Genomic DNA, 539,580 nt, shown 5'->3' with positions numbered 1-539,580 from the left:
ATAATAGAAACAATTAAGAAATGACATTTATAACTCAGAAACAAATATTGTGTTACATAGTGTAATCTGTTCAAGACATTTTCCTGCTATTGAGGATAAGCTGACTGGTGGTAACTGCTGGGGAAACACTTATCGTCTTGCAATTTTCTAGAAGCTCTCATGTTACCCAACAATTTTGAAGGTTTATTGACAGTAGCTTTGCGGTCACACCTGTAAGATCCTGTAGTAATCTTTGGTGCAACTCATCTAGCTCTGGATACCTGAATTTATTTAGATCAGATAGGTATTCTTTTATGATCGCTTTATTTATTCTGGATTACAGAGCCCATACTGCATGATTTATTCTATTCTCACCACAGAGCTCTGTTTTCCTTTTGGAAGAAGACTGATGGCACATCCAGACAGCATCTAAAGTGCGTGCCCTCTTGCATTTTTCCCTGGGGCATCCAAACAATGCCTCAGGTAAAAACGAATTCCTTCAGCACAAAGCAGGAAAACCCTGCTTTGTGACAAAGTAATTTGACAGCTGGAAAGACCTGAGTCTTTCAGAACACCCAGGTCTTTCCAGCTGCGGGCCCTGTGTAAATAGGGACCAGGGATAACATTGCACAACTTTCAATGCCCATCCACACAGCTGTCTTGGGTTTCTTAGGCTGCTGAAGCCCAACAAGCCCAACACAGCCCCACCCCCTCCCAAACCTCCCAGAAAAGCCTTAAAAAAGAACATGACTTACCCGGCCGCCATTCCCTTTTCTCTGGAGATATCCTGGCATGTCATTTCTATGCACCAGGAGAGCTCCAGAGAAGGTGAATGGTGGCTAGGTAAATTATTTTCTTTTTTTAAGGCTTTTCTGGGAGGTTTGGGAGGGGGTGGAGAGGTGTTGTTCAGCAGGACATCTGGACTCCCCCCCTCCACATAAAAGTGTGGATGTTGGGGTGGAGATGGTGTCTGGACGTCAATGTTTAAGAAATCCAATTGCACTAGGGTTAAAGCCCTGTGTGGAACTGCCCTGAGGCAAGGAAGTAACTGGTAGCATAATGTTTCATACAGCTGTATAAAATCCACATTGAACTGGATTATATGGCATGGTGGACTCAGATAATCCAGTTCAAAGCAGATATTGCGGATTATCTGCCTTGATATTCTGGATTCTATGGCTGTGTGCAAGGGCCCATGGACTTAAGTCTGCTTCATCAGGTGCATGGAGTGAAGTGCCCAAGAACAGAACTTTATAGTTATGCATATTCAAGCTGTATGTGTGATTATTTACACATACAGCCTGCTCATTCATAACTATAAAGGTTTGTTCCTAGGCACTCAAAGCAGCCAAAACATTTAGAGGTAGTCAGAGCACAAGTGGGTGTCGCAAGGTAGCCTGTATGATTGGGTGAAGCAACCGTTTCAGAACAAGAGTTTGATGATTGAAGAACTCGGCTATCCAACAGGTCTTCACATGCTTTCGTCAAATCGTCATTCAGAGCATTCTGTGTACAATTTTTCCTCTTCTTCTGACATCACATTGCAGGTCAGAGCAACTGGAGGAATGTTGTGAGTAACATGCCTGTAGGGTAAGTATGTGAAGCCTATAGAGCTTGTTCACACCTGAGATCCGGCATTTGTGCCTGCAATTCTGCAACACTTTTGCCATCGGCAACATGTAAAGTCTCAGTAAAAGCATACAATTATATGGCAGAAACACTAGGCAACACCAGAAAAAGATTCTTGAACTACCGTACTTTTTATTTTCTCCATCCACCAATTTGTTTTTTTCTTGTGGTTCCCTTAGGTTCCAGAAGCAGAAAAAAATTACTACAAAATTTATGGCATCTGGTAATATTTTGGTTTATTTACAAATGTGCATATTGAGCTAAGAAGAAAACAAATAATTATTATTTATGTTGTTAAGAATCTTCCAGATTTCTCTGATATTGTGATGGAAAGGTGGATAGAGAAGAATGTGTTTTATATTACAGGTCTGCTAGTATGATTCAGATACAAGCAGACTTATTATATGTATTATATGATAGGCCTGCTTGTATAATTCAGATGGTCAGATAATTTTATTTATATTATTGATTTTACTTTTGGGGAGAATATGGGAAAGCAAAGTGTAATTTATTTTTAAAAATACGTGGGTGTAGGGATGGTGGTTTGCAAAACTAAAAGTGTATGTTAACTTCTTGCCGGTGGATGAAAGAATGGTCTCCATCTTAGTAAAAGGTGAGAAAACCCATCCCTATTCCAATTGGAAGAGAAGGAAGTTAGGGTTATATCTGTTTGTTTGAAGACACAATAGAAACAGATAGATGGAACAGAAAGCAAAAAGCTGCAGCATTTGAGAAAGTATGATTCACTTCAATAAATGTCATAGAGCACACAAAGCCTGAACTGGCACTAGAAGCCAAAATGACTAAACTAAAGCTATTGTACTTTGTATGCATCATGAGACAACATGACTACCATATATACTCATGTGTAAGTTGACGTTATGTTTAAGTCAAGGGCAGGTTTTGGGGCCAAAATTATGGATTTCGAATAACTTGTGGACATTATCATAATCATTTTTTTTTACAATATGGTTAAATTGGACAGATAAAACACAATACTATTAAAATACATATAACAAAATAAACACAAGACCAACACCAATACAATGTAGATTAAAATTCACAGTTTAAAATTAACTGGGCAGTCCTGCTGGTCTTCACTTGTGGCTTGAATATCTTCCAGAAGCCCATTCCACAGTCTTAAGGGCAGCCGATGAAAAGGTCTTCTGGGTGATGGTCACCAGTCGGGTTCTGGCTGGTTGAAGTAGATGCCTCCCAGAGGACATAATTGTTCGGGGCAGATTGTGCAGGAGAAGACAATCATTTAGGCAACCTGCACCCAAACCATGTAGAGCTTCAAAGGTTGAAACCAACACTTTGTACTTTGCCTAGAATCCATTTGGCAGCCAATGGAGTGACTTTAGGATAGGTGTAATATATTCACATCTAAGTATTGCTGTAACTAACTAGTCTGGCTGCTGTGTTTTGAATTAATTGAACTTCTCGTACTTGATACAAATGTAGCTCAATGTATAGTACATTGCAGAAGTCCAACCTTAAGGTTACTAGCACGTGCACGGCCATCTTTAGTTCCTCCAATTCTAGGAAGGAGCACAGCTAGCATATCAGCTGAAGTTGATAATAAGCACTCCTGACTGTCGCATCTACCTGAGATGATGTTTAGAGCACCTTCAAACTATGAACATAATCTTTAGGGCTGGGCGGTTTCGTTTCGTTAATTCATAATTCGTTAAAAATTTGTTATTTTTTTTGTTAACGAAGCGATAAAGAACCATTCTGGAGCAACTTAAAAACGAAATGAATTTTTCAATTCGTTTCATAAATGCTTCGTATTTCGTTATGTATTCGTTTCGTTATTGGTTTGAGGTCGTTTCGTTATTATTTCCGCATGTCTGGGGCAAGTTTTATAGTTGTTTTTTGTTTAATTACTGAAAAAAAATTATAATATCACACCAACAGTCAACAACAGAGGGAGAGGGAAGCTTCAGAAGTTTTTTTAGCGTATTGCGCGATTGCGGCCGCCATTAACGAATCGATTTGTTATTGTTTCGTTATTGTTTTGTAATTTTTTTACCATTTACGAAATTTCGTAAATATCAAACTTTTTTAAAGGAAAATTTCGGAATTCTTTTAAATATCGAAATGCAAAAAACCCCAAAAAACGAATCGATTTTAGAAACAAATTTTTCCGTTGTTACCCAGGCCTAATAATCTTTCAGGGGAAGTGTAACCTCATCCAGAACTGGCTGATACACCTCCTACCCTAGGTTAGGACACTTAATGGCAAGCACCTTTGTTTTATTTGGATTCAGTTTCAATTTGTTTCTCTTCATCCAGGCCATTGCTACCTCCAGGCATTCATTCAGAGGAGACATTATAAAGCTGTTTTTGAATGTTGGGATCATTCTGTGGAGAGGGGAAACGATCAATGCTGCTGCAGGGGCCACTTGCCCCTGGCCACTGCCGCCATCATTTCTTTGTCCATGACAGAAAATAGAGTGGTTTTGGTGTTTCTACCTGGATGAATTAGGCTTTCACCTTTCCCCACTCAGAAAAGGGGATATCCTTTTTAAAAAATAAAAGTTAAGATACAGTACTCATATTGATCCATGGATAAGTCAACTCAGTGTTTGTTTGTTTTTATGAAAATGGTCATCTGTTTTTTATGAAAATGGTAATGTTGAGAGAGGAAGAGAGATGCTTTTGAACTGTGGTGTTGGAGGAAAGTTCTGAGAGTGCCTTGGACCACGAGAAGATCCAACCAGTCCATACTTCAGGAAATAAAACCCGACTGCTCATTGGAGGGAAGGATATTAGAGGCAAAGATTTGGCCACATCATGAGAAGAGAGGAAAGCTTAGAGAAGACAATTATGCTGGGGAAAATGGAAGAAAAAAGAAAGAGGGGCCGACCAAGGGCAAGATGGATCCTTGAAGTGACTGACTTGACCTTGAAGGAGCTGGGGCTGGCCATGGCTGACAGGGAGCTCTGGCATGGGCTGGTCCATGAAGTCAAGAAGAGTTGTAAATAACTGAACAAATAAACAACAACAAGTCAGAAACTACTTGAAGGCACACAACCACAACAGCAACATGTTATATAAGTAATTTTTGCCTATCTAAATGAATAAGATACTCAAGGAGGATTCATTAACCAAAACATAAAACTTCTCTTTAAGCAGCAAGGGGCATGTGAGGGCATCTTTATCTGTATTCTTGACAATTGTTTTCCACCCAGCTGTTAAACCATTCACCATTAAAATAAACAAATGATGTAAACATACCCACCGATGGAGCAAGCTGATTTAGGTTTAATGTTTCAAATAACATTTGAACTATTCATAACTTCACAGAATTGCAGATGGAACAATTAAAGCAGGAAAAAACAAAGCAAAAAAGAAAGGCGCCATGTGATGTGCATGAGAAATGTGAGGGGGATGAATAATAACCAAGGCTTTATTTATTAACTTAAGAGAGGAATGATTCTCAGATCCAGTCTCGCTGTTCTTTGTTGTCTCATTGGGCACGGTATGCGCAATTGTCTCCCATCAAGCTGTTTCTGTTAGCAGTGGGATCCATCCTCTTCCACGAGGCACTCCATCTGATTTCTGCAGCATCTTAATGGCCTGCCAGCTGAGCCACAATGTTGGAATGTTTCTCTTGGAATGTCTCCGCTTTCTGTAGAATTTATTATTTCTCCATGAGTTCAGTTCCTGCAGGACATCCAGATGCAAAGAGCACTTTTGGCATCAAAGAGAATTAGGAAGACAACAAGTGCAGTTTCTCAATGTGTACACTGCAAAAATGGTGTGTGTGTGTGTGTATGTGTGGCTTAGAATCTGCTCCATGTGATAGGAAGGAAAAATGTGCTTGGTGCAGTGTGGGTGTTTTACTGTTGCATATTCTCATTCACATAACCATGTTGACCTCCATGTGGATACATGGAACAAATTATGCAGACTTATAACTCGGTAAACATAGAGGATTTGTGTACCAAAACTGAGAATATCTAGTTCTGAATTAGGACATAAAAGGCTTGAATATACTTATAAAAAGTCTCCAAACACTAAATTTTATTTATTAGCACTTTCTATTCTCAAACTCTCCATAAATTACAGAAATGGGGTATCCTAGTTAGTGCAGATATGGTTTAGGATGAAGGAGAGAGAAGTGTAGCCTGCTCTCTAGCCTAGTTAGTGTAGTCATGGTTTAGGACAAGAAAGGGGAAAGATAGCTCCTGAAGTCTATTGTCAACCCAAATAAACCTCTGGAATTCCATCCCCATTAGTTTTTCTGGGAGAATTCCAGTTTTTTGTTTAGCCACAAAATTAGCGAAACAGCACACAGATGTGGTAGTGTGGCTTCTTCCCAACTCCAAGACCACAATATTGTAGCTGTAAACTTGCCAGAAGAGGTGACTGGGAGTGATGCTATTTCTGTTGTGCTTCTTCAATCTAATGGGGTTGTTACTGCAAAGGCAAAAACTAGCCACTACACCCAGTACAGTGGCCCACCTCTGCAGGCAAAGAGTCAATGTACTTCTGATTCAGTAACAATAATTACTAACCACCTCTCTCTGTGGATTTAGGTGGATGCATAACAGATTAAAATATTGCAACAGATGGACACATAATGATAGTTAAATACCCATAATACCAGTTAAAAATTCATAATGAATTGATAGACGCTTCCCTCCCTCTACAGCAAAAATCATCATTTGGCAAATGGTAAAAATATTACTAAACAGAGGGGGGATTACAATGTTATCTGACCAGAGAATCTCACAAGTTGATGAATTCAAAGGCTGTGGAGGCAGAAAGGGATATATATTTAGAAGGAAACAAAATATATATAAAATAAATAAAATAATAGCTGCATGGATGTGAATGTGGGAAATTTGCAGACTAGTGTGAGTTAGTGGTTTGGGTGTCGGACTAGGACAGAGTTTAAGTCTCTGCTCAGCCACAGAAACCCACTGGGTCACCATGGGGAAGTCACATTATTTCATCCTCAGGGGAAGGCAATGGCAATCCCTTCCAGAACAATTATTCCCAAGTAAACTCCATGCTTTGAAGTCACCTGAATTTCATAGGGTTTTGTAAGGCAAGGAAATGTCATGTATCATGTTCTGCAGTTGATGGTGGTTGGTGGTGGCAAGCTTAGCAGTTGGTGATGGAAGGGGTTAATGTAAGTCTTAGTTCTAAAGGGCTGAGTAATCTGTAAGTAAGAATTTACGGGTGAAAGCAATTAAGGGTGGAGGCATGCAAGGGATAGGTTGCAGTTAGTTTTACTGGTTATAAGGAGCTAGCCTGGAGACTGATCTCGGAAGAAAAGTATTTGTCCTATTTTGGTGGTAGATGCTGCTGGTTTCCCCCCAGGTTTGTGGACTTTCGGTATGCTGACCTGTCTCCTAAACTCTTGGAATCCTGGAACCTTGAATCTCTGAGCAGCTGATGGTATAAACACTTACTTTGAAATCATTACGGTTTGCTTTACATTTTTTATTCTTGCAGCCATGATGGTAGTATAATTTCAGTAATCATAAACTATTAAATTGAATATACTCTGAGTTTTTTTAAAACAAGGGTGGAAAAAAGGTTTTGTGTATTAAAGGTGGGGTTTGCTCTGTCAGGAATGTAGATGTTGTGAAACATGAAAAGGCAGGGAGACCAGATAAATGTGAGTTGGTATGTGCTTCACAACTGAAATAATGCAGTCAGCCAAAGAGAACATTTTAATGAAATTGAGAAATAATCAAATCCGCCAAAAACATACTTGCAGATTGGAAGGGCCAACTGTACATGTAGTCATTTAAAACCCACCAGCTTGGGAGACAGTCCAGAGTCTAAAACTACTCACCTATGCTATTGTCTCTTTTACTGACAACAAGCTACTGTCAGTTTAGTGGAGGTTGTATAGCTGGAAGGACAGATTACAGTCCTATTGATGTTGATGAAAGGCAACTCCCATTAGCTGAAGACTGCATAGCCAATGGTGAATAATCATGGAAGTTGTAGTCTAGCAACATCAGGGTAGAAGATGGTGAGAGGCAGCAGTTAGTTTTTGGAAAAGATAATTGTGCGTCACATCACCTGGCTTGTGCCCCTTTGTTTAACCTATTCCTTTCAAAAGGCTCATTGACCCAACAACTAAAGTTGAAGGAAGATTTAATCTGCTCGTCCGACTTACCAGGCGTGACCATTTTAGAACAGACAAAGCATAGGTTGTAGGGGTTACCATGTGTCACTGCCCCCAGGCTCTTCCCCTTCCTGGCATGCTCCACATGTGGAGAGGAAGGGGAATGTGTGTGAAAATGGCAGCCAATAAGATTGAACCTTGTAGTTCAATCCATTGGTTGAATGAGGACTGAGCAGAGTGAAGACTGGGTTTCACACTGGTTGGGCAAAGGAATTCCTGCTGGGAAATCCTCCTGTGTATTGTCATTTGCAATAAGTGTGGTTCCAAACATATTGTGATTGTGTATTTTCTTGGACAGAGTGTTCTTGATCTATGCATGCAATTCCAATCCAGTCTCTTTTTTTCATGGAATGGGAGTGGGTCTCATCTTGTTTTTCATACAGAAAAATGTACTGGCATGGCCCTAGATGCAAAGGACCCCACTCAGCTTTGAAGTTTGCTGTTCCTTCTGAGCAAAAGATTTTGCTATAAGAATAATTGGCCAGACCGATTTGCTTCCTTTGCCTATGTAGCTACTTATGGAACTTGGATTATGCCACTCGATGCTGCTGATCCTTCCATTCTTTGCTTGTTGCTTGTGGAACGTGATCTCCACAAACCACATTACTTGTCTCTGACCTCACTGGCATGACAACCAGCTGCTTACACGATAGGGAAAACATGCATGTTGTAAGCACACAAGGAACATTTTTCTCTTTCTTGCCAGGTCCATTCAATGAAGCTGAACCTTAAACACAATAAATATAATGGGCCATAGTACCTACCCAAGGCTACCAACGTGTGCTTGATATCTTATAAATTGACAGTAAACGAACTTAGAAAACTTACACCAACAGAATACCGAGCTAAAATTGGTCATGCTGTTTAAGATCCTGGGAGGCACAATTCCAAAAAGTAACTTTTCCGAGCTCTACTACGCAATGGACAGATTGTATACCTAAGCGCTGGCTCCTTTGCCAAATGCTCTTTGGCATTCCATTCTTAAATCCTTTTTCAGTGGGTTGAACACTCCAAATATTCTGCACGATGGCAGCCTGCCTGCACATTCATGCTTGTTACAGACTGGGTCAAGGTCACTACTGACGCATGCAGGAGGATAGTTGAGATGTTCAAAGGCATAACATGTTATCAATTGTAAATTGTAAACTCACTGTCACAGGGAACAGTTGTGGTAGTTCGAAATGGGCACTATGTGCAACAAGAGACAATGTTGGCCAAAGCAAAGTTAAACATTACTTGATAAGATGTTTGTTTCCTTTGTACTAGGAAACTACAAGTGAGGACATTTGAATACAAGCGCCGACAGAGAAAGGACTTGTACATATCTAAAATCAACAATAAAAATGGAATTAAATCTAATGCCTGCATATAGCCTAAAGTGTTTCCTTTTATTTTTAATGAAATATATGATCCAATCAGCAAGTTGTGCAATTGCTACTTTATTCAACAAAAGGGTGTGTATGTGCATGGGGTGGTGGGGAGAATCAAATATGAAACCAAGGGTTGACAGCTCTCAATCTTTTATCTTCCTTTAAATGCTTCACATCTAAAAGATAATTATTGTAATGGAAAGACAGTTCTATTTTTGAGAACTTTTCATGTGGGAGCGTAGGTGCTGCTTTTTTCACATTCCTGCTACACACAATCACTGTATGCCTGTTTCATTTCAAGCTCTGAAGGAACCATTTCTTTTATCTTTTAAAAATAATTTCAAAAAATATTATTTTTTTTACAATATATAGTATCTGATACAATAAATATTAATTTAAATCTTGTTTGTATCATGTCCACCCTCCCTCCCCTCCTGCAATCATAGAGTTATACAAAATACTAGACTGTCAATCCTCTTATTAATATTTTTCCTCTATTTAACTGTCTATTTTTATTAATAATACTCATATCTTCCCCTAGTCATTTAGCCAAAATCTCACCAAATCTAATGGTGGTTTGAATCTGCTGTTGCTGTGACACATATTGCTAATAAATTGTATTGATATAGCCTTGAAAAAATTCTCTTTTGTTTCTCTTCTCTAAAATCTTATTTTGAATGCTATTTTTTCCAGAGAAAGCTATGGTCCGTATTCTGTTAAACCAATTATGTATCATGAGATACTCTATTTTCCTCCATACTTTAACTAACCCCATTTTTGCTTAAACTATTTCCATTGCTACATGATAGATTCTCATTCTCATTTTTCAATAAGGAGATAAGAAATAATGCAACTGAAAGTGGAGTTTTTCTCTTATTGTCCAGCTGTTTTTTCGTATCAGGAGCAACTTGAGAAACTGCAAGTCGGTTCTGGTGTGAGAGAATTAGCCATTTGAAGGACGTTTCTCAGGGGACACCCAAATGTTTGATTTTTTTTACCATCCTTGTGGGAGGTTTCTCTTATGTTCCCACATGGAGCTGGAACTGAAAGAGGGAGCTCAATCCACTCTCCCCAAATTCAAACTGCTGACCTGTCAGGCAGTAGTCCTGCCGGCACAAGGGTTTAACCCACGGCACCACTGGGGCTCCATATTGTCCAGCTTATCCAAATTAAGACTCCTTTCCAAGACTTTGTATCTTTGAACATAACATTTTCTAACACTCTACATCTCCTCCAGCATAATTTTAACACTCCATTATTGATCCTGTGCAACTTGAGTTCATAATAACACCATTTATGGATAAATTTCAATGTGTGTCTCTAATTTGAGCTGATATTGATTTATAAAGGAGGTGTTCCCAAATTGAATTCCATTTATTTCCAGCTCCTTTTATCTCCAAACCTCCCAAGCAAGTTTTGTTCCTTTAGTTTCTAAATTTAGCCTCTTCTATTATTCAATATATTTTTGAAGCTTGTCCTTTTATAGTCTTTAGTTAGACTATTGTTTAGTCTTCTACCTCATTTAGCTTTGACTTTTTCATTCTGGTCCCTCATTGAAAATTTAGTTGAAAGGGATTGATTCTTAAGCTGCACAAGGTTTGCTATCTTACTTTGATGAACATAATTTGCCATAGACTCTATGAAAGGAAGGGCAAGATGTGATAGAAAAGTAGTCTGTTATATAATTATTATATATTCTGTAGTCTTTTTTTCAAGCCTCTTTGTGGTGTTCCGTTTATGTGAATAGTATACATTTTAAACGTGCCTTCACATTCTGGGTGTATCTATACTGCAGAAATAATGCAGCTTGACACCACTTTGGCTTCAACGGCTCAATACTATGAATCCAAGGAATTATAGTTTAGTGAGACACCAGCACCACAGAAAATTACAACTCCGTGGATTTCATATCATTGAACCATGGCAGTTCAAATGATGTAAATTACATTAATTCTACAGTAAAAATGCACCCTCTGTCTCAAGGTAACGCCATCCTAGGCAAGCTTTTCCTGGAAAGCTTTGTTCAGAGTAGGTTTGTCATTGCTTTTCTCTATGGTTGAGAGAGTATACTAGCCTAAGGTCACCCTATGGGTTTCCATGGCCAAGTGGGGCTTTGAACCTTGGGCTTGGAGAATTCTAGTCCAAAACTCAAATTACTTCACCAAACCTAATACTTTGCAATGTAAGGGTTATAATTCCTCAGCAAAAGAACTATTGCATAGTCTTTTGTGATATCATACCAATAATAATTTGTTCATTGTTAATACTGCTTTGTGGCACTCAGATTTTTTTTTTGCTTAGTCTACACTTTTAGCAGCTAAATTATGCAGAATGTTGATTTTCCTTCTTTTAGCTTTAGCAACCTTGCCCTTTATTTTGTGCAATGATTTTGACACAAAATAAACAAAAGCAACCTTGCCAACTGAACTTGATGCCAGCCTTCAGATAGGGGTGACTGCAAGATTACACTATAATATCATAATGCCTGCCTGGATCTGCAAAGAGCTATGAGTGATTTAACCAGATGTTTACCTCAAGGGGGAACTTACTCAAATAAAATGCTGCGGTTGTGATCTAGAACAGATTATAATGTGGCCAAACTATGTCTCAACAGCATTATTTAAGCAAATCAAATACCAAACATGCTTGCTACAGGAGAGTACTTCTCAATAGAAAGTACTTTCAAATCACATGTATAAGATGAAGGCTGGGCTGTGTATTTAACCCCTCTGTCCAAACAGACAATGTTATTTATTTGTTTGTACTTAAAGGGGACTGAATAATCTCAGGCCCTAAATGAAAGGAACCATGATAAGTGAAAACGCTGCTCACATCTGATATTTGTTTAATAGCAAGAGAGCTGCCCTTCATGGTGCTGTGAACCGAGAAATGGTTGGGAAAGGTAGAGGTGACAACATGGATAGCTAGGAGATGACGTTTTGAAAGAATACTCTATTCCACTTCCCTTCCAGGTGTCTTAAACTCATCCCTGATTAACACACAAATTACATGAATGAATGGCTATCATCTTATAGACCGCTAGGGTAGGAACTATGTGGTCCTTCATAGTATTAAATTGCAACCCACAGCAATCCTCACTATTGGTTGTGTTGGGTAAGATTGCTGAGAACTGCAATCCAAAAACAGTGGGAACTGCTACACAATTTCCATTTTAGGCTAGAGGGAAACTGTGTTGCCCAACCTTAAAAACAAAACAAAACAAAAACAAAACACAAGCACAAACAAAACAGACATGTTTAAAAAAGCCACTAGGTGATCCAGAAAATGTTTACTATTGCCAAATTTTGAGGACCCCAATATGAAGCCAAGGACACTCCATTTGGGGTCAGGACCCACAGCTCAAGAAGCAGTGTTCTAGATGGGTTGGGTAGTAATAGTATGAGGGTTTTCTTTTCTTTTTGCAAGGCTTACAGGAATTGAAATACCGATGTAAGAAATGTGTTGATATCAGTGGAGAGTATGTGGAATAAATGTAAAGTTTCATCTTCCTATTCTCGTTTCTTTCTGGGTAAAGCCAAAGACTTATCAGCAGCCCCTAGTATATACAACTCCACATTACTGTTGCTTCATTGTGGAGTGATGAGTGGAAGCCAGTTGCCACTGACAGAACCAGGGAAGGAGAAAAGTACACCTGGCTATAGCTATTTTTGCATTCTGGGCAAAATATTGTACTTTAGGGGAAGTCCTGGATCATCAGTTTCAGAGTGATCAAAACATGAAGACATTCCCACAAAGTGTTAGGATAAGAGCACAGACAAGAAGCAATCTCTGAAAACACTTTTAGTTTCCATTGAAAGAGATAGATTTCAAGGCTAAGGCCATCTAAGGAGGGAGGCTAGAATGTGCACACTCACCTGACCTAATCCAGGAAGGACCAAGTGGAGATAATAGCATCGGCATGAGCAGAAAAAGCTGGTCACTAGAGAGCAACCATAGACACTGCTCAAAAATGCCCAAGATCAAGAATGATGGGAAACCAAGAAACTGTGCCAGAAACCTTTGAATTGATCCTTGCAGAAAGCATTCTTTATACCGTGACTATACATGATGTCTCTCATAGAGGCATCATGTATAGTCATGGTATAAAACGGGAGAACTGTATTAAAATTTCTGTGTAGAAGTCAATTGAATACACTGGTCAATTATCATTGAATCATAGAAGTTGGAAGAGACCTCGTGGGCCATCCAGTCCAACCTCCTGACAAGAAGCAGGAAAATCTGTTCAAAGCATCCCCAACAGATGGCCATCCAGCCTCTGTTTAAAAGGCTCCAAAGAAGGAATCTTCACCAAATGTAGAGGTAGAGAGTTCCACTGCTGAACAGGTCTCACAGAAAATCAGAAAATTCTTCCTCATGTTCAGGTGGAATCTCCTTTCCTATAGTTTGAAGCGATTGCTCTGCATTCTAGTCTCCAGGACAGCAGAAAACAAGCTTGCTCCCTCCTCTCTATGACTTCCCCTCACATATTTATACATGGCTATCATGTCTCCACTCCGTCTTCTCTTCTGCAGGCTAAACACGGCCAGCTCTTTAGCTGCTCCTCATAAGGCTTGTTCTCCAGACCATTGATCATTTTAGTCGCCCTCCTCTGGACACATTCCAGCTTGTCAATATCTCTCTTCAATTGTGGTGCCCAGAATTGGACACACTATTCCAGGTGTGGTCTAACCAAGGAAGAATAGAGGGGTAGCATGACTTTCCTGGATCTAGACACTAGACCCCTATTTATGTAGGCCAAAATCCCATCGGATTTTTTAGCTGCTGCATGACATTGTTGGCTCATGTTTAACTTGTTGTCCACGAGGACTCAAAGATCATACGTACTGCTGTCAAGCCAGGCATCTCCCATTCTATATCTTTGCATTTTATTTTATTTTTCTGCCTAAGTGGAGTATCTAGCATTTGGTTCTTGTGGGTTTTTTCGGGCTATAGAGCCATGTTCTAGAGGCATTTCTCCTGACGTTTCGCTTGCATCTATGGCAAGCATCCTCTGAGGATGCTTGCCATAGATGCAGGCGAAACGTCAGGAGAAATGCCTCTAGAACATGGCTCTATAGCCCGAAAAAACCCACAAGAACCTAGTGATTCCAGCCATGAAAGCCTTCGACAATATCTTGCATTTGTCCCCCCTGAAGTTCATTTTGTTAGTTTTGGTCCATTTCTCTAATCTGTTAAGATTGTTTTGAATTCTGCTCCTGTCTTGTGGAGTATTGGCTATCCCTCCCATTATGCTTGATAAGGTATAGAACAGATAATATGAAGACTTGCAAAAACTATGGCACTCTCAGAGCAATAATGAGCCTGAATAAGTTCTGTGAACTCAACAAAGTACTTGAGGTTTTACAAGGAAATGAGAGAAGGGTGTAGTAAGAAAACCACCAGCTACTTTTCAGGAAATGGAGACTATGTGTAGCAAGCCTCTTTGAAAATGGTAAACACTAGGGACAGGTAATCAAATGTTTTAAATAAGAATGATTTATTATTTTACAGACAATTGAATCAACATTCAAAAGGGAAAAAGGAAAATAAAAACAAGGACAAAATAAAAATAAGCACATATACTATAGATATATAGATAGAACTAGGACTACAATTAAACTAAGCTAAAACCCAAACACAGTAACAAAGCACAATATTTAGACATTAAACTAAGACTAAAAACTAAAACAATAACTACAAACTAACAAAGCACAAAGAAACTCCACCCCCCCAAATCCAAACTGTAATAATAAAAGAAAATTGAAAAAGTAATATTTTAGTATATAACAGAACTAGCTAAATTAAAATTACTAAGGTTACTATAGTTACTAGAAATCATAACTACAGACTATTACATCATTAGAATTCTTATTGCTCAAAACATACATAAACAATTTCAGTCCTTTAAAAAATCTTCCAATTATCTTTTAAAATCTTTAATTAGGCAATTTGGGTAAAGATAGCAACCTCAACAATCTGTTCTTCTGTTGTTGGTGGTTCAGTCTGTTTCCAAGTTTTAGCGAATAGCAATATTGCTGCTGTTATCATGTTTTGAAAAAGTAGGTAGTCCATATTTATTCTAACGAGTTCTTTATCCATAATGCCCCACAAGAACATTCCTGATGACACTGCAAAATCTACCTTTAATTTTTTTTGGAATTAACATAAAAACTTTAGACAAATAGCAATTGACTATGGTAGGTACCTGGTTGCACGCTGAGATAAATATCTATTCTAGCAGTATATGACAACTAAACTTAGAAAATATGGCATAAAGGTGCCATGGTGCTGAAATGCTAAGGCATCTTATCCTCAGGTGAGAAAAGCTTACCTTGGCAGGCAGCCTGGTACACAATGGAAAGTCCATCTAAGGGCACATCTACATTGTATAATTAATGTTGTTTGATACCACTTTAACTGCCATGACTTCATGCTATGGAATCTTATGAGTTGTTGTCTGGTCGCCATCAGAGAAGACTAAAGATCTTGTGAAATTACAGCTCCAGTGATTCCATAGCACTGAGCCATGGCCATGTCAAACTGCATTTATTCTGCAATGTAGATTCACCCCAAGACTATTTTATTAATGGGATAGAAAATTGCCCCATCATACCATTAATGTTAAATGAGGCCCGTAACATAGAAGAACAAAGGTGCTTCCAGGTGGATGGTTATCAATCAAAAGGTAATGAAAAGCAAGTCAACATTTCTCTTCCTGTTTCTTTCTCCACAATGATGTTTTTTTTCTGGTAAAGAAAAAAACAAACCCCCAACCAGAAGCCGCAGTGGGGAAACACCAGAAGACGAGAGCCATTGACTTCCTGTAAAATTTCTTGAGACAGAATGATGATACAAGAAAAACCTTAAAAAATCCAGAAGTTTTAACTTCTTTTGAATACACAAAGCCCATTTTCTTAATCTGTAATCTTATGAGCATCGTTTAAAGGGAGAGAGGAAAAAACGGGGAAATTTGTTCCCATGTTATTTAAAAAGTTGTTGTTCTCTCCTCCCAGACTTTTTTTTCATGCTTTTTGTAGTTCTTAGTTCGAACTCCTCCTTGCATTGTCATCAAGATTTCCCCACATTTTTCCACTATGGGTGGATTCATATTGCGGAAACAATGCGGTTTGACACCACTTTAATATCCATAGCTCAGTTCCATTGCTGGGGCCTCTCCTTTGACAAATCCCAGAATTCAGTAGCTTTGAGCCATGACAGTTAAAGTGGTGCCAAACTGCATTAATTCTACAGTGTAGATGCACCCAAATGAGGTCTCATTCCACCTGTTGCACTAGCCCCCGGTGGCGCAGTGGGTTAAAGCCCTGTGCCGGCAGGACTGAAGACCGACAGGTCGCAGGTTCGAATCCGAGGAGAGGCGGATGTGCTCCCTCAATCAGCTCCAGCTCCTCATGCGGGGACATGACAGAAGCCTCCCACAAGGATGATAAAACATAATCATCCGGGCATCCCCTGGGCAACGTCCTTGCAGACGGCCAATTCTCTCACAACAGGACACTCCTGACACGACAAAACCCCCCCCCCCAAAAAACCCCTGTTGCACTACAAGTTGAGCATTCCTTACCTGTTGCGAACACAGAAATGCTGGACCACTCTCACAACCACCATGTCAGACTACACAGAGAAGCCACTGAAATCCACAAGCATGTGGACAATTTCAACAGAAAGGAGGAAACCATGAAAATGGACAAAATCTGGCTACCAGTATTAAAAAACTCTAAAGTTACAACAGCACAACAACAGAGAGTAAACAATCAGGCACATATAATCACCTCTCAACAAAAGATTCCTCCAGGCACTGCCAGGCCATCAAATGCTAGTCAAGGTGGTCAGTTGAAACATTCACACCTAGCTCCAACGGACAAGAGTCCTTTGTCCCACCCGGGTCATTCCACAGATATATAAACCCATTTTCCTACTTCCAACAGATCTCACTACCTCTGAGGATGCTTGCCATAGATGCAGGCGAAACTTCAGGAGAAAATGCCTCTAGAACATAGCCACACAGCCCGAAAAAACCTACAACAACCCAATCATGGATCTGCACCAAACTTGGCACGAATGGGTTGTTGTAGGTTTTTTCGGGCTATATGGCCATGGTCTAGAGGCATTATCTCCTGACGTTTCGCCTGCATCTATGGCAAGCATTCTCAGAGGTAATGAGGTATTGGCACGAATATTCCATATGCCCAAATATGGACACATATGGAGTTTGGGGGAAATAGACCTTGACATTTGGGAGTTGTAGTTATTGAGATTTATAGTTCACCTACAATCAGAGTATGCTGAACCCCACAAACAACAGAACTGGGGCTTAAGCTGAGGGGGAAAAGGAAGGGGGCCGAGAACAGGCATTGTGGGAGTTGAAGTCCCAAACACCTGGAGGGCCAAAGTTTGCCCATCCCTGGTATATGTACAGACATTCCAATAGGCCAGGCCGGGGGGGGGGGGGGAGACCCCACTTCTGGTCCCCATTGCTGTTATCCCAAAATAAAATTTAAAAAATCCAAATTAACCCTGGTATTTGGGATCCTCCACCTGTCCTGTGGCACTAAACTTCCCTTAGCACCCCTTCATTTCCTTGTCTAGGTTTCACACCTCTCCCCTTCCCCTCTTGTAAGCCCATCTCTTTGATCCAAAAGCCCTCCAAAGGAAATGACGCTCAAGGCGAAACAAAGCGGGGGAGGCTTGGAAATAAGGTCTCTTGCCCAACGCAAAGGGCGCATGCGCACTCTCTTGTCTGCTTATACTGGGGAAATGAACCGCGCGCGTCTTGTGTGGCGGTTGGGCGCGAGGGAGGGGCGGGAGGAGGACAGGAAGGAAGGAAGGAAACAGAGCTTGCGTTGCGGCCGGCGCGTGCTCCTCTTTCCTCTGAAAAAGCACCTTGGAGGTCGCGCGAGCGAGCAAGCGGCGCGCGCGGCCTGTCGCGCGCTTGGGGGAACGGGGAGGCGTTGTGCGCATGCGCGAACGCGGATTGGGTTTTGTTTTGAGGTTTGGCTTTCTTAAACTCCTTTGAGGAAGGAGCGGACGGAGGGAGGAACTTATCTCTCTCTCCTCGGCCGAATGAACTTCTGTTATTCTCATCATTAGTATGTTTAATGAGGGGAAACTTGGGTTTTTGTGGCTCTCTGACTTGTGAAGCTCATTGTATACAGCACATCATTGTATACAGCACCTGATGAAACAACCTGGACACAGCATATTATTTGAGAACACAGAAATGCTGGACCACTCTCACAACCACCATGTCAGACTACACAGAGAAGCCATTGAAATCCACAAGCATGTGGACAATTTCAACAGAAAGGAGGAGACCATGAAAATGAACAAAATCTGGCTACCAGTATTAAAAAACTCAAAAATTACAACAGCTAAACAACAGAGGGAAAACCATCAGAGACATCTAATCACCTCTCAACAAAAGATTGCCCCAGGCACTGCCAGGCCATCAAATGCTAATCAAGGTGGTCAGTTGGAACATTCACACCTAGCTCCAGCAGACAAGAGTTCTTTGTCCCACCCTGGTCATTCCACAGATATATAAACTCATTTTCCTACTTCCAACAGACCTCACTACCTCTGAGGATCCTTGCCATAGATGCAGGTGAAACATCAGGAGGGAATCCCTCTAGAACATAGCCATATAGCTTGAAAAAATCTACTACAACCCAATTATTGTTCTTTCTTTCCACAACACCTTTGTAATGCCTCCACCTTCGTAAATCCTCAACAGATGGCAGTACTGGTATGCGCAGGTACTGGCTTGTTCAGTAGACTCTCCTCTACAGTTCCATTTTGGCGGGAAGCCTTAGCACTGAACGGTTGTGTTGTTAAAATGCAAAGTCTGGAATCCTGCACAGACGGTCGGTCAATGCGACTTAAGCAATGTGTAGTCATTAAATTCTTGACAGCAGGAGGTGTCACCCCAAAGGAGATTCATCAGAGAATGCAAGCTGTTTATGGTGATTGTGTTGATGTGAGTACTGTGTGTCATTGGGCAAGTAAGTTTAAAGATGTTGAGGTGGGAACATCGGACTTGTGTGACAAAGAGAGTTGGACGTCCTGTGACAGCAACCACCGAGTTTCACAAGCAAAAGGTTGACAAATTTATTCAGGACAATTGTATCACTCAGAGAGAAATTTCAAGCATAATTGGCATTTCACAAGAATGTGTGGATCACATTATTGTTTTGCTTGGCTATCAGAAGATCTGTGCACGATGGGTTGTGGAAACAGAGTGCCGACTTCTGTGACAGCTTCAGAAAACTTGTTCATCGTTGGCAGAATTGTATCCAATTGTCTGGTGATTATGTGGAAAAGTGAATAGTGGTAGTTAAAGAGTATATTCTAAGGATTATTTCTGTGTTTATTAAAATATTCCCATCCAAACCCAAGTAATGAAGGTGGAGGCATAACTTTTCATTCAACCCTCATACCTCAGCTAAAAAAACCAACAGTACATAACAAGGAGTGCATCTGCACTGTACAATTACTGCACCTTGATACCGCTTTTACTGCCACGGCTCAAATGCTGTGGAAACACGGGATGTGTAGTCAGTTGATGCTCAACCTGATGATCTTGCAAAACTACAAATTCCATGATCACATAGATGCACATAAATTCTACAATATAGATCAGGCATGGGCAAACTTGGGCCCTCCAGGTGTTTTGGACTTCAACTCCCACAATTCCTAACAGCCAATAGGCTGTTAGGAATTGTGGGAGTTGAAGTCCAAAACATCTGGAGGGCCCAAGTTTGCCCATGTTTGATATTGATGCACTTTCATTTTATCTTGTTTCCTATTTCTAGAGAAAAGCAGCATAGAAATAAAAGCGAACCAATAAAAATAGGTTCATTAAACTGGTGTTTTGACAGGGCTGTGGGATTTTAACGGATGCTTCACGCTATATTTTCATGCAAGAGGTAGGAGATAATAATAATTTTACTTCTAACCCACCTATCCTCATGGCTAGAAGCTGACTACAAAGCAATTGAAATACATAATATAATAATAATAATATTAATAAAACTTTATTTATATTCCGCTCTATCTTCCCGAAGGGAGTTAGGGCAGATTCCAAAACATAAAATTCAGTGCCCGAATACATCAATACATCCATACTAACAAAATTTAAACAACCCAACATATAAACACAAATTATAACTTAACAACTAGAATTAAATTTAAAAAAAAAACTGCCTGTTATAACAGACATAACACAAAACATCAAACATCAAATGGCAACAATAATTTCCCTTTTCCTTGGGGCAAATCGATTAAACAGAGCAAAAACACTACAAATATGCACACTAAAACATATCTCCATAAAAGTTACATATCAAAAGGTATTTCTATGAAATACATATTAAAACAGATGAAATAAAGGACATGCATTAAAATTCATGTTTATGTTTAAAGGCTGGGTAGGCCTGCCCGAATTGACATGTTTTCACTTGTATAATAAATTCCGACAGCTGGTCTGTGGTTTGCTCTTCTTCACACTCGCATGTCATGGACTCCACTTTGTAGCCCTATTTCTTAAGTTTAGCTCTGCATCTCATAGTGCCAGAGCGGCTGATGAAAAGGTCACCTGGATAGTGGTTGCCAGTCGGCTTCTAGCTAATTGGAACAGACACTCCCCAAAAAGACCGAAGTGCGCAGGGCAGATTGTCTGGGTGAAGGCAATCCCTTAGGTAACCTGGATCCAAAACATGTTGGGCTCTGAAAGTCAAAAACATCACCATGTACTTTGCCTGGAAACGAATTGGCAGCCAGTGGAGTTATTTTGGATAGGTGTGATATGCTCACTCCTAGATATTCCTGTAACTAATCCAGATGCCGTATTTTGAACCAGTTGGAGTTTCCGAACTTGGTACAAAGGTAGCTCAATGTAAAGTGTCTCACAGAAGTCCAACCTTGAGGTCACAAGTGTATGCACTAACATCTTTAGTTCCTCCAAATTTAGGAAGGAGCGCAGCTGGCATATCAGCTGAAGTGGATAGTAAATACTCTTGACAGTCACATCAACCTGGGCTGACATTTGGAGAGAGAGATCCAGGAGTACTCCCAAAGTGCAAACACAGTCTTTCAGGGGGAATGTAACTCCATCCAGGGTTATGACCTCACCTGAGCTCTCAGAGTGCAGCTTTTTTCCGAATGAAGCAGAGAGTGTTTGAGGACCAGGATATCCGTAGGGAGACCAAGGTGCTTGTTTATAAAGCTATTGTCCTCCCAACCCTGCTATACGCCTATGAGATGTGGACTGTCTACAGACATCACATGCAACACCTGGAACGATTCCATCAGCGCTGCCTCCGGAAAATCCTGCAAATCTTTTGGGAAGACAAGTGGACAAATGTCAGTGTGCTGGAAGAAGCAAAGACCACTCGCACTGAAGCGATGGTCCTCCGCCATCAACTTCGCTGGACTGGTCACATTGTCTGGATGCCCAAAGTCTCCCAAAGCAGTTGCTCTACTCCCAACTCAAGAACAGAAAACAAATGTTGGTGGCAGGAAAAGAGATACAAAGACGGACTCAAAGCCAACCTTAAAAACTCTGGCATAGACACTGAGAACTGGGAAGCCCTGGCCCTTGAGCGCTCCAGCTGGAGATCAGCTGTGACCAGCAATGCTGTAGAATTTGAAGAGGCACGAATAGAGGGCAAAAGAGAGAAATGTGCCAAGAGGAAGGCATGCCAAACCAACCCCAACTGGGACCGCCTTCCACCTGGAAGCTAATGCCGTCATTGCAGGAGAAGATGCAGATCAAGAATAGGGCTCCACAGTTACCTACATACCCTCCGCCAGTACACTGATCTTGGAAGACTATCCTACTCTGACCACAAGGGATCACCTAAGTAAATAATCCCACCCAGGACTGGTTGACACATGTCCACTCTCAGATTAGGACTCTTGATGGCAACCACTGTTTCAATTTGTTTTTGTTCATCCAACCCATTACCTCCTCCAGGCATTCCTTCAGAGGAGACATGCTATCCTTAGCTGAAGCTGTTTTTGAGGGCATGGAGAAATATATTTGGGTGTCATCAGCATACTGATAATATCTGCCCCTAATTCACATCCTTTATAGAGCGGAGGTAATAATAATATAAAGGATGGTAATGTTGATATAAATGTTCTAAGATCCAGAAGAGCTGGAGCTTTAATGATATGACAAGGTTCAGGGCCTCATTGAGGCTGAAGCCCCAGAGCCTTGTGGAAGTTGATGGTCCTGTGAAGGAAAGCACTGAGAAGGCCTTCCAATGTGACTTGACCTTTGAGGATATCATGCCTGCAGTTCAGACCCCCATAACGACCCCCCATAAGTCAGAATACTCAAATTCCTGGTGGCCAAAAAGAAATTCAAAGAGACTTTGCACCCATGTTTTTTCTTTGTCAATTTGGCTCTCAATTTTTCCCAGGAACTGTCCATGGAGAGCCTTCTTTTGCCAGTTTTCTCTTCTGCTCTGGATTGTGTTTTTATGGTATTTGCTCTTTGTCTTTTGCACTTTAAGCAGTTTACTACTGTTGACTTCCCTCAATGTTGGTTCCTGACCCTCTTTCACATAATCTGCCAGTGTATATTTCTCTTATTTTACCATTTCTTTCACTTGCAGAAGCCCTCTCCCTCCTGATTTTCTGGACAGGTAAGTCTGTTGACATCACTATGCGGGTGTGATGAGTAGTGGATTGTCATCAGTTTTCTTGTTTTTCTGTGCAGATCGTTCAGCTCTGCTTGTGTCCAGTTCACAATTCTAGGATATGGCCCAGGTGTTGATAGCCTTGATTGTATTTCCGCCGTTTAATTTGTTCTTCAAAACCTTTCTGACTCTTTGGACATATTCTTTGCTGACCATATTTCCCCCCTGCTCATGCTTGATATTGTCTAACTGTAGTATGCCCTCCTTTTGCCCCTTCCTCTATCACAGGCACGACTTGTGGGAACGAGAGAGAGAGCCTTCTTTGCTGTGGCCCCCCTGGCTATGGAACTTGCTACCTGGTGAGATTAGGCAAGCCCCTACCCTAGCAGCCTTTAAGAAAGATCTAAAAACTTGGCTTTTTTGATGTGCCTTTGGAGAGTGACCATATATTCTGTTTTCCTCATATTGCACTTCCTCCCACCTTATTGAAAATCTAACTCCACTGCTCTGTCCCCTACAAGCTCCTCCCCCACAAATATACCTTTTTCATTGCTATGTCTTCCAGAGTTTTATCATTTTATGTTGTGTGTTTGGCCCGCCCACAGTGTTTGATTATCCATTATGTTGTTTTGCACTGTTTATTTTACTTGAATGGCTTTATTGTGATGTTATTTTGTTGTTTATATTGTATTTTGCTGTAATGTATCGCTGGGCTTGGCCTAATGTAAGCCGTTCCGAGTCCCCTTTGGGGAGATGGTGGCGGGGTATAAATAAAGATTATTATTATTATTATTATTATTACTAGACTTCAGGCTGATTGCATTTTATGGTTTGTCCGTTTGGCATCTCTATGCCCTCACTGTAATTTTCCCTTTCTTTAATGCTACTGTGACACATTTGTCTAGGCCGAACTCCATACTGATGTCAGTGCTGAAGATTCTGACTGTATTGGTTAGTGGCTCGATTTCAGTTTCTGATTTTCCATAAAGCTTTAGATCATCCATGTACAGCAAGTGGGAACTTTTTGGTGAATTTCTTGCTGTTTGGTATCCTGGGTTTGTTTTCAGTATAATTACTGACAGTGGGATCATTGCGATGAACAGCAGTGGTGACAGTGAGTCACCCTGGAAAATTCCTCTCTCTCTGTTAACAGTTCCATATCTTTCGTTGCCCATGAACAACTCAGTTTTCCATTGTTTCATTGCATTTTCGGGGAGATTTCTAATATTTTCACAAACTCCAATGACATCTAGACATTTGATAATCCAACAATGTGGCAGAGAGTCAAATCAATCAAAGTTGTATAGAGGTTTGTTTTGCGGCTTTTGCAATTCTCCAGTATCATTTTGTCAATTAGAAGTTGATCTTTTGTGCCCCTACTTCTTTTATTGCCTTTTTGTTCTACTGGCAAGATGTTATTATGTGTTGGTCAGTGACTGGATTATTATTATGTTCCAGAAGCATTCCCTCCTGACGTTTCTCCTGCATCTAGCTGCACATGGCATTGAGCTGCACATGGCACTGCTCAAGTAAAATAACAAAAACACTTCCTCTCACCATACGTTTTCTCTCCCCGCCCCTTTCAGCCTCCTCCTTCGACCACCTCCTCGCCCCTAATGAGGCAACCAAGAGCTTGTGAAGGGGGGGGGGGGGAGAAAAAGAGGGCGGGGATGGTCCTTGAGTGACTGCTCCAGACAGCCAATCGCTGGCTAAGCCCCGCCTCCCGCAGGCTAGCCGGCCAATCCTGGCCTCCTCCCTCTCATTCATTGCTGAGCGTGCCACGCCAAGGGTTCGGGGAGGAGCGAGCGGAAGCGCAGTTGTAAGAAAACGAGGTCGGTCTCCGGGTCCGCTTGCAGCCACGCCGCTTCCAGTCAGCCTGAGGGAAGCTCTTCCGCCTCGCTTCCAAGCCTTGCCGTTCTTTCCCTCACCCCGCCTCGCTTTGCCCTCCTGTCACCGCTTTCACCTTCGAGAGGAGCCTCTCACTTCACCTCACACTACAACAAAAAAAGAAGAAGGGTGAGTATTGAGGATTTAAAGTCATCGCCTCAGGCTGGCCGGCCTTCTCTTTCGCCTCCTGACAGATTGGGCTTCCCTGGAAAGGAACCCCCTCTGCCTCTGCACGTGAGAAGGGAGCACACGCGTCTCTGGTTGTGTTTGTTTATATTTTTCCCGCTCCCAGGTTTTTGGCCTAATACAGAACCGTCAAGCCGGTGTTTTTTGAACAGCCTCGGCCACATGCTCGGCGGTAGGTAGGCATCCATTTTGCAAGGCGGCAAGCAGCGTGGTGTATGATGCAATGTTTATGGTGGGAGGAGGAGGAGACCTAGGTAGGCCAAGCCTGGGCCAACTTGGGCCCTCCAATGGGCCAATTTGGGCCCCCCAGGTGTTTTGGATTCCAACTCCCATCATTTCTAACAGCCTCAGGACCTTTCCTTTCCCCTCTCAGTCAATTTGGACCCTCCAGATGTTTTGGACTCCAACTCCCACCATTCGTAACAGCTTCAGGACCTTTCCTTCTCCCACTCAGCCAATTTGGGCCCTTCAGGTGTTTTGGATTCCAACTCCCATCATTCCTAACAGCCTCAGGACCTTTCCTTTTCCCCCTCAGCCAATTTGGACCCTCCAAGTGTTTTGGATTCCAACTCCCACCAATCCTAACAGCTGCAGGCCCCTTCCTTTTCCCCCTCAGCTGCTTAAGAAAAGGAAAGGACCTGAGGCTGTTAGGAATGGTGGGTGTTGGAGTCCAAAACACCTGGAAAGTCCAAATTGGCCCATTCCTGAGATACACTCCCTGGGGGGAGAGAAAGTCTTATCCCACATTGTCTGTCAGTGGAGAATCGTATAATCCACTTCAAATCGGATAATCTGGAATCTGATCTTGGTATTCTAGACACAGCTTCTGTTGTGGAGTCTCCTTTTATGGAGGATGGATGGCCATCTGTTGGGAGTGCCTTACATGGTGCTGGGTTTTTAAAATAATGACTCATCCTTAAGCCCGGCAAGCCTCTCTCTCATTCCTTGGCAGAAACTGTCCCAGGATCAACTAGTGTGATCCCTTCTCGTAGTTTTGCTTTTTTTTTCTTACAGGCTTAGGTTTCTGATGCAATTAACCTGCGGATTAAATCAGAAGCCATAAGAGAGAGCTATTTATGGTAAAGGAACTACATGTGGAGGAGAAAGTGTGTGCTGCATGGTAGGGCGTCTGGCTAGAAACTAGTGAACGAAGTTTCATGCTTTCCTCATTTTTAGGAGTAATCAGATACATATTTTGTGATTGTGTTGTCGAAGGCTTTTGTCGCCGGGATCACTGGGTTGCTGTGAGTTTTCCAGGCTGTATGGCCATGTTTCAGAAGCATTCTCTCTTGATGTTTTGCCCACATCTATGGCAGACATCCTCAGAGGTTGTGAGGTTTTTGTTATTATTTTGAGGTTTTTTTCCCCCAATTCTCCCTTAATCTCTCTCTTCTAATATAGAAAAGTGGAGCTGGAACACAAATAGTTGCTATGAAGCTTTGCAATGAAGCTAAAGCAAAATGCATGTTGCTTGTGTTTGCCCAGCATTCAAAGCCATCAAGTTGGTCTCATTGACTTTTCCCCCACCTCTTTCCCTTACAACTCCAGTGGAAATTTTGAGTGATTGAAATGCATGAAGCCTATTCACTTTAAGTTCGTAAAGGAAACTTTCTGTGTTGTCAAAGGCTTTCGTGGCTGGGATCACTTGGTTGCTGTGAGTTTTCCGGACTGTATGGCCATGTTCCAGAATCATTCTCTCGTAATGTAATAATAATAGCAATAATAAAACAGTCCTAGACTCTTGGAAAGTGTTCGACTTGTGATTTTGTGATACGAAATCCAGCATATATATCTCATTTGCTGTGACATACTGTGTTTTTATCTCAGTAAAATAATAATAATAATAATAATAATAATAATAATAATAATAATAATAATGGTGCTGCTACTCCTTGAGAACTGTATTTAGGATATTAGGGATTGCATTTAGGCTATTGTGAAGTTGTCCTGGAGGATATCCAACTAGAAAAAGGCAAAAGGAATGAGGGACATTTTTATTGGGTTGCTGTGAGTTTTTTGGGCTGTATGGCAGTGTTCCAGAAACATTATCTCCTCAGTTGACCACAGAAACTGAGTGGTTTCACATCGCTTGATGCCATCCTACTATAACTTCCTCCCTAAACAGAAACAGTTTTTGGGTTGCTATGAGTTTTCCGGGCTCTATGGCCATGTTCCAGAAGCATTCTCTCCTGACATTTAGCCCACATCTATGGCAGGCATCCTCAGAGGTTGTAAGGTCTGTTGTAAACTAGGCAAGGGGGTTTATATATCTGTGGAATGTCCAGGGTGGAAGAAAGAACTCTGGTCTGCTTGATGCAAGTGTGGGCCAGCTAACACCTCCCAACAAAGGATTCCCCCAGGCAGGAAGCAGTTAAGCTTTGAAGCTGCAAGGCTATTTAATACTAATCAAGATAGCCAATTTCAACATTCATACTTGCCCCAAGCTGACAAGAGTTATTTATCCCAACCTGGACATTCCATAGATGTATAAACTTCACTTGCCTTGTTTCCAACAGACCTCACAACCTTTGAGGATGCCTGCCATAGATGTGAGCAAAACATCAGGAGAGAATGCTTCTGGAACATGGCCATACAGTCCGGAAGACTCACAGCAACCCAGAAACTGTTTCTGTTTAGGGAGAAAGTTATAGTAGGATGGCATTAAGAGATACGAAATCACTCAGTTGCGGTGGTCAACAGTGCTACCTGCATCTAATCGTAATTAAAAGATAGCAGACTGCATTATTATTTAAGGAATTTGTTTCCTACTTGTTCAACAACCCAGTTCCAAGAGTTATGATTATTATCAGGTATCTCAACAACTTCAGCTACCTTGGAACACAAGCAGCAAGTTTTCTTGATTTCCTCTAGGATTACACAACTGGTCTATGTGAGTAGTGTATTATTTGAAAACTTGTGTTTATGAAGTACATGCAATTCCTATGAAATTGGATTCTAATAAAGCATAATTACTGTTTTGGGGATTAAGATTTTAGAATCTTGCCAGTGCCCTCAGCACCCTGCTGCCAGGCAAAAGGCTTAGTTCACATTTGATATCAGAACAGCAGCTGAACAAATGATGATGAGAGGAGCCTTGACCCTGTGTACTTTTCAGTGGCATTAAACTCATTGCCTAGTTACTGCTGGATGACGTTCTTGGATTGTGGGAACTGGGTCTTGAGGGTAAAGGCATTTTGTTTCTACCAGACAGAACTAGTGACCCATCTGTCTGAAGATTATGTATACTGGATGCAGAGCCTGGGAAAAGTTAAATCAGAAGTATATCTCCAAAAGTTTCTTTAGCCAACATGACTCTTTTAAGTCTTGGGCCTTAAAGATGGGTTTCACTTAAATAGAATGCTTTTTCAAAAGGACACAATTTTCTAAAATTGTAGTTTAAATCATTAGTGATAAAGATTCTACTTAATCAGTTTTAATACATTTGTATTTAATATTGTTGTACACTTTCAATACATGATAAGCTATCTCATTAGAGAAGAGATAACCAAGTAATTATTCTGAATTCCTTTCAGTTTGATTTCCAATTCATCCCAAACATGGGAACCCTTGTATTTACATCTAGATTCTTATTTTTTATTATTACTTTATTATTATTATTATTATTATTGTTTTGCTTTTTCTCTCTATACGGAGACTCAAAGCGTCTCACAAAAGAAAGCATTGCAATGCAGCTTTAAATATATAAATATACAAATGTTAAAACAGTATTAAACCTCTTATTTTTTGGATATGTTTTTATTAACTATCTTTGCACAGAGAGGGGCATAGCTGAGAGAGAGAGGCTCTTTTATGTGCACTACCTGCAGAAAATAATTTTTAGGTTATCTCCCATATTTATAAAATGTTAATATATTAGTAGATTGTACTTCAAAGTCCTATATTTAATATGCATAATGGACATATTTCTCCTAGACTCTATTTTACCAAACAGTATTATGAAAATGTTGACATCTGCATTGTATTTTAAAAGTTCAACTCAAAACAATCCAATTTCAATAAAGAAAAAACTGTTTTTTTAAAAAAATAAAAACCTCTTGGTCAATCCTGATTTTGTCTGTCTTGCTCTCCTTTAAGTGGAGGTTCTAGATTCTAGATACAATTTTTACAGTGAGAGCTCATGCCAAAGCCATACTCTTGTAATATTTGACCTCATTTTCTTTTAAATCAGACTTTTCCATTGTATTTGATTTAGTTCCTTTCTGAAACAAGATTGATTTGTCTTTGCCCTTGTTCTTGTTAACTTATATCCTACTTTTCTCCCAATAATGGGAATCAAAGCTGCTACATATATATTTAAAACAATACATATTAAAACTCTGCAAAACATGCAATATAAAATTTAGAAAGCAAACAATGTATAAAGTTAAAAGTAACCAAAAGACTAGGTACAAACTGTAAAAGTAGCATGAAAGCCCCATCCTATTCAGATTGTAAAAGCCTGGTGCCGAAAATGTTTTGATGTGCTGGTGGAAGAGGAACATCCTTAAGGATGTAACTCAAGAATTTGGGAGCCTCCAGTGAATCCATTGCTACAATGGCATGGCAATCTCCAGCTGCTATTGAGAACAGAAATAATCTATTCTGAATTGTTAATTTGGTGGATTACAGATACACCAAACTCTAAAAAGGGTTGATTTGTCAACAGCCAAACTGTATTTTTTTTTTTTGCTATTACGCTGTTTTAGCAAGTAGCCCACTCCTTCAAGCTTGTAGGCATACCAGAAAGTCTCACAAAATAACACTTGGCATTATAGAGAAAGGAAGAGCATTTCTCTTTCAAGAATCTGCGAGAAGGAGGTGGTCCTCTTGGAAGAGACAAGAACACCACAAGTCTTGTGGGAGGTCTTTGGATGCCACCAAGCCCACATACACCATATTGAGACAAGTATTTTAGTGTGCCGTCTGAGTGTGATTAATATTAACTATGGTTTGTTAAATCAAGGCAGCTTCTTGCTTTATAAATGTTTGCTTGAAACTAACCAATATTAACCATGGCTTGTTTGGTTTAGATGACACAAGTGTGTTAACTAAAGCTGAAACAGCACCAGTTAGCGCTGTAGGAGAAGAGCGAGCAAGCACATGAGTTGCTGGGTTTTTTCATCATAGTGAATAGTAGTTTAGGTTACTGTCCAAAGATAACCAATGCCTATTCATGGCAATGATAGCCTATTTTTTTGTTTCCCCTTCATTAGTCTGACTTGTGCTTATGATTTTTGTCCTTCATGCAGTGTGTCAGGAAAAAGATTTAATACTTTTTAGTAATAAGTTAAAAGCCCTGTGTGTATATACGTGTCTTTTGCTGTGACCAATTTCTGCAAAAAAAATACCTTATTTAAAGCATTTATTGGAAGATACTAAGCCAGGATTTGCCTTGATAACAAATTATCATTTGCTAAATGGACACACAGGAAGAGTACAATATTGCTATCAAGTATTGGACATTTTGCATCTTCTCATCAGTCATGCAAGGGATGTTAGTAGATATACAAGCCAAATTTCTGAATCATGCCAATGATTCATTTGAACCATGTTGTAAAGACAGTTCATTTTAGAACATTTTAAATTTTATTTTGTGCCTGTGCACATTTAGTTTTCTTTGTATTCAGTGGGACTAACTTCTGGATAAAGAACTGTATTCTTTGTCTGTGCTTATTTTGAGTCTTGTATGAAACTAATATTTTAGTTTATTATCTTACAAAATTCTGGTCATTATGCAATCTAAATATGAAACTAGAAAATATGAGTGAGCTGGCATCAATCTTTCGCAATTCCTGGTGTTATCTTCATTTGATGCTAAGATGGGAAGAAGAAAGAAGGTGGGTGAGGCAGAGGAAATAAACAAGAACAGTAAAACTGATAAATGCATAAACCAGTTGAAACTAATAAAAACTACCTTTGGTTTGCTGTTTTATAATTAAATTTGAAATAATTATTTTATAATTATGGTGTAATTACAAGAGAACAGTCGTTTAGCTTTGTTTATACTTGCATTTTGAGGCATTTGCCCCGTAGTCGTGTTCATAAGAATAGCTCATGAGAACAGTGCTCAGGTGAATAATGTAACAGATGAATAAATAGATTATAGTGTTCGCAAATGACTCTGTATTCTTCTGTGTTGACTTTAAAAATGAAAATTGCCTCTGTGAGCTACCGTCTTGTACACAATGGAGTTGCTGTATTGTACTTTTGTATGAGTTCAGTGGAAGTTTGAAATATTTCTTTGTTGATGTTATTGATTTGCTCTGAGGTTGAAGGTGTAAAGGAAAAAACCCAAGATGTGATAACACAGGGAAAAAACTGGATAAAACAATGCAGTCGTGAGTGAGCCTACATGGTAGAACTTGACTTACAATCACAGTTTCAGTTTATCCATATTTTCCAACATGAGATTAATTTTCTTGTTTGCATGGAATTAGCCATGTCCAGATAGATGGAGAGCATATTTTGGCTTACTTCCTAATTAATTGTTTAGCCTTTTTTGGAAGTGATTCTGTTGGTAGTCAGTATGGCTATCCTAGCTCCTGCTGTGTTGGTTTAGAGCCTGTTGGCAGTTTTTACCCTATTCTACCTTTGGAACTATTGTCTATTTAGCCTTTGATTTTGTTTCCTTTCATGCTTTTGTTTCCTTATACTTCCTCCCAAGGTAGAGGCGGCCCTGATAGAAACTACTCTAATGCTAGTTTGGTGATAGGTGAAGCTTTAAAACAAAAAACAAAAAAAAAACTACGTCTTACTCCCTGTTATAATAGTCTTTTGTACCTGCTGAACTTGTTTTACATTTTTGCACATGGTAGCCGCTGTTGTGTCTTCAGTCTTTGTATTGAACTGTACAAAATTTCATTGAACCCAAACTGAGTGGCAGGCTGCAACTCACATGCAGCTGAAAGTGGTGGTCTGACATGTAATCCCTTATTAATTTGTACCCCACTTTCTATAAAAACAATGTGAGATGGTTTCAATAAAGCCAATGCAAAACCAATAAGATAAACTACAAAGGGCTTCTAAAATAGTTTAAATATCAGTGAAACATTTGAAATTGAGAACTGTGCTTTGTGTTTTGTTCCTTTGACCATAATGTCTCTTCTTGGCCTTCAATCAGGATTTCTTCTTAATCAAGATTTTAGATCAAATTTTGAGGTTTCTTCCATAGTTGAAGAAGAATATCATAACACACAAACTCCTTGGTAGTTAAAGTTGATGGGGCATGTAAATCCTACATGATAATAAAATATGGAATAATGTAGTTTTTTTAAAATCCATGTTGACTGGACCTGATGAGAATGCTACTCCAAAATATGTGGAATAGATGGCAAGTGAAGTCTACCTAGTTTTTGAAGAAAATGCAAGCAAACTTATACAGACTTTATTCGCTTAAATATTACAGCTAGAATAGCTGTTTCAGTGCAGATACTGCACTTTGGATCTCTTAGCCATTCTGGGGAGGTTGTGGTCTGCTGCATTTCACTCTGTGGCCTTCAGAATTGTTCACAGAAGACATCTAGCATCTGTCAACATCAATAGATCTGTACAGTAGAAATGTACAATATAAGGCCCTCCCCCTTTACCCATGGGATTGGTACCCATGTTTTCACCTATACGCATCTGACAAAGTATGTTCTCCAGGCATTTTCTAAATCTTCCATTCACTTGTATGGTACCTCTCTAGGAATGTGCTAGATCCTCCATGGCAACACTGTGGTAACTTCCAGTATTACAATATGGTCTGCTTATCTGCAGTTTCCTGTTTCTTTGGTAAATTCAGGAGCATACTGAATGTAGATGAGGGAGTCATAGGGGAATTAAAATTAGCCATGCCATTTGAAATATTGCTCAGTGGTGAATTCCATGCTTTGCATGCCAAAGGTTCCACGTTCAATTTCAGATATTGCCAATGCCAGGCTTATTGATATTTTATATCAAGAAGATTCACAGATATACATACACATGCACTTTTTTCATTAAGTATGCCCTAAAAATCATGCCCGTTTTCTCCAGAGTTTAACTTTTAGGGGCAGAGCTGGTTGGAATGACATTGTATATATATTTGCCTTAAAATAAACTCCATATGTGTAGTGTCCTTCATTACTTGTGGCATGTGTATTCTTCTGTACACGAAGCTATGGTGTATCTCATACATGGAAACTGCTTGGCCAACTATTTCTATCTTTGCTCCATCTACTGAGAATGCTTGTGTCATACTTTCTTTCCGAGATCTTCTAAGAGATGTCTGCAATTTCAGTGTAAGACCAGTAGGTCATATAATTTGAGAAAAGCAGAAGCACTCCCAACAATTGTAGGGCTCAAGTGCTAATTCCACTAGGAGTTGCTTAATGTGTAAGCTTAATTATCTCGGGGCTCACAACCAAGGAGTTGTTATGCATTTGGGGAAGGATAAGGGGCGGGCTATGGGAGGTTGGGTGGGATGGGGGGGGGGGAATATGAGTTTTAAGGCCACTGTAGTGTAGTTGCTGTATTTTAATTGTATTAACCACACAGTTACGAATTAATTGCCTTTTTAATTTTGGTATTGCACCTTTTAAATTGGTCTAGTGTGTTAGCTGGAGTGTTAGCTGCCTTGAGTCCCCATGGGAAGAAAGGCAGGGTATAAATAAAGATAATAACAATTGGGTTGTTAATTTTTTTGGGCTATATGGTCATGTTCTAGAGGCATTCTCTCCTGACGTTTCGTCTGCATCTATGACAAGCATCCTCAGAGGTTGTGAGGTCTGTTGGGTATATATATCCGTGGAATGTCCAGCGTGGGACAAAGAACTCTTCTCTGTTGGAGCTAGGTGTGAATGTTTCAACTGGCCACCTTGATTAGCATTTGATGGCCTGGCAGAGAGGAAACAATCAGGGACAGCTAATCACCTCTCAACAAAAGATTCCCCCAGGCACTAACAAGCCACACCAAAAAACTGCCAGGCCAATTAAATGCTAATCAAGGTAGCTAGTTGAAACATTCACACCTAGCTCCCACAGACAAGAGTTCTTTCTCCCACCCCAGACATTCCACAGATATAGAAACCCAATTTTCCTAGTTCCAACAGACCTCACAACCTCTGAGGATGCTTGCCATAGATGCAGGCAAAACGTCAGGAGAGAATGCCTCTAGAACATGACCATATAGCCTGAAAAAAACCTACAACAGCCCAGTGATTCCGGGCATGAAAGTCTTCGACAATATATAATAACAATTGTTAGTCCTAATATTTTACTGGATAGCAACAGGTTGTAACTCAGAGTACATGTGCTTAACATGTATCTGTTTCCATGTTTAATCACTGACATCTCCAGGTACATCCAAGCAAACCCCATATCCTTTGGGAGCTGCTAACTGCCATGGAAAAAGAGAGGAAAATGTCTCAATGTAAGATTGCTTCCTTAGATCATTCATTGCTTCATGGAATTTTCCAGTATGGTGGTATCCACTGGAATTTGGTTCAAGGACACCCCCCCCCCTCAGATACCAAAACCTTTGGACGCTCTAGTCCCATTATATGCAGTGATGTAGTGTAATGGAGTCCCTTATATGAAATGGCAAAATTAAAGTCTGGTTTTAGGAGTTTAAAAATATTTTCAAGCTGTGGATGGATGAATCCATGGATATGGAGGGCTGTCTGTAGCTGTATGGTCAATGTGCTATCCCTGGTAGGCACAGAAAACGAAGTGTGGGCCTTGGAGAAATCTGATTTCTTGTCTGCCATGTACACTGTCTATCGCATAGTACTCCTACTGCTTTTTGCAAAAATTACTGGTATGCGTAGAGAGAAAATGTAGTGTGAACATTGTAGGAGGTTTTGTAAGCTTTTATGAAACAGTTCTGTAAAGAGGCTGTATTGTCAGGATGAGTGAATAAAAGGGTCTTTTGGTGTGAAGACTAGTAAATATATTCTAGCATAGCTTTCTTGAAGTAAAGGCTGCTTCATCAGATGTTCTGGTTATAGCTCATGAACAGTTATACTCTAAATGTGCATGTATTTAAGGTGCCATAGTTCTCTTTATTTTTTGTATTACAAACTAAGACAGATATAAAATGGTCTCTTATGGCAATCAGTTTCAGTTGAGTAATGCAACACATACTTGGAGTGTCTGAGAATGTCTGAGAAACATCGATACTAGTCTTAAATACCTGTGTTCGCACAACCCGTCTCCTAATATTGGCAGTTCAGTGTGAATGTGTGTCCAGTTTCCTACCCTTGATAATTTTCAAAAGGTTTTCCTGTTCAGGTGGTTCTTGGAATCCTGCACCAGGAAGCTTACATATGCTCTTCTTAAGTTTATTGCTCTCAGAGCTATGCAAATGCTGTGTTATAGGCCTTTTTGCTTGTTTGTATAGTCAGAACGTGATTTTAGGTATTTATTTTTTTGAAATTAGCATTGTTATGTCCGTCTTTGCTATGAAGAAAATTGGCCTGTTATAGTTAACTAAAGAGCTCTTGTCTGTGAGAGATGACATTCATCCCATTTCTTGAGGAGACCTCAGACTCATCTCCCTTGCATGGGTCCATTCTCACTATAAGGACAATGAAAGTTGAAATTATTTAGACCCATTTCAATATTTATATTTAAAATATGCTTTCTCAGAGTGTTAGTGTTGATCTGTGTCATGGGAATAAATATTTCCTTGTAGAATTGATAATGTATGTTTCTGTGACCCACCATGAGCTTCAAATGGCAGAGAGGTGATAAATGCCTTAATTAGATAAAATAAATGCCCGTTACCTTTTAAAGAGTTTCAGAAGTTCCTTGTAACAACATCTCATTGGTATACTGCTTCTTTTTCATAGGGATATTAGCCTAAACACTTCCAATGAGATTCTAGGGGATTATTCGCCAGGCAAAATTCTCCTTCCAGCTATTAAGTGTAGCATACTCCCTCTCTTTGTAATCACATTGTCTGGAAGAACCTTGAGAGTTAAGTCACCTTGCAAGAGATGCTGGTGAAGCTCCTGTTCTTGGTTTCCATGGTGATATTACAGCATGACTTGCTATTTTATTCTGTCTGTCTCTCTACTGAAACTCTAAATTCAGAATCGAAGTGGCAAACTTCTGCCCTGGCTGTATCTTATCAAGTGGTGGGCAGGAATCCTGGTGGAATGCCAAATCATACAAATTAATCAATGAAATTTTCTGCATATAGAAACATTGAGGAGAAGAGCTTTAGCTTAGCTTAGCGTCCTTCCAATTATGCAACCTCAGCGTAGGTAGAGTCTGCAAAGGGCACCCAGTCCAACCCCCTGCATACATTCCTTATCTATATGGAAGAAACATTTTAATAATGTTGAACTTTCAATTGTCTGGCCTCTTTCTGAAGTGGTAAGCATCAGAGTCAGGTTTACCAGTGTAATTGGAAACTAGGTTTTAGAGTGTCTTTGAAGAATTAGCAGTGGTTCTCAGCCTTTTTTGGCCTTCAACTCCCAGAAATCCTAACAGCTGGTAAACTGGCTGGGATTTCTGGGAGTTTTAGGCCAAAACACCTGGGGACCCAAAGGTTGAGAACCACTGGTAGATAGCCATTAAATTTTTGATGTCAAGACATTGTTGTGTAGTAAAAACAATTCACCGGTGAGAACCTGCTTGAAATCCTACCTTGGTTGTGAAGCTTATTAGGCTTATTCAGCCACTATCTTCAGCCTAGCTCACAGGGCTGTTGTGAATTTAAAACTTAGGAAGAGTATTATTATTATTATTATTATTATTATTATTATTATTATTAACTTTATTTGTACCCCGCTAGCATCTCCCACAGGACTCGATGCGGCTTACACAGGCCAGAGCCTCAAAACACAATACAATAAAACATAACACAATAATAAACAAAGCAAATCAAAACAATCAAGCAAAATAACAACAATAACTACCTCAGGACACAATTAAAGCTGGTTTGGCCGGCGCAATGGGGTACAGAGGTTAAAATGCTGAGATGGCAGGAGGAGTATTTTACATACCACATCTAGCTCTTAAGAGAAATAACGAAGATGCGACAACAAAATAAGGATTCAATTTATTCAGTTGTACTTGTCACCATTCTGATAGTTGTGACTAGGGTGTGGTTGTCATCTGGTAAATGAGATAAACTTCACTGTTATGACTTCACCCCGACTTGAGAGGTGGGTGGAGGTGATGGAATATGTCACCCTCATAATGTGATTCTGTAATTCAGAGGTCACTGAAAACCCCATACTAACTTTGGAGACAGTTACCACCCCTCCCTTTCTCAAAAGTTGGGAGGAAGGAAGGGGTGGATTGGTTACTGTTTATCTAACCTTCTACAATGTGTCTTAGAAGGGCAGGGTCAAATTCAACAAACTCCAAATCTAGGAAGGTAGGATTTCCAGAAAAATTGAAGCCCTGGAGAGATATTTTTTTCTTGGAAGTCTGAGAATACAAAAAATTTGATAAACAATTACTTTCTCATCAGATGTAAACTTTACTCTTTTAACTAATTTATAATTCATTACTGTTTGACCTATTTATGACATTTATATATCAATTCTATGTATATCTACTGCTACATTAAGGCTCAGTTTACTTTCAGGTGAAGATAGATTGGATTGCAGCTTGAAAAGTGTCATTGTAGAATTAATGGTATTTGACAGCCCTTTAACAGTCATGTCAATGATTTAGAATCATGGGAATTGCAGTTTTACAAGGCCAAAACAGTTTTCCTCTCTAAAACTGGAAAGGGATTGCCAAATCCTCTTTTGCTGATGTGTCTCGGCCTTCTTTAGCTTGCAGCTGCAGGGTTGACATGAATTATTGCACTAATCTTCTAAATGCCCTCTAGCACACTTTGGGAGTGAGCCCTTGTTGGCCACAATAGATCACCCTCTTTTCTGTCCCTGACCTCCCATTACATTTTGGAACCACAGTACAAGGTTAGGAGCAAGATTATTGCAGAAGAGTGGAGGAAAATAGCCCTTGGTTTAACAAACATTTATTGATTGGTCATCAAGGCCAGCCAAAATTTGTTGCCCCCACTTCAGTGACAATGTGATTGAAATTTAACTTTACTCCTGTATTTTAACCAAAGTTATAAATTTGATTTTTTTTTAAAAAAGGAATGACTTTATACTTATCATAGATACACGTAAATACTTAATATTTTCCCCTAACTATTGAATGTATAATATAAGCTAAGTATGGGTGTCTGTACTTTGTAGGATAGAAGTGTTCTGAAAGCACCAGGTGCCATGTTTGTTGAATGTCCTGTTTAAATATAAATTCCACTGGTGGCAAAAGATAATGGACAGATTTCACTAGAGCCTGTTCACAATCTACGATAATCTGGGAAGGGCTCTTTCTTTGTCATAGTACCGGCCCAAACGTATTTGGTGGGGAAAAGGGACAGGGTCGTTTTGGTGGCTCCTCCCAGACTTTGAAACTCTCTTGCAAGAGAGACCAGGATGGCCCAATCCATGCTTGCCTTTTTCAGGCATGTGAAGACATATCAGGCATTTGGGGGAGGATGAGGGGCATGCTGCTGGGAATGTTGTGGGTGGGGTTTTGGGGGGATGTTTAGCTTCTAAATGAAATTTTAATTGCATTTCTATTGTGTCTTAATGGCATTTTAACTTAATGAGTCAAACATTTAATTGTTTTTAAGGTTTGTATTTACCTTGCTTTTCAAATTTATTGGGCTGTGTCTTGTTATTGTTAGCTGCCTTGAGCCCCTATGGGAAGAAAGGAAGAATAGAAAGGAAGTAAATAAATTAATATAAATTTAAATATGTGACAGAGCAATCTTGTATCTCTCATATTATTCAGAAGGAATGTGAACATTGTTCGGTACAGATTCTTTGTGTTATGTTTCTCTTGGAATCTTGTCTCTTGTAATCTCATCAGACAGGGTGAATTTAGCATCTTAGGATGCTTTCACTCTGTGTAATGGATGGAGCCCCACGCTGGACTTCACATGACGTTGTGTGACATCTGGCTGAGGCCCCGCCATGAACCGGGGAGAAAGCGTCACTGGGCCCTTTCCCTCAACATGGGAGGTTCCCAATGTTGTGATGGCTGTAATGGAGCCAGCATGGCGTCTTGCCGGGAGGGCGATGCTTTCCCCATGTGATGGGGAAAGCGTCGCTAAAAGAGAGCTGTGTGCGGGTCGACAGATTGGCCATACAGAATAGGGCTATTTTTTTTTTTTTGTAATGACAGTATAAATGTTTGACCACTTTTTATAAAAGGGTCCCATCATAGTTATGTAGTCAGTTTTAGCTCTGTGCTAGTGTTGGGATTTCTCTTATAATCCTCAGAAATACAGTACAACTTCCATATTTGCTGAAGATATGTGTCAAGATCCCCCTGTTGATATCTAAAATTCCGGAAAACAGGAATGTAGCATCATATTGAAGACTAACTGGTTTTTATTTTAACCTGAGCATTCATGAATATAAACCAATTTTTTGCACTGAAGAATCAGCCTCCCTAGAGAAGGCAGGCAGCAAATCCTCTATGGGTGCTGGAAGCAATATCGATCACCCACTCTTATGAGCCACATCCACACCAACTCAGAGATTCTGTTGTGTTCTTGCATCCGGATTATTTTTTTTTCCTGTACCCCTGCTGATTTTGGTTTTTCAGTTTTTGGCTGATTCTCTGACTCTTGACCTCTAGGCTGCTGATCAACCACACTGATTCTCATTTCCCCAAGCACATTACGGTACAAATGTGCTTCAGGTAGAGCAACATGTAGGTTGAACCGAATGATCCTTCAGCTGACCTTTAACAGACTTTGAGATTATAGCCTTAGCTGCTTTGAAATATGTGAAATAGTCATGAGAGATGGATTGTAAAGTGGGATATCAAACTTGTTGAATTGATGATTGTATTACTTTAAGCAGGATAATTGGCAAAGCAACCAAAAGATTACATTTTTATTCCCCAGATTTTTTGCAATAATGCTGAGTTCTATCAGTATACTTCCAATTATAGAAGCTCAGAAAAGCAGTGTGGACTTTATTTAAGAAGAGTACACATGATCGTCTAAATTGCTGCTTACATTGTAATTCTGGAAAGACTTAGACCCATTTCTTTTTTTTTAAAGTTTGCAGATATTTGAAGAAAAGATTGTGCTTTGCCACTAGGGAAATGTGTGAAGTGTTACTATATAGCACTTCATTAATAGGCAATTTCAAGCCTTCTGTCGACTTGATTATTTTTCTAGAAAAAAGTGACTGTGGGGGCGTAGCATAAGGTGCACTCCATATTTGTTACCAGTTGGAAGTGTATTTCAGAGATCAGAGTTCTTGTTAAAATGAATGATAGATGAAGGCACTAAATACCGAATTTGAAAAAGAACTGGCATTTATTAGTCGGTAGCAGGTAGATGTGGGTGTGGGTGCTGCTGCCATGGTAATGTGATGAGCTGTTGAATCCTGATAGGTCTTGCTTAAAGAAATAATATTAAAATTCAAGATACTGCTGTCTTGAATATGGTGCAGGAAAGAAGCCTCCTGTTCTAACTGTAATGCCACTTCAGTAGTTTGTTGCAAGTTCCATAAAAATTGGAGATTCTGCAGAAATGAACAAGGTTCCCTGTGTCATTTATGCAGTGTGTACATACATATAGGTGTCTTCAAGTTGCCTCTTGATTTATGGCAACCCCATGAATTTCATCAGGCTTTCTTAGACAAGGAACACTCAGCTGATTTTGCCATTTCCTTCCTCTGAAATACAGCCTACAGGAGCTAATCTTTGTTATCTATTTCCCATCCAAGTACTAACCAGAGCTGACCCTACTTAACTTCAAAGATCAGATGGTAGCTAGTAACTTTAGTGTATTTACTAGGGCTGTGCAAAATTATCGTTAGTCCTCGTAAGTCAGATCAAATTCATTTAATTCAAACTGGTCATGTTCTAGAAGCCTTCTCTCCTGACGTTTTGCATGCTATAGATGCAGGTGAAATGTCAGGAGAGAATGCTTCTAGAAGTTGGCCATACAGCCCAAACAACCTACAACAACCCAGTAGCAAGTTTCACCCCAATAACTGTAAAAGTGAAGGAGAAAGGAGCTCCTGAAGTTTCCTCACTTGCACAATTATAATGAAAAAGTAACGAAATTTTGTTACTCTCGTTATAGTAACAAAATTTTCCACTAACAATACTTTAGAAACTATTGAATTTCCTGCGTCTTGGCAGGGGGTTGGACTGAATGGCCCATGAGGTCTCTTCCAACTCTATGATTCTATGAAACGCTGGCGCACCCTAATTTTTTTTATGAGTTTTGAAACTTTTTTTCATTGATCGCACAGGTCTAGTATATACCCTTTGCCTTTTCATGTTTTACACTTGAGACTGTAGGAGGCTAATTAGGAAGAAGGCTAGTGATTGTCTTTTCTAATTACCTCAAACAGAAAAGCATTTATCTTGCTGAAGGTCGGGTCAACCTCTTCTCTTCTAACTGGAAGAAAAGCTGAAGACATTGTTTCAGCTGTACTAATATTGTGTAGTATTATTCCACACTCACAATGTGTTTCCTATGAAAATTGAGACATAACTGGAAGTCTAACCTCACCCTTCCTGATATAACTATTTGATGTCTACTTAAGAAGCACAAGGGGCAAGGCACTAATGTAATCTGAATTCCGTAAGAATAAAAACTGAATTATTAATTAAATTCATGTATACTTCAATATTTAGCCTCTTCTGCTATGCAGTGGATTTGAAGTATCCATATACATCTTGCTTGCTTCTTTTATGCTTCTAGCCTGGACTTCTGGTAAGCATGTATTGAAAAGTTATGCTGGAAGGTTAATTTAGGAGCCCCCGGTGGCGCAGTGGGTTAAACCCCTGTGCCGGCAGGACTGAAGACCGACAGGTTGCAAGTTCGAATCCGGGGAGAGGTGGATGAGCTCCCTCTATCAGCTCCAGCTCCTCAAGCGGGGACATGAGAGAAACCCCCCACAAGGATGATAAAAACTTCAAATCATCCAGGCGTCCCCTGGGCAACATCATTGCAGACGACCAATTCTCTCACACCAGGAGTCACTCCTGACACGACAAAAAAATAAATAAATAGACATTTGGACTATCATTGTCATTATCATAATTGTTGTAAATAATAACAGTTGCTTGAGAAAAGTGAAAGCTAGTGCTTTCAAGATTCTGAGTTATGCATCCAAAACCTGATGTTGCTGTAGCTGCTGCTGTACATACAGCCCTCCATGGCTACGTTTGTGGCTCTCAACACCTCCAGTCTTGCCAGACCATAGTTTTGGGGTCCCCCCTGAAAAAGAGAATCTACTACCGTATCTCTTGTGGAACCGTCTCTTTCAAAGATTGTCAACCGCTACCCATATTTAAAGTCCAGAAGTAGATTTGGTCACTTCAGGTTTGGTTGGTTAAAATATACTGCTTTCTGTTGACCTCAGGGCAGAAAAATGGTTCACAAACATGCTGCATTTGTCAACCCTGTGTATGTTGCGTGCACCCTGGTTGATTTTTATTGAGATGGGGATAGATGTGTCCACTTGTCCTCTGTACATAATCTTTTGTCAAAGATTGTAGCATTCTGCAATTGATTTAGATGTGTTTTTACTTATTGATTATCATATGTTTAATCCTAATCAAAACTATTTAGTATTTACCTGGTGATGAAGAGTATACATGAGCACAGAGTTAAGTGCATTGTATTTTGGATTAAATGCTTAAGACTTTCGCAGAGTAAGATGGGTAATTACTTGTTAAAAAAAGCGTCTTTATATAATGGAAAGTAAAACAACAGTGCTGCCCTTTTGATCAATATTCATACATTGATGTAATAATAAATACATGACCCAGTGTTTGGTATGCATAGTTCTTGGAAGGATTTTAAAGTGTAACATTTTCCGAGCTGTTTCACCCTTCTCTTCTGTATTGTGGTTGCAATTACTGATGTGTGCAATCTTAACTTGGGAGTATGTCCATTTGAACTAAGTAGAGTTCGTTCTTTAAAGACAGATTGAAGATTGTTTAGTGCTTCATTGTTTATAATAGAAAACTATGCATTTTGTAATGCATGTGTGTATGTATATATCTAAGCATACATACACCTATGCATATAATATTTGTATTGTATTCTGTATTGTACACACTAGTACTGTAATCTGCTTTAATTTTCTATTATTCTAGTACTGTATTACATTTTAAAAAATAACTATTGTATGTCACAAAATATCCAGCATGCACCACATTCCTGCCCCTTTGAGCAAGAGCTCCACAGTGCTGACACCACCAAATCCAAACTTTGCTGGGTTTGTGCCAACCAATACAGAAGTTATATGTGTATGTGGGTGCATTATCCTTTTTTTCTGGCTATTTTTCTGCTTTGGTTGTCCTTAAAAATGCTTCCTGGAGAGCCAGCTTCAAAGCTATAAACTTTTTGCCCTGGAGAACAGAGGCAACAGGAGGGCTTTGGCATTGTTTGACTTTGTAAAATGAGGGGACTGCTGTTAGATATCTTTCTCGTGCTACAGACCTCATACAGGGAATAGCTACAGTCATCTAATGACTGCTGGGTCAGCTTTCCCAGGTACCGTAAGATTTGCATTTATATTTTTAAAAATCTGACTTTTAGGTCAATTTATTTCTACCTGCCATATGGTAATGTTGGGGTTGCTTGATACTTATTCTGCAAAACTTGGAGATGTTAGTTTTGTATTACAACTCAGAATTGGTAGCTTTAACCCAAAATTTGTAGCATTTTGAAGATTAGCATTTTTATTAGAGTTTCTATCAGTGGGTCTCCTTGAAGTTTGGACAGGTTGAAAAGATCTCAGCTCAACCAATCTGAAAGTCACTGATTGTACTGCCTTTTCAGGTCTAATTTTATGTAGAAAGGTGTGTAATGGATCTTTTGTCTCAGGAAGTATCATCAGTATTCAGAAACTTCAACTTTAAGGGAACCGTGACTTGGTTTAAAACAACAACACAAAAACTTCAAAATTGCTTCGATTTTCACTTTGAATTTTATGGTTGATGATATGGTTGAAGAGTCCATCATACAAATAATGCTTACTCTTTTACAGGTTTCATTGAGAAGATGTCTTGCAAGGGACTTCTTGGATTTGGACAACAGCTGTTTCGCCGGAAAGTGGTAGACTGCACAAGAGAAGAGAGCCGGCTCTCACGGTGCCTCAACACCTTTGACTTGGTGGCTCTTGGTGTTGGCAGTACACTTGGGGCAGGAGTTTACGTTCTTGCTGGGGCAGTTGCTCGAGAAAACTCAGGACCTGCCATTGTCATCTCCTTTCTGATTGCTGCACTGGCCTCTGTGCTGGCTGGACTTTGCTATGGGGAATTTGGTGCTAGAGTTCCAAAGACAGGATCGGCGTATCTCTATAGTTATGTAACTGTTGGTGAGCTTTGGGCATTCATCACTGGCTGGAACCTGATTCTTTCCTATGTCATTGGTGGGTATTTTCATTCCACTTATTAAGACTTTATATTGGTATCTGTAAAATGTCTTTATTTTATGGTCTCATTTTAACAGCAATTTCACTTGTATTGCAATAAGAAATGCACAATATACAGTATCTGAATAGGAAAAAGTGGGTAGCATACTCAGACTTGCATAGTGGATGTTAAAATGAACAATTTAAAAGATTTTGTGAGCCCGCTGAGATGAATAGACATAAGGGTATTCTAGATTTAAAGTTCAGATTTCATTGCTATATGACATTTGAGTATATTAACATTCTATATTTGTAGCATAATTGCTACATCCCGGTTGTGATGAGGAGAAGCTTCAAAAGGGGGAAACGGTTAGTCAGATCTATGTTTAGAACTATGTATGGAACTGTCCACAGGTTCCTTTTTCATTAGGAATGGTTTAGTGATGATTGGACAACTGATACTAGATTTTTTTTCCAGGTTAAGTAGTTAATAAGAGCAAGCAAAGCAAAGTTTATTGATTAGTCCACGGAGCTTATCAACATTAAAAACAAAAACAGAAACGTACACAAATAAACAATAATCACTATCCTAAGACTCTCATAATAGTGAACTAACATACATTCAAACTTGATAAGTTGTTAATAAGAGTTGTGAGAAATAGCCCAGTCATCATCTGTTTTGATGGATAGAGTACAAACAGATGTGTGTATACAACTGCATACACTACTTTAATTTAAAAGATTCTGTGCTGTTTTCTAGAAGTCAGATCTACTTACAAAAATCCTATGTATAATACTGATTACAGTAGTGAAAGGATAATGTCAGGGATGAGACTTGTGCAGCCCTTCAGCTGTTGTCACACAATATCTTCCAACAGCCCTAGCATTTTTAGATAATGAAAAAGCTGGAATCAGTATCCCCATCTGGAGGACTGTACTATTCACATTGCTACAAACACCAAACAGCAAGTTAGGCCATACCAATGAATTAACAACAAGTAGTTGTCTGTAACATGTTTCAAGGACTAAGTGAAAATGGTGTATCTTGCAACCTTACTGGAAGCAAGTGAAGAAGCGAAGTTTTGAATTTCAAGCAGAAAATGACCCCATGGCTTTTGAGTAATCACCCTAAAAGCCTTGCTGTGGTTCATTTTAAAAGACAATTTTTTCACTTAATTCATGATTGGAGTAGAAAATAGAATCTGGCAAGGACATTATGCATTGTATGTGGAGACATGGTGGCTAATGGGTTAAACCCTTGTGCCAACTGAACTGCTGCTTGAAGACCTAAAGGTCGGCAGTTCAAATCCACAAGACAGGGTGAGCTCTGTCTGTCATCTCCTGCTTCCCCTTTGAGGACTTGAGAGAAGCCTCCCATAGGATGGTAACATCCGGCCGTCCCCTCAGCAACATCCTTGCAGAAGGCCAATGAAGAGGCCTGCTGTGTATTCTCAGGTCGCTTCTGATATGATAAAAAAAACAAACATTGTGTGCACTTCTTATTATTAACAGATAACATATAGATAGATTTTAGGAGGGTATAGATAAAGGACTATCTTCCTCACCTGACAGCTTCCAGATGTTTTCACCTGCAAACCTTATCTGTCTTATCCAACTGTATGAATTATTGGAATTGTAGTCCAAAATATCTGGGATTGAAAAGATTAAAATAGTTAAGTCAACGATTGCATTTAAACAATCGCAAACACTTTTATTTGAGTGAGATATGTGAGAATTTTATCCGTGCATGCAATTCATTCACTCTTTTCTTTGCAGTAAGCTGTGGTGAAATCAGTCTCCATTAAAAAAAAAAAAAGAATGCACAGGGAGGGTTTGTTTTAAACAAGCAGGCAAACATTTTAAATGAATACTTATAAAACCTCCAGTCTTAAATTTTGCAGTCCCCACTAGATAGTAACACATAACTCTTTTGAACATATGGGTTAGTACTAAATGCATTGCTGAAACTGGTAGCATTTATTCAACTAAACTAGGGGTCCTCAAACTTTTTAAACAGAGGGCCAGGTCACAATCCCTCAAACTGTTTGAGGGCCAGATTAAAATTTGAAGAAAAAAAAACATGAATGAATTCCTATGCACATTGCACATATCTTATTTGTAGTGCAAGAAAAAAAAAAACACTTAAAAACAATACAATAATTAAAATGAAGAATATAAATATATACACTTATTAGTATTTCTATGGGAAGTGTGGGCCTGCTTTTGGCCGATGATATAGGATTGTTGTGTGCTTTCAAGTAATTTCAGACTTAGATTGACCCTGAGCAAGGGCCAGGTAAATGACCTTGGAGGGCTGTATCCGGCCCACGGGCCTTAGTTTGCGGACTCCTGAACTAAACCATAGAATCATAGTTGGAAGAGAGTCCAACCGTGTTCTGCCATGCAAATCAAAGCACTTCCAACAGATGATCCATCCTCTGCTTAAAAACCATGAGAGAAGGAGACTGCACTATACTCAAGGATAGCATATTGCACTACTGAACCGTCAGGAAGTTTTTCCTAATGTTTAGGTGAAATCCATTTTCCTGCAGTCTGAATCCAATGCTCTGTGTCATAGTCTCTACATTTCTTTCATTGGTTATATTTACTTTATTATTGTTTGTTGAAAAAAATTATATCTTTGTAGTAAATTATTGTCCTTCTAGGGAAATGTATCTATATTATATGAATTTAGAACCCAGATAGGAAGCTGAATTTAATATGTTGATATTATGTCACCTGCACAGGAACACCTTTAGGGAATTTTGGATCATTATACTAATGGTGGGTTAAAATCTGCTTAAAGCAAGTTTTCCCTTGGCACATAGTGAATGGTACTAGTCTGTGATAATATCTGAACTACTTAGTACAATCGTTCAGCTAACAGCTCTTATTGAAGGGAGCAAAAAATTAGTTCATGCTTTTTTTAAAGGTGTGTGTTGAGAAACAAAGGTAAATGCTTTTGGTGTTTTTTAAATAGTTGGTGAAGCACAGCATGCATTTGTTTTAAGGAGCAAATTTGTTCACAAAAAGAAACAGGAGTGGTAGCGTAGGAAGGGTGTGGAGGGAATGTACACTCAACTTCAAAAGCTTCTTATTTATTTACATCTCCTTGGTGTTGATGCACATCATTTTTAGGAATTTCCTTGCTTTGTAGGCATTTATAGATGCTGGAAAAATACAACTCTTGTTGATCTGAAAATGCCCCCCTGCAAGTCATACTACATTGTTTCCTACATCATTTGCTCTGTTAGATCATGTTCTTAAAGTAGGTTTAAAAGATAGATTTTAAACCTACTTTACATTTTGTAAGTGCCCAGAGAGTAGTCACATATGTGGAAAGGTGAAATATCAGTTGTGTTAATTTGATTTTGAACATTAGAATACAGTAGTCTCATGGTTAATAGTCCCAAGTTTGCAAAATGGATTAGCTCCCCTTCCACCATCCTTGCATTTGGTTTATAACAGGGCTGGATAAACAAAGATAAATTGGGATATGACTTATTTTATTCTGAGCCCAGTTTTTCGTAAGATGAGAAACCATCATATGTCTGTGCTAGAGTTAGGGCTGTGGATTGGCATTGTATGCCATCTACCAAAGATGTACCTTTGCAAGAGACCAAATTGTAAACTCCTTTTCCCCTAGCCTCCTAATTCTGTTGCTTCTCTTTGCTCCTGCTGCCTGTTCACCTGCTTATCTGTATAAACACTGAGATTAATGAGTTGTAGCAGGATTTTCCACCTGCCCTGTAGTCACTTTTTTTAGTTTTGTGGATTAGGTTTATAGCTCTGAAAAATGCTGCACTGTAGCTTTCATGGTGTAGAAGAGACCTCTGTTTTGCTGACCTTAAAGAAGCAGCAAACTATGTGACTGGAAGGGAACATTCAATTTTTCCTGCATTTGATTAAAATCTATTATTTAAATGATTTTAGATTCATAATCATTGTGTACCAAGAATGTATAAATTTAGCAATTACTTTACTTAATTGTCTATTTGCAACATTTCCATCATGCAAGAATTTGTCATCTTCAAACACGAGGTAATAACCATGCCACAGTTAGCTCCTAGATACAAAACAAACAAACAAACAAAAAAAACCCTGTGGTTGCCAGCCCATCTTTTTACCACAGTCCATTGAATTTATGGGAGTAACTTGAACCCACATGAGTAGAGCAGCGTTCCTGAAGCCATAAAGCCAATAATCTGGACAGGTGTAACGGAGGGGAAAATAGAAACCCGAGAAAAAGAGACCTGGTCAGTCCTGTCCACTTGCAATTTTGTGCAACCTGTTTTTCTTGGTTGTCCTCTCTCCAGCAATAAAAAAAGTTTCTTATAGACCTGAGACAACTTCCTGTAGCATTAGCAAATCTATCCATATGGTTATATAGCAACTAGGCAGACTTCTCATATTGACTTGGCAGGGGGTTAGAAACTGGACTGGCCCACAAGGTCTCTTCCAACTCTGTGATTCTATGACTTTGCCGCCTTGTTGCTAATCTAACCGCGCTCCTATAACGTTTGAAATTGAGTTAACCATATTTGAGTGGAGGAATATTACTTGCTCATTGAGGACCTAAAGCATTTGTTTCGCATCGTGTTTGGGATTTCTGATCTAACTATTCCTCTGGGTCATACCCCTGAATTTATTATTTGCTACCACCTCTAAATTTTTGTTAGCTTCTTCCTGGCTTATCTGTAAAGGTTGTTTCTTAAGTAATGAATCTATCCCTATGCCATCTCAGCCTCTGTATATCAATGCAGAATCCTTAAAGGGATCAATACTATATGGAGATTCAAGACATAAAGAAGACATATTTTTAAAATCAAGGGACATGAGGGCCAACATAATATTTAGTTTGTATTGATATTAAGGTAAAGCGGATACTATGCATGATTTCAAGCTAGTTGAAATCCACTTAGATCTTTAGGTGACAGAAAGATAAAATTTACTGTAGGTGAGGCAAGTTCATTTAGTCCTTCAAAGGGGATGATAGAAAAAGCGGTAAATTTCTGAACTGGCAATCAATCATCATCCTAAAATTGTCTTTGTAAGACATTAATTTAGAATCAGCTGATATTGAAAAGATTCCCTTGATATGGAAGGCAGTCAAGATATAATTTGCTTAGGATTTATGGCTATAAAAGAGTCTCAAAATCATGTTCCTTTAGTTCTCCAGCTGGCATGTGCATTTAGCATTTATGATCACTGAATAAAGTGGAAGGCAAATGGATGGAAACGAAAGTTCTTTACGTTTGGTTGAACCACTGAAATAGATCTTACTGGGCAAGGAGACAATTTCTTTGAATTGCATATTCTCTGAAATTGGCACTAAACAGAACAACGCGACTACATAAATGGTGTACCATCTTGTTCTTATGGCAACTATAGTTGGGCTGGATTTTTATGTAATGTTTTTGTTGAAAATGTTTTTTCTTAGAACTGTAACTTTAGCAACTACCTGAAGATCAACACTGATATGGAAAAGAACTGTTTAATGCATCCTATTACACTTGCATCTTTCTCTTTAAAATGTAGCCGATGTTCAAGCATACTAAAAAGGCTTTAACGGTTGTCAGTTTGGAGTGAGAAGCATGTTGAAATTTTGAGAAGACTGAATGAATTGGTGAAAGATTTGCGTGTATGCATGTGTGAGTTGCAATCAGTGTGATGGACTGTGAGGTAATGCTTTTTAATGTGGGGCAGTTTTAGAAAGTGAGCATTTTGCTCACAGAAATTCATATGTACAGTGCCACTAAGGATACCTAAGGGGAATAACATCTTACACTGTATATTGTGTAATTTTGTTTCAGTTGGAAGCACACGAAGGAGTATCTTAACAGTGTGAATGGATGCAGTATATGATTCCACTAACTTCTTGGTCTATTGCCACTCCCCTCTCTTAGTATCCCCAGATAGGTTCGGCTATTCTGATTGATTATTTTGTCTGGGGATAATGAGAGTTACAGTTTAATACATCTGGAGTACTAGGTGAGGACATATTGGTCTGCCATTTGAATAGTTCCTATGTAGCGCTCTGGAACTTTGGGCAGCCGTGGACACTCTCCAAATCCTCCCAACCTCTGTTAAGATAATGAACAAGGAACTTGCCAGTATGTTACTTGTGTAACTGTGTCTTTACATAATTTATATATCTCACACTGAAGTGATGAATAAAGATGGTGTATAAATAAAAATAATGAATAGTCTCAATTCTTCCAATTCTCTTTGTCAGGAACATCAAGTGTCGCGAGAGCATGGAGTGCAACGTTTGATGAACTAATCGGCAGGCATATCGAGAAGTTCTTTCAACAGTACATGTCTATGAATGCTCCTGGTGTGCTGGCAAAATACCCAGATGTCTTTTCTGTTGTCATTATCCTAATATTGACAGGTGAGGGATAAATAACAACAACAACTTTATATCCTGCCACCATCTCCCCAAAGGGACTCAGGGCAGCTTACAAGCGAGACCAAGCCCATTAATGACAAGTTAACCAATAAAACATACCTAAGAACAAAGTGAACATATAACAACTAATTAAACAATTCAAGCAATAAAGTATAAAACATTATTTCAGTAGGTCAAAAACCAATTTTTATAACCAGATCCAGACTATAATTTGCAGGGCTGGGGAAAAGTGCTGAGTTCCACCTGGCAGTTAACTAGGTCTGGGCAATCAGAGAGAGGTCTAATCAGAATGAAAAAAAGGCTGGTTTAGGAAAGGTTTTTTGAAATTGATAATTAATTGCCCTTATGTAGTTTTATTGTTGTCTTTTTTACTAGGGTAAAATACCCTCATTTATTGTAGCCTTGTTTTTAAAACTCTTGTTTATTGAAGATGTCAGGTTTGACCTAACAGCTGCAGAATGAGATCTGTTGTCAGCCACTTCATGCTTGTAGTTGCCAAAAATGGGCAGGGAGCAACAATTCTGCTTTCTCCCAACACAGAGTACTAAAGGAAATTGGATGGAGGGGGTTGTCAGGCTGAAAATCTTTGAATGTTGAAGAATGTGGATTTGTTGCTCTAACCTTTGCCTGTATAATTGGCCAATTCATATAGTGTCCTAGGCGGGAGGAGGCTGGGGTTGAAAGGACAGAACTGCCACCATGCTGGTAGATGGCTGTTGTTTTTAGAAGAATCAGAATGTTAACCAAAATTAACATCTTCAGGGAGTGTATAATTCATTTTCAAGGAGGAAAAAGAAACAAGATCAGTCACCGAAGCCGCTTGTAAAATGTACTGAATTTTGAAACCAAGGGTTATTTGATATTTTTTCTGGTGTATTTTGGCATTTGCCAAACTGGTCTTGTGGATAATTTCAAGACAAATCAGAGTCATAGGTTTGCTTTAGCCTCAGAGTACAGGCAACAATAATTAATCTGCTTTACAGCAACCCTTGATTATTATTATTTATTATTATTATTATTTACCACATTTGTATACTGCCTTTCTCAGCCTGAAGGCAACTCAGGGTGGTTCACAGTTGGCAACAATTCGATGTCTCCACAATTATAAAATACAATTAAAACAGATAATAAATACAATTAAAACATTTAGTATATAATATAAAACCATATAAAGATATAAAAGCAAAGCTTCTGCAAGGAAAAAAATTGCCTCAAATTTTCTTATAAGTTCTCTTTAATTGAAAATCATGTTTTGAAAATGCCCCCAAGTTTCAGGAGTGTCCTGTTGTATTGTTTGTGATAATAGAAAGGGAATGTTTTTCAAGTTTTGTTCCTTTGGTGATTTCACGCACATTGTTACTGCAGAATGCAGCTACTTACAAAATGCAGAAGCAGAATCATAATAGTCAAACCATGATAATTTATAACTTCTGAATCTGTCCTTTGGGTAACTTGATGTGCTGACCATGGGTAGATATAGATAAAGGCAAACAGATCAGCTACACAGCAACTTGTGTCAGTGGAAAGGTGGTGGTGATGATACTACTCTTTGCCAAAACAAAATACCTTGTACTTACTTCATGCTGCAGATAATAAACAATTTTAATTATCCACTATACTTTTTGCAGGACTTCTAACATTTGGTGTGAAAGAATCTGCAGTAGTTAACAAAGTGTTCACCTGTATCAACGTTCTTGTCTTGGGCTTTGTGATGGTGTCAGGTTTTGTGAAGGGATCCATAAAAAATTGGCAGCAACCAGAAAATATCTCACTTCAATACAAGTATGTGCCAGTTTATTTTGCTTAAAAGAATATATGTGCATGTATAGGATTGTGTACACACGTGTATTTAATAGAATATAAGGTGACCCATGTGTAATATAGCCTCTAGCAATTTACAGGGTAGCCATGGCTTGTATGTACTGATACCTCTGCATGGATTGGGAATATGTAAGTAGCACTATTTTCATGATGTTTGCAACATTATTTGAATCTCCATTACTCTAGGATCTCCAATCACCTTTGGATTCTGGTCGTATAGGTCGGACTAATAAATACATGTAGATTTTGTATAAGCAGCCACTCCACTGCTATTCAGACTAGTGAATAATCCACTCCTAAAACCATCATGTTGAAGCAGTCTCTTATGTTAAATGGCCATTAATTTGACTTCAGTTTTATCAACATCATTCAGTACACATTTATTTGTTCATTTTTCTAAACTTTATTTTTATCCCACCTTTCTCCCACTGTAAGGAGTTAAAGAGAGTAATAATGAATATAATACTAAAATGAAACATGGTGTAGTGAGTTCTTTAGATGTGAGGTTAGAAAAGTTATTTTTTTAAAAAATTACAGCTGGCCAAGATGACTGTTGGATTATGTAGGCTGTATTCTAACAAACAACTTCCTAGTTTTGATTAAAATTTGATTGTATGATATAACATAATTTTTCTCAGTGCCAATAAAAGCCACCACTCTTATTTTGGGAAGTTGCTTGTATTCTATGAAGGTGAAAATGTGGTATGCTATGAAGGGGGAAATGTCAGTGCTGAATCTGTGCAATATTTCCAGTAAGAGAGAACGCCTCCCTTACCCACCTCCTAAGCAACATTGTGAGGGTTTTTCCAGCCTTGCAATCCACACAGAGGGCCTTTTGTCTATCCTTGCTCAGGATGTCGGCCACTGGCCTGCTTTCTATGATCACACCTTCTCTGAGCTTTGAGTGGAATTGGACCTGATCTCAAGAGATCAGGTTCTTTTTTAAATAAACTATTTTCTCCAGTCTTTTCCTTTAACAGAAGACCTGGGAGGGTGGCATTACTTTTTTTCGCCTACAACAGCTATTATAGAAAATCTGTAGACTAATGGTCTGACTCAGTAAAAGAAGCTTCCTATACTACTACTATTCTTTTAATGGGACTTATATAATTTCTCAGCACTTTCTTTCCTGTTGGGTTTATGCACATAGCTTCAGAAACAGCACAAGGAAAGAATTAGGCCCATAATTAGTACAGGCTTCTGTGTTATGGTAGATATGAAGTGCACTTTAGGTTACCAGTCTTGTGTCTGTTGTGGTGTCATGGATGTTTTTCTGGTTATTTTTGGAGAACTGCCTTGAATGTTAGTGCTGTACTGTTATCTTAATAACTGATATAAAGAAGCATCTATGTCGCTACCATGGCATATATGATTAGCACTGTTTTTCTAGGGTTTCAGATAGTGTTTTTAAGCAGGATGGATACTAGGATTTGGATGCAGTGCATGTCCTCTATCACTGAGCTCTGACCATGTCTCTAAAAATAGTACCAAGGGGAAGAAAAACCACTGAGTTTGGTCATGTGTAGGTGTTGCTACTGACACTTTAGTTCAGGCATGGGTGAACTTTTTTTTGCCTTGGGGCTGCATTGTGGGTTTGGCCAGGAGGACCAGGAGGGAGGGTGGCCAGGCACACACTAAGTGGGATGGCCCCAGGAGAGAATAAAAATGGGAGAGAGCGGGGCCAGGAGAGGGTGGAGGAGGGCCCGGGTCATCTTCAGGTTGTCCTCCTGGCATAAGGATGGGGCAGCTAACCCCATCTTTATGCCAGGAGGAAAACAAGACATGCGGTGATTGCCCCAATCCTCCTCCCCAATACTCTTTCCTCGCTCTTCGGGCTGTCCTGTCAGCATTATGCTGGCAGGAGGGCAAAACAGACAACGTCTAAGAGCACTCTAGAGGGCTCTCAACCACTGCATGCCTTCCTCGAGCCATCCTCCTGGCATAAGGACAGGACTGCTTACGCTGTTCTTATGCCAGGAGGAGGGAGAGACACGATGGCTGAGAGCTCTCCAGAGGGCTCTCAGCTGCAGCGTGCCTTCCTCCCCCGTTTTTTCTGCATAAGGATGCGGTGAGCCACTGCGTCCTTATGCTGAGAGAACAGGGAAAATATGCAGGGCCTGAGGTAAGCACCCAGGGGGCTGCTTCCGGCCCCTGGGCCTTAGTTTGCCCATGCCTGCTCCACTTCCTATATTTTACTACATCTTTTACTGATAGCTTGGACATGTCTAAATGCACTCTCTTGCTCCTGCTACAACTCCATACTTAAACTTACCTATACAGTATTTGGGGGAAAAAAAAGAATAGAAGAGGAAAGTGGACATTGAAAAAGACAGAATTTCCAGAGATACAGTCTCTTGGAGCAAAAAAAAAAAAAAAAAGAAAAAGAAAAAAAAAGGGGGGTGTCTTGTGACACTTTGAATCTGACTGTTCATTTTAGGTGCAACAAGAACTGATATTGTTTTTGCAGGTTAGTCTTGTTTAACATGAACAATTTGTATCTCACATGGTCTGTGTAGCATGAAATTAAGGAACTGCACCATTAAGTAAGAAATGAAGAAGCTCACAAAAACTTTCAGCCCAATTGGCTCAAATTGCACTGGCTGATTTATGTGATTACTTTGGATCTGCTTGTGAAGATGTTGGCAGGCTGAAATTCTTAGGACATTTTCAGTACAAAGTCATGATCCAAGCTAAGGCCTTCTGAAACTTGTATCTTTTTGGTGTAGGTATACTGCTGTTTGTAGACTTCGGCTTTAGGTGTTGCAACTCCTTATCCCTCGGCCAATAATGCCTCTAGAAAACCAGACTGTGGTTATAGGCTTATAATTTTCTTTTTAAAGTTCAAAGCTGTGTTTCATTTAATAACAAAGGACTAAAAAGCATTTAAAGACATCTAACATTTTGTTACTTCCTAAATGAAGCTAAGGTATTTCAACAATAAAAATAGATTAAAGGATTGTGTTTCTAAACTGTATCTGTTTTATTTGAGCAATCTCATTTATATGTATGCTTAAAATGTTATAGCCTTTGTGCTGTGGTGTTCTCAAATCTACAGATTTTTTTGGTGGAGTTCAAAATGTTTGGGTACACATTTGAGCAGTGCCTTACATTGCAATCCTATACCTGTTTATGGGGGAGCAGATTTGGAAATATCACTCAGAATAACAGCTAATTGTTTCTCAGATTAATGCAATATGTTTGCTTACAAATTTAGTTTTACTTTTTGAGAAAGAAAACAAAAAGTGATCTTAACTAGTGAATACTCTCCAAAGTAATATTTCTGAAATAAGTAAACCGAACTCAGTATTTTTTTAAAATCGAATTTGAATGTGGTTCTTATAACTAAAGATAACAACATTGTCTTTTGTTACTTAACAGAATGAAAACTGAGTATTTTAAAGGAACAAGGTGTATATCAGTAATTGCCGCATAGAAATGTATAAGATTGCACTGGCAAGTAGTCATGTGCATTCAGGACTTACCTTGATCCATTTCGTGTCCCAGCTTTCGGTGGGGCCCCTGATCCATTTTTGTCTGAGCCTCCTGAAATCAGGAGGCCAGATATTTGTTTTTTTTGTTTTTGGGGCCGAAAGATCCATTTTCTTTTGGTCCATTATTGGGAAGGGGGCTTCTACTGCGAGTGGCAAGTAAGGAGCACGTAGGCAGGAAAGCCTGCACCTAAACTGCCCAGGCCTAAGGGTGCAGTTTTTGGGCCTATGCACCTGGGCTTCTCAGGGCCAGCATCGGGCAAGGACTGTTCCTTACTCGGCTGCAGGCCCTGAGAGACCCGGGTGTGTAGGTCCAAAGCCGTCGGCCTGGGTGGTTTGGGCCTATGGGTGCAGGCTTTCCGGCCTATGTGCTCCTTACTTGGTGCTCGCCTGCATGCCCAGCCAGGCCCCACACAATCCATCCAAAAAGCTGGACGGCCTGCCTGCCTTTCATATCGATTGCATTTTCGTTTCAGAAGGGACCTTTCCGTTTTGTGCCATCCGAATGGACAGAACGAAAAGGAAACATGAATGAAACGAATGGAACAAATTTCAGGCCCATGACTACTGGCAAGTTTTTTCTAACAGCCAATCCCTCCAGGAAATTCTGGGAGACAGAGTGATCTTGGCATCCCCACTAAACTGATTCTCAGAATTCTGTGAAAGACGTTAAGGTAGTGAAACAGATATCACGACCATGAGTCCCATGGATGAAATAATCCCACTTGAATGTATCATTGTGTTACAAAATACTGTATGTTCATTGATTTGGCTAGTTTTGTTAAACAGAATAACATCTGATATCTTGCTACTGTTTTTCCAGTGGCACACAGGAACAGTATGGTGTTGGTGGGTTTATGCCCTTTGGCTTCTCTGGAGTCCTCTCAGGAGCAGCAACATGCTTTTATGCATTTGTAGGATTTGACTGCATTGCCACCACAGGTAAGTTCATAGGTACCAAATGCTGTTCTGTTCTAAAATCTGCCCACCAGTGGGCAGCCTTTGTATGCTACTGATCATGGAGAAAATTGGTTAATGGAGTCAGGGAATAGGTACTAAAACAAAATCCCAGCACTCTTCCTGCCCCTTTTCCATTAGCACTACACTTTGTTGGCATCAGTGATTGGTAACATCTCTGTAGAAGTGCAGATGACAATGAAACGTTTTTTCGTTGAATGTCTAGTTTCTGAATAATTGCTCTTCTTGACTAAATGATGATACATTTACACACTAGAGCAAATTAATAGTGCTTCAGAGCCCTTTTAACAATCCTGAGTGAAGGTGACAAGTTCTCTTAATGAGATAATTTATGTAAAGAACAACCACTCCTGCTTCAAATCACTTAGTGCTTGGGAAGAGAACAATCTCTGCATTTCTATTGTTTCAGTTTGTGAAATAGACAAACACTTGATAGGTAGAAGCAGTATGTTTTAAAATATGTTGGCTAGTAAAAAGTATAAAAAATGTTGGTGAAAAAAATGTTAGTAGAAATTTTGTAGTAATGTTGATGTTTTGATAAGATGTTTTTCTGATAATGATGAATTGTAGATTATTTTGCACTATGTTTTGTAATTTGCACTTGTTTTTTCATGTGCTACACCGCAATGAGTCGCCCTTGGGCTGAGAATTGCGGTATATAAGCGCAGTAAATAAATAAATAAATAAATAAATTGGTGCCCTATTTGTAATAACTGCAGTACTGAAATCCTTTCTCAATTTATCTTGTTGATCAAGATAAATAAAGATATATTTCACTGGGATAGAAGTTCATTTACTTAAAAAAATACAGACAGCCCCTAGGTTACAAACAAGATAGCTTCTTTAGGCTTGTTCTTAAGTTGAATGTGTATGTAAGTTGGAACAGGTACATTTTTAAACTGTAACTCCAACCAAATATAGGGGAGGTGTGAACACTCCTGTGGCATTTGTTTTGCTTTCTGTGTCACTGTTCAGAAGATTCATCTTACTTGTGTCCCTGTGATCATTCAAAAAATTGGCTTGTTGTGGAAACAAGGGTTGATGAGAAAGCTTTAGTGAAGACACCTTTTCCCCATGATAACTCTTTAAGGAGTGAATTTCCCTTTTTAGGGGTAGATTTCCCCTCATTTTCTGTTTTCTCACCCCCGTTCTTAACTGTGAGTCATTTGTGAGTCAGATGTTTGTAACTCAGGGACTGCCTGTATGCTGTTTGATGAACTGATATTGAACCAAAGCGTTAGTGAGCAATTTCTGGCTTTTGCATCAGTCAACATAGTTACTGTAAGAGGGTGTTGAGAGGTGCAATCTAATATCTACACAACTGCAATTTTCCTGTACTGAATTTGAGAAACCATTTTCAGATATGGTAACTGTCATGGCACATATCATAGCTATTAACATGATATGTAAATGTAATTAGGAACCATGTGTATTATTATTATTATTGCTGCCCCACTTTATCTCCCCAAAAGGGACTCAAAGCGGCTTGACATAAAAGCATTAGTATACAATTTATATAAATAAAAACATAATGTTCGTTTGTGGGATTAACAGAACTCAAAAATCATTGGACGAAATGACATCACATTTGGACACAATACACGTATCAGGCCAACAAGTGACCATCACTCATAAAACCATTGAAAAACACAGCAGAAGAGACTTAAAAAGCCAAAAAACAAAAAATACATTACAACACATGCACAAAACCACACACACATATGTACGCAAGCACACCAATACACAAATATGTGCAGAAATATATCCACAGTAATGCGTTGCAGGGGATGGCTAGTTTAAAATATGCAAATATACAAATAGTGAAATAGAATTAAACACAAACAGCACTAAAAATCACAGTTAAAATCCATTAAAATATATGGTTCTAGAGCAACCGCTGAGAAGGCAACCACCTTATATACAGTAGCTGTACACTATTCACTTTGTTGTTAATGTTAACCATATTTAGATCACATTCTGTTGATTAGATTCTCTTTTCTTCCTATATTTTGAGGTATTAGGATCTTGATAACACCAGAAATATATGGAATATCCTTTACTAGCAAGACTTTATTTTCAAGATTTATGTTGCAGAAAGTTATTTTGCCTTGGTTTTTTTAAAAGTCGTATCTCAACAGAAATTAATGGCAACAAAAAAGTGGGAGAAAATGTCTTCCAAGCGACTCAAACTATTTCATTGCAATAATACATTTGAGAGTGAAACGATCGATGACCAACTTTTAAACAGATTACAATTGAATACTGTTGCAGCCTTCCTTGAGTGTAATGAAGGAAATAGGATTAAGTTCCCTTGCTCGCATTACAGCACTGGAGGAAAATATCTCTTGGCATTTTGCTGTTGGAAAGGAAACAATTACCCTATTCATTATTTGTGTTTTGTAATCATATGTTTTTGTGTTGCATTCTTTTTTGTAGGTGAGGAAGTAAAAAATCCGCAGAAAGCCATTCCAATAGGGATTGTGGCATCACTTCTGATCTGCTTTGTTGCATACTTTGGCGTATCGGCTGCTCTTACTCTTATGATGCCTTACTACCTGCTGGACAAAAATAGCCCATTGCCAGTTGCTTTTAAGCATGTGGGGTGGGAAGGTGCAAACTATGCAGTGGCTGTTGGCTCTCTTTGCGCCCTTTCTACAAGGTAAGGTACTCTGGCTTCCTTTGTACTTTCTCAGTAAAGGTTTGCATTGCACTTTTCATGTTTTAAAATATGGATACCAGAAGGCCTAATGATATTTGATTGTGTTTGCTCTCAGAATTAATATATGGGAATGGGAAGAGAGAAGAGTGGGTGATTTTTTAAAAAATCCCTTCCATTTTAGGGGGAAATATGTAGTTCACTGATAGAGCATGTTCCTTGCATGTGAAAGATACCAGGTTCAACACCTGCTATCTCCAGTAGAGCTGGAGAAAGAACACCTATCTAAAATCCTGGGTTAATTGTTACCTATGAGTACACAGCACAGCCAAGTCCTCCAGTCATCATGGGCTCTGTGATTGGTGTTCGATTTATCTAGAGAGCACTGGGATGGGAAGAACTGCTGAATAGAAGACCTGTGGTCTTCTGAACTATAGATGGGAACACCTACTGAATAGAAGGCCTGTGGTTTGATTGGTAGAAGGTGTTTTCTCAAGTTGTACAGCAGACAGATGGCAGGTGTCTCAAGCCTGGTTAATTTCCATGTATCAATTTGCACCTTGTGAATACTATTTAAATTCAGAAGCTTTACGTTCCTGTTTTGCCAGCTCTTCTGAGAAGAGGATGTGAAATTTGCACAGGTTTTTTGGAATTCCAGCTTTAATTGTTAGGAAGGAGAAACATCTATTTCTCACAATACCAGAATGGCAAATTTTTGTATTATCTTTCTCCCTTAATTTCTGATTAATGACTTTTGTCTGCTTTCTATAATGATATTGGTTGTGTTTATTTTATAATGAAAATATGTTTTTGGAAATTATATTACCAGTGAAGACATTATTGTTTTTTGTGGGGAAAGGTTTTTAGTTTTGATCTCATTCATGAGTTTTTCTATACAAGATGTGTACTATGCATAGCTTATCCTTTCCTTTCTTTCTAGTCTACTTGGATCCATGTTTCCAATGCCACGAGTTATTTATGCAATGGCGGAAGATGGGCTGCTCTTCAGGTTTTTAGCTCGTGTTAATGAGAGGACAAAGACTCCAATGATAGCAACAATAACTTCAGGTGCTGTTGCAGGTGAGATGTAGTGACTAGCTCCATCTCTTGTACAAAGTGTATGTTAGTAAAACGTTTGGGGAATCTTACATCCTGGTTTGAAAATAATCTGGACACTGTGCCTTTGTATTGTTGAAGAAATTGAAAGAGAGAAATCTCTTTAAGTATTTAACCTGTGCAAGTTACACGATTGGCTTTGTCTAATACAAAACAGATTGGCTTTGTCTAGTACAAAATCTGGCAGAACAGGAAGAGTTCTGGGGGTATCTGGTTTTTATTTTTGCTTTTAAAAAGCAGTCTTTTCTTTTGGTGGAGAAAACATAGATTAAAAATAGGGTTTACTAGAATTGCACAATACTAGAAGTTCTTTTGCCCAGTGCACGGTGGGCCAAGTTTCTATTGGAAGTGACATATTGGTCTTTTGCCCATTCACCAAGTGATGTTGTCATCAAGTATTGGTTGTAACTGCTATGGGTTCCACTGGTACCAGATTGGCTAGCAAAATTGGTATCAATTGCAGTGACTCTCTGGTGAGAGAGAGTGCCAGACTCTGCTCCTCTGTACTGTCCAGACTCTTTCCCTTCTAGAAAAGTGGAAGAAGGTGCAGGGATGTTTCTAAATTTCAGTACTTTTACTGTGCTTACATGCCACACACAGCCCTTGAGCTGCAGGTTCAATGGGATTTTGGCCTGCATAAATAGGAGTATAGTGTCTAGATCCAGGGATGTCATTCTATCCCTCTATTCTGCCTTGGTCAAACTACATGTGGAATACTGTGTCCAAGCAATTTAAGGGAGATGTTGAACAAACTAGAATGTGTCCAGAGGAGGGTGACTAAAATGACCAAGGATCTGGAGAACAAGCCTATGAGAAGCGTCTTAAAGAGCTGGGCATGTTTAGTTGGCAGAAGTGAAGGCTAAGAGAAAACATGATGGTCATGTATAAATATGTGAGGGGAAGCCATAGGAAGGAGAGAGCAAGCTTTTTTTCTGCTGCCCTGGAGACTAGGATGCAGAACAATGGCTTCAAATTACAGAAGAGGAGATTCCATCTGAACATTAAGAAGAACTTCCTAACTGTGAGAGCCGGAGTGTAGTGGAGGCTTTTTCTTTGGAGGCTTTTAAATAGGCTGGATGGCCATCTGTTGGGGGTACTTTGGATGCTATTTTCCTGATTCTTGGCAGGGGGTTGGACTGGATGGCCCATTAAGTCTCTTCAGCTCTATGATTGTATGGTTGATCTCCCTTGGCTTAGGGAGACTGAAATATTCTGTAGTATTTCCTTTTCCTCCCTATCATACTTGGCTCTTTCTTGTTGCCTATTCATATGTTAGCTCTGCTCCTGACTTGAAAGCACAACTGGCCTGGTCCTCCTATAATGTTGACTCATACTCTTCCCATCAAGGTGTGCCCAGCTCATCAATAATAAAATAACTATTTGCTAAATCAGCAATTCCAATAAGCCTAGTGCTGTGATACTCAGAATGTTTGTAGCTATTCTTCAAACAAAAGTTTTACAAATTGAAATATGATTGTATGTGATTGCATTTTATTTTAGAATTAATACAGATTTTCTGTCTTCTAAAAATGGGCAGGTCTAAAACAAAGACACACAGAATTCCTCTCAACTATTTTGTCAGTCTTTATTCTGCCAAAAAGAGAAATTAAAGCAGTTTTTGTCACTGGGGCTGACAGAAGCAGAAATGTGAATGAGGATTCAACTATAACAGTTAAGCAGTGTTCAGTATGATAAAAAAATCTCTTGCCACTTAGCCATGTTTTTCTCTCCCTCCAGCTGTTATGGCTTTTCTCTTGGATCTCAAGGATCTTGTGGATCTGATGTCCATTGGAACACTCCTAGCTTACTCCTTGGTGGCTGCCTGTGTGTTAGTATTGAGGTATGAACAACTATTTTGTGTTACATTGGAGAAGAAAATAGTGTTTGAATATTCTGGTTGTTCTCAACTGCTTCTTCCAGAAATGTGTCCTTTTTGTTAGTATCAAAAACTACTCAGCATTTGGGAATGCTGAGTAGTTTTTGGTCCAGAAAGGCAGGATGATGTTTGATCAGCTTTCCTTTTGGGGCTGACGATGCTCAGAAGGAGCCTTCATTGTGGCTACAAGTTTTGCAATGGCACTCAGTGTTTTCTGTTTCATTTTCTCTTAGGTATCAGCCTGAACAGCCTAACTTGGCATACCAGATGGCTAGTACAAATGATGAAGTAGATAATAACGAATCTGTCAGCACAAGTGAATCTCAGACTGGGTTTCTACCTGAAGAAGAGGAGAAGTATTCCTTAAAAGCTGTTGTCTTCCCTCAAAATACTGATCCTTCCAAACTCTCTGGGTTTATAGTGAATGTTTCTTCCTGCATTATAGGTAAGAGCTGCACCCTGGCCTATTAATTCCATGGGAGTAGTGGCTGTTAAATTGTGGAGTTTTTTTCTGGTACATTGGATTTGTACGGAATGATTCCTTCTTATACCTTTTTGTGTATCAGGACAAGTAAAATTTGTCTTATATTGTAAGTGACATATGGCTGCCTCTGCCTTTTTAAAAATCCCAAGTCTCCTCCCATGAAATTAAGTATTGTAGTTTGTTTAATATTGGGGCCAGTAACTTTTGGTATTTCGTAGTTTTCCATAGGATTTTCTGTTGGACCTATCTTGGTCTAATGGTAATTAACTCATATTTTGACTCTCAGCTAGCTCTATAGCTTTCAATTGCTATATGAAAGCATAGCATTACACTGGTCAATGGACTTGCAATCACTGTGGACGAGACATGAAAGAATAGGCGTACTCCAGAACATTTGTGTTTAGTATTTTGGAGGATGAAAACTGTATGGCATCATAAATTCTGAGTTAAATCTGATATTCGTCATTAAGGGTGTAATTAATTGGTCATGATAATCTCTCCATTTTTCTTCCTTTTGGATCTCCCCTCCCCAATTTCTCCCAGACATATCTTGAGAGAGCCTTCTATGCACACCTGTTTGCCATTTAATTTTTTGGGGATGGGGTATTTCATGTTTATGAGGCGTCATGCATGGAGAAGGCATGCAGTTGTGTCTAGAGAAATCCTTCATCTCTGTGGATTAACTTTAGAATAATATTGGATGTATTAATAACCTATAAGTTAACACAGCAGGTCAACACTGAGGAACAGAGATAGGAATCTGTTTCAATGAAAACAGTTAAACATTTAAAATAATTAATTTATTGTATTGAAATAACACTAATTTTAAATGCTATAAAAACATTTTAAAACATAACAATAAGGATAAATATATATAGCACACACACACCCAAAAGCCCTATCTGCATAACCAGTTAATCTAAAGGTTAGTTGAAATACAGATCTTACCTTCCTTGAGAAGGAAAACAGTGCAGAGTGGGGGCAATCTGGTCTATCGTGGAGCAGCTACCAGGAAGTACTATGACAGTGGTGGACTGAGACAAAGCTCTCACGTTAGGATCTTAAAACTTTGGCAAGTTTATGTGGGGAGTTGTGGTCTTTCAGATCGTCTGGACTTAAGTGATGCAGGACAAAACTATGATTGTACCAACTGCACCAGCATATTTTGTAGTCTGTGTTAATATTGAGTCAATCTTTCTCTCTCTGATTTCTTTCAAATGTATTAAATATAGTTCCATAATCCCCTTTTACCTTCCTGGCTAAGGATGGTTATAGAACAATGTTTCTCAAACTGTGCTCCTCCAAATGTTATGGATTTCAGCTCCCACAATTCCTAACAACTGATAAGCTATCTGAGAATTCTGGGAGCTCAAAACACCTAGAGGAGCAGAGTTTGAGAAACATTGGTGTAGACTTTCATCTCATTTGCAGAGTTTCAGCTTGGGGAAGGCTGTGCCAAGTGAATTAAAATAAAATGAGCAAATGAGGGGGAAAATTAACCAAAAGTATAATTATTTTCAGTACTATAAAAGCAGGGATCCCTTCCTTTCTGTGCTCTCAATACATTGCAATTATCATCCCTAGGGGTTGCATCCTTACATTGGTTTGCGGCTGTTTTATTTTTCCTTATGCTTTACTGCTTGGCTTTTAAAATGATTTTGCTTCCCCTGTATGTCTGCATTTGGGTTATTTATTTGTTGGGAGTGACATGCAATAATCCTTTACATAAAGCAGTAGATTCACCCTCTAGATGAGGTTTTGGGCATCTTAGAAGAAGCATATAGTGCTCAGTGAAATATCTGGAGATAAGACAGTTCTAATTTATAGCACTTGGTCATTGTACATCGCCAAACACTCTTAGCACTCTCAGTCTTTGAGATCATTAGTCCTTTAAACTTTGTAACACATTTGTTTTTGTGCTTCTCCTTCTCTGTTTTAGTAAAACCAGTGTTTTTTGTGTATCTCTTTTTCAGGTTTTCTTATCGTCACCTTCTGCAGCTTGACTGTCCTTGGCAAAGACGCTTTGATAAGTGGCAGAACGTGGGCTATTACCCTCCTTGTTATAGTTTTCCTCCTTTGCTTAATTTGCACAGTGGTTATTTGGAGACAACCTGAAAGCAAAACCAAGCTCTCATTTAAGGCAGGTGGTTTCAAAGAAAGATTTATGATGGAGGAATGGGGAAAATAATCTTAAGCCTTTTTTTTTGGCTCCATGTAGGAAAGCAAGAGATTAATCAGAGTTTAGCCTGCTCTTGCCAGAAGGTCAGGAATTAGTTGGTGGAAAGAGGGTGAAGATGCAGAACAAACTTTCCCACGCAGATTGGCTGAATGCACCTCAATCCTGACCTTCAGCAGTCCTGGATACTCCTTTTTCTTTCCTTTCTTCTGACATACAGTCTGTCTGTACTTTGTAGCAGACAATCAGGGGATATGTGCAGTTGCCATTGTCTTTTGGCACTCATTACAGTCTTTCAGTATGACCAAATCATCCCATTATTCTGCATCTTAAAAAATAAACTATTTGGTTCTTCTTACTATGAAACACCAAAGAACCAACTGCCCCCCTCCCCAAAACCCCCTACAATACCCTTTTCATCCCGAAGAGGGTCCTGATTAATATTATAAAATAAATAATAAAGAAAATAAAAAAGAAAAGAGTAACCTGAGAAGCAAATAGTACTACTACCACTTCATTTTTAAAAGGTACAACACCTTTTCTCTTTCCTTCTTAAATCTTCAAAATTGCCTGCAATATTTATTTATTTATTTATTTATTTACTGTCCTTGTATACCGCCGTTTTCAGCCTAACTGGCGACTCAACGCGGTTTACAACAGAATATACAGTACACAGTATACAATTAAAACCGTAAAAAACATAATACACAATATTTCACATAAATCACAATCCAATACATCTCCTAACTAAAATCGTGGTCCAATTGCATCATCCATATTACCAATCCGTAGTCGACACATTCATTGCACCGAATTAACCAAATGCCTGCTTGAACATCCAAGTTTTTAGTCTTTTTCGGAATACCATCAGCGAGGAGGCTGATCTTACCTCCATGGGAAGGGCGTTCCAGAGCCGAGGGGCCACCACAGAAAAGGCCCTGTCTCTCGTCCCCGCCAGCCGCACCTGTGAAGCAGGCGGGATAGAGAGCAAGGCCTCCCCAGAAGATCTTAGGGTCCTGGTGGGCTGATAGGCCGAGATACGTTCGGATAGGTAGGTTGGGCCAGAACCGTTTAGGGCTTTAAAGGCCAACGGCAGCACTTTGAATTGAGCCCGGTAGCAAATCGGCAGCCAGTGGAGCTGGTGCAGCAAAGGAGTTGTGCGCTCCCTGCGCTCCGCTCCAGTTAGTATCATGGCTGCCGACCGTTGGACTAATTGGAGCTTCCGAGCCGTCTTCAAAGGCAACCCCACGTAGAGAGCGTTGCAGTAGTCTAAACATCATGAAATTGCAAAATGAAATGATCTAGGCTGCAATCCTATGCCCATTTGAACTCCATTGAATCCAGTGGGATTGACCTCTGAGTTGACATGTTGTACGATTATATAAGTATCCTGTAAACAAACACATGTTGCACAGCAGTTCAAAATACAACTAGAACTACAATAGGAATGCCAGATGAAAAATCATAGAATCAGAGTTGGAAGAGACCTCACGGGCCATCCAGTCCAATCCCCTGCCAAGAAGTAGGAAAATCATATTCAAAGCATCCCCGACAGATGGCCATCCAGCCTCTGTTTAAAGTACTCCAAAGAAGGAGCCTCTACCACACTCCAGGGCAGAGAGTTCCACTGCTGAACAGCTCTCTCAGTTAGGAAGTTCTTCCTCATGTTCAGGTGGAATCTTCTTTCCTGTAGTTTGAAGCCATTGTTCCACGTCCTAGTTTCCAGGGTAGCAGAAAACAAGCCTGCTCCCTTCTCCTATGACTTCCCCTCACATATTTTTACATGGCTATCATGTCTCCTCTCAGCAAGTCTAAACGTGTCCAGCTCTTTACGCCATTCCTCATAGGACTTATTCTCCAGACCCTTCATCATTTCAGTCACAAAAGTTAGAAGACACCACAAAAGCCATCCAATCCAACTTTCTGCTATGCAGGAATACACAAATCAAAGCACTCCTGATAGATGGCCACCCATCCACGAATGAGTCTATGCTACATAGCCTCTGGTTTTGTAATGTGCGGCAAAGAGATGGGGAACCTGTGTGGCCCCAAGGTGTTGTTGCTCTCATTAGATTAAATGGCCATTGTTACAGATACTGGGCAAAAACTCTCGACCTGGCTTTTCGAGCAGGCCTTCCCACATACGGCATAGTTATATGACATTATGTGCCACTGATGACGCAACTGGACAATGATTTGATATGGAGACGCTTTGATAATGTTTTTAATGATTTGTATGGTTTTTATATTTTTATATTGTTAGTGTTTTAATAGGATTTTATTATTGTTTTAATTGTTGTAACTGTTTTGGCATCGGATTGTTGCCTATTGTTAACTGCTCCGAGTTGCCCCTAGGCTGAGAGGGATGGTATGCAAATGTAGTAAATAAATAAATAAATAAATACTTCAGCCATGGGATTTTTTGTATAAAGGTCTTGCTGATCTTTCATGATATTTTAAACGAAAGTAGGCATGGTATTGCAGCAACATAGTCTTGAGTATGTCATGCTACAGATTTTGTGATAGAGACTCCCATCTTTGCTAAACATGGAATGTAGAAGGCTTCAAAAGGTTAAGAATATTTGGCCCTTAGTTGCAGACTAAGGCTGTTGGGAGTTATGGCTCAGCAACTTCTGGAGTACCATCCTTGTCTTCAGGGGTCTATAGGAGTAAGATGTACCAACGATAGAACAATATTAATCCTAGTATGTGCTAAATTGATGGCAGTGTTTCTAGAAACAAAGGTAGAATCATATGATGCGCGAAGATTGCTAATAATATGTTTTTACTGTCGCAGAACATGACTATGTACACAGACTATGTATTCACATCTCTCTTCCTTTGCTTTTTCAGGTCCCATTTCTTCCTGTCCTTCCGATACTGAGCATCTTTGTGAATGTGTATCTTATGATGCAACTGGACGGTGGCACCTGGATACGTTTTGCCATCTGGATGTTATTAGGTGAGTTTGCAACTTGTATTTTCACCTTGTCAGACAATGTTTGGGAGAAACAAGCCAGCTGCGTAGAGCCCCTGCCTGTTTTCCTATCTGGCTCTCTTCCCAAATTAGAGATCAAAAATGAAAAATTGCCCCATTTCCAGGTACAAAAAATCTGATTTATTAAACTAAAACTTTGCTTATGCATATGTTTAATTATATGTGATTTTACTTATTTTTTAAAATCTTGTAAGCTTCCTTGAGTACTAATTTCGGAGAAAATATATGGGGTACAGATAAAGTGATAAGATGTATTCTTAGTGAGGTATGGATTAACTCCAGAATCCTTATAGAAAGGTTAAGACATATTTACACATGGATTTACTGTAGTTCCCAAATTTTGAAATCTTCAAATCATCTTGAAAACGAACCACAGCTGTAACAGCAACCATTATTTGCAATTGTAGCTAATCTCAATTTCTTCCATGTAGAACAATTGCTGTAAAAACATGATTTCTGGTTACCACAAAAATTGGCATGGACAGTTATTCCTAAACCTACCAAAGAGATTTGTCTTTCATATACAACAAGGTAGTGCAATGTTTTAGAGCACCCTCCTTTTAAGATCAGCATCTTTCAAACCAAAAACAAAGTGGCAGCTCATCAAGCTGGTAGGAAACACTGTATGCCCTTGTCTTAATAATCATAATAAAACTTTATGTATATTCAGCCCTGTCTCCCTGAGGTGATTCAGGGCAGATTCACAACAAAAGATTGTGAAGATTCACAGCAAACATTCCATGCCAGATCCAATTCATTAATAAAAAACATAAAACAAACAATTATGTCCCCCCCCCCCAAAAAAATCTATCATAGCAGACATTAGACATAAATTATATAAACAACAATAACATTCTTTTAAGATAATTATTAAAATATTATTCAGCCAGCGAGGTCAAAGGTACCAACTGAGTCTGAGTATGGTCACATTGGGAAAAATGCAGTAGCATTCTGTGCCAGTTTAAGCTTTTTATCATCTTGAAGGACAACTTTGTATAGCTAACTTCCCAGCAATTAAATGTGGAAGTTATAGAAATGTGAGTCAGCAAATGAAGGCTTGATCAGATCAGAAAAGCAAAAATGTTCCATATGTCGAAAAGCACCTGAAATGACAAACCTGACATTCTTGAGCAGCGTTAGTGGAAACAGGAGCCATTCCTAGAAGCTCTTTCTTTCACAGGTAAACAAATCCTCTCTGCACAATGGATGTTGTTTGGAACATTTCAGTTACGGCATTAGTCTACCATTGTTTTGTATTCTTTCCATGGTTCATAGGGCTGTGGACCGTCAGTTGACCTTGTTCTGACTAATATTACACTTCTTTCTCCATTCCTCCAGGTATGGTAATTTATTTTTGTTATGGCATATGGCATAGTGTGGAAGCATCTTACTCAGCACCAACAGATGCAGAACGAAGTACAGAGAACAACATGGACAATTGTAAATGATTGATTGCCTTATTACGCTGAAAGACAGTTGAGTTTCACTACAGAGAAGGGGCGCTTTTTTGTCTGAGACCCTGAACTAATTTTATTTTTGTGGAACATCTGGTGGCGCTCCCATGTCCCCCCACTGCCCTTAGCAGCTTGCGTTTACCTCGGTGGGACAGCTCCAAAAGATCACAAGGAAACAGCCAATCCTCTGACATACGCCTAACAAATACTGTTACCTGATGCCGGCAGCTCTCTTCTTTCCACCGCACCATCCTTTATCATATATGTGTGTGTTGGGAAAAACTGTTTCTCTGTATGCCAGATCACCTCCAGTGCTGCTATGAGACCAAGTCTTTTGGAGAACCTGCAAAATAACTTCCTGGGTACTGTACTTGGAATTTAAAGGGAGCAAACTCTGCATCGTCTGTCTGCAAAGTCACCCACCTGGCACCACCAAAAGTCAAGATGTCCTTGCTCAAAAAGGAAGTAGAAATATCCCAGGGTTGATCTAATTTTAATGGAAGGTTGGGTGGTGTTATTTAATCATTGTACTTGATGTATTTTTTGTGCAGGTAACCCCTGTGCTTTGAAATGCAATGTTGCAGTTAGCTTCATTAGTGGCTCTCAGGCTGAGTTTTTGCTCTTGAAACACAAATGGTTGTTTAGATCAGTAACGTATCCTACAGCTTATGAAAAAAGCTTCCAGCGAGTAGTATAATGCTTTGTGGAAAATATGGTTATTTGCTCATCTATTGGGCAAATAGATGAGTTATTTGCTCATCTATATGCCAAACTTGTAAACTGAAAAGCAGTTATGGGTTTAGGTTGCTGCTGCCATGCCATATGAATTAATACCACCTTTTGAGGACTGAAGCTCCTTGGAAGTGAGTCAGAGCAACTGTATACAATCATTCAGTCAATCCATTTGTAGAGATGGATTTAGATCTAGGTCTGTTAGGTCCAATGACAATGCCAACTAATATAAGGTTCTGCTGATTTGGCTTTCCTGCAACAAGAGTAGTACCAGCTTGAGTTAGAATCCTGCTAGAGGATTTGGAATGAGTGTATATATTTTGTGAAGTAAATCTATTGTGAAATATTAGAAGTCAAAGAAGTGAACATCTGCAGCCAAGCATGAGAGTGTGTGCTAACGTATCATGCACCTCGAAGAGCTTCTTGGTTATAACATTTTTATAGCAGTTCTGTGCTGTCAGTAAAGTGCTGTTCCCATTTAGTAAATGCTTGAGAGTCAAGCTTAGCTGTGCTGAACTCCAAATAGGATTTTGTGCTGTTTTCAGACACTTCTGGTACATGTGTGTACTCTCATTGAAGTGCCGTGATATAATAAGCAGCAGAAGCTGCTAAGATAGCTGCTTGTAATTTTAAAGCCATTGTTAACTGTCTATGCATAGATAGAACCACCTCTATAAAAATGTGGGTTTCTGCGGGAAGAATACCCCATGAGTTTAAACAGATACGTACTGTAAAAAAATGTAAATATTATAGTTTATTATTAATATTTGCTTGCATTTTCAGTCTCCCTGGAGACCCGAATATATTATTTTATTATTAATATTATTAATATTATTTTGTATTTATATGTAGCTGCTTCATAATTGCATTTGAGGCAGATTTTTTTTGAGGGGGAGACATTTAGGGGAATGAGATTATTATTTTATTTTTGGTAAAGATTTTATAATTGGTGTGAGAAAATTCAGTAGAGATAATTGTTCTCTAAAAGCACCCCCAGTTTCTGTTGGGGTAAGGGCCAAGAATTTCATTCCATGAGCATGTGTTTTGGATGGAGAAGGTCTCATCATCCCTCAGGTAGGGCTAAAAAAATATATAACCCTCTGAAACATTGGAGAGCTGCAGCCTGTCTATGTTAACATTTTTGAGCTTGGTGATCCATCAGTCTGACCTCAGTAAAAGAGAGTTCGCCATATGTATCTGGTATTATTAAAGCACAGCTGTTATTGTAACAATCATGTGAGGCCACAACTGCAGGGAGTGTGAGTGTGATCCATAAAAGAGCATAGATAAGAATGGGATGAACCAAGAAGCAAAGGAAGAACTTCTTTTGAGCCTAGCTGCCCTTTTCTGTGAGGAAACCATTGTGGACAAATTGGGGTGTCTTATGATCAAAGGTTAGAGTGTGTAAAATAGTTTTATTTGACCTGAATAATCTGTTTTAGCAGTGCGCTAAGACAGGATTAGAAATCGTTGCCCCTGCTTCCACATATTTTTACTCTTCAACTCCCAGAAGCCTTAGTCAGCACGGCCAGTGGTTAAAGGGTCATCAGATTTGTTCAAAAAACAGTTGGAACAAGGTTCCTCAACAGTATCTTAAGCTTCGATGATAGATTCATCCATTTTTCTTTTTGTCATTCTGTGGGAACCTTTTTCACAGATTTTATTCTTTTCTCAACAGATTAGGATGGTCATAATCCTATCCTGTGAGAGCTAGCATTATGTAGTCTTTTGAGCTCTGGAATACAGTGTTCCCTCACTTATCGCGGGTGTTACGTTCCAGGACCACCCGCGAAAAGTGAAAATCTGCGAAGTAGGGACGCTATATTTATTTTAATATTTATACATTATTTTAGTAGTTATATATCATTTTAAGTCTTTATAAACCCTCCCCACACACTTATACACTACATAATCCATTTCCTTTACCTAATTAACAAAATCCTTCAGTAACTTTAGTTGAGCAGCAACTTTTAGAAAGCGCTTCACTTCCATTGGACATATATAAGAAGCATTCACATGCACAGTCTAGCCCTCATGCTTCCTTACCCGCCTCTGCTAAGCTAAGAGTCCACCCAGTAAACACCTCTGGAGCTCCTTCCGTGGCCACGGTAGTACCATAGGCCGCACTTCGTGACCAGCAGGCCTTCCTCACCATGCCTCAGGCCTGGCCCGCACACCAGCCTCCTTTTCTGAGGCCCATTCGCCTTAGAAAGGAAAAACTGCAAAACAGCGAGTCCACGAAAAGTGAACCGTGAAATAGCGAGGGATTGGAGACAGGATTTAAATCCCTGCCCAGCCATAGAAACCCGGTGGTGACCTTAAGCAAGCCAGACTATCTCAGCTTTAGAGGAAGGTAAAGGCAACATCTCTGCCAAGAAAACCTGTTAAATGGTTTGCCATAAATTGGAAGGAACCTGAAGGCACACAAGAACAAATCCCTGTTGCTTGGGCCCCACTTGCTGTGAGGGCAGTTTCCTGTAGGAAAAAATATCCTTACACAGAAGTCACATTGGTTCTTTTAAAAACCCTTCTTTGTGCCAAGCTCCGTGTTACCAGTGACTTTAAAACCACTTAGACTGATTTATGAAATTATTCTCTAGTGTGAGCTGCCATTCAGACTGCTTTGAAACTGCTGCTTGTACAAAATCTTTCCTTAACTAGGAGCAGATTTATGAAGGTGTTGCCACTGCCCTTTCCCCTTTAACTTTTAAATCAAACTTTTGTTTTAGGTGTAAGGGAATACAACATCTTGGCCTACTTTATTGTTACAAATATATTCTCCTTTTTAAGTAAATTAGGGCCTGTTCCATACTCCACATGAGCAAATATGGAAATTGGGTTGTGACAGCATATGAAACCTCAACTCTGTAGTTCTGTTAGGAAAAAAAGAACTGCTGGAATCCAGACATCAGTAACATGTTAACTTCTAGCAAGCATTTTAGCACAAACTGTAATTGCAGTGCAAACCTAAATGTATCTACAGTAGAGGCCCCCATTATCCAACCTTCGCTCATCTGACATTTGTATTTGACACAGTCTGCCTCCTGCCCTGACCCACAGCTGTTTCTCTAGGCAGCAACATGCACTGGGCCTCTCCTCGCACCAGGCGCCCGCTGGTAGGGGCAAGATACACCTGGCACAGCATCTGACCTACACCGTCTGCGCATTGCCCCTCCCTGCAAGCGCCCGGTGAGCGGAGAAGCCCACTGCATGTTGCTGCCTAGAGAAACAGCTGTTTCACTAAGCCAGAGGTCCGCAAAATTTTTAAGCAGAGGGCCAGGTCACAGTCCCTCAAATTTCAAAAACAAAAACATGAATGAAATCCTATGCACACTGCACATACCTTTTTGTAGTGCAAAAAACACTTAAAAACAATGCAATAATTAAAAAGAACAATTTTAACAAATATAAACTTATTAGTATTTCAATGGGAAGTGTGGGCCTGCTTTTGGCTGATGAGATAGAATTGTTGTTGTTGTTGTTGTGTGCTTTCAAGTCGTTTCAGACTTAGGTTGACCCTGAGCAAGGGCCAGGTAAATGACCTTGGAGGGGCATATCTGGCCCCTGGGCCTCAGTTTGGGGACCCCTGCTCTAAGCAGTAGCACACAGCAGGGTTCACTGTGCGCCAGACACAGATTTTCCCGTCGGGCACAGCATCCAGCCTGCACCAGCTACATCTCGCCCCTCCCAGAAAGCATCCAGCATGCAGAGAAGCCCACTGTGCATTGCTGCCTAGAGAAACAGCTTTCCTTAATCCCTCCTTATCATACAATATTTTCACTTATCCAACGTTCTGCTGGCCCCGTTTATGTTGGATAAGCAAGACTCTACCGTACTTGGCAGTAAATCCCATGAAATGCACTAAAAAGCTTGTGTGTGCATGTACTTTCAAATTGTCTTATCAACTTACAGCAACCCCATAAACCCCACAGGGTTTTTTTTTTCCTGGTAACCTTAGGGAAGGCTGAGCGAAGGAAGATCGATGCTTTTGAGCTGTGGTGTTGGAGGAAAGTGCTGAGAGTGCCTTGGACTGCGAGAAGATCCAACCAGTCCATCCTCCAGGAAATAAAGCCAGACTGCTCACTGGAGGGAAAGATACTAGAGACAAAGTTGAAGTACTTTGGCCACATCATGAGGAGACAGCAAAGCCTAGAGAAGACAATTATGTTGGGGAAAGTGGAAGGCAAAAGGAAGAGGGGGCGACCAAGGGCAAGATGGATGGATGGCATCCTTGAAGTGACTGGACTGACCTTGAGGGAGCTGGGGGTGGTAACGGCCGACAGGGAGCTCTGGCGTGGGCTGGTCCATGAGGTCACGAAGAGTCGGAGACGACTGAATGAATGAACAACAACAAAAAGGAATACTCTGAGGCAGTTTTGCGCATACCTTCCTCTGAAATATAGCCTATAATACCAGATATGTATTGCCTATCTCCTGACCAAATGCTCATCAAGGCTTACTCTGCTTAGCTCAGGATCTGATGCTTTCGGGGTATTTTTGCTAGCAATTAGGCTTACTACCCTGTGTATTTGGGAATTCACCTTAATGTGGCAATAGGTGTGTCATTGAAGATGTTTTATTTTAAAATTAATTTTTAGAAGACAATTTTGGAAGACAAAATAGTTATTCCTTACTCTTCACTCCAGTTACTAAATTCTTTATAGCTCTGTACTCACTTACTTGGTAATGCTTTATTAACTTTTGGGCAATACAGCGGAAGTGAATGCTAATAATCTTAGTAACTCTGGAGTATAAACATTAAACTAATATCAGAATTTATCTTCATTCCAACCAGGAAGGCTTTTTATCTCTTTGCAGTTCCATAATCCAAAGCATACACAGGTTTTACAATATATATACACACACAGTCTCTCCTTGTTTTGCTTACAGTATTCTCTTTCACTGTATCTTCATTTATAAAGCAGTATTTGATCCACTGGTTCCCAGAATCAAATCAAATTCTTTCACACACCAGAACTTCTATCATCAGGAAGCCCACATGCTGTGATTATTTGCTTAATTTATATTCCTCTTAACCAATCACCTGCTGTGTTACACCTTCCCTACTGCAGCATATTCCTTATTGCTTACAGATCCCATTAGTTATTCTGATTTACTCAGAACTTAGGTTCTGCTTAGTTACTCCTGTCTTTACAATTAACCATGAAACTGCCAGATACTTTACCAAACTCTTAACAGTACTGTGAAATGCAGAAAGTGGAGTGCGAACTTCTTCCAGCAATTAAATCTTGCAACTGTAAACAGGTATAGACCAGGTGGCCTATGTACCCTCAATGCTGAAACATAAATGTAAAAATTATAAAAAGTTTATGTTTATGGGTGAAAATCTGCACAAATGCTGCTGTATGTTTGCTATTGTAAAGAATAGGAGGTCAATTATTGAAGCTTTTCTCTGTAAATAGATGGATAAGTATTATAAGTTTTTAAAAAAGGATGGTTTTGTATTGCTGCTAGGACACTTTGCTGTATGTAATGCTGTATTCTGATGTGTTGCCTGCTTTGGAATGTGTACTACAGAGGAAAAAAAAGCCTGAATAAGGTGCATCTACACCAGGCCTGGGCAAACTTCAGCCCTCCGGGTGTTTTGGACTACAACTCCCACAATTCCTAACAGTACTGGCTGTTAGGAATTGTGGGAGTTGTAGTCCAAAACACCAGGAGGGCCAAAATTTGCCCAGGCCTGATCTACACTGTAGAATTGATTTAGTTGACACCATTTTAAATGCCCTAGCTCAATGGTATGTGATCATGGAAGTTGTAGTTTTACAAGGCTTTCTCTGTTAAAGAGTGCTGGTTCCTCATCAAAATACAACTCCCAGGACTTCATAGCCACAGTGTAGATGCACCCTAAGTCTCCATAGTAGAAGGATCTATGGCAGTGGTTCTCAACCTGTGGGTCCCCAGGTGTTTTGGCCTACAACTCCCAGAAATCCCAGCCCGTTTACCGGCTATTAGGATTGCTGGGTTTTGAAGGCCAAAACATCTGGGGACCCACAGGTTGAGAACCACTAATCTATGGGTTCCTTTGTAAGCCATCTGTTCAGGAGCTATTTTTTTCATTTCTACTAGGTTGTGAGGTTGGTTCATTTGGTTTTGTAAACTTACTGAAATGCATCATGAATGAATATGTATATATGAATGTGTATATATGTGAACCATAAGTGCAAGTTATCCACACATGTGACTAGTGGTTCCTTAAGCAACAAGATGAGATGCGCTGTTCATAGTACAGGGTCACAGTACAATTTTACTTTGATTACCACCCCACACCCCAAGACCGAGAATTTTACCAGTTAACCTTAATGCAACAGCGGCCAGACTCCAAAATGAATTCTGCTCATAGCAAAGTGCATGTTTGTTTGCTTTTTTGAGTGCTACAAGCCACAGAATTGTACGTATGTTTGCTTCTGTTGAAACTAGATGGCATGAACGTGCGTATTGTTTTTACACACTTGAAGTTGTAAGATACAATCTATTCAATGAAATATGTAAAGACTTTATTTTTTTCTTCAGTCGAGGTAGGGTTGCAACATAGATTTTTGTGCAAAAGTTATATGTTTAATATGCAGATATGGATAAAAGTTACTTTTTCCGCCATTTATGCTCAGTTGACCAAAAATTCCACTTTTTACATGGATGAAAGTAATATATTTAGGAGCAATTAATTAACTATTACCTTCTTAGCTAGTCAATGGGAAGCACATGCAATATTGTTTTTCATTATCTCTTCCTTTTCCTATTACTTTCTTTATCATTCAGGCATTGCTTGAAATGTTATCCAAAAATGTTGGAACCAAAATAATTCCAACCAAAAAACCCCATGCTGAGGTTGTAGTCCTTTTTCATGCTTAGCTGTAAACTGAGAGATGAATTTGTAATGCCAAGGAAATTCTTATGGCATGCATTCTCCAAAGTACCTTAGTTGGAATGGACTCATATTCTCTAACATAAGGGTAAGGCAGCCTGGTAACCTCTAGCTATTTAGGATTGCAATTGCCATAGATCCCAGCCATTCAACATGTTGGGAAATGTGATAGTGTCAGTCCTATGTTGTGATTTGTAGCTGCTCAGAAAATCACCAGGTAGCTTCCCTTTATTTTTTAACTTAACAGATGCTTTATTTTCTGAAAAGTGGATGTACTTTCAGTACCATTGGATGACTGAGTATATGTTTACAGGGAAATTCTGTGCAATTTTAATTCCCTCTCTTTATCCAAATGTATATTTAATGCTAAGTGCTAAAAAAGAAAATACTTATTCAGTATATTCCTGGATGTACAGTACTGATCACATCTACATTGGAGAACCCTTGGCTGCCAAGATAATTTGTGAAATTAAGGTTGTGATTAGGATGTGGTTGGGGAAGCCAAAGCTTATCAGAGAGTAATCATTGATGTATACTAGATTCCCTCCATTAAAAAAGGTTTTTGAGTAGGCCCACCTCCTATTGATTGAGCAATTAATATTAATTCAAAGTCATTCTAGTCATTCATTTTCATAGAATTGTATTTCAATTCTGAAAATTTCAGGATGTGTTGCTGTACTGGAGAAAGACTGGATGCACCATGAAAGCCCCAGTCTGAAAATGTATTCATGTAGCTTTGTTAAACAATAAGGCCCACTAGCTCAATGGGAGGTGGGTGCAGAGCTACCTTCCCCCCCTAGCTTCCTTGTACAGCCACATGGTATTGCTTTTGATATAACATAGTGATATGCACCTAGCTCTAAAAGGTGGTTACAGAGAACCTACCTGTTCAATAGGGTTTTGTATGCACTGGGTTTCTCCTCCCGTGCAAGATAGGGAACGTAAGTATGCATCCATATTGTTACACTATCTGGATACATCAGGAATTCATGTTCCATAATTAGATACTGATATTCCTTAAGTCTAATTTCATTTAAATTGACTCAAGTCTACCATGTCTCACACAGCTCTTGGATTTCATTACACAGGGTATTGACAGGGTAACAAATTGAACAATTCCTCCTGTGGCTATAATGAAAGAAATTCCCAAACTCTGCTATGGATCTCTGTAATATTAAACCTATTGTAATATTAAATCGGAAATACAGGTCCTACCTTTAGTTATGAATTTCTTTGAAATTTCTTTGGGTTGGATGCTTATAGAGTTAAGTGGCTATTTTACAGGGGTTTCTTGAGAGGAAGGAAATTTTGTCATGTTCTCTTGCATTATCTGCACTGTAACTATAGTAATAAGGCAAGTAATTGACTTCTTGTTGATTAATTGTGCTTTAAGCATTTGAGACGCAAGTCTTAAATTTCCTTTCTAAAGCCTAAGCCCTGTTGAAGACACTGGACTTTGTGTGAATATGCATATGTTTTGCCCTTCAAATTGAAATAAATTAACACACTTCAAAAATGTTGGAAATGTGCAAAATCTTGCTCTCATGTTACAAGATAATACTATTTGTATTATTTCCCCCCTAATCTCTGATTGGATAACTGACCAGTTAAAATGGTCTGGAAAATTAATATGTAACTGCTTTGCCTTTAGATGCGCAAGTTCCTATCAGTTAAAAGAAGACAGTCCCTATCCCACATGCAATGATTAATCATTTAGAGCTTTAATGTGGCTGTAACTGTAATGGCATTTTCTTGGCAAGGCTGGAAAATTGTAGTTTTGTTCTTTAAGCAATTTGTGAATTTCCTGGAATAACTTCAGGACTTGATTCCATCTCCCTTTTACTCACTTTCGATGCTGGTTTGACTTGGTTTTGCATCCTTTGAGGCACCATTGTTGGTGGACTGCCTTTGGTTTAGTGTTCTTTGTGCATGTCATGTAAGCATGGATTGTTCCTTTTCCCCTTTCCAGTTCGAATTTTGCATTTCCTTGGTAGTTTGCCTAAATATCTTTTTGTTGCTGAATTTAACTAGTGCATCTCAAAGCAGCTTGCATTGCAGAAATGATCATATGTCCACTTGTCACAGTCCCCTTGTTATGGCAGTATTTGGAATGTACTCATAAGGCAAGGGACAAATGTTATGGGGTTGATGCTTGTTGCAAATTGAAACTTCCTCAGGGTATACTGTTTCCTTGCCCTTAGCACACGTCCCAAGGCAGGGGAGGAACCCCTCTCTATCAAGGCAACAAAATGTCAAACCATGAAGAATTTTCTTATCCAAATCACAAGTGGCCATACCTGTGCCCTGCCCTCCAAAACAGTTGTAGTGTGTGTGGATCTAATGAGGTGGAGGGTTCACGTCGTTCTGTTGTGCCTTTCAGTATACGTTGGGTCTCAGGAGCACAAACAAGTGTGGCACCATTAGGGTTGTACTGTTCAAGCCTTTTGGAATTCATGAGCTTCCTTCAGGAACACATCTGTTACAAATCAAGAAGCCATGAAAGAATGTGTGCATATTTGTATTGAGTAAAATGTATATACTTTTTTGTTGACTGTTCTATTTTTCTAATTGTTTCCTCAGAATTTCTAACTTGTGATATAGTTACTCAGCTTCTGATGCTGATGTAGTTCCTGTTGCTTTTTTCCTTCTCCCATTTCAGTGGAGTTAATCTCTTTGTTTTCCTTGGAATTTGCCCCGCCCCTTTTAAATAAAAACCTTTGTTCTTGTTTTTTTAAATGTGAAATCTGTCTAGAGCCTCTGCTTAATCGAAAGGTTTCTGCAAATGACACTGTAAATATGTGGTTTTTCCCCCTCAGATGATGTAGTTTTTTTGACTTGAGAAATCAATTTGTAAATATGTGATATTGCATTAAAACTGTTTCTTTTAATGGTTCAAATAAATTATGCTAGTTTCAGTCAGCTTTACTTGATTGGTTTTTTAAAAATGTCTTTCAGTTTGTTCTTGCATATTGGTACTCACAATTGCTCTTCTGTGAAACAATTCACCATCTAGGAAAGTGCTTTTGTTTTTCTGTGTGGGTGTGTTCTTTCATACTGCTAATTTGTCTCCCCGCCCCTTTTCCTTGCACAACTCATCATTGTGGTTCTGCTGCATTCTAATGCAAGAGCTTGTAATTGCAACAGATCTTCAGATGAATTTTCTGCACTTGGAAGTGTCCAGAGAGTAACGTAGGCTGCCAGAATACCTCCCCACACACACAAAAAAGAGGAAGACGCAAATTCGCTTCAGTAGTTTTTTTTTAATGTCAAGAGGTTAAGGGCTACACAAAGAGCCTTGTGATCCAAGGGCTACATTTTATCTATCCTGTTCTAATTAAATTCCGTATCTTACTGCGTTGGAACACATTTGACAGGAATTTTCAAATTGGTACGAAAAAAGCCACTAAGAGGACAACCGTTGAGATGGGGATGGATTCTAACCAAAGACAAAAAGTTAATTGCACAGAAATATTCATATAGTATGAAAAGCTGTGATCTTTCTCTCACACCAATTTAATTAGGAACCAGATGCCACAGGTGGCTTTCATCATCTAGTAAGATGGGGAAATGGGTTGACATACCATCAGTAACAAACACTGATGATTTCAGAAGAGCCAGTATCATCTTGTCCAGTGAAAGCATTTATGCAACCCCCACTTTGAACTAGAGTGTCAGCCGCATCACACTAGAGCATGGATCCACTTTAAATCCAGTTTCTGCTTCCTGCAGATTTCTGGGGCTTGTAGTTTCGGGAGGAATCCTGGGACTCAGTAAAGTACAAAAAATCCCAGAATTCTGCAAGAGGCAGAAACTGGATTTAAAGTGGATCCATGCTCTAGTCATGAAGCTAGGAGTCATGTATTAGGTACCCCGAACAGTCAATCAAGGAGCAAATAATTTATGTAACCAAACCAAATCTAAAGTTGTCCAAAAACTGATTCATAACCCTTTTGGTACTAATGTTGGAGTGTGGTCCCTGGTCAAAGTGGTTCCAGGTCAAAAAAAGGCAAACCACTGATCTAGCTGCACCATCTATTCAAGCTACACCTATGTAGCTCAGAAAAATTTCTTGTGCTATAGACCTCTGGTATTGCTGGAAGTCTGTGAAGACAGGCCCTATTTCCAGGCTTTAACACTGCAACCAGATGATTAGGAGCCCATTCACTTCTGGTTGGTGTTGGTGCGCAGCCCAGTGTCTTTAAGCGACAAAATCCCAGTAGAGTGCAGCACAGGTTCTGCCAGTGACCTTACTCTGTAAATGCTGTATTCAGCCCCGTATAGCTTCACTGCTAAGGAGGAGTTAGATTTCAATATAACTTGCAAAGCAGGAGTTACCATGGACATAGTATGATTTAGGACATTGCCTTGGAAACTACTGAATTCCACATGATAGCTCTAGATAGAGGTAGTTCCAGGTTACGAACAAGATAGGTTACGTAGGTTTGTTCTTAAGTTGAATTAGTATGTAAATTGGAACTGGTACATTTTTAAAGTGTAAGTCTGGCTAAATTTTGAGTTTTGAATAGCATAGGGGAGGCTTAACACCTCTGTAACATTTGTTTTGCGGTCTGAGGAGAAGATTTTACCTCACTTTCAGTCCCTATGACAATTGGATTTTGGAATGCGGAAACACCTTTTCACCATGATTACTCTTGCAGGGTGAATTTCTTCTCTTAGGAGTAGACTTCTTCACTTCCTTTTGCCTTACCCCCATTTGTAACTAGGAGTCATATGTAAGTTGGATGCTTGTAACTTTGGGACTGCCTGTACCAAGCAATCCATACCCCTCCCTTGCCCATCTCGTTAGCATCCAGGCCCTTGTCTAAACATAAACAGAATGGACACATGCTAGAGATACTAATGCTGGAGCATGTATTTATTATCATGAATATATATTACAGACACCTGTACACAGTAAATGAAATAATACAAACCTTTTTTTCCTGTAATTCAAATAGCCATATATCAAGTCAGATCACAAACTCTTATTGTGTATGGGTTGGGGGAAACTTTACATAAGGATCCACCAGGTGTCCATGGGACACAATTGTAATCAGTGCAGAAAGAAATAATAATAATAATAATAATACCCGATTTGGATTATTTGTATTTAATGTAAAAGAGATCCTCGCCATCTAGTCCCCACTGATTTGTTAGTGGAAAAAGTTAAGCATTTTACATATTTCAAATGCAGGAAACAGGAGGTATGCTATTTTCTATCTTTACTCCTTCGCTGCTCTAAGGGCTGGTGTAGCATCTCTTTAGATTCCTAAGGCAGCAGGGCCCTGCTAATGGAAGTCATTGGGAATGAATTTCGTGGACTTCGGGGGCAATTTTGGAGAGATGGATATATTACATCACAGAGTTTGAAAACACATTTCACCCATTTGTATCTGTCCAAAGCTGAATGTTATATGGAAAACCCTCACATATCTTGGAGAGGTTTCGGGACAGGTGAGAATATAATGGTCTATGAACAAAATGTGAAAGTGTGGTGAGAAGAAATGCAACTTCAAGCACTTGCACCCTAAACTACACTCAGCAATTTGATTTCAAGGGCTTTCCTATGTTAACAACTCGTTAAATCCAAAATAGTTCTTACTTCTTACCATACAACTTTAACTGGTTGAAGGGATTGGGGGTGTATTTGCAATTTCTCCTTGCAAACCTAAGTGCTTGGTAAGATCACCCAAAGCAGCAGAGGAAACAGTAAACATTGCTATCCTTGCCCCTGCCTTCTAGTAGGAAACCTTGTGTGATCTAGGTGTCCTATCCAACCCAGAGAGCAAATTCTGACACTTTTAATTTCACATCTGTGTGTTGAGAATAAAGCAGAATTGCACAAGAACATATGTGGTTTGTTTCCAAAAAAAGTACCAAATCCACCTAAACGATTTTAGTGGAATAATAAATAAGTGCTGAAGATATGCATTCATTTGATGTAAAATGCAGTTTTCCAGGCCCCTGTCCTCAAGTGATTTAATGCAGTTTGATAGGTTTGATCTGTACATAATATTCTACTCCTAGCCAACAATGTGCTGCCATCTATAACTCTTTTTCAAAAAATTTTTCCGACTTGGTACCTTTCGGAAACAAACTCCACATATATCTTGCACCTGATTCTTTGGGATCTTCAAAGAACATTTGTGCTACCATCAATTTATTTAACAAAAGAAATGCAGCTTTGGAGATGCCTCAGAAGTAGAGGTGAAGCAAATATTGCCTTCCTAGGATGAGTGGGTTGTATGCACATCTAGGTAAGATAATAATCAGAGGCACGGACAGAAGCTATACAAGCTGCTCTCAGTTCCTCTCTCTTGTATGTGCCTAAGGAAATCCCACTGTGTAAGGCTGTTTTAGACAAGGAATACTCAAGGAACACTCAGAGATAGTTTGTCATTTTCTTTCTTTGCAGTATCGTATATAACACCATTGATAGTCCTCCTTCCGATACTAAGCTTAGTCTCCTGGATTAGAGGGGATGAAGCATCTTCATAGTATTTAGGCTTGGACACTTTTTCTTGGACTTATTCCTAAAATCTGAAGACATACTTTGTTTAATGTATTTAAGAAATTAGAAGACAAGGAAATACTTGGTAGCCCTTCCACTCTTCTCTTATAGAGAAAGAACTGTTAGCATGGAATCTCGGCACATTTCTGGAGCTGGAGATACCAAACTATTGTTTTTCTTTCAGAAGACCTATCTTTCCAGCATCTTCCTCTGAACCAGCATGGGAGAATCCTTGACCAAAAGTTATATAAAAGGGACCAAATAGCAACATCCCATCACCTCTAGAGATACTTTGTTCCTCTCTTGCTATAAATTTGTTTCCATGGAAGAAGATTCCAAAGTAGCTACCACAACTAGTCCAAGAGTAGATCTGAGATTGAATAGTCCAATTTCCTTGATCTTCCCATTTCTTGTCTTCCTTCCCTTTGTGATCCATCTGACCTTGCCACATACTGGGATTCTAATTGGGGTTAGGAGCCCCCGGTGGCACAATGGATTAAATCCTTGTGCCAGCAGGACTGAAGACCGACAGGTCAGAGGTTCGTATCTGGGGAGAGTGTGGATGAGCTCCCTCTGTCAGCTCCAGCTCCCTGTGTGGGGACATGAGAGAAGCCTCCCACAAGGATGGTAAAACATCAAAATAGAGTGTCCCCTGGGCAATGTCCTTGCAGACGGCCAATTCTCTCACACCAGAAGTGACTTGCAGTTTCTCAAGTTGCTCCTGACATGAAAAAAATTGGATTGATCTTATCTTTACCAACCTTGGTATGACAGAAAAACATTTTAAGGATAGAGATTCAAAGGGCTTGGGGATGCCTATTGAGTTTGTTCCCCACTTCCTTTGAACAGAAGATCTCAGTGACATATTATAAACAGCAGCTGCACCTTTATAAAGTTGCCTGAGTTGCAATAATGGCTTGTGGTACCTGAAAGTGATGCCACTCCTTTAAACATAAGACCAAACCATAAAGCTAGTTATTCTTTGTGTGCCAATTATCATTTGCTGTACCTTTATGTGTACAGCCAAATGGTATGCAAAGGACGTTTTGTACAGTATAGCTTATAAACTTTAGGGGCTGTTCAGCTGCTATAGTGTGCTATTTTGTTTTTTGAAGTGGACCACAAACTCATCATTTTGGAAACAGAGATATTGAAGCAGTACAAAATAAATGAGATAAGAGTTAAGAGATAGGAAACATGGAACCCTCCAAACACCCCTCCCCAGCTTCCATCAATCCCAGCCAGCATGCCCAATTGTCAGGGGGATATAAGACTTGCAGTCCCAGATCTAGAAAGTCACACATTTCCCTTATCTATTATTATCAGTCCCCTACAACTAACGCCCCCAATGATGATTGGAAGCAATTTGGTGCATATGGAAGTGGTAGATGACAGGTGGAAGCAGCAGCATAAACAGAGAAGCCCATGGACAACCCGCACCTACCCACCGTCCCGCCCACCCACCTTCCTTTACTAGCCTCTAAGTGATGAGTGATACAGAACTTGCAAAGCAACGTAAGGTAATCCAAATTCATCAACATTGTGGTAACATTGCTTGCATGACCCAACATTGCACAAAATTGTAACAGAACAACAAAACAAGTGTATTGTGATGTCACATAGGTCTTCTAACAATTGCAGTATGGAAAGTGGCTAAAATTATACCAGTAGATCATTGCCACACTTATCCCATTCTTGATTTTTATTTGCTCATACGCAAAATTCAGTTCTGGCGTGTGTGATTGTTACAAACATAGCATGACCTAATCTAAAAAAGATGTACTCAATATCACAATATCATGCAAGGCAACTATAAAAATAAATTTCCCTAAAAAAAATCAACCTTGTTAATTTTGTACATCATGGAATTGGGCCACAAACCTGTGGCAATCAACCAACACTATTTCTTGAATTACAGCACCTCTCTTAAACCTACACATCATAGGCAAGTCAAATATCCAGATACCACAGCCCCATAAAATTATCTGTACAATCAATCTCACTGAGAACGATGACTAATCCCACTTTTTCTTCTTCTCATGGTGGCTTTGGTACTTTGAGTTTCCCTGGTTGAAGGGACTCAAGAGGTGGCTGTGCAATATTGCACTTTATAAATGGGTGGAGTCCTTGCCACCAACTGAGAATCAACGTATCACATGGATATCTAAAAACCACTTTTCATTTGTTTATGATTTGTATTTCACAACTGTCCAACACTACATTTAACTGGGTTGTTGTAGGTTTTTCGGGCTGTATGGCAATGTTCCAGAAGCATTCTCTCCTGACATTTCGCCTGCATCTGTGGCAGGCATCCTCAGAGCTTGTGAGGTTTGTTGGAAACTAGGAAAACTGGGTTTATATATCTGTGGAAAGTCCAGGGTGGCAGAAAGAACTCTTTTGCAGCTAGGTGTGAATGTTTCTGCTGGCCACCTTGATGAGCATTTGATGGCCAGACAGTTTTTAGGTATGGCTTGTTACTGCCTGGGAAAATCCTTTGTTGAGAGGTGATTAGGTGTTTCTGATTGTTTCTTGTCTGGAGTTCTCCTGTGTTTGAGTTTTGTTGTTTATTTACTGTTATAATTTTAGAATGGTTTAAATACTGGTAGCTAGTTTTTGTTCATGTTCATGATTTCTTCTTTTCTGTTGAAATTGTCCACATGCTTGTGGATTTCAATGGCTTCTCTGTGTAGCCTGACATGGTAGTTGTTAGAGTGGTCCAGCATTTTTGTGTTCTCAATTAATATGCTGTGTCCAGTTGGTTCATCAGGTGCTCTGCTATGGCTGACTTCTCTGGTTGAAGTAGTTTGTAGTGCCTTTCATGTCAGGAGAGAATGCTTCTAGAACATGGCCATACAGCCCAAAAAACCTACAACAACCCAGTGATTCCGGCCATGAAAGCCTTCGACAATACTACATTTAACGCTCTCACAAGCTAAGTCTAACATATCTGACACATGCTGGAACCCACCTTCTATTACATCAAAGACAATAAGGGACATTGGCTCTATCCTCTTCATCTGTCTAGCTTATGTTTAAGAACCTTCTTAAGATCTAACACTAAATTGACTGCTACACTATTCGCTAGGAAACCAGCCTACGTTCTAGCAGTCCTAATGTCCTATGTGGTGCTGGTACTAAATATACACTGGGTAATAGTCTTGAGATGGCTGTAAAAAAGACAGAGTTGTTAAATCCAGTGGTTTGATTGGTAGCAAAACTCCTCAAAATTTTGTTGTGAGGCTGGTTATGCTCACATCATTAGTACTTATGAGCATGTCCAGCCCAGGATAATCTTACTTCCCAATCTGACGGCAGCTGCCCATAAACCTAGGCAACATTGAGGAGGATGCTGATAGTGCGTGCAATCCCAGATCCTTGGGAACATCACAACAAAGGGAATCGAGACAGCACTTTTCAGACTGCATCACTAGCAGTCCCTTACTGCTTGGGCTGATGGTACAGTTGGGCCTTTCAGGTGGATGAAAAAAAAAACCCTTCTAGAATTGGGTATTGTGTTATGTGAAAGAGGGCAAAATATGGATGGAAAACACCCAAGACACCTTAAATTTAGAAGCAAATGTAACATGTATGTTAATTGTAGAGTGACCCTTTCATTTTAGATTTCATGACCATTGCATCAAAAAAAAAAAAAACATTTTGTGATGGGGGACGTCATCCTATAAATGTATACTTACACGCGTATTGCCTTGTTATTAATCCAGAAGCTTCAAAAATGTCATTTGAAAACAGCCACAGATGTGTTACAGATGGAGATATTTTGACAAACTGAATTGAGGTGGCCTCCTAGTCTCTTTTCTACTTTTCTAATGCAAATAGTTCGAAATCTGTCCTATAGGATGAGTGACCATGTTTGTTTAGCATTAATTAGAAAATCAATTATTTTGGAAGGCAGTAACAAGTTAAGAATTTAAAAGTCGCTGGTGTTTGCTTTAGAAAATATACCACGTGGTGGTCATTTGGAAGGTGCTTCTACTTTTGCGTAACTTTCTTCTAGTTTGGGTAGAAATATTCCTGGGAAGCTTTAACAAAAACATTATTTCATTTCAGTATAACTCTTAGGCACATGTTAGAAAATTGCTGATGGTCATGAAAATATATCAGCACTTTTTGTGTAGAATTCATATAAAAATGCAGTTCAAAAGAGATTCTGCTACATATACAGAAGTGTGTATGCCTGCCTTACGTGTACCCCAGTTTATGTGCATGGACGCCAGCACCATCCATGCGTACTAGAGCCCCAAACACATACACACACCGCTATTCAAAATATGAACTTGGCAACTAACCTGAAATACTGCAGCAAAAAGAAGTTCATTCAGAGTGAACAGCAAATAGTCATAGACATTTTCCTTTACTTCTGGCTCTAGTTCAACAGATTACACTGAGTTGTGATATTCTATGGCATCAGTATGTCATTCCTAGGAGCTTCTGTTACTGGAAACCGCAAGAGCAGGCCATCTAGCCATATGCAGCTAGAGAGTAGATTGAAACAGTAGACATTTCCAGATATCTATTTCTACTGTGGTTAATACTTTCTTGGTTGATAACATTCAGCAGATGGGGATATTATCAGGGTTAAGTCATCTGAACCAGCTGTCTTGGCCTGGTCATCTTGGCACCATGCTCACTTTTGCAGGGGTAGGTGGTCCTGACGAAGAGCGATACATGTGGGTTGGAGAGGTTGGAGACAGTTTCACAGGGCTGATCGGATCGGAGGTCTGAAGTTTCCACAGCAGCTCTTCATTTGTTCGACTCAGCCTCTTCTTTTCCTTGCTTTCCTTTTCAACATACTCCTGAAGATTTGCATTTTCTTCAGATAACTGTCTGGAGAGGGAAACAAGGCACCATCAGGACTGGACTTGCTTGTAACATTATGCTCCCACTGTCCTACAATGCTCCCACCATGTCATTGTGTTTGCTTTGTAAACAGAATCTTCCCCAAAATTGTTGACCTGGATGTTATGGATTTTCTATTCCCACCACCCCCCACTACTGTCTTCCTGCCACTGATTTCACCCAAGGAAAGCACAGATATTCTCTCTTCAAGAGATCAGTATGATGGCTATTTATTTTTAAAGACATAGCTTTGTCAGTCTGCAATATCAAAATGTAAAAGGGATGACCTAGTATCTTAGAGTCTATCTGAGAGAACCAAGTTGGTACAATGTATAGATTGTCTACTTCCTCAGATGTACGCAGTGAGTGAGCTAGGAACAGATCTGTTCCTTCACACTTCATTCCATGCACTTGAGAAAGTAGACTTACCACCTCATTGGACAGGCAGATTTTCCCATTGTATTCCTCTTCCCCTCCCCTTTTAGCATAGATCCTTTTCACGATATACAGGCACTTCCAGGTGGACTCTGTGCTGAAAAGGGAGAGCAAGCAGAGCACGCCACTGCCCTATCAACACGAGAACCTTCCTGTGTTGCCTTCCCTTCAATGGGGGGGGGGGGGGGGGGAGCCAGATGGCAATGTTTCCTCCCATGGGATGAGGGGCACGGTATAGTGGGCAATGCGAGGTGTGGAGCAGTGGCTTCTCCACCTCCTTCCCTGGAAGCCCATTGATTTACCTCCACTGGCCTTTATGCTAAGGTCCTTAGTCTCTGAAAGCTTATGCCACCAACTTCATTTTTTTCAGTTACTCTCTTACTACCTTATCACATGGACCAATTTGCTCATCATCTGTTGCTTTACCTCAATTTTCAGCATGGAGCCCTTCACATGATGCACAGGCACTTCCAGTTGGGCTCTACGCTGAAAAGGGAGATGAAGTGGTGCAAACTGCCATGGCAGCAACACAGGAGCCTTCCTGTGTTGCCTCCCCAGTAGTGATGGGAATGGCAAGGTAAGGCAGGCAATGGAAGGCATAGAGTGATGGCTACTCCACACACCCTGCTGGGAGCCCATGGATTTGCCCCGATGTGGGGCATATCCATGGGCCTTTGTGATAATCTCCTAAGGTACTACAATGTTCTTTTGTATATCAAAACAAAGTACTTCCTAATATGACCTTTCATATATTGTTGGATCACAACTTCCACATCAGTCTTGCTTTGAAAGGGGAATTTCTACAGATTATAGGAATACAAATCCAACAAAATCTGGACGGTAAGCAGTCCTATCTTACATCACTCATCTTTGGGCTGGTCCACCCATGTATGCAGTTTATGTGACCACTACTGCAACTCTGAGTGCTCTTATGCGTAGGTGAATAAGCCACATTAACAACTCATTCCAAATAATATTTTCATCAACCCGAATTACCCCACCTGCACCCGCAATGCCCAGAATTGGCTAATGCAGTTACAGATGTCTAATCTAGAGTTACACATTTGGTTTAGGGACTACATAGATACTATGGAAGTCCTCCACTTACTGGGCAACAGGTGATGTGACAGATAGAGGGGTGGTCAATTAGGAAGTACTGACTGATGTTTCTACTCCCCTTCTGTGAGTAATCTCTCAAGGGGATTTGCAACATATACTGTCACACCTGAGATATTTCACAGAAGGGGTGACAATGTCAATCATCTGTTTGTTAGTTGGTAGGAGAACAGATATTTGTTGCTCACAGTGGCTGCTGTGTAGATATGGGGGGGGGGGGGGAGATTGAGGCAGGAATCAATATGTAACTAAGTAGATGATGCAGAATTATGGTCAAAGGTTCCCCATCAGTAAAACCCCCCACATATTTGGATATTTAGCTTTCAATATCATCCCTAAAATATCCAGATGCAATATAATTGAGCAATGGGCATGCATGACTGAACCAAACTTAAGCCATTGTAGAAAGTAAGCTCAGATGCATAAGCACAGACTATCTTGCTACTTCACAAGAGAGGCACCGCAGTTCAGTGGCAGACCACATGCTTTGCATGCAAGCAATATTAATATTCTCTCTCTTCCCCTCCCCCCATGCCTTCAAGTTGCCTAATGATCTATGGCTCGTGCCTGAATTTCATCAGATTTTCTTAGGCAAGGATTATCCAGAGTGGTTTTGCCAATTCCTCTGAAATATAGCCTACAATTGTCTATCATCTAAGCATTAACCAGGACTGATCCTGCTTAGCCTCAAAGATCAGACCAGATTTAGTGCCATTAGGACATATGGGTCTGCCGCAATAGTAAAGGTAAAGGTTTTCCCCTGACATTAAGTCCAGTCATGTCTGACTCTGGGGTTGGTGCTCATCTTCATTTTTAAGCCAAAGAGCCGGCATTGTCCATAGACACCACCAAGGTCATGTGGCCGGTATGACTGCATGGACTGCTGTTACCTTTCTACCGGAGCGGTACCTATGATCTACTCACATTTGCATGTTTTAGAACTGCTAGGTTGGCATAAGCTGAGGCTAATGGCGGGAGCTCACATTGCTCCCCGGATTCGAACCTGCAACCTTTCAGTCAGCAAGTTCAGCAGCTCAGATACCCATAGCTAAAAATATGGAAGTATAGGCTGTCAATAGACACCAGAGAGCCACTTGCCATCAGAGCCGACATTGCTAGGCTAGTAGAGCCAGTGGCACACACTCATAACGTTTAAAAGCCAGAAAAGCTAATATTGCTAATGATCTAAGGAAGGATGCTCAGAGTCCAGTCCTTTTTGCACACACTGCAAAATCCAAGATGATGCTAAATGCCTCTTGGACAGCATCCATTTTGCAGAAACAATCACAAAATGATCAATTTTCTAGATCATAAGATAATTCCAAAAGGGGTTTTCAAGCAAGGGGCTTGTCTTTGCTGCCAGGTGGGTTTCGATTATTTGATAATCCCAGCATATGCCCAAAGACAATTTGCTTTGATGAGAAGAAACAAAATATTAGCCCTTTATATTGATACATTGCATTTCTTTTCTGCCTACTGGGTCAGGATTGTCTTTTGCTGTGTCATCAGATGCTGATGCACTGGTAAAAGCTGAAGGACAGTTCAGGTTACAGTGGAAGTGGCTTTTAACGTCAGAGCAAGGCATGGCATATCGACCGGATATTAAAAAGGTAGCCAAGAAATTCTCGAGTCATAGGGGTGGCTGTCTGAGAACCGGTTCCTGCTGAGACAGACAGAAGATTGAGTAGAGGCAGGTAATCAAGGATCCTCAGAAAACACTGAGTTCAGCAACGGAGGCAGGCCAATAGCAAGCATACGAGGAAACGAGGAGACTTTGGCAGGTCTGCATCATCGGCCATATATTTACTCACTATAGATGTATACATTTACAAAACTGCATGTTTGGGTTTACTTGAGGGATTTGTGATCTGATAGTTTTTACTTACTACTAAATAACTATATTTTTTCAATTGGAGCTTCAAGCAAGGTGAGTATTAAGTGTACGTAAAGGTAAAGGTTTCCCCCTGGCATCAAGTCTAGTCGAGTCTGACTCTGGGGAGGTGGTGCTCATCTCCATTTCTAAGCCGAAGAGCCGGCGTTGTCCGTAGACATCTCCAAGATCATGTGGCCGGCATGACTGCATGGAGCACTGTTACCTTTCCGCCAGAGCAGTACCTATTCATCTACTTAGATTTGCATGTTTTCAAACTGCTAGGTTGACAGAAGCTGGAACTAACAGTGGAAGCTCACCCCCACTCCTCAGATTCGAACCAGAGACCTTTCAGTCAGCAAGTTCAGCACTTCAGTAGTTTAACCCGCTGTGCCACCGGAGGCTCCAAATTAAGTGCATCCCCTGCAATACTTGTGTTCTTTAGAAAAAAACGCACACAAGAACAATCAAAGTTCCTGAATAATTTGTCTTTCTACAGCTACTTGGATTGTTCATTGTTATTTTTGCATTCCTTTGCAAACTGTCTGTTCAACTTTACGCATTGTGTGTTGCAATAAAACAAAATAAACATGCTGCAGCTTTGCATAATATTTTCAGAGCAACAAAATGGACAGAAGCACTCACAAAATGAATGCAGCAGAGTTACAAACAAAGCGAGGATACCAAGATAAGTCAAGTTCAGACTTCATTCTGGCATGGTACCCATAGTGGTCTTAAACGTGGTGTTATCGTGCCTATTATTCAGTGTATTGTGCTCATGTTAGACAAACAATTTTGTCCCTATGCAAAGTGGTGTAGTTTAAAACATACAAATATAAGTTTTCTGTTATGTGTACTCCAATACCCAGAGGTTTCCAGCATTGATGTTGACGATCAACTGCTTGCAAAATAAACTTCAAGTCAGCACTAATCCACAGTTAAGAGTATTGTTGACAGTTCCTAAGGAGGAAAGCTCTGTTTATGGAGGGCTCTGTAGGCAGCAGAATTAATATTAAAACACACTAACACTTTAAAGTATCATTCTATGGCTGAAATGTTGTATTGTAAGGTGTCATGTAAAAGTTTCAAAGGAAGAACAATGCTATAACTCTTTTAGAAAAAAAAAACTTCATAACTGAAAATTTGAATTTATGTTGAGTATTTTTTTTTTAAAAAATATAGAAAATGGAAGAACGCAGGGTTATATTTTAAACATGAAACCGATATGAACTGATCTTTCCATCTATGCTTGGAAGTCAGTCCCACTAAAGTCAATGGTTCCCGAATCAGAATGAGCCTTAGATATTATTGTATACAAAGTCTCAATGAGCTACGTGAATGTCATATTTTTTCCACTGAATTGCTTCTATATATTGCCCTTCTATATATTGCCCTAAGCACACCTGAGGAAAGTTGCCATTTTATAACTGTAACTATAACTTTCCATTTATATTTCCAATTTCAACTCGGGAGTAATTATTTGGACCGACCTTGTCACCACGGTGTTCTGATCAATGCGGACTCTGAGGTCCTCGTTTTGCTGTCGAAGTACTTGAATCTTTTCTTCCAATATTAGGTTCTTTTCAGCCTGGAGCAACAGAAGGGATAGTTATATGTTTACAGAAGCTGAAGCATTAACGTCAGTATAGGGCAGTTTTCCAACAGGAACGAGTAACAGGACTGGGCTCAAGGAGAAGCTGGGCAGCCAGAGTTTTGCCAGCTCTTACAATTTGATGACCTCAAAGCTTAAATCGTTTGCACTACTGGCCCCATAAGTGCCAATCAGCTTAGCAAATAGGGTTCATTGCCAAGATCTGTCTGGCGTCCAAGAGTTGCTACTTGAAACAGGCATCTCACACTGAGACCCCATTTGCAATTACCATTTGATGCAGTTCAAAGCTAGCTTCAAACTGCAGTGGCCAGACACCAAAGCTACACAAAAATGCATGGAAGAAACCCCTTAATGTGCACTAGTGTTTTGTAGTTTGTGTCATTACCATCTGGGTCTCAAACTGGTTCTAGGATTTCCTTTGTAATCATCTGCACAGCAAAACCACTTTCTTCAATACCAGTTTGAAACTGCACTAAATGATCAGTGTAGTTGGGGCCTGAGGTTAAGCTAAAGTGCCAGCTTTCACCTTTAGCTTGAATGTTGCTCTCCCAAAAGGCATTTAATTAAGGAAGGTATCTCTGCTGTGCATTTAATGTAAGGATTTAAGCATTTGACTACTTCATTCTCACGTGTGAGAATACTTAATTTCTAGAGTTTTCTCTCTGCTGCAGAGCAATCAAGTTTCTATCCAGTCCTCATGAGATAGTCACACATCCTGAAGAGTTTGGAGAAATAATTCTGTGCAGAAATATCGATTTTGCAAAACAAAAGAAAGTCATACCTATTTTCAGATAAACACATGTTTTCTTATGCATGGCTGGAAGGTTTCTTTTTGGCACAAAATGCAGCCATCTTGGAAACAAATGCCATGTATTTGTGGATATTTCTGCACATAATAATTTTCAAGATATTTTTAGGCTGTGCAAAATACCAGGTGACAACTGTAAAAAATTCTCGCCACAGTGTTGTTTTTCCTGATCAGGTTTCCTCATGTTTTGGGAAATTCTTTTCTTTCATCCAGGAAACCAATGACAACAAATATTCTCTACATCTCTATTTTAATGTATATATGAATTATTTCATCCATATCGGCACCTGTCATGTTGTTTTAGAAACAATTGGAAGCTAAATAAAGAACCAAAGAGAGAGTTCACCAGTTTTTCTAGCTCCATGATTCTCTTTTCCTGTTGATGAATGAGTTGATTCTTCATTTCCAAAACTTCTTTTATACTAATCATGTCTTCCTCTAAATGCTGGTACGGAGCCAGTGCAATCTAAGAAGAATAAGAGTGATGAGACACAGAAGCAATGGATTTACTTAGCACAGATGTTAATTTGTGTGCATTTTTGTTCATGTAGGTGAGAATAAATAATTTTAAACATATTTCTTCCCAGTGTGAAAAAATCCAGCACAGAGGGATATGGCTTGCTTGCTTGTTTGAGGTAGCAATTTGGCCAGCAAGTTCTGAGGAGTCAATAGTCCTTCAGAACTTGCTGCACAAATGTTATCTCAAGCAAGCAAACCATAACACTTTGCCCATGCAGCTCTGTATTTTCCCTCTGTCTTGGCAACCATCATGCTTTTTTGGGGGGGGGGGGGGCTCCTTGTGAGGAGGCAGGGAAATGGGAAGTGTTGCAGATGACAAAAAAGGACTGATATCAGCTTGAAGACAGAAGAAAATGAGGTTGCAATCATGGGCAGAGTTCCTTCCCTTCAGACCTCAGAGTCCTATATCTCCATCTAAATTGCCTCTCCCTCTCTATGTAAACATAACAGGTATCTGGGAGATGTTGACTACAGACAACCTGTAGAATCTAGAGATTCCTAGAGAGCCCATATTAATCAATTCCACAAATAATCAATTCCACAAAAGTTAAACCCACAAATATGGATGGATAACTATAGATAGCTGCCATGTAAGAAGTTCTGCGTGAAGACCAAAGGGTAACATAACAAATCCATCTAAAAGACATCCAGGTATTTAAACCACACTTACATGTGTGTGTGTCTAGAAAAGTGAGGTCCATGGGGGGGGGGGGGGGGGAGGGAGGGGAACAAAGCGCATTGCTTTTCTGGAGTGGAAAGGAAGTTTTCTGTGGAGAAAAGTTGTTTTTTACACAAAATATTTTTTTGTATTCAGAAATGCTAAATGAAATTCTACTGGAAAATCCTAACTAAAGTAAATTCATTTAACTAATAGTTAGTGAATTAAAATAAAAATATGTTAATTGAAAAGGATTTATATATTTAGAAGTAGTTGGTCCTCCATGTCCATGGTTTCTGTATCCACTAAATGAAACAATCATGTCTTGAAAATATTAGAAAAAAAATTCTCCAGCACTTGTTTGAGTTGTTTGCCAATACAATTGTATACAATAATATAATTGCATCTATGGATTTTGTCATCCATGGGGACCCTGAAACCAAACTCCAGTGAACACCAAGGGCCAATTGTACCAAGAGAATTCAGGCTATTTTCAGCATGGCTTTACCTAATTATTCTTAGACTAAAGTAAGTCCCAAAGGGTAAATATTCTTATTTGTCCAGAAAATCATGCTTTTCTCTCTGATTAGAATATTTTTAAAATATTATTTCCATCTCTACTCTTTATATCCATTCAGGAAACAAGACTTAATCTTGTGGGGTTGTATTAGAAGAAAGCGTGCTCCTCATGTGAATTTCTAGTGGAGGAAGGAAGCGGGAAGGAAAGCCAAAGGGCATTTATGCTTTACTTTGACAGCTGATCCCAAGAAGGGAGCTTCAAACGGCTTTGGTTATTTGACTACAGATTACTAAAGTAGGCTGAAATTAAGATCTAAGTAGTCTGTAAATAGTCATAAATAATACACTAGGGACAAAATCCCCATGGCACACATGGGTAGGTGCACCAGCAGTACTTTTTAATGATTGTACACTAGTTCTATTCAGTTCATGCTTTTGTAAGCAAAGTTCTACAAGTCCAACCATTTTACATGGTCCTAAATCCTATTGTTAGTTCTAATTAAAGTAGAACAATTTAGTCAGTTGGATTTACTGATGTATTGACTCATCATTCACCCAAAGAGAGAACAAATAGCAGGCACACTGACAAGTAGGCAATTGAGTGCAAGATGCCAGCATTTCACAGAAGGGATGGTACACTTGCAATTGCTACATAACTACATGAGTGTTGATTAACACGAAGCAAGGAGGATGTAGGATGTTGATCTAAGCTGTCACACTCACAATGAAACTACAGCAGGCCCTTAGTATCTGCTGTGGCTTTGTTCTAGGACTCTAATGGGTACCAAAATATGTGCTCATATCCCACAATATACAATGGCATAATAAAATGGCATCCCTGATATAAAATGGCAAAATTAAGCTTTGCTTTTGATTTTTTTAACCTTTTCAGAAAATGAATTAGTGGATGTAGAATCTTTGTATAGGGAGGGCCAACTCTACCTAATATTATGGATGCTTATGATCTTGCCTACCAAGATAAAAATCCACTAGAAACCAAAGAGGCGACTTTTTGTTATATTAAATTGCATACTCGGGATACATCACTTGGTTACCTCTAGCTGTTCTTCAGTGTTTTTCTTTAATGCCTCTTCAAATCGCTTTGCCTTATCCTTTAGAGACTGGCTCTGAAAAGTGAGGGTGTCTACCTGGTCCTGCAATTAATATGAAGCACAAACAAAAGTTGTTGTGTGATGCTTTTAACTTGACACAAAGTACCTGTTGGGAAAAGTGCCCCATTTGGCAACTCAAAAAACATATCAATGGGAATGTATAAATGGAAATCAGAGTAAAGTTGTTTATTTATTTACTTTATTTATATTCCACTTTTCTCAGCCCATAGGTGACTTTACTTCCTACTGCCATTGTCATGATGTATCTCTCACTTCCAGTGATATTCACAGACATGATGCAAAAAAGAGAAGTTTGTGATTGGGCTTTGATCATATGGAGTTCCAGACTGCATCAAATCCTAGGCACATATATCCTGTAATGTTCATAAGTACATAGGAAACTATCTTCTACTGAATCAGGGCATTTCTTCCCCAGCCGATTATTGATTGTTGGCAGCAACTCTCCAGGTTCCAGGCAGGATTCTTTCCTATCTCTTACTGGGGACTCTTGGCTTACTTCTACGCCAATGTTAAGCAAGCCAGACCCTTAAGAATGATTGATACTAGAACTGATTACTTACTAGAGAGGCAATGGAGTCATTTTTCTGGATAGCTACCAAAAGAGGCTGGGCAGCTATGAGCTGGGAATTGCTCTAACTGGATTTCCTACACTGAACATAGAGCTAGATTTCATGACTTACGAGGCCTCTTCCAACTCTATGATCATGAGAGTCTTTGCTTATGAAATCAGACTGCAAAAGGAGTGTTCCATCTGGTATTTGTGTTAAAAGTTGCTGTTTACCTTCAATTCAATTTGTGACTAGTTGGTTTTCATGGAACGATTGCCATCCTCTGAGGCCAAGAGAGTGTTACTTGCCCAAAGTCACCCAATGGGTTTCCTTGGCCAAGCAGGGCTATGAACCCAAATATTCAAAGCACTATGCCATGCTTTCTCTTTGCATGTTGTTCATGCTGATATTAAAACATTGAAATACGCATACAGCCAGCTACATACTTGATGTCTGGACCTTCAATAAACTCCCCCCCCCTTTACTATTGTATTTTATATCACTGCCCAATATTGATACATTTAATATAGTTTATAGGAGAAATTGGTTTACAAATACAGATCCAAACCCAAATCAAAACACATTTGCCTATCTAGTATTTTAGTTAACCAAATGTAAAAGCCAAGGAATTGGCTTAAAGATTGTAGGATAGTGGTTCCCAATCTGTGGTCCGTGGACCACCTGTGGTCTGCAAGAACAAAAATATGGTCTGTACTTTTACTACATCATTGCAACAAGAGTGACTGGTCTCATGAAACCCTCTTATAGTGCCAAGGTTTATTAAATATGGTTTTCTGTGGGCGAGCAGATGGCAACTACTGGATGGCATATGTTCTGTATCAGAAACTAGAGCTGATGAATCAGCACCCAAATAACCAAACTGAATCTAAAGTTGACCAAAAAATGGATTCATAACCCTTTTGGTACCAATGTTGGAGAGTGTCCCTGGTCAAAAAAAGGTTGAGAACCAAAAGGTTGAGAACCACTGTTGTAAGAGAATGGTAGGAGCCAAATGGTTGGTGTCTGCGTGAGCAACCCAGAGAAGGTATCTCTCACACAGGCCTTCGTTATGAATTATATTTTTTAAAGCTCAATAAAGTTTTTACCTGCAGTGACAGACGCAACTTCTCGAAATTCTCTTCAAGTTCTTTTTTTTCCAGCTCATGGGAAGAATTCAGTTCTAAAGGAAGTTAAGAAAAACAAATAGAACTCAGTGTTAGCTTTAAAGGAGGCATATGATGTGCTCCTTACCCATAATCCCCCTAAGTGGTGTCCTAGCCAATGCCCAACTTTAAGAGCTGGCCTACCATTAAAATTAATCAATTAATGAATTAATATGCCGCCTTTCCCTTGAAGGTAGTTCCAAGTATAGTAAATTAAAAATATTTACAGTAAAATTTAAGAGAAAATAAACCCACTGTATAAAACATTTAAAAATCAAATAAAGCATAACTGGATGGCCCATGAGGTCTCTTCCAACTCTTTGATTCTATGATTCTATGTTTTAAAAGATTAATAAAATATCCATGTCATGATCAAACACAATAAACATTGTAGACTGAACAATAATGCTTATGCAATCTCTTTGTTTCTATTACTCAACTTGACCCCAGTGGCGCAATGGGTTAAACCCTTGTGCGGGCAGGACTGGAGACTGAGAGATCGGAGGTTTGAATATGGGAGAGCATGAATGAGCTCCCTCTGTCAGCTCCAGCTTCCCATGCGAGGAAATGAGGGAAGCCTCCCACAAGGATGGTAAAAACATCAAAACATCCGGGCATCCCCTGTGCCACGTCCTTGCAGATGGCCAATTCTCTCACATCAGAAGCAACTTGCAGTTTCTCAAGTCACTCCTGACATAGGAAAAAAGAAAAGAAAACTAACTTGGCTTTGCCAGAGCTCAGCCACAGTTGTTACTTGTAGCTTGTAAGTAATAGATGTCTTCATCATTCATTGCTCTGCTTACCAATACTGCAGAATCCTTTCACTTGCAACAACAGCCTGGCTTTTAAAGTGGGTTATACGAGGTCAGATTGGCTAATGGAGCAGAGTTATGACACTGTAGCATGCACTCCATTCCTTACTTGGCCTGTATTACTGTGGAGGAGCAAACCAGCAATATCATAATCTTATCAGTCAATAAGGGGGCATTATTTGTCTCTAGTATTTTCAGGATTCTTTAGAATAAAATTGGAATTGGATATAGTGACCACAAGCCTAAACTGGCATTAACAGAAAAAGGGAAAAGACTATAAGTACAGAAGATAAATAACAGAATCATAAAAATAGACAAGACTATAGAGGCAATTTAGTACAACCTCCTCCATTAGGGAATATCTCTGATCAAAGTACTCCCAATAGATGGTCATCCAGGCTCTGTTTAAAGGCAAGTAATAGGTTACTCAGAGCTATCAGTCTGCTTTCCCACACTGCCATTTTAAAAAGTAAAGCGCACAAACTGGATTTCAGCCAAAGTCTTCGATGATGTACATTAAATTTTAGGATAAATTCTTATTGTTTATTCAAGTCAAGGGCTGGATGTTGTGCTGTGTATAAACTTTTTCTCCATTTTTATTATTGATATGAATGAAATATTAGTTGATCCCAAAGAAAACTGCAGCTTAACAACCCACTACATTTTAAAGTTGTGTATTTTAAAAATTTAATACCCAGACTAATTGGTTCAAAGTGGCTTCATAAATGAAGCCTTTCCCCATATCTGTTGTTGTAGTGCTCAGTTCACCCACTAGAGGGGGCTGAAGACTTGCAGAGAGCATTACACACTGATAATTAAACTTGGCCACCAGACTGGAAAGAATCAACTTATATCCCCATACCAAAAAAAGGGAAATGCTAAAGAATGCTCAAACTTTCATACAGTGGTCCTTATTTCTCATGCCAGTAAGGTAATGCTCAAGATCCTGCAAGGAAGACTCCAGCAATACATGGAGCGAGAGCTGCCACATGTTCAAGCTGGGTTTAGAAAAGGCAGAGGAACGAGAGACCAAATTGTCAATATCCGCTGGATAATGGAGAAAGGCAGGGAATTTCAGAAAAACATCTACTTCTGTTTTATTGACTATTCCAAAACCTTTGACTGTGTGGATCATAATAAATTGTGGCAAGTTCTTGGTGATATGGGGATACCCAGCCACTTGTCTCTCTCCTGAGGAATCTCTATAAGGACCAAGTAGCAACACTAAGAACTGACCATGGAACAACAGACTGGTTCAAGATTGGGAAAGGTGTACGGCATGGTTGTATACTCTCACCCAACCTATACAACGTATATGCAGAACACATCATGTGATGTGCGGGCTTAACGAAAGCAAGGCTGGGGTTAAAATTGCTGGAAGAAACATTAACAACCTTAGATATGCAGATGATACCACTCTAATGGCCAAAAGTGAGGAGGAGGTGAGGAGCCTTCTAACCAAGGTGAAAGAAAAAAGTGCAAAAGCTGGGTTGCAGCTAAACATAAAAAAACCAAGATTATGGCAAAAAGAATGATTAATAACTGGGAAATAGAGGGAGAAAATGTGGAGGCAGTGACAGACTTTGTAAGATTACTGCAGATGCAGACTGCAGCCAGGAAATCAGGAGACATTTACTTCTTGGGAGGAGAGCAATGACCAATCGTGATAAAATAGTGAAGAGTAGAGACATGACACTGGCAACAAAGATCCGCATAGTTAAAGCAATGGTATTCCCTGTAGTAACCTATGGATGCCAGAGCCAGACCATAAGGAAGGCTGAGAGAAGGAAGATAGATACTTTTGAACTGTGGTATTGGAGGAAAATTCGGAGAGTGCCTTGGACTGCGAGAAGATCAAACCAGTCCATACGCCAGGAAATAAAGCCCAACTGCTCATTGGAGGGAAGGATATTAGAGGCAAAGATGAAATACTTCAGCCACATCATGAGAAGACAGGAAAGCTTGGAGAAGATGATGATGCTGGGGAAAATGAAAGGAAAAAGGAAGAAGGGCTGACCAAGGCCAAGATGGATGGATGGCATCCTTGAAGTGACTGGTTTGACTCTGAAGGAGCTGAGGGTGGTGACGGCCGACAGGGGGCTATGGCGTGGGCTGGTCCATGAGGTCACGAAGAGTCGTAAGCAACTGAACAAATACACAACAACAATTAAACCTAGCAAGCACAACTCCAATATTCAATGGTAGGGGATTTTTCCAAGAACTGAGCTTATCTACCTTTTAGATATCAAAAGCATGGCTGTAAAACATAGATAGGATAAACTGAACAACTCTAGAATAATTTGAAAGAATATTAATATAAACTATGGCTATGATATCAGTGTGCAATCTATTTTATCATGTGTACATTGATCACAAATGTTAGCAGAACATCTAATGTTTCTCCTGACCTCCTATAGCAATGGAGCCATTTCTACAAGGATGGGTCAAAAAGTAATGCCTCAATTCCTCTCTGTTTTATTTCTTTCACAGTTACTACACTATCTATGCATGATATGATAGAGGTATCCTTATTCTACTGTTGTAGTCTTTTTGTTTTCTGATTGACTGATTAGAACCATGAATATGAAGCTAAAAGAAAGAGTCGCCATTGAATTTCTGGCAAAAGGAGGTTGTGCACCTATGGAAACCCATAATCGCTTGAAGAAGAATGTTTATGATTTGGCACCTTCTGACTTTTGCCTGTTTGGATATCTGAAAGACAACTGAAAGACAACCTGAATGACGTTAAAACAGCTTTAAATCATGAATCATGAATCAAAACTCTGCATTTTTCCAAAATGGTTTTGTTGCCTGGGTAAAATGATGGTGCAAATGTGTACAAATTGATGGTGACTATGCTCAACAGTAGTTTTGTGTAGGGGATAGTTCAGGCTATGATCTGTAGCAACTTCTGCTGTTATATGTTCATTCATAACATTTTTATGACACAGGAGGCAAAACGTTTTGACCCAGCCTCGTATATCAGTGCATTGTTTGCAAGAGGTTGTGTCTTTTCTCATCTGTTCCTTGGTTTTCATTTAGTTGATCAACTTTGTTGATTTAACTTGATCCTGTTCACTACAAGCACTTTAAGATAGAATATAATTGTTGTCTATGTCATTTCATTCATGCCACAATCAAGTATAGACAGCAGGTAATACAAAAATTTGTATGTGTTTCCTAGCCAGCTAGGAGGTCTGCCCAAAGATTAATGGCAGAGCCCAAATGCTGCATGCTAGTAATACAAACATCTCTGAGTTTTGATTTTGTTGTCTTTTTCTGAATCTATCCTCATTTTATTCCCACCCCTTTTCTGTACTGAGTAGTCAGGCTTTAGATCGTTTGTGTATGTGAATGGAAATATGTGCTGATTTATATGTATATTCCTCTCGTGCCTGCATTTATCGATTCATTTCATCTAATTTATGCATTTCCTCCTTCGACTAAAGTATGTTGCTATGTATTTTTCAATCATGCACAGTTAAGCTATTCATATTTTAAATATGTGATTTTGTCACAGCTGTAGTTCTATCAGCCACTTCAAATACTTCATAAACATGTAAATTTTTGAGCTGAGGTACAAGTCACAAGAGAAGGAGAAATAGTTTCTTCAGACTTCACTTGCAGTTTCTTACCATTCCTCTTGTGTATCAAGCTATGGCATGGATATACACATCCCCTGCCACCGCCCTGAACTGCAGAAACTGTCAAATCCAACAAAGTATTTTCCCACCTCTACCACATACGCAAGGCCACAGCTCCAGCCCCTTTTGTAGAATCATAGAATTATAGAGTTGAAAGAGACCTTGTGGGCCATCCAGTCCAACCCCCTGCCAAGAAGCAGGAAAATTGCATTCAAAGCACCCTGACAGATGGCCATCCAGCCTCTGTTTAAAAGTCTCCAAAGAAGGAGCTCCCACCACATTCTGTGCAGAGAGTTCCACTACTGAACAACTTTCACAGTCAGGAAATTCTTCCTAATGTTCAGGTGGAATTTCCTTTCCTGAGGTTTGAAGCGATTGTTCTGCGTCCCAGTCTCCAGGGCAGCAGAAAACAAGCTTTCACCACCTGTTTAAAATAATCTGAGGTAGCAATGTTGAGAAACAGCCCTACCTAAGACCCTAATGAATGATTTCCACTCAACAGGGTCAACCCTAACATTGACCACACTCAGGTGGCAGATTTCAAGGTAGTTATGGCAGTCTCTGAATTTCCTTATGTTACTCATATGCATATGCCTAGGTTTCTTAAACTATTCTAACCAGGCCCGACCCTGTTTAGCTTCCAAGATCAGATGAGATTGGGTCTGTCCAGAGTAATATGGCCTTAGGCTCTTAAACTATTCCATTGCACCAGATCGAATAGATGACACTATCCTTTTGATAATGAGAAGTAAAACTCGATGGCCAATCCATCCACCTTCTATGCACGGACTGGAAAGTGGACACCACCTTGCTCTGGATCTCAGGAGAAAAACATCTTCAACCAACTGAGTTTGACTAAGAGCTTGGGAAAATGCCTTTCAAAGTTTAGGCGATCCCTCATTGGACGAGTAGGATAGTCTTCCATGATCAGTATTCTTGTGACCTGCATCTTCTCCCACAGTGATGGCATTGGTTTCCAGGTGGAAGGCGGTCTCGGTCAGGGTTGGCTTGACATGCCTTCTTCCTGGCCCATTTCTCTCTTTCACCCTCCATTCGTGCCTCTTCAAATTCTGCAGCACTGCTGGTCACAGCTGACCTCCAGCTGGAGAGGTCAAGGGCCAGGGCTTCCTAGTTCTCAGTGTCTATGCCAGAGATTTTAAGGTTGGCTTTGAGCCCATCTTTAAATCTCTTTTTCTGCCCACCAACATTCCATTTTCCATTCTTGAGTTCGGAGTAGAGCAACTGCTTTGGGAGACGGTGGTCGGGCATCCGGACAACGTGGCCAGTCCAGCGGAGTTGATGGCAGAAGATCATCACTTCAATGCTGGTGGTCTTTGCTCCTTCCAGCACGCTGACATTTGTCCACTTGTCTTCCCAAGAGATTTGCGGAATTTTCCGGAGGCAGTGCTGATGGAATCGTTCCAGGAGTTGCATGTGACGTCTGTAGACAGTCCACATTTCACAGGCATATAACAGGGTTGGGAGGACAATAGCCTTTCTGAACCTGGCAGCTCAGCAGACCTCCTCCACCCAATACAGCTGCTCGCTGTTAAGATGTGGGGTGAGAATTAGCCACTTTCAGTCTCCTTGTGGAGAGAAAAAGTGGGGCATAAATAAGCATAATAATAAGAATGGACATAGTCTGATAGGAAAGCTACATTGTTTTACCCATTACAAACTTCCGTTACACATCCATAACTCTTAATTAACGAACCTGAAAATACAACACCAAATGCCAACCCACTGCTTTAACTTCCCTTGCTTTTGGTGAACCCAGTGTAAGTATGACTAAGTTTCAACCAATAACAATTGTTTATTATAATATTAAAATGATGATTTAGCATTACAATATAATCTGGATATAGGCTGTTTCACTTTTTCAAAAAATCCAGGTGTTAAATTGGTACCTCAAGATGCAAAATGGTGGGAACTCATAGACATCCTTGGGAAAGACATTCCATTGTACCAAGGTAGCAACAAGAATATCTTATCTTGTAAACGTTATTTGGTATTGACATTTGGTTGGAGATGAAGGAGGGAAATCATATTGGGCACATACAGAAGAAGAAAATGGTATCCTGTATAACCCACTGCGTGCTCCAAAACATTTCCACAGGTTGTAATCTCCCATTTTAGGATGGTCAGTGTTGCAGAATTACCTTGAACTTTGAGCTCATATTCATCTCGAAGTACTGCAATGGCAGCTATATGGCTATTTTCCATCTCTAGTACTGCTGTTTCCTGAAGTGCCACAATGCCATCCACCTGTTCACACAATAAAGCAACATAGTTAGATAATTAGTTTTTACGGTTTCAAAAGAAGATTAGACAAAATTGAGAATGCTAATGATGGCTCAAAGCCATGATCAATGGCAACTAGCCCCCTCCATTTTAAGAATAGGATGAATTTACTCTGTCTCATTGCTACTGCATAGAGGGCATGTGTGGAAGTTTCTGCTTCTTATATGTATTCCCAAATCATTTGGATCATACAGTGAACCAATTGTATCTGCTGGGATTTGGTTTCAGGATCCCTTGTGGACAGCAAAGTCCATGGATGCTTAAGTCTCATTATATACAATGGCACAGTAAAATTGTGTAGTTTGCATAATATGGCAAAATCAAATTATTATTATTTGATACACAGCAAGATTAGTACACAGCAAACAAAAACACTGTGCTGGCTTTAGTATTTTATCACACGTCAGACACTTTCCATGTGTCCAGGGTTGTGTGATGTATCGGCGAATAACGTGCGCAGATCCAAGTAAGGTGACCATTTGCAGCTGACAGATGGTAATTTTGTCAACACAAATTGTTTTTAAGTGCAGGCCAAGCTCTTTAGGAATTGCACCCACTGTGCCAATCAGCACTGGGACCACCTTTACTGGCTTTGCCAGAGTTGTTGTTGTTGCTGTTGTTGTTTTATTTATACTCTACTTTTTCTCTCCATAAAGGAGACTCAAAGTTGCTAAGGTTTACAATTTGGATTTGGGGGGGGGGGGATATTTAGTAGCCATAGATGCAGAATCTGTGGATAGAGAAGGTCAATTTATATCAGATTGTTTTATATTGAGTTAGATTGCTGGCATGTCTATTTCAGTACTGTCAGCTACACTGACTTCTAGCAACTCTTCCTGTGAATCTCAAACAAGATTTATTCCCATCCTACCCAAATATATCCAGGATTGAATCTGGGACTTTCTAAAAGTACTACGGGAACATAGGTCTTCTCAGGGATAGATCTTTCCTAGCTCTATTTGGAGATGCCAGGGGTTGACGTCTAGCACCTTTTATATGCAGAACATGCTCTCTTCCCTGATGGTCCTTCATTTGCCCCCCCCCCCCCAAACACATAGAGGTTTATGTAGCCTACTTTTCATTAGCTGATCATGTTCAAAAGGGCTACCAACAAATTTTGCTGAAATTGATGGTCAAGAAACCATCCATCTTATCATTGCCTCCACAACTGATACTGCAAGGAGCATGCCAACCATGCAATATTTCCCTCTCTTACTCTTCAGTGAGGCCACGCTCTTGTAAGTATGAAATTATTGCTATACCACAAAAGGTGTGATTAACTGTTGTTAAGTTAAGAGTTAAAGTGTACTGTAATTGGACTTCTGATAGTGGGAAAATCCCAGGAAAGGTTAGGTATTGGACTTGGGGATTTTAATATGTGTTCTATTCAGTTTGCTTTACAATTGACCTTCCATATTTGTGGATTTGATTCCAGAAAGGTTTAGACCTCTAGAGCAAGACTCTACTGTCAAAGTCTGCTGAAAGTTGACTACTAGAAAGAACACATCTATTAGGAAAGAAGGAAGAAAGGGCTTTATACATGTAGTACATGTGCTGGAAAGAAGAGAATTATTATTATGGTTATTATTGTATTATTATTGTATTAGGGAGTAACTCAAAGGGAAACAAATAATTAAGCCAGACATAATGTATTTGCCATTGTAATAAGTGTTACTGTAAACTGCTGTCCAGATTTCTGCCTGGTATGTTAGCATCCCATGGCTGACCTTTTCTTGGTGCTGAGTCTTTATTTTAGCAAGCTGTGCCTGGTGATCCTCTTGCAAGTGCTCTAGTTCAGCACTATATTGCAACTGCAGTCGCTCTTCAAGTGCTTGCAGTTCTTCTTGCTGTTCCCAGCCAAGCTTCCTCAGCTTATTCTCAAACTTCTTTTCCAACTCCTCCTTCTCTTTTTGTAATTTTTCATATTTCTCTGCGTTGAGGGCTGAAAAAGAGAAGAACCATTCACTAAAGCTCCACAGGGAAACCAGGAAGACTAAGCAGATTTCCTTTCCCTCTGGTCCTGTGCTGCCAGTACAGAGGAGATAAGCAGAATTGTCCTGCAGAAAATCATACCATAAGCTAGAAAAAGTTACTTTGCGGGGAACAAAGCTCTCACAACCCCCAACACAGATAAATGTATGGGGACTTTCTTTATTCGCAATACATCTCCTGTTTTGTCAGGTGTCTGAGAGTGTAAACACAGTATGACTGGGATCTTGTTTGTGTAGGTTCCTTCTCACATGTGGTTGTACTTTTTTGGGCATTGTGAAATAGATGTATTCAGTTCATGATTATGGGCCTGAATTCTATTGTTAGTCTTTATCAGAATTGAGATATTGAGTAAATTAGAAATAATTACACTAGAGCCACTGAATCAATTTACTCACCATTCAACAACTGATGGAATGGATGTACTCTAGCTAGTAACAGCAAATGGGATTCCAATCAGACAACTGCACATTCTTAGATAGTGCTTAAGTATTCATAATTGCCTGCAATGCTTTCATTTCATTGAATGGGATTGCAGGAGCAGCCACTTTGTGTTCATCGTGATAACAAGAAGGCATTCAGCTTTACTCTGCTTTCCAACACTTCCCTCTAAATGAGAACCATGTACCACATCTTCAACCTTCAGTTCAACAATGCTCTGCCTCTTTTCTCTCTCACTTGACTCAATATACAAATTGGTGCCATTTAGTGTTAAGTCTTGCATTCACAAGCTTAAAAAAAGTCTGGGTTTTGCTTTTCAACCACATTCATAGAATCATAGAATCATAGAATCATAGAATCAAAGAGTTGGAAGAGACCTCATGGGCCATCCAGTCCAACCCCCTGCCAAGAAGCAGGAATATTGCATTCAAATCACCCCTGACAAATGGCTATCCAGCCTCTGCTTAAAAGCTTCCAAAGAAGGAGCCTCCACCACACTCCGGGGCAGAGAGTTCCACTGCTGAACGGCTCTCACAGTCAGGAAGTTCTTCCTCATGTTCAGATGGAATCTCCTCTCTTGTAGTTTGAAGCCATTGTTCCGCGTCCTAGTCTCCAAGGTAGCAGAAAACAAGCTTGCTCCCTCCTCCCTGTGGCTTCCTCTCACATATTTATACAGTTTTTGACAGTGCACAGGTCCCTAAGTTTTCAAGTAAGGGGGGGGGGGAGTTATTGGGAAATACTAAATTGGTAGCACAATATTGGCATTTACCAGAAGAGTGGTGTAGCATAACCACTGGACAATTGCACCAGTCCAGAGTTATACTGGGCAAGCACAATATATGACCATGATCTGTATTTTTGGAGACACCTAGCAGGGCACCACACATTACTGATGAGCTGTATCTGACTTGTTTGTTTACAAGGCGAACAAGCCTTGTAAGCAACATCACCTGTCTTTCTACACAATATAGGCAAAGTACTGGTAGTTTCTTTGCCATTGCTTCATACAGAAGAATCTTGTGAACTCATTAGAAATCAACATTAAAGTTGGATATTGAACTAGTGCTCTCTAGCAGAGTATTCGAAATCTGTCTGTCTGTTTGAGTTATCAATCACTTTTTATGCCCCTCCCAAAAAAGGATGTAAAAGATACATAAAATATTCTGTAAAAACATATTTTAAAGGAAATTTAAAAAATTGGTTTTAAAGAGAAAAGGCTATGCTGCACATAGCAATTAATGCCTACATCAATTAACTCAATGCATTTCTCTACTAGATCTCAAGTGGTGCACTTAGAAAACTTTCTTCCTTGCAGCAAAGGTCTGGAAACAAATTGAATTTCGGCTCCCAGAATTCCCCCTCAGCCAAAATAGTTAGTGGCCTTACTGTCTAGGGGATTCTGAGAGATAGATTTAAACTGAAAGAGTAACATTTCTAAGCTGTTCATATGGGAATGCTGGACCAACAAGACTACATGACAAATTTTGAAAAGCCCAAGGCACTGATGGTTCCCAAACCTTCCATCTCAGCTTGATCAGATACTGGATTCTGCCACCAGAGCTATTCAGTTTCAGTTTGTATATAAATCATATTGTGAATATAAATGGAATGAAGCTGGTCAAAACCAGACAGATAATGAGAGCACCTGTATCCTTCTGCTTAATGATTCCTCAGGATGAAAATGACTGAAAACAACAGGAAATTTAAAGCTAGGAAAAATACAGGAGGGAGGAAATGTATGTTTCCATTTCCCTGTATCTTTCAAAGTAATGGTGAAAGGAAAGGAGTTGCAGATACATCGGAAAGTGGAATAATGTTGGATATTGTTGGGATGCAGGAGCAATGCTACAGAAAGTTATTGTTCATTACTCAGCTTTACCAACTACAAGAGAGTGCTATGGTGGCCCTAAATAAAGGGCCAGGCATCTACATTTCTCTGGGCAAGCTTAACATTCTGCATAATGGAGAATATTCTGAAGCTGAAGAGCTGTGAAGATAGGCCTGGAACTTGGGCCGGACCTATCATGAGGCAGGATAAGTCAACAGCCTCAGGCAGCAGATACTGGAGGCATCAATGTACTGCTTTATTTCTGAACACTCCCCATAGTTATTTCCCTTTCTTAGATGACAAAGGTGTGTGCGGGGGGAAAAAGAGCCTATTCTGCACCTCCTTCATTTATAGACCATTACACTGCAGAATTAGTTCAACACTCCCTTAAGTGCTATGGCTCAATCCTATGAAATCCTGGGATTAGGTAAATATCTCACAAAATACAAATTCCAGAATTCCATAGCATTGGTCCATGGTAGTTAGTATGGGGCCAAACTGCTATAATTATGCAGCATGGATATGGCCTTATGTATTGCTTGAATATGGTTGAATATGATTTCCCATTGCCACCTTAAATTCCGGTACTTAAGAGTGCTTTAGTGGAATGTCAATGATAAATCTGTCTGTTTGGACTATACCAGTGATCATAGACTTAGGTAAACAGAAGATGACAAGAGGTATCTCCAGAAAAATATAGGTTATCTGGCAAATGACAAAAACCTTCATTCCTTCACATAACTGCTTTAGGGAATAAAGCTAGCATTATAGTAGAATAAAGAACGTGCCAGGGGAGGAGTTCAACTTTAAGCTAACTGTGGTTTTGTGCACATAATCTTAACATAGGGGTGGGGAACCTGTGGGCTTCCAGATGTTGCTGGATGGCAAATTCACTATTATTTGCCTCTGGCTATGGGTGATGGGAATTGCAATCTATCAACTTCTAGGGTCACTTGATCCCTACTCCTTCATTGTAGTGTTAGAATGAAATCATCTAAGTAACTGGCTCAAGGTTTCTAGTGAGCCTGATAATTAAATGCGATTTTGAATCTAAGATTAAAATGATTCAATCTTAAAGTTACATCTCCCCTTCCCCTTTCTGAACTCAATGTCCTCCTATGGGTCCCTCTCTCCCATGGGCATTTAGTGGCTGATGGAGAGCAGGAAACATTGGGAAAGTGTCTGATTATGTTCCTGTAGCCAGATGTGCAGTGATAATGTAATCTTATAGGACTACTGGAGGACCCAGGAAGTCTAGGGAAATACTCTGTCATTATGCACCTGACTACAGGTACATAGTTATAGAAACATAGCCATGCTTTGTTTCTTCATACTCCCAAATTGAGAAAAGCTGTTTTGAGACCACACAAAGCCTTCACTTATAGGAGAGCTAACACTAAGTTTTCCAACAGGATCTGCACAGAAGTTAAATTTTCACAACAATTTAATTTTGCAACATTCACTCTTAGAGTTCTATTCTGTAAGGTTCATAATAATTTAAACCCACCCAACCTTTAAATTAATTATGTAAAGAAGTCTGTCTTCTGACCACTTTTCTAATGAATGACGCTAACACAATATAGGCTTCAACAGTATGAAATCAGTCTTTGAAGTGCTCAAGGCTGCAGACGAATATACAATTCAAATTCAGGTTGTTGACAGCAGGTTGTTGACATATATTTAAGAGAAACTAAAGCATAAGGCATTACTAATAATTCTGGCAAATAAAAGCTTATATGTACTCCAACGATTGCTTGTGAAGCATCTGGTAGCTGTGATTCAATGAGCATGCATTCTCTTTTCTCCTCCCACTTTCCAGCTTCCAAGATTGGGGGTGGAGAATAATTTATTTATTTATTTATTTACAGTATTTATATTCCACACTTCATACCTTGAAGGGGACTCAGAGCAGATCACAGAACACATATATGGAAAACATTCAATGCTGTTATACACTGAGAAGACAGACAACTGTACATAAATAGAGGTATATATAGGCTTTCTCATCTTCGGCATCTTGGAGACTGTACACGGTTCTGGCCACGAGGGGTGCTGTTGCTCCACTTTCCCTGCCAAAGAGCTTTATTCATAAACTTCCTCTTTGACTGGATCAATGGCATTTTTTCTGGCATTTCCCTCTGGGTGCCTGAATACCTCCCCGCTTAAGAGGAGATATTAATATATACTGTATACACATATAATATTGATAATAATATTATAACGTAATACGATATAATACTAATAATAATACAATATAATAATTATATATTTCATATCACATGTAATATTACTAATAATATTAGAGTATAGTGGTATAGTACAATATAGTAATATATAATACTAATATTTGCTATGATAACAATATAATATATTGCATTTACATATAACTTGTAAGCCATTCTGAATCCCCTTCAGGATGAGAAGGGCGGCATATAAATGTCGTAAATAAATAAATAAGTGGTACCTATTTATCTATTCACATTGCTGTTTTTGGTAGGAGGAAGCTAGGTAAAGGCTAGGAGCTCACCCTGACCTGGGCTTCGAACTGTCAAGCTTTTGGTTGGCAAGATTTACTGCAGCTGGTAGTTAACCAGCTGTGTGAAAGCTGGTTAAGAATAAGACTTTTAAAGAATTCTCAAGCACTTTTGAGTAGCATAGATCTTTTATAAAAACCCTTCAGAATCCCACATTTTATGTGAAGGCAAAGCATGCTCCTAGACCTCAGGAACAAGTAAGTTGCCACTGAATCAATGAAGGGCATGAAAACAAAGGCTCTAATTTAAAACACACATACATACAAAGCAAAACAAAAGAGCACATTTTCCAGCTCCTGTCATTTATCATTTGTGCATCGTAATTACCCAAGAGCTGGCTCATATTTTTTCCACTTTTAAGGTCACAGGTTTAAATGGAAATGCAGTCAACCTGCCATCTGCAGTTTGGCATCTGCTACATTAAAGGCAATAATATGCAAACTGTTATACACGTGGAATTAAACATGCAAACAACTCTCTGGATCATCATACAATCACTGTGCAGCCTATATTACTGAAGGAGTTGCCTATCTCTGCTGCAGACCATCCAAAGAACAATCACAATAAACAGAGCAGTTTACTCTGGACTTGCCACATTGCTTCGCTGCCAGAGCCAGTGCCTGGTTGTAACAAGACAGTCCTACTCAAGAGCTTAATGAAACAGAGGCAATTAAAACTCCCAGCCAAGAAATAATTCATGATTCCGAAAGCTCATATGGAAACTTCAGCAGTTGCAGGAAACTCCACCAAATGACTATCACTGTACAAAAACACAGTCAGTTTCCTCTAAAGGGAGTGCCAAGAGATTTATTTCATTTGCTTGGCTATTTCGCTTCTGGCTTGCAGTCTGCTGGGTGTGACTTTCACAGAATATGGCATTTTACTAGATTGACAAGAGACTCCAGGTTAAATCGCAGCACTTGCCGTCACAATGTTTTTCCAGCACTGAGCTGATGTGATTTCCCCTTCTGTCTGACCTACTGGCAAAGGCCAATCAAAATGCATTTCTCCTGATAACAGGAGGAAAAGTGAAATGTCACAAGTGATATGTCTCTCCGGTTCCTATTGGATGGAACAGGGCAATGGCCAACCCCAAGCAGCCCAAGCGTTTCTGCGTTTCCTGACCTTTATCCTCAAGAGGAGAATCAACTCCTCTAAGATGCCAGGGTCATATTGTACTCAGTCATGAGCTGAAAGAAAGCCTTTGGTTTAAACTAGTCATCTAGCATTCCTTGGCTGGCATCCTGTTAAAAAACTGTGAGCTATCATCAAATTTATATGGAACAACAAGAAACACAGAATAAGGGCGATACATCTGGTGGATGACAAAAGGAGAGGGGGACTGGCTCTCCCCGAGATACAACTATACTATGACGCCGCCGCCTTAAGCTGGACTCGCGACTGGGCGACACTTAGTAAAGAGAAGATCCTAGCAGTGGAAGGGTTCGATATAAACCAGGGGTGGCATGCTTACCTCTGGAGAAATAAGGATAAAAAAGAAAAACTCTTTAAAAATCACCCAAGAAGAGCAGCCCTAATTAATACCTGGAATAAATATAAAAACAAACTCCACCAAAAAACGCCAATGTGGTTTTCACCCACTGAAGCACACCACAGAAGAGAAATACCCAGGAAGATATGGCTTACGTATAAACAACTCATTAACATCAAGGGGCAGGAAATAACACTAAAATCCAGAGAAGAACTAAATCAAGCTGACGCCTCCATCTCCTGGTTCCATTACCACCAAATCAGAGAAAATTTCAGAATCGACGAAAAAGTAGGCTTCGAAACAAAAACTTCCTTCTGGGACAACATTTTAACAACCGACACAAAACTCATAAGAAAGATATACAATCAGCTACTTATCTGGGCCACAGAGACAGAACAAGTAAAGGCCAACATGACAACGTGGGCAAGAGACATAGGCCATTCAATACCACTAGCTGACTGGGAGAAAATATGGAAAAACAAAATTAAATATACCTACGCCACCGATATTAAGGAGAGTTGGTATAAGATTTTTTATAGGTGGTATTTAACCCCGGAAATCTTGGCCAAAATCAATAAAAACAAAAAAGAAGATCGATGTTGGAAATGTGAGAGGGAAAAAGGCACATTTCTACACATGTGGTGGAATTGTAAACGGATCCAAAAATTCTGGATACAAATCCACAGATCGATTGAAAAAATACTAGAAGTTAAATTTGATCCAAGACCGGAGATATTAGTATTAGGGCTCCACAACCTCAAACTAGACAAAAATGAAGATAAAATACTTTTTTATTTAACAACAGCTGCTAGAATGGTCATAGCAAGAATGTGGAAAAATAAAGAAGTTCCCTCATTGGAACTTTGGATTGACAAGATATTAGATATAATAAACATGGATATCTTGACACAGAGAATTTCCCAAAGTCATAGGAAACCTCAGAAAACCAATTGGAATTCAGTATTAAAATTTATAAAAGAGGAAAACAATGGGTTGTACATAATAGAAATATAACAACATTCCAAGAAAATGATTAAATGTTAAAGAGAAATCAAGGGTTTAAACGCCCGGAGCAACTAACAACAATGATAATTTTTATATTCTCAGAAAGTTAGACATAAGGCGCAAGACAAAACTTAATAATTTATTCAGAATGCAATATGGAGAAATAATAATAATAAAAAAATGTAAAAGTCAGATTTAATATGTAAAACCAAATATGTTCGTACCACGCCGGATAAACCTGGAAGTACCAACCCCCCCCCAGTTATCCCCCCTCCCCTACCACCAGCCCCTTTCCCCTACCCGTGAATCCCTTCCTTTCCTAACCCTCCTTTCCTCTCCGCACCCCCCCTCTCTTTGTAACCTACCCCTCTAAACCCACTACCTGTTTTTAACAATGTATATGTTTATGAAAATCAATAAAGAAATATATATATATATATATATAAAAACTGTGAGCTAGAATTGCGATCTCACAACTGACTGGATTCACATTTTTAGATGTTAATGAACAAGTGTGACATCCCCAAAAGCTTTCAGCCTGGCAGTGCCCCAGCCAAAAGGTTTCTTAGGCACTGCAGATTGGGGTCTTGGGAAATACCTTGATAGCAAGTATGCTAGAACTTGCTGACCAAAAGGTTGGCGGTTCGAATCCGGGGAGCGGGGTAAGATCCTGCTGTTAGGCCTAGCTTCTGCCAATCTAGCAGTTTGAAAACATGCAAATGCGAGTAGATCAATAGGTACCACTTCTGTGGGAAGGTACTGGTGTTCCATGCAGTCATACAGGCCACATGACCTTGGAGGTGTCTATGAACAACGCTGGCTCTTTGGCTTAGAAATGGAAATGAGCACCACCTCTCAGAGTCAGACACAACTAGACTTAATGTCAGGGGAAACCTTTACTCCAAGTGTGCTAGAACTCCAAGGTGTCTCTCCAGCTACTGATACGTGATGCTTCTCATGAGTAAGATAATATGGCAGACATCATTTCCCAGTACCCTGAACAGCCAGCCTTGTAAACTGTTTGGCTGAGCCAATCCTGATCTGAAAACGTAGGATTTTGGATGTGCATGTTACACTGTCAGATGTGTGTATGATGATGGGAGAAACTAATTCTGCACGCAACCCTACTGTTCAGCATAACTACCTCTCTTCCCCATTAGAAAGAGGCCTTTCTCAAGGAATCTTTTCCTACTTCTGCTTATGCACCAGACTACTAACCTACAACAATAAAGGAAAGTATGGTTGGATAAAAAGAATGAAAAGGATTTCCCCTTTAAATCTCCTGTTTCGACATCTGATGTAATTATGTTGTCTAGGGAAGGTGCCAAGTTGGAAGGCACTCTGGACCAAATCCTGGAATTAATGAACCACAGCAAAAGGGATATACATCTTTGCTCACTTCATTTCAGCATACAATAACAAATAATTTCAAATGGTTTCTCCTCAATTGATAAGCTGAAGAGAGTTTTGCACATTTTCATTTTTTTGCACCTTGTGATTTCTTTTTTTGAAAAAAGACCTTTGTGTGATAAAACATTTTCAGGGTCATAAAAACATTGCTTTTCAGTGCTAGATTTTGTTGTTCCAAAAGGCTCCAAGCCACAACGTACAGCATATATGCAGTTGCTATAGCTGCTTTACATCCGAATTGTAGAGTAATTATTTCTAATGCAAAACATGGAGTGGATAATGGAATCAGCCAAGATGGGTCCCACATTCCCAACATCTATCCCTGTAATGATGAATGTTGTCACAAGGCACCAACTTGACTTTGAACATGTGATAAATTCTGAGCCAATTATGCCTAGATGTAATAACATCTATGAATATTGTGTCATATCAACCTAAGGGTGAGTTGAGTTTCATACTCAGGTACAAAATGCTATTCAAAATGCAGCAGTATAGATTTACAGATCACCATCTGTGAATGGTAAAGATAATGCATGATCAGTACCACTGTGCATGGTTATGAACCTGTCTCTGCAACAACAAAGAGGTAAAATTATTGTTCCCCGACAGGCCATAAAAACCTGCCGCAGGGTTAAGATGATGCTTTCTTAGATCTATGCAGATTGCCTGGCGTCAAAGAATAAGACATAATAACCTTTTTAACCAACATCTGTAAGCAGAAAAGGACATTTTGAACACTGCTTATTTAGTGCCCTACTTACCAACTTCATCTTTGATGTTTGTAAGCTCCGCCGAGAGCTCCTTTTCCTTCACAAGGGCGCTTTCGTTCTGTTCAGACAAAGAACACAGGCGGTCACTTGGTTTTATACCTGTTAAGCACTTGCATGTATTTGTTTTGCTAAATCCAATTAAGTAAATAAGCTGTTTAATTCTATCATTATTTGTCACGAAAGTCAACCCCCCAAAAGCATGATACACCAAATGTGATTTCTGAATAGTAAAGTACTGTGTTCACAAAGTTACTTGTACAGTGAACTCACAGAGACACATATGTCATACATACAACAAGACTTGTGCAACACTGTTATATGCAGATTTATTCCAAAGTAATTCAAGGGTGGTCAGTGAAGGTTATTCCCTAGTTTCTTTAGTATTGTGGCCTCAGTCTAGATTGCACTATGGGAAATGCACAGAAATATTGTAGGGAAAACAAGGGTAAAAGGCACAGACACAACAGTGAGATCGATGTTTAGGCTTAGATTAAGTGATCAGTTTTAAAACATCCCAGTCAAAGAAATACATGGGCCAAGATTCTAGATCAGCTACTAAGGTCCTGTCTATACTGGGCAGATTAGTCTGGTGCAAATCTGACATGGAGCGGCCCTGGATTCAGCACACCTATGCTGAATCCAGGGCCACTGTCCAGCTGGACTGGGACTGTATCAGTCCTCCGTATCATATTACAGTAGAGTCTTGCTTATTCGACATAAACAGGCTAGCAGAACATCTCCTACTGTTACTCATCTGCTGCACCGCTAGACACCTAGAATACTAACAACAGGGATTCAAAGGCTTAAGGCAAGGCAACACATTAGGGCTAGTGTGGCCCAGCAGGAAGTGCCCAGATGTGGAAGAGGAGTGTGGAAATCACAGAGGGAAGGAGGGAGGACACTTCCACTTCCAGTCCTGCTTCTTTTCCCCCTTTCCTCCATCCTCTTCCTCTTCCTGCCTTTTTCACTTATTGGGAATGGAAAGAGAGTTGGGGAGCGCTCTTTTAATTGAAGGGGAAATGCTAGAGGAAAAGGGGGATGTCCGATAAGAGTGTCAGATAAGACAGAATGTCGAACAAGGGAAGGTTGGATAAGTGAGAATCTACTTTATATCAGTAATATACTTTATATTACAAGGAGGAAAAGCTGCAACTAAACAACATTTTGTGGTATTATTATTTCAGTTCCTTTATGGAAGGGTCTAGTCCAGTGGTTCCCAACCTTTGGTCCTCCAGGTGTTTTGGACTTCAGCTCCCACAATTCTTAACATCAGGGATATCTGGGAGCTGAAGTCCAAAACAACTGGAGGACCAAAGGTTAGAAACCACTGGTCTAGATGGAAGGTAGGTCGAGGAGTCAAATACTTCTCGAAACAGAGAACTTCAAATAAGCACATACGTACATAAGAGGAAGTAAAACATATTAATCCTGACAACACTGGGGAACATCCCTATTAGATCATAAAAAGATTTTCGAGGAAGATATTCCACAAGGGATGTATGAATCATCAGAAGATGCTGAACTGAAACCCACCAGAGTGTGATTTAGCATAATAGATACCAGAGGCAGTATCACTCCCTAAACCTTACCATGTGAAGGATGAGATTATGAACTACAACATACTGGCTAGGGACACCAATGATTAGAAAATGATGCTCAAGTAGCTATAAATGCCTTCCCAGACAAGAAAACAATAATGGATTTTCAAGACACCAACAGAATAGCTTTCCCCAAGCTGGCATTCGATATACTAGATAACAGCTACTATGTTTGTTTGGAGACTCTAGGAGATGTAATCCAACATATCTGGAAGATAACAACTATAACAAAGTTGAAGTTCGGAAGAAGCTTGATGAAAATCACCAAAAAGTAATCACATTTCGTGAATTGGTAATCAACAGAGTTTCAGGCATCTCTGGGGATGGAAAGAACACTTCTTTTTCACTCACTTGGTTGCTAACTGCTATAAAGCAGAATCCAATTTATAACAACCTTATATATGAAAATCCAAGTCCCTAATTAACAACAGCCCTACTCAGGTCTTGCTCTTTCAATCTTCCTTTGTAATTGCAATCTTCTATTCCTATTGTTTTCCAGTCACGCACTATTGGAAATGCAGTATCAATCTTTATAATCCAGTATAATAATAAGGTTCCAGTAACTATTGGAATTGTGGGGTACTTTGTGGTCCTGGAAAAGAGCTAGAAATACAGCATATGCACAATGACTTTTGCAAGATCATGGTAACCAGAGATGATTCTGCATTCCTTAACTGAAGAGATTGCTAACTGTGATTGAATATCAGCATGATATGTCTCTGATGGAAGCCTCCAGCCCTCCAAGACTTGGGGTCCTGATCTTCACTGTTCTGAGGTAGTTGTCTCAAGTCAGGCATGTAGCTGGGGGGGGGGGGGGTGGTGGTGGTGGTGGTGGTGGTGGTGGTTGAGGGGCTTCAGCCCCCCCCCCCCCCGAAATTCTCATGGTATATTGGTACATTATTTAAACTGTTAGGTTTATTCATATAATGATCTGATCACCATGCTCAATATATCCCATATGCATGGGGGTATTGGGGTAATGATACAAAAGGTTTGCTAGGGTAGACCCTCTCTCACTCAAACTCAGTGCCCCCCCCCCCCCCCAATCAAAATCCTGGCTACAGGCCTGGATCATTCCTTGATATCTCCTGAATTTTGCTTTTAAGCCTCACAAACAATCTTATCTATCCCCTACAGAGTGCCAAGCGTGGGCCAGCCACTAAACTACAGTTGACTAAAAGGAGGGAGGATGCTGAAAATACAGTCCTGGAAGGAGATAGGCAATGATAACTCAGCTACTCAGGAAAGCATTCAATTCCCCACCCACAGCAACTCTTCCACTTCTCAATTTCCTAAACTATAGCACAGGCCAACAAATTGTGTGTGTCAGGATGGTTTGTCCAGGGACAAGTCTTTAGAAGAGGTGTTCAACAATTTGTTTGGGCAAACTGATGCAAATGGGCTGAATGACATCACTGATCAGACCACCCAAAGGATTTGTGCGAAACTGCTTTCAGTTTCTTTTTCATAGAATGATATGAAATCAAATTTCCTAGCAGCTGGTAGGCTGGCTAGGTTTTATGTGAGTTGAAGTCCAAAACACCTGGAGGGCCAAAGTTTGCCCACATCTGTTCTATACTGTAAAATTAATGCAGTTTTGACACCACTTCTTTACCTTAGCTCAATACTGTGGAATCTCAAGATTAGTAGTTTGTTGAGGCACCAGCACAGAAGGCAAAAGACATTGTAAAACCACAGTTTCCCTGAATTCATAGCATTGAGTTGTAGTTTTATAAGACCTTTAATCTTTTCTGACACAGAGTGACAGTGCCTCAACAAATTACAACTACTTTAGTCAAAAGAGAAGGATTAGGGAGGAACTACAGCTAAATAACACCACACATACTTTTACCATTTTATCACATGGACTTTGGGAAATGTCCTAGGACTCTTCCAGGATGCTTTCTCGACAGAGCCTGCTGAATGCCATAACAATACTTAATACTTCCGGCAGGGCTCTGTATAGGAAGTGTCCTGGCCCTGTGCTAGGACGCTTCCCAGAGAACATGGGAGGCTTCTCATGTTCTGATTGGGAAGAACAGAGGGAAGCTGGGTGGTGACTTTTCCGCATGTGATGGGGAAAGTGGCACAGTGGATGATGTGGAGCACAGGGCAACAGTTTTCCCCTGCTGTCCGCCGGATTCGCCATGTTGCGTGACCCCCTGGTTTGAAGATATCCATCTCATGAGGTCCTAAGGCTCATTACATTGGCCACATCCATTTTGGATGGTCGAAAGTTCGCAATGTCCATAAGAATGATGAAAATGTTCAAACAGGTTAGTTTAGAGAACTGAAATTATTTTAGTTCATCCTTGCGAGTCATAAAAGCTAGCATTAGTTTACTTGAAATTGCTGATTCAGCAATGCTATTTTGGACTTGCAATGCTACTTGAGAAAGCTAATGATTCTCAGGGTGTTTTAACCTTTCTCATTGTATTGGTTTCCTTCACAGGTCACTGAACATAGTGAAATATTATTTCTATTTACTTCTACATCACAGGAAAAAACACCTCACTACTATGTTTATACAGATGTCAAAACACTCCTAATACAGATAGTTTGACTCTCAGCTTTTTAAAATCCAACGATTGCAATCTGCTTGTCTGAAACACCTGTAGAACGGGAACACGTCAAAGAGGTAATACATTCTGACTATTTTGTATAAATAAAATATTTTAGTTCTTTTAAAATATCAATTCTGTTTTAAGCTTGAGTACTTTGGTCACCATACTTTTGCGACATCTTTGAAGGCAATTTTCCTACTTCTTGGCAGGGAGTTGGACTAGATGGCCCATGAGGTCTCTTCCAACTCCATGATTCTATGGCCTTGAAAGTGCATAATAACAAACTTTGATAAATGTGTGAATTGTTGTATATTCATAAAAATCATGGTTGGATCATAGCTTCTAGGGTACAGACAATATTTGCAACCCCAGATTTTAAAAATGCTTTTTGTAAAAAAAGCTCTTAGCAGTTTGGTGACCCTGGCAACCAAACTATTTATTGATATAAACTGCTCTGAATATTATAAAGATAGCATTTTAAAAACTGAATGAGTGCAATAATCCTTTTTGTGTTCTGTTCTGCTGGTTGTTTCCTATGCAACTCTTTTTTGGAAGGATAGAGAAAATGTTTAGGATAAAGGTTATGATGTGCATTTTGCGGAATCCTATTACATTTTATCCCAATCCCACAACTGTATAAATATGCTTTATGTCTGAGGTCTTGATACCACTAAAGAAGTGGGTTTATTTTCATAAAAATAAAAGCCAGCTAATCTTAAAGTGCTGGTACATTTTCCCTCTCCTGCTTTTTAATTATGCTTTTATTTATTTATTTCATATCAAAAGCATTGCATAAATTAGTATAAAACTGATAAAAATTGAAGGAGCACAAATGGCTAAATATCTTTTAACCAAAAACGGACAACCGTGACCGTATTGCCTGTAGCCTCCAACAATTCTTCCTCAGTACATGAGGCAGGACATTGCAGACAAGCATACAGATGCGGAGTTGTCTCTTTTGCTCCACAGTCACACAAGGTGGAGTATTATTTTAGGTAGTGTCATTTTGTCAGGTTGTCTTTTGATCAACCCACTCCACTTCTGAATATGTTCAAGGACTTCCAAATTGCCCATTCTTGATTTGCCCCTGGAAGAAGACCCTCATGGGGGGGGGGGGGGATCCAATTGGGATTTCCTGGTTTAGCTGCCCAGAGGGATGCTGTTGCTGTTGCTGGGGGAACACTTAAGAAGAGTGGTGGTTCTCATGAAGGTTTACCTTGATTTGAGTCTACTGGGAGGAGGCTGATAGCCATGCAGTGGATGGCTTTCACAGTGTTCAACCTTATTTCTCTTGCAGTTAGAAATTTTGTTATGCTAAAAGGTGGCAAAGATCTCATACAGAGAAACATATGAATGAATAACAGTGGTGGTATTTGACATTTGGGTTTTATCTGCCACCAAAACAAAAAGCACACAATACCTGGGCATCTGAAATGTCCTTCATAATTATTGGTCAGTCTTATTTTTTCCACAAAAAATGACTGGCCAACATACATTTTTGGTGCCTCAAATGTCAGACATGTTTCTCAGTACATTTGACCTGCTGATTCCAAAAATGGCACCAGTCTCCCCTTCCCCGCTATCCACTCTAGGTTTTGAGATACAGAACATATGCCATATACCAGTCTTCATCTGCTCGCCCATAAAGAATGATATCCAAGTCTATGAAACCAGAGTTGATGCGGTCTATCCAATGTAATTTTCTGAATCACACCCCAAATAATCCCAGGAAGAGGCCTAAAACCAAGACACAAAGATTCTTTTCATTGGACTGTGTTGTTTACCAATTCTTCATAATACTTTTTGACAAAGAAGTGATTATTAACAGGATTTGATGTTTGACCTTGGTTTTTTTCTTTGAACAACTGGATAGGCAAGGTGTCAGTTAATCTATACATCAACCTGAGGTCACCTTGGAGGTGAAGTATATTTACTAATCCCTGACATGTTTCATTATCTTATAAGCATGGACTGTAGATGTGTGTTATGCCAAAATAAATGTTATGCTGATATGAAATGAAAAGCGCTATTATAATGATTCAATTAAATCATCTTTATCATATTCATCGTCAAACTAATTTCCTTTCATGGGAGATTTTATCTCTATGGAAAAATATTTACTTCAATTTATCTAATATGATGTATGTTTGGTTCCATAGGTGACTCTAAAGCAGTGGTTCTCAAACTTCCTAATGCCGCAACCTCTTAATACAGTTCCTCATGTTGGGCTGACCCCCAACCATAACATTATTTTCGTTGCTACTTTATAACTGTAATTTTGCTAACGTTATGAATTGTCATGTAAATATCCGATATGCAGGATGTATTTTCATTCAATGGAGCAAATTTGGCACAAATACTTGATATGCCCAAATTTGAATACTGGTGGGGTTGGGGGTATTGATTTTGTCATTTCAGAGTTGTAGTTGCTGGGGTTTACTGTTTGCCTACAATCAAAGAGCATTCAGAATTCCATGAACAATAGAATCAAACTCAACCAATGATCAATTCGATCATTGGTTGGGTTCAGAATGCTCTTTGATTGTAGGTGAACTATAAATCTCAGCAACTACAACTCTCAAATGTCAAGATCTATTTCCCCCAAACTCCACCAGTGTTAACATTTGGGTAAGTTGAGTATCCGTGTTAAGTTTGGTCCTGATTCATCATTGTTTGAGTCCACAGTGCTCTCTGGGTGTAGGTGAACTACAACTCCAAAACTCAAGGTCAATGCCCACCAAACCCTTCCAGTATTTTCTGTTTGTCATGGAAGTTCCGTGTGCCAAGTTTAGTTCAATTCCATCACTGGAGTTAAGAATGCTCTTTGACTGTAGATGAAATATAAATCCCAGCAACGACAACTCTCAAATAACAAAATCAATTCCCCAACCCCACCAGTATTCCAATGTGGGTATATCAGGTATCACACTTCTAGCAGGCTTGGGAAACAAGGCATTGCACTGCCCATCCACATACATATACACACCATATGTTTCCTGGCAAAACTACCGGGCTTTGAACTGTGGCAGTGGATGTTTCAGTAATGCAGAAATGTTATTCAGACTTATTGTAGTGGGAGAGTGTAACTCTTGTGGCGGGGGCAATGCACCCCTTCACGCAGAATTTGCTCATTTCTGCATTACATCTTAGAAATCTTCCCTCCAAAACTTCAATATTGCTGTTTGTTTTTTGCTTTTGTGTGTTATCCTCAGTGTATTCCAACTTTCTCCCAACATTGGACCAAAGGCAGCTCACAACCTAGATTAAGACAAAATGCAAATTAAAGAATTCAAAGAGGCATTAATGGAGGGTGAAAGGGAGAAACGTGCCAAGAGGAAGGTGTACCAAGCCAATCCTGACCAGGACCGCCTTCCACTTGGAAACCAACGTCCTGCGGAAAAACATGTGGGTCAAGATTAGGGCTCTATAGTCACCTACGTATCCACCAAGACACTACACTTGGAAGGCCATCATACTTGGACAACGAGGGATCATCTACGTAAGTATGTAAGTATCCACGAATGTATCCCCTGCAGATATAGGGATCATGCTATACTTGAAGCATATCTGTAGCAGCAAATTTTGGGAGGATGGAGAAGTAATTAAGAGCTTTGGAAGTCATATGTGAGTACAGCCTGAAAACTGGGTTGAAATTTGAATGAATGAATGCGATGAACTAATTGCCAAAGGAAGCAGTTCACATGGCCTCCACATCCAGGGATGCAGGGATGTCCCTTTTATTATAAAGAATAACCCTTATTTGAAGTTCAGAAAAATGGTCTTTTATTGGATAGGCACGTGTCCCTTATTATAAAGAACATCCACTACACTATTTGGAAGAATTTGAACAAGATGTCAAAAATCCTTGTTTGGGGCATGGGCCCTTCTTAATGATAGAAGTTTGTGCATCATGTATGAATGGGGACAGTGTATTAATTTTACAAAAAACAAAATCAATACTTTGATTTGGTATTATGGTAAAACAAGAAGTTATTAATAGTTGCTTCATAATTGTCAATCCTGCATATGGTGACTATATCGTTATTTTAAAAAATTGGCAACAATTATCTGAATCTATCTCAATTACAGTTGGACTTTGAAAATGTTTCATTAATTTTTTTTACTATAATTCTCAGATTCCTCTAGCCAGGATTGCTACTGGTCAGGCCGGCTGGGTATTTTGGGAATATCAGTCCAAAAGGTAAATTTTCTAAGCTTTCTCTGTGGTAGACTCTGCTCTAAATCCAGGAAGCATCCATCTAAACTGTAATCTGGAACAAGGTAGACCTCCAAATTTGCTGAAATGCAGCTTTTATTAGCCCTAGCCAACATAACAAATGGTGAGGAATGCTAGAAGATGCAATCTAGCAACATTTGGTTGTTGTTTATTTGTTCAATCCAACTCTTTGTGACCTCATGGACCAGACCACGCCAGAGTTCCCTGTCGGCCATCGCCACCCTCAGCTCCTTCAAGATCAAGCCAGTCACTTAAAGGATACCACCCATCTATCTTGCCCTTGGTCGGCCCCTCTCCCTTTTTCCATCCATTTTCCCCAGCATCATTGTCTTCTCTAAGCTTTCTTGTCTTCTCATGGTGTGGCCAGAGTACTTCATCTTTGCTTCTAATATCCTTTCCTCCAGTGACCAGTCAGGCATTATTTCCTGAAGTAAGGACTGGTTGGATCTCGGAATTTTCCTCTAACACCACAGTTCAAAAGCATCTATCTTTCTTCACTCAGCTTCCTAATGGTCCAGCTCCATATGTTACTACATGGAATACCATTGCTTAAACTATGCGGATCTTTGTTGCCACTGTGATGTCACTACTCTTAATTATTTTATTGAGATTGGTCATTGCTCTCTTCCTAAGAAGTAAATGTCTTCTGATTTCCTGACTGCAGTCTGTGCCTGCAGTAATCTTCACTCCTAGAAATACAAAGTCTGTCACTGCCACCATGTTTTTCCCCTCTATTTGCCAGTTATCTATCAGTCTGATTGCCATAATCTTGTTTTTTTTTTAATGTTTAGCTGTAACCAGCTTCTGCACTTTCTCCTTTCACCCTGGTTATAAGGCTTCTCAGCTCCTCCTCACTTTCAGCCATCAAAGTGGTATCATTTGCATATCTAAGGTTGTTTATTTATTTGTTTACTTCATTTATATCCCTGGGGGGACTCAAAGTGTTTCCAAAATATAATAATATTGTTAATGTTTCTTCCAGTAATTTTAACTCCAGTCTTGGATTTGTCAAGTCACGCACTTTGCATGATGTGTTCAGCATACAAGCTGAATAGGTAGGGTGAGTATACAGACCTGCTGTACTCCTTTCCCAAGCTTGAACCAGTTTGTTGTTTCGTGGTCTGTTCTTACTGTTGCTACTTGGTCGTTATACAGATTCTTCAGGAGACAGACAAGGTGGCTTGGTATTCCATACCACCAAGAACTTGTCACAACTTGGAGAGCAGTATAATTTCTACTGATGAAATATGCTCTTAAGTTGGGAGTAAACCTCATTACAAAATCTCATCAGATGCGTTTAGGGTTCTGTTTCCATGCGCTTCAGAAATACAGCCCCATGGGAGTCACAAGGTGGCCATCACATTATGTAAGGGCACATCCAGTGGGACCCAATGGGGCTCAGTTTCCACATACACTTGTCTTCAGGAGTCAGGTGTCATGTGACTCCAACGGCAGAAAAGCAGGAGGCCGTGGGGAAAGATGGGCATCATATGGTAAGGACATGGGATGGCTGGCCATCCCACAAGACAAGACAGGAGGGAACCAGGTAATACAGTCCCCTACTCTTTTCCCCACTTTCCCACCACTCATAAGATCAGGTCCTAGGTCTAACTTTTGAGTAAAGCCCTTTAGTGTAGCACTGTAACTGCTCCTCTACACTTACTCTAAGCTCTTTGGATTTATTACTCTAACTATTGTATAAGCATTTGAAGTGGTTTATGGTAAATATCCCAGTCAAACCCATAATATGCTGAATATTAGACCAGTGGTTCTCAACCTGTGGGTCCCCAGAAATCCCAGCCAGTTTACCAGCTGTTAGGATTTCTGGGAGTTGAAGGCCAAAACATCTGGGGACCTACAGGTTGAGAACCACTGTATTAGACTATAGAAATGATGTGCTGCCCCCTCAGAGAGTCCACAGCTAAAAATTGGGCTCCTTGGTCCAAAGTCATGATTTGGTACCCTGATTCCTTTCTGTCTCTTTTGCTTGGACAAAATCTGGGAGGGTGCCAAGGTGATGCTTAGTCATTGCAGCATGTTGCCAATTTACTTGGCAACATGCTGCAATGGTGTGCTAGTGGAAGACATAACCTTCCTTAATTTCCCCCTTTTCAATAAGTATTTTATCTGAATTTTCTGGAAGGCAATAATTCAGTTTATTGTAAATGAGAGTCAAAAGTATTTGTTACCTGTCTTTCCCATAAAACATCTTAAGAATACCAGTTCACTCAATGGCAGGCAGGCAGGCAGGCAGGCGCCATCCCCTCCTTTCTCAAGTCCTTTTTAGATTAAAGTTTACAAGCCCAACTTATCACCCAAGAGCACAGAGTTTGATGAGTGCTATATTGAGTCATACATTTTCCTTAACATGGACAGCAACATGCCTCAGAGCTATACTTAAACTAATAACATCAATAAGAAGAAGCTGTAATTTGTTTTCCAGTAGATTATAAGGATCATTCTGCTCTAATAAAATCTACCATAAAGACAGGAGTTCCCACCAAAGGTTATCTGCTATTAAACCAGTTCAAAGCTGGTGCACATTTTCCTCTTGGGTCCATCAATGAAGTCGCTGTTCATCAATGAACTTGCTGAAATTCAGTGCAAAGAATGACAAACAATGGGTCAGAAATAACATGAAATCTTACTTCTAGATGCAAACCTACAGTTACCAAGTACTAATGTAAGCATTGTATTGGCACCTGTAAGACATTTCAATTCAACATATAAAGATTTGGTTCCACCCCCAATTCCTAAGATTTAAAAAACCCAATGTAATTTGAGAGACATTTATGAAAGACTAGAAATATAACACAAACAAAAGGAAACTGAGCAGAAAAGGCAGGATTCCCCACAAAAGCAAAAGAAAACCTTACATTTATTGCTGCTTGCTAAAGCACTGGAAAATCTGCATTCCACAGGTAACATCTATCCAACAAACCAAGTGAGCTCACTGTCTGATACAATAGCAGATCCAACCAAAGCAGAACAGCTACATTTTAGACTGCAGAATGCTACTGATACAACGGATTGCAGTCCAGAGGTGAATCTGATGTTTAGATCGGTTGTGGCAAATGAGGAAGTCAGCACATTATAAAGAGGATGAACATCACAGCTCCCACTACCCCCTCCCCAAATCAATTGCAGCTTGCAAGGCAACATTAGCAAGAGAAAGATTCAGAAATAGCACACTAGCTGTATACTCTTTGAATTAAGAGGGAAAGAGGGAGGAAGAGGCAAAAGTACCGTCTGGTCCAGGCACTCGAGGCAGAGATAGAGCTTGCAGCAGCATTGGCCCATTCTGGCAGGCAGGCTGGAAAAGCAGACGGATTCATTCAGACCGCCTGAGTGTTTCAATTCCTAAGCAGGAGGGATGCCTTTTAAAAACAAATAAAAGGAGAGGAAGGGATGGCCTTGCTGACAACTGGCCCAACTTGTATGTGTGTGTGATTGTCCTCTCCAGCTACCTGCTTTCCCCTGTTCTTATCAACTTCAGGAATGCAGGAGGAGGAAAAAGAGGTGGAGCGAAGCAGGGAACACAGCAGATCTAAATCCTGCCAGAGGAAAGGGGGTGGGAGAGAGAGAGAGAGAGAGAGAGAGAGAAAGAGAGAGAGAGAGAGAGAGAGAGAGAGAGAGAGAGAGAGAGAGAGAGATCTTGCTGCTGGGTGTCTCCACAGGATGAAACCTATGGATGGATAGAACCAGCAAGACATTTGATGGGTTTCATCACCCTCTGTTAGGACAATGAAATGCTCCACCCTCCAAAACGTAATGAATGTGAGAGAGCCTCCTTCGGCTGGTATCCTTGCTATCTTCATCTGTCATTCCCTGCAGAAGGAGAATGGAGCTGGCCAGCTGCACAAGTGGAAGGATATGAATAGAACAGCAGGCATGAAAGAGGGGTCTTGAAAACAATAAGCTGAACCAGGAAACAAATGCAGCGTGCAAATCAGTTAGATCCAGGGGAAAGACTGGAGTGCAGAGAGAGAGCACAAAGCATGAAAAAGTTGCCTCTTTGGACTACAACCTCCAACTGATGAGACCTGGGAGTTACCATCCATAAAAATAAACTTTCCTAAATTTCGCAGAACTGGGGCTCTTTTGTGGGATACTTACTCAGAATCATCAAATCCTAATGTTTAGGTGGAATCTTTTTTCTTGCAATTTGGATCTATTGTTCCATATCCTAGGATCTCATCCCATGAGTATGGAGGTTCAATGAGTTAAATCCTTGTGCTGGTAGGACTGGGTGACTGACAGGTTGGTGGTTCGAATCCAGGGAGCGGGGTAAGCTCCTGTCTGTCAAGCTCTAGCTTCTCATGCAGGGACACGAGAGAAGCCTCCCACAAGATGGTAAAACATCAATAATCCGGGCGTCTCCTGGGCTATGTCCTTGCAGGTGACAAATTATCTCACACCAGAAGTGACTTGCAGTTTCTCAAGTCACTTTTGACACACACACACAAAATCCCATGAGTGGTGCGAAAGCGAGGAAAAGCAGAGGGAATTCTCTTACTTCATTCCCTCCTGTCGAGGTCCGTCTTCTGGGCTGGCCCACCCATCCCATATCATTTTCTAGTTCTTTCCCCATCTTTCCCTGGGTTTTTTTTTTTTTTGGCAGCCTAGAGTCAGGTAGTACCAAATTCCTGAAAACGTATTCTGGACTCCATTTCCATGCCCCACTGGAAGTGCCCTTATGTCATGTGATGGTGTCTTTGGGACTCCATTTCCGATGTGCATGGAAATGGAGTCCAGACTTTGCGGGATGAAGTTCCTAGTTTCCCTTTGGCCCCATAAATCTAAAGGCAAAAAAAGATATTACAAAATAAACTCTACTGGTAGCAATGTCTTTTCAACATGACAGCCAGAGGGGTACTGCCTCAGGCAGCACTAAAAATGGTGACTCAGTCCGGTCATGTTCAGACTTTTCTTTTGTTGTTACATTTATATTCCTTCTCCTCCCTTTACTCCCCTAAAGACAGCTGACATGATAGCCTTTCTCTTTCACTCCATGTTATCCTTAAAACAATAATGTGAGGAAGGTTAGGCTGAGAGCCAGTCACTAGCCATAGGCATTGAGTGAGCTTCTTGGGCAAGCAGGGAACGGAACCTAGACTTTCTGAGTCTCAGTCCAATGATCTAATTTCTGTATTTTGTTGTTATCTCAAATGAACATTCAATCCCACAAGCCTCTCAGAATCTCAAAAGGATCTGTCTAAAGCACATAATTTGCACATGAATTTGCTATGGTCATATAATTCCTACCATCCATGGTAGTTCAGTTCCTGCCATCACCGCCAAGTTCTCAGAGAGATTTACTAGTAAAAATTACTGCCAGAGATTCTGTGGAGCTGATGCCTGAATAGATAGCAGTCAGCTAAAGAGACAAATGACTGGACAAAGTAGCATCATATTTTTATGGCTACATTTCCTGAACTACATAAGCACTTTAGAAAAAAATGCTTCTTCATTTTTATACTCATAAAACTTGAATTGTAAATTATTCTCAGTGCTCAATTGCATAATGACACAAAACATTCAATGTATTGTCGAAGGCTTTCATGGCCAGAGTCACTGGGTTGTTGTAGGTTTTTTGGGCTGTATGGCCATGTTCTAGAAGTATTCTCTCCTGACATTTTGCCTGCATCTGGGACAGACATCCTCAGAGGTTGTGAGGTCTGTTGGAAACTAGGAAAATTGGGTTTATATATCTGTGGAAAGTCCAAGGTGGGAGAAAGAACTCTTGTCTGTTGGAGCTAGGTGTGAGTGTTTCAATTGGCCACCTTGATTAGCATTTGATAGCCTGACAGTTTTTAGCCCTGTTACTACCTGGGGGAATTTTTTTGTTGAGAGGTGATTAGTTGTTCCTGATTGTTTCCTGTCTGGAATTCCCCAGTGTTTGAGTTTTGTTTTTTATTTATTGTTATAATTTTAGAGTTTTTAAATACTGATAGCCAGATTTTGTTCATTTTCAGGGTTTCTGCCTTTCTGTTGAAATTGTCCACATGGCTTCTCTGTGTAGCCTGACATGGTAGTTGTTAGAGTGGTCCAGCATTTCTGTGTTCTCAAATAATATGCTGTGTCCAGGTTGGTTCATCAGGTGCTCTGCTATGGCTGACTTCTCTGGTTGAAGTAGTCTGCAGTGCCTTTCATGTTCCTTAATTCATGTTTGAGCAATACGGTGTTTAGTAGTCCCTACATAAACTTGTCCACATGAGATATGGTAGACCCCTACAGAGGTGATAGGATCCCTCTTGTCCTTTGCTGAATGTAGCATTTGTTTGATTTTCTTAGTGGGTCTGTATATTGTTTGTATGTTGTGTTTCTTCATTAGCTTCCCAATTTGGTCAGTAGTTCCCTTGATATATAATGAGAACACTTTTCCTCTGCGTGGATCTTTCTCTTGACTCTCGTAGCTTGTTGTCAGTCTTGCAGCTCTTCTGATGTCTGAGGTGGAGTATCCATTGGCCTGTGAAGCCCAGTTGAGGTGGTTCAGTTCATCTTGGGGGAGGTGGGGTTCGCAGATTTCTTTTGCACGGTCTGCAAGGGCTTTGATGGTGCTTCTTTTTTGACTTGGGTGATGGTTGGAGTTTTTATGTAGGTATCAATCTGTGTTTGTAGGTTTTCTGTAAACTGAATGAACCAATTGTTCACTTCTTCAGAGGTCATCTTTGGGAGAAAATTGCAATACTTCGTATCCATGCAACAATGTTTATCCATGCTATAGCATTTCTAATTTTTATGTATGACTGTAAAAGCTGGGCAATGAAGAAAGTTGAAAGAAATAGAACCCAATTATTTGAAATGTTGGTGCTGGGAGAGAGTTTTATGGTTACCATAGAATGCCAAAAAGACAAATAAATGGGCCCAAGTGGAAACCAGGCCTGAATTCTCACTCAAAGCTGAGGCGACTAAACTGAGGCTTTTGAGATATGACGAGATGATGCTGACTCAATGGGAGAGACAATGCTTGGTGAAGTAGATGGCAATAGGAAAATCTGATTGGCTCAATCAAGAGAAATGATGGAAGGCGGGAGAAACAGCTGAGCAAATGATGCCATTCCCTCAGCTCCTACTGCATGAAGTGATCGCCACACGCTGTCTAAGAGTAGGGATGGATTTTCAATTTAGATTTCATCTAGACTCTGGCATCCAATCTTTCCCTAATACTCCATTACACATCATCTTTAGTGGCTGAAATAACTTATATTTGAATTTATTACCATATGGTAGAGATATTCCACCTGGTCATGGGACTTCTCTAACTTTAATCATTTTGATTGTTTTCATGCTTCAGTCGTAGTCACAGGGCCATTTAGGCTTGCTTTGGTTCCAAACACAGTCCATTGAGTTGGAGTCCATTCAAATATGGCTCAGTGTCTAAAAGTCTTTCATTTCCCTTTGCAATTAAACCTCTTTAATAATCATCAAAGTTTTAAATATTTTTCTATTGTCTCCCTTCTTAATATTTCACAATTTTTTTTTCTTAAAAGAAAGTCACTTATTTGCATGCTTGAAATTTTTTTGTTTAAGATACAGAAGCTTTGACTTCACGTGTTTACCATAGAGAACAGCTCTTGAAGCAAGCAGGGCTTTGACTTGTGAATTGTTTGCAGTCACCATAGAGTCTGGTAGACGTGTTTGTGTGTGTTGTTGAGAAGGAGACCAAAGCTGATTATGAATATTTCTACTGCTTAAGAAAAGATTGACCTGACCACAACTTTTCCAGAGCAAAAACGGAGAATTAACCAACAGAAACAATCAATGTTAGCAGTGGCAATTATGCAACCTTTCCGATATAGTTAAACTGAACATCTTAGCCAGAATTGCCAGTTTGTGAAGAATGAATAGAGCTGCAGTACAGCAACATTTGGAGAGCTACACAATTACCACCCCAATCTAATTTGACAAGAGTCAAGGTTTTCTTTCATTCACAAACTTATAAATCTTGCAATGTAAATACATGCCAGGTATGAATCCTTTCTCTGAGATAAGCTTCATCAAATTCAGTCAAATAAACCTGGCCTCATTAACTTAATGAGGCTTATTTATTTATTTATTTATTTATTTGCAGTATTTATATTCTGCCCTTCTCACCCTGCAGGGAACTCAGGGAGGATTATAGTGCACATATACATGGCAAACATTCAATGCCATAGACATACAACATATACAGACAAACACGGAGGCAATTCAAGCTTTATGAGGGTATGTTTGAATTCCAACCACTGGGGGACCTGTTGCTTCATGGTCCACTTGGAGTGACAGCATCTCTCAGTAGCTGGGAGTCGAGCACCCTATACCTCTGTTTATGTATTGTCTGTCCTTGTCAACCATATAACGGCACTGAATGTTTACCGTATGTGTGTTCTGTAATCTGCTCTGAGCTCTCTCAAGAAGATAGAGTGGAATATAAATAAAGTTCATTTATTTATATCAAAATTGCTCAATTCCTGAAGAATAAATTATTTTTTAAAAATTACCACAAGCATTTCATGCAAGAGGATTAATGGCGAGAAAAGGAGCATCGAGGCACCTTTCAGGACCACCCAAAGGAACGCCAACACTTTGACATCAAGACAATGATCTAACATGGAGGAATCTGACAGTTCCCATCCCATGTGTAAAGAAGCACCTTTAGCTGTTTCTTTGTCAGAAGTTCTGAAGGTGATTGCTCCACAGCTCAAAAACTCTGTTTCTACACACTTTAAATACTTTTTAAAAAGATGGAGTCCCATGGGGAACCACCAGAAGTAGTCTTGCGTCATATAATGTGCTCCATCTTTAAAATGTTTTTAAAGTGCATAGAAATTGGGGGGATGAGATGACTTTGCATCAAATGAGTTCCTATGTAATGCTCATGTGAAAAAGGACTGGGCTGGGGCTTTACAATATTAGATTGTATTACGAGGACCAGGCCCGTAGCCAGGATTTCGTTTCGGGGGGGGGGGGCTAAAAAATTTTCAGGGGGGGTTTCGGGGGGGGCTGAGTTTCGGGGGGGGCTGAGTCTGAGTGAAAGAGGGTCTAGCCTAGCAAACCTTTTGTATCATTACCCCAATACCCCCATACATATGGGATATATTGAGAATGGTGATCAAATCATGATATTAATAAACATAACAGTTTAAATAATGCACCAGTAAGGCCTTTTCGCGAACCACCATGAGAATTTCAGGGGGGGCTGAAGCCCCCCGAGCCCCCCCCCCCGGCTACATGCCTGACGAGGACTGTTGTTTGGTTTGGTTGATGTAATGGATATTGTTAAAAGAAGACAGATTGTTTGAATTTGAAGTTCATGATTTAAGATTTGTGTGGTATCTTTTGGTATGATAAAATTATGGCACATCTTTCACTTAAACACAATTGTATTAGAAATATTGTTTTTGAGTTTGGCTTATGAGCAAATGGAGACATTTTCCTAAAATAATATTAGCTAACTCATCATGATGAACTCTTTTTCAGGAACAAATGGATCAAAAGTTGAAGTTTGTTATCATGCGATGATCTCCTGTATTTGGAGCAAGATAGCTGGAAGCTGTAAGTCAAGAGAGATGCTAATCAAGCAAGATAAAGATCTTAATTGGTTTGTCCATAGGCAGCACATAAAAAGATTTAATCAATAAAAGAGAGACACAACTAGATCTTGGAAAATTGAGGGGTTTTCTTCAGAACTGTGTAATGATGATGATCATGAGATTTTTTAAAAAATATATAAATGTGAAAATATATTTTAAAATTAGAGATGAAAGATAAAACAGTAAAAGATTAGATGACAAAATGGAAATAAATTTTGGGTACCATGTCCACATGGAGATGTGGGAAAAATGTGGATGAAAGAGATAGAATGTACTTTATGTAGTAATTAAAAAGAAAATATTTATAAGATGGTGGATAGATGGCTGCCAGTGAGTTTCCAGAACCAATTCAAAGTGCCATGTTATTACCTATTAAGCCCTATATGCTTTGGGTCCAACCTATCTTTGAGACTGCATTACCTTCTATGAACCAGTATGGGCTTTAAGATCTACTGGGGAGGCCCTCCTCTCGCTTCCACCTCTGTTTCAAGTGTGGTTGGTGGGAATGAGAGAGAGGGCCTTCTTGGTGGTGCCCCCCCCCAGCTTTGGAATGCCCTCCAGAGGAGATCAGGCAAGCCCCCACCCTTCAAACCTTCTGCACACAATTAAAGACCTTGCTTTTCCAACAAGCCTTCAACCATGTTTAGACTCTCTAATAATATATATGAGGACCTTTAGATTCTTTATTAGAACTTTATACTTCTGAGATCATTTGCTGTATTTTATTGTTTCTACTGGGGGTACTGGAATTTATGATGTTGTGTCGATTGTTTATTGTTTACCCATATGTTTTATTTTGCACTTGTTGTATATTGTGTGCCACACTTTGAATGTGTTGTGAGCCGCCTCGAGTCCCGCTGGGAGATGGTGGTGGGATATAAATATATTATTATAATTATTATGTTTATATTATTATTAGATGGTCAGTGTGGAATAGAGGACTATGTTGGACTATGACTTTGGAAATGAGGGTTCAATTCCCTGCTCACCTATCAAAAGCAATTGGGTGATTTTGGGTGAGTCAGGGCCCTTCCACACAGTCATATAACCCAGAATATCAAGGCAGAAAATCCCAAAACAACTGCTTTGAACTGGGTTATCTGAGTCCACACTGCCATATATTCCAGTTCAAAGCAGAAAATGTGGGATTTTATTCAGCTCTGTGGAAGGGGCCTCACATACTCTTAGCTTCTGAAAACCCCTCAATAGGTTTGTATAAGTCAGAAATGAACTGAAGGCACACAAAAACAGCAAAAGAGATGATATTTAACTGCAAATAAATTGTTCTAGGAATACTTCAAACCAATGTTGGGAGCAATGGAACATCCTCAAAGTGTGTTGGAGTATCTTTTTCTTGAGATTTTTAAGCAGAAGCTGGATGGCCATCTGTTAGGAGTACTTTGGTTGGGTGTTCCTGCATGGCAGAATGGGGTTGAACTGATGGCTCTTGTGTTGTCTTCAAAATTTGTGATTTTATGATTTTATGAAATCTCAGTTGGGCTCAAAATGCTTTCCCGAATCTGCATCAGCATACTCTTGCTACTGATTTTGCTTTAATTTTCTGGAAATGGATGACTAACAACCCTGTTGGAATATTGGAATATTCCTGGATGCAATGGTGTTTCTGCTCTTATAACCTCTAAGAGTAGTCTAATCCATTGTTTTTACAGCCCAGAAATTAGTAGAGCGTTACAAGATGCTACTAAAATGGCCATTTTCCTAGCCTTGAAAAATGATGTCAGATTCTCATTTATAAGAGTCATGCAGCATTTATGATAAAAGTCTTGGTAATGCCAAAAGAAATATTGAAAACAACAATGATAGGATGATTAGCTGTCCATGACTATGCATGGACAACCTTTAAGAGTCCAGTGATTAATAAAAAGAATCTTAGTGTATTTTAGATTTTGGAATTCTGGATTAGGGATGCTCAATCTATATTACGAGGGACGTTCATAAAGATTTCCCCTGACCCACTTCTATTTATCACAGTATGCTGAAACTGCACATGTGTAATGATAAGTCATAGAATCATAGAATCATAGAGTTGGAAGAGACCACGTGGGCCATCCAGTCAAACCCCCTGCCAAGAAGCAGGACAATCACATTCAAAGCACCCCAACAGATGGCCATGCAGCCTCTGTTTAAGTCTCTATAGGTTACATGCCAATTTCCAACTCAGAACAGGTAACAGTCTTGATTTTACAGGTGCTGAAGTGGTGTGAGGTTTAATAATGGATCTAGTGGAATACAGAGCAGTCATCAAGTTCCTTTCCTTGAAAGGCCACACACCAAAGGAGACATACAATGAGATGAAAGAGGTTTATGGTTATGATTTTCTATCATATGATGTAGTCAAAAACTGGCATCATTAATTCAAATGTGGTCAGACTTCGGTGCAAACAGCTCCAATTCCAGGGTGACCCCACTCTGCTATTGATGAACACACCATCCAGAAAGTGGAGGTCACCATTTTGGAAAATCACTGCATAACCATTCACCACCTAGCCCAAAATGTCAATATTAGTGTAGGATTCATGGAAAAAAATAATCCAAGACCATCTTCACATGCATAAGGTATATGCTCGCTGGGTGCCCTGGCTGCTTACACCTTTCCAGAAGCAGGAACAAGTCAAATGCTCTCAGGCTCTATTGACGATGTGCCATGGAAAACAGGAATATTTTTTCAACAGACTGATCACACAGGATGAAGGCTGGGTCCAACACTATGATCCTGAAAGCATCATGACTCATCACCTCCAAAGAAGGCATGTGTCCAACTCTCAGCAGGCAAGGTCATGCTCACAGTATTTTGGGACCAGCATGGAGTAGTATTGATGGATTTTCTAGCAAAAGGTACCATGATCATTGGGGCATACTATGCTTCATTGCTGCAGAAATTGCAGGAGGCCATCAAAACCAAGAGACGTGGCATGCTTATGAAAGGTGTCCGCTTTCTGCAAGACCATGCACCAGTTCACAACTCACTTGTTGCCCAAATGCAAGCATGCTCTTGTGGCTTTGAAATTCTACCACATCTCTCTTATTCACCCAATATTGCACCATTGGACTTCCGCCTCTTTCCAACAATGAAATTATTTTTAAAGGGTAAGCATTTTTCAGATGATGAAACTCTGATTTCTGAAGTCACAACATGGCTTTTGGAGCAACCTGTCAACTTCTACAAGTGAGGTGTTTACTGTTGCTTAACAAGAAGGGAGAAGTTTAGGTGCCACCTATGTAGAGAAGGACTAATAACTGCGCCAAGTTTCATTGCTCTCAGTCCACAGGAAATGGGTCAAGGGAAATCTTTAATGAATGCCCCACATATATTAACACCAAACATGTTGTTAGTTACGCTTGTAGCTCTCTTTTTCTTTGTCCAAATGAAACAAAGCTTTTCAAGCTTGACCATGGATTATGCACCATTGTGGCAATTGGGGAATAGCATGTAACCATTTTTTTTCTCATGATCCAGTAACATCAGATACTTCTTTTTGTCAGAAAGGCAATTCCGTCAGTCTGCATTGCTTGATCAATTATGTTTGGAGGATGGGGGTGAATGCTTATAACTGAAAATATATTTCTGGGGGAGCTTTGTTATTACTATTTTTATTATACCAATCAATTCCATTTTCATGCCATTTACTGACAGTTCTTAAAATAAAAAGCAATGAAAAGCGATGTTATTAGTATATTTCACTTTGTGTGTAGCGAAATATTGGATATAAATGTCTGATGAATTAGATTTGTTGGACTAGGCATGTGTACCTCTTGGTTATACACATTGCTTGACATGCCCCAAACTGTAATGAAGTAAAATAATATAGACCACTGTTCTGAAGTCCTTTCCTGCCCTCTGTCCATTATTCTCCTTCCCCTGGGCTGGGTTGGAATACCAAAGCACTGATATCCTTTAAATGAATGTCATTTTCTTATAATTAACGGACAAAATAACATCAGTCTTTTCACCCTGCAGCTATGGGATTTGGTCCATAGCAGAAATCATTTTTTAAAGGTCATTTATAGCTTTCTAGGGTGAGCTACACTCAAGGCAAGTCGACATACCTGTCTTCAAGGGTGCCACAAAAATAGAGGCACTGGGATGCATGTTGAAATATCTAACTAATTAAATAGGAGCCCCCAGTGACACAATGGATTAAATCCTTGTGCTGGCAGGACTGGTTGACCGACAGGTTGGCAGTTTGAATTCGGGGAGCGGGGTAAGTTCCTGTCTGTCGAGCTCTAGCTTCTCATGCGGGGACATGAGAGAAACCTCCCACAGGATGGTAAAACATCAAATATCTGGGCGTCCCCTGAGCAATGTCTTTGGATATGGTCAATTCTCTCACATCAGAAGTGACTTGTAATTTCTCAAGTCACTTCTGACACAGAAAAAACCCCTAATTGAATGGTATCAGGCTTGGTTCAGGAAAAATAGCAGCTTTACAAGGAATCACAAGGACGACAAAAGCTGCTTGATGATCTTCCATGCCATTTGTAGATGTTTAATTTCAAAACTGAAGACCATGCAACAACATCACTATAAATAGTTTTTTATTATTATTTATTATTTATTATTATTTATTAAATATCAGTAAAAGGAGTGACAGTAAGTCATCTGTTTGTGACTTGGGGGGGGGGGAGGGAGGATGAAGGGGATAACACACACACACATTTAGATTGTGCTTTGTTGCTGTATTATAATGTTGTATATGATGTGGAAATTCTGCAAAAAAAATCATCATTTTTAAAATAAAAATATACCTGAAGTCTGATATAACCAAAATATTTTTTAAATCACATTTTTACCTTACATGCAGTATATCACTATCTCTACAAGGCTAAAACTCTCTACTCATTTACTTTTGGATTTTCTAATGTGCATGAAGGAGCCCCCACCACACTCCAAGGCAGAGAGTTCCACTGCTGAACAGCTCTCCTAGTCTCCAGGGCAACAGAAAACAAGCTTGCGCCCTCCTCCCTATGACTTCCCCTCACATATTTATACATGGCCATCATGTCTCCTCTCAGCCTTCTCTTCTGCAGGCTAAACATGCTCAGCTCTTCAAGATGCTCCTCATAGGGCTTGTTCTCCAGACTCTTGGTCATTTTAGTCACCCTCCTCTGGATACGTTCCAACTTGTCAACATCTCCCTTCAATTGCAGTGCCCAGAATTGGACACAGTAATCCAGATATAGTCTGACCAACACAGAACAGAAGTGTAGCATGACTTCCCTGGATCTACACACTATGCTCCTATTTATACAGGCCAAAATCCCATTAGCTTTTTTAGCTGCCACATCACATTGTTGGCTCATGTTTAACTTGTTGTCCACGAGGACTCCAAGATCCTTTTCACACATACTTCTGGTGCTTCTTATCTCTGCAGGGCTCCATGGACTTTGTAGAAGAGAGGTAGCTCCTGGACCTTCTGAAGTTGCCCCATTCAATGAAGCAATGACTCAATAAACAGCATTTTCTCTTTAAAGATGTGTGTGGGAATGAGAAAGAAATGCTATTTTTATGCATTGACAAAGTCTTCTGGGAACCTATAAAATAAAGTGAATGCTACTTCACATGCATAAAGATAATGAAGCCATCATAGGAGAGATTGCTATCTAAAACCACAGTGCTTCTATATAGACACGCACTCTCACACACATACACATACTAGAATTTAGATATGTCAAATCACAATGACTGCCCAACTGCAAAAGGCATTTATAAAGAAAGCAATTCTGAAAGTGTCAACTATTTGAACACTGCAGGTGACCTCAATTTCCTTTCCAATAGTACATGGGGGCGCAGTGGATCAAATTATAAAGTTCGCTTAATTGCATGCCCATCATAACCACAGCCATGCAATGGAAGAAATGGGTACAAGTCAGGATGTATTCCTTATCTTCAAGTAGGGTTGTTAATCTTGGGAATGTTTTTAAGACTAATGACTAAAATTCCAAAGAGGCAAAGAAGAAAGAAGAAAGAAGAAAGCTGAGTGAGTTGTGGGAATCAGAACAGCCTGGGGGTGGCTTATCCAGATTTTCATGTACTTTCTGTAATGTTTGTAATTTGATTTGTTTGTATGCCTTTGCTTTTGAGAGTTCAAAGCCTCCAAACACAGTATTTCCCAGTAACAATGTCATCAATATAATGGAGTAGATGGAATGCTAACATTGGTCCAGGGAGATGGTTTCAAACGCTTGCTACAAAGTAAGAAACAATGTGACGAATTGGATAGATTGTTGGGATTGTTCTCTTTTTCCTTCCTCCTTTCCTCCTGGGGGATGTTTAGCTGGGAGAAGAGAAGCTAGAGAGGGAACGTGAGAACCATGTTTCAAAAGGGTGTCCCATTGAGGGTCAGGGGGAAACTGATTTTCTGCTGCTCTAGAGACCAGGGCACAAGAGAGCAATGGGTTCAAATGGCAGGGAAAGAGATTCAACTGAAAAGATTAGGAAGAACTTCCTGGAGAGTGTCATAGGTGGCCTTGGTGTGTGATGGAGTCTCCTTCTGTGGAGGCTTTTCAACAGAGGCTGTCTATCAAGAGTGTTCTGATTGCGCCTTCCTGCATAGCAGGGGGTTGGACAGAATGGCCCTTGGGGGTCTCTTCCAGCTCTAGGTTTCTAGGATTCTATATCAGGAGTAGGCAATATGAGGTCTAATGGATACACTTTTTCTCTCCCGTCCACCATCTCATCCTGACCAAAACCAACTCTTTTGGGATCCAAACATATCCCATCTTTCGTTCACTTTCTACCTCCAAAAGAGAAGAGGAAGAGGAGGAAAGGGCAGGGAGGGGACTTGGGGAAAAACCCCTCCCTCCTGGCCCACCCATCCCGCTCAGGCCCTCCATGCAGCCCCCAAGTTAGAAAGTTTGTCCATGATCTAATTGGGATACAGCTCCCACAATGGCCAAGATTCTGCGCTGGACACACCATTTCCCAATCCAACCCTGCAAACATATCTTAAATTCCAATCAATCATGTTGAGCAAGGGAATTATGTGATATTGGGGAGCAAGTTACAGAAGCATGTTCAGCCTCTTCCCATCAATGAACAGAAGTGTGGCAAAAAGAAGCAAGGACCCTATGGGATCCTGCCACAACTCTCTGTTTCACCACTGCATGTTGGCAAGAGCTGGAGACATCATTTTTCTGTGTCCTGCTTTGTTGCCTGCAATTCAAGGTAGGTTTGGGGGGGGGGGGGGATCTGCTATCACAGCAATGGTGCCACAATAAGAAAACTGGATAGTTACAAAATCATAACCTTTGTTTACAATTTGCATCTATAATTCAAAGACATAGTACTCATGGCCACTTTACTATATCTTCTTTCTGACATTGCACAACACTCCAATAACTCTTTCCACCATTCTTATAGTTTACTCATTGTGGCTTTAGGCATCATCTTTCCTCTTGTTCACAAAAACTATTATTAAAACCGAAGGTGTCACCTTATGACTGTACCCACAGGTTTTGTATTACTATGGCTATTCACACACAGAGTCAGCCTTTAAAGATGTGTTCCTATGCATTTCACTCAATACATCTGAGGAAATAGACTAGGAAAGTATATGCTTCCAACTTTGTTCTCTCAGGTAGGCTCTTTGGTACTACACGATAAGCCATTGAAATTCACAAGCATGTGGACAATTTCAACAGAAAGGAAGAAACCATGAAAATGAACAAAATCTGGCTACCAGTATTAAAAAACTCAAAAATTACAACAGCAAAACAACAGAGGGGAAACAAACAGGCACATAAAATCACTCTCAACAAAAGATTCCCCCAGGCACTTCCAAGCCATTGAATGCTAATGAAGGTGATCAGCTGAAACATTCACAGCTAGCCCCAGCAGACAAAAGTCCTTTGTCTCACCCTGGTCATTCCACAGGGTGAGACAAAGACCCATTTTTCCTACTTCCAATAGACCTCACTACCTCTGAGGATGCTTGCCATAGATGCAGGCGAAACGTCAGGAGAAAAATTGCCTCCAGAACATGGCCATATAGCCCGGAAAAACCTACAAAAACCCAGTGATTCCGGCCATGAAAGCCTTCGACAATACACTACACAATTTCTTTGGATACTGTAATTGCTCAATAGGATGCCAACCTGTGTTTTAAAATACCTTTCTATCACTGAGATGCTATGTGTATGCTAGAGAGCTACAGTCATCAGAGTTTCTATCAATGTATGTATAAACCATAATTCCCATATAAAGTCTTCAATAGTCTTCATTAGGCAGCTTGCGGTATCTAACTGATATAAATTATAGTAGCTTCTTTATCGATGCAGCAACTGATTTGCTCTAGGATTCAACCAAAATTTCAATTGAGCCATCCAAGATGCTGAATGTCCTCCCCATACATTCAGCACTTTAAGGAGCTCCTTTCAAGTTTCCCTGTTCCTTAGGCCCCTTCCACACAGTTGCATAAAATCCATATTGAATTGAATTATATGGCAATGTGGACTCAGACAATCCAGTTCAAAGCCGATATTGTGGTTTATCTGACTTGATATTCTGGGATATATGATTGTATAGAAGGGCCCTTAGTTTCATAAAAGCCATTGTGTATAGTGGCACTTTTGCAAGAATAGCATATTATTGTATTTTAATGCATCATTTCTGAAGGTGGCTTCCTTGCTGCTTGTGTTGATGAAAACTTGGTTTATGTTATTTTGCATTGCTATACAGCATCGAATGTTTGCCTTTCTCTTTGTTGGAGGCTGTTCTGAGTCCCCTCTGGTGAAATAGAGCAGGATAGAAATAAATATTCATTCATTCATTCAGTCATTCATTCATTCATTCATCTTGACTGAGCACTTAAGACACACTAGTTTTTACAAAAGACCAAGTCCTAGTGGAAATAAACATTAAAAAGATATAGATCAACAGAACTGATTGCATGTCTGGACTCCTTTAGTGCATTCAACTCTATCCGCCCCCCAAAATTGAAATTTCTCATGAAAACATTCCCAAACTCTCATTTGTTTTCCAGAGATGCGGTGGCACAATGGATTAAACCCTTGTGCCAGCTAAACTGCTGACCTGAGGGTCAGAGGTTAAATTCACGAGACAGGGTGAGCTCTTGTCTGTCAGCTCCAGCTTTTCATGTGGGGTCATAAGAGAAGCCTCCCACAGGATGGTAAGACATCCGGGTGTCCTCTGGGCAATGTCCTTGCCAGTTCTCTCACACCAGAAGCGACTTGCAGTTTCTCAAGTTGCTTCGGACACAAAAAAAACCTTGATCCCCAAACTATTTCAGACAAGTTGTAATGACTGAATGCTTCACCCCACATTTAGACTAGCCAAGTGCTTTTTGCATCATGGTCCAAAAGAAGATTCCCTTTTGACTGTTGATCCACAAGAACTTTTATAGGAGTTGAGGGAGACTGAACTTGAGAAATGTTATATGCAAAGCCTGTGCCCTGCCATTCAGCTCTGATCCCTCTTGTTCAAGTTTAGATCCATCCCACCCAACATATTCAATCAGCAGTTTATCTATTAACAAGCAAAGTTCTTCAGCACTGGTGCTTTGTCATGCCTAACATGACTAAATATCTAATTCGAAATCATAATCAAATTGCAAACCAGGCGACCTCCAATTCCCACATCTCCTTATAATTACATTAAACACGCTAGCATTATTTTATCAAACTGCAGTGGGAAATAGAATGGTAAGTAATGATGTTTCCAATAACATTAAATGGGTTTAGAAAGAAACTAATCTAACTGTTTCTATAGAAATTGATGTTCACTAGCTACGCAGTGTAAGATTACACCATTGTAGCTGTACTGAGGTTACAGTCAATCACACAGTTCCAAGTTTGGGCTGGATATTGCTGCAGAATGCTTTTCTGTGCTAGCATTAACCTCCTCACCCTGCCCATGTTCTAAATGTTATCATGACTTCTGCAAAAATTAAATCAGTGTAACACTGCTTTGACCACTCTTATTAAGAAGCTGCTCTTGAACAACACTCTAAAAAGCAAACTGCTTGCACAATGATACTTACAACGTAAGTACAAGGTACCAACATCTTTCTGGCCATTGTCTTTCTTTTCTCCGGAGATTACCAGAAGACCTTTTGGGAATTATGGCTGATATTGGGTCCCAAGTCATGATTTCCAAACATGTGATAATATATGGGTATGCCCAGGTATACATAGGGGACAGGTACCGTACATACTCGGGTATAAGCCGACCCAAATATAAGCTGAGGCACCTAATTCTATCACAAAAAACTGGGAAAATGTATTGAATTGAGTATAAGCTGAGGGTGGGAAATGCAGCAGCCAGGCCCGTAGCCAGGATTTTGTTTCCGGGGGGGGGGGGGGGAGGGGAGGGGGAGGGGGCTGAGCCTTAGTGAAAGAGGGCCTACTCTAGCAAACCTTTTGTATCATTACCCCAATACCCCCATGCATATGGGATATATTAAGCATGGTGATCAGATCATGATATGAATAAACCTAACAGTTTAAATAATGTACCAGTAAGGCCTTTTCGCGGACCACCATGAGAATTTTGGAGGGGGGGGGGAAGCCCCCCAAGCCCCCCCCCCCCCCCCCCCCCGGCTACATGCCTGGCAGCAGCTACTGGTAAATTTCAAAATAAAAATAGATACAAATAAAATTACATGAATTGAGGCATCAGTAGCTTAAATGTTTCTGTATATTTACATAAAACTGTAATTTAAGATAATACTGTCCAACTCTGATTAAACCATTATTCTAACCTTCTTCAATGTAAATGTGCTTACATATCCTTTAAATGATAATAGAGTAAAATAAATGTAATAATAATAATAATAGAGTATAATAACAAAAATGTAATAATAACAGTAATAATAGAATAAAATAATAGATGTAAAGATAATAATAGTAAAATAATGTAAATGTAATAATATAATAATAATAATAATAATAATAATAATAATAAATAGAGTAAAATAATAAATGCAATATGTGCTGGCAGAGCAGTGCCAGGAGATTTGAATTTCTTTTTCTTGCACTGCTAGTTTGTATGAATTTATTTAAGCCACGCATTTTGCAATCCGGTAGCTTCCCCAGGTTGCAGCCATAGGGCCAGCAACCTGGCAATCATCGTTAGAGTTTTTAGACCTACCCCTTTTCCCAGGGTTTTGGAGGCAAAGGAGGACCTTTGTTCAGTCTCACTGTTGGAAGCCTAACAGAAGGACGTGTGAGATTCTCTTTCCCACCTGCACAAAAGCTTCTCTTCTCACAGCTCTGCTGGGGGAGTAAAGGAATAGTTCCACAGCTTTTGCTGGGGGAATACAGCTAGCCTTTGCTGGGGCAACAGGACAGTTCCTACAGCCTTTGTAGAGTAGATCTAAAGGACACCTTTTGGCTTGGCAGATCTACAGCAACCTTGTCTGGTAAGGGACCACTTGGTCTATCCATAAAGCAGCTTGGAGCCGGGAGTAGGGGCCTCACGCCAGCAAGGTAAAGAGAGATTGCCCAGGGAGGAGTCAAAGGATTTCCCTAAGGAAGAAAGGAACAGTTTACCACTAGATGCCTGCCTCTTGATAGCAAACTGAGGAGGCTACTGGTTTTCCAAGGTTATAAAGTTTTTAATTCATTTGTTTGAAGATTTAAGCCCAAATAAAGAACTTTGTTGAACGTATCTCGAGCCTCAATAGAACTTTGTGTTGGGAAAGCTAAAGGGCCCTTCAGCTGAGGCACCCCGGCATCCTGTTGGGCATACAGAGAGCACGTCCTGTAAACAGATATTATTTCAGGCCCAGCGTGCAGCAGCACACAATATAATAATACTAATAACAGAGTAAAATAATAAATAACCTTGAGTCAAGTATAAGCCGAGGGGAGCTTTTTCAGCCTAAAATGGGGCTGAAAAACTAGGGTTATACTCGAGTATATACAGTATATACAATAAGACCTCCGCAATGACAGAACCCATATGTGTGGTTTTACTTACCCTTGCTTTGGTTCCCTTTTACTATGTTGTTTTATGGTATGTTTCCCCTGGAAGTTACCATAGAACAGTGGTTCTCAACCTGTGGGTCCCCAGATATTTTGGCCTACAACTCCCAGAAATCCCAGGCAGTTTAGGATTTCTGGGAGTTGAAGGCCAATACATCTGGGGACCAGAGGATAAGAACCATTGCCATAGAGTCCAGCAAATGCCAAGAGAGGATACTTCTCGAAGAATCTCTTGGTCTTCCAGCACAACTCTATAGTATGCTGGGACTGGAACTCATTAATTTTAATGGTGGTCTGAATTACCCACTGTTTCTGTAATTGTGGCCCATCTAGGAAAGTATTCCTCATGGATGTGGGAGCCTTATTGTATACCTGCTGGAGTCTTCCCTTCGGTTTCTCTTTCACCCTGTCTCTTCACACATACACACAACTGTGTATGTTGTGTGTATATACTCTAACAACTACCATGTCAGACGACACAGAGAAGCCATTGAAATCCACAGGCATGTGGATAATTTCAACAGAAAGGAGGAAACAATGAAAATGAAAAAAAATCTGGCTACCAGTTTTTAAAAAACTCTAAAATCAGGATAGTAAATGAAGAGCAACACACAAAAAGCAGGGGAATCCCAGACAAGAATCAATCAGGACCAGCTAACATCTTCCAAAAAAAAAAAAAAGAATTCCCCCAGGTAGCAATCAGCCAGGCTTTGAAGCTGCAAGGCCATTAAATGCTAATCAAGGTGGTCAACTGCAACATTCATACTTACCTCAAGCAGACAAGAGTTCTTTCTCTCATCCAGAACATTCTACAGATATATAAACCTCATTTGCCTGGTTTGCAACAGACCCCCTCAACCTCTGAGGATGCCTGCCTTAGATGTAGATAAAACATCAGGAGAGAATGCTTCTGGAACATGGCCATACAGCCCAGGAAACTCACAGCAACCCAGTGATTCTGGCTATGAAAGTCTTCGACAACACACAGCTTTTGGTTTCTATATTAGTGGAAAGGTAAATCCACTCCTAATTTTAGTCCCAACCTGAAAGTAGGGTTGCATATGGGCCTCAGAAAGCTGTTTTGTAATTGATGAACTTCCAATATCCCTAATTTAGCATTTCAATGGTCTACCTCCCTCCAAAATCTGCAAAATCAGTTCTGTTTGGGATGATTCTTGGAACTGGAAAGATTGTGAATTAGGGTTGCATAGGGGATAATTGTGCTGTTGAGGGGTGAACAGCATTGCAGGAGAAATGGGTCCCATGCTCTCTACAGATGCCCATCCCTGCTTTAAAGAAATTCCCCAAGTGGCTTTAGCCCTTTAGATAGTCTCTGTATACTATTTTTAATGGCAACTCTCAAGCAACCAGAAACTACGATTCTCATGGGTAACTATATCCTTCCTACCCTGGGCACCAGACTGGCCACTGCATAAAGTGAATGTTACTTAGCTATGCCCTCGGTATCATCTGCTGGAGCTCTTCTGAAGTTCTTTGTTGCTGCCAAACCAATTTTACATCAAGACACAGCAACCATGCCTGTGCTTGTTTCCTACCGATATGCTCATTTAGGCTAAAAAAGGTATGTGTTCTTTCAAAATGTAAATAGGGTATTCACATACATTTCAATGAGATTATAGTATTTAATATTCTAACTGCATTTCCTGAAAAACTGAAAAGCGACCTATTACAACTTAGAAAGCAAGGCAGGCAGGCAATCTGTATTGCAACAATAGCATATAACAAATACACTCCTTCGTTTTTATTCATCACTAGCTTTTGGGTACCCGGTGATGCCCAGGTTAATTGAAAAAGGCATTGTTTGTTTTGGGGTATTACGTAATATCATTTAGTTAATTAGTAACACTATGTATTAGAAAAAAAGCCAGTTTTTGATTTGTGGGTTGTTTTTTTTAGAAATGCTCCCATTAGAAAACGAATAATAATAATAATAATAATAATAATAATAAAGTAGATTCTAGGGAATTTTCTTCTAATGTGCTAGTGATTGGAATCATATTTGTGTTCACTAATATAAGTGTTTCTTTCTGTTCAAGATGTTCTCTTGGGGCCACTAGCTGATGATTCAGTTCTTGGAGCTTTCCCACTAATCCCATTACTACCAGATCAAGTGAAGATTCTTGATATAAAATGATCCAAGGGTCTGGAGAACAAGCCCTATGAGGAGCGGCTTAAAGAGCTGGGCATGTTTAGCCTGAAGATGAGAAGGCTGAGAGGAGACATGATGGCTATGTATAAATATGTGAGAGGAAGCCATAGGGAGGAGGGAGCAAGCTTGTTTTCTGCTGCCCTGGAGACTAGTACACAGAACAGTGACTTAAACTAGAGTAAAGGAGATTACACCTGAACATTAGGAAGAACTTCCTGACTGTGAGAGCTGTTCGGCTGTGGAACTCTCTGGCCCAAAGTGTGGTGGAGGCTCCTTCTTTGGAGCCTTTTAAGCAGACGCTAGATGGCCATCTGTCAGGGGTGCTTTGAATGTGGTTTTCCTGCTTCTTGGCAGAGTTGGACTGGATGTCCCACAAGGTCTCTTCCAACTCTATGATTTTAAGATTTCAACCACTACTCCGCCACTAAATGCATGGACTTCCTCCTGTCCCACCACTGTGGCCTCCAATTGAAGGGAGCTGCTAGATGCCCTCGTGGCTACGATGTGAGACTTTATTCACTTAACCTCTACAATGGATAGCAGCATCATTGAATAACTGCTGCTACCACAGACACCATGTGCCTGAACACAAGCATTACAGTGTTCTTTACGTAGCATTTTCAGACATACTAGAGTATAATACAAAATGATTTATTCAACATATATTGAACAATGATTTAATAAATCTAAATCCCGACTGACCCAAACTCCTGCTCACACTCCTAACATCACAACTCATCTCTTTCACTATTTCTATAACTCTTCCAACATTTCTAATTCTCCCTCTATGTGTGCCTGCAAGTCACCAGTTCACCCAATGATTTTCTTAGGCAAGGAATACTCAGGGGTGGTTTTTCTTGTTTCTTCCTCTGAAATGTAGCATATATCACCTGCTACTTATTAGAAGTCTCCCTTCTGAGTCCAAACCAGAGCTGGCCCTGCTTAGCTTCCAAGATAAGCTAGAATCTGGTGCCTTTGGGCTTAATTACCCTATTTACACAAGTATAAGCCAATTTTTCAGCCCCTTTTTTAGGACTGAAAAGGCCCCCTCGGCTTATACTCAAGTGAGGATCCTGGTTGGCTTATATTTGTCGGCTTATGTTCGGGTCGGCTTATACTCAAGTATATAGGTAATCAGAGTTGGACAGTCTTATCTTAAATTACAGTTTTAACATACAAACTATTAAATATTTGAAAACATTTAACCTACGGATGTTTCAATTAATGTAATTTTATTGGTATCTAGCCTGTGGTGCTGGAGGAAAGTTCTGAGAGTGCCTTGTACTGCGAGAAGATCCAACCAGTCCATACTTCAGGAAATAAAGCCTGACTACTCATTGGAGGGAAGGATAGTAGAGACAAAGATGAAGTATTTTAGCCACATTATGAGAAGAAAAGAAAGCTTAGAGAAGACAATGATGTTTGGGAAAATGGAAGGAAAAGGAAGAGGGGCCGACCAAGGGCAAGATGGATGGATGGCATCCTTGAAGTGACTGGATTGACTTTGAAGGAGCTGGGGAAGGTGACGGCTGACAGGGAGCTCTGGCGTGGGCTGGTCCATGAGGTCACAAAAAGTCGGAAACGACTGAATGAATGAACAACAACAAAAGCCTATTTTTATTTTTGAAATTTACCAGTAGCTGCTGCATTTCCCACCCTTGTCTTATACTCAAGTCAATAAGTTTTCCCAGGTTTTTGTGGTAATATTTGGGTAGGCTTATACTCAAATATATACGGTACTTTCTAATATTGACAAAATCATTTCTCCCACCGGCTGACATCCACCAAGACTTTAAGCATCCATTCAGACATTCCACCAATCAACAATCACTCCCAACAGTGCACACTTTTACTCCCTTTCTACAGATCCTTACCTTATAACATATACTATACATTGCATTCACAACCATACTGTATTTCAATTTATCTAACACATGATACAACATGCCCCCCTTTAGCAAGCAGTACCTCACACACTACTTCATTATTATCCTCAATGGGTTGTTTTGAATGCTTTTAAATGACACAACAATCCTTTTACTGGGAAAATTTATTTATTTCACTTTTAAAAAACTACAATTTGTGTTTAGCTACACTAGTTTACATCTGTGTTGTCAGGTGCCTTGGGCTCCATATTGGGAGAGATATGTGACATCAACCAAGATGCTATATGACAATAATTGCCCCATCTGTGCACCTTGCACTACCACTAAGCATTTATGTGCAACAGCAATGGGTTGTAGAGACTTGGAGGCACCCTGCATTGCAGGATAAATAAAACCAGATTGTGGGCAAATGCTTTAACCGAATGCCCCAAAGAGGGCTGAAAGGATAGAAAGAGGATAAAACTAAGAAGGGCTCTAGGTATCTCATAGTAGATGAGCTTATCAATGGTGTCCCAGTGAGATGGCAATACATTACTGCCAGCATCACAGGCAGCATTCCTTTGTATACCAGATGCTGAGGAGCCTGAGCCAAAGAGGGGTTTTTAGTCATCTCTTGCTTATGAGCTTCCTCTAAGCATTGAGTTGGCCATGGTGGGAAGAGAATGCTAGACTTTGGTGAGATCCAGCAGGGCTTTTTGTATGCTCTTAAGCATTCTGGCAGTGCAACGTTTTGTTGGCAGGGTTTCATTATGCAGGGTGGGCCAAAAGTCATGAAGGGATTTCAATATTTAATAACTACTTAATTTTTCTTAATTTACAATACTGTAGCATCATATACAGTATATATAGGAACATTACATATATCACTGCTCTGTGCCAACAGGGGAAACAAAATATTTGAAAAGCTATTAAAACAAGACATCTTTGCAACTTTTGGCCCACCTTGTACTTCCCAGCAACTGAAACTCATTGTTGATATTGTTGTCATTACATGCCTTCAAGTTATTTTTGTCATTATAGTCCATGCCTTCAAGTCAATTACAGCTTAGCACAGAGTTGGAACAAATCCTCATCTAATGGTTTTTTTTTTGGACAAGGTTTATTCAGAAAAGTTTTGTCATTGCCTTCTTGTAAGGATGAGATAATATGATTCACCCAAGGCTACCCAGTGGGTTTCCCTGACTCAGTAGAGATTCTTTAAATCCTAGGCCAAAGCTCCAGTCACTATACCACACTGGCTCTAGTGATTGGTGTAACTTATCTTAACTGTGGTGACCATACTTTCTAGGGATCCAGTGCGGCTGAGCATAAACATGCCTAGGGACCTCATCACACTAGAGAATGAATCCACTTTAAATTCAGTTGCTGCTTCTGGGGTTTTGTAGTTTAGGGAGGAGCCTTTAACAGCCTCATTAAACTACAAACCCCAGAATTTTGCAGGAGGCAGAAACCGGATTTAAAGTGAATTCATTCTCTCAAAGGTTAAGATCTGGCTCTTCGAGCATGCTTTTACTATTGGAGCATAATTAGACAAAAATGAATATAAGGAATGACCGACAATGCAATTGGACAATGATTTTAGTAAGGAGATGCTGAGGATTTTCTTTTTACAGGCTGCATTGTTTTAAATATCATATTTTAAATGTTTTAATTGTTTTTATAACTGTTTTACCTGGGTTTTTTAAAATAATTGTTATGGCATTGAATCGCTGCCGACTGTGAACCGCCTTGAGTTGCCTCCGGATGAGAAAAGCGGTATACAAGTGGCAAATAAATAAACAAATAGTGTGATGAAGTTGTAGGTCAGATTCTTTAGTGGACAGGGGTCAAAAGACCCCAACAGTCCAAAGTATAGCAGACAGTAGATGGTTTAGCACATAGAAAATCATTTTCACAGAATACAAATCAGCTGCTTAAGTTTTCCTTAGTGATTAGATTGTGCAAATCTCAATGATAAACAGACCTAATGGCCAGATGCTAGTGTCTGCCCCTTTGTTTAAATTTCGAATGTCAAAGCATTAATTGCTTTCCTCCCTCTTCTTCTCTCCATCTCCCTTTTTCTCCATCTCCCCCACTGCTTTCTGCCCTGTGCCAATGGGGGAAAGCCTCTGTGCGCCCTAATTGGACACGTTAGCAGCTCCCAGAGCTTGCAAGCAAAAAAAGGTTAAAACATAATCAGTGCTAATTGAAGGATAATTATCTTTAATTTGAAATTGACCACCAGGTGTTCAAAGGTGGAGAGGAATGGAAAGCCGAAACAGAGGAGTAATTTGGCCGAGTGTGAATTGGTTCTCTTTCATTTTCCCTCCCAGCCTTTCCAGTTTTTTAAAGCCCACTCTCATTTCTGAGTTTATACACCAATGAAAACTAGGATTTTGGGATTCCTCTGAAGTGAAGCCATGCTACTTCTGGAATGCCTGCTGTGTTGGCAGCATAAACTGTTTGTTCACAGCAGTGGGAGGCCTCAGGCCCATAGGCCAAATTGATACATGCCAGCTTTTAAAGATCCAAGGGAGAGAGGTTCGTAGCTTGACTGTGTGCGCTTGCTTCATACAAACATTCAACTGAGTTAGCAAGACTGAAATACAAACCTAGGGTGATGGTGGGAGAAATTCTATAGGTAACCCTTTTCACTCTTGTTCCAAAGTTCTCAGTGAATTATAAATGTTGTGAATACCAAGGCTGATATTGCCGTATTTCCACTGGTTCAAATCAGGGCCAGCTGAAGACATTCCCTAGTCTGAATGCTACTTGCTACTAAGAGGATATTGTATTGTTGAAGACTTTCATGGTCGGAATCCCTGGGTTGCTGTAAGATTTTTGGGCTTTATGGCCATGATCCAGAAGCATTGTCTCCTGCATTTCACTTGCATCTAAGGCAGGCATCCTTAGAGATTGTGAGATCTGTGAGGATACCTGCCATAGATGCAGGTGAAATGCCAGGAGAGAATGCTTCTGGAACATGGCCATACAGCCTGATAAACTTATAACAGGATATTGTCCTCCACCACACAGCTTCTTAAACTATGGGTCCTTTTACTAGCATAAGTAAAAGGTTTCTGAATGCCACTCATTCACCCAAATCTGTTAGCAACAATGTGCACAAAAAGGAAAACTGGCCTGTTTTGCAAGCATCACAATGACTGGTTTATTATTATTAATGTTTGATTTTTATACATATTTTATACACCTACATACCTGGGGTCATGTTAAAAAAAATCAGGTGGAAAGGGGTCACAATTGGAAAATGTCCAAGAAGCCCTGCTCTACCATACACCGCAGACTAGTTGGGGCTTATAGGAGAGGAGCATTCAAGGAACTGAGGAACAGCTGTGATGCTCCTTTCATTGGTTCTTGGTATCTGCTGTTTCATTCTGCCTAATGGTAGGGCCAGTCCTGATTCAGAATGCATATCCACTGGCTAGGAAACAAGGACTGGTGAGAAAGATTCAGTGGGGACACCTTTCCCCCACAATAGCTCTTCCAGGAGTGATTTCCCTTCCTAGGGGTAATTTTCTCTCACTTCCTGTTGTCTCACTCTTGTTCTTAACTATGAGTCGTTTGTAAGTCAAATGTTTGTAACTTTGGGAGTGCCTGTATTGATAGTCTCAGTGAAATTTTGTGAATACGTAAAATGACTATGCAAATGCTCATTTCAATAAAATAGCTTTTATTGAGTGCTCATTTTCTTAAATATATTCTGGTAAATGCTAAGAACCCTGCTGTCACTTTTCTTTTTCCCCCTTCTAATTTCTTCCTTCTTTTTCTGCTGCAAGAGAGTAATACAGCAACTTAAAAATGGATTATTTAGGAGATGACAAATTAAATCTGGATATACAGTCCAAATTTTAGGTGATAGCATTAACCAGCATGGTTGCATAATCATAAAGAGTTTTCTGGGACTATCAATGCTGCAATTCATTGTAATATAACTACAAGCCAAAATCACGCGAAAATAGTGCGTGGGGTATGCGCACACTCCTCACAGATGAGGATAGCAATGACACTGCATGATGTAAAACACTCTACAGCACTCCACATATTAGAAGTGTACTTATTATCATAATAGGACTAAGGCAGTGACACCTCCGGCCCATTCCCTGTTCGGATATCAGCCAGCACGCCAAAGACTTAAATCAAGAAATAGTTTTCTAAGATCTACAGAGACATGCACTGGAACACTTCAGCAAGTGAGAGTCCAAAACTAGCAGGCTAAAACCCAGAACCTCAATCAATGGCTGATACCAAATGAGAGACTCCCTCCTGGACACACAGAAAACTGGGTGACTTGGAAGGCGCTGAACAGACTATGCTCTGGCACCATAAGATGCAGAGCCAACCTTAAGAAATGGGACTACAAAGTGGAGCCCATGACATGCGAATATGGAGAAGAGCAAACCACAGACCACCTGTTACAATGCAGCCTGAGCCCTGCTACACACACAATGGAGGTTCTTCTTATAGTAACACCAGAGGCACTCCAACTGGCCAGCTACTAGTCAAAGGACATTTCATAGAATGCCAAGTTTGCAAACTTTGTTTTGTTCTTTGTTTTTTTAAATACAATAAAACTGTTTGGTTCGCTCGTGATACAATAAATAAATAAATAAATAAATTAGCACAATTAAAACTAATGATCTACTGGCTCTTTCACTTTTCATTTTGAAATAGAGAAGCCTTATAAGATTTGAACATCTGTTCTTCATTCTAGTTGGCTAAAATAAATGTAAAACAATTGTGTTATTCTTTTAGAGCTGATATAAGATTTAGCTTCTGTAGTGTCTATATGTGTCATGGCATGTGATGTTATTCTCCACTAGATGTCACCATTACCACTTTGAACATGCAGAAGGTTTAATTCTGTTACTTGACATCAGGCCAGAATATATTTTCCCCATTGATTAGTGAACTAATCTAACTTGCCCTGGTTGGCAGAAACCAATATTACAGATTTCCTGGTGTCCTGCTCCATGAAATGACTAATATATATTAATACCTAGACAGACAATAATTCACATCACCTACTCTGCCTTCACATTCAACATCTTCAGCACCAAGGCCAGCGCACAAACGTTTTCCTTTCTCCCTCCCAGCAAGTTTGACAATATGTGCTGCATATATATATATAGCCAAGGTTAAAACCTGACCCCAGCCAATCAGTCAGCTAATTAACGAATAATAGACAACTGTCCATGAGCATAGAAATCATTCACTTGATAAGTGATTAACTGCTTGTGCTGAAACACTGCAAGAAATGTGCAAACACAGAGTACCAAAAATTGAAGTGCATGACACATTTGTACAACAGCTATAGATAAAATGCAAAAATACTGCTGGTTATAAATGCTAATCGACTCAGTACAGCATCAAAAGTGGGTTTATATCTGTGAAAGCTCAAGCAAAAATAAAAAGCATATACTCTTAAAGGTGCTGCCACATTTCTTTTTGTTTCCTCTCCTTTTTTCCTTCTTTTTATGCTGCAAGATGGCTACTTCTTTGAAAGTCAGCTATTAATGGATGCTATAGGAAGTGACATATGAAATCTGAATATACAATCTTAATTTTGCATCTTTGTGCGATGGGAGCGCAGCAATATATTTACTGATTTTATTCTGTTTCAGTACAATACATCATTGAGTGTATTTTCATGTATATGTGATGTGGTGACTATGCCTAATCAGAACTAGAATGAATCATTTCTGGTGTTTTTAGCCGAAATATTTAAATCCCAGCTCCGGGCTAGAAAGTGGATTGTGGTGGCTTCTGCCTCCCTTCGTGACAGCCTCCCTCCAATCCCAACTGGCCATGCATTGCCTGCTAATGTGCCCCCTGTCTGCTGCCCTCATTAAGCTGAATGGGGATCCAGACTCTGCCTTTCATCTCAGCACTTTGATGTTACTTGGGTGGGACAGACGAGACACGACTTACCTGAGCTCATTGGACCTGGATAATATCCTTTGGCAGATGTCTGGCACTTTCTTACCCGCCTATAGTAAGTTAGTAAGAAGCCACTAATAACCTTTTTTTTCATACTATAAGTTCTTCAGCATCAAAGAAACATGAATCAAAGAATTACTGGAAAGGGAAATGGGGGTGTCAGCTCTACTGCTCTAGTTTCATTTAATGGGAGGGCCATTAGAGTTACAAGACATGTAGCACAATTAGACTAACCAGTCAGTCTTCCATGTTCACTGAGGTTAGGGGCAAAGAACACCCATGAAAGTAAAAAAAAAAAAAACTGGATAATTTTTAAAAATTCTTTTGGAAACTTGAGGTCCTCTCTACAACTTTATGGTCAACTCCCATTGGAAACTGGGTTAGAATCCCATTGAAGGACTAGGGCAGTGTTTCTCAACCTATGGGTCCCCAGGTATTTTGGCCTACAACTCCTAGAAATCCCAGCCAGTTTACCAGATGTTAGGATTTCTGGGAGTTGAAGGCCAAAACATCTGGGAGCCACAAGTTGAAAACCACTGGACTAGGGATTCCTAGAGAAAACATTATTAGGTTGTTCTGAGTTTTCTGGGCTGTATGGCCATGCTCCAGAAGCATTCTCTCCTGACATTTCATCCACATCTATTGCAAGCATCCTCCGGGTTTTCCAACAGACCTCACAACCTTGGAAGATGCCTGCCATATTTATTTATTTACTAGCTTGGGGACCCGGCGTTGCCCGGGTTATTAGAGAAAGTGGGTAATGGCAGTTCTGTATGCCAAGTTTGGTCTTTATTGGTCTTTGGATAACGGCTGCATTATTTTCAGGAAGTGAGTGAAGGTACTTGAAGTCCCATCATCCATGGGCCATCCTCCTACAAACAGCAGCAGGATATAGAGTGGGTCATGGGGGCTCTGTGTGCCAAGTTTGGTCTTTATCAGTCATTAGATGAGGGTGGCAGTGGTGTCCGTAAGTGAGTGAAGGTACTGCAAGTCCCATCACCCAAAGTCCATCCCCTTTCAAACTGCAGCAGGACGTAAAGTGGGTCATGGGGGCTCTGTGTGCTAAGTTTGGTCTTGATCAGTCATTGGATGAGGATCACAGCACTCTCAGAACATGAGTTAAGGTACTGCAAGTCCCATCATCCATTGTCCGTCCTCCTCCAAACAGCACCAGGATGTAGAGTCGCTCATGGGGTCTCTGTGTGCCAAGTTTGGTCTTGATTGGTCATTAGATGAGGGTTGCACCAGTCTTGGGAAGTGAGTGGAGGTACTTGAAGTCCCATCATCCATAGTCTGTTCTCTCCCAAACCTCACCAGAATGTTGAGTTGGCCATGGGGGCTCTGTGTGCCAAGTTTGGTCTTCATCAGTCATTGGATGAGGGTCTCAGTGGTTTCACTGAGTGAAGGTACTCTAAGTCCCATCGTCCATGGTGCATCATCCTCCAAACCGTACCAGGATGTAGAGTGCATCATGGAGACCCGGTGTGCCAAGTTTGGTCCTTATCGGAAATTGGATGATGTTTTGCAGTGGTCTCAGGAATTGAGCGAAGGTACTGCAAGTCCCAAAATCCATGCACGATCCACAGTCAAACCTCACCAGGGCATAAAGTGGGTCATGAGAGGTCTATGTGCCAAGTTTGGTGTTGTTCAGTCATTGTTGAGGGTCGCAACAGTCTTGGAAAGCGAGTAGAGGTACTTCAAGTCCCATCATCCATGGCATGCCCTACTCCAAACCGTATTAGGATGTAGAGTGGGTCATGGGGGCTCTGTGTGCCAAGTTTGGTTTTGTTTGGACATTAGATGAGGGTTGCAGCAGTCTTGGGAAGGGAGTGGAGGTACTTCAAGTCCCATCATCCATGGTCTGTCCTCCTCGAAAGTGCACCAGGATGTAGAGTGGGTCATGGGGACTGTGTGTGCCAAGTTTGGTCTTGATGAGTCATTGGCGAGGGTCGCAGTGATCTCAGGAAGTGAGTGAAATGATTGCAAGTCCCATCATCCATTGCCAAATTCTTCCAAACCGCACCAGGATGTAGAGTGGGTCATGCAGGCTCTCAGTGTAAATTGTGGTCCTGATCCATCATTGTTGGCAGTTGTAATGGTGTTAGGAAGGGAGTGCAGGTGTTGCAAGTCCCATCGTCCATGGTGCATCCTCCTTCAAACTGCACCTGGATATAGAGTGCGTCATGGAGACTCAGTGAGCCAAGTTTGGTCTTTATCGGTAATTGGATGAGGGTTGCAGTGGTCTGAAGAATTGAGCAATGGTACTGCAAGTCCCATAATCCACGGTCCATCCCCGGCCAAACCACACCAGGACGTACAGTGGGTCATGAGAGGTCTATGTGCGAAGTTTGGTCCTGATCAGTCATTGGCTAAGGTTAACAGCAGTCTCAGAATGTGAGTGGTGGTACTGCAAGTCCCATCATCCATGGTTCATACTCCTCCAAACTGCAGTAGGATGTAGAGTGGGTGATGGGGGCTCTGTGTGCCTATTTCGGTCTGTATTGGTAGTGTTCTGACCCAGCCCCCAGCCTTTCCTTTCCTCTCTTTGTCATCTCGGAATGTTGGATTTGAGGCTGGCCAATCAGAGACCATATGCAAATTTCCTTCTGTCATGCCCCGTTTCTGCCATGAACCCTCTTCTCCACCAGGGGCTCCTATTGAAGCTGCCCAATCAGAGACCATATGCAAATAGCACCACAGCGGCAGCCAATCAGAATGCTGGCACAAACACCTTCCGCCCTCCGCACCTCTGTCCTTCCCATACAAACAAACACTCTTCTTTATTATATACTAGCTTGGGGACCCGGCGTTGCCCGGGTTATTAGAGAAAGTGGGTAATGGCGGTTCTGTATGCCAAGTTTGGTCTTTATTGGTCTTTGGATAACGGCTGCATTGTTTTCAGGAAGTGAGTGAAGGTACTTGAAGTCCCATCATCCATGGCACATCCTACTACAAACAGCAGCAGGATATAGAGTGGGTCATGGGGGCTCTGTGTGCCACGTTTGGTCTTTATCAGTCATTAGATGAGGGTGGCAGTGGTGTCAGTAAGTGAGTGAAGGTACTGCAAGTCCCATCATCCAAAGTCCATCCCCTTTCAAACTGCAGCAGGATGTAGAGTGGATCATGGGGGCTCTGTGTGCCAAGTGTGGTCTTGATTGGTCGTTAGAAGAGGGTTGCAGCAATCTTCGGAAGGGAGTGGAGGTACTTGAAGTCCCATCATCCATGGTCTGTCCTCCTCCAAACTGCACCAGGATGTAGAGTGGGTCATTGAAGCTCCATGTGCCAAGTGTAGTCTTGATTAGTCATTGGCGAGGGTCTCAGTGGTTTCAGGAAGTGAGCAAAGGTACTGCAAGTCCCATCATCCATCTCCAAAGTTTTCCAAACAACACCAGGACGTAACGTGGGTCATGAGAGGTCTATGTGCCAAGTTTGATCTTGATCCGTCATTGGATGAGGTTTGCAGAGGTCTCAGAATGTGAGTGAAGGTACTGGAAGTTCCATCATCCATGGTCCACCCTTCTCCAAAACTGCAGCAGGATGTAGAGTGGGTCATGGGGGCTCTGTGTGCCAAGTTTGGTCTTTATCAGTCATTAGATGAGGGTGGCAGTGGTGACAGTAAGTGAGTGAAGGTACTGCAAGTCCCATCATCCAAATTCCATCCCCTTTCAAACTGCAGCAGGATGTAGAGTGGATCATGGGGGCTCTGTGTGCCAAGTTTGGTCTTGATCGGTCATTAGAAGAGGGTTGCAGCAATGTTTTGAAGGGAGTGGAGGTACTTGAAGTCCCATCATCCATGGTCTGTCCTCCTCCAAACTGTAGCAGGATGTAGAGTGGGTCATTGGAGCTCCATATGCCAAGTGTAGTCTTGATTAGTCATTGGCGAGGGTCTCAGTGGTCTCAGGAAGTGAGCAAAGGTACTGCAAGTCCCATCATCCATCTCCAAATTTTTCCAAACAACACCAGGACGTAAAGTGGGTCATGAGAGGTCAATGTTCCAAGTTTGGTCTTGATCCGTCATTGGATGAGGTTTGCAGAGGTCTCAGAATGTGAGTGAAGGTACTGGAAGTTCCATCATCCATGGTCCACCCTTCTCCAAAACTGCAGCAGGATGTAGAGTGGGTCATGGGGGCTCTGTGTGCCAACTTTGGTCTTGATTGGTCATTAGATGAGTTTTGCAGCAGTCTTGGGTAGTGGAGGTACTTGAAGTCCCATCATCCATGGTCTGTCGTCCTCCAAACTGCTCCAGGATGTAGAGTGGGTCACTGAAGCTCCATGTGCCAAGTTTGGTCTTGATGAGTCATTGGCGAGGGTCTCAGTGGTCTCAGGAAGTGAGTGAAGTGACTGGAAGTCCCATCATCCGTTGTCAAATTCTTCCAAACCGCACCAGGATGTAGAGTGAGTCATGCTGGGTGTCTGTGTAAATTGTGATCCTGATCCATCATCGTTGGCAGTTGTAATGGTCTTAGGAAGGGAGTGCAGGTATTGCAAGTCCCATCGTCCATGGTGCATCCTCCTTCAAACTGCACCTGGATGTAGAGTGCGTCATGGAGACTCAGTGTAGGAAGTTTGGTATTTATTGGTAATTGGATGAGGGTTGCAGTGGTCTGAAGAATTGAGCAATGGTTCTGCAAGTCCCGTAATCCACGGTCCATCCCTGGCCAAACCCCACCAGGACGTAAAGTGGGTCATGAGAGGTCTATGTACGAAGTTTGGTCCTGATCAGTCATTGGATAAGGTTAACAGCGGTCTCAGAATGTGAGTGGTGGTACCGCAAGTCCCATCATCCACGGTTCATACTCCTCCAAACTGCAGTAGGATGTAGAGTGGGTGATGGGGGCTCTGTGTGCCTATTTCGGTCTGTATTGGGAGTGTTCTGACCCAGCCCCCTTTGGCCTTTCCTTTCCTCTCTTTGTCATCTCGGAATGTTGGATTTGAGGCTGGCCAATCAGAGACCATATGCAAATTTCCTTGTGTCATGCACCGTTTCTGCCATGAACCCTCTTCTCCACCAGGGGCTCCTATTGAAGCTGGCCAATCAGAGACCATATGCAAATAGCACCACTGCGGCAGCCAATCAGAACGCTGGCACATACACTTCCGCCCTCCACAATTCCTCTGTCCTTCCCATACAAACAAACACTCTTCTTTATTATATACTAGCTTGGGGACCCGGCGTTGCCCGGGTTATTAGAGAAAGTGGGTAATGGTGGTTCTGTATGCCAAGTTTGGTCTTTATTGGTCTTTGGATAACGGCTGCATTATTTTCAGGAAGTGAGTGAAGGTACTTGAAGTCCCATCATCCATGGCCCATCCTCCTACAAACAGCAGCAGGATATAGAGTGGGTCATGGGGGCTCTGTGTGCCAAGTTTGGTCTTTATCAGTCATTAGATGAGGGTGGCAGTGCTGTCAGTAAGTGAGTGAAGGTACTGCAAGTCCCATCATCCAAAGTCCATCCCCTTTCAAACTGCAGCAGGATGTAGAGTGGATCATGGGGGCTCTGTGTGCCACGTTTGGTCTTGATCGGTCATTAGAAGAGGGTTGCAGCAATGTTTTGAAGGGAGTGGAGGTACTTGAAGTCCCATCATCCATGGTCTGTCCTCCTCCAAACTGTAGCAGAATGTAGAGTGGGTCATTGGAGCTCCATGTGCCAAGTTTAGTCTTGATTAGTCATTGGCAAGGGTCTCAGTGGTCTCAGGAAGTGAGCAAAGGTACTGCAAGTCCCATCATCCATCTCCAAATGTTTCCAAACAACACCAGGACGTAAAGTGGGTCATGAGAGGTCTATGTGCCAAGTTTGGTCTTGATCCGTCATTGGATGAGGTTTGCAGAGGTCTCAGAATGTGAGTGAAGGTACGGTAAGTTCCATCATCCATGGTCAACCCTCCTCCAAAACTGCAGCAGGATGTAGAGTGGGTCATGGGGGCTCTGTGTGCCAACTTTGGTCTTGATTGGTCATTAGATGAGTTTTGCAGCAGTCTTGGGGAGTGGAGGTACTTGAAGTCCCATCATCCATGGTCTGTCGTCCTCCCAACTGCTCCAGGATGTAGAGTGGGTCATTGAAGCTCCATGTGCCAAGTTTAGTCTTGATGAGTCATTGGCGAGGGTCTCAGTGGTCTCAAGAAGTGAGTGAAGTGACTGCAAGTCCCATCATCCATTGTCAAATTCTTCCAAACTGCACCAGGATGTAGAGTGGGTCATGCTGGGTGTCTGTGTAAATTGTGGTCCTGATGCATCATTGTTGGCAGTTGTAGTGGTCTTAGGAAGGGAGTGCAGGTATTGCAAGTCCCATCGTCCATGGTGCATCCTCCTTCAAACTGCACCAGGATGTAGAGTGCGTCATGGAGACTCAGTGTAGGAAGTTTGGTCTTTAGTGGTAATTGAATGAGGATTGCCGCGGTCTGAAGAATTGAGCAATGTTACTGCAAGTCCCATAATCCACGGTCCATCCCCGGCCAAACCACAGCAGGACATAAAGTGGGTCATGAGAGGTCTATGTGCGAAGTTTGGTCCTGATCAGTCATTGGATAACGTTAACAGCGGTCTCAGAATGTGAGTGGTGGTACTGCAAGTCCCATCAATCATCGTCCGTCTTCCTTGAAACAGAACCGGGATGTAGAGTGGGTTATTGGAGCTCCATGTGCCAAGTTTAGTCTTGATTAGTCATTGGCGAGGGTCTCAGTGGTCTCAGGAAGTGAGTGAAGTGACTGCAAGTCCCATAATCCATTGTCAAATTCTTCCAAACCGCACCAGGATGTAGAGTAGGTCATGCTGGGTCTCTGTGTAAATTGTGATCCTGATCCATCATTGTTGACAGTTGTAGTGGTCTTAGGAAGGGAGTGCAGGTATTGCAAGTCCCATCGTCCATGGTGCATCCTCCTTCAAACTGCACCTGGATGTAGAGTGCGTCATGGAGTCTCAGTGTGCCAAGTTTGGTATGTATTGGTAATTGGATGAGGGTTGCAGTGGTCTGAAGAATTGAGCAATGGTTCTGCAAGTCCCATAATCCACGGTCCATCCCCGGCCAAACCACACCAGGACGTAAAGTGGGTCATGAGATGTCTATGTGCGAAGTTTGATCCTGATCAGTCATTGGATAAGGTTAACAGCGGTCTCAGAATGTGAGTGGTGGTACTGCAAGTCCCATCATCCATGGTTCATCCTCCTCCAAACTGCAGTAGGATGTTGTGTGGGTGATGGGGGCTCTGTGTGCCTATTTCGGTCTATATTGGGAGTGTTCTGACCCAGCCCCCTTTGGCCTTTCCTTTCCTCTCTGTCATCTCGGAATGTTGGATTTGAGGCTGGCCAATCAGAGACCATATGCAAATTTCCTTCTGTCATGCCCCGTTTCTGCCATGAACCCTCTTCTCCACCAGGGGCTCCTCTTGAAGCTGGCCAATCAGAGACCATATGCAAATAGCACCACAGCGGCAGCCAATCAGAACGCTGCCACATACATTTCCGCCCTCCACACTTCCTCTGTCCTTCCCATACAAACAAACACTCTTCTTTATTATATATATAGATATAGATATAGATATAGATAAGATATAGATATAGATAGATAGTATCAAAACCAGTTGAAAATGTATTTTAAAAACACAACATTTTAAAACTTGCCATTATATTAAATGTCCTTTGACCAGAAGCTGGCCACTTGGAGTGCCTCTGGTGTTGTTATAATGAGGTCCTCCATTGTGCATGTGGCACAGCTTAGACTGCACTGTAATAGGTGGTATGTGGTTTGCATGTCGTGGACTCCACTTCGTGGCCCCATTTCTTAAGGTTGACTCTGCATCTCATGGTGAGTTCTGGCACCATGAGATGCCTCTCATAAATATGTGAGAAACGTCAGGAGAGAATTATTTGCGAACATGGTCCTACAGCCCAGAAAACTCACAGCAACCCAGTGATTCCAGCCATGAAAGTCTTCAATGACACATAGAACATTATTAATCCAATCTGTGAATAAACAAATCCATGAAAGTCAAAACCGCAAATGTGAAGAGACAACTGTATTCTGCTTCCATATTCTGGGATTTTGGTTTAACTTTCAAAACTAAACAAAGGTTTTCAATATCATTTTGAAGTTTGCCTTTCTTTTGAATGAGTTCATCAAACTTATCAAAATATTATCCAACCATGTCAAATATATATATATATATATATATATATATATATATATATATATATACATACACACATACATACATACACACAAACAAAGACAGAAAGGCAGGGTGAATACTGGCATTAATGGCATTAGACTTACTGCTAGCTGCATGGATCATATACATCTAAAATGTCATTGTGCATGTAGAAGAGCACACACAAATAATCAGAACAAACAGACAGTGGTATATTCTTAATGTGAAACTATGTTAGAAAATATGCAGCATTCTGAGTAACACCAAGGATATTTTGCATTTGAACACTATTCCTACTTTACCTCATTCATCTTTCTAGTATATTCATGTAGTGAGAGATTCTAATTGGTGTCTGCTTTTGGAGTCATAAATTTTATCATTCATATTGCAAAGGATACGGCTATGAAAACAATGCTATAATCTGTTGTTGAAGGCTTTAATGGGCTGGCCTAGTTTCCAACAGACCTCACAACCTCAGAGGATGCCTGCCATAGATGTGGGCAAAATGTCAGGAGAGAATGCTTATGAAACATGACCATACAGCCTGGAAAACCCACAGCAACCCAATGCTACAATCTTCTCCCATTTTCTTTGGTTTTAGAGAGAAGGTGGTGCTAAAGCCCATTTCTTTTTATACTATATCCATCCAATTTGTACAAATCTGGGTCATTTTCAGTATGGTTTGGGGATGAATTATCTATGCCATTTTATACACCCACTTAGGATTGCATCACAATATCGTTGTTAGGTGATTAGTTGCTGAATCTGATTGATCCCTACTGTTACTTCAAAAAGTGAAAATTGGTTAATGTGGCCTGTGTTTCTCATGAATGTGACATTGTTCTCTTCACTAAACCCCAACAACTACTGGGAAACGCAGGAAAATAATACTGAACAGCTTTAGAACCACTGGAAACATTTGGATGATGGACAACAACAGTGGTCTTACCTTCTGAAAGAAATGCTGTGTTGCTATAACAAAGACATCAAAGCCGCAGCTGGTTCTCTTAAGTTCCTCTTGGATGCAGCTGAGCTTCCTGGCCTGCTCATTACACTTTTCTTTCATTTGCTGGATGAACTGCCGCTCAGCCTCTCGAGTCTGCAAGTCTGGCTTTGTAGAAAATCCATTTCTTGGAACAGCTGACCTTTGTTTTGGGTGTCCTGCAAGAAGCAATAAAGAATACCCAAGGCTGTAATCAGTTGTTTTATATGTAGGGAGGACACTGCTTTTCTCAGTCATAAGGCTCTTGGGACTTGCCTCTTTTTGAAAAAGAAAACCGTGCTCATACTGAATTGCTTTGTAGAAAGAAAACACTAGTTCACAAAAAGAAAATGTACTTTTTTCCTGAAGGAGAGGGAAAGGGAGGGAATCCAGTGTGGCACAGCAGTTTGAGTTAAAGACGGCTACATCCACAGTTTTTGTATCTACAGATCCAATCATACATGGCTTGAAGATTATTCAACTTTCCCCCCATCAAATAAAAATCCAAAAAGCAACCCTTGATTGAAAGGGTTGTATTGTAGAAGGCTTTCATGGCCAGAATCACTGGGTTGTTGTGCATTTTCCAGGCTGTAATGAATTATCACCTTTCCCTTAAAACAGTGGTTCTCAATCCCATCCAATTTACCAGCCATTAGGATTTCTAGGAGCTGAAGGCCAAAACATCTGGGGGCCCACAGGTTGAGAACCACTGCCTTAAAATTAATAAAGAAATGCATCTTAAAAAGCAAGTGGCCATAGATGAAGATTGTTTCATATGTGTGGGATGCCACCTCTAGTCCACACCTAAGTCTGAGGAGGTGACACAAAATCTGCACATAGTAGTTGCTATATAAAGACGCATACTTGGGAATGGCAGCTTAACTAATTACTATGGTGAAGCCATCAGCATTGGAATACACTGCTGAACAAGATAAGACTGGCAGATACCAACACTATTTCTTTTTGAAATCAAATTAAAATGTTCCTGTTTCTCTAGGCATTTGAGAAGAAGTTTGGGGGGAAAAACGAATTAACTTCCCAATCTAAATTGGTTTTTATTACTTTCATAAATAAATTTTACACCTCTTCAATTTTTATAGTTATATTATATTGATTTAATACATTTACATATATTCACAAAGATTGCCTTTGGCAAGGAAAAAGTGATACAGATTTTTTTCTAAAATAACTACATCTATAAATATAATAGAAACACCATATATCTTACAGTCACACCTGTGAGGAGGTGACCTGTGAACTATCTGTTCAGTCCACTGTCGTGGTGTTAGTTTTTGATGAGCAGTTTCAATGCCTTTTTCCTGCTGTCCCTTTTTACATTTCTTTATTTTTAAGCTGGAGAGCCCTTCAACTAGGGTGACTTCAAGCAGAAGACTGTCCTCTCACAGCTCGTGAGATAGATTTCTCTCCTCTATATGTAGGGCACATGCCTACTGTGCTCTTAAGAAAGCTATACAGCAGCATACTCTCCATTGTCCTGATTTTGCACAGACAATTCCAAATAATCCTCTGGAGCCCCACTGTTTCTGTTACTTCTAAGATCTCCCAGTTCCTCTTTCCTCCTCCTACTTTTTTCTCTTCAGCCTCAGCTTACTTCTATTACTGCAAACTAAATTAAAAGTACAAAGTTAGTTTTTACTCACTTCAGCAGAGGGAAAAGAAAAGGAGGAAACAGAATATTCCTCTTCCCAGTGGACTCAGGCAAAAGTGACCAGTTATAACTATTATTAGCTAATCTTTTTTTTCAGTAGTATCATTTGTAAGCTTGACCTTTAATATCATTTGCAATTTTTCTGCATGACAGGGGGTTGAACTTGATCCTCCATGTGGCCTCTTTTAACTCTATGATTCTATGACCAAACTTTGATGAGCCTTGGCCAAATGTGTTCCAGTTTTCATCTGTGAAATGTTGCGGGGTGAACAGCAGAGATAATGTTTCTGCTTTTCCATTCTTTATTACCTACACCACAAGAGTCCTAAATTCCCTCATGCTGCTGTCTGAAGTTGAATATATTATTTTTTGTGAACTTGTTTGTGAGACCAAGCTGCATATTTGGGCGACACAATATAGTTTTTTCCCCTACTCAGAACATGATTAAGAGCAGCGTTTATCAACCTGGGGATTGGGACCCCGAGAGGGGGGGTGTTGTGAGGGGGTGTCAGAGGAGTCACTAAATACCACCAGAAACAGTATTTTCTGTGTGGGAAGTTTGACCCAATTCTATTTTTGCTGGGGTTCAGTATGCTCTTTGATTGTAGGTGAACTATAAATCCCAGCAACTACAACTTCCAAATGTCAAGGTCTATTTTCCACAAACTCCACCAGTGTTCACATTTGAGCATATTCAGTATTCGTGCCAAGTTTGGTCCAGATTCATCATTGTTTGTGCCCACAGTGCTCTCTGGACGTAGGTGAACTACAATTCCAAAACTGAAGATCAATGCCCACCAAACCCTTCCAGTATTTTCTGTTGGTCATGGGAGTTCTGTATGCCAAGTTAGGGTTAAATTTCATTGTTGGTGGACTTCAGAATGCTCTTTGATTGTAGGTGAACTATAAATCCCAGCAACTACAACTTCCAAATTGCAAAATCAATTCTGTCCCCAACCACACCAGTATTCTATTTTTGGTGTTTTGGGTATGTGCAAAATTTGGTCCAGTGTATAAAAATACACCCTGAACACCAGATATTCACATTCTGAATAATAACAAAAGTACAGTTATGAAGTAGCAATGAAAATAATTTTGTGGTTGGGGGTCACCCCAACATGAGGAACTGTACTAAGGGGTTGCGGCATTAGGAAGGTTGAGAACCACTGATTAAGAGAGAGGTGGAAGTGATGTCAACTCTTGAGGCTTATTACTATAAAGATGAGGAAACAATATGGGACATATGCCAGCAAACCCTGTCTTTTTTTCTGTTGTCCCATAGTAACATATAGTCACTTGTACATGATCCCAATTCACATGTAGAGTGGGTCCTTGGTATCCACTGTGGTTTGGTTCAAGGAAGCCCCTGGGTACCAAAATTCATGGATGCTCAAACCCCAATATATATAATGGCATAATGAAAATGTTATATCCCTTATATAAAATGGTAAACAACTCAAATGAGTGCCAGAGAGACGTGAGGATCTGTGAAATGGAGGATGGCAACAGCAAAGTATGCCTACACAGCAGTGGATATTTTCCTCCCCACTCCCCCAAATATTTTAGAGCCAAAGACATTGCAGGCCAATTACATCTTCATTACGAATTCCTCTTACTCAGCCATGTTAAGGAACATACACTGATATTGTACATTGGATACTTATAATGTCACCTGGCCTGGTCTCCTGCAGCCTAACTTAAGAATCGGCAGCTAGCTCAATTGCTTTTGATTGAGATGTGGACAGGATGATATCTCCAGTGCCTTCCTGCGAGTGAGTGATGCAGAAACAAGGATTGTAACTAGGGTCCTGCTTCTGATTGTTGTAATACTTGCTCAATGGTGGGAGGGTGTGTGTGGATACATCTTCCTCCTTGGGCCCCAAACAGAAGTTGAATGGATCTCGCAGTTGAACTGTTGCCTTTTAAGTTGGAGTGGGGTGGTTCTTCCTACATAGACTTAGGACATCATCACATGAATATTTTACCCATGTTCTCTCCATTTTGTATGCTGGCAAAATGGAGTCCCACTTGAGGTCATCCCATGATGTACCATAGAGGCCATCCTGGCTGTGGTACTTTTGCTACAAAGGAGAGAAGCTGGAGAAATGTCATTGGATGGCAGGGCATCCCTGAAGATGGACCCCGCCATGAGACAACGGCATAAGATGTTTTTCTCACTCTTCCGAATGCTTTTCCACGCTTCCCTCCTGCCCATCTGATGACATCTTTACTGAATACAGAGAAGTTATAGATCTGTAACTCTAGGTTATGAATATGTAACAGCAATGCCAGCAATAATGCATAAAGCTAACTAAATAATGTTGACACATAAAGCAAAAATTCCCAAAGTGTCTCTTCTTCTTCTTGAAAATACATTTCAAGAACAAATTAAATAATTAAGAGCTTATTGCCCTTCTAAGACTCCCCAAATCTCCTGCCCGTGGCTGTCTCATTCTGTCTAATGTGAGGACCAGCCTTTTCAGCCTACATATTAATAATGTTGCCCAATGAGAATGTTTTTGCTAAGTTCCTCTTGGAGCTTAGTTGGCACATCTCAAGATGCCAGAAGAACAAAGGCTCATCCAGGCTGTCTTGCAGTGCCAAGGATATTTTTCCAAAGGTAGCATTTGGAAAGAATCGCTTCAGAAATCCAACTTTGGGATTCCTAAAGGACGTTTATTAAGAAATATTCTTTCTTCAAGTTTTATTCCCTAGGAGAACTGTAGATATTGGTGCCTTTATATTTTAAAATCAGCTAAGCTATAGACAAATTCAACTCCCTGGCAATTCTTCGGTAGAAAAATGACACCTTGCTCATCCCAAGACTTCTCACTTCCTTGATGCTGCTATAAAAATGTAACGCCAAAATTGTATGGTGACAGACCCTCTTTTCTGAAGGGAAGTACTTATTATCTACATAGTACTGGCAGCTCCTAATGCTGTCGCTAAAAAACGGTGAGGTGGGGATGTGGGGGAAAAAGATATTGAATGGTCGCAGCACTTCAGAGCAAAATTAACACCCAGCAGCATGCTGATGGATAGTCATTATTACACACTTACCTGCTTCTGCATGAATCTGAAGGAATTTTCACTATTTTCTGTAAGGCAGGCAGGTGTATAGCTCTGTTGCCAATTAAACAGTGGATCTGGATTTTCACCCATATTGTAATAAGAAATTCAATGTGCAAATTTGATAAATGTTAATTTAATATGATGTGTGGGAATGAGTGGAAGAATAGAAGGATGTATGGATGCAATTAATAATTTTGGTGACGCTAATATAATATTAAGGCTTGCAGTGACTAAACCTGCTTGCTGGACTGTAATTAAAAGTTGCTAATAAGAGCTGAAAAGTAAACTCTGATAAGAATTGGGACAGTGATAACATAAATGTTTACAATGTTAAGAAGGAACTAACATAAGTTCAACACCAAGTTTTGGCATTTGAAGTTATGGAAGTTTTGGAACTATGCATTGACAAGCTGCAGGAAAGCGGGGTCTGGCCTAACAGGTCTTCTCCAAGGAGGGAGAAAATGATATGGTAATAGTTAAAAGCCTGAGGATGAATGCATGTACATGTGGTATGAATGTTGAGTGAAAATGGAATTCCTCTTTGTTTGTTAGCCATGTAATTGTAAATCCAATGTAGTTACATAAAATCTGTATGCCTGTATGTCTAAATGTTTTTCTGTAATCTGATATACCCTGTCACACTGGAAATTGCAATAAAAAGAACCTATGCTTTAAGGTTATTGAAAAGTCATTCATGACAATATCTTTAAAAAGGTAACCACCAAGTGTTGACCTCTACTATCCAAGCCCTTCATCTTAAGTTCAGGCCAAAAGACAGAATGGGTTCAATGCCTACTGAAATTGGAGCCACCCTTCTTTCCTGCAGTAAGAGAAGTGACTTTAGAAGGGCTCTTGTCTGAGTTCGGGAAAGGTTTTGAAGCCCCATTTCCAGAATCTCTAGGATTCCAACATTAAAGCTTCAGGATCCTGCAGTTTGGCAGCACTATATACCACAAGCAGGATTCTGCCAGTATCCCAGGCCCAATTGCAAGCTTCACTGTACAAGCAATAGCCAACAAGGCTAAAGTTGCCACTGAGATTCCACCTAAGGAAATCTCAAGGCAAATGCAGCTTTCCATGTGTTTGGGGGCCCCTTTCCTCTCCTGAAATATTCAAGATATATGAGGTGTGAAGAGAGAATGTTCGCAAACTACTATTTCCCCCTTTCATAAAGGAAGATACATGGGTGTAGTATCTCATAAAATTATAGAAAACAGAGTTGAAGAGACCACATGAACCATCTAGTCCAGCCCCCTGTCATACAGGAAAAGCACCATCAAAGTATCCCTGACAGATGACCTATCCACACAGCAACCTGAATTTAATTCCCAGATTCTTTCAAATGGAAAGATTTTGGAAATTGGTTGGCACCCAAAAAGGACTCTTCCCAAGCTCAAACCCCGTGAAATTTGAAAGCCAAGAAAAATTGCTCCTAGGTTATTCTATTTGTGTATGAATTTTCTGCTATTAGCCGGCCTGAGTTCCTCTTTGGAGGTCGAGAAGACCGGGTTATAAAAGCTCGAAATAAATAAACAAACAATAAATAAATATTAATAAACACATTGGCAGGGATTTGTACTTGGGTTTCTTTGTCCAGTATCCTAAGGCAGCACACCTTCAGACTGTTGCCATGTTTATTTTATGTGAACTCCAAAGCAAATTTCTTCCCAGGTCAAAAAACGAAGGGATTTTAGAACAGGGATTTTAAATATTGAGATAAGACTAGTGGTCCCCCTGCCCTGTGTTCAATATTCAAGTGCACAACATGGACGTGTTAAAAACACATCCATGTTGTACACTTGAATATTGTGATAACTTCTAGCCTGCATAAGCTCTACAGAGCAGAAATGAGTTCTCAGTAAATTTGTGTTCCCTGATATAATGCACAGCAGAGGCTGAAAGTACTAGATGTAAATAACAGAAGCTACTAGGTTGTGTTTGCATTGAAATATAAAATTCTGTGCTGTTGCCAGAGTAAGCCAATATACTGAAGAAACAGGTAATAAAACCACATGCCTTGGTCCAGCACTGCTGCTGGAGGATGATATAAGCCAACACAACAGATGCCACCAATATCATTATCTTTGTGTTGGCTTTGTGCAGCACAGATGTGTTACACAAGATGCTTTTTCAAGGCAGAAAGGAGAGACAGGACAACAGCCGAAAAGGCATTCCTTTGCATACTGGCTGACATGCCATTGCTGCTAACTGGCATATCTTTCCAACCAGCCATTGGTTGGAATGGGTTTTTTTTCTGATCCTCTGAAGAAGCCAGCCACAGATGCAGGTTTTTTATTTATCGTATCAGAAGCAGACTAAGGGTAATGTTGTAATGTATTTTTAAAAACACAAAGTTTAAAAATGTTGCATTATATTAAATGTCCTTGTAGCTGGCCACTTGGAGTGCCTCTGGTGTTGCTATAAAAAGGGCCTCCATTGTGCATGTGGCAGGGTTCAGACTGAATTGTAATAGATGGTCTGTGGTTTGCTCTTCTACACACTTGCATGTCATGGGCTCCACTTTGTGGCCCAATTTCTTAAAGTTAGCTTTGCATCTCATGGATTGAGGTTCGGTGTTTTAGCCTGCCACTTTTGGACTCTCGTTTGCCGAGGTGTTCCTGCAAATTTCTCTGTAGATGTTAGAAAACTATTTCTTGATTTAGGGCATTGGTGTGCTGGCTGATATTCAAACAGGGGATGGGCTGGAGATGCAGGTGAAACATCAGGAGAAAATGCTCCTAGAACATGGTCATACAGCTCAAAAACCACATATTAGGAGCAGCTCTGATAATTTGGCTGCCATTTGATCTGTTTCAGCCTTCTGAGGGAGTGGAAAAGGGATAATCATAGGACTAAGTCGACCATTTCTACTGCAATCATGGCTTTCAAACAATAAGAACAACAGCAAGAATGTGCCATTTAGAGAATGATAATGTTATATTTATTCTGAAAACAAACACAGAAAAGTTATACAATAGTATGGCCACTGAGACAGCCTAGGAGTGACTTCCTTGAGGATTCCACAGCTAAACTGGCTGAGATTTAATTAAGGGAAATCCCCCCAAAACATTGTACAACACATCTGCCATTTCCCTGCAGCCTCACAGCATTTGAAGTGTGACTGTTTAAACTGTACTTCCGAGTATTCTAAAATCTTATTGTAATTTAAACTGTGTTTTATGCCTTTAGGAATAAATCTGGACTGCTCCACTCATCTGGGGATAAAAGAATGGTGCAGTATGCATATTGTGATCCCATTGTGTGGCTTTCATTCATGGGAGGATTGAAAAGCAAGGCATTAAAGATATTGTAATGACTCCGAATGCCTTTGCTTTTCTGAAATTCTGGGGAAATATGTGAAAAAGTGTAGTGGTTTGAGCATTGGACTTTGATTCTGGAGACCAGGGTTTGAATCCCCAGTTAGCTGCGAAAACCCACTAGATTATGCTGGGCAAGTCTCTCAGCTTCAGAAGAAGGCAACACAATAAGCCTCCTCTGAACAAAATTTACCAAGGAAATCTTGTGATAGGTTCATCTTAGGTTTACCATAATTGGAAACAACTGGAAAGCATACAATATAGACTGATGAGTCTATTTCTGATTTCAGTTAGAATCACATGCAGTTCAGCACTTGAAAAACATTGTGTGTGTGTATATGAGCGTAGTGTTTGAGAATGAATAAGATGAGGGCGGGGGATGCTCTTACAATCCTTAGCCTGGACGACACTGGCTTGGAGATTCTGGTCTTGTAGTACCGTCCCTCCCAACAAGTTTTTGGTTATGTTTAGATGTATGTATATATGTGTGTGTACACACACACACACCAGGGGCATTCATTAAAGACTTCCCCTGACCCACTTCAATTTATCACAGGATGCTGAAATTGCAAATGTGAGATGATATAAGTCTCTATAAGCCACATGCCAATTTACAACTCAGATCTGATAACTGTCTTGATTTTACAGGTGCTGAAGTGGTTTGAGGTTTGATAATAGATCTAGTGGACTACAGAGCAGTCATCAAGTTCCTTTCCTTGAAAAGCCACACATAAAAGGAGACGTTCCATGAGATGAAAGAGGCTTATCATAATGATTCCCCATCATATGATGTAGTCAAGAACTGCCATCATCAATTCGGACTTCGGTGCAAACAGCTCCAATTCCAGGGTGACCCCACTCTGCTATTGATGAACACACCATCCAGCAAGTCGAGGTCACCATTTTGGAAAATTGCTGCATAATTATTCACCACCTAGCCCAAAATGTCAAGATTAGTATGGGATCCATGGAAAAAAAATTCCAAAACCATCTTCACATGCATAAGGTATTCGCTCGCTGGGTCCCCCGCCTGCTCACACCTTTCCAGAAGCAGGAACGAGTCAAATGCTCTCAGGCTCTATTGATGATGTGCCATGAAAACCAGGAGGACTTTTTCAACAGACCGATCACACAAGATGAAAGCTGGGTCCATCACTATGATCCTGAGACAAAAGTCCAGTCGATGTAATGGAAGCATCATGACTCACTGCCTTCAAAGAAGGCACGTGCCCAACTCTCAGCAGGCAAAGTCATGCTCATAGTATTTTGGGACCAGTATGGAGTAATATTGATGTATTTCCTAGCAAAGGGTACCATGATCACTGGGACATACTATGCTTCACTGCTGTGGAAATTGCATGAAGCCATCAAAACCAAGAGATGCGGCATGCTCACCAAAGGTGTCCACTTTCTGCGAGACAATGCATCAGTTCATAACTCACCTGTTGCCCAAATGGAAGCATGCTCGTATGGCTTTGAAATTCTACTGCATCTCACTTATTCAACAGACTTTGCACCATTGAACTTCCACCTATTTCCAACAATGAAGTTATTTTTGAAGGGCAACATTTTTCAGATGATGAGACTCTGATTTCCGAAGTAGCAATGTGGCTTTTGGAGCTACCTGTCAATTTCTACAAGCAAGGTGTTTACAGTTGCTTAACAAGATGGGAGAAGTGTGTGTCCCTAGGTGGTACCTATGTAGAGAAGGACTAATAACTGTGCCAAATTTCATTGCTCTCAGTCCACAGGAAGTGGGTCAGGGGAAATCTTTAATGAATGCCCCTCGCGCATGTGCATGGATACACACACACACACGAAATGTACAAATATATGCATTTCCTACACATTAGTTGAGATGACAACTGCTTCACAAAACATCATATGCCGTCAGGATAAGGGTGATCCATTCCATGTATTAGCCTAAGAAATGCAAATCAAGTTGGTTCATTTAATAGTGAAGACTAAATGAAATTGCTCACACCCCTAGAAATAATATAGTGTTTTTTTCTTTCAGGACTCAGTGTTGTAGTTTATTCTCTCCTTGTCAAGTAGCTTTTTTAATTATGGAGGGATTTAGAAAACAATTCTGCAATTCAATGTTGAATCTGTTGACGTGGAACTAAAGCAAAACCTCTGGGCATAACTATGTGCCAATAGGTCAGGATTATTTTTTCTCCTTCCCTAATATCTGTAGAAATATATTTTGTAAAGTATAAGATGTGTCTCTGTGTGCGCGTGTGTATGTGAGGTTGTTGCTGTTAAAATTTATGGCAATCTAGCCATTATCATTTTCAGGATGAATAAAATATTTTTCAAACAGCTTGCCTTACTTTCAACTTTTAATAAGAGTGGCTTCATTCAGAATTGTTTTACTCTGTCTAAAGATTATATTTTACAATTTGCTTTCTCTCTATTGGTATAATGAAGCCACCCTGCTGAGTGTGAAGGCAGTTTGAAATGTATTATTTATCATTTATAGAATTTGTGTATCTACAGCAGACAAACTACTAGACAACCATCATCCCCTCCTTGCTAATTTGCCTTATTCCTTAAAGCATGTCAGAGAAACAGGTTTGTATATTGAGAAGCCATCACTTAGGAAAATCACAGCCAAAGTGTAGCAGCTGTTGCTATGAGGTGGAGTAAAAAAGAAGGATGTGGTAAACTCAAATGGAGTTTACTGATCCCAAGCACTGCATCATTTGGAAACTTTTAGAGCGGTATGTGTTTTAGTGATAGCCCTTCTCCCCTGGTCCAGATGACCACTCAGATTTCCGCTCAAACCCTGCATTTCCTGGACATCAAAGGAACAGCCAAGGAACTATGGAGAGCAGAACACAGTGTGAAGAGGAAGGGTGGGTGTTGGGTCAGTTCAGAGATGACCACAAAAATAACTATAGATACAGGTAAGAAACCTTCCATGTTTTTCATGCTGTTTCTGTGATTCACACAAATGTGAGACTAACAAGCTATTCACCATAGCTAGTGGAATGTCTAGTGACACAGGAAAACGGCACAGCTCTCCCAAAAGCAGCATCAATCATAGACCCTACATTTAGTTTATAATGAGTGATGAAGGACAAAGGCTGTGGCTACATCGTCGCTATACAAATGTTCTCTAGTGACACATCTTTCAGAAAGATAATATGAATGAATGGTTTATTGTACCAGTCATAGGGCATGGAATCAATTAATATACAGCCTTTAAAAGTACAATACACACCTTCCAACACAGACATTAAAACTTCTTCCATATACTGGTTCTTTAAAAGTATAGTAGCAATGACATGATTAACAATAACAAAAGTCTGATTTGTATCATCCCAAACTATCTCCATCAGAGCGACACACAATAAGGTGAGAGCTCTGGTGGAGTGTCTGTGAATACATGTTGGAGAATTTTGCTTTTCAAGCTTATAGGCTAGGTGTATGGTGGAAGGAACCCATTGAGATGGAATTGGTAGACACTTCTTGTGAAAAAATTAACATTCAAAGAATCTTTGAAACTTGTGAAGAATAGCAGTCATGTCAATGTAGAAGGCAAACATAAAGGCAGTGTAGGGCACACTTAAGGTCCAAAGCAAGATTTTGCCTGAATGCAAGTAAGGTGATGTCATGTTTTAGATGGAAAGCCAATATCACTTTGGGCAAGTCTCAGTACTACTTTGTCCTTGTTAAGCTTTGCATATGGAGGGTCCACAAAAAGGGCACACTGCTGTCCTGCTCTTCTGGCAGATGTTATTGCAACCAAGAAGGCAGTCTTCCAGTTAAGCAGATGGATATCAGAAGAAGCCACTGGCTCCAAGGTTTCCTGGAGAGCTTTGAAAGGATTAGGCCCAGATTTTATGGTTGAGTAAAATGAAGGTTTTTGTAGCCCTTCAGAATGTTTTAACCAGCAGATTCTGGAAGAAAGAAAAACTTCCGGATCTGGAAGTTGTAAGAATAGGGGAAAAAAGTAAGGAGGGGAGGGTGGAGAGACTTCTATTAGGGAGAGGCAAAACTCCAGTACCTGGCTAATCTGTGCCTGATCAGGTGAGGTTCCTCAGGGCCACAAAAATGAAAGGAATTTCTTTCACTTATATATGCTGGGTAGTAAGCCTATGCATGACAGCAATAATCCTCTGAATAGGCTTGCCAAGAGAGAAATATTCTCCAGGCTTTCAGCTTGCAAGTTTCCAAATCTGGAGTCCTACCCTGCTTGTTGTACATTGTCAGCAGATCTGGGTGAATAGGAAGCTTGAGATGGATGCCCTAAGAAAAATGCAGGCACAGAGTCAACCAGCTATCTGGATCACATTGTGTGATCAGGATGCCTTGCCCTGTCTCTTCAAACTTCAACTATCAGCCTGGTGATGAGAGGAAATGGAGGAAACATGTACACAATGGGGCCTCCCCAATGAAAGAGGAAGTCATTCCTACAAGAGCCCTTCCCCAGTGAGCCTTGGAGTAGTAGATTTAGCACTGACAGTTTTGGGCTGATGTGAAGAGATTTACTTCTGGAGTCTCTTTTCTTATGAAGAACTTTTGAAGAGGTTTGGATGGAGCATCCATTTGTCACAAGAGATTGGCATCCTGCTGAGAGCTTTTGATAATATGTTATCTTGACCTGGCACTTAGTCACTCTGTTCTTCAATCCATTCTTTGGTAGGCCTTTGTCTTCTCAGTAAGCACAACATTTTAACTGCTTGAAAGTATATCAGTAATCCAAGAATTGGGGCAAATAAACAAAATCCACACAAAGGAGGTTAAGCAAGGACCAAAAGGTCTGGAATACACCTCACAAGTGGTATGTGTCCATGTGTGTTAGAGAGAAAGAGGCACAGAAAGAGAGAGGAGAAAGGAAAAATGAAGACAAAATTTATGTATGTGGCTATGGATTAATAACTTGCCACCTACTTCTGAGCAAGAAGCAGCCACCAAGATGAATGTAGTTTAATGAGGCTTGAACACATTTCCTTAACTGGCACAAGTCTCAGATTTGATATGCACTAAGAAAAGCCACAAATCTGACAAATTTAAAGTGTCTTTAACTCTAGTGTTCTCATTTTTATAAATACCTGGTGAGTGGAGCTTGCTAGTTGATACAACCAGTCTTTTTGGAGATGAAACAGGAGTTCTGTTAGCCTCTTGATCTTTTTGCACTTCTTTTTTCGAGCCTGGCAAAAAAAAAAGGGGGTGGGGTGGGGAAGGAAGGAAACAATTGATGCTTAAAATTGTACACAACTGAGTGTAAATCATACTTTTAGGAAGGTACTGTTATTTTCTACATGAAATACCTTGTATACAATTTATATTCCATTATAACTTTATTTATTTATTTACTGTACTTATACCCTGCCTTTCTCACCCCCAGAGGGGGACTCAGGGCAGCTTACAAACTATGGCAATAATTCAGTGCCAGATTCAGACACTAACATAACAATAAAACACAATATTATAAAATTGTAATATATATATATATATATATATATATATATATATATATATATATCAATTAAATAGACTTTCAAATGATTAAAACATATCAAACATATCCAAAGTCTAGCACCAATTGAGCTTTGTAAACATTAAAACATATGTTAAAAACATGTATTTTAACTTATATGTATTTTAACCTATTGTATTGTGTGTTGTTTTAAAATGTTATTTATTGTCTAGCATTGAATTTTTGCTGTTAATTGTCCTGATATAAAAGTTCTAAATAAATAAATAAATAAATAAACAATCAATTGCTTTTGCTGTTCTTATACAGATTTTGTCATACCTATGGGTCATATTAATCTCTAAAGGCTTGCTTAAATAGCCAGGTCTTAGGATTTTTCCTGAAGCTAAAGAGTGAGGGGGCTGTTCTGATGTCACTGGGAGGGAGTTCCACAGCCGTGGGGCCACCACCGAGTAGGCTCTGGCTCTCATCCATGCCTGCAATGGGGCAGGACAGAGAGCAGAGCCTCCCTATACTGTATGTACAGTTTTTTGAACATGGGATGGGGAGCAGAGTGTGCATGCTAGTAGTGGGCACGGTGAGAACTCTAAATATAAGTATCCATCTTTATTTCTCTCAAACACAGTATTATGAGTCCTGTGGCAAGTTCAGCTCCACTTTAAAAAACACACTGTACAGAACATACAAGTGGAAAGATATAGGCACATGGAAATATATGGAGATACAGTTGGCACATGCATTGGTCCAGATCCAGGCATCCACCAACTCATCACTTAGTTACCAAGCCTGAAAAAGTGTCTCAATGCCAAAAATCTTGGGGGTGATAGGAAAGGAGTGCCTGGGCAGATGCTACCATGTGATCCCCATGCCACTGGAGGATGGATGGAAGGAATCCATCCCCAAGCACGGGTTGTTGTTGTTCATTCGTTCAGTCGTCTCCGGCTCTTCGTGACCTCATGGACCAGCCCCATGCCAGAGCTCCCTGTTGGCCGTCACCACCCCCAGCTCCTTCAAGGTCAGTCCAGTTGCTTCAAGGATGCCATCCATCCATCTTGCCCTTGGTCGGCCCCTCTTCCTTTTGCCTTCCACTTTCCCCAGCATAATTGTCTTCTCTAAGCTTTGCTCCTTCCTCATGATGTGGCCAAAGTACTTCAACTTTGTCTCTAGTATCCTTCCCTCCAGTGAGCAGCCGGGCTTTATTTCCTGGAGGATGGACTGGTTGGATCTTCTCGCAGTCCAAGGCACTCTCAGAACTTTCCTCCAACACCACAGCTCAAAAGCATTGATCTTCCTTCGCTCAGCCTTCCCTAAGGTCCAGCTCTCACATCCGTAGGTTACTACAGGGAATACCCTGGCTTTGACTAGGCGGATCTTTGTTGCCAGTCTGATGTCTCTACTCTTTACTATTTTATCAAGACTGGACATTGCTACCAAGCACGGGTAGACCTCCTCTATTTCACACTCCCAAAATTCAAAGGGAACCTGATATATTACCAATGCTAGGAAGGCACTGGTAATAGCAATCCTGGATCTAGGACTCATATAATTGTTCTTAAAGTTGAGATGAGTCAAGTTGGCTGAGATATTGTTTATTCGTTCAGTCATTTCCGACTCTTCATGGGTTGATGCGCAAAGGTAGCAGAGGAGCACCTGAAAGAGCCAGACTTAAATACCATCATCCGCAACCATAGTAAAACATGCATCTGGGTTTAAAACCATGTACTTGCATGGTTTTAAATGTGCATCTGGGTATTCTGTCCAGGTACTCTGCCACCAATACACAAACCCAGTGTAGACTCATTGACTGGTTCCTCCTGCCTTTCCTCAAGGTCAACACTGCACAGGTTCTTAGAAATGGCCCAGTGCCTTGCCAGAAACACTGCTACTCCTCCCGCCCTGAACCACAAACTTCTTGTCTATCAAGACATGTAGTGTATTGCCTTTTTCTCTCTCTCCTACTTTCTCAACACAGATAGAGGGTAGCTAAGGAGGGGGGCATTTTCACTGCCACCATGTTGTGATGCAAAAACAGAATGAAGCCAGCTCCTCACTGAGTTTGCCATAGGAGTCCTTTCCCTTCTCTGACAGGGAAAATGGGGAATCTCAGGGGAAGTTGTGCCCATGCTTCCACTTGCTTTCCATTTAGGAATTAGACTAGAAGCTCCCCCTTGCAGCAAGGACCCAGCTTGTGCATAGAGAACTCTGCAAAGCAATGCCAGGACTGCAATTTAATTGCATTTTGGATTAAATGCTACATCTTCTGATAATGCTGAATAAGAGTTCTCATCACAGTCCTTTAAAAATAAAAATAAATCAAAGTATTTTAATTAAAAGGATAAGATAGCTGAAGCTATAAATACACTTTGCCCAAGACCTTGGAATGCTACAATCACGCAAAATAGAGCTTGAAAAGTATTTTTTTGATACTACAGCTAATTGGTTTTACACAAACCTCACACGCACATGGTTTTAAATCATTTCAAACAGCTTTAATCTGTCTTTTTAACCTGTTAAATTGTTTAAGGTGTTTTTAGCTTTCAAAAAAATCATTGTATCAGTAACATTATAAATTAGGTTGATTTTACAGTATGCAGCCTTGAAACTTTTAGGTAGATGTGGAATATAAATAGGTGAAAGACTCAATAAAGCTCCCCGAACCCCCTCTGTCCCACCTTTCCCCCACAAGCTTACAAACTAAAAAGAATTACAATTAAAAACAAATAACAGGCAGTCCCTGGGTTATGAACAAGATAGGTTTGTTCTTAAGTTGAATTTGTTTGTAAGTCAGAACAGGTACATTTTTATATACCAAGGTTTTTTTAATAAAAAGTTTTGGATAGCATAGGGAAGGGTTAGCACCTCTGTAACATTAATTTTTAAAAATCTGTTTCCTTGTTCAGAAGACTTCACCACACTTTCTCTTCTTGTGATAATTGAATTTTGAAAATTTTGTGTTGTTTGTAGAAACAAGAATTGGTGATAAAACTTCAGTAGAGTTATCTTTTCCCCATGATATCTCTTTCAGAAGTGAATTTCCCTTCCTAGGGGTAGATTTCCTGTCACTTCTTATTATCTCAGCCCTGTTTGTAACTTACAACTTCATCAGACGGACAATTTTCCTAATTGTAGGACACTTTTGCTTCAGTTCAATGACGGGAAGCACAGTTGCCATCACACAATGTACCCATACATCTGGTATCATTTTTGTCCCCCGTTGTTGCACTAGAGAGCAATCGTGAAAAAATTGGTGAGCTGTGAACACTGAGAAGCAATGGTGTTCAGAGCTCCAACTGTGTGCCAGATCCGTAGTACCAGCTGGAAAGTATGTGTGAAGGAAACCACCATACTCTCCTCTTGTTTTGGTGCATGGCAGAGGGGCGTTTCCATGGGTGGCCCTTCTGAGAGCAGCAGTATCTTGCAAAGGAAAGCCAAGCCTTGGATGGGGCCTCTTAGAAAATGTTTGCATTGGCTTGTAGTCTTTAGGTAATGATTATCATTATTAATATTAAAGCCAAACCCAATACTTGTCACATTATGCTGTGGTTTGAGGAACCAAACGAGAAAAAAGAGGAAGGGGGGGGGGGAGGGGGGAGAAAAAAAAAGATCAGAGAGGGAACTGGAGGCACCGTTTATTTCCTGGCTGGAGATGTCACAGCCTCTTATCCTTTTTCTCTTGAGGCGTAAGCCTCCTCTGCCAAAAAGACACGTGCGATGGGGAGGAATGTGGAGAGTTCTTCAGTAATGGTCTAGGGAAAATTGTATTGTACAAACTGAAGTGTTTTTGAGAGCTTTTTATCTTTTAAAATTGCATTTTATTATTTTACTGACGTACAAGATGGTTTTAAGAGTGTAAACAGTTTAGCTCTATTTTAATGTAGATTTTTGTATGTTTTTAACTGTATTGTTCTTTTAAACTATGAGTTTTTGAGTCTCAATTTTGGAGGAAGCTGAGAAAATGATGATAATGATTTTTTTTATTGGTGTCTTGGTTTTTAGGCCTGTTACTAGAGTTACTCAGGGCACTGATTCTGAAATTTGCATTGCATAGACTGCAGCAGCTCTAGTTACTTATATTTCTTAGATAAGGACATCATAGTTTTCTATGGGCATGCAGATGAAGACTAGTAGAAGGCATATGTTCTGTATTTCAGAAACTAGATCTGTGAGGGGAAAGCTGGTGCAATTTTTGGAATTGGCAGGTCAAATATACCCCAAAACAGGTCCAACATTTGAAGTACCAAAATGTGTGTTGGTCAGTATAATATAACAACAACAATAACAACAACCACGTTTTATCACAAAACAGTGAAACAAAACATGGAACGTCATATTTCTACAGCACTGCCTTGAATATGTCTATTCTGATACAAGTTATCATAAAGGCATTGGGGTCATTGTTGTTATTTGCCTTCAAATCAATGCTGATTTGTGGCAACCTTCTTGTAAGTTTTATTCAGAAGAGCTTTCTCATTGCCTTCCTCTGAATATAGCCTACAGCAGCAAGTATTCACCAGTGGTCTGGCTTCTAAGTATGAATCAGGGCTGACCCTGCTTATCTTCCGAGATCAGACAGGATCTGGTGCCTTCAGGATATTTAGAAGTTCAGAAGGTCTTACTCTGAGGTAAATGCATATAGGACTGTGGCCTTAGAAATGGGTTGACAATTCATTATAAAATTGCAAGGTCAGATTCAAAAGCATATGTCATTTTTGTTATTTACATTTGGCATTTAAAGTACATGTATTTTTGAAGCTATATAACATTTGGCAGTAATGAGAATTTTTTAAAAACAAACCAAGGGCAAATTGGGCAATTGTTTCAAGTGAAGGATGAACGATGCTCAAACGATACACTTTTACATCCTTCTTGTGGACATCCTCAGATGCCTCACAGGGGAAATGACAAATAGATCCATCACATTACACTGCAGGGTAAACCTTGAACCTGGAACACAAAGCTACTGTCACCATAAATAAAAAATCTGCTGTCTTTGTGTAACACACGGCTTCTGGGACTCCAATTGAGCACAACAATAATAACATCTGCCTTTTTAGTACTTTGCACTTGAAGCTTTAGGGAAATCAAATGCATGAGGCAAGAAAGAAGACAAGTATGTTTTTATAATTTGGTTTTAGGAGGATTAGAATCTATTTAAAATATTGTAGCTTTTCCAAATGTTCATAATGTTTGGAAGAGTAGTTCAAAGCTACCTTGGCAACTGCTCTTTTCTAGGTCAGAATGAGAACTCAGGATAATGGCTTGCATCCAGTTAGGAATGTATGCATGTAGCATTGGCCCTCCACATTTGCATATTTGACTGTTCTGGATTTGATTATTTATGGGTTTGATAAAAATGTTCTCTCAGAGTATGTCTATGCCCTCTACAGTAACTCTATGACCAACTTCTGCCAGAAGTTGACTACAGACATGCTGGAGGACTTAGGGATTCCTAGATAGAACACCTCTCTAAGAATATCTAGGTCATCTAGTGCAATTCTATGTCAGTGTCTAGACATAGCTGATTAAAATTGACATAAGTATTGTGCTGGAGGACCTACATATTCCTAAAGATGTTCTCTCATGTAAAAAAGTGGGTTTTTATTTGCATTTTTCCCACTTTCATGGGGGTCCTGAGATCCTAACTCCAGTAAATGTGAGGGCTGACTATATAAATCATGCTACCCATGTAAGGCCCAAAAGAGCAGAAGCCATATTGTGCAAAAAACATATTATGCTGATAGTGGCCAAAGTTGTACAGACAGCATGTTGTTCTTTACTATGTTTTTATAAGTTGAGATTGCACTTGTGCATAACATGTTATAGTTGTGGAATTTTAAATGCAAGCTGCATTTGCACATCTTACGAATTGTACATTGGGATTTCACATCATATATTGTGCATAACAGTTGTGCATCATGTATTGTAGTGCCTTGTGCAATGGCCCTTATTAATTTATCTGTGTTGCATAATACTGGTATTCTCCATGGCTTCCCACATTGACCTAGTAAATAGCAGATATGAGGCTAGCAGGAGACAAGTCAAAGGCTGTGATCCCAAGCATGTTTTGAATGTTAAATGCTGCCAGATAGTTCACATGTTTTAGTTATATATTGCATTTTAATCTATGTTGTACCCTGCCTTGACTCTTGGGGAGAGACAGGGTAGACAGGGTAGATTAAAATAATAATAATAATAATAATAATAATAATAATAATAATAGCAGAAAGAACAATATTTTCAGTAGGGCAAGACTAAGATGGGGCATGCTCATGACAATGGATAGCAGAAATAAGGTGAAGTGAGGTGTGTTATGAAGAAGGTTAGAATAATGATTTACTCAAGAGTTAGAAATCTTATCTTAAATTACAGTTTAATGTCAATATTCAAAAACATTTAACCTACTGATGCCTCAATTGACATAACTTTATTGGTATCTATTTTTATTTTGAAATTTATCAGTAGCTTTTGCATTTTCTACCCTTGGCTTATACTCGAGTCAAAAAGTGTCCCGTTTTTTTCTGGTAAAATTAGGTGCCTTGGCTTATATTCAGGTCAGCTATACTTGAGTATATATGGAAGTTATTTTTAAAGGATTTATCAAAATTTGCCATTTTTTTCAATATTTGAGATGTTATATTAAGTTTATTTTATTTATTTTTTTGTATAAATTTTTATTGAAGATTTTAAAGGGGGAACATTAAGGGGATGTCAATCATTGACTAGGTATAAGATAAAAAGAAATAAGTAGGTAGAGGTATGGGTAGGGTAGGAGGGGAAGTGGGAGGTAGGGGGGGTAAAAGGGAGTGGGAAATGTGCAGGGGTGGAGGTGGGGAGGTGAGCGGGGGGTGAGGGTTAGAGAGGAGCAATATTGGTGGTATAAGTCTACTGATTGGGGTCCATTGTTCTGGTTAGTATATATGCCAAATAGGATTTCCTGCGCGGGCTTCTTCTTTTACTTTCTTAGTTAATATTTAGATAGGTTTTGACTGGGGACCAGTCTGATTTGTTTTTCGTCCTTGTTTGCATACTTTTCAAGTATTCTGTTAAACTGTCCATATTCATTATATCTAATAGTTTGTGTGTCCATTCATCCATCGTTGGGGTTTCTTTCTTTTTCCAAGTTTTGGCCACGACAATCCTCGCTGCCGTCATCATATTAAGTTTATTTTAAAGGAACATGGCATAGAGCAAAACTGGAAGATTTCCCCATAGAAGACTCACCACAACTGAGAATCTTGCTAAAGCACTTTAGCCCCCAAACTGAACGTGTTTTCAGAAATCCTCTTAAGATGCAAGGAGCAAAAATAAATGTGTGGAAAAGTTTTCCCTTCCCATTTTAAGCAGCCATGTTTGAATACCCGAATAGCACTTATTTAATGTACAAGTGGAATATAACCAAGCTTAGGAATACATGTTATAAGCTATTATCAGCAAACAAATGCATTTTCCAAAACCAGACATCCAAATGGATAGAATGGTTTGCCCTCCTAGAGGGAAAGGCAGTCACGTTTAATTTATTCTTTTCCTCCCACCTTCTATCCTGATAATCGTGAGTAGTCATGCCCTTCATGAATAATGAACCGTTGCTGCACACACTATTTGAGACAAAATGAGAAAAACAAGATCCTGTGGGGAAAAGAATAAATCCAGCTCCCACTAGAGAATTGCTTTGTATCCTGTGATGCACAAGACAGAAAAAACATGAATAAGTAAACAAATATGGACTAAAGGCAATGTGTTTGCTAGATCAGGAACATTTCTATTTTGGCTCTTTTCTGTTTCTTGACTACTTTGACCTTTTTGCAGGTAATTATTTTTGTCCTTTTCCAACCAAATGTGACTTATTTTTCCCAAAAACTTTGTAATTATTTTTTCAAAAAAAAAGTTTTTAAGAGTAAAACATTTTCCATGTTTTTAAGACTATCCATGTGTATTAGGCCTTGTTCGAAATGGCCAAGAGAGATGCCTATTGATCCGAATCAGGGCCACTGTGCAGAATGGTTAAGCCTTTCACCAAAACGATATCGCACTGCACATACTCCCCACATTGATGTGTTCCCTAATTAGGGGGGAAATGGGCACTCTTCTTGGTTTCAAAGGAGAATTTCCAATGAAAAACAACAGGAGACAGGGTTGATTAATTTCTGCTTCATCATAGTTCTGATGAGATGACACCAAAGTCCTCCAGGAAAGAGACCCCTATAGTCGCTAATGCTTTTAAGAACTGGGTTGAACAGCATCAAAGGAAGCAATTTTCAGAAGAGAAATGACATTGGGAGGACAAACACACATATGAACCTATGCACAGGCATGCATACACCTACCCAAAATCCACCCAGATTGGAATCCCATTTTCTATTTTTGTAGTATAACAGTGAAGAGTAGAGACATCAACACTGGCAATGAATATCCGCATAGCTAAAGCAATGGTATTCCCCATAGTAACCTATTGATGTGAAAACTGGACCATAAGGAAGGCTGAGCGAAGGAAAATTGATGCTTTTTGAACTGTAGTGTTGGAAGAAAATTCTGAAAGTACCTTGGACCGCGAGAAGATCCAACCAATCCATACTTCAGGAAATAAAGCCTGACTACTCATTGGAGGGAAGGATATTAGAAGCAAAGATGAAGTGCTTTGGCCACATCATGAGAAGACAGGAAAGCCTGGAGAAGACAATAATGTTGGGGAAAATGGAAGGAAAAGGGAAGAGGGGCTGACCAAGGACAAGATGGATGGATGGTATCTTTGAAGTGACTGGCTTGACTCTGAAGGAGCTGGGGATGGCCATGGCTGAAAGGGATTTCTGGCATGGGCTCGTCCATGAGGTCATGAAGAGTTGGAAGCGACTGAACAAATAAACAACAAATATAGGTTTGCCTTTGGAAAATACATATATAGTCTTTATATGTATATATATAGAGAGAGAGATTAGATACCTGCTTAGGTAGCATGTTTTGATGTAAACAGGGACAATTCTTAAAATGTTGAAAACTACCTCATTCAATTGCTGCACTGCTCAGTATCTTTCAATTGCCCCCCCCCCCCCAATAATCCATGAATTCAGGCTTGAAAATAAAAACAAAAAAACCCAATGAACCAATGTTTTGCCATGTTATATCAGGAACACCACAGTTCACAGTTCAACTGTGACGTTGGAGGAAAATTCTGAGAGTGCCTTAGACTGCAGGAAGAACAAACCAGTCCATACTCCAGGACACAATGCCTGACTGCCTACTGGAGGGAAGGATATTAGAGGCAAAGATTAAGTACTTTGGTCACATCATGAGAAGACAGGAAAGCTTAGAAAAGCTAATGATGCTGGAGAAAATGGAAGGAAAAAGGAAGAGGGGCCAATCAAGGGGAAGATGGATAGATGGTATTCTTCAAGTGATTGGCTTGACCTTGAAGCAGCTGGGGGTGGCGATGGCCGACAGGTATTCTGGCGTGGGCTGGTTCATAAGGTCATGAAGAATCAGAAACAACTGAACAAATAAACAACAACAACACCAGGGACACCATTTTACAATTTTATTGAATCTAATGGGAGGCATCCATGGATTTTGGCATCTACAGGGGGTCTTGGAACCAAACCCAAGTGGATACCAGGGCCCACTGTATTTCAATTGCTTTGGGGAAGAAGAAGCTTAGACTGATAAGAGAATGGCACAAAACTTGAAAAAAGCCCACCAGAATATTTCTAAAATGATCTTTAAAGTATATAGAAATTGTCACTAATTGCATTAGTAAAGTAACTTTGCTTTAGGTAGACTGTTATGACTGTTATGCTAGTTTAGATCATCGACTATTTAACTATTGAACAGTCATGACTATTGAATCAATGGTGACTTGGTACATCAACAAGTATGTAAGTTCTGTTGAGTCAATGAATTTAGTTTAGTTGTTGCTAACAGAATTCTGAGTCCCAAAGCTCTGATCTACCCTGAACGGATCACTGGCTGTCTTTATGACACACAGCAGCTTCTGGTGAATATTGTGAAGTGTTTTGATTTAAACTGGCTTTGTTCCACATTTAGCAAAGTTAAAAAACACTCCCAAGTTTACTGGAAACTCTGGAGTATCTTGAGACTTCAAGACAGTCAGGGCAGTGGGTTCAGGCCTGATTCAGACTGATCTACTGTCAAGACTGGACACTGATGCCATCACCCGTTTCATGCATCCATCAGTGCAAGGAATTGTGCCCATGTCACCACTGCCACTACTCCTAGCTGGCCACAGGGCTCCGTCCAAGCCTCTTTCCTTCTTGTTGGTTTCATAGGCACCTTGTTCCAACATCCGTCGAGCTGTCCATGACAGCCAAGAACTTGGATGAAGCTTCATGTCTGGCTAGGAGCAGCACTGATGACACAGAAAAGATGAGATGTGGGCCATCCTATTGGGACGGATCTGCTCTGGGGCAGATTTACACTGGGAAACCAATATTGATTCAATGTTTTATCCTTCCTATAAAATTATCAGCTGTACAAATAAAATATTTATCCCTACATTCTCTCGCTGGACATTCTTATTGAAATTTATTTCAAAAGTACTTAGGTCGCCATATGTAGATAAAAGTTTGAAATCACTAACAATGACAACAAAGGACAAGTTCTATTCTCTCCTCTCCTCCCTCTCCCTGTTTTCCTCCCCTCCTCTTGGTTTCTGATCTGTTTCTGTTTAATCTTTGACATGCTGGCAAAGTATGCTGAATTGAGAAAGTTCTAAATATGCATAAGAGAATGGTGTAATACAATGAAATCTAATTAAATTTACTCATTTCATAGAATGGAAGAAAAGCAATCAGCTCATGTCATCAAAACAATTTGCATGGCAATTATTTTCTAATGCTGTTGTCCCATGCTAGGCGCTTCCCCTTCTTTTGTCTTCTGATGGTCAGAATTGCAGTAGCGCAGCAAAATGATAAGATAACCAGTTGTGTTAATTAAAGATGATTTGTATTCCTCTGCCTAATTTAGATGACAAGCACATTTCATGAAAACACAGTATAGCATCTACCTTACATTTTTGTTTTGCTTTAATTGAGGAGGCAGGGGAAAAACCCTCCTCCTTCAGGAAAACCCAACATAGGAAATGTACTTCATGGACTATATTATTCTCATTAGGATAATGGAAGCTGTGCTTTTACCAATTCATTTTCTATTTAAAGTTATAGTGATGTGCTTTCCCCAAATAGGCATATATTTCAAATGCCGTTGTGAAACCCTTTTAAAAATATGGTTCCCACTTGAATACTACACCCCTAAGATTAAGGTAAGGATTTCCCCAGACATTAAGTCTAGTTGTGTCGACTCTGGGGGTTGGTGCCCATCTCAATTTCTAAGCTAAAGAGCCGGTGTTGTGCGGAGACACCTCCAAGGTCATGTGACCACCATGACTGCATGGATTGCCATTACCTTCCCTCCAAAGCAGTACCTATTGATCTACTCACATTTGCATATTTTCGAACTGCTAGGTTGGCAGAAGCTGGGGTTAACAGCGAGAGCTCATCTGCTTTCTGGATTCGCACCTGTGACCTTTCAGTTAGCAAGTTTAGCAGCTCAGCGGTTTAACTGACTGTGCCACTACTACTCCCCTACTTCTACTCCCCTACTGTGCCACTTCTAGTCCCCTACTGCTAATAACTTCATGCATCAGAGTTGGAAACTATGCAACCCTTCAGATGTTATTGGATTGCATTTCCCAGCATTCCTCGCCATTGGTTGTGCTGGCTAAGACTGCTGGGACTTTTAGTCCAGCAGCACTTGGGGGATGAAACAGCCCTGGAGCCAAAAAGGTGGTGGTGGTTAAAGGTTCACCCCATTCCCAAATGTTTCAGGTTAAAAAAAATGGGCCACTTCAGCACCAATGATGAGGAACATCCTGGAAGACTGAGAGTGGTTGTTGTTCGTTGATGCTGTGCACAACCTCATACTGGAGAATCGGCAAATTTCAGCTAAAGGAATAGCAGACATCGTGGGGATTTTTTGTGAACATGTTTGTGTCATTATCCATGAACATTTGAACATGAAGAAGATATCTGCAATGTGGGTCCCCAAATGTTTGACAACAGATCAGAAAAGCATGCGAGTTAAAACTTCCCGGTCCATTTGTCAGTGTTTCAGGACTGATAAGATCTTCCTGGATTGACTGGTCACTATGGATGAGACCTGGATTTATTTGCATGACCCTGAAACCAAGGAGCAGTCAAAAGAGTGGAGGCACAGTGGTTCTCCTCATCCAAAGAAGTTCAGTGTGCAAAAATCAGCCACAAAGGTGATGGCGTCTGTGTTCTGGGATAAGGAGGGCGTGCTGCTAGCGGACTACCTTCAAAATGGTCCCACCATCAATGCAAGGTATTACATTGAACTTTTGGACCAATTGAAGGCAGCTCTGAAGGCCAAAAGGTGCGGCAAGCAGTCCAAAGGAATCTTGTTTCTGCAAGACAACGCCTCTGCTTACACTGCAGAAGCGACAATGGCAAAACTGGTGGAACTAGACTTCCAGCTGGTTGACCATCCATCTTATTCACTGGATCTAGCAACCTCCAACTATCATCTGTTTCCAAACCTGAAGAAACATTTCAAGGGTACCAAATTTCATACCATTTCTAATGCCATGGCTGTTATGGATGACTGGTTTGAGGCACAACCAAAATCCTTCTTTTTGCAAGGCTTACAGAACTTGGAATACCGATGTAAGAAGTGTGTTGATATCAGTGGAGAGTATGTGGAATAAATGTAAAGTTTCCTCTTCCTATCTCATTTCTTTCTAGGTAAAGCCAAAGATGTATTAACAGCCCTGTACATATTGAAAACCCCTAATAAAAATTACAAAAAAAGGAAAATGTTATTTTGGGGGACTACAACTTCCAGAATTGTCTAGCCAGAGTTGCTTAAACCCATCTGATTTCAATTGATCAGTCACTTTACTTATATCCAGTCTTTTCCCCAAGAGTGGCTTTCCATCTGAAAACCTTCTTGGTATGTTTTGTATATTTTTAAAAAAAAGACTTTAGCAGTTTCGCTTAATAACTCTCTCACAACTGATATTTATCTTTTATTCTTGACAGGACTGCTGTCATAGCTGATAGCTGGAAGGGTGAGGGTGAACTTATTATTCCTTAATGGTTTCTTGAAAGATTTTAAGATGGGAATTTTACAGTTCCTTTCTGTTTCCTGCTCCTTTCCTTCTTTTATTATTGCCCTCTGAATGCTATGGTTGAAAAAGACAAAGCTAAAGTGGCCACAAAGTTTTGCCCAAAGGCAAATTTCGAGCAATATCACTAATCCCCCTCCCCTGAATAGATTACATTATCTCTTCATAGGAATTTAAAATATTCATATCATTCCCTGCAGAATCACTTTGTTATGGTTGATGGTGTGGCAGGTTCACCTCTTTAACCTGCACTTAGATAACTGTCACAATTAAATATTAGATATGACATGAAAATAAATTGCAGTGGCCACTCAGCATTTGTTAGCTAGGACCAGAGTGATTTGCTCTGAAAGAATAAACCTTATATGGGCTGTTATTTTTCTCAAGCTCATATTTTCCTCCCAGTTTGATAAAGAATTAATTCCAGAACCACAAATTTGTGTTTTGTTACCCCAAGGATTGTGAAGAACTGATAGGCAAAAATGTGAAGGAAGGATGAGAAAGGCAGCAGGGAAAAATCACAAAGCCATTAAAGGATGTGATTTGCCTCATATGTGGCCCATTGGCAGAGGATCTGAGGAAGGCAGTCTCAGATTACCTGTGGGCTGTAAGTTAGTTATTCACGAAAATATTATTATTTTCTTGTTGTTTATTTGTTCAGTCCCAACTCTTCATGACCTTATGGACCAGCCCACGCCAGGGCTCCCCATTGGCCATCGCCACCCCCAGCTTTTTCAAGGTCAAGCCAGTCACTTCAAGGATACCATCCATCCATCTTGCCCTTGGTTGGCCCCTCTTCCTTTTTCCTTCCTTTCCCCCCAGCATCATCTTCTCTAAGCTTTCCTGTCTTCTCATGATGTGGCCAAAGTACTTCATCTTTGTCTCTAATATCCCTCTATCTAGTGAGCAGTCAGGCTTCATTTCCTGGTGTATGGATTGGTTTGATCTTCTTGCACTCTCAGAATTTTCCTCCAGCACCACAGTTCAAAAGCATCTTTTTTCGCTCAGTCTTCCTTATGGTCCAGCTCTCACATCCATAGGTTGCTATGGGGAATACTATTGCTTTAACTATGTGGATATTCATTGCCAGTGTGATGTCCCTACTCTTCACTACTTTATCGAGATTGGTCATTGCTCTCCTCCCAAGAAGTAAACGTCTTCGGATTTCCTGGGTGCAGTTTGTGTCTGCAGTCATCTTCGAACCTAGCCATACAAAGTCTGTCACTGCCTCCATGTTCTTTCTCTCTATTTGCCAGTTATCAATCAGTCTGGTTGCCATAATCTTAGGTTTTTTTATGTTTAACTGCAACCCAGCTTTTGCACTTTCTTTTTTCACCTTGGTTAGAAGGCTGCTCTTGCATTTTCTACAAGTGCCTTTGCTTCCCATAAACTAAGAAGCAGAATGACAGTATTAAAAATGACTATCGCTTTTCTTTTTGGTTGTTCATAAGAGAGCTATGAATATATTATGTAGCATATCCTGGCACCAATACAAATTGCAGCCATGTTTGCCAGCTATAGTCTCTTCTGGTTTAATGGATTATTGCATTTTGTACCAGCAACTTATTGTTCCAGTGACTTTCCTTGTCTGAAATAGCTTATCAATGCTAAACAGCACAATAGCTAACCAGATGTGCTCCAGATTGACTTGACAAATCTTATAAGACACAGAAGTTTAGCTGGTGTATGAACGGTGTTCCTCCATAGCCTTTACAAGTGAGACAAACAGATCTGAGCTCTGTGTAATTAAGGGGCGCATCGACACTGTAGAATGAATGCAACTTGACATTACTTAAACTGCCTTTATTTAATGTTATAGAATCCTGGCTATTCAACAACAGTTCCATTAAAAACTCATTCGGGGCCACGGTGGCACAACGGGTGAAACTATTGAGCTGCTGAACTTGCTGACTGGAAGGTTGGCAGTTCGAATCCATGGGACAGAGTGAGCTCCCATTGTTAGCCCCAGCTCCTGCCAACCTAGCAGTTCAAAAACATGCAAATGTGAGCAGATCAATAGGTATCACCTTGGCAGGAAGGTAAACGGCACTCCATGCAGTCATGCTAGCCGCATGACCAGGAGGTGTCTATGGACAATGGCGGCTCTTCGGCTTAGAGATGGAGATCACCACCATCCCCAGAGTCGGAGATGAAGAAGAAGCCTTTACCTTTATCTGTGTGTCTGTGCTTCATTGTTCCGAGGCACTGAATGTTTGCCTCGTGTCTCCGTATATACTGGAATTCACCATGAGTCCCCTCAGGGAAATAGGGCAGAATACAAAGTGTTGTTGTTATTATTTCTGCCACACCAAAATAACATCAAAACATCAGTAACGAATACCTATCCTAAATCCATCACTTATACATGAGCCTCATTTTTCATATAATATACTTAAGATGTCCAGTGGAAAATATAAACATGAAGTTCTAAGTCACAGAAAAGAGTTGGGAAGGGCTGCATGGGCAATTGAGTCCTATTACAATATATTATTATTTTAAAGTTATGGCTTCATATGTAATACAATCTAGGAAAACTTTCAGATCTCCTTTCATAAGAAGGAAGGCAGAAGGAAAGTAACCTGAAAGTGCTATAGGGCAATTTTTCATTACTAATGGCTTTCTAAATCAAGTGGAAACGGACAACTCTCATAGGTAGTCTAGAGAACAAATCTCCAGATGTCTCCATATTTGACCATTTTCACTACAAAATGCAACTCATTCTTGACCTCTCACAGAGCCTATTAAAGCCATGTAGTCTTGCCATGGAATTTCTCGTGTGGGTTTTTTTGCAACATGTCAATGATATTACCCAAAAGTCTGAAAAAAATTGGGTCCCCCTTGTCTTAGTAAATAGGGGAGGACTCTACTGAAGATTTATATGGTCTTATTTTTTAAAAAATCTATTAAAGATTTCTATAATCTTTACATACTATATAAAATGGAGTCTGTTTTGGAGATTTTTAAGCAAGAGGTTGGGTGTCTACTTTAGCAATAGACTCTTGTTCAGCCAAAGGATTTGACTAGATGGCTCTTGAGGTATAGTACAACCCCTTTATTTTCGGAGTCAGTGTTTGAAGTTTGGTCCAGATCTGTCATTAGTGAGGTTCAGAGTGCTCTGGATGCAAGGTGAACTACAAGTCCCACACGGGTAGGTCAGTCCCCCCACAATCACCTCCAGTATGTTCTGTTGGTCACCAGGGTTCTGTGTTCAAAGTGTGGCCCAGATTCATCATTGATGGGGTTCAGAGTGCTCTGGATGCAAGGTAAACTATAACTTCCATGCAGGTGGATCAGTTCCGCAAACCCCTCCAGTATGTTATGTTGTGTTCCAACTTTCATCCAGGCCTGTCATTTGTGAGGGTCGCAGTAGTCTCTGGATGTGGACGAAGGTACTGAAAATCCCATCATTTATCCTTCCCCAAACCACAGCAGGATGTAAAGTGGGTCATGGGGTCTGTGTGGCAAATTTGGTCCAAGTCTGTCATTGGTGGTGGTCGCAGTGGTCTGTGGGAATCAAAGCAATTGAAAGTAATGCAAATCCCATCATCCGTGGCAAATGTGGTTCAGATCCATCACTGGTTGGGTTCACAGTGCTCTCTGGATGTAGGTGAACTACAACTCCTATAAATCATGGTGAATTCTTCTGAAACCTCTTGTTCAGTTGCTGATCTTGTTCAGTTACTGGTAGGCAGATTTTGTTCATTTTCATGGTTTCTTCCTTTCTGTTGAAATTTCCACTTTCTTGTGGATTTCAATGGCTTCTCTGTGTAGTCTGACAGATACACAAACCCAATTTTCCTAGTTTCCAACAGGCTTCACAACCTCTGAGGATGCCTGAACATAGATGCAGCCAAAACTATACTGTGATATTTTTTTCAGCTCAAATAAATGGTACATATGATTAGAAAAGAAGACTTGGTACAGTGGGTAATATGGAAATTTGTGATGAGTGAGATTGTAATCATGTTGTGACCTTTGTGACCTTCACTTATTACACAAGAAAACAATTAATAAACTCAATAATCCATTTTTGATAGCTCCATTAAAGGTACAGAAATCCCAGGTTAATAAGCTGTCATCGCATCTTTCTCCCATATGCTCCTTTATTAATCATCCAGAATTCTCTTCTGTGGAAAAGCAACAAATACGTAGTTTGAGAACGAGATTATTATAATATTAGAGATCCGTTTCAGAGGGTTCCCTGATTAACATATATTTGCACAACAATGAATTAGGCATGATGGCTCTTATCTGGCTAGACAAACATGATGTGTGTATTTAAGAATTCAGTTTTTAAAAGGTGGGTCTCTGAAGATTTTTGTAACTGCTTGCTGGAAGGATGAAGCGTCTCTTGACAATCAGAATTAGATATGATGCTCACTGATGTTGAATGGGGAAAGTCAAGGATTCTCATGCTTTTAAAACAATTACTAAACGTTGAGATAATGTATATAAACATATATTATATAGCTGTTCCTAAGTGTTACGTGATCCAATGAAGGATTTCTAAATTCCTTCAAAATACTATCTCCACTCTGTTGGAGGGTATAAACTGAGTCCAGTGGTCTATATGTAAGGGAAAATGTCCCAAGGTACTCATATTTTAGGATAGGAGACTATCAGGGAACTCCTGGTACATCTAAGGAAGCATCCAGCATGAATGTCTGATCATGCATGGCTGTAAGCTAGAATTGCCTATATTGAAGTGGATGAATCAATTGATCAACTCAGTATAACGCAGCCTCCTATGTAAGGGACAGACAACATGCAGGGATGTACACACTGTTGTGTATTGATAGGGTAATGTGGTCTCTTTTATTACGGGGAAGCTTTAGTAAGAGTTAAGGCATTCAATGCTAATAACTAAGTGATACATTTGAAAAGGGGAGCCAGCATGGTGTAGTCATTTGTGTGTTGGACTAAGACACTTGGAAAACAGACTTTGGATCCCTATTTAAACTAGGTTACCTCAGGTGAGTCATATACTGTCAACCTCAGAAGAAGGCAAAGATAAATTCCCTCTTTATAAATTCCACCAAGAAACATCCACAATATGGGTTTAATATTGCCATAAATCAGAAATGACTTGAAGGCACACAACATCAAATCTGTGTAAAATGAGAATGGATTTGATTTGCCAACAAGAACATTGCATGATCTTATTAGTAAAGGAAAAGTTAATACCTCAAAATCATAGAATCTCAGTGTTGGAAGAGACCACAAGGGCCATCCAGTCCAACATCTTGCCATTCAGGAAAATATAATCAAAGCCCCCTGAGAGATAGCCATCCAGCCTCTGCTTAAAACCATCCAGAGAAGGAGACACCACCAGGCAGCATATTTTACTGCTGAACAGCTCTTACCACCAGGCAGTTCTTCCTAATGTTTAGGTGGAAACATTTTTCTTGCCATTTGAATCCATTGCTCCATGTTCTAGTCTCCAGAGAAGGAAAAATAGCTTGCCCCCTCCTCAATATGACTTCCTTTCAAATATTCAAACACGGCTATCTCCACTCAGCCTTCTTTTCTCCAAGATAAACATACCTAGCTTCCTCAGCTATTCCACATAGAATCTTGTTTCCAATCCTGAGATCATTTTGGTCACCCTTCTCTGGACACATTCTAGTTTGCCAATATGCTTCTTGAGTTGTGATGCCCAGAACCAAAGTAGAATAGAGTGGGGCTATGACTTCCCTCAATCTTGATGCTATTATTGCAGATTAGAGTGTTGTGATTGAATAGTGATTTCAGTAAGAAGACATTAAGGATGTATGATTTTATGGACTTTTTATGAAACTATATTTTATATGCTATGTTTTTAATTGTATTTTATATGTTAGGGGGCATCGAATTGTGCCAAGTGTAAACCACCTTGAGTCACCTTTAGGCTGAGAAAGGTGGTATATAAATATGGTAAATAAATAAATAATAAATAAATAGAGTAGCACTGGCTTTTGTAATTTTTGCAGTTGAACTGTTGACTCATGTTCAATTTGTAGTCTACTAAGACTCCTGATCCCATTCACACATACTGTTTTCAAGACAGATGTTACCCATTCTATATCTTTGCATTTCATTTTTATTCCCAAAGTGTAGTACAGGACATTTCGCCCTATTTAAATTAATTTGTTAGTTTGGCTCTCCAATCTGTGAAAGTCATTTTGAATTCTGATCCTGTCCTCGGACATATTAGCTATCCTTCCCAATTTGGTGTTCTCTGAAAATGTGATAAAAATACCCTGGATTCCATCATCTAAGTCACTGATAAAGATGTTGGAAATCAGAAGTCCAATGTAACCCACATTCTAGGAGCATGCAAATATGCTATATGCATAGACATAGTATAGCTATTCTGATACTCGTGTAAGAAAAGCTCACCAGCAGGTGCTGTGGTCGTCTTCGGTGCTGGAAGTAAACTCTTACGGGCAGCTGGTGTGTTATGTGATGCCTGTGGTGGAGTCCTACCGGTTCCCTTGGGTGCTTCTTTAGAAGTCTCCACTGCCTTAGGAGTGATTTGCTCTTCATTCCCTAAGTTTGAACCTGTGGGAGACCAAAACCAGACTAATTAGAACTTCATAAAAATACATGCACATTTCTAAATTTGTACTTGCAATTATAATACCTAAGGAAGAAAAGTTTGTTTCACTTAACTACTTGGATAACGACAAAGTTACTTTTTAGGTACTTCAAAGGCACCAACTTGTACTTATTAAGAAGCATAACATGTTCTTTCTTCATTCTATTCAGTCTTCTGAGGAGCAATGGAGAGAGGTGAAGAAAAACCTTACAATTTAATTTAAAAAATCAGAATGGCCACGAGGAGGAAAGGCTCTTATTTTGATATGAGCAAAAGTGCCAAGAGAGGTGTGCTTAACCCCATTTTCTGTACTGTCTTCTCAATGTAAATGAGATACTTTTTCTCAATGTAAATAAGATACTGTAAATGAGGTACTTTTCAAAACTGAATTAACCACACTGCTAGGTAGGGAAATGAAGAGAGCACAATCCCTGTTTTTCCCACATGTTGTGAGCCCAATGGCAAGTTTTGGAAAGGGAAGATAATTGTATGAGAGGGCCAAGCACCCTTTCAGCCACCACAGCACTGCTGTGAGGATAAATAAAGTGAAACCAGTCATCGAAGATGGCTATATCATGGAATTTTTGCAACATGGTCAGCTTTGGCTTTGAGCTGTGAACCAGGCAAGGGGCTTGTGCCTCCATACCAATTGATACAGCAGGGGGGCTCAAACTTTTTAAACAGAGGGCCACGTCAGAGTCCCTCAAACTGTTGAAGGGCCAGATTATAATTTGAAAAAAAAAAAAGAATGAATTCCTATGCACACTGCACATATCTTATTTGTAATGCAAAAAACAATTTTAACAAATATAAACTTATTAGTATTTCAATGGAAATTGTGGACCTGCTTTTGGCTGATGAGATAGGATTGTTGTTGTTGGGTGCTTTCAAGTCGTTTCAGTCTTAGGTTGACCTTGAGCGAGGGCCGGGTATATGACCTTGGAGGGCCATATCCGGCCCCCGGGCCTTAGTTTGAGGACCCCTGTGATACAGTATAATGTAAAGGAAGAGTGTATTGTGCGCACTCAGTTTGGTACAGTCAGTTCAGGGGGAAGTGACAAAATGTATTATGATTTGAAAACATTCCAGTCACATGTATGACTGATAATGCTGAGCACCCAACTGCCTATTCCACGATATAAAGACCTCTAAAAAACAAGACTCTTCTATCGGATTGTAAGAAACACATTTTATGTTCAAAGGAAGCTTTGGCTCACAGGTAAAATTTAACCTGAAAAGGTTACTAATTCAGCTCACAAAGGCAAGTTTTCCATAAATGTACAAACCAAACCTTTGTTTTGAAGATAAATTATTACTATATTACCATATGTATGTACAGTGTGATAGCCTGTATTGCTGTAAAGCAGGGGTCGTCAAACATTTTAAACAGAGGGCCAGGTCACAGTCCTTCAAACTGTTGGAGGGCTGGATTATAATTTGAAAAAAAAAAAACCAAACCATGAATGAAATGCTATGCACACTGCACATATCTAATTTGTAGGGCAAAAAACACTTAATACAATAATTAAAATGAAAAACAATTTTAACAAATATTTCAGTGGGAAGTGTGGGTCTGCTTTTGGCTGATGAGATAGGATTGTTGCTGTTGTTGTTGCTGTTGTGTGCTTTCAAGTAATTTCAGACTTAGGTTGAACCTGAGTGAGGGCCCGGTGAATGACCTGGGAGGGCCGTATCTGGCCCCTAGGCCTTAGTTTGAGGACCCCTGCTGTAAAGCAATGCTTTTGAGTTTTGGCCATGCAATGAAAGCCATCCAATGCTTGGCTATCAGCCTCCTCTCAGTAGATTTAAATCTAAGAAAAGCTTCATGAGAACCACCACGCATGAAGCCACCACTCCTCTTAGCACTCTGAGCACCACTCAGCAACAGCAAGAGTATCCCTCTGGACAGCTAAACTGGGAAATCCCAAATGGATTGCCCTCCATCAGGATCTGCCTCCAAGGGTGAATCAAGAATGGGCAACTTGGCCACCCCTGAGCAGACTCAGAGATGGAGTGAGCAGATCAAAAGACAACCTGGCTAAATGGCATTATCTAGAAGAATCCTCTACCTTGTATGACTGTGGAGCAGAACAAAGAACTCAGCATCTGTATGCTTGCCCACAATGCCCTGCCTCATGCACAAAGGAGGAATTGTTTAAAGCTACAGACAGTGCAGTCACTGTTGCCTGTTTTTGGTCTAAATTATTTAGCCGCTTGTGATCCCTCTATTTTATCAATTTTATACTTATTTATGCAGTGCATTTGACATGAAATAAAATAAATCACTTGTATATATATGATAATAATAAGGTATCTTGGATGTGTGACACAAGTCTAAAAACAAAATTCATTTTTGATTCATACACATGTAAAAGTATATAGCCTGGTGGTGATTTTACACAATATTTTTCATAATTTTGTGCATAAAATAAAGTTTGTATAAAGTAAATCAGAAAGCAAAGGTGTCAAACTCAGCCATTCTTGTGGACAATTTTGGAGTGTTTCGGATTTTGGAATTCCACATAAGGGATATTCAGTCTATACTATATTTCCAGAACACAAATGCAATGGTAAAGTTGCTGTGCTGGGTTTTCAGTCTTTTCTTATAAATATTTCCCAGAATTGGAGGATAATGTTTTTTAAAGAAAAAAATCAGCTTCAGTCTGTACATTCATTTGATCTCATTTTCATATTTAATCACAAACTGTTCACTTGTTTTAATTGCATCTCTAAGATACAACAATTACCCTTATATATTCTCTTTGCTTTTAACATTCCCCATCTCAGAAAATAATCCCTGCTAAATTATTTGCATATACATGGAAATAAGTCTGTTAAAAACATTTTCTTCAAAGGCCAGGCTTGGAGTAGATGGGATTGAAGGATTACAATGTTTTGGAGCGTGGGGCGGGGGTGGGGGGGGGGGGCGGGGGGCATGTTTGCAAACAGACTGAAGAAGAATAAAGAAAAGGCGAGAAACACACAGCATGTCATTGGGAGAATGCTGTATGTATGATCACATTGAAAAGAAAGGAACGAAATGCTGTTTGTGGGATTAAAATAGGAGATGGATTTAAGCCTTTTGTCTTCTTCTTAAAGAGATTGCCATCTTAAACACACATATGAAATTGGTTGGCTACAGGATGGGATATAAGAGAGTTGTCAGTTTGGCTCTGTATCTTTCAAGTTCTTACACAAAAAGGTATTGTTTTTTGTAATTGCTAGAGTATGAAACATTATTAAAAATGACATACAAGCCTGTATTTATTTATTTATTTATTTATTTATTGCATTTATATCCCGCCCTTCTCACCCCGAAGGAGACTCAGGGCGGCTCACAAGGCACGATTCAGTGCCATGAATACATATATAGAATAAAACAGCATATACTTTAAAACCACATAATTAGAACATATCAATCATAAAATAATGAATTAAAATCACACAATCCAAAAGAATATTCCTGGAGCCATTCTAGTTGTCAATTGCATTGCTCATTATTGCACTAAGAAATAATAATTGCACTGAGAATCATTGTCCAAAGACTTAGTCCCACATCCATGTCTTCATTTTCTTCCTGAAGGTCAGTAGGGAGGGGCCTGATCTAATTTACTTGGTGAGTGAGTTCCTTAGCTGAGGGGCCACCATTGAGAAGGTCCTGTTGCACCTGCAAGGGGAGTGGGATCGAGAGCAGTGCCTCTTCAGACAATCTTAACCTCTGAGATGGTTCATAGAGGGAGATACGTTTGGATAGGTAAACTGGGCCGGAACCATTTAGGGCTTTATAGGCTAAGGCAAGCACTTTGAATTGTGCTTGGTAGCAGACTGGCAGCCAGTGAAGCTGACACAACAGGGCGGTTGTGTGATCCCTGTACCCTGCTCCAGTAAGGAACCTGGCTGCCGCCCGTTGGGACTACTTGAAGCTTCTGAACAGTCTTCAAAGGCAACCCCACATAGAGCACGCTGCAGTAGTCTATTCAAGATGTAAGAAGAGTGCAGACTACCACGTCCAAGTCTGACTTCCCAAGATATGGCCACAACTGGCACACAAGTTTTAATTGTGAAAAAGCTCCCCTGGCCAAAAAGACCTGGGCTCAGGATCACTCCCAAGCTGCGAACTTTTGTCTTCAGAGGGAGTGTAACTGCATTCAGCATAGGCTGTAAACCTATACCCTGCTTGGCCTTACTACTGACCAGGAGCACCTCTGTCTTGTCGGGATTCAATTTCAATTATTTATTATGTTTTGAATGGAACACATCACAGATTGGTCATTTCTTTAAGAGTAAAAAATGACATTTTAGTCACTCTTTTTCTTCTTAAAAAAATAAATTTAAAAATAGAGAAAGAATCCCTAGACAGACCGAAATCCCTTCAAACAATATTTTAGAGGCAATGATACTCATTACATTTGAAAAGTAATAGCATTATATGATATCATTATGCTGTTTTTTTAAAAAAAAACCAATATCTCTAACTTTATTTTCCCAAATGTAACATCTAGCAGGCGAAAATAATTGATGTTACTTTTTAGACATGAAATTTTCTTATTAAAAGGAACACACATCCAAACTCAGGTGCCAAAAGCTGCCTTGCTTTGCCTAATGGTAGTACATACCTGTTATACAGTGTGCCCTCTAAAACCCTAACCAAAAACTTACCAAACAAAAATGTATTTGCCTGCCAGTGGAAGGACAACAGGGCAGAAGCTAGCTTAGATTGAAAAGGAGTTCAAGAGTTTATGAACATTCCCTTAGAAGGCCCTGCTAATAGGCATAGCACTTTTGCTGATGTGGCATGAGTTATATGGAATTGTGATTATAAGGCCATTTGAGCAACTTGTATGTATGTGGACTTCTTTCTTTAGCTCACTCCGTCTCTCTAGCCAATTGAAATTCAAAGACTAAAATCACCGAAGTTGCCTTTACAAAGTAAATGTTTTATTATTACTATTTGCCATGTAGAACACAATGAATGACATTAAAAAACCCTGAATACCTCTTTGCTTATCTGTTATTCTCTAATTCCAAATGCATTATATAGAGAACATTTCAATTTACAAATCCAGCTGAATTCCAGCATACAAGTCATTCTTCTATTTGAAGTGAGAGGTGTCAAGGGAAGTTGCGTAATCCCTTTTGCGAAAGCTCTTTCATTACCCAAAAGAAAGAAAGAAAAATCCAGGTTATGTAGTATAAAATGCAATCTGGAATGAATAATCATCTTAGAAATATAGCAAACATGTGAGGTTAGTAACAGATTAGTATAAAAAAGGAATGGCCAACTGAAATATGACCTATATATACACCAAGCAAGAACATCCTGGGAAATGCCATTGTATGCAAAGTGAGGTCAGTCAACGATGCATGTGTACATGCATCGTTGACTGACACTGTTTACAGACAGTGTAACAAAAGCAAAGCTTTCAAAAAGAAAGAATATGTTAAAAATATTGTTATGTCTTCTTGAAAAGAGGAAGCATCCATACCACAATGAGCAAATCATAGAGCAAAGTCAGTGGCAGATAGTAGCTCCCATGTTAGAGTGATATGCATCTAAAATAGTTTTTAGTCTGAAACATTCACGGATAAGGTTCAGCACCTTGGACAGTCCCCTTGACGTGTAGAAAGCTTCACAGTATGCATTAATTGCTCCACTGACATAAAAGTCACCAAGTATCACAATTCCCTTGGTTATTGTGTTGTGTGATGATGGTCAGAAATATTGTTTTTATTACCCACCATCAAGCTGACTCCTACTTATGGTGACCCCTTGAATTAGAGACCTTCAAGTCATCCAAAGCCCTGCTCAGGTCTTCCAAAGGTCAATGACTTCCTTGATTGAGTCTAATCATATCTGTGGCATTCCTCTTTTCCAACTACCTTACCAAGTATTTTTGTCTTGCTGATTAACCATGTCTTCTCATGATATATCCATGGCATGACAGTTTACTCATCTTGGGTAGCAATTAGAGAAAGGAAGAAACGAAGTCTCTCAGCTCAATATGAAAAAAAAGCCAGAAAGAATATGGAGAAATGGAATCCACCTTTAGCCAATGCCTTAAACCGAGTTTTTGTAATCAGAAGCTCCAGAATAGGAGCTTATCAGGCAATAACCAAGGAGCCTTGATGTACTGTTATTGTTGTGCCAAACTACGAATTTGGAGATGTAACAGTGGAGAGGAAGGGGCAGAGAAGAGTTTTCAGAAGAGCAGTAAAATATGCCCAGTATGTCTTTTCTTAGGAGCCAGGCTTAGAACTCTGACAAGGGAGGGAGCGCTAAAGCAGAGTGATCATTTTGTTCTGAAGGCACCTAATATAAGTGACTGATTTCTCCAAGTCAGAGTTCACACTCTGTCATTATTGCAAAGGGATGTACATTTGCAAGCAAACACCTGCGCAGCATCCCAGAGTCCTGATAAGCATACAAATGAGGGATCTCAAGATATATATGTGTATGTGTGTGCGTATGATTGTAACATCTTCAAGATGATCCATGGATTTTGCAAAGTTCCTTCATTCTATTGCAAGAGCACCATATAAACTGTATATGTGAATCACACAGACTGAAACTGTTGTACTAAGGAAGAAACGTGCAAAATAGTTTATTAAAATAAAACAAAAATATATTCGGTATCTTAAATACAATGTATTAAAATCATGATTACTTCACAGTAAGACGGTAACATTAATCTTAAAGGCTTCAGCAGACACTGGAGTAGAATATATTTATTCATGTTTTCTATCTCTCATCATACTTATTTCTACAGTTATTCTCAAGGGAATGAATGACTCTGAGAGTATAACATTCAAAATCCCAATTCCACTGAGATAAAAAAGAAGTAAGTTGAAGTGCAATGAATCTTAGTAGTACACTTTATATAATCCCTTATTTTATTATGACACAATATTCTGCAAACCCCAACTAGAGTAGACTCACAGAATCAATGAGAACTTGGTAAGTTAAAACTTATAGAAGTTGGATTGATTTATGAGGCCCACTCTAATTTGTATTAGATGTAGGATTAAGATCATTTCGATTTGTGCTGCTCCACTTTTTCAAATGCCTCTACAATGTTCCATTGTCTTTCTCCTCCACCTACCTCCACCTTTCTTATCAGTTTACTTCATTGCTGCAAACGGAGTTTGAAATGCAACAGTAATTCACACTCAATTAATTCAGGAGTGAGGAAAGGAGAAGAAGGGGAGGAACTTGCTATTCCCTGTAGGTTCAGAAAAGGTAAACTGTTGCAGCCTCTCCTAGCTTGCATGTTCCTCTTCATTAATGGCTTTTTCCATCTTGACAACTCTTTGATGTTGTTTGGTCCCCTAAGTGTGCTAGTTTCTCTCTTGAAATACTGGACAGGATGATTTCAGCCCATGCACAGTAGTCTTCTAGAAGTTATTGACATGCAACCCCCACATTCTTCACCATTAATTATGCTAAGACTGCTGGGAATTGTATTCCAGCAACATCTGGAGGGCGACACAATTCCTAACCCTTCAAGTACAGAAATCTGTTTTCTATGTGGTTTTAAATCATGGATCAGCTACTTTAACAGTGAACAATCCTCCTCTCCTGAACACACTCATATTCTCTCTCTCTCTCTCTCTCTCTCTCTCTCTCTCTCTCACACACACATACACACACACACACACAAATGCTTTGCTGCACTGTCAGAAATGCCAAGCTTGGAAGATCTCTTTAAATAAATAGGAAGTGCTCATTTTAAGTGTGCAGGATGTGTATCCCCCCGGTTATAGCCCAAATTTGTCAGTAAATGATGATAAATGAGAATATCTTCTTTGATTTAAAAGGGATTTCCTGGTTTGCTGTCAAAATGTCCTCAGTTCAGTGTGCCACCAAGTTTCACTTGTTGCTTGTACATATGTGTTTGAGAAGCTGGAGGCTGCAAAACCGGTATCAGGTGTTGCATGACGTTCAAGGTCTTTAAACCCGTCCACACAATTACACTGTATAAAGGTGGCAGCAGTAGAAGCCACCAGCAATCTCCTTGTATCTGGTGAAAATATGTGACTTCATCCGTTCTCCTAAAGTAGTGGCTCTCAATCTGTGGGTCTGCAGATGTTTTAGTCTTCAACTCTCAAAAATCCTAACAGCTGGTAAACTGGCTGGGGTTTCTGAGATTTCTAGGCCAAAACACCTGGGGACCCACAGGTTGAGAACCGCTGTTCTAAAGGCACTTGAATGAAAGAGTTAGGGAGATCAGAATTGGTTTTTGTGAGGCCACTACAGAAAATTTCAAGCTCTATTTATACAGAAGGACAAGAAATCTGGATTCTAGAAACAGGTTAACCAAATGAGCATGCAATTAGATTCTATGAGTTATCCCAGGTCTGCAGAATCCTAGGACCTCTTCACATGGCCAAAAGGGAAGGCGTGCGGGGAAGCTCATGGCACCCTGCTCACCTTCCCTCCTTCCCCCATCATTCAGAGGGGACAGGACAAGATGCATTGGCACCCTGTCCTCATCAGCAATGCGTGTTACCCTGCCGCCCTTTTCCGCATCATACGGGGAAATGGGGAGGAAAGTGCAGATTGCTCCATTGGAGCTACACAAAATACACTTTCCTCCCTGTGGTGGTAGAGGAAGCACCTTTCGGTGTCGTCTGATGGTGCTCGGCAGGCCCCATCCAAGCCATTAATAAAAGCGGCAAAATGGGGCTATTTTTCCCCATGAGATGAAGTTCTCAGTTTTATTGTTGTCACTTCCTTGTGATTCATTCTCCAATCTTGGCTGAGCTAACCAAATATTTTTCAGTACCTTGATGTCAACATGGTAGGAGTGATTTCTGTTCCCATAATATTGCTATCAGGTAGGCCCTAACATAGGTAGATCTGAGCCAGTTTTTTTTTGTTTTTTTGTCATGTCAGGAGCAACTTGAGAAACTGCAAGTTGTTTCTGGTGTGAGACAATTGGCTGTCTACAAGGATGTTGCCCAGGGAACGCCTGGATGTTTTGATATTTTTACCATTTTTGTGGGAGGCCTCTCTCATGTCCCTGCATTAGGAGCTGTAGCTGTTAGAGAAAGCTCATCTGCGCTTTCCCCAGATTTGAACCTGTGACCAGTCCTGCCAGCACAGGGGTTTAAACCCAGTGTGCCACCAGTTATCCTAAATAAGAGGAAATGCTACTCATCTCCTGTCTATAAATAATGATAAATAATGATAAAGAAAAATATCAGTAGTAGTTAGTAGACTCTTAAACTGTTACTGTTTATGGGGAAAATATTAAAGGAAAACATTAAAATCTGGTCAGAGCTTGTTGTTGGGTGCCATAGTTTCCAAACTATAGTGACTCTACACTGAATATATCACAGGGCTTTCTGGGGCTAAAAGTGAGTGACTCACCCAAGGTCAAGTGGGGAATCAACCCCTGATTTCAAGCATCGTAGTCCAATGCTCAAACCACTACACCATTCTGGCTCTTCCCATCAGACTTACATTCTCTCACTCCCAAACTACAGCTGACAAAAGTTAATTTCTGGAATAAAATTTCCAGAATTGGCCAGGCCTCTGTAGCCTTAAGCCAACTTTTCCAAGCTCCTTCCCAGGCATTTCTTGCTGTGTGTTGGATGAAGAAACAAGTCACATGACAAAGCTTCCTGTCTCAGCTTTGATTTTGGCTGTAAAACTCTTGGTGCACAGCTGGTTCCCCAAGACATTGTGAATGTCACCCTGGTGCTTGCTGGCGCACGAGCAAAAGCTTCATGCAAAATTGTAGCAACCCGAGCAGGTGTACTTGAAATGAAGCAGGTGTGTTGAAATGTCATGCTCAGCCCCCTAAATACGAATGCTGACATTCTCTAAGAAACCCCCTTTCAGACTAAAAATCAAGCTTACAACTGGCATACAGGAACAATCAAAATACGGAAACTGCTTTTTGGCTGCCATTTTGACATTCCTGGGTGGGACCCAAATTCCCCCACATCTCAATTCTCTATCATGCTATACATCAGCATCCATCTGCTAGCATGGCACGATGCCTGCTTCTAAGCCTCCATTCTAGCCTGAATAGAGCAGATGCACCAATCAAAAGATAAGGAGTCACATCCCTTCTTTAAAGAGCTCCTCCTGTTTGGCAAGATACACCCAATTAGAGCTATAAGCTTATGGCAAAGTAAGACATCTGCTGAAATTATGTGTCCCCAACAGCCATCCTTTCTTGCTGTTCCCATGAAAGAATGATGTTTTTCCTGAAGACATGAGCAAAGCTCTAACTTTAGGGGTGTTGCCTTTTCACCATATCCAATCCTTACAGTACATGCTGTCAGAAAGTTTGAATCCAAATCCATTACTGCCTGCTTTCCACAGAGCTGGCAAAAGCCATTGCAGGTTGCTAGCAGTTATCTTCTAAATCAGAATGAAAGGAATAAATTGAATTTACATTTCACAGATATATTTCATACTGTCATAGTTATCTACACAGTGCCAAACTATGCAGGATGGGGTTCTGTTGGACTGAGTGGTATATTGGAGACAGAGCTCATAGGGTTGGAAAGTTAAACTTTCTGAGTAACAGGAATGATAATACAAGCTTTACAACAGACCTCTTCCTGGTGGAGATGAAAACTGTTGGAAGTGACCTGTAAATACTGGGAAGAACGTCTTTACTGTGATCGCTGTGTGAAGGTGAAATGGACTGGTGGCAGACCTTCCATCTTTGGAGGTCTTTAAATAGAGGTTGAAAAAAATCAGCAGCTGTTGGACTTCCCTTGATATGAATGAATATTTAAGTATTTTGATTCTGTATTTCTGCATGGCAAGCGGATGGACTGTATGTCCATCGTGGTTCCTCCCAGTCCTAAGATTCTATAATATGATTGCCTGCATTTTTAGATTCTCCTTGAAGATTTAACAATAGAATGCCTGCAGTCACAAGTGACAGTAAGCAACTGCCCTTCAAATGACACCATTGCGTGTGTGGGCATGATGCTTCATTGACCAGCTCTCTGATCTTGATTCAGCTAAAGGTCATGCTGCTGCTTTAGAACCAGGTTTCTTACAAATATCTCTGAATGTCTGAAGTTCAGCTTGGCTTTTTATAAGACACAGTAGCATCCTATGTATTCACCCATCAACTGGCCTGGGCCTATGTTTGTATTCCTATTCCACTTGGAATTTGGGTCAATGGACTGTGGACATAATTACCTGTTACCCAGGGAAAAAATCAGCCGCTATTGGACTTTCCTTTATGACAGTGTCAGATGGAAAGATGGAGAACTGGGTGTTAAGTTTTAGCTGAATGAAAGCCAAAGTGAGATCTGTCAGTTGTTTGATTAGATTGATTTTACATTTCTTTGCAGCTAATACAGCAGACAAGCCTCTAGCCCAGGCATGGGTAAACATTTTTGTCTTGAGGCCTGGACAGGAGGGCTGGGAAAGGAGAAAGAGGAGGCGGGCACAGGCCTGGGAAGTGGAGGGTCCAGGAGAGGACCGGGCCAGGAGGGAGAAGGGTAGGGCATGGGTCATCCTCAGGTTCTCCTCCCAGCATAAGAATGGGACCGTTCACTGGGCTGTAGCACAGATTGTTAATCGCCAGCAGCAATAGATCACCGTTGACTAGAAGGTGGCAAGTTCGAAGCCCAAGTTGGATTGAGCACCCGACTGTTAAGTCTAGCTTAATGTCCACCTAAGCAGTTCGAAAACAGCAAAGCTGTGAGTAGAGAAATTAGACAGTGCTTAAAGCAGGAAGGTATTTTACGACACCATAAAAATGCCGGTGATCAAAGAACAAGGAGGAAATACTAAAATCAAAAGAGCTCGGCGTCATAGTGGATGAAGCAACAGCACCCCCTGTGGCCGGAATCGAGCATAACTTCCAGGCACCAAAGTTGGAAAATGCATAATAGTTGTGTGAGTTTAAATACTTCCTTGCTATAATTTCAGGGACAATTAACATGGCAATATAAGATGCTAATTCTAAATTTTAAGAATAGTTGGGACTGATGTACCTCTATCTGTCTGTCTTGTATGACTAAAAATGGCACTGAATGTTTGCCGTGTATGTGTGCATTGTGATCCACCCTGAGTCACCTTTGGGGTGAGAAAGATGGAATATAAATACTGTAAATAAATAAATAATAATAAATATCCTTATGTCAGGAGGACGATGGGACACATGGCGACTGCCCTGATCCTCCCCCTGATCCCCATCCTCCTCCTCCCATCCCCGGACTATCCTCTTGGCATTATACCTGGAAGAGGGCGGGACAGGTGGCGATTGAGAGTGCTCATGTGCCTTCTTCAAGTCATCCACCTAGTATACCAATGGGGTCGCTTGCACTGTCCTTATGCCAGGAGGAGGTCGAGAGCACAAAGTGGTTGAGAGCGCTCCAGTGGGCTTTCAGCAACTACATGCCTTCCTCTCCCATCTTGTTGGCATAAGGATGCAGCAGGATGCCGTGTCCTTCTACCAAGAGGACAGGGAAAATGAATAGGGCCTGAGGTAAGCACCCAGGGGGCCGCATTCACCCCCCAGGCTTTAGTTTGCCTATGCCTGCTCTAACCAATTAAGATGGGAGAGGCCTTCCTAGAACAAAACTTGGCTGGCTAAAATCAGAATGTAAGATTTAAAGTTATCATGGCATTTGAACAAAGGTTGAGAACATTTCACCCTGCCCATTGATAACAAGATTGAATTATGGAAGAATAGGTTTACAGAAATAAGTGAATTCTAACATTTAATTCCCACTGATTTCAATGAATGTGCTATAAGTATCAGAAAATCTTAATCCACAGCAAAATTTTAAGAATACCCAATTCTGTGTGCAATTGGAACCCTTGCATCACACCTTTTAACAATAATCTCTAAAATTAAACAATGTGAAGCAAGGTCCAATGAGAGAAAATCTATTTAACCAATATGATTTATATAAGTGTTAATATAAAATGATAACTGATTTGAGGCTATTGCAGTAAGGTTTAACAATAGGATATAAACTACTAATACAACCACAGGAAAGGCTTCAAACTACAAGAAAGGAGATTCCACCTGAACATTAGGAAGAACTTCTTGATTGTGAGAGCTGTTCAGCAGTGGAACTCTCTGCCCAGGAGTGTGGTGGAGGCTCCTTCTTTGAAGGCTTTTAAGCAGAGGCTGCATGGCTATCTGTCAGGGGTGCTTTGAATGCAATTTTCCTGCTTCTTGGCATGGGGTTGAACGGGATGGCCCTTGGAAGTCACTTCCAACTATACGATTCAATGATTCTATAATACGTTAAACCCATTATTCTGCTACATAACAAGCCAATGAGAGTGGACCATATTTTCACAAGCTGAGATTCTAGAAGGGGTTTTTGTGGTTGCATTTATTAGTTTGAAAGCAATTCAGTGTCTACAATAATGAATTTAGCTTCTTAATCTGCCTTTGCCTTTGGGAGGGGAAAGGTGCTAACATTATGAAGAGGCATCTGTATAATTACATGGCTCCTTAGCTGAGCTATTTTTCTTAATTAGGACGTTGGCTGATAAATGCATTTGCCCATTTATCGCATATAAAATTGTAGTAGGGCATTAAGTAGAAATATCCTATTAATTTCAGCTCTTTGTAAATTTGAGCAGTTAAGACCTTGAGAAGACTATTTGACTGCTTGGCACTTAAGACCTTGAGGAGATTATCGGTGGGGGGGAAAAACCCATTTCATATATTAAGTGCATGGGATCATTCAAGTGGAAAGGTTTCTGATCTTGTACAACCCCACCATTGCCTTTCAAAACAATACCAAATAAATGAAGAAAGAAAGAAAAAAAACTGGACAGAATTAATGGTGATGGAATGGATTGCCTTTAGTGTTAGGAAAAAAGTATTAGAAAAAAGTATGATTTATTATCTTTTTAATGCGTAAAGAGCCTTTTTCATATGACAGCTATGTTTAATCACCTATTCAATGACCAGGAATTTTAGCTTTTATAGAATGTACTTGATGGTGCAGCTGGGTAACCACTGAGGTGCTGAATTTGCTGACCGTAAGGTTGGTGGTTCGAATCTGGGGAGCAAGGTGAGCTCCCACTATTAGCCCCAGCTTCTGTCAACCTAGCAGTTTGAAAACATGCAAATGTGAGTAGATCAATAGGTACTGCTTCTGCAGGAAGGTAACAGCATTCCATGACCTTGGGGGGAGTCTACAGACAATGCCAGCTCTCCGGCTTAGAACATCTAAAGCTCATCTAGACTTAATTAATGGACTTGGATGTCCTGTGCTAAGCCTACTCTAAGATCTCAATATGGGCCTGTGACTGTTACAGAAACTCCATGTTTCTGGAGTTTGGACATGATCAAAACGTCAGTGAAAGATCAATAGAAGCTATTCTAACCTTCCAAAAACAAGAGAAGAAATCCTGCATGAAGCCCTGATCACTGGAACAATGAAGTCTTGTAAAGTTAGATGTACTTTCCAATGGTGTTACTTGCCATAGGTCTATTTCCTACTCTTTAATGAACTCCACCATTGCCTTTCATCTGATTTGAAATTCCTTCACAATTCATAAACAACCACAGCTTTCATACTGTAAAAGGACAGAAGGAATTTGACAGGTCTCAAACAGAACCCCTCAATAGCCAGACATCACTACTGTGATTCTGAACCTTAGAGATGGATTTCAATTAACTTGATGGTACCTTCCATAGAGATAGTTACTTCATTTTAAAAAGCATTAAGGCGCTGAGATCATTTGGATTGGTGAAGTAGAATGGATACTCTTCAGGCTGTGTGCCTTTGTTTAAGACTTCTTTTTCCAACTTTGCAGTCAGACCTTTCTCTACTCTCTGTGTTTGAAGAAAAGTAGTGTTTGGAGGTGTATCCTCTTGTTTTGGAATTCAGAAGTTATGGAGTTAGAGAGAAGCTTAGACTCAATTATTTCCTATCAAGGAATGTAGTTCTTATTTTTAAATGAACCTTTTTTTAGTAGCTTTAAAGATTGAACTCTGCATCTTTACCTGCTAAGCTCAAAATTCTTTTGCAGCCATACAACACTTCACCTTTCCACTCACTATGAGCTGACGGCTCAGTTAAGTATCCTGTTTGTATTTTTGGATGCTCTGCTATTTTGGGAGAATTCCCTAATAGTTTTCAGTATGGATCATCTCCTTCCATGTCTGACATTCTGCCATCTACATCGCACTAGCTGCAATTCTCATTAAATGACTATAACTCCCATAACCTTTTAGGTACAGGTTTTCGCCTGACATTAAGTCCAGTCGTATCCTACTCTGGGGATTGGTATTAATCTCCATTTCTAAGCCAAAGAACCGGCGCTGTCCACAGACACCTCCAAGGTCATGTGGTTGGAATGACCTCATGGAGCGCCATTACCTTCCCACCAGAGCGGTACCTATTGATCTACTCACTTTTGCATGTTTTCAAACTGCTAGGTTGGCAGAAGCTGGGGTTAACAGCAAGAGCTCATCTGCTCTCTGGATTCACACCTGTGACCTTTCAGTTAGCAAGTTTAGCAGCTCAGCGGTTTAACCCCCATAAGCCTTTACCATTGGATGTTTTGGCTGTGGATGATGAGAGTAGCAGATCAAAAACATCTGGAGAGATACAGTTGCTCATCCCCTTCTACTCCCAAGACCTACTTTAAACTTAGCCTTCTACCATTCTAACATGTTTGGATGGATTACAGTAGTTCTCAACCTGGGGTCCCCAGATGTTTTTGGCCTTCAACTCCCAGAAATCCTAACAGCTGGTAAACTGGCTGGGATTTCTGGGGGTTGTAGGCCAAAAACATCTGGGGACCCCAGGTTGAGAACCACTGGGATGGAAAGACAATTCAGTTTCTCTTTCCCCTTTTCCCAGCATGAGACCTGAAAAGATTAATGCAATCTGCTTGCTGGTACAAAGTCAGTGCAGCATGATGTGACAACCTTGTCTTAAACTGCAATGTAAAAGTTTTTTTTTTTTTAAAAAAAGAATAAATCATCTGAAGTGGTTTAGATAAGAAATGATCATTACCCGCTCTCATGCTCTACGCAATCTTAGGTAAAAGTACTTGCAGCTGTGCAAGGGATCGCATTACAGTGCTAATTAATTAATGAAACCCACCTTTATCTTGGAACAGCTTTCATTTTTAAAACAGTTTGTGGCAAATACGGCTGTCTGCCTGGAGGGGAGAAGACGTTGCTATGCAATGAGTAATTCATGAATTTAGATAGGAAGGGAATAAATTGTTTTGTAAAATATTTATCAAATGCTACTAGGTAACAATTTGCCACCTTCTAAAAAAAGGACAGAAATAATATGTCTTTAAAAGTATTTTTGGATACTTTATTTCTCTTACAGAACTTGTGGAAAAGTTGCCAATCAACTTTTCCAGTAACATGGAAAGAACAGTATTCATGTCTAGAAACAGCCTAGTTTCCTATATACCTCACAACCTCTGAGAATGCCTGCCACAGATGTGGGCGAAATGTCTGGAGAGAATCATAGAATCATAGAATCAAAGAGTTGGAAGAGACCTCATGGGCCATCCAGTCCAACCCCCTGCCAAGAAGCAGGAATATTGCATTCAAATCACCCCTGACAAATGGCCACCCAGCCTCTGTTTAAAGGCTTCCAAAGAAGGAGGCTCCACCACACTCCAGGACAGAGAGTTCCACTGCTGAATGACTCTCACAGTCAGGAAGTTCTTCCTCATGTTCAGATGGAATCTCCTTTCTTGTAGTTTGAAGCCATTGTTCAGCGTCCTAGTCTCCAGGGAAGCAGAAAACAAGCTTGCTCCCTCCTCCCTGTGACTTCCTCTCACATATTTATACATGGCTATCATATCTCCTCTCAGCCTTCTCTTCTTCAGGCTAAACATGCCCAGCTGCTTAAGCCACTCCTCATAGGGCTTGTTCTCCAGACCCTTGATCATTTTAGTCGTCCTCCTCTGGACACATTCCAGCTTGTCAATGCTTCTGGAACATGGCCAAACAGCTTGGAAAACTCATAGCAACCCAGCCTTTATTTAGCTTACATGCTCAAAGTAGCCTTGTGTGGAATTGCAAGTTTTAATATCACAATGTATGACAGATGGAGGAGAGTGACAATTCTCAGAACTACAGATTACATAAGATTCTCCACTGGATTTATGGCCAAGGAGTGAACAGATCCTCCAGTAAATGTCTACAAATTATAATTGTAGTTTGCATTTCAGCAAGTGGCTTTATATCCGCAAAAGCTCATGACAAAGTCAAAACCATCAAGTCTTAAAGATACTGTTATATTCCTTCCCCCCCTCCCCCTTGATATTCACTTTTCAGGATATTTGGAAAATGTTCCCACCATTTCTCACCTTTCTCTCATTAAGTGTCTAATATGCCTATACATACCATTTCATATACACTGTAGTTATCATTCCTTTTGTATCTTAAATAAGTTGACTGTTGCCTAAGAAAACCCTGCGGTCCCTCATGCGGTACAGCAATTATGCAGCAATTACAACTGCCAGCCAAACACTTTGCACTTTCAGCAAATCTTTTCGTATCTCAGGGAACACAGAAATAGCAAGATAAAGATTTGGCTGTGGCAGCAGCTTCTGGTACATCTGGAAAAGTTTCCAATTTTAGCAAAAAGCAATTGGGGCTTCATCAAAACTGTTTCATGCGCTCTCATCCTTGAGTCTCCGGAAGTTTCAACCAGATGTCCACATTATTTGCTTCTTTAGCTGTTTTTTTTTTTTTAGTAGGACTTTCTATTTGGATGCAACAATCCTCAGCTTAACCATCATACACAACTGCTACAGTAAGTGGCCCATGTCTTTTTACAAAAGGAAACCTTCATAGAGAGAAAAGTTACTTTTGTAGGACTACAGGTCGTAGAATCTCTCCAGGGGGTTTGAGATGCAAGAGCAGCAGCAGCAGCAACAACAACAGCAACCTTCAGTGTTTACAAAGTTTAGAAACAGAGTGCTTAATTAATAGAGCTTTAAATTAATGTGAACTGCCCCCATTCCCTTCCAAGAGCCTCCCCAGAGCACTTCCCCATGCACTGAGCTTTCCAAACACAAAAGCAAATTGGTCACAGTGGCACAATCCTTCCATTTGGCACCAGAGATTGTGAGTTGGGGAGCAATGGCAAGGAACTGGAGAGTAGAGAAGTCTATGTGCCAAACAGATGGCTCTGTACCCCCTATATCTAGAAGATACTGTCCCATTGCAAATATTAAAGAGAAAAGTCCAGCCAGCTTGTGATCATGGACTTGAGGAGGGAGGGAATTTTGTCCTTTATCTCAAGCAAAATAATGTAATCAGTGCCATGACAGAACTGATCTATATGTATGAGAGTGTCTATATTTTGAACTGAGCTTCTGGGTTGAGCATAGCTTATTATGACAGATTTCATTAGACACTCAGAGGTTCAGTTGACTCAATACATTGGCCAGCTGAGCAAAAGAAAAACAAGGACCCTCAAAAATCAGGTTAGGGATGGAAAAAGTTTCATTTTATTATAGTTGGGACATGTTTATTCAAACTATTTGTTCTATGACACAAGCTTGCAAAAATAAGGACCATAAAACTTTAAAAAAATGTATGTGGATTTTATGGGGATTTGGCATTCCAAATATATAATACTATATTATATTATTCTGGTAATAATATATTGTATTACCGAAGGCTTTCATTGCTGGATTCACTGGGTTGTTGTAGGTTTTTCAAGCTATATGGCCATGTTCTAGAAGCATTCTCTCCTGACGTTTCACCTGCATCTCACAACCTCTGAGGATGCTTGCCATAGATGCAGGTGAAACATCAGGAGAAAATGCTTCTAGAACATGGCCATATAGCCCAAAAAACCTACAACAACCCAATATAATATATTACATATACATATAATATTGATAATAATATTAAAATGTAATACAATAGAATACTAATAATAATATGATATAACAAATAGAATACTAATAATAATATGATATAACAAATAGAATACTAATAATAATATGATATAACAATTGCACATTATATATTACATGTAATATCACTAATAATAATGCAGTATAGTGGTATAGTACAATATATTAATATATAATACTAATATTGTGCTATGCTAATAATTATATCGTATGTACATATAATATTGATCATAATATTGTAATACAATATAATACTAATAATACAATATAATATAATAATTATATATTTTATATTACGTGAAATATTACTAATAATATTGCAGCATAGTGTTATAGTACACTATAGTAATATATAATACTAATATTGTGCTATGCTAATAATATAATACATTGTATGTACATATAACTTGTAAACCACACTGAGTCCCCTTTGGGGTGAGAAGGATGGGATATAAGTGTTGTAAATAATCAATCAATAAATAAATTCCCTAATACTACACTATGTACATTTTTGCAACTTTCTTTGACATTTCTATGTAACACAAAAGGTAAATGTTTCCCCTCAACATTAAGTCTAGTCGTGTCCGACTCTAGGAGGTGGTGCTCATCTTCATTTGTAAGCCGAAGAGCCGGCGTTGTCCATAGACACCTCCAAGGTCATGTGGACAGCATGGCTGCATGGAGTACTGTTACCTTCCCACCATGGGTGTACCTATTGATCTATTCACATTGGCTTGTTTTCAAACTGCTAGATTGGAACAAGCTGGGGCTAACAGCTTGAGCTCACCCTGCTCCCTGAATATGAACCACCAACCTTTTGGTCAGCCAGTTCAGCAGCTCAATGGGTTAACCCACTGCACCACCAGGGAGCTACAGAAATTTGCATGGAAATCAGAAATGAAATTTGTGTAAGAACTTAGTGTGGTATGACCTTTTGATTGTGTTTTTTGAATGCAACACCCAAAAATACATTACAAAAGGATAGTGTTGAAAAAAGTTTTATTTTCATCTGTGATTTAACCAGGTTTCTTCTCACGGCAGCAGGAGAAAGTCTCTCCAGGCTCACCTTTTTCCTGCTCCACTGCCAAGGCCATGTAACTGTATAATTTTATTAAAAGCTGCTATGCGAATGTTATATCAGAATAAACCTCAGAAAGATTTCAGCCCTTGTCATAAACCTTTACGCATTTGTTAGACCAAAAGGAAGTTACTGAGGAATACAATGTGCACAGAAACAACATTCATTCTATGAAATGTAAATGGCTAAAATGGCTAAAATATACACCACTGGGAAAAATACACAAATATGCTTTAGTTCAGGCAATGGACTTCAACTCCCACCATTTCTAACAGCCTCAAGCCCTTTCCTTTCCCCCCTTAGCCGCTTAAGCTGAGGTCATGAATTCGAAGCCAGCTGGGTCGGAGTGAGCTCCCGACCATTAATAGTATACCTTGCTGTTGACCTATGCAGCCGAAAGACAGTTGCATCTGTCAAGTAAGAAATTGAGGTACCGCTTTATGTGGAGAGGATCATTTAACTAATTTATGACACCATAAAACCTTCCAGCAGCATACATAAGAATGAGGAAGTACTCCATCAAGGTTTCGGTGTCAAAAGTGGATGTTGAAGTGGCAGCTCCCCCAGTGGCCAGAATCAAGCATACTCTCATGAAGCTGGAAAGCTGAAATGATAAATTGCCTCTGTGTCTGTCTATATATGTTGTATGTCTAATGGTATTGAATGGTTGCCATGTATATAAATACTGTAAATAAATAATAAAAATAATCCACAAATAATGTATAACAGGGGAATTCCAGACAGGAAACAACCAGGATGAGGTAACACCTCCCAAAAAAAGGATTCCCCCAGCAGGAAGCAGCCAGACTTTGAAACTGCAAGGTCATCTAATGCTAATCAAGGTGGCCAATTGAAACATTCACACCTAGCTCCAACAGACAAGAGCTCTTTCTCCCACCCTGGACCTTCCACAGATATATAAAGCCAATTTTCCTAGTTTCCAGCAAACCTCACAACCTCTGAAGATGCCTGCTATAGATGCAGATGAAATGTCAGGAGGGGAATGCTTCTGGAACATGGCCATACAGCCCAGAAAACTCACAGCAACCAAATGTATAACATTTCCAATCTTCTGAGATATTTATTGATTAATTTTGGACTCTTCCAATGAACTCTTAAATTCTCTTCTCTTGCCACTAGAGGGCAAGCATTATCCTGCAAAATTTTTCCAAATTTAGATTACAACATTGCTTTGTTGTTTCATCCACAAATACATTAAACCAAGCTTAAAAGGGGACAGGAAGCAAACAAAAAGGTCATAATTGCCCTATCTTTGTTTAAAAACACACTAAGAATTGGGTGTTGTTTAGAATTTGGTTGTGTTCTACGTCAGTACATTTCAAATTGCCATTTCTGTAAACATTTTTGCAATATTCAAGAAGGGTGAAAAGAAAGTAACCCTGCAACCCACCAAGAACAGGGTTTACGCAATTCAAGAGATACAATTTCAAATGTTAGTGGATGTAGTGAGATGACCTCCAATCGAAGGGACAGAAAGATTCACAGAAAGGGTCAAAGGAAAATTCAGTGATGTATTCAGTTTACTGGGTTGCTGTGAGTTTTCCAGGTTGTATGGCCATGTTCCAGAAGCATTCTCTCCTGACGTTTAACCTACATCTATGGCCAATTGCAACATTCACAACATTTGCCTCCAACAGACAAGAGTTCTTTCTCCTACCTTGGACATTCCACAGATATATAAACCTTACTTGCTTAGTTTCCAATAGACCTCACAACCTCTGAGGATGCCTGCCATAGATGTGAGTGAAATGTCAGAAGAGAATGCTTCTCGAACATGGCCATACAAGCCGGAAAACTCACAGCAACCCAATGATTACAGGGATTAAAGCCTTCGACAACACATATTCCATTTAGCTTATTTATTTATCACCACTAAAACATATGAGTGACTACACAACTGATGAGTGACTACAACCATGTGAATCTTTTATAGGAGTAAAGCCCATGGAACATGAGCCAACAAGTATAAGGCTGCTGTACCTTAAATTATAAAAATAAAATAATTAAAATATATACCATGGTGTGTTTAAGGCCATATATTGCGTCTACTTTTAATACTATTGACTTTTAATATTCTCGGCTTGAGAGGAAGGCAATGGCAGACCTCTTCTGAATGAATGTTGTCAAAAAAACCCTCTGATAAGGTTGCCTTAGGATCTTTATAGGTGGGAAATGACCCGAAGGCACACAACAACAACAAGTAATAGTCATAAAAGGAACCATTTTGATATATAATATATATATCACACACACATATAGTAGAGTCTTGCTAATCCAATTTTCATTCATCAACGTTCTGTATTATCCAACGTAGTCTGCCTCCTGCCCGGATCCGCAGCTGTTTCAATACATTGTGATATTTTGGTGCTAAATTCATAAATATAGTAGTTACTATATAACGTTACCAAGTATTGAACTGCTTTTCTGTCGATTTGTTGTAAAACATGATGTTTTGGTGCTTAATTTGTAAAATCATAATGTTATTTGATGTTTAATAGGGTTTTCTTAATCCCTCCTTATTATCCAACATTTTCGCTTATCCAATGTTCTGCTGTCCCATTTATGTTGGATAAGTGAGACTCTACTGCAATCTCAACGTATTTTGGAACCCCCAGTAATGCAGTGGGTTAAACCGCTGAGCTGATGAACTTGCTGACCAAAAAGTCGCTGGTTTGATCCAGGGAGCAAGGTGAGCTCTCGCTGTTAGCCCAGCTTCTGCCAACCCAGTAGTTCAAAAACATGCAAATGTGAATAGATCGATAGAGGGATCCAGTGGGAAGGTAACACCACTCCATTCAGTCATACTGTCCACATGATCTTGAAGGTGTCTATGGACAATGCCAGCTCTTTGGCTTAGAAATGGAGATGAGTTGGACACGACTGGACTTAATGTCAGGGGAAAACCTTTACTACAACGTATTCTGTGAGTGTCTCGGAGACAGTCTTCCCCAGATGGCTTTCTGGAAGACTCAGGAAATATGATAATGCACTTGAAAAAACAAATATTAACACATGATAATTCAAAGGCAAAACCTGTAGTGGTTTCCTTTTTAGGGTAAAAAGTGATGAAAGGGCCATGTTGAAAGGAAATGACTTAAAAGAAGTGCGCAAACAGTCAGCGCTTCTAGGCTAGGAGTCAGATTTGTTTTTCAGATTAAATGTGTTTGACCTGATACAGTATTGAAGCAGGGAGACATTTTCCTGTGGGTGAATGGATGCACCAAAGCCAAGAGGACTGCCCGCCCCCTTTGCATAGTGTTGTGAGGAGGATTAGAGACAGAAATATCTGCATTCAAATTGCAAGAATATAAGGTTTGCCATATGGGACCGGATCAATGGGGCTTCAAAGCATGGGACGTGACTCTACTAACAAGCAGCCTTTGATGTTCCAGGAAAAAAGGACAGAAATGCCTAATGAGCATGGCCAATTGTGAAATAGTATGATATAAAGATATTTACTATGGTAAATTAGCTTAGTACTGAGAGTCAGTACTTTATTTTAATAGACTGATATTAACAATATTTCCCCCCTGTATTGTTTGCCTTTACGTGTTTATTCTGTATCATAAATATCATGGCCATTTGCTTATAAATTGTGGATGTGAAGAGAACATAGTCAAGGCATGACTTGCTGGCAGCAATTAACAGAACCGTATGCCTCATTAAAACAACAACCAAAACAATAACATCTCATCATTTAATCTTCCCCCTATGATAATCCAACAAAACGCTTCTTAGTGGTAGCCTGGTTGTCTTAAGGAATAAATCTAGCATGCTATCAAGATTGTTTTCATTATTAGACGTAATTTCCAAGGTCTGTGATTCGTCCTGCAGAGAAAGAAAGAACCAACCCTATAATTTTAAGCATTTCATGGACTAATTCTTTCACAGCCTGCCGAGCTTTCTGATCGAAATAGCAACATATGGTTTTTATTCAGAAAAAAAGCTATTTTTTGAAACTCTAACAATATCCAAAATGGGAAAAAACACCCTGAAGTTATAAAGTAAAAGGTCACATCATTAAAATCAATGAATGCCACTGCAGTAGAAAGGCAGAAAGAACAGTCTATTTGTGAGTGAATGGCTTGATTGGGATCACAGGTGGCAGTAACATGTTTGTTGATCAGCAGCCCAAAAATGATGAAAAGGAGCTTGGGAGAAGGTAAGGTTGATGCTGCTTGAGATTGCAAACGTGATTTGATTTTCCAGCCACTCAGGAAAACTAGAGTAGGTAATTCACTGAAAAGTGAGTGGGGTGGTGGGAATAGAGAAGCATTTGGACAGTGGTTTTCAACCTTTCTAATGCTGCAACCCCTTAATATAGTGGTGACCCCCAACCATAAAAATATTTTCATTGCGAGTTCATAACTGTCATTTTTCTACTGTTCTGAATCGTAATGTAAATTTCTGATGTGCAGGATGTATTTTCATTCACTGGACCAAATTTGGCACAAACACCCAATACACCCAAGTTTAAATGCTGGTGGGATTAGGAAGGGATTGATTTTGTCATTTGGGAGTTGTAGTTGCTGGGATTTATCATTCACCAACAACCAAAGAGCAATCTGAACTCCATCAAGAATGGAATTGAACCAAACTTGGCACAGAGAAGTCCCATGACCAACAGAAAATACTGAAAGTTTTGGAGGATATTGAGCTTGAGCGGAATATAAATAAAATGTTGTTGTTGTTGTTGTTGTTGTTATTATTATTATTGTTATTATTATTATTATTGGAGTTGTACTTCACCTACATCCAGACAGCACTGTGGACTCAAACAAAGATGGATCTGGACCAAACTTGGCATGAATACTCAATATGCCCAAATGTGAACACTGGTGGAGTTTGGGTAAAATAGACCTTGTCATTTAGGAGTTGTAGTTGCTGGGATTTATAATTCACCTACAATCAAAGAGCATTCTGAACCCCACCGATAGAATTGGGCCAAACTTCCCACAAAGCATGCCTATGACGAACAGAAAATACTGTGTTGTTGTAGGTTTTTTCGGGCTGTATGGCCATGGTCTAGAGGCATTCTCTCCTCTAGACCAAGGAGAGAATGCCTCTAGACCATGGCCATACAGCCCGAAAAAACCTACAACAACCCAGTGACTCCGGCCATGAAAGCCTTCGACAATACAGAAAATACTGTGTTTTCTGATGGACTTTGGTGACTCCTCTGACACCCCCTCGCAAGCCGCCAGGGGTTCTGACCCCCAGGTTTAGAAAAATTGTATTTGGATGTCAGCTCTTTGGAAGTAAGTTGGCAAACTGTTGTTCTTTGCAGTGATGAGTTCTACAGCTTCTTGACCTTTCCTACTGACCCCATTGACATCTCTATATGTAAAAGTCAAAGCATGTCTGTCTGTCTATTGGTGGGTGAAGTGGCCCATTCTGATGTCACTGGATTGGCTGTTGATAGGTGAAGTGACCCTCTGTGATGTCATTGGGACAGGAAGGTGACATATGCATAAGCGGGAGGGAGGAAAGAGAGACAAAGATAACCATGTTTCCATGGAAGCATTGTGAGACAGACTTTCTCAGACCTGGAGAAGGGAGAAAGAGTAGGGAGGAGGAAAGAAAGAAAGAAAGAAAGAAAGAAAGAAAGAAAGAAAGAAAGAGGGGGGAAGGAGGAAAGAACAAAGAAAGGAGAAAAGGTATGAGGGGAGGAAAAGAGAAAGGAGGGATGAAAGAAGGAGCAGTGGCCCCTCTGACACCCAGGTAATGCCAGACCCATATGCCAGTAGATTATAATATTATTCTTTTGACCCACAGTTTCTAGGATGCCATACCCTCCAAGTGTTCAAATTTGGCAGGCAAAGTCTTGGTTAATTCTCTGTCATCCTATTTTTTCCATCTGCTTTAAAAACGTTCCAGTTTCTTCCTACTTTTCCCACTTCCTCCCTTTGTCTTCAGTTGACTTTAGTTGCTGTAATCTAAGTTTGAAATGGAAAAGTAGTTTGCACTCGATTAGCTCAGTGTAAGTAGTGGAAAACTGCTGCAACCACACTTTGCTTGCATGTTCTCACCTATTAATAACCTTTACAATCTTGATCACATGCTGATGTTGCTGTGATGAATGCTGATGTGCAAACATTTTTGGAAGACACAGAAATATTACTCTTTGAACTCCAACTTTCATTAGTTCCAAGCATTGGCCAGTTCCAGCATTGGCCAGTGACTCAAGCAGTAATTTTTCTGACACCTGCATTTTAGGGATTTAAATAAATAAGTGGGATCTCAAATTATTTTGCTATATATATATATATTTAAATACTGTATGTTTCTGTACAATACACAGCATCATTTCATGGTAACTACAAGGGTTATCCAGAAAGTAATGTTGCAAGGCACATAGCTTTCATGGAGCATTTTTGCAGGGGAAGTTGGTATCACTGCTGTGTAGGAAGAAGTCAGCAGAAGTGAATGAGCAGTGCCAGTCACCAGTAGCTCACTGACTGGCATTGTGGTGAAGGTTAGAGATGAGTGTCCCCATTCCGTTTCCCTCCAAGTGCAAAGTTTGCACTGTACAATATGCTACCTAAATGCTAAGGGCATGAACACCACTGTGATTCATTGCGAAATTATTTCAGTTTATGGAGAGGATGCAATGTCAAGACAGCATGTGACAAAATGGGTATGGAATATATTGTGAGGCCATGAAGAAGCTATCTGAAACAAGCATTGTGGGATGCTGATGGCGGGAGTCTGTCTCCTTCATGACAATGGGCATCCGCACACTGCTCATGCATTGTTGACTTCATTTGGTTGGGATGTTTTAAGCCACCCATCTCATAGCCCCAATCTTGCACCCGGTGACTATCATCTGTTCACTACACTGAAGGAACAATTTGGTGGCAAACACTTTTCCAATGACAACGAGGTGAAAATTCAAGTGACGAACCCGCTAAAAAAGGCGGAGGGAAACTTCTATGACACAAACTCATCTCACTGATGACAAAATGTATTGAACTGAACTGTGTTTGTGTGGAAAAATGATGTAATTCCTATGCCACAAGCCATGTAAGGTTTATTAAAATATATTCATTCTTTGTATTTTTAAAAAATCTTGTCACCTTACTTTCCGAATAACCCTTGTATGTGATTCCAACCAATCAGTGGTCCTGTTGTCAGTGTGGCAATATTATAATGATACACAAACCAATCTGATATAAAACCAAAGCTAATTCAGAGCAGGAAAGGCAATGCTTCCTGTCCTCATGATGAATGAGTAAATCCTTTGGCCCCAACTAAAAAAATGCTTTTCACATCTGGCAAAGGCTTTTGTAAAAGGCACCTTCCAGTTTTTCAAGGGGAATAGCCCTAGTATATCTTGAACTGTAATATATGAAATGTGGTACAAAAAGAGTGATGAACGAACAGAAGATGAATGCTGTATGCAACAAGAGAAGATAAAAATCAGAGAAGATAAATAGGTTGCGAAGGATTTTAAAATTCAATATTATCTTCAGCTTTGCCTACAGATTCATGGCCTTCTAAGAAGCACAGCTGGAGGGTGACATAATTGCCTTGTCTGATTTCTCCCCTCCTTTCAATAAGCTCCCAGAGGTGGAGATAGCATCCAAAACCAGAGATAGCGCTAAAGGTTATTCGAGGCAAGGGGCTGCCTTTCATTCTCCTCGCAATCAGAGATAAATTGTTCTTCAATTCCATCAAGTGCATCTGTACTAGTGACTTAAAACTCCAGGTGAGAAAATCAGGGACCCATGCAAAATGTCACTTGGGAAATACGGTGAGTTAGCTTAAGAGAGGTGAAGGCTTTCTGCTCCAAAGGCAAGTAAGTAAAAAGGCAAACCAAAGAATGAAGAGCTATGTTGTATCTTGGATGAAAATCAGAGCAAGATGATGGAAACAGGAAGACAAAAATGGTAGTGTGTCTAAGAATGGAAGTGTGCAGAGTTATGATATTTGACAACAACAACAACAACAACAACAACAACATTTTATTTGGGTTGTTGTAGGTTTTTCGGGCTGTATGGCCATGTTCTAGAAGCATTCTCTCCTGATGTTTCACCTGCATCTATGGCAGGCATCCTCAGAGGTTGTGAGATTGAATCCGCTCCCCGGATTTGAACCTGTGACCTTTCAGTCAGCATGTTCAGCAGCTCAGTCCTTTAAACCCCTGTGCCACCGGGTGCTTCTTGTTTGACATATGACAACCCTATTATGAGGTTTTTTGGCATAGTTTTCGGAGGGGATTTGCTCTGAGGCTGAGAAAATGTGACTTGCCCACAGTCACCAAGCAGGTTTCCATGGTTGAACCTGGTCTCCAGAATTGTAGCTCATGGCTAAAACTGCCTAACCAAGCTGGGTCTCTTGGAGATATGTTTTTTTATAAAAGAAAGAATGCATTACATTCCGTTTTGGGAAATGGAAATCTCTATAACCTTTTGGAAAATGGCATTCAGAAACTTTTGGGAAAATAATGAATCTCCCTGAGAAGAGTTAAAAACTCACTTGAGTCAACCTTCTCCTTAGTGGTAAACATCCACTAATATTCATGCAAGGCAAATAGGTTTCTCAGCTGTTAAACTGATATATCTCATTATCTCCTGCACAAAAAACAGAATTTCAAAAGGGTTCTTTTCAGTTGCCCAAAAACATCTTTCCCTTAAAACATCTTGGTTTAAATCAGGCTCTCAAGAGACCAAAAATAAAGTAGTCATCTTTAAAATAACATAGCTGGTTTACTCACAAACTTCATGGATTCAGCATACAGGTACATTGCATATCAATCCAGTTACAGACAGGATTTGAAGTAGTTTTTCTGTGTGGATAACACAGGGCATCTTTTTTTTATAATCAACAGTCCAAAGTCTAAAGCATCTCTCTGTTCCGAGAGTCCAATGGAGTCTCTAAAGCATTCTGTTTCTACTGACTTCTCTAAAGCATACTGTTCCTAAAATGGAGTCTGAGATCTGAACAGTCCCAGATCTGATCACATGGTCTGCAGTCCCTCCCACAACATAGAGTAAAGGAAAACTGCATACCTATACACACAAATACAACACAGTAAGCAATCTGAATTATATATAAACAAACAACTAGTGGAGGCTTGAAGAAAGCTGCTATTTCCAACATTAAAATAATAACAAAAAAGCAATCTGATTGTCATGAAACAATGGCAAAATAATCAATCAATATTATAAAACTGAGGAAATTATGTGTACAAACCCCACAATTGACATACGGAGCAAAGATCCTCTTAAGTCTATGAAAAAGTGTCTATAAGATCTGTTATCACACCCATCCCTGTATTTCACTATTTAAAAGCAAAAGCTATGGAGATAAATTGGAAGATACAGATCTCACATCTAACACACTCAAAGGATAATGGAAAAACATGTGTATCAATCTACCAAGCTGGAAGCATGACAAATCAGGTGTAGGGCACATTCCAGAAAAAGGCAAATTACCTTTCCCATCCATTATCATTCAACCTGAAATATTAAGACCCTTGCAAGCACAATGAGCACAATGTGTACATATAAGTCCCCTCCCCTGGAAGCAAGCAATGTAGCTTGCTTCCAGGGAGGAATGCAGCCTTATTCCTGGGAGGGCTCCATGTACTACAGTCCATCTATATTGAAGGCACTCCCTATTTCACCCCAGTAGAGCCCTTGCAACCCTTGAAAACTGGAAATGTCCTGCCTTGGAGCCCAATTTCCAACATAGCCCCTTGGTTGTTGTAAGTTTTTTTGGGCTGTATGGCCATGTTCCAGAAGCATTCTCTTCTGACATTTCACCTGCATCTATGGCAAGCATCCTCAGAGGTTGTGAGGTATATTGGAAACTAAGCAAGGGAGGTTTATATATCTGTGGAATGTTCAAGGTGGGAGAAAGAACTCTTGTCTGTTGGAGGCAAGTGTGAATGTTTCAATTGGCCACCTTGATTAGCATTTAATGGCCAAGCAGTTTCAAGATGTTGCTTCTTACTGCCTGGGGGAATCCTTTGTTGAGAAGTGATTATCTGACCCTGATTGTTTCTTGTCTGGAGTTGCCCTGTTCTTTATTTAATGTTATGATTTTAGAGGGGTTTTTTTAAATACTGGTAGCCAGATTTTATTCATTTTCTTGGATTTTTCCTTTCTGTTGAAATTGTCCACATGCTTGTGGATTTCAGTGGCTTCTCTGTGTAGCCTGACATGGTAGCTAATCACCTCTCAACAAAGGATTTTCCCAGGATTCCCCCAGGCAGTAAGAAGTCACACATTGAAACTGCAAGGCCATTAAATGCTAATCAAGGCGGCCAATTGAAGCATTCACATTTATCTCAAACAGACAAGAGTTTTTTCTCCCAGTCTGGACATTCCACAGATATATAAACACCATTTTCCTAGTTTCCAACAGATCTCACAACCTCTGAGAATGCCTGCCATAGATGCAGGTGAAACATCAGGAAAGAATGCTTCTGGAACATGGCCACACAGCCCGAAAAACTTACAACAACCCATTGAGTCTGGCCATGAAAGCCTTTGACAATACATAGCTCCTTTGACTACCACAGTCGCTCTTCCACATTTGTGGGTTTTACTTTGTGGATTTGGTTATTAGTTAATTTGTAGCTACCGTCAGAGGGATCACCAAAGGCCATCAGAAAACACAGTATTTTCTGTTGGCAATGGGATTCTGTGTGGGAAGTTTGGCTCAATTCGATCATTGGCTGGGTTCAGAATAATCTACGATTGTAGGTGAACTATAAATCCCAGCAGCTACAACTCTCAAATGTCAAGATCTATTTCCCGCAAACCCCATCAGTGTTAACATTTGGGTATGTTGAGTATCTGTGCCAAGTTTGGTCTAGATCCATCGTTGTTTGAGTCCACAGTGCTCTCTAGATGTAGCTGAACTACAACTCAAAAACTCAAGGTCACTGACCACTGAACCCTTCCAGTATTTTCTGTTGTTTCTGAGAGTTCCATGTCCCAAGTTTGGTTCAATTCTATCATTGGTGAAGTTCAGAATGCTCTTTGATTGTAGGTGAACTATAAATCCCAGAAACTACAATTCCCAAATGACAAAAATAAATACCCCTCCCCCCCACCTCAACACCACCAGTATTCAAATATGGGCGTATTGGGTATTTGTACCAAATTTGGTCCAGTGAATGAAAATACATCGTGCATATTGGATATTTACATTATGATTCATAACGTGGGGTTGCTTTTGAAGACTGCTCGGAAGCTTCAAATGGTCCAGCGTTTGGCAGCCAGGTTGCTAACAGGCACTCAGGGAGCATACTACTCCTCTGTTGCGCCAGCTCCACTGGCTGCCAGTTTGCTACCGGGCACAATTCAAAGTGCTGGCGTTAGCCTATAAAGCCCTAAACGGTTCTGGCCCTACTTACCTCTCCAAACGCATCTCCTCCTATGAACTGGCCAGGACATGAAGATCATCTGGGGAGGCTCTGCTCTCTGTCCTGCCTGCATCACAGGCGCGCTGGCGGGGACGAGAGACAGGGCCTTCTCAGTGGTGGCCCCTCGGCTGTGGAACGCCCTGCCTGCAGATATCAGATCGGTCCCTCCCTGCTGGAATTTCAGAGGAAAGTGAAGACCTGGCTGTTCGAACAAGCATTTGATTAAACAGTGTAATTGAACATAGGAATACGGAATAATGGATGATGAGACTGGATTCTGATTTTACTGTTGAGGCACTAATGATTGTTATACTGATGTTTAATGATTTATGTTACAATTGTTTTTAATTGCCCAATACTTGTCTCGTGATGTTTTGTATCGCTGTTGTTCACTGCTTTGAGTCGCCTGAGGGCTGAGAAAAGCAGTATAGAAATAAAGCAAATAAATAAATAATAAATAACTAACAGTAGCAAAATTAGGATGTATTACTGAAAATAATTTTATATTTGGGGGTCGCCACAACATGAGGAACTGTATTAAGGGGTCACGGCATTAGGAAGGTTGAAAAAAACTGCTCTGTCTAGAAGTATGATGGGGGGGGGGGGGGGGGGGAGAGAGAGAGAGAGAGAGAGAATTTGCTTTCCATTTAAGGCAGTAGGAGAATCCGAGATGCCCCTGGAATCTGGTAATTTGGGTTGTCAGTTGCTCTCTTAACAGAACAACACTAACCTTGTAACTTTGTTCTTTTCCTTTCATCTTACCCGCTGCCTCAAAAATAGCCTAGACAAGGAGGATTTTGCTATTCTAAAATCCCTTACCATATTGTACACTCAGTTTATTTATTTATTTTCAGTCACAGAACCATGCAGGTAGAGGGATAGGGCTTTCAGGTAAGGCTTCAGCCAAGGAGGAAAGATGAAACACTTCCTTTGATCTTAAACACCTTTGTGTCAAGTGGCTCATTATTAAGACGTCTTTGATCTTTGATTGCTCCAGTATCTGTCCCTCTCCCCCCAATTCTGAATACTACTTGAGCATCACCAAATCAGGAAATGTTCGAGCACTAAAAGGGGGAAATATCTCTGAAGAAAACAGCCATATTAATCAAATATCCAGGGTGAATTCTCAGATCAGGCTTATGTTAGAATAGAGTACAACCGTTCCAGGGAATAGAGGCAAACACGACAAATTGTCACTCTTTGCAGGATTGGCAAATATGCAACCTCTGATCAGTTTTACGAAGAGGAAAGTTATTTTTCATTATTATTATTTTAAGAAGCTGCCTAATGCAGAATCAACTTCCCACCAAAAATACCTCTTAGAAAAGGAATAGACATAATTTGTTTCGTATTCTCAGTGAACTCCAAATTAACAATTTATAAGCAGCCAAACCTTGAAGCTGCAAGGCCGTTAAATGCTAACCAAGGTGGCTAATTGCAACATTCACACTTGCCTCCAACAGACAAAAGTTCTTTCTCCCACTCTGGACATTCCACAGATACATAAATCTCACTTGCCTAGTTTCCAACAGACTTTACAACCTCTGAGGATGCCTGCCATAAATGCAGGTGAAACGCCAGGAGAGAATGCTTCTGGAACGTAGCCATATAGCCCAGAAACTCAACCATATAGCCCAGAAAAGCAACCCAAATTATAAGGTGCCGTGGGAGCCTTTTTGGCTAAAAAGGAAGATGTAAACAAGCAAACAAAATATATCATTTTGGTCATGATATGTCAATTTAAAATTTAAATGTAGTTTTTATATATGATCACATTTGGGCCTGTATATATTAATCAAATTTTTGTACAAATATTATCCTGTGGGTCAGTGTGACTCCAAAGTTTACAGCAACGATACAATGTGCTGGACCGTATTCTTCAAACTGTTTCAGTACCTTGGGTAATTCTTTTAAAGGTTAGATTGCAAGCTAGAGCAAATTTACCACTCCAGTGACCCGGAAGCCAGAAGCCACCACTGTTGTTATTGGTGGGTGTAATGACATAAATGCTTAATATTTCTCCAAGCCTCTTCCACAGTATTTAATATTGCACTTCACACGAGAGTCCCCTTTGTCAAAAGAAAAGGCTATTAATTCAGCAGATCTTGCCAAAAACATGCAGCAGGGGGAAAGTACTGAGTTTATTAAAATATTCCTGCCATTGTTTATGCTAATAGCAACACTAGATGTTATGTTTAGCATGGGCAATGAGATAAAATTTCAATTTAAACATACTAAATATTCACAGCATATTTATACTAATAATAACCTATATAGGGCTGTGTCCTCACAACTGTTTATTTATTCTAACAATAAAGGTATCACGTTAGATACAACATAGTTCAATTAATACTTTTTAAGATCCCCCCAATGCTTTATGTCAAGTTGAGCTGGACTTTTGGATCTCTTCATACAACCTGCAAACCTACACACAGCTTGTGAGGGTCGGTAAATGTAAATAAGCAGAAGCTTTACCACCATATTTAAACCAAGATATACCCTGCAGTATAATAATGTGTCACTCAGGGTTCAAAATTCCAACAGGGCAACAATATATACAGTAGTCTCTTTGAATTGACACAGAGAATAGAGGGAATAAAATAGTCCTTTTAACTATTTTTTAAAATATTCCCAATGCCCTAAACTGATCAGGCTTCAAGAGTGCTGGCTGCTAGCACTCTCTCTTCACTATCCAAAATGAAAATGGCAGTTAGAACCGTTAGTCTCAGCAGCATAGCAGAGGCAGTAGCCAATCAGAACTCTAGCTCCTGGCATGCTCAGCCAATCAGCTGCCGACACATGTCTATCCAGTTAACCTAGTACATCATGGCATCCCTTTCCAAATCCTCACACAGCTTACATAATGCCATCATCTACTGTTTCACATATATTAATTGAACTATGTTGTATATAATATTGTAAAGGTAGCTGTATCAATCTGGGGTAGGCAAGTGTGGGGTAGGCAAGTGTGTTTTAGTGCATCTGGGAGGATTTGAAACAATTTTGGGATACAAATTGCACAAAAGATCACACGCAAAATTATGCTTAAAAGGACATTGAGGGTTTTGGAAGAGTGGGAGAGGCTTCAAGTGCCACAAAAGTGAGATCCATAGGTCATTCCATGGCCACTCCTGGTATAAATAAACACAATATGTCTAATCCAATATTACAGAATAGCTATACAAAAGGCAATGCAAACTGCCTAGGGTTTTAAATACATCTAGGAATAAAAGAGCTGGAAGAGACTCAAGGGCCATCTGGCAATTCAGGAACACAGAATCAAAGCACTTCTGACAGATGGCCATCCAAACCTCTGCTTAAAGAGAAGGAGACTCCGCCAAATTCAGAGGCAGCATGACAACAACAGTCAACACTTGTGTGTGGAGTGTGGTGGAGACTCCTTCTTTGGAGGCTTTTAAGCAGAGGCTGGATGGCTATCTGTCTGGGATGCTTTAAATGCAATTTTCCTGCTTCTTGACAGGGAATTGGACTGGATGGACCACAAGGCATCTTCCAACACTATGATTCTAGAGCAGGAGTTGTCGAGGTGTGATCCTCAATTATGCTTTTCTAGTCCCTTCTAGACTCCTCTCATTGACCCAAAGGTGGGGAGATGAGAAATCTCTTAGAACAGTGGTTCTCAACCTGTGGGTCCCCAGGTGTTTTGGCCTACAACACACAGAAATCCCAGCCTGTTTACCAGCTGTTAGGATTTCTGGAAGTTGAAGGCTAAAACATCTGAGGACCCACAGGTTGAGAATCACAATCTTAAAAGCTTTCAGGAATGCTGATTCATATATTTATACACTGTAGACTTCACTAAACTGAGGAACATCTAAATAACTAAATAAGGAAGCAAATAAATAAATAAATAATAAATTCAGCATCAGAAGGAAACTTCTGTTTTCATTCCAGTTGGGTTTTTTTTTTGTAACTTAATTAGCCATGGGGTTTCCAAGATCAGCAACTGGCTTCCAGACCCACTGGAACTCCACCCCAATTCTAGTCACTATTTGTGGTAGATCACTGGCCTGAACTAAGTTATACTCAGTTGCCTCAGTTTGGTGACAGTTGAAATCATAGAATCAAAGAGCTGAAAGAGAAATTGTGGGCCATCCAGTCCAACCCCCTGCCAAGAAGCAGGAAAATTGCATTCAAAGCACCCCCAACAGATGGCCATCCAGCCTCTGTTTAAAAGCTCCAAAGAAGAAGCCTCCACCACACTCCAGAGTAGAGAGTTCCACTACTGAACAGGTCTCATCCTAAGTAAAACAGACAAACAATGGAACTCAAGAGTACAATCCCATACAGGTTCAGTCAGAAATAAATCCTGCAGCATTCAACAGAGTTTAGTTCAAGGTATACCATTAGAGAACATGAATTTGAAGCACTATTTCTAAATACTTTTCTAAGCAGGGCGTAATCCCACTAAATTCAATGGTGCTTACATCTCAATAAATATGCATAGGATTGCGTTGTTTTTCCACAGTTTGTCAAGACCACAAAGATTACCACCTTTCACTAATGTTATAATAATTGCTTCTCTGACATGGGAAATGCCTCGGTTTAATATCCCTTTTCCAAATGGATAACCGAGTGCTCAAAATGCAAAACAAAAGCAATAGCTTTACTTTCCAACAGTACAGCCATTTCCTATTATTTGGCCGATGCACTTGATCCTGTCACAAATCTTCCAGTGCCAAGTATGTTAAACTTTCATTTGTAATCGCTTCATACCACCTTCAAGACTGAGCTGGAAGAAGTAATCCAAAGTGACACCAACATTGTTCCTGAACTTATTTCACCTGCCGTCTGGTTTTCATATCACAAACAATAAAAAACAAAAGCATGCACTCTTCAAAACAGCATAAGGCAAGGATAGGCGAAGGCTATTTATTCCCAGGATTAAACAGAATGTACTATAAAGACAGCTTTGAAAACAAACTTAACCTTTAAAGCTAGGAGAGGAGAAACGCAAGGAGTCACATGGCTGAACAATCATTTCAATTGGGAATTGACAGCTACTCTGCGTAATCTCACTGTAGCCTTTCTCAATTCCCTTGTCTCTTGCAAAAGCCGGCTTGGTTTCTAAAATATATTTAGATTTTTGGGTTTCTTTCCACCCCTTCAAAATAAAGCTGGAACAGTACAATTCAAAACTAAAAAAAAAAACTTTCCAAACTAGAGCTTTACAAAGTAAAATATCACAGACTACAAATATCACAGACTATTACTATATAGTAACCTGTAACAAATTACATTTCTCGACCCTTAATGGAAGTATAATAAAGCCACATTTCAAAAGAAACATAATGAAAGGGAAGAAAGTTATTCTAGTAGTGAAAACAGTTATGATTTCTACTTATTTTCCAAAGGTTTATTGGAAAACTAAGTAGAAAATACCTTTGAAAATGTATTTTTAGACTTTTGTAGCATATAAGACAGCATTTTCATATGTTGTGCTATTCTTTCAATCTTAACTTTTTGAAAGTTACATAAAGTAACAATGAACAGCTCAACGAATGAGAGTGTTGTGATTACAATGAATTTTAAACGAGCTGTTCAAGGTGATGCACTTCTTTGGGCAGCAGAATTCTGCACATTGGGTGGTTCCTATACAAATGAGGCTAAAACCTGAAGTGGATGAAAAACCCAACTGACTTGATAGCTACCAGCCATAACAGTGAATAGGGCACTTTTGAAAATAGGCAAAGGAGTGCATGTAGCAATGCATTTCATTGCATAATAGTCGCAACTGAGCAATAATTGCACCCCCACTTTTGGGGTCCCCAAAACAGCATTTTTTGCTTTTTTTGCTTTCTTTGCCGGGCTTAGCACAGCAGGCTAAACTGCTGTGCTGCAGAAAAATCCTGCTGATCAAAAGGTTAACAGTAAGAGCCCGGGTCAGGGTGAGCACCCGCTGTTAGCCCCAGTTCACCTGCCTACATAGCAGGTTGAAAGCAGAAATGTGAGTAGATAAATAAGTACCACCTTTAGTGGGGAGGTAATAAAGGCTCCCTTAAGGACATCAGAGGAAAGCTCCTTGGTATGGAAGATGGAGTGACAGTACACCCCCACCCCACCCGGGGCAGGAATTGAGCACAGCCTCCAAGATGCTGGAAATAAGAAGGGAAAAGTGTCTTTACTTCTGTTTGTGTTGTCTGTCCTTGTTAATTGAATATTGAATAATTGTATAATCGGCATTGAATGTTTGCTGTATGTTCTGTAAGTCGCTCTGAGTCCCCTTTGGGGTGAGAAGGACAGGGTAAAATACTATAAATAAATAAATAGTTGCATCCTTGAGTCATCACCCCAATGTACTACCTGTAGACAAGATGAACATCACACGGTGCAGCCAGTGGAGAAATACAGCCTCCCTGCTGTCAACAGTCTAACTAGGCTTCCCTCCACATGTGGCTTCTTCCACTACATCAATAGCTTCACCCACACGCCCACCTTCATTCATTTACTCATTCATTTGCCTGCCTGCCTGCTCACCTCTCAGGCATGTCACATTATGTGGCTGAGTCCGAAAGCACTGGGCTGAAGAGAGTGAGAGTATCAGCTCTGTTCAACCCAGTCTTTCAGACTGAGCTGTGTCAAGCTCTTTACTGGAAAGAGGGCCAGTAGACAAAACTGTTGTTTATATAGGGCAGTAAAACACACAAAGAGGTATGCCTGTATATAAAACTGGGATGTTTTTTTAAAATGATACAATACATTTCCCACCCATTGCAAAATATTATGCTCATCCTTAACTCAGATTTGGAGTTTGTTTATTTATTTATTTACCATATTTATATACTGCCTTTCTCAGCCCGAAGGTGACTCAGTCTTAGGCAATGCTGTGCAATGTTTAGGTGCTATCTTTGCTGCTGGGGTCGGGGGGAAGGGAACTACTGTGGTTGAGTTAAACTGACTGAATCTGAATCTAAATCAAATTAGGTTGTTTCCTGAATTGCCAAATCAAAGTCTAAGCAGGAAGTAGATGATGATTTGCATATCAGTGGGATAAAGGATCTGTTCTAGAATTTACTATGAACATTACAGGAGGTATCCAAGGTTCTGAACACTTGTCTCAAAATAATCCCAGCACATTGGATAGTTCCTTCAAGGTTTGGCTACAGTCCAGAAGAGATCCACCACCTTACTAAAATAGGAGCCCACCACCATAGTTGGTCTAAACCAAATTGTGCCATTCTGAAAGAGATATACTGTAAATGAATGCACAGAAAACTGCTACTGGTAATTCATTATGTAGCTTTTCCGCTTGTATGCTGAATGGCCTACTTTCCCCAAGAAGGCCTTTTAATTTTGGAAATGTAGTGTGTCTCTCCCCACCCCCTCCGCCAACTCAACACTTTCCTTTTCATAGTCACTTTCCATCTTCCAGTTAGCAAATCCCTCCAGTCTTTCTGAGGCCGTTTATGTGGGAAGAAAATGTATTTTGTGAAGCTATATTAATGAAATATGAATAAATAATAAGAATTCAAGTCATTTGGCCTCTTTCTTTATGATATACAGATTGAGTAATGGAGGTCTCCTTTGAAGACGGAGTCTTGGGAATGGATCAAAAACATTTAAAACCAAATTAAGCACTCTGATCACTGAAGAAACACAATTTAAAAATATAACAAATATGCATCTTGGTACAATGCTGTGAACTCTACTCTAGCTTTGAAAAATTAAACGCTGGTTTAAGAAGTTGAACAGAGATGCAGAGATGGTTACAGTCTGGCCTGAGTAGATTTGAAGCAGTTTTTCTTTAATAGCTAAAGAGCAGAAACTCTTCATCTTTGCCTTGCTCCCCTGACTGAAATGTAGACATACTGTCCAAGTTGGCAGACATCACTATAAATAGTAGTAGAAGTAATAATAATAATAATAATAATAATAATAATAATAATAATAACTTTATTGTTATACCCTGCCACCATCTCTCCAAAGGGACTCGGGTAGCTTACATGCAAGACAAAATGTCCACAAAACATACAAGCAAAAGCAATCCATACAATAAAACACATTAAAGTAAGAGCATCATAAAATACAACGACCCAGATAAAATACATTAAACATAACAGAATAAAACAGATTGCATTGAAGCTCCAATAGACCAAGTTCAACAAAAACAATGACCAACACTATCAAAATACATACCAGCCCAGATTTAAGATGGAGAACTCCTGTTATTGGTACCTCATAGTAACACGGGACCTTGTCAAGATGTGCCACCAGAATGAAGTTATCTCACTGCGTCCCAAGGCAATCATGCAGGGAGCATGAGGACCTGTCGCCCTGTTCCGTTGCAGCTTCCCCCCTGCCCCACCATATGGGGGAAACATTTTTTCAGCACCCCTGGTGGTGCAATGGGTTAAACCCTTGTGCTAGCAGGACTGTTCAAATCTGGGGAGAGCAGGTTGAGCTCCCTGTCAGCTCCAGCTCCCCATACAGGGACATGAGAAAAGCTCCCCACAAGGATGGTAAAACATCAAACATCCAGGCATCCCCTAGGCAACATCCTTACAGATGGCCAGTGTGAGATGGCTCTCACACTAGAAGCAGCTTGCAGTTTGTCAAGTTGCTCCTGACATACACAAACACACAAAAAGTGGCTCGGCCCATCTTTCCCTATGGAAATATGGGGAGCCTGTCATTGGCCACCACCATTTTTTCGGTGGCGGTTTTCAACTTCAGCCACAGAGCTGCCACAGAAGTAATGAGAGCCATTGGGCTCTGTGGCTGATGTTGTAAACTCCTGTTGCTACCGCCACAAAACTGTAAAGAGGTTTATGATCCATAGCATACAAGATATCACAGGATATTCTTCTTGGTGGCACCTTGGTTGTGAAGTTCCCATTTAAATCAAATCTGTAAATATTCAAAGCTGGAAAAATCAAACCCACACATGTGGACATCTTTACTTCTCTTTGTCCCAGCTTCAATGAATGGCTGCAGAATATAGGTAGAAAAGCTTCTCCCCATTCATTTATCTACATTTTATACATTTCTGGCACCTATTTCCCCCTCCTCACATTTCTCCTAAGCTGAATAGGGCCCAATGCATAGGAGAATTACACAACCTGCTTGATCATTTTGGTAGCCTTCCTCTGCACCTTTTCTGACTCTACAGCATCATCTTCCAGTGCCATGACAACAATACAGCGTGCTTCAAATATAGTCACACCATGTGTAGGGCAGTGTGATATTGACAGCTTTATTTTTTCAATTTCTTTTATTATTAAGTCAAACAATGAGCTTGACTTTTTGACAACAGCCACACACTAGGTAATTTAATATTAGTATTACAATGTGAATATCTGTCATCCGTAGCAGCTGGAATACAGTTCTCAGATATTTAAGAAAGCCTCTATGAGTTGCTTAGCATTATTTTATTTTCATTTCACCTTCCTTTCAGCATTCCAAAATGCACAGGATTTGATGACCCCTTGTAGAGACACACTATCTTTTCAAAATACCAACTGCTTATCTAGGCAGCCTCCATAATTGTTATGTATTGCAATTTACTAAGATTACAGAGTAAACACTTTATACTTGGCTGTAGAAACAACACAAAATAATATAAACCCCATCACTAATATCCATGTTGGCCAGTTCAGATAAGCTATTCAGTCGCTCCATTCCTAATCACCTTCCCTGAAATAATCTTTCAGCTGGTGCCTCATGATATGATTCATCAGCTGAATGTCACCAGCAATTCCACCAACACGCAATGACAGGCCACAAGGTAAAAGTAAAACATTGCATTGTCACAATGTGTTTTTGTTAAATAGAAGGTAGTGAAATGCTTAATCTGATGCACTATTTGTGTGTGTGTGTAGCAGGACAAAAGACTCACCTAATTGCCAGTCATGGAACTGGCTGTGGTTCTCAAAAATGCACTGTTTATTGCTATAACTGCACTGAAATAATTGTCGAGACCTGTATGAAGATGTGAATGCATTGCAATTCTGTTGTGCTTTTTAAACTCTGTTTGCTTCTGCTTCTGAGTAATAAAAAGCACAGGGAAGAAATCAACATGGGAGTCAATATTCTTTGTACAGTCCGTCCTTCCCATTAACTGGGGTTAGGTTCATAGGACACATGTGAAAGTGAAAAATAGCAAATTAAAAATCGCTATTGTTTTTCTACCCAAGAGAATACCTCTCTGGATGTTTTTAGATCTTCCAGGATGACTCTATGGTTGACATCTACTGGAGGGATGATATTACATTAGCGTTATAGGGCAGAGGCTTAGTCTGCTGTCAAAAGTTTGAAGAAATACAATCATGTTTTGAATGCCAGTTTTTCAGCACAAGGGACAGAACTGAAACAACGAAACTCATGGCCAAAATCACCAGATCCTTGGATGCATCATCTATAAAACATTAGAGTATGTGAACAGCTCCCTTTCCCCTCAAAACCCATAAAAACTTGCTATTCATACTGTAGTCATGGCAGCAGCAGCACCACATGGTTTGGCATCATAGCTCTCGCAGAATGAATCTTAGCAGAAGCTTTGCACACCCACCCCCTCATATGGTAATCAGGAAGGGCCCTTGTTTTAAACCTCAGCTTGCAAAGCTGGAAGGGGAAGAGCCTGTGGAATCTTGGGATTTATAGTATGGGTACTGGGTCCCAAGGATTTAGAAAGGACTTCCTAGAGAGATCTGTCTATGATCTCTTCTGTTAGCTATTCAAAAGGAATGTAAGGGCTTTATTTGCACAAGTTTCAGGAGGAACTGAGAGAAGTACACAGTGCCTTTCAGATTATTTTGTGCTGCTTTTCTTAATCCTTCTACTTGGGTATGCTTCTAATTAGTGAAATTGGATGTGGACTGTAGTGGCTAGTGGCTTTCATGTCAGTGAGGCAATGGATGTGTTTTGCATTTTATTCCAGACTTTAAATGCACTTAATTCTATCCCCCAAATAGGTTCAGCACTTTGGACAGCTCATAAAAACCTATAATGGATTCCTATCCTCAGCAACACAAAAGCTTCTAGGTACTTTTGAATCTGTCTTCTTCTTTCTCTTTGTATGGTAGAGAGGGGTTATTTTAAATAATCGAAATGAATGCTTATAAGGTGGCTAATTTTCAGCTGAACTGTTGGGCTTCAGACAGGAAACAGTCAAGGCTATGGCATATATTACATTTGTTTTCCTAAAATGTATAAATGCCTAAATCTTCCTGCCCCACCAACTAATGGAAGTTATTTATGAATCCTTGATTATCCAAAACACTAAAATGTAAATGGCATTAATACAACCTGAAAACACATTATTTGGTCATTTTTTGAAGGAATGCACATTATATGCCATGGTAACATCAGCTTCAACTGATATACCTAACACATCTACCCAGAGAATCACAGAATTTTAGCATTTCATAGGACCATAAGGGCCATCTAGCCCAATTCCCTGGCATGCAGGAATACAAAATGAATGCACTACTGCACTACGTATGATATTGTTTCTAGCATCCACTTTTTTTTTGATGTTCAGGCAGTGCTTCTTGTAGGTAAGAGCACGGTCCAGGGTGACTCCCAGGTATTTGGGTGCGCTGCAATATACCATGGTGAAAGTAAAAAAGAAGGAAGAGAAGAGATGGGGGACTCTATGTGATCATAAATATTTTCTGGGGAGAAGGATCACATGGTCTGGTTGATTAAATTAATTGATTATTGATGATCATGCATTACAATCTATATCTGAGCAAATGGGAAAGCTTGGGAGACTGTGTGAATCGGAACAGAAGCATACAAGTCCATCTTGCAATGCCTAAACAGTTAGAGCACGCAAGGTATCAGTGAGTGTGTGCGTTTCAACTGTAAAATAAGATGCATGAAGCTGATTGGTTGGGCAATGTCTGGGGAGCAGGCTGAGCCTGGGACTTTTGGATACTGATACATTTTTTGTTCAGGCTTGAGAAGAGAAGAGGGAAGCAGAGACAGACAGAAGCAAGTTTACTCTTGCTTCATGAGCTGCTGAAGGAGTTGATTCATATGGACAAAGAAAGATAATTTTAAATATCTCATAAAAGGACATTATGTGAGGTGATGTAACTGATCACATTGTGCATATGTTGTTCTGAACTATGAAGAGTAAACTACTTGTTCTTTACTGTTCACCTGTATAGCCCTCTTAATCTGCCAATGCAGTGTGTGGGCTGATCAAACATGGTTTATTTTACATTACACCACATAAACCTCCCATTGCTCTAATAACAAACAGAGGAGGAATGTGTGAAGACAATTCTGACTGAAGCGGTATTTTCCAACAGATACAGGTAAGACACTTGAAATGAAAAGATATATTCCCTTGATATCGTTTCTTACAAGAATTGGTTTCAAGTACAATTACTTGGTCTAAACACACACTCTTTTCAAGTTCTAAACACATTATGTGGAAATAAGTCCCATTGGTTAGAAGAGTGAAAGCCATTGAATTTTGCTTACTGCTTTTGCTATAGTGATAAGGGTTAGTTTATTGCTACTTCCTATCATTGTGATGCCAGTTAATCTAACAAGTTAATTTCCCGAGAATCAATAACTCTTGCCCTTACCATGAGATGCCATTCACAGCCAATTGCCTGGACCACTTTGAAGGCAAAAGCCTGTTCAATGCCAGCAGAAAGTTAAGTTCCATTGGCATCACTGACCAGAAAAAGGCCTTTCATCAAGTGAAGCCACTTCAGTGTCTGTTCTGGTCATTTTGGAAGTTGCTCCAGAAAAGATGGTGCATGTTTGTACCTTACTTTTAATCTTCCTGGCTGCTGTGCTAAGGGTGAATGGGGAGGTTCTTGCAGAAGGAGATGTTGAATACCTCATTATGTCAGTATCTAAAAATATATGCAACTGTTGGTGTATTCAGAAGTGACACTACCCAATTCCAAAGTTGCATTATCAAGTCAGAACTAAACCAGATCCTGACATTTCAAGACAAAGGAATGATGTGAATTGTCATGGCCTAGGCCCTGCTGATGTTACAAGGGAAGCCCAGTGGGATGTCATTAAGCACAAACCATGCCATTGAAACAAATATTACCATGTTTATTAAGTAATGAAAATAAATATATTCATATCTTTTATGGGTGTGTTCTCAAGCTATTTTTTAATAATAAAATTTGGGTTGTTGTGAGTTTTCCAGGCTGTATGACCATATTCCAGAAGCATTCTTTCCTGAAATTTTGCCCACATCTATGACAGACATCCCTAGAGGTTGTGATGTCTGTTGGAAATAGACAAGTGAGGTTTATATATCTCTGGAATGTCCAGGGTGGGAGAAAGAACTTTTGTCTGTTGGAGGCAAGTGTGAGTGTTGCAATTGGTTACCTTGATTAGCATTGAATATCCATGCAGCTTCAAAGCCTGGCTGCTTCCTGAAGGAGAGAATACTTGTGGAACATGGCCACACAGCCCAGAAAACTCATAGCAGCTCCGGTCATGAAAGCCTTCAACAATGCAACAATAAAAACAATCCTTTTCTCAACTCCTTGAAACTTTGTCTCTCTTCTATATGTCATCAGTTAGCTATTTTGGAGAACTTCAGCCCACATGTTTTACTCTCTCCCTATCCCATTATTCAGCCACAAGTCTTATTCAATGTGGATTGCATTATTTCATAGGCCTAAATACCCCAGAAGTACCAGATCCTCCTGGAAACTAAGCAGAGCCTGTCCTGGTGAATGCTTGAATGGGAGACCTTCAATGAATACTGGGCGCTGTGGGCTATTTTTCAGAGGAAGGAACTGGCAGAACCACCTCTAAGTATTCCTTGCCTAAGAAAACCCTATGAAATTCATGAGGCCACCATAAGTTGGCAGGCAATTTGGATACATGTATACTCACTCACTCAATACATTATTTCTAAACTAGTGTGCAGTCACAATCATATTAACAATGTTCTATTCCCTATTCCAGGGTCTGGAATTGAGAAAATATACATACAATATACAGCCTCCAGCAGCAATGTAAAATTCTATAAATGTAAGTGGTCTGATTAATTGTAACCCAACTCAGTGATCTAAACTGCATAAAATAAATCACACCAGGCTTCTTCCGGCATGTATATTTACTTGTGAATGGAGAAATGAGAAAATATGATTTACACTTTGGATACACTCATATGTAATATCTGACAGCTGATGGTATCCTATTTCATTATTATTTGCATAGTAATGCAAATACTATTTCCTTTATTGGAAATCTGATAGAAAACTCAGGCAAAGGAAATATGTGCTGATTTGCTAATAAATACCCCAGGCGGCATACTGTCTATTTTACATAATATTAATCTTTTCTATTTCCCCATAAAGGGTAAAGAACAAAACCCTTTTGTGGTATTATAAAAATCAAAGGCTTGAGTGTAATTTTAAAAATTGAAACGCTAAGCAAATATGTAAGGGATACTTGTTTTAATTTTTAGTTTAATAATATTAATTCTTCCTCTGAGATCAATGGCTTTTTTCTTTTAAAATGAAGTAAATAAAGTCACAGTAATCACATTAATTACTGTATCCTTGGTTTGTTTTATACTGCCAACTGCAGATGTTGCAGTAAATTAGCCAATTTAATTTAAGTACACAATATCACACTGTATAAAACACATGCATTTTAATTATGTGTATAAAAATACAAAATATTTTGTGCACAGTTTGGAAAAAGTCATTTGTTTGGGAAACTCTCAGAATTGAATAGCCAGCTTGACTAATGGCTTTAACTTCAGATCTGCTCCTATCAAGTATTAAGAGAATGAAGGATGAAACTTGGTTTTTATATTACAAGGGTTATATGGGTCCTGAGTGCAGAATCATTCCAATGCTTCCTTCCTCACAGGCCTCTTTCCCTGCTCTATCTTCCAAGACCAGTGGTTCCCAAGCTGTGGTCCATGGACCACCAGTGGTCCCCAAGAACTAAAATATGGTCCACAGCCTAACCTTACTATACCATTGCAACAAGCTTGACTGGTCTCGCGATACCCTCTTATAGTGCCATGGCTTATTAAATAAGGTTTTCTGTGGGTGAGCAGATGGTGATTACTGGATGGCATAAGTTCTGTATCAGAAACTAGAGCTGATGTGGTCTATACAATGTAATTTTCTTAATCAGCACCCAAAATAACCAAACCAAATCTAAAATTGACCAAAAAACTGATGCATAACCCTTTTGGTACTAATGTTGGAGAGTGGTCCCTGGTCAAAAAAGGTTGGGAACCACTCTCCTAGCCAAATTTACTTTTGCTGTCCAAGGTTACATTTACACTGTAGAATTAATGTGCTTTGACACTACTTGATCTACAATAGCTCAATGTTATAGAATCTTGGAATTTGTAGTTTGGTGAAGTACCAGCACTCTTTGGTAAAGAAAGCAAAACTGAAATGAGAAATTCTCCAACAGTTTCTAGGGCATGCTCAATCGGCCTGCTAGGTAGATGCCATTTTATGTCTCCCCCAATACACCAGTCCTAGAGTATTCCAACGGAAAGAGAAATGAGCACCACAAGATAAGACTGAGAAGAATTAGAGAACCAGCTCTTTTTTCAGAAAGGAATAACACAGAAAAGTTGGAGGGAAAAAATCTAATAAAATTCATGGCTGCTTGTACTGAGATGAAACATTCTACCAATATTTTCATTTCCTGGAATTACACTCCTGCTCTTTGGAGTTTGGAAATTGCTAGGATCATGAAAAATGTGGTGTGTGTGTGTGTGTGGGGGGGGGGGGGGGGGGGGGTTGCAGAATTTCCATGCAAAAATCTGTTTATATCTTTATCTCTCTAAGTGCCCACTCTACTTTGGATAGCATCTTTGAAGAATACAGTAACACTCAGAGTGGACAATTCCGACAAAGAAGCGAAGTGCCATCATGATAGGTGTAGCTTTCTTTTGTAAGGGTACATTACATTGGCTTGAACAAAAGAAAAGAATTGCCATTGTGTATAAGAAAAAAAACCCCAAAGGATTTGCTGTTTTGTCTTGACTGCTTGTGCTAAAAAAACAGTGCATGGCAGGAAGTTGACCTCAAAGGACACAGTTTCCAACTTTCTTCTACATGAGGACACACCAGGATGTGAACTTCAGATTACTGCACTGATTTCTTTATAAGTATGATTTATGTGTAAATACATGAACAACTGAGTAAGACCATAGAAAGACTGGCTTGCCCATAATGTATCATTTCACACTACGTATTTATAAAACCATGGTTTCACACTAACTGGCATGGGAATACAGGATGATGAAGAAAACAAAATGAAAACTTTTGAAAACCTTGGACGGATGTTTATGTATAAGATGGTAACCTGGGGAAAATGATTAACTGCTCGAACATACTGAAGTATAAATATTCAATAGTATTCCTTTACCTTTGTATTATGTACTGAGAAGTCAAGGGTAGAAGTTCGCTGGAGGGAATGGGGAGGTGGTGGGATTGGGGAAAATACTTGTATTTTGATTGCTGAATGTTGAAGATTGTGTGTTTCTATGTATGTGTGTGTGTAATTTTTAAGGAGCCCTTGGTGGCACAGTGGGTTAAACCGCTGAGCTGCTGAGCTTGTTGACTGAAAGGTCGCAGGTTCCAATCCCAGGAGCGGCATGAGCTTCTGCTGTCAGCCCCAGCTTCTGTCAACCTAGCAGTTTGGAACCATGCAAATGTGAGTAGATCAATAGGTACACTCTGGTGGGAAGGTAATGGCACTCCATGCAGTCGTTCCAGCCATGTGATCTTGGAGATGTTTATGGACAATGCCAGGTCTTTGGCTTAGAAATGGAGATGAGGCACCAACCCCAATGTCAGACATGACTAGTCTTAATGTCAGGGGAAAACCTTTACCTTTACTATATATTTTTTAAAAAACTTTTAAAAAAAAACTAACTGCCATGGGAAAATTTTCTAGAATCCTGGGCTTTCTAGTTTGGTGGACATTAGAACCCTAAAGAGCCCTCTCTCAAGTGCAAATTCTAAGGTTTTACAGGATATCACCATGACAATTAAAAAGGAATCACAGCACTATAACAGTGCAGTGTAAAATGGCCTTTGGGTTTGGATTTTTTTTAAAAAAAACAAACCTGAATATTTAAGTAGATTTTTTTTCTGTCGAGTTTTCCTCCCTGTAGAAAGCCATCAAGTTTAATTTAGCATTTTATTGCTTTCACTTTAGATTCCTACTAGCATGAATTAACAGGTTCATATAATAATTTTAATTGCGGCAGATGTTAAGATTAAAAAGCACTAAGATCCACTTATGCATTTGGAAACATGATACTGGGAAAACCACTTGGAATTAAGTACACATTTTTCATTTAAGATGTAAGTATTCCAATGTCACTATTCTGTAAACACCCTGCAACCAATCACATCATCCCATGCGTGAAAATGCACATTCTCTATCCCATTCACTATTCATCATTACATTCTGAATATTATTCATAGAGAATATATTTTGAATAAAAGTATGCACAGTTATCCTGATTATATGGTATATTGGCACTTGCTGGTAAATATGTAACTTGACTCCAAACTGTAAGCAGAGTTTCAATTTTCGCCCTAATTATGACTCCATCTCTCTGGGGAGAAATCAGCTTAGCATTTATTGTTCAGGATAAAGTCTACAAGCTGCTGCTGTAGATTAGTTATAATTTGCTATCTGTGTTCATTTTAATCCAAAATAATTGAGACAATCAGGTCCAACAACTGCAAGGCAATATTAGCAAAACATTTTTTAAAAAACATTCTACAAACGAAGAGTGAAAGAACATGTCTGCATTGTAAATAAGTAGAGTCAAGGAAGATACCAGAAGTATGGAGGAATTTCAGCAAGTTATGGAGGATATGGCTATCCCTGTCCATTAAAGGGTGAATTAATCTGTCTCCATCTCTTTTATATTCGTTATGTTTTCTTAAATATCATATACTTTTCATTAAATTTAGACAGAAATTTGAAGTTGCTGGCATCTTGTGGTGCCAGGGCGCAGTCTGTTCAGTGCCTTCCAAGTCACCCAGTCTTCTGTGTGCCCAGGAGGGAGTCTCTCATTTGGTATCAGCCATGGATTGAGGTTCCGGGTTTTAGCCTGCCACTTTTGGACTCTCACTTGCTGAGGTGTTCCTGCAAGTGTCTCTGTAGGTCTTAGAATACTATTTCTTGGTTTAAGGCTTTGGCGTGTTAGCTGATATCTGAACAGGGATAGGCTGGAGATGTCACTGCCTTGGTCCTTTCACTATTGGCTACTACTTCCCAGTGGATGTCAGGTGGGGCAATACTGGCTAAACAGTGTAATTTCTCCAGTGGTGTAGGGCTTTTGTATGATATTGTTTCTAGCACCCACTTTTTGCTTGGTAGGTCAGAGAACAGTCCAGGGTAATTCCCAGGTATTTGGGTGTGCTACAATGCTCCAGTGGGATTCCTTCCCAGATAATCCTCATAGCTTGAGATACTTGTTTGTTCTTATACACCAGTCTGTGTTTTAGATGGATTAGAAATGGGGCCACAAAGTGGAGTCCATGGCATGTGAGTGTGGAGATGATGAAACCACAGACCACCTATTACAATGCAGCCTGAGCCCTGCCACATGCACAATGAAGAACCTTCTTATAGCAACACCAGAGGCAATACAAGTGGACAGCTACTGGTCAAAGAACATTTAGTATAATGCCAAGTTTTTAAAACTTTGTGTATTTTAAATACATTACAACTGTACCCTTGGTTTGCTCTTGATACGATAAATAAATAAATAGTTGCTGGCAAATTAGTGTCACAAACAAAGAATAAGAAGAAGAACTTTATTTTTCTACCCCACCTCCATCTCCCCGAAGGGGCTTGGGGCGGTTTACATGGGGCCAAGCCCAGGCAAGAAAAGGCAGGGTAGAAATACCATGAATAAATAAATAAATAAATAAATAAATAAATAATAAATAAATAAATAAACAGTGCAACAATAATAAACAAGCATCAAGCATCAAGAGACTAATTTTGAAGGTGGGGGGGGGGGGAGAGAAGGCCAATATACGAGCTGATTAAAGGATAATTGGTTCAATAAGGTGGATGGAAACGTATAATAGCATAGGAAATATCAATTATCAAGAGCAACTCAACAGGATCAGAATAAAAGCAAAGCTTATGTGTTCCTGCATGGCAGGGGGTTGGATTGGATGACCCTTGTGATCTCTTCCAGTTTTCGGACTCTGTGATTACAAGAGTGCAGCGATTGTGATAACCCAGAAAGTTGATCTTCAGTGACTCAGTAAAGGCTGCAAAGATGTTTCTGTTTTTTGGCGGGGAGTGGGGGTAATATTGTCAGGTGTAACTCCATTGTTGTAGTTGCAATGATGATGCAGGATCTTGTTGGGGACTTTCATCTTGGTAATGTGGGAATCAAAATTGCACAGTTGCATGAATACTGTCCTTATATAGTAGACGGCTATGGTTATAGTAGGCGGGCGTTCGACGAATGAGTCAAGATCCTGTGATATGGATGGATGATGACGCACAATGATTTTAGGATGATGACCATTGTAATTATGACTGTGCTTTGCTATTTTAGTGTTTTAGTGTAATTTGGATTATGATGTTTTAATGATTGTTTGTAATATTGTTTGTTGGAAACTGGCCTGAGTCCCTCGATGGAGGTGAGAAGACCAGTATACAAAACTGCTAAATAAATAAATAAATGTTATGTTATGCAGAGCAGAGTCAGAAAAGTACCTGATGTACATTGCATCCAAAGCACAACATGACTGATTCATAAAAGGCCCAATGTGTATATATTGCATCAGTCCTGATGTGCATAGAGCATCAATTTAGTAAAAGGGGTTTCTGAGCACCTCTGTTATATTTATATTTTATATTTACCATATTTATACTCCACCCTTCTCACCTCGGAGGGGACACAAGGCAGCCTTACAACAAGAAGCAATTCAATGCCATACACACATATATTAAAAATTGCAATTAAAACCAAATAATTAAAACATAAATTATTAAACATCAATTAAAATAATGCCATCCAAATCATAATCCAGGGTGGTTCCATTTGTCAATCACATTGTTTCATGATCACTTATTGCATTGTTCAAATTACATGTCAAAAAGCTTGGTCCCAAAACCACGTCTTAAGTTTTTTCCTGAAGGTCAGGAGAGAAGGGGCTGATCTGATTTCTTTGGGGAAGGAGGCTACCACTGAGAAGGCCCTGACTCTTGTCCACACCAGTCGTGTCTGCAAAGAAGGTGAGACCAAGAGCTGCCCCCCCCCCGATGATCTTAACCTCTAAGATCATAGGGGGAGATACATTTGGACAGGTAAGCTGGACTGGAACCATCTAGGGCTTTATAAGCTAAAGCCAGCACGTTGAATTGTGCTTAGTAGCAGATTAGCAGCCAGAGGAGGTGGCATAACCTGTTCTGGTGAACAATCTGGCTGCCACCTGATGGACCACTTGAAGCTTCCGAACAGTCTTCAAAGGCAACCCCACGTAGAGAATGTTGCAGTAGTCTATTCGGGATATAACCAGAGTGTGGACTACCATAGCCAAGTCTGACTTCCCAAGGCATGCATGTTATGTAACTAAGTATGCATGCCCAGTGTGGAACACATCTCACCACACCAAAACAGTGGATGTGGCTCTTAATGAGACATGCCGCATTATCACGGGGTGTCTGCGCCCCACACCACTGGAGAAATTACACTGCTTAGCCGATATTGCACCACCTGACATCCGCCGGGAAGTAGCAGCCAATAGTGAAAGGACCAAGGCAGAGACATCTCCAGCTCATCCCCTGTTTGGGTATCTGCCAGCACGTCAACGACTTAAATCTAGAAATAGTTTTCTAAGATCTACAGAGACACTCGCTGGAACACCTCAGCAAGCGAGAGTCCAAAAGTGGCAGGCTCAAACCCAGAACCTCAACCAATGGCTGATTCCAGATGAGAGACTCCCCCCTGGGCACACAGAGGACTGGGCAACTTGGAAGGCGCTGAACAGACTGCGCTCTGGCACCACGAGATGCAGAGCCAACCTTCAGAAATGGGGCTACAAAGTGTAATCCACGACATGCGAGTGTGGAGAGGAGCAAACCACTGACCACCTGCTGCAATGCAACCTGAGCCCTGCCACATGCACAATGGAGGACCTTCTTGCAGCAACACCAGAAGCACTCTAAGTGGCCAGATACTGGTCAAAGGACATTTAATCAACTACCAAACTCATAAATTTTGTATTCTGTATTTTGTATTTTTGTATCTTGTCTGTTTGTTTGTTTGCTTTGTTCTGTTAGAAATGTAATATAAATGACTGGTTGCTGATAACTCGATAAAAAAAATGTAACTAAGTTCTGGTTAACTGAAAGTCTACTGTACTAATATTTCTGATAATAAAGTCTGAATGAAATAAGGAACTATTTTTGGACAACACAATGAGTTACAAGAGGAACTTCCTTGAAAAAGTAGCTTTCCGAGCTCTGCCTTGGTCCTCTGGCCCTGGGTCCTTATTTTGGAAAAAAACATTTATGTTTCACAGGCTAAACTGTTCCCAGACTACAGGAAAACTGGATGAACTTCTATTGAACCACTGCACTTTCCTGCCTTCAGGCCACTGCTTTTGACAGTATCAAATGCTTTAATTTGATGTGAGAAGAGAAGGGTGAGAAACTGCAGACTTGTAATAGTTACTTGCTAGCCTTAGTATTTCATTTCATTCAATCCCATTTTCATCAGACATGGAGGGGAAAGAGCAGTGAAATATCAGAAATGCACCACCACACAGGCTTGGATAACACTCATTCTGGGCACTTTGTTAGGATGGGAACTACACTTTGGCTTTTTGATTACAGTTTCTATAATCTCTTGCCATAGGCTAAGTTGGGCAGGAGTGACAGGGGTTTTAGGGCAAAACATCTGGACAGCCAGAAGTTGCCAACCACTTTTCACTATGTTGAAATATACTTACAGCATAAATGTTTGCAACAACTAAAAAGGGCAGTATTAAAAGAGCAAGGCTGCAGGATATTTTTAGGCATGCCTTTTTGTTAGTAGCGCTGGAAGAGATTTATCTAAAATGTGGTCGTCTCCAGATGTAACTTTCCCTTTTGAACAAATCTTTCCAAGAAAATCCTGTAATGTGTTCACTTTAAGGTTGCCAGAAGTCAGAAATAACTTGAAGGCATACAAAAACTCATACATTGCATAGCTCTTCAATATTTTATAACCAAGCAGGATTGGTTAAAGGGAGACTGAATAGCAAAAGTTCAACCAATGTGCATTTTATTTTTTGAAAGAACAACTGGAGTGCCCTAAGCGGTAGCAAGATAAGAGTTTAACCCCTTCTTTTGCCCTCCTCCAAGTTTGCTTGTCCAGTTTCCCAGCTTGATTGTCACAATCCTGGGTTGCTGTGAGTTTTTCGGGCTCTATGGCCATATTCCAGAAGCATTCTCTCTTGACGTTCCAGAAGCATGTTCCAGAAGCATTCTCTCCTACTGAAACATCAGGAGAGAATGCTTCTGGAACATGGCTATACAGCCCGAAAAACTTACGGCAACCCAGTGATTCCGGCCATGAAAGCCTTCGACAACGCATTGTCGCAATCCTGTTGAGAATACTTCTTCCAATCCCTATTACTCCTATTTATCTTTTTAAAACTCCTGCCTGTACATTACAATCACATACTTGATGCCAGGTCTAGTTTACCCATCACTATGTCTCCTTTAAACATATAGTCATTGGCCACATAGACAGCGAACTCAGACTGACACAGAAACTTAATTTTTACAAATAAAGTAGAAAGTCTGTATCTGGACTGATTTGCCATAGTTATAGGGATTGCATAGTGTATTCCATCTCAATGACAAATGGAAAAAATCCTCTACACAGAAAATAGACCAAATAGATTGTTGCAACCTAGAATTCACCGAGTGACTAGTCTTCTAGATGTCGAAGACTTCATCCTGTAAGCTCCCCCCAGCCCAACACCCTGAATGCTTAGACTGTACAGTTCAAACACTGATTTCCTATCATCTGTTAATTGTGAGAAGGTTACCAAAGTGGGAGTGAAGTAAAAATACTAAATCCAGGATAATCCCTGTATCCAGGGGGATAATGTTATGACCTTATCATGGAAACAGCAAACCACTGGATAATAGCAAACCATATTGAAATGACTGATTTCCATCAGAAGTTGCCACAGAGACACAGCTGGAGAAACTAGAAAATTTGTACAGATCCTCTCTAGGAATTTCCTAAGTCCTCCAATGAGACCCAACAACAGGCGTCCTCTAACCAAGGACCACGGGCAGGGTGTATCCCTCCAAGGCCATTTACCCACCCCTCACCCTAAACTTTAAACTCAGGGTTGTCCTAAGTCTGAAATGACTTGAAGGCATACAACAAAAACAATCCTAATTAACTCGACTTTCTCATCAGAAATGCTGATAGAATAACCTGATAGGTGCTAGGAAAGGTGATAGCAAAAATATTAAAATCATTTCTATTTAATGTGGGACATACTGAGTGGACATTCTTTGTAAATGAAAACCTAAATGTTTCTAGATATATTTGTAATGGTCTTTCTTTTACATCCCTCTAGAGAAAAACAGCAAAAACAAAACAAAACAACAAAAAACAAAACAAGATTCAAAGTAAAATATGATTTTTACTGTCTAAGCATTAATGTTTTCAAAGGAAAAGGCAAAATATTTGATTCCAAAATATGCCAACTGAAACACTAGCTGAATTCAAATGCTTGCAGTGGGACTTTAAAGGGAATTACAAAATTACATTACCTCCGGAAAAGACTTACAAAATGTGTTTGATGTTTTTTGCTTATATTAGCATCGGAGAAAAAAGACACACATTACGATTTGTTATGGTGTAACATTTTGACAATTATTGTAAGAGTTCCCTGCTGCTGCAACTACCGTACCAATGTTTTATGAGCTCCATTTTGAAGCAGTGCTCCAGTTTGATGACAGAGAGTTGTTTTAAAAATAAGCATTCTTGCCGAAGCAATGGCAGTTCTATAAATATACTATGCTAACAGTATGCTGACAATATCCATTTCTAGATCTCATTTTCAGCTGATGCCAAAAGAGGCTGAACTGTTGCCTGGATTCAATGAAGTACTGTATGCTGGCAAATGAACCAAGACTATATATGCTACATTTATTCATATTTATTTGGGTTGTCAAATTGAAAACTGTAGAAGGTTCTTGTACCTTTAATGATTGATTAGAAGTAGTAATTTCAGTAGGCATTGCTTGTCACCAGGTGGTTACGTGACAAGCAAAACCTGCTGATATCCCGTCTTTTGCATAAAAATGTAAAGATGCAGGAGCCCTCTCCAGTTTTCTATCTGGAAACTTCAAAATATATAATTATGGTGTTTACTAAATAGAGTTTAGTGTCACTGGCGTATCGGTGACACAAAATTATAAAACTATCCCAGCATTATTATTGTATAATGCTGAGAGAGTTTTGGAATTTGATGTCACCAACATGCTTATGAGTCTGAACTCCATTTCTCCTTCCCGTTGAAGTTCAAGGAGCTGTCATGGTTCTGAATTAAGGTTTGTTATCCTAAAATCATAATAGTTTATAGAAACCCCAAGGTCCATCCAGGCCAAATCCTTGCCATGCTGAAATATCCAAAGCACCCCTGACAGATGGCCAACTAGCATCTCCTGTAAAAACGACAGGGAAGGATACTTTGCCACACTCTGAGGCAGCATATCCTAATTCCAAACATTTCTTGTCATCAGGAAGTTCTTCCTAATGTTCCCCTGGAATCTCTTTTCCTGCAATTTGAATCCATTCTTCCATGCCCTAGTCTCTGGAACAGCAGAAAACAAGCTTTCCCCCTCTTCAATGTGGTATCATTTCAAATATTTAAACATGGCTATCATGTCATCTCTCAGTCTTTTTTTCTCCAAGCTAATACACTTAGTTCTCTAGCCTGCTCCTTGTAGGGCTTGGCTTCCAAATTGACTGGACAGGGACAAAAACAAACAAACCCTGAACCTTAATCCAGAGTGCTCCTGATGATCTGAAAGGCAGATGAGGGAATAGGGATTCTGCCTGTGTTGGATGGGGTTGCACTCCCCCTGCAGATTTGCAACTTGGGTGTTTTCCTGGATTCAATCCATAACCTAGATACCCAGGTTTCAGTCGTAATCAGGGTCTCAGCTACACTGGCGAGTTATTTCAAGCCCAATCCAGAGGTCTTGGAAGTGTCCACACACTTTGTGCCTGATCTACAGAGGCAGCAAGGCAAAGTCTACCTGGTCCAGGCAGGCCGACATTAACTTAGCCAGCTTAGATTATTAACTTACCTTCCATAGCACAGTTACTGCTGCTGGACACCTTTAGAGGTCTAGGAGAGCTCCTGGCCATTGCTGGTGCCTGTTGGAGTTCAGCCTGTGATTGTGTCTAATGATCAGGGTACTCTGCATGTTGGGAATGACAATGAGGTTCATGTATCTAATGATAAGGTTGCTATTGATGCAGAGAATGACAATGGGATTCCTGTTCAAAGTGTCTTTTCTGATGAGAATGTTCCTGAGGGGTTTGGGGATGATGGTATGGTTCCTGGAAGAGGGCCTGAATTGCTACCAGAGAATTCCCATGACTTTGAGCCTGAGAATAGCTCAGCACATGGGCCAGCTGCAAAAATTAATGAGCCAGTAGATAGAAGGCATGTTTTTAGTCAGCACAGACAAACAACCCAATATCTTAGCCATTCTGCCAGGATCAGAGAGAGACTGATAACAGAGTCAAGGCTGAAATGAAACCTGTTCCTGGCCACTTGGGACAATGAGTAGATTAGGAGATAAAAGTGCCAAGTACAGAATCTGTATTTCAGATGAAGCATCGTTGGAATTGAGTCAAGATACCTTTCCTGGTCCTTGGAAGTCTTGCCTTGGATAGATTCATGTGTCAAGTGACTTTTTAATTCACAATTCAAGTTTTGGAGTTTTACCTTGGACGTTTCTCTATTTGTTTTTCCTGAACTCTGATGGACTAATTTCCTGAACTATTTGTTCCTGCTTATCTTTCTATCTAATTGGATTTACCTATTTTTATGGAGTGTTTTTTTTTTACTGCTACTGACTTTAAAATATCTTCAATAAACTGCTTGGATTTCTACTCTGCTGTGTGGTGTTTAAAGTCAGAGGGCTTCCCTGACCTGGAGTGCAACAGTGCCCCATACCAACATCAGCAGAGGCAACTAAGGAGAAGGGGGAGAGCTTTGTGGCTGTCCAGCAGCAAGGACAGCGGCATGGGCCAGATCCCTGCCCTTTTCCCTGTGCTGAATGTGGAGAAAAGGAGATTGCAGTGGCAGGATATGTGGTCAGCAGACCAATACATATCAAATCCAGTCATGCTGTTCTCACTGTGCCCAGAGTTTCATTCAAACTCTGGAATATTCCCTAACTTTCCTTAGTGCAGGGCTAAACATGATTAAATTTGTTTATGATGCAATAGGACTGCATATCCTTGGATGTTGTGGAGACATCTTGAAGTGACTCTTAACCACTTCTCATTACATAAATTCTGAAAGGCTGAAGTACACATGACAGTGGAAAGGAAACTGTAAAATGGACCACTTTAAAATGTTAGAAGATGATAGAAACTTCTCAGTATGAATAAGAAAATCACATTTGAAAGAAAAGGAAATAGGAGTAAGAGGATAGTTTAACCTAGAAATGACTTTATTTGTCAAAGAGATTGCCTGGTAATTCTCTGGGGAAACACTGACACAGAAAGGATGAACCAGGAATATAAGTGACATGGGTATTAATAGTTGCTATTACTTCAAACAGAATTATATGGTATATCTACTCCAAAGACTGGTTTAACATTTTTGAAGCCCCCTCATTCCCTACCCCATTAATTTCCAAAAATGGGTCAACGGCTGCCAGTAAAATGAGTAAATCTATGAGGGGAAAAACAGCAAGAAATAAGTAACTCATTTAAGCAAAAAGCTAAACCAGAAAAGTTGCAGTCCTTCAAAAGTTGCATATATTTGGATCTAATAAAGCCTCGAAATGCAAACCTGTCATAGGAGCATGCCCTCCATCCATCTTCTGTGGATAAAGGCTAGTGTAGATGTTCTAAAATATCTAAGTCACTCTTTATCCAGGTTTTGTGTGAGCCAATAAAACTGAAAGACAGGACTTTTCTAGTGAACAATACAGTTATTTAGTGTGTCTGGTGAAATCTATCTTGACACCAAAAAGAATCCAGAGTTTGCACTCACAGAGCTTGGAAAAATTATTCCTCCTCCTCCTCTTCCCCCTCCTTATATTTATATCAGTGGTTCACTGGTTCTCAACCTTTGGTCCTCCAGCTGCTTTGAACTTCAGCTCCCACAACAGCTGGTAAGGTGGCTAGGATTTCTGGGAGTTGAAGTCCAAAACACCTAGAGGCAGGCATGTAGCTGGGGGGGGGGGGGGGGCTTGAGAAAGGCCTTACTGGTGCATTATTTAAACTGTTATGTTTATTCATATCATGATCTGATCACCATACTCAATATATCCCATATGCATGGGGGTATTGGGGTAATGATACAAAAGGTTTGCTAGGCTAGACCCTCTTTAACTCAGACTCAGTCCCCCCCCCGAAACTCAGCCCCCTGAAACCCCCCCTGAAAAAAATTCAGCCCCCCCCCCCCCCCCCCCGAAACGAAATCCTGGCTACGGGCCTGCCTAGAGGACCAAAGGTTGGGAACCACTGATTTATATCCTGCTTTTATTTCTCCAGAAGGAGACTCAAAGTGGTTTATTTGGACTGAATCTCATATTCTCTCCCTCTTGAATCCCTGTAATGGGAGAAACATGGGAGAAAAAGAAAAGAGAGGGAAAGAAAATCTAGCCAGCATAGCCATTGGCTGGAGGATTATAGGGACCTCATCAGATGCAGAATCCCCTCAGTTTCTACACACCTTGAAAGCCGTTTAAAGATGGAGTCCCATAGAGCCCATCATACAATGCAAAACTACTTCCGCCAGTTGGCCCATGGGACTCTGTTCAAAACTGTTTCAAAATTGTTTGGAAACAAAGGATTCTGGAACCAGGGAGCAATGGTCTTCCATGTGTAAAGAAGTGGCTAAAGTTGCTTATCTATATGTGGGATGTGAACAGTCAGATTCACCCATGTTAGTTTGTTTTAGTGACATTTAGAGTAGGCATTCCTGTGGGTGGTCTCGAAATGAGCCTCAACGCACCTTTTCTCAACAAGTACTCTTCTTTCATGAAACTTTTACGGTAATTTTAAAAATTAATTTATTCACCAGGAATTGCACAGTTTTGATATGTCATGACTTTGCTGTACAATATTTCCCCATTTTTTAAAACCTAGATTTTGACATTCTGTAATTGCAAAGTTTCTCATTTTTTTAAAAAAAGAAAAATACGGCAGAGGCAGGGACTACACTTGCCCACGTGATAGTTCAGAAGGCGGAGGATTATAGCCAGGTAATAGTCAAAATATACTGCATGTGATTGAGTTAAAAATATCAGTTTTCCTTAAAAACGGAATGGAACCAAATGCTACAGTAAGAAAATGATCCCCCCTCGCCAATAGGTTAAGGTCCCAGGAGCTTAAATACAAACCCCCCACTTTTTAAAGTCCCTTTCCTTCAGAAGGCATTTAACAGCAAAAGGTCAGACCAAAACATGCCTTTTGAAAGTGAATCACACATATGTCTTAATAGTGGATATTGAAGTTGAAGTAATGGAACTTGAAGAAAAGTCTCCTCTGATCATCTTGGTAGGATGATAAGGGAGGAAGTGTATTGCCATCTGAGAGATGGCATGTGCTGTGTCATCTGAGAGATGGCATATTCTAGCCCCAGCTTCTGCCAACCTAGCAGTTCGAATGTGAGTAGATGAATAGGTACCACTTTGGCGGGCAGGTAACACCGCTCCATGCAGTCATGCCGGCCACATGATCTAGGGGGTGTCAATGGACAACGTCAGCTCTTCGGCTTAGAAATGGAGATGAGCACCACCCCTAAGAGTCAGATATGACTAGACTTAATGTCAAGGGGAAACCTTTACCTTTACTTACATTATCTTCAAAATGCTAAAACATTTCAGAACAAGTTATCTGAAGTAGAGATGGAAAGACTGGAAAAGGTTTTTAAAAATCAGATTTACCCCATTTTTTTCTGAAGCTATTTTTTAAAAGATATTTATTCAGTACAAATTATCCATAAATTTACATCCCCATGATCCTTTTTAAAAACTATGTAAGAGTAACATTTTTATATATGACTATAAACAGTCATAATTTCTAATCTTGGTTTCCTTTTCTCAGTTTTTTTTATGGGAATGAGTGCTTGACATTATGGCAAACTATGTGTGGACAAACTGATTTCCTTTGTTTTACTACTATGATGGTTTCTCCTTTTTAGATGGATTCTTCTTTATGCCTACTCCTCAATTTGGCAAAAATATAACTAATTTTATAGTTTAGGGGGTCTCACACAACTCAGCACTGATAGCAAAATACAACATTTTTAGAAGTTTTTTTTGTAATTATACAGAAATTATATTGATTTGATGCCAAAGCGAATTATATATGCATGTGTTTTATCTTCCTAAAATAGGTATATTGATTTTCCATCTATAAAGGTTGATAATATTTTTCAGTTTTCTCCAATATTTCCATTTTTTAAAATGGTCCGACATTGTCATTGTAAACCCAATTATACCCAGGATTAATGATGCCTCACAATCGATTTTCATAGCCTGGTAGCTCCTCACTTGATGTGTTTCCAAACTGCTGTAAATTGAGACAGCGGGGAATGATATCTCCATCACTGTCATTTGCAGAGTGACTTGAAAACAGGCAGCTAGAGAAAGTCCTTGGAATCCTGTTGCAACTACCTGTCCCTAGAGTCTCTGCGACTGGGAAGATGTTATGGATATAATTTCTCAGCATCACAATCTGCAGCACCTCTGAAACACTTCAGTCACTATGATGTCCAGCTATGAAACTATAATTTTAGGGTCAAATTTGGTCATTCATGACCATAAATGTGAATCCCCAGTAATTACAAGACTGTGAGTACAGTTAGCTCTACACATTTGTGGGTTTAACTTTTGCAAGTTTGGTTATTCACATATTTCATTAATATGGTCTCTTTAGGTCCTACGGTGCAATTCTTTGATCACTTTCCACTAGAAGTTTACCATAGAGTTGTGATGGAAGACCTAGATATCCCCAGGAATCTCTAGAAGTTCACAATGGAGTTCCACTAGAACAGTGGTTTTCAACCTTTCTAATGCCGTGACCCCTTAATACAGTTCCTCATGTGGTGGTAACCTCTGACCATAAAATTACTTCCGTTGCTACTTCTGTTATTTTGCTATTGTTATGAATCGTAATGTAAATATCTGATATCCAGGGTGTATTTTCATTCACTGGATCAATCTGGGGACAAATGTCAGATACACCCAAATCTGAATACTGGTGGGGTTGCGGGGAGTCATTTGTCATTTGGGAGTTGTAGTTTCTGGGATTTATAGTTCAGCTACAATTAAAGAGCATCCTGAACTCCACCAATGATGGAATTGAACCAAATTTGGCACACGTAACTCTCATGAACAAGAGAAAATACTGGCAGGGTTTGGTGGGCATTGACCTTGAGTTTTGGAGTTGTAGTTCACCTACATCCAGAGAGCACTGTGGATTCAAACAATTGTGGATCTGGACCAAATTTGGCACAAATACTCCATATGCCCAAATGTGAACACTGGTGGAGTTTGGGGAAAATAGACATTGACCTTTGGGATTTGTAATTACTGGGATTTATAGTTCGCGTACAATCAAAGAGTTTCTGAACTCCACCAACAATGGAATTGAACTAAACTTGACACACGGAACCCCCTTGACCAACAGAAAATACTGTGTTTTCTGATGGTCTTTGGTGACCCCTCTGACACCCCTCATGACCCCCCCAGGGGTCCCGACCCCCAGGTTGAGAAACGCTGCACTAGAAAATCAGTTTTTTAAAAATAGCATTTTTAATTCATGGGTCTTCTACTTTTGAAGGGATCCTGCAGCCTTCACACCATCGTATGTGGAGGACTGACTACAATATTGTAATTACTGAACAGGATATGAATCTCCATTTTTTTCTCATGGGTTTACACTTCTGGAAATCTTTGATCTCTAATTTCCTTAATTTGAAGCTGCCTAACCAGTCATGGAAGTCAGCTCACATGTTTACCAGCTCACACCTATATTATTATATCAATGAAAACAGAAGACACACTATTTGCTATAGCAGCTGCATCCTTAGGGAATGACATATTCCTGGATGTGTGCATGGCTCTCTGAGATTTACGCTGTAGAATTTGACACCACTTTAACTACCCCAGCTAAATACTATGGAATCATGCCAGTTGTAGGTTGGTGAGGCACTAGTGCTGTCTGCCAGAGAAGGATAAAAACTACAACTCCCAGGATTCCATATCATTGAACCATGGCAGTTGAAGTGATGTCAAATTGTATTAATTCTACAGTGTAAACCTCAGAGAGCCATGCATACAGTGGAGATGCAATCCTGAGAGTTTTTAAGCAGACCTTGATGGCCAGATTTCTGGTTGCTTTTCACTACAGGCAGTCCCCAAGATACAAGCATCCTATGAAGATTCGTGAGGTGAAACATGATTAACCTCAAAAACTGCACATTTGTGGGACATTTTGGAGAAGTAAAATACTCATATTTTCAGTTTCTAAAAAGAAAAACAACTAATTAAATGAGACATCTTCTTTAGCGGCCTTGGTCATTTGGAAGCTTTTAAACAGAGGCTGGATGGCCATCTGTCAGGGGTGATTTGAATGCAATATTCCTGCTTCTTGGCAGGGGGTTGAACTGGATGGCCCATGAGGTCTCTTCCAACTCTGTGATTCTATGATTCTATGATCAATTGCCCTGTTCAGGTCTTATAACCACAGGCGTCTTTGATTGTGATCTTGCTCTTTTCCTCCTGCTTTCCACTTTAACTAGCATTATCATCTTTCTAAATGACCCTTGAGGAGCGGCGCAAAGAGCTGGGCATGTTTAGCCTGCAGAAGAGAAGGCTGAGAAAAGACATGATAGCCATGTACGACTCATAGTTAGGAACGGGAGTGAGACAACAGAAAGTGAGAGAAATCTTTCTCTAGGAAGGAAAATTCACTCCTGAAAGAGTTGTCATGGGGAAATGATGTCTCTACTGAAGTTTTATCTCAAATACTTGTCTCCACAAGAAGCGACATTTTTCAAAATCCAATTATCACAGAAAGTGAGGTGAAATCTGAATAGGGGCACAGACAGCAAAACAAACACCATCGGGATGTTAACCCTTCCCTGTGCTATCCAAAGCTTGCTTGCTTACACACACGCACACACGGCTGGAGTTACACTTAAAAATGTACCTGTTCCAACTTACATACAAATTCAAGTTAAGTACAAACCCCCAGAACTTGTTCATAACTTGGGGGCTGCCTGTGAATATATGCCCATCTTTTATATGTATTTTACTGTTTTGACTATTTAAAATATGCTGTGCTCTTTAAATTAATCTTATCTAATATTTTATTTAATATTTTAAATTGCATTATATGTATTATATATTTTACTAATTATATTGTAATTTTTGTGAACTATCTTGGGGAAGTTTTGTCCTAAAAGGTGTTCTAGAAATGTTGAAGTAAATAAATAGGATGTTTAGAGAGAAAGTTTCAGCCTAGAGTTCCTTGATGACATCTTTTTTCCACATGTAGATATGGGCATGCATGCCAGTGCTTGCGTGTTATATATATGTGTGCACAGCAACAAAACTTTAAATTTCCAGGTCTGTGGCCTAAAGTGGTATAGTCAAAGAAAATCTCCACCATTTGATATTGCTGATGTTGTAGACTGACTCAAAATGTGTATGAAAGAAGCAGGGGATCACATGTATAAGCCTAGCCAGGTAGCTGACACACTACTCTAAATAGTTTAAAATAGCCTCTGAGTTAAATAGATGGGTCGCGTGCTTTGTGAATGCCTCTTGGTTCACAAGAAGAAGTTTTCATTCAAGCATGAAAAAGAAGTTATGAAATGCAGGCCTTTAAGGAATAACTTACCACTCTAATATTCAGGAAGTATAAATTATTTAGCTTTCCTCTGCACACTTTCTGATGCAGAGAAAGACTGAAATCTCCAGTATTGAATGCCCTGGACAGACAATAGGAAACACACACATGTATACTTGGGACTAAGTTCTACTTTCTTTCTCGCACTTATAATCTCAAAGGCACTGCCAAATTCCCTTATATCTTTTCATGATGAAACACACTAAACATAGCTAAATTTGAATACAACTACAACAGAAGTGTTAAGGCTTGGACTGAAGCCTTAAAGGGCCTAGAAAATGTGTTTTGGTGAATCTTTCTCTGGTCGAACTGGAATTTATATTTCTCCAGACAACCCTAGTCTATGGATTGGGGAGAAGGTGCCATAGGTTTTAGTAAACAGCTTAAGGAAACTGGTGATGTAGACTTAAAGATGACCCACCCAATTTTGAAACAATTGGTATAAGAAGGGGCTTATAATGGCCTTTTGGTATCTGTTCTCGGACTCCACAACCTCAGTGAATACCCAAATCAGTAGGGGTTAAAGTCCCATTATTTACAATGTTATAGTAAGGTGTCTTTTATATAAATTTGGCAAAATCAAGATTTCCATTTGGGAGCTTTCAGCCATTGATAACAGTCCACTGGTGGAGGATCTATGGATACGAGTATAAAGTTTGATGTGAGTCTTTCAGTATCTTTACAAATTTGGTAGATTTTACTCCATAGACTTTGTGTAGATGTTGAGAAGCAACTTTCACTGCATCTTTTTTTCAAGAGAAACATTTACATGCCTTGTGCTAATAGCTATATGGTTCTAGTTTTTTTAAAAAAATTAAAAGTCCAATTCTCTGGCCCATTTTAGCCTATAGCTTGTGATAAAATGATTTTAGTGCACTCAGTAAAATATGTTTAAGGTAGATAAACTTGCAGACAGTCAATAGGTGTTGTGGTTATACTTCTTAGATACTACACAAATTAAAAATAATAAACTGCATAATTAAAAATAATTAAAATAATTTAAATTAGCAAAGATAAAAAGTCTCAGAAACACAAACAAGCTTAACACCACTTTTTCATGTCAGAAGCAACTTGAGAAACCACAAGTTTCTTCTGGTGTGAGAGAATTGACTGCCTGGAAGGACGCTGCCCAGGGGACATTCGAATGTTTTACCATCCTGTGGGAGGCTTCTCTTATCTCCCCACATGGGGAGCTGGAGCTGATAGATAGGAGCTCACCCCACTCTCCAGATTTGAGCTGTCAACCTTTCAGTCAGCAGTCCTGCCAGCACAAAGGTTTAACCCATTGCGTCACTGGGGGTGTAACCCTATATTATCAATTATGAATGCCGAAACAACTAACTGCAACTGGAATTAGGACCTCACGTATGATGGAAATTCAACGTCTTAGTACACTTCTGCCCCAGTTAGGCCAAGGAGCCCCATGCCGCACATCACACAACATAGACCCATTTCCAGCGGGACTCCATGAGTCAACTTGGGTGGCAGCATCCTAGGATGCAGCGCCAACATGGGAGCCCCTCCATGTTCAATTTGGAACAACACAGATAGAGCGAGGGGAAGCTGTATGGCAGTGCTTCTTCACATATGATAGGGAAGCATCAGCTGGTGGTGAGTTTGGGCATTAGGCGTTGGGATTCCTCCACTGCTCCCCGATTCACCACAAATCCTGGCAAATCAGAACGCTGGACCTCATCAATGTGTTAAGGTCCTCAGTAGCCTGAGTTTCCATAAACTATCTAAACATATTTGACAAGAATATAGTTTATTGGCTCTCATCACATCTTGTGGCAGGGAATTCCATGGTATGGCTACAGATTATTTAATTATGTTCAAGGTAGATTGTCGGGATTTTCTATTGCATGGTCTGCTATGCTGCCACGTCAAGGTGAGGGAGACCAATGCTCACTTGACTGGTCATTCCATAGCTCACGGTGATATAGTTTTCCATAGGCCAGAACTTTACAGAGCTAATGGTGTTTATCTATCTGTTGAAGCAAATGTTACTCTCTATATGGAGCTGCCTTTAAAAACTGCTCGGAACCTTCAACTGGTTAAAAGCTCAGCTACCAGGTTATTAACAGGAGTGCTGTACAGGGAGAGAACACCTCCCATGTTATGGCAACTCCACTGGCTCCCAATCTGCTGCTGGGCGAAATTTAAAATGCTGGTCATTACCTTTAAAGCCCGAAATGGTTCGGGTCCAGACTACCTAACCAATCACCTCTCCTCATATGAATCTGCCTGGACATTGTAACCATCAGGACAGACCCTCCTCTCGATCCTGGCTGGTGGGAATGAGAGAGGGGGCCTTCTCTGCAATTGCCCCCCCCCCCACACCGCCTCTGGAACCCTCTCCCAAAAGATATCAGAACAGCCTCATCACTGCCCTCTTTCAGCAAACAACCGAAAACTTTCCTATGTTCCCAAGCATATGGTAAAATGAATGATCCAATATATGGTCATTTCCTATGAAATATGCAATGATTTATGGAAACGGCTTTTAAATTTCCCCTTTATTTTATTTTATTTATTTACGATATTTCTGTCCTGCCTTTCTCAGCCCGAAGGTGACTCAAGGTGGCTTGCAAACTGGCAGCAATTCGATGCCATAAAAATCACATGTACAATTAAAAACATTTAAAACAACTGGGATGTTGTAAGTTTTTTTCGGGCTATATGGCCATGTTCTAGAGGCATTCTCTCCTGACGTTTCGCCTGCATTTATGGCAAGTATACCTCTGAGGATGCTTGCCATAAATGCAGGTGAAACATCAGGAGAGAATGCCTCTAGAACATGGCCATATAGCCCCCCCCCCCAAAAAACCCCTACAACAAACCAGTGATTCCGGCCATGAAATCCTTTGACAATACATTTAAAACAACATTATAAAATCCATACAAAACTATTAAAAACATAAAATATCCAATGTCTTCTTTGACACAATGGTCAGTGTTTACAGTGGACTCTGTAGAAAATGCTTCAGTTGTACTCCAAAATAAGATGAAAAGGTATCTTGGTCAAAGAAGTGATGAAAAGTTACTAATAGGTGAAAGAGCTCAATTTATTTTTCACACTCCCTGATTATTATGATTAGATGCAAATGTTTCTGATATTATGAGATAGACATGTGCAGATGCTATTTTTTAAAATGTATCTATTTTAGTATTAAGTTTTGCATATGACAAGTCAGTAGCTTGTATGTTAATGAAGAGAAAACCTTATACTATAACTATTATATTCAAGCTTGCAAGGTTTGGCTAAGTCAGCTTTTGAATCCTTTCTACAGAAGGTCTAATAAAAGGTGTTGAGCCATTTCCTACCCTTGGTGTGGCTTTTTGGGGCTCTGGTTGAGTGAACAACCAGAGCCCCAAGAAATGTATTCCAGGTGTGGTTGCAAAAGGCTTTACCATGTTTGCTTTTGCTTGTCAAGATTAGAGAAAGGGTTAAAGTCATTGTAATTCAGATCACATGCCAACAGCAGCCTCACTGGCTGATGACAAATGGTGACCACACAGATATAAAAGCTGGTTGCCAGCCCAACATGTATTGTGTTATTAATAATGGAATAAGAATTTCAAGGTAAAGCTTCCCAGCTCATAAAAACGGCTATTTCCCATACTACGAATCCATATTACAAGCCCGTTATATGTAAACTGTTTAGTCTGAGGTTTGAATAATCCTTCACGTAATGTGAAACCATTCTGCATAGTCACAAACCTTTCGTTTCAGTGCTTTAAAGCAGTCTATTCCTGAACGTCTATTAACCCCCAGCTCTTTTGCTATGTCATTTAGTTTTTAGTGGCACTTCCAAATCCAATATATTTTCATAATGTTCTTTGTAATAACAGACATATTTCAAGCATCGCCACTCCCTAATATGTACCCCTCCCCACATGCTCACATTAGGGTATTACATAGGGGATTTCTATATTATCCTCTTGCGCTTTCTTTCCAGAATATGTGAATGTATTAAAGTCCCTTAATCTTTCCTCATAAGTGGTTTTCACTAATCCTTATTAGGCCTATATTTGTGTCATTAAATTCCATCACACTCCTGTTTTCCTTTAAAATAATGAGTCTGGAACTTTATATGTCACTTGAACAAGGCTCCAATGAAGTGAAATAATTGCCTCTTTAATTGTATTTTGGGGGAAAGGCATATACTTGATCTTCACATTCATTTCATTTGCTTCCTGCTCTGACATTCAACTCCTTTGCTTGAGCAACATGCTATGAACTAATGTACATTGCTAATAAATTAGTATTTAATTATTTGCAAATGAAGTTGTCTTTACTCCTTGTGGGGATAAATGGCAGTATAAACACACCCATATTACAAATATTCTCTGAATGGTAATTGTTTTTGGTTCATAATATACAGAAATTTGATTATGGAAATTGGGCCTGTTTCCACTGGATATATTTGTTTTCAGCCAGGTTAAGTGTGTGTGTATGTGTGTGTGTGTGTGTGGGGGGGGGGGGAGTGTATTTTAACTTTTGTCTCAGGTATTTTAATAGGTGTATATTTTAATGTAAGCATTTATGGCTGCATTGTAACTATGTTTTAAAATGAGATGTTAGAGATGTATTTGACCATGTTGTGTCCTGCCTCGAGTTGAAAGGGGGGGGGGGTAGTAAATAAATAGATATATTATTATTATTATTATTATTATTATTAGTAGTAGTAGTAGTAGTAACAGTAGTAGTAGCAGAGTCTCGCTTATCCAACATAATGGGCCGGCAGAATGTTGGATAAGCGAAAATGTTGGATAATAAGGAGGGATTAAGGAAAAGCCTATTAAATCTCAAATTACGTTATGATTTTACAAATTAAGCACCAAAACATCATGTTTTACAACAAATCGACAGAAAAAGCAGTTCAATACACAGCAACATTATGTAGTAATTACTGTATTTATGAATTTAGCACCAAAACATATCAATGTATTGAAACAGCTGTGGATCTGGATGGGAGGCAGACTGTGTTGGATAATACAGAACGTTGGATGAGCGAAGGTTGGATAAGCAAGATTCTACTGTATTGGTATATCTCATTCATTCTACCTAATGAAGGCCACTTAAGCCTTGCCTTGAAGTATCCCGTTTTTATGGCTCTTGACCTCAACACAAGCTTTGGACTGGACACTATCCTTCCAACACAGATGTCTGTGTTTGATAGCTTTTGATATAGAATCCTTTCTCTATAACAGTAGTTCCCAACCTTTGGTCTTCCGGGTGTTTTGGACTTCAACTCCCTGAAATCCCAGCCAGTTTATGAGCTGTTAGGAATTGTGGGAGCCAAAGTCCAAAACACCTGGTAGATTAAAGGTTGGGATCCACTGCTCAATAATGTAGGACAGATAGCCATACTAACTTTGGACTTGTCTACACTAGTAAAAAAAACTGTACTTACTCCAGATCTGGTGCTGGCAGTCTTCACTACCCATGGCAACCTTCGATAAGCACCCAGAGTTCTTTGTCCTTAACCCTACTTTTCTCCAAACTAAACAAAGTCGGGGGATACGCCAAAGTTTCCTGCAAGTCAGGGGATAATCTGGAGTATCTTCAGACTTTGCAGCCATGTGAATGGCTGGATTGGGTCCATTTTGGGCAGATTTGTTGTCCACATCCACCTTGCCGCCATCACTCTCAGTGTAGGGAAGGGAATAGGTCATCTGCGTTTTGCTGTTGCTCCTGCTGCTCGTCTGCCATGGAGGTCCCTGCAAGCATCTGGCCATCGCAGTTGCATCTGCTGAGATCACAATTGAGTGCCCACATGATCAGGAAGAAGGAGGGGTTTGTGGGGATTCCATTCTGTGGGGATTCCATTCTGACCTCATCAGGCATTACAGACAATGGCCAGGCATTTCCAGGGAGCTTTGTGGCTAGTTGTGATACATGGATGAGAAGATGGGCCAGGAAAGGGAAACATGGCTCCGAATTGAGTAGGTATGTGCTAGATCAGGCATGGACAGACCTCTGGGTGTTTTGGACTTCAATTCCCACAATTCCCAAGAGCCACAAGGCTGTTATGAATTGTGGGAGTTGAAGCCCAAAACACCTGGAGGGCCAATGTTTGGCCATGCCTGTGCTAGTTGTATCTACCGGGGCACAGGATTAATTTGTAGTTGTGTTCTTTGTTACTGAGCATTTTTAGGAAAAAGAACAACTTCAACACCAAGGAAAACTCAAGGAAGATCCTTGCTTTGTGTAGGATTTAGCCTTTAAAACAGATAAAGGACTGGAAACAACAAAACATGTGTTTCCTTTAATCCATATATTTTAGATGGACTTCCTACAAATAATGTGGATGCATGAAATAAAGGTATATCTCTGACAAAGGGCAGATCAGTGAGAACAACATTCTTCTTTTTTTCCTTTCATAAAGGATTTACTCTAACAATAAGCCAGAGCATTCTCCCCTCCCCGCCTCCCAAGTCCACACAGTGAGAAACATATGACCAGAAATGCAGGCGCTAATATGGCAGCTGATGGCATGATCTGACAGAAGCTTAAGTAGGAGAGACCTTGAAGTTAAGGTCAGCAGCGCTGCATCTCAGGGTGTCTTAAATGGGGGACCAATTGAAGGGATTCCAAGAGAAGGGTGACAAGGTCAGAAAAGCAATCCTGGACAATTATCTTGGCGCCAGGAATTGTACATAGATTTGACACACACGCACCTGCAGTTCAACAAGTAGTCACGCCAGGATCCTTAAGCTGCTATTCAACCTCTTGGCATTAAAATAAATACTTTTGCTTTGAAAAGCCCAATCCACTCCTTCAATCAGTACTATCACAATTAGCACCATAACAGATGGTTTATCTGTCTAAAATGCTTGTGATAGACTCAGAATGTCTATACTTTACTTCATGGATTGATCTCACTTCAGTTATATGGACAGAGGGCTCTCATTCTCATCATATCTTTAAGTTTAAATCTGCATTTGAGACAAAAGATGAGCAATGGGAATATTTTATAGCAGACATCAATGAATAATATGCTTAACTAAGAATAGGAATGATTTACCCATAATGATAAAGTGATAAATATGCAACAACAATAGATGTAAGGTTTATATCCCTTAATTTGGGAAGGTTATAAGAAACCTTAAGGGAAATATAGGGAATCCTTATCAAATTTGTGGATGATACACAACTGGGAGGGGTAGCTTTGTTGTTGTTTATTCATTTAGTCACTTCCGACTCTTCGTGACCTTATTGACCAGCCCAAGCCAGAGCTCCCTGTAGGCCATCACCACCCCCAGCTCCTTCAAGGTCAAGCCAGTCACTTCAAGGATAGCATCCATCCATCTTGCCCTTGGTCAGCTACGAGGGGGAAATTTCTCAATGTGATGAGATCAGATTATTGGAGTTTTCTTCTTTCAACACACTTCTGCCTGTTTTCAACCATTGAGGGCTATGCATAAGAGCCGGAAGTAGTTTAACTCATGTGTTCAGCTCAGTGCCTCTCCATGCTTGAAAAGAGGCTGAAGTGTCCTACGACTGGGAAATTTCTCAATGTGATAAGGTGGTTAAGGCAAGCAGATAAGAAGAAAAAGTTATAAAGGAAGGAAAACACTCTATAGGTCGCTGGCTGGATACAATACATACATTTCCATGAGGACTAGGAACCAATTTTTAAAAAAAGTAAGCATGACCTCTAATACTGTGGCGAGAGGATATGCATGTATCCTGAGCAAATGTAAACAGTCTATTAGGAATGTATTCTCTTGCTCTCTTTTCAAATTATCATTTCATGGTTTTTGCTTACTCTTTCTCCCTCTCCCTTAAATTCTTACGTTATAGTTCTCTTACTTGCTCTTTCTCTTACTTGCTCTTACTTGCTCTTTCTCTCAGATTCTAAAATTATACTTCCATGCTTTCGCTTGGTCTCTCTCTCTCTGTATGTGTGCAAGAGAGAGAGCGTACAAGAGCATAAAATGATTATTTAAGAAGTACAAAATGACATTATATGGGAACCTGAAACATTTTGCTTTTAAAATTACAGATTTAATATGGGGGAACACGGTATCATCAAACATTCATTATGAATTATGCCACTTTCATCTGGGTCAAATAAAAAACCTCTTGAAAGGTTTTAGAATGATTTCTCCAGATTAATAACAAGAGAGAAACATTAATGGCAAGACAGAGTGGGCTTCCTCCTAAGAAAGTAATGAATGGCAGCAAATGTTTAAGAATAAGATTTAACTGTTATATTTTGTGTTTTAAATGTCCTTTTATCTCAACTAATGGTGAATTGTCCTATTGATTTTATGCCTAGTTATATGTTGTTGATATGAGTTTTGGTTTATGTATGTAAGGCGTTGAATTTTGCCATTATTTGAGTTCCCCCAAGGGTGAGAAAAGTGTTATATAAACACTGCAAATAAATAAATAAATAAATAAATAAATAAATAAAGGACTTCAATAAATCTCTGGATGCCATAGTGGCATAAAATATGACATTTCCAAAGGATAAAGCTCTGGGGAAGAATGGTTTACACACAATTAAGGATGGAAAAATCCATCAATTTAATTTATCACTGGAACACATTTTTTCATCCTGATCATAAACTTTGAGGATTTTTCCTCTCTTGTGTTCAATTCATCTCAGAATTTCAGATTTTAAAAGACTTCCCACCATTTGTGTGTGCATTTCTCTAAATTCAAGCATGTTTGTACTAACATAACATTTCATGGGCAATTTTCATAATATAATGGAATTGGAACATTGATTTCATTAGACAGATTGAGAAACCCATATCCAAAATGCTAGAGAACAGAAGTATTTTGGATTACTTAGGTTATTTGGAGTGCTTATTCAGAAAACTGCATTGGATAGACCACATCAGCTGTAGTTTCTTAGACATGGTTATCACGGTTCTGTGGCATATGTCCTGTCTCTCAAAAACTAGAGGTAATCGGGAGAAACTGGTGCCATTTTTCAAATCAGCAAGTCAAATATACCCAGAAACAGGTCTAAAGTTTGAGGAACCAAAATGTCAGTTGGTCAATGTTATTCTTGCAGGAATGTGTTGACTTGGGTGTGACGTATTAAATAGTAGACAGGACTTGGTGTAATCTTTATTTTGATGTAGTGTGTTCTGGGTACAGTGGATAACTGCCTGCAGAAATGTTGGTAAGAATGGTTATGTACTTATTACACTGGGGAAAAATTGAATTTCTAAATATTTGCCAAAAGTGACAATTTGAACTATGTGTTTTACCATGTTAAAGTTATCAGATAGTCAAATTGTGGGAAAGTTGTAAAACGTAATTTTGAATAATCTTAAACTTTAATTGCTGATGTCAAGTTCCATAAAACAATCTGCTGCTACATTCTGAAAAGGTTTTCACCTGACTGGCAAAGAGGTCCATGGGACAAAAAGGGCTAAGAACCCCTGATTCTATGGGGCTCCACCAGAAAAGTGGATGAGGTTTGACTCTCAACCAACAGTAGGTTCCCTTCTACCAGCTTACTAATCTGTTTCCCTGTTTGCTGTGGACTTCACTAGTGAAGGTGGCAAGCTATCTGCCATTTTTGTTTTCTTTCAGTGCTCTACCGCAAAGCTACATTGGGAAATCAGACATGGTAGACTACACTCTAGTTACATCCCAAATAGACTACTGCAATGCACTCTATGTGGGTTTGCCTTTGAAAACTGTTCAGAAGCTCCAAATGGTCCAATGGGTGGCAGCCAGATTGCTCACCGAAGTGGGGTACAGGGAGCACACAACCCTCCTGTTACATCAGCTCCACTGGCTGCCAGTCTGCTACTGAGCGCAATTCAAAGTGTTGGCTTTAGCCTATAAAGCCCTAAAAGGTTCTGGCCCAGCTTACCTGTTCAAATGTATCTCCCTCTATGAACTATTTTGGAGGCTAAGATCATACGGGGAGGCCCTGCTCTCAGTCCCGCCTCCTTTGCAGTTGTGACTGTTGGGGACAAGCGACAGGGCCTTCTCAGTGGTGGCGCCTCATCTATGCAACGTCCTCCCCTACAAAATTAGATCAGTGCCCTCCCTCTCAGCATTCAGAGAAAAAGCAAAAACATGGCTGTGGAACCAAGCATTTAGGCAGTAAGCAGGACAAGAAACAAACATGGATTATGTACAATTGTTATTTGATACTGTAATGGCTTGGACCATGCTTTTGGATCATGTGATTTTAATGCTTATATTGACATGTTTTAATCCCCTGATTTAATGTTTAAATGTAGCTAAGTTTTATGATTTAATTGATAGTTTTGTTACTGTTGTTTCATGTTAGGTTTTCATGTTTTGTAAGACATTGAATTTTGCGTGAATATGTTGGAAACCACTTTGAGTCCCCCCAGATGTGAGAAAAGCGGTACATAAATGAAGTAAGTAAGTAGATAAATAAATAATACATTGGTGCTTTTGATGATTGTGGGAAAATTCAAATGGGAAGTGCCACAGCCAAGTAAATGGGCAGACAGGTGGACCAAACAGCAGAACCAACAGCTTGCTTGGATGAGTTCATACAGATTCAAACCACATACTTCCTAATTGATAGCACATTCTAACAGCCACTATGTTACACGAGTTTCTTGAAGCTCCAGCTTCAGTTTAATGAAAAATAAATGTTTAATCAATGAAAAGGCTCATTTTAGCTGCCAATTTTTGTCTTGTGAAACAATGTTACACCTGAGACATCAGAACTTAAAACCTAATTCAAGGTTGCAGCTTTTTTATTTAAAAAAGGCACTGTGTAAAATATTTAAAGACCAATAATTCAGCATGGAGCACCATGATTCACACTAATGAACAGAAGGCACAAGTTTACCGTTCTTCCATTTTTAAGAGCCCACTGATTTTTCTTCAACAATGCTGTTTAAAGTCTGTGAAGGACTTCTCAAGGGCAAATCAGTAAACAGAAATGTGCAAACCAGAATGAGTCCCCTTCTTCTTTGTTGTCAGGAAATTGGTTTCCGATAATCTCCAGAGGTAAAGAGTATACATTAGAAGCGCGCATCCAAACATCCACCCGGAAGATCTGCCATGTTATGCAAAATAAATGATGCATGACTATCATTATGTGATTTGCAGAATGCACGGAAACATCTGGAATCAGCCAAGCAAGTCTTCTAAAAATGCAAAGGAGTGTGGTGATTTGAAGGGGAAAAGAGGAAAAGATGAAGATAGATGCTGGCTTTTCAGCTGACACTCCTATAAAAGGAGATAAAATTGTGGTTTCGCAGTAAGTAGAATGCCAGCTACAATATAAGGAAAACATGTTGTGACAACAAATAGAAATGTACCTACAGAGAAGAGCCATGAATGAATAAGAAAACTGATTTTAAAAAACCTGGAGAATTCAAAAAATACTTTTAGAATTGCAAAACTAATCATTTAGATATTTAAGTATTTAAAGAAATTAAATGCAAGTATTTTTTTCTCAACATATTTATCTGCTATAGAAGAAATGTTGAACACTAATGTGCAGAATATCAAAGCAACAATAAGATATATAAATAGTGAAGAGTAGAGACATCACACTGGCAACAAAGGTCCGCATAGTTAAAGCAATGATATTCCCTGTAGTAACCTATGGATGCGAGAGCTGGACCACAAGGAAAGCAGAGAGAAGGAAGATAGAAACGTTTAAACTGTGGTGTTGGAGGAAAATTCTGAGAGTGCCTTGGACCACAAGAAAATCAAATCATTCTATCCTCCAGGAAATAATATCCAGCTGCTCACTGAAGGGAAGGATAGTAGAGGCCACATAATGAGAAGACAGGAAAGATTGGAGAAGATAATGATGCTGGGGAAAAAGGAAGGAAAAAGAAAGAGGGGCCGACCAAGGGCAAAATGGATGGATGGTAACCTTGAAGTGACTGGCTTGACCTTGAAGGAGTTGAGAGTGGCCATGGCCGACAGGGAGCTCTGGCGTGGGCTGGTCCAGGAGGTCACAAGGAGTCGGAAGCAACAGAACAAATAAACAACAAAGCATACATCTAACTGTAGCTGCTTCTACTCTGTTGTAGACAGTAATCTAATAAGCATTTCTTCAATTTACATGGTTTTAAAAACAGGAATTAAAAGTGTTTGCTAGAATTTCTGTATTCTGAGAAAAGATGAATAATTAACATGGAGAATTATCTCTGTCTCAGCCTTGCCTAGGAATCACACTGGAAATCTGGCCCATTAATTCAATGTTTGCAGAATTGGCTCTGTTGGATACTAACTGCTGATATAAAATTTTCTGTACATATTCAGAAACACTTTTACCTTCTGGGCAAAAGACTTGTGTGGAAAGTAAGTCCTGCGGCTGAGTCTTCATGTCTCCACTTTCAAAATAAGCTGTAGAAAGTACAGCTGGAAAAAAACCCCTAAGGGCTCTTTGTAATACTCCTCATTGTAGCAGAGACAAAAGCTTAAATATTTTGGCCAAGATCCCAATGACTGGTTGCACAGCATAGAATTCTGGCAGCCAAGCTATTCTAGAGTTACATAGGAAGCCAGCATTGTGCAAAACTCTGGCATGTAGTAGCACTGTGTAGATTACTTGCTTGCATTAATGATTACCTTTCAAAGCTATTGTAAACACTGCTGCCCTGTGTGTACAATGATAAAGCCAGTATGAAAAAAGATTGCAACTTTTACAGGCTCTATCCCAGTTTCAATAATCATTTCAAGGATGATAAGAAGGAGTAGCATTTGAGTGATCATAATACTGAGTTCCATCTCTCTCATCCGTGTTCAGGTGCCTTTGAAATGCACTATTCAAAGTGAGACATTGCAGGACTTTCAAATCTCATAGGGCTTGTTTATAATGGTCCAAACCCCCAGATGTCACTCCTAATATCCAGATGATATGCAAGGACTTGTTTTGTAGAATCCAGGACTGGTTTGAAGCATTCCTGCTTTGGCCTAGCTCCGGATTTTGGTGTACACGTAGATGCACCTTACAAATAATTGTGAATTAATTGATTTGGGAAAGATGATGCATCAATGAATTGCATCTGATATTACACAGGTGAATTTCTTCCCAGGAAAGGAGACTCCTTCCCTACTTCCTGCTGAAATCCCCCCTGCAATGTGTCCAAAACAGGAATTCCCATCCTTCCAGGTCAGATTTGGAAAGAAGTTGTGGCCAGAGGCAAATGGGAATACATTCATTTTGATATTAGCATCGCTTTTATCTGCAGACAAGCAGTGTTGGCCACAACCCAATATCCCTTATGAAAACAGGCAAAACTTTGAGTCTAGAATCCATTTCTCAAGTTCCCAAGAATGCTGTATGTTAACTGAACTCAGTGGAGATAACTTCTAAGAAGCACAGGACTGCATTGTGTGTTTCACATGAAGAATGAAGCAATGTAATATGTTTCATAAAAATATTACAAGATAATATTTATGAAAGGAAGAAATCTTCACAGTGGCCCTGGAAGGTGAATCAGAATACATTTTATTACTAACACATATCGATTATAAGGATCTTAACATTTAGACTCTATTTGGGGCGTAATGATATCAGGAAACTACAGGTGCCCAAAAGCATATGATTGCTAAAAAATACTCTCAGCTCCAGGGGAGGAGGGGGTGGTATTGTAAAGAGAGATTAAACTTGCAATAGTATGCAACAGCCATGGACATATGTGGTGGATCTAGATGCTAACAGAGTATCATGACAGTTGATGACTTTTTTTAAAAAAAAAATTATTAGATAGCTGCAGGAATAAACATAGTCTATCCACAGGCATCATAGCACAGAATGCAGTATACAATCTGAGTTTTTCTCTGCCTGCTAAACACTTTCTGTCATTTTTAGCAGGTTGCTTTAGTGAGAACATTTGTAGAGATGACAAACTTTTGAATAGTGTGAAAAGAAAAACAATGTTATACATGAAAATAATCTGCACATTTAGTTATAAATTAATCCAATTTTAGTCAGCAATTCTCATTTCAAATATGTGTGGTGTTCAAGCCAATCTTGAAAAGATAACACTCAAGACTAATATTTTTGAATGTGATGAAGGAATGCTATTTCCCTATCAAATAGGCTTTCTAGATGGTGTCCCTGCTTTCCAGCTGATGCATTTATTGCTCTAGTATTTCTATTGTTCTAGCCTTTTTCATAGTGCAGTGATTTGAGTGTTGGACTAGCAATCTCATCACACTCACCAAATTTAGCTTCCAGCCTGTTTTGGGGATGGAGCTTCATGCTGGCCATCACATGACATTGTCTGACTTCCAGTGGAGATCCCACCCCTAACTAGGGTGGAAGCATCCTTAGACACTGCCCTCACAACACGAGAGGTTTCCCATGTTGTGCTGGCTCCAATGGAGTCAGCACAGATCCTCCCCAGAAGGTCGACACTTCTCTTGTGTGATGGGGGAAGCATCGCTGAGTGAGAGCTACACACGGAGAGATGTATCCACCTCACTGCCTCTCTTTCCTCTGCAATGCCAGGCAAATTGGGACACCTTACCTGGTCTTTCTGATAAGGCCACAGGAAACTGGGAAGATAAGGTTCAAATCCCAGCTCTACTATAGAAACTCACTGGGTGACTCTGGCCAAGTCAGACTGTCTTGGCCTCAGATTAGGGCAAATGGCAATTTCCTTGTGGCCTTATGGTTGTCAGTATTCAGAAATAAATACAAGGCGCACAATTTGTTGTCCAAATTACTTTCGCTCTGGTAATCTTAGAAGGATACCTAAGATTACCTGAGCAAAAGTAATTTGGACAACACAAGCAGGTGATAGGAATTGAGTGGCAAATGGTGGCTCCAATACTGGAGGACACTGAGTCTACCCTAGGTTTTAGCCTTAAATGTAAAAGAACAATTCACAATACTAAACCCTGCACCCCCAAAACAACTTTAGCACCTTGATACATCCTTAAAAGCTGAAGCAGAGTCACTGACCCACTAACATGGAATCTACCTGATACCATTGCAGGAATCACTGCAGTTAAGTGGCAGAAATCTAAACCATAATTTTTACAATTCCTATAAGATTCAGCCAGGAATGCTTAGTAAATCCCCCTTTCTTGAGGGAAGTATATGGGAAAGAGATACAAGAGAACTGAAAGATCCACTGGATGACTAAAGGTGTAGTTATGTGGAGGGCAAAAGGAAGGAATTCCCTTAATAAGGAGTCTCTCTGTATTACAATTTATTTCCATTCCCAAATGTCTATGACAGTGGTTCTCAAGCTGTGGGTTCCCAGATGTTTTGGCCTTCAACTCCCAGAAATCCTAACAGCTGGTAAACTGGCTAAGATTTCTGGGAGTTGAAGGCCAAAACACCTGGGGACCCACAGCTTGAGAACCACTGGTCTAAGATCATGGTGATATAAAACCTCAAGCTCAGACAAGAGGTCTGAGCTATTTCAGGAAGAGGAAGATTCCCAAGGCCGCATTCTTGAGAGGGGCCCTTCACAGCCTTTCTCAGAGCAACTGTCTGAAGATAATTTGTCAGATGCAGAAAATAATGAGAGCTCGGAGAGAGCTGATAATGAGAACTTAGACAGAAAGCTATGTTTCTGTAAACAGAGACAAAGTCTGCAAAGACTCAGACAATGCATTCGCTTAAAGAAGAAAAATCTAGCAAACTGTTATCTGGTAGCAAGGTCAAGAGAAATGCTTTCCTTACAGTTTTGGAACCTGGAAAAGGCTTATATCGGTGAATGGGAAAGTGTTGCCTCATTCGGGTCAATGTTGGAAATTGATCATTGTCTTGTTTTCAAGTGCTCTTAGTTTCATGTATCAAGTTCTTGCCAAGCTCCCGTTTTATCTGTAAGATTTTTCCTGCTGTCTAGTTTTATGGTTTCGAGTGCCTAGTTCCATGGATTTTTATGTACCTTTGGATCTCGTTTTCCTTTGAGGTTTGGGTCTATTTTGCTTGTATTGGATCTTTACAGTTTTTGCTATTTTTACTACTTTGTCCACATATATTCTTCAATAAATGATATGCAGATTTTACCAAGCTGATGAGGTGTTTAAGGTCAGAGGTGTTCCTGCTCTGGTGTACGATAGGTTAGGTCTGTTGTTGAATTTCTGTTTGGATCTTTAAAAATGCAAAACATTCCAAAACATAATGGGGGGGGGGGGGGAGGTTGGAGTGTAGAGTACAAGAAAAAGTGGCTTCCTTTCCTTGATAGCCTATTTGCATTTCCTTTTAGATTTTATCCTGAAAAGAACTAAAATAGTTAATGCCACCTGGCACCTCTCTAAATAGTTCCTGCCTCTTTGCTATTTATAGCCTTCAAATGCTTATGCAGACAGTCATTACGTTTGGTTCTCCCCCCATTTTTTTCAGTTGAGCTAAACATATTGCATTCTTTTCATCTTTCTGTATACTGCAAGCAAGTTAATCCCTCCTGCTCCTTAATCAATTCTGAAGGCTCTTCTCTGAACTTTTTCCAATTTGGTGGCATTTTACTAGTAATGAGGAGCTCTGGGAATGAGAGAAGAGAGGCACATCTATTACACTGCTTTCCAGGAGCCAGTTAGACGACGGATACAAAGTGACAAGTCCTTAGGTGGGATATCAGTATGATTGTCCTTAGGATACACCGTGGAAGAGAACATTCACCAAAGGCACCCGCTAAAGAATTCATGAACTGCAATGCAAGCCATCATTGAGCAATTGTGGCAACCAGACCAAGGACAATGTTCAAGGTTAAGGTCTGTTGCTAGTAAACCTAGCTGTGTAGCTGCATTTCTGAAGCATCTTCATTCAATGTTTGGTTCAGTCCCAAAAGTCCCTTCTCTTGGAAGCCATGAATCAGTTTTCTGGCTTCGTAGATACAAGAGTCAAGGAAAGTAACAGACTGGCAAATCTGAGCTGTCCCTAGCCTAGATCATTTTTTTCTTTCCAGAAACTTGGAGAACCATGTTGGCTGTGGAATTCTGGAGGCAGTAGTCCAAAAAAGTAACTTTTTCAATCCCTGTACCTCCCTGACCTCACTACCTCTGAGGATGCTTGCCATAGATGCAGGCAAAACGTCAGGAGAGAATGCCTCTAGACCAGGCCATATATGTTGAAAAAAACCCTACAACAACCCATTTCCACTTTTTTTTTCAGAATTGAATTGACATTCATTGTTTCATGCTCATAGTTATGAGCCAATTATGCAACTTCAAACCAATTTCTGTCTTTGAGGACCTCCTCCCTTTCAAGCCCTATGCTATTCTCAGAGGAACATCATGCCTGCAGCTCTTTGGTAGCTGCAACTTTTGCAATGGCTTGGGACGAAGGCAGAGTAACCATGGATTTCTCCCAAGTGTTCCAAGAATTGGAACTAGTGGCAAAGGCCATTAATTCTAACTGTAGAAAAGGCCTCCTGCCACTTCCTTTGAGCTTCAGTTCCTGAAATGCTACTGGAGGAATGGGATGTTTATTGGCCAAAGTCCTTCCAACAAGTGTGGCTGGAAGGAGGCAGTGAAAGGCAATAAGGAGTGAAGAAATGAGTAGCCCATGAGTTGCGTCCCCCCAAAGTCTCTCATATTTTGCAAAAATAATATTGATGGTTTTTCTTTCTAAAAATACAATGTGCCTTGTCTACACTAGACTGACGGGGGCCTTTTTGCCATATTCTCCCTCCCGATGGGTAAAGGAAAGACCTTTTATTAAAGATGGTAAACAAACAGGAAGTTGAGAAAAAAGATGGGGAAAATTTCTACCATATGACTCAATGAGCCAATAGTTTACAAAAAAAATAATCTTACACACTTATACATTTTAGCAATATTATTACATTTCAAATCGATGTTTCATTCTAGATTACCCTTCATTCCACCCCCTTGACTAAATTACAATACAAAAAGATACTGCCATCCTGTCAACCCTCTTACCATTATTATTTTTCTTCTGTACCAATATACACTATATTTACTGTATTTCTTCAATTCTAAGACACACTTTTCTCTTCATGTAAGCATCTCTTTAAAAAAGGGTGCATTTTAGAATTGTGTGTGTGTATATACATACACACACACACACACACTCTTCTGTTGGTAGTATTGAAATTAGTGTGTCTTGCGATTGATAGCATTGAAGAAATATGGTAATACTCTTATAATATCTTTCTGTTATTCATGTAAAATTCCCATGGGAGTATTTTGAGTTAATATTTTAAAGTATAAAATATAGAGAGACGGGAGACACAATGGGCTGTGTGACCGCAAAGAGATCCTAGTCCCCATCACATTTTTGGCATTTGCATTCAATAATTTTAAAATAGAAAACCTACAGCTACTTTGAGTTCCAATGGTGGGAAAGGTGGTATATAAATACAGCAAATAAATAGATACATTTAAATTTTCTGATCCTTGTTAAAAGTTAGCAGCAATGACTACATCTGGTAGAAATAAATTTCACACTTTAACTATACCCTACATTAAGAACTACTTTCTTTTCTTTATCCTGAATTCTCCATAATTCAACTTCATTCTACATCTCATTTTTTTGCAGCTGTTCCTTTTGTCCTCAGTCTACAAATGATTGAAAACATTTTTAAGTGCTCAGTCCAGCCTTAGTAATTTCATTTGCTTATTCTTAGGAAGAATGTCTTTGCCATTGCTCCACAAAAATTCTGAGGGTGGTGCCCAATCAAATGGCTGAAACAATATAAAATATTGGGTGGAATTGACAATCAGTGTTCTGAATGCCTAATCTAGAGCAACACATTCATCAGTCATTCATATTCTTGATCCCTAGATATTCAATAGTGAAGAGAATACAGAGGGATCATGATATCATCAGGCCTGACTTATCAGGCAGCACTGGCTGCGAGCAACAGGTGTCAGTTGGTACACTGATTTTTCCATCTCTGGTATGAGCAGAAATTGTGACAGGAATCCTGATTCTGACCTTCATATGGAGATTGCTTAGGGAAGGGTGGTGGAAACATCAGTTAGCTTCAACCCAACAAGAAAACAGGCCCTCATTGTTCAGAGCAGCTTTGTGGCTAGTCTGGATTCTGTGGGTTGGACTGGGAGATACTCTTTGGCTATGCAACAACAGTAGTTACCTAGCTAAGTTACCATTGGGTTGTTGTAGGTTTTTCGGGCTGTATGGTCATGTTCTAGAAGCATTCACTCCTGATGTTTTGCCTGCATCTGTGGCAAGCATCCTCAGAGGTTGTGAAGTTTGATGGAAGCTAGGAAAATTGGGTTTATATATCTGTGGAAGGTCCAGGGTGGAAGAAAGAACTCTTGTCTGTTGTAGCTAGGTGTGAATGTTTCAATTGGCCACCTTGATTAGCATTTGATGACCTGACAGTTTTTAGGTGTGGCTTCTTACTGCCTGGGAAATTCCTTTGTTGAGAGGTGATTAAGTGTTTCTGATTGTTTCTTGTTTGGAGTTCCCTTGTGTTTGAATTTTGTTTTTTATTTATTATTATAAGTATAGAGGGTTTTTTTTAGTACTGGTAGCCAGATTTCCTTTCTGTTGAAATTGTTCACATGTTTGTGGATTTCAATGGCTTCTCTATGTAGCATGACATGGTAGTTTTTCGAATGGCCCAGCATTTCTGTGTTCTCAAATAATATGCTGTGTCCAAGACAAAAGTTCTTTCTCCCACCCTGGACCTTCCACAGATATATAAACCCAATTTTCCAACAAACCTCACGATCTCTGAGGATGCTTGCCACAGATGCAGGTGAAACGTCAGGAGCGAATGCTTCTAGAAAATGGCCATAAAGCCCAAAAAAACCTACAACAACCCAGCGATTCTGGCCATGAAAGCCTTTGACAATAAATTGCCATTGTTTAAAAAGAAAATGTTGTTTCAATTACAGTTTGTAGCCTGCTATTCGAAGGAACTACCAGGTTAAAGCTGAGCTACTAAAAAGAAATCCCCAACAAATGGTTCATTAAAATATCAGTGAAAGAAGATCATATGCAATGGTACAGGCTGCGTTTAAGTTTTCATGCCTATGGCAACCCTGAGTGCATGAACCCACAAGTTCAAGTCTGTATTTTTGTTACAGCTTTAGGAATAAACATATGCTCTATGACTTTCAAGTAATTTGTAGTATAATATGGCTAGTGGGTTGCAACTGAACAAGCTGTGCTCTACTAGTTTAGCAAGTGGAAACATTTTCCATCTATGGCAAAGTGGTAATGAAGTTCAACATTCTCTCTTTGAAGACATCAAAGAAATCCAACAAGTCAAGAAGAAAATATCTTGCCATGAAAAACAGGCTTTGACCTCTATCATCCAACATTGACTACAAAGCACAAGCTGTCAAGCATACTTTCCATGGATATGTTAAATCAATAATAGTAACCTCATTTTGACTAACTTTTAATCCTAAGAGAATAGTAAAAATCCTTCCCTTTCATCTGACAATACAGGATCTTCCCTTCCATAGCGAAAGAAACAACTAAATATTAATGTAGCAATTACTATTTCATTTCAGTCAGTGTGCAGTGTTTATCACGATATATCAGAATGCTGGAACCAACATAAACTATGGTATTGGTTAGCTATTCAGGAGGTATGACTCATTCCATACCTTGTTCATGTCACTTTTGCATCTGCTTAACATATATTCTCACGTATAAGTTGACCTCATGTATAAGTCAAGGGCAGGTTTGGGGGGGGGGGGGAAGCAAAGTTATGGATTTTGATATGATCCATGGATAAATTAAGGGTTATTCCTCTGGGAGGGGAAAACATCAGTGTCGCCTCAGAGGTCCAGTTAACCTTAGCTGCCACCACCACCATTTCTCCACTCAGGCATTCAAAAAGGTCAGAAGCAGTACCATGGTGGACAGAGCATTTCTTTGAGGCTCTCCTGGGACAGACTAAGCTGTTGCCTTTTAACACTCTACTTATTTGTTTCTTAATTAATTAATTAATCAATCTTTCATCATTGTATGATTTGGCCTCATATTCTTCTACATTTTATTTAGAATCGGGCTGTGGTGTATAAAGGATATGTAGAGATAGATGGCCAATATCGTTCAATACCGCACCACTGCCATCTAAATATAAAGAATACGTATATGGCACCAATATAAATGTTTGAGGGGATGACTCTCTAATTAACTTCCGCTGCCACCATAAACTGCAATGCACAGGAACACCCTAGCTGTTTAAAATATTAAAAATGCTTTTTAAGACCACCAAGCACTGTGTCTTCTTATTTGCTTCTTTAAAAGGAAAACAGTTGAGGTTGATTGAAAAGAACTATAGCCACAAAGGCACACTTGACTCAGGCTTTTTTAAATTTTAAAATATTCAAGGAAAGTTTATTGATGAAATACAGAAAGTAAGTGCTGTTTAAATTCTTGGCGGTTACATAGAGATTTTGGCTTTTGTCTTGCAAGCGTAATGGTTACATGTAATGGCTCTATCTTTGTTACAAATATAGTGATTTTCTTCTCTTTAAAACCAAGTACACTTGACAGGAACTGAATCTCTGTCAAGATACATCTGTAGCTTAGCTACCCTAAACTGTGGCCTAGCTAACTACACTCCAGCTATGTTTCCCTAATAGCTGTTCCAGTTTGCTACAGCTTACTTCGCTGGCAAACCTAAGGCAAACTGCCTTCTCTTAACTAATCTCATAACACGAACTCCTAAAACTACCTTCCTACTCTAATCTCCAACAACAACAGACTGACTGAAAAAGCCTCCTTCTTTCCCTCCAAACCTTTCTAAACTCCGCCCCCTTTTCTAAACCAATCCTGGCTGTTCTAATGCTGACTCAGGCCCAGGACACTCCCCCTCTCTAAAATGGTGCCTTCCCTGAACTAAAATGGCTCCTGCTGCCCTCTGCCAGGCTTACTAAAGCTGCAACCAACTGGCCTGCCTCTCCTAGGCCCTGCCATCCAGGCTGGAAAGGTAAGGGATCTTTACATTCCCTCCCCACCTCGAGACGGTTTGCGGAGTGAAGAGGTTTGCAGACCTCTTCCGAAGCAAAGCCTAACAATATCCTAAGTCTAACTAACCCATCTAACTAACCTATCTATCTAATCTATATACATACCTATATCTAAATACATTTTGCAATACACACATATGCAATAAACACATTTTGCAATTCAATATACACCATAAATACATTCCTGTGAAAAAAAAACATGTTAAATACATAGCAACAATGCATATAAACAATCTAATCCAGTAAATACAATACCTTTTTTCAATCCTAGTCTTTACCTTAACTCATGGCTCTGGACAACGTATCTGCGATGACATTTTGAGTCCTTATATGAGGCCACTCTAGTATTGTTTATACTTTATCTACATCTGGCCACATATTGTCTCCTAACATTCTATGTACATATACTCTCAATACTTTTATATATATATATATCAATCTTTTAATAACATCAAGTCTCCTAAACCTATGAATAAGTCTAAATAATTTGGAGAGACTCAAGTCTCTGTATCCAATCACAAATTATTTCATTAATAAGAGACTTTCTGTCTTCTATTGAAGTTATAACACAGTAGAAGGAATTTCTTTTTGTTATATGAACCATCTATACACACCTTTCTATATTCATATAGTGACGTTTTAAATACTCCTTGTCTCTTAGCATAACCTACATACCTAACACACTTTACAATAATACATCTATACATCATACCTATTGTATGAAACATCTACAGTTCACCATTGTAATAACACCATATATTCTACAAGTCTGTACTTAAACAGATTAACCACTTTTTAAACATTACACTATCCTATACCTTTCTACAATAACACCTTCATTAAGCAATGTGTTATTTGGTCTGGCCCTTGTAGATAATAAAGTTGTTTTTTCCTTTTTTCCTTCACCCAATTCCAATTCTCCTTCCCCTATTATTCAGTCTTAAATTACAACCGGCCAGTCCACTTTTTACAGTATTATAATCTTTTGAAGTCTTTGACACTATTACATAAGGTCCCTCCCAAGAAACCTCCAGTTTCTTCTTAGATCTTGGTTTTAAAACCAGGACCTTATCTCCCACATCAAAACATCGGTGTCTTGCGTGAAGATCCGCCTGTTCTTTCTGCTTCAGCTGGGCAGTTGACAAACTCTCGGCTGCGCAGTCTCTCCTGGTTGTTAAATGTCCTCGTAAGTCCTCGATGTAACTGGTGATATGAGTCTCTGGAATGTCCTCTGCTCCTGTCCATGCTTCCTTCAAAATGTCCATAGGTCCTCTTGGTGTTCTCCCATATAACAGTTCAAATGGGCTGAACTTGGTGCTGGCTTGTGGAACTTCCCGATAGGCAAACAAGAAGTGTTGAAGTTTCTTGTCCCAATCATTAGGGTTCTTGTGGACGTACGCCTTCAGCATGTGGTTGAGTGTACCGTTGAATCTCTCCGTCAAGCCGTTGGTTTGAGGATGGTATGGAGTAGAAGTAAGATGCTTTATCTTGCAGATCAGAGATCCAGGATATCTGCATGCCCATCCCCCTCCAAACACCTCACTTGGCCATGCCCAGCACTTTTTAATTTTAAGTATTACATTTGGCCCTGCCATTGATTTTAATTGTGTCATTGTGTGTTGTTAATATTATTGCCTTGTTTTTGAGTTATATGCTGTTTGTTGTTGTTGCTGTTATTACTGTTGTATTTGGGCTCGGACTCTTGTAAGCTGCACCGAGTCCTTTGGGAGATGGTAGCGGGGTACAAATAAAGGTTAATAATAATAGTGCAACCTTGCCTGAAAGGTTAATAATAAAAGTTCAACCTTGCCTGAAATTGACTTTTCTCTTGATCAATTGTATTTCTTTCTTGTCTAAATCCAACCTCATTTTACTAATTCACATCCAATCCTTCACTATTCCAGAAACCGGTTCAGGTTCTCCACAGCCTCCTTTGCTGTGGAGGAAATGATTGGAAAGGAAAGGCTTGGCATGATGTATACACTTAAGACACTCTGTTCCCAAACTCTGGATGAACTCTCCTCTGGATTTTTCATAGATCCATGGAAGAGGGACAAAACAAAACCCTGAAAGACCCCAGAAAATATTGGTCAAGGGAGTGAACGCCAGCATAAAGTAATATTTCCCAATCCCATACTATCCAAAATCCCAAGAAGAACACTAAGGTCAGTGATATCAAAAGATGTTAAGATGTCCAACACAAATCCGATAGGACTAACAGGAAGGCACTAACCCAATCGAATTCCTGAGATGTATAATGTGTCAAAACAATTTCAATCCCCAAACTTGGCCTGAAAACAGATGGGAAAGGATCTAAATAAGCAACTTCATCAACGAAAGCCTGGAGTTGAATTACTATCCTAGTTGTCATTTTACTATTCCTTTACTAAGCATTGTATTTCAGTAAACTGTTTAAATTTGATTCTGTTACAATTTTAAATTTGTTCTTCTTTGTTAGTACCTCAAGGGTGTCATTCTAAAGTCTAGATTTATGGTTGCGAGGCAATATTCTAGGTTTTCCATCATAAGTTATTACAAAAATGCCTTCTAGATCTCCAGGGTCACCATGGTCTAACACAAAGCAAATTGTAAACACACTAAAGGTAAAAATTGCTCTTTAAATTTGAAAAAAAAGAATCTTTCTTTAAACTACCAAGAGCTAGATAACATAATCAACTATAGTCAAGGAGGATAATTAAGTAAGTTCAATAAATGACTTGATTAAATAAACTTGCATGAAAGCCCTGAAGAACAGCCGAACAAATGTAACTTCAGAAGCTAGATAGAGTACAAATGGTGGAACTTGGGAAAATGGGTTACGAAAGCATGTAATTTACTTGGATTTGCATAAAGCTATTGAGAAGGTCACACGCAGGGGAGTATTAATGAAAACAAGTAATTTTACACTGAAATGGAGAAACCTCTTGTGGATTAAAAACTGAGAACAGAAGCACCAGGGGGGATTAAATGGTCTTTTGCCATGATGAAAGAAGCAAAGATGTGGGTGCTCTGAATATTAGTGTTGGCCAATGAATCTCAAGCATAAAATTGGAGAGAATGGGCTAAAATATGCTGATGACACAGAAATAATTTAGGTCAGAGAATGCTACTGAGGACTGAGCAATTCCAGAAGGATCTAATCAGACAGGGTGTTTGGCAATAAGATGGCAGAGATAAATTTTAATGAAGGTAAGGTACAAGGCATATGCTTACGAGGAGAAATAACTCCAGTTTCAGCTGTTCAAAGAGACTGATTAGCTAGCACATCTCAGCAAAAGAACCCAGGTTGGTTGCTTCGTGAACTTTGACAAAGGAAGAATCGAAGTTTTTAAACAATATTTCCCCATCGGTCTGTTTTGTCTGCATTGTCTCCTTGTTCTAGTTGTTCACATCGCAAACTAAAAACACCATTTTAAGTCTGAAGACCAAATCTTAGGCATAAGGAAAAGCATAAGACAGAGATAAAAACCATACATGATATATTTTTGATATTTTTTTCTTCCATCCATTGGAACCTGGGATCATTTAGCGAAACACATTAGTCTACCATGGGCATGCTTTGCTCCTCTGCTGCTGGGTATGCATGCCCAGTGTGGAACACATCTCACAAGTGGATGTGGCTCTTAATGAGACATGCCGCATTATCATGGGGTGTCTGCGCCCTACACCACTGGAGAAATGACAGTGTTTAGCCAGTATTGCACCACCTGACATCCGCCGGGAAGTAGCAACCAATAGTGAAAGGACCAAGGCAGTGACATCTCTGGCCCATCCCCTGTTTGGATATCAGCCAGCACTCCAATGACTTAAACCAACAAATAGTTTTCTAAAGCCTACAGAGACACTCACTGGAACACCTCAGCAAGCGAGAGTCCAAAAATGGCAGGCTAAAACCCAAAACCTCATTCAATGGCTGATACCAAATGAGAGACTCCCTCCTGGGCACACAGAAAACTGGGCAATTTGGAAGACGCTGAACAGACTGCACTCTGCCACCACGAGATGAAGAGCTAACCTTAAGAAATGGGGCTACAAAGTGGAATCTGTTGCACATTGCGTGTTTCAGTCAGGTCCAGTGCAGAAGACACAATAACATTGCACTCAGGCAAGAGGAAAAAGAACAGAAAAACTTTACTCTTATCAACAGAGTTAAAACATAAACTTGCAATGTTGCAAACAAAAAACAAACAGTGCAACAAACTTACATAGTCCTTGTAAGAAATACAGAATAAGCCTTCTTCATCTTCATCCAAATGAGAGAGCAATAGAAATGGTTGAGCAAAATGCCTGAGCAAAGCCTCCTCAGAGCAAAAGCTAAACTGTATTCCAAAAACCATACAGTTATACCCCACCACGGGTGTGGTCCAAACTTACTAGCTGACCTACATTAGCAGCTGCACATAATAATCAAGAGTATAAGGTTTACTTTAACACACACACATACTTGATTCTGTTACAACTTACTGTAACAGAATCCACAACATGCAAGTGTGGAGAAGAGCAAACCACAGACCACCTACTCCAATGCAACCAGAGCCCTGCTACATGCACATGGAGGACCTTCTTATGGCAACACCAGAGGCACTCCAAGTGGCCAGCTACTGGTCAAAGGACATTTAACAGAATGCCAAGTTTGCAAACTTTGTGTGTTTTAATACAATACAACTGTTTGGTTCGCTTCTGACACGATAAATAAAAATAATGGGCAGGATTCATGAAGTCCTCCAAATGTTGGGCAACTGAAGCTTTTAGAATCGCCACCCATTGGGCTTCTCGGGTTTGGATTCCAACAACATTCGAAGAGTTGCATGAGTCCCAACCCAGTCTAAATCAATTGGCAGGGACCCATTGAATCAATTGAATTTTTGTAAGCACTGATTTAATAAGCTTTCTTTCACTCATTTGGTCTACTCTAGTTGAGATTAACAACTATATTTAAGGATAAAAGGGAATTTGGTCAACACACACACAGTTAAACAGTGGGATAAGCTGCTGCAAGACAATGATGGTCATGAACTTAGATATACAAAGGTACAAATTCATAGAGGAAAAGGCTAGAAAGTTATGTGAAGCATGTGTGTTAATTAGGTATATTTAGCCCAGATTTAACTGGTTGACAAACATTCTTCTGAGTAAAGCAAATTTCCATTGCGTAATTAACAGAGATTTGCTGTCAGCAACAGTAATATTGATTTGTCCTCAGCTACAAAATTAGCATCCCCTGTTCACACAACTTCTCACATTTGATTAAATGCAACACAGTGCTTATCAGGTTGTATTGTGAGTGTCCCTACTGAAATGCAAAAGTCTGACAACAGCGTAGGTGGTTTTATAACCAGATAAATTCTGCTAGGAATATCAATAGTTATTAATTACAAAGAGAACTGAATCCGAGTCTACCATCTTTTGTTGCATAAGTCCCTAATAATTAAACTGTGTGAGAGAATGAAAGTAATCAACAGGCACTAAAGACTCCTGGTAAACAGGAACAGGCTTTTGTACTCACTTCTCATTTCATTACCTTTCATTGTCTTTCTCATCAACTATAGAAGTCAGTGTAACCAATACATTTTAGAAACAAACAAACAAACAAGGTAACCAATAGATATGCTTCCAAACAGATGGGGATATGCTTGCTATTTTCTGTTTGGATTCATTCCTTGCTATTTTCTGTTTGGATTCTTTTGCTAGATCCAGACAGAGTTGTGATCATTTCATTTTCCTTTTCTACGCATGGATTAAAAGATTTATTTATGGACATAATCCATATCCTATACCTTCAAAATATATTTAAGTTGGCAGAGCGTCTACAAATGGTAAGATACAAACAAACAATAAGAATAACCATAAAGCAAGTGAATGAATACAAGATCAGTTACAGCTATGTAATAAAATAGGTCCCTGCCAAAATACCCCAAATGCACCAGATGCTGTCTGATCTTGTAGACTAAGCAGGTCATCCCTGGTTGGCACTTGGATGGGAGACTGCCAATGAATACAAAGTGACAGACATTGAATTTTATAAGTCGAAACACAAAATCACTTTGGAGTATTCCTTGCCTAAGAAAACCCTATGGAAATCATAGGGTCTCCCTAAGTCAACAGATAACATGAAGGCATCTAGACCTACAATAAAATAGGGTGTAAAATCCAATTCTGAATACCTGATCACTGTCTCTCAAAGCAGTTACTTTATTCTCAACCTAAGAACAGAAAACTGAATGCTGGTGGACAACCAAACAGATTTAAAGGTGAGCTTAAAGCTAATCTTAAACAACGTAGGATAAGCACTGAGATCTAGGAAGCCCTGGCAGTAGAGCATTCTAACTGGAGGCCAGCTGTTACCAACAGTGCTATGGATTTTTAAAAGGAATGAATAGATGATGAAAGGGGAAAATGTGCCAAAAGGAAAGAAACATTTGTTGTGATTGCCTTCTATCTAGAAATCAGTGTCTTCAATGTGAAAGCCCAAGTGGATCCAGAATAGGTCTTCACAGTTCTTTATGGATCCACCGCCAATACTCTACCTCTGGAAGACAATAATACTCAGCCATGGGTGATCACCCATGAAAATCCAGTTACTTGAGGATTGCCTGAGTGAAAACTTGAAAGTTCTCCAGTACCTGTAATGGTCGTATGGGTAGGGGGGATTTCAGAAGTTTTAGCTTCCCATGAAGAAAGATAGCAAGCAACACCTGCTGAAATTTCCTTGCCCACATAACTATTAAAGGTAGGGGCACCTCTAAACAACTTTGAGTTAAAATGTTAACATTAAGATTTTTTAAAGCCCCAGAAAACACAAAATTTTAACCCAGAACCTAGATTCTGAGATTCTAACAGTGTTTAGTTTTCTGATAATAATAAGGATGGTACTATATGTAACATGTAGAACATTAGTTCCACTGAAGTTGGCATTATTTCTCTGACTCTGGGGTAAATAATGGCTAGAGCTGGATGGTTAATTATGATTTGTCAATGATAGTGCTATTTTCCATTCACCGATCCTCATCTATTTATTTGGCTTTTCACTCTACAGCTATCAGCTACAGTGTTACTTAACATTTATTTACCATATTTATATTTTAAGGCATTTGTAGCATAAGATTTCATTCTGGTGAAGTGAAACTGGATTAGGTTAGCATAATTGTAGGCAGAATTTTAAACAGACCTGATCTGGGGGAGATGATTAAAGCTTTCCAAAACATCTATTTCGTAATGATTATACACACACCCCACTTACATTTCTTCTGTTGATTTTTTTCCATCCTGTCTGCAGAAGCATTTTCAAACATTAATGGAAATAAAGGCAAAACATAAAACAGGGTATATATTAGAATCGCAAGTAATTCATGCATAAAAGTTCCATCCAGAGCAGTAGCTGCTGTCATTATTTTAGTCTCTTATTCTTAGCTCAGAAACACTGTGCTTCTCCACAAAACCTCCTGGCCCTTTATAAGAATTTCTTTTCGGTTAAGCATGTAACTAGGAAGTAATCCTCCTAGCAACCTGTATATAAACATTCTGCGCAGAAGAAAGGAATTATTACTTGGCATGGCAAGCCAACTTGGTTAAGACAGAAAAGAAACCTGAGAATGAATATATAGAAAGGAAATAGAATGAATAAGTTTGCTAAACAGATCCCTTCTCTAAAATAAGCCGTTGCTGAACTCACAAAATGATCAGGAACTGGGCAATTGGAAATGTTATTCACAATGTAGTTCAGCCTTTCTCAACCTTTTAACCCTGGAGGAAACATTGAAATGAGTCTCAGGAAAGCACTGCATAAAATAGCTATCATATATATGATTTACAGTTGGCTCTCCATTTCCATGGATTTTGCATCCATGGGTTCAACTATCCATGTCTTAAAAATACCCCCCCCCCCAAAAAGTGCAAACAATCCCCTGATCTTGCCATATTATAAAAGTGAGTCAATTTTACTACACTTCTGTATCTAATGGGAATTGTGCATACACAATTTTGGTACCCACAGGGGTCTGGGAACCAAACCCAGTGGATATCAAGGGCCCACTTTATTTCTCAAACCTGGTTGAGAAATCCTTCCATACTTTGCCACCATCCTGACATATATTCAGTGCAAGCACCTATAGGTCTAAATCTAATGTCAGTCTAAATTAAAAGAGACACACTGAATCAATGGAATTGATCCTTCAGCTTACCTAGAACTCATTGATTACATAGGACAGCTCTACTTGAGAATAACAAATGGAGTCAAGTCACAATATCCAAGTGATGGACTATAGAAAATTTATTCATTTATTCTATTTACAACATTTATGGTCCGCCTTTCTCAACCATTCGGTGACTCAAGGCGAGTTACAGATTGGCATAATTCAATGTCATGCATTTATAAAAGTGTGATTAAAAACAGTCAATATAACAATATAAAAACATATATAAAAACCATTAAAACATGTAGTCACCGATGTCATCTTGTTAAATTTTTTTCCAGTAACCTCGTCTGGCCATTCCATGTTCATAATTCATAGTTTCATGTTATCTATTCCGCTGCATTTTCAAAAGCTTGCTCAAAGAGCCAAGTTTTTACCTTTTTTCGGAAAGTCAGGAGGGAGGGGGATGATTTGGGGAAGGAGTTCCATAGCTGGGGAGCCACCACTGAGAAGGCCCTCTCCCTCATCCCCGCCAATCACGCTTGCGATGCAGGTGGGATCAAGAGCAGGAGCTTCCCAGATGATCTTAAGCTCCTAGATGGTTCATAAGGAGAGATACCTTCATACAGGTAAGCTGGGCCAGAACTGTTTACGGCTTTATAGTCTAAAGCCAGCACTTTGAATTGTGCCCGGTAGCAAATTGGCTTTTTCTAGGGCATATACTAATAAGTAGAAATGGGTGAATGTTTTAATTTGCTTGTTGAAAAAAAAAAGCTGCAATTTTTACACATAAACCCAACAGAAAGAACCTCTAAAAATGGACACAGGAGAAACATTTGTTGTTGTTCATTCATTCAGACACTTCTGACTCTTCGCTACCTCATGAACCAGCCCATGCCAGAGCTCCTTGTCGGCCATCACCACCCCCAGCTCCTTCAAGGTCAAACTAGTCATGTCAAAGATGCCATCCATCCATCTTGCCCTTGGTCGGCCCCTCTTCCTTTTTCCTTCCTTTTTCCCCAGCATAATTGTCTTCTCTAAGCTTTAATTTCTTCTCATGTTGTGGCCAAAATACTTAATCTTTGCCTCTAATATCCTTTCCTCCAATGAGCAGTCGGGCTTTATTTCCTGAAGTATGGACTGGTTGGATCTTCTCGTGGTCCAAGACACTCAGAACTTTCCTCCAACAAGAACTTTCCTCCAACAGGAGAAACATTTACTGCTTAATTATTTATTACCTGTCTTGAATTGCTATGGATTTTGCTATTTGGGGATGGAGGTGAAATTATTGCTGTTACTAGGGTTATGAGAACTTAGGACCTGTTCCTGAATAATATTCAGGAGTAATCTCCATGCAAGAGACTGTGATTCTCCAGTTTTGGTGAGCTCAGCTCCAGGGAACCTAAGAGGTCTATGTGCAAATTTTTAGCTCAATTAGTAGAGCAGAACAGCTAGCTATACTTTTCAAGGCTTAACTGATTTAGGAAAAAAGTTATCCCACTAACCGCCCCCCGGATGTTAAATGATAACCTGTGAGCAAAGGCAATTGATACTTAACCTATAATACTGTATAGATTCTTGCATAAATTGATCTCATCTAGCAGCTGATGGCAGATGTAGGGAATCAAAATTATGGATTTTGATATGACCCATGGGGAAATTAAGGGTAATTCCATGGAGCATAGCAGTTAACGTAATGTCAAACTACATTACAGTGTAGTTCTACCCTAGTTGTTATCATCCAATGTATTTTCTCCTGAGGGCTCCTCACCATTAACAGTGAAAGTCCAATCAGTTATGGCAATCCTCTCCTTGCTGGGAATAATGGTCTCATAGTGGATAGAATCAATAAAGATGACTGAGAATTGTATCCCATTTGTTTTTGATACGCACTTGGCATATTTCTTTTCTTTAAAGAACTGAGGTTTTTTAACAAATCACACGAGTGAAAAAACAAAACATATAGTGCATCCATCCCTATCCATGGTAAATCAAAGTGTGTGCAGTTGTCAGTTGTTATCAAGTAGAATTAATATAGTGAAATTATTTGCAAAAAATTTAAAAAATGTAACATGAACTAACCTACTTTCATTTCTTTTGAGATGGAGTTTGATCTAGTTGCTTAAATTATCTCACATTTCTGTTGATTTTGATCATAAATAAATGTATCTGCATACAAATTAATTACTACAAAATTAGAAATACTAGGACGCTCGAGGCAACAGGAAAAATCACAACTTCTCTGTGTAAGGAAAATTCACTTTACCACAATGTTTGAAATTAGTCTTCCAATCTAGCAGAATCAGATATGCCTCTACTTGGAGAGGTGTTTTTAAAAAAGAAATTTTGCAATATGGACAGGTTCTTACAATCTTCAGTCATTTTATTTCTTTGTTTTGCAGTTGTTCTAATAATGAATGGTTGAATTTTGCTGCATATCTTGCTTTTCTTTGTGCTTTGTATTTGTTTTGTGAACAAGTATGGTAAATAGTAGTCATGGGCCCGATATTTGTCTCATTTGTTTCTTTCATATTTTCGTTTTGCACCTTTCATTTGGCACAAAATGGTACACCCTCCTCCTGTTCAGAAAAATTGGTGAAATGAAAGGTAAGTGGGAACGGTAACCATTTGGTCAGCTGATTTTCAGCATTCGGCGCTTGGCTGTAGACCCTGGCAGGCCCTATAGCTGAGTGCTGAGCACCTGTTATTTGGCGCTCAGTGCACTCAAGCCCTGCCAGGGCCTACAGCCAATTGCACCAAGTGCTCGGCACTCAGATATAAGCCCTGCCAGGGCCTGCCACTCGGCCTATAGATGAGCACTCCAGGCACTTGGCCCTTGGCTGTAGGCCCTGCCAGGGTCTACATCCTAGCGCACCAGGGGACCGGGAGAGGTGCTTGAAAATGCACAAGATTAGTAAATACTAGTATTCTATTGCTATCTGTATTGCACTGTACTGTATTGCATTACTTTATTTTTACAATGCCCTCTTCTCTAAGATAGCATTTACAAGATTTAATAATACAGGCAAAGATATATAAAGAATTTTTAAGAAACCCTAAAATTATTTTTACTAAAAGTAGCCCTAAGCAAAGCCCTTGGCTGGTGAAACCATCTATTCCCAAAAGCTTGTTGGAAGAAAAAGGTCTGTAATTGAAAGAATAGCCAGGAGGAAAACTGTCTAGCTTTTTTTACTCAATAAGTACTGTATAACATCTGAACATAACTGATCCCACTTACTTTCAGATTTCTTTCAGGTCATAATGGAAAACCACCAGTTAATCTCAGGGATTTTCAGATAGGGCTAGAAAAGAATTATCTGCCTGAAACCCTAAAGAGTTGTTCGTGACAATCAGAGTTGACAAAACTGGGGTAAGTGGACAGTAAAAATTCCACTAGGACATTAAAATGGACAGTAAAAAGTCCACTAGGATCAACGGAGCACTGGACTATGATGCTGGAGACCAAGGTTTCTTTCCCAGCTCTTTCATGAAAATCCATTGAGTGAGAATCATACTGTCTCCACCCCAGAAAATTCAATATAGATTTGCCTATGGATTTCTGTAGGAGCTCCCAGTGTTGCAATAGTTTAAACCCTTGTGCTGGCAGGACTGCTGACTGAAAGGATGGTGGTTTGAATCTGTGGAGTGGGGTGAGCCTCTGTCTCTCAGCCCCAGCTTCCAATGTAAAACACCTAACTGTCCCCTGGGCAACATCCTTGCAGACGGCCATTTCTCTCACACCAGAAGTGACTTGCAGTTTCTCAAGTCACTCCTGACATGAAAAAGAATGGAAAGAATCTAAAGGCACACAATAATAACATATGCAGCAATTTCAGTGTCATGCCCCCTAAATGTTCTTATCTTCTGTCATTCCACATTTTTAGATGTTTTAAAAAATATCCCTGTTTTTCATCACTCCTCCAATTTTCCCTCTTCCTCCTTGGCTGACTTCCATTGTTGCAAAGGGCAAAAGTAGTTTACACTCAGTTAACTCAGCAAGAAGGCAAGGATGAGGCAGAATTGTGTCCTTCCCTGTAGACTCAGGGAGAAGCAAAAGGCTGCAGCATTTCCCAGCTTGCGTGTATGTAAACTTTTGCCATCTTGACCAACGTATGATGTTGTTTGGCTAGATGTGCCCCAGTTTACATCTGTGAAATGTTGGAAGCTATGCAGTCTTAAAGAAGGCTAATCTTTTGGTGATAGGCATTATTAAAAGTGGAGCTTTCCACAAAGCATATTACCATTTTCACTTGCAGGATGTGTAGCATAATCCAAACAGAGCAAGCTGTTTAGTGAACAAGTGTCCAGTGTTGTCATTATTATCATTTCTGTATTGCCAAGATACCCTTAGCCATGTCCCACGGCAACATCCTGTCATCAGACCTTCATATGAAATTACAGCAGTAAAAAGGATTAGGTTGCTTGTAATGCGAACATCTTTTACATGATTATAATCAGCGCCTACTGATTACAAGAATAATACTGGAAAATAGGCTTCTGGAGAAGAAAGAGGTCTTTGCAACCTTTCCAGTATCAGCAAATTGAAGCAGTGAATCTCAGAAGACAGGCCAGATCAGAAAAAAGAAGGTTGCTGTTTGGTGAAACTCTGAGATTTATAGAACCACAGAATCATACCCTCCAATTGTCCTGATTTGAAATGGGCAATTTTGATTATTATTCCACTTGTAGCTGTTTTAAAAGCCACTTTATCTCTTCTATTTCGTCTTTCTCCTTTTGTCCTGAGCTTACTTCAATTTCTACAAATTGAGATCAAGCTACAAATGTACTTTGCTCTAAATTATTTGGAGGGGTGGGGTGGAGAGAAGGAGCAGAATCCTGCCCTTCCCAGTAGACTCAGGGGAAAAAAAACTCTCAGACTATAGCCCTCCCTCCACCTTTGCTAGTTTAACTGTTTTGGATTTGATTGTTTATTTTTTTTAATTTGTGATATTTGTATACCACCCTTCTCAACCCCAAAGGGGACTCAGGGTAGTTCGCAGTGTTCGCAGATCTGATTAATAAGCTCTCTCTAGGGTTAGCTTCCACTGGACATTAACCACAGATATATACTAGAGCACTGCTTCTTAAACTTAATTTTTATATAGACTTATGTAGACTTATATACCTGGGATCATGTAAAAAATTCTTGGGTGGAAAGCGTTCATGATTGGAAAAGTTTAAAGAAGTCCTGTGCTAGAGGGTCTGGAAGACTCCTAGGACCTCTTCACACAAAGCAAAATAGCCCCGTTTTGCTGCTTTTAGGTGGGGCTTGGACTGGGCCTGCCATTGCAATGGCATAAGCCCTGTGGGCCATGTGAAGAAGTCCCTGGAGAGAATACTTCTCTAGGCATTTGTAGGCATTCCAACACAATTCTATGATCAACTTTCACTATATGTTGACTACAGAATTGGGCTGGAGGACCTAAAGCTTCCCAAAGAGTTGCTCTCTCTGGAAAAAATGCATAGTATTTTTGTTCATGTTTTTCTGCTTTCATAGGGATCTTGCATCTCTAACCACTACAAAATAGGAAGATACACCAAACGTTTCCATCGTGATCATATTTCTGGTATTACTTGTTCACATACATCCCAGGTTTTATATGTGAAATAAAAAGGTAAAGGTTTCCCCTGACATTAAGTCTAGTCGTGTCTGATTCTGGGGGTGGTGCTCATCTCCATTTCTAAGCTGAAGAGCCGGCATTGTCCGTAGACACCTACGAGGTGATGTGGCCAGCATCACTGCATGGAGTGCGGCTACCTTCCCGCCGAAGCGGTACCTATTGATCTACTCACATTTGCATGTTTTCGAACTGCTAGGTTGGTAGGAGCTGAGGCTAACAGTGGGAGCTCACCCTGCTCCCCAGAATTGAACCGCCAACCTTTCAGTCAGCATATTCAGCAGCTCAGTGCTTTAACTCACTGCACCATCGGGGGTTCCATGTGTAAAATGGAGAGTATGAAAACTGCCATTAATAAGCAAAGAAAAAGACTTGAAAAGCACAGCAGCATATCAAACTCACCCACTGAGGACCATGTTTAGCAACCATGGGACTGGAAAAGGAACAGAGTAAAATGTGAATAGGATAGTCTGTGGGAACCCCCACATTTCTTCAAGTAGCGTCTCAATGGGAGTTATAATCCATAACCCTATAGTCACATCATTCCCATAATGGAGAAGGCTGGTTTATTGCACCCTGGAGAAAGGCATGGCCAGTTAGTCTGGAACCCGGGAGCCACATCTATGGTTGTATCAGCTCCTACCCACTTAATAGTAATGGGAGTAATTGTCAGTCAAAATATCTGGAAGATGCTGTGTTGAAGAAGGCTATGACATTTACTCTATGCACACATGCATGTGCAAACGTAAATGAGGGGTAGTTTCTGTGAAATCAGGAAAGGTCAATTTTACAAGGTTCGAAAGCCCATTTGCCCAAATTAAATCAATATTAAAAATGCTAAAGGCAATATACTTCAAGAACATTTGCTGTAATTATTTCTGATGCCTGAGAATATTGATAAGAAATGTCATTAACGGAAGACACTTAGCACCCCCTTTCTGTCCATCTCAAGGATTTGTGCCTTTGACATGCTCAGCTAGCATGGAGACACATTTAATTCCTTACAACAATATTGAAAAGGAGCTAGTAGAGAAACAAGCATTCCTGAAAAATGTTGGCTGTTTATTATTGATTTTTAAACCCTACCCTTTCTAACAAAATGCACGTGATTGTCTTTCTGCCACACTGCCACTTCTAGTCTCTTTGAATATTTGGATAGGGCAATGGCAGCTATATTGTGCATCTCCTCAAATGAGCACTGAGAGTGTGGAAGTGATTCGCAATTTTTAGGTCTTTCTGGGACAAAGCATTTATTTATTTATTTATTTATTTATGGTATTTGTATACCACCTTCCTTAGCCCAAAGGCAACTCAAGGCAGTTTACAGTTGGCAACAATTTGATGCCCCAACAGACATAAAAATACAATTAAAACATTTAGCATAAATATAAAAAAACATATAAAACCACTAAAACACAATAAAAACATAAACAATCAGCGTCTCCGTACTAAAATCATTTTCCAGTTGCACTGTCCAGTCATTCCGTAGTTCCATATTTACGTGTTACGCTGCATTCGCGTAAGCTTTTTTATGAAATGTCAGGAGGGAGGGACTGATCTAATATTCCTAGGGAGGGCATTCCATAGCCGAGGGGCCATCACTGAGAAGGCCCTGTCTCTCCTCTCCGCTGGACGATCTACGAAGAGGGCAGGACCGAGTGCAGGGCCTCCCCAGACGATCTTAGAGTCCTAGATGGTTCATAAGGAGAGATATGTTCGGATAGGTAGCTGGGTCAGAACCGTTTAGGCAAAACCAGTACTTTGAATTGTGCCCGGTAGCAAAATGGCAGCCAGTGGAGCTGGCGCAACCGAGGAGTAGTATGTTCCCTGGCCGCTGCTCCTGTTAGCAACCTAGCTTCTGCCCATTGCACAGATGGAAGATTTCAAACAGTCTTCAAAGGCAACCCCATGTAGAGTGCATTGCAGTAGTCTATATGGGATGTAACCAGAGCATGAACTACCACTCTGCGTGGGCTACTTACATTTTGTCATTCTATTCAGAGAAGGGAATGGTTCCTTCTTTTATAAGAATTAAGGTGCTGTACTTACATTGACCTGTGGACAAGTCAATCCAGCTTTTTTGGGTTAATTTTGACTAAATAAAGTAATAATCAAATTAATAATGCTGGCCATTATTGGCTAGGAGATTCTTGGATTTTTAATCCCAAAAACTTATTTTCCTGAGCTTTGAAAATGAAACACTCTTGCTCAGTCAGAACACTAGGACCTATGCTGAGGGCTGCTAAATGATGTCAAACATGAATTTGGGAGGCCCAAATTCTGTTTTTTTAAAAATGCTAGCAACAGACTTCTTCCTTGATCTTTTGTCTCAGCTACCACAAACATTTACAATGGATGCCGCTGTTCAAGCAAAATTTACATGTAACAAAATATTTTGCCTCAACAGTAGTAAATTTATTAGTAGCTTAATCTGGTGAGCATGAAAAAGAAACAGGGAAAATTCACAGATCGTGTTTATAATGTATATCAAAGGCAAGCATGACGAGCACAAGCCCGTTTAAAGCAATAAGCTTTCCTTAACCTCCACTTCTCCTGTTGTGGGAACTGCCAGTAACTCAATAATAAGACTATAACTGGGTCAATAAAAATGGGGTCATTCTTCGCTAGTAAGCCTCGCAAAATAAATGTTGAAGAGATTACTGCTACTTTGAGATGGGATTCAATTTAGTTTAAGATTATGATCATAATTCAAGAGTGTTTTATTTGTTTTCTTTTCTGCCGTATGAAAGACTTGTCATTTGTAGGGGGGAAAACACATTTCCTGAAATTCAGATGACAGGATAATATCAATGATGTGTTTCTGCCATGGTGCTTTAATAATATGTCTGCAAACCACCACCATGAAATTTTCTAAGGACCATTATATTCAACCAAATAATACCAGCATAATTATTGAACACCCCTGGTGTGATATAACTGTAGGGCATACACTGACTGTAGCTGGCATATCAACAGCAATCACCATTTTCAAGCAAGACAAAGTAAAAGCACTGAAACATTTTCTTTACAAAATACATTCACAAAAATTGCTGCCTTAGAAGAAAATCGTCCAAGCCAAAGTAACGAAGTAACGAAGGCTTGCATATCCTCCAACACTTTGCAAATAAAAACCAGGAGGTATGTGACGATAGAACATTGGAGTGTAACCAAGATGACAAAAGGAAGACGAGGAAGAACACACAAGGGTTGTTGAAGGGTTTTTTGGGCTGCATCTATGGCAGGCATCCTCAGAGGTTGTGAAGTCTCACAACCTCTGAGGATGCCTGTCATAGATGCAGGCGAAACGTCAGGAGAGAATGCTTCCAGAACATGGCCATACAGCCCAAAAAACCTACAACAACCCAGTGATTCTAGCCATGAAAGCCTTCAACAATACAAAGAACACACAAATTGGAGAGAATGCAGCTGGTTGCTTTTGTCTGACTCATGAATACACTTCAAAATCAGTTTGCAGCCAATGAAGGAAGGCAAAGACAATGTGGGAGAAAAGAGAAATTGTGACAATATGGAAGCTAACGAAAAAATGGAACAAGAGAGGATTAATTGAACTGTCCTTGCCAAATCTAACCACCTCATTTAGCCAAAGGGCTAAAATTGGCGGCAGGCGACAATTTTAGCCTAAGTCAGTCATGGAGCCAGCTGGCTCCCAATAAATGACACCGGCATGGCTCTGTAGGTCAGTGATTCTGAACCTGTGGGTCTCCAGATGTTTTGGCCTTCAATTCCCAGAAATCCCAACAGCTGGTAAACTGGCTGGATTTCTGGGAGTTGTAGGCAAAAACACCTGGGGACCCACAGGTTGAGAACCACTGCTGTAGGTGAAGGAGGGTAGAGCCTCTGCATGCCATTGCTAGGTCAACATAGGAGGGATTCAGTGTTGCCATAGAATCCATGGAGGGAAGCCACACATTCATGCTTCCCCTATCTGATCACCCTTACTTGGATCCGGGTGATGCGGGGTGTGGGGCAGCAGATTCCCCTCACCCTTCTACAAAACAGAGTGACACGGGCAATTGTGTGACAAGACTTCTAGGTCCTTTTCATATGTGTTGTTTTCAAGCTAGGAGGGGTGTCACTGGCATGAAAAGAGCCCATGTGAAAGGGATCTAAAAGTTTTAATACACTACAAGCTGAATATGTATCAACAATGAAATGTGGCAGCTGGAAAAGCCACTGCAATTCTAGGCTGCATCAATAGGAGATAATCTGGGATAAGAAGATAATCTGGGATGAGATCCTGGGATATAATGAAGTTGAAGGGGTCTGGCACAGCTACTAATGAGATACCTTCAAAGACTAAAAAAAAGATTAAAATCATAAATGGGGAAGGAGTAGTGACTTATTTGAGGAAGGACAATTGCTTTCTACAGCCATGAGGGCTACACATAAAACAAGAGTTCAGAAAATCACTGCAACTCCTCCCACACACAAAATAATTATTCCAAGCTCTACACACTGGCCAGGTCAACCTGAGTACAAACTACATACGTGCAGCAGAAACTCAGCATGTATTCTGAGGTGAAGATGAATGGATATAGGATCAAATGGAGCACAGTTAATCTGGACAAATTCATATTCAGAATGAGATAGTTAAAAACTTGGGAAGACAAGAGTATTTAGATTGAAAGCTAAAGTTGACTGCAAAGCCCTGTAAATGGCCCCCAACTAGAGTAGAAAATGGAATAATCTAATAGTCTTTCTGCTGCACTGCAATTAAGGAGGAATATTTTTTAATATTGAGCAGTTCCTGCAGAGAAGCTTTCCTTCAACTTTCTATCCGTTGACTCTTGTAACTAGGATGTTTTATAGAATTAGAGATAACATATTTAGCTTTCAACTATAGTCTGACATGAAGAATATGTGCCTTGTTAACATAGATTATCTATGGCCATACACCTCCCAATTAACAGCAATACATTGATAGTTACCAAAGTTTAAAGAAAATGTAGATCAAAGACAGCTGAATGTATGAATGAATATTTCAGGATCATGCTTCTACCACCAGAAGTTGGGAGGCCAAATGTCAGAGCTCTTGCAAATGTGTTTCAGGCTAAAAGTTCAAGAAGTCAAAATAAAGGGGCATCAGCTTTACAAAATAAAAAGAGTGGGGTGGGAGAAAAATGTATACTGTGGATAAACAGCAAAGACATCTGTTTGAAAAATGTGCATTGTGTAAGCATGAGATAGAGGCCTGATGTTATCTTTGTGACTGCATCTCCTCTGTGCACTGGTGCAGGCTCTAAGATCTGCCCGGGAGGCCCTTCTCTCGGTCCCGCCACTGTCACAAGTGGGGTTGATGGGGACCTGGGAGAGGGCCTTCTCGGTGGTGGCCCCACGGTTTGGAATGCCCTCCCAAGAGAAATTAGGGAAGCCCCCACACTGTCCACCTTTTATAAGAACTTGAAGATCTGGATGTTCAAATCAGCTTTTCAGAATATCTTGTCCCTAACTGTTCTGTGCACTCTTACACTACACTCCATGCCCTCATCCCATGGCTGCACCTTTGCACTTATCCCATTCTCCTGCCCATTGTTTACAACCTGGTCATGTTTACAGTTGCCTACCACCAGGTGAGCGCTGTTTTAATTGAGTTTTAAATTGTTGTTTTATAAACTTATTGCTTATTGAATTGTATTTTACACTGTGTTTTATTTTATGCTCTGTTTTTAGGCACTTTTGTGCCAAGTGTAAGCTGCCCTGAGTTCCTTTGGGGAGATGGTGGCGAGATATAAAAATAAAGTTGCTGTTGTTGTTATTGTTGTTGTTAGGCTCACATGAAGAATGTTTATTGAGGAACACAGGATTTATGAATATCCCACTGAGCTCACCACAAAATAACAACCAAGTATAAGTAAAAATTGTTTTAAATCGCTTTTAAATTTTGTTAGATTTTAGCCATTCTTGTAAGCCGCTCTGAGCTCCAGGGGACTCGCGGCATATAAGTTCAAATAATAAATAAATAAAAACAATGAGGAGTGGCATGATCCCCATTTTTCTAGTCCTCTGCATTCACCGGCACCTTCCTATCCTTCATGCATGGAATGTCCAAACCCTGATCTCCATGCTATATATCCTCCAAAATTCCTTTCTTCAGAGCTAAAATTTCTGTTCATACAGATTGATTAAATACATCATTTAAATTTAAATTCAATATTAATAACAATTACTATCATTTGTATGGTATGAGTAATCAATGTAAACACTGTTATAATGATCAGTGGTTTGAAGTAGTCGGCGAGTAAATGTGTCCTGTCTTTTTGCTTTACACAATATGGACAGACTTAACATACACAACAATGGAAAACTAATACCAACACCAACTTTCAAAGTGTTGGCAATGCTCTGCTTAACATATCTTAAAATATACAACTATCAATGCTTCTCAAAGCAGAAGTAAATACAAAATATGATTTTTGGTTATATGCTGTTTTGTACAGAAACAAAATGAGTTGTTTTTAATATAACCTCTCTGTATATACAAGGGCAAAAAAATATTTCCAGATCTTAAGAAGTGTATGTCTTCCAAGTGATTTGAATCAGCCAAGATAGCCATGGTTAATTCTCTACTTTCCTGGCTGCTCAGTGGATACTAAGTTGTACTATTCTCCCACTTCAGGCACTGAGTTGCTTGCTTTTGTTGTTGCTGTCGCTTTAAAGTTGTCATTATTTGCCATTTAACATTGCAAATTATCACTAAGGATTGTAACCATCTCATCTTCTCCTTTTTAGTGGTAGCAAGTCCTCCACACCCTGCTAATCATGGAGGAAAAACAGAAGGATGGCGAATGTGGCAATGGCAGCAGAAGAGGTGATGCCTCTAGTACTCATAATACTCAGGACTACTGATACTTGACTTCCACAGACCTTTCAGCTATCCCATCATCCAGCCAGCATAACTAGACAGCTAGTCACACATAGGTTTTCCATGAAATCATATTGCTATTACCCAATCAGACCTTTACATCTCTGGACTGCTTTTGCTACATTTTTTCTCACTATTAATGCCACCTCTTTTTCTTCTCAGATTATCAGGTACAGAATAATGCACTTTGCAATGATGTGATTGAAAATGGGTAGGCAACTGTAGAAAGTTAGGAGTGTACACATCAATGCCCCAGTAGACCTTGGGAGTGGAAGTGGAATCACTCTTGCTCCTACACAAAAAAGTAAACTAATACTGCATTGTCCCAAAATCCCTGTGGGAATATGGGGGCATTTTCACCATGTTCTGGGGTCATTCTTGCTCACTTCCTGTTTCAAAAAGGCCCTGTGCAGGTACAGCTGTACCATGAGCTACAATTTTGTTTGCTTTGCATTGAATGTTTGTTGTAGTCCTAAGTTTCAGGGACTCTGCAGATAGGTGGCTTCTTTTGGCTGCAATCATAGGGCAAGCCACCTGTCAATTATCGTTTGGTTCCCTAGTCCCGCCCCCTTTTTGGGTTTTGGAGGGAACAGGAGTCATTTTGGGTTTACTCCACACAGAGAAGTCTTTCATGCAGAACATAATACCAAGAACTCCTGTAGAAAGCTTCGTCTTCTACAGCTTGGCTGGGGAGAAAGGTCCCATAGCTTGGCCAAGGATCATACAGCCTTACAGCTCCTTTGCCGAGGGACTTCAGCCAGCCATCACCGAAACCTGAACTCCTTTTCCCCTGGAAGTCTACAAAGCTCTGCTTGGTAAGAGTCATTCGCGGAAGCCAGAAGTAGTTGGTACCGGGTGCAGGGGCTCCACGCCAACAGAGGCAAAGACAGAATGCCCAGATTAGAAGTTAAGGATTTTCCCATTAGTTACAGTTATGAAGATAGTGCCTGTTCCCTGTGGACAAGATTGAGAGAGAGCCAACAGACTGTTAAGAAAGCCTTAAAGTACCTGTTTGTTTTCAATAATAAAGAACTTTGTTGAACCTTTAAGCAATCTAAAGACTCTGTTTTAAGGAAATCCAAAGGCCTTTAATCTGAGGCAGCCCTGGGGTCCCGTTGGGCACACAGAATTTATGTCCTGTCTACAGTCTTATGCACAGGCCCAGCGTGTGACAGCACAGGCCCCCTGGACCTAAATTTCCCCAAAGAGTTTGCAAGATGCACCCCTAGTCTCTACTAGACATTTCAAGAGGGGGGGGGGGCGTTCAGGATAAAATTATGGTTTCAAAATTCATGGTGGAAATACCCTTCATAGTCCCTAGTGTACATTGAGAAGCATTCTGGCACAAAATAAATAAATAAAAATATAAGAAAAGCCTTTTCACAAAAATTAAAAATGACCCTTGATAGATACTGGTATCCATTAAACATGATCCTCGGAACCATATGCAGTCCATCACTGTTTTAAAAGATGAGGTCATTTCCCATATTCTTTCCATCCCTATTATACAAGTCGACCTTAAGAGTTTCAGCTAAAAATGTAGGACTATAAATTCTAATGTGGGCAGTTGCTATCCTCCTTTCCCCCTTAGAATCGCTTCTGGAGATTTTTCCATTGACAAGGAGTGCTCTGGCACTTCTACAATCTGCCCCTAAGCTACTTGTGCACAACGGCATAAAATACTAAGGATGCAATCAAGCTCTTTTGAAATCGGAGCAGTGTTTGCAGCTGACTTCAAAAGGAATGGATTGCACTCCTCCATCCCATAATAAGTATTAAGCTGATGTGGAAAATGGAAATAAATTCACTGGCATTTTGCAAATCATTCCTGTGGATGTTTTAAGTCAGAGCATGTGAGGCTTTTCATTAGCTTCACCAGATATTTTAAACATAATTAAAGTTGAACACAAGTATATTATTAGCATGCTAATAATTCAAATAAAGAGACCAAACCATTACTAAATAATAGTTCCGTACAATGTATCCACCTTGAATTCAATATGAGAGTTGGACATCAGGCTTTGGCATTTATTTTCGATGCCAGTGGGGCAGTAAATCTGCTCTGGCATTCAGTCTGAATTTTAAAGGATCTACCCACAATTCTGAATACTATAGGTAAAGGCAAAGGTTTCCCCTTGACATTAAGTCTAGTCAAGTCCAACTCTCATCTCCATTTCTAAGCCAAAGAGCCAGCATTGTCCATAGACATCTCCTAGGTCATGTGGCTGGCATGACTACATGGAGCGTCATTACCTTCCCGCTGAAGAGGTACCTATTGATCTACTCACATTTGCATATTTTCAAATTGCTAGGTTGGCAGAAGCTGGGATTAATGATGGGAGCTCAGCAAGTTCTGCAGCTTAGCAGTTTAACCCACTGTGCCACTGCAGGCCCTTCTGAATACTATATCCTATTATATTTACTTGTGTCTATTCTAATACAAATGTTCAGGGTACATTTAGTCTGTTCAATAAGAAAAAGGAGCAGGCTGGCCCTTCCTTGCTCCATTAATGCTCCCTTTGTTTGGAGAGCATTAATCTAAAGAGGACATACCCTCAACCTATCAAGACTTCCCATTTAAGGCAAAACCCTGGGGGGAAAAGATAGTTTAGAATTAAAATCCAAATAGATTAGCATTGCCTTGCTACATTTAAAAAAAAATCAAACAAGCACAATGAATAAAAATAAGAACATAAGAAATTAGCTTTAATCACATTACCTTGTTATCATCGACATTGTTTAGAGCTACTTGGTTCCATGATCATATGAATAAAATATCTCAAAGAAATCCCATTTGTATCAGCTCTATTCTGCTCCTGCAAATTCAGGACTCCATTAAATTAATCCACCTGTGAGGTGACTTCCCTCTTTCATATAATCCTCAGCTTTCCTCACCATTATCATCTCTTTCATAGATCCATGACTTCTTATGATACATCCAAAGTATTATAGCCTCCATGAGGAGGGCGTGTTTAGGAGGCTATAATAGCCTTCATGAAGAGGATGGGCTTAGGCTTCAGAAGATAAGACTAAGAGGAGGCATGATGGCCATGCATAAATATCTGAGGAGAAGTCATAGGAAGGAGGGAGCAAGCTTGTTTTCTGCTGCCCTGGAGATTAGGACACAGAACAATGGCTTCAAACGACAGGAAAGGAGATTCCACCTGAACATTAGGAAGAACTTCTTTACTGTGAAAGCTGTTCAGTAGTGGAGGCTCCTTCTTTGGAGGATTTTAAACAGAGGCTGGATGGCCATCTGTCAGGAGTGCTTTGAATGCAATTTTTCTGCTTCTTGGCAAGGGGTTGGACTGGATGGTCCAGGACAGGGGTCAGGAACCTTCGGCCCTCCAGGTGTGGTGGACTTCAACTCCCACAATTCCTTGAGGCTCGGCATTCGCCCCAAAGGCTTACCTTGGCCTCAAGGAATTGTGGGAGTTGAAGTCCACCACACCTGGAGGGCCGAAGGTTCCCCATGCCTGGTCCAGGAGGTCTCTTCCACCTCAATGATTCTATGATCCTATTATTTTGACTTCTACAAAGAGAGTATGCTTAATTTCTTCTCTAACATTTTGTGTCCATAAAATTATCCTCCGGCACCATATTTCAAATGAGTTGATCTTGCTTTTGTCATCTTTTTTCAAGGTTCTGCTTTCACATCCTTGCAATATAAGTGGAACTATTGCACTTTGTTAACCTTGTCTTTGTTATTCAAGACTCTATCTTTTAATTTGAGGATTGTATCTAGTCCCTTTATAGCTTTTGCTTTTCTTCTGATTTTTATTTGGCCAATGTTTGTAATTTCTCTAGTACCTCTTTCTTTTCTGAAGTCATTAGAAGACATGCAAAAGTCCTGTAAGTAATTTTACAATAAATATCTGTTTAAACAAACAAACAAAAAAACAACCTTTGTGTTTTGGTTTATAATCCAAAGCTTTTATTTTTACTAGCTATAGCTCAATATTGCATCTAAAGCTAAATAGTCTTAACAGTTGCACAGTTGCATCTTGTTTCAATGTGATCATTTTAATTGTTTTTAAAAGTTTGGTTGTTAGGTTTTAGGTAACGTAAATAAAACAACATAAAGTTAAATATGTAATAAATCAATCCTTGTGGCTCTGCTTGGAGAAGGGAGAAGAGGAGAGAATTTATTATAAAATGATAAATCATGTTTACATAACCAATGTATTTAATGTAACCTATTTACCCATATGCTTGTATGTGTTAATATCTAGGAATATAATTCACCAGTCTTCCCACTGATCGTGTACTGAAATTAATTTCTGACCTAATTTATTATTTGTAAGTTGGTAAAAACATCAAAACGTCCGGGCGTCCCCTGGGCAACGTCCTTGCAGACGGCCAATTCTCTCACACCAGAAGCAACTTGCAGTTTCTCAAGTCGCTTTTGACACGACAAAAAAAAACCACCTCTAAATCTTTCAGCACTGATTTTCATGCATTAATTATGCATTTCATATATAATAAAACACTTCTGTTTTTCTGCTTCTAACCCACTGGCAATCAATTTCATTGCACAAACCCAAGTTCTCAGATAATGAAGAAAAACAGACAAGAGTGCAAGAACTTCTATGAAAGACTGATGTCCTTTTTCAGATAAGAACTTCACTGATAAGAATTTTCCTTTGCAGATAAGAACCGATGTTCTGCTAAAAATAACAAGAGTGTAAAAGGAATTATATTTTCAGATATGTAAATGCACCGTCTTTGATTTAAATCCAAGTGACTGGGATGGCAAAATCTGCCTCCCCTTCTCCATCCATGCCAAGAGGGCCCCTTCAAGCTCTGGGAAAATGGTCTCCAGACACTTGGAAGACCTATACGGGTGAACTGTGAGACTGTGAGGAGCAGTAAACTCTGAAAAGTACACAGAGGCAAAACTTGTCCATTCATAGAAGAATAATGCTGGAGCTCACACAATTATTTATCCAAATTACTGCAGTCTTAAACTATGGCACCAAGTACATACCAGCTCACTTCTCACAGATGAAAACTAGAAGTTGAAGCAATGAATATACCAGAATTATTCTGGTGCATACTTTTTAATTTTTTTTAAAAAAAATGTGTAAAGGCGATGTACAGAATCTAAAGAAATAAAGGAAATACATCAAATACACATATTACAAATACATCTGTTTACCACACTCACCTCCTTCCTCATGAACTACCCCCAGAGGATAGCATTTTGCTGCAAAACCTTTAGTTCAATGACAGGTTCATGGTCAAGTTCATTATGCATTCCAGGAATGCATGGTGGGGAAGGATCATAGACAGTAATTACATAACATTTAATAAAAGTTGCCCTTAGTTAACCCATCCATGTGTGTGGCCTCTTCATTTGCGGATGTTGCGCAGCAAGACCCTGTACTATGAGGTAGAGCAAACAACAGTAGCTGATAAGGCAACAGCTTCCATTAGGTGGCCATTGCCAATTCCCTACTCAACCACTTTGGGATTATCTAAAATAGCAGTCATCAATTCAACATTACTGTGCAACCCCCCCCCCCCCCCCAAATTATGGACGTTTGTGCCTAAAATTCCATTTTCAGCTCCCTAAAAATACAAAAGAGAAGAATAATGTTGTCCTCTTTATTGTTGCTTGCTGTAAATCAAGCACATATGTCCATGGTCTCTAAATATCACTCCGTAGTTACTTCTGGTATCAAGACGCCATCCTTACCTGGAAGGGCTATGTTGCAAAGAGCAAAGGAAATCAACAGCATGGTGCCTGTAGCAACTAATCAGCCATGGGAGAACATTTACAGTGCTTTTCACCCGTTGTCACAAGTAGACCAAGATTAATTTGAATGAAAAGTTACCTTGTAGTCTATTCTTACTATCATTAATTTGCTAATTACAACCCCAAAAGGAGCTGTTTGTCTCTTTAGGAATTGCTCATTCTTTGGTCCTAAGGCCCCATCTACATTGTCAAACAATGCAGTTTTAGAATGCAGTTTACCTGCACTGAACTGGATTGCAAGATTAATATTTAACTATATATTAATATACTCAAATTGCATTCTGAAACTGCATTACATAGCAGTGTAGATGGAGCCTGAGTTGTATGTAGATAATAACTTCTGTCATGAGACGGGCACCCGTGGTTTCATTTATACTTCTGAGGAAAATATGGTATTTTCTTCATCTTCCAACCCTATTGTATTCAACTCTATTGTATTATTGGGCCAAAGTCCTTCATTTGAATACAGCTCACTTTTATCCATGATTTTGCATATCTATATGCTGTTGTTGTTTATTTGTTCAGTTGTTTCTGACTCTTCGTGACCTCATGGACAGCTCCCTGTTGGCTGTCACCACCCCCAGCTCTTTCAAGGTCAAGCCAGTTACTTCAGGGATACCATCCATCCATGTTGCCCTTGGTCCGCCCCTCTTCCTTTTTCCTTCCATTTTTCCCAGTATTATTATCTTCTCCAAGCTTTCCTGTTTTCTTCTCCAAGCTTTCCTGTCTTCTCATTATGTGGCCAAAGCACTTCATCTCTGCCTCCAATATTCTTCCCTCCAGTGAGCAGTCGGGCATTATATCCTGAAGTATGGACTGATTTGATCTTCTCGTGGCCCAAGACACTCTCAGAATTTTCCTCCAAAACCATAGTTCAAAAGTGTCTATCTTCCTTCACTCAGCCTTCATGTCACGTTGCCAGGGCTCTACCTTATTGAGGTAGAGATGAATCAAACTCCCAGTTTTATCAAATAGCACTTACTTGCTGGCTGTTTTAATAGACCAAACCATAAAACATAAAGATAGTACTCAGCTACAGAATAAACAAAAACTGATAGCAAAAATAACTTCATAGTCAAAAGGGTTCAGTCCAGTGGTCAAATGCCAAGAGTTCAATAACAGAGTCCAGGGATCAAGAGTCTATACCATAGTCAAAAGACAGTCCAAAGGTTCAAGGTTCCAAGATTACAGGAGACAGGTCAGGATACAGAAAATCCAACAGACCTGGGGGGGGGGGGGAGATCCAGCAGCATCCACCACCAAAATACAACAAATACTTTTCTCCCAAAAATCAGTCCCAAGGCTAGCTCCTTATATCCAGAAACACCCAGCTGCAACCCTTCTCTTGCATACCTCCACCCTTAATTGCTTTCACCTATGAACTGTTACTTACAAACTACTCAGCCCTTTAGAACCAAAACTTACATTAACCCTTCCATCACCAACTGCCAGGTCTACCACCACCAACCACCATCAACTATGGAACATATGACACTTCATTATGGTCCAGCTTTCACATACATAGGTTACTACAGGGAATACCATTGCTTTAACTATGTGGATCTTCATTGCCAATGTGATGTCTCTACTCTTCACTATTTTATTGAGATTGATCATCACTCTCCTCCCAAGAAGTAAAGGTCTTCTGTGTATCTATACATAGTTTTGCCATAATCTTGGGCTAGCCCAAAGTGTTTTTTTTAATTGTATGCAAAGGATAAGATGGCTCCTACTCATTATTTAATCTATAAAATCTGACCAGAGAAACAGTTGCAGTTGCCCACAGTATTGGTACCACCCCCAAGAGCAACAGGCTAGATTAATATATAGCAAACCTACATCTTTGTCATTTACACCTCACCGCTATTCTCCAAGGCAGTCTCCTAATTTTGCCTCTTTTTACAGCCAGTTCTCCCACGGAAATACAAACAATTCCACAGATTGTAAAACCACTAAAAATCAAATCTGTATTCTTGCCAGAAGCTATTAGAATTTATCTTCCTTCTCCCATCACACTGTGAAAAGATTTTATGGTGGCAAGTAAAAATAAATGAGCAGATTTATCTCTCCTCTCTAATAAATCACAGCATAGTGTCGAGCGGGATTGGGAAGAAACCACTGATTGTGAAATGGTTAGTGAATGGAAATGAAGATGTTGGCTTGAGATATGGGTGTGCCAGTTCGTCACTGCCGTACAAAGTATTTCTCAGGAAAGTATGCTTGAGAGATATTGACAGAAAGTGCTTTTTTTGGGCTTCTCGTCCATTATAAATTATTTTTGATAAAATATAATCCTGATTATATATTAACTTGCTTTAAGGTCTTTATACAAGCTTCTTACTGAAATGTCTTTGATGTGCTTTGGAATTTTTTTTGTGCTGTTTTTAAATACAAAAAGACTGCAGGAAATAGCGCATATAAGTGCCATAGGCTTTTAACATTGTGAATAAGGATAGTTACCATTGTTTCTTTTACTTTTGGAAGGCTTTTTTGGTATAAAAAACTGATTTTTCTGCAAAGAAAATGATTTTTTTCTAAACAGAAATTTATTTATTTATTTATTTACAGTATTTATATTCCACCCTTCTCACCCTGAAGGGAACTCAGGGCAGATCACAATGTACACATACACAACAAACATTCAATGCCAGTTTTAGACAAACAAGACAGACAGACAGAGGTAATTGAGCATTTTTTACAACTTCGACTCCTGGAAGTTGTTCAATTCTGGCCACAGAGGAAAGCGGTTGCTTCATCCACTATGATGCCAAGCCTTGCTCTTTGATCTCTGGCATTTTTATGGTGTCATAAATTAATGTCCCCGCTTTAAGCAATCCCTCATTTCTCTACTCACAGCTCAGCTGTTTTCGAACTGCTTGGGTGAACAGTAATCTGAGCTATTAACAGTCGGGAGCTCAAACCTGACTTGGGCTTCAAACTTGCCATATTCTGGTTGGCAGTGATTTATTGCTGCTAGTGATTAACCAGCTGTGCTGTGTTTTATTTCCTGCGCAAGTAAAACCCACTTGTGTCCCCCATACATAGAATAAAGCCTGGCCTATGAATAGTTCTTGAAAACTTTATCTCGGTATTATTTATTGCCTATTAGAATAACATTTATGAATATTTACATCCCTATGGACAGAGGACAACTGGTTTTCTATGAAATAATTTTATTATGCTATTTTATAGTCAACCATCTGCTTCTCTTGGGGCAGTTTGCATTTTTAAAAGCTTGCCAGATATTCACATAATACAAAAAGCTGTTCAGAATGCAGCTTTTTGGGCGGTCAGCAAATATTATTTCTTCTCTGTTGCAATTGCCTTAATTAAGTACATAATACACAAGGAACTGAAAGTGTCTTACAGAAGACTGACATTTTAAAAAATCAGTATAATGGCAAAACAAAAAAATCCTCAGGAAGAGAACCAAGATCGGTTCACAATATTGCGAAAAAGTTGAGTTCTCAAAAGTGTGGCTTTGGGGTTCCCTAAACAAATTTGGCAGTTGCAAAAAGTATGTAGCTTACGACTTACTATTTACTGTATTTTTATTCCATCTTTCTCTTGACATAGGGATGCACTATAAATGAATCTGTTTCAGAAATTTACATAAATCTGTTAGCAACAACATGCAGCAAATGCTTCAGCTGTACTTCATAAAAAAGGAAAATTAGCCTGGCTTGATGTATTATCGAAGGCTTTCATGGCTGGAATCACTAGCGCCCAAACACGAATCAAGGAACATGAAAGGCACTGCAGACTACTTCAACCAGAGAAGTCAGCCATAGCAGAGCACCTGATGAACCAGCCTGGACACAGCATATTATTTGAGAACACAGAAATGCTGGACCACTCCAACAACCACCATGTCAGACTACACAGAGAAGCCATTGAAATCCACAAGCATGTGGACAATTTCAACAGAAATGAGGAGACCATGAAAATGAACAAAATCTGGCTACCAGTATTAAAAAACTCTAAAATTACTACAGCAAAACAGCAGAGAGGAAACAACCAGGCACATCTTAACACCTCTCAACAGAACATTTTCCCAGGTTCAGCCAAGCCTTCAAATGCTAATGAAGGTGGTCAGCTGAAACATTCACACCTAGCTTCAGCAGAGAGCTCTTTGCCCCACCCCAGTCATTCCACAGATATATAAACCCATTTTCCTATTTCCAACAGACCTCACTACCTCTGAGGATGCTTGCCATAGATGCAGGCAAAACGTCAGGAGAAATGCCTCTAGAACATGGCCCTATAGCCCGAAAAAACCTACAAGAACTTAGCCTGGCTTGTTTAGCAAGCCTTGCAAATGCTGATTTTATTTGATGACTATCTTTTCAGTTTCAGAAACACTTATCTTCTAATTTTGATTCTAAAAAAATATGGCATTCATAAACCATAATCAATTGAAATAAAAAGTGTCAGTCATCTGCTGTTAAAATTCAAGAAGTTTTCTGAGCGGGAAGGGTTGATGCCACCTATTTGTGTGGGAGGTAAGAATACCAATCATGTGCGTGTCTGTGAACAGACCATGATGGGAATAAGAGGCGGTGGCTATAGGTCCATTTCAGGCATATGACCCATTTTATAATTAGGACCTTTTAAGTTAGAGGTACAGACCCTCTAGCCACCCCATTGTGGTCCCTCTATTTAGTGGGAAAAGCAGAACCAACAGAGTATGTTCTGCTACTTGAAACTGCAAACCAAGCATGCCAGCATGGGATGAAAAGTATTGCTCGGTGTCCTCCAGTATCACACATTCAGCCAAGATTTATTTCTTTATGTAATAACAAACTAGCACATACATCTCATTAGTATTCAAATTCACTTTCATCTTTCATAAAGGATAACATTATTTGTATACCAAAGAATTATTTTGAAATACAGTTATGATTTATTAGAAGTAAATGTTTGATGTATATACCTATTTTATATATCTACATACCTAGGGTCATGTAAACATTTCTTGGGCAAAAAGGGGTTGCAAGTAGAAAAAGTTTAAAGCAGAGGTTTACTTATGGCAATCCAGATGTTGCTGGATTCCTATTAATTTCCCTACTATCTGAGCTAAGACATATGGGAGTTATAGTCTACAACATCTGGAGGACCACATCTCCAAATGAAGTAATGTACACACATCTAGAAGACTAACACATGAGGGTTGGGATGTGCATTAGTGGTTTGTTCACAATGAGTGTAAATGCTCCTTTTCACATGACATCATTTCAGTCCCATAGCATTCCAGTTTTCTCCTTGCTGCTTGGCTGCGGCTTTTGTTGCATGAGGGATATGAATAGCCTCCTTAAAGCACTTTGCTCCAGTGTTGGCAGTGGTACAATAAGTCACTAGTGCTGCTGCAGCAAGATTGGAAGAATCCATATGTTGTGGATATTACTTTCTCCAGTTCATTCTCCTATTCCTAAACTGCAGCCATTCAACTTCCAGACAGCAGATGAAGGGGACCTCTGGCTGCACAGCCATTACTTTCTGATTGGGTTCTGTTTGCTTTCTTATTAAAAAAAATCAAGGTAAGTATGAAATTTTGCAGTTTATTCTTGGCACGGTTATGGATTCCTTTTATTCTATAAACAATTTCTTATTGGTTGGGAATACTGCTTCATGTCTCTAGGTTCATTCATGGATATGCTAATAGTGTTGGTTTGTTAACTTGGACACACCGTTAATTATGATATATCTGCTGCATTCAAATTAATAAAAGGTGTCATCTACAGGAACCATTGACATTTTGTGGCTCCAAAGTAAGATTTGGCACTAATAACTACACCACCCTCTTTTGGCATTAACTAATGAGAAAAAGTCTGGAAGTGAAATATCCATGTTTATCTTTTTATCCCCTACCCTTTTTCCTCATTGTTCTTGGCTTACTTCAGTGTTATATACTGGACAATTTTTTTTACATCTATGAAAATGCATAACTTGTTTGTGCTCATTTAATTCGGCAACGCATAGAGAAGGGGACATAATTTTTGTGCAAGTACAGCTGCACCAGGAGCTCCAATTTTGTTTGCTTTGCATTTAATGTTTGTTATAGTGCTAAGTTTCAGGGACTCTGCAGATAAGTGGCTTCTTTTGGCTGCAATCATAGGGCAAGCCACCTGTCAATTATAGTTAGGTTCCCTGGTCCCGCCTCTTTTTGGAGGGAATTTTTTGGTCAGTCCACACAGAGAAGCCTTTTGCACAGGACATAAAACGAAGAGCTCCTGTAGAAAGCTTCATCTTCTACGGCTTGGCTGGGGAGATATACAGCCTACGGCTTGGCCGGGAGATACAGCCCCACAGCTTGGCCGAGGATCATACAGCCTTACAGCTCCTTTGCTGAGGGACTTCAGCTAGCCATCATCGAAACCTGAACTCCTTTTTCCCTGGAAGTCTACAAAACTCTGCTTGGTAAGGGTCTCTTGCAGAAGCCAGAAGCAGTTGGTAGGGGCTCCACACCAACAGAAGCAAAGACAGACTGCCCAGATTAGAAGTTAAGGATTTCCCCATTAGTTACAATTAAGAAGATAGTGCCTGTTCCCTGTGGACAAGATTGAAAGAGCCTATAGACGGTTAAGAAAGCTTTAAAGTACCTGTCTGTTTTCCTTAATAAAGAACACTGTTGAACCTTTAAGCAATCTAAAGACTCTGTGTTTTAAGGAAATCCAAGGGCCTTTAATCTGAGGCAGCCCCGGTGTCCTGTTGGGCACACAGAATTTATGTCCCGTCTACAGTCTTATGCACAGGCCCAGAGTGCGACAGCACAATTTTGCCTTTCCTTGTGGATTCAGGCAAAAGTAAACTGCTACAGCCTCTCTTAGCTCTTGTGTTCTTCCTTATTTATAACTTTTTCCTACTCTCGATCCCATCAAGTATGGTAGGACAAGAGAGAGAGTCTTCTTGGTGGTGGTTCCCTGGCTTTGGAATGCCCTCCCTAGAGAGATTAAGTTAACCCCTACTCTCCAAACCTTTCAATGTAGCCTAAAAACATGGCTTTTGAAATGGGCCTTTGACCCTGAGTAGACTGAAATGGGTGCATGTGAGGACTGAGTATTCACTCCGGCACTTTAGTTCATTAATTGATGATAGCCAGTTTTATCCGCAGGCATTTTATAAATGTTAACAATTATGTGATGTTATGTGCATTGTGGTTGTTGCTATAATTTTATGTTGTTATTGTTTCTATACTTATGTATTGTTTATTTTATAAGCAGCACTCTGGAGTGCTTTTGTGAGCCAACCTGAATTCCTTTGGGGAGATGGTGGCAGAGAATAAATAAAGTTGTTTATTATTATTATTATTATTATTATTATTATTATTATCTTGACAACTCTCTATGTAGCTCGGCCACATGAATCCCAGTTTTCACGTATGAAATGTTGGAGCGTATGGTATTTATTAAATAGTTGAACTTGTTTCTTTACCAGGGGAGGAATGTAAAAAAACAAACATTTAAAACAATTACAATAAAATCTATTTAAATAGATCTATTTAACTACAATTAAGGGCAGATGGTAAATAAAATACATTTAAAGTAGATAACTAGCATGATCTAGTTAGTTATCTATTTTAAATATATTTTATTTGCCATCTGCTCTTCCTGATAGAATTATATACTTTTCCAAATGCATAAGTCATTTAAACAAATATAGCATTTTGAGTATGGTGTTTCTCTCTTGGAATTATTTTCTATTGCAACTATGGCCATCTGTTCGAAATGACAGCCTCCCTTGCCTGTTGCTTCTTCTTTCTCTGGTGAGCCCCACCTTCTTCTCACATCCAGCAGGAAGAAAAATAGTGGTTGCATCAAATTAATTAAAATCAATTCAGTTATCCATTAAGTTAGAAATGTTCTAACGAGGAGGGACAAGTTAATTAAATTAATTTTTAAATCTACTTCATTGACATACGTTGGACTTTCAGCATTAATGTAATTCTATGATTTATTAGCGAACCAATTGGGAAATGTAAAGTAGGTTGGCTTCTCATTGACTGAATTAATATTTTAATTAATAACCTAATTGTAGCATAAAGTTATCAATTAAATTACTAATTAATTTAATAAGATGCCAACAAATATTACATTTCCAAATCAGTTCTTTAATAAATTAACATGGCTATAGGAATCTTTGTTGTTTTCAGGATTAGGCTATGATAGCTCCTTTAATTCCAAGGCTAAACTTTCTTAAGCCAACAAAAAATGATGGCAGTTTGAAAAAGTATGTTTTTTGCATCCACATAGTCCTCCTGTGTTTCACACCTGGCACCATACAGATATTGCTCACCTGCTCAGGGAAACTGGGTGCCGAAACATTTAACCCTAGGACTTTTTTCTGGAGTCCTGCTGGAAATCACAAAACTGGAAAGGTTGGGAGGAAGATGAGAACCAATGTGATATTGTGGTTTGAGAGGTGGACTGCAACTCTAGAGACCAAGGTCATATTCCCCATTTGTCCATAGACGCCCATTGGGCAACCTAGATCAAGTCACATACACTGAGTCTGAGTGTACCCTATGATAGAGTCACCTTAGGGTCTCTATAATACGTCAGAAAGGACTTGAAGGCTTACAACAGCAACAAACAAGGTAATGATATAATATTATAGGAGCCCCTGGTGGCACAGTCAGTTAAAACACTGAGTTGCTGAACTCGCTGACCAAAAGGTCGTAGGTTTGAATCTGAGGAGCGGGGTGAGCTCCCATTGTTAGCCCCTGCTTCTGCCAACCTAACAGTTTAAAAACATGCAAATGTGAGTAGATCAATAGGTACCGCTCCAGCAGGAAGGTAACAACGCTCCATGTAGTTATGTCAGCCACATGACCTTGGAGGTGTCTATGGACAATGCTGACTCTTCAGCTTAGAAATGGAAATGAGCACCAAACCCGAGTGAGACACAACTAGATTCAATGGCTAAACAGTCCAGAAATCACACAACACTCCATACACACGCACACTGCTAGAAGATAGCCATATAACCACACAACACTTCAGTGATTCTGGCCGTGAAAGCCTTCAACAGTATATATTTTTGACTGGAATTACACTTTAAAAAATGTACCTGAATCAACTTACTTACAAATTCAACTTAAAAACAAATCTACAGAATCTATATTGTTCATAATTTGGAGACTGCTTGTAACTTAGAATTTTTAGAAATGTATTCATTCAGAAAAAGGGAATTTCCCCTTTTATTGCCATCACTTCTTTCTATGGAATCCATGAACTAGTCGCCTAGCTGGGAAATCTAAAGGCCTCTATCTAAATTACACATCCCAGAATACCATAGGAAGCAGCCTTGACAACCAATATAAGGGAAATCATATTGCTAGAATTGGTAATGTAAGAGATCTCTGAATCGGAACTATGGAAATAATACATTTATTGTGAACAAATATAACATATCTGTCTAATAGAAAGTATAATTTATGGATAGGGCAGGGGTAGAGCACTGCCATACTTTACTGGCATAGGAAACAAATGCTATATTTCATTAAACCAAGGATGAAAGTGATGAGATCCTACATCTTTGCTTGACTGCAAGTTCCAGCAGCCCTTGCCAGCATAGCCAATGATGAAAAATGCTGGGAGCTGCAATCCATCAACATTATTCCCATTCCTGCTTTGAAACATGATTTGGAGGGAGCTTGTACTTTGTTTACAAGTTAAACAGTATTTCTGGAGGCTTTTTGCAGGAATACAGAATAACTGTATGACTTCCCCTCCTTCATGTTGCTTTCAGTTTGAACGAATGGATGTCTGTTTTGCTTTCAGTTTCCAAGTAAACAAGACTCCGCAAAGAACACACTTTTGGGAAATCACAGCATACCTTAGGGATTCCTACAATTCCTTCGATACTTGGCATTTATACATAATGCACTCAGTCAACACTGGAACTGTCAAGAGTGAGGATAGTTTACCAAAAGGCATTTCAAGCGTCATGAAAGAGTATTTTAAACTCACTAAAAATGTAGGCAAATCTTTTCCTGGGAAAGTACATTCAGCCAAACTGTAAATAGTACTGCCCACCTTTCCTACTAATACTGGATCTGCCTTTATTATGGGCACCAAACAAAACCTTCACTGGTAAGCGGCTTATATAAAAATACTCATTTCAAAAGAGCAACAAACTACAACCTCATTACTTTCTAGAGAAGACTAAAAAGAAAGGAAGTAATTACATCTCCAAGGGAAAGAATGTTTTGTTCTTGCTGAGAAGAAAAACTGAGCTGCTGCATATCCATTTTTCTTCAGTAGGATGTGGTGTATAAATTAATGCTTGGAGTGTTTGCTATTAATCCATTGCTGGAGGTACTGGCCAATAAGCTAAAATGATGCTGATGTCTCATTTCTAGAAAGGAGACATACAGTGTACAGCAGTCTGAGAGTTCATAGGAAAATTCATTCTTTGTCAATGGTTTAGGAAAGGAGGACTCCATTATATTTCCAAGGTCTTCCATTCATTCTTTTCTGGATCTATGGCAAATGCTGAATCTATTCAATATCGTTATTTGCCGTTAAGTGGACTTCAAACTTATGATGTCTGTATGAATGAGATATAGCCATGATCCTTGGACAATGACTCCCCAGATGGTGCAAAATCAGGGCTGTGGCTTCCTTGATTGAATCAATCCCTCTATAGTTCCTCATTTCTTCCTGCCTTCCACTTTATTGAGCATCATTGACTTTTCCACTGAGTGACACTGAGAGCCAGTTCACTTTGGATGATAGTTCAGGCTTGGTTTTCTCATCCATAGAACTCTTCTCTATCACCCTGTGACTACACTAATGTAGTTCTTTCTTTCACATGTACCAGTATATGAAAAAGTCAATGAGACAAGTATGACATCCAGTCCCACAGTTTGGTATTGGGATGTCTGCCTCAGGACAGAAGCAGGGATGCCAAACTCTTGGCTCTTTGAATGTTCAAGTTCTTCCCAATTGCTGAATGACAAAACTGTGTATTCTACACAGTCTATATTCTGCCTCACTAACCTACTGTTTTCAAGTACAGTATATAAATTTGGGCTTGTCTACATTGATGAAAACTTTGCTTGGTGCTGCATTTTCCTAGTCCGCATTGCCTTGCAATGACCCTGTTAATGCCATAGACATCACACACATGATGAGGTCACAATAATAAGCCACACATTTTGCCCTAACAAAGTCACCTCACTGTTATAGAGTGGTCTGGATTTCCAGTTCTCATTATTTTTGTCCACATGGTTGTGGTCACTTTGCCTTCTGACCAATATGCAGTGAATAAATGTGTTTCCTGTTGAGTGGAGGCACACTAATACAGATATGTGACTGTCCACAGACATGAACTTCCCTTAAAAATAAATAAAATTCAACCCAAGGGAGAACTACTTCCTAGTGGTATTGCTCACCTCCCACTAACCAGTTCCATGTACCACTAAATTCTTGTTTCAATGATGTGTGAAGTGATGCCACCTGGAGAGATAGCAGCAGCCTGAAAGTCTAGATATTCTGTAAAACCTTGAGGTAGAAGGCAAGGGTTTTGATTGAAATGGTTTAAAACCTAAAGAAATACAGTTGGCCCTCATGGTTCAACCATTTCAAAGCTCCCTGCTTGAGCGGTGATGGCATGATCAGAAGCATATATGTAATTCTCTGTCCCTTCTGGCAATGGCTGGTCATTTGTGTAAATGTTAAACATTGATGGAGCAAGTACACTCCCCTGAGGCAGGCCATTCTTCTGTTTTTGCCATCTGCTTTTCTGGCCCTGGCACTCAACAAAAAGCTCCTGTTTTGTAGCAGATTTCCTATGAAGTGGGTGAGGTAGTAGTTCTTTGTGATACTATAATTTTTTTTCTCAGGAGAAGGCGATGATTTACAGTATCATATGCTACTGACAGGTCTATGAAGGCAGCTCCTGTAATCCACTGCATTTCAAAACCATCTTCCATGTTCTGAGTCAGGTTCAGTACTTGTGATGTGCAGCTTTTGCCTTTCCTGAAACCAGCTTGCTGTGGAATCATACATGGGTCTATTTTTTCCATAATTCTATACAAAATAGGTCTCTCCAGAACTTTATAAAGATTGCACAACAAGGAGATTGGTCTATGGCTTTTTGGCTCATTGCAGTCGAAATGAGAACTCTGGTCCAAAAGCAAGGTGCTGGTTGCTGAAGCTGATGAACAACTGCATTGCATCCTGTCAGATCCCTAAAATCTTGAGGAAAACAACAGTCATAGCCATTTTGAAACCAGGCAAAGACTGCAGTGATCCAAAAAGAGAACCCCTGTGAATGTGGAACAAAGTAAACAGTTGCTGTTACTTGTTGAAATGTTGAAAAAAGCAGTTTGTACCCTTATTTGTTGTATTCATCATAACCTGTATATAACTTCCTTTCCTTTTCCTGATCCTTTTCCCGATTTTCTTAGTAATGGAATAAAATTTGAACAAGTCCTATGAATATACCTATAGATACTCTTAAAAATAACATTTGAAGTTGACTAGAACTCATTACCCCAACAAAGAAACTTTGGTCTTGCCATTAACATCACTTTGGAAAGACGGCTTTCTCGCACCTTTCTTACCCTCCATCCTTGTAACTATGTCACTTGAAACTTATTAATTCGAAATGCTATCCATCTGCCTAATAAGCAGCATCAGGAAATGATACTTCCCATAATATAAGCCAAGATTTGTAGTACCAGCCATATCATATTGATACAGAAAGCAGTAAATCTTAGAAGTGTTTCTCTGCCTCCTAGAATTAAATATAAAGTAATAATACAATAAATAACTATCAATTTTCTGTCTTTTTCATGTCACCTCAAATTTGCTATTTTGGGCAGATGCCTTAACACATCTAAGGGTAGAACTGGTGCTGGATTAAATCAATTCTTAATATATCAACATCTGCAGTTGTTAGATTCCACATCAGTGGGGTGGTGAATCCAATCCAGATTTTAGTTTGAACTTTAATGACACGAAGCATGTTGCTGAAACCTAGCCTCAAACAGGTGCAGCACTCTGTATAGTTCCTATAAAGCCCAGTTCAAGATGCCATTGATATGGAAGCCACCAGTCACTGCTTCTTAAGTTAACGTTTTGTGCCCAGGAGAACAGACGCTCAGACAGTGCTTTTCTGCAAATCCCAGTCCTGTGCTTAAGCACAGGGGAATTGAGTTATATAAAATGAGAAATTTGCATGTGTTCAATCCCTCAATTTTTTGGTCCATTTCCAAGTTGAGAAAATGCCACTAAAAAAAAGGCACAAAGAATCACACTGTGCAAATTAAAAATCTCCAAGACAGTTCACCCCATGCAGTCTGGGTTAATTTTCCGATTCTTGCATATAAAGAAAATGGGGTCATGTTTTGATCTGGATTTGCAAACAAGCCTACTTGCTGCAAAATTCCCTTCTAATGATACTGACACCACAGGTACGCCTCAAGGCAAATGGCAAGGAAGGCAGGCTTGCAATTTTTTTTCTCATTAAGGTATCCAAGGGAGCAGAGTAAATGGTTGTTAACAACTAAAGGTGATACCACTGTCGCTTTCTCTTGTGGCAGTTCCCCATATTTCCTGATAAGTGCCACCTGGGAGGAAAATTATATGCAATTTATTTCCCATTGTAGTCCGTTTTGTACTTATCGGGGGCTTGGAGATGTCATTTTCCTACCACTTTGAGATTAAGACCTACATTAAATGAAGAAGCTGAAAATCAAAAGCCTCTATGCCCTGTGTGTGATTCAGTGTTAAAACTTCGCAAGCAGTTAGATGTTTGTGACAACATGCACACTGGGCTGAGTCTCCAGAGACCATCAAACAGCAAGCCTGAAGGAGTAATTGTGTAAGCGGCCATCTCTCAATTTTCCATTCACAGCTAACTGACTTGTGGCAGTCTGTTTCCATTTTAGTGCCATCCCTTCAAGACCACCTGGAGAGCTTACAGAGCTGACCTAAATTTTATCTCACTCAGGCCAAAGATGCAAAATTCTCATGGGTGAGAGATCTCAACTTGCCCCATGATTTAGGAAGCATCTTGCTCCTACCTGACAACAATATTTTTATCTGTGGTTTTGAATATCAAGTCATAAATGGATCAAAGATTAGCACTGCTCTACGGTTTGTCTCCTACTAGCCCTCTGCAATTCTTATTAGTGCATACCTATGCTCATTTATCTCTCCACATCCCACTGGACTTTCTAGAGGGGAGACATGCTGCAAATGCCATGCTGCTCGATGTATTAACATTGTTCAAATCACCATTTCATTCTGTTCATTTTCCTTGCTTTACACTACCAGAGTATAAGATGGAACTAATCAGTTTTGCACGGTGAAAGGCAGAGCGCCTAGTGACTACAAGATTATACAGTCTCAGCAGTAATGTAAAAGTTTACATGATACAGCCTTTTTAGTTATTTCAGTTATTACCCAAAACCCACAAAGTCATTTGAATTTGTTATTGTGTGTTGTCAAGTCATTTCAGACATGTAGCAACCCTAAGCCAACCAATTACAGGGTTTTCGTTATTATTATTATTATTATTATTATTATTATTATTATTAATACCCTGCTTTATCTCTCCCACAAGAGCCTCAAAGTGGCTTAACATAAAACATAAATATACATATATATATATATATATATATATATACACACACACACATACATACATATATATATATATACACACATACACATATATATACACAAATATATAAATATTAAAACAGCATTAAACATCATTAGTATTAAAAACAATTCAAATTATATCCATAAAAAACCACAGCAGCCCCTGTCATGATCTTTAAAACCTTCTTCTTTAAAAGCCTGTCTGAATAAAAGCCTGCCACCGGAAGGACAGCAGGGAGGCCATTCTGGTTTTCCTGGGCAGGGAGTTCCAGACTCAAGGGGCAGCCATTGAGAAGGAAGACCCACTCTCTTGTTTACACCAACCGTACTTGAGATGGAGATGGGACTGAGAGAAGGGCCTCTCTTGAAGATCTCCGGGCCCAGGCAGGTGTGTACAGGGGGATGCGGTCAGTCCAATAGCCTGGACCTGAACCATCTAGAGCTTTAAAGGTCATAACTATCACTTTGAATTGTGCTCAGAAACAAACAGGCAGCCAGGGGAGATGCTGCAACAGGGGTTTTTCTGCTCCCTGTAGCCAGCCTATTAGCAACCTCACTGCAGCTCTTTGGACCAGCTAAAGTTTCCGAGCACTCTTGGAAGTCAGCCCCACATACTGCATGTTACAGTAATCCAGATGGGATGTAACTAAGGCATGTACCACCGTGACCAGATATGAGTTCTAAAGGAACAGGCACAGTTGGCATACAAGTTTTAATTTTACGAAGGCCTTTCTGGTCACCGTAGATACTTGGGCCTTCAGGTTCAGTGCCAAATCCAGGAGAACCCCAAACTGAGACCTGTGTCTTCAGGGACAGTGTGCTCCAAAACCCTGCTCAGAAAGGGAAGGTCAGACACTGGCCGATAGTTGTCCAATAAAGAGGGGTTCAGGGATGACTTTTTAAATATAGCTCTCACAATATCCTCCCTTAGGCAAGTTGGAATTTTGCCTTGTTTCAAGGAGCTATTGATCACCATCAATCACTCTGCCAGTCCCCCTCTGGCCTGTTTGATCAGCCAGGAAGGGCAAGGATCTAGAATACTGTCATAGAATCATAGACTCAAAGAGTTGGAAGAGACCTCATGGGCCATCCAGTCCAACCCCCTGCCAAGAAGCAGGAATATTGCATTCAAATCACCCCTGACAGATGGCCATCCAGCCTCTGTTTAAAAGCTTCCAAAGAAGGAGCCTCTATCACACTCCGGGGCAGAGAGTTCCACTGCTGAATGGCTCTCACAGTCAGGAAGTTCTTCCTCATGTTCAGATGGAATCTCCTCTCTTGTAGTTTGAAGCCATTGTTCTGCGTCCTAGTCTCCAGGGAAGCAGAAAACAAGATTGCTCCCTCCTCCCTGTGGCTTCCTCTCACATATTTATACATGTGGTAGCTCTCACCTCTCCAAGGATCCTGTCCACATCCTCAGGCTGCACAAATTGAATGTTATTCATCAACACTGGAGAAGCAGCAAAATGTAAAGAAAGACTGGCAGTGAAGGCTAGTGATATCCCTTATGTGAATCTCAGATTAATTTTGAAAATGATGATGGTTATTTCCAGTCTGGTGGTGGTGTACCATGTGGACAGCAGAAAGGTCAAATTTGAAAGCGATATAACTGTCTACACTGCCCCAAAGGTACAGGTTACTCTTGAATTTCAAGCAAACTGTGAAGCATTCCTCAACTATGTCTGAAATGGATGAAAGCTGGTTTCAACCATAATAATGCAGGACAACCCAGTGGACAACCCAGAATCAATTCAGGGTGAGTCCAGGTTTTCATGCTCATATAAGAGCTCATCCTGTGTAAGTTTCCCCCATTTTCTCTCGGTTTTCACACACTGACATAACAGGCCCACGGAGGCTGTCCCATGACACGCAGCCACTTCACTGTATAATAAACATATTGCTCATGTATCTTTTTGCCTGTACTAACTTACCTGTACAGACAATACAGAACTGAAGCCTTCTGAAAATATATAATATCATGCACCCTGGGCAAACCTGAAAAATCAGTTTCTGAGATTAATTGCACAATTAGATATTTGCACTCTACAACAGAGTTACCTACTCTTTGGAAAGTGAAATTGCCTCACATTTTTCCCAATTATGAAAATCATGCTTGCATGAAAAGCAATATTATTAACAGTTTGCTTCCTTCCACAACAATGCATTTACACATTTACTTCAGGCTAAAAGTCTACAGGGCTGCATAATTGGATGCGCAATATTGGCTGTGTCTACCATAATGCTTCTGGAGGAGGCATAGATTTGGCATGAGAGGTTTATGTGTGGATCAACTGCTCTTCCACAGGCAATATCTGTTATTCCATCTGCACTCATGTGTGGCGTGGGGAGGTCACAGGAGGGAAATCCACAGAAAACATAAGGTGCAAAGGAATACGGGTTCCTATAAAAGCCTGGGCAATACACTGTATCCCATTTACCAAGAGACTTATTTGCCCAAAATATATCTTGTTGTTGTTAACTGTTATGACTTATTCAATCCTATGAATAAGAGATCTCCAAGTCACCCTATCACCAACAGTTCTGCTCAGATCTTGCAGACTCAGGGCTTCCAATTCCTTGATAGAGTGCATCCATCCACCTGTAATGATAGAGTGCATCCATCCACCTTTGTCCTACTACCTTAACAAACATTATGGTGTTTTCTAAAGAGTCCTGCCTTCTCATAATATGGCGAAAGTATAACAAAGTACAAAATATTTACTTGGTTCATTCCAGTTAGATTCTCTCTCAAAAAGCTTCTGCAGAAAAAAGAATGGAGTGGAGGATGCCATCCAGACCTCCTTGCATCAGATCTTTTCCGAACCCTCTGTCAGAAGCATCTGTTATAATAAAAGTATTCTCAAAGTTGGATGCCATCAACATCAGGTCATACAGAAGAGCCATTTTCACCTTCAAAGATACATCTCTCATCACCTCGCTGAAAGATATTAATCTTTTGGCAAGTTTTGGACACGAGGATAGGGACCTTCAGATTATACCCAAGATGTATCATAAATCTAAGCCATTATTACTATTTTTCTATGCTTTGTTGTTGTTGTTGTTGTTGTGTGTCTCCAAGTCATTTCCGACTTAGGGTGAACCTAAGGAAAAACCTATCATGGGGTTTTTCCCAGACAGCAGTTTTCTTTGCCTTCCTCTGTAGCTGAGAGAATGTGACTTGCCCAAAGTGACCTAAGGTTTTCCATGTCCAAATGATGATTCAAATCTTGATCTCCAGAGCTGTAGTCCCATGTTCAAACTACTACTCACACTGTTTTTTTCTTACACTTGTTCCAACTCCATGATCATCTGCAGTCAACTTTTAAAAATAATGCAACATCCAGTTCATGGACACATTCAGTCCTCTGGTATACTCAAGTCACTCCACTAGCTGCCAATTGTTGTTTATTTGTTCAGTTGCTCTGACTCTTTGTGACCTCATGGATCAACCCATGGCTGAGCTCCCTGTCGGCTGTCACCACCCCAGCTCCTTCAGAGTCAAGCGGCCAATTAGTTTCCAGTCAAAGTACAATGTGTTGGTTTTGATCTTTAAAGCCTTACATGGTCTGGGTCCACGTTACCTAAAGGATCACCTTCTCCCATACAATCCACCCCACTCAGTTGGGTCTTCTGGGGGGCATTTCCTCCAACTAGCCAGAACCCGACTGGCAAATACCACCCAGAGGACCTTTTCATCAGCCGCCCCACAACTGTGGAATGACCTACCAGAAGTACTCTGACAGTTAAATGAGTGTCGGAATTTTAAAACCATGTAAAAATAACAGGTCTAACCAGATGATCTTTAAACATGAATTTTAAGTGTCCTTTGTTTGATCTCTGTTTTTTGTGCTTTAGTATGTATTTTGTAGAGATACGTTTTGGTATGTAACTTTTATGGAGGTACGTTTTAGTGTGTGTCTTTGTAGTGTTTTTGCTGTGCTATATATTTTAATTGTCTTGTAATCCACTTTGACTCATGAGGAGAGGTGGGTAAGAAATAATATCATCATCATCATCATCATCATCATCATCATCATCATCATCATCATCATGCCTATTTAAGAAGCAAGGAAGCCATGTGAGAAGAATAGAAAGTATGGCTTTCACTTTTGACCTCATCAGACTGATGGCAACCAGTGGCAGCGGCACTCCAGTTTGTAGAGGGGCGTGGGGAATCTTGTGCCTTATGCCACGCATCACCCAGATCCAAGTGAGGGCAATCACATGGGGAAAAGCATGAGTGCACGTGATGTGCATGGCTTCCCCCCATAGATTGTATGGCAACACGAGAGCTCTCCTGTGCTGCCCTGCTGGCGGCATGCACTGGCTTCACCCTCCTTCACCCATGGAGCTGGCACGGCATCATGTGATGGGAGCTGGCTAGCTCTGAGGGCAACTTGGGCTAAAATCAGCACATGCCTCCGATTTTAGTCCTTTGTGATGAAGTGGATTGTTGCCATTGCCAAAAAAGAACAGCTGTGGTCTACATCACCAAGCAAGAGGCTAAGAATAACTTGCTCCTGGATGCTTGTACCAGTAGCCAGAGGGCAACTAATCGGTGAAGTGTTTATGCTTATCTAAAGGTCAGTGATTTTTGTTTTTGTGTTCCAGTAGGTCATGATAAATAACAATTGATTTTGAAGACATCTGGTGTGTAGTGTTGTTTCTCATACTGAAAGTGCCTCATTGAAGGGGTCATCTATTGTTCCAGTTCAAAGTCTAATTAATAATTTAATGTACAGAGACACAGGTGGAATGATTCATCTAAAGATGACAAATTAATGTCATGTCAGTATGGGTGGTAATTGCTGCGAAAAGGATGATTGCACCTCATCTTTCATATGTATTGATGTTTTTATAAGGTGAGATCCTTATTTTGTAAAGGCCAAAAAAACTATTGTTGGGAGAATGAGATCATAGGGCCAGAAAGGACTACAGGAGCCATCTAGTCCCTACCAGGAATACACAACTAAAAGGCCAAAAAGAAGTTCCATTCAACCACTGTTCACATTCTTCCATAGAAGGAGACCACTACACTGTGGGGCAGCTTATTCCACTCTTGAGTAGCCCTTCCTAATTATTCCTTTCCAATCATTTGAATCTATTAGTTAATGTTTTAGTTTCTAGAGCAATAGTGTTAGCACAATTGCCATGGAATAGTGGCTGTGATAGTCCAGAGACTGGGGATGGGTCTGGTACATGTGAGGGCTTACCAGATATACGTCTGAATAGAGCTTCACTAAGACAGAGGAATAAAAATTCAACAGAAATAAGCATTAGCCATTTTTGTTGGTTGAGTAACACATAGAATATTCATAGTTGGTTTTTCACCAAGCATACAGAACCGAAGTCAAGGTGAGTGACATCAATAAAAAGGTTATTTTAGAAGAATAGGTAAATAAATAATTTAATTAAAAACCTTTTTCCACTGCTTTACCCTCCAACTTATTTTGCACTATCCAAAAAGAAATCTTAGAAATGTTTCTGTTCACCTAACATGCCAATGTAACATATTTTTGTTTATATATGTATGAATAAGCAAGCAACATAAGTGGACGGTACTCAGACGTAACAAAAATATCAAGTCAATTCTGCCAGCAAAGTAGTTTAGTTTCCTGAAAAATGTTTCTCACAGTTCTTTGACACACTGATGTTCAGAAAAACAGTCTAGTAGTGCGGTGAGATAATAATACTATCTCAAGGGAGAGGAGAAGTGCCAATATCTATTTTGCAGGTAGGTAGGAAAACTCATTCAGGTATTAGAATCTCAAGTGTGCATGAAGGATTCTTTAAGTAGGAAGTAGGAACAGAAGGTCTGGTTTCAAAGAGATGCTAAGGACCTCAGACGGAAAATCTAACTAGCTGTGTGGCTGATGTATTTTAAAAATAGAATACATGTTGTCAGGGATTTTTAAAGTGGCCCAGTGTTAATATTATACATGTACTGCCTGAACACCTTGGTTAAACAGATTTCGGAATAATGCAGAGATAGCTCTTTTTCTAACCGAAGAACTTTGTAATAATTGGAATATATAAAAATTAACACATAACTATCTATGTTTTACAATATCTCCACCTCATACCAGTAACAGGTTACAGAGGCAATGAATTGGCACAATGATAATATTTAGACATTGGTCAGCTACATCCCAACAAATGGAGAAGCTTAACCTGACACCCAAAGGATGGCAATGTTGTGGCCAGGCAAGCTTTGCTAGAAAGGGCACTTCAAAAATATTATTTCCCTTGTCACAATCTTCCAAGTTTCTCTCAAAGGAGGTGTTCAGATAGTCCAATTCAAGTCTTTTCCGACATGGTGACTCTAAGGAAAATCATAGAATCATTGAGTTGGAAGAGACCCCATGAGCCATTCAGTCCAACCCCCCTGCCAAGAAGCAGGAAAATTGCCTTCAAATCATCTCAACAGATGGCCACCCAGCCTTTGTTTAAACTTATCATGGTTTAACCTATCATGGACTTTTCTTAGCAAAATCTTTTCAGAGGGAGCTTGCCCTTGCCTTCCTCTCAGGCTGAGAGAGTGTGGCTAGCCAAGGTCACCCTGTGGGATTCCCTGGACCCCAGCGTCCGAGTCCAACACTCAAACCACTACACTATGCTGGCTCAAGACACATATAAATCAAACTTAATATCCTTTATTTCAAAGTTCTTAGGAAAGAAGCAGGAGCATTGTTTAGATAGCACAGGATAAGAATAGAAGTTAATCATCTTTGCAGCCACGCTGGGCCTTCGAAAAAGGAGGCAAGCCAAGTTCTCTCCTATGTAGAGTTCTCATATGTCAAAGCAGACCTGGCTGCAAATACCAACAAATAACAGACCTAGACAGGAAAGTTTCCAAATTTGCTGCAGAGATAAATGCCCCCAGACCAGTTTCATCTCTGTACATGAAACTGACATAGAAGCTGCTCCAGATCAGTTGGAGCACTACTAGGATCCCCTGTATGAAATCTGAACCCTAAAACTTTTTTTAAAATGTAAGCGATAGAAAAAAAAGATATATACAGAGCAAAAGCTTCTTGGGAAAATTGGCAAAAGACTTGTTCACTGGCCATTTTTAAAATTAAAAGCAAGGCAGCATAGAAATCCATCAAATGTACACAATGCAACAATAAAAACCAGTTTCACTGCCTTGAAAGGTCAAAGCAATATAACTCACAATATAATTACAGCCTAAAATTACACCCTAAGCAGCAATACAGGCCTATACATAGTCTTTTTCTGCTTAAAGGGGTAAAATGCCAGGCAAGCAGGTACAGGATGGTAGCCTAAAAATACCAGGCAGAAAGAAAGCCTTCCTTTCTGCTTGTAGCACGTTTCTATATCAAAGGAAAACATTCTGATTCTGATAAAGGTCAAATTCGGTTGCAGAAATTAACTTTTTAAATTTACATTTGGCACTTAGTAAAGTTATTTATTTATTTATTTATTATTGCACAGAACTTGGGAAAATTACTTAATACATTGTGATACAGAATCCAGAAATGCTTATGCTTTGGATCAATAGCCCCCACATGTAATTTTACAAAGCTCCACCAGTGTTCATATTTGGGCATACGAGTATTTGTGCCAAATTTGGTTCAGATCCATCATTGTTTGAGTCCACAGTGCTCTCTGGATGGAGGTGAACTACAACTCCATAACTCAAGGTCAATGCCCACCAAATCCTTCCAGTATTTACTGTAAGTCATGGGAGTTTTGTCTGCCAAGTTTGGTTCAATTTCATTGTTGGTGAATTCCAGATACTCTTTCATTGTAGGTGTACTATAAAACCCAGCAACTACAACTCCCGAATGACAAAATCAACCCCCCGCACAACCCCACCAGTACTTAAATTTGGGTGTATCGGGTATTTCTGCCAAATTTGATCCAGTGAATGAAAATACATTTTGCATATCAGATATTTACATTACGATTCATAACAGTAGTAAAATTATAGTTGTGAAATAACAACAAAATAATTTTATGGTTGGGGATCACCACAACATGGTGAACTGTATTAAGGGGTCATGGCATTAGGAAGATTGAGAAACACTGTTTTAGAATAAAACCTTGAGGAGATGCACTGTCCAACACATTACCATCTGCGTACATCTATATCACCTCAAACATTATGTAGACCTGTGTTTTTTTTTAACAACATCACCTTTCTGAACTTCCTTTAACATGTTTTTTTCACTTTCACAGACTAACCTCAGTGAACATGGAAGACTCTCTTACAATGAATATACACTGAAATACATTTTCCCATGTTTCAAATCTTTTCCTGTTTGTTGGGTGGTATGGAAAAGAGTACTCTGATAGTGCTATAAGGGTTTCAGCATATATTGGCATTTTAGTGCGGCTGAGAGAAACCATGTGACGCTATGGCACAAGCGTAACAAAGTCCTTGGGATTGATAGTGGCCTATATTTTTGTTTTGTTTTATTTATTGTCATCCATTTAAAATTAACATAAACACTGAAAGATTTAGGACTCAACGACATCCAAATGCCTCTGGCATTTTCTGCAAGCTGGCACATTCAATCTGAACCATTTCGGGAGTGATAACAGTTGCTTTGAAATTGACACGGTTCACACAGAAGCTGGTCTTCAAAGAGATGAACTGGCATTAAAAACAACAAGCACAACAATCCCTGCCTGGCTTTGAATTCATGGCAGGAACCATTCCATGAGGCATGCATTCCATGTTGTGAGATCATTTTGTACTTAATAAAATTAACATTAGCTACAGAAAATGGGATTTGAGGTGGCATTTCAGCCAAGGATTATTTGTCACGGCAGAAAGAGAGACCCACAGTGTACATATGCACAAATCCCCAAATTCCCGGCCTATTTTAAATCCTTAGCATGATTTTTATTAGCCTCCTACACTGTGCTTGGCTCTGGCAACATTGAAAAGATAGAAGGAACAAGTGCAAATGAGAAAGAATCGACTGTTCATTTAACATAATCTTCCCCTGAAGTGTCTGCATTTTATTATTTCAGTGTGCTGATGCAGGACATCTTGTTGTGCTTATTTACTTACATCAGCTTGGATAATTCGTCAAACAGGTAAAAAGGACAAGGAGGGAAAGTGAAGAACTGCGTGGGATGCATATTTTTCAAGCAACCTGGAGAGTAAAACCCTATCAGAGCAATTTTTCAGGAGAAATTATTCATCCATCATTATTTCTGCAGAATTCAAACGTAGATAATGAAGATCTTGCACCCACAGAAATGGGCACAGGGGGAAAGAGACCATTAACAGCTTCATCATAAGGATTAAAGTGCCACATGCACAATGGAAGACCTTCTTGCAGCGACACCAGAGGCGCTCCAAGTGGCCAGCTTCTGGTCAAAGGACATTTAGCATAACACCACGTTCTTTTTAAAACTTTGTGTTTTTAAATGCATTTTAACTAACCTCAACTCTCTTCTGACACAATAAATATATAAATGCTCATCCTCTTGTCCCCATTGCCTTTCCGATGGACATAATTCATTTCTGAGAAGAAGAATAAGGTTGTCTGACTTACGATTGGCTGTCCTGCTTGGATCATTCTGGACACTGTCATTTGATTGGTTGCTGGAGATTGATGAGACACTTGAGCTTCTGACAAAACCAAAGGCTGCCAGTTTAGCAGCTGGCAACCGAGAATAACCAGGAGGACGGAGTCCAGACGGGCAGGGTTTGGGAAGATTGGATTTCGTAGCACTTGGACTGGAGCCCTTCTTAAGATCAACTACAAAGGATAATAATAAAAAAGAAGATATGTAACAACTTTTAAAATGTAGGCATGCCATTGGGGGATTAATTAATTATTTACTTTATTAATACCCTCCCCTTCTCACCCTGAAGGGGACTCAGAGCAGCTTTACAAATTGTGGCAAAAATTCACTGACGCATCATGCACATACCATAAACATACCACATTCAATTATAAAACAATCAATGCATATAAACAGTTAAAACATTAAACAATAAAACATATTAAAACATATAAAATTGCTGAGTCAATTTTATATGTTTTATATATGTCCCAATTTTATATGTCCCAATTTCAAGTTTTCCCAAGGGCATTATCTGGACTGCAAGGTTAAAATCAAATTTTGTTACCCTATTCTCCAAATGCTTGGGCACAGCCAGGTATTTAGCTTTTTCTTGAAGACCAGGAGGAATGGGGCCAATATAATGTCAGAGAGTTCCACAGCCGAGGGGCCCCACTGAGAAGGCCCTGTCTCTCATCCCCACTAATCACACTTGTGAAGGGGGTGGAATCGAGAGCAGGGCCTCCCCAGCAGAAAATGTACCTTTTACATAGGCAGTATATATTTTGGGAGTGCAGAAGATGTAACTGTTAGATCTAATTCTTTTGGACTTTTCAAACTTAGTTGTTAGAAATTACACACAAGCTTGGGTGAGCCAATAGTGCAGCGGTTTGTGTGTTGGACTGGCTCTGGAGACCAGGGTTCAAATCTCTGCCTGGCCAAATCACATCCTCTCAGAGGAAGGCAGTGGCAACCTACCTCTGAACAAATCTTGCCAAATCTGTGATAGGTTCATCTTACAGTTGTCACAGGTCAGAAATCAACAACATATCAACAAGTCCACTTGGATCATATACCAGGATAAAGAAAGCATAAAATATAATAAAATAATAAATGGTCTCATATTTTACACCCATGGAAATACCCCAATATATTCCTTTAAAATAATGATTTACACACTTGCTAAGAATGCAATATTCCTGCTTCTTGGCAGGGGGTTGGACTGGATGGCCCATGAGGTCTCTTCCAACTCTTTGATTCTATGATTCTATGATTCTATGAATAGGTGTTTTCTTTAATTTTGAACAATCACATGATACATCAGTAAAATATACAAGGTGGTGGTATGGGACATGCATTTCATTAGGCCTTTGGTTTGATTTCATCACGCATATCTTATGACCTTAGCTGGGGCTTGGAAAATCATGATGGCTGGAAGATTCTGGGAGATGCAGGCCAAGAAAAGACTACTTTTTTCTAATTGTCCTAGCCGAGAACTAAATGTGAATGTACAAAACAAAGCAAAAAAGGCATAAATATCCTATTGGTAAAAGAAAATAAAAGAAAATCTACCATCTTTGCATGGATTGGAATATTGCTTAATTTCAAATATAAATTGGTAAAAATTCATTTCAATTTATTTTTTTGAAATCAGAATTTATCTGAATTCAAATGTGAAAAAAGTGAAATTGATAGGTTTGTCTACTCCTATATGGAAATGGGTAAATGTATGTGGCTCTCAGACATGTCTTTCCTATTAGATCAAAGCCATGGCTGTTTGGATCCTTAGGCATACCTATTCATGTCTATGGTGAAGCAAGCTTGGACCTTGAGATTCAAATGACTCCCTCAACTTCAAACAGCTGCAAATCTTGATGCAAGCTAGGATGTCTGCCACCTAGTGACCAAAGTTGGTGCTGCATGTTTTAAATACATTAATGAATTTTATAAATCAAAACTCCAGGTGCACACAGCATGTCAAATGTAGTAGTGTCCCTAAAATGTGACTACCAAGTTTCAAATGTCTACAATGTCCAGTTTTCAAAACAGGTCTATGACAGAGACACATAACTATGCATTGGTCAAGACCCTATATGTGTGTCTTTCTTCACATACCACTGTCTGGTGGATATCAAGTCCTGTGAGTGGTCCCTATTATTGTCTCTAGTGAGGAATAAAGGAATATGTGATCCAGACCATAGAGAAGCTACTGGTCTCATCTTGGTCAGAAAAAGAATGAGGGTGTACGTTGAGTGAGTCTGCATTTTCCTTCCTCCGGCATTGCAGAGCCGCCAGATCCTCATAGTCTGAATTAACTTCCCTCTCCACTCTCCCGCTGTCTGATAAGGAGGAATAGCAGAGAGGTGATGTTGCTTGATGTGGGATGTTTTTGGATTGAGCGTGAGATCAAGATAATCAAGATAATAGGAGGATATACATGGGTGTATGCTGTATATATTATCACATGCAAGTAAGTAACAGGAAGTCAATCATTGCATTTTGTTATAATAGATGGAGTCATGGTAAATAATTGAAAATTGTGTTAACTATAAAAGGTAAAGGTAAAGGTTTCCCCTGACATTAAGTCTAATCGTGTCTGACTCTGTAGGGTGGTGCTCATCTCCGTTTCTAAGCCAAAGAGCCGGCATTGTCCATAGACTCCTTCTAGGTCATGTGGCCAGCATGACTGCATGGGAGCGCCATTATCTTCCCGCAAAAGTGGTACCTATTGATCAACTCGCATGATCTCAGGCTGCTCCCCGGATTCGAACCACCAACCTTTCAGTTAGCAAGTTCAGCAACTCAGTGGTTTAACCTGCTGCGCCACCAATTATTGAGAGTAAGAAAATCTAACTTCCAATATGGTAATGCAATATTGTAAAACAAACCCATGATACAACCACTCTTTGAACAGTGTGTACAATTCTTCTCATCCCACTTTTAAAAGGTTAGTGTAGAGCCCAATATAATTTTATATCAAAAGTGCAAGGAACATTTTCATATTAACATCTTTCTTTTGTGGGAAGATGAGTGTATTTGGTTTTTAAAACATATTTTAGAAAGAAAAAGCCAAGTAAGGGGCACATGATATAAATTTATGAAATTATGCATGGCACAGGGAAAATGGAAGGAAATCACTAGACTCCAGATCATCCGCTACAAATGAACAGAAGGAGATTCAGTTCATACAAAAGAGAATACTTCTTCACGCAGCACATCATTCAGCGGGGCAATTTGCTTCCACAGACTGTACTGATTAAAAGGGACGAGGCATTCATGGAAGATAAGGCTCATGAATATCTACTAGTGTTGATGACTATACCAGAGCCCTCATGTCTCTGAATAACACAACAGTGAGATGGTACTATTTTGCTCATATCCTGCTACTAAGCTTTGCATAAGTGCCTGTTTGACTGTTATGGAAAAAGGATGGTGAACTGCATTGGCTTTGAATCTGATCCAGCAGAGCATAGGCTCTTATGCGCTTAACAATGAGACCTAAAGGGAATTAGAATAAGGGCATCACTTTTTTAAAAAAGCACACAAAGAACAATTGATAATCTGAATTGCTTGGGATGAGAAATCTTTGAATTTCAGATTTTTCTAGATTTTGACATACCTTACTTGAATTTGCATAGACATCCATAGTGACGTATCTTGGAGATGGGATCTAAGTCTTTATTATGTTTTAATTGGCAATGTTTTTAATTTGTTTTATTGTTTAATATGTGTTAATTTGTTTATATGTTTTAACTGTTTTATAGTTTGATATGACTTGTTTTATGGTTGTATGATGCGGCATTGAATTTCTGCCAGTTTGTAAGCTGTGTGCTTGATAAAGGCGGGATATAAATAAAGCATAGAATCAAAGACTTGGAAGAGACCTCATGGGCCATCCAGTTCAACCGCCTGCCAAGAAGCAGGAATATTGCATTCAAAGCACCTCTGACAGATGGCCATCCAGCCTCTGTTTAAAAGCTTCCAAAGAAGGAGCCTCCACCACACTCCGGGGCAGAGAGTTCCACTGCTGAATGGCTCTCACAGTCAGTAAGTTCTTCCTAATGTTCAGATGGAATCTTCATAAGTACATAATAAATAAATATACAATTCATTTCTGTTTCATATTTATTCATTATTTATTTATTTAGCATATTTGTATTCTGTCGTTCTCACCCCCGACGGGTGACTCAGGGCAGCTTCACAGCAGGCAGCCATTTGATGCCATCACACAGATTTAAAATAACAATTACAATCAAACAGTTAAAGCATCAATTATTAACACATTCATTTAAAATCATGCAAGTTCAAAATCAAAACATATAACTTATATACATAGAGTTAAGGTAATTTTACACAATACTTTTAATAATTTTGTGCATGACACAAAGTTTGTGGACACTAAACCACTAGAAAGCAAAGGTGTCACTATCTTAGCCATCCATGTGAAAAATTTCACACTGTGTAAGGAAACAGTATGTTTTTGCTTCTGGTGTTATCAAGATTTGACCCTTTTTTGTATTGTGGAGTTGACTGCTGTTTGTTTGTTGTGAGAGTTGCCCTGTGCTGAGAAGGAGTTGAAATAAAGGCAAAAGTGACAGGGAGTAAGAAGGAGAAGGTGAAAGGAAGAAGAAAAACAAAGAAAGACAGAGACTGAAGTTCAAGGGTACATTCAGCTGACCTCTCGCTGAAGAAGCAATTGACACAAAAGGCTGCCGGTTAGTGAAAGTACCCTATCAATTACTGGACGTTGCTCCATATATCTCTGCCTGAACTTCACCTTGATACTGGGATTTGCTTTTAAATCTCTGCCTACTTTTGTTCAAAAGTCAATTTCAGAATATTGTGACCCAAAAAATTCTGAGAAAGAATTAATAGCAAGTGAGCACCAGTTGAATCAAGAATTCACAGATCTCACCACATTTGATAGAGCAAGTACCATAAAGTCTGTTTACACTACAATGAAGGCCAGAGATGATGGTAATGAAGCAGAATCTATCTCTCTGTTCTCCCTTAATGAAGGTGCTGCTAATTGGTCCATTGATCCAGGTCTAATGGAAGTAACTCCCTCACCAGCATTGAAAAGACAATCATCTTCATACAAAGAATTTTATTATTTCCTATATTTATACCCCGCCCTTCTCAACCACGAGGGGGGACTCAGGGTGGCCTCACAAACACCATATGGCATCATAATAATAAAACAATCAACAATACATTAAAATATTTAAAATATTAAAACAATAATTAAAACAATTGATTAACACATGTCTATTAAAATCAGAAACATCAAAAAAACCAAGATTATGGCAACAAGAATGATTGACAACTGGAAAATAGAGGGAGAAAACGTGGAGGCCGTGACAGACTTTGAATTTCTAGGTGCAAACAGGCATGTAGCCGGGGGGGGGGGGGGGGCTCGGGGGGCTTCAGCCCCCCCCCCCCCCCAAAATTTTCATGGTGGTTCACGAAAAGGCCTTATTGGTGCATTATTTAAACTGTTATGTTTATTTATATCATGATCTGATCACCATACTCAATATATCCCATATGCATGGGGGTATTGGGGTAATGATACAAAAGGTTTGCTAGGCTAGACCCTCTTTCACTCAGACTCAGCCCCCCCCGAAACTCAGCCCCCCCTGAAAAAAAAAGAAGTCATAATAACTAATTACTACATATAACTATGAACTTAAAATCAATTAAAACCATTAAACATAAGACATACATAAAATGTAAACATTCAGACAAGCATAAAATCACCCTAGTATAAACATTATACTAGAATGGAGATTCCAACGTATTAACAATAACAACACCAACTAATGTCAGAAAACCCGAGCATAATATTGATAGACTTATGTGAAGTGAATGGCAATGGCAATACAACAAGGCTGTTGAAGGTGATATAAAGAAAATTAATAGCAAGAGGCCTGCAACACTCTCCAACAGGGAACTACATTTTTCAGCAACAAATTAAGTGTAAAGTAGTAAAATTTAATACAGTCACAAGAGTTCTTCACAAGAGTTATAGCACATGCACTTTCCATCTGGCATCATTTATTCTTTAGAATTTCCCAATTACTTGTTCAACAGGGATTTTATCTCCATTTTGAAGACTTTCCAGAAAACAGTGGATGAGTTATTAGCAGGAATGGTTTGTATGCAGCAGGGTAGGACACTTGTAGTCCTTTAGATGTTTTAGACTGCACTTTTTACCATTCCTCTCTTTTAGCTATGCTGCCTAGGGATAATGGTGTAACATGTGAAGGACCGCAACCTTACCACTCAATCAGTAGGATGCCTTGTTTTTAATACAGAGTGACTTAATGGAGTGCACTATAAAGCATTACCCAAAGGTGGCAAGTGGCAGTAAATGCATAACAACATCCACTCCACTGAGATTTATACAATTTCATTAAGTGCCTCTGTACACAAATGTTTATCATACCCAGTGAAGACTGATTGCTTCACTATCAGTGGGGTGATAAATCTCCTCTCTGTTTAAGTCCTATTTTTAAAGAAGCTATCCAAGGGCCCGTCCAGACAGTACCTTTATTGGGGTATCTACTGGGATAAAGAAGGGGTTGTCCAGACAACGTTCTGAACACTCCCTAATGAATTTGCCACAAACCAGGAAAACTCTGATTTGTGGTGAATTAATTAGATAGTGGATTTATTCTGCACCTTCTTGGAAGGCGTGGGATAAATCCACTACTTCTGGTGTCTAGACTACAGTCCAGACACCATTCCCACAGTTAACCAGGCTAAATAAGCTTGGTAAATTGTGGGAATACCCACCCCCTCCCTCGAAGCCACCAGACCCCTTAGAAAAGTAATGAAAACTTACCCGGCCTCCATTACAGGCTTTGAGCACCTCTCCCGGAGTGGAGAAATGACATAGCAGGAGAGTGAGGGGGGAGGAAAATCGTGTCATTTCTCCATGCTAAGAGAGGTGCTCCAGGCCTGTAATGGAGGCCAGTAAGTTTTCATTACTTTTCTAAGGGGTCTAGGGGCTTCAAGGGAGGGGGTAGGACCTCCAGATGTTATCCCAGGCGCGCTCCTTCTGGGGTGGGTGTAGACAGCTCCCCAGGAACATCCCCATTTTAAAAACACTAATGATCCTCGGATAAAGGGCTGTCTGGATCCTCCCCAAGTTGCTTGACCTTATCTTCCAAATTGGTCAGGCTCCAATAGCTCCCTAAAAGTTCAGACTAGCATCACGGATATTACAACCAGAAGCAGCCTCTGACCACACTCAGCTATATGTCATGATAGCACATAGATGCTCCACACAAGGTGATGCATCAGGACCTCATCACACTAGAGAATGAATCCACTTTAAATCCACTAAACTACAAAGCCCAGCATTCTGCAGGAGGCAGAAACCGGATTTAAAGTGGATTAATTCTATGGGTTGGATTGGGCTGTACTAACCACAAACTGGAAGAGACACAAGAACCATTCAGTCTACCCCCTCCCATGGAGAATACACAATCAAAGCACTCCCAACAGATGATCTTCCAGCCCCTTTTCAAAAACCTTGAAAGAAGGAAACTGTATCACATTCCGAGGCAGCATATTCAACTATTGAACATCATTTGCCATCAGGAGGTTTTCAAACAATTCAGGTGAAAAGTATTTTCCTGCAGTTTGAATCCATTGCTCCATTTCCTAGTCTCCAGGGCAGCAGAAAACAAGTCTGCTGCATCTTCAAAATGACATCCTTTCAAATATTTAAACATGGCTCTTATGTCACCTCTTAACTTTATGTTCTCCATTCTAAACAATAAACATGCCCAGCTCTGTCAGTGTTTCCAAAGTGCCGACCCTGCACTGCAATTGACCAGGTGGAAGGAAAACATGGACTTTTCTCTCTCCTGACATTTACAGGAGATTTGTGCAAGTCCAGCAGCAGAACCCAGGGTCCTTCTCACTCCTTTTCCCCATCAAATTTCAGAACGTGATGAAGCAACAACTCAATAAATATTCAGCAGAGGCTGGATGTGTAACCAGTCCCCTTCCCCCCACCCCTTATTTACAAAAACTGGAAAAAATAATATATATATATATATATATATATATATATATATATATATATATATATATATCCTTTTGGTCCCAAGTACATATTTCAGATAAGAGAAACTCAACCTGTATAAATGTTATGGTTCATTTAGCAGCCATTATCAGTGATACCCATATTTACATGACATTCTTCAAAGCTGAGTGGATGTTCTTCAACAAATCTTTGTACATTTTCCCTCTTAATTTGTTGGAATTATATGACAGTAGAGTGCCCCTAGGGGTTCTTAAAACTTTTTTTAAAGTTTAGCAAATTTTTTTATTATTTTCGTTCAAAGGGTATTGCAGATCTTACACAATACTATTTTCACCTTTAGAGTTAATTTAATATGTTCTACCAAAAGAAGTCACATTTTTATTGTTCATTTTTATGCTGGTTTTCTTCATTCACTATGTTATTTATGAAACCTTTTATTTGTTTTAATGATTACTGAGTAAGTATTTGTGAATTTTTAATTGCTTATTTTAATAGTGCATCTACTGCTGTTTATCTTTTTTTTTTTTTTTTTGGTCTTTGTAAGCTGCCCTAAGTCCCTTTGGGGAGAGAGGGCAGGTTATAAATAAAGTTGTTGTTGTTGTTGTTATTTAATAATAATAATAATAATAATAATAATAAGAAGAAGAAGAAGAAGAAGAAGAAGAAGAAGAAGAAGAAGCATGGACAAAACATTGTTCTGCCTCCTGTTTGGCTGAAGACAGTTAAGAAATTAAATATTATTTTAAATTCTCTATGAGAATCAATCTTGTTGACATTTCTGTATTCCCTGTTAGAGAACATGGAAGTGTTTTCAAGTAGAGATTGTCTGGCACAGGACAGAACTAACTCTTGAGCTGTAAGGACATCTGAAAAAAATGGGAATGCTGCAACTACCATGGCTTAGGAAATACAGCATAATGCAAGTATATGATATTTTTTTCCCGTTAGATACTGCAAGTCGCTTCTGGTGTGAGAGAATTGGCCGTCTGGAAAAATGTTGCCCAGGAGACACCAGGATGTTTTGATGTTTTAACATCCTTGTGGGAGGCTTCTCTCATATCCCCACATGGGGAGCTAGAGCTGGCAGAGGGAGCTCATCCGTGCTCTTCCCGGCTTCGAATCTCCAACCTGTCTGTCTTCACTCCTGCTGGCACAAGGGTTTAATCCATTGCTCCTGAAGTATATGATGAAGTGTTTAGATGTTCATGAAGAGGAAAGATTGATGGAAAAAGGGCACATGGTGTACAGCATGTCCTTTGCATGTTGAAGGTCCCACTTTTAACCATAGGCACCTCACCATTGGACTGTAACCCTGGTTCAAATTCCTCTGGGTCATGAAACTTACTGGGTGATCATGAGCATACCACACACTCTCAGCCTCAAAGGAAGTCAACAGCAAACCTCTTCTGAAGAAATCTAAGAAAGAAAACATCTGTTCGCCTTAAGGACACCATAATTTAGAAATAACTTGAAGGCAGACTATAGCAACAAAATGGTAGTATCCCATTTGTCTCTCAAAATTGGGACTCAAGGGAGCTCACAATTTAAAGGCACAATGTAGTCAAACATATGACTTTTTTTTATCTGTCATGTTATGCATTGAAGTCATTTCTGGCTTTTGTTGACCCCATCGTAGGGTATCTTACCTAGCAAGATATCTTCAGAGGATATTTACCATTGTCTTCCATAGAGGCTGAGAGGTTTTAAGTTGCCCAAGATCACCCAGCTGGATTCCAAGTAGGGATCTGAACCCCGGGTTCCTAGAGATTTAGTCCAACATCCCCTTGGCTTTTGCGAAGCCTATGACTTACATATGAGTCATTGTATTAGACTGAGAGTGCCAACTCCTCTTAAGTTTTGAATTTGTTTCAGTTCATTTATAGCTCTAATGGTAAAGGGTTCTTTTGCAATCAAAGCTTGGGCAGCCTCCCGTGGTCTCTGTTTAAATGTTGACTACTAACAAACATGCCATTATCCGTTTCTCCTCTTCTCTAAGACATCACTGCATTATTAAGAAGAAAAAGCAGCCATCCAACGGAGGCCTGAACAGCTTGAAACTAATAAACCTTTTAATGTCCAGAGTTGGTGGTTCAATGAGTACAGAGACGCAGAGATATCACCTTTAGCTCTGCTTAGCTTTGCTCAAGACCCAATATTTCATGCTGTGCAAGAATTAGGAAGTTTTTTCACTGGAAAGAAAGATAAAATCTTCATTTCAGCATGTTGAGTCGGCCCAAGGAAATGCAGCATCCTTTAAAATAGATTCTTTAGATGTTCAGCATATACACTGTAAGGATCTGGATGCTAGGACATAAAGTCAATAAAAAATGTTAAGATCATTAGACTAAAAGGTTAAGATCTTTAGCAACTCCTTGTTGGTAGAGATCTGCAGCAAACAAATGTTTTAGTACTACAGATTTGATGTGAGAGAGCCAGCATGGAATAGAAGTTTAAGTGTTGGACCAAGACCCCGGGAGACCGGAGTTTCAAATCCTTGCTTCGCCACAGAAAACTTACTCTCTCAGTCTCAGATGAAGGGAAAGAAAAGCACTCTGAACAAATCTTGCCAAGATAACCATGATATTGTGTTTAATTTCCCATTAGCCCTAGACAACATGGCCTGTAATGATATATTATGGGAGCTGCAGCCTAAGAACATCTGGAGGGACATTTGGGCTTTAACCTATAAACCCCTAAACGGTTTACCTTCCGGTTAAGATGGCGACTTGCTAACAGCTAACCTCCCGTCCGGGTAAGGCGATTGCTCTTAATCCGAGCTTAATCTGCTCCATCCACCCCTATTCTGTACTCCTGTCATCGGCTCCTGAACCGGCTTCTCCCCAGGACCCCGGAGGGGGTCTTGAGGGGAGCTGAGTAGGAAAACCAGGGAGGAAAGAAGAAGGGAGTAGAAGGAGGTAGAGCGAAGGCCGCTACTACCGATACGGCCTAGCACGCTCCCTCCCAGCCTGCTTGCTCGGTCTAGCCTGGCCTGGAACATCTAACTGCCAGCTCGCCAATTACCATCCGTTGTGACGATTACCGGAGGGAGGTCGGGGCGGCCGCCCTTGGAGTTCGGCAGTGTACGCCGTGCTGCCTGTGTTGTTGTGCTTCGGACCCGTCCCGCGGCTTGAGCTGGTCGGAGCGGGTTGTGGAACTGCCGAGGGACTGCCGAGCCGGAGAGAGTTGCTGGGGCTGCTGGCTGTCGCTTCGAGCGCTGCGGCACCAGCGACTTGGCCGTTTTGCATCATCCATCTGCACCCACGGCGTGATCCGGCCCTGATTTCCACCTGAACCCTCAGCCTGCGTCCCCAGTGTGACTCCGTTCCCCGCTCCCCGGACATTGTGCCGATCCCTCCGCATCAAGCTGGGACTCCTCTGCACTCGGAGGTGTGATTCTTCCACGATTCCAACTGAGACAGGCCTCGCATTCCAACTTGCCCGAGGTCTGGAGGCGCCCCGGCTGGTTCTCCCGCGCGCTGATATTGCTGGGGCAAGCTCAGCTGGGTGAGCCAGCGGTGACTCGGCGCCTTCCTGGGAGAGCCTGACCAACGCCGCGTGGTGACTCAGCGTTTTCAAGATCTTTTGCGGCAATCGTGTTCTTCTAGCCTGCAACGCTCCTAACCAGCATCACTGACTTCACGGTTGTTAGGCTGACTCCTGAGCGGTTGGAACTATATATATTGCTACATAGCTGCTGTTACATGTTTTGTGATCAACCGCCATTACTGTAACGCCATCCACCGCGTTACTGCCTCCATTTCCGGAATTATCCAGCTCATCAGCAGTTCCGGTGGCCATCTTAGCGATCCGTCACTCTATTGCAAGGCACTCAGTCATCCGACCCTGACACTGATGGTGGGAGGGGGAGGAGAGAGACCAACTGGGCTTTACATCCACCAATAGGACTGAGGACTATTCAATCAATTTGCACATTTGCACATTTATTGTGCTAGTAAATTGTCATCTGAGCCAACGCTGATTCTCTGCCAACTGCCAGCACTTTATATGAGCCAACGCTATTAAGTCTTCCAACCACCAGCATCTTATTGATCTATTGCTGCCAAATTTTCCAACTGTTAGCACTTTATAGGGGCCAATTGCTGCTAAGTTATACCACGATCAGCACTTTAACCAACATCTTGCACTTTAACCCTGTATAACTAAGGTTATTAAGTGACCACCATAGCAATTCAGTCTCTGATAACGCGTTATTGTATGCACCTTAACAGTTCTTTATGCACCTTAACAGCTTCAGACTAAATTTTTAGCACTTTAAGACCTAGCAATTTAAAATCTACTGCTACTTGAAGCCTAACATCCTACCTCAACCCTGTATCAACTCTGTTCCCCAATGTCAGCATTCCTCCCTTGGGTTCTGCTTACTGTGTTACTGGTGGACTGGGAGGACAATAGAGGGTGGAACGGGTGGGGGGACCCTGGAATTAGCATTCCAGGAATAGGAAAGAATTGGACTGAGACTGAGTGGCAAAAGCAAATATCCTGGTACAAATCATGGGATGAAACTCTGAACTCCAAGTGCAATATGGCAGAAGAAGGGCATTCCACTGGCCGGGGGGCCCCCATAGAGTCCGTGGCGGGGAGGGGGAGATACGGGAAAGGGAGACCATTAATTCGGCTAATTCGGCCCAGAAATAGTAAAAATCTAACAACCCAAATTCGGCCTAGGGAAAGAAGGAAAAAAAACTTAATCACCTGTAATCGGTCTCCTGACTTGGTAAGTGGGTGTACCCAGGTTGGCAGTCCCTCTGGGTTGAAGATGGTGCTGTTGAATGCCAGATCTGTCAACGGCAAAACATCTGTCATCCACGATTTAATCTTGGAGGAGCGGGCAGATCTGGCGTGCATTACGGAAACCTGGCTGGATGAAGCTGGAGGAGTTAATTTGACCCAGCTTTGTCCACCAGGATTCTCCGTACAGTACCAGTCGAGACCTGGAGGGCGGGGAGGCGGAGTTGCGGTGGTCTACAAAAATTCTATCCCTCTGACCAGAGGCCCCATTCCACAGTCAACCAACTTCGAGTGTGTCCACCTGAGGGTGGGCGACCGGGACAGAATAGGGATTCTGTTAGTGTACCGCCCACCTCGCTGCACTACGGTCTCCCTACCTGAGCTAGCGGGGGTGGTCTCGAGCCTGGCATTGGAGTCTCAATGGCTTCTTGTGCTGGGGGACTTCAATGTACATGCCGAGACTACCCTAGGAGGAGCGGCTCAGGACTTCATGTCATCCATGGCAACCATGGGGCTGTCCCAACAAGTATCTGGCCCCACCCACTGTGCGGGACACACATTAGATTTGGTTTTCTGTCAGGGATGGGAGCAAGGTGGCGGTGTTGAGGAGTTATCCACCTCTCTGTTGCCATGGACCGACCACTATCTGGTCAGATTTAGACTCACCACACCTTCCAACCTCTGCAGAGGTGGGGGACCCATTAAGATGGTCCGCCCCAAGAGGCTTATGGATCCGAGCGGATTCCTGACGGCTCTTGGGGATTTTCCTGCTACCTCGGTTGGTGATCCTGTTGAAGCCCTGGTGTCTCTCTGGAATGGGGAGATGACTAGGGCCATAAACACGATTGCTCCGGAACGTCCCCTCTCAAGTAGCCGAGCTAAACCAGCACCTTGGTTCAACGAGGAGCTGGCAGCGATGAAGCGAAGGAAGAGGAGACTAGAGTGCGTGTGGCGTTCGGACCCGAGCGAGTTAAATCGAACACGGTTTGTTGCCCTATTAAGGGCATACGCCGTGGCAATAAAGGCGGCAAAGAAAGCTTTCTTTGCGGCCAATATTGCGTCCGCAAAGAACCGTCCGGCGGAGTTGTTTCGAGTTGTCAGAGGGCTATTGAACCCCACCATTCCGGATGGGAACCCTGACAACTCGACGGCCCGCTGTGAAGCATTTGCTCGGTTCTTTGCGGACAAAGTCGCTTTGATCCGCTCTGACCTGGATACCACGTTAACGGCAGTCTCTGAGGATGTAACACGAGCATCTGCTTGTCCTATTTTGATGGATTCATTTCAATTGGTGAAACCCGAGGATGTGGACAAGATACTTGAAGGAATGAGAGCTACCACATGCATCCTAGACCCCTGCCCATCCTGGCTTCTAAAGGAGGCCAGAGGGGGATTGGCCGAGTGGGTGGAGGTGGTGGTTAATGCCTCCCTTCGGGAAGGCAATATTCCAGCCAGCTTAAAACAAGCTGTAATAAAACCGCTGTTGAAAAAACCATCACTAGACCCCACTCAATTCGTCAACTATCGGCCTGTTTCCAATCTTCCCTTTTTGAGCAAAGTCCTGGAACGTGTGGTGGCCTCACAACTCCAGGTATTCTTGGTAGACACGGATTATCTGGATCCGGCACAGTCTGGCTTTAGGCCGGGACATGGTACCGAGAGAGCCCTGGTCGCCTTAGTGGATGATCTCCGCAGGGAGCTCGACAGGGGGAGTGTGTCCCTGTTGGTCCTGCTGGATCTCTCAGCGGCCTTCGATACCGTCGACCACGGTATCCTTCTGGGACGCCTCGCGGGAATGGGCCTTGGTGGCACTGTTTTACAGTGGCTCAGGTCCTTCCTAGAGGATCGTACCCAGAAGGTGTTGATGGGGGACAGCTGCTCGTCCCCACAACCATTGTCTTGTGGGGTCCCGCAGGGCTCAATACTGTCCCCCATGTTGTTTAACATCTACATGAAGCCGTTGGGAGAGATCATCCGGAGTTTCGGGGTGCGGTGTTATCTGTACGCAGATGACGTCCAACTCTGTCACTCCTTTCCACCTACTTCTAAGGAGGCTGTTCAGGTCCTGAACCGGTGCTTGGCTGCTGTGTCGGACTGGATGAGGGTGAACAAATTGAAGTTGAATCCAGACAAGACAGAGGCACTCCTGGTCAGTCGAAAGGCCGAACGGGGCATAGGGTTACAGCCTGTGTTGGACGGGGTTACACTCCCCCTGAAGACGCAGGTTCGCAGCTTGGGTGTGACCCTGGATTCATCGCTGAGCCTGGAGCCCCAGGTCTCAGCGGTGGCCAGGGGAGCATTTGCACAGCTCCGGCTCGTGCGCCAGCTGCGCCCGTACCTCGGGAAGTCGGACTTGGCCACGGTAGTCCACGCTCTGGTCACATCCCGTATAGATTACTGCAACGCGCTCTACGTGGGGCTGCCCTTGAAGACTGCCCGGAAGCTCCAGATGGTCCAGCGCTCGGCAGCCAGGTTGCTAACAGGAGCAGCTCTCAGGGAGCACACCACTCCTCTGTTGAGCCAGCTCCACTGGCTGCCAATTCCCTACCGGGCACAATTCAAGGTGCTGGCACTAGCCTACAAAGCCCTAAACGGTTCCGGCCCCACCTACCTCTCCGAACGCATCTCCTCCTACGAACCGACACGGACATTAAGATCATCCGGGGAGGCCCTACTCTCGGTTCCGCCTGCGTCACAGGCACGGCTGGCGGGAACGAGAGACAGGGCCTTCTCGGTGGTGGCCCCTCGGTTATGGAATGCCCTACCAAGCGACATCAGACAGGCCCCTTCACTGCTGGCATTTAGGAAGAAGCTCAAAACCTGGCTTTTTGAGCAAGTGTTTGGCTAATCAGCGCAATTGCACACAGAATGACGGTAAACTGAACATAGGAACGGCATAAGGATATGAGACTGGATCTTGTTTGAGATCGAGGCATTTTATGAATGTTGTGTGTTTGCTGTTGTGTATGCTATGTTTTAATTGTTATTGTGTGGTAATTAATTCTGTGTAAACCGCATTGAGTCACCTAATATAGGTTGAGAAACGCGGTATAGAAATAAAGCAAATAAATAAATAAATAAATAAATAAATAAAATTACCTGTCTGAACATGTATCCCTCTACAATCCATCAAGGACTTAAAGATCATCCAGGGAGGCCCTGCTCTCGGTCTCACTGCCATCACAGTCGTGCTTGGTGGGGACGAGAGACAGGGCCTTCTCCATGGTGGCCCCTCAGCTGTGGAACTCACTCCCTAAGGAGCTTAGATCTGCCCCCTCCCTCCTGACCTTCGGGAAGAAACTTAAATCCTGGTTATGGGAGCAAGCATTTGCAGATTAAACTTATTTTATTTGACTACAATTTGGACTGATTTGGATGACATTTTTAACTTGGCGAACTGTTTTAATGTATATTTATATTTATTTTTAGGTATTTGATTGTATTTTATTATATGTTTATATTGTTGCCTGTTGGTAGGCGTCCTGAGTCTCTCCTTGGAGATCAAAAACAAATAAACAAACAAACAAACAAACAAATATTTTCTATGTCTGATGTGCAAAAAGGATTTTCAACATTAATGTGTGTATGTTTGTTTGTGTATGCCTTCAAGTTGCCTGTCATATTATGGTGACCCTATCAATTTGGACAATCATACTCATCGGTTTTCCCTTTCACACATCCCATCCTTCTGGCTCACATGAACAAAGTGCCTTTTCTTTCAAGTGTCTGAAAAATAATGAGTAGAAAAGTTCCCGTTTAGTGCTTGGATTTCATCATCTTTCCTTTTTTGTAGGCTAATTATCCAAGCTGTGCTTGGTTTTCTTCCTCTAATATCACATAAAAGCACTAAGGGAGATGAAAAGAGGTAAGATGCAACCCAACAGTATATCAAATTATGAAGAAACGTGTTGGCAGAGATAAAGAATGGCACATTTTTGCAAGAATAAAGGCTGATCGTTTGATGACCCATCAAATTATCACAAACAAAAGGGGAAAGTGATAATGATCTGGAAATGTGATGCCATCATTATATAGTAGTTTGATCAGGACTGGAGAGACCCGGGGTCTATTCCAGTTGAGCAAGAAGCTTTCTGGATAGTTTTGGGCTGATTTATTATCTTTCCTCAGTGTTGCCAGGATCAAATAAAGGGAGAGAAAAATAGGTATGCTACCTTGAGCTCCTGGAAGGAAAAATAAAAATAAATCACACATATAGCCATGTCCCAATCATCATGGGGTATGAAGAACAAACTGGTCACATAAGTCCTTTTCCCATACCAATAGCAACCTCACATGTGAACTATCATATGTGGAAATAACTTTTTTAGCTACTTCTATTTAATAAAAACATCCAGGGTAGAAGTCTTACAAATGTGCTAATTACTTTGGAACTCTTTGGTTGTTAATAGCCAAACGATCTATATTGATCTCAACAGTACTGTAATATCCCTTGCATATCGATTCAGGCTAATACGGCTATATTTTCAAATGAGCTATGGGATCCTTGTAAGGCAGTATTTAAAGGTTTCTTCCAGTTTTTCAGACCCTAACAACAACAACAACAACAACAACAACAACAACAACAACAACAACTTTTGGGAGCCCCTGGTGGTGCAGTGGGTTAAAGCATTGAGCTGCTGAACTTGCTGACCAAAATGTTGCAGGTTTGAATCCGGGGAGCGGCATGAACTCCCGCTGTTAGCCCCAGCTTCTGCCAACCTATCAGTTCAAAAACATGAAAATGTAAGTAGATCAATAGGTACAGCACTGGTGGGAAGGTAACGGTGCTCCATGCAGTCATGCCAGCCACATAACGTTGGAAGTGTCTACAGACAACACCGGCTCTTCAGCTTAGAAATGGAGATGAGCACCAACCCCCCAAAGTCAGACACAACTGGACTTAATGTCAGGGGAAAATCTTTACCTTTACCCAATAATAACTTTATTCTTATATCCTGCCACCATCTCCCTGAAGGGACTCGGGGCAGCTTAAACATGGCACAAGGTGCCTAAAAACAGAACATAAAATAAAGCACAGTATAAAATACAATTGAATAAAACATATAAGCATATAAAACAACAACGTAAGACCCGATTAAAACAGTGTTCATCAACCAATGGCAGTAAACTATTGTAAACATGGCCAGGCTGTAAACAATAGGACAAGGGAATGTGGTAAGTGCAGAGCTGTAACCATGGAATGAGGACATGGGATGAAGTGCTAATCTCATATATTTTAGAACTGAAAGGAATACAGTAGGCCCTCCACTTTTTGAGAGGGTTAAGATTGCAGAACTCATAGCAAAAGTGGAACAACTGTGATTTTTTAAAAAGAAAACAACATTTTCTTTAACCTGAGATAACTCCTCACTAGGCATCTCTGTGTCTTCCAGCCAGACTTGGATGTTGAGCATGGAATCACACTGGAAGACCTAGAGATTCCTAGAAAGACGATATTAATCAAATCTACAAATAATTAAATCCTCAAAAGTTCAATCTCCAAATGTGTAGGGCCAACTGTATAAGAAAGTGTTATTGTTTGCTTTGAATATGTGCTCTGATTCATCCAAGCAGAAGCAACAACAGTGCTTGCTCCAACTATCTTGTGTGATGTTCTCCTTAATCCTTCCCTACCAGGTGTTCCTCACTCCTGCCTATACACAAGTAACTGGGGCCTTTAGTTTGTGATATGAATACTAATTTCAAATACAGGGGGAAAAAATCTCAGCCCCCCTCCTTAATCTTGAAACAGCACAAGCAAGCAAAGGGCCTTAAGCAAGAACCAGGCCAGAAGACCCAGTAAGCCAGAATGTTGTTTTCATACTGGCTCCGTAACTCTTATAAGATGGGAACTGTATAGAACTACAAGGAAATATACATATAAAAGGTAAAGGTAAACGTTTCCCCTGACATTAAGTCTAGTTGTGTCCAACTCTGTGGGATGGTGCTCATCTCCATTTCTAAGCCTCCAAGCTGGCATTGTCCATAGACATCTCTAAGGTCATGCCAAAGAGCCGGCATTGTCCATAGACACTTCCAGTATGACTGTATGGAGTGTTGTTACCTTTCCACAGAAGTGGTACCTATTGAACGACTCACATTTTGCATGATTTTGAACTGCTAGAGTGGGAGCTCACCCTGCTCCCTAGATTCGAACTGCCAACCTTTCAGTCAGCAAATTCAGCAGCTCAATGGTTTAACCCACTGCACCACCAAGGGTCATTCAGATTTTCAAGTCACTTCTGACACACACACACACAGCAAAAAAAACCAGGTAGCCTACATATACACATATATCTTTAGACACAATCCTTTTCTCATGAAGGTTGCAACCTAACTAATGAAGGCTGCAACCTAACTGGGATCTTGTGGATGTTCAAACTTTTCTGCACTTTGGGACCCAGGTAAAATATACCCTGGTGAAGTAGAGTACCTCTGCATGCGCGCGCACACACACACACACAAAATCAAAGGCTGGTGAATTTAGTAGTCCCACTGTGTTCAACAGAGCTTTCTTCCAGGTAATAATCACACAGGATCACACTTATACCACTCATTTCCCCACTCTTGCTTGAGATTACAAACTCATGCATGAATACACGATCAACAAAATGGTATTTGTTAAAGTTATACATAGCTATTTACATATTCATTCAGAGTAAAGCAAATGCATATAGGATTGACAACTTTATCAAATAAAGCATTCTGTTTGCTGGGAGAGTATAAACAGCTTCTACTGCCACAACAATGTAATAAAAGGGAACACGGTTAGGTGCTGTCAGATGAATGCACAAGACATTTCCTTCTAAATTGTTTATAATCTTTCCAAGAGATTTAAAATTTAACAGAGTATGGAGCTATAAAATGCAACTCTATGGAACAATGCTGGGAAAGCCACTGAAAGCTGTGCTACATTCTATATGTACCAAAAGTGTTGCAGCAGAAAATCTTAATGCGTTCTTTCCCTTTCTGTTTGTAATATCTAGAAATTTTCCAGATATTACACATTGTCATTTTAATCTCTGCTCTGTTTTACAGTCAAAAGAGGTGAAACTCATTATGATGTTCTAGCAATTACAAGCAGAAAGTGTGAAATTTCACCGTTTCCATGTCCAAACTTCCCTCAATATGCAGTGATATATTCCTGGCTAGAGATCTTTATTACCTTCCTAAGAAATTTACTATGTTTTGCATTATACCACCTTTTTCTTTCTTTCTTGGAAGTTTCACCAAGGCAAGAACATGCTTACAGGAAGAAGGAACATATGAGGGTTGAATGAAAAATAATGCCTTCACCTTCGTAACTCCTCAACAGATGGCAGTACTGGTATCCCAGAATATCAAGGCAGAAAATCCCACAAAATCTGCTTTGAACTGGGTTATCTGAGTCCACACTCTGATAATATGGGATTTTTTGCCTTGATATTCTGGGTTATAGTGCTGTGTGGAAAGGCCCTAGGAAGAACTTTCTGATCGTAAGAGCTGTACAACAGTGATATATACTGCCCCCTCAGAGTCCAGTGGGATCTCTTTCTCTGGAGGTTTTAAAGGAGAGGCTGGGTGACCATCTGTTGGAAGTGCTTGGATTGTGTGTTCCTGCATGACAGAATGGGGTCTCGGTCTCTTCCAGCTCTATGATGGTATCTTTCCTCCAACCTTCAGAGAAAAACATAGATTATCAGCTTTCATTAAGACAGATAGCAATACCGCTTACCTGTAGCATCAGGATGGAAAATTGCAGGAACACTAGTTATTGGTCCCTGTGGGTGGATGCAGCCAGTTGAAGACCGTTGACTTGCAATTAAAATCCTGCTTTTTGCTGATGGTAACCTGGAAACGGCACCAAGTCCTAACTGAGGCTTCAGTATCATTGCTGAGCGATAAAAGCTCGGAGGCATTTCATAGTGAGCATACGGTGGAGGACAAAATTCTTCTTTAATGGGCCTTTCTCCAACCTATGTAAATTTAAATATAACAGTTAGAAAAAGTGAGTTTGAAGATTATTTATGTTTATTTGGTTTATTTATTTATTTATTTAGGCTTCAACAAGTTACAAGCGGTTTGACATATCTTATCTGTTCTTTTTTCTCATATATGTTGCTGAAAAAAATATTTGATGATTTTGTTGTTTGTGCTAGGTAACAGGATTGGTCTAATTCACAGTATATCTAAGTATCAGTTAGGGTTGTCAAAGTGAAAGTTGGGAGAGGACTCCTGGATCCTGTAATAGTTTCGCAAAAGTTTGTCTGGTCAAGCAACCAGATTACAAGCAGCACCTGCCAAAATCCCCTCTTCTAGACAACCCTTAAAGGTATAGAATATCTTTCCAGTTCTTGCTCTGGGTACCCAAGTAGTGGTGTAAATTCATTTTTGTTTTGAATTCAAATGTGACTTTTTCAGCCACTTTATGAGAGCATAAGATCTTATTCTGCGATCAAAAGTCAAAGGCTTCTCCAAATAAAATGGTTTTAACCTGCTAGTGGAAACTGTAAGTGGGAGCACTAACCAAACCTCCCATTAAATAATTTCTAAATATTCTTTATATTTTTGCAAACCTCAAGTTTTCATTAAGCCCACAGATGCATTCCTCATGTGCATGGTGTAGTGCCATTTTGACTACACAAGCACTTGGTCATCAAAAAGATGTGCAATGATATATCTATCACTGCATAGTTGTTGCATTTTAGTGTATTTGATTGTATTTGTTAGATCAAAGAATGTGGTTTTTTTTTTAATATCATGGAGGTGACCTTGTGTGAGTAATAAACTCTCAACCCCAGAAAACCCTGTGATAGCTTTGCCTTAGGATCACTATAAGTCAGAAACAAGACACACAACAATAATTTGATGCTAAATTACAGAATTTATTGTGTCACTGCATTTGAAGTAATTTATAGAAATTTAGACAATACAACTTAATAAAAGATTTGAACTTCTTGATCCTTATGGCTACAAAGTTCCAAGATTGGTTTTGTGCTTTTCTGGTTGAAAATCATCTGATTGAGTTTTGTTTGGTTTGGTTTTTAATTGTTCTTCTGGTAACACATTTTTCTTCCAAATGTGTTACAGAAAGAAAAAGTAGCATTGTCTGCAGAGCTGGGGAAAGGCAGACACAGTGGGAACAGCAGATCACATAATTAAATGAATGGGCCAATGGTGCAAAATATATCCTTGTGTAGTTTTGGACCATGCCCAGAGAAATAAAAAATTGCACTTCCCCATCTCTGAGACACTTCTATCTTCTCTCCATAGCAGTGAATTATTACTGCGTCAATGCTGCCATGTTAGTACCATATGGAGACAGCAAGAGAGAGCTGAAAGAACATGCTGCTTTGACTTTCATATAATCCCACCAAATGTTTACAATCTGGAGGCATCCTGCAGACAGCTGCTGGAAGACAGGAGAACCTGCTTATTTTGTTGCATGCCACCTTTTCCACCTTTGTGAAAAGGCAAGACAAGCATTTCAGAGAAACAACAGGCAAAAGAAAGCAAAACTTGCCATTTAGATTGATATATATGAAGACAGCAATGACCTCCTTGTAAATCTTCAGTTTAAGGTTTACTAATGTACAATTTATCACCAAAAGACTACTATGAAAAAGGGCCCAGTTGATTCTGAATTCTATTTTAACTGTAAATTAGCATTCAGTCATTACCTCGTGTGTCAATGTTGAGATGTTGTCGGCTTTTTAACAACTTGGAAGACAGAGCCAATTTTGTTTTAAAAATTAATCACAACAGTCGCCAGGAGCTAAACACGAAAACTACCTAGGCTGCTTAATTAACTTTGCTGCTAAATTACAGAATGTATTGTGTTGTGTCACTGCATTTAAAGCAATTTATATAAATTTAGACAATACAACTTAATAGCAGATCTGAACTCCTTGATCCTTATGGCTACCAAGTTCCAATACTCGGTTTGTGCTTTTCTGGTTGAAAATCATCTGATGGGGTTTTGTTCTGTTTTTAATTGTTCTTCCTGTAATCTCACTATAAAATATGCAAGACAGCATGTGGAGCATTGCATCAAGATTTTACATCTGTGTTATCTTTGCTCTATGCTTAGATCTTTCACCAATTAATTTCAGCTTTTAAAATTTTAATTATATGCAACTAAAATTAACTTTCTAAATTAGGAATGTAACAATCTGGCAGCCTTGTTTTCTGTGTTTCTCCAAATCCCACTGCTCTTGCCATACCATTCCACCTCTATATCAGATATCAACACCTCTCCCCACAAACACACTTTCTATATGGAAATGAGTTTTTACAAAATGTAAATATTTTTGCATACATTTTTTTCATTTAAAAAGTATGTCTGTACACATTTCACAGATGCATATTGTAGTTGTACACACTTCTTCCATGTGTGTACATTTCCTCTTGAGCCTTACAAATGTGCATAGTTTCAAGGAAAATGTGGTCTATCCTATGCTTGTTTTGAAAGCTACAAAATGGATAAGTTTTGCATAGAAATGCAAGAAATCTCTCTTTTTCCGTCCTTATTAGACACTATCTGAAATGTTCATGTGCTACTATCACAACACATTTCAAAATATTACTTACTCACAGCTCTTTTTTCCTTAAAGGTTTAGAAGAAGCTATACACTTTATTATTTCTTTCAGTGCTTAGAAAAGATATCTTGGGGTGTTACAACTTCAAGAATCCCACAGTCAACTAGTCACCAGTGCTCCAAATTATTCTACTGCTCAAGGACATGGTTTGCATCTGCTCAAACGCACACAAAATATTTATGATTAAGAATTCTTCCCCTTTGTTTCACTAGCTGATCTATGTAGATATTTATGGCTGTACAGTACATTGCAATCAAGGATTTTTCAGAATTATTTACCTAAAAGAAACAGATTTACAATATACAAAAATCTGTATATGTTAGAGGCATTCTACTTTCCAGCATCAATATGCATCCCTTATCCTCTATCCCATGCCCCTGAAATGCTGCATTTTATCAAAACACTTGTTATCCAAACTTTATGAGCTATCCACTCCATCCTTTCACTCACTGAGAAACAGAGAGTGCATACAAAATTCATGCAGATATGTACTAGCAGTCAGCTACTACAGATGGCAGCTGCCCAGCTTTTGTTAAATATGTTTCCATATCAGCATCTAACACCTTTGCTGAAAACCCTATTGGCTATTATATAGGGGAGTAATTCTTCACTAAGTTTTTCTCAAAGGTAACAACAAATAATTTCAGCAATCTTTTTTCCATTGCATGAAACTCTTTGAAAATCTGTGGTTGCAACCAGTATATTGTACACAAACAACAGCATTTCCTTGTGGGAAATATTTCAATGCCAACATTTTTTCCAATGCAAATGAACCATGTGTGAATTCTACACAAAATAAATCTTCAACTATATAAATGTCTACACAGGAATGAATGTTTCTTCCTCAGAATATTATTTCCACGCAAAAAGTGCTGTTTTATGTGCAAAGGAACCATATACAAAATTTTGCACAGAATCACTAATGAAGTGCAAAGCTTCTTGTTACCCCAATATTTGTCTCATTAGTGTTTCTCAACACATGGTTTTGTTTTTGTTTACAATTTTTCAAATAATTTTGTACTCAATACCAAAAACATGAATAACTTCAGGTTTTGGTAGTAGATATAATGCACTAAACAACGTAGGACCAAGATAACTGAAAATATTTCTGGGTTGTTGTACGTTTTTTCAGGCTATATGGCCATGTTCTAGAGGCATTCTCTCCTGACATTTCACCTGCATCTATGGCAAGCATACTCAGAGGTAGGGAGGTCAAATATAATATTATTTCTGCTCATTCATCTTCCTGAATTACTGAGGTCTTCTGAAAAGGCACTGCTGATAGTTTCTCAAGTTCTACTGGAATCCACTTGGAGTCCACAAATACTATGGTTATTAATGTATCGACTCTTCCAGCTGAGAGTAGGTGAGTATTGACATACTTTGAGTTTACTAGCAGAAACCTATCCTACTAGACAAGCATTTCTTGACAGATAAATTCCAGTCATAGATGTTTCAATGTCTTTGTTTTCACTGTAACTTTTCATCAATTCATTTTGATCTATTTTACAGCATTCAAAGATTTTCAATATGGAGTAATTTGTACATTCTATTGAATAAATAATGTTACATCTTCAATACCGAGCAGTTCATAAATTCTGTTAAATAATAATTTGCCTTTGCTGTAACACCCTATCACTGGCACTATAGTAAGTGATACAACATCTTGTAAATTCTATATCCCAAACATAGTAAAATACATCAGAGTGACATATCAACTTCATTAAACAAAGATCTTACCTCCTGGAGAAACTTGTCATTCATCTGACCAAAATGATGGCTTGAAGCTTTAATGCCAGATACCACAAGTCCTGGACTGTAAATCCGAGGCTTCTGCAAATCAGGTTTAAACTTGTCATATATGACGTTGCCAGGTTTAATGTCTCCATCATTTGAACATTTTTGCTCCATGGTTGCTACTGGCATGGTGCAAGTAGGAGGAGCATAGGGTAACCCAGCTGGAACAAATGTATGGTCAAGCTGGCTTATTGCCTGGGGGTTCCTTCGAATATAAGTTATTATTTTCGGTCTCACATGCTTGGGCTTGGGGATCTCTGCTTTTGCCTCAATCTGCTCTTCAGCCTTCTCAATACAATAGCTCTCTCCATCTTCCTTAGCTGGGTGGGAACTCTTGGAATGTATAAGGATAGGCTTAGGGATGCCACTGTTAGAAGCAGTCATGTCAGGCACTTTGGGGGATAGGCTTAACAACTCTGTATCATCAAGAGAAGATAGGACTGCAGCAGATGGTAGTTTGCCAACATGAAGCGCACATAGGTCCTTCAGACTGCCATTTGAAACTGTAGTGTGATTGTTAACATTTACATTCACCACAGGCCGTATAGGAGTAGGGGCACATAGAAAGGTGCCATTTGTTTCTGATATTTTGTAGCCCCCTGACATGCCATTTGAAACATGTCTCTTGGCGGTTATTCCTGTGCTTTTGCTCTCCACCGTGGTCTCTAACTCAATGTCCTGAGTGGGAGAATGGCCATCTAATCTATCTTCTTCACTAAATTCTTTTGGGTGCTTCAGCTCAGATGTGAGCACTGCAGCATTTTCATTGTGTGCTTTGATAAGCATCTGCTTACCTTCATTATTGCTCAGACATTTGCTGTCTGGTATGCTTATGCTATGCATCATAGATGGATGCCCACCAGTTGTTTGATTACAACTTGCATCAGCCTCATGTAGGTTTGTGTTTCTTGTAGGTGTCAATGTGTCACTGAGTTTGTCATCATCAACACCAGACAATCCAGAATCCGATTCTTTTCCCACTATACATTCCTCACTTCCTCGGTTCATTGCCGTGCTGTCACTATGACTGCTTCCCCTCCTTAAACCTATTGAGTTATTGCTTCTTACCAGTTTGTCACTGGCATGGTAAAGCCCTTTGTTTAAGTGTGGATCATCTCCTTTGCCACCAGAGTCTTGTAACCAAAGTGGTTTTGCTTTGTGTTCTTCAGTCCCATAATCCTTTTTATTCTGCACTACCACATTTGTTCCCTCTGTCTGACATCTGAGAAATTCAGTCAGCATAATCCTGTCAATTTTTTGCTGACATACGCTCTTAGACTGTGGGCTCCTCAAGTCTGCTTTCCCTCTCTTTTCACCCTGGTGATCTAATTGTGCTTTTGATTTCCAAATTTCATTGGATTTAACCGTTAATTGTAGGTCAACATGAGCAGGACGAGAAGAGCTCTGTTTGTTGAAATTTGATACATCGTCCTTACTTGGTTGTGTTGCTCGGACATTTGATGTATTTATTCCTGAGGTAGGTGAAGGTTTTGAATAACGCATGATGTTTCCCTCTGAGACACTATCAGTTGGACGAAACACCATGCCTAAAAAGTGGTCTGCTGACGTTTTCCGAGATTTCTCAGTCTCCCCAGCCAAATGATGTGAAGTGTCAATAGAGTCCAAGGATGCAGAAAGCAAGCGTTTTCCGGATACCCGACCAACGAATTCTTTCCCCAAAACTTCGGTTTTTGCCATAAGTTTTCTTGATCTCCCCAAAGAAAGCCGTTTTATTCCTTCTGGCTCAATCCTTCTAGGTGATTTGTCCTCTGAAACATGTTGAATGAGATCAGCATCACTTTTAGAAAGAACTACTGAAAAGGTATCATTTGTATTAATCCTCAGATTGGACAAACTATGTCCTCGGCTAATAGGGACTAGCTTTGAAGTGTCCTTAACCCCATCAGTCCTATAATCTCTATACAATTCCCTGCTGGTGGGAGAAGGCAGCCTGGACTCTAGGTGGACAGTTGTACCTTGAAGCCTGTTCTTCTCCAAATCTAATTTTGTGATATTTTCTGGCTCTCCTTTGTTCAAACATCTTGTCTCTCCCAACAAATCATTTGTCCTTAGTTCTCCTCTAGAGCTTCTGACTTCAGAAGTGATTTGGTTGGCATTTGTATCCCCCACGGTCACCATGCGTTCATTGTTATTTTTAATCTCATTCCTGTTGGCCTGCAACAAATTGTAACATGAGTTGTTGGGAACCAGTGGGGTACTCATTTTTAAGTTCCACTTCTCCTATAGCTCTGCTGAAAGACAAATCTTCTCTAACTGTATTAGCCACTAAGCATGCTTCTCTAAGGGGATTCAAACTGATCTGGCAGGAAACATTTCTTTGCAAACCACTTGAGCCTCTTGTCAGTTACATCCTTCTGATGAGTCAGTCATTATTTGGGCAGAGAAAGAAGCCATGAAATCTCCAGAGTAAGAAGCCCAGAAGGAGAGATGGGATTTAATAAATGCAAAAGATGTCCATTAGAGTTCCACTGAAGGACAGATAGTCCATCGAGTCTGCAAGAGAAGAAACAGAGGATAATGTCAGTTTAAATAACAGAAAATTGCATTCAGAGTGACATAGTCAAACTGACATGGAGTCAGAGATCCATGCAGAGAACTATTATTTTCAACAGACCTAAAGCATAATGTACCATCCCACCAACAAATACCTGGATTTTTTTTTCTTTAGCCTTAGAAAACAATGGGATGTTAAGCGGGCAGCTAACCATGATGGATCCACCCACAACAGTACTGGCTAACAGCATATGCTGTAAGATAACAAAAGCCCAATTCAAACCTCACCTCAATCAGACATCAAGCATGAATTGTCAAGAATGAGCAACCAATAGCTTTTGTTAAACAATTGTTTCCATTTTGTGAAAAACAGCCAAATTTACTGGTGCATAGCACAAAAAGACCTGGGTTACCTGTTTGAAATCTGGCTGGATTAATTCAGTTTTTAAGGCCTTATCTCCAAATTCTGCATATATGTGGTGGACATCAAAACAGTTACAGCCACTGTTACAATGCGCTGGTTAAATTGTAAAATAATGTTTGAATGTGTGCTTGAATTGGGAAGTTCTCCTGATATTATACATATTTCTGGAAATCATAGATGTGCTGTTTGAAAGTGTACATACAGGGAATGTGAGCATTCAGCCTATTTTAGAACCATACAAAAGCCTAGTTTCTGGGTCCATCACTCTCAAGTTGGCATGTTTTGCAGGATAGCATGAGACACAATGATAACGCATGGAGAATCCAGTTGACATTTCTGAGACCCATTCACACTGCAGAATTATGGCACAATTATTCCACTTTAAGTGCCATGGCCGAATCCTATGGAATCCAGGGCTTTGTAGCACTTTATCTTAAAACTCTTCATGCCTTTTCCTCAACTGCCAGTCCTGTATTCCATAGAACTGAACCATGATAGTTAAAGTGGAATAACAGCACTAACTTTCTGTAGTGTGAATGGGCCCCATGTGGTTTTGTTTTGGAGATACATTAACCTTCCGTTACTTGAGATATCAGATTTGGCCATAGTGGCACATGCCTTAGATACGTTCCGTTTGGATTACTGTAATGTGGGACTGTCTTTGAAGAGTGTTTTGAAACTGGCTGGTCCAAAGAGCCAGTAACTGGGACTAACTACAGAAATGCACAATTCTGCTATTGCAACCAGTCCATTGGCTGCCATTTTGTTTCTGAGCACAATTCAAATGGTAGGTTATGGCCTCCAAAGTCCTATATGAAGCAGGTCCAGGCAATTTGGCAGATTGTAGATCCTGGTACAAGCCTGTCTGGTCCCTGAGATCCTCAGGAGAGGTCCTTCTCTCAGTTCCACTGCCATCATAAGCTTGTTTGGTGGGAATGAGAGAGCAGGCTTCTTGGTTGCTGCCCCTCGCCTCAGGAACTCCTTGCCTAGAGATGCCAGAACAGCCGTATCCCTGTAGTTTTTCTACCAATAATATAACCATTTCATTCAATCAGGCATCTACAGATGAATGTTCTTAAGAGAAAGCTGTGTTGTGTAGTATTTTATGAATTTTATATAGGTGTGGTTTCAATGGTTTTAAGCATTTATTTTTAATAGTCTTGGTTTAACTCTATCTTAGTGTTTATATCAGGTATGGGTAAACCCTGACCCGGGGATCAGATGTGGCTCCTTGGGCTCTTTTCTCAGGCCCTCTTCTCTTGCACCATCCTATCCTTCCTTTCTTCTCTCTTTCCTTTCTCCTTCCCTCCCTTTCTTTCTTACCTCCCTCTTTCTCCTTCCTTGCCTTTTGTCTTTCCTTCCTTCTTTCTTTCCTCCCTCCCTCCCTCCCTCCCTCTCTCTCTCCCCCATTCCCTTCCATCCTTCCTTCCATCTTAGTCTTCCTCCCTCCCTCCCTTTTCTTTTTCCTTCCTCCTTTTCTCCTGGGGGGTGTTTAACTGGGAGAAGAGAAAATGGAGAGGAAACATGAGAATCATGTTTCAAGCTTTAAAAGGGTGTTCCATTGAGGAGAAGGGAGCTGTAGAGACCAGGGCACAGGAGAGCAATGGGTTCAAATAGCAGGGAAAAATATTCAGCTGAAAAGATTCAGAACTTCCTGGAGAGTGGCATAGGCTGCCTTGGAATGTTGTGGAGTCTCTCTGGAGGCTTTTCCACAGAGGCTGTCTATCAGTAGTGCTTTGATTGTGCCTTCCTGCATGGGAGGGGGTTGGACTGGATGCCCTTTGAGCTTGTTCCAGGAGTATGCAATATGGGGTCTAATGGATACACTTTTGCTCTCCTGTCCACCATCTCATCCTGACCAAGACCAACTCTTTTGGGATCAAAACGTTTCCTGTCTTTCCTTCACTTTCTGCCTCCAAAAGAGAAGAGGGAGGGGAGGAAAGGGCAGGGAGGGGACTTGGGGTGAACCCCCTCCCTCCCAGCCCACCCACCTTGCTCCGGCCTGTCATGCATCCCTCAAGTTAGAAAGTTTGTCCATGCTTGGTTTATATGTATTAGGTTTTAAATTGTACAATGCATAGTTTTTAGCACCACTTCACGTCTCTTTTAAGAGACTAAAACAGGCAACAGCAATGACATTTTCTAAACTACAATCATCCTTAGCTGGCAACTATCACCCAGAGGAGCTTTTCATTGGCTGCCCCAAGACTGTGGAAAAACCTACCAGAAGATCTTCAACAGCTAAATGTCAGAATTTTTAAAAGCATTAAAGACCTATCTCTTCCAGCAGGCCTAACTATGAATTTTAAATTGTCATTTTATAGATACAAATTATTTTAATCTCCATGTTTTTAAAATGGTTTTATGTGTGTTACCCTGCTTTGAGCCTTGCTAGGAGGTTGGGAAGAAATAAAACGTCTGATCATTATTGTTAGTTTTATTATTCCTTTAGTCCTAGAGCAACTCTAATGAAAAAGAACTTAGGTTGATAGCAAGATAGAAGTAACAGCAGAGACTAGGGAGGCTACAAAATAACAACAGATAAAGCAATTGTCTTTTGCTCAGGCAGCAGCTCTTTCGTTTTCTTATTTTCAATCACTTAGTTCTCACGTTTCATGAGTCTGAGGTGCCATTATCTACCCGAGCCCATTTAGAGGAAAACAAATTAGGTGAGATCAAAATAATAATAAACTGCAACTATTGCTTACATTTTCTCTCATTATATCATACAACATCTCTATTGCTATATTTCCAAACAATGTAACTCTTAAAAGAAAATGAATCTCCCAAGAATTACATCTAAAAAACATATTTTCTGTTTTCATCAGAAAGATAAATGTTAGAATGCCTTTTCAAATGCCAAGATAGCAGAAAGCAAAGTGGAGGAGCCCTTCTAATAATATACGTGTCAAAATATATTTTAGTCATGGGAGGTACATAAATGCCTTTTACCACTCTTAGCTGGTATAACAACTGGAATGGACAGAGCTTGGGAAAGTCCCTTCCTGGACTATATCTCTCAGAATTTTTTTAAAAAATGATCTAAAACCTAGTCCTTGCACATTACAGTGTTTCCTAACCAGAGACATAGTGCTCTTTTTCACTGCCTTCTATAACAGACTGCCACCAATTATCACAAACAATGGAGGGAGGGTAGGCAGAATCTGCAACAGGAACACCACACACAAGATGGAAGACAAGATGACAAGATCTAGCCCAAGTTAAGGCTGTGAGGGAATCAGTGCACATATACCCTCGCTCACACAAGGCCAGTCAGTGGGAAGCTACCACTGTATTTTTATATTTTGCCTTTGCTGCTTCTTATTATTTATTAATTAATATATCTTTTGCTTCCACCAATTTATTATTTCATTAGGCCACTTCCTTCACTGGAACATTTAAAGAGCCACACGAAGACTTCAGATGGAATAAAACAGGAATATGTTGTTTATTTTGAACAGTCAATATGCGTAATGGTTTCAGATAACTTGTCAGGCTTTACTTCTTACAGAGGATGGTACTTTTATCTTGAGTTTCTTAATTAACAAAGTTCCACAACACAAATCCAAACAGGATCTTTTAAACCTTTGAAATCTCCCTTCCTCCCACAGCACTCTAATCACTATAGAGGCCTGTTGACTATTGTCTTCAAAGAGGAATCCTTCCTTCTCCCTTCCAAGCTTCTGTCTTCTTCCCCACCAAACTCCTAACTGCCTTAAAATAGCCGCCTTGCTCTTTCTCTTTGCCTCTGGCACCGCCCATCTCCAGTTACTGAGTTTTTCCCTCCAATTTCATTAGCCAATCAGACTGCACTTGTATGAGGCTGCCTGTTTGCTCCATCCACCTTTTTTTCTTAGCTTTTGCAAGCTGGGCCTGACCTGATTTCTACCTTTTTACACCAACTGTTTAAGGTAGGCAAATCTGTTACTCCCTCTATTCCCTAACTTGTGATCTGACTCCAGCACTTTATCCATCAGCCCTGTCCTTGTAAATGACTTGCACCAGTCCACACCCCCCCCCCCCCAAGCTCAGAAACTGTTTACAACTCAGGCCATTGGTAGTTTGCATAATGGTTGTTTTATATTGTGTTATGTGTGGTACTGTTTATGGAGTTGCTTTTATGAACTTTGTTGTGTTATATTTTAACCATATTGAGTTAAGCAGCCTGAGTCCCTTTGAAGAGATGAAGTCAGGGTACAAAAAGAAAGTTATTATTATATTGTATTCTTCCTGGTTGAAGCTTTTTTCTTCATCTCTCCCCCCCCCCCCACATTTCATAGGGGTCATGTGCTCCCCAATATTAGGACACAGTACAGTACAGATTCAAATCATACAAGAACATCAGCAAACACTAGTGAAGTTAAACAACATTTACTGTTAATTAATGTAAATTACTTTAACTGGAGAATATACATTATTTTGACAAAACAACACAGCCATTCAATTAGCCTGCACGTAAGGTTTAAAAAAAAAACTCAGGGAGTAGTCTGAATCCTGCTCCAGGATTTGGATTTTCCCCTGTACTGGGCAATGGAGAAACCAATCACGCATCCATATGTGCCATCCTAGGTTATGTTCCCACAATGATTGTGCACTCCGCAGGCTCAAAGAGCCTGTCCAATTCTTGGAAGTAAAACTTTCTGCAAAGGTTGCCAGACAGCCAAAGACAGAAGTCTTCTTTCCCTAAACCCAAAGCTCTGGTAAGTGGCAGTTTTCTTTCTTTTGGGGGAGAATTTGGGGTGTTGGTGGGGAAGATTCCTACCTCTTTTCCAGCTATGCTGCCCTACTTTGAAAGTAATTGCCAGCATGCCCGTGTGGCCATAATGTAGCCCCAAACCAGTATGTTTCTTACCAGTTGGATTTGTATTATGTTCCTGTGGAGAACTGCTGTCAATGTTAAATCATTGCCAGAGATCCCTTTACAGAGTGAGGGCCCTTCAAGACAGGTCCTTTATCTCAGGATCTGATCCCAGGTTTTCTGTTTATCCGAGGTTATCTGGCAGTGCAGACTCATATAATCCAGTTTAAAGCGGAAAATCTGGGATCTGTCCTGGGATAAAGGAGCTGTCTTGAAGGGCTATCATTAATTACTATTGAAAAGACCTTTCTTCTGGTATACCAGTTGTAGAATGCCTGATATCTTTTCCAAAAAAAATGTTATAGGCTTTTATAAAACGTGTTGCAATCATTTAATTCCACTTTAATGAAGAAAGCATATGCTTTGCTCTTTTAGCTGTTTATTTGGTTTTCAAGTCTGATCTAATGCAACAGCATACATTATTAGGTTCTTGTGGGTTTTTTCGGGCTATAGAGCCATGTTCTAGAGGCATTTCTCCTGACGTTTCGCCTGCATCTATGGCAAGCATCCTCAGAGGTTGAGAAGGTCTGAGCATACATTATTTTTTTCATATTACATTTCCTCTGTTTACTACTTTTGTTTTGCTCTGCTTTCTACTGTAAAGACTACCCTGAGAATTTTCAGTTTACAGATATAATAAAGAAATACATTCCATAAAGGAAGTAATAAGCACATGATCTGGCTTCCTGTTCATCCAAGGTCCCCTGACATTTTGATTAAAGGCTATGATTATTGAAAGGGAATAAGATAGCCTTCTAGTAATATACAGCACAATGTTTACATGAGAAATATGTTAAAATAATGTCATTTCTGCAGTCCATATGCTTGTTAAATGTTTCAATGACTTATACAATATTGCTGATGGATATTATGACATGATATAATAAAATGAACAACATTAATAAGGCTCAAAATACTCCTCCAATCTCATCTCTCACTGAGCTAAAGCAGCATAAATTAACTATACCATTGTGTCACTGAGATGTGAGAATGCGTCTTGTCTTTCAACAACTGCATTATTCAGCCAAATGTTTACATTTCCAAAACAGAATACATCTTTTGACAAACTCACCGTTTATTATCACAATCCCATATATGCCCCCCCCCCCCCGGTGGTGCAGCGGGTTAAATTGCTGAGCTGCGGGACTTGCTGACGGAAAGGTTGGAAGCTCGAATCTGGGGAGCGGGGTGAGCTCCCGCTGTTTGTCCCAACTTCTGCCAAACTAGCAGGTCAAAAGCATGCAAAAGGAGAAAGCCTCCAGGAAGAAGCCCAGAAGTAGCCATGTATAAATATGTGAAAGGAAGCCACAGGGAATTCTAAAAAATCATTTTAAAAATAAACTCTTTCATGACTTTATAGTTACATTGCTCCTGGGGTTTTTTAATTATGTCAGAAGTGAATTAAGAATATACTGCAAATCGCCTCTGGTGTGAGACGTTGCCCAGGGGACGCCCAGATGTGTTACCATCCTGTGGGAGGTTTCTCTCATGTCCCCACATGGGAAGCTGGGGCTGAGAGATGGAAGCTCACCCTGTCTCGCAGATTTGAACTGCCAACCTTCAGGTCTTCAGATCAGCAGTTCAGCCAGCACAAGGGTTTAACCCATTGCACCACCATTGCTCCTGGTGTGATCCAGGGTATGTGAGCAAGAACATGAACATGCCTTCTAGTAAAAAGAGATATGCCACTCATGTCTCTTTTTACATTATAAGAAGTAAACATATGAAACATATGGAAATATGCAATTGGTCAAACAGGGAGTCCCTTCCCGTTTGACCAATTGTACTCCATGACAAATTGTTAGACTGAATGCATGCCGATTCTCCCAGATTCATGGCACATGTTTGTTTGCAGGAGGAACCCTGCTGTTGTCATAATAACAAAGCCAATCTGTTTTACCAAAAGAATTGTCCAGCTTAGGAAGTATATTCAACATAGAGAAACTTTGAACTAAGAGGATAAATAGGTCTGATATAGTACTTGGATCTTCTTAGTATCTTAATTATTGGTTGATGTGAACAAATATTATATCTTGTTGAGCTATTTTGTGCAAATCCAGTATTTTTATCTGATTTACAAAGCTATTGAAGTCTCAGCTGTAAATATGTAGTCAGGGAATTATGAAAATGTGGAATCTATTATCTGTTGTACAAACATGTAGACTCTGAATAGAACATGCCGCAACACCTGTTCTGGAGTTATCTAGTTGACTCAGATATGATTCATATTTTAGGAGGTGGACACATTTTCAGAGGCTTGTCTCCGAAGAAATGTGTGTAATCTTTGCTGCCCTCAGTCTTGCATTTGTTTTGCTTCTTGTGGAAGCATTCCCAAAGCTGTGTGGGATGCAACTTACAAAGGTGACCAAACACGAATTAGTAACATTTGATGTTTTGACTTTGACCCACAAATGACTTCATAATATTGGAGACCATTCCTATTAATTATGCACCATATAATTAATTCTAAGATGAAGACCAATCACAGCCTAAACTGCTGGTAGATATACTATATTATCCAGCTATTTCATACGAATGCTAACTGGCACAACCTGGGGATCACAACCAGATACAGTGAAGAAATCCACCCTTACACTTTGCTACTCCGCTGCTGAGTATGCATGCCCAGTGTGGAACACATCTCACCATGCTAAAACAGTGGATGTGGCTCTTAATGAGACATGCCACATTATCACAGGATGTCTACATCCTACACCACTGGAAAACTTGTACTGTTTAACCAGTATTGCACCACCTGATATCCACTGGGAAGTGGAAGCCAATAATGAAAGGACCAAGGCAGTGACATCTCTGGCCTATCCTCTACTCACAGGAACACCTCAGCAAGCAAGAGTCCAAAAGTAGCAGACGAAAACCCGGAACCACAACCAGTGGCTGATATTTATTTATTTATTTATTTATTTATTTACTGTATTTATAGGTTCTTGTGGGTTTTTTCGGACTATAGAGCCATGTTCTAGAGGCATTTCTCCTGACGTTTCGCCTGCATCTATGGCAAGCATCCTCAGAGGTAGTGAGGTCTGTTGGAATTAGGACAATAGGTTTATATATCTGTGTATTTATATACTGTATTTATATTCTCAGTCCGTGGGCGACTCAAGGAGGTTTACAGAGGCAACCATTCAATGCTCAACAACACCATAAAATGCATTTAAAAACAGTAACATATAATATAAAACCATAACAAGATCAATAAAAACACCAATCATTAGCGTCTCCTAGTTAAAACATTATCCAGTCTCATCATCCAGTTGTTCCATTTTCCTGTGTCTGTTACACTGCATTTGTAAACACTTGCTCAAAAAGCCAAGTATTGACTTTTTTCTGGAATGTTAAAAGGGAGGGGGGCAATCTAATGTTCCTAGGAAGGGTGTTCCATAGTTGAGGGGCCACCACTGAGAAGGCCCTGTCTCTCATGTGACAAAGTCGGGATTGAGAGCAGGGCCTCCTCTGATGATCTTAAGGTCCTAGATGGTTCATAAGGGGAGATGCGCTCAGACAGGTAAGTTGGGACTCCCTCTGGGCACACAGAAGCCTGGGCAACTCGGAAGGCACTGAACAGACTGCGTTCTGGCACCACGAGATGCAGAGCCTACCTTGAGAAATGAAGTAAATCATAGACCACCTATTGGAGAAGAGCAAATCACAGACCACCAATTACAGTGCAACCAGAACCCTGCCACAAGCACGATGGAGGACCTCCTTATAGCAACACCAGAGACTCTCCAAGTTGCCAGCTACTGTTAAAGGACATTTAATATAATGCCAAGTTTTAAAACTTCATATTTTTAAAATACATTGCAACAGTACTCTTGGTTCGCTTCTGATACCATTAAAAAATTAGCTATTTCCTTAAACTTATCTCTGATTCCTAACTTTTTGCTCTCATCCACAGGGCTCAGTGGTCTCAGCTCCTGCTCTAAACATCTCATAATGGTGTTGATTTTTCCCTTCTCCTCCTGCTCTTCCTCTTGTCACTATTGTCTTTATTTTTATGCTCTTATTTTTTCCCAAAACTGATACTCAGACATTTCCATGTTGCAAATGGCAATTTGCATATTTAGCATATTTCATCTAGCAGTCCCTGCATGGGGGCATAGTTGATCATCTCTACCCCTCTTTCTCAGCATAGAACAGATGGTGCCTTAGATGGTGGACATTCCTTACAGTCAGGAAAACAGACAGGCAGCATGTGAATGTCAGTTTTTCTATTAGCTCTGCAGAATTATCCCAATTTTGTCGCATCTGAATTTTTTCGCTTGCTCTTTGCAAAGTTTGTAGAACACCTCTTATTGTAATATTTCAATAATCTCTTTTGAGGTTTGAAATACCTCATTCTTGCATGTGAGGACAAAACAAGCAAAGGCGGGAGTCAGATTTATCATAAGAGTGGTGTTTCACCAAAATTGAAGTTTATATGACCACCAGGGAATTCTTTTGATTCTTTTGCTGACCATCTTTGAGCAAAAGTGTAATAAATCCTCATTGAGCACTAAGAGCTTGAGTATGGATGTATACCATAAATATACAGACTAACTGTCAGGCAAAAAACCAATAGATTTCAAGAAACTGCTCTTCCAACAACAACAACATTTGCTTTTGAAGCATAAAACATAGCAGGATATAAATATTTTAAATATATGTACATAAGTATGCAATATTATAACATAGTTGGTATGTTTTGAGGAGTGACATCCATTTTTACGTGTGTTTACATTGTATAAAATCTAGCTAGAGTTCTAATTGCTTCCTCTACAGTACATGTTTATCTAATCATGTCTGAGCTTTCATCTCCTTCCTTTCCTGCCTTTTGCTGTTCTGTTCTCCAAGACAAGTACAACTGAAATCTTTCATCTTATCAAATGTGAAAAGTACAGAGCCTTAACTGAAGGTAACATAAACCTTTTTCTAGCTTCTATTGTCTTTATTAACTGGTATCTAAGCTTAAATTTCAAAAAAGGAGAGAAATTCAATTGGTAACTAGGTCATTAATTGATAAATATCTTGCAGCTCGGAGTTGGTGTGTGGCGTAGAGGCATTTCGGATGGGGAGAAATTGATATGCATTTTTAGGGTTTTTTTGTAATGCAATAAAAAGTAACATAAAATTTATTTGCACTTTCTTTGCTGAAATGCAGAAAGCAGTTCTAGCATGCTCTGATCCTTCCTCAGAATTTGGCAGTGCAGTTTTCCACTCAAAATAAAAAATGTGTACACTGTGAAAAATGGGCAAAAAAGTGCATAGTTGGATAAATCACATGCAAAAATGAATACAGTAGAGTCTCGCTTATCCAACCTTCGCTCATCCAACATTCTGTATTATCCAACACAGTCTGCCTCCCACCTGGAATAATGTCTTCAGGAACATTCTCATCAGCAAAGACACTTTGAACAGGAATCCCATTGTCATTCTCTGCATCTAAAGCACCCTCATCATTAGAAACAGCATTGTCACTGCCACTCCCAACATTATTAAAAACAGCATTGTCATTCCGAACATTCAGAGTGTCCTGGTCATTAGACACAATCACAGGCTGAACTCCAATAGCATCAGACCATAAATATATGGTCTGGTATGAAGATTCAGAACAGTGTGTTGATAGGTATAACGATAAGAGGCTGATAGCCATGCAGTAGATGGCTTTCACAGTGTTCGACCTTATTTCTCTTGCAATTGGCAGCAACTTACCATCACACATCAGGAGGACAATGCCAGCTAGCTTATAGAGTCTATCAACACATCCTGTGATTATTCTGCATGTTTCATTCTGTGCTGTATTCACCTGCTTCGCATTGGTAGACTTGTGCCAGAAGGGGGAAGGAATACTCAGCAGTTGAGTAAGATAAGGCTACGGCTGATGTTCTTACTAGTTTTGGATTTCCACCCCATGTGCCACCAGTTTCCCAAAGATGCTTAACAAAATAGTTTTGTATACAAACAGGTTTTTCTTGAAAAAATGAATTTTTAGCAGAAAAAGTAATGAAGTGTGAAAAATAGGTGGAAAATGCTAGGAAAAATATTCTCATAATCTCGGCCATCAAGAAGAAAACTTTTGAGATGACTGATTTTTGCATGCAAGGTTTAATTACTAAAGGTTTACATTGCAAGAGTTCATTCATGTTTTGCTTAGAGCAGTGGAAAGCCAATGCCACAGGAATGTCATTTCCCTTAGAAGTGGTCCAAGATTGTCTGGACAAAGCATCAGAATCAATGTTACTGCCTACCACATTAAATCAGTGAGTTGTTCACATTTATAATGTTTTTCGAAACAGTTTTACTCCTGGAGCTTGTGGCATCTCACAATACCTTTAGAACTAACAATGAAATAATTAGTCAGTTAAAATCCCATCGATCAAAGCAGCAAACATAAAATCCTCTCAAATCACAAATGAATTATATAAATGTCATCAATGGGTAATAGTGTAATATTATACCTCCTCTGGATCAATCTTTATTAAAAATACATTCTGTGCACATTGTTATTTTATGCATCATTTAAATGTCTGACAATTACTCATGTTTCTAAATCTGTTAAAAATGGACAACAAAGCAGAAATCTTTCAGCTCCAATTATAGAAGAAAATGAACATGTTTTCTTCATAGTCCATGGACATGTACTCATAAGTTTCTTTTTTGCGAGTGAATACATAATTATGTTAGGTTTACAGAACACTATGAAACAAAATCCAGAAAAGAATGACAGCTTCACTGACTAACAAAATGCTTTTTAAAGGCATTTTATGCAAGCTTTTGCAGCTCCTCTAGTTTCTTCATTGGAAAAAAATATTTTAAAAACCAAGCAGAACAAAAGAAAAATGATAGTAGTTTAGTTATAGGCCTACATTTTGTAACTGATGTTGCTTCTGTTCTTGCTTCTAGAATATTATGTTATTTATTGTACAATTCATCATACTTCATGAGAAATATAATTTGGGCATTTTTGAAAGCAAAGGTGGGCATTGTACAACACATTGCTTACTTGGAAGAATATTAGTATCCTAAAGGAGTGTTTCGTATATTCAAATATGGAATTCATAATGTTTTCTGATTTGTCTTGTCTTTGCTCACCCTATACAATGCAGATAAGGTACACTGAAGAAGGAAAAGTATGTAGTAGAGTTTACCACTGTTGTTTGCCATCCAGTCAGCTTCAACTTCTGAGAGATCTCCAAGAGCCCTGGTTGTCAATAGCCCTCCTCAAGTATCACAGAGTCAGGAATGTGGCTTCTTTGATTGATTTAATATCCATAATACGTTCTTTTCTTTACCTTCAGCATTAGTGTATTTTTAATGAGTCGTGTCATTGTATGATCTCATGTGAATCCATCTTGGAGTTTAAGATCATCGGGGGAGGCCCTGCTCTCTATCCCTCCTCCTTTGTAGGCGTGATTGGCAGGGATGAGAGACAGGACCTTCTCAGTGGTGGCCCCTTGGCTGTGGAATTCCCTCTCCAGGGATAGTAGATCAGCCCCCTCCCACCCGACCTTCCGTAAGAGAGTGAAAATGTGGCTCTGTGACCAAACCTTTGGAGAACACGCAATAGCTATGGAATGATGTACAATGACTATTGGAATGGCTAGGATTACACTTGAGGATTACGGGATCCATTGTAATGATATTGCCTTAGATGTTTTAAAATGTTTTAATGTATTTTATAATTCTATTTAAATGTTTATTTAATTGTTCATTGTTTTATGGCATCGAATAGTTGTAAGCCACCTTGAGTCCCCTCTGGGGTGATGAAAGGTGAGGTAGAAATGTCATAAATGAATAAATAAATCGCTTAAGTTCAATCATTTTGCCTCCTAATGACAGTTTTGGCTTGATTTGTTCTAAGGTCAATATATTTGTCTTTTTGGTACTACATGGTATACATAAAATAATGCCCCTTTGGGGCTAATTATATATTATATATTCATGTGCACATATGTGCAAAAACACATACAAACCAAGGTTCAGTGTTGCTGTTACGTGCCTTAAATTGGCTTTGGTATGCTGTGACACTATAGCTAGGAGACTCCCAAGACCTTGGACAAATGAAAAACCATGGCTTATGAATACTTATTAAGGAAATAACTATAGCCAAAAATCCATAAGGTACAAGTGTAGTGATAGATTGGATCCAGTTTTATGGAGAGCAAATCACATAGTAACAGTGACTTATTCACAAATGTGGTCAATTTGAGTAGAAACCTGTTGGTTAGTCCTAACTAGATTGGACTCATTTAATCACTTGTTGAATTGTAGGTCAAAATATGGTTTAATCCAATTACTTCCATCATTCTACTCTGATTAGGGCTAACCAAAAAATCATGCAAAGGAAAAAACATTTTGTGTCACCATTCAGGCTGCATCAGAAAAAGTGAGCTTAACACACGAAAGCTTTGTTGAAATAAGCTGATTAGAATTAAATATGTCACAAGGCTACTTTTTCCTCCCCTCCTAATAATGAATGGCTATATCTTTGAAAAATACAAATTACTGTTACACTGTTATTTTTTTAACTATCCTAATTTACAGCTTGTAAGAGGAAATCAACTTGGAAATTTGATTAAATGCAAATTGGATACAGTCTAACTCGCCAGTACATTGGATTTACAATAGAATGCTACAATATGTATTGTCTGATATTGTTTTCCATCCATCATTTTGCAGTGTTAGGAATTATTTAGGTATCTCATTGAACAAAGTAAAGCTTATTAACAAATACACAATATATTTTCCATAGCCCTGCAATTGGCACCATATCCAGTAATGAGGACACAAAAGGCTTTTAATGAATTATAGAACAATCAATTACAGAGGCATAGATGGGACAATGACCTTTCTAACTCAAGCAGAACTTCAACCTCTCTTCTTCAGCCCATAGCAACAAAGTAAGTGTGAATAGACAGTTAATGTGATCCAAGGTTCAAGACTTCAAAAGTGGGGTGGGATGGGAGTAAAAGGAAGTGGGAGACAAGGAATAGAAGTGACTGATGGAGTAGCATTATGTTCATCCATGTTCAGTTGAAATCTGGGCAAATCAAGACCACTGGGCCATGACCCCAAAATAAGTATTATTATTATTATTATTATTATTATTATTATTATTTGTTGTTGTTGTTGTTGTTGTTGTTTATTCATTCAGTCGCTTCCGACTCTTCATGACCTCATGAACCAGCCCACACCAGAGCTCCCCGTTGGCCGTCACCACCCCCAGCTCATTCAAGGTCAAGCCAATCACTTCAAGGATACCATCCATTCATCTTGCCCTTGGTCTGCCCCTCATCCTTTTTCCTTTTGCCAAACACAAGAGTTGTAATGGGAAAGCAGCCCTTTAGAAGACCCTGTTTAGTCCCCCAATATAATAATAATAATAATGATAATAATAATAATAATAATAATAATAGCTGTTTTATTGGGTCTTGCACGCTGCTTTTTATACTTCTTTCAAACTCTAAAGTTGACCAAAAACTAATTTGTAACCCTTTTGGTACTAATGTTGGAGAGTGGTCCCTGATCAAAGTGGTCCCTGGTCAAAAAAAAAAAAAAAGGTTGAGAACCACTGATATAGACTGAACTGACTACTGTGTTGAACAGAATACAAACTTTTTTTAAAAAAAAAGAAAACTTATTGCCACATTTCAATTATTTTCAGTGCTTTCACCAGATAATTGAATCATAAATATCTACATTATTGCCAATCACTACTCACAAGCATCTTGAGATTTCTCTCCCTCTCCCCTCTATATATATTGGCAGTTGTGTATCCATCTTAATCTATTGTAGCAAATGAGCAGGGAGTTTTATTTAGCATGTGTTTTTATGGTATATAGCAGCCTACTTCACTTAAAGCATTTTGAATGAGAGTTTCTTTAACCACATATGGCATAAACTGTGTCAACACAGCAAAAATGAATAGCTAATCCTCCAGGTAAGAATTAAGGTGATAGACTCCCTCAAGCTCATTTTCCTCGTATGATTTTCTTAAATCTCAAATTGGTAATTGCTGAACACATGCACAAAAAGAAAACTCTCAATCATATGAACTTCCCAAATTAAATTAGTACAGCTATTACCAGTATGGACAACACTGTAGTATAAACACTAGAAATAGATCCACTGAATCTATGGGAACTTGGTATGTCAACAGCAACACAATGTTTTGGTAGAGACAGAATTCACTTTTTTGTTTTCTTTACCTGCTTTGCCCTTTTTAATGATAGCTGAGCTAGCATAGATTTTTAAGTGATGGGGGCTCTAATTTAATAACATGGTTATGTACACAGGGATTCACTGCTGACTCTTGAATAGTAAGAACTCAAAACTTTAGATGAAACCAATTTCTCCATGTTTTCCCTCTCAATATTTGTTTTGTTTTTTTTTAAAAAAAAACCTCAGATTTTATTTCTATGCAAATTATGGGAAAATGCAGATTTTTGAAAGTTCTGAGTTTTCTTAATAGGAATTGGGTAAGAAGAATCCTGATGATAAAATGTATAAGTATGACATCCACTATTTCAATGTACTTCAGATATGATCTTAGCATTCCTTGCAATGCCATTTTTAAGGGTGAGTAGAATCATTTCCCCAGTGATTGCAGATGAGAGACATTTTCAAGGTTCACCTTATGAAGCTACAGCTTCAAAGAGGTCTGCCCAGTTCATGGTCTTGTCCATCAAACTATCCCAGCTCTGCGCCAGGTACTGTTCCATTTCTTGCTAGGCCAACTTTCCATTTCTTAATTAATTCTTCCCAGAGCTGTTGTCACTAGTCATTGACATGCCACCAGGCCAAACCGATGGCAAAAGAGACTCTGAACCCATCAATGAACAAAGCTACCTTTGTTATATTGTGGTGGTAAACATTTGTGCTGACGTGCACCAGTGCTTCCGAAGATGCATGTGTCCTCTGCCTGACCTCACTGGCTTCAGGAACTTTCAAGAAGTGACAACTTCTACTTTGCCAAAATAATTTTTATATAACGTGTCAGATGTGTTTAATCATTAGAGATTAATGGCATAATTATTTGACTTACTCTCGCCAGTATTCTGATAGGCTTGTCAATTATAACACCTCTAAGCCAGTATTTACGATTCAGGTGAGTCAAAGAAAACCATCCCTCCTCAGCCGGTCTTTATCTCTTAAAACCAGAAAGCTTTATCTTAATGTCAAAAAACATTACCCAGGAAAAAAGGGTGGAAGAAAAAGAAAGTCAACACTTTTTTTACAAATTGAATTCATTATTATATGATAATTTTTTTCTTCCAGAACAAAGCAGAGAGATGCAAATGAATAGAACAGTCAGTGTGGAATGGAGGTGATCTGAAGCAAAAATTCACCAGTTCCCAAAGCAACAGTTCTGAAAATGCTTTCATTATCTAGCAATGGGATACAAGTTTGAGATAACATCTTTCCAGCTCAGCAGTGGAATTAGCAGAAAGCACTTTTGTGCTCCCAAGACTACAGTTCTCTCCTGCCCTGATCATGTGACTGTCGGAAACTGTTGTGGGCGAGTCATCAAGACTGTGGGTTCAATGATTTTGAGTGGATGGATCCACACAGGTAGATGGCAATGGGCTTCTCATTTCCTATTGTGGTCCAGACAGGGGCCCTAGTTAAGAGTGTCTTCCTGGAAAGCAATATACTGGATTGACTCTGGCCACTAAGCCTGTTCACTTATCCTCATCACCAGAGGAGATCCTAATAGCCTCCTCTACATTCTAGGTTCTTGCCTTGACAATAATCTCAACATGGTTTGGTTCTTTTGGTTTGTTTTTGACTTCTGGTTTCCCAGCTTCCTGTTTTGTGGATGGGGAAGAGGAGGGAGTGAGGTGGCAACCGTAGCAGCAAGTTAGTTCTGACAGTAACATCTTGCTTTCCTTTTTCAATAATTTAATATCCTTCTAAAGCAGTGGTTCCCAACCTTTGGTCCTCTAGTTGTTTTGGATTTTGACTCCCAGAAATCCCAGCCAGCTTACCAGCTGTTAAGAATTGTGGGGGCTGAAGGCCAAAACACTTGGAAGAGCATGGGCTGGGAACCACTGTTCTGGAAGGATAGGTGAATGCATAACACTCCAGATGTTGTAGAACCATATACACCATTATTCTTCATCATGGGCTATATTGGACTGGGCTAATGAAAGAAGCCATCCAGCAAGAACTGGAAGATGCTCACGATTTGTTCCTGGCCTGCTACAACTGCCAAGTATAAAGGAAGTGTTTGGAAAAGTTACTTCTTTGGGCCACAGCTCCCTGAATCACAAGCCAGCATATGCCCAGAGTCTCCAGTGGAATACTTATGGGGTGGAAATTGCCACTTTTATTGCTTACACAACAGAAAGGCACACAATCCTGGTTTTTTCTCCCTACCCTGCTCCAATGGCATCACTTCAACAAAAAAAAAGGATTGTTTTGCCTATGCACAATATAGAAGATAATACATCAGGCAATGTTCCCAAAATTGGCATGGTTAGGAAAAGTATAAACCCGCATGAAAGCAGTACTTCTTTGGGATTTTGTGGATCAACAAATGGAGAATTTATAGTACAGTACAATCCAGGCAACTATTGATTGGACTTAGGTTCAAGGTTTTTCCAAGGCTAGAGACCCAATCAGAAGCAAAGGCTTCAATTCTATTGTTAGTTGCAACTAATATAGACCCATTGATCAGTGGATATATTCTCACGTTGATTCACCATTCATCAGTCATAATTAATAGGATTTAGGCCTTAATGTCTCTTTTCTCCCAATTTATCATATTCCAATCTTTGCCATCTTCTGCAGAGGTGGTTTTACTTTTGTGAAATGAATAAAGGTCACTTACAGCCTAACCATACGTGATGTCCCTCTGTGCAAATGTTCCATTTTATACTAAATAAAGCAGGCATCTGTTTTAACAACAGAGGGACAAGCAGGGGTTTGTTATACCTGGCTGCATTTCATTCACCTCAGGTGTGAAAAGACCTTGAAGTAACAACAACTAACCAAGGTCAAACACATTGCCAGTGTTTTTAAAGTAAGATGGCATTCTTAGGCACAGATAGTAATAACATGTTAATTCACTGAATTATGTGAATGAATGTATTTAGGTTAAGATTGTATAGCACCTTAATGAAGACCTACAAAATATAAATACTGAAAAATTCACTGAAAGTTGCTGATTTGTTGGGGTTTTTTTATAGCTGTGTTAGTCTGGCCCAGTATAAGAAAAGAAAGGTCTTTTGTGGCTCTAACTCCACAACCGTGTATATACTGGGCATAGGCACATGGACTTGAGCATGGTACTATGTGTATGTATGTTCCTTCAAGTTGCCTGTCGATTTATGATGACCCTATGAATTTCATAGGGTTCTCTTAGTCAAGGAACACTCACAGGTAGTTTGACTAGTTCCTTCCTCTGAAATATAGCCTACAGCACCTCGTATTCTTGGTGGTCTGCCATCCAAGTATTAATGCAGGCTGATCATTCTCAGCTTCCAAAAATATACTTTGTGCATCTGGTGAAAGGGACTACTCAAGGACATATTTTAAGGAGGTCAGCATCATAGTGACCAATGAGCATGTGGCCAAGCACTTAAATGCCTGCCCAAATCTTGTATGGGCACTGTGAGAATTGAAATCATGTTCTAAACTAAATCTGATACTCTTAATGATGGCACAGGCCTCTCTATTTTTTGTTATTACATACAATATTTATACAATAGAGATGCTGTGTTCTGCAATAAAAAAATACAAAGTCAGACCAATAGGAAGGATGCTCACATAGGAAACCTCTGTAAATATAATGGTTTGAAGGTTGGACTAGGACTTGACAGACACATGTTTGAATCTCCAAAGGACAGTGGACTTACCCCCAACCCCGCATGGAGGGTAAGAAAGTCGCACCAGGCCTAGAATGGAAGTGTTGCTGTGGCACCCATTGTGAGGCTGCCATGATTTCAATTCTCACAATGCCCATACAAGATTTGGGCAGGCATATAAATGCTTGGCCACATGCTCATTGGTCATTATGATGCTGACCTAATTAAAAGATGTCCTTGAGCAGTCCCTTTCCCCCAGGTTTTGACTTACCTTTAAGGATTGTTAGGTAAAGGTAAAGGTTTCCCCTGACATTAAGTCTAGTCATGTCTGACTCTGGGGGGTGGTGCTCATCTCCATTTCTAAGCCAAAGAGCTGGCATTGTCCATAGACACCTCCAAAGTCATGTGGCCTACATGATTGCATAGACTGCTAGGTTGGCTGAAGCTGGGGCTAACTGTGGGAGCTAACCCTGCTCACAGTATTTGAACTGCTGACCTTTTGGTCAGCAAGTTCAGCAGTTCAGTAGTTTAAGCTGCTGCAGCACTGGGGGCTCCTCGGGGATTGTTATCATGATAAAATGTGGTAGACAACCATGCATGACTACACCATCTTGAACTTATTAGAGGAAATGTGAGATGTAAATAAAACTAATCCATAACTTACAGTCTTCAAGTTGGGGCTTTCCCCTCATCCCACCAGCCTCCCAGATTTGGATAGTGTGGACTCGGGGAAAAGCCTTATGAGTGGCTTCACTTAGGCTCTAGACTGGCTTTGCAAGAGGGTTTGATCTGCCCCCTTAATATTAGCTTTTCACAAGAAGGCAATGACTTTCTTGTTTAAATAGGTCTTCAGTTAGCTGACCAGGGTGAAGTTAAGTGTAACAGGCTGTGCTAGTTTAACATGCATCGATAAATGTATGTTACTGTTTTAATGTTTTTAGAAATAATTTTCATTGAATTAATTATTTAATGCTTTTTAAACCTGTATTGTTTATTGTTTTACCTGCTCTGTTTTACTGTATAGTGTAAGGTGTTTTGAATCCCATTTGGGAGAAAGGCAGGACAGAAATTAATTAAATAAATGTTTGGTTTTTTTACTTCAACCAAATGAAAATAGCTGATGACATACACCATTTTAAGATTATACAATACCAGTAATATCAGCCCCAAACATTACAACTACAAAAACACAGTAAGCTAAGTATAAGTACAGGTATTTCAAAAAGATTGACCTGTTTTGAAACTGCTATATCTCTGCAGCCATGACTCACGCATGCATGAAACCCTTACCACCTGAAAGGGTGGGGTTTCAAATAATTACCACTAGATGCCTCTCCCAGCACACAAACAGCCCCATCGCAAATCATTCACAAGATGGTGATCTCGCAATGTAGTCCTAGGGCCTCATCATACTAGAGAATGAATCCACTTTAAATCCAGTTTCTGTCTCCTGCAGAATTCTGGGGTTTGTAGTTTTGGGAGGAACAAAGCCAAGAATTCTGCAGAGGCAGCAACTGGATTTAAAGTGGATCCGTTCTCTAGTGTGAAAGTAGTACATAAGATATTCTCCAGCTGCTGAATTATTTTTAGATTTATTCCTCGCTCAAAGTGATTAGTAAAACTTGCTAACTCTCTAAACTGCTTGTAATGTTGTAATTGTAACATGTTAGGTAAAGGTAAAGATTTTCCCCTGTCATTAAGTCCAGTCACGTCCAACTCTGGAGGATGGTGCTCATCTTAATTTCCAAGCGGAAGAGCCAGCACTGTCCGCAGACACCTCCAAGGTCATATGGCCAGCATGACTGCACTGTTACCTTCCCACCAGAGCGGTACCTATTGATCTACTCATATTTGCATTTTTTGAACTGCTAGGTTGGCAGTAGCTGGGGCTGACAGCGGAAGCTCACACCACTCCCCAGATTCGAACCTGCAACCTTTCGGTCAACAAGTTTAGCAGCTCAGTGGTTTTACCCACTGTGCACCGGGGGCTCCTGTAACATGTTACCATAGTGAAATATTATTATTTATTATTATTTATTTAAAAGTTTTATATACTGACCTTCTCACCTCTCTTGAGGGACCCAGATCGGTTTCCAACCATAAAATCACATACAGTCAATAAAACATCATAATTCATATTACAATAAAACATTAAAACAGCAATTACATTCAATAACTACAATGGTCAGTCGTCCTACTAAAAGCATTGTTCATCATCCCCCATCCATATCTCAGGGTGTTGGCTCACTCGTCTAATGCCTGTCTCCATAACCACGTCTTCACCTGTTTCCTGAATGTCAGGATAGAAGGGGCGGTTCTGATCTCCAGTGGGAGAGAGTTCCAGAGTCGCGGGGCCACCACCGAGAAGGCCCTGTCCTTCGTCCCCACCAGACGTGCTCGCGAGGTCGGTGGGACCGAGAGCAGGGCCTCTCCAGATGATCTTAATAATCTTGATGGTTCATAGGGGAGAATATGTTCGGAGAGGTAAACAGGGCCGCAGTCGTTTAGGGCTTTATAGGTTAACACCAGCAATTTGATTTGTGCTCGGAAGCTAATTGGCAGCCAGTGCAGCTTTGAAATTATATTGCTTTGAATTCAGTCCATTATTTTGAAACACTCTGTATATTAATTAACATACTGAAAGGAAAAAGTAAGGAAAATGAGAAATTCAGTACAAATCTATAGTATAATTTAGTACTAATTTACTCAAAAGGTCTGCCTATAGAGCTCAGTGAATTAAGGATTACAACCATAGTGAAGAGGGAGTAAGTGAATTCCATACATATGGCACCACTAATGAAAAAGTCATTTAACAGCAGGCAATTCCACCATGTTCAATTCCTCCTAGATCAGTGCTTCTGAAACTATCTGATGAAGTAGACTTGGATTTCTTTCCATCTGCTATGGACCAGTAGCATATTTCTGCCATATTGTTATCCTAGCTGTATAGTTTCCTGGAAACTTGCCATGGAGCAGAAGCTAGTGGCTCATGAACAGGCATCAGTCTGCAGATCACTACTTTGAGTAGTACAACCTTGGCTCAGTTTTTCAGATCTAGTGTCCTCAAGATATAATAGTCTACAAGTCTTTTCTGGTTTTACAGCTAGCGGGAATTACCAACATATCTGAAGGGCGGTCCTTTGGAGAAGACTGCTGTAGATCAGTGAGAATGGAAGAGCTCATGCCAACTTAAGATAAACCAATTTATCAACTTAAGATAAACCAATTGTTTTAATAGTCTGCAAAATGGCATCTCAGATTGCTATCTCCAGATAAGCAAAAGCAACATCCTCAGAGACTTGAGCCAAGTGTGTCCTGTGATCTAGAAATGTTGTACACAGATGGGGATGTCGTGGCTGCATGCCAAGATGTGGCAAATAACCCATCTCAGGCATCACAATTAATGGTTTCTCTAATCGCGTAACACCTCACAAATACACTATGCTACAGAGAACCTGTCAACGGTATTAATCTAGGAAATAATTAGCTCCTGAAATAAAGTCCTTTCATGCCACTTTTACCAGATGGCTAGGAAAGTCTGTCAGCTAAAATCATGCTGTTTCAGCACCTAAGCAAATGTTGAATAGTTCTGCCTTGCATAAGATAGGTAATATGAAGGTTTAAAAAGAATGGGTGGCTCTTGGGTAACAGAAATCCCTTATCACATTGGTTTCATTTTTCAGAATAGTTATTCATTTTTCGTTTTATGAAATACGATTTCTTTTACACATCATCATGCTGTGGGGTTCAGATGTACTGGTATGTCTCCACATTTCAAAGCTCTTGAAGAAAGAGACCTTGCTTAGATTGTATGATAGCAACCTTGAGGCTTAAATCCCAGTGTTTCGTGGTGTCATTCAAACTGAAGTAGCAGGCACTTGAAGCATAACAAGAATGGAAGTTCAAGAAGGGATGGATCTGTTTGTTTTATTTCCACCATCTGTTATGAAGGACAACTTTGATAGTTACTTTTAGAATGTAATTAGTAACAGTTGCAGTTTGAGACACCATCTCCAACTCAAAACAGTAAGTTGATAGTATCATTAATAATGCTTAAAAGAAACTACAGTATGACTCCCATATCCACAGGATCACAGTTTAATTTATCCACGTCTCACAAGATCTGGCCTCTACAGGCATTATCTAGGTCTTGCAGCATGACTCTATGGTACTTTGGGGCCAGACATCCTTCATGTCAATAGGATCCACTATTATCTACAGTTTTACATATCGACACTGTGGATAAGGGGATTTATTTTTTCAAAAGCATCACTGAAATTGTTACTTTTAATGGACTGCTGAACTGTCATAAATGTGTAAGATACACATTTGTAATTGTTTGGTATTCCTGCTTATCATCATAGTATTAGTGCTATACTTACAAATGTCTCCACATTTCAAAGCTCTTGAAGAAAGAGACCTTGCTTGGATTGTATGATAGCAACCTTGAGGCTTAAATCCCAGCATTCAGTGGCATTTTGCTTTGTTTTGTTTTGTATACATCACCTGTTATGAAAATCTATCTTAACACCCAGCAGCCACACTAAGCTACGGAGATCTGTATTCTTGGTGATTTCCAGATCTTTCCCATCAAAACCTTTTGTGTTACAATCAAAAACAGAATCTAGTCTCAACTCCTTTTCCCACAGGTAGGTGGGATCTGGGAATATCATCCTACAGTGCCTCAGTTACCACCAGAACAGACTTTTGCTTAATGTGGGTCCTGGCTGTTAAGGTAAATTTGGAGAGCCAGCTCAGGAGACAATAAGCAGTTCATAAGTCATACATCTTTGGTGTAGGGCTGTGGCCATAACCTTTAAACTATGAGTGGGATGTGACAAAGTAGGAAATAGACTTTTCTAACATCCAACATTATTGCTTCTCCAACTCTCACAACAGAGCTTGATATAAGGCACAACACAGGAACAATTTGAACCATGTGGTTTTCCTCCATCTCCATTTTATGAGCCCACATCCTTGTAACTATGTTGACAAGTAGCACTGCAAAAATATATTTACCATTAAATTACAAGTGCAATATAATCACATCTTCAAAAGTTACTTTAAAGAAAAAAGTCAATTCTATTGTTGGAAATAGCAACCGTCTTCAAGCCTCCACTAATAATTTGTTTGTATATGATTCTGTTTGCTTACTGTATTGTATATTTATGTTTTGGTAGGCAGCTTTCCCTTTACTCTGTGTTTCATGAGGTTGTGCGAGGGGCTGCAGATGATCAGATCTAAGACTGCTCAGAACTCAGATAGCAAATCCGCTAGGGTGTCCTCAACTATTGATAGGAAAAACAAAATGATAATCAGGAGCAAAAGCCTAAACTCAAGCTGTGACATTCTTTCTATTTCAAACTCACACTCTTCCAGTGAGCATTACAGTATAATTTGCTATAATATGGCATCACATTTCAAATAGGTATATTACTGTTGATTTAACAAGATCTCAATTTTTTTTATATTTGTACAGTCTTTTTTAGTACTCTGTTCAGTGAAGAAGGTTACAATTATAATGAAATATGTACGTTTCAACCACAGGGAATGAGCTATAACTGAGTTATATCAAAACAACCAGTTCTAGATAAAAATCAAATCCATTCAAAATACCATTATTGGATATGTCACTGCCTATGTTGATGGAACCAAAAAATAGTTGGATGAGGAAATGACCGAGGGACCATGTTCATGACTGGACTCATTTTTAAATGTGCATATATTTGAGGGTATCCAATCAGTTTAAATTTTTGGACCTGCCACTCACTGAAACTAATTTGGAGAGGGAGAAAACATAGCAGACTTGGACTCTGCATTGTGTATACTATGAACCCCTGCCAAGATATTAATAGAATCTATCTACTAGACCACAGCATTCAGAATGAGCCCAGGGTTGTGGCCAGCTGTTGGGGTATCACAATAACCAACCTGTTTCTTGTTGATTTTGTATCCGTACACCTAGGCACAGTGGCATAAAAAGGTCTCATAGAAATAAATGGAACAATGCTCCACTCCGGTTTTTGGATGCCAGACTTGCAAGCTGGTGTCATTAGTTGCCAACAAAGGCAACTAATGACACCGGCATTGCTGATATTATCAACCCCCTTGCTTGGAGGTGCAGAGATAAGATGGGATTCAATGCTGGTCTGCTGCCTCTGATCTAATGATGCCTAACCATGGCAACCTGAGGCTGTGCTCAAGCTCTTTACTACGCTGTTATGAATAAAATGTTTCTCACTTAACACCAGGTGCTCAAGCTGACCCAGGACATTTTGCCACTTGAGACAGGTTTGCCAATTGAAGCTTACTTTAATAGTAGCTATTGAAGATCATCCTGTATCACACGTGAAAGCTGATTAAGGAGAACACACACAGCTTTGTATTCCAATAACAGCACAAAACAAACTGCAGCCCTCCTGCATTTTCTACTTAAGTAGCTTGCCTTAATTTATCTAAAGTTGGGGCTGGCTCTGCTGGCTGCAGTTTGTCTGGATCCACATACAGTGAAATGTTTGATGTCTTCTCTGCCCAAGATTCAATATTTCCACTTTCAAAATCCAGTTTCAATATTTATTTATTTGAAACATCTATATTCTGCCCTTTTCACCCCGCAGAGGACTCAAGGTGGAGCACAACATATAAACGGCAAACATTCAATGCCAGGACATAAAACCATGAGTATACACAAACATTAAAATCACTTATATCCACTTTAAAATCAGTTGCTTAAAAACCATCTCAGGACAACATTCTATTTTTGCCTCATTGCACTGCCCCAAAGGCTTGGTACCACAGTCAGTGTTCACCATCCTTCTGAAGGACAGGAGGGAGGGGACTGATCTAATATTGCCATTAAGGGAGTTCTATAGCCTGGGGGCAATCACTGAGAAGGCCCTGTCCCTCGTCCCCACCAAATGCATCTGTGATGATGGCGGGACCGGTCTCCCTGGAAGATCTTAGTCTTCATGGTTTGTAAAGGGAGATGCATTCTGACAGGTAAACTGGGACAGGGCCATTTAGGGCTTTATAGGCCAAAGCCAGAACTTTGAATTGTGCCCGGTAGCAAACAGGCAGCCAGGAGCTGATGTAACATGGGAGTTGTAAGCTCCCTGCATGCTGACCAGTTATTAACCTGGCTGCCTCTCGTTGGACTATTTGAAGCTTCTGAACAGTCTTCACTCCAGCAAAGGATCACCGCCTTGTCGGGGCGCTGGAGCTTGAGCACCTCAATGATGTCATGAGCGAAACCGTGAAGGGCCACCCAAGACGGGACGGTTGTGGCAGAGAGGTCAGACCAAGCGTGATCCCTGGGGAAGGCAATGGCAAACCACTCCAGTATCCTTGCCAAGAAAACTAAATGGACCAGTACAACCAGAGATATGTAGGTATGCCATTGGAAGATGGGACTCCCAGGTCGGAAGATGGCCAAAATGCTACTGGGGAGGAGCAGAGGATAAGTTCAACTAGCCCCAGATGTGATGACGCAGCTAGCTCAAAGCCGAAAGGAAGGCTAGCGGCCGACGGTACTGGAGGCGAACGACGAATCCGATGCTCTAAAGATCAACACACCATAGGAACCTGGAATGTAAGATCTATGAGCCAGGGCAAATTGGATGTTGTTATTGGTGAGATGTCAAGACTAAAGATAGACATTCTGGGGGTCAGCGAACTGAAATGGACTGGAATGGGCCACTTCACATCAGATGACCACCAGATCTACTACTGCGGACAAGAGGAACATCGAAGAAATGGAGTAGCCTTCATAATTAATAAGAAATTCGCTAAAGCGGTGCTTGGATACAACCCAAAAAATGACAGAATGATCTCAATTCGAGTGCAAGGAAAGCCTTTCAACATCACAGTGATCCAAATATACGCCCCAACCACAGCTGCTGAAGAAGCAGAAGTAGATCAGTTCTATGAGGATCTGCAGGACCTACTGGATAATACACCAAAAAGAGACATTATTTTCATTACAGGAGACTGGAATGCCAAGGTGGGAAGTCAAATGACAACTGGGATCACAGGCAAGCATGGTCTGGGAGAACAAAATGAAGCGGGACGCAGGCTGATAGAATTTTGCCAGGAAAACTCGCTGTGTATAACGAATACTCTCTTCCAACAACCTAAAAGACGGCTTTATACATGGACCTCACCAGATGGTCAACACCGAAATCAGATTGACTACATCCTTTGCAGCCAAAGGTGGCGGACATCCATCCAGTCGGTGAAAACAAGACCCGGGGCTGACTGTAGCTCAGATCACGAACTTCTTATTGCCCAATTTAGAATAAAACTAAAGAGATCAGGGAAAATACACAGACCAGTTAGATATGATCTCACTAACATTCCTAGCGAATATACAGTGGAAGTGAAGAACAGATTTGAAGGACTAGATTTAGTAAACAGAGTCCCAGAAGAACTATGGACAGAAGTCCGCGACATTGTTCAGGAGGCGGCAACAAAGTACGTTCCAAAGAAAAAGAAAACCAAGAAGGCAAAATGGTTGTCTGCTGAGACACTGGAAGTAGCCCAAGAAAGGAGGAAAGCAAAAGGAAACAGGGATAATAAGGGGAGATATGCCCAGTTAAATGCGCAATTCCAGAGGTTAGCCAGAAGAGATAAGGAACTATTTTTAAATAAGCAATGCATGGAAGTGGAAGAAGACAACAGAATAGGAAGGACAAGAGACCTCTTCCAGAAAATTAGAAACATTGGAGGTAAATTTCAGGCAAAAATTGGTATGATAAGAAACAAAGATGGCAGGGACCTAACAGAAGCTGAAGAGATCAAGAGAAGGTGGCGAGACTATACAGAAGATCTGTATAGGAAGGATAACAATATCGAGGATAGCTTTGACGGTGTGGTGAATGAATTAGAACCAGACATCCTGAGGAGTGAGGTTGAATGGGCCTTAAGAAGCATTGCTAACAACAAGGCAGCAGGAGATGATGGGATCCCAGCTGAACTGTTTAAAATCTTAAAAGATGATGCTGTCAAGGTGATGCATGCCATTTGCCAGCAAATATGGAAAACACAAGAATGGCCATCAGACTGGAAAAAATCAACTTATATCCCCATACCAAAAAAGGGAAATGCGAAAGACTGCTCAAACTTCCGTACAGTGGCCCTTATTTCTCATGCCAGTAAGGTAATGCTCAAGATCCTGCAAGGAAGACTCCAGCAATACATGGAGCGAGAGTTGCCAGATGTTCAAGCTGGGTTTAGAAAAGGCAGAGGAACGAGAGACCAGATTGCCAATATCCGCTGGATAATGGAGAAAGGCAGGGAGTTTCAGAAAAACATCTACTTCTGCTTCATTGACTACTCTAAAGCCTTTGACTGTGTGGATCATAATAAATTGTGGCAAGTTCTTGGTGGGATGGGCATACCAAGCCACCTTGTCTCTCTCCTGAGGAATCTGTACAAGGACCAAGTAGCAACAGTCAGAACTGACCACGGAACAACAGACTGGTTCAAGATTGGGAAAGGCGTACGGCAAGGCTGCATCCTCTCACCCAACCTTTTTAACTTGTATGCAGAACACATCATGCGATGTGCGGGGCTGGATGAATGCAAAGCTGGGGTGAAAATTGCTGGAAGAAACATTAACAACCTCAGATATGCAGATGACACCACTATGATGGCCGAAAGCGAGGAGGAGCTGAGGAGCCTTCTAATCAAGGTGAAAGAAGAAAGCGCAAAAGCCGGGTTGCAGCTAAACGTCAAAAAAACCAAGATTATGGCAACAAGAATGATTGACAACTGGAAAATAGAGGGAGAAACCGTGGAGGCCGTGACAGACTTTGTATTTCTAGGTGCAAAGATTACTGCAGATGCAGACTGTGGCCAGGAAATCAGAAGACGCTTACTTCTTGGGAGGAGAGCAATGTCCAGTCTCGATAAAATAGTGAAGAGTAGAGACATCAGACTGGCAACAAAGATCCGCCTAGTCAAAGCCATGGTATTCCCTGTAGTCACCTACGGATGTGAGAGCTGGACCTTAGGGAAGGCTGAGCGAAGGAAGATCGATGCTTTTGAGCTGTGGTGTTGGAGGAAAGTGCTGAGAGTGCCTTGGACTGCGAGAAGATCCAACCAGTCCATCCTCCAGGAAATAAAGCCCGACTGCTCACTGGAGGGAAAGATACTAGAGACAAAGTTGAAGTACTTTGGCCACATCATGAGGAGACAGGAAAGCCTAGAGAAGACAATAATGCTGGGGAAAGTGGAAGGCAAAAGGAAGAGGGGCCGACCAAGGGCAAGATGGATGGATGGCATCCTTGAAGTGACTGGACTGACCTTGAGGGAGCTGGGGGTGGTAACGGCCGACAGGGAGCTCTGGCGTAGGCTGGTCCATGAGGTCACGAAGAGTCGGAGACGACTGAACGAATGAACAACAACGAACAGTCTTCAAACTAACTATCTATATGTAACTTCAAACTAACTATCTGTAATGCACCACCTTTAACTGGCATGGCTCAGTGCTATGGAATTATGAGAGTTTTACAAAGTCTTTAGCCAAAGAGTGTGGAAAACTGAATTAATTCTACCTTAGATTTTATTCCAGACTTTAAGGGGAGGAACCCAACACCCCAATCAGATTCAGCCTCTTGGATCACTCCTTTAAAGACTGAGATAAAATCCACAGCAAATTTACTGCATTTGGTCCCAGGTTTGGGGTCATAAAACATTTGTCACCAACCTATTTAAATACACCTGTTTATCTTTAAACCTATGACTGCTGATCAAAAGGTCAGCGGTTCGAACCTGGGGAGTGGGGTGAGCTCCCGTCTGTCAACTCCAGCTTCTCGTGTGGGGACATGAGAGAAGCCTCCCACAGGATAGTAAAACATCTGGGTGTCCCCGGGGTAACATCCTTGCAGATGGACAATTCTCTCACACCAGAAACGACTTGCAGTTTTTCAAGTTGCTCCTGACACGAGAAAAAAAAAAGACTGTTCACTCACGTGATTGCTTATTCACTAAAAAATACATTAGTAGGGGCTGTGGATATGCCTGTACATATGACTCAAACTGGATTAAACAGCGTATAGAAGTGTTGAGATGGTACAAAATAAAACTTGATATAAAAAGTTCTTTTTTAACATGACTATGCTTCTTGCAGTCAAAGAAATGTAAAAGCAATAGCACTTAAAACTTGCAAGAGTTGATGCAAGGAGTTGTCTTACTGTAACCAATAATCCCAGGTTTGCAAACACTGTACAGTTGTAGATATTGGTTTGGGGCTTATTTTACTGCATTCAAAAAACCTTATGATTGTAAATAAGTAAAATCAATGCAGCTTATTTTTTAGCAACTGTGTTTGGAGAGATAAGTGCTGCCTGTCCCTGATTTCATCAGTAGTGCATCTCCCTTCTTATTTTACAGACTACAGTAGTTGATTCTATCAGACATAACGAGTAAGATTGGGTTAAGTACAGAAAAGGACTTACTTGTACAGAGTTACTATACCACATCTCGCAAACCTCATTAGACGCACTTTAAACTAGGTCCACCGGGGGAGGGGGACAACAGCCTTGCGAACACTACTTTACCCACAATATCTGGGAATCGCCAGAAGGCTAAACGGAGGGCTGCACAAACACAACAAGGACCAAGTACCCAAAGCACAATAATCCCAATTAAACAGCTCAGGGGAAGATCTCAGGGGCTCACATGTCTTTACACTAATGCACAGAGCATGGGAAATAAACAAGACGAACTCCAACTTTTAGCACAACACCACAAATATGATATCATAGGGATCACTGAAACCTGGTGGGATGACTCCTATCACTGGAATGTAGATATCGAGGGGTATAACCTCTTTCACAGAAACCGAACAAAGGGGAGAGGAGGCGGAGTAGCCTTATATGTCAAAAACTCTTATGCTGCAGAAGAAATTCAAGACAGCAATCTGGGAAACCAGCTTGAAATCATCTGGATAAGAATCAAGGGAACTGGGACTCAAAAAGATGTCGTTGTAGGCGTCTACTACAGACCCCCAAGCCAGGAGGAAGAACTTGATGAAGTCTTCTGCCAACAGTTGACCAAACAGGCACAGAGAAGAGATGTAGTAGTCATGGGCGATTTCAACTATCCCGATATTTGCTAGAAAACAAACTCGGCCAAGAGTACAAAGTCCAACAAATTTCTCGCTTGCCTTGCAGACAATTTCATGGTCCAGAAGGTAGAAGAAGCAACAAGGGGATTGACTACTCTTGATCTCATCTTAACAAATGCGGAGGACCTGATCGATGCGGTCGAAGTGGTAGGATCCTTAGGGGCAAGTGACCATGTGCTCCTGCAATTTGAGGTACAAAGGAAGGCTGAAACTAAGACAAGTCAAACCCGCATTTTGGACTTTAGGAGAGCTGATTTCCAAAAAATGAAGGAAACGCTGAGCAGCATTCCGTGGACACAGATACTAAAAGACAAGGGAGTTACGGATGGATGGGAATTTCTCAAGAGTGAAATACTCAAGGCGCAATTGCAAACTGTGCCAACAAAGAGAAAAAATAGGACAAGTGCAAAGAAGCCAGAATGGATGTCCAAAGAACTTCTAACTGTGCTAAGACACAAAAGAGACATGCACAAGAAGTGGAAAAAGGGAGAAATCACCAAAGAAGAATTCAAACAAATAGCCAACACCTGTAGGGAAAAGGTCCGCAAGGCTAAAGCAAAAAACGAGCTCAGACTTGCCAGGGACATTAAAAACAATAAAAAGGGCTTCTATTCTTATGTCAGTAGAAAAAGGAAAAACAAGGAGGCGATAGGACCTCTTCGAGGAGAAGATGGGGCAATGATGACAGGGGATAGGGAAAAGGCAGAACTACTTAATGCCTTCTTTGCCTCGGTCTTCTCACAAAAAGAGAGTCTTCAACCTCAGCAAGATGGAGTGGATGAGGGTTTGGAGGACATCCAACCCCAAATTGGGAAAGAAGTCGTTCAGGAATACCTGGCCGCTCTTAATGAGTTCAAGTCCCCAGGGCCAGATCAACTACACCCCAGAGTATTGAAGGAACTAGCGGAAGTCATTTCGGAACCATTGGCAACCATCTTCGAGAGTTCTTGGAGAACGGGAGAAGTTCCAGCAGATTGGAGGAGGGCCAATGTGGTCCCAATCTTCAAGAAGGGAAAAAAGGATGACCCAAACAACTACCGTCCGGTCAGCCTCACGTCGATACCGGGCAAGATTCTGGAAAAGATTGTTAAGGAAGTGGTCTGCAAACACTTAGAAACAAAAGCAGTCATCGCTAATAGTCAACATGGATTTATCAAAAACAAGTCATGTCAGACTAATCTGATCTCTTTCTTCGATAGAGCTACAAGCTGGGTAGATGCAGGGAATGCCGTGGATGTAGCGTACCTGGATTTCAGTAAGGCCTTCGACAAGGTCCCCCATGACCTTCTGGCAAGGAAACTAGTCCAATGTGGGCTAGGCAAAACTACGGTGAGGTGGATCTGTAATTGGTTAAGTGGACGAACACAGAGAGTGCTCACTAATGCTTCCTATTCATCTTGGAAAGAAGTGACAAGTGGAGTGCCGCAGGGTTCCGTCCTGGGCCCGGTCCTGTTCAACATCTTTATTAATGACTTAGATGAAGGGCTAGAAGGCATGATCATCAAGTTTGCAGACGACACCAAATTGGGAGGGATAGCCAATAGTCCAGAGGACAGGAGCAGAATTCAAAACGATCTTGACAGATTAGAGAGATGGGCCAAAACTAACAAAATGAAGTTCAACAGTGACAAATGCAAGATACTCCACTTTGGCAGAAAAAATGAGATGCAAAGATACAGAATGGGTGACGCCTGGCTCGAGAGCAGTACGTGTGAAAAAGATCTTGGAGTCCTCGTGGACAACAAGTTAAACATGAGCCAACAATGTGACGTGGCGGCAAAAAAAGCCAATGGGATTTTGGCCTGCATCAATAGGAGCATAGTGTCTAGATCTAAGGAAGTAATGCTACCCCTCTATTCTGCTCTGGTTAGACCACACCTGGAATATTGTGTCCAATTCTGGGCGCCACAATTCAAGAGAGATATTGACAAGCTGGAATGTGTCCAGAGGAGGGCGACTAAAATGATCAAGGGTCTGGAGAACAAGCCCTATGAGGAGCGGCTTAGGGAACTGGGCATGTTTAGCCTGAAGAAGAGAAGGCTGAGAGGAGATATGATAGCCATGTATAAATATGTGAGAGGAAGCCACAGGGAGGAGGGAGCAAGCTTGTTTTCTGCTTCCTTGGAGACTAGGACGCGGAACAATGGCTTCAAACTACAAGAGAGGAGATTCCATCTGAACATGAGGAAGAACTTCCTGACTGTGAGAGCCGTTCAGCAGTGGAACTCTCTGCCCCGGAATGTGGTGGAGGCTCCTTCTTTGGAAGCTTTTAAACAGAGGCTGGATGGCCATTTGTCAGGGGTGATTTGAATGCAATATTCCTGCTTCTTGGCAGGGGGTTGGACTGGATGGCCCATGAGGTCTCTTCCAACTCTTTGATTCTATGATTCTATGAATCCTCTGACCTGCCACTGTTCAAGTCATATCTAGCAACTCTGCAGTGGTGAGATCAACACACATGAGGAAATATTGCAAGACTTGGTGGTTAAACCTCGCACATTTTTGTTCAATGTTATGACACCAATTTAGTTGTGCAAACAAACTGTCAAAAGGAGAATTATGACATTATTTTGGCAGGATTCAGACAAGGTTAAGTGAGGTTAAGCGCTTGTAAAACCCACTGACTTCAAAGCCACGAAATCCTATTCATTTCTATTGGCGTAACTAAGCACTTTCTCAATGCTCAGCAAAAATCAAAAGGATTTTTAAAGATCTGCAAAGATTGATTTACTTTGCCTGGATTTTTTTTTAAAAAAATTGCTGTTTTTGACTGATTGCACATTTTGGTTGTTGTGGCTCAGGACTGTCTTCTCACCTGGCAACAAATTGCATATTGCACAATACTATATCTATAATATTTTTCTATTCCATTAATATGAAAAGAATTCCCGTGCATTTATTAAAGTGAAGATGTCTAATATATCAAAATAATGTAAGATATGACACCAAACACAAATATATTTCTCTGCAACTCTTGCAAAACCCCTCTATTTCTCTGTTAGCCCTAGCTCCTGCCAACCTAGCAATTTGAAAACATGTAATGTGAGTAGATCAGTGGTTCCCAACCTTTGGGACCACTTTGACCAGGGATGACTCTCCAACATTAGTACCAAAAGGGTTATGAATCGGTTTTTGGTCAACTTTAGATTTGGTTTGGTTATTTTGAGTGCTGATTCAGAAAATTGCATTGGAAAGACCACATCAGCTCTAGTTTCTGATACAAAACATATGCCATCTAGTAGTCACCACCTGCTCACCCACAGAAAACCATATTTAATAATCTAGAGCTGATGTGGTAATAGTAATCCTCCTTGGGTAGTCAGTAGGCATGGTTAGGTTCAGTAGGAATCTTCATAATTTGGAATAAATTTGGAAAGATTTGCTCTTTTAAGCAAATTTGAAGTTTTTAAGGAAACCAGAAGTCCCTTTGCCCTTCTGAAGCTTTTTACACCATTTCTGTTATGAAGCAGAAAGCGAGTCAGAAATTATTCAGCGTTTCCCTGCTTCTGGTCCCTGGCCTCAGCTCAAGCTTGGGAAGCCATTTTAAAGGAGAGTGGATGAATTTCCTCCCTCTCCTCTCCTCTCCTCTCCTCTCCTCTCCTCTCCTCTCCTCTCCATTCACTTCTGTCTGGAGCTTGGAAAGCGTTTTAAAGCAGAGTGGATGAATTTTCTCCCTCTCCTCTCCCCTCGCTTCTGTCGAGAGCCTGGGAAGTGTTTTAAAGCAGAGTGGATGAATTTCCTCCCTTTGCTCCCCCCGCCCCCCCCGTTTCTGGAATAAAACTACTACATTCAAAGTAAAGACTACTCAATGAAACAGGAAATAACACTTTCAAACCATTAAGGAAGGATTCAGAAGTCTCAGAAGTTTTGAAAAGTTTTGAACATTTTTTTCTGTGAAAATCGGAATTGACTTTAGAATCGAACCACCAGCACCCTCTACATCCGAAACAAGTTTTGAACCATTTTTTTTAAATCAAACAAGCCTAGTAGGCAGCCTCTCCCCTCCCGACATCCCTGTTGCCTTGGCACTATAAGAGAGTTTTGCAAGACCAGTCACTCTTGTTGCTGCATTGTTTCAAGGCATCGATGTAGTAATGGTGAGGATGCAAACCATATTTTCATTTTTGCAGACCACTGTTAGTTCATGGACAACAGATTGGAAACCACTGGAATAGATCAATAGGTACTGCCTCAGCGTGAAGGTAAGAGGCGCCCTGCAGCTATTCCTGCAAACACGATCAGGAGGGTCTAAGGACAACAGGCTCCTCAACATGAAAAATAGAACAAGAGCACCTCCCCATGGCTGGAGTTGAGCATCACCTCCAGATGCTGGAGATGGAAAGAGAAACCTTTGCCATTGTTTGTGTATTGTATGTCATTGTTCACTGTATAAAAGGCTTCGAATGTTTGCCTATATATGTGTATATTCTAATCTGCTCTGTGTCCCTTTGGGACGTGTATTATTATTATTATTGTTGTTATTGTTATTATTATTATTATTATTATTATTATTATTTCCTCTATTATTACAATTCCTTGCCATGCAATTTTTGCATTCCCTACAGCAATAATTGTTCTCACAACTGACAAAGCCTGGGGAGTCTATTAATTGTCTCCAACTACTTAGAGCATTTAATCAGTCCAGTCAACCAGGACCAACATGTTGGTGTCGTTTGCCAGTTTCACTGTAAAGATGCTGAGTATCGGAAATAGGGGCAGAGAGCAATAAGCAATTGTCTGCATTGACCTGTAAGAATGAGCTGCAATTATTGTGGAAAGTAGCTCTGATTGCTCTATTGCTGGATATGAGTCTAAATAAAAAGCCCCAGGACAGATGGATAGTCTGAAGAAACATTTGTATTCCATCCTAAGAATACACTGATAATTGCAAAATGAATTTTAGACTCTCATGAACTTGCAGGGGTTGCAGTTTTCAAACACTGCCCTAGATTAAATGTAATGCTAACATATCGCTTACTTAAAAGAAATGGGGAAAATGCCCAGGCTACCAAATTACAACTTGAACCTGGCTTCTTTTAATTAACAATAGAACAAACCACAATTCCCTGAGTTGCGAAAGCATTTCTTCTTAATCTCCTCTTTTCCAGCATGTAGAAGGTTTCCTTTTTCAACTACAATTCACAGAATCTTTCACCAACATGCAGGCATGTAGCCAGGGCTTCACCCCCCCCCCCCGAAATTCTCATGGTGGTTCGCGAAAAGGCCTTACTGGTGCATTATTTAAACTGTTATGTTTATTCATATCATGATCTGATCACCATATTCAATATATCCCATATGCATGGGGGTATTGGGGTAATGATACAAAGAGTTTGCTAGGCTAGACCCTCTTTCACTCAGACTCAGCCCCCCCCCAAAACCCCCCTGAAAAAAATTCAGCCCCCCCCCCCCCCGAAATGAAATCCTGGCTACGGGCCTGCCAACATGGGTACATCTACAATGCAGAATGACTGCAATTTGAAACCATTTTAACTACCATGTTCAATGCAAACAGTGTCGCAAAACAATGCATCAGGAGGTATGGAATTTTATACCTCTCTTGCCATTGAGAACACTGAAAGTTATATTTTTACTCCTACCTACCTACCTACCTAGTACCTACAGCTGGGTCTGTGGCATTTCTGAGACTTATGAGATATCCTGCTAGGAAGGTGAGAGAACAAAGAAAAAAATTACATGATCCATTTTCTCACTACTGGACAGAAACTGTAATACTTATTATCAGATGACACCTCATTCAGTTCTCATCACAACGTTTCAAGCTAAAGAAACTCCAGGGGAACATCCATCAGGGAAAATTAGCCTCTAAATTGAAAACGGCAGCTTAAAAATAAGTGATTTTTTTTTCAGGTTCAATTACTGAGAGCAATGGATATTTTATTTCTCTAAGACTCATTATTTTATTACAGAAAAAAATATCCTTTTTTAAAAAAAGGGATGTCAACATCAATAATTCCCTGAGAAATGGAACCCCCAGTGGCACAATGGGTTAAACCCTTGTGCTGGCAAGACTGCTGACTGACAGGTCAGCGGTTCAAATATGGAGAGAGAGGATTGAGCTCCCTCTGTCAGCTCCAACTTCCCATGTGGGGACATGAGAGAAGCCTCCCACAAGGATGGTAAAACATCAAAACATCCAGGCACCTTTTGGACAATGTCTCACACCAGAAGCAACTTGCAAGTTACTTTTGACACACACACAAACCCAAAACAAAACAGAGAAATATCAGCAGAAAATGGAAAGTCCCATTACAATGGTGTTCATTATTTCTGAAAGTTATTCATTCTGACTTGGCTTATCACACAGTTATTACTGTAAGAAATAAATAGTTCGAGAAGACTTTTTATAAGATTGCGGCAGAAATTGAATTAATATTCAGGACAACATATATTCATATGCAGCCAAGGGTCATATTTGTACAAAAATGAACTTCTGGAAACACATCCCAAGCCAAATGGGGAATCATACACAGAAAAAGATGCTTCATGTATTTCCCCAGCTTTAGTTCAGCAACCGAGATGACATAAATGCTAGAGGTGTATTAAATGGCTGAAATCCATTCTGTTTTCGTTTTGAATTTTGGGTGCCCCCTGTTCTGTTTTTGGGAAGATTCCAGGAGATTAGAAAGGGGCTGAATCCATATACACCAATCAGCATGTGCAACCTTTTTGAAAGTTTTGTCCTCTTCATTTTTTTGGAAATGTGTAAGTCAAAGTTTCGCAAACTGTGCTCCTCCAGATGTTTTGGACTTCAGTTCCCACATTTCCTAACAGCTGTTAAGCTGGCTGGGATTTCTGGGAGCTGAAGTCCAAAACATCTGGAGGAGCACAGTTTGAGAAAAATGGGTGTAAGTGATCACCACAAAATAATAGTTGGTTATTTTACAGGATGTCCATGTATATATGGCTTCTATCCGTGGGCCCAAAAGTCTTGGTTTACAACTCTGTAGAATAGGAAGAATCAAGACACTTTCTGACACTGAACCGCAGCTCCAGCACTCTTCCCCATTGACTACACTGGAAACTGCCGTATATGAACAGGACAATATGACTTTCACCACTACTATTTTTCTATTGCTCTTACCTACCATCAAAGCAGGATTATACAGATCTTATCTTGTGGTTTTCTTGCTAGGTTTTGTTCAGAGGTGGTTTGCCTTTGCTTTCCTTTGAGACTCGTAGAGTGTGATTTGTCCAAGGTCACCCAGTGAGTTTCCATGGCTGAGGAGGGATTTGAACCCTCAAATCCCTGCTCAGTCGTGGAAACCCACTGGGTGACCTTGTCCAATACTCAAACCATTGCACCATGCTGGCTTGTGCCCTGATATTACCCCACTGCAGTTTTCATCACCATTCACTGTTGTCTATGAAGATAGTTTCAATCATTTAGGTGTTTCCAGGCACAACTAAGAATCAGTTACAAAGTTCAGAATGTCTTTTGAAACAAACAAACCAAAAATAGCCTTGAGAATGAGAGATCAAGGGTGAAAGCAAGTTCTACAAAGAGTGCAGCAGCAATAAGAAGCCCTACTCCAAATAGGTCAAACAAAAAAAATATCAGGAAACGCAGCTGGGCTACAAATTGCTACTGTGCAAACACTGTCGCTGTGTGGGTCAATGCACAGGGTAAGCGTTTTTTAAATGCGATGCTGGCTGTGTGGAACACCTACATGGATAAGTGCTTTCTGTGTGGTAGTGTTAAGTTTAAATCAAAATACTGAGCACCAGAAGCTGGGTGTTAAAATTTTATCCCTGAATATTCCTGCAAGTCCAATGTTACAAAAACTTTAATGAGCACTCATTGGTCTCAAAATCAAGGCACAATGCGAAGATCTGGTTATCTCAAAGACTACATTTGCCATAGAATTCTGCCTTGGGTTTTGTTGAAGAGGTGGCAACATAGGAATAGATTGATGCTTTACTGATGAAATCTGCAATTGATTTGCTCCAACAGCAGCTGAGACTATAACTGGTCTGGTTAGTGCATTTGGCACAGATTCTTTTTCTTCCAATCTCTGATCATGACAATTTCCTTTTAAATTTTAAATTTTCTGTCCCTGTTGTTAACAGCATGCACATAACCTAAAGTCAAAGGCATCCATGCCTTTTTTTTCTGGTATTGTAGGAGAATATATTTCAAGAGCTGGAGTGCACTGACACAATGTTTTATGGACTGGAGCAAAAGGAACAAAAAAAAAGCCCAGGCAGCAGGAAACTTGAACTGCTCTTCTTCAGGTAGGGAAAATGCCCTTGTCATCCAGCAAGCTACTGGAACTCCAGGAAGACAAGCTCAGTTTTATTCCCCAGCTGCAAAATGCAGCTGGATGCTGCCTAGTCACCCCCACCTCTTTCTCCCAAGTGGCAAATGACATTGGAAATGTGCTTTGGTATTGATATTACATTCCTTTTTGTCTTTGATTTTGCCAACCTGTGAGATTGCCACATCTATACTCTTAGCTTTCCTTTTCTCTCTCAACCACAGTAATGTCTGACACATTATGTCTAATTGTTTCTCAGTTTGAGTCAAAAAGTCCCACTAGATTTTTATATCACTATTTTTGACAACATTTTCAGACTTCTATTCCCATCAGTCCTTCACAGGTGGTAAACATATTGGTTTTGTTTTGTGTGTTGGTGCTTTTCTTTTGCTTAGACTGCAATGTATCATTGCAGCCTCTTTATTGACAAGTTTCTTATGTTCAATCTATGCAATCTTGCTGTACCATTTTTTTTTTCATGTCAGGAGCTACTCAAGAAACTGCAAGTCACTTCTGGTGTGAGAGAATTGGCCATCTGCAAGGACTTTGCCCAAGTGACCCCCGGATGTTTTACCATCTTTGTGGGAGGCTTCTCTCATGTCCCCACATGGGGAGCTGGAGCTGATAGAGGGAGCTCATCCACGCTCTCCCCGGATTCGAACCTCTGACCTGTAGGTCTTTAGTCCTGTTGGCACAAGGGTTTAACCCATTGCGCCACCAGGGGCTCCTGCTGTACCAACTAATAAGGTCATCAACAATTTCATCTTTTCCTTTTCAATGTGACATTTGCCATCTGTAGTAGTTAACAATTTATATATATCTAACACTACCAATGCACTTTTAAGAAGAGACTCATCCAGTCAAAATAAAGACTTATCTTCCATAACATTCTTTTTCCTTCATTAACTAGTCAGACATCCATAGAAACAGTGGTGGTTGATTACTCTTATTTTGATGGTATGATAAATCCACTCTGAAGTTGAATGAACTTTAAAGACGCTATCTGAGGTGCTGAACTTTTTTGGGAGATAGGATTTGACACTGAATGTTGTCTTTGAAGATCAGGCTAAAGTCAGCATGCATTCTCCACTCCAATGACATGTAAGCCACCAACTGCTGGTTCTCCAGCGGCAAGAATTCAGAAGCATGCTGCTTTTAACTGCAGAGGTAGCAAGTGATATAATCCAATCTATAATAGACGTGTACTATATTCCTAACACTTGCAACCTTTGCTTTCTAAAATTAATTCCTTTGGCACAAAGGTTGAAAAGAAGCAGCTTCTGGATCTGTAGATGGGAAGGCAATACATGAGGGACAAAGAAGTAAAAAAGTGATGGAGTTAGGTAGAGCGTTTTGACAGCAGCCGTACTGCATATGCGTTTCAAACTTTCTTTTTTGATGTATTTTGATTATATTGTAAATTAGGAGCAGTAAAAACAGCGAGGCAGGGTCAAAGGACAACTGAGAAAAGAGCTCGTCTTGTCTTTTTTCTGTGGATCAAAGATAAACTCTGTTGCAGAAATGTATCAAGTAAAGCTTTAGATGTATAATGCTAGAGGAAAAAAAGCAATCTGTCTGAAACAATGAAAAGAGTTGCTTTATCTATCACTGTTTTAAAGAATAAATCTACAAAGAAAGGGGAAATAAACTCTGCATCTCTCCTACACTTTGGTAGCACCCTGGCTTAGTTGGGGAAGGCAGCACTACAGATGGTGAACTCTACCTTTGATGTTGGGCTCCTGTGGGGACAACAGCAGGAGCCAAGAGGACTGGAAGAAGAATAGATGCTGTCGTCTAAGACCTCATCACATGGAGGTCCACAACTCTGGGGACACTGTGGGAAACTATGGGGCGGCACCCAGCTTCATCCCCTTACTGTTGTGTGTTGTGGGCTGCCATTCCACAATGTTTCCCAGCTGCCCTTGGCTTCTTCAATTAGTCATCCATCTCCTCAGGGTTCCCTCTTAGCGCACTTCCAGCACACTGCTGAGATGGAGCCAAACAGAGCCCCACCAGAAGTAGCCTTGCGTGATTACGTTGTCTCCATCGGACCCCATTCTGGCAACATGCCGGAAGTGTGGAAAGTACACAGAGAAGCAGTTAGAAAACATGCAAATGTGAGTAGAAGTACCATTTCTGCGGGAAGATAACAGTACTCCATCCAGATATGCTGGCCACATGACCTTGGAAGTGTCTATGGACAACGCTGGCTCTTCAGCTTAGAAATGGAGATGAGCACCACACCCCCGAGTCGGACATGACTAGACTTAGCATCAGGGGAAACCTTTACCTTTACTACACAAATAAAATGCAACATTTGGGAATGTTTCTTAACTACCATTGCCAAAATCCTCTCCTGTATGCCTACTGGTCATGCTGGTGTCAGGTTCTAGGAGCCGTCATCTACCATACCAGAAATAGATTTTGCAAATTGTAGTCCAAATAAGTAATTTTCCCCAAGAATTACAAAAATATGTTTGTTGGAAAGATACCAAAACAGAAACATTTATCTTAAATCAACATAAAATATACAGAAAGATTGTCATTAGGACATATGTGCCTGAAAATGTTCACAATTTTCCCATCTGCCTCTCTGGTTTAACTCTTTAAGAGCTACGTGGTTTTCTTCTTCTTTTTGTCTTTATCCAGAGATTTAAATATACATAAAAAGGAAAAAAAATCCAGAGATTTAAATATACATATAAAGGGAAAAAAGAAAGAGCAAAAGAAAAGAAATGGGGGAAAACAAACTTCAGGTCTTGCTTTTGAAGGTTATATGTGTATACAGTGGTTCATACCTCCCTTTCTAAATACTATGAGAATTTTTTTTTATTTCAATAACCTGTCCACTCTAAACATCAGAATCCAAAATAACCAATTCACTGCCTTTTTCCCTGCAAAAAATCAAGACTTTCAGATATTTAAAACTGTTTTTAGCAATCTTTCACTAATCAAATCAAACAATTTCTCCCTTTACATTTTCTATGAAATGTATCAGCTTCAACTATCATTCTTTCAGTTAGGTAGTGTGGAATTATTCCAACTTTACTCAGAAAATAATCCCTCTTTAATCTCTTCCTCAATTGTATGCTCATCATTCCAAAGAGGAAAAGATCCAGTTCTAACTTGTTAATCTTTAAAATCAATAAAACATCCATATTATTCACATTTCCAATATATACGTATTAAAAGAATGTATTCCATTGCCATTGTTGAAACAATACAGCAGTCATCAAAATATATACTGTCTAAATACAGACTTCCCGCAAAACAAAACATTATTTTTCATCACAGAAATTCTCTCCAGCTTTCTCCCATCCTAACAGAATTCCACTCCATGTCTTAATAGTATAGGAGTCACTGTGGTGCAGCGGGTTAAACCGCTGATCAGAAGGTTGGTGGTTTGAATTCATGGAGTGGGATGAGCTCCTGTTGTTAGCTCCAGCTTCTGTCAAACTAGCAGTTTGAGAACATGCAAATGTGAGTAGATCAATAGGTACCGCTTTGGCAGGAAGGTAATGGCGCTCCATGCAGTCATGCTGGCCACATGACCTAGGAGATGTCTACAGACAATGCTGGCTCTTTGGCTTAGGAATGGAGTGAGCACCACCCCTCAGAGTTGGACTTGACTGGTCATAATGTCAAAGGGAAACTTTTACCTTTACCTAAAGCAAAGAGGCTAAAAATTCTCCCAACCATTTATCTATGTCAAAATAGTGCACCAACACGGTTCTGGCCTGATACTACAACTTTCAGAATCCCTCAACCAATATCAGTGTCGCACCTCAGAGTAGAATCACCTTGCTTCAGACACCAAACAGCACACAAGCAATAGTCTTTATGGTTTACTAAAGTAAAAGATAAAACGTTCAAAAAAGGCAAAAGTATAGTCCAAAGATAAGGTAACACTGGAAAACAGGATCCACGAAGACACAAGCAAGGCAAAGTCCCATGAGAACATGACAAAGTACTGAAACCATGAACATGAAAACTGCAAAGTAAATCCTAAATCTCTTGGCTGAAGCGAGAAGTTGCTCTGACACTGGGGCATTTTCAAACAGCCTGTTTAATACCCTTTGGAAAACATGAAGGCGTTTCTCTGGCCCTTGGCCTCCCTCTCTCTCTTGCTAGCGATTCTCACACTTCTTCAAACCTTAAATTCCAAGCGATCAGCTCGATCTAAAGCTCTAGCCTCATCAAGGTCAATCTGTTCATTAGTGCTTTCTTGCTGATTATCGCTGAGAACAACTGTCCTCCCTTCCTGAATCAGAATGCACCTGTCTCTCAGTAGTTTCATTATCAACAGCATCATCCCTTGCTGTGGGAAACAACTGAACTTCTGTACCCTGTTCTTCCTCATCTATCACAGGAACATCGCTTTGGACCTGACTGTGAACCTGAATCCCATCATCCTCATCAGAATCATTGACACTATCACTCTGTGATTCCAGCTGAGTCACAATACTGTATCACTGTCTACGAACCCACACGCTCACTCCGGTCATCTGGAGAGGCCCTGCTCGTGATCCCGCCCACGTCGCAAGCACGCTTGGTGGGGACGTGAGACAGGGCCTTTTCTGTGGTGGCCCCCCGACTCTGGAACGCCCTCCTGAAAGATCTCAGACAAGCCCCTACATTGGCAGTCTTCAGAAAGAATCTGAAAACTTGGCTGTTCCGATGTGCCTTTTCAGATTAGGAACCTCCAGCACCAAATCCTAGAAGCACTTTAGTAGAACCAAGATCACTGCACACTGCACACCACACTTATATTATAATCCTACATTCCTCCCGCCACATCAGCACTTTTAATCCTGTACCCCTACTCTGGCCGGCCCAGTTTTAATAGTGTCTTGTTGTATTGTTACTGTTATTGTTTTTCCTGCTTAACTGTTTTTAATTTGCTTTAGGTATTGTATTGTTGTACTGTGTTTTGGGGCTTCGGCCTGTGTAAGCCGCATCGAATCCCTTGGGAGATGCTAGCGGGGTACAAATAAAGTTATAAAGTTATATATAACAGTCAGCTGTGATTAGCATATAGGATCGAGGGGAAAAATTAATGAGTTATATTGTTTGTCTTTATTCAGATCTTATACAGAACTATCTAAGTGAATATGTACAGACATGGATATATATGATTATCCTCATTTCTACTACCCCTTCCACAAATGACCACAAGCCAGTCTTGAATTAAATGGCATAAAAACCCTTTAGTATTTCATTTGGTCAATGTAAGCAACTATTCAGCAGAACTATATTATCACACTCTAAGAACTTCTGCAATTTTGAAATGCAATTGATACCCTGCAGCACAGTAGAGTTAAAGAGATTATAAAGGCTCACCAGGGAAATATTAAACTTGATTAGAAACAGTCTGTTCAGACTGGGATCTCGCTTATGCCAGTGAACACCAAGAGTAATTGAATGGATACCGCTAGATCCACATTTACAGCTGAGAATCTAAGTGCAGACTTGTAATGCTCCCCATAATTCTGAAGGTTTTGAAAACCATTAGAAATGTATTGTACTCATTCTATAATTTATAGTGTCCTCCTCACTGTAAGCATTATATTTTTATATTATTTATATTTATTTATATAGGACGTGCATGATTTATAGCACCAGTCCTATGCATGTTTACTCAGTCATAAGTTCCACTGAGTAAAGGTCAATGAAAGCTACTCCCAAGTAAACTGCACATAAAAGACTGTCTGTTTCTTTTATTTATTGCTCTGTAAGCCTAGGATTCAGTGACAACATTTTAACCAGAGTCTAACTCTAGCCCTGATTCAATCTGTGGGCCCTTCCACACAGCGATATAACCCAGAATATCAAGGCAGATAATCCACAATATCTACTTTGAACTGAATTATCCGAGTCCATACTGCCATATAATCCAGATCAATGTGGATTTTATATAGCTGTGTGGAGGGGACTGTATTGACTCCAAGCTGTAATGATCTGGACACCAAACTGAAACTGATATTCAAAGATCCAGATCACCAGTTTGCCCTCACTGGCCTGTACTAGAAAGTCTGATATGTCTATAACATCTGCATAAAATTTGAAGACATGATGGATCCTCACAAGAGAAAATATCCAACCCAATTTTACACAGACAACTTGAGAAGTTTTTGAGTTAGGCTCCTCTAAAAGTCCTGTTCTTTTTAAGCCATTGTAAACAAAGGATAGAATCATGCAACCCCTCCCCATAAGCATTGAAACTGGAAGATGCTGGTGAAATTTCCTGTTTTGTGTCTTCAAGTCAACCAGGGGTTTGAACGCTTCTCTCTAGAGCTGCAATGCAATGTTCAAACCACTACGGCATACTGATTCTCATTCACTTTGTCTTGAAATTCCATTATTATATTATTAAGCATGCCAGTGTGGCATAGTGATTTGAGTGTTGAACTATCACTTTGGAGACTAGGGAGACCAGGGTTGAAATCACTAGGTGACTCCAGGCAAGTCATACACTCTCAGCTTCAGAAAACCCTGTGATAGGTTCACTTTAGGGTCATCATGACAACAAGAACTTGAAGGCACACAACAACAATGATCAATCTGTAGAACTTATAAGTTCTATGTCTTTTTACTACTTGTTTTAAAGTTCAGATCTCCAAATCAGTACAAATTACTTTCAATGTATTGCCAAAGGCTTTCATGGCCAGAATCACTGGGTTCTTCTATAGGTTTTTTAGGCTATATGGCCATGTTCTAGAAGCATTCTCTCCTGAAGTTTCACCTGCATCTCTGGCAGGCATCCTCAGAGGTTGTGGGGTTTGTTGGAAACTAGGCAAGTGAGTTTTATATATCTGTGGAATGTCATAGGATTGGTGCTATAAATCATGCATGTTCTATATAATAATAATAATAATAATAATAATAATAATAATAATAACAACAATAATAATAATAATAATAATAATAATGGCAGAGTACTTTACTTTTACAAGAAAAACAAGCAATAGAAAAAGAAAACACGCCCTGGCAGAATATGTAAAGGAAAGCCAAGGACCTGCTTTAATTGAAGTAAAAAATCAGAAACTTCTGAAAGCACAGCAGACAAAGAATCAGTACAAGAAAACTACACTAGAAACCAGAGCTGACAGCTGGCACAACAAAGCATTGCATGGACAGTTCCTTGACAAAACTGAAGAAAAAGTTGATAAGGAGAAAACCTGGTTATTGCTCACGAATGGAACACTGAAGAAGGAGACAAAAGGCCTGATTCTTGCAGCCCAAGAGCAAGCCATCAGAACAAATGCAATTAAGGCTAGGATTGAAAAGCAGCTGATGACACAAAATGCAGACTGTGCAAGGAAGCTGATGAAACCATTGATCATATTCTCAACTGTTGCAAGAAAATCACACAGACGGACTACAAACAGAGGCACAACTCTGTGGCCCAAATGATTTACTGGAACTTATATCACAAGTACCACCTACAAGCAGTAAAGAATTGGCGGGATCATAAACCTGCAAAGGTAGTGGAAAATGAACATGCAAAAATATTGTGGGACTTTCGAATCCAGACTGGCAAAGTTTTGGGATACAATACACCAGACATCACAATTGTGGAAAAGAAAAAAGTTTGGATTATTGATGTCACCATACCGGGTGACAGTCGCATTGAGGAAAAACAACAGGGAAAAACTCAGCCATTATCAGGACCTCAAAATCAAATTGCAAAGGCTCTGGCATAAACCAGTACAGGTGGTCCCAGTAGTCATTGGCACACTGGGTGCCATGCCAAAAGATCTCAGCCGGCATTTGAAAACAATAAACATTGACAAAATCACAATTTGTCAACTGCAAAAGGCAACCTTACTTGGATCTGCATGAATCATTCGAAAATACATCACACAGTCCTAGACGCTTGGGAAGTGTTCGACTTGTGATTTTGTGATATGAAATCCAGCTGTGAAATACAGTGTTTTTGTGTCAGTAAAATAAATTGTTGTTGTTGTTGTTATTATTATTATTATTATTTATTGCAGGCAAAACATCTGTTTCTACAACATGGCCATATAGCCCGAAAAACCTACAACAACCTACTTTCAGATTGTGGCAGGCTGCCCCAGAGGTAAATTGACAAATTCTAATCCAATCTGTTCAAACTGGTCCACTCCACTTTGTTTCTTGGATTAATACCATATTGGTCGCACAGTCCTAGTTTGGTATGTCTTTAAGAAGTATCATACCAGTGGTATACTGAGAGTGAGAAGACCTAGGAAGTTAATGCCATATTGCTCAGCACTTTCAGAACAGGAATTGGAAAACCATTTTTTTCAACAACAGCCAAATTACTCCAGGTGGGAGTTGTGTACTCAAGAGAATCCTGAAACATTCCCTTTGATTCTCTCATAAGCTTATTCTCAGAACACTGCACTCTCACAACAGATGCTCCCTGCAGGAAATAATAACTATCCAACACAAGTAAGACAGCAGGTTCTTTCTTCTCAGCCAATAACCCATCCTTCCTTCAGCTTTTTTTCTGCATTGTGAATAACATACCTGGCAATCTACCCCTTTTGTTACTTTTCCTTCAACTCACTCTTCTTTGTTCTTTGAAATATTTCTACTTCAGAACAAATACAACCTGCTAAGAAATTTTAAGCACAGGATAACGCTAAAGGCTTCCTTTTTTATTATTTGATGCTCTTATCTCTTTCTCTATAAAAGAAAGTATCACAGCATTCCATCACTTGTCTAGTATTATTTATTTATTTATTTCACATATTTGTATCCTGCCCTTCTCACCCTAAAAGGGGACTCAGGGTGGCCTTACAGCAGGCAGCGATTCAATGCCAATACATATAAACAAATACCATCAAAACCATATAGTTAAACATTAATGACTAAAACATCAATTAAAATCACATAATCCAGATCATAGTCCAAGACCACTCCATTAGTTTGTTATCATTATTGCAATATTTACTGGTTGAATGCTTGGTCCCACAGCCACATCTTAAGCTTCTTCCTGAAAGACAGGAGGAAGGGAGCTGACCTGATTACATTGGGGGAGGGAGTTCCATAGATGAGGGGCCACCACTGAGAAGGCCCTGTCTCTCATTCCAACCAATCATGCTTGCAAATGTGGTGGAACCAAGAGCAAGGCCTCCCCAGATGATCTTAACTTCCGAGGTGGGTCATAGAGGGAGATACATTTGGACAGGTAAGCTGGGCCAAAACTGTTTAGGCCTTTATAGGCTAAAGCCAGCACTTTGAATTGTGCTCGGGAGCAGACTGGCAGCCAGTGGAGCTGGTTGTAACAGGGGAGATGTGTGCTCCCTGTATGCCGCTCCAGTGAGCAATTTGACTACTGCCCATTGGACCATTTGAAGCAAAGAGTCTTCAAAGGCAACTCCATGTAGAGAATGTTACAGTAATCTATTCAGGATGTAACAAAAGCATGGACCACCATGGCCCAGTCTGTCTGTATGAAAACATTGTTTGTTTATTTATACCCCGCTTTATCTCCCTTAAAGGGGATCCAAAGCAACATGTAGGATTGCTTAATGTCCTTTAGCATTTCTGGATTTCTTTGTCCAAACACCTTACATTTTGGATAGCTGACTTGAATTCACAGCCAGACTTGGCAATATATCAGTGCTGGGAAATTTCTCATCCTCCAGATATTGTTGATCTGCAATTCAAATCAGTTGTAGCTACCCAATAGATAACAATGATGGGTGATGCAGCTCCACAACATTTGGAAGGAGATATGTTTCTGCAGGTGGCTCTTATTACCTCTTAGACATTGCACCTGAGATCTAAAAAGAGTTCTTGTGTTAGTCCTAAATGCCAGAGACATTGACTCACACAGGCTCTAGAGGCTGTACATCTTACTGGTATTTCTGGTTCCCACTGTTCTTGGCATCTCAGTGTTCTAGATTATGTTAGTGCTTGCTTCTCATTCTGTAGCTAGTCTGCTGTGGTTTCTCCTGCCTGTTCATAAGCAATTGCAAGACAAACTAAAAATCTCTGTAATTTGGGGCAGTATGACTCCAGAGAAAGAAGCAACATGTGTGTGACAAATCAGGCTGTATGTGCCACCCTAACCATTGAAACTCTTGGCTTTCCCATTCTGAATGGTCAGCCTGTAGGAGGTTCTATTCAAAAGTGGAACATTTGTGCACCTAGGAACTGATAAACCTCTGATATTTCAATAGGTTCACAGTGGACTAGTATTAGTCTACATCAGGGATGGGAATAATGGGAACCATAAAAGCCAGCTTCATGTAGTGGTTTGAACATTGTATAATAATAATAATAATAATAATAATAATAATAATAATAATACACTTTATTTATATTCTGCCCTTCTCACTCCAAAGGGGACTCAGGGCAGATCACAGTACACATACATGGCAAATATCTGTATAGATAATACAGAGACAGACAGAACAGAAGGGGGTGTGTTGTTTTGACTCAATGTCCAGCTTTTTGATGCCACTTAAGGTTGGGCTCAAATCCAGCCATAGGGGGTGCTGTTGCTCCATCCTCTATGCCAAAGAGCCCTCAGGACTTCCTCCTTCTTTTTGGTCACCCAGCATTTTCTGATCTTCTTTCTTTATGGTGTCATAAAACACCTCCCCCGCTTTTAACGGAACCTAATTTGTCTAATTACAACTAAAGCTGTTTTCGAACTGCTTAGATCAACAGTAAGATGGGCTGACAATCAGCAGCTCATGCTGACCCGGTGTTTCGAACTTGTAATCTTTTGGTTGATAGATCTTATAATTGCTGACGATTTACCAGCTGTGCTAAACCACCGGCTCTGGAAAGCAGAGTCTGACTCTGGAAAGCAAAGTTTGGCCATGAAAACCCATTGAATGATACCATGCAAGCCACATACACTCAGTCCCAGAAAACCTTGTGATAAGGTTGCCATGAGTCAGAAACAACTTAAAACACTAGGGTGTTGTGTGATTTTGGGACTGTATGGCCATGTTCTAGCAGCATTTGTGACTGGCATCTTCAGATGATCCTCTGAAAATGTCAGATATAAGTATAACATCTGGAGAAAATGCTGCTAGAACATGGCCATATTGCCTGGAAACCACACAACACTCTAGTGATTCTGCCTGTAAAAGACTTCAACACTATATTAAACTTAAAAGCACACAACAACAGCTAGATGTTGTTGAATGTTACATTGCAGTTTTCTCAACCATTAGTTAAGGATGATAGGAGTTGTTGACCAATGATATGCAGAGCGATATATTATGTGATAAGCATTTGTATTACCCTACCCATTGTTTCCCTGTAGCTTGCCTTCTCTTGCTATCTCTCTCTTGCTCTCTCCCTCTTGCTCTCTCATGGCAATGCAAATTTTCTGATATAACACCAGAAACACTTCAACTAATAATAGGAATGGAACATGACAGAACCATGTACTTCTCATATGATCTGGGATTTCAGAATTCAAAACTATTTCCCACTTCTCATTTTTCACAGAACAGAAGCTAATTAAATGGCACATCCAGGTCACTGATAAGTTCCAGTATATTGCAATGTACTTCTTTTAAAGAAATACTTACTGCTTAGCCGGTCATCATAGATACACAAAAAACAAACACGATTCATTGATATAATCTGGAAACTATAATTACCTCTTTGGTTAAAATAATACCCTGCCAAGTTGTGGGAAGATGTGTAGTGTTAGTATATTGTGTTTGTATGGAGTTTGTTTAGGTTGTCATTGAGAAGTCAAATTAATAATAAATCATAATAATCATACTGAAAAAAATAATCAGTTCATTAAAATGTATTTATAAATTACTTTTCTGACCATCATGGCTCCCAAAGTGATATGCAAAAATTCTGCTGCATAAAAAGAAGAACAAAGTAAAACATTACTTAAAAGAGAGCTGAATTTTTTTAAAATCAAACACTACACAGAATAATACAGTTCTGACTGCCTGTAGAAGCTCAATAAGCCATATTTCCCTTCTATAATTGAAATGCTCCTACAGAAAAAGACCTCATGTAGTTACCAACTTAATCTCTCAGACTGGTGGCACACACAAAAGAGCCTTTTGCTAAAGAACCTAAACTCTGGGCAGGCTCAGATAGGAGGAGGGGGTCCTTCAGATATCTTGGTCCAAAAACTACTTTTGGGAGTATGACCAGGCAGAGGGCAATATGAATAGGGTTACTGTGTGCCTTCAAGACATTGCTGACTTATGAAACCCCCCAAGTGAACATGTCATGGTTTCCCCTGTCAGTACTTGTTTAGAGGGGTTTTTGTCTTTGCTAAGTTGGCAGAACTGCTACGTTGGCAGAAGCTGGGCCTAGCAGAAAGAGCTCACTCTGCTCACCAGACTGAAAACCACCAACCATTCAGTCAGCAAGTTCAGCAGCTCAGCAGTTTAATCTGCTGCACTACCAGGGTCTCTCTCTCTCTCTCCATATATATACATACATACATACATACATACACACACACACACACATACACACACATACACACACACACGTGGATATTTACCCAGCTTTGCCTGGGTGTTGCTGGGGTTCCTGCTTTCATCCCTTCTTTTTCTTTCCCTTCCCTCCTACCTTCTCCACTTTCCTTTCTCTTCCTCCACTCATTCCTTCTTTCCTTTTGCTTACTTCTCCTTTCCTTTCTTTCCCATCTTCTTGTCTTTCTTTCTTTCGTTCCTCCCTTCTCCTTCCCTTTCTCCCTTCTCCAGTCCTGAGAAGGCCTATCTCACAATGCCACCATGACAACATGGCTCTCTTTGCAGCTTATTTCTTTCCTTTCCCCATTCCCCTCAAACACGTGCCACTTTTCTTTTCTAGTGGCATCACAGAGGGTTACTTCACCTAGCAAAGCCAGTCCTGTGTGTGTGTGTGTGTGTGTGTGTGTGTGTACCACAATGGCTGTTACTAGATGAAGAGGTCCTTTGTTATATCACTAAATGGACTATTGCTAGGTGAAGGTGGCCTTCTGGTCTGCATAGGACAGATATTGACCATAGAGCTATGCTAGAAGACCTAGAGATTCCTTGAGAGAACTTATAATTCAAATCTTTAAATAACCAAATCAGCAGAAGTTAAACTTACAAATGTGGAGGGCTGGCTGTAATCATAATTCAAAATCTACAGAGCTAAATGGATTAAAGTAGAACAAATCAAACTCAGTTAATCTGGATAAACACAAGCTAAGATAAAAGGCAGCCTGTAATATCTGTGACTGAGATCACTTGATGCTAAAGAAAGTTACAATCCTTAGGAGAAATAGGACATATGTGGAATTTAACATCACTTTCTCACTGGAGATTATAACAGCAGAGCTGTCATTGAAGTTGTTGATATGGAAACATTTTGCCTGTGTTCTAATGCTAATCCATGCCAATCCTTACCAATGATTCAAAGCATCATGAACTTATAAGTATTTTAACTTCACTAAATTATTTTAATTGTCTTCGGTAAAAACTTCTAAATACTACAGTAAGATAATTTTATTTAAGATGGTCTTAAATGAATACTACGGCATTGTAATACTGACCCAAATTGGCTTGGAAACAAAGACAAACTGGGTTTTGATTAGCTTTTAGTAACTGGCCTTTGCAATTACTTTTAAGTTTTAAAAACCCTTTAAAAATAAAATAAAATTTGAAACGCAGCAACAAAACAATATTTTTACTGACCCCTATTACACTGCATTGCTATATTGCTCTGTCACTTTTCAACCAAGGTGATCAACACAGCATATATGTTAGGTTGTGCTGAAAGGAAGTAATTAACCCAAGGTGAGTTTGATGATTGATACGGGGTTTGAACTTTGGACTTCATGATCCTAGTTTGACAGTCTTCCAGCATGGCTCTCTGCTCTACTGAAAGTCAGCAGAAGGGAGAAGGAGAAATTATAGGAAAGGTAAACAAGCAGAGAAGGATAATACCAGTCATCCTTTGTTAAATCTTTGCAAATATATTCTAAACACATATTTTCCAAGCCAAGCACATAACAACATGTCTATTGTTGTTATTATGTGCTTTCTGTGCCAGCAGGCATTTGGGGGAGGATGAGGGGTGTACCGCTGGGTTGGTTTTGGATGGGATTCTGGGGGGATTGCGAGTTTTAGATGTAATTGTAATTGCATTTATTATGTCTTCGTTGTATTTTAACTTATATTCATGACAAAATACTGTTTTAAATTTATTTAATTTTTATATTTGCTGTTTTTAAATTGATTAGGTTGTGCCATGTAATTGAGAGCCATCCTGAGTCCCCATAGGCAAGGTAAAAATAAAGCAAATAATTAAATACTGTAATAAATAAAGGTTCCTCAATAGTTTTCATGGCTGAGTAGGGATTCAAACCCTAGTCTCCAGAATGATAACCCAATATTCAAATCACGATATCATGCTATATAATATATATTTAAAATGATAAGTCATCAAGATAAGGTGAGGTTTTTTTAAAAGGAAAATGTTCCTCTTTGCACCTTAGGTGTTTCAACTACTCGCAACATCCCTCTGTTCTTTGAATTTCTCACCTTGGATGATAGATGACATATACAAGGCTACTCACTTCATAACAAATAGTGTTTTCCTTTCAAAATCATTTTCAGCGCACACACAAAGGCTCAGGAAGCATTGGGCCTGCTTATTGCTGTCCATGGTGCTGAAGTTTCTGGCTCTGCTAACTATTGCTGGTTCCCACCCAGCTGCTATACTACTTTTATGGATCCCATCTACTGCAGTTGCTTCAAGCACATCTATTGTAACCCAGATTAAACAAATTAAAAAAACATGAAGCAGACCCTTGACCTCCAGCCCTCCAGCTGTTTGGACCTGCAACTCCCAGAAGCCCTAGCCAGTTTGTTCAATGGTAAGGATTTCTGGGAGTTGGAGACCAAAACAGTTGGAGGGCCAGAGTTTGAAGATGCCTGCCCTAGACTATGAAATCCAGCTTGTTTTCAGGACTGTGAGTACCATTATTTGGCAGATTTGAACACATCCATAAAAGCAAATATAGTGTGGTATGCTATGATAATCTAAAGATGAGAAGAAGGTGGTTATTTGGGTATTTGTGGCTACTCAGGATTAGTAAGAATCCCTGCTCAGCCATGGAAACTCACAGGGTGACCTTGAGCAAGAGAAATGTCTCAGCCTCAGAGGAAGGCCACAGGTTCTGCCAACAAAAGTTGGGATCAACCTGAAAGCACATAACAACAACAATAGACTCACAGAATTTCAAAGTAGGAAGATACCTTGGACAACACACTACTCACTACAGAAATCCCAGAAGAACAGAATCACTCATGTAAGATGGCACTAAATCATAGTAAGATGGTTGTCTAGTCTCTGCTTAAATACTTCCAATGTAAGAAAACATCCCACCTCCTATTGCTCTCCAAAAATACTGTTATTAACAGTATTTATTGGTGCTCTTTATGCTTTTCTTTTCTTCCTCCCCTTCCCTCCTTTCTTTTTGCTTTCCTTCACCACCATGATAAAATCTCTGAAACAGTGCATATTTCAAAGTCCTGCACTGCTTAATGCAACTATCATGTTCTTTTAGTGCAGCATTCTGTCCAGAGTCATGGATTTACCTATTGACTGTGAACGAATAGTCTATTCAAAGGAATTAAAGGTGAGTTACCTTAGAATACACCATGGGCACAATAGTGGATTAATTTAGAATCCTTAATGTTTCCAAATCAGATAGACACCTATCCTTTTCTGCCTAAAATATCTCCCTGTTTCAACCATGTCACATTTCATTTGGCAAGATTCACTCTCCATTGTACTATCATCAAAGTGGATAAGAAAGGGATTTGTTTAATTGTTGGAGAAGTACCACAGAATAGCCTGGAATGAACAGTTGTATTGTTAGTCAGAATTTTCTTTCCACCTCATCCTAAACAACAAATCACTGGGATAAAAGAGGCCTAAAATAAAAGAGCTGTTTCATATCATTGACCTACAGAATCCTTTATATATAGTGTGATATCAAGGAAAATAGTTAAAAAGAGATTATATTTGCCACAGGCCATGGCTTTCTGCTTTTATTCAACCTGATAATAAATAAATTGCATTTACTATAAAGAACTAAAATGAAAGAGAATGAAGATCATAGTCTATATTCTAACATCTGTCAATGAATATCAGTCTCAAACTTTTCAGCTGGTCAATGACTATCCCATTTCTCTTATCTTTCAAAGCAGATGGACATACTAATCCCTTTAACAAGACAAAGTTAACACAGGCTCATTTGGCTTCCCTGTCATTTTTAATCTTTAATAGATCCTGAACAATCCCATAAACCTTATATGCTTCCAGAAACTCACCTCACCCACTACACATACTATGCAAAAGAAAAGGGGAAAAAAACATTCACAGTTCCTTGTGTTGTGGTAACCCCCAAACATAAAATTATTTTGGTTGCTACTTCATAATTGTGCTACTGTTATGAATCGTAATGTAAATATCTGATATGCAGGATGTGTTTTCATTCACTGGACCAAATTTGGCACAAATACCCAATATGCTCAAATTTGAATAATGGGGGGTTGGGAGGGGGATTGATTTTGCCATTTCAGAGTTGTAGTTGCTGGGATTTATAGTTCGCCTACAATCAAAGAGCATTCTGAACTCCACCAATGATGGAATTGAATCGATCTTGGCACGCAGAACTCCCATGACCAAGAGAAAATACTGAAAGGGTTTGGTGGACCTTGTGTTTTGGAGTTGTAGTTCACCTATATGCAGAAAGCACTGTGGAGTCAAACAATGATGGATCTGGACCAAACGTAGCATAAATACTCAATATGTCCAGATGTGAACACTGGTGGAGTTTGGGGGGAAATAGACCTTGACATTTGGGAGTTGTAATTGCTGAGATTTATAGCTAACCTACAATCAAAGAGCACTCTGAACCCAACCCACAATGGATCTCCACTAAACTTGGCAAACTACCTACATAGCCAACACTGAATACTGGTTAGGTTGGGGTCTGTTTTTGAATTCTGGGAGTTGTAGTTCACCAACACCAAAAAGGACAGGTGGAGAGATCTTCAGCCTTCTCTACCAAAGGGGTTTCTAAGACTATCAGAATTATGTGGGTTTTTTTGTTGGTCTGGGGTGACCCCCCACCAGGGTTCCGACCCCCAGGTTGAAAAACACTGCTCTTATGACCATACAAAATTGGACCACCAAGACTCCTGTTGAATCCAACATAAGCTTCATGGTCAAACACAAAGAAATCTCCCAGGAATAATAAAGGCTGTCTGAAATCTATCCTATGCACACCTACTTGGAAGCAAGTTGCATTAAACACATGGTGCTTACATGTCATCATACCTAAGGATATTTCAGTAATAAGGTCTGGCAAAAGTAAGTTACTCTCCCCTGCGAGTAGGCAAAATGAGTAACGATATTGCCACCCCACCCCAAATAATCAGTTCTGGAGTCACTGGAGTAAAATGTACCACCTTCCATAAAATCCATATTGTATTACAAGGTCTTCCTGTAGTCTTCAAAACAAGGCACCCTGGGACTCTAAAATGCCTTCCAACTTCAGTTTGATGGCTTTCCTAATCAATATAGCCATTTTGAAACTTGGGACAAGCAGATTTCATCTGTTCTGACAATTATCTTTTTCATAGATTTGTTGTGTTTCTCAGTGAATTCCTCCTGAGCCGAATGGGATAATTTTGAAAATATAGCAGTCTTGACTTTGTCTCCCACTTCCTTTGTTTTTCTTGTACTTTCCCTCACACCCACTTTCAATGGATAGCAGGCATTCATAAGTATCTGGCAGGAGAAAGTGTCTTTGGAATCTGTATATTCTTGTGTGTGGGCACATAAGTACTTTAATTATGTTTGTTTGACTGTATTCCCAAGATTACTGTAATCACAAGAGTAACCAAACAGAGCTGATGATAAGTAATGGAGCAGGACAAATTTTCTTTTTGCCATGTATGTAAACAAGTTATATAAAGTGATGACATCTCACCAGCCTCTTAATCACTAGAACAGATTTGCTCCAAACCTTTCCACATGGGTGGCTGAGAGAGTGACATTTTGGCTTTTCTGTAGTTTCAATGTATACAGACTTTGTTTCACGCACAAAATTATTTTTAAATCATATAAAAATTATCTTTATGCTATGTGTAAGGTGTATATGAAACATAAATAACTACCTAGTCTCCAAAATATCTCGTTATGTATGTGTAAGTATTAAAAAACCTAGGCGGGGGGGGGGGGGGGGAGAGAGACCAAAAACAGAATGCTTCTGATCCCAAGCCCTTTGCATAAGAGAAAGATCTCCTGTATAAGCCATCTTCTTCTGTTTTCACTCAAGTTGTTTCCCAGAGAGTCCTCTAAGGCTTCACAGAACTGTTTGTTAGCAATTTGTCATATTATATTTGAAGGCATTACTGACGTTTTTCAATGAAGCTAAGAACCCCTTTGTTTGTTGTAGGAAAGTACCTGCTGTTTGTTGTTTTGAATACCAGGTGTCCAAAATGTTATTGGGTTAGAACCCAAGGGAAAGAAAGGCAGAAGCTTGACTTCCAGGATGGGGAGGTACAGCTATGAATAAAAGATAAAAGTAAAGGTAATGGTTTCCCCTTGACATTAAGTCTGGGTAGTGGTGCTCATCTCCATTTCTAAGATGAAGAGCTGCCATTATCCGTAGATGCCTCCAAGGTTATGTAGCCGGCATGACTGCACGGAGCACCATTAACTTCCTGCCAAAGCAGTACCTATTGATCTACTCACATTTGCATGTTTTTGAACTGCTGGGTTGGCAGAAGCTGGGGCTAACAGTGGGAGCTCAGCCCGCTCCCCAGATTTGAACTGCCAACTTTTTGGTCAGCAAGTTCAGCAGCTCTGTGGTTTAACCCACTGTGCCACTGGGGACTCCACAGCTATAAATATAGATAGATTAAAAAGCATAGTGCATGATAAAAAAATCAATTCCCTCTTCTCTGGGAAAAGGAATACTTCAGAAAATTAGGCAGAGGCATGAAGCATTAAGCATCTCAAACATCTTCCCTTGAAAATGTTTCATGAAGGATCCGGCAATGAAGACGAGGAGACTAAGAGAGAAGGAATACTGCAAAAAATTAGACAGAGGCACATGAAGCATTAAACACCTCAAGGACACATTAAATGACTAGAATGGGACAAATTGGCTTCTTCCCATCCTCCTCCATGGGCAGATCTCTGGATTTGATCCATATTGCGTAAAAAACACTTGGTTTTGACAGTACCATTCCAACAGAAAAACTAACAGGGAACACATTAATCTTAGTTAATGGCAGGCAGTTTTTTCTCCATAAGAGAAGCCAAGAATCTATGTCCCAGTGTAGCACAGGTGGGCACTACACCAAATGAGTCTTTCCAAGGCACCTGCTTTTCCGAGGAACAGTTTGGCTTCTGGTCTCCTCCTTGATGTTTCCTCTACTGTGCAAAAAGAGAGGCTTGTCAGGTGCGTATATTAATCTTCACTAGTCAGACAAGTTAATTACAGTAAGTAGATGAGCTCTCAAGGAGGTAAGCCCTCCCCCATAGAGAACAAACATGGTGTTCATCCCATTTGTCATTTCATTCAACCAAGAAGATGGAACAGTTTTCACAACACATTTTAAGTTTGTAGAGTATAAAAACTGTAAGGCACTGTGTATTCAATATGCCTATGAAATTAATGTACAGTTAATTTCACTTGAAAACACTGACTTTGGGATGAAATGATAGGAGAGTTCTATTTAATGACATTGACCAGGAAAAACACTTTTTGGACACAGACACAGACACAGACACAGACAGAGAATTAATGCAATTTGACCACTTTAACTGCCATAGATTTTGAGGTCTGTTGGAAACTAGACAAATGAGGTTTATATATCTATGGAATGTCAAGGGTGGGAGAAAGCAGACATAAGTTCTTTCTCCCATCCTGGACATTCCACAGACATTCCTCACTTGCCTAGTTTCCAAGAGACCCCTCAATTTCTGAGGATGTTTGCCACAAATGTGGGCAAAACATCAGGAAAGAATGCTTCTGGAACATGGCCACATAGCCTGGAAAGCTCACAGCAACCCATTAAACTCACTACTTGATTTTGGTCCACTCAAACTCTCTCAGAGTGACCTATTGCAAAAGATCATTGTGATGATGAAATGGAACAAACAAAACTGGTGATAATTTTTAAAAAGATTGTGTTCTAAATTTTGTTTAGTTCTAACTAAACTTGACCCGACCTATTTAACTTCTTTGTAGAACACATCATGCGACACGCAGGGTTTGACAAATCCAAGGCTGGAGTTAAAATTGCTGGAAGAAACATTAACAACCTTAGATATGCAGATGATACCACTTGGATGGCCAAAAGTGAGGAGGAGCTGAGGAGCCTTCTAACCAAGGTGAAAGAAGAAAGTGCAAAAGCTGGGTTGCAGGTAAACATTAAAAAAAGATTGTGGCAACCAGACTGATTGATAACTGGCAAATAGAGGGAGAAAACGTGGAGGCAGTAACAGACTTCATATTTCTAGGTGCAAAGATTACTGCAGACACAGATTGCAGCCAGGAAATCAGAAGTCGTTTACTTCTTGGGTTGAGAGTAATTACCAATCTCAATAAAATAGTGAAGAGTAGAGACATCACACTGGCAATGAAGATCCGTATAGTTAAAGCAATGGTATTCCCCATAGTAACCTATGGGTGTGAGAGCTGGACCATAAGGAAGGCTCAGTGAAGAGCGCTTTTGAGCTGTGGTGTTGGAGGAGAATTCTGAGAGTGCCTTGGACTGCAAGAAGATCCAACCAGTCCATCCTCCAGGAAATAAAGCCTGACTGCTAACTGGAAGGATATTATAAGGCCAAGGTGAAGTACTTTGGCCACATAATGAGAAAGCAGGAAAGCTTAGAGAAGACAATGATGCTGGGGGAAATGGAAGGAAAGAGGGAGAGGGGCCTACCAAGGGTATCTTTGAAATGACTGGCTTGACTTTGAAGGGGCTGGGGGTGGCCATGGCTGACAGGGAGTGCTAGCATGGGCTGGTCCATGAGGTCATGAAGAGTCATAAGCAACTGAACAAATAAACAACAACAGACTTGACCCATTGAAACAATTGTTGAATGGTGTATCAAGACATGCGCAACTCTTCTGGGGTCAATGAATCTACCCTAGTTAAGACTAAGAATATGATCCAAGCCAAGAATTTGTTTTCTTCATTCTGATTTGTAATGCAATGTTGTTGATCATTCCAATCTAGTGAAAAAAATGATTTATTGTCCAATAGGTTTCATTTTCTAATTAAAGAGCCAAGTCAAGCAGCAAGAGAAGCTTTGGAGGCTATGACAAGCAAATTATCTTAGGTGCCCTGCTGTAAATCCACTAAATGCATTTTTCATCATAGTAGAAGCAGCTGAATGTTATGCCCACATGCTATATGTTTTTGTGTTTCTTGGCAATAGAATGAAACCATTTATTTGAGCTCTTGATATGCATTACAAACCAGAATGAAGAAAACATTTCATATTTTTATGGAATGAGCGATAAATTTTTTTTTACAATCCATTCAGTTTAAGGCTTTTTATGCACACATTTGCTGGTTTTGTATCTTCAGAATTCATTAGCAACAAAAGTTGCTCCATTGATGCTATTCTATGAGTGCTCCATATACTACAATCATGCTGTATTTGGTGTCTTCTCTTTCTTTTTTGAATATGAACCTTTAAGGTACTAATAATGGATATACAGTAAGAGCTCTGCATCTGTGAGGGATACATTCCTGGCCAGACTGTGCAACCATGGATATGACTAAACACCATTATGTTACCTCACTTCAGTCTCAACATACCTTAGTGTTCCATTGGAAGAACTAGAAACTTCCCGAGAGGTATCTTCTTACAAGAATTTGCTAGGTCTTCCAACACAACTCTGCATTCTGGATGGATGGACTCAATCAAGGAAGCCATGACCATGAGTCCATAAGACCTGAGTAGAGCTGTTAAGGATACAGTGACTTGGAGGTCTCTCATTCATAGTGTCACCATAACTTGAAGCCAACTTGATGGCACTTAACAACAACAAAGTATATCTGGTTAAAGCAGTTATTTTTAAAGACTGTTTTTTTCAAAATGAAAAGAAACTGTAAAGACAAACTTAGCTAGGCACATTGTGAGCAGCTTTAATCACAAGCATATAGTCTACCTGAGAATTCAGTCATCATAATCATCACCACCACAGTCACTGGTTAGAAAAATCACTCCAAGTGGCCTTGTTTGTTGTGAAATCTCAGGAGCTGAAGTACAAAAAGCATATTTTTCAAGCAAGAAGGAGGAAGAGGAAAAGCTAGAAAACTGGAAAGCACTGCATTTCAACTGCTACTGTCTGAGGAGGGAAGCCCTCCCGACAAAGCCAGGTTCTATTTCATCATCGTACAATTGGGTGAGGATAAAAAATGAGCTTTGTTGAATAGGGGAGCCCAATAAATGTGCCAAAATTAGAAAGAGACTTTTACTCCCATGCACACACAATCTCAGTGTTCTGCTACTGAAGTGATAAGGTTGCTATGGAAATAACCTTAATTACTGCACAGTGAGTAACAAGTTCTCTGCTGAAGAATCTCTGCAAGGCACCTTCACTTCTAAACTTTCAAGGGTTTCTTCCCCACTCATTATACACTGTGGACAACTGTATGGATGATCCTTGAAACAACCCCCTCTCAATCCCTCTCACACAAGCACAGAATCACACACACACACCATGTAATCTTAACTGCAGGACAAGAAATACACTCTAAACTATAGATTCTACCATGTATCACAGGTACGTATGAGCAAACCCAGACCCAAGGGCCGGACGCGGCCCCTTGGGCTCTTTTCTCAGGTCCTTCTCTCTCACACCATCCTACCTTCCTTCTCTCTTTCCTTCCTCCTTCCCTCCCTCCCTTCCCTTCTTCTTTCTCCCTCCCTCCTTCCTTCCCTCCCACCCTTTTGTCCCTCCTTCCCTTTCTCCTTCCTTCTCTTTTGTATTTCCTTCCTTCTCTTTTCCTCCTTCCCTCCATTTCCTTCCACCCTTCCTTCATTCCATTACTCTCTTCCTCCATATCTTCCTCCATTCCCCTTTTCCTCCTTCCTTTCCCTCCATCCATTTCCTTCCACCCTTCCATCTTTCCCTTTTTCCTTCCATCCTTCTCTTCCTCTCTTCCTTCTCTTTTTCCTTCCCCCTTTCCTCCTGGGAGATGTTTAGCTGGGAGAAGAGAAGGTAGAGAGGGAACACAAGAACAATGTTTCAAGATTTAAAAGGGTGTCCCATTGAGAAGGAGGAGGCAGAAAACTGACTTTTTGCTGCTCTAGAGACCAGGGCACAAGGGAGCAATGGTTTCAAATGGCAGGGAAAGAGATTCAACTGAAAAGATTAGAAAGAACTTCCTGAGAGTTGGATGCTGTTGGAGAGTGGCATAGTCTGCCTCAGAGTGGGGTGGAGTCTTCTTCTCTGGAGGCTTATCCACAGAGGCTGTCTATCGAGAGTACTTTGATTGTGCCTTCCTGCATGGCAGGGGGGTTAGACTGGATGACCCTTAGGGTATCTTCCAACTCTAGGATTCTATATCAGGAGTAGGCAAGATGGATATACACTTTTTCTCTCCCATTCACCATCTCATCCTGACCAAGGCCACCCTTTTGGGATCCAAATGTTTCATGTTTTCCTTCACTTTTTGCCTCCGAAAGAGAAGAGGAAGGGAAGTGCAGGGCAGGGAAGGGGCTTAGGGGGAACCCGCTTCCTCTTAGCCTGCCCACCCCGCTCTGGTCCACCATCCGTCCCCCAAGTTAGAAAGTTTGCCAATGCCTGATGTATCAGAATATGAATTTGTTATTTCCCCCCACATAATTCAAGCTGTCAAGTCTGAAAGCCAGTGCAGTTTTTTAAAAGTGCATGCAACCAAAAATTGGAGTTAGTGCCCAAAGTGATTTTGACAAATTAAAATAGTGTTTGCTGAATGAAAAAAAATCATGCCCAAGATATTACACCCCACCCCAACTCTATTCTCCCAACCCTAACACCTCTTACCCCAACCTCGATACCTCTACCCCACCACTTCCCACATCCCTTTGTCATTTGTATATACACAAAACTCAATAAAAAATATTTAAAAAAATATTACACACATCATTGGGAGAACATTTCAAAAGTAAGCTGTTAAAGGCTGGTGTAAGGTAAAATCCAACAATGTGTTTTGATGTTAATTTCTTTCAGAAGCGACAGAAAGAAATATATCCATTTCATAGCTAGGCAGATCATACACAGAAATACACTCGTCTGAAGAAAATTAATGGTTTCAGCAATATGAACAACTTGGGATTCTTAAAGGAAAAAAAATAGGCTTCATCTAAGGATACTCGTTCATACTTTTATTTATTTGCGAAGTGCAGTACAAAGGAGCACATGTAGCATCAAAGACAATTAAGTTCTAAGTGACTGATGTGAAGACATTTGAATATTACCACAATCTACATTTTACACTTCACCAATTTCAAGCAGTACAACAGACTGCTCTTCCAGCAGGATCAGATGTTTTGCCTGCAAGGGCTCATGCTGGAATATTGCTCGATGAATTGGTTCTGCTCTCAATGAAGAAATGATTTCATTTAATTCCTAACTGCCTGCTTTCAGTTTAATCACAACCCTTATACAAGCAGAGAGAAGGATCAGACACATGACATCTGAGGTTTCTTTACACTGGTCCCTTATTTCCATATGAAAATTGCCTTTTCTTTAGCTGGAATTTGCCTGAAAATGGGACAATAACCTTGACAGAGCAGCACAGGGTCCCACTTTAACATTTCTATACTGATATCCTTTTATTCTTGTCTCTGTATAGATGCCCCTTTTCTCCTGCTGCTTTATCTCTCAATATAACCTGTGTAGTTTGATACGCACGCACACACCGCCATCTCACCTTTTTAATTACCCCCCACTCACATACCTATAGTGCATAGTTCTGTCATTTATTTGTTTTTTTACACCTTCTATATATCAGGAAATGGAAGGGAACTGTGTTGCTCTGCTGCATACACTGTGACATAAATATTATACAAACACAACCCCTTTCTCCTTTACTTGAATTTGTCTGTATGTGTGTTTTCATTGTGCATGTACAACCATAAAAAGTGTCCATGAAGGCGGGTAGACTGGAATATGGTGCTGTAGTGTGCCGCAATTGTTACAAGATAGCCTACCTATGGAAGTAGAAAAGAAAAGAGAAGGGGTGGGGGATAAAGGAAAGCACACTGAAAGGCAAGATGGGTTTCTGGTCCCTTTGGGACAATCTCAGAAATACCCTGCTATTTGTCTAGATTTTTTTTAAAATGAAGAATGAGCAGGATATACAAAAAGATGAATGGGGATGCATTAGAGCATCACAGCAGTCTGGCATTTTCCACCCATGGGAAAATACAGGCCACCACCAGTAAAAACCACTTTCTGGATTAGGTTGCTCTGACTTTTCTGGGCTGTGTGGCCATGTTCCAGAAGCATTCTCTCCTAAATAGGAAGCATTCCTAAATATGTAGGAGAGAATGCTTCTGAAACATGGCCATACAGCCCGGAAAACTTACAACAACCCAGTGATTCCAGACATGAAATCCTTTGACAACACTTTCTGGATTGTTTGTCTGCATGAGCAACAAAGTAGAGAGTGGGCAACTTTGTCTTGTCCCCTTTTTTTATTTCATATGGTTATGTTAAATCACTATTAACCAAAAGTCACACATTCTATGTGCTACAGATTGCTTTTACCCCTGCAATAAAATAATCTTCTAAAATTTTAAACAAAAAGACCTGGTTCAAATTATCAAAAGCTTTCTCAACATCCTATCTCTCTGTCTCTCTCTGTCTCTCTCTATATATATATATCTCAAAGCTGCCTGCCTTTCATTATTCTGGACATGACCTGGAATGTGATTTTAAAACTGCATGATTTAAAATAAATGTTTTAGTAATTTAATGCTTTAATGAATTGTTTAAATTGCTATTGTTATTTATTACTGCTGTTGGCATTGAATTAATGCCTGTTGTGAAGCTGCCCTGAGTCCCCCTCTAGGGGTGAGAAGGATGGGATATAAATATAGGAAATAAATAAATAAATATTCCAGAATATTTTAAATACATATTTTATTATCACACAGTTTATTTATTTATTTATTTATTTATTTATTTACAGCATTTATATTCCACCCTTCTTACCCTACAGGGGTAGGGTATACATATTTTATTATCACACAGTTTATTTATTTATTTATTTATTTACAGCATTTATATTCCACCCTTCTTACCCTACAGGGGAGTCAGGGCGGATCATAATCCACATATACATGGTAAACATTCAGTGCCATAGACACACAACATATATAGACAGACACACAGAGGCTATTTAACTTTCCAGCTTCATGAGGGTATGTTTCAAATTCCGGCCACCTAGGGTGCTGTTGCTTCACCATCCACTTGTGACACTGATAGAATACTTCCTCATTCCTTTGCATACTGCTGGAGAATTTTATGGCATCATAAATAAGTTAAATTAGCCTCCTTGCATAAGCGGTGACCTAAATTTCCTGCTTGACAGATGCAACTGTCTTTCGGGGTGCAAAGGTCGACGGCAAGCTAGACAAATGGTTTTTATTTTATGTAAAATCAACACTATTATTTTATGTAGAATCAAATCTTGCAAAATTATTTTTACATCTCTGTCAAAATTCTCTGCAAGAATCGTATAGTCATTATTCAATAGTCAAACACTATGAATCTTTACTTTGTTTCAATCTCAACCTTCTAATAATGTTGCCACAAACTGAAGTTGGCATGTTGGTTATAATTAGCACTAACAAAGTCTAAAACATTTGGAAGGTACTGTGTGCTTATCTCTGGAACGAGGTATTAATCCTTGATCCACAAAGTTCTGTTTTGATGGCTGCTTTACGTGCCTAACCATGGTAATCATCAATACCATGCAAAATGCCATAAGCAAAGATCATAATACGGGCAGGTACTGACATAAGAGCAAATTCCAATGGAGTTTTGGAGACTTAAAGGTTGAAATGAGACACTCTAGCAAATAGAAGAAAATAGATAAACGGCTTGTCACCGTGATAAAGCAGAAAATAATTAGGTGAGCTCACCCACAAAGCCACAAAGGGAAAAGTGCATGCATACTTGGCACAGTTTCTGGGGACTCAGTCAATGCAATCAGAAAGGATGTGTCAGAACACCAGCTTGGCTTTTCAAAAACTAAATGAAAACAGAGCTTTAGGTATGGCTCATGTCAATAAGACTGTGTACAGCTCTAGTGATTGAGTATTGAGAGCTTGGCCATCAATAAGCTACCATATTAGTGTAGGAAATTAAAGCACCAATTCCATAGCAAGTAATTCAGACTTGGAGGGGAGTCAGAAAGATACCCCCCACTGTTTTCTATCCTTGTAATTTCCTTCTTTTCTGGAGCTCAGTACCAACAATGTCACAGACTGTTTCTCCTGCATAAATGTTTTAATCAGACAGAAGTGTAAAAGAAGTTGTGGGAGCGCTCCTATTTTGGAGAAGAGGGATGCTACACTGGAAGTTTCTGGAGTTATTAATTTCCATATTTTGCAAATGTGGCTTTAGGGGCCAGTCGCGATAGTGGGCTACAAGAGTCCAACCCCATTTTAAGAGAAAGTAGGGTGGATTTCCAGCTGAACTTTACATTGTGCACAGTGTCAATGTTCTTTGATGTTAGTTTACTGTGTTCAGGGGTGTAGCTGGGGGAGGGTGATGACATAATAAAGACAAGCTCCTCAAATTATGAATTCTGACCCCATTTTCCATTGGACTCCAAGGTACTGTTCTGTTATCTGAGTGGAGTCCACAAGGGAGTGCTAGACAGAGATGGACAATCTATTTTATGGGTGGTGGTGGGGGGGTCGTGTTGAAGGAGTTAAGCCATTTCCTCCTGTTATCCTGTTATTTCCCCCACCCATGTTGCCATTGACAAAACAACCATTGGTTATGATATGGAAAAGGGGGGGGGGGACCAGTGAAAATAGGGAAAATGGTTTTCCTCCTTCAACTCTTTAACTCCTTCAATATAATATGTGTTATATTGTTTTGTTGTGTTTATTGGCATTGAATTGCTGCCGGATGTAAGCTGCCCTGCGTCCCCCCTCGGAGGTTGAGAAGGACGGGATACAAATGTTTGAATAAAGAAATAGTAATAGGTAAGTCCCTACCCCCATAAAATGGACTATCCTTCTTTTTTGGAGTCCGCCCAGATAATGGAAGAGTACCGACCCAATTTCTCACATTATAGTAACTTAAAATTGCATTTCAGGATTCAGAAATGCAGTTTACACATCCAAAGCAAAACGGAAAGCAAAGCTCTCAATGGAATACAAGTGAACATGACAAATCTAGGCGTGAGCAATTTTCACTTTCTTTGTCTCTGCAACACTAGAAATTGAGGGTGATGGACCATTTATTTTGGGTGGGCAGGATCTTTACTTGTGGGGCAGTCCCTTCATCTCGCCCTCTTTTTGTAACTACTACATCTCTGTCTGTACTTCGAGCATTTGTCTTTGGAGATACAGAATAAAACCTTTCCATGGAATGCCTGTAATTAAACCACATGCAGAAAGGATTACCCATCCTTCATCCCTGTGGCTACTTCCCTTGAGAATGTGGCTAGATTCATCAACTTGAAAGCCTCTATAAGTGACATCACATACTCTATGATGTGTGTTCCATGATGGATGGATTGATAAAAAGACTTAATAAACAGTCTTAAAGGAGTAGCAAGTCTTAGCCCGTGTCTCACCTCCCACAACACTTCATTGTTGGAAAGTTTAAATTTGACAATTGTTTTAAATCACTGCAAACCTGTAGTTAAAACCTGATGTCATGTTACTTTGGAGCAATGAGAATTAAAACTATTGAACTTTGACAAATACTACTTTCTTTTCCTTCCAATAAAAGATCAAATAAATAAAAGGAAGGCAGGAGCATTGCTTCTTGCTAGAGCTACCAATTTCCCTGACCTCATTTAATGAAGAACATGTAGATGGTGTGTACATGTGTCCTAGTAACCTCAACCATATCTCCTAGCTAATTAAGCATCACATTCACTTATCTTGGGAGGCACAAAGCAGTTCTGATCATAAAAAATTAAAAGATCGCTTCAGTTTCCGTTTGCAGTGCTCTCAAGTTCCATACAATTAGATGAAAAATCCAAGCAAGTGAATATATAGAGCAGTGAAAACAGGCCATTATTTAACTAAAGCAACACTCTGCACTGGTGTCAAATCAAGTGTTTTTGTTCTCTCATTTGGTTGCAGTGGGAGCATTTCACTTGGCTATACTGCCTCCAGAGAGCAGCAATTACAAAGACTTCTACTCCTGAGCTTTTCAGCTCTTGAGCATCCTGCTCCTCTAGAACTCTGTTACTATGGGGAAACCTTGTGCCAGCTTTCTACATTGCTGCTTTTTTTCCTACCTACTATATCCAAATCAGCTAGACATTTCCAGGCAGAATAATCATAATGATTATTGTCTTTTCAGCTCTTTTCATAAGTGAGAAATTTCTTTACTTTAAGCCAATGGCTAGGATTGCTGTTTGGGCCAGAATGTGGAAACATTACTTCCAGTGTGGGAGAATAAATTCTAAAATAAACTTTTATTTATTGCATTTATATGCTCAGAAAAATCTTTCAGACATTACTTTGGAGCATGTGGAAGAGTTTCCCAGTGCTTTTGCAAGTGTAGATTCACTTTCAGGTGCAATTCAAAGAGCTTAGGGAAAGTACCTTTTAACTGGTAGGGCCCCATCCAGACAGGAGCTTTATCCCAGGAGCTTCCACAGCAAACAGGAGAGTGGCCAGATACCATTCCCTGTAAACCCAGAAGCAATTGCTACAAAAGACAAAAAATGCGAGATTTCCAGGTGTGGGAATATAACAGTTTTGAGCCAAATATCTGGATCTTCGCATGTCTGTATGTCCCTGCAATCAGAAATCTCAGGATTTTTATGTGGCTTTGTTCCTGGGTTTTAGATGCTTGTTCCTGGTTAGTTGGTTCCTAAGAAGAAGGTGCCCCTTAAGTAGAAGGCAAAAACTTTGTTTGTGTGCCAGAAACTTTCTGAAATGTTTAAAGGGCACAATTTCTCTAGCCAGGACAAAGTTGTGGCCCCCTAGTCAATGTTGTACATCTTTTTACAAGAACAGCAATCAGGAACATCACCCTGTTGTTTGATGCCACAAGTAAACAACAAAATCTGTCTGGACAGATAGCCATGCAGCCAGGCTCTTAAAAGTGTTAATAATGACAAAGTTCTGTTCCTGGATTAATAGTGTGTTCCTGTTTCATTATGTAGTGCTGACTTGGACAGACATAGTCCTGCCCATAAACTTTGTTTGTGTGCCAGAAACTTTATGAAGCATGTGGAGAGCACAGTTTCTCTGGCCTGCATATAGAATGGAACTTTTGTGATAATCCACATAACCGAATCTCCGCGTATCTGCATCTTGTGGATTTTTTAAAAAAACTCCCCGTTTCTAGTGGAAGTCACACAGCAGCCATCTTGGGAAGCTAGGAAAATGGGGTTTATATATCTGTGGAATATCCAGGGTGGCAGAAAGAACTCTTGTCTGTTTGAGGTAGGTGTGACTGTAGCAATTGGCCACCTTGATTAGCATTTAATGGCCTAGCAGTTTTCAATGTCTGGCTTCTTACTGCCTGGGGGAATCCTTTGTTGGGAGATGATTAGTTGGCCCTGATTGTTTCTTGTCTGGATTTCCCCTGTTTTTGAGTGTTATTCTTTATTTAGTGTTATGATCTTAGAGTTTTTAAATACTGGTTGCCAGGTTTTGTCCATTTTCATGGTTTCTTCCTTTCTGTTGAAATTGTCCACATGCTTCATGGATTTCAATGGCTTCTCTTTGTAGTCTGACATGGTACTTGTTAGAGTAGTCCACCAGTGTTCTCAAATAATATGCTGTGTCCAGATTGGTTCATCAAATGCTCTGCTATGGCTGACTTCTCTGGTTGAAGTAGTCTGCAGTGCCTTTCCTGTTCCTTGATTTGTGTTTCAGCGATGCTGTTTTGGTCCCTATGTAAACTTTCTCCCACTCTGGACAGATACATAAACCCCACTTTTCCAGTTTCCAACAGACTTTACAACCTCTGCGGATGTTTGCCATAGATGCAGGTGAAAGGTCAGGAGAGAATGCTTCTGGAACATGGCCATACAGCCCAGAAAACTCACAACAACCCAATGATTCCAGCCATGAAACAATACATAAACAATACATAAACGTAATAAATTAATCAACAAATATACAAGGTCCAATTGAAATCTATCATACAATTCATTGAATATTTTCTTTTAAGTGGGGTAGAACATCATTTCCTGCTCAGAGCTCCTTACGAATGAAAATAGACATTTGTGAGCAGTACATAACAGGAAAGATAGAAAAAGAAAGACGTTCAGCTTGCAAAGTGTAGTATTATAATTTCCCAGGCACGTACATGACCTTACATAGAAGCCTAGATAGGTGAATGTATAAGTTAATTTCTTCTGGCACAGAAATGTTGGGACCTGGTAGTCCTAGCACAGAGTATCGATTAGAAAGTTTCATTCTCAGATGGATCTTTGTGATGTCTGCTGCCTTTGTATGGCTTTATCATGATTAATGGAGTATGGGAAAGGATAGAAATGTCTAAGAGAGGAACAGACACAGAGAATTCATCCCACAGTAGTAAGACAGCCGTTTCTACTCAAGAGAGAATTTCCGATAATCTTTCAGAAGTGCTGAAAGATTTCTTGTTTAAAATTTCAATTGGATCTGGGCTGAGCTGGTTAGAAGTCAATTTTTCTATGGCTTTTTATTTTTGCTATCTTAAATTATAATATACTTTAATCATTGGGCTCCCTCAAGATGCTTAATACAAGAGAGAGGATTATTTAAAATGAATGAACATGTAAGTGGAGTACCTCTGTACAATAAAATGTCTTAAACTAGGAGCCTAATAGTAAAGGAGAATATTGCATTCAGCAGAAGATATGATTCTGGGATATATCTGAGCTTTGTTTCTTGAGCTGTATGAGTCATAATGATATACTGTCATAAATGATGCAAGTTATTTCTGCACTCAGAAGTAATTATTACATTTCTCCCCTGGTCTCTCTCTCTCACACACGCATATCTTTCTTCATATTATTCATTAAGTCTGTGTGCTTGTCATGCAAAAGTTAGTAAGGTATCGAATATACCTGCAATTGGACAGCTGTGGTGGGAAATGTATAGGGATGACAGGACGGAATGGACAGGTTAGTTCAACAGAAAATTCATCTCAAATTTGGGGAAAAAATGAAATAAATCAGAAATCACAGTTCTGATAATGCATTGCTCACTTTTCTTTGGGTGTAACTCGTTGTTTTTGTTTTGCTATGAAAAGAACTTGCAGCTATAACACCTACACTGTATCCTAGTTTTTCTCTATCTGGTAGAACAGGTTGTACTGATGCAAATAAAGTTATTTATTTACATGCTTCACACTCTTCTGTTGACCTGAATATATTTGAGGATTCTTTTTTAATTCCTTATGTTCACACACTATCTCTTGGCAGATTCAATACCATCTGCAATGTAATTAACCTGTTCTCCATTATCACTAGTCATTGGTTACAGCAACCAATTCCAGGGAAGCACAGATACATAGATGGTTGTGTGCCATTAAATTTTTGTTTGCCACAGTATAATTTTTCTCCTAGACCTAGACTTAATAGATAGGAGAAGTAGGGCAAAATATGAATTTCAGCAGGGGTCCATGTGAATCAAGGCATTCCTCATCTTTGAAAAAACATGAAATTCATGGAGTCACCATAGGTGAACAGGCAACTTAATGGCACCACACACACAAATACACATTACAGTAGGGCAAGAAAAATGAAATGCACAAATGTAAGACGAACACATCTAAAATACCTAAGCATCTTGGTAGATTACAATCTTGACATGAGTCAATGGAGTCACCAAAAGGCAATGCACTTGTAGGCAGCATCTACAGAACTCTGCCTGCCTTCCGTGGGGACTTGGATGTTCCAGTGTGCATTTGATGTCCCTGTTCATGAATGCCTAGTTTACCAATAAGGTTCTACTCAGTACTTTACCCTTTGCCCTGGCCCTACAATCTGCTTGTTGACAAGTCCACACCCAGCCCTCTCTATTCTGATTATGCCCATCATATTCCTGGTTACTGGTTGTTGAGTTGGTTTGATATGATTTTTAACATTGTTTTTAATACTATGTTGCTTTTAATTGTGTTATAATTGGACCGTTATATGCTATTATGTCTCTAACTGCATTTTATTTGGTGAATTTTGTTGTATGTCCTGTGCTCAGTCCCACTTGTAAGCCGCCCAAAGTCCCTTCAGGGATATGGTGGTAGGCAGGGCCGTAGCTGGGGGGGGGGGGTTCTAACCCCCCTCAAAAAAACCTGGTTTACTCAAGAATTTTAACTGGTTAACCAAGTTATGAGTAAACCAGGTTTCTTTTTTAACCTGACACATTTCAGGGCAGGGTTGAACTTTTAATCCCCCCCCCCCTCCCTGGCTACAGCTCTGAGAGTGGGGTATAAAAATAAAGTTGTTATTATTATTATTATTATTATTATTATTATTACTGTATTATTATTATTATTATTATTTAATTTGAGTTCATATTTAGAAAAGGAATAGTGCCATAAAGCTCTGGGTACCAGAGTTGAAGAAGGACAATCAAGATAAAGGTGATTGATATTGTAAAAGCTAAGTTGCTTTATCAGGGATGGTTGAGGACAATGCGTATGCTTCGCTTGAAGAAAGGAAAATTGAAAAGTGACATGACAGCTATCTTTGAAGATATGAATGTCTGCCATATGGAAGATGGAGTAAGCTTCTCTTTTGGTGCTCCAGAGGAAAGGAGTCAGATTAATGAATTTAAATTAAGAGAGCAGAGATTCTAACTAAACTGTGTGTAACAGCAGTGGAAAGGACTATTGCAGAGGGGGTGGATTCTTCATTGGGGGTTGTCAACAAAGATTAGATGGTGATCTCTCAAGGGTGCTTTAGTAGTGGATTCTTGCACCAGTAACAGGCTGCACTGAATGACCCATGGGTCCTTCCAGCTTTTTTTCTATATCATGGGAGAGCATCCAGACTATTTTAGCTATCTCTAAGTGAAGAAAAAGAGGTTCAACTTCAGAGAGAATATCATAACTGTAAACATCCTCTCATTCAAGGTGTAAGTTTCCATAACATTTGATGCTTTCTCGTTGGTTAGCAACATAAGGAGAGTATTTCATAGACATGTTGGTTGGAAGACTAGGGAAAGGGTTGGATCTGCAGATCCATAGCCTCTCCAATTATCCCAGTATGATCCCAAGACTGGGGAAAATTTATACCACTCTTGGAGATATGCATATAATACCTTCCATTACCACAAAAGGGTAAAGTGATAGGAAGTTGAACAGGAAAAGAACTGTGCTACTCTATTCATTTGTTCTACTGTCATGAGCCCCCCCAGGACTTTAGATACAGGTGTTCAATAAAATATAATCAGGCATATAACGATCTGCTTGAAGAATTATTTGACTAAGGATTTAAAATTATTCAGGAATAATTGTTATCATTTATCTCTTTGTTCACTCTGATAGTTAATGGCTCCCTTTCTAACTGTGCTATGCTAATGCATTTTCCTCTCTCTTCTATTTTAGTATAATTTTAAAATCAATTATTACACTGTATGCCAGAAGATTCAATCGGTTCCTTGAATACCTCTGGTTTCTAAAGAAGGCTTTTTGTTTATTTATCATTATTATGATAAGGGCGCGCCATGCCGGCCACATGATCTTGGAGGTGTCTACGGACAATGCCGGCTCTTTGGCTTGGAAACGGAGATGAGCACCAATTCCCAGAGTTGGACATGACTGGACTTAATGTCAGGGGAAAACCTTTACCTTTACCTATGATAAGATGGACTTTGAGAAAGCAAATTGAGTACTCCTTATTCAGAATTCTGAAGTCCAAAATACTCCAAACTTTTCCACATGGGTGACAGCATTATTTCTGGAGAGTTTAATGCATATAGTTTTATCAGAGGCTTTCATGGTAAAAATCACTAATGTACATAGTTTTGTTTCAAGTGCAAAATTACTGAAAATAAAATGTCTTTCTTGCTATGTGTATGAGGTATATGTATGAAATATAAATGAATTTCATATTTAGACTTGGGTCCCCTCTCCAAGAAATCTCATGATCTCCATTAATGCAAACATAAGTATTCCAAAAACAGAATTAAAAAAAATACAAATTTCAAGCATCGTCATAAGCATTTTGGATAAGGAAAACTCAAACTGCATTAGAAATTCATTTTGAAGAAAAGCAGAATTTCCTGAGAAAATGCAAATGATTTTCTTTAATAAATATTACTATGTGTATTACATACTTGCACTTAAATAGCAACACACACACTTTTACAACCATGCAGTTCTACACTAAATACAGGCAAAAGCTAATCAATTTGGTTTCAGCGATTATGTATAAAGTGGCACTGTTCCAGAGTAAACAGATGCCAACAAATGAGCATCTAAGCACCATCACTTGGCTTTGCTGTCAGCCATGTCAAGAACACATGCAGTGTAGCTCACTTTCAGGAAATGAATGGGATTGTACCGGGGAAGGTGTGCAGTTCACCATCTGCTCTGGTTTTTTAACATCTTTATGAACACTGCTGGGCAGCTTCCTTCCACAGTGCTTTCCACTGAAGGCCCAGTGCTGCATTTCATGAGTGGAGCTTCTGATCTGTTCTTTCCTGGGCCTTTCAACTCTGCACATATTAGTTTCACTACATGGAAGGTCTGAAGACCTGATATTGCCGGATCAGAATACCTACAGAGCATTAATGATATCCAAAATCAACAAAAGAGTGATATCTTCATCGGTAAAAGCATCAAAAGAGATCACATTGAGTTGCTCATCTCTTGGCAGAGTTCATTTCTCATTCCTAATTTCAGAGCAAAACAGACAGGGGAGAATCTCAGCCAGGGTTACGCAGCTATGTCAGAACATGTTGGTAGAACAATTTTTAAAATAGTTTAAAAAATAATCAAAATGCAATGCAAAATGTCAAAATACAATCTTGGAATCAAAGTTGTATCTACTTGCAGAACACTGATTTCATCCTTGCACAAGTATGAGATTCCACTTTTGCAAGATGTTCCACAGACCATAACACACAGCATTCTATAACCCACAGCAAGACTCATTAGCATTTTCTTGCAACAGTTGAGCTAGTTGTCCATTTATATTGACCTAACAATGAATAGCGGTGGCACAGTGGGTCAAAGCACTGAGTTGCTGAACTTGTTGACCCAAAGGTTGCACACTGGAATCCAGGGAGCAGCGTGAGCTCCCACTGTCAGCCCCAGCTTATGCCAACTTAGCAGTTCAAAAACATGTAAAAGTGAGTAGATGAATAGGTACCGCTCTGGTAGGAAGGTAACGGTGCTCCATGCAGTCATGTTGGCCACATGACCTTGGAGGTGTCTACAGACAATGCAGGCTCTTCAGCTTAGAAATAGAGATAAGCACCAACCCTCAGAGTCAGACAAAACTGGACTTAATGTAAGAGGAAAACCTTTACCTGACAATGAATAGAGTAATGCCACCTCTATTTTTCCAGATAGCATTGTTTCAGATGCAGGCATCACTGTCTATCATGGTGAGGATTTGTGCTCTATGGGGATGATGTTGAACCAACTCCTATCATTCTTTACCATTTCTATTTTAGCAGATGCTAAAGACAGATGCAGTTCATCAACACCTGGAATGACATGCATTCCCCATTTTTGCTATAATAATGTTAAATAAACAAGGTACTCAATGTTTATGTTTTGTTCAGTTTCATGAACCAGGTCACAACTGGTACCCAGAATTTCATTTATCCACTTCTGATAAACAATGTCTCTTTAGGCACTTTCTAGGTCCTCCAGTGCCACTCTATGGTATTCTTGGACCAAAGTCATTCATCTCAATAGAGTTTGCTATTATCTACAGTTATGCATATCCACACAAAGTCCCTTGCAGACACAAAGGTGATAGTATATTTAAAATTGATTCATTTTAAAACAGTTACTGCATTGCATGATATTCTTCTAAGCAAAAGAGACTTTTTTAATTCATTCAGGAGCTGCTATACCATCCTTCTCTTCTTCTGTAAACATTGTTGATTGGAATATATAGAGTAGAACTATGGAATTCAGTCACATTTGTCTGCAGGACTGGTCTCTGGATATTTGCTTTGTTAAAGGCAAAATCAAATGCCACTGCTGGTTATAATGGGAGCCCCTGCCTGCAAAGCTATTATAAGTTTAATTAGGTACTGCTTTCATTGGTTTCTAGAATATACACTGAAACAACACAGCTCACACTGAGAGTGCACATGAGCCAGAAAGACTGTTGTAACAGGATTCAGTAACTCATGGCATGGTATACAGAGACACACCAGAACACTTAATTTAGGTAAATGGTTCACAAACCTCCCAATGAGAAATGAAGACGAACCCAAGAGACAATGTATTTATACCTGTTTTGGCTAACTGAATTAACAATAAACATTTTATTGCAAATGTGATGCCCACATCAGGAACTGCCATTTAGTAAGTCAAAAATTTGACTTACCGTTTGTCAAAAATTCAAATTAACAGTGACTGTAAGTCCCATTATCCACATTGGCTATCTTTGTAGAGATTGAGAGGAGCTACATCAATTTACAGGCTAATTGTTCAATATGCTTTGTGCCGTCGCGCCTGGGGGCTATTATTCTCAATAAAGGAGGGATGGACGTGGCATCTTTCCCCCAGGGGATTGCTTCTTGCCCTCCTATAGGAAACTGGAACTCAAAAACCAAAAACGCTGTAAATAGCTCAAAATAAGTTTTATTTAGATTTTTATTTAGATTTTTAAAATTATTTTAAGTTGTTTTAAAAGACATTATTATATACTGCCCTGTGATCTTATGATATAGGGCTCCATATAATTACCTGTATTTACTCAAATCCAATAAAAGGTAAAAGGTAAAGGTTTTCCCCTAACAATAAGTCTAGTCTTGTTTGACCCTGGGGGTGGTGCTCATCTCCATTTCTAAGCCGAAGAGCTATCATTGTCCATAGACACCTCCAAAGTCATGTGGCCGACATGACTACATGGAGTGCCGTTACCTTCCCACCAAAGTGGCACCTATTGATCTATTCATATTTGCATGTTTTCGAACTGCTAGGTTGGCAGGAGCTGGGCTAACAACAGGAGCTCATCCCACTCCCTGGATTTAAACCACCGACCTTTTGGTCAGCAAGTTCAGCAGCTCAGTCTGAGCTGCACCACCAGGGGACCCCTTTGAAGTGCCCATCAAATCTAATGCGCACCTCAGTTTTCAAAACTCTGAATCCTAAAAAAGTATTTACAATATTACGCAAATCTAATACGCACTCTAATTTTGGGAAAGTAATTTAGTCAAAAAAAGGTGAGCATTAGAATTGAGTAAATGCAGTATTAACCAACAAGGATAGCCACATGTTCATTCTTCCCTGTCATTGTTATTATAAATCAGTGAAGGTGGAGGTAAGAATTAGAATACTAAATGGAAACATCTAGTATTAATACTGATTTCTTTTGCCTGCTTGTTTGCTTGCTTTTTGCATAGTGGCAGAATCAAAATATGACATTTTTTAAAAACTGCCACACAAACAATGTCTGGCTAGGTACCTTTAGTGACTTCTGTACAAGTCCAGAATAAGCTTTGTTGGCCTATTTCCTTTGCAGAAGAACTGAAAGAGTTTGATGTTTTACATCATTTTCAATAAAGTACTCTGAATAGTGTTTTGGGATTGAGGGGATGAGTGAAGTCAGTTTATATTTCCACATCTCGAGCCCTCTAGCATCTCCTAAGAACTCCTGCTTCTTACTGTCCTGATTTTTTTTGGGTAAAAGAATGTCTTAACATATCAAACCAAATCTGATCCTTGTTGTTTCCCACCACTTGTGAACTTTGAGTTAGCTGTTCTGACCTATAAAAGACCCAGTTATTGATCTGGTCTTTTTATACTTCTAGAGAGGGCTTTGATCTTTGGGCAGACTTGAGGGTGAACAAATATTGAGCTGCACATCCACTGATCCGCTGACCCTCCAATGGGGAAGGTCTAATGGCTTGACTCATTCTCCAGTTGCCTTGTAAAAGATGATTAACCCCAAGCTAATAGCCTCCAAATTGATGGACTGCAGCTTATTTATATCCTGCCCATTTTATCTGAAGATCTCACTGCAGTTTACAGTAAAATCATCCCCTCCAAAGAACCAACGGAAAACAAGAACTCCAAACATATCTATCCCCAAAGAATTGATGAAATATCAAATATACTATAAAGAACATTAGGAAATATACACCATAAACCTACAGAAATGCAAAGATAACCTACAACAATGTAGCAGAGGGACATAAACAAACAGATAGTAACCACAACAACTACATAAATAATAGGAAATTTTTGAATTCTAATAAATAAGCATTAAATCACATATAGAATTCTATCATTGGGCTTAAAGCCACCTTAATAACCAAGTTAATCAAATCCATATGTGAGCTGAAACTAGAAGAAAAATATAAATCTCCAAAAGGCTGAAATGACAACTTCTGGGACTGCTTTTCTGTTGGGTTGCTGTGAGTTTTTCGAGCTGTATGGCCATGTTCCAGCAGCATCCTAACATTTTGCCTGCATCTGTGGCTGGCATCTTCAGAGATGCAAGTGGAGTGTATATATACCTGATTTTTTTTTTTACAGTAGAGTCTTGCTTATCCAACCTTCGCTCATCCAAAATTCTGCATTGTCCTGCACAATCCGCCTCCCACCCAGATCCACAACTGTTTCAATACATTGCAATGTTTGGGTGCTAAATTCATAAATACAGGAATTACTACATAACGTCACCATTTATTGAACTGCTTTTTCTGTCAATTTGTTGTAAAAAAATGATGTTTTGGTGCTTAATTTGTAAAATCATAACGTAATTTGACATTTACTACGCTTTTCCTTAATCCCTCCTTATTATCCAACATTTTTGCTTATCCAGCATTCTGCTGGCCCATTTATGTTGAATAAGCATGACTCAACTGTAGTTGTAATGTACTTACACCAGTGCCTCACCCGCATCAGTGGGTTTACTCAGCAACAATATTCGTCCCATTCAGCATAAGAGTATCCATAATAATGGAATATTCCCTTTCCTTCTTGTGTGGATGGCAGAACTCTCCTTTATTTATGAGCCAAAAAGGGGGGTATGCTTGTGGTCATTACTGGCATAAATTCTAAGCCGGATACCTGACTTGGGCTGCAGATTAGATTGATTAAATTTACATCTCATATTTCTTGCAGCATAGCTGCCAAGGCAGCTGGTAGCACAAATTAAAACAAGGTGCAGCCTTAAAAAGTGATGACTTTAAGACATTTTTAAATAGGAAAACCACTTTGTTAAAATCCCACAAATTTTGAAAAATGCAAAGTTATTTAAAAACGTAATTTAAAATAATCATAGTACAGACTCTTCTGCACAACCAGTTAATTGTCAACAGCCTGTTTAAATAAAAATATCTTTAGTTGCTGATGGAAAGGTAGCAGAGACAAAATCACCCTATCTTCTTCTGGAAGAAAATTCCATAGTGTAGAAAATTCATTGCCCGACTTACCGGGCAAGGCCTGTTGCGGCAGGGGGCGTTCCCCCACCGGCCACGTGGGTGTGGGGGGCTTCTCCTTCCCAGAAGCCCCCTGTGCGGTTGGAAGCTTTCCCGCCACCTGGACAGCAGGCTAATTAGCGACCGGCCCCACCCAGCACCTTTAAGGGGCCAAGGACTGGCCTCTCCCACACCCAGCAGTCTTATATAGGCTGCGCTGGGCCAGGCAGGGCCAGACCTGCTTCGGATCTGGTTTCTGCCCCTCCCCTACTGGCCGGGGAGGGAACATATGGCGGTTCTCAGGGGTACTGTGTTTCGTTGCCCGGTATTGTGCTGGTGGGCCCCCTGTTGTCTCATTACGTATCGGTTAGCAGCTGGCTGATCAATCTTGATCCAGAACCCATGCCTGGCAGGCAACCCCTTGTTCCTGTAAGCAATAAATTAAGTTGTGGCCATGTTTTACTCCATCTATGTGTCAGTGTCATCTTTGGTTCTGCTGGTAGGAGGAGTGTCACCCATCCACACACAATTAAGATTCAATGTGATGTGTTCAATACGGTTAATTTGGAAATGCCTTCTTGGGTTCTGTTTCTTAGAGTGTACTTGCACCAAACCATTACAGCAGTTTGCTGTCATTTTAATTTCTCTTTTTTACAGACTCCTTGAGCCCCCAGTGGCGCAGCAGGTTAAGCTGCTGAGCTGCTGAACTTGCTGACTGAAAGGTCAGCAGTTTGAATCCGTGTGAGCTCCTGCTGTTAGCCCCAGCATCTGCCAACCTAGAAGTTCAAAAGCATGCAAATATGAGTAAATCAATAGGTACTGCTCCAGCAGGAAGGTAACAATGCTCCATGCAGTCATGCTGGCCACATGACCTTGGAGGCATCTATGGACAACTCCAGCTCTTTGGCTTAGAAATTGAAATGAGCACCCTCCCTCAAAGTCAGAGACAACTAGACTTAATATCAAGTGGAAACTTTTACCTTTACCTTTACAGACTCCTTGAGTTTATAGTTCACTGTGGTACTTGGGAGTGCTCTGCTAGTGAGCTCAAATACATACCACTGAACTACAGCTTTAGAGCTCTCTGTGGAGAAAATTCTCTCACCAAACTATAAGTCCCAGGATTCAACAGGATAAAAATATGACAGGTAAAGTGATACCAAGCTGCAGGCCCGTAGCCAGGATTTCGTTTCGGGGGGGGGGGGGGGGGGCTAAAAAAATTTTCAGGGGGGGGTTGGGGGGGCTGAGTTTCGGGGGGGGGGGCTGAGTCTGAGTGAAAGAGGGTCTACCCTAGCAAACCTTTTGTATCGTTACCCCAATACCCCCATGCATATGGGATATATTGAGCATGGTGATCAGATCATGATATGAATAAACATAACAGTTTAAATAATGCACCAATAAGGCCTTTTCGCGAACCACCATGAAAATTTCGGGGGGGGGGGGGCTGAAGCCCCCCGAGCCCCCCCCCCCCCCCGGCTACATGCCTGCCAAGCTGTTAAGAGACTATGGGTTTATTCACCTGAACAATTATAGTTCTCTGTTCCACTTTAATTGCCATGGCAGTGTTCCATGGGATGCTAGGATTGGCAGTTTAGGAAGGGGCATTTAAAATTGTATACCATCGAATTATAACATTTTACAATTCTTAGGATTGCATAGGATATTGCCATGACAGGAAGTGGAATATATAGCATTATATTTGTGTAATGTAAATGGGCCTTGGAAGTTTCCCCACCATCATCCAATCTGTTCCTGCAGGATTCTGGAAAATATAATTTAGGGAAGTCGGGGACCTCTTTAGCTGAGAATGCCAAAGACTGTGCCCGGAACTACATTTCCCAGAATTCTGCAGGAACAACTCACATTATCACCAGATGATTGCCTCAATTCTATAACGTGCTTGGTCACTCCAAAGTGTAGCAGGATGTTGGCTCTGAGCCCCTTCCTCTAATATGAAATCAGACCAAACTATGGTCATGCTGGATGGAAATTATAGAGATTGTAGTCCAATGCATATAGAGGACACTGAACTGCTTCCAATGGGCAATCATTGTTGATCCTGATAAATGGAGCTGAAATCTAACTGGACTGTGGACAATGCTGCAAAAATGTTAACTAAGTAAGTGAACCAAGTTGTTTGTCATGTTGAAAAATATATACCATGTTTGTTTCAAATACATGTATTTCTGTACATTTTCTAAGATAATGGCAGGTCAAGTTATATCTCAATTTTCAAATACTGTGCTACATTACAAACAAATATAAAAAGACTGTCATTTTATCCTCAGGGGTAAACAGGACCTGTTTTATAAGCTCTGAGCAGCTTCAGACAGAAGCAGTTATTTTCAGATGTAAAAAGTGCAATCATCTGTTACATTTTGTGGAACAATTTGTAAAAGCCTAGTATTATGAAGCAAAACTAAGCAGTTATTGTTAAAACTATACACCCAGTACAAGAAAATGCCTAACAGAATTCTCTCATGATACCCTATCACAAATCCATACCCATATCTCAATCCTACCATACATATTTTCTTACTGTCCCATTTCTAACACCCTGTCCATATTTCTAACCCCACTATATGGCAAATCACCCTCTCCATGAGTAAAATGTTTTCTACAGAGCAACACAAATGTTAGTGGACTATAATACCCATTGGTTCTGTCAGTGGAGGGGAATGGGAATTCTGGTCTGCAGATCCACAAGGTTTAGAAGTGGGGTAAGGGCCCTTGGGCAGCCTAGATGTTTTGGAATCCAACTCTCAGAAGTCCCCAGGTGCATCTGCACTGCAGAATTAATGCAGTCTCATACCACTTTTAACTGCCATGGCTCAACACTCTGGAATCTTAGGAGTTGGAGTTTTGGTGAGGAACCAGCACTCTTTGACAGAGAAAGCTAAAGATCTTGTTAAAAACTTCAACTCCCACAGTTCCATATCACTGAGCCATAACAGCAAAAGTAATATCAAACTGCAAAAGTAGTGTCAAACTGCATTAATTCTACAATGTACCCCCTAACAGCATCTGCACAACATCGTTCTGCCATATCTTTTCTAAAACAGGGGGTTGATGTGAAGTTGTCGATCCCAGTTTGTCCATATCCATCCAGCAGATAGTAACCAAAGGATATTTTCAGAAGGCTTTGATACCCATGAACTGATTATATTGACAAAGATGCATGAAATATGACAATCAAGGCATCTATAACCAGCAACCTTGCTTCCTACAGATTCCTTTCCTTGTTCATCCACTCTACTCCCATGCAACTTATTGCTCATTCTTCATCTTCCCTTGTAGCTTTATATCTTCCGATGAACAAGACAAGCTATCTTGCCCTACATCGTAGAACTGAATCCTACAAATCCAACGGTGTGCTATGTAAGTAAGTAAGTAACGGTGTGCTATGAAGTAAACTCTGATTGGTGAGTACAAAGGCAAAAGGCTTCCATGTACATGGGCCCTAGTTCTACATACTGAGGACTAAATCAAATTGCTACTCCCACTGAACTATTGAATTCATTGCAACAATGACTGAGTGATAGTCTATAAATATTACATTCTGACTGTTTCATACTGACTTGTTGCAAACACGGTTCCAAGCACAAGGGGGAATCATGTGTCTTTCCAGATGTTGTTGAACTACTCTTCCCACCATTATTCCTCAATTGCTGTGCTATATGGCACAACTCTACGATTTTATAAACACCTCTAAATTCCAGTTTTTCGGTGGGTCTATGGTAGTTCAACCAGAAAGTGGATTTAACCCCATACATTTTAATTGTATGAAGATCAGGCATAATTATATAATTTAAACATTTTATAAATATGATATTATTAATTTTTCTCCAGGTTTCATTTCTGGGCCCATATTGGGCACCAAAACTATCAATCCTTCCTCCAAGAGTCAACAGCTGCTTGAAATTCAACTCCTGGCTCTTGCTGGAAGGATTACCAGTCTTGTTACAGACATGTAGTTGCTAAACTACACTTCCCACCATTATTCATCACTTGCCATGCTGGGTAGGGAACTGTAGTTCCAAAATGTCTGAAGAACTGCACAATCCTCACCCTCGGAGCAGAGGGCTGAAAGTTAAGATAGTAAAGGTCTTCTTTCCATAGTGGTACCATCTTGACCATGCTGATGTGATTCAAGATGCACCAAGCTCTGATTTATATGGGAGATTGGGGTGAGTGGTGGAGATAATTTACAAGCTCCCAGAGTTATTTATTCAACAGTTTTAATAAATATCCCTGTTGTTTCCCAAGTGGCATCTGGAGTATTCATAGATTTTCATCCCACTACAAACTCCTTAAACATTCATAATAGATAACAGGCTTTCTTTTCCACTTTCAGATGATGTACATTGTGACTTATTCTCAAGGCTAAATTATAGATGAAGATGTCAAGCAAAAACAAGGCCCTGTTGCTTCTTTCCAATGCCGGCACATCAGATGTTCACTACAGAATTACAGTTCGTATTTCTGATCTCATCTCTGACAGAAAACAGAGTGTGCTTTTGGGCTGAGAGATGTTCTTTTTGAGACAGGGCCTATGTTGTTTTTACATACACACTGTGATCAAAACATTCTCCAAGTTCAGAGTTTATTGGGGAGATCTCTAAGCTCAGAAGGCTGGTGATAGCTTGCCATTTGATGAAAGCATTTCATTTCAGGCACACTCTGTATTTGTATTCATTTGCAGATGGTTGGACACATATTGCTCCTGTTGTGTCTGATTGCAAGCCCAGCTGTTTCCTTCCAATGCATGTGGTAAAAACAAGTTTTTTCATACAGTCTGTTGTGTTCTTGCTGAATCAACCCTTGAGGATTGTTTGTTATTTGCAGAATAAAAATGCCTGCTCCTTCCCAGAGGAAAACTTGTGCTGATTCAGGGCGATCTCCAAAGGGCCCGTAATGCAAGTTAGGACATTTTCTCACCTGCCTATGTTTGCATCCGTGTCAAGAAATAACCCATCTGTTTCTTAAAGTCAGCAAAAGCAAAATCCTACAGTGTTGCACTCCAGAACAGGAATAACCCTCTGAATTCAAAACATCACACGATGAATAGGAAAGCAATCCTTTTTAATTAAAGCTTAATGAAATAGTTAGTTGAAAATATGTGCTTATAGAAACCAGAGATGGCCCAAAAATATATAAAACAAGCAGGAACAAAATAATGCAAAGCATGGTGCAGGAAAATGCAAAGGCAATCCCAAAACAGGATACAACAAGGTACAAAGGCAAAGTCCAGACTTCTGCAATCAAATCCAAACAGATCAAGAAGCCCAATCAGGAACAAGGAACTTTTAACATGAATCTTTAAGCAAGACTTCCATGGAAGAAGAACTAGATTTCTGAAATGATGCTTCATCTAAGGATTTTCCCCCTGAGGCAAACCTTATATTCCAACACTCAGAAACTGGTTTCGCTTTCCCCGGGTATTGCTCTTGGCTCTTATCTCTCGCAACCTGGAGGAGCGATGTTAACATTTGACTAGCTTGTCTATTCTGGCTGACCTCCAGCCGTCTGTTTATGAATAGCTTATCTTGTGGCTCATTAAATTCTCCAGGTGCTGAGTTGTTTTCAAACCCCGAATCTGAAGCAGGGAGTAACCCATCATCCCTATGTCCTGCAGGAACATCCTCATGAGAAACTGCCCTTTGCTCTCTGTCATTCTCAGCATGACTATCATTGCCCAAACCATCTCCATCTTGAACTTCAGTGTCATCATTTCCCCATCATTTTCCACATCAGAAACACCATGATCCCGAAACACAAACACATACTGAATCTCAACATACAGTAAGAATTGGGGACTGGTAGCATTAGCCAGAGTTTCAGCCAGCCAGCCCCAAGGGATGTCATCTCAACATGGAATCACCAAAAGCAAAAAAGGTGCAGTAGCAAGAAATGCCAGCAAGACACTTTGGATGCATCCACACTGCACAGGCATGTAGCCAGGGGGGTGGGGGGGTGCCCCCCACCCCCCGAAATTTTCATGGTGGTTCGCGAAAAGGCCTTACTGGTGCATTATTTAAACTGTTATGTTAATTCATATCATGATCTGATCACCATACTCAATATATCCCATATGCATGGGGGTATTGGGGTAATGATACAAAAGGTTTGCTAGGGTTGACCCTCTTTCACTCAGACTCAGCCCCCCCCCCAAAAAAACTCGCCCCCTCCCCCGAATCGAAATCCTGGCTACAGGCCTGACACTGCAGAATTAAAGTACTTTGTCACCACACAAACTGCCATGGCTCAATGGAATTTTGGAATTTGTAGTTTTGAGATATATATTTACCTTTCTCTGTAAGGGAGGTTTAATTCTACAACACATTTGACTACTCTCAAAATACAAACTGAAAATAAAACACCTACAATAGCCATTTTCAACCTTTGGCCTTCTATGGGATTAGGTATTTGGATAGACATTGGGTGGTACAATATAGAATTGGCATATCTAACATATGATAACTCCTGTATTCAGTATTATGGTCCTTTGTATCATATGACTTCTGCATAATCTAAAACCCTATTTTCTTTCCTGAAATGAATAATGTCATGGAATTCCAACTGAGGACTACCATAGAATTGCTCTGGAAAAACCGTATCTAGATCTCCAACATGATTCTATAGTCAACTTCTGGTAGAACATCTGGCAGAAGTTGACGATAGATTTGTGTTGGAGATCTAGAGCAGTGGTTCTCAACCTGTGGGTCCCCAAATGTTTTGGCCTTCAACTCCCAGAAATCCTAGCAACTGGTAAACTGTCTGGGATTTCTGGGAGTTGTAGGCCAAAACACCTGGGGACCCACAGGTTGAGAACCACTGGTCTAGAGTGACTAGACTTTGCTAGGTCCTCCACAGTGCTTTTATGATATTCAAGTCATTTCACAGATAAACAAAACCATGTTTAACAAGTCTGTGCAATAAGTAGGTCTGTCGTGATTTTTGGAAGTCCTTTTCCTTGTTTCTATCCTTTCCAACTGAAATGGGGAACTATGACTGGGTTTATTGTGGCACCCTGTATGTAGAACTGCCCTGATCTTTGACTGTTCTAAAGCCAATGTTACACATAAGTCACATATCCAACAACTTTTTTAACATCTCGGGTTTGCAGTGAGACAGATGCACCTCAACGCTTGTGTTTCATCCAACATCAGAGAACTCCTTTAATTCTAGCCTTCCTAATTTAAAAGAGGGCAGGCAGCATGGACTGCTTTGAAACTTAGAATGGGTCAGAAATAAATGTTTTGCCTGAGGTTTGTGCAGCCAGTTTCCATACTTTCTCATCTTTTCTCATTGGCACATCCCTCGAATCCATAAAGAGACCTTTTGCTTCAAAAACATTAAAAGAATGAAGCTAGTATGATGATGGAAGCAGCAGATACGTTGTCTCATTTAATGATCACTGCTCTTTCATTCTGTGATGCTGGCAGCAGAAAACATTTTTATCCTTGGTCAAGGTTGCATTTTGCTTCTGCATTTTTGTTTACACCACCTGTTATCTTAACATTAGAAGCAATCTTATTAAAAATCAAAACCAGAGAGTATAGAATAGATATGCAATATGAAGAGTTTGAACTATTTTTAGACTGCGGGATGGTGGGGAGGGGGAGAATCAAGAGCTATTTCCATCATATCAAAGACAACTTGCTGAAAAGAAAAGTGCAAACTATAAAACTAAGAACTAAGCATGTAGCTTCTTCAGTATAACTTTTTCTAAATGGCTAGTAAAGCTCTTCTGAATTTATATTGCCGGGGGGGGGGGGGGGGGATAAGGTATATACAAAGGGATATAGATACTGTATATACTCGAGTACAAGCCTAGTTTTCCAGCCCTTTTTAAGGCTGAACCCCCCCCCCCACCTCCCCTCGGCTTATACTTGGGTGAGGGTCCTTATAAAAGAAAAGATTTTGATCCCAGCAACACCTTAGTTAAACATTCAAAGTCTTTTAGAAGGGCAGGCAGCATGGGCTGCTTTGAAACTTAGAACAGGTCAGAAATAAATGTTTTGCCTGAAGTTTGTGCAGCCAGTCAAAGCCTGTCAAAGACTTTCAGAAGGTTTTAATTCTGAAGAAAATTCCTTATTGCTTAGGAGGAGGAGGAGAAAAAGAAAAAGAAGAAACAGCCTAGCAGAAGATCTAGTTCCTGTCCTTTTATATCGCTAATTTCAGGTTAACTTTGAAGATTATAAATGAATAAAAGTATAATGCCATTGACTGGTTTCAAAGAGCTCAGGCAGCAGAAAGAGGTGCAAAAGTCTGCTATTAAGACATTTTGAAAATATTATTCAATGGCTTTAGTAGCACACAAAAAAACCCATTAAGAAAAAAAAAACATTTATAATAAAAGAACCACCAGTATCTTAATGCACCAGTATTAACATAACTAAAAAGTTAATTATCAGGATATATCATATTCAGTTTTTTTGCTGCTGCTGCTGCTGCTGCTATCACTGATTTTTTTTAAAAAAAAAATCCACGACAAAGCTTCCTTAACAAAGACATTTGAAGTATTGTGAGAAATTCAAACTTTTGAAAAGTAGCTTATAGGTTAATTATGGCCCAAAGTTGCAAAAGTCTAAGGAAAACTGCAGCAAATTCTAATATGCCAAGGACTGCTCAATAGCATAGGTTCTGTAGCTTAAATAATAGTTCACACCGTAGGGCAACATTTTCTCTTTTCCCCAGAATATTAAGAGAAATGGCAGGGGATTGTGATGAAAGAATACACGTGCACACACATAAGAGAGAGAGAGAGAGAGAGAGAGAAGCTATAGCCAGCCATGCATTGCTGTGGCCCAGTCTGGTTAAATGGGGAAAAAAGAAAAGAGAAAAATATGGTTTTTAATATATGTAATTTCATAATGCTTGTAGGTGTACAATATTTTGGTGGCCCCATTGTCTGTGAAATAATAATAATAATAATAATAATAATAATAATAATGGTGTAAAAATAATAGTGGCCTATATAATCTTTATAATAATAACACTGGTGTATATCATAATGATAATAATAGTAATGATATTGGTCTATATAATAATGATCAGTGTGTTTGGGGAAAACCTTTTCCTTCCCTCCTATCTTTCTCTCCCTTCCTACCATTCAATCCTTCTTCCTTCTGAGCCTCCAGTCTTCCTGGAGACACAGGCATGAGGTGGTGCCAGGCAAGCCCGGGCAGGGCGTGAGGCTACGGGAGTCCGGGGCTTGGGCTGGGCCTACCTCCTTGCCTGCCTCCTTCCCTCCCTCCCCTGGGCCCATGCCCTACCCTTCTCCCCATCCTGGATTTCCCTAGCTGCCCCACAACCCTTTGACCTAATGGTGACTCCGAACCTGATGGGGTCACTTCATGATGTGCTGCTTGGATGTCCAGCAGATGGCACTGTTTTTGATACCAAGCATGTTTTACCTGTCACAGGTGTGACATCTATATAATGGTAGGTATGTGCATACATAAAAACATTCACCTGTTTGAATGCTACATTGTGTCCAAATTTTGAAGCAATTGGTGATTTTGGAAGTTTTTAGGTCATTTACAAATTGACATTTACATCAATATATGGGGGGGGGGGGGCTTCCTTAGCATAGACAGCACTATCTGAACAAACATCTATGCATCACAAGTGGGGAGAGGTTAAGGGCAGGATCAATCTGAAAGCAAGACTTGTTGGGCAGGTAATTAACAATATCAGTAATACCTTAGAATTTCAGTTTAGACTTTTACAGTTTCAATTGAGCATTTCATGCATCATTTTCATTGTCACTACTTTGCTGGACCTAAAGTGAGTGACACCAGAATGTTGATAGGATTTCTTTCTACCGTAATCCAGTAATAATTCACTGGATTGACTATTGCCATGTTATCACATGTCTCCTTGTAGTAGCTTGTCTTTAGCTACAAGACTTGTAGAAAGCCATTAATCTTTGACTCATTTTATCAGCTAATTACACAAAGATGCAGAAGTAGTACTAAACTCTTGACCCAAATCCTTGTACGTGGAGAGTACATTAAAAATGACACAATGACTCTTCTATCATTTTTTCTTAGCTGGTGATGTGCCAAGCCAGTTCTAATTATGTGTTGTATCATTGGTAGCTTTCAGCAACAATCAATTGGCACCAAGGGAATTGCATTATTTTAACAAAAAGAGTATTGTCCCGTTGAGTGCTTAAAATATTATTCTTGGACCATAGCAAATGTCCTGTGCAAACATGGAATGCTTGATAGTATGTTTAGAATGTTATAGTTGGTTCTGGGAGATTCAGATTCAGGTCCTCACTCACGCACAAAACTCAGTGGGTAACTTAGAGCCAGTCACTCTTTCTCAGACATCCTAACCTCACAGGGCTGTTATTAAAGTTATATGTATTTATGAATACAGCGAGGAAGAAAAACTCACGGGAAAGAGGAGATATATACATCGCTCTGAGCTCACTGGAAAGATTAGAAATATAAAAGTAACTAAGGGGAAGTATGAAGGCACATGTGATACCTGCCACATCATTCTGTGTTAACTGTGTAGAGATTACCTAAAACAATTGAGCTGCCTGAAGCAAGAATGAGATGGCTCTTTTCCATTTCATGTTAATTGTTGAAACATCCTTCAAGAATCCCTATAGAACAGTGTTTTCTACCACATCTGTGAGAGTAATCTAACTTGGATTGGGTTGCTGTGAGTTTTCTGGGCTGTATGGCCATGTTCCAGAAGCAGTCTCTCCTGACGTTTCACCCACATCTATGGAAGGCATCCTCAGAGGTTGCCTTCCATAGGCTGCTGAAGTCTGCCTAAGAGCCAGCCTTATATTCAGGAAAACTAGGGGCACATCTATACTGGTTATTTAAGGTTGGATGAAAGCAGCAGAGCAGGAAGTGTATTGTTGAAGGCTTTCATGGCTGGAATCACTGGGTTGTTGTAGGGGTTTTTTTGGGCTATATGGTCATGTTCTAGAGGCATTCTCTCCTGGAGAAAAAACCTACAACAACCCAGAGCAGGAAGTGCCCCTCATTTTTCTCTTTCATGGTTGATCAATAGATTATTTTTTTTCCATGAATTTTGGAAGCATGGAATATTTTCAGTTGCAATGACACAGAGTCAGCATGGTTTAGTGGTTTGACACCATTGGACTAGGACTCTGATGGACCAGGGTTCAAATTCCAATTCCATCATGAAATCCATTAAGTGAGCTTGGGAATGTTATGCTTAAAGGAAAGCAATGATGAGCTTCTTCTGAACAGATCATGCCAATAAAGTCTTATGTGTGATCAATTCACTTAGATCTTCATAGGCTAGAAACGACATGAAGGCACACAACCACAACAACAACAACAACAATAACAAAACACAAAGCTTTAAGAAAGCTAAACAAGTTCAAGATCAATAAGATCTAAGTTTTGTGGTTGCACCAACATGTTGCTAATCATTGCCATTTTTCTTTCACTGTACATTTGAGGGAGGACTGTACATTTGAATGGATGATATGCGACAGCACCAAATCATGGTATTGAAGCATGTTGTGTCAGCCCCACTGCTTAACAGTGGGTCAAATTTTAATCTGCAATTAAAGCTTTAATTGATTTCCCTCTCCAATTAATTGATTAATGCTTCAAGCTCTAATCAATTGTGTAAAATGTGTGTGCTTTGAGTTTTTTTAACCCTTTGCTGTCAAGTGCACAAGCAATAACACAGGAAGATGTGAGAGAAATTCCCCTTGGATACATGTTCTCAAACATAGCACCCTCTGCTGTAGTCAATGCAAAATGCAGCTACCAGAGGCATGTAGTAGTTGCATAGGAAAAAATAGGGACAGCAACATTCTTGAGGATGGGATGCTTTTTGCAAATTGGGAATTCAACCCAAATACCTGTTAATGTTACTGAGAGAAGTTGGTTCCCAAAAGAAGTGCCCATTTACATGCAGTTACAGTTGACTCTCTGTATGCACCGATTTTGTACTCACAGATTCCACCATCTAGAAGTAGAATGAATATATATATATATATATATATATATATATATATATATATATCCCCAAAGCAAGTAAATTAGAAAAATGGCCTTGATTTTAGCCATTTTAAATAAAGGACACCATTTTACTGCATCATAATTAAGAAAGGGGGTGAAACAACAGGAAGTGTGAGAAATCTATCCCTAGAAAGGGAAATTCACTCCTGTAAGGGTTATTATGGGAAAAAGTTTCTCCACTGAGGCTTTATCACCAATCCCTGTTTCCATAACAAGCCTAATTTTTCAAAATTCAGTTATCATTCTAACTGTCTGAGGTCTATGGTATAACCATAGAGGATTGTTCATTACCTCCCTATGAGGCTGGGAAAGTGTGACTTCATCAAGCTCACCTAGTGGGTTTCTGTGGTTAAGTGGAACTATGCCATCATAGTCCATGGCAATGGAGCAATGGTCAGCTTCTCCACACTGCCACCTTCCTCCCATCCCTGGCAGAAAACCAAGTCTAGTGTGTGCCCAGATCTGTGGGTAGGGCCAGATACTAGTTAAGACAGCTCCATGGTGGCCATGAAGTCCTGAGGTGCTCCTGACAGGGGGGTCTCCACATGGACATTGTAGCCTCCCAGCACTATAAGCCATTGGGATGAACGCTAGGCCCAAGACAACTCTGGCTAGCTCAAGCAGGGGAAGTGTAGTGCAGGAGGGTGGTGGGTATACTAACAGAATCCCTTTTCTGTCCCAGTCACCTACCCTCATAGAATCATAGAATCAAAGACTTGGAAGAGACCTCAAGGGCCATCCAGTCCAACCTCCTGCCAAGAAGCAGGAATATTGCATTCAAATCACCCCTGACAGATGGCCATCCAGCATCTGTTTAAAAGCTTCCAAAGAAGGAGCCTCCACCACACTCCGGGGCAGAGAGTTCCACTGCTGAATGGCTCTCACAGTCAGGAAGTTCTTCCTCATGTTCAGATAAAATCTCCTTTCTTGTTGTTTGAAGCCATTGTTCCGCATCTTAGTCTCTAGAGAAGCAGAAAACAAGCTTGCTCCCTCCTCCCTGTGGCTTCCTCTCACATATTTATACATGGCTATCATATCTCCTTTCAGCCTTCTCTTCTTCAGGCTAAACATGCCCAGCTTCTTAAGCCGCTTCTCATAGGGCTTGTTCTCCAGACCCTTGATCATTTTAGTCGCCCTCCTCTGGACACATTCCAGCTTGTCAATATCTCTCTTGAATTGTGGTGCCCAGAATTGGACACAATATTCCAGGTGTGGTCTAACCAAAGCGGAATAGAGGGGTAGCATGACTTCCCTAGATCTAGACACTATGCTCCTATTGATGCAGACAAAAATTCCATTGGCTTTTTTTGCCGCCACATCACATTGTTGGCTCATGTTTAACTTGCTGTCCACAAGGACTCCAAGATCTTTTTCACACGTACTGCTCTCGAGCCAGGCATCATCAACCCCCATTCTGTATCTTTGCATTTTGTTTTTTCTGCCTAAGTGGAGTATTTTGCATTTGTCACTGTTGAACTTCATTTTGTTAGTTTTGGCCCATCTCTCAGATGAACACACTCAAATGAGGTTGACTGCAGGATGGGGCACCAGATCAGGAAGATGGAATCCCTACAGACCACTGAAACCCCTCCTCCCCGCCCTCCAGATCTTGGCTGGTGCTGCACAGAGTAGCCTGGTGGACAAAGGAGGGAGAAATTAACACACACTGGCCTTGTCCAACCTCATCATTTAGATCTCCACAGAAAAGAAGTTCCCACTCATGCAAACCTCACAAAAAGATAATGTCTTGTCTCCATTATTCCACATCCTTGTCTCAGAGGTATGAAAACTTGTGCATTAAAAAAATTCAGAGTCAAAATCGAAATTATATTACAGGGAGCCAACAACACCACAGTTTAAACAGAGGTAATCATTCACAATTATTTTTCTCTCAAGGAAAAATTATAACTAACTTTCACTAGGACTGTTACTTAATTAACAAGGGAAAACATCTTTCCATTCTCAGTGTAGCTGTAACTATTGTAGCTGTTGTGACCTCTCTGAATAATGGAAGAGAAATGCCACATAGTCCAAGCGGTGTTTCCACTCCTACTTCCTGCTCTGCTGTGAGCATCAAGTCTATGCTGGTCTAGATAGGAAGAGAGCATGTTTTGTACTCCAGGCTAGCATATTTTAGTTCTTGGATGTGACTTTTATAGTAGCTAAAAACTGAAAAGTGTTACTTTAAAAAAACTGTAATTGTAGCTACTCTTGATCCTTGGAACTATAGCTACTGTATTTGGTTTTTAAAATACACAAGTGGCCAATACTTTTATTAGAAACAAACAGTAGAATAATGATATAAGTACTGTGGTATTAGAGTTTGGTTCTAATAATGGTACTGTGTTTTCAGGTTTGGTTTTGTTCTTAAGGAGATTAACATGTTACGCTATTTTTTGTATTTATATATATATATATATATATATATATATATATATATATAGCTTGTTAAAACTTTCCAAGCTGCGATCAGCACTAACAGCACCCGGCTTGCAGTTTTCCTCCCACAAAGATAATCTGCTGAGTCTGCTTGTGCAGTTCTCTTTCAGAACTTTTCAACTCTAAACCTTTCCCTTAATACTCACACATACCCACACACTTACATACACAAATCCCTCTAGGCTTCTGTTATTCCTCGCATCCCAGACAGGCCTATGAGTTCAAAAAAAGTTGCTTTGATTTGTTACGTAATAAAAATTTGGCTTGTGGCTTGCCCAAAACAATCTGAAGACAAAGGCTATTGCATAATGAATGGAGAGGGTATGTATTTGTTCTGAAACTAATATGTTGGTGGGGAGGGATGCGCTAATAAATGCTGAGCATTCAGAACATACAAAGCTTTCATTCCTGAGCTTGTCAAGATCTTCTGTTAAAACTACTGAGGCAGAAAATATGTCTTAAAGGCTTGCTCTAATTTGTTCTGGAGATGACCCAGCTCTTGGACAGCCTCCTAATAAATAGAACTTTGCAAAGACAGCATCATAGGAGCACCTTCACCTCCACGTCATCCCTGTACCCAGAATCCAACTCGGGTAGACTCAAGAGTCAGACTCCTCAGCCCTTTTGCTACTTAGATGTTATGTGTCTCTTCCTGCTTCAAAGGAATCTGCTTGCATGAGTCCTTTAAACTTTGCTGCCATGTAGTTAGTAGTCCGTGCACTCGCAGTGCTCCAGTTTAATACGCTGCTACTTTGATCAATGCATGATCTAAGTTTCCGCTTGCAAGATTTCTCCTGTTAATTATTATCTGTGTGATAAAAACTTTACAAAAACATTGTGCTAGGCTTGTTTAATCATGCACAGACATGATATCTTCCATTGACAAGAGCACCGTAGTTTCCATCAAAAAGACTGAGTAAAAGTCAAATGGCATTCTGTTTCTAGAAAGATGGTCATTGGGATTCAAGCCATCCTAGAACCAAGGGTTTGCCTTGGACATGCCAGTGAGAGAACACTGTGGGTGTTTTTAAAATCCTGTTTATTGTTTTATCCTACAGATGAGCCCTTCCCATAGGTAGAGGGGGCAGCTACCTCAGATGTTGGGAGGAAGAAGCAAGGCACTTATAGAAAAGAGCTGTATGCATGCTCTGTGCCCCTTAACTAGAGATCAATATTATTCAGTAGTTGTAATGCAACTCCTAGCAGCATAAGCAATGGTGAAACATTTGGAAAGCTGCAGTCCAACAAAATATAGAGCAGTGGTTCTTAACCTGTGGGTCCCCAAATGTTTTGGCCTTCAACTCCCAGAAATCCTAACAGCTGGTAAACTGGCTGGGATCCCGAGTAAAGCCAGAGTTTTTCCCAAAGGCTCGGGCATACCATCACAACAGCACTGGTACAAAGAAAGACATCTTGCTACATTCTGGAAGCAAAATGTCATATTGTCTTAAAGACTAAAGGTAAATTGTGTTATAACCTTTTGTTGGCTGTACCCTACTTCTTGAGATGACAAACAAGATGCTTTGAATGTTACATCCCATATGGACTACTGCAATGCTCTCTATGTGGGGTTGCCTTTGAAGACTGTTCGGAAGCTTCAAATGGTCCAACGGGCGGCAGCCAGGTTGTTAACAGGAGCCGCGCTCAGGAAGCACACAACTCCCCTATTGTGCCAGCTCTACTGGCTGCCAGTCTGCTACTGAGCACAATTCAAAGTGCTGGCTTCAGCCTATAAAGCCCTAAACGGTTCTGGCCCTGGATAGTTCACTCCTCATGAACCATCCAGGAATTTAAGATCTTATGGGGAGGCCCTGCTCTTGGTCTCGCCTTCTTCACAGGTTCAGTTGGTGGGGACAAAAGATAGGGCCTTCCCTTGGCTGTGGAACGCCCTCCCTAGGGACATTAGATCAGCCCCACCCTCTTAACATTTTATAAAAAAGTCAAAACCTGGCTTTTTGAGCAGGCTTTCTCGAATGCAGTGTAGCAGATAATTTCTTGACCTTGGAACGACTGGACAATTGTGATCAGATAATGATTTTGGTAATGAGATGCGGAGGATTTATGCTTTTATTGATTTTATTGTTTATGGAATTTGATGTATGTTATATGCTTTTAACTGTTTTTATATTATTGTGGCATCGAATCTGGCCGTATTGTAAACCGCCATGAGTCACCCTCGGGCTGAGAATGGCGGTATAGAAATATAGTAAATAAATAAATAAATAAATAAATATTTTTTCTTGCTTCTTGGCAGGGGGTAGGACTGGATGGCCCATGAGGTCTCTTCCAACACTATGATTCTATGATTTTGTGAGGGGGAAGATTAAACAGGAAGGCCAAAGGATCATAACATCCAGAGATTTAACTATAAGCTGTTTCTAAAGCTTTAAAAGGTATAGGATAAATATAGTGACAAAAAACAAACCTAATTCGTCAACATAGGAAGAGTCAGTTTGCTAGATCAGAAGAAAGGCCCCCAGATCCAAGAGAGTTGTTGTGTGAGATGGTACAATCACTGCCTCACCTCTTTGCCCATTTGCCCCTGGATAAAGATATATGAGATGGTACAACTACTGCTGCACTTCTCTGCCCATTTGCCCCTGGATATTATGGATCATATCACTTTTATGCAACCAAAACCAGTCAGTTAAGTCCAGCACCTAATGCAAAAAAAAAAAAAAAAAAAACCCTACACACAAACACCTTTCTCTCCATATAGAAAAAATGCTAAAATAAATTAATTGCATATCAATTTGCTGCCATTTCACGACATCATGAAAGCATAAATCATCTCCTTCATTGTATCTGATAAAAGGCCAGTCTAGCATCTCCTCTCTTCCCCCCCCCCTTCTTTTTGTCTCTCTCTCTCTCTCTTTTTTCCCCCTCCCTTTGCATTTCCTCAGGGGAAAGCAATGGAGCTATTTCAACTGGATGACATGGAATTCAGATCAAATCCAAAGTCAGTCCAGGTCAAAAACCCTTGTGTCCAAATGCAAAAGCTGCATGACTCTGCCATAATTCTTTTTTAGTTTTGCATAGGCACATACATATTTAAAAATCAGAGGGATCTCTGCCCATAGAAGAAACACAGGGGTTTTCCAATTGGCATTTTTGAAAACCAATGACTCTGAAAATGAATTTAGCCCTGAATATTGAGGTACTGCTGATGAACTTCCTGAAGCAGGAAAATGAAATGGGGAAACAGGAGGAGGCAGAAGTGAGGCTTTAAAAGGGATTTTGAATAAATTATTATTATTATTATTATTGATATTGTTATCGTTGTTGTTGTTATTATTATTTTAAAAGGAGAGGAAGTTCTCTGATTATTGGAAAGATTATTAAGTGCCCTGGCCCTCTATTGCACCTTGCAAGGGAAGAAGCAATTAGCTTTGTGTTCTTGAGGCAACTGCAGCTAAGGCAGGGCCATAAATCAACAAGATTTAAAGAGTGTCCTTGTCTATATGAGTTTGTTTATATGTGTAGTTAAGTCAGCCTGGGTTCTGGAGTAAAGCAAGGTGTGTCAGCCTGCACCAGGAATCAAGAATCCAGCATGGTCATTAGGAAGTCCACAGTCTTGCTTTTTGGCAAGGGGCCTCATTGACTGTCTCTGCTCTGTTCTCTTCCTCTCTTGTGGGTCCCTGGTCTTGGAGGCTGTGCTGCTTCCTCAGCACAGCCTCCAAGACCTCACTTGGTGGCTCCTTGGAGGCTTCCTTGGAGGCCCCTTCCACACAGCTGAATAAAACTCAACATTTTCTGCATTTAACAGAAATATATGGCAGTGTGGACTCAGATAACCCAGTTCAAAGAAGGGATTTGGGGGTTTTCTGCCTAGATATTCTAGGTTATATGGCTTTGTGGAAAAGCCCTGAGATCAGCTGCTAAAGGGTTCTGACAGTGCCTTCTGCACCCGTGCTTTAATGGCGAGAGCTGCAGAGCTCTCCTTAGGATCAGATTTCAAGTCTGAACCCATGATAAAGGGGATAGGAATGGGGGGATATGGGCTCCATTGACCCATTTGGGGGTGTTAGGGTCCACCATGGTGATGCGATTGTATGCTCTTGTGAAACAAGAGGCTCTGATGGTAGCAATGCTAATGTGAGGGTCTCTCCACCTCAGAGAAGCTTTAATAATAATAATAATAATAATAATAATAATAATAATAATAGCAATAAAACATGTTATTTATTATCCAGCCCTCCTTATGACTAATGGCAGGGCACAACATGATCAAAACAGATAATACAACACCATTAAAATCCGTATATCAAAATACAAACAGCAAAGGCAGATAACAATACCAATTAAGTCCAAGTCAAAATTCACAGCTTAAAATTGACTGGGTTGGCTTGCTGGAAGAGATAGGTCTTCAGTTGTATCTTGCATTCTGACAGTGGATTTGGCTGTTGAATCTCTTCCAACAGGTCGGGGGTGCTCTGATTCTGTGTTGCTACATGGCAGGGGATTGGACTGGATGGCCCCTGTGGTCTCTTCCAATTTTATGATTCTAGGCCATTCTGCAGTCTAGGGTGACCAATGAAAGGTCCTCTTGGTGACAGTTGTCAGTCAGATTCTTTTGATGTGGAGATAAACCAAATGTGCAGCTAAAGAGGGTGACACTGACAAAAGATCTTTCAAGAGACAATATCAGTGAGAGGAACTATAACTCAGAATTTCCCAGCAAACATGACCATAGCTATAGCACCCATGTTTGGAAAACTGACCTTTTGGGCTACACAAATCTTCCCACTAGTAGCTGGTTGGAGAATTCTGTGTGAATTGTATCCAAAAAAGTCATTTTTCAAATTTTTGTATGTGTTGTGCTACTATCAACTGTGACTGACAGTGGCTTGCTAGGAATTGAGCAGACAGAACATCTCCATGTCCTGCTACTTGATCCTTTAACTCAGTGGTTCTCAAACTGTGTTCCCAATGAATTGATGTTTTGGACTGCAGCTCCCCTAATTTCTGGTAAGCTGGCTAGGATTTCTGGGCGCTGAAGTTCAAAACACTTGGAGGAGCACAGTTTGAAAAGCACTGCTTTAACTAAAGATACTGAAGACTCAACCAGGAACCCTCTTGCAAAAGGTACAACTAAAAGAAGTTAGTCTCCTACGCTCACAAGTGAAATAGTACTCTTCCTTCATCCCTTCTCTAGATGTCTTCAAAAAAGAGTTCTGAGCAACTTTACTTTAGAACATATGAGCATGCATGTGGGTGTGTGTTTATATCAGTGGCTCACAACCTTTTTTTGACTAGGGACCACTTGACCAGGGACCACTTTGACCAGAGGCCACACTCCAACATTATTACCTAAAGGATTACAAATCGGTTTTTGGTCAACTTTAGATTCAGTTTGATTAATTGGGGTGCTGATTCAGAAAATTGCATTGGATAGACCACATCAGCTCTAATTTCCGATACAGAACATATACTATCCAGTATTCACTATCTGCTCACCCACAGAAAGACATATTTAATAATCTAGAGCTGATGTGGTCTAGTCTATGCAATTTTCTGAATCAGCACCCCAAATAACCCCAAGAGCAGGCCTAAAAATGAGGACACCAAGGTGCCCTGGTTCTAGGAACCACATGGAACGGCTCCGCTCAGGAGGAGGGAGGAGGAGGAGGAGAAGCAGCAGTCAGGAGACTTGTTGTTGTGCCTTTCATGGGTAGTAGCCTCTCCCCTCCCAGCATCCCCATAGCCTCGGCACTATAAAAGGGTTTTGCAAGACCAGTTGCTCTTATTGCAATGGTGCAGTAACTCTGAGGCCGTGGGCCATATTTTAGTTTTTAGCAGACCACTGGCAGTCGACAGGTTGGGAACCACTGGTTTATACAAACTCACAAGTGGAGGTTTCTTTCTCCTGTCCATTGGAATGAAAGCTACTGCTCAAATCTTTGAAATGATTAAATAAGAGTTCCCTGCCAGTTTGGCATACTGGAGGGACTTCTGGATTTGGAAGAATATGGGGATTGAGCAGAATGTGTTTTGAGTGGGACCCCACACAGGGTTGCTTTGAAAATAAACAAAGGTAATAAAAGAAGAACAAAAACAGAGTCTAAATAAAGTGTAGTTTCATTAAAGCAGTGGTGAAAAGTTAGTAGGAACATTATTACCACAACATGGAGAATGGATTAAATTGCTCAGTGTGGAAGAAGGTTTTTCCGTGCCCATCCAGTCTCTCTCTCTCTCTTTCAGGGGCTGATTTCAATGGTTTGGGAGAGGTATTGCCTTCTCTTCCCCCACAATGAGACATTATATGCAAAATTGCAAAAGGGAGGATTCCAATCACTGGTTCTTGTAGCATCTGCTTGATCCCCAAGTGATAGATAATTAGGTTGTAGCACTCCAAACATTTGCATATCACATAAGGCAGACATATAATGTGTTGCCCCAGATTCATTTAACTCTGCTGTGCTGTAAAGGCAAAGAGTTTTGGGGAAAAAAAACACACCTTGCTTTTCACTTACAATGATTTGCTCACAATATAAATTAAAATCTATTCCAGACTGAAAGATTCAAGAATCTTGTCATATGATAATTATACCATGATTAAAAAAGGATGCAATTTCAAGAAATGCCCTCTTCTATACCATTGAAATGTGCTGTAATTTACTCGTCTTGCTCAGTCATCTCATCTCAATTATTCTGTTAATGTTATGCATAATGGTTAGAAATCAATTACTTTTCCAATGACAAGTCTGACCTGTGAGTGCCATTTATGACATGTCAGAAAAGGGGGAAAAATGGATTGCTCACATATTGATAGAGCTGGAGAGAAAATAGAATGGCGTTATGTTCGCTGTGTGCATGTGGCTTCAAATTGCCTAGGATTTTCTTAGGCCAGGAATACTTGGAGGTGGTTTTGCCAGTTCCTTTCACTGAAATATGACCTACAACATGTCGTATTCATTGCTGCTCTCTCATCCAAGTATGAAACAGAGATTATTCTGTTTAACACCTAAGATCAGACAGGATATTGTGGCTTTAGTGTATATAAGGTAAAGTTAAAGGTTTCCCCTTGGCATTAAGTCTAGTCAAGTCTGACTCTGGAGGGTGGTGCCCATCTCCATTTCTAGACTGAAGAGCCAGCGTTGTCAGTAGACACTTCCTAGATCATGTGGTCGGTATGACTGCAAGGAGCACCATTACCTTCCTGCCGAAGCAGTACCTATTGGTTGACTCACATTTGCATCTTTTCAAACTGCTAGGTTGGCAGAAGCTGGGGCTAACAGTGGGAGCTCATCCTGTCCTGCAGAGATCAACAAGTTCTGCAGTTTAGTGGTTTAACCCACTGTGCCACGGTGGCCCCTTCAGAGTGTGTAGGCTGCTGTAAAGCTTCTGCTATGAAATGATTTAAAATAAAATGAAACTTGAGGGGCCAAAGGTTATAATTGATTTAGTTTAATATCAAATATGTTCAAGTAACCTTTTCTCCAACTTGTTTTGCCCCTAAAATTTGTGGTTTCTTTAGTCGTGGTTCCTAACATATGTTGTCAACCTCAATATAATTGACTTAAATATAGAATTTGCATCCTAGGAAACATGTTAAGGCATGATAGGATAAATTAACTTGGAACACAGTACTGCCAGACAGTGCAATCTGAAGGATGTGCTGGCTGAGGGGATATAAACCTGCCATCAGAAATGCCCTTTTGTCAGAAAAACCTTCTTCAACTAACTGATATCAGAAATGTTGTGGCAGCTGTTCACAGAGTAATCCCAAAAGAGTAATTTGCAGGTAACTACTCTTGGGCTAATAGTAAAGGTGAGGCAAGGAAGGATCTAATTATGAGATATCCAGGCTTTCCTTGCCAGGGGATACATCCACAATTCTGGCACAAAGTTTAACACCTAGTGAGTCCTAAAGAAAAAGAACATATTTAAAGAGGCCTTCTTCTATCATATGAGAAATATCCTTTGAAACTTTTGCTACAGCATGATGATACAGCATCTGAAAACAAAGAAAACATACTTCTTGCTTACAACGTATGTGAACACTGTAGTCAAATAATAAAACAAGTGATTTTTATTAATTATTAAAACTTATTTAATTAGATTGCATCTCTATTTTTTTCTTTTAAAATCACTGTCAAAATATATCATATGATCATGGTGTTGGACCAGGGTTCAAATCCACATGACCAATTAGGGATTAGAGATGGGGATGTCGGATGTTTAGAGAAACAGGGGCCCATTTACATTACACAATGTGAATTGTGTAATCATTCCATCAATCTGCTAAGCTCTGCTAAGCTCTGGAGTGCATCTATATTGTAGAATCAGTGCAATTTGACACCACTTTTAACTGCCATGGTTCAGTGCTATAGAATCAATGGGAGTTATGTTGTTGTTGTTGTTGTTGTTGTTTATTCGTTCAGTCACTTCCAACTCTTTGTGACCTCATGGACCAGCCCACGCCAGAGTTCCCTGTCGGCCGTCACCACCCCCAGCTCCTTCAGAATCAAGACAGTCACTTCAAAGATACCATGCATCCATCTTGCCCTTGGTCGGCCCCTCTTCCATTTTCCTTCCATTTCCCCCAGCATCATTGTTTTCTCTAAGCTGTCCTGTCTTCGCATGATGTACCTCATCTTTGCCTCTAATATCCTTCCCTCCAGTGAGCAGTCAGGCTTTATTTCCTGAAATATGGACCAGTTGGATCTTCTCGCAGTCCAAGGCACTCTCAGAATTTTCCTCCAGCACCACAGTTCAAAAGTGTCTATCTTCCTTTGCTCAGCCTTCCTTATGGTCCAGCTCTCACATCCATAGGTTACTAAGAGTTATAGTTTTACAAAGTCTTTAGCCAAAAATGCTGGAGCTCCACCAAACTACAAATCCCAGGATTCAATATCAATTAGCCTTGGCAATTAAAGTGGTGTCAAATTGCATCAATTCTACAATGTAAATGCACTTAGCTGAGAATTTTAAATGCCTCTCTCTAAAATGCTAGTCTCAGGATTCTATAGGACAGAACCATGGCAATTAAAGTGATATAACAGCACTATTAATTTGTAGTGTGAATAGTCCCCATCAATCAAGACAGACTGATGGGGAGCAACACAGCCTGACACATTGTGAATATTTACTAGTTGGGTCAGTTTCTATACACGGAATTAGGAGTGGAAATCATTTTATCTTTTGCCACAGGCAGCATGTCTTGGGCCAACTTTGATCAGACTTTGGGCCACTTGTACTTTCTTGGATGAACCTATCTCATGAGGTTGTTGTAAAGGTAATACAGAGATTGAGAAATCTGCCCGGCCAGTCTACCATTGCTTCATCTGATAGAGACCCAGAATCCTCTTGTAGTAGATGACACATTGGGGGTCTTTAAACAGCACACTACATTAGAGTACCTCAGATCCAACACAAATTCCTTGAGCTGGTATATGCTTCCCACTGCCTTATGGGGGACCAAAATATGGGCATTTGTCTGAAGCCTAAGTATTGGGGGGCGGGGGACAAAAAGAAAGTTTTACTCTGCTATTATAGCCTATTCCTTCCCCCCTGCCTAGAAATTGTAAGATTGGAAAAGTAAAGAGCTGAAGTAAAATCACTCCTACGCACCCTCCCAGCTAGGCTTAATATCCTGACAAGAGAGCACATGCTTAGCTGTTGGAATACTCTTCCAGGATGAGCAGTGAGGTCAGACTCCTTAGCAAATGCAAAATAATCCCTTCCATGCACTGGGCAGCTGCGTGCCAGTTGTCTGCAATGCTCCCCACTGCCTGATGTCAAATGCCACACCCTCTACAGAATCAGCACCCCAAATAGTCAAACCAATCTAAAGTTGACCAAAAACTGATTAATTTCAGGCAGTGGTTCCCAATCTGTGGTCTGTGGACCACCAGTAGTCTGCAGACCACAGGATGGGAATCAATGCCTTAAATTAATTAGAACCTCTTGGTCCATATAGCTCAAAGTGCCCATGCTGATTTAGAAGTACTGTACATTTCCAGGGTTTCAAACAAAAGGCTTTCCCAGCCATACTTGGAGATGACAGAGACTGAACCAGGGAATTTCTGCATGCAAAGCATATACCCTCCCTTCCCAAGCATGGATAAATCAAGTGAGGTTATTTGCATAATATCCATGTGTGAAACTAGCCTTTACATGGTATTTGGTCAGATTTTAAAATAAAAGTCCGGTCTGCATGGCTATAAAGATTAATACACCTGAACAAAGGTTAGGCTTAAGAGAATTTTATTTTTTTAAAATAAACATTTCCTTATTCTAACCTTCCCTATTGTGGAACTAGAGACTTGAAATTAAGTCCTATTTCAGCCTCCAGTCATTCATTCATTCATTCTCTTTCTCCCTCCCTCCCTCTCTCTCTCTCTCTCTGCTTCAATTTCCCAATCTAAAAACTGCTAAGAAGATCAATCTACTGCCCAGGATAGAGTTTATTTCAGGACTGATTGGTTAGTAGGCCTGGGTAACAACGGAAAAATTTGTTTCTAAAATCGATTTGTATTTGGGGGTTTTTTTTGTTTCGATATTTAAAATAATTACAAAATTTTCCCTTAAAAAAGTTCGGTATTTACGAAATTTCGTAAATGTGAAAAAAATTACAAAACATTAACGAATCGATTTCCGAAACAATAACGAATCGATTCGTTAATGGCGGACGCGACCGCGAAATACGCTAAAAAACCTCCAAAAACTTCTGAAGCTTCCCTCTCCCTCTGTTGTTGACTGTTGGTGTGATATTATATATTTTTTTCACTAATTAAACAAAAAACATGCCCCAGACATGCGGAAATAATAACAAAACGACCTCAGAACAATAACGAAACGAATACAATAACGAAATACGAAGCATTTACAAAACGTGTTTAAAAATTCGTTTTTTAAAAAATTGCTCCAGAATGGTTTGTTATCGTTTTGTAATTGAAAAAAATAACGAATTATTAACAAATTACGAATTAACGAAACGAAACCGCCCAGCCTTATTGGTTAGCACTCTCACTCATAAAGAAGCTGTAGTTTAGAAGAGTTCCAGCAAAGGATCGCTGCCTTCTTGTGGCGCTGGAGCTTGAGCATCTCATCTATTTCTGCTTCATTGACTATTCTAAAGCCTTTGACTGTGTGGATCATAATAAATTGTGGCAAGTTCTTGATGGGATGGGCATCCCAAGCCACCTTGTCTCTCTCCTGAGGAATCTGTACAAGGACCAAGTAGCAACAGTAAGAACTGACCAAGGAACAACAGACTGGTTCAAGATTGGGAAAGGCGTACGGCAGGGTTGCATCCTCTCACTCGACCTATTCAACTTGTATGCAGAACACATTATGCGATGTGTGGGGCTTGACGAATGTAAGGCTGAGGTTAAAATTGCTGGAAGAAACATTAACAACCTTAGATATGCAGATGACACCACTTTGATGGCCAAAAGCGAGTAGGAGCTGAGGAGCCTTCTAATCAAGGTGAAAGAAGAAAGTGCAAAAGCTGGGTTGCAGTTAAACATTTAAAAAAATCCAAGATTATGGCAACAAAACGTGGACTGCAGCCAGGAAATCAGGAGACGCTTGCTTCTTGGGAGGAGAGCAATGTCCAATCTCAATAAAATAGTAAAAAGTAGAGACATCACATTGGCAACGAAGATCCGCATAGTTAAAGCAATGGTATTCCCCATAGTAACCTATGGATGTGGGAGCTGGACGATAGGGAAGGCTGAACAAAGGAAGATATATGCTTTTGAACTGTGGTGCTGGAGGAAAGTTCTGAGAGTGCCTTGGACTGCGAGAAGATCCAACCAGTCCATACATCAGGTAATAAAGCCCAACTGCTCATTAGAGGGAAGGATAGTAGAGGCAAAAATGAAGTACTTTGGTCACATCATGAGAAGAAAGGAAAGCTTAGAGAAGACAATTATGCTGGGGAAAATGAAAGGAAAAAGGAAGAGAGGCCGACCAAGGGCAAGATGGATGGCATCCTTGAAGTGACTGGATTGACCTTGAAGGAGCTGGGGGTGGTGACAGCTGACAGGGAGCTCTGGCATGGGCTGGTCCATGAGGTCATGAAGAGTCGGAAATGGCTGAACGAATGAACAACAAGTTTAGAAGAGAGTTCAGAGAACTCTAGAATCACACAGTAGGAAGATACTGCAAGGGCCATCAAGCCCAGCTACACAATCCATTCAGTCCAGCCATATTAAATGAAAATCCCATTCAATTTCCATGCAGTTCAGTGGAAACCCATTCCATACAGTAGAATTTACTCTCTGGTAAGTATTTATAATTGCATTCCTAAAATGGGTTGTACATAAACTCAAGCCTTCTGTATGTCAAGGGGTGTATCATAGAATACACTTGTTTGAGGGTTTGCTTGTTTGGGTTGTTGTGAGTTTTCCGGGCTGTATGGCCATGTTCCAGAAGCATTTTCTCCTGACATTTCACCTGCATCTATGGCAGGCATCCTCAGAGGTTGTGAGGTCTGCTTGCTTGTTTGTGGGGGGGGGGGGGGGGGTTAAAGCTGCACTGGATGCCAGTCTGCTACTGAGCACAATTCAAAGTGCTGGCTTTAGCCTATAAAGCCCTAAATAGTTCTGGTCCAGCTTACTTGTCTAAATGTATTTCCCTCTATGAACCATCACAGAGGTTAAGATTGACCAGAGAGGCCCTGGTTTCTTTGCCACCTTCTTTGCAGGTGCTCTTGGTGGGGACGAGAGACAGGGCCTTCTCAGTGGTGACCCCTGGCTGTGGAACTCCCTCCTCAGTGATATTAAATCAGCCCCCTCCCTCCTGGCCTTCAGAAAGAAAGCAAAAATATGGCTTTGGGACCAAGCCTTCAGATAACAACTGTAGTGCAATAAATGGATACAAAATATGTGCAATGACTACTGGAATGGCTCTGGACTACAATTGTGGATTGCGTGGTTTTCACAGTTGGTATAATGTTTAGATGTTTGATTTCTTGGTTTTAATGTAATTGTTTATTTTAACTATATGTCGTTTTGATGGCATCAAATTGTTGCCTATGTGTAAAGCCGCTCTGAGTCCACTTTGGGGAGAGAAGGGCGCGGTATAAATATGATAAATAATAAATAAAATAAATTAAAAGATATGGGAAGGACAGCAAAACTATTTTTCCTGAGTTGGAGTATGAAGCAGCTGCTCCAATGTATGTTGTTATGATAGGAAAAATACTTGCAGGCAGTTAATTGGCATTTTCAAATAACAGCAGCAACAATAACAGAGAGGAGAAAAGGAAGTATGTAGTGTTTTATAGACATGACTTCAATAATAATGCAACAACACTGAAGATAGATCAAGACATAATATTATTCCCATCTGTCAGGTGAGAATGGGCACTGGAACTGTAAAACAGCAGCTTGTGTAGAGCTAGCACTATATCACTATGATGAAATTTGAGATGGGATGCTCAGACTTCAGGGCTACAGAGTCTACTTTGTTTTTGTTGTTGATCTACCAGAATTGTGCCCTAGACATGGCTACCAAGTGGATCCTGGTGCAAAACAATGGCTCTGGAGTTTGTGGGTAACTGGGGGAGACAACAGAATTGTATAGCAAGCATTAGAACGAAGAGGGTGGAGTGCCTCCGGGCACATGTACTACCCTGACATTTGTTTTCAGTACCAGCACTGAGCTCACACAAGCATGTCATATGCAAACCCACTCCTGGATCCCTGCCCAAGCTTTCTTCCATCTCGGCAGGCAAATCTGGAAGTCTTTTCATGCTGCGATTATGAAATCACTGTGCATTGGAATCTCAGTACCAATCATCTGTAAATCTACCACTTGATCCCAGTCTCTATTCCACCTTCCTCCCACCTCCAAGCTCGACAACACTGATCCATGCAATACATCCTTTGGGAGATTATCTCTGGAGAAAAGCACGGAAAAGTCACTTGTGCAAAGCCTTTTCAAGCCACCACCACTCTCTGATCTTCATTTCCAACATTGGAAAATGCGTGATTTGAAAAACATATAGAACACAAGCCAGCCAATTGACCAGCGTAGCATGTGACATCTGTAAACAACCAGCATGGGTAAAGTCAACAACATACACATATATTGCAGGTAAACATTTGAAGTTAGTGCCTGTTGCAGCCAGAAAGGAAGGTATATAAGAGTTCATCAACCTCCTTCCCTCTCCCCATCATCACCCAGATGCACAACTCTCTCTTGTGCAGTCCAAAAGGACAACTGGAAAGAGCTTTCTGATGACCAAACCCATTAGGAGCTCCTGGGGGTGCAGTGGCAAGATTAAAGACCGACAGGTCAGAGGTTCGAATCTGGGGAGAGTGCGGATGAGCTCTCTTTCAGCTTGAGCTCTCTTTCAGCTTGAGCTCCCCATGTGGGAACATGAGAGAAACCTCCCACAAGGATGGTAAAACATCAAAACATCCGGGTGTCCCCCGGGCAACGTCCTTGCACACAGCCAATTCTCTCACACCAGAAGCGACTTGCAGTTTCTCAAGTCACCCCTGACATTACAAAAAAATAAATCCAATCCTGCTCCTCAGTTTGGTTCCTCTGCTATAAAAAGACTCAATACACAGAGAGCTCTACAAAGACATGGAGAGGGGGGATGACAACGAGGATGGATGCTAAGAAGAGATAACAGGCTGGTGTGCAAAGGGCCACCGCCTTCTTGTCCCGTTCAGAAGAGAGAGAGAAAACTGGGGAAGAATAGGTGAGTGATGGCAAGGGACAATGTGCGGAGGGGAAGGGAGGGGGCGAGACAGGCGTGGGGTTGTTTTGCTTCTGTGCCTGCCTTTCGGTGTCTATTCGGCTAATTTAGAGTCTTAAGCTTCCCCTCTGGGATAGCAAGTGGCTGAAGGCGAAGGAGGAAAACACTCAAGGGCAGGGTTTCCAAAACTTGCGCAGGAGGAATCCAATCTCCCTTGAAAGAGTCGGAGGGGCTGGGAGGGGCTCCCCGGCATGAAGGCAGCACTTTCCCCAAACCCTTACCCTCCCAATGGGCAGAAGGAAAGACCCCTGAAGTGGCCCCCGCTCCAAGTCCCACGCGCAGTTGCTTCCCACCTTGCCAGAAGGACCTGCTCCAGCTTTGGTACCCAAGACCCAAGTCGGAGGAAGGATGCTCCAGAAGAGCAGCGACTTACCTGCTGGCTCTGCGACGGAGCTGTCCTCCCCTCGGCAGGACAAAGGGACCCGAAGACACGCACGCACACACCCTTCCCCGCCCACCTCCCCCTCGGTTTCCCCTCCGAGACGTGGCTCCTTCCTTCCCTCCCACTCGAGATTACATCCCGCCCAGACGCGTGGCAGCAGCTCCGGCGGAGAGGGATGTTGGGGAAGAGCTCATATTATATACGCGCGCAATCCCACACTCACACAAAGCGCTGGGCTCCTTCCGTGGGTTGTTTCTCCCCACTGCGGCGTCCAAATGGGGGAGCAAGAGCGCCCTCCGCCGGCAGCAAAGGGAAAGCCTCTCCCCGGACTGCTGTGCGCTCCCGTCCCCTCGGACTGGGAGGTTATTCCCGGCCATCCAGGACTATTGAACCATCCCTGTCGCCTCTCGCCTGGGCTTTCCTCATGGAGGATGTGTGGATCCGAGGCCCATCCGTCGCCCAATCAGCCCACAGACTCATAGAGTTGAGAGAGACCACTAGGGCCATCCCCTCCAACCCCCCAATGGAGGCTGGAAAGGGCAGAAGGGCTCACAAACAAGCAGAGAAAGGCTGCTTCCACTTGCGAGGACCCCCTCCCTTCCCAAAGACAGATGGGAGTCCAAATATGGCCCATATCTGTGTGGGTTAGTTGCTATGGCAGCGAATGTAGGAGTTTTTGGGAGTGTTTCAGGGTTGTGAAAGAGAAGGGTGTGTGCACCTTGGAAATGGGGAATTATGCTCCTAGGGAGACTGTGGTCTTTTTTAAAAAGGCAAATCAATGGGACCTACAGCAAATCAATTAGATGCCAAGGTGACTAAACAGAGACTGTGGGGTTTGGGGCATATCATGAGATGGTATAACTCAATAGAAAATTATAATAATAGGTTTTTCGGGTTATAGGGCCATGTTCTAGAGGCATTTCTCCTGACGTTTTGCCTGCATCTATGGCAAGCATCCTCAGAGGTAGACCTCACTACATGGCCCTATAACCCGAAAAAACCTACAAGAACCTAGTGATTCCAGCCATGAAAGCCTTCGACAATAATTATAATAATACTTGGTAAGGTAGAAAGCAGTAGGAAAAGAGGAAAGCTACGTGGACTTCAAAAAAGACAAATCTATGGGTTCTACAGCAAATCAAGGCTGAAAATTAGATGCCAAGGTGACTAAATGGAGATTGGGTCATATCATGAAAGGACATAACTCAATAAAAAAATTATAATAATACTTGGTAAGGTACTTACTTAGGTGATCCCTCGTTGTCCGAGTAAGACTGTCTTCCAAGATCGGTGTACTGGCGGTGGGTCCGTAGGTGACTGTGGAGCCCTATTCTTGATCTGTATCTTCTCCCACAGTGAGAGTATTGGTTTCCAGGTGGAAGGTGGTCTCGGTCAGGGTTGGCTTGACGCGCTTTCCTCTTGGCATGTTTCTCTCTTTTACCCTCCATCTGTGCCTCTTCAAAATTTACAGCACTGCTGGTCACAGCTGACCTCCAGCTGGAACACTCAAGGGCCAGGGCTTCCCAGTTCTTAGTGTCTATGCCAGAGTTTTTAAGGTTGGCTTTGAGCCCATATTTAAATCTCTTTTCCTACTCACCAACACGGTAGAAGGCAGTAGTAAAAGAGGAAAGCTACATTACACATAGATGGAATCAGTCAAAGAAGTCATAGTCTTGAGTCTGCAAGACCTGGGTAGCTTGGTTGGAGATAATAGCATTGTTGTTGTTGTTGTTTGCCACCAATCCAAATTATGGTAACCCCATGAATAAGAGACTTCCAAGTCACTCTATCACCGGCATGGGAAAACTCCAGCCCTCCAGGTGTTTTGGACTTCAACTCCCACAATTCCTAACAGCCTTGTGCCCTTTCCTTTTTCCCCTCAGCCATTTAAGTCGGCAAGAGTGTGCAAGACTTGAGTTTCCAAGACTTGAGTAGGTTGGCTGGAGATAGAGCAGCTGAGGGAATTGTGGGAGTTGAACTCCAAAACACCTGGAGGGCCCATGCCTTCTCTACCTCCAACCTGTCAGAACCTGAAAGCTCTTGGAATAAGAGCACATCCACAAAGGCAAATCCTTGGATACAGCTTTATTTCTGTCTTACCATTGGCAATAGGAAGACAGTCCTGAAGATTCCCCACCAAATTCTTTGTATATCATTACCCTAACCCATTCCCCTTCCTACTGGCTACATTTCATTCCCATCATTGTTATCTTACAGTTTTGTTTCCCCCCAGTCCAGATGGCCCTTATCTCATATGTGCTCCTATCCATTCTCCCCCTCTCCATATCCATATCACAGGGTGAATGGAGCAGCTCCATGTTTATTCATATCATGATCTGATCACCATGCTCAATATATCTCAGACATGGTCAAACTTGGGCCCACCAGGTGTTTTGGACTTCAACTCCCACAATTCCTTTTCCTTCTCAGTCACTTAAGTCTTCAGAGTCTTCAAGAGTCTTCAAGACTTCAGTCTGCAAGACCTGAGTAGGTTGGTTGGAGGTAGAGCAGGCATTGTGTGCTAGATCTGGCTCGATTGATCAGAACATTTCTCATAATGTGGAATTTAAAGAACTATACTCAAGCGCTACTATTTACTGTTATAGTTTTTTCAAAGTTACAGTTTCTTAGAAAGTAATTGAAAAGTACATTGGTGTGTGAGAGAGAGTGTGTGTGTGTTAATACGGGTGCTACAGGATGCTAGCCTCTGATACAAAATAGAGTCTCCTCCCATCTACCATCATCTCCACATAACAGCAGAGCTGGGGACAACTGATCACAAACCAGCTATATAATATTCCTCCTCCACCATTTAGAGAGATCATACCCTATAACAAAAAATAACCCTAAAAGTTTCAGATCTATTGTAAAAGGAATGAAGCTATGTCTCATCAAATTAGAATTGTTACTTGAAACTTTAACTGTTATAGAAAGAAATTCATTACAAATTACAAATTGATTTCCAACAGACCTCTCAAGCTCTAAGGATGCCTGCCATAGAGGCAGGAGAAACGTCAGGAGATAATGCTTCTAGAACATGGCCACACAGCCCAAAAAACCTGCCACAACCAGTTATTCCAGCCATTAAAGCCTTTGACAATTCATTACAAATAGTTACTTGTAAGTAGCTACTTTCAAGTTCTGTCAATGGCATTCTGAGAGAACATTTATTCTGGGATAAAGAATGGCTGGCAACTCTTAGCTCACATGACAGTGTAGCAATGAACCGCCTACTCCACCTTAAAGGAGCTATTCATGGTTCTGAACCTTAGTCTCAAAATAGGTTCAGCACCTTGGAGAGTTCCTTTCAAATCCCAGTTCAAGCAGATTCACTGCCCAGCTGACAAAAGAAGGCATTGGAAACAACTTCACCAAAAGCATGTGTTTGCTATTCAGACTCAAACAAGGACCTTTCAAAGTGTAAATGCTTCCAATTTCAGCCTTTTGGAATGCTTTACCAGGGAAAAAAATAGTAAGTTGAATGGAAAAATTCAAGTTCTGTACTCACAAGATAATGTCCTTGCTAATGTCAAGCAAGAGTCAAAACGTGTGAAACAGGAGTCAAATCTGCTTGGGCATCTTATCACAGCAGGAGTTTAATCTGATACAAGAAATACAAAAAGGCTATATGGATTCAGAACATAGTTTTGCTTGCAGAATGGGCGCTCTGCTGTAGCTGGTGGTGTGTCCAGTCATGTAGTGATTAAATTGGGAGCAACCCTTCTCATTATTGCTAGGGCAGTTGTGCACTGGAGTACTGCCTAATCAGGTCAAAATTCAGAGAAATGAAAGAAGCCAAATGACTCCGCTTTTAATGTTCACCCAAGATGAAGAGTAAAGACTGTACTGAAGATTGTTTTTTGTTGTTGTTGTTGTTGTTTTTAGTGAGGAATAAGTATTTAAAGTTTTTAAGCAGTGAAGCAGATTGACAGATTTTCAGGGAGTTGTAGCCCAAAGGAGTAACCTTTCCAAGATGCCTTGCAGAATAAATTCCCACATTTCCATAAATAGCAGCTTTTGTTGCTGCTTTGAAACAGTTTGCTTAAATCTAAATTAAGAGTGAGAATCACATGGCTCTCCAGATGTTGTTGGGTTACAATTACCAGCATTTTTATCATTGATTATTATGCTGGTTAGGAAACTATAGTCTAACAACATCTGGAAGGCTGCATGATTCCATGGCCTGGATTAAATCCAATTGCTAATCCTATCTAAAGTGGACCCATTAGACATTTATTCTATTTTATCTTATTTTCTCTGTTTATTCTATCATGAGTTCTCAGGGAAAGAGACAGGTCAAACTAAATTATATTGTTGGTTATAGTTTTGTTAAACAAGAGCATATCGAGCAATTGAGCAAATTAAAAATATATTGTTGAAGGTTTTCATGGCTGGAATAACTGGGTAGTTGTAAATGTTTTGAGCTGTATGGCCATGTTCCAGAAGCATTCTCTCCTGACGTTTCGCCTGCATCTATGGCAGGCATCCTCAGAGGTTGGAGACTAGGAAAATGGGGTTTATATATCTGTGGAATGTCCAGAGTTGGAGAAAGAAATCTTGTCTGTTGGAGGTAGGTGTGAATGTTCCAATTGGCCGTTTTTATTATCCTTTAATGAAGCCATTGAAATCTACAAGCATGTGAACAATTTCAACAGAAAGGAAGAAACCATGAAAATGAACAAAATCTGGCTACCAGTGTTAAAAAAATCTCTAAAATCATAAAAGTAAATAAGAAACAACACCTAAAAACAGGGGAACTCCAGACAAGAAATAATCAGGGACAGCTAATCACCTCTCAATGAAGGATTCCACCAGGCAGTAAAAAGCTAGACCTTGAAACTGCTAGGCTATAAATGCTAACCAAGGTGGCAAATTGAAACATTCACACCTACCCCAAAAAGACAAGAGTTCTTTCTCCCACCCTGGATATTCCAAAGATATATTTTCCTAGTTCCCAACAGATCTCACAACCTCTGAGGATGCCTGCCATATATGCAGGTGAAACTTCAGGAGAGAATGCTTCTGGAACATGGCCATACAGCCTGAAAAACTTACAACAACTCAAATTAAAATGTGTTTCAAGATTAAAGCAGTTTAAAACCATGAGCAATAATAATTTTGAGCGAATCTGTAAGCCTCCCAAGGCTTCAGTGATTAGTCATGCCTTTGCTTGGTGATGAATGAAACCAGCATTGGCATCTATTGGGTCAAGAAAGGGCATCCCACAATTGATGCAGGGTATACGGCTTAAAAAGCCTTCTCCTCTTTCCTTTCACACAGTATTGCCCCCACTGATGAGTCAGAGAGTTAGGGTCCTCAATCTCTGTGAAATGTGTATATCGGGAGAGGAACTCCTTTGGGTATCAAGTTATTTAGGTCTTTTGAAAATCTTCACTAACACAATGAATTTAGATCAGAAACATATCACAGTCACTGATGTTACATGATCTGCATATGATATTCTAACATTCTGACTACTGCATTTTGTACTACCTGCAGTTTCCAAATCATATTCAAGAAGAGCCTCACATAGAGTGCTGTTACCAGCACATGAAATACTGGAGCTAGGTTAACTGGGTACCACAATTCAAGAAGGATAGTGTGCAGGGGAAAGTGATCAAAATCATAAAAGGTCTGGAAACTATACCCTGTGAGGAGTAGTTTAGGGAAGTGGGTTTGTGTCGTCTGCAGAAGAGAACTTAAAAGGGGACATGATAGCCGTATTTAAGTATCTGAAGGAATGTCATGTTGAAGATGGAGTAAGCTTGTTTTCTATCATTCCAGAGACTAGAACACAGAGCAGTGGATTCAAACTACAGGAAAAGATATTCCATCAGGAGATTTTTCCATGTTAGGAAAAATCTCCTGATGTTAAGAACTGTTTGACATTAGAACATTTGGAGTGTTGCGGAGTCTCTTTCTCTAGAGCAAGGGTTCTCACACATTTTCAGCCACTGAGCCCTTTTTAAAGCAAAAGTCTCTCATAGGGCCCCAGGAAATGTTTATATATTATACTAGCCATTCCCTACAATGCGTTGCGGTGGCCCAGTCTGTGTATATGTGTTTTGTGTGTGTATATATGTGTATATGTGTGTGTATATTTGCATACATGTGTATACATTTGGTTTTGCATGTGCGTTGTAGTGTATTTTTATTTTTCAACTTTTTAAGTCTCTTCCATTGGGTTTTTCTGTGTTTTTATGAGCGATGGTCACTTGTTGGCCTGATAGGTGTACTGTGTCCAAATTTGGTGACAATTTGCCCAGTGGTTTTTGAGTTATGTTAATCCCACAAACGAACATTACATTTTATTTATATAGATCATATATTATAGTGTGTGTGTATGGGGCATGGGCAAGGTTTTTGCCACATTGTGTTTTAAAATTTGACAGACGAGCCAGGTCAGTAGCAGATAGATGGAGAATGTTTGTGTAAGCTAATTGAAAAAACAAATGAACAAATTCCTATGCACACTGCACATATCTCATTCGTAGTGCAAAAAGAAGAAGAAGAAGAAGAAGAAGAAGAAGAAAGAATATATATATATAATATTTAAAATGAAGAACAATTTTAACCAACATAAACATAACACTATTTCAGTGGAAGACCCTCAGGACCATCCAGTCAAACCCCCTTCTGCTATGCATGAAAAGCACAATCAAAGCACCCCAACCTTTGTAAATAATAATAATAATAATAATAATAATAATAATAATAATAGGTGCAACCCCAGGGTCATCTGTTGGCAAAGAAAAAGGCTTTCTGGGGTGGGGGAGATGGGAGGAGGGATAGCAGTAGGAAAGAGGAAGGAAATCTTGAAAGGGAAGGGGGAGTAGGGAATCATACAGTCCCTCAGGATGCTTCGCGGAACCCCAAGAGCTCAAATAACTTTAAGAACCACTGCTCTAGAGGTTTTCAAACAGAGACTGTATGGCCATCTGTTGGGAGTGTTTTGATTGTGTGTTCCTGTATGACAGAACAAGATTGGACTGCGTTGCCTGCATACCCCAGACTATGCTTCAATACAGTCTAATCTGCTACCATACAACATTAGAAACAGAAATATTTTGTAAGTGTTAAATCCTACTATATCAGGTAAACTCAAACTAAAAATACATAATACCATATAAGGGTGACTCAAATGTGATTTGCTTGTTTGTGGTTTAAAATAGAATTCTCTTTCTCTTTAAAAAGGCAACAGAGACAGAAATAAATGCAGAGATAACAATGCGGAGACTATTCAGCACAGTCTTTTAGCCTATCAAAACTATTGAGCTCCACTCACAGAACTGCTGAGAAAAGCTGTATTCCTTGATTTATACCAGTCAAGGAAGGCAAAGTTATTTGCATAATTTATCTTGCTTTGCATAATTTATTCTGAAATTTTAATAATAATTAATTTATGCTGGTTTTGCAAAGGGCTATGGCCTTGCCTCCATCCACTGGGATTTTGTTTATCCTGGTATTCTAAGATACCAGTGGTTTGCCAGCATGAGATTAGCATACTGGGACAGAGAAACCTAAAGGAATTTTCAGATTCTCAAGAAACTCAATTTTGCATCTGGTTGCAAAATTCTGTATTTTTCCTCATAGAGTGTGTGCAAACACACAGTATGTTATAAAACCTCATTGTAATTAAACAGCTTTTTTTGGCCACTGCAGAATTTTGCTTGGCTACTGGTCAGCCCTGAGAAATTATTTCTTACAATTCTGGGAAAAGCCGTTATCCACAGACAATGAGTTGTCAGGGAAAGTCCCACCTTTGCCAGCGCTTTGAGCTGAAAGCCTGGAATTAGCAGAGTCAAGTGTGTGAATGGAAAGGTGTATTATCTCTGGACCGGCCTCGGCTCACAAAAATCCATCCCAGCCGAGCCTGCAGATCTGTTCCATCCAGCTGGGATATTGCCTAGGTAACAAATGCATCTGTTTAAGCCATCCTGCATACAAGTCATTAATCTTTAGCTGGTGGCAGGAGCACCAGTCACCCCTAAAAGCATTGTTGAATTTTTAATGACCAAGCTTTACAGGGAAAGCAATTGTTCGGTCTTCTGGCTACAAGGGATCCAGAGCAGAAATCCCTTATTTAGCCAAATTATAATAAAGTGGCAGGTTTGTCTCAGGCTGATCTAAAGTATCTCTGAGCACACCAGATTTCTCAAAGCCAACCCTGGATTGACTTTGACTGCTGATGTATTTCTCCAGCACAGTGGTTTAGCTGTCGATTATCACCTACTTACAATATTAGCGCTTTTGATCACCTAGCGCAGGCTTCACACTCCAGAGGGCAATTAGAGCTCTCATCGCACCTAATCAAACACTATGTAAATGCAGAAAATGAAGGCTTTGTTCCCCTGTTTTACAATGCTGTGCGGTGTGTACAGCACCCCCTCAGTTAAATCAATGTCAAGGAGAATTGAAATAGACTGAGGCTTCTTCTCCTGGAAAATATGTTTATATAAATATATAAACACTGCACAACATTGTATGCAAGTTTAGAGTGGGCACTGGGCAGCCTATTGCTTCTGTAGCCAAGCAAATAAAAAATAAATTATGTTCCTTCCTCTGCAGTTTATATTTATTCCCCTCTTTCTCGCCCTTAGCAAATATGCTACAGCAGAATTAAATGGGGAAGGTAGTGGGAGAGTCCTGATAAAGGCTTAGGTCAAGGGCAAGCAGATGGTAGATGAGATCTGCTGGTAGAGCTCTACATGATCTGCAGTAGATCGCTATGGATTTCCAACTCCCATTGTTGTTAAACAATCATAGCAAGAAAATTAATTCTGATGTACACATGACAAACTGAATTATGCTGATGAAAGGAAAGCATCTGGAACTAGGGAGAAGTTTGTTGTTTGATGTATGGATATAGTCCTTTTATTAATTAATAATAATATTCTTATAGAATCAGAGAATTATAGAGTTGGAAGAGGCCTCAGAGTCCATCAAGTCCAACCCTGTGCTCAATGCAGGATTTGCAGCAAGAACATCTCTACCAGGTAAATATTCAGCCTCTTTATTTTTATTTTTTATTGTGACTTGAGAAACTGCAAGTCACTTCTGGTGTGAGAGAATTGGCCGTCTGCAAGGACTTTGCCCAGGTGACACCCGAATGTTTTACCATCCTGTGGGAGGCTTCTCTCATGTTCCCGCATTGGAAGTTGGAGTTGACAGACAGGAGCTCACCCCATCCATGGTTTCGAACTGTTAACGTTCAGGTCAGCCTTCAGACAGCACAAGGGTTTACTCATTGCACCACCGCGGCTCAATCTTTTTATGAAGACATCCAAAGAAAGAGATCCCAATACCTCTCTATATAATGGATTTAATTGCTGAACCATGCTTAATGTCAAGGAATTCCTTTTGATATTGAATCCAAACCTAGTCTCCTGTAACTTCAGAACATTAGACATATTCCTAGTACAGGAAAAAGCTCCAAAAAAAAGGAGTCAAACTCCATGTGAATTGTGTTGTTGAAGGCTTTCATGGCCAGAATCACTGGGTTGATGTAGGTTTTTCAGGTTGTATGGCCATGTTCCAGAAGCATTCCCTCCTGACGCTTTGCCTGCATCTATGGCAGGCATCCTCAGAGGCTGTGAGGTCTGTTGAAAATTAGGAAAATGGGGTCTATATATCTGTGGGAGAAATAACTCTTGTCTGTTGGAGGTAGGCATGAATGTTCCAATTGGCCACCTTGATTAGCATTTAACGGCCCGGCAGTTTTCAAGGTGTGCTTCTTACTGCCTGCGCCCATCCTTTGTTGTGAGGTGTTTAGTTGTCCCTGATTGTTTCTTGTCTGGAGCTCCCCATCTTTATTTACTGTTATGTTTTAAGACTTTTTTTTAAAATGGTTGCCAAATTTTGTTCATTTTCATGGTTTCTTCCTTTTTGTTGAAATTGTCCACATGCTTGTGGATTTCAGTGGCTTCTCTATGTAGTCTGACATGGTAGTTGTTAGAGTGGTCCAATATTTCGGTGTTCTCAAATCATATGCTGTGTCCAGATTGGTTCATCAGGTGTGCTGCTATGGCTGACTTCTCTGGTTGAGTTAGTCTGCAGTGCCTTTCATGTTCCTTGATTCTCTGCATTTGGTGGTCCCTTTGTAGACTTGTCCACAGCTGCACGGTATATGATAGACACCTGCAGAGATGCACCTCTTGTCCTTTGCTGAATGCAGCATTTGTTGGATTTTCTTACTGAGTCTGTTGATTGTTTGTATGTTGTATTTCCTCATCAGCTTCCCTATGCAGCCAGTGGATCCCTTGATGTATGGCAAGAACACTTTACCTCTGGGTGGATCTTTGTCTTTACTCTTGTGGCTTGTTTTCAGTCTTGCAGCTCTTCTGATGTCTATGGTGAAGTATCCAATGGCCTGTAAAGTCCAGTTTAGGTGGTTCAGTTCACCTTCAAGAAGGAGGGCTTCGCAAATTCTTTTTGCATAGTCTGCCAGGCCTTTAATTGTGCTTCTTTTTTGACTTGAGTGATGGTTGGATATTTCACAGATATATAAACCCCATTGTCCTAGTTTCCAACAGACCTCACAACCTCTGAGGACACCTGCCATAAATGTAGGCAAAATGTCAGAAGAGAATACTTCTGGAACATGGCCATACAGCCCAAAAAAAATTACAGCAATCCATGTGAATTGATTATTAACTATTTATTCCTTCTAAAAGAACAACACATTGCAGCCTGTATGAGAAAAGGCCTTAATACAAATCTATTATAAGTATTTAAAAAGAGAGTCAGAATAGCACTAAATTAACCATAAATTACAAAAAGCTTCAGAATTACATAATGTATATATCAAAAGCATACATACTATTCAAGAGAAATCTGTGGAAGTATAGGCAACATTTTCTGAAGCCTGGATCATTAAGTATTAAAGGAGCAGAGTGCATGTTTTTTGTTTGTATATATTGCAGATTGTCATTATACAGAGAGAACCAGTAATAAGTGCTAAAAGCAATCACAATCTGATGCAATCTATTTGTGCAATTAATCAGCTTGTTATAGTTTTATATTATAATTGAAGTTATTTTCATTACTATAAAAGCAATATGTAATGATTATAATTATAAAGGATATTCAGAAGTGGTTTTGCCATTTCTTTCTTTTGAAAATATTCACTTGTTCCATTCCTTTCAAGGGCTATTTGTAGCCATTTCTTGCATCAGCACAACAGTTCTCATAAAACTATTTAAAAATAGTGTACAGTTGGTCCTGGGGTCTGAAGGACAAATTTTGTCCTCCCTAATGTTATTGCTATATCAATTTATTTAGACTGTAGTGATTTGAGCACTGGATCATGATTCTAGAGATCAGGGTTCAAATAATCACTGGAACCATGACGGAAAGCCACTCAATGATCCTGGACAAGTCACACACTCCCAATCTCAGAAAACCCCATGATAGGTTTCACCTTAGGGCTGTCATATGTCAGAAATGACATGGAAGGGATACAATAACAACAACAATCAAAAGCGCTATTTCCCTAACCCATAAATGCACTTCCCCCCCCCCCCCCAAAAAATAAAATAAAATGAAGAAATGAGTGGGGGTTTTTATTCCTGTAAGTTTCAGAATTAAAAAGAAATAATAATAATAATAATAATAACAACAACAACAACAACAACAACAACTTTATTTATATTCCGCCACCATTTTCCAAAAGGGACTCAGCGCGGCTTACAGAACGGCACTTAATAGTGCCATAAAACACATAAAATACTTCAACATTTAAGACAATAACAATATCAAATAACATAAGACAACATTTACCAAAAAAGGGGAAAAAACCAACTCAATTTAAATAAAATACTCAAGAAATACTTAGCAATAGCTGCTAATTAAAATGGGCAGTACAACTCAGTCACAAAACAAGTTGAAAGTAAAGTTAAAGTGCCAAAGTCAATATCAATTTGTTTGGTCATCCAGTTCAGCTGATGGCTTAGCCATTGTCAAAAGCCTGCTTGAAAAGCTATGTTTTCAACTCTCTCTGGAAACACTGAAGCATGGGGAGGGTGTTCCAAAGCCAGGGGGGTAACCACCAAGAAGACCCTCTCCCTTGCCCCACCAACTGAGGAGGACCAAGAAGAGGGCCTCCCCAGCCATTCTTAGAGCCAGTGCAGGTTCATAGTGGGGGATGCAGTCACGAAGATAGACCGGACCCAAACCGTGTAGGGCAGTGGTTCCCAACTTATGGGTCCCCTGATGTTTTGGCCTTCAACTCCCAGAAATCCTAAGAGCTGGTAAACTGGGTGAGATTTCTATGAGTTGCAGGCCAAAACCCCTGGGGACCCACAGATTGAGAACCTCTGATGTAGGTGGTAACCTGCACTTTGAATTGGGACCAGAAATTAGTCAGCAGCCAGTGGAGCTGCTTTAATAGGGGTATGATGTGCTCCCTATAGCTAGCCCCCATTAGTAGTCTAGTTGTCGACCTTTGCACTAACTGCCATTTCCAAACCATCTTCAAAGGCAGCCCCATGTAGATTGCATTGCAGTAATCCATTGTAGAAATAACTAAGGCATGGATCACTGTGGCCAAGTCAGGCTTTTCAAGGTACTGGCGCAGCTGATGCACAAGTTTTAATTGTGTGCAGGCCCTCCCGGTCACTGCTGACAACTGGGCATCAAGAAATAGTGTTGACTCCAGAAGGACCCCAAGACTGTGGACCTGTGTCCTCAGGGGAAGAGTAACCCCATCAAGCACAGGTTGTCACCCTAAACCATGATCGGCCTCATGACTGACCAGGAGGACCTCTTTCTTGTCTGGATTAAGCTTCATTTTAAACTAGAAACCTAGCTGAGAAAATGTTGCAGCTGGTGCAGGATGCTGTCAAATTGTTGTTATTATTGTTGTCATTGTTTTAGAAGACAAGAACTTCAGAAACAAATGTAAGCTCCTGCCATATTTTATCTGGACAAATCAAGTGCCTACTGTCATCCTTTTCATCATATAATGAAAATGTCACCTGTTGCTTTCTGCAGATTAAGCTTATTGGTAAATACCCAAGAAAGATCAATTCCTCTTTTCCTTGTCAATTGGCAATCATATACATGTATTTCTCAGTTATAAAAAAATCCAAGATGAATATCAAGAAATAATGTAGACATTCTTGGCACCTGCTCTTTATAATGAGTTTTACTTCTTGTACTTGAAAGAACCATTTGTAGACAGTCTGTAACAAGTAATAAGCCTTTTCATTAGCACTGCCAAGGAAAAAGGCAAAGTGAGAGACGGAGGAGGGAATGCTAAGACTGTTTTTTTTAAATCCACTTAAGCATGGCAGGGCCTTCCAGTTTCACATCCTCCAGGACCAATTTCCCATGTCTGTTGCCAGCTGTTTTGTGTGCCTTTGATAAGCTGTTGCTCTTGACAGTTTGGCCGAATGCCCTCTTTGCTTCCACTCCTTGGATCTCATGGTGGTTCAGCTGATCCTCTGCAGACATTTCTTGCTGATATTGGAGCATAGGTCTGTTCCACAGCCAATAATGCCAAAATTGAGCCATTTTCCTGCATGCCACTTGGCTTACTACCAAAGCAGCAAGCATAAGCAACCACTGTTTTGCAGAGCACTTGAAGGAAGTCACTTGACAATGGAATTCTTATGAGCATTATATTTAGCCACTGCCCAGCTGTAGATGAAGGAGAAAAGAGAACTCTTCTCATGTAATGCTTATAACAGTGTCTCGAGGTACCTATGCATCAATATATTTGTTTTGATTGTTCCTTCATTATTCATTCAGTTTATTTAACTTCTGTTTTTCTGTCACAAATGTGATTCAGGGTCCCTCAAGCTTGTTATGGTGTAAAGCAGGAGTGGGCACTCTCCTGGAACCCATCTTCTGAACATTGAAGGAGCTCTCCATTGTTTTGAATCTACCTTGAATATTGGGCTCAAAACCTTGAATAGTTCCATTAAAGTCCAGACTAAACCCTAGAAGGGATTCACTATCCTGCTAATATGGAAGTCACTGGTCACAAGAGACTAGATATTGACCAGGGTATGGAGAGAATGCTGGACTAGATAGGTCTTTCATTTGATCCAACATGGCTTTGCTTGTTTTCTTATGAGTTATGGGATTCCTATATATATGGCAAAATGTATCTGATGATGTGAACAAGGTCCTTGGAGCAATGAGAGAGACCACATGTGCTCTTGATCCTTGCCCTTCCTGGTTTATCAAACTTGCCAGTGGGGGATTACCGAGTGGTTTACGAGGATTATAAATGCCTTGTTGGAACCATCTATTCCTCTTTGGAACACCCTCCCCAAAGAGCTCGGGCAAGTCCCTACACTGTCCTCCTTCCGTAGGGACCTGAAAACCTGGTTGTTCAGTAGGTTTACGAAAATTATTATTCCCTAGGCCCTTCCCTTGCCCGCCAGCTAGGACCCTGCTCTGCATTTTATCCACTTCCACAGCCCTATGATACTTGGTTGCACTAGCCCTTGCCTAGTCCTTTCATAGTTGGCCATGTCCATTCTGTAATTCTGGCCATTGGTATTTTGAACTCATCTGATGAAGCAAAATTGAAACTGGATTTTAAATTTTTGTGATTGTTTTAGTGGGATTTTATGTTTATGTTTTATGGTGTTTAATTTTTTGTATGGTTTTACTTTCTGGAAATTGAATGTTTTGCCTTATGTTGGAAACCACCCTGAGTCCTCTTGGGGAGATAGGGCGGTATATAAATAAATATTATTATTATTATTATTATTATTATTATTATTATTATTATTACCAACATCATCTTTTAGTTTATTACAACTCCCAAGGACCTTCCTTCCATTCCCCCTTCCAAGTTCTGTTAAGAAATAATATGATTGGTTTAGATTTCTTTATAACATGTCTCTATTATACTGTTCTTTATAATGTGTCTCACCTCTTCTACTCTTTCAGTTTACATTTTATATTTTTCTCATAAAATACGTTTTCAACTTATTATGCTTTTTGCTGGTTTAATACAACATTTTCACACTGCATATCTCTCTACAGATGAAGTGGGCAAAGTACCAGCCATGAGGAGCTCACCCAGATGTCCATGGAACTGCTTGGACACACACACAAAAATCTGTAAAAAGGAATGGTAATTTGTACATGGGGTGTTGTTAGCCCCCCACAACCCAACCTAAAAATCAAGGCTAGAGGTGGTAGGGTTGCTGGCAGTTGCTTTTGTTGTTGTTATTATTGTTATCTTCATTTATTCCCCAAACCAGCAGATAGGATAGCTTGCAAATTAAAATAAATAGAATGTGTTAAATATGCAATCTATTAAAATAGAATTAAACTTCCAGCATTAAGTACAATCTAAAATATACAATTAAAATGATTAAAATGCAATTAATATGTCATAATATCCTCATCAAAATTCTTCTTTTAATATCCTCCAATTCCCTAACATTTGTGGGGGGAAAGACATATTACCAACAGGAAGGCAATAAATTGGGGGGGGGGCATTCTAACTTCCCCACAAAAAGATTTGGTCCCAGCCCTGTGACAGGAACAAGGGATTAAATGGAGAGAATAGACCTTCCAGTTCTTGACACAGGGTCAAAGTACAGATTTCACGAGAACTATCCAGAGTGCTGAACCTATCTTAAGTATAGTGTTCAAGACCATGGATAGTTCCTGTGCCTTCTTAGATTTGTTCATGAGTTTGGATGAAAACCTGGAGGAGGTTTACCATCACTGGCATAGAAGCCACCAATCACTGCTGATGATTACATTACTTCTAAAGGCATATTTGCATGTCTTTATGTCATAGGTTCATTTCAAAACATAAAATTTGGATTGCTTTTTCAATGAGAAAAAAAATACATTTGCCTCCAGTCTTTGGACTTACTATAAAACAATTGCATAGACAGAAACTTCTGGAGGCATCCTGCTTATATGGTAAGTTTGGGCCTATTAAAAGGTTTATTATCAAAGATTTCTTTCATGATGACATTTTTATCACTGCAGGGAGTATGCAGAGAAAAATAATTTGAATTTTCTGCCTCAAACACCAGAGATGTCTCACAGGACAATGAATGCAACAAAAGACAATACGAAGCTGCTGGGAATGAACTGCACCTCAGATGTCCTTTAGAGATTTTAAGAAATCTCCGAGCAATAAACAACCCATGACAGTTACCACTTCTAGGTTATATTAGCCCACTATGTGGCTCATGATTAGTGACACCTGCTCTATACATGATAAGTGATCAATGGTAATGTGTCAGCCCTCAAGGCTTTATTGTGCAGATGTAATGATACAACTCCTTCCCACTTCAACTATTTAATTAGCATTAGTCATATTCAGAGGAGGAATTTTGCCTATTCGGAATATTAATTTTTGACAGGAGAATAACATCAAGACATCAAATCTAATTGAGTTTTCCTGATGAAATTTCAAAATGAAAATTGCTTCAAGTTCCCTAAAATGACTCACATCTGTGACAGCTTGAGAACTCCTTTCTTCCTATTAAGACATGCTGAAACTGAATGAAATTTGATTGTCCGTGGGATGCTGATTGACTGTATCTGCACATATTTGAGTTCCTATACTGTTTCCATAGTATCCTCCCACAGCTGAACACTGAGTGGAGAGTCTGTCCACACAAACAATGGATCATATCAACCCTGTTTGGCCATTACTTTTCACAAGAGCGGTGGTGTTCGTGGTATTCCACCAAAACCACCATTGTGTAGTCATACTTAAATGGTTGTGCCATAGTGGAGGAGAGTCTGTTCTTTGTATGTATCATTTCAATAATAGAAATCAAGGATCTGATACTTAAAAAGTATCTAGTGGTTGCAGAAAACAGGAAAGGATGGATGAAAGGGCTCAAAAGAGGCATTTATTTAGGTGATCCCTTGTAGCCTGAGGATGATGGTCTTCCAAGTATAGTGTTTTAGCAGTGGGTCCATAGGTGGCTGTGTAGCCCTATTCTTGATCTACATGTTCTCCTGCAGTGAGGACATTGGTTTCCAGGTGGAAGGCGGTCCCTGTCAGGGTTGCCCTCCATTTGTGCCTCTTCGAATTCTGTAGCAAAAAGCTACAGCAGGCATGGGCAAACTTCGGCCCTCCAGGTGTTTTCGACTTCAATTCGAGGTGTTTTGGACTTCAATTGTGAGACTTGAAGTCTCAAACACCTGGAGGGCCAATGTTTGCCCATGCCTGAGGTAGAGGCTGTGCAGACCTTTGATAAATAGGGCTTGCCTTCAAGTCACCACCTTAAGTCTGACCATGGAGACATGAACTGTGGGGCTCTGTTGCAGAAGAAGCCATATAGCCCGAAAAAACCTACAACAACCCAGTGATTCCGGCCATGAAAGCCTTTGACAATACCCTTTAAATTATTTAAATTTTACTTTACACCAATGCAACAAACAATAAGCAACAATTTCGAAAGAAACTAGAGAACAAATACTAAAACAAAAAATATAAACAAAAAGTATAACAAAACAAAATATTGTGGGATTGCAGTAGGCCCTTTGCTTTCATGGGATTAGAGCCATAAGACCATTGTAAAAGTGGGGAAACCACAAATAACGCCCCACCCCACTATTTTTTTTATTTGATGTAACACCTCTTTAGAAATCCCAAGGTTCTCCAGCACAACTTTATGATTAACTTCCTCCATAGAATCAAACTGGGTGACCTACAAATAACCTCGAGATCCCTCAGTGTAACTCTGTGATCAATCTCTGGTGGAACTTGACCATAAACATTATTTTGGAGGGCCTAGCAAATTCTAGAGAAAATGTATTTATTAAAGCCATGAATAATCAAATCCTCAGAAGTTAAACTTGCAAATGTAGAGAGCTGACTGTACTTCCCTACACAAAGAAGGTAAAAGTTTCCCCTTCACATTGAGTCTAGTTGTGTCTTGACTCGGGGTTGGTGCGTATCTACATTTCTACGCTGAAGAGCTGGCGTTGTCCGTAGACGCCTCCAAGGTCATGTGGCCAGCATCGCTGCATGGAGCACCGTTATCTTCCCGCCAGAGCGGTACCTATTGATCTACTCAAATTTACAAGTTTTCAAACTGCTAGGTTGGCAGAAGCTGGGGCTAACAGTGGGAGCTCCCCCCACTCCCCGGATTCAAACTTTTGACCTTTCCATCAGCAAGTTCAGCAGCTTAGCAGTTTAACCCGCTGCACCACTGGGGGCCCCATGTAGTTCCCTATATCTGTTATCAAATATACAATTCAATAAAGTTTACTATTCTGCTACTTTTCCAGATTATATTTCTTCTCTGGAACTTATTCTAATTGCAATTATGTTGTCTAATTTTCTTTTTAAAAAATCTTAACTTGGCAGTCCTCTGAGGATGCTTGCCATAGATGCAGGCGAAACGTCAGGAGAAAATGCCTCTAGAACATGGCCATATAACCTGGAAAAACCTACAACAACCCAACAGAAAAGGATTGGGGGATCTGGCTGCTAACCATCTGCAGGGATAAATGGAGGCTGAGGCAGGATCACAACCCTCTTTCTGGATCACCAAGGTGACTTTGACATTGAGCCTCTCAACCCAAGAGAAAGATTCTAGCATAAGTGACGGCTTGAGAGGAATAAGTTGTAAAGGATGGCTACTTCAAGGAAGCCAACTCCACAGCATGGGATTATTGGATTTAGTACCTACATTAATCTCTCATACTCCTTTGTATTCCAGACTCTTGACCTCTCTTGGTTACTTCTCTTTGGATGTACATCTGGTTTGCTCCTTGGTAGCTTCAGAGAAATTAGTAAAATTGCTTGGTGTAACTGACTTTAGCCTATTTCTTGAACCACTCTCTCTTCCTGCTCTTTTGACTTCCCATGCTCAGCCCAAAATTGACTTCAATTTATCTCCTGGCTTTCTCCTGAACTATGAGTTTGTTCTATATGAAGGGAGATGTTGACAAGCTGGATTGTGTCCAGAGGAGGGTGATTAAAATGATCCAGGGTCTGGAGAACAAGCCCTATGAGGAGCAGCTTAAAGAGTTGGCCATATTTAGCCTTCAGAAGAGAAGGCGGAGAGCAGACACGATGGCCATGTATAAATATGTGAGGGGAAGTCCTAGGGAGGAGGGAGCAAGCTTGTTTTTTGCTGCCCTGGAGACTAGGACACAGAATAATGGCTTCAAACTACAAGAGATTCCACCTGAATATTAGGAAAAACTTCCTGACCGAGAGCTGTTCAGCAGTGGAACACTCTGCTCTGGAGTGTGGTGGAGACTCCTTCTTTGGAGGCTTTTAAGCAGAGGTTGGATTGCCATTTGTTGGGGCTGATTGAATACAATTTTTCTGCTTCTTGGTGCAGGGTTGGACTAGATGGCCATGAAGTCTCTTCCAACTCATGTTGCTCACAAACAGGAGAACTGACTATTGGTGGTGGTAAAGTCATTTTCTGAACATAGAGCTTCCTCCCACTGTGAACTATTCTGGATCTGTTAGCCTTGGAATATTGAAGGGTCTGAGCTCTTTTCAAAAAGTAAAGATGCCTTCAGAAGCACAGTATTTGTATTAACAAATCTTGGTTTACAGACAATTCCCCATGGAATTAATGTCATTGGATTGTGCTCTATGTTATGAGAAAAAAAATCCTGTGGGCATTGTTTGAAAACATGGCAAAGTACCTTTTATCGGCAATAATAAAAAGACCAGGCGAGGAGGATGCATTGCTTTCGAGATTTAATATTGGCAGGACAAAACAAAAGTCTAAAGAAAATTGAGTTGCATTTCCACCTGTTTATCAAGAGATGGCGCCTAAGAACAAGAGACTCCATTCTAAATAAAAAGGAATTTTGTCTTGGCTTTAAAGGATAACAAACTGATTAAAACATGAGCTTTGACAGATTTGATGTTATCAGACTAGGTGTATTGTTTTCATCTGGCAAATAAACGTGCATTCACACACGCACAAGGAAGGAAAGGGAAAGGCAGAAGCTAAGAAACCATGAAACCCAGCACAGTTTGCTAACCTGAAACCATTTCAGCACCTGACAAAACAGACAGGGAAATCATGCACCCTCCACGTGTTGTTGGATTGATACTCCCTGCATCCCCAACCGGCACAGCCTATGGTGAAAATTGTTGGGAGCTGCAATCCTGTGTCATCTATAGTGGAGTCTCCTTCTCTGGTGGCTTTTAAACAGATGCTGGATGAACATCTGACAGGAGTGCTTTGCATGCATAGCAAGAGGTTAGATTGGATAGCCCTTGTGGTCTCTTCCAACTCTATGATTCTATGATCTGGAGTGCTCCCCACTTCCACATCATGATAAAACCTGCTTCCATATGCAACTGGAACTGCTGCATCCTCTCCTGCTCAATATTTGATTGTAACTAAAGCAGACTTCATTGTTGTTGTTTGAGAATCAGCCTCTTCCTTTTTCTAATTTTTTTTGCATTATTTCTGTTTAGTAATCTTGGAGAACTCAAAGGCAGATGCATTTTTTTGTGATCCTTTATTATTCAGCTAACAAAATTTCCCTAATACAAATTCTGCATTATTTTTTCATATGGCCAAAATCACACACACTCAGAGGGAATAGTCAATACACTGGAAAATGACATCATGTTATATAGACAATTCAGCATTTCTGTTTTTAGTATTTAGTCTTGGAACACTTCTCATCATATAACTTTGCCTTCCAGAGTGCTCTTGGATGTTGCCTGTCTTACCTTCCTCTCGGCATAATTGAGAGGACAGCCCAAAGGTTGGGGGGGGGGGGAGGATCAGGGCAGTCGCTTCATATCTCATTTTCCTTTTAGCATAAGGATGGCGTGAGCAGCTCCATCCTTATGCCAGGAGGGCAACCTGAGGATTCCACAGGCCCTCTTCCAGCCCCCCAGCTCCCCTAGTTGTTATGAGTGCTGTATGTTGACATCAGGTGGCATGAGCACTGATGAGCACAGAGAAAGCATGATGGTAACTCTGGCCCATGTGGAGCATTTCACATAGTACTTAGACTACATTCTGTCCAAAGTGCAGGGCTGCTCTGGAATTTCACTGAAACTCTGAAGCATTCCCCTGGCATCCCTTAATGCATGGTTAAACAATTTCAACCTAGTTTATCCCATGAAAGATTGGAGGCCCCTAGATATTGTGTGGACACCCAGAAAACCCACAGTGACAAAAACACCCACAGTGGCCAAAAAACCTGCAGTGACCAAAACAAACCCTAGACCTTTATCAGCTAGTAACAGTGAAACTGTCATGACCAGATGTTTGCAATCCACAAGTAAGTGAAAATAATTTCTTCACTTTTCTCCTTGCAGTGGAAGAATAAAAAAAATTCGTTGTGCTACTATTGCCTATATCAGAATCTTTTTTGTTGTTTCAGCAGAATATGTTCTTATTGGTTTGGCCAGAGGTGTCCTACTAGGTAAAGATTTCTCCTGAAATTAAGTCTAGTCATGTCTGACACTGAGGGGTTGTCCTCATCTCCATTTCTAAGCCAAAGAGCTGGCATTGTCCATAGACATCTCCAAGGCCATGTGTTTAGCACTGCATGGAGCACCGTTACCTTCTCACAGAAGTGATACCTATTGATCTAATCACATTTGCATAGGTTGACAGAAGCTGGAGTTAATAATGAGAACTCACCCCGCTCCTCAGATTCAAACTGTCGACCTTTCGGTCAGCAAGTTCAGCAGCTCAGTGGTTAAACCCGCTGTGCAACCGGGGAGTAGTAGATTAGGAATGAGCAAACTAAGCCTTTCCTGATATTATTGGCCTACAGACCCCTTTATAGTCAAACATTGCCACAAGCCTGAGAATGATAGGAGTCCAGCAAGATTTGGAGTTATTGCAGTCCTATACATCTTGCTCCAGAAGGGAAGAGCAAAAATATTCCATGATCTCAGGGAAAACGTGTGACCCAGAGAGTTTCACTCAGCCAGGGTATGGAGCTGTGAGACCCACAAAGTCAGGATGGCCTATAGCTACAACACTTTTCTGTTTTCTGTCCCCAGAATAAACAATCCCTTGGCTATGCTAAAGCATCCTGTGCCTGTACTTCAGGAAAAATACGTGCTGTCCACCACTGGGATGGCGTTACTATATGTGCAAGCAGGTTGTGACGTTATATTCAGAGAAATACTGGAAAGGAATCCAGCAGTGTTCTCATGTCCTGAGTTGGGAGGAAGGATTTCCTATACATTTTTTTCTCCTACACAGCAGGCACATAACATGCAAAACAGCAGGTAGCTCTTTCCACCTTCTAGTTCTGTATGTACAATGGGTCACGTTAAAATCCAAAGACTTAATTCAAACAATTCCAGTTTGTATTATACATTGTGCTAGAGAGAAGATATTTTTGGAGCAATGGATGGGAGTGGAGGAAAATGTACAAATTCCAAGGATGAACTTTTAGGGGAAGGAATTGCAGTCACTGACACACACACACACACAAATACACACATATATATTCCCAAAGTTTGTTTGTTTGTTGAGCAACTTCTCAGAAACAGGACTGGCAGTTTTCCAAAATTAATTTCTGGGTATTGCAGGAAAAGCAACACATCCTATTGAATCAAAGAAAGAGACTCATCAAAGGAAGTCGAGGCACAAGGGATTCAAGCTTGGCTGCCTCTGGAAGTTTACTCAGAAATTCAGAGGAAAATGAAAGACACCTCAGCAAAGAAAACCCAAAAGCAAAATGTTGAACTGCCACAGCTCAGGCACAAAGAGTGGGAAGAAAGGAAGTTGGTGTGAAATGTGTGTCTCAATGTTTTATATTCTGTATGGAAGAACAGCCCAAGATGCAGAAGCATACAGACCTTTGATAAGACACTAAACGTCTTACAGTACGATCACTTTGAGGACAAATAAATTGAAACTTAATCCAGACAAGATGGAGATGCCCCTGGTTGGTGCAAAGGTGCCCCAGCTCAGTCGAAAGTCACACCAGGGAATAAAAATTCAGCTTCTTCTGGATGAAGATGACAGTCTACAGCCTGGGTATGCTCCTGGATTTAATTTTGCACAGGTATCAGCAGTAGTCATGACTATATGTGCACAGATAATAACAACAACAACAACAACAACAACAACAACAACACTTTATTTATATTCCATCCTTCTCACCCCAAAAGGGACTCAGGGCAGATCACAGTACATATGCTTGGCAAACATTCAATGCCGCTTTGTATAGACAATACATAGACAGACAGAACAGGAGATGGTTTGTTTCAGCTGTTTTTGGTTGGGCTTGAGTCCAGAGGGTGCTGTTGCTCTATCCTCTATGACGAAGAGCCATCAGGGTTTCCTCCTTTCTTTTGGTCGCCCAGCATTTTCTGATCTTCTTTCTTTATGGCGTTATAACACACCTCCCCTGCTTTTTAGCAGTACCTAATTTCTCTAATTACAGCTAAAGCTGTTTTCAAATTGCTTAGGTAAACAATGAGCCATGCTGACAGTTGGCTGACCAACCCGGGGTTTCGAATTTGCAACCTTTTGGTTGATAGATCTTATAATTGCTGATGATTTTCCAGCTGTGCTAAACCTCCGGCCCAAGTGTGTGCCAAGTGTGCCCATTCCTTGAAATGCCAAAACTATTTGGATTACTGTCCTGTGTTCTATTTGGGGCTGTCTTGCAGAGTGTTCAGACGCTTCAGCTGACCCAAAGACCTGCAATCAGATTGTTAACTGGGGCTGGCTACAAGGATCACATAACTCACTTATGGCAAGAGTTCCATTGACTTTCAGCTTGTGTTTAGGCACAATTCAAAGTACTGATTAAGATCTATAAAGCCCTCTGTGGCTCAAGTCCAGGCTTCCAAAATTAATATAATATATTTTTATTTATTTATTATTCACTTCATTTCTACCCCGCCTTTCTCGATCCCGAAGGGGACTCAAGGCAGCTTACAAATCTAGCAAAACTTCAATGCCACACAGGTAAATAATAAAACACATCTCATCAAAATATAAACAATCTAAATATATAAGCAATTAAAACATAATCAATCAATCAATAAGATAAAAACCATATAAAATACCAAGTCATGATCTCATGTCCAAATTGTTTTCAAATCCATAGTCCATTATTCAAGCTGTTGAAGTCTCATTCCATACCTTCCTATTCACCAAATGCCTGCGTAAAAAGCAGTTTGGTGAATAGGAAACTATGGAATGAGACTAAGTAAAGGTAACAAGTAAATGAGTATCCTTGTCTTGACCCTCTTTAAATATTGCAAATTGTGGTTGATTCCATGTTGATCATAATCTAATTCTTTTGAGTATTAGATATTGCTTTAATCCATGAAATATTTTTTCCCTAAAGTTAATATTTTCCAAAACTGCCAACATAAATGTCAATTCAGTTTTGGATGGAGAGCAAGCCAAAAGCTTTCTCTCCATCCAAACACTCAAAGCTGCCTTTTTCTTATTATGCTTATTTTGGTATTCTAAAATATCCAGAGCACATTGTTGATTATCTTTATCTTCAGCAAAAAAAAAAAAGACCACAAGAGAATTTTTTTCCAACCTGGAGATAAGCAAGATGTTAACTTCTGGTTGGTTTCCTAGTTGACAAAAAGCTTCTGCTGGGCCTAAAACATGCTCCTAAAATAGGGACACTGCCAAACATGGCAAATTGTCCCTATCACCCTATTTATGTGATATTTTTTAAATAAAAAGGAAGGTGTGTTTTTGTCCCAGGGGAGCTCAATTTGGTTCCCAAATATCTAGCAGTTACCCACTCCTGCCCTAAATAGTGTTTCTGGGAACCTCCACTCTGAAACATCACTATCAGAATACCACATCCAGCTCATCTAAATATCTATACACCTTCCCATTGCTGGAACAAGCCAAGGATAGTCCTTTGCCTGCCAATGCATGCCTACTATGTCTGTGGGTGCGCATGCTTTCAAGTCACCTGCCATCTTATGGTGAGCCCATGAATTTCGTGGGGCTGCTTCCACAAAGATACTCAAAAGGTGGTTTTGCCAGTTCCTTCTTCTGAAATATAACCAACGGTACCTGGTATTCTACTTCTACTTTAAGATTATACTTACAGATCTTATGATGTGAATTGTAATCCATGAAAACCAATGCTGCAATACAGCTGTTGATCTTAAAGGTACCTTCAAGGTGAAGGTTTCTCCTGACATTAAGTCTAGTCATGTCCGACTCTGGGAGGTGGTGTTCTAAAGTACTTACAAAACTAGGGGGTGCTGGTGCTTTGCTTCTATAGTGTTGCCGAAGTTCTGGTGGCGAAAATTTCAGAGCTCTAACAAACTTTCAAAATGTCATTATTATTTTGTTATTGGTGATTTGTATGACAGATCCAATTAGAAACTGCCATTTATAACAACATTTTGAAAGTTTAGTTAGAATTCTGAAATTTTCACCACCAGAACTTTAGGAACACTGTAGAAGCAAAACACCAGCACCCCCTAGTTTTGTAAGTACTTGAGAACCATGGATTGCTCATGCCTAAAAGGAACCCCTTTGGAAATTCCAAGAATGGTTTATCTTTCATTACTTGAAATTCCTGGGACCACAACGGTTTCATTTACTCTCTGAGCTTGTTCGCACAAAATGATCTCTGCAGTCAATCAATTTGCTTCTATGTCAGTACTCCCTCTTTCCTTTTCATTTGCAAACTCCATTTTCCACCTTTGGTTCCCAAAGCAACTGCATATTGCTGTTTCTGATTGTAATGCGTGCAATGAAAGTCAGTAAAGGCAAACACTCTCAACCTCATTTTATCAAGGCTTTGGGAGTATAGAGGAAAGGTACAGGTGCAGGATTGAAATACAACCCAAAGTCCCATCATTTTATGCAGAGGAAGTGATTGGTGTCATACATAGAATGATAGAGTTAGAAGAGACCACATGGGCCATCTACTTGAGCCTCGACCATGCAATAAATGCACAATCAAAGCTCGTGTTCCCAATTTCGATTTCTTTTCTCCTCCCCGCCCTCCTCCTTTTTTGCAGTGAGATTGGAACTAAGTAACACATTATCAGTTTCCTACAGAATTTCTGAAAGTAGGCCTCATTCATTATGAAGCGTGACTTATGGAAACATTCTATAAGTGACACTTTTCCCAGCCATAACCCCTGCTGTGATGTGATTCACACCTTTATTTTCCCCCCTCTGCATACAATCTGGGGATGTTTACAAAAGCCTGCTTTAATGTTCTCTCTCTCATACACACACACAACATGAATCTCTGCTCTGCAAGAAAAATGAATTGCATCACACACAATACATTAACTCATTTCCTTTTACAGTGACAGAGCTGGCACCATTTTCACCATTCCAGAATACATATTAAAGGCATATATAAAAAGGAAAAGAATGAGACAGACTCCAGCCCACTGAACGCATTTTGCAATGTAGCTTTTAATGGCTTTGTCGACCCAGATTATAGTTTTTTTTTTCCAGTGGAATCTTTGATGCAAATGTGAACTGGAAGAAAGCCTGAGGTGGAGCCCTAAAATGTTTATGAGGCTGCTGAGTAATAATGCCTATGAATAATTTACACGTTATGCAGGGCAAATCCTATTAGTAACCCTGCTTAAAAATTCTGCCCAATGGAGCATCCTATGTAACAAGAAAACTTGTATCTTCATTTTTTTATTTCTTTACTGATTTTTTTAAAAGGAGAAAACTTCCAAATGAGGCAGTCAAAATATTTTTAATTTTTTTTACAAAATTCCCAAAGAACAATCTAGTAAAAGCAACAGCAAAACAATAACTGATCATGACTCAGTCGTATCAGTCTTGCAATACATTTGAAAAGAAGTCAAGCTTTTGTTGATGTAGCAAAATATAGAAAAAGATGGAGATAGTGGCCCTTACCTGGGGATGGTTTCAAGGTATGGCATCACTACTGATGATTCACGTACAGTTCTTTTCTCTGTCAGACTGTAATCCCAAACATGACATTTTAACAAACATATTACTACAGTTCCAAGTACAGCCAGTAGCCTAAATGAACGTAATACTACAATTTTTCCCAACCATGGTGCAATTCCCAGCCAGTAGAGCCACTGAACTGGCTTAGGATGATGCAAATTGTAATTCAACATATCTGGAGGACATTATGTTGATTTGATTATCCATGTGGGGAAGAATAGTTTTGGTTTGTTAAAGGGTAAAGTCTTCAGTATTCAAACTATTACTGGCTGAAGAGCAGCTGGGCAGGGACACTTTATTACTCACCTGTGGATATTATTTGAAAACCCTCACTTGGAAAGGGCCAACTGGGTTCTCCTTTTAGAAGAATGCAATGCTTTGCTTTTATCTGATTTGTAGGAAGGGATGGGGCCCAATGAGGAAAAGATACTAAACATGCACTCCTGCCTTGTCCATGTCAAGTAGGCCAAGGTGGTTGTAAAGGCAATGGTGGTGACCACCTCTAGGCACAAATTTGATGTAGGAAATTATTTATTTATTTCATACGCTTGTATCCTGTCCTTCTCACCCCCATTCAACAAATTAATTAAAACAACATTAAATAAATAGTTGTTAAAAACACACCAGTTAAAACCAAAGTCCAGGTCAGTTCATCACTTCAAGTTGCTTATGTCTTCTTCTCATTTGCCGCTATCCAATGGTCAAATGCTTGTCCCACAACCAAGTCTTGAGTTTCCTTCTAAATGTCTGATGTCCCTGGGGAGGGAATTCTGTGGCAGTCTTCAAAGGCAGCCCCACATAAGCATGTGGTCTGTTCGGGATGTAACAAGAGTGTGGATTTCTCTAGACTTGCTCTTGAGGGTCACAGGACAAAAGGAATGGGAAATGAGATTACCTTTGAGGCCAGCCTGGGACAGGTTTTCCCTTTATATCAGAGAACGCAGAGAGGAAACAGGTTCTCTAGAAAAGTCTGGTTGGTCTTCCAAACTGTGATTGGAACTCATAGCCTGGGTGCTTCACCAGATGTGGCTGATGAGTCAGTTTGGACACCCTGCCTCAGCTGCAACTCACATTAGGCTGAGTCCAGGTGTAGCCCATCAAAGTTCAAAGTTACATTTTTTTTAAAAAAATTAAAAAGTGTCCTTTTAGTGCCCAATCCTTTTTTTCTAGTCCCATTTCCTAGTTGGCAAGCCATGTGTTGGTGCTGTCATATGTAAAAATGAACATCTCAAAATTGGACTGAGGGTGTATCTACACTATAGAATTACTGTAGTTTGACACCACTTTAACTGCCCTGACTGAAGGCCATGAAATCCTGGCACTTGCAGTGGGTGAACCACCAGCATTCTTTGCCAGAGATGGCTAAAATTTAAAGTTAAGTTTTCCCCTGACATTAAGTCTAATTGTGTCCAACTGGGTGGTGGTGCCATCAACTCAGCTGGGGCAGCCACGTTGTCCGGATGCCTGACCACCGTCTCCCAAAGCAGTTGCTCTACTCTGAACTTAAGAATGAAAAACGGAATGTTGGTGGACAGGAAAAGAGATTTAAAGATGGCCTCAAAGCCAACCTTAAAATCTCTGGCATAGACACTGAGAACTGGGAAGCCCTGGCCCTTGAGTGCTCCAGCTGGAGGTCAGCTGTGACCAGTAGTGCTGCAGAATTCGAGGAGGCACAAGTGGAGGGTGAAAGAGAGAAACGTGCCAGGAGGAAGGCACATCAAGCCAACCCCGACTGGGACCGCCTTCCACCTGGAAACCAATGCCTTCACTGTGGGAGAAGATGCGGGTCAAGAATAGGGCTTCACAGCCACCTATGAATCCACAAGGAAACCCATCATGGAAGACCATCTTACTCGTCCAACGAGGGATCACCTAAGTAAGTAAGGTGCTCATTTCCATTTCTAAACCAAAGAGCCAGCATTGTCCATAGACACGTCCAAAGTCATGTGGCCTCTTCCCACAGCAGTGGTAGCTATTGAGCTACTCACATTTGCATGTTTTCGAACTGCTAGGTTGGCAGAAGCTGGGCCTAACCCTGCTCCCTGGATTCCAACCACCAACGTTTTGGTTGGCAAGTTCAGCAGCTCTGTGGCTTAACCCACTGCACCACCAGGGGGCTAAATACTTTATTAAAGAGATGGCTAAAGACCTTACAAAACTGCAAATTCCATAGCATTGAGATATGGCAGTGAAAGTTATGTCAAATTGTATTAATTCTACAGTGTGGATGCACCTGAAATGACCATTTACCCACTTTCCGGGACATTCCTCTCTTTTTAGTTCTCTGGGCACTTTTAAGGTTACAATGATACCTGATAACCTTTTTCCTCTTTTTTGACCATGCAAGTTTGGCCTTGATTTTTGTCAAGATAAAACAGTCTCACCTAACAACATCATGTGATTGCAAACATTTCCTTGTTTTGAATCTGCAACTGAAGGTTAATCATTGCTGCAGATCCTCTGTCACATGAGCTATAAAGTTTATAACCCTAAGAGACATCACGACAATGGCAAAAGTAAAGTGATCAACTGACATCTCACTGATGGCAAAGTCCATTGGCAAATGAAAATGCCAAGTGAAGTCTGAGGTATGAGGCAAAGAGTACATCTACACTCTAGAATGAATGCAATCTAACACTACCTTAACTGCCAAGGCTCAATGCTATGGAATCCCGGGATTTGCAGTTTGGTGAGGTACCAGCAGTCTTTGGCAGAGAAGGCTATACCTAGTAAAACTACATTTCCCACAATTCCAAAGCATTGAGCCTTGGTAGTTAAACAGCATTCATTCTATGGTGTAGGTACATCCAAAGTCGCAGCGGTTTTAATCCTAGTCCAGGGATGTGGAAATGTGGTTCGTAGGATGCAGGAAGCTAGACCCATGGATAGCAAAAGGTCAAGCCCCATTATATACAATGGCGTTTCTTTATATAAAATGGCAAAATCAAGGTTTGCTTTTGGGATTTATTGAAAATAAAGCCATATAATGTTTGAATCTGTGGATACGGATATGTGACTGTACTTTGTAATGAATACCTTTCTTGGAAGCAACATGGAACAAATAACATGCAGTCATCTAATGCAATGTCTAGTATTGTTGCTACTGTTGTAATAGTCAGTCACTTGTTAGTCCTAATCACTACTTTTCAGGGTGTCCTTTTCTGGAACTTTGGGAGTATTTCCATAATTTATATATATTTAAAATAAAAAGTAACACTTTCACTTAAAGGGCAACAAGTGTTTGTTTGAAAATCAGTGCCCAAGACATTACTTTTAAAAATATTTCTAGCTGTTTTCCACTCAGTAAATGTATAACTAAATTGGAGAAAGCTTGTGTTAGACACACTCCCACTTTCAGTTAGATGTATAGTTATTTATTTATTTATTTATTTATTTGCTTCATTTATATACCGCTTTTCTCAGCCCTTAGGCGACTCAAAGCGGTAGGAATAGCCAGCCATATCAAATGATGCAGGAGAAATATCAGATGGTTCAAATGCTGGCTCGTGTTGCTGCCTCATGTTGTTGAGATGTGCTCTGTTGTGGGCACAGATTACACAAGCCAACAAGAATTTTTATCAGATATAATTTTAGGTCATTTGTATAGAGTTTTTTTGCATTGAATTCAGATATCTCTTTATTTTTTCTCTATCACGTTTGGTTTTTGCAATGAGGCTAATCAAATAATTAATGCATTCATGCACTGATATAAATAGAATCTAATTGATATCAGTGTGTAAATGCATTCGTTATTAGATCTGCCTCATTACAAATATTATATATGATGGAGAAAAAATAAATACAGATCTGAATTCAGCATAAAAAAATATGTAAGAATTACCTAAAATCATATCTGGTGAAAAATACTTGTTGGCTTGTGTTGCACGACTATGATGTGAAATGTGCAGACTTTACAGTAGTCTGCTGTAATGTACCATTTGTCATATTTTACAAAAATTGACAAAAATCGGAAAAAATAAAGGCATATTTAAAATTAGCATGCAAAATTGATTTAAACTGTGCTGCTCTTATTCCTGATGATTACAAAAAGTTTGGTTTTGTTGGCTTATGTTATGTTGTTGGCTTATGTTATGTTCTAGATGGACTAGAAAAATATGTTTTTCTATGAGAAGTCAGTATCTTGTAGCATTCAGCTGTCTTTTCTTAAAAAAAGTAACTCAACAATAACCATTTAAGTTACATATGAGAAATATCAATGGTTAAGACATGCTTTTAGAATTGTGACCATAACACAGGTTAACTGCTTTTCTGTTCTTTGGGAAAGAAACAAAATTACATTTCAAAAGTAATTTTCCAAGTTCTTCGCTGTCTTCTAGTGTTGGAAACATACACGGTAACTGGGTTGGCCATACAACAAAATACAAAAGCCACAAAAGACTAATCCTTGTTTTGCCCAACCAGAATATATTTTCCAGTTGGATTTTCTTCTCAACCACTGTTAAAATTTCTTTTACTTTTTTTTCAGTTCTCCAAACTGGGATTTTCCAAAATCACTTATACTTCTCCTTTGTGTGGAGGTTGTACTCTTTTGCCTATATAATAATTCAGGAAATGATTCTTATAGAATGAGTTTGTAATTAGCATACCTAGAATAGGAACATTTTAGTATGCATCAGACCTTAAATGTGCAATTTGTAATTTGCTTCAAAAACCTGCATGGTACATTTTGTGCATTTCAGTTGGCCAATAAAGGCAATGCTCCTTCTGGATTTTATTCTTCTTAAATTCCTCGTGCCTATATGTGAGATTCACAAGTCACACCTCCCCTTTTGAAAAGGTTGCTAGTGGCAACGGGCCACACTGGACATTTGTGAACTGAAATTATGATTTCCCATAATGCCCCAAGGAGACTCTAGATGTCAAGGAGATACTAGGGGTGTGTTTACACTGTAGAATTAATGTAGTTTGACACCACTTCAACTGCCATAGTTCAATGCTTGTGTGTTCTCTTGGATTCATCATTGAGCCTGGAACCCTAGGTTTCGGTGGTGACCAGGGGTGCATTTGCACAATTAAAACTTGTGCACCAGTTGTGCCAGTACCTTGGGAAGTCAGACTTGGTCCATGCTCTTGTTACATTTCGCTTAGATTACTGCAACGTGATCTGCGTGGGGTTGCCTTTGAAGATGGCCCCAAAGCTTCAGCTAGTCCAATGGGTGGCAGCCAGACTTCTAACCAGAGCATCGTACAGGGAGCATACTACAACTCTGTTGCATCAGCTCCACTGGCTCCCGATATGCTACCAAGCCCAATTTAAAGAACTGGTCTCAGCCTATAAAGTCCTAAACAGTTCTGGTCAAACTTATCTGTCTGAGCATATCTCCTCTTATGAGCCTATTAGAACTGTAAGATCTTCTGGGGAGGCCCTGCTCTCGGTTCCACCTTCTTCGCAAGTGCGACTGGTGAGGACGACAGCCAGGGCCTTCTCCGTGGTGGTCCCTCGACTGTGGAACTCACTCCTCAGCGATTTAAGGCAGGCCCCTTCCTTTCAGGGTTTTAAGAAAAAGCTGAAGACATGGCTCTGCGCACAATTGTTCAAAGAATAAATTTCTATAGTTTCGACCTGGTCTGGATTAAGGATTACGAGCAGGGTTATGGACAAATTGAACTATGCACTATATATGTTTTTTAAATTTTGTATACTGATGTATGTTTATTATTGCTTAATGTTAATAGTTTTCAACTTTAATTTTTATTGTTAGTACTAGTTTTTACCAGCATTGAATTTTTGCCAGAATTGTAAGCCGCCTTGAGTCCCTTCGGGTGAGAAAGGCAAGGTAGAAATTAAGTAAGTAAGTAAGTAAGTAAATAAATAATGCTATGAATCATAAGAGCTGTAGTTTTAAAAGGTCTTTAGCTCTTTCTCCCAAACAGCGCTGGTTCCTCACCATAGTACAACTCTCATGATTCCATAGCATTGACTTATGGTGGCCAAAGTGACATCAAACTGGATTACTTGTAAAGTGTAGTTGCACCCTAGGCAAAAACTATAGTGGGAAGATAAAACAGCTGCTCCAACCACCTAATGCAGCACATTGCTGCCACTTTAACTGCCTGCCAGAGTTAACTAAAATTGTGTAAGACTTACCAGGGAGAAATTCATATTATAGTCAGCTAATATACTCACATAGCAGGTAGTTCAGCAGAAGACAGTTGGCTTGTGATTCCTTGAAACTTGGCATTGACTCTATACTTAGTTCTTTTTAGATGGGCAATGGGTTACATAAAGGGGGTGTAAGGAAGACAGAAGTGATTACAATGACATCCTAACACAAGTCTGTTGCTAAGAGGGCAAGGAGAGGGAGAGGTAAAAAACTATCACTGGCCTGTCAAGATCTTGTGTGCAAATGACAGCTGACAACTGTACCCAAACTGAGCTGGGATAAAAGCAGACCTATCATGAGCCAAAACTTCAAAGTAAGAGCAGGCAAAGGACTGGGAGAAACATCTTCATTTCCCTCCTGTCCAAACTTGCCGACGGATTACTCGAGAAAGCTATAACAACCTTGAAAGGAAAGGGTGATATGAGGGGTATTATAAGTAAATCAATGTTGCCGGTTCCATTAAAAAAACTCCTAAAGATGCTCAAGTGGCGTGGCCTTCAATGATAACCGTGGCATCCCAAATGACAGTTCCACATGCCGTGCGAAGCGACGCAGCATCCCATCTGTGCTTGAAGGGCAAGGGGGGGAAAGGAGTGCATTTAATAGAAATCTAATTCACCCATTTAGCCACGCTTCAAATGTTCGCAGTTCCATTGGTTCTGTTCGGATCACTGCAGGAAAACAGATGACATTCAAACCAAAACATGTGCATGCTCTTCCCCTGGGTAAAGAGAAAAGCCTAAACACATTTTAAAAAATCAAAGAAGAGAGGGTTAAAATCCCCAAGGCTTTGATTATATTCACGTTTTCTGAAGAATAAGTCTCACTGAATCCAGTGTGACTTACTTCTGAGAAAATATGTAGGGCTCTGCTATATGTTTCTGTGGTATAATGTCTCTAATGTGGGTATAGCACATATAATATATAAGCATTAGGCCTGGGTAACAACGGAAAAATTTGTTTCTAAAATCGATTCGTTTTTTGGGGGTTTTTGCGTTTCGATATTTAAAAGAATTCCGAAATTTTTCTTTTAAAAAGTTCGATATTTACGAAATTTCGTAAATGTAAAAAAAATTACGAAACATTAACGAAACAAATACGAAACAATAACGAATCGATTTGTTAATGGCAAACGCGACCGCGCAATACGCTAAAAAACCTCCAAATGGGACAGGGGGAACTTCTGAAGCTTCCCTCTCCCTCTGTTGTTGACTGTTGGTGTGATATTATAATTTTTTTTCACTAATTAAACAAAAAACAACGATAAAACTTGCCCCAGACATGCAGAAATAATAACGAAACGACCTCAAACCGATAACGAAACGAATACATAACGAATCCGAAGCATTTACGAAACGAATTTAAAAATTCGTTTCGTTTTTAAGTTGCTCCAGAATGGTTCGTTATCACTTCGTTATAAAAAAATAACGAATTTTTAACGAATTACGAATTAACGAAATGAAACCGCCCAGCCCTAATAAGCATTTATCACCTTGCCACTTATGAAGAACTTTTGAATAAGCATAGCAATGAAACAGAATATTTTTTTCAGGGCCCATCCACACAGTTATATAACCCAGAACATCAAGGCAGAAAATCCCACAACATCAGTCTTGAACTGGGTTATCTGAGTCCACACTGGCATATATTGCAGTTCAAAGCAGATAATGTGGAGTTTTATTCAGCTGTGTGGAAGGGGCCTCTATGGTCCATATTATGTTCTTGGCTTTCTAATATGATAACTCTGCCATCCTCTTGCTGGTTTTGAACTGAAGAATCTAGCTAAAGCCCTAGCTAGTTTAGCCTATGGTGAGGAATGCTGGGAACTGCAGTACAAGGCCATCTGGAGATATGGGCAGCTTCAACCCAGAACTAAGAAGACATGTTTTATAGATTTTTTATTTTAAATGAGTAATAAATAACTTGCATTTAATTTTTAACCAGTGGATAAACAGTCATAGATCAAATGAAACAAGTTCTGTTGGGTCTGATGTGTATGCTAGTTTTAAAAAGATGTGAGTCAAATCTGGCAAGAGATTCACTTCCTTGATTTGAAAGTAGGTGCTGTATTTACCATATAAAGTATGGTTTAGCGATTATTCCAAATTAAGGGGAACTAGAGCCAATGTCACGTAGAGATTTGAGCATTAAACTATTACTCTGAACTCCAGGGTTTTTTAAAATTATTATTATTATTATTATTATTATTATTACTATTATTATTATTATGAACACTGAAGAAGGAGGCAGAAGGCCTGATTCTTGCAGCCCAGGAACAAGCCAGCAGAACAAATTCAATTAAGGCCAGGATTGAAAAATCAGCTGATGACCCAAAATGCAGACTGTACAAGGAAGCTGATGAAACCATTGATCATATCCTCAGCTGCTGCAAGAAAAGAGCATAAACAGACAACAAACAGAGTCACAACTCTGTGGCCCAAATGATTTATTGGAACTTATGTCACAAGTACCACCTGCCAATAGTAAAGAACTAGCTGGATCATAAACCTGCAAAGGTAGTAGAAAATGGACACGCAAAAATACTGTGGGACTTTCAAATCAAGGCTGACAAAGTTTTGGAACACAATACACCAGATATCACAATTGTGGAAAAGAAAAAAGTTTGGATTATTGATGTCGCCATACCAGGTGACAGTCGCACCTGGTATGCGGATTTTTGTTGCCAGTGTGATGTCTCTACTTTTCACTATTTTATCGAGATTGGTCATTGCTCTCCTCCCAAGAAGCAAGCGTCTCCTGATTTCCTGGCTACAGTCTGTGTCTGCAGTAGTCTTTGCACCTAGAAATACAAAGTCTGTCATTGCCTCCACATTTTCTCCCTCTATTTGCCAGTTATCAATCAGTCCGGTTGCCATAATCTTGGTTTTTTAATGTTTAACTGCAACCCTGCTTTTGCGTTTTCTTCTTCCACCTTGCTTATAAGACTCCTCAGCTCCTCCTCGCTTTCAACCATCAATGTGGTATCATCTGCATATCTAAGGTTGTTAATGTTTCTTCCAGCAATTTTAACCGCAGCATTGTGTCCATCAACCCCGCACATCGCATGATGTGTTCTCCGTACAAATTGATTAGGTTGGGTGAGAGTATACAACCCTGCCATACGCCTTTCCCAATCTTGAATTTTTAAAAGTATGCAATTTGGAATGAACATGTTAAATTTAAAGACATTTTAGGAATTGGTTTCCTTTGGGGGGGGGGGAACTGTCAGCTGTGTTTATGGGGTGATACTGGGGGAAAAAAGAGAAGAAATGCATGTAATAGAGGAGCTTGTGGGCTAAGGAATGTCTTCCGGCATCGATTTGATGGCTTGCTTTCTCTTGATTGCTCAACAGCAAGACTAAAGTTGCTGACACAAGCTGGCAATCATTGGCTGGCAATCTCCAGCAAATATGTCACGGCAATTTTCCCCTCCCCTGCCCTTTTTGCTGGTACAGGCATAGCTCCCTAACAGACAGCAGCTGTTGAGAGAACTTGTGACAAGTAAATTGAAACTATAAGGGAGGCAATATTGTAGTCACATGCATTACCTAATTGGTACTTGATGTGCTCCCGGGGGATTTCATCGCATCCATTAGTCTTCACCTTGCTGAAACAAGGGGTTTCTCACTCCACCTGCAATCCATACTCCCCGCTGGGAGCCAAAACTGCTTTCTACATGAAAAGGGAATGTGTAATGGGTTGTGAGCTAAGTCAACTCCTTTCTCATCACACGACTGTTTTATTTTCCCAGAATATTTCTGTCCTTCACAGCCAGACGTGCGCTTCAGCTTTCTGCATCATCTCAACTAATGAAGTCTATTCAATTTATTTTATTATGTTATGGTTGCTGTCTCCTATGGCAGTGGTGCAGGGAATAGACTCTTTCAGTCCACAGTTTTAAAAAAAGCTATCCAAGGCACACAGAAATTATTGGGGGAAATAGGACCAAGCAAGCTGGACAAGACCTTTAAAGTTTAGATAGTTTATACTTTTAACCACGAATAAATCCCCCTTACTTTATTAACCATAGGCAAGCTGGCTGAGGGTCGAGGCAACAACCTTTGGAGGGAAATTGTGTTCCAGGCATGTAGCCGGGGGGGGGGGGGGGGGGCTCGGGGGGCTTCAGCCCCCCCCCCCCGAAATTCTCATGGTGGTTCGCGAAAAGACCTTACTGGTGCATTATTTAAACTGTTATGTTTATTAATATCATGATTTGATCACCATTCTCAATATATCCCATATGCATGGGGGTATTGGGGTAATGATACAAAAGGTTTGCTAGGCTAGACCCTCTTTCACTCAGACTCAGCCCCCCCCCGAAACTCACCCCCCCCCCCCCGAAACACCCCCTGAAAATTTTTTAGCCCCCCCGAAACGAAATCCTGGCTACGGGCCTGTTGTGTTCTTTTACTTTTTCCATGTTTCTTACTTTCTACAGAGCAACTAGTAACCTCGGCCTACTACAGAAATACATTAAAAGGAGAATCCTGTTTGCTTACTCCTGCTATAAAGCAAAGGTTGAAAGGGGAAATGAGGAAATCTTTTTTTTTTTTACATCTTCTGGGCCTCATGTGAATGTTGTCCTTAACATTTATGGAAAGTTTGGCAGCAATTAGGTACAAACACTAGTTAACTTGCAGTTATAGTCAGCCCTGTATATTCATTGGGGTTAGGAGAACAGGTCCCCCGAAAATGTGAAAAAAATCCAAATTAAAAAAAACATTACTTTTTACTTGAGTCAACATCTGTCTAGGAATCTCTAAAGAATCCTAACCCTTTTTTAAAATCAGGGACCACTTTGACCAGGGGCCACTCTCCAACATTAATACTAAAAGGGTTATGAATCAGTTTTTGGTCAACTTTAGATTCGAGTTGGCTATCTGGGGTGCTGACTCATTGGATAGACCACATCAGCTTCAGTTTCTGATACAGAACATATGCCATCCAGTAGTCACTATCTGCTCGCCCACAGAAAACCATACTTAATAATTTAGAGCTGATTTTGATTTATCATACCAGGAGTGAACCAAGGGTACAGTTGTAATGTATTTAAACACACACACACACACACACACACACAAAGTTTAGATGTAGTATATCCAACACAATTTTCTGAATCAGCGCTCCAAATAAACCCCAGGAACAGGCCTAAAATGAAGACACCATGGCGCTCCCATTTCTAGGTGCCACATGGAATGGCTCTGGAGATGGGGGGTGGGGAAGAAGCAGCAGTCTTTCTTGGGTAGTCAGCCTCTCCCTCTCAACATCCCCGTTGCCTCGGCACTATAAGAAGACCAGTCACTCCTGTTGCAACAATGTAGTAACAGTGAGGCCGCAGACCATATTTTAGTGGACCAAGGACCACAGGTTGGGAACCACTGCTCTAGATTCACCAGCAAAGCTCTATAGTCAACATTTGCAAAAGTTTATCAGCATCACACTGGAGGACCTACAGATTCCTACAGAAGTGATAGGTTATCCTAGATCTTGCAGTGCAACTGTGTGGCAGAAGTTGATCATATGTGTTTAACTGGAAAATCCAGAGATTTCTAGAGAGAACATAAAATCTGCGAATAATATTCACAAAATTGAAACCTGCGAATGTGGATTGTGACTGCAATTCTGTATCCGCTAACAAAGTGTATATAAGCAACATTGGTTGGGATCTTGTAGGGAGCTTGTGTATGCCTTTAATTTGCCTGGTCCATGTAGTGCATAGGATTTTATTAGGCAAAGAATAGTCAGAGCTCATTTTGCCAGTTCCTTCCTCTGAAATATATACAGCACCTAGGATTACCTGGTAGTCTCACAACCAACTAATAAGAGGGCTGACCCTGCCTAGCTTCCAAGATCAGACAGGATTTGGTGCTTTCTAATGTACCATATCTAGGCCCAATACTGTTGTTATCTTATACTTGTACACATTTCTCTATGAAAGTCATTGGACATTTCTGTCTGATGTCAAAAATCTAATTTCAACTCAAAGATATGCAAAGTAGACTTGGCCATGCAATGCTGTTGCATATCTGTAAATGTGGGTGAAAGGCATATTTACACAACACAATTATAGCACTATGATTTTACATTAACTGCTATGATTCTAGAAAATATTGAAACTTGCAGTATAGAGAGAGATATTTAGAATCCTCTGGCAGAGAGCTCACCAAACTACAATCCCCAGAATTCCATATATGTCAAAACAGAGTCAGTAAAGGCCTGGTAGAGTGCATAACATTTCTGTACAGTTTTCCTATACTAACACGTCCAACTGAGAACAGGTCATGTAAGATAAAGAGTCAAAAGTTCAGACCAAAAATTATTTGTCATTCTGCATGATAATCTTCTATATCACAGGATGCTGACATGTCAGAAAAATGGAAAATGTGACTGGAAAACAGACATGTGAACTAAAGTGCTTATAATGGAGAAAAATATGCTTGCAAATTAAAGAAAAGCAGGCTAGAGTGACTCTAGAAAAAAAGGCAGAAAGGGGAAAGTAATTTGTCTATTTCGAAACGGCATCTACATATCAAGAATGGCTCTAGGCTAGGATGATATGTAGGTGCTGTTTCTAAATAGACATATTAGTTTCCCCTTTCCCCTTATCTTGATATGCCATCCTATTAAATCATTACATTTTAGCATATCTTTTGAGAAACCCAAATATAAGTTTTCATTCCTGAGAATACATTCATACAGAATCGGAAAAAAGTAAACTAGTGAGAAGATTTGTTACAATTGAATGTGTGTACTTCGCTTTATGTACATATCCTGCATTTAACATTAAGCTAAGGAAAAAGCTGATGAGTATAAGGCGACAGTGTTGTTCAGTTAGAGCAGCGTTTCTCAACCTGGGGGTCGGGACCCTTGGTGGAGTCGCGAGGGGTTGCCAGAGAGGTCGCCAAAGACCATCAGAAAACACATTTTCTGTTGGTCATGGGGGTTCTGTGTAGGAAGTTTGGACCAATTCTATAATTGGTGGGGTTTAGAATGCTCTTTGATTGAAGGTGAACTATAAATCCCAGTAACTACAACTCCCAAATCTCAAGGTCTATCTTCCCCAAACTCCACCAATGTTCACATTCGGGCATATTGAGTATTTGTGCCAAGTTTGGTCTAGATCCATCACTGTTTGAGTCCACAGTGCTCTCTGGATGTAGGTGAACTACAACTCCAAAACTCAAGGTCAATGTTCACCAAAGCATTTCAGTATTTATGTTTGGTCATAGGAGTTCTGTGTGCCAAGTTTGGTTCATTTCCATTGTTGGTAGAGCTCAGAATGCTCTTTGATTGTAGGTGGCACAGTGGGTTAAACTGCTGAGCTGCTGAACTTGTTGACCAAAAGGTTGCAGGTTCGAATCCGAGGAGCAGTGTGAGCTCCTGCTGTTAGCCCCAGCTTCTGCCAACCTAGCAGTTCAAAAACATGCAAATGTGAGTAGATCTACAGGTATCGCTCTGGCGGGAAGATAAGGGCGCTCCATGCAGTCATGCTGGCCACATGACTTTGGAGGTGTCTAGTGACAACGCCGACTCTTCAGCTTAGAAATGGAGATAAGCACCAACCCCCAGAGTCAGGCACGACTAGACTTAATGACAGGGGAAAACCTTTACTTTTACCTTACAACTCCCAAATTACAACCCCACTAGTATTCAAATTTGGGCATATCAGGTATTTGTGCCAAACTTGATCCAGTGAAGGAAAATACATCCTGCATATCGGATATTTACATTACAATTCATAACAGTAGCAAAATGACAGTTATGAAGTAGCAACGAAAATAATGTTATGGTTGGGGGTCACCACAACATGAGGACCTGTATTAAGGAGTCACGGCATGAGAAAGGGTGAGAAACACTGAGTTAGAGATTTGCACAAATGCTAATAGAACAAGAAGTACAAAAATTTTAAAGACATGATATTGGCTTATGTAAAGGGAGCCAAAGTGCTGAATTGGATACTGTCTCCTTTTAACAGAGATAAGCAGTTGGTTTGTACATACATAGTCAGCCAAAATGTCTTGAACCAATGTGTCCTCTGAAGATTGTGAAGATTACAAAAGCACTTAAAAATAAGCACAGGCTGCAGCCCAATGCTTGCCCACTTGTCTGAGAATCAGCACAAACGAACTCAATGAGTTCATGACTCAATGAACTGTTCTGACTAAACACGTAGAGGATTATGTAATAAATCTTCCAACTCTTCCAAAATACACAAATGGGTTTCACAGCTAATGTTATTCAGGCTCCCATGAAGCACTAAAAAGTGGTAGCTTCAGTGTCAATGGAGCAAAGAAACTAATCCAAGTGTTAGTCTCAACTTTGAAGGAGCAATCCAAGGTGTTGAATCATGTAGGTTCAGCAGCTTTGATAGTTCTTTCAATAGTCACACTATAAACCATGGCCCTAATATGAAAGCCACTAACCATCATACTCCATTAACAAAACAATGGGCTGCAGTTATAGAGATGTAAAAGAATACTTAAATCCATATTAAATATTCATTTGATATTTGGCAGAGCATAGGGGCCGCGGTGGTGCAGCGGGTTAAATAGCTGAATTGCTGTACTTGTCAACCAGAAGGTCGGTGGTTCTAATCTGTGGGAAGGGATGAGTTCCAGTCATTAGCCCCAGCTTCTGCCAACCTAGCAGCTTGAAAACATGCAAATAAAAGGAAGAAACCATGAAAATGAACAAAATCTGCCTACTGGTATTAAAAAACTCTAAAATTATAACAGTAAATAAAGAACAAAAGTCAAACAAAGGGGAATTCCAGACAAAAAATAGTCAGGAACACCTAATCACCTCTCAACAAGGGATTCTCCCAGGCAGCAACAAGCCACACCTAAAAACTGTCAGGCCATCAAATGCCAATCAAGGTGGCCAATTGAAACATTCACACCTAGCCCCAACAGACAGGAGTTCTTTCTCTCACCCTGGACCTTCCACAGACAGATAGATAGATAGATAGATAGATAGATAGATAGATAGACCGACCCAATTTTCCTAGTTTCCAACAGACCACACTTTCTGAGGATGCCTGCCACAGATGTAGGTAAATGTCAGGAGAGAATGCTTCAAGAATGTGGCCTTACAACCCGAAAAACCTACAACAACACAGTGATTCTGGCCATGAAAGCCTTTGACAATACAGTGTAAATGTGAGTAGATCAATCGGCAGGAAGGTAACTGCGTTCCATGCAGTCATGCTGGCCACATGACCTTGGAGGTGTCTATGGACAACATCGGCTCTTTGACTTAGAAATGGAGATGAGCACCAACCACCAGAGTCTGATACGACTGGACTTAATATCAGGGGAAAACCTTTACCTTTACTATTTGGCAGAGCCTTCTTGACACAGCTATCAGAATCAGATTTGAAGTGTGTAAATAAATAAAATTAGTGCACCCCTGAATGCCTATCAGATGGGAGTTATGCTAAAGGAGAGGTATTCCTCCTCTTGTTCAAAGCTCTGCAGAAAGATTTGTTATCACAAAAATCTATTTCCTCATCACAATCATGTTGCTTAAGCATATAGAATCATATCGTCGCCAATCTCTTTCACTCCTCAGTGCAATTGCATAATGCATTGTTGTTGTCACCTCTGAGGATGCTTGCCACAGATGCAGGCGAAACATCAGGAGAGAATGCCTCTAGAACATGACCATATAGCCCGAAAAAACCTACAACAATGCAGTGATTCCGGCCATAAAAGTCTTCGACAGTACAATTGCATAATGTTGGCACTTTCTTGATGTGAATTCCCACGATCTGTTTTCCACACAGCATGGCTTCCTACCTGTTTGCCCTCTGGAGCACATATGTAGTCCCTCCCCATTTTGTCCATTAATTTCCCTATTTTGCTCAACTGTGCACTTGCAGCTTCTGTATTCTTGTCAGAACTTTATCGGCACTGTAATACCAAGACCACAGCAGAAGGAAATTATTGCAAAAGGGAAAGTGGCAGAACAACAATATTGGATTCATTGACAGGCTTTCCTCAATAAAAAGAGACAATTCCAATTCAAGGACAGTACAGCTACTGCATAGCCAGATCACTGTGCAGGAAAGCAATTATGGCAGGTGCTTTTACCCTATCCTTATTGTGCTAATTTAGTAGCCTATTGTGATATGAAGTCCCTGGTTCATATGTATTGTGCAGGAAAGTTTCTCTCACTATTTAAATGTTACTACAACTCCCAGACTCCCCCCCCCCCCCCCCCCCCCCCCCCCAGTGGGGTCAATAAGCTTGTGTTGCTGAGCATGCAAAAATTTGCAAAACTCCAGACAGGATATCTCCCTGCCTTGTGCAGGGGAAGAGACTGCGCATGCGCACGGGGAACCAGGCCAGACAGCTGCCCTCCGGCGTCACGACGCGGAACAGAAAAGCCCCGCGAGCCAAGAAGGAGGGGGAGGAGGAGGCGGGCTCTTGCTCGTTGAGTGACATCCCAGCGGAGCAATCGCCACTCGCCTTCTCTCCAGTGGACGCGTGGCCCTGTTGGAGGTGAATTCAGGTAGAAGCGGCGTCCCACTTCGGAGGCCCTTCCCCTGGCGGAGGAGGAGGAGGAGGGGCGGCGCTTCAGCTCTCCCTCCCTCGGCTCCTCCCTCCACCGGGAAGCCTTACTGGCCTCAGGCTGGAGGAAGGAAGCGAAGGCGTGGGAGCCGAGCAGGAGCTTCGTCTTGGCAGGTGAGAGGGAAGGGAAGGGAAGGGAAGGGAAGGGAAGGGAAGGGAAGGGAAGGGAAGGGAAGGGAAGGGAAGGGAAGGGAGGGGAAGGGAGGGGAAGGGAGGGAAAGGAAGGAATGAAGGAGGAGGGAAAGGAAGGGAAGGAAAAGGAAGGAGGGAAGGAAGGGAGGGAAAGGAAGGAGGGAAGGAAGGGAGGGAAAGGAAGGAAAAGGAGGGAGAGAAGGAAGGAAAAAAAGAGAGAGGAGGGGAGGAAGGAAGGGAAAGGAAGGAAGGAAAAGGGAGGGAGGGAAAGGAGGGAAGAAAGGAATGAAGGAAAAGGAAGGAAGGGAAAGGGAGGGAAAGGAAGGAAGAGGAAGCGAGGGAGGTAGGAGGGAGGAAAGGAAAGAAGGGAAAGGAAGTAATGAAGGAAAAGGGAGGAAGGAAAGGGAGGGAGGGAAAGGGAGGAAAAGGGGGGAAGGAAGGAATGAAGGGAAAGGGAGGAAGGAGGGAAGGAAAGAAAAGGGGGAAGGAAAAGTAGGGAAGGAAGGAAAAGGAAGGAAGAGGAAGCAAGGGAGGGAAAGGAAGGGAAATGAGGGAGGAAAGGAAGGAAGATGAAGGAAGGAAGGCAGTAAAAGGAAGGAATGAAGGAAAAGGGAGGAAGGAGGGGAGGAAGGAAGGGGAAGAGAGGGAGGGAAAGGAAGAAAAAGGAAAGAAGGCAGGAAAAGGAAGGAAGGGAAAGGAAGGAAAAGCAAGTAGGAAATGAAGGATGGGAAATAGAGGGAGGAAAAAGGAAGGAAGGAGGGAGGGAAGGGAGGAAGGAAGGAGCCAAACAGGGACTGGACCCATGTTTACAAAGAGCCAAACATTCAGCCTTCTGGCTTGCAACCGGCATGTGGGGTTTATGTTTAGTTTTTTTATATATTTGTCGAAAGGTGCACATTTCTCAGATGTTTATATATATATAGAGAGAGAGAGCACATGCATCACTTGCATTGTATGTATGTATAGTTGTGTGTGCATGTGTATGTAGATACATCTATATTACAGTTTATTAATATACACAGACATATATACATACACAGATGCACACACACACATATCCGTGTGTGTATGTATGTATATGTATATATAGATAGAGTGATAGATTCTGCACACCATTTTTAAACCAAAAAGCTAACTCCCCAAGTTACAGACATCTGACTCACACATATCTCCAAGTTACAAACAGGGGTGAGACTACAGGAAGTGAGAGAAATCTACCCCTCAGCAGGGAAATTCAGTCCTGAAAGAGTTGTGATGGAGAAAAGGGGTCTCCATTGAAGCTTTATCCTTGTTTTCACAAGTCAGATTTTTCAAAATCCAGTTCTCACAGGGACAGAAAGTGAGGTGAAATCTTCTGAACAGGGGCACAGACTGTAAAAGAAACACTGTACGGTGTTAACCCTTCCCTATGCTCTCCTCCTGGTGGCGCAGCGAGTTAAACCACTGAACTGCTGAACTTGCTGACCGAAAGTTTGGCGATCCGAATCTGGGGAGCGGGGTGAGCAATAGGTAGCGCTTCTACGGGAAGGTAAAAGCGCTCCTTGCAGTCATGCTGGCCACATGACCTTGGAGGTGTCTATGGACAACGCCAGCTCTTAGCTCTTCTGCTTAGAAATGGAGATGAGCACCACTCCCCAGAGTCGGACATGACTAGACTTAATGTCAGGAGAAACCTTTATCTTTACCATGCTATCAAAAGCTTATATATCTATCTCTATCTATGGCTGGCTTAAGAACAAACCTACAGAACCTATTTTGTCTAACTTGGGAACTGCCTTTATATAAAAGGTAAAGGTTTTCCCCTGACATTAAGTCCATTGGTGTCTGACTCTGGGGAGTGAGGCTCATCTCCATTTCTAAGCTGAAGAGCTGGTGTTGTCCGTAGACACCTCCAAGGTCATGTGGCCGGCATGACTGCATGGAGCACCATTACATTCCCACCAGAGCGGTACCAATTGATCTACTCACATTTGCATGTTTTTGAACTGCTAGGTTGGCAGAAGCTGGGGCTAACAGGAGCTCACCCCTCTCTCCAGATTTGAACCTGAGGCCTTTCAGTCAGTAAGTTTAGCAGCTCAGCACTTTAACCCACTGTGCCACCGGGGTTATATATGTATACATACACAATGTTGGCACTTCAATGCTGTGAAGAGATAGCGCTGTGGTGTGTGTGTGTATGAGAAGGGTGGGCCAAAAGTCACAAAGGGTAACTCCTTTATTTTATTTTTGGTTTTAATTCACAATGCCATAGTAGAGAAGTGTTGTGAAATTACAAGATAAGCTCAGAGATGACACTTTGAACCCTTGGTGCAAAACTGTGCTTTGAGATGATATTTGTAGCTCTAATTAAATAAGTATTAAAATATTTATTATTCAGTCTAAATGTATTTCCTTGCTCTTCCAGTAATTTCCATAGGGACTGTTAGCTGTTAAAGGGTGTATACTTTTTTGTGGGGGAAACTGTTTTGTGTACATACATGCAATATATATTTGAATAACTAGGCTATTACATATTGCAATAAACACACACACATATAACAGGAAAAAGGTTGTGGCATTTTAAAGCCTCACCTTTGTGCAGTATTTGTTCTAAGGGTTTGTGACATGCAGCAGGCATTTAGGAAAGCTTATGCTAGATAAAACTTCATTTTCATAAGCTCTCTTTTTGAAAAAAAAAACACAAAAACAAACTAAAGCTTGCCTAACACTAAACATTTTTATTTCCTCTTCTGATTACGAGAACTGTGTGCCTGGTGTAAGGATGAAGTGGGACACAATTTTGTACTCCACAAGTCTCTTTCGTTGTTGTCTTGCAACAGGCACATCTAATTCACATGCAGATTTGTTATTGACTTTTGTGACTTTAGATGCCCATAGTACAGGCAATATTTATTTAGTACATTTCTATACCGCCCCTCTCAGCCTTCTGGCGACTCGAGGCGGTTTACAAGGCAAGAATTCAATGCCACCAAGGACACAATTGCAATATACAATATAAAAAACACCAGCAACAATAAAATCAAACATTATAATGAAACATACTTCAATCAATAATCATTAAAACAATGTCCAGTTCCACCATATAGTTATTCCATTATTATATCCATTACTCCGTATTTTCAAATGCCCGCTCAAATAGCCATGTCTTAAGATTCTTCTGGAATGATAGAGCGAGGAAGCCTATCTAATCTCCCTAGGAAGGGCGTTCCATAGCCGAGGGGCCACCACTGAGAAGGCCCTGTCTCGTTCCCACCAACCGTACTTGTGATGATGACGGGACCGAGAGCTAGGCCTCTCCAGATGATCTTAAAGTCCTTGCAGGTTCATAAGGGGAGATTCGTTCGGACAAGGCAGTCCAGCACATCTGTTCACAAGATCCTTAGTCAGCAGTCATTGTACATTTCCAGATTTGATCCAGGTAAACAGGATGTTTAATGATTTCAGATAAGAGAGTTCTTAATGCATTTATGATCTGTAAAGGAGATAGTTGTTTAACAAATTGTTTCTAAGATGCAGTTAATATTTATGTTGTCATCCTCCCATTTCCTTGAGAGAAGTTGCCTACCGAAAGCTTTCTTTTTAACCTTTGTAGTGTCTGACCTTATGTCAGATTGTCTATTTGCTGAGGAGGACATTTTGTGCTGGGTTGATAGTTCTAGATCTTAAACTGAATGACGTTGGTCTTCCTGAGGGAGTGTGCATTTGCCAGAGTTCCTATCTGAGAAAGAATTTTTAAATTTCTTTAATTTCTTTGTGGAGAGAAAAAGCAGGGTATAGGTAAAGGTAAAGGTTTCCCCTTGACATTAAGTATAGTTGTGTCCAACTCGGTGGGTGGGTGATGCTCATCTCCATTTCTAAGCTGAAGAGCCAGCGTTGTCCGTAGATGCTCCAAAGTCATGTGGTCAGCATGACTGAATGGAGTGCCATTACCTTCCCACCTGAGCAGTACCTATTGATTTACTCACATTTGCATGTTTACGAACTGCTAGGTCAGCAGGAGCTGGGCTAACAGCGGGAGCTTATCCCGCTCCCCAGATTTGTTATATCTATGGCTTTCTTCAAAAAAAGATTAATAAATAAAACCACATTTTAAAATAAACCAATACAAAAGATATAGCCAGCCTCCAACTGATAGGTACTCTTTCAATTACAGACCAAGTTCAGGCCTACTTTAATGAAATGTTTTTGGCTGCCTGGAAGGATAGTAGAGAAGGGAACCTAGTCTCTTCTAACAGGGAATTTCAGGATCTGTGACTAGCTACCAAGAAAACCCTCATTTGTGTTTCCATTCGATATGACTTTGATGGTGGAATGACCAATATCTTCATTAAGAGATATTAAAAACCAGAATGGCTTTTGCTGGAGAAGGCCATCCCTTCAGTGGTTCTCAACCTGGGGTCCCCAGATGTTTTTGGCCTACAACTCCCAGAAATCCCAACCAGTTTACCAGCTGTTGGGATTTCTGGGAGTTGAAGGCCAAAAACATCTGGGGACCCCAGGTTGAGAACCACTGCTTCAGATGGTCTGGTCAACATCCTATGAATAGGGTTGCTGTGAGTTTTCTGGGCTGTATGGCCATGTTCCAGAAGCATTTTCACCTGACGTTTCATCCACATCTAGTCAAGTGAGGCTTATGTATCTGGAATCTCCAGGGTGGGAGAAAGAACTCTTATCTGCTTGAGGCAAACGTGTATATTTCAGTTGACCCCCTTGGTTAGCATTTAATGGCCTTGCAGCTTGATTAGGATCCTCTCACCTCTGCAGAAGTCTACCGTATACCATACAGCTGTGTACAAATATACATAGGGACCACAAAAAGCAGCATTTCCCAAACACAAATCAAGGACCTTGAAAGGCACTGGAGACTAATTCCACCTAAGAAGTCACCCATAGCAGATCACCTGATGAACCAACCTGGACTCAGCATATTATCTGAGAACGAATGCAGAAATGCTGGATCACTCTAACAGCTACCATGTCAGAGTACACAGAGAGGCCATTGAAATCCACAAGCCTGTGGACAGTTTCAACAGGAAGGAGGAAACCATGAAAATGAACAAAATGTGGCTACCAGTATTTAAAAACTCTTAAAATCAGGACAGTACATAAAGTCGATTCTTGTCTGGAATTACCCTGTTATTGGAGCACCACTCCAATAACAGGGTAATTCCAGACAAGAATCGACCAGGGCCAACTAACACCTCCCAACAAAGGATCCCCCATGCACCAACCAGCCAGGCTTTGAAGCTACAAGGCCATTAAATGTTAATCGAGATGGCCAATTGCAACATTCACACTTGCCTCAAGCAGACAAGAGTTCTTTCTTCCACTCTGGACATTCCACAGATATATAAACCTCACTTGCGTAGTTTCCAACAGACATAACAAAATCTCTGAGGATGCTTGCCATACATGTGGGTAAAACATCAGGAGAAAGTGCTTCTGAAACATGGCCATACAGGCCAGAAAACTCAAAGCAACCCAGTAATGCCAGCCATGAAAGCCTTCAACAACACATCCTATTAATAACTGCAAAGACTATTATTAAACTTAATACCTTCATTAAATTGCAAACAAACAATAATTGTGATTTCATTATGTTTAAAGCACTCCTGCTGCTATTGCTTCATCCATTACAGAAACCTGTATGACCACAGTCTATCTGGAAGCACTTGTCTTTCTTAATTATGAGGATGCGGAGGATGCGTACTACAATACAAGATACACATGACACACACACCTACATCTATGCTATGTGGGACTACCAATTAGAAAGCACCTTAACTTAAGTACAATTAAAATGAGTCAGAAATAAATGAAAACGGTAGCTAAAATGCAATATGAGAAAACATTTAATAATATGCTGCATAAGGCAAAGCAGTTCTTCAAGTCAGCAATGAGGTAGCCATTTGTATTTGCTTGATCTCGGGGTATGTTGCACAGACAGAGCTGGTCCAAAACATTTTGCTGCCTAAAGTGAAGAATGGGGCAACATCTGTCAAAATTCCACAAGTTAAAATGGCTAGTACCTTCCACTTTAATATGCAATCAGGACTCGTTTGGGCTTGCAAGATAAAGTACATCACAAAATTGGTGCAAGAAACTGCATTTGCTCAAGGCACTTCTCACTTGCCTGGCAGTCAAAACATAGGGTGAGCCTATTGCCAGGAACACATTATACAAAGTAAGCCCTGGTTTTGTTACCTTGCATTACTGTTTGTATGCAGTTGTTAGCTACTAACCTAGAACTGTATTACAAATTCATTAAACATTATTTTGCCATTGACATGCTGTGTGTAGTAGCATCATTCAATGCTATACATTTCTTCTGTATTCTTCTGAGAACGTTGCATTTGCAAAAGTGCAGTATTTCACCTGTCAACTAGTATAGTGGGTTAGTGTTGCCTACTAAGATCCATGATTCAGTAGAGTTTCACTCTCAATTTCCCCAGTTCCATTCCAGTACTTTTCTTCATTGCACCAGCTTTGAAAGTATTTGCGTGCATGCTTATATAGACAAAAAGTGTATGTAGCTGCCTGTACTAAATTATTGCTCATTATTGCATTCAAGCTTTTCATAGTTTTGTTACACATCTAGAAATGCAGAGATAGAAATCAAAACTGAAATCAATACATTAGATAAAATAATCCAGTATAAATTATTTTGCAGACATGGCCATTAAAATCATTTTAACATCTCAAATTAAGCAGTGGACATGGATCAGAACAAATTAAGCAAATTAAACATGGATCAGAACAAATAATCTGTCATCAATCAAGGAATGCCAGTAATCACCCTTTCTAGTTATAGTGTACACAACAATCCCAAACTTCATTGTTTTTTTTTTACCTCTGGCTGATTGGTCTGTCCTGGGAATTCAAGTATGTGTTTTGCAAAGGAGTAGCAACTTTCATCTGCTGCGGCAATAACAACAAAGTATCTGGAGACACTTGAAAGACACAAAATCATTAGATTATACACTTTTGTGATTTATATGACATTCATGAAGTGTAACCTAGAATTTCTGGTATACTTAAAATTCACATGTGCTGGGGAGTTTAGATAGGGAGGTCTGAAGAATGTTGAGTTCTGACTGTGAACTTTATATTATCATTATTACTTACATTTTTATAGATAACTAGCTTGGGTACCTGACGTTGCCCAGGTCATCAGTCTGCCTCTGGTATAAAGGACAGAACCCATCTGCTCTCCACTTGTAATAGAATAGTTGGAGGGGGGCATGAGGTGGGCAAAGGAACCATAGCAAAGTTATTCTGTATAGAACCCTGACATTGTGCTCAGCTATTGAGGATTTTCGTCACATTTCAAATGCCTACCGATAGAATGGAACTTTCTTTGAGAGAACTAACACATCTTTTTGCCCTTGAATCAGAATCTCAACTTGACGAGCTCAACCATGAAGAAAATATTGGTAGTGGAGCCTGTTATTGCTATCTACATGCTTTCATATTCTCTGAACACACCCTTGGTACAGCAATATTTGTACAGGAGAATCTGGGAAGAGACCAGCAACTCTACCTTCATAGATGATGACAACATTTCCCATTGTGAAGTGAATCAAAGTGATCCAACCTACTTGGTACAAAAGGTAAAATCAAGTTGCTCATTAGGTGCAATCCAGACTAAGTGAGAATGTAGTATCTCCTCAGAAATAAGTCCTATTTAATTCTATGGAGCTTACTTCCAAATACATGGAACTCTACATACCTATTTATTGGAAATATGCTGTTTCCCACCAAAGCACGTCTGCTTGCATGCATATTTTCAAGTCACTGATCAGGTTATGGTGACCCACCATTATTTTCAAATTTAAGGAATACTCAAAAGTATTACCTTAGTTAATCTGTGATATACCACCCCCAATAATTTTAGTCAAATGTTTAAAAGGTTTTAAGGATTTAATATATTAAATGTGTAGGATATGTTATGTCTTGTTTATATAAGCTGCTTTTTTGAGTTGTTATAAGTTATCCTTGGCATTGAATGCTTGCCCTGTGTTTTATTTTGTTGTAAGCAGCCCCGAGTCCCCTCGGGGAGATAGGGCAGCCTATACATAAAAAGTTGTGTTGTTATTGTTATTGTTGTTATTATTATTGTTATTATCATTATTATCATTATTATTTTACCAGTTCCTTCCTCCGAAGTGTAGCCTACAGCATCTGGTATTATGTCCAGATTGTGGAGTATCTGGTATGGTATATTTCTTTGTCTCTCAACATACAGGTTTATGCATGCAAACAGACATAGCAAAAAATGTACATGGGGATGTCAGAAAGCTTGCAAGTTGCATAGTCTTGCCAGAGTTTCAATGCATATGAAGATAAACTCTGCTAATCTGATTGCATTTCATGGCCTTTTGGTCCTGTGGTTTATTTTAATGTTTCTCAGGGTGCATATCAACTGTAAAATGAATGCAGTTTGACACCACTTTAACTACCACTGCTCAGTGCTGTGGAATCCTGGGAGTTGTAGTTTGATGAGGAAGCTAAGAAGAAAAGGCTAAAGTCCCTGTAAAAGTACAACTCTCATGATTCCACACCATACCATTTATCTATGGCAGTTAAAGTGGTGTCAAACTATCTACATTTGTGCCTGAATGCAAACATATATATAGATATGCTGCCAATTGGCCTTCCATAGAATTGAGCACCAGCCAATCACTGTGTATTTTACAATAAAGTTGTTAAATCTGTAATATGGGACCAGGCTCTTTTTTGAATTCCAGTGACTAACAAAACTGTCTCTTTAGAATTTGCTGACTTACCTTTGCATGCTATTTTCATGTCTAGAAGCCAAGCATAAAGGGAAAATGGTAGAGAGGGAATGAGCTATCTAGAACTAAATCCAGTTCTTTATTCTGCCTCCCCTAGATATGTTTGTTTTCTTATTTCAGGAAGTCCAGGAAAAGGCTGCTCTTTTGACCATGAAGGTGGGGTTAAGTGGGGCTATTCCTAGCATTGTGATGGCCTTTATCCTTGTATCCAACGGGGAACGCTGTGGACGCAAAATATCCTTGGTGCTACCTCTGTTGGGGAGTCTCATTTACAACATCTTCTACAGCTTGATGTCCTATTTCTCTCTGCCTCTTGTTCTACTGTTTCCATTGGTCTTCATTGATGGATTGTGTGGAAGCATGGCAACTTTTCTTGGAGGTGCATTTGCCTATGTAGTTGACCTTTGTGAGACTCAAAAGCAGAAGATCATTCGAATATCTATGGTTGACTTAATCTTTGGACTTGCGTCTGGATTGGGAGGATTGACCTCAGGCTATATTATAAAGGGAATTGGCTTTACTTGGACCTTTGCAGTAATTTCTATTCTTCAGATTATCAACATTTTCTATGTTTCATGTTGCTTGGGCGATACAATACAAGTGTCAGAGTTCCGGCCACAGTCTCTGAAGGAAGGCCTTAAAGAAACCTTTTCTGGAGTATACATACTCTGTAAATCTTCTTCCTGCAGGAAGCGAACTTCCATCATACTATTGCTTGGTACATTCATGACTTACTTGTTCACAATGTTTGGAGGAACTTCTCTTTATACACTCTATGAACTGAATTCTCCACTCTGCTGGAATGCAGTCTACATCGGATATGGCTCAGCAGTCTCCACCTGTGCCTCTATTGCTGGTTTCATAGCATTATTTTTACTTGCTCGATTCCTGAAAGATATTTACATGGTTTACATGGGAATTCTTTCATACATCATTGGAGCAACCATGGCTGCTTTTGCTACAACAACATTGTTGATGTTTTTAGGTAAGTTCAGTACTGGGCTAAGAGAAATAATAATAATAATAATAATAATAATAATAATAATACTTTATTTGTATTCCACCCTATCTCCCCAAGGGGATACAGGGCAGATTCCAGCATAACAATGGCAAACATTCAATGTCTACATAAAACACATAATACTAACATAGAATTACAGAAAAACCCCACATATAAAAATAACATTGAAGCTTAACATCAAATTACGATCTAACAACAGTAAATCAAACCAGTAAATCAAATTTAATAACATAAATCTAAACAAAACACCCACATTAGTGTACAACAGCCAGCAAGGGGTTCACAAAATGGTATGGGTTGGTTATGTGGTCAAATGTGGTCATTGAGCTGGCGTGGATCAGGAACGCCCAAATACAAAAAGTTCAGAAATTTCAGAAAGTTTGTGAAAATGCTGATGGGGATAATTTTTAAAATAGATGATTGCCCACTGATAGTCCCAGTTCTGTACCTTAAAACAAAGAAATTCACATTAACCAGAATTTTAAACATTTTCTATATGTACACATACATATACACTTAATGATTTGCAAGATAGATAATGAAAGTGGCTGTCTATATTTTAGTTTCATTTTCAGTTTTCTGATATTAGGTAGAAACGATTACATTAAGTTTCAAAGTATATCCAAATAAATGTGTGCTTTTTTAAAGGTACATATTGGCCAGCAAACCCCAGCAGCTGCAGACTGCATATCCCAGTGGTTCTCAACCTGTGGGTCCCCAGGTGTTTTGGCCTGCAGCTCCCAGAAATCCCAGCCAGTTTACCAGCTGTTAGGATTTCTGGGAGTTGAAGGCCAAAACATCTGGGGACCCACAGGTTGAGAACCACTGGCATAGCCCATGATGAGAAATGCTGGGGGTTGCAATATGAAAGATTCCATCTTTGTCCCAGGCAGCCACATGCTTATCAACAGCATTTTAAATAGGTCTAAATTTTCCGTATACCCGCCCAATACTTTAACTAGGGGTGGATAAAGTATGGCCCTTGGGCCTTATTTTTCTGTGTCTTTTGATTGTCCCTCCAAACTGTTCACATGGCCTCCCCCCCCCCCCCCCCCCCCCGCCAAAAAAAAAGCCAGCCAAAAAAGGAGAGTAAAACATAGATTTCCCCCCTGCTACCAACCCCCCAGGAAGAGCAATACATTTTAAAATGGGGCTCAGGGAATTATTTATTTATTTACTTTATTTCTATACCGCTGTTCTCAGCCCGAGGGTGGAATCTTCATACAATTTCACATTTTAGAAATCTTATTTTCTAAGCTTTTTTAAGATGTGAAATTTTAGCAGTTGATTTTCAACTTTAGGTTCCCATTCTCCCTGCATTTTTGACATTTTATGCAGGGCAGAAAACTGGCCTCTGGACCAGATGCAATCATGTACTGCTAAACGCTACACTACACTACTTCTTACCTCACGGGCCCCATTTGAATTATGTTGAAGATGTGGCTGCCTAGGAATTGTGACCAAGAGGACTGCTGACAATGCATACTAAGGCAGACAGGCAGCATTTTGTCTTATTCATTCACTGAATACATGAGGGGCTGAGCTTCTGAAAGGAGTTCCCTTTTATTACCATATCTTGGCTGTTTATAAATGAAGCTGTAATCTATCAATATCTTCATTTTTTTTTCAAATATTTTACAGTGAGGGTGCCAGCAGTGCTACTTTTTGTACCTATTCCAATGCTTCGGGCCATGTTGTCCAAAATAGTTCTTCCTCAAGAGCAAGGTGAGTTCATGTTGCCACAGAAGTGGTAGCGGTTCTTACATTGTAGATTTCAAGAAAATACTAGATGTTGTTTTTCAGCATTGTGTCAATCCAACCAGGCTACTTTCTCCTTTTTAGAAGTCTTTAAGCACCAGGATGGTCAGTAGTCAAGGTTTCTTTAGTTGTGCATTCATGCATGGCAACTATGGTTCCTTATGGCTGAATGGCTTCTGGTAGATTTCTGGTAGATTTTTCTGATTTATTCCTCTCTCCCCATGAACTGACAAAAAGACTCACATTCATGGTAGTTTCCCCATGAATAGGACCTACATCACTCATCACTTCCCACTTGTAATACTGTTCTCATAGTTCCATTCAGATGCTTAAGCGACATCCATGGCATTGAGTACCTTTCACCAGCATAATTTGGTGCACTAAATCTGGCAACTAAGGTGATATTGTTGTCAGGCTAGTTTGCATATAGTTATTTCTTCCTGCGTAACCCTCAGATTTTGCTGTAAGTTTTCAAGTCATATCCTGACCCTCAGGTGAACTATCATAGGGTTTCCTTGGCAGAATTTCTTTTGAAGAGGTTGCCATTGCTTTCTCTGTGACTGAAATAATGTGACCTGCCCAAAGTAATGTGACCTGCCCCATGGTTTGAACAGAGATTCAAACCATGGAGTCCTAGTGTCCTACTCACCACTCAAACCAGTATTAATTATTTATTTATTTATTTACTGCACTTGTAGACCGCCATTCTCAGCCGTAGGGCGACTCACGGCGGTGTACAACATATAAAAACAATTTACAATAAAGTAGGTTTCCATGGATGAACAGAGATTCAAACCATGGAGTCCTAGTGTCCTACTCACCACTCAAACCAGTATTATTTATTTATTTATTTATTTACTGCACTTGTAGACCGCCATTCTCAGCCGTAGGGCGACTCACGGCGGTGTACAACATATAAAAACAATTTACAATAAAGTAGGTTTCCATGGATGAACAGAGATTCAAACCATGGAGTCCTAGTGTCCTACTCACCACTCAAACCAGTATTATTTATTTATTTATTTGTTTACTGCACTTGTAGACCGCCATTCTCAGCCGTAGGGCGACTCACGGCGGTGTACAACATATAAAAACAATTTACAATAAAGGCAATATCACAAACAACAATAACAACATCACTATCAATAATCAGTATACCATGCTTGTTCTAACCTACAGACTTAGAACAGTCTATTCCCTAAGCAACTTTAATGACTACTCAAGGATTCAATTAAACGGTTGTTTGTAGAGAAGAGAGGGACTGTAAGCTATCAGTTGCTTTAAAACTAATTCTTTTACTGTTAGTTACTTCTTAAAAACTTATCAGATTGGTACAAACTACTGCCTATGTTTTAAGACACACCTAAGCTGTGAGATCACACCGTCCTGTAACTATAAAAGTAGTTGGAAATAGTTACAGCAAATACAGTGAAGTTCATTTGCAATAGCTATGTTTAGTTATTGCAGAAAGGGATTAACTACCTCTGACTAATTGTTTGTAACTAGCTATTTCTACACCATGCTTACATTCACCTCTATGAGTAAGTCAGGTGGAGAGGCTGATCTGCCCAAGTTGAGCTTTATTACTCCATGGAGACTATCAAGTCTCACTATGCCAGTGGTTCTCAATCTGTGGATCCCCAGATGTTTTGGCCTGGAAACTGGCTGGGAGTTGTGGGCCAAAACACCCGAGGACCCACAGGTTGAGAACCACTGGACTATACCATACTAGTTCTTCCAGTGATTTAATGGTAGTATATTGAGATCACCTAAATCTTTCTCCAAGGTGAGGAGAGGGCTTTGGGACATAGGTATCTGGGATATTTTTATTTATTAACTAATTTGAGCAATAGTAACCCTTTCATATAGTAGTTACATTATAAGGATTGTTAAACTGGCTTTGGATTATATGTATGGGCTACAAAAACCATGCTATTATGTTGACATAGAATCATAGAGTTGGAAGAGACCTCATGGGCCATCCAGTCCAACCCCCTGCCAAGAAGCAGAAATATTGCATTCAAAGCACCCCTGACAGATGGCCATCCAGCTTCTGTTTAAAAGTTTCCAAAGAAAGAGCCTCCATCACATTCTGAGGCAGAGAGTTCCACTGCTGAATGGCTCTCATAGTCAGGAAGTATAAATCTAATGGCTAGTCTTAACTAGGATAGACCTATTGAATCAGTGGAATTTATGTAAGTGTTGACACTACTAAGTAAATGATTCAGGGCTTTGACTCTAAATGAGGACTAGAAATTAGACTGAGGCCAGTGTTAACCTAGAGCCCTTCCAGACAGGCCCTATATCCCAGGATCTGATTCCAAGTTTTCCTTGTATCCCAGATTATCTGGCAGTGCAGAATCATAATCCAATTTAAATAAGAAAACCTGGGATCAGATCCTGGGATATAGGACCTGTCCGGAAGGGCCCTTAGTCATATAGCAACACAAGCATACATAGCTATGTCTAAGGCTGAATCTACATGCCATATAATCCAGATTATCAAATCAGATAATACACATTATTTGCTTTGAACCTGATTATATGAGTTCACACTGCCATATAAAATCCAGTTCAAAGCAGATAATCTGGATTTTATATGGCAGTATAGATTGGGCCTAAGTTTGAACTATAAGGATGTTGTGACCATCTGCTTCTGTTTTGTTTTTTCTGACAGGAGCCATCTTTGCTTGCATTGCCTGCTTGGAGATTGTGACTGGGATAACTGCAGGTGTTGTTTTTAATACTATCTATGCAAAAACTGTAGCTTGGTTTCCAGGCTTCAGTTTCCTCTTTTCAGGTGCTTTTTGTATAGTTCCACTCGGCATGCTGAGGTAAGTACAGAGTGTTTCTCTAGTAGACATAATAGATGTTGCTATGCCATACTGCTCAGGTGTAACTAGGCTGCAGGTCCCAATGTAATGAATGTTTGAATTTGTATACCAACAACATCTAGAAGACTACAAGTTTTATTACTCTTGACTCAAATTATAACATACATAATTGACAGTAAGACTAGATTTTTCCCCCCCAAGCATATGCAGTGTTATTCGGTAGAGGTTAGTTACTGGATCCCCAGTGGATACCAAAATCTGTATATGCTCAAGTCTTATGTATAAAACCATAGTAAAATGATGTCTCTTTGTAAAATGGCAAAATTAAGGTTTGTTTTTTGGAATTATTATTTTTGAATACTTTCACTCCATCGATGGTGACATCCATGGATGCAGAATCCATTGATATGAAGGACTGGCTGTATGTGACTTATGATGAAGTGAAATCTCACTGGGGAAAACCCTGCTATGACTATTTAAATGTTTGTTTTCCTCTTAACCCTGAATTACCTTTTATTTTTCAGTTTCCACATGTTTTTCCAGGTTCCCTCCCCTAGTCTGTAGTCCAGATAAAGAATTATAATTTTCATCTTAACCACAAAACCATGAGTAACTTGGAGCCTAAATAGTTGAAGATATTTGACTGTTATCAACTTCTTTAAGCATTAATCTTATCAGAGGAAGTTCTTCTAATAAGAAAGAACACTTAGTCTGGAATATTCACTTGGCCTCCAAAAAAGTTTGCCTAGCATTGACAACCCCCTTTTTGGCAGACAAAATTGTTGTTTTCACAGTGATTAAGTGGTCAAGTCTTATGTGTCTCATGTGTTTGGATAGCACACTTAGGACTGCTCAATTATACCAAATATTCTAGTTTTATTTTTGTCAGTTTGAAAACTTTTTTTGGGATGGAAATGCACTATATTTTTCAATCTAAATAAAGTTGCTGTTTTGCATATGGTGAGTTCCAAATTGTGTTGCTTTAGGTTGTGAGTTTTCTGGGCTGTATGGCCATGCTCCAGAAGCATTCTCTCCTTACATTTTGCCTGCATCTATGGCAGGCATCCTCAAAGATTGTGAAGTCTGTTGGAAACTAGGAAAATTGGGTTTATATATCTGTGGAATGTCCAGGGTGGGAGAAAGAATTCTTTTCTGTTCAAGGTAGGTGTGAATGTTTCAACTGGCCACCTTGATTAGCATTTAATGGCCTTGAAGTTTCAAGGTCTGGCTTCTTATTGCCTGGGGGAATCTTTTGTTGGGAGGGGATTAGCTGGCTCAGATGGTTTCTTGTCTGCAATTTCCCTGTTTTTGAGTGTTTGTCTTTATTTACTGTTAAGATTTGAGGGTTTTTTAAATACTGGTAGCCGGATTTTGTTTGTTTTCATGGTTTCTTCCTTTATGTTGAAATTGTCCACATGCTTGTGGATTTCAGTGACTTCTCTGTGCACTCTGACATGGTAGTTGTTGGAGTAGTCCAGTATTTTTGTGTTCTCAAAAATTTCAGGAGATAATGCTTCTGGAACATGGGCATATAGCCTGGAAAACTCACAACACAGTGATTCCGGCCATGAAAGCCTTCGACAATACTCAGCCTTTCATTGTGGAATATAAGAAATGTTTGGTTTCTGTATGTTTTCAATTGACTAAGTATAATGTGTACTCTCAGTTTCCACTTAAACATCTTATCTCTTTCTTCCAGCTGTCTTATGTTTACTAGCTGGCGTGAAGAGAACTTAGTGATCCTTATAAATGAAGAAGACTCTCGTGATGAGAATGCTGTCAGCTGAGTAGAGAATGCATTTTAAAACTGGTCATCTCATGTTCTTGTAGAATAGCTTAACCTCTTGATTGTAGTGCCCCAGGTAAAGTGCAATATGATGTCTCAATTGCTAGATCTCTATAAAGATCAGTTTACCTGTATTTGGGGCAGTTTAGATGCCCTGAATATAGACTACAATTTAAAGGAAGAGTAAGACCACAAAATCTTACTTTTTATGCTTTGCCAAAGGGAATAGGAAGTGTCTAGTGTTCGTGGCAATGGTGACAGGCTTAGAATTGGATCCCTGGTGTCTTCATGAGGATCACATAATCTGCACACACAGATATATTGTAATATACCTAATGACATACAAATGGTTGAAAAGGCAGTAGACCGCACAGGGAGAAATAACACATCTGAAAGAAAATTGTAAATAATATTATTTTTTGCCTTGTTTCATAAAAAAAATGGTGATTTTAGGTATTCCTGTTGAAATTAGGGTAATGGGAACCTGTGCGTTAAAACTGGAAATGCATTGGTATGCCCCACATGCACTTAAAAAAAGAAGAAAAAAACAGACTTTTTTATATATGTGTAAAACAAGGAGTATTTTTGCAAGTGTTTGTGTTTGTTTGAAATGATTGCCACTTTAGAATGGGATTTTTCAAGTTTAGAATGTGGATTTTCACAATAATTTTAGCATAGAATGGCCGTATAAACCAACCTTTTGGGTATACTTATTTCTAGACACAAAAGCTGTAATTGGGCTCATCTTCATTCAGCCCCCTTTTAAAAGTTCCTCTCTGCCCACCCTCTACCTCAGGCGATTGACTCAGCATCTGGACTAGAACTTAGAAAAGTTAACTTTGGCAAACTAGAATTTTTAAATTCTCTCATTCATTATGGCCAGATTCTGAGATTTAAGTCCCAGACAATTTTTATCTGGTCATATTTTGTTTAATTGGCAAGATTAGTTTACAAAACCGCTGTCAAAGATACTTTTGCAATAATTCTATACCAAATATATTGTGTAAGTCAGTATTACAGATTTTGTAAGATGAAATACCTTTCTACTGCTTTGCAAAACAAATATACTCACAGTTACATAGCTGATGTTCTTTGATGCAGATTTCATTGCACATTTTCAACCCCACCCCACCCTAGCCTATCTCTGTTCAAATTCCTAGGGCAATATGATTTTACATGAAGTTTGTGTACATTTCCATGATTTCATTATTTAGGTTGGCGGCCCATGGACTGGTGGTCCATGTCCCTAGCATGTTGTAGCCAATGGTCAGAAATATGAGACTGATCATTGAAACATCAGAATACTTGAAATGCACTGGTTTTGTTTCTTAATATACATTTGTATATATCCACCCACTCCTTGCCTCCAGTTCTTCATTTATTTGAACCTTCCCTGCTTTCTACTATATTTACCAGCCTCAGGCTGAGTATAGTGGAAGAGCTCTGCATGCAGAACCCTGCTATGGCTTCAGCAAGGGATGAGATCAGAGACGCATCTGGCGGTAAGATAAATGGAGACATCCTTCACAGGGATCTCCTGAGGCCATCTGAGAGAATAGGTGCGTCTCTGCTTGCTCTGTATCAGCAATGGAAATACAGGAGGGGAGCTATAGCAGACCAGTGGTGAATGGTGGAGAGAGAGAACATGGTCAGTATGGAGGGTAAAAGAAAATACAACTGGCCCTCAAGGTTAACTTAGAAGTTGACCATAGAGTAGTGTTTTTTTAAAAAAAAAATGTGTCAGAAGCGACTTGAGAACATACTGCAAGTCACTTCTGGTATGAGAGAATTGGCCAGGGTTGCCCAGATGTGTTACCATCCTACTGGGAGGCTTCCCTCATGTCTCTGCAAGTTAAAACTGACAGATGGGAGCTCACCCCGTCTCATAAATTCGAACCAACAACCTTCAGGTCAGCAACCCAACCTTCAGGTTAGCAGTCCAGCTGGCAAAAGGCTTTAACCCACTGTGTCACCATGGCTTCAGTAGTATTGAAGGACCTAGAGATTCCTAGGGAAAGTTTTCTAATATTCCAGTTCTTCATGAATTAATCCAGTGCCCTCTTAAAATAACCCAAGATGACAATTATCACTACAGCTTGCAGCTGCAAATTCCACAATTTATATAAATGCTGTGTGAAAAGTATCTCCTTTTATCAGTCCTTGATTACCCATCACTCTGTTTTAGAGAATGACTTCATCTCAAGTATTATAAGAGGAAAAGAAAAGCTCCCCCTTATCCAGTTTTCTCAGCACTGAGCATATTTTTGTACATTATGCACAATTTTATACATTATTCTATGCATAATTTTCTATCATGTCTCCCTTTACTCACCTCTGGAAATGATATAAAAGTTCCCTTTGATTTTTGCGTGGCCATTATCTCCAAGCTTGTCTCAGCAGTTATAGTGATAGGAATGCTTAAGGGGAGAGAGAAGAAGTGTGTGTGTGTTTGGGTGGGAGGGAGGTGATCAGTTTTGTCAGAATAATGATGAGCAAACCTAATCCTGTTTTGGCCGAAGGACAGGCAGATACCACATCTGACCTCATGTTTTATTAGAACTTGATAATCATTCTATGCAACGCTGATGCAATTTATATTGTTCAGCTGTTTCTTAAATCATTCTCTAGGGATAGTCAGGCTGTTATGCAGGTAAGATGACAAAGCTGTAGCATTTTCAAAGCTTGGAAATGTTAACCTTTTTGACTACTGCCAGCCTGGGCCTCCCCCCCCCCCCCCCCCCCAAGCAGCACATTTAATATATCTGGCATTTATAGTTGATCATTTGAACAGCACTTTACAATTGATTGTTCTTCTAGCACTTCTTATGTTTTTAATGAATAAGTATCTTAATTAATGTAACTTTGAACTATGCAAACTGTGTATTTTTGTTTACAAACAAAATGTTTGAGGGAGTGTTTAATTGATATAGTTTTAATGGAATAGGATTTGTTTTCTCCAAAAGGAAGGCTATATATCGACAAAGGCAAATCTTATTTGCCATTATAGCCATGCCACTAAGAAAGTCACTGTAAAGCAGTGTTTCTCAACCTGGGGGTTGGGACCCCTGGGGGGGGGGGTTACCAGGGGGTGTCAGAGAGGTCGCCAAAGACCATCAGAAAACTCAGTGCTCTCTGGATGTAGGTGAACTACAACTCCAGAACTCAAGATCAGTGCCCAGCAAACCCTTCCAGTATTTTCTGTTGGTCATGGGAGTTCTGTGTGCCAAGTTTGGTTCAGTTCCATTGTTGGTGGAGTTCAGAATGCTCTTTGATTGTAGGTGAACTATAAATCCCAGCAACTACCACTCCCAAGTGACAAAATCAATGCCCCTCCAACTCCACCAGTATTCAAATTAGAGCTTATCAGGTATTTGGTCCAGTGAATATTTTCATTACAATTCATAACAGTAGCAAAATGACAGTTATGAAGTAGCAACAAAAATAATATGGTTGGGGGTCAGCACAACATGAGGAACTGTATTAAGGGGTCACGACATTCGGAAGGTTGAGAAACACTGCTGTAAAGGAACCAGCATGACAACAGAAGGAGAGGGACAGTGGGCACTGCGTAGTTTTGTTACAATGCCCATAGTCATTCTTCTGCTGTTTTTGACTTCTCTGTTGCTGCCTCATCTATCAAGGTAGCTGCATTTCCTGATGGAGGTATGTTCAAAGAAGGAATCTCTCTTGAGGAAGTGTCTTTCACATTGTTGCTAACTAACTGGCAGTGCCTGTTTTGCACCAGTTACCTTCTCTCTCTTTTCACGAGGCTAGCTCTCACTGGGTAAACATTCTTTTACATGTGTACATATGTCCAGGACTGAATTATAGAGTTCTTCAAATCTTAAGGAGCATAAATGTTTTATAATAGTGTTTTATATGTAAATGTGACCATGATGTTGAATATACATTAGTTAATTGACTTTGTCTCCTTGGCCCAACCCAGGACTGACAGTGACTGCATTTTTGGTTCTAAATCATAACCACCACACATAGAATTGTAAGTGGAAGGACATGTTACTTTTCATAATAAGGCTATTTTCTTTTTTGTTGAACAAAAATGCAATTAATACCCCATACAGAACTAAATTTTAAACTTTTTATGGAGAACAAAGGCTACAGATAACCTTCAGACACTCTGACTTCAGAAATACCTGGGAGAGGTCTCCCCCCATCCCCCCAAAAAACAAAGTAGTAAGTCTATGCTAGCTTGAGTTATACTTCAACCAAATCTGATTTTACTCTATGGGCATCAGAGGAAGTAATATATTTTGGCAGTAAATACGTGAGGCAGAGCGCCTTTGTCAAACTAGAAGCTGCCTAGAAAAAATAACGACACTAATTCACTGCCACAGAATTAAATTATCTTAACCTTTCTTTACCAGCTGAGATTATTTTAAAGTCCTTGGCATATGCTGTTTTCTGCCATACCCTAACTACAACTGGTTTCCTAATGCTTTAAAAAAGAAAACAAGTTTGTTTCTTTGTAACATATAAATCTCTGAATTGCACTGTATTTGGTCTGAATATTTAAAACACCAGATGTGAACAATTTCAAAGATTATAGGCTAATCTTGTGTATGTTGTTTCAAGTTCAATGGGACTTACTCTCAGGAATAAATGTTTATATTTACAACCTTGAATCATTTCATGTCTATGATGTGAATATTCAGTAGTGGAAATGGTGTCATCTTTGCTTGCATGGTGTTTTGGCAATTTCATTTTATTTACCTTCACAGGATTTTCTTGGCTAGATTTATTCAGAGATTTTCTATTGCCTGCCTCTTAGGCTGAATGTAACTTATTCAAGGGTAACCAGTAGATGCCTATGGCTTAGCAGGGATTCGGGGCCAGGTCTCCCAGTCCAACCTTCCAATAAGCCACAATAACCCCAATATTTGCTCCAAAAAAAGTCACTGAAAATTGTTTTAAAATTCTGCAACCTTGCTAGAAAGAATTATTCACAACACAATACAACTGATCCAGAAATGCTTGTTGCATAACTGGTTTCTAGCATTTAAGCTTATACTTGTTCATCTTGTGTAACTAACATAACTACCCTTCTGTAATCATTTTCAAAATGTGTTGCCTGTTTTGTTGTCATCTGTCAGGATATGGAAAACACTTGATATTCATTGAAATATCCAAATTATGGTATAAAACTCACTAAGTTCCTTCATTACAATGGACATTTTGGATGGGCAGCTCATGTTCCATGTCATCACTAAAGTGTGTGTGTTCCATTGTTAGACTTGGGTGTTTTATTTGAATGGTATACTTTGTAACACCACCCTTGGAGCATCACGGCCTACCTCCTGTGACATCACAAGGTGTCAGCTCTAAATTTTGAAATTTCAAAGCCTGGGATATTCCTGACCTGGCAACCTTAAAACCAGTGCAATGTTAGATTTCAGTCTTTTTATCTGCCACCACATGATAAAGCAGCCCTCCTGCAATCAGTGTAATGACTTCACCAATTACCCAAGAGGTACTTTACTATAATCATCATAATATGAAAGCCAGAAAAATATTCAGGAGCTTTTGTATCAACGGCTACAGTTCTGTATCTGCCTATCATACAAACTGTAAATTCATGAAACCTGACAATAGGCTCCCCTGTTGTGAAACAGGCACACTATACAAGAGCATTTACATAGCACTTCCAGATGTTCAAAGCATTTCCCATGTGTCACCTTGCTGTTT

The 539,580-nt window shown here is 40.1% G+C and overlaps 3 protein-coding genes and 1 long non-coding RNA gene across 8 annotated transcripts; 3 read left to right on the top strand and 1 right to left on the bottom strand.

Annotated features, from left to right (window-relative positions):
• The first annotated feature begins 24,576 nt into the window (after positions 1–24,576).
• On the top strand, positions 24,577–70,458 carry SLC7A1 (solute carrier family 7 member 1). The gene is made up of 12 exons (XM_060770877.2): positions 24,577–24,812; positions 43,904–44,287; positions 50,505–50,663; positions 52,310–52,463; positions 56,814–56,932; positions 59,405–59,627; positions 60,565–60,704; positions 62,478–62,580; positions 62,850–63,061; positions 65,074–65,240; positions 68,130–68,238; positions 69,613–70,458. Exons 2-12 carry the CDS (start codon positions 43,918–43,920, stop codon positions 69,720–69,722), a joined length of 1,866 nt encoding a protein of 621 aa, XP_060626860.1. The 5' UTR covers positions 24,577–24,812; positions 43,904–43,917; the 3' UTR covers positions 69,723–70,458.
• Positions 70,459–70,495: 37 nt separating this feature from the next.
• Positions 70,496–80,261, top strand: LOC132772112 (uncharacterized). Its single transcript, XR_009631141.2, has 2 exons — positions 70,496–73,371; positions 74,819–80,261. It is a non-coding gene; the product is annotated as an uncharacterized lncRNA (long non-coding RNA).
• Positions 80,262–88,216: 7,955 nt separating this feature from the next.
• On the bottom strand, positions 88,217–474,327 carry MTUS2 (microtubule associated scaffold protein 2). 4 transcript variants are annotated; one of them, XM_060770880.2, is made up of 15 exons: positions 474,230–474,327; positions 361,607–364,177; positions 357,003–357,243; positions 336,468–336,674; positions 199,415–199,576; positions 179,498–179,596; positions 166,347–166,558; positions 117,313–117,379; positions 107,580–107,794; positions 105,711–105,816; positions 99,039–99,112; positions 97,307–97,405; positions 94,902–95,021; positions 93,626–93,723; positions 88,217–88,702 (listed from the first exon to the last, which is right to left on the bottom strand). In XM_060770880.2, exons 2-15 carry the CDS (start codon positions 363,884–363,886, stop codon positions 88,486–88,488), a joined length of 4,197 nt encoding a protein of 1,398 aa, XP_060626863.2. In that variant the 5' UTR covers positions 363,887–364,177; positions 474,230–474,327; the 3' UTR covers positions 88,217–88,485. The 4 variants fall into 4 exon arrangements, with proteins under 4 accessions (XP_060626863.2, XP_060626862.2, XP_060626864.2 ...); XM_060770879.2 differs by lacking the exon at positions 474,230–474,327 and adding an exon at positions 473,998–474,219; XM_060770881.2 differs by lacking the exon at positions 474,230–474,327 and adding an exon at positions 388,419–388,500.
• A 42,992-nt stretch (positions 474,328–517,319) lies between these two features.
• On the top strand, positions 517,320–538,520 carry SLC46A3 (solute carrier family 46 member 3). Of its 2 annotated transcripts, none has more exons than XM_067466588.1 (6): positions 517,320–517,492; positions 525,078–525,293; positions 526,599–527,463; positions 529,141–529,224; positions 531,935–532,091; positions 533,791–538,520. In XM_067466588.1, the coding sequence occupies exons 2-6, from the start codon at positions 525,102–525,104 to the stop codon at positions 533,876–533,878; spliced, it is 1,386 nt and encodes a 461-aa protein (XP_067322689.1). In that variant the 5' UTR covers positions 517,320–517,492; positions 525,078–525,101; the 3' UTR covers positions 533,879–538,520. The 2 variants fall into 2 exon arrangements, with proteins under 2 accessions (XP_067322689.1, XP_060626866.2); XM_060770883.2 differs by lacking the exon at positions 517,320–517,492 and adding an exon at positions 517,583–517,665.
• The last annotated feature ends 1,060 nt before the right edge of the window (positions 538,521–539,580 follow it).

The sequence above is a fragment of the Anolis sagrei genome, chromosome 3, assembly GCF_037176765.1.
Source record: "Anolis sagrei isolate rAnoSag1 chromosome 3, rAnoSag1.mat, whole genome shotgun sequence".
Classification (NCBI taxonomy): domain Eukaryota; kingdom Metazoa; phylum Chordata; class Lepidosauria; order Squamata; family Dactyloidae; genus Anolis; species Anolis sagrei.
Note: the sequence above shows the minus strand (reverse complement) of the source record. Positions and strands in the feature narration are given on the sequence as shown.

Bases quoted from the DNA above. Each gene is read 5' to 3' on its own strand.
- SLC7A1 (XM_060770877.2), top strand. From the start codon at position 43,918: ATGTCTTGCAAGGGACTTCTTGGATTTGGACAACAGCTGTTTCGCCGG. The intron at 50,664-52,309 runs GTGAGGGATAAA...TACTTTTTGCAG, and splicing joins CATTATCCTAATATTGACAG to GACTTCTAACATTTGGTGTG. The intron at 68,239-69,612 runs GTGAGTTTGCAA...CCATTCCTCCAG, and splicing joins TGCCATCTGGATGTTATTAG to GTATGGTAATTTATTTTTGT.
- MTUS2 (XM_060770880.2), bottom strand. From the start codon at position 363,886: ATGAGTACCCCACTGGTTCCCAACAACTCATGTTACAATTTGTTGCAG. The intron at 179,597-199,414 runs GTGAGCTTTTCT...TTTTTTTGCCAG, and splicing joins GACGACCACAGCACCTGCTG to GCTCGAAAAAAGAAGTGCAA. The intron at 93,724-94,901 runs GTGAACTCTCTC...CTGTTGCTCCAG, and splicing joins TCATGGAGCTAGAAAAACTG to GCTGAAAAGAACCTAATATT.
- SLC46A3 (XM_067466588.1), top strand. From the start codon at position 525,102: ATGAAGAAAATATTGGTAGTGGAGCCTGTTATTGCTATCTACATGCTT. The intron at 527,464-529,140 runs GTAAGTTCAGTA...AATATTTTACAG, and splicing joins AACATTGTTGATGTTTTTAG to TGAGGGTGCCAGCAGTGCTA. The intron at 529,225-531,934 runs GTGAGTTCATGT...TTTTTCTGACAG, and splicing joins AGTTCTTCCTCAAGAGCAAG to GAGCCATCTTTGCTTGCATT.